At 37.8% G+C, this 530797-nt stretch overlaps 10 protein-coding genes, 1 non-coding gene and 3 pseudogenes across 14 annotated transcripts; 5 read left to right on the top strand and 9 right to left on the bottom strand.

Annotated features, from left to right (window-relative positions):
* Positions 1–52700: 52700 nt before the first annotated feature.
* GDPD1 (glycerophosphodiester phosphodiesterase domain containing 1) lies at positions 52701–92518 on the bottom strand. Its single transcript, XM_059907347.1, has 10 exons — positions 92274–92518; positions 79506–79548; positions 70607–70742; positions 68788–68833; positions 62300–62418; positions 61693–61782; positions 57998–58131; positions 55135–55194; positions 53370–53421; positions 52701–52963 (listed from the first exon to the last, which is right to left on the bottom strand). The coding sequence occupies exons 1-10, from the start codon at positions 92413–92415 to the stop codon at positions 52841–52843; spliced, it is 945 nt and encodes a 314-aa protein (XP_059763330.1). The 5' UTR covers positions 92416–92518; the 3' UTR covers positions 52701–52840.
* Positions 92519–101795: 9277 nt separating this feature from the next.
* Positions 101796–106297, bottom strand: SMG8 (SMG8 nonsense mediated mRNA decay factor). The gene is made up of 4 exons (XM_059906995.1): positions 104525–106297; positions 103823–103968; positions 102674–103546; positions 101796–102266 (listed from the first exon to the last, which is right to left on the bottom strand). Exons 1-4 carry the CDS (start codon positions 106281–106283, stop codon positions 102069–102071), a joined length of 2976 nt encoding a protein of 991 aa, XP_059762978.1. The 5' UTR covers positions 106284–106297; the 3' UTR covers positions 101796–102068.
* A 6090-nt stretch (positions 106298–112387) lies between these two features.
* On the bottom strand, positions 112388–138615 carry PRR11 (proline rich 11). Of its 3 annotated transcripts, none has more exons than XM_059907467.1 (10): positions 138417–138615; positions 124693–124825; positions 123114–123264; positions 122565–122687; positions 120037–120300; positions 118264–118362; positions 117790–117902; positions 116832–116891; positions 116646–116742; positions 112388–113318 (listed from the first exon to the last, which is right to left on the bottom strand). In XM_059907467.1, the coding sequence occupies exons 2-10, from the start codon at positions 124818–124820 to the stop codon at positions 113250–113252; spliced, it is 1104 nt and encodes a 367-aa protein (XP_059763450.1). In that variant the 5' UTR covers positions 124821–124825; positions 138417–138615; the 3' UTR covers positions 112388–113249. The 3 variants fall into 3 exon arrangements, with proteins under 3 accessions (XP_059763450.1, XP_059763451.1, XP_059763452.1); XM_059907468.1 differs by having other exon boundaries at positions 123156–123264; XM_059907469.1 differs by lacking the exons at positions 123114–123264; positions 138417–138615 and having other exon boundaries at positions 124693–124726.
* A 521-nt stretch (positions 138616–139136) lies between these two features.
* SKA2 (spindle and kinetochore associated complex subunit 2) lies at positions 139137–170825 on the top strand. Its single transcript, XM_059907110.1, is given in 4 exon segments — positions 139137–139206; positions 139209–139272; positions 153116–153193; positions 168415–170825. Coding segments are annotated over 4 exon segments (225 nt in total). The 3' UTR covers positions 168428–170825.
* Positions 170826–172844: 2019 nt separating this feature from the next.
* Positions 172845–298116, top strand: TRIM37 (tripartite motif containing 37). 2 transcript variants are annotated; one of them, XM_059906360.1, is made up of 24 exons: positions 172845–173317; positions 175070–175171; positions 184886–184926; positions 186507–186623; positions 188556–188643; positions 190053–190175; positions 191848–191971; positions 192838–192905; positions 203728–203852; positions 209484–209534; positions 210632–210713; positions 217230–217306; positions 234919–235098; positions 237744–237858; positions 238749–238967; positions 240343–240479; positions 252825–252910; positions 262244–262438; positions 269378–269686; positions 283357–283485; positions 283845–284034; positions 285889–286007; positions 295393–295503; positions 296838–298116. In XM_059906360.1, exons 1-24 carry the CDS (start codon positions 173297–173299, stop codon positions 296918–296920), a joined length of 2892 nt encoding a protein of 963 aa, XP_059762343.1. In that variant the 5' UTR covers positions 172845–173296; the 3' UTR covers positions 296921–298116. The 2 variants fall into 2 exon arrangements, with proteins under 2 accessions (XP_059762343.1, XP_059762342.1); XM_059906359.1 differs by having other exon boundaries at positions 234904–235098.
* LOC132354949 (dnaJ homolog subfamily A member 1-like) lies at positions 226640–227960 on the bottom strand. The gene is given in 1 exon segment (XM_059907099.1): positions 226640–227960. A coding segment is annotated over 1 exon segment (1191 nt). The 5' UTR covers positions 227927–227960; the 3' UTR covers positions 226640–226735.
* On the top strand, positions 276230–276927 carry LOC132355808 (actin-related protein 3-like; annotated as a pseudogene).
* Positions 281765–282997, bottom strand: LOC132355803 (palmitoyl-protein thioesterase 1-like). Its single transcript, XM_059908378.1, is given in 3 exon segments — positions 281765–282343; positions 282346–282893; positions 282936–282997. Coding segments are annotated over 3 exon segments (948 nt in total). The 3' UTR covers positions 281765–282005.
* A 14937-nt stretch (positions 298117–313053) lies between the features above and the next one.
* On the bottom strand, positions 313054–518233 carry PPM1E (protein phosphatase, Mg2+/Mn2+ dependent 1E). Its single transcript, XM_059906361.1, has 7 exons — positions 517790–518233; positions 336564–336682; positions 330506–330705; positions 324023–324211; positions 321483–321626; positions 321151–321244; positions 313054–316675 (listed from the first exon to the last, which is right to left on the bottom strand). The coding sequence occupies exons 1-7, from the start codon at positions 518221–518223 to the stop codon at positions 315615–315617; spliced, it is 2241 nt and encodes a 746-aa protein (XP_059762344.1). The 5' UTR covers positions 518224–518233; the 3' UTR covers positions 313054–315614.
* LOC132355926 (peroxynitrite isomerase THAP4-like) lies at positions 348919–350146 on the top strand (annotated as a pseudogene).
* LOC132355385 (deoxyuridine 5'-triphosphate nucleotidohydrolase, mitochondrial-like) lies at positions 459957–460512 on the top strand. Its single transcript, XM_059907697.1, is given in 1 exon segment — positions 459957–460512. A coding segment is annotated over 1 exon segment (495 nt). The 3' UTR covers positions 460452–460512.
* LOC132355475 (synaptosomal-associated protein 23-like) lies at positions 499626–500348 on the bottom strand (annotated as a pseudogene).
* Positions 509867–510132, bottom strand: LOC132355062 (small ubiquitin-related modifier 2-like). The gene has a single exon (XM_059907242.1). It carries the CDS (start codon positions 510130–510132, stop codon positions 509896–509898), a length of 237 nt encoding a protein of 78 aa, XP_059763225.1. The 3' UTR covers positions 509867–509895.
* Positions 510147–510252, bottom strand: LOC132356317 (U6 spliceosomal RNA). Its single transcript, XR_009499833.1, has one exon. It is a non-coding gene; the product is annotated as a U6 spliceosomal RNA (small nuclear RNA).
* Positions 518234–530797: the final 12564 nt, after the last annotated feature.

Here is a 530797-nt window from a genome sequence, read left to right as displayed (position 1 = left end):
CAGGGGGCATGGGTTTGATCCCTGGTCGGAGATAGATAGATAGATAGATATTTGATTCAGTTAATATATTTTGCATTCAAATTGTATTCAGTTAATATACCTTGCATGGTTGGATGCGAATCCAGTCCTAATGTTAATAAAATGTTAGTAAAAACCACAAAAAATACCTCAGTTGGTATCGTACACATGTATCAGTCTCAGTGTAAGCAGTTTCAGTGTAAGCAAGAACACCTTGTCACTGTTCACAGTTGACAAAGTTGGAAAGTTTAAAACAGATTTTTTAAAAATGCTTTTCAGGTAAGAAAGAATCATGAACAAGAAACGTTTAATACTTAATCTATGAAGAGGTGGTGGATTCTTTAGATTATCAAGAGTTTGATTTCTGCACTCATCTGCCTCTTGGGCAAATTTCTTTGTCTCTCTAGGCCTTGGTTTCCACAGTTTAAAACAAAGAAAATTGAAATAGGATGATCTCTAAAGGCCCTTACCAATCGAAAGTCTAATCAGGGCCAGAAAGTCAAACTCGTTACAATGTTTCAGCAATATCCTCCTAGTAAATATTCATGTTGCCAGATCACCATTCCCCAACAGTAGATGTTGCATTAGTTTAACACCCTAGGCTATTGGTATGTTATGTAACAAGATTGGTGGCTACTGTTTTCTGTTTAAATAAAAGATAATGTTAGCTAAGGAGGACAAGCCTGGTGGGGTGGTTCAAGAGGGAGATCTGAGGACCCCTGCAGGCCTGCCGTGTGTATGCAGGGAAGTGGAAGAGGCAACGGGACTTGCAAGACCTGGAGACAATAGAACCAGCCAGGCAACCAACCAAAAAAAGGATGTAATAAGGCTGATGGTGCCTCCTCCCAGTCAAAAGAGCCAAGCATTGTGAGTTGTTAGGCCAGAAGGTAGAAGTGAAACAAAGCAGTAGAAGCAACTTCTCTTCCTCTCTGAAAGCACCTCTAATGGCCCCTCAGTACACATTTACTCAGTGCCTATTCTGTGCAGAATTTCCTGCTTGGCTTGGATGGTAGTTTTCTGAAGAATCTACCGAGAGGAGAGACCCTGAGGCCTAGGGAGAGTGTGTGAGAACGGACAGATATTTATCCTGTAGGGCAAAAAAGAGGTGGAAAAATATAGGGAGAGAAGTAAGTAAATTTGTTCAGATTTAGCCAGAGGGCTTTTTTTTTTTTTTTTTTCCCCCTAGCAGTAAAAGTTTGAGAAGTTCCTAGCCTCACAGACAGGTTATCAGCTTGGCTTTGTCAGTGGCCCAGGACCCTCGTCTCCTCTGTGTGTGGCCAAATTCATTCATTCCCAAAGCCTTCACAGCAGTTCTTTTCCAGCATCCCCTTTCTCCAATCCCACATTCCTACTGTTGCCACATCGACATCACTACTACCGCGAAAAGGTCACTTTTATGTGCTCATCTTAACCTCTCATAGCGTTTGACATGATTACATCCTCCTTTCTCTCACCCCCACCACCAGTGCATCAGCAGGTCCTGTCAGCTCTACTTCAAAAATATATATTTGCTCTGAACACGTCTGTCTCTGCTGCTACCACCCTGGTCAGAGCCACCAACACCTCTTGCCTGGATGTCGCAACAGCCTGCCAACTGACCCCCCTGCTTCCAGTCTCTACACAGCAGCCAGGTGGTAGTTCCTCAAAACAAACTCCTTACGATGGCCACAAGGCCCTCCTAAGCCAGCCTCTCTGGTCTTTCCCTGTTGCTCCTTTGCTCGTGCCGCTGCAGTCAAGCTGGCCACCTTTCCGTTCCTCAAATACACTGGGCCTGGTCTTGTGTAGTGTTTGTATTTGCTGTTCCCTCCGCCTACAACATTGTCTCCAGAAGGCTGCCTCCTCACCACTTGGTTTTCAGGTCAAACATTTCCTCCACAGAGGCCTGCCTGATACTTACATGCTCCCCAGGGTACCCTCTATTCTACTTGCTCCCAACTTTTCTTGCTTTTTTCTTTTTAAATTTTATTTATTTATTTATTTATTTTTGGCTGTGTTGGGTCTTCGTTGCTGCATGAGGGCTTTCTCTAGTGGCGGTGCGCTGGCTTCTCACTGCCATGGCTTCTCTTGTTGCGGAGCACGGGCTCTAGGGGTGCCGGGTCCAGTAGTTGTGGCTTGCAGGCTCAGTAGTTGTGGCGCACAGGCTTAGTTGCTCCGCGGCGTGTGGGATCTTCCCGGACCAGGGCTCGAACCCGTGTCCCCTGAATTGGCAGGCGGATTCTTAACCACTGCGCTACCAGGGAAGTCCCCCAACTTTTCATAACACATATCTCTCCCTGAAATTACTTTCTTCGTGTTTTTAGTTGTTTTCTGTCTCACCCACCTCTGAAGTGTAAGCTCCATGAGAGCGTCCGGGACTTTGTCTGTCTTGCTTCCTGTTGTATCCCCAGTGCCAGCAACAGTGTCTGGCACTCGACCAATACTTGTTGAATAAATAACTGAACAAATGAATGAATATGCGCACCACCTCCTACACCATCTCCTGCAGTTTCTTTCACTTTCCTTTATCTCCTTTCCCTCTTTGCTCTTTCCTCATTCCATCTCAAAGCCTTTTGCTTGATGACTCAATCCAAAGATCAGATCAAATGTCACTTTTCTGGGAGAGTTTCCCCTAACCTCTCTAGCAAAACTAATCTTTCTCTTCTCAATACCTTCCATAGCACTGTATTCATAACTCTATTACATCACTCAACACTCTGCACTCCTTAGTAAGAGTTCTCAGTTATCCATTCTCTCTGCCAGTTCCTCCCAGGCTGGAACCTTATCATATCGTCTTTGTATTTTTAGCACCTGGCACATGGCAGGCCCTCCCTCCAGGTTTATATTTGAGTTGAATCCAGTAGGGATCCAAGCAGGAATGGATAGGTTCTGTCCTCAGAGTCCACTGATTAACAGATAACAGTCTTACTTCATAGTATGACAAGATCAACCTGAAACTTTAGGATATTCTATAATGAAAGGAGCTGCCTACGTTTTATTATCACAGCACAATGGAAACTTCCTGAACGCTAAAGGCTACAGCCTCTCACACTACCATACCACCTGGGAAAACATTCCCCTCTGCCTGTCTGGGGAGGGGGAGTTGCTCCTCCTCCCAGACTTCACTCCCATCTCCCCCCACAAGGAAAGTCCCATGACATTACATCACAGAGGAGGGGCTGGTGCCATTTTCCTGCAGACACATCATGGCAACAGTGCTGTGTTTCTTTATGTACAATAAATGCTTTCTCTGAATCTTGTCCAAGTCCCTCACTTTCAGTCATGAAAGTGGCTGATTATGTGCTTTTCAGACTGTAAGTGGGTAAGGGTTATACATCAGCCCTCCTGAACACACTCTGAACAAAACAGCTGCTCTAATTTATTGAGCACATGTTGTGGACAGAGCAGTTTCTATTCTATCATCTTGTTATATTTAATCCTCAAAGCAACCTGCAAGATAGGTATTTTCCCCCATTTTTTAAAGAAGCTGATCCTATGGAATTTGAATCCTGATCTATCTGGCTTCAAATCCCATTCATTCTCTTTCTTCTACACCATCAAAGAGGACAAATGCTTCTCTCCTCTTCTCTTCAAATATCCCAATCCCTTTTACAAGGAAACTCATCCAAACATCAGACTACCCAACAAAGCAAAATTCAGAGTGCCCAGAAACAAGAGGTGTAAGGGCTTAGCACTTCCGTCCTAAAAACAACAATAGAAACTCTAATATTTACGTGGTGTTTCCTATGTTCTAGGAGCTGGTACAGACACTTTACATGCATTGCTTAATTTAATCCAATCTTCACAACAACCTTATGAGGAAGATACCACTGGGTCTACATACCTTAACCACAGTTCCAAAATCCAAAAAGGTCTAAAAATTAAAAGTAAGTTTGACACAGCTCATATGGAACAATAACAAGTCAATAGTATTCAATGACTAAAATCTGGGGACTTTTCTGGTGGCGCAGTGGTTAAGAATCCACCTGCCAATGCAGGGGACACGGGTTGAGCCCTGGTCCGGGAAGATCCCACATGCCGCGGAACAACTAAGCCCGTGTGCCACAACTACTGAGCCTGCACTCTAGAGCCCGCGAGCCACAACTCCTGAGCCTGAGTGACACAAGTACTGAAGCTGGTGCGCCCATGCTCTGCAACAAGAGAAGCCACACAATGAGAAGCCCACGCACCGCAACGAAGACCCAAAAATAAATAATAAATAAATTTGTAAAAAATAAAATAACTAAAATCTGTAGGGTAAAAAATATTTGGGAGGATACAAGGAATTGTATTTTCCTTCTTTATTTTCACAAGCTACTAATAGTACTCTCATTGAGTATCTTTTAATTTCCAGTCCTTCCCATGTGGGCTAGTCTCAGTATTTGTCTAATCAATATGTTATACGTCATAATCAGTTACAGTACCATTGAGGATGTCTCTCTTCTGCACAATTTTTAAAAAAATTTTTTTATTTTTATTTTTGGCTGCATTGGGTCTTCGTTGCTGTGTGCGGGCTTTCTCTAGTTGTGACGAGCAGGAGCTACTCTTCGTTGCGCTGCGTGAGCTTCTCATTGTGATGGCTTCTCTTGTTGCGGAGCACAGGCTCTAGGTGCGCAGACTTCAGTAGTTGTGGCACTCAGGCTCAGTACTTGTGGCTCACGGGCTCTAGAGCGCAGGCTCAGTAGTTGTGGCACACGGGCTTAGTTGCTCCCTGGCATGTGGGATCTTCCCGGACCAGGGATCAAACCCATGTTCCCTGCATTGGCAGGTGGATTCTTAACCACTGTGCCACCGGGAAAGTTACCTGCACAATTTTTAAATTGATATAATAAACCATAGAAGATTTTCTTTATGCTCCACTTTCAAAAAACAAAAAATTTGACATAGCTCATTTGATGGCAAACTTCAGCTGACATGAGGTCATTCATAGGCTTTTTTTTTTTTTTTAATTTTTTATTTATTTATTTTATTTTATTTTTGTCTGTGTTGTGTCTTCGTTTCTGTGCGAGGGCTTTCTCTAGTTGTGGCGAGCGGGGGCCAGTCTTCATCGCAGTGCGCGGGCCTCTCACTGTCGCGGCCTCTCTTGTTGCGGAGCACAGGCTCCAGACGCGCAGGCTCAGTAGTTGTGGCTCACGGGCCTAGTTGCTCCACGGCATGTGGGATCCTCCCAGACCAGGGTTCGAACCCGCGTCCCCTGCATTGGCAGGCAGACTCTCAACCGCTGCGCCACCAGGGAAGCCCTCCTCATTCATAGGCTTTATTAATCTCATCTAGTATGTTCATATGTTTCTTAGAGGAATATTAATGTTCGGAAGAGCTCATACTCCCTAGTGTTTTATGTAATATACGGTATATGCACTGAAAGTTTCTAGAATCTAAAACACATCTATGTCAGGGTTTCAAATATGGGATTGAGGACTATATTATTATCCCTACTTTACAGATAAGTAACTTAGGTTCAGAGAGGTTAAGTAACTTGCCCAAAGTGACACAGCTAGTAAATAGTAGAACTACAATTAGAAATATGTCTGAATCTGTGAAAAAAAGTATTTGGAACACGTGTGACAGACTAAGGGCTAATTCTTCTGAAGGCAAAAATAGGAAGTGACAATTCACAGTAGAGGAAAAAGAAATAACTTGTAAAGATGTGAAAAAATATTCAGCTATAGTTATAACAAGAAAAAAAGTAAATTAAAATTACAATGAGGTACTATTTTTATCTTATCAGATTGGAAAGTAGTAAAAAGCTCAATAACACTGTGTTGGAGAAGATGTGACAAAACAGCCACTCATATGTTGTTTGCAGTAAGGTAATTTGGTACAATTTCTATGAAGGGCAAGTTGATAACCTCTCTCAAAATAAGAAATTAATATACTCAGAAATTTCACTTGTAGGAATTTATCTTTAAGATAGACTCACGCATGTGCACAAAGATGAATATTAAAGGATATCGTAACATTGTTAGTATTAGCAAAAACTCTGACTCTCTGGGAAATGTAACTTTGCAGTTGATTAAAGCCCAGAAATTTTACAATGCTCTAAAACTGATAATGGGGTATGATTATTTTTTCTGTTCAATAGAAGAGAACCTCAAATGTTATTATTTTCACCCTATAGGACATTAGCCAGTTATCTACCAAAATTAGCAAAGTTATTTCAGTATTTATTTTTATCCACTGACTTTACGATTTTCAACTTGCATATTGTGTTTTGAACTCACTTGTCATCCTGGTGGTTTCTTCATTAATGAGTCAAATAAAACTTTAATATATAGTTTCTATGCATTTATATTGGAAGTATGATTTTCATCTTTTAAAACTAATGCTTTGAAATAACCTAAATCCATCCATAAAGGACTGGTTGAATACATTACAATGCCTCTACATGAAGGAATACTATGCAGCCTTTAAAAAGAGGCAGATTTATACATAGCTACTCCGTGAGGGCAAGGATCTTTGTTTGGTTCCCCAATGAACCTAAGCACCTAGAATAGTGCCTGGGCACATAGTGTTCTTAGTTTGCTTCTGGCTGTGATAACAAGCAATTCCAAAATATCAGTGGCTAACCCACACATACACACAAAACACATTTATTTTTTTCTCATGGATATGTCAGGTAGCTACGGTGGCACTGCTCCAGGCTGAGGGTCACAGGCTGGGTTGAGGTTGTCTTCTAGTGCCTTCTTGTTTAGGGACCACTGATGTATAAGAAGTACATGGTAACATACAATGCCTCTTAAAGCCTCTACTTTGAGTGACACATTGTGTGTCACAGTGACCTGCAGTCCACTGGTCAAAGAAAATCATATGGCCAAGTCCAAAGTCAAGAGAGAAGAGAAGTATACTTCACCTTCTTTACAGAAAGAGCCTCAAAAGTCACATGGCAGAGAACAGGATGTATAACCCTCTTATGAGGAGTGGAGAACAATATTTCAATCTAGCATAATGCTCAATAAATATATGTTAAATGAATGAATTGAGAGAACAAACTCCAAGAATTCAGGGGGAGAAAAAGGCATGGGGCAGAACTATGGTACAAAGTATGCCACCATTTATTTTTTTAAATATAAATATATAGAGAATGTATAGAAGTATGCTTGAATATGCCTTTACTATCTCTAGGAGAAAGCTCAAGAAGCTGGTACCTGTGGTTGCTGCTGGGAGAAGAACTGGGAGCCTGGGGGTGAGGAATGGGAGGGAGGCTTACCATTTAGTATCATGTATATGTATTACCTATTAAAAAATAAAGTTAACTTCTCTACAGAGGAAATAAAAAGAACAATCCAATACAGTCTGACTGTAGAGTCCAAACACTAAAAACCCTACGCTATGATATCTTTGGGAGAAAGCCATGGATCAGAAGACTTCCTTTTGTTCTTAATTCATCGCAGATGAACCGTGCATGGCATCTCCTTTGTCTCAAGTTCCTGCAGACTCACCTATAGCACAACACCAATTACAACAAAATTCCATCTCAGCCAATTTTTAAATGTTCCAGAACCATAATTTTCAAACCCAGTGGAAAGCTTCAGGAATGGAAGTCTCTGAAGAGAGAGGGGTGAAGCTAGTTCATCCTGATCCTTTCAATCAAATTAGCTCTGCTTTTAGCTGTTTTGCTTCTGAGTTTAAATAAAACCCTTCTCCTAATAGTAAAATGAGATGATGACTCTAGCTCTCTCATACTCACTTTGTGGTGCTGTGTGGAGCAGTACAATCCTTAGGCACCCTCAGAACTTCAGGTAAAGTTAACAGCAGTAACAATAAGGAGAATCAAAATGTGATGGAAGAGATTGGACATCTACACAAAAGACTCCCTTCTTCAGCAAATGGGTAGATAGAGATTTAGGAGTGTCCATATCCAATTAGGGATTAGGGCATAATTTCTAAGTAAGAACGATTGTATACGTATTGCTATTGTATCCAAAGCTGTAAAATATTCTAGTCTCTGAGTGAATGCATTGTGTTATATATTGTCTGAAGAATAGCCTTCTTCATTACTGAGATATCCCAGCAAAGAATGGGAATTCCACGACTGGAGGGTTGACAGTGGCACCTCACTCAATAGTTTCCTCTCAGCAGAGCCTGGGAAAACTTGCAGTTAATGTGCCCTGTTTAATGGATTTACAGATTGTATTATACTACGGTGTTCAGTTTTCACTAAGTTAACCCCCATAAAATGGACAAGAGCGTCCCGAGTTTCCTGCAAAGAAACAGCAAATTAAAGATAATGCTAATAATTAAAGCCCAAGCCAGCAAGAAAGTGGTGGGGTTGACATTTCTCTTACCTTTCATATAAGCTGTCAGCCACATTACTCAGTAAAAAGCAATAACCTTCTTGTCGGATCTGACAAGAAGATGATACCAAAAATATTCAAAATTATCCACAGATGATTTGAAAAAATGGATTTACTTTTTTTGTTGTTGTTGCTGTTAGGAGCGTATAACCAGAAATGTTTGGAGACCCCTGGTTTGAATAAATGACCCCTGAAGAGCAAGAATTTGTCAGTGACTCTCCAATGTGGTTCAGACAGAAGGTGCCCAGCCAGAATCTGGGATATTTTATTTTGCTTAACGGGTCACCCCTACAGAGAGGCTGAATGAATCCAGCTACTGTAGCTTGATGATACCGTCTTGTAAGATCACCTAACTCATTTCTCAATTATATTCTTTTCATTTTTTTTATTTTTTGGCCACATCAAGCGTCATGTGGGATCTTAGTTCCCTGACCAGGGATCGAACCCACTCCCCCTGCATTGGAAGTGTGGAGTCTTAACCACTGAACCACCAGGGAAGTCCCCTTAATTATATTCTTGATTTTCAAGTATAATTTATGGTTCTGATGTGGCTCCCCATGTTGTCTTTCTTACAGATGTTTCAGAACGTACCATACAGTGTCAATGCCTGGTCATTACATTATTCCAATATTGGACTCTTGTGAGCTTGGTTAATGTGGGTCCATCCCCGAGAGACTGCTCACCTCTAAGTGTTATGACAAAATGAATTCCTGGATTTGTCAGAGTGATACCCAGACCCTAGAAGACAGGGACCCTCAGTTTCCCCAGATGACTTCATCTCGGTACTCTCTCCTGGCAGTGCTGTAACCTAAATTCTTTTACCGAAGACCCTGAAAAGTAATACATAGAGGAACCTGGGCCTTGTTTCTAAAAGAAGGGAGTGTCTAGCTCTGAATTGTATTCATTCTGTAGCACATCTAATGCTATTCTTGCTCAACAGCTTTTTCTTCTGTGCTCTCAGTTTTTGAACAGTGTTAATTCAGTACTTGAAAGCTGATTGTTGCTTTGGTCTGCCAGGCACCAAGGCCCAGGCTCCCAACAAAGGCTCTTCAGACAACACAATAGCCAAGATAAACGGACCCGCAGAGCTGAGTTTACATGGGATCCAAGCTGCCTCTCTGCTCTCCTGGCCTGCTGCTGCAGCAGACTGCTAGATGATTGCACAGCCAGCCTCTGAAGCATTCTCCCTCCTGGACTCTTCCTTCTTTGAATAAAACTGACATAGATCCATTTCCTTTAGTCAAATGACAATATCATCAGCTGTCTCAGCAGCTTGGCTGACCAGACTTTTATTTTTGCCTCACTGCCTGATGGCAATATTCCAACTCCAGCAATTTCTAGGAGTGAAGAGCAGCCTATGCAGGAAAGGTAGGGTGGGCCCTATGGAACTGGGCTGACTTTAGATCAATTAGGAGGGCCATTCTCAGCCTTGGTTGCATATTAGAGTCACCTGGAGAGCTTTTCCAACATAGCAATGCCTGTGCCGAACTCCTAGCAATTGTGATTTAATTAGTCTGGGGAGAAACCTGGGCATGGATGCCTTTAAAAGCTCCCCAGGTGATAAGTGCAGTCAGTGGTGAAGACCACATACTTGGGATCTTATCCTCCAAGGGAGGATTTGAGACTGATACAATTCTTTTCTAAGCCTTCTAGTCTAAAGCTCCCTCCATCATCTCCACAAATTCCATTTTGCAATTAGCTCACAGACATATTTGCAAAAAGCTGCACAAGTAAAAATGTGTTAATGATACAATGCCACACTTCACAGGTTCCAAGACATTTTCTCATATATTCTTTCCTTTGACTCAAAATAACCCAGTGAGGTAAACAGGACAGGTATTATTATCCACAATTTTCTGGTAAGGAAATTGGTATCCTGAGCCAGCTGAGGACACAGACTTCTGGTTTTTGTTCAGCACTTTTTTTTTTTTTTTTTGGCTGCATTGGGTCTTTGTTGCTGCACTCAGGCTTTCTCTAGTTGTGGCGAGCGGGGACTATTCGTCATTGCGATGCACAGGCTTCTCATTGTGGTGGCTTCTCTTGTTGCAGAGCACGGGCTCTAGGCACACAGGCCTCAGTAGTTGTGGCACGCAGCCTCAGTAGCTGTGGCGCACGGGCTTAGTTGCTCTGCAGCGTGTGGGATCTTTCCAGACCAGGGCTTGAACCCGTGTCCCCTGCATTGGCAGGCGGATTCTTAACCACTGAACCACCAGGGAAGCCCCTGTTTAGCACTTTTAAAATTATGTAATATATACTTTACAGTGACATGCATAACCTCGGCTGTCACATATAGGGAGGAAATATTGCACAGGAGTTAAAAACAAAGATTGTAAAATCAGATGTAAAAATTTGAGTTTTAGTTTTAGTTTGTCATATTAGTTTTATGATATTGGGCAGATATATAATCTCTCTGAGACTCAACTTTCCTCTACTGAATATAGTCCTGGAATATAGTACCATCTTCAAAGGGGTATCAGTGAGATATAATTGTTGATATTCTCATTATATGATCATGACACATTTACCTACTTGTGAGGATAGAAATAATTTCTAAGAATTATTTAAAGTAGTTGGGCTCCTTTATTCAAAGTTTTCTGCAGTATCAATCTTTGGCTTTCTTACCTGATACTCTGCAGAAAATGAGGGGCTTGGTTGGTACTTGAGAGTGGCATTTCTCACTACAGTCATCAAATGATTCCTTTTAAATCAGAAATCAGAATTCTAGCAAATCCACCATTTAAAATTTTTCTTCGTTTATTTTACCAAGGCAGGGCTTGATCAGATGCTTTTTTTTTTTTTTTTTGGCCATACCACATGGCATGTGGGATCTTAGTTCCCTGACCAGGAATCGAACCTGTGCCCCTACAGTGGACGCGCAGAGTCTTAACCGCTGGACCCACTGGATCGCCAGGGAAGTCCCCAGGTGCTTTTTAAAAAATTAATAGACCTAATTTTTAGAGCAGTTTTAGATTTACAGAAAAATTAAACAGAGGACAGAGTTCCCATATAATCCTTCCCCTGCACACAGTTTCCCCTATTATTAAAAATTTTTATTAGTATGGTACATTTGTTATAATTAATGAACCCATGTTGACCCTTTATTTTTAACTGAAGTTTATAGTTATTCAGGTTTCCTTAATTTTTACCTAGTGCCCTTTTTCTGTTCCAGAATCTCATTCAGGTACCACCTTATCTTTAGTTGTCATATCTCCGAGCTCCTCTTGGCTACGACAGTTTCTCAGACTTCCCTTATTTTTAATGATCTTGACAGTTTTGGGCAGTCCTGGTCAGGTATTTGTAGGATGCCCCTCTATTGGAATTTGTCTGATGTTTTTCTCATGATTAGACTGGGGTCATGAGGTTTGGGGAGGAGGATCACAGGGGTAAAGTGCCATTTTCATCACATATGTCAAAGGTACATACTATCGGGGCTTCCCTGGTGGCGCAGTGGTTAAGGATCCACCTGCCAATGCAGGGCACACAGGTTCGATCCCTGGTCCGGGAAGATCCCACATGCCGCAGAGCAACTAAGCCTGTGTGCCACAACTACTGAAGTCTGCGCACTGAGCCCATGCTCTGCAACAAGAGAAGCCACCCCAATGAGAAGCCCGCTCACTGCAACCAGAGAAAGCCCGCACACAGAAACAAAGACCCAATGCAGCCAAAAATAAAATAAATAAATTTATTTTTTAAAAAAAAGGGGCTTCCCTGGTGGCGCAGTGGTTGAGAATCTGCCTGCCAATGCAGGGGATATGGGTTCGAGCCCTGGTCTGGGAAGATCCCACATGCCACGGAGCAGCTGGGCCCGTGAGCCACAACTACTGAGCCTGCGCGTCTGGAGCCTGTGCTTCGCAGCAAGAGAGGCCGCGACAGTGAGAGGCCCGCGCACCGCGATGAAGAGAGGCCCCCGCTTGCCGCCAACTAGAGAAAGCCCTCGCACAGAAACTAAGACCCAACACAGCAAAAATAAATAAATTAATTAATTAATTTTAAAAAATTAAAAAAAAAAAAAGGTACATACTATCATTATGATTCAGTGTTGATGTTGACCTCCCTCACCTGGCTGAGGTCGTGTTTGTCAGGTTTCTCCACTGCAGTAACTCCACACTCCCCTTTCTTTGGCAGCAAATTAGTATGTACAACCTACACTATGGGAATTAAGCTCCCCTTTTGCTGTCGTCACCCACCAAGTCATGACAATTAACCTACTTGGTGGTGGCCATAGCCCTGTATGTTCCAGAATAGAACCATAATGGGGTCTAGGGAGACCTCTTGTGGCTAAATAAGGGCATAACCAGTCAGCTACAGGTTCTCACTATGCCACCAACATCCCTCCAGTTGTCCGGTGGTTCTCAATCAAGAGCGATTTTGCCCCCCAACCCCAGGGAACATTTGGCAATATCTGGAGATGTCTTTGGTTGTCACACTTTTGGGGGGTGACGCTACTGATATCTAGTATGAAGAGGCCAGGGACTCTGCTAAGCATCCTACAATGCACAGGACACATACAACGAAGAATTATCTGAGCTGACATATCAATAATGCTGAGGTTGAGAAGCCCTGTGGCCAACAGCTGTATACAGGTGTATAAAGGTGACAGCTATGCTCAAAGGAATATTGTTATAACAGGGACGGGGGGAAGACCCTGTTTTGTGGGAAAAGAAAAAGGACAAATTCTTCAATAAAATATGCAGCTCAACACTACTGATCACAACAGAGATAGAAGAAATGGTGAAGTGACTTCTGGACATGTGCAGTTTCTTTTTGGGCCAATCTTGTGCACATGGACCTGAGTGGCAAGAGCTCATGCTACGGAGCTCAACAAAAGCAAATGGAAACGGGGAGCTGCTCTGAGCAGAAGAGGTACAGGTAGGAAAGAAATTGGACCGGGGCCAGTGTTTTGAGAAGGGGATTATGTGATAAAATTGTTCATTTCAGATAATTGTTTTAAAACTAAGAACAGTCTTGAGGGAAAAACTTTTAGCCAGTCCAATTGAACAACCACAATCCACAAATACTTTCAACTGTATTTCCTATACATACATATCTTTATGCTGTGGCAATTGATGAATATGACCACCCATATTCTGCTTTTTTCACTGAATATTTTATCTGAAATATTTTTTCATATTCCTAGAGTCTCCATTATCTTTTTTTTTTTTTAATAAATTTATTTATTTTATTTATTTATTTTTGGTTGCGTTGGGTCTTCGCTGCTGCGCGCGGGCTTTCTCTAGTTGAGGCAAGCGGGGGCTACTCTTCGTTGCGGTGCACGGGCTTCTCATTGCAGTGGCCTCTCCTGTAGCGGAGCACGGGCTCTAGGTGCGCGGGCTTCAGTAGGTGTGGCTCGCGGGCTCTAGAGCGCAGACTCAGCAGCTGCAGCACACGGGCTTAGTCGCTCCGCGGCATGTGGGATCTTCCCGGACCAGGGCTCGAACCCGTGTCCCCTGCATTGGCAGGCGGACTCTTAACCACTGCGCCATCAGGGAAGTCCCTCCATTATCTTTTTTAATGTCTCTGTGATATTCCATAACATAGTTGCAACATACTACAGGTATTCTTCTATTGTTAGACAATAACATTGTGTCAGTTTTTCCGTTTTCTAACACTGCAACATAGCGTTTTTCTACAGTTAAAGTGTTTCCTTAGGTTTCCTTTCTAGGAGTCAGATTCTAGGGTCAAAAAGTATGAACAGTATGGCAACGTAGCAGAGTGGATAGGAACACAGAATTTGAAATTACACAACCTGGGTACAAAATTCACTCCTGCTCATTACCACCTACATGACTTGAATGATTTGCTTAAATCTCCCAGATCCTCTGGGGACTGAGGTTATGATCCTGTATGCCAAGTACCTGGCACAGATCCTGGCAAATAGACAAATTACTGTTGTTGTTAACAAATTACTGTTACTGTTGTTGTTGAGCCCACCCGCCGCAACTAAGATCCGGTGCAACCAAGTAAATAAATAAAAAAATTTTTTTTTGAAATTTCATGTAATGAATGAAACATTTATATTAACATATTTCCATACAAATAACCCAATGAAAGTTTAGTATTAGTTGTTTTGTTTGTTTGTTTTTTTATACTGCAGGTTCTTATTAGTCATCAATTTTATACACATCAGTGTATACATGTCAATCCCAATCGCCCAATTCAGCACACCACCATCCCCACCCCACCGCAGTTTTCCTCCCTTGGTGTCCATATGTCTGTTCTCTACATCTGTGTCTCACCTTCTGCCCTGCAAACCGGCTCATCTGTACCATTTTTCTAGGTTCCACATACATGCATTAATATACGATATTTGTTTTTCTCTTTCTGACTTACTTCACTCTGTATGACAGTCTCTAGATCCATCCACGTCTCAACAAATGACTCAGTTTCGTTCCTTTTTATGGCTGAGTAATATTCCATTTTATATATGTACCACATCTTCTTTATCCATTCATCTGTCGATGGGCATTTAGGTTGCTTCCATGACCTGGCTACTGTAAATAGTGTTGCAATGAACATTGGGGTGCATGTGTCTTTTTGAATTATGGTTTTCTCTGGGTATACGCCCAGTAGTGGGATTGCTGGATCATATGGTAAATCTATTTTTAGTTTTTTAAGGAACCTCCATACTGTTCTCCATAGTGGCTGTATCAATTTACATTCCCACCAACAGTGCAAGAGGGTTCCCTTTTCTCCACACCCTCTCCAGCATTTGTTGTTTGTCGATTTTCTGATGATGCCCATTCTAACTGGTGTGAGGTGATACCTCATTGTAGTTTTGATTTGCATTTCTCTAATAATTAGTGATGTTGAGCAGCTTTTCATGTGCTTCTTGGCCATCTGTATGTCTTCTTTGAAGAAATGTCTATTTAGGTCTTCTGCCCATTTTTGGATTGGGTTGTTTGTTTCTTTTTTTTTTTTAATTTTTTTTTAACTTTTTTTGGGTTTATTTAGTTATTTAGTTATTATTTATGGCTGTGTTGGGTCTTCATTTCTGTGCGAGGGCCTTCCCTAGCTGCGGCAAGTGGGGACCACTCTTCGTCGCGGTGCGTGGGCCTCTCATTATCGCGTCCTCTCTTGTTGCAGAGCACAGGCTCCAGATGCGCAGGCTCAGTAATTGCGGCTCACGAGCCTAGTCGCTCCATGGCATGTGGGATCTTCCCAGACCAGGGCTCGAACCCGTGTCCCCTGCATTGGCAGGCAGATTCTCAACCACTGCGCCACCAGGGAAGCCCCTGTTTCTTTAATATTGAGCTGAATGAGCTGTTTATATATTTTGGAGATTAATCCTTTGTCCGTTGATTCGTTTGCAAATATTTTCTCCCATTCTGATGGTTGTCTTTTCGTCTTGTTTATGGTTTCCTTTGCTGTGCAAAAGCTTTGAAGTTTCATTAGGTCCCATTTGTTTATTTTTGTTTTTATTTCCATTACTCTAGGCAGTGGATCAAAAAAGATCTTGCTGTGATTTATGTCAAAGAGTGTTCTTCCTATGTTTTCCTCTAAGAATTTTATAGTGTCCGGTCTTACATTTAGGTCTCTAATCCATTTTGAGTTTATTTTTGTGTATGGTGTTAGGGAGTGTTCTAATTTCATTCTTTTACATGTAGCTGTCCAGTTTTCCCAGCACCGCTTATTTAAGAGACTGTCTTTTCTGCACTGTATATCCTTGCCTCCTTTGTCATAGATTAGTTGACCATAGGTGCGTGGGTTTATCTCTGGGCTTTCTATCCTGTTCCATTGATCTATATTTCTGTTTTTGTGCCAGTACCATATTGTCTTGATTACTGTAGCTTTGTAGTATAGTCTGAAGTCAGAGAGTCTGATTCCTCCAGCTCTGTTCTTTTCCCTCAAGACTGCTTTGGCTATTTTGGGTCTTTTGTGTCTCCATACAAATTTTAAAATTTTTTGTTCTAGTTCTGTAAAAAATGCCATTGGTAAATTGATAGGGATTGCATTGAATCTGTAGATTGCTTTGGGTAGTATAGTCATTTTCACAATATTGATTCTTCCAATCCAAGAACATCGTATATCTCTCCATCTGTTGGTATCATCTTTAATTTCTTTCATCAGTGTCTTATAATTTTCTGCATACAGGTCTTTTGTCTCCCTAGGTAGGTTTATTCCTGGGTATTTTATTCTTTTTGTTGCACTGGTAAATGGGAGTGTTTCCTTAATTTTTCTTTCAGATTTTTCATCATTAGTGTATAGGAATGCAAGAGATTTCTGTGCATTAATTTTGTATCCTGCAACTTTACCAAATTCATTGATTAGCTCTAGTAGTTTTCTGGTGGCATCTTTAGGATTCTCTATGTATAGTATCATGTCATCTGCAAACAGTGACAGTTTTACTTCTTCTTTTCCAATTTGTATTCCTTTTATTTCTTTTTCTTCTCTGATTGCCATGGCTAGGACTTCCAAAACTATGTTCAATAATAGTGGCTAGAGTGGACATCCTTGTCTTGCTCCTGATCTTAGAGGAAATGCTTTCAGTTTTTCACCATTGAGAATGATGTTTGCTGTGGGTTTGTCGTATATGGCCTTTATTATGTTGAGGTAGGTTCCCTATATGCCCACTTTCTGGAGAGTTTTTATCATAAATGGGTGTTGAATTTTGTCAAAAGCTTTTTCTGCATCTATTGAGATGATCATATGGTTTTTATTCTTCGATTTGTTAATACGCTGTATCACATTGATTGATTTGTGTATATTGAAGAATCCTTGCATCCCTGAGATAAATCCCACTTGATCATGGTGTATGATCCTTTTAATGTGTTGTTGGATTCTGTTTGCTAGTATTTTGTTGAGGATTTTTGCATCTATATTCATCAGTGATATTGGTCTGTAATTTTCTTTTTTTGTAGTATCTTTGCTTTTGGTATCACGGTGATGGTGGCCTCATAGAAGGCGTTTGGGAGCGTTCCTTCCTCTGTAATTTTTTAGAAGAGTTTGAGAAGGATGGGTGTTAACTCTTCTCTAAATGTTTGATAGAATTCACCTGTGAAGCCATCTGGTCCTGGACTTTTGTTTGTTGGAAGATTTTTAATTATAGTTTCAATTTCATTACTTGTGATTGGTCTGTTCATATTTTCTATTTCTTCCTGGTTCAGTCTTGGAAGGTTATACCTTTCTAAGAATTTGTCCATTTCTTCCAGGTTGTCCATTTTATTGGCATAGAGTTGCTTGTAGTCGTCTCTTAGGATGCTTTGTATTTCTGTGGTGTCCGGGGTAACTTCTCCTTTTTCATTTCTTATTTTGTTGAGTGAGTCCTCTCCCTCTTTTTCTTGATGAGTCTGGCTAATGGTTTATCAATTTTGTTTATCTTCTCAAAGAGCCAGCTTTTAGTTTTATTGATCTTTGCTATTGTTTTCTTTGTTTCTATTTCATTTATTTTTGCTCTGATCTTTATGATTTCTTTCCTTCTACTAATTTTGGGTGTTGTTTGTTCTTCTTTCTCTAGTTCCTTTAGGTGTAATGTTAGATTGTTTATTTGAGATGTTTCTTGTTTCTTGAGGTAGGCTTGTATTGCTATAAACTTCCCTCTTAGAACTGCTTTTGCTGCATCCCATAGGTTTTGGACCATTGTGTTTTCATTGTCATTTGTCTCTAGGTATTTTTTTATTTCCTCTTTGATTTCTTCAGTGATCTCTTGGTTACTTAGTAAGTATTGTTTAGCCTCCATGTGTTTGTGTTTTTTACTTTTTTTTCCCTGTAACTGATTTCTAATCTCATAGCATTGTGGTTGGAAAAGATGCTTGATATGATTTCAATTTTCTTAAATTTACTGAGGCTTGATTTGTGACCCAGGATGTGATCTATCCTGGAGAATGTTCCATGTGCAATTGAGAAGAAAGTGTAATCTCCTGTTTTTAGATGGAATGTCCTATAAATATCAATTAAATCTATCTGGTCTACTTTGTCATTTAAAGCTTGTGTTTCCTTATAAATTTTCTGTCTGGATGATCATCCATTGGTGTAAGTGAGGTGTTAAAGTCCCCCACTATTCATGTGTTACTGTCGATTTCCTCTTTTATAGCTGTTAGCAGTTGCCTTATGTATTGAGGTGCTCTTATGTTGGGTGCATATATATTTATAATTGTTATATCTTCTTCTTGGATTGATCCCTTGATCATTATGTAGTGTCCTTCCTTGTCTCTTGTAACATTCTTTATTTTAGATTCTATTTTATCTGATAGGAGTATTGCTACTCCAGCTTTCTTTTGATTTCCATTTGCATGGAATATCTTTTTCCATCCCCTCACTTTCAGTCTGTATGTGTCCCTAGGTCTGAAGTGGGTCTCTTGTAGACAGCATATATATGGGTCTTGTTTTTGTATCTATTCAGCGAGCCTGTGTCTTTTGGTTGGAGTGTTTAATTCATTCACATTTAAGGTAATTATTGATATGTGTGTTCCTATTACCATTTTCTCTAATTGTTATGGGTTTGTTTTTGTAGATCCTTTTCTTCTCTTGTTTTTCTTCTTCTTGTGTTTCTCACTCAGAGAAGTTCCTTTAGCATTTGCTGTAGAGCTGGTTTGGTGGTGCTGAATTCTCTTAGCTTTTGCTTGTCTGTAAAGCTTTTGATTTCTGCATCGAATCTGAATTAGATCCTTGCCGGGTAGAATAATCTTGGTTGTAGGTTCTTCCCTTTCATCACTTTAAATATATCGTGCCACTCCCTTTTGGTTTATGGAGTTTCTACTGAGAAATCAGCTGTTAACCTTATGGGAGTTCCCTTGTATGTTATTTGTCACTTTTCCCCTGTTGCTTTCAACCATTTTTCTTTGTCTTTAATTTGTGTCAATTTGATTACTGTGTCTTGGCATGTTTCTCATTGGGTTTATCCTGCCTGGGACTCTCTGTGCTTCCTGGACTTGGGTGGCTATTTCCTCTCCCATGTTAGGGAAGTTTTCGACTATAATCTCTTCAAATATTTTCTCGGGTCCTTCCTCTCTCTCTTTTCCTTCTGGGACCCCTATTGCAAATGTTGGTGCATTTAATGTTGTCCCAGAGGTCTCTTAGGCTGTCTTCATTTCTTTTCATTCTTTTTTCTTTACTCTGTTCTGTGGCAGTGAATTCCACCATTCTGTCTTCCAGGTCACTTATCCGTTTTTCTGCCTCAGTTATTCTGCTATTGATTCCTTCTAGTGTATTTTTCGTTTCAGTTATTGTATTGTTCATCTCTGTTTGTTTGTTCTTTAATTCTTCTAGGTCTTTGTTCTTTAATTCTTCTAGGTCTTTGTTGAACATTTCTTGCATTTTTTTGATCTTTGCCTCCATTCTTTTTCCGAGGTCCTGTATCATCTTCACTATCATTATTCTGAATTCTTTTTCTGGAAGGTTGCCTATCTTCACTTCATTTAGTTGTTTTTCTGGGGGTTTATCTTGTTCCTTCATCTGGTACAAAGTCCTCTGCCTTTTCATTTTGTTTATCTGTCTGTGAATGTGGTTTTCCTTCCACATGCTGCAGAATTGGAGTTCTTCTTGCTTCTGCTGTCTGCCCTCTGATGGATGGGGCTATCTAAGAGGCTTGTGCAAGTTTCCTGATGGGAGGGACTGGTGGTGGGTAGAGCTGGCTGTTGCTCTGGCGGGCAGAGCTCAGTAAAACTTTAACTTGCTTGTCTGCTGATGGGTGGGGCTGGGTTCCCTCCCTGTTGGTTGTTTGGCCTGAGGTGACCCAGCACTGGAGCCTACCTGGCTCTTTGGTGGGGTTAATGGCAGACTCTGGGAGGGATCACATCAAGGAGTACTTCCCAGAACTTCTGCTGCCAGTGTCCTTGTCCCCATGGTGAGCCACAGCCACCCCCCACCTCTGCAGGAGACCCTCCAACACTAGTAGGTAGGTCTAGTACAGTCTCCTATGGGGTCACTGCTCCTTCCCCTGGTTCCTGATGCACACACTACTTTGTGTGTGCCCTCCAAGAATGGAGTCTCTGTTTCCCCCAGTTCTGTCAGAGTCCTGCAATCAAATCCTGCTAGCCTTCAAAGTCTGGTTCTCTAGGAATTCCTCCTCCCATTGCCAGACCCCCAGGTTGGGAAGCCTGACGTGGGGCTCAGAACCTTCACTTCAGTGGGTGGACTTCTTTGGTATACGTGTTCTCCAGTTTGTGAGTCACCCACCCAGCAGTTATGGGATTTGATTTTTAATGTGATTGTGCCCCTCCTACCATCTCACTGTGGCTTCTCCTTTGTCTTTGGAAGTGGAGTATCTTTTTTGGTGAGTTCCAGAGTCTTCCTGTCTATGATTGTTCAGCAGTTAGTTGTGATTCCGGTGCTCTCGTAAGAGGGAGTGATCACATCTTCTTCTACTCTGCCATCTTGAACCAATCTCCTCTTTGCTTGGTTGGTAGTTCTTTTTTTTTTTTTGGCCTCAATGCATGGCTTGCGGGATCTTAGTTCCCCTACCAGGGATTGAACCCAGGCCCCAGCAGTGAAAGCACCAAGCCCTAACCCCTGGACCACAAGGAAATTCCCATATTTTTAATTTTTTGAGGAATCTCCATACTGTTTTCCATAGTGGATGCACAAATTTTCATTCCCACCAACAGTGCATGAGGGTTGTCTTTTCTTCACATCTGTTGCCAACACTTATTATTTGTTGCCTTTCTGATAATAGCCATTCTGACAGGTATGAGGTCATGTCTCATTGTGGTTTTGATTTGCATTTCCCTGATGATTAGTGACGTTGAGCAAAGATGCTCATGCATCTGTTGGCCGTCTGTATGTCTTTTTGAGAAAAATAGCTCTTCAGATCCTCTGCCCATTTTTTAATCAGGTTGTTTATTTTTTTGATATTGAGTTGTGTGAGTTCTTTGTATATTTTGGATCTTAACCCCTTATATAATTTGTAAATATAGTCTCACATTCAGTAGGTAGCATTTTTGTTTTGTTGATAGTTTCCTTTGCTGTGCAAAAGCTTTTTAGTTTGATGTCATCCCATTTGATTATTGTTGCTTTTGTTTCCCTTGCTTAAGGAGGCATATCCAAAATTTTTTTCCTAAGACTGATGTCCAAGAGCATACTGCCTATGTTTTCTTCTAGAAGTATTATGGTTTGGGGTCTTACATTTAAGGATTTAATCCTTTTCAAATTTATTTTTATACATGATGTGAGAGAAAGTTCAGTTTGATTCTTTTGCAGGTAGCTGTCCCAGTTTCCCAACAACATTTATTGAAGAGGCTGTCTTTTCCCCATCTTTTCCCCATTCTTGCCTCCTTTGTCATATATTAATTGTCCGTTTAAGTGTGGGTTTATTTCTGAGCTCTCTATTCTGTTCCACTGATCTATGTGTCTGTTTTTGTGCCAATACCATACTGTTTTAATTACCGTAGCTTTGTAATATAGTTTGTAATCAGGGCGTGTGACACTCCAGCTTTGTTCTTTCTCAAGATTGTTTTGGCTATTTGGGATCTTTTGTGTTTCCATAAAAATATTAGAATTCTTTGTTCTGGTTCTGTGAAAATGTCATCGGTATTTTGATAGGAATTTCACTGAACCTGTAGATTGTCTTGGGTAGTATGGTCATTTTAACAATATTAATTCTTCCAATCCATGGTCAGGGTATAATTTTTCATTTTTGTTTGTGTATGTGTTTTCTTCAATTTCTTTCATCAGTGTCTTACAATTTTTTGAGTACCGGTCTTTTACCTCCTTAGTTAGATTTATTCCTAGGTATTTTATTCTTTTTGATGCAATTGTCAATGGGATTGTTTTCTTAATTTCTCTTTCTGATAGTTTGTTGTTAGTGTATAGGAACACAAAAGATTTGTCTATATTAATTTTGTATCCTGAGCTTTACCAATTGATGAGTTCTAGTAGTTGTTTGGTGACATCTTTAGGATTTTCTATGTATAGTATTACATCATCTGCAAACAGTGACAGTGTTACTTTGTCCTTTGAAATTTGGATTTCTTTTATTTCTTTTTCTTGTCTGATTGCTGTGGCTAGGACTGCCAATAACATGTTAAATAAAAGTAGTGAGAGTGGACATCCTTGTCTTAGTCCTGATCTTAGAGGGAATGTTTTTTCAGCTTTTCACCACTGAGTATGATATTAGCTGTGGGCTTGTCACATATGGCCTTTATAATGTTGATGTATGTTACCTCTATACCCACATTTGTGGAGAGTTTTTTTTTTTTTTTTTTTTTTGGCTGCGTTGGGTCTTCATGGCTGTGCGCGGGCTTTCTCTAGTTGCGGCGAGCAGGGGCTACTCTTCATTGCGCTGCACGGGCTTCTCATTGCAGTGACTTCTCTTGTTGTGGAGCACGGGCTCTAGGTGCATGGGCTTCAGTAGTTGTGGCACACGGGCTCAGTAGTTGTGGCTCACGGGCTCTAGAGCACAGGCTCAGTAGTTGTGGCACATGGGCTTAGTTGCTTCGCAGCATGTGGGATCTTCCCGGACCAGGGCTCAAACCCGTGTCCCCTGCATTGGCAGGCGGATTCTTAACCACTGCGCCACCAGGGAAGTCCTGTGGAGAGTTTTTAATCATAAATGGAAGTTGAACTTTGTCAAAAGCTTGTTTCTGCATCTATTGAGATGATCTTTTATTCTTCAGTTGTTAATGTTGCGTATTACATTGATTGATTTTCACATATTGAATCATCCTTGCCTCCCTGGAATAAATCTCATTTGATCATGGTGTGGGATCCTTTTAATGTACTGTTGAATTTGTCTTGCTAATATTTTGTTGAGGATTTTTGCATCTTTGTTCATCAGTGATACTGGCCTGTAATTTTTGTGTGTGTGTGATATCTTTGTCTAGTTTTGGTAACAGGGTGATGCCGGCCTCATAGAATGTGGCAGTCTGATAGGTGTGGCTGCCCCCGGTCCGGTTGCTTGCCAGGCTCTGCCTTGTGCCGAGGCTGCCAGCTGCTGGTGGGTGGGGCCAGATCCCAGGGTCTTTGGCTGCAGAGCCCTGGAGGCCCTGGAGCTAGTATTGGCCTGCTGGTAGGCAGGGTCAGTTCTTGACATGGCTGGATGTGGGGTCTGGGGTGTCCTGAAGCTGTATCTGCCTGCTGGTGGTTTGGGCTGGACTCCAGGGTCACTGGCTAAGGGGCCCAAAATGTCCCAGAGCTGGCATTGGCCAACTGGTAGGTGTGGTCAGGGCGCAGGGGGTCCTAGAGCTGATGCTGGCTTGCTGGTGAGTGGCCTGGGTTCTGACATGGCAGGCTGTGGGGCTGAGGTGGTCCTGGGGCTGTTGTCCATCTGCTGGTGGGCAGGGCTGGGGCCCAGGGGTTCTCAGAGCTATTGCTGGCTGCTGGTGGGCAAAGCCAGGTCCTGGAGTCTCTGGCTGCAGGGTCCTGAAGGCTCCAGGGGTAGTACCTGTGCACTGTTGGGCAGGGCCAGGTCCTGGGCCCTCTGGTGGATCAGGCTGGGTCCCGGGGCAGCAGGACACTCAAGGAGTCCTAAGGCAGTCGGCCTGCTGGTGGGTGTGGCTATGTCCCCACCTGGCTAGATGCTTGGCCTGAGGTGTCCCAGTTATGGTGCCAACAGGCTGGTGGGTGGGGCCAGGTCACAGCACTAATAAGCTAGAGGAAGACTCCAAAATGGGGCTTGTCAGCACCAGTGGTAGAATGAGCTCCCAAAATGGCTGCCACCAGCATCTATGTCCCCAGGGTGAGCTCCAGTTGCCTCCTGCCTCTATAGGAGGCTCCAAGATCAGCAGGTGGGTCTGACTTGGGCTTCTTTCAAGTTACTATTTCTGCCCTGGGTCTCAGAGCATGTGAGACTTTGTGAGTGAGTTTTTTTTGTTTTTGTTTTTGTTTTTATGGCCATGCCACACAGCCTGTGGGATTTCAGTTCCCCAACCAGGGATTGAACCCAGGCCATGGCAGTGAAAGGCCAGAATCATAACCACTAGGCCACCAGGGAACTCCCCATGAGTGAGTTTTTTAAGAGGGGAGTTTCTATTTCCTACAGCTCTCCAGCTCTCCCCAAAGTAAGCCCCACTGTCCTTCAAAGCCAAATGTTCTGGAGGCTCTGGGCTGGGGAGACTGATATGTGGCTCAGACCCCTTTCTCCTTATGGAGAACCTCTGCAATTGTAATTATCCTCCCGTTTGTGGGTCGTCCACCTGGGGGTATGGGTCTTGACTATACCACATCTCCGCCCCTCCTGCCATCTCATTGTGGTTCCTTCTTTATATCTTTAGTTGTAGAAGATGCTTTCTGCTAGTCTTCAGGTCTTTCTCACCAATAGTTGCTCTGTAAATAATTGTAATTTAGGTGTACCCATGGGAGGTGGTGAGCTCTGTGTCTTCCTACTCTGCCATCTTGCCACTCCTCTCATTAAGACCCTGACTTATGTTTTTAACTGGACCACTTTGGCTGCTCTGTTGAGAAAAGACTGAAGAAGAGCAATGGAAGAAGCAGAGCAGGGAAAAAGCAGGGAAAGCTTTTGCAGTAATCCAGAAGAGGGATGGTTTGGGCTTGGGTCAGGGCTGCAGCAATACAGGAAAAAGTCAGAAGGAATCTGATTTTGCATACATTTTGAAGGTAGATTTGACAGGGTTCTTTCATGGGATTGGGGTAGAAGAAAAAGAGAGTATCAAGCATGGTTCCAGATTTTTTGCACAAACTTTTTGGTATAATTGATCACACAGAGAACCCGGCAGGAGTCAATCCTTCAAACCTCAAAATAGTAACATAAAGTTTAGGAACTACTCCATGTGAATATTCCATGTGAAAACTTTTCTGTAATAGCCTTGAACCTACTTACACCTGTAATCAAAAAAATCATTTCTACTGGAGGAATTTAAGCCAGGTTACAATTATAACTGACAAAGAGTGGCTTTGTTTATGTCTCCTCCAAGGGCTCTAAATGCTTCACAAATCCCCCATGGCCAGTTGCTTCACCTCAACTACAAAGCCACTTCAAAAACAGAGAATTAAGAGGTGTGAAAGAGGCATGAGAATCTAGGTCAGGAAAGCTAACGCCGTCTCATAAGAAAATAGGGCAAAGCTATCTGCAATGCTTAGTTAAGGTAAATAGAACTCTGGGTCTTACAAAACTGTTAAAAAATGACCTAAACAAGAAACAGAAGTACCCCTCTTATTTCCTACTGCAAGAGCAAAATTAAGGGAATTGCTTAGGGCATTCACAGAATGAAATGATCCTGGTCAATAAAAAGTTCAAGATTAATATTAAATATGCACAACACAGCTGTTGGGCTTTCTCAGAAAATTATCCAAAATGCTTATGAGCCAGTTTTCCTACATGACAACAGCAAAACCCCAAGGATTTCTGTCTTTATTGCCTTAATAAGGGGGTAAGATAAGTGCACACTACAATTTGTGTCACCCTACTCTGAAAGAGTGGAATTCAAAAACTTTCAAGTGACAGGAAAAGTGTGAATAATCATCAGCAAGCTACACTAGAAATGAAAGCATGAGGAAATGGCATCTTTGCTGGCTTGTCCTGGTGCCCACATCTTCAAGTCAGCAGCCAGAACTGAGGGTGGAACTTGAGATTGCTACAGGTTCACCAGTGCAAAGCTGGTTTGATCATTCACATGAGGATTAAAGCCACAGACTTGGCCTCATCACCAGGTCCTAATTAACTGAACTAACTAGTCTTTATATCAGGGATTAGCAAACTATGACTCATGGGCTAAATATTGCTTGGGTTTTTTGGGGGTTTTTTTTTGGGTTTTTTTTTGGATAGCCCACAAGCTAAGAATGGTTTCTACATTTTTAGATGGTTGAAAAAATCAAAAGGAGAAGAATATTTTGTGAAATGGGAAAATTACATAAAATGCAAATTTCAGTGTTCATAAATAAATGTAAATTGGAACACAATCCTACTTATCCATCTAGGTAGGCTCTCTGGTTGCTTTTGCATTGTAACAGCAGAGTTGAGTAGTCATGACAGAGACCCTATAGCCTGCAAAGCCTAAAATATTTACTATCTAGTTCTTTACAGAAAGTTTGCCAACTACCTACTCGAGATCACACTGGTATATACAATGTAGAAATCACAGTTGAAGGAATTTATATTTCCAAAATGCAATTGAGGACACATCGTAGAAATGGAAAAGCACAGAAACAAAACTCTTTAATGTTGCATGTATATAACTTTTACTTGCAGCACTTGGTGTTCATTCTTTCCAGGCAGTAGAAAGGAGAGTGATCACTTTTCCAAGTAAGGAAAGGGACACTAATCCATTTAATCAGCTAGAATCAGATACTATTCATGTTTTCTGCTCTCAGATTGTTCTTTTCCATGGTGAGTTAGTAAAAGACAAAAGGGTGCTTAGAGACAGAAAATAGACAATGATGATTCAGTCAACATGCACACAGGTGGATTAAAATTTTAGAACGGATTTTCAGAACAGAGACCTTGCCTGTCTTTTTTCACTACGGTACACTAGAACCTTTACATGTGAGCACTCCAATATTTGTCAAATACTTGTGAGCACTCAAATATCTGCACATACTTATGAAGAAAGTTGGCTACTATATCTCATACTTTCTTCCAGCAACAAATGAGCCATTTGGTTCGTGGCTTCTGATTGTTTTGGGGAAACTGAACCAGGAACACTTGAGACCTCTGCTCAGTTTCAGGATTAGAGTCCTCAGGAACCTAGTGGCCCCTTGTCTCCCTCTCTGTGCTTATGTCAAAGGGCAAGTATAGTTATTATTGAGTGAAGTCTCCACAGGAAGATTTATTTCTGATTCCAACTTACTGGGTTGGCCAACATCAGACAAGCCTTGGGCCAGTATAAACAGAGTCATGTTGACGACACTTTTCAACCTCTATACCTCCTCTTCCTGCAGTCAAAGCTCTTTCCTTCTTGAAGAGTTTTTCAAAGACCAAAACAAAACAAAACCCAAACCAGAATGCTCTTATTAACACACAGGAAGCCATTTTATCTTCAATAAATACTGAAAGAAATTCATAGATCCCTTACCTAATTTTTTTAAATTGCAAATATGGGATTAACTAAATTATCTGAAATATTAACCCTGAAGAATGTTGTTGTTGTTGTTGTCTACTCAAAAAGAGAGTTTCCGTAATTCAGTTTCTCTTTCCTAACTCTTTTCAACTTGACGTTTTAACGAAGATCTATCATGTACCTCCTATGCGTTTTGCCAAGTTGGGAAAGAGGTAAATAGCAGAGGTGAATGAGATGAGTTTCCTGTACTCCAGAAGCTCAAGGCAATAAAAGCTGTTTTTTGTGTGTGGCTGTAACCCCAAGGGAAAGTGAAATATATGCCTTCGCTACACATTGCAGACAAAAAGAAAAATGTAAGAAATCTCTACTCCACTGGACAGAATTTACTTTAGTTTTATGACACCAACAAAAATTCCAACGAGAGCACTTTGGAGCGTTTATGCTATCATTGAAGACCTTTCAAAGATTGTTGTCTAAGTAGTCTCAAGAGATAAACAGCCAGAACACTGCTGGTTCTCCAAAATATTAAGTACAAATGCACTACCAGCTAAGAATAAAAATTTTCCTTTTGCCTACCATAACAAGACAGGAAATACAGAGAACTGTCAGATCTCCAGATTCTCTCCAAGTTCAGATACTAAATCCTTATTGTGTATATCATGAGCTTTGCCTTTGAAAACCTCGGTGTGAATACTCTGTGATTTATTTGATCATCGACCCTGGGCAATTCTTGGAACTCTCTGAGCCTCTGTCTCTTCATGATTACCTCACAGGACTTCTGTGAGAATCAAGGAAGACAACGTATATAAAAATGCCTTATAAATTATAATTCCTGGGGCTTCCCTGGTGGCGCAGTGGTTGAGAATCTGCCTGCCGATGCAGGGGACACGGGTTCGAGCCCTGATCTGGGAAGATCCCACATGCCGCGGAGCAACTAGGCCCGTGAGCCACAACTACTGAGCCTGCGCATCTGGAGCCTGTGCTCCGCAACAAGAGAGGCCGCGATAATGAGAGGCCCGTGCACCGCGATGAAGAGTGACCCCCACTTGCCGCAACTGGAGAAAGCCCTCGCACAGAAAAACGAAGACCCAACACAGCCAAAATTAAATAAATAATAATTAAAAAAATATATATATATCTTCTTAAAAAAAATTATAATTCCTCACCAATCCCTTGAGAGTAAGAACTGCATCTTATTCCTCATCAAATCCCCAATGTCTAGGACAATGCCTGGTATGTAGAAGACACTTAATTTTGACTGAAGGAATACTTTACTATATAAGTATCAGTTATTATGTAGCAAATTTTACTATAGTTTGTGGATTAATAACAGGGTAGTAGTGAAAAACTGAAACCATTTCCACTAAGATCAGGAACAAGACAAGGTTGCCCACTCTCACCACTATTATTCAACATAGTTTTGGAAGTGTTAGCCACAGCAATCAGAGAAGACAAAGAAATAAAAGGAATCCAAATCGGAAAAGAAGAAGTAAAGCTGTCACTATTTGCAGATGACATGATACTATACATAGAGAATCCTAAAGATGCTACCAGAAAACTCCTAGAGCTAATCAATGAATTTGGTAAAGTAGCAGGATACAAAATTAATGCACAGAAATCTCTTGCATTTCTATACACTAATGACGAAAAATCTGAAAGTGAAATTAAGAAAACACTCCCGTTTACCATTGCAACAAAAAGAATAAAATATCTAGGAATAAACCTACCTAAGGAGACAAAAGACCTGTATGCAGAAAATTATAAGACACTGATGAAAGAAATTAAAGATGATACAAATAGATGGAGAGATATACCATGTTCCTGGATTGGAAGAATCAACATTGTGAAAATGACTCTACTACCCAAAGCAATCTACAGATTCAATGCAATCCCTATCAAACTACCACTGGCATTTTTCACAGAACTAGAACAAAAAATTTCACAATTTGTATGGAAACACAAAAGACCCCGAATAGCCAAAGCAATCTTGAGAACGAAAAATGGAGCTGGGGGAATCAGGCTCCCTGACTTCAGACTATATTACAAAGCGTCAGTAATCAAGACAGTTTGGTACTGGCACAAAAACAGAAATATAGATCAATGGAACAGGATAGAAAGCCCAGAGATAAACCCACACACATATGGTCACCTTATCTTTGATAAAGGAGGCAAGCATATACAGTGAAGAAAAGACAGCCTCTTCAATAAGTGGTGCTGGGAAAATTGGACAGGTACATGTAAAAGTATGAAATTAGAACACTCCCTGACACCATGCACAAAAATAAACTCAAAATGGATTAAAGACCTAAGTGTAAGGGCAGACACTATCAAACTCTTAGAGGAAAACATAGGCAGAACACTCTATGACATACATCACAGCAAGATTCTTTTTGACCCAGCTCCCAGAGAAATGGAAATAAGAACACAAATAAACAAATGGGACCTAATGAAACTTAAAAGCTTTTGCACAGCAAAGGAAACCATAAACAAGACCAAAAGACAACCATCAGAATGGGAGAAAATATTTGCAAATGAAGCAACTGACAAAGGATTAATCTCCAAGATTTACAAGCAGCTCATGCAGCTCAATAACAAAAAAACGAACAACCCAATCCAAAAATGGGCAGAAGACCTAAATAGACATTTCTCCAAAGAAGATATACAGATGGCCAACAGACACATGAAAGCATGCTCAACATCATTAATCATTAGAGAAATGCAAATCAAAACTACAATGAGATATCATCTCACACCGGTCAGAATGGCCATCATCAAAAAATCTAGAAACAATAAATGCTGGAGAGGGTGTGGAGGAAAGGGAACACTCTTGCACTGTTGGTGGGAATGTAAATTGATACAACCACTATGGAGAACAGTATGGAGGTTCCTTAAAAAACTACAAATAGAACTACCATACGACCCAGCAATCCCACTACTGGGCATATACCCTGAGAAAACCATAGGTCAAAAAGAGTCATGTACCAAAATGTTCATTGCAGCTCTATTTACAATAGCCAGGACATGGAAGCAACCTAAATGTCCATCGACAGATGAATGGATAAAGAAGATGTGGCACATATATACAATGGAATATTACTCAGCCATAAAAAGAAATGAAATGGAGGTATTTGTAATGAGGTGGATGGAGTTAGAGTCTGTCATACAGAGTGAAGTAAGTCAGAAAGAGAAAAACAAATACAGTATGCTAACACATATATACGGAATCTAAGGGAAAAAAAAAAGGCCATGAAGAACCTAGTGGCAAGACGGGAATAAAGACACAGACCTACTAGAGAATGGAATTGAGGATATGGGGAGGGGGTGGGGTGAGATGTGACAGGGTAAGAGAGTGTCATAGACATATATACACTACCAAATGTAAAATAGATAGCTAGTGGGAAGCAGCCGCATAGCACAGGGAGATCAGCTCGGTGCTTTGTGACCACCTAGAGGGGTGGGATGGGGAGGGTGGGAGGGAGGGAGATGCAAGAGGGAAGAGAAATGGGAACATATTGTATATGTATAACTGATTCACTTTGTTATAAAGCAGAAGCTAACACACCATTGTAAGGCAATTATACTTCAATAAAGATGTTAAAAAAAAAAAAGAATCAAGTATATAATTAATGTTATGAGCTTACAAGTATTTTATGTAAATAAAATCTAAATCAGATAAAAAAAAAAAAAATAACAGGGTAGTAACCGAATATAAGATGCCAAGTTAGAAACTGTCCTTGGACCATTAAGCTCTTATTCTGAGTCTTTCTCTCTAAAAGATGATTTTCCTTAAACAACAAGGTCCTACTGTATAGCACAGAGAACTATATCCAATATCCTGGGATGAACCATAATGGACAAGAATATAAAAAAGAATGTATATATGTGTATAACTGAGTCACTTTGCTATACAGCAGAAATTAGCACAACTTTGTAAATCAACTACACTTCAATAAAAAAATAAATTAAAAATATATTAAAGATATAGAAACCTAAATAAATAAATAAATAAAATATGATTTTCCTGAGGGTAGGGTCCAACCACAGAGTTTTATACACATTAGACACTCCACATGTGTGTATTAAATTAAGGAAATTGAGGGAATTCCCCGGTGGTCCAGTGGTTAGGGCTCCGTGTTTTCACTGCCAAAGGCTGGGAACTAAGATCCTGCAAGCCGCGCGCAGCGGGCGGGGGAAAAATGCGCTTCTCAACTCCTCCGTGAAGCACTTTTTAAAAAGTTACTTCAGATTACAATGGTTCTTATTAGAGTCAAGAGTTAATGCAGGGGCTACGGGTTCAATCCCTGGCTGGGGAAATAAGATCCTGCAAGCTGCGTGGTGCAGCCAAAAAAAAATTAAAAAAATAAATAAAGGAAATTGAATGTGCACTTTTAAGGAAAAATGTCACTCCAAGGCTGGTAGTGCTGATGCCTATTATTTTGAAGATAATTTTATAACAATATCAGTTGGATATTGTGCTTAGAGCTTTCTCAGCAGTTTGCAACGACCCAGCCACATTTCTCTCAGATTTTCTGAGAATAATGGCATACACTTGTGAAGCAGCTTGCCAGAGTTCAGTGATATGAAACAGTTCTTCTCCTCAAGAAGTGGCAAATTCTGATGGGGCTCAAAGTCACACTGGCATCTCATTAACTCAGGTTCCAATTAATTAAACTAACCAGAGAGTAAAATGGCAAAGATATCAGGCAATTAAAAGATCAAGTAGGATTGGAGGCTCTGGGGATGAAAAGCAGCATGGATAAATTCTAAAGATCAAATACCTTTAAAACTTTTTGTTTAAAACAAAACATTTTCTTTCAAAGTTTTTTGATTTTCTCTATCTTGTCTATTTATATTATTTGCTGCTATTTCTTTTGGATTTTTTTTTTCACGATTTGTTTGAGCTCTGTGTACACTAAAGAACTTAATCCTTCAACTACCATATGTGCTGCAAATATTTTTCACAGTTTGACTTGAGGGTATTTTTGGACACATAGGAAATTTAAATTTTTAATACTTCATTGGGATATAACTCATGTATCATACAATTCCAGAAGATTTGATTTTTATATAGTCAAAAGTATCAATTTTCTTCTTTGCTTTTTAATTTTATTTTCTTCCAGTTTTATTGAGGTATAATTGACATACAGCACTGTGTATGTTTAAGGTGCACAGCAAAGATGTGACTTATATGCATCATGAAATGATTATCACAGTAAGTTTGGTGAACATCCACCATCTCATATAGATACAAATTTTTAAAAATAGAAAAAAAAATTTCCGTGTGATGAGAACTCTTAGGATTTACACTCTTAACAACTTTTATATGTAACATATAGCAGTGTTAGTTGTGTTTATCATGTGGTACATTACATCCCTAGTACTTATTTATCTTATAACTGGAAGTTTTTACCATTTGACCACCTTCATCCAATCCCCCCAACCCTCGCCACCTCAGGTAACCACAAATCTGATCTCCATTTTTTTTTAGTTTTTGGCTGCATTGGGTCTTTGTTGCTGCGCATGGGCTTTTCTCTAGTTGCGGCGAGCAGAAGCTACTCTTTGTTGCGGTGGCTTCTTTTGGTGCGGAGCATGGGCTCTGGGTGCACGGGCTTCAGTAGTTGTGGCTTGTGGGCTCTAGAGCCAGGCTCAGTAGTTGTGGCGCACAGGCTTAGTTGCTCCATGGCATGTGGGATCTTCCCGGACCAGGGCTTGAACCCGTGTCCCCTGCATTGGCAGGCGGATTGTTAACCACTGAGCCACCAGGGAAGCCCTGATCTCCTTTTATATGAGTTTGTTTTTGAAGTATAATTGACCTACAACACTATGTTAGTTCCTGTTACACATGGTGATTTCATGTTTCTATACATTTCAAAATGATTACCACAATAAGTCTAGTTACAATCTGTCACCATACAAAGATATTACATACTTATAAACTATATTCTCAACACTGTACATTTCATACCCATGACTCATTTATTTTGCAACTAGAAATTTGTACCTTTAATCTCCCTCACCTATTTCTTTCCTCCCCTCCCCTGCCACTGGCAACCACCTGTTTATTCTCTGTATCTATGACTCTATTTCTGTTTTGTTATGTTTGTTCATTTGTTTTACTTTTTAGATTTCACATATAAGTGAAATCATATAGTATTTGTCTGACTTATTTCTCTTAGCATAATACCATCTAGGTCCATTCATGTTGTCACAAATGGCAAGACTTCATTCCTTTTTCATGGCTGAATAATATTCCATTGTGTATATATGCTACACCTTTATCCATTCATCTATTGATGGGTACTTAGGTTGCTTCCACATCATGGCTATCGTAAATAATGCTGCAATGAACATAGGGGTGCATATATCTGTTTTAATTAGTGTTTTCATTTTCTTCACATAAATATCCAGGAGTGAAATTATTGGATTATATGGTAGTTCTATTTTTAATTTTTTGAGGAATCTCCATACTGTCTTCCATAGTGGATGCACTAATTTTCATTCCCACCCAACAGTGCATGAGTGTTCTCTTTTCTTCACATCTGTTGCCAACGGTTGTTATTTGTTGCCTTTTTGATAACAGCCTTCTGACAGTTATGAGGCGATATTTCATTGTGGTTTTGCATTTCCCTGATGATTAGTGATGTTGAGCAAGGATGCTCATGCATCTGTTGGCGATCTGTATGTCTTCTTTGGAAAAATATCTCTTCAGATCCTCTGCCCATTTTTTAATCAGGTTGTTTATTTTTTTGATATTGAGTTGTGTGAGTTCTTTGTATATTTTGGATATTAACCTCTTAGATATATTATCTGCAGATATCTTCTCCCATTAAAAAGTGGCCTTTTTGTTTTGTTGTAGTTTGCTGTGCAAAAGCTTTTTAGTTTGAGGTCATCCCATTTGATTATTTTTGCTTTTGTTTCCCTTGCTTGAGAAGACATATCCAAAAAAAAAAAAAAAAAAATCACTAAGACCAATGTCAAAGAGCCTACTGCCTATGTTTTCTTCTAGAACTTTCATTGTTTCACATCTTACATTTAAGTCTTCAATCCATTTAAAATCTATTTTTGTGTATGGTGTGAGAAAATAGTTTCGTTTTATTCTTTTGCGTGTAGCTGTCCAATTTTCCCAACACCATTCATTGAAGAGGTTTTCTTTTCCCCACTGTATATTCTTGCCTCCTTTGTCATAGATTAATTGCCCATTCAAGTGGGCTCTCTATTCTGTTCCGTTTACCTATGTGTCTGTTTTTGTGCCAATACCAAACTGTTTTAATTACTGTAGCTTTGTAGTATAGTTCATAATCAGGGAGTGTGATACCTCCAGCTTTGTTCTTTCTCAAGATTGTTTTGGCTATTTGGAACCTTTTGTGTTTCCATACAAATTTTAGAATTATTTATTCTGGTTTTGTGAGAAATGTCATTAGTATTTTGACAGGGATTGCATTGAATCTGTAGATTGCCTTGGGTAGTATGGTCATTTTAAAAATACTAATTCTTCCAATTCATAAGCAGGGTATATTTTTCCATTTTTTGGTGTCTTCTTCAATTTCTTTCATCATTGTCTTATAGTTCTTTGAGTACAGGTCTCTTACCTCCTTAGGTTTAGTCCTAGGAATTTTATTCTCTCTTTTTTTTTTTTTTTAGTTTATCTTTATTTTTGGCAGCATTGGGTCTTTGTTGCTGCATGCAGGCTTTCTCTAGTTGTGGTGAGCGGGGGCTACTATTTGTGGCGGTGTGCGGGCTTCTCATTGTGGTGGCTTCTCTTGTTGCAGAGCACAGGCTCTGCTATACAAAATCAGTTTATGAGCATTGTAGAAAATACAAAAACGTTATACTAACACAACCAAAGATTACCTTAGTGTATATTCTTTTTTTTTTAGCTGCACCATACAAGCATGCAGAACTTCCCTGACCAGGCATTGAACCCACGGCCCCTGCAGTGGAAGCACGGAGTCTTAACCACTGGACCACCAGGGAAGTCCTGTACATCCTTTTGAGATATTTTTCTATGGAAAGATATATAGATATATGCATTTTTACCAAATGGGATTATATACATGTTGCTTTATGACCATCAATTTATTAACCTCTACCTATTCATTTCAATAATTCTTCATCTCATTTAATACCCATATACAAATTTTACCAACCTCAAAATGGTCTTTACAGCTGGTTTATCAAAACCAGGATTTAGGGACTTCCCTGGTGGCACAGTGGTTGGGAATCCACCTGCTAATGCAGGGGACACGGGTTCAATCCCCGGTCTGGGAAGATCCCACATGCCGTGGAGCAACTAAGCCCATGAGCCACAACTATTAAGCCTGCAAGCCACAACTACTGAAGCCCACATGCCTAGAGCCCGTGCTCCACAACAAGAGAAGCCACCGCAATGAGAAGCCTGCATACTGCAACAAAGAGTAGCCCCCGCTCACCACAACTAGAGAAAGCCCTTCAGCAGCAACGAAGACCCAATACAGCCAATAAATAAATACATACATACATACATACATTTATGTAAAAACAAACAAACAAACAAACAACAGGATTTAATCCAGAGCCACACATCTGGGTGTTATATCCCATAAGTCTCTTAAACTTGATGAAGAGGAAGCACAGTGCAGATTTTTACTGGTAAGGTAAGGTCTCTGGGGATCCTCCCCCAGTCCTTGAGAGTTTGTTCCTGGAGTACATAATGATGTTTCCACCTACAATTTGAATCATTATATGTCAGGATTGTCATAGATGTTTCTACCAAGCCTGGCAGAATCTCTGACTTGACCCTGAAGTAAATACCAGTTGCATAGGAATGTAGACGTTAAGGAGCAAAATATGACCATTTCAAAGAGAATGTAGGGGAAGAACATGGAGCAAAGAAGTGACCTCTACCTGGTCCTGCAGGAAGAAGGAATTAATATCCTCAGAAGAAAATAGGGTACTAGTGAGGCTACAGGATTTCTCTGTTGGTCGGGGATTTTTCAAGAATTGGTGCTAATAGTTTCAAGAACTCAGAAGAGGAACTTCCCCAGTGGCCTGGTGGTTAAGAACTCACCTTCTAATGCAGGGGTCTTGGGTTCGATCCCTGGTGGGGGAACTAAGATCCCACGTGTCGCAGGGCAAATAAGCCCACGTACAGCAACTACTGAGCCTGTGTGCTCTAGAGCCCAAGTGCCACAGCTAGAGAGAAGCCATGCGCCAGAACGAAGATCCTGCATGCTGCAACTAAGACCCAAGGCAGCCAAATAAATAAATAAATATTTTTTAAAAAAACAACTCAAAAGAAAGACACCAGAAATTCAGAATACAGTAAAACTCATTAACTTTGATGGTTTCCTATAGGAGCTCTTCAAAAGCAATTTGCCAGATTTTAAATTTGTTTTACCAGAGCTCAGGTTTAGATATTATTCAAATCAATCTTGTTTTGTGAGAAAATTTTCACATTTGAATAAAGAAGAGGTAAGACAGAGCAGTATCATGAAAATCCTTCCCAATGCATTGTTGTAGCCTACAGTATGCTTTCACTAATGCCTCAAAATATCCCATTAATAGAATACGTTTGGATAATTAACGCAGACTAGATTGCAAAATGAGAAAAGTAAGCTATAGAATAATATGAATAGTGTGATATGTGTGATAAAAATGGAATGATTTGTTTATACTTGAAAATATTCCAAACACATGACAGACAATTGTCATCTTTGGGATGTGGAGCTAGATAAAGAATGAGAGATCCATTTTTTTTACTCTACGTGTGCCTGTAATTGTTGGATTTAAAAAACATAACATTTTTACCCTATTATGTTTCCTGAAGACCAAAAAACATATGCTAAAAAAGTTATGTAAGTTAGAACACAGACCCTGAAAGAACATTCATTAATAAAGTGTAGTCATTTAGCTTTGTGATCCTTCCAAAGATGAGGATGAGTGGCTTCTGAGGCCATCTCCCACTCACCTCCCCATCTCCCCTAGGAGACTGTCATGAGACAGTTTCTTTAAATAAATAAATAAATAAAAATAAAAAAATAAAGTGTAGTCATTTAAATGGTGGTATCAGGATAGAACAGACTCTAGTGCAACAAAATGATTTTCTTGTAGATTAGAGGTGGACAAAGCAGCAAAGCATAAGAAATTTGAGTTGCAAACCAAAGTGGACATCAAGGAGCTGAAATGGGTTGCTTCCCATAGTTATGAAAACTCTCAATCACTGGACGAACATGACTGGAGAGTAAATACTCTTCTATTGGGGATAGAAGTATTTCTGTTTGGGTAAGTTTAGAATAGATGATCAGTAAATGCTAATGTTCTAAAAGTATTAAAAATCTAAAATATTTCCTTTTATTCCAATTTTGTTTAAGGACAGATGCAGTGGGAATTCGCTGGTGGTCCAGTGGTTAGGACTTGGTGCTTTCACTGCTGAGGGCCTGGGTTCAATCCCTGGCTGGGGAACTAAGATCCCGCAAGACATGTCCCCCCACCCCACCAAAAAAAAGACAGATGAAATAAACATTTATCTTCCCAGTCAAGGTCTTATTAGGCCTACTAAATAACTTTAAAAATTATTTTTAATTTTTAATTGTGATGAAATACACATAACATAAAATATGCTATCTTAATTTTTGTTTGTTTTGGATGGAGTTTTAATAAAATGTCAGTTGGCCAGTTACACACACATAAACTTTCACAGTTTGTTTTCAAATGACTGAGGTAGTATACTTTAGCAGAAATTAGAGGCTCCTTTGTAACCTCTGGAGATAACTCTGCAGATGGAAAACCCTATTTATCCACCACCCAAAATTTATCAAATCTATTTTGAACTTATTTTCTAAAACCATGTTTTTATTTAATCCATCTTAACTATTTTTAAGTGTACAGTTCAGTGGCATTAAATCTATTCACATTGTTGTACATCCATCACTACCACCTATTTCCAGAACTTCTTTCATCTTACAAAACTGAAACTCTACCCATTAAACAAAAGCTCCTCATTCCTTTCTGCCCCAGTCCCTGGCAACCATCATTCTACTTTCTGTCTCCATGAATTTGATTATTCTAGGTACTTCATATTAAGTGGACTCATGCAGTATTTGTATTTTTGTGACTGGCTTATTTCACTTAACATAATGTCCTCAAGGTTCATCCATGTTGTAGCATATTGCAGAATTTCCTTCCTTTTCAAGGCTGAGTAATATTCCATTGTATGTATATATCACATTTTGTTTATCCATTCATCTCTTGATGGCCACTTGTGTTGCTTCCACCCCTTGACTAATGTGAATAATGCTCCTGTGAACATGGGTGTACAAATATCTTGACAAGTCCCTGCTTTCAATTCTTTTGTATATTTAGCCAGAAATGGAATTTTTTTTTTTTTTGAATTGTTAATCATAGGTAACACTGGTCTTAATTTTTTGAGGAATTGCCCTATTCTTTTTCTATAGCAGTCACACCATTTTGCATTCCCAACAGTGCACGAGGGTTCCAATTTCTCCACAACCTCTTCACTACTTGTTATTTTCTGGATTTTCTTAAATAGTAGTCATTCTAATGATTATGAGGTGGTTCTGATAACTTTTTTAAAAAATAAATTTATTTATTTGTTTATTTATTTATGGCTGTGTTAGGTCTTCATTGCTGCATGCAGTCTTTCTCTAGTTGCGGCGAGCGGGGGCTACTCTCCGTTGCGGTGTGTGGGCTTCTCATTGCAGTGGCTTCTCTTGTTGCAGAGCACGGGCTCTAGAGCACAGGCTCAGTAGTTGTGGTGCACAGGCTTAGTTGCTCCACGGCATGTGGGATCTTCCCAGACCAGGGCTCGAACCCGTGTCTCCTGCATTGGCAGGCGGATTCTTATGATAACTTTTTAAAACAAGTTGTTTGGGTGAAGTTATTTCAAAAACTGGTGAATTTGGAAAACGACAATTTTTTCTTGAGAAAAAAGTTGCCATAGTTCTTCTCAACATTTCCCAATTGAGCCAAGAGGTATTTTTCTTCCAAGATGATACCATTTATCTAAGTTTTTGATAGATCACATTTGGATCGCTGTTAGTGGTTAATCGGACCAAGTGTATCCTGTTACATTTTGCAAAACTGCCTATATGTTTCTTATTTCAGAATCACATGACCTAAAAATGATGACTGCAGGAATATAACCAAGAAAAGGGGAAATAAATCAGCTACAGAGAAGGCACTGGGCAAAACTTGTAAAGAGTTATACAGTTCATCTGAACTTTTACTTAAGTACACAGAACTGTAGTTTCTTCATTGGTAAGTTTTAATATTTGACCTCAAAGATCGCAGAAGAGAGAAATGGTGAAATTCCTGAATTTTTTAAAACTCAAATTTCTTTATTTCATAATATGGTGAAAATGGTTAGAATGAGGAAATGAAAAAAAATTTCCTGTGTAACACCACACAACAGTTGGAAGAGGACCAGCACTGATGTATATCAAACATGAATTTGTTTAACCAAAAGTCTTACTTGGGGCTTCCCTGGTGGCGCAGTGGTTGAGAGTCCACCTGCCAATGCAGGGGACACGGGTTCGAGCCCTGGTCTGGGAAGATCCCACATGCCGCGGAGCAGCTGGGCCCGTGAGCCACAGTTACTGAACCTGCGCGTCTGGAGCCTGTGCTCCGAAACAAGAGAGGCCGCAACAGTGAGAGGCCCGCGCACCGCGATGAAGAGTGGCGCCTGCTTGCCACAACTAGAGAAAGCCCTCGCACAGAAACGAAGACCCAACACAGCCATAAAAAGTAAATAAATAAATAAAAAATAAAAGTCTTACTTGGAAAAGAAAGGAAAACAATTACATAAGAGCTAATTTAATTCTTTTTACCACACTCTTTCCATGTTCATATTTAAGAAATTCAGTGACAAAAGTTATGAGGAAAGAACCCACCTGTTAACAGCAGTGTTCTGTGGTGAAACAGCTTTGGACTTGGTCTCTGAAGAAATAGGCTTGCATATCGAGTTTACCACCTCACTATCTGTGCAATCTTTTATGAGTCACTTAACCCATCTGAGCCTCTGTTTCCTCATCTGTAAACCAGAGATAACATCACAGGACTATGATAAAGATTAAATAAGATGATAGGTATGCTGGCACCTGGCATACAAAAAATATTGGATAAATGTTAACTTCATTCCTTTTTCCATAGTAGGGTCGGAGTTGTCTAGTTATTTTGTAGAGCTTTAATCATGCATACTCGGGCTCTGGATAGTGTTTCTCAAAGAATGACTTGAATCAGAATTTTTCATATTCCCTCCAGAAATATGTTTCTTTCCAATCTCAGTAAAGGGCTCCACCATTCAATGATCCAGTTGTAGAACTTAAATCTACCAATCAGCCTAGAGTTTTTCCCCTTTCTTGCTCCACCAAGTCCACTGGTTCTACCTCCAAAATACATCTCAAATCCAGCCAGTTCTCTCCATCTTCACTCTCACTGCCATATCTCTATTTCCATCTTTTTTTTCCTTTTTTGTTATATTCACTAGTTTAGTTTTTAGATCCCACATAAAAATGATAACATTCAGTATCTTTCTCTGACTTATTTCACTAAACATAATGCCCTCCAAGTCCATCCATGTTGTTGTAAATGGCAAAATTTCCTTCTTTTTTTATGGCTGAGAAGTATTCCATTATATATATATATATATATATATATATATATATATATATATACATATATATATATATATATACCACGTCTTCTTTACCCATTCATCTGTTGAGGGACACTTAGGTTGCTTCTATATCTTGGCTATTGTAAATAGTGCTGCTGTGAACATTGGGATGCATGTATCTTACCAAATTAGTGTTTTTGCTTGGATATATACCAAGGAGTGGAATTGCTGGATCATACTCTATTTTTATTTATTTATTTATTCAATATTTATTTATTTATTTATTTGGTTGCGCCGACATCTTAGTTGCGGCAGGCGGGCTCCTAAGTTGTGGCTCATGGGCTCCTTAGTTGTGGCATGTGAACTCTTAGTTGCGACATGCATGTGGGATCTAGTTCCCTGACCAGGGATTGAACCCAGGCCCCCTGCATTGGGAGCACAGAGTCTTATCCACTACACCCCCCAGGGAAGTCCCAATCAGACTCTATTTTTAGTTTTTTGAGGAACCTCCATACTAATTTCCACAGTGGCTGCACCAATTTACATTCCCACCAACCATGTAATACAAGGCTTCCCTTTTCTCCACAACCTCATCATCATTTGTTATTTGTGGTTCTACTTCCATCTTGTCCTTTTCCCATCTATTCCTACTCAGCAGCAAGAATAATCTTTAAACATATACATCCCTCCTCTGCTTAAAATACTTAATGGTTCCTCATTGCCCTTGGAACAAAATGCAAATTCTTTACCATGGCCTGCCCAGAAAGCCCTACACCATCTGATTCCTGCCTAGCTCTCCAGCCTTATGGTGCATCTCCAGTTTACTTTGCTCCAAGCACACTGGTTTCCTTTCTACTCTTTGAAAACACCAAGCACTCTCCCACCTTTTGCACTTGTGGTTTCTTCTGCCTCAAATGCCCTTCCCTCAGGTTTTATCTCATGTTTCAGGCTGAAATGCCACCTCCACAGAGAGGCCCTCCCTGGTCACTGAATCTAAAGTTACCACCTGCTCCCTTAATCCTCTATCACATCACTATTAGCCATGATTAAGTTGCTTCCTTGTGTGTCTTCTCTCAAAGGCAGGAACTGTGTCTTGTTACCTTTGTACCCATAATATCTTACCTGGTGCCAGACACATGGGGCACTTAAAGAGTTGTTGAATGAATGAATAACTAAGCGAATTAATGAAAAGAAAAGGGGCAAAGGCTTGAAAATCTGCATTTTGTCTAGCTTCCCCAGTGAATCTGTCACGGAATAAATAGGAAGCAGATGCATACTCAGATTAGACTAGTTTGAGTATTATTTAATAAGACATAATCTACAACGGTATGAGAAAATCGCAAGGATAATAAAATGTCCAAGGACTAGTAATAGTGCTCTTACCACCCATAGAATGGAGAAAGTTTGGGAGCTGTTACTGGAACCTGGAAGGAGAGCGTCCTGGAGACAGAGCCACCTTGAAATAAGCTTGCCCTTCAGTTAAAGGACTCAGTCAGCCCAAACTGAGTTTATAGAAAGGAACCTGAGAAAAGCAGTACCATTCTCTCTCTCTTCTCTCTGTCTCAACTCATACTAGGGCTCCCCACTGGCCAAACTGGAAGGAGATTCTGACTGGGGTTAAGGATCAGATAACATTTTACCTGTAAGGTTTTATTTCTTCTGTTAGAAAAAACTAAAGCATATAAAATAAAATATAATGTCAATTCTGGGTGTTAGATTCACAAATGTTTAATGTTAGTTTTTGTTTTTATCTGAGATTTCTGAACTTCTCAGAAAAGTGGTGGTAGTTTTCCATTTACTTCCATGTTTAACAGTTTCGGTCAGTGATGGAATATCAACCATTGATTCCCATCTCCACGGTGCTGTCAACATTGTTTAAGTAACACTACTATATATAAAACAGATAACTAATAAGGATCTACTGTATAGCACAGGGAACTCTTCTCAATAATCTGTAATGACCTATATGGGAAAAGGATCTAAAAAAGAGTGCATATATGTATATGTATAACTGATTCACTTTGTTGTACAGCAGAAACTAACACGACATTTTAAATCAACTATACTCCAATTAAAAAAAAATTGTCATGTCAGAGAACAGTACATACATTTGACATGTGGGAATTTTCTCTTCTGCAGCTTTTATTTGGAAATTTTACTTTTTATAGGATCACATTATGACGTCCCCTTCTACCTGGTTTTTGATATTTCTCTCAGCACTGAATAGTGAATTGAAGACAAGTTAGAAAAATCAGAGTGAGTGTAAAAGTTAAGAAGACCCAATCACACCAATTCTAGCTGGGTGACCTTATAAACTCCCCCAATTTTAGTTTCATCTAAAAAACGGGGATGTAATAATATCAACTACTCTACCAGGTTTTTGTGAGAAACACGTGAGAATGTATGTAAAAGTGAATAAAATCGAAATAGCTATATAAATGTAACATATTACCATTATTCAGCAATACCAAAACTTTTGAACCCACTGATACTTGAAGCTTAATTTGAATTTAAACGTTTGAAAAGGCGTTTGGGTTTTTTTTTTTTTTTTCTCCTTCTCTAACAACCTATGGGCTTGTTTGGTATCATCTGTCTATGTAAATCTCCAAGTAGGTATCCTAGGGAAACTAAGAAATACACAGCGGCTCCTCTCTGACAATTCCAGGCCACACTAGATTTCCTATTTTAGCCCCTCCATGGTCAGCTACAAGTGCTTCCTGCTCCAGCTGTCTCAGATTTCCTCAATTTACCCGTCCTATCTCCACCTCCTCCCACAGGTAACCAATCTCCAGCTCTTCCACTTTGACCCCCCCACCCCCCCCTGTTATGGACTGAATTGTGTCCCCCCTCCAAGTTCCTATGTTGAAACTCTAAACCTCAGTGTGGCTGCATTTGGAATTAGGACCTTTAAGGAAGTAATTAAGATTAAATGAGGTCATAAGACTAGGGCCCTAATCTGATAGGACTGATGCCTTATAGGAGAAAGAGACACCAGAGACCTCTCTGTGTGCATATAGAGAAAAGGCCATGTGGGGATATAGCAAGAAAGAGCCATCTGCAAGCCAGGAAGAAAGGTCTTACCAGACACCACCCCTCCTGGTACCTTGATCTTGGACTTCTGGCCTCCAGAACTGAGAAAATTAATTTCTGTCATTTAAGCCTCCCAATCTGTGGTATTTTGCTATGGCAGCCCAAGCAGACTAATACACTAACTTTAGTTCTTCTATTTTCTTTCAAGTGCAAAAACATGCCAGTGTTGTACACTCTCAGTCTACCCTGGAGTATAAGAAAGAAAGATACCTCTTCTTCCTCCTCTCTCAGCTCTCGATTACCTACTGACTAGGCCATACATACCAAGGAGGGCAAGAATTGTTCTGTATGGTTTACATACATCTGTAACCCAAGCACCTGGCTTGGCAGGCATTCATAAATATTTGTTGGATAAATTACAACCTATTCAGTCTTGAAAGGGATCTTTGCCCACATTCTTCTCTCTCCAATATTTCCAGTCTCTCTCCACTAGCTCCTTCACATTTTCACACATTTATAAGCCTCCCCATTTAGGACACAACTCACTTGATACTGCTGCCTTTTCAAATGTCTTGGTTCTCCAGTTTCTTTGAATAAGTGGCTGATTTTTACTAGCCTCATTTAGTACCATTCAGTCCTCTTCCCCCTCGCAGTCTGGTATCAATTCCATCAAATATAGGGGTAAATAAACCCCAGTTAAGGAGGCCTCCTTTTAAACCAGATGCAGTCATCCTTTCCAGCCCTTGCCTTCCTTGACCTCAATGTCCTATTAGGGACACTGCTGATAACAACTTTCTTAAACTCTCTTCTTTCATGCGGTTGAGGACACTCTACTTCCCTCCTTCTCAGGCCACACCTTCTCTGTTTCCTTTGAGCGTATTCTAAGGCTCAACTCTCTGCTCACTCTTTTCCCCCACTCACTTTTTTCAAGAGTTCTTTTACTCTCCTAATTCAAATTATCAACACGTTTGACTCTTGATAAATCACAGCTGAATTGATTTCATTTTAAATGCAGAATCTCAAGCCTCGAATTAGCACTCAGCACATCCCAAGAACCCCACTATGTTTCTCTAACAGGAACACATTCCCACTTCCCAAGGTGACTATGACAGAAAGGCTCCTGTTTCCTCAAAACTTTTGCACCCCTTTCTCCATTCCCAGTTTTAGCAAAGACCTTGTCTCACCTGTCATCGAGAAATTAGAAACCATTGGATGAAAACTCTAATCTTCCCACCAACAAAGAACAAAGCCCTGCTTTTATTTGTACCTTGATTTTTTTCATTTACAATGGAGGAAGTGTCCTTCCCATGAATAGCTAAGCTCTTCACTAGTCACATCCCGCTCCTCTTTTTTTTTAATTTTTATTTTTTGGCCACCCCTGGCAGCCTGTGGGATCCTAGTCCCCCAACCAGGGATCGAACCTGCGCCCCTTGTTTTGGAAGTGCCGAGTCTTAACCACTGGACCACCAGGAAAGTCCCGCCTCTTCTTTTTAATCTTAGTACCTACCAAGCTCTTTCCTGCCTCAGGGCCTTTGCATAAGCTCTTCCATCTGCTTAGAGCGCTCTTCCTCCTATTCTTTGATTGGTTCATTCCTCTTGCTTTAGATCTCAGTATAAATGCCACCTCCTCAAAGAGGCCTACCTTGACCATTTTACCTAGAATAAGCTTGACTTTGTTCTTCCTTATCTCAGTCCCTTGTTTATGTCCATAATATTTGCTTCAACTTGAAATGAACGTTTGTCCACTGTTTTTGTTTGTATTCTCAAAGTGAATGTAAGATCCATGAGTCTATATATGATGTCTATCTGGCTTACCATCATACCTCCAGCTCTAATAAGTGACTGACCTACAGGAGGTGCTCAATAAATACCCACTGCATAAATATGTGATCATATTGATTTCCTACTTCCTCCAGAGAGGGAATTCAGTGATTGGAGGATAGGAATGAGAAAGAGAAATTTCACCATATACCCTTTTGTACTCTATGTGAGTATATTACCTATTCAAAATAAATTACATTAAATTTAGAAAAAAGAAGGCAGTTGTATTGTTCCAGTCTACAGATGATGGTAGCTTGTACTAGGATGGTGGCAGTGGGGTTGAAAAGAAATATCAATAAATAGATTTGACATCTAGGATTTCATGACTGGGTATAAGGGGGTGAGGTATACATAAGAATGCCCATCACAGCATTATTTATAATAATGAATAATTGGAAACAAATTTCCAATGACAGGGAAATGGTTCAGTAAACCATGGCACATCTACTCGGTTAAATAGCATTCTACCTTTTTAAAAGAATTTATAACATGGGAAACTGTTCATGTAATATTAAGTGGAAAAAACCCCAAAATGTAAAAGTACATATAACAGTGTAATCATTACCATGTAGAAACCCCAAAAACTATGCACTGTAAAAAGATAGAAGAAAATAGAGCAAAAAATTAATAAAAAGTAAATGTCTTTGAGTTGTGGAGTTATGAATTTTTTAAAATAAATTTATTTATTTTATTTATTTATTTTTGGCTGCATTGGGTCTTTGTTGCTGCACACAGGCTTTCTCTAGTTGCGGCGAGCGGGAGCTACTCCAGTTGCGGTGTGCAGGCTTCTTGTTGCAGTGGCTTCTCTTGTTGCGGAGCACGGGCTCTAGGCGCACGGGCTTCAGTAGTTGTGTCATGCAAGCTCAGTAGTTGTGGCATGCAAGCTCGGTAGTTGTGGCTCGTGGGCTCTAGAGCGCAGGCTCAGTAGTTGTGGCACACGGGCTTAGTTGCTCTGTGGCAGGTGGGATCTTCCCAGACCAGGGCTCAAACCCGTGTCCCCTGCATTGGCAGGTGGATTCTTAACCACTGCACCACCAGGGAAGTGCCTGGAATTATGAACTTTTTAAAAAGGTCCAGATAATTTCTGAATCATATCCAAAGCAAAGCCATAATCCCTCTTTCCTGATTTGTTGGAAAGAAGTGGTTAAGCAGAAAAGCTGGATTCTTTGGTCAACTCCAAGTTGGCAGTTAAAGGTTTCTCTTCTCAAGAATTTGGAGAAAAGTCACCTGCTAAGGCCCTGGACATCTAACAAATCTGTGGTAGCTAGAAAGGCTTTTATTTTTAAATTCTTTTAAAAATAATTGATCTCGGGCTTCCCTGGTGGCGCAGTGGTTGAGAATCTGCCTGCCAATGCAGGGGACACGGGTTCGAGCCCTGGTCTGGGAAGATCCCACATGCCGCGGAGCAACTGCGCCCATGAGCCACAATTACTGAGCCTGCGCGTCTGGAGCCTGTGCTCCGCAAGAAGAGAGGCCGCGACAGTGAGAGGCCCGCGCACCGCGATGAAGAGTGGCCCCCGCTTGCCACAACTAGAGAAAGCCCTCGCACAGAAAACGAAGACCCAACACAGCCAAAAATAAATAAAATAAATTAAAAAAAAATAATAATTGATCTCTATTAATTGTAGAAAAATTAGAAAACATAGACAAGTAAAAATAAGTCACTCATAATTCCATCATCATAAAAACCACAACTAACACTTTGGTAGCTATCATTCACTTTTTTTTTTTTTAAAGTTTATGTTAGCTTTTATTGGGATTTCTGTTTACAAGGGTGGACAATCACTAAACCTCATTAGATTCAAAAATAGAACTTTTTTTTTTTAATTTTTAATTTTTTTTAAATTTTTATTTTATTTATTTTTATGGCTGTGTTGGGTCTTCGTTTTCTGTGCGAGGGCTTTCTCTAGTTGTGGCAAGCGGGGGCCACTCTTCATCGCGGTGCGCGGGCCTCTCACTATCGCGGCCTCTCTTGTTGCGGAGCACAGGCTCCAGACGCGCAGGCTCAGTAGTTGTGGCTCACGGGCCTAGTTGCTCCGCGGCATGTGGGATCTTCCCAGACCAGGGCACGAACCCATGTCCCCTGCATTGGCAGGCAGACTCTCAACCACTGCGCCACCAGGGAAGCCCTCATTCACTTTTTAAATGAATATATATAAATATTTTTTGATTATAGAGTATATGGTCTTATGGCTTAGTCTTTTTACTTAATAATATCTCACATCAGTACACACAGAACATTAATATTTTAATAATATCATTATTTGGATTTATCATAATTTATGTAACCAGTTCCTTCATGTTGCATACTTAGATTATTTCTAACTTTTCCCTATGCATATGTACCTTTGGGTACTTGTCCTGCTATTTTCTTAGGATATTATTCCTAGCACTGGAATTTTGGAGTGAAAGGATATATTTAAAGATACTGTCAAATTAATCCTCAAAGTGTTCTGCCCATTTATATTCCCACCAACAGTTCATGAGTGCCTGTTTCCCCATGCCTCTCACCAATGCTTTCACTCTTGCCCTTCTAAGAGTTAGAAATTGGTATCTCACTCAACGTTGTTTTCATTTATAGGTCTTTGATTACTAGCGAGGTGAAACATTTTTTGATTGTTGACTTTTTATATATGTGGATTACCTGTTCATATCCCCAACTCATTGTTCTTGAAAAGTTTTTGACCAGAAAGGACCATAAACCCTTGAGGAACTGACTGAATGAAAAAGGATTAGAGTGAGTTAGGAAGGAAGGAAGAAAGAGAGGTTCTACTCAAGGCTGAAGGGTGAAAAGATCTTAGATCAAAGATTACAGAAGCAAAGAAAAAATTTTTTTGCAGAAAACTCCTTTTTCAAGTCAAACTTTATGTGGAACTCACATATGAAACAGAAAAAAGTGAAGCAGCTCTTGTCAACTGGGAAGGGGTAACACCCAGCTATACCTGCTCAGCCCCCTCTTAGCATAACCATCCCAACTCACCCAGCAGAAGCTGCCTAGGCCCCGTCTTGGGGCTTCAAGGAACTAAAATTTAAAACTAGTGGGCAAACAAGACCAATGTATTTGTATTATTTTCATAAGCAATGAGTTAAAATTATGCCTTTTTTTAATAGACTTCTCTACTTTTGAAAGAAGAGGGCATAAATGATTGGGAAAAAATGTTATCATTCAGTCTCACTGTGGTATGAAGTGGTGGCATTTCTGGTGGCATAGCAACCTATTCAAATTGCAAGTAGAATACTGAGAAGGAACTAATATCACCTTTAAAGTCCTAGCTTCGGGACTTCCCTGGTGGCTCAGTGGTTAAGAATCCGCCTGCCAAGGCAGGGAACATGGGTTTGATCCCTGGTCCGGGAAGATCCCACATGCCACAGAGCAACTAAGCCCGTGTGCCACAACTACTGAGCCTGAGCTCTAGAGCCCGTGCTCCGCAACAGGAGAAGCCACCACAATGAAAAGCCCGCACACCACAACGAAGAGTAGCCCCTGCTCAACACAACTAGAGAAAGCCCACATGCAGCAAAGAAGACCCAATGCAACCAAAAATAAAATAAATAAATAAAAATAAAAAAATAAATTAAAAACATAAACATTAAAAAGTAAATAAAATAAAAATAAAAACAGCTGAAATTTACGCTAAAAAATAAAAAATAAAGTGCTAGCTTTGCAATACCTATAAAGTACACAAAACTCCTAAATCTATTCTTCCAGACCTATCCTTTCATCCTAGGGCTAATATACCTAAACTTGAACACCTTTCTGTCATTTCAAAGAGTACCCATATACATTATTTTTACCACCAAACCGGACACCTCTCCAAGTTCCCCATTTTCCTGCAGCTTTGGAGTTAGTAGTGAACTTTCTCTTCTCCTTTTAAGCTCATCTAGTCACCAACTCTTATTAATTCTTCCCTTACAGAGATGCTTAGATTCATTGTTTCCCTACTTACATTGCCACTGCTATCATCTGGACACTTATTACTTCATTCCTGGATTGCTGCAAGAGTTTCCATCTTGTAGACTATTGCCAAATTAAATTTTATGCAATCTAATGTTAATTGGACCTGTATAGCTTTCTGACCTGGTTTCTGGACTATTCTCTGGTCTAGGCTTATATCTTTATTTCAGCTTATAGGATGATCCAACTTTCCAAACAATAGTTTGTCAGTGTTATACAAAAAAGGCAGAAAAAGCTAAACATCACTAATGGCTTTATGAATTATTTTGGTATGCTCCAGCATTCTGATCTCTTTGACCTTTGATCTGACCACTTTGGTCCTGATCTTGTTTTGGTGCCTGGTCTCTGACTGCTATCTACATTTTCCCTTTGGTACTGAAATGATTATGTTATATTATTGCCTGGCAGTTTCAGTTCTTGTTTTTAACGTCTCAAGTTTAGCCACCTACTTGACACATGACTTTTGATTCAGAACAAACTCTTCAACCTGGCATTCATGGCTTTCCTTAATTGGAAAGGAAATTTTTTTTAATCTATGGCAGATTCTCTCTTGATATTTTTTTTTTTAACCTTTTCAGGCCCACCATGTTGCACAACTCTAAGCAGAGTCGTTCACATTGTATTTTGTGTCAGTGATTTCCCGTACTAGAACATACGATGATTGATGTTTTATGTTCTCTTTTCCTACCCCACTGCAGCCATTCTTTCACCACAGTTGCGCTACTAGATGCCCACCTGTAGCCAGGGCCACACCCCAATTTCTAGAACAAGTCCTGGCCAGAAATGAGAGGTTGAACAGCTCTGGGACTCAGTGTCAACTTACTACTCTAATTAGTCCAGCGTTATCACTCTGTTCTTCGGTTCTATTAAATGAGCTTCTTTCCAAGATCTGGGTCCTAGTTCTTGTAACTTGTGTCCTGTTTTGCCTTGGTAACATGCCTCGGACCCTAGTCCTACAGAGAAACTCTTACTACTTCAAGTTAAAATTCCCAAATTCCGGCAGGACTTCCCGGGTGGTCCAGTGGTTATGACTCCACGCTCCCAATTCAGGGGACACAGTTTCAATCCCTGGCTGGGGAAGATCCCACATGCCATGTGATGCGGCCAAAAAAAAAAAATGATAGTAAGAAAATAAAATTCCCTCATGCCAATTGCCTACTGAAATACCTACCTGTCAACTGCTGTCCACTGCCATGTATTTAGGATTCTACTGGCATGCTGGACTATAGGTCTATCAAATCTTTTTTTTTTTTTTTTTAGGCCATGCCTCATGGCTTGTGGGGATCATAGTTCCCCACCCAGGGACTGAACCCGTGCCCCCTGCATTTTAGGAGTGCAGAGTCTTAACAACTGGACCACCAGGGAAGTCCTTGGGTCTGTCAAATCTAGTGCTACTCTCATCCCAGGCAAAGGGTCTAATCCCATCTTTTGACCACTTCGCTAGCCTTCCCTACCACACAATGCCTAGCAATATCTCTCTCAAAATGAAAGGGTATCTAACCTCTTTTAAAATGTGATGCTCCAATCAGAAAAGCAATATTCAGATGTTATCTGATAACTCTTTTGTTATAGATACTATACTTCTATTAAATGAATTGAAGTCACCTTGACTATAAAATCATCAAACTTTTAAAACATGACTTTCTAAACATCTTTACCATGCTGGGTACTTTATCTTCTACTGATTGACACAAAATATATGCTGGCCCTATAATATGAACTGCATCATAACTGAATCATAACAAAGCAAAATTTGGAAAGGGGAAATTGCAAAAAGGATTATATCAAAGATGATCAAAAAGATCTCTGGCAACTATAATCATAAATTACTATAAGCGAAAGTGAAAATGATGGATTTAATGGATTACCTGCCCAAGTTATTTACTCAAATACCAAGAGGCAATTTCTTTACCATAGAAGTGTTTCTATGTTTTATTTTCCTTACACTAGAGAGAAGTCTCAGGTGTATTGAGTTACACTATCAATTTACCATCTCATTAAATTCTGAAAAAAAATTATAAAGCATATTTGGAATTAGGACTGCAAAACAAAATCACCACCAATGAAGAACCCTTATTTTGTTTTTGAAAATTTTATTTCAGTTTAAACAAAAAAAAAATGTCATTTATGTCATCCAGGGACAGGTGGGAGAGTATGATCATCCTTTGTAGCTGTTAGCTGGCAAACTTCAAATGTTCCAGATTATATTTACCTCCCAGAGAGGTAACGAAAATAAGTCAAAAAGATTAGAAACAAATTTACATGAAGTCACATCAGAAAATCTGAGAAAGTGATGCCTAATGCTTTGGGAAATTCTGTTTCCACTAATATTCAGAAGAATAAATTCTTAAAGATCAGGAGGAGGTGGTTTATACTATAAGTTTTAGACACAGTGATATGCACTTTCATCAGTTTCATATGATTATTAGGATTCAAGATGTTATTTAACATCTAGATGTAGGTCCAGACAGTTAGTCGTTGCCAACAATGGAAAATGTACATTTCTTTAGAGGAAACAAAAATGTGACTATTTGCATCTTGTCTTAATTTACAATTAAGTCCAATTTTAATGTTTACAAAAAAAAAAAAAGGACACAGTAGCATTGTTACATACCTGAAAAAGATTCCAAATAGAATGTCCCTATTGACAACAGCAACCAAAAAATTCGAATTTAGTCTACAGATTTTATTTCTGATCATGTAATAAACTTTCAGTTATTTCTTGGAGTCTGCTTTCTGCTAACAATGTTCAACTTGTCAGATAAGTACATCACTGATTTCCGAGCTCTCCTTTTACTGTATTTTTCCCCTTTAACTAAGATGTACCTAGAAATAAGAAGACAACTGGGATAGCTGTAATGGCCTTCAATAATTCTGTCTTACTAATTAGTTGATCTTATTCCAGTGAAGGCTAATGTCAAATTTATCCAATAGTCTTTGATTTCAGAATGACTTATAATAGTAGAATATTGCATCATATACAGAAATCTTGATCGATCATCTACTTACATCTCATAACCAGTTTTCTTTCTAAACAAACTATTTACAAATGTAAAATATGCAATATTGTTTAAAATAGATATACAATATATAGTTTCTACATTCTCAGACAGGCTTAAAAATGAGGTAATAAACACTTAACTGATTAAACCTTTTACCATTCCAGAAATGGCTTAGGGAAATAACAACAATTTTTTTTCTTAGGTCTTTTCATGTTTTCTTTGAATGCTTCTGAGTACCTCCTTTTCTATTCTGAAAAATTATGTAAAAAATCCTTAAGTTTTGTTGGATAGTCTGTCATCACCCCAGTTGCTCCCAAATCAAAAGCTCTTTTGTATTCCTGCTCTTCATTTAATACCCAAACATACACCTGAAAATTAGAAACATGAGAAATATGAGAAGAAATGTTAAAATAGAAAATTGTTTTCATGGTAGCATGTATCCACTACAATCTCAGCACACTTAAAAATAACCTTTTAATAACCTGCAATCTTAAGAAATCATTGAGCCCTTTAAACAAATTCCACTTTGCTCATTAAATATGACCGTCCCACCCCTCGGCTTCAGCTATTCTCACCAATACATAGGTGAACTCTGAAATGCCAATACTTTCTTGTTAACTGTAAGGCAGAGCTTAAGGTCTTCATGTGAGAACCATTAAAGCAGCAGAAGCAGAGTCAGGACCATATTAAGTCAGTTAAAAGTTCCTGCCCCTTAAACTTGTGTTAAACTGCTAAACTATGCTGTTTCTAAAATGCATCATTCCAAAAACTTACCTGAATGCCTCGGGCAGTGAGGTGGTCGAACAAAGCTTTTCTCATTAGTAGACTAGAAAAGAAAAGCACAACAGATTTAGGTACTCCTTAGCCCTAAAGAAGGACTAAAATTAGTCCTCAGTCCTAATTTAGTCAATCGAGAGTTTAAAATTCCTAGTTGAACTTAATCCCAATGTTTTGGCAATATAACCAACGGCCTCAAGCAATAATAGCTGCTGTGGATGCATTTGTATCTTAACTGCTGAATCTCCTTTCTACTCCTTGCTGCCATTAGATCCCCAGGAGACGTATTCTTATTGAAGCAGCTCAGTGCAGAAGGGGCTTCCTCACTTTCCCTGCTGGCACCATAATGAAAGCGGGAAATAACTGGGAAGTCGGTGTTCCTAACTTTCCAAGTTAAAATAAGGCAGTGAACCTGGGTCAAATTCTATAACATCACAGTCCATTTACAAAATGAATTAGTCTTTTGTGAACTATCTTAGAAACCTAATGTCCAGGACTTCCCTGGTGGCGCAGTGGTTAAGAATCCGCCTGCCAATGCAGGGGACACGGGTTCGAGCCCTGGTCTGGGAAGATCCCACATGCCGCGGAGCAACTAAGCCCGTGCGCCACAACTACTGAGCCTGCGTTCCACAACTACTGAAGCCCGCGTACCTAGAGCCCGTGCTCCGCAACAAGAGAAGCCACCACAATGAGAAGCCCACCCAAAGCAACTAAGAGTAGCCCCCGCTCACCACAACTAGAGAAAGCCCCCGTGCAGCAACAAAGACCCAACACAGCCAAAAATAAATAAATAAATAAATAAACTTATATATATAAAAAAAGAAACCTAATGTCCATTAATTACACTATCCTTTATATAGGAAAAAAAAAAGCATTTTTTTTTCAGTTCCAAATAACTAACTTAAAAGTGAACTTTTAGAATACAAATCACTTGAACAAGATGGGAACTTACTGTACTGAAAAGCTATACATATTATTTCTATTCTGTTTATGTCTATTAGAATGATTAAGTAACAGAAACTAAAAATCATATGCATTTAACACCAATTAAAAATGCATCCTTAAAAACTAGAAATTAATTCAGGAATACAGCAAAAAAGAAGAAACCCTGTGGCACAGAGAAAAGATACAACTAGTTTTCCAACTCTATGAAAGAGGAGCTAGTAATAAAAGGTTGTGATTTATGACTATTATTTAAGCATTCAAGGTTCCACTTTAAAGCAAAGTATAGCACAATAACTTTGTGGGTTTTACCTAACATTAAACTCAACATGTCTTAGAATTTAAGGCATTTTATCTAAAGTAGATGCCCCCCATATAGATGCCCACCATTTTCCTGAGAAATGTGCCATTAGTCAATATATACTCTTACATATATTGCATTGCTATACACACTTCTTTTCACTGTATTTTTGACTGCAGGCTCGTGGAAACAGTGACTAAGTAGAGGGGATGAGTATATATCCCGGCTCTGCTACTAACCAGCTACATAACGCCAAGTACTGTAAATCATCTAACTTCGGGTAGGTGGGTGCTCAGTTTTCTCCTGAGTTTGATGAGATTATCTCTCAATTCTTCTTAAGGTTTTGTGAATCTAGCAATTAAGCTAGTTCTAAATGATTCATACATCATCCATTTGTATAGTAGATGTTCAACACATCCCTGTTACAAATTACATGTAGAAAGCCTGCTCTAAATTATAAGCATCGTATTTAATAGAGTTAAAACAATAATTTGTATATCAAGAAACTAAAATTCTTACGTATCAGAAAGCCAGATGAGAAACTTTTGACTTCTGGACATGGTGTGTGGTTCTTTTAGCCTGAGACAAAATAAAATTTAAATCATAAATTAGAAACACAGGAATATATCAGTGTGATAAAATAAAACAAGTACAAAAACAAAAAGAGTGCCTTGTCTGCACTTAGTATATGTTTAAAAAATATTTGGAAAAGGACAAAAATAAATTCAAACAAAGCCCATTTGGGTTTTCTATTTTCATTGATTTCAAGCTAATTTTTTGCTACCACAATTCAAAGGTTAAAATTAATAAGTTATCTTTCCAGAGACCCTGGGTACCCAGATCTCATGTCTCTTCTCTTTTCTGGTGAAGCCTCTTTCTTTTGCTTTGTCTGCTGTAATTTTGTATGTAGTAGATTTAAACACACAACCAAACTTTACTATGGATTAAAAGATATTTGGGGTAAAAATGAGACTAAAAAAACCGTAAGGGCATTTTTTTTCTTTCACTTTCAATGTTTTAAGACCTAGGCCCTGTCCTTTTAAAATATCTTTCCTACTGAAAGAGCATACTTGACTTTTAGACCTAAGCTGAGCTCCTTCTTCAACCTCTTTGACGCCTAGAGCAGCACCTGTGTCATTAACTCTGGGTTGTGTCCAGAGACATCTCTGATTAGTCAGTCTCTCTACTATGAAGATTCCTCAGCTTCTTTCTAAGTTAAACAGCACACAGTGATTTTTATTCTCCCCAGATCTTCATTTCTTATTTCCTTTCTAACTCTTCCTATCTATACTAAATTCATTTTTTGTCTTTTTCTCTGAATTCAGTTTTTATTTGAAGCTCTCTAAATAAACTCCTTTTTTCCCACTAACTCTAGCCCAGGTAGAAAGTCCTGACTGCAATTTCAGGAATCCCAAGAATTTAATAACTCAAAATACTAGTTACCTTATTAAACACAAATGATTATGTTGTCTTAGGAAGTACCCACTGTCTTTCATTAAAAAAAATAATAGGGACTTCCCTGGTGGCGCAGTGGTTAAGAATCCGCCTGCCAATGCAGGGAACACGGGTTCTATCCCTGGTCCGGGAAGATCCCACATGCCGTGGAGCAACTAAGCCTGTGAGCCACAACTACTGCGCCTGTGCTCTAGAGCCACGAGCCACAACTACCGAGCCCGCGTGCCACAACTACTGAAGCCCACGCGCTCTAGGGCTTGTGCTCCGCAACAAGAGAAGCCACCGCAATGAGAAGGCCGCGCACCGCAACGAAGAGTAGCCCCCGCTTGCCGCAACTAGAGAAAGCCTGCGTGCAGCAACGAAGACCCAATGTAGCCAAAAATAAATTTTTTAAAACAATAATAATAAAACATACAAACACATAATATCCTACCAGTGTCTTAATCCATAATCATTTTTTAGAGAAAAAAATTAATTCTATGAAGTTTGTTCATATGTCTATTTTTTAATAGTATTTGCTTCTAAAAGGAACACATGGAGATGATCTAGAGAGCACAACAGTCCACTCTTGACCAGAGGAAAGCTAAGTGCTTTAGGAATAAATGGTTAGGAATTATTTTAATATAGCAAACAAAAATGGTTTGTTTGTAGACAAGAATGATTTCTGCTGTTTCCTTTCAGAAACAGCTACAAACACTGCTAGTAAATATAACTGGGAATAGACAAAATAAACATAGTCATCACGAACAAATTCAAACTGGAAGACAAGCATGAAACATAGATGCTGAGTACAGGGGTACTGATCAACTTGCTTCTCTTAATGATATTTCCTAATGACTGATGTACTAGTGTTCAGATTGATTTTTTTTGAAGTTCTGTGGGCATGAAAAGAATTTTCATGCAGGTGAAATCACATTTAAATGATCTCCTCAGAAGCTCTGAATTCCTTTGTCATGGCTCAGTTATTATTAGAAATGTATAGCTAGGAATGACATTATAAGGGTAGGAGTTTGTGAGATGAAGCTCTCTAATAATAATGAGAAAGATAATTGGGCTTCCCTGGTGGCGCAGTGGTTGAGAATCTGCCTGCCAATGCAGGGGACACGGGTTTGAGCCCTGGTCTGGGAAGATCCCACATGCCGCGGAGCAACTAGACCCGTGAGCCACAACTACTGAGCCTGTGCGTCTGGAGCCTGTGCTCCGCAACGAGAGAGGCCGCGATAGTGAGAGGCCCGCGCACCGCGATGAAGAAGGGCCCCCGCTTTCCGCAACTAGAGAAAGCCCTCGCACAGAAACGAAGACCCAACGCAGCCATAAATAAATAAACAAATACTTAAAAAAAAAAAAAAGATAATTTAACAATAAAAGTTATCATTTATTGACTGCTTATTATTTGCCAGGCAATGCTAAGTGTTTTATATATTTTTATCTTTGTAGTAAATTAGTGTGTGAAAAGCAAGGCTTTATACCCAGCAGAGAAATTACATAAATATGGAACTATCTTATAAAAACTAACTCTATCCTTTTTCTTCTCCCATCTCCAGAGGTTTTTTTGCATTGTTGTGGTGGTGGTGGTGATTTAATACTAGTGGTGAATTTGGAGCTTAATGGAATTTCAGCTGGGTATAGTTGTCAATCAAGCAGAAGGAAGTAAGGGAAGTTGGAGGGCAATTGCTACTAGATGTTTCAATGATTAAGCTCATTCTTTTTACCTGACTTCTGAGTACACAGGCACTGAAAGTCATTGTTACCTGAAATGGGTCAGGTAAATCCTTAAAAACCTTTATTATTCATTTTAGAGAATGCATCTTAATTATATCAAATATGGAAATAACTAGAGCAATCTATTCTTTATCATTGATATCAACAAGTCTTCGTCTTAGTTTTCCTGTAACTGAGAATTGATGAAGACAGGGTAACCACTTACTTCAGTATGATAGAAGGCATTGGGATTTCAAAAAACTGTTCTCGAATGGGCACAAAGGGCAAGAGGCCAGTGAAGAACAGGCCAAGAATGAGCAGAACACGTTGTAAACTGAAGAGTATAGGAATTTCTGAATTCTAAAAGACACAAACAATATTGTATGTTACTTTATAACTGTTCAAATAAAGAGGTTCATTTCACAACCTTCAAAATTTCCCAAGACTGTATCTTGACATCTGTTAAAAGTACTCCCTGAATTATCAATAGCCATTTCTAACACACCACACTTAGAAATGACTAGTCCTTGACAAATGGGTCAGGATCTATCTTGGAGGCCTATAGTATTGATACTCAAGTTTCTCTATTCCTTACTCTCTGCTTTTGCTATACCATTTCTGTCTGTTACTGCTAGTCCTTATCAGTAGAGATTAAGCATACCAAATTTAATGGAACAAGATAAAGAAATGAAATATTCAGTAACCTTCTATATATTCAATAATCATATATATAATAAAATTTTAAACAGTATATGATACAGATACAAATATAGATATATATTAATGGTGTTGCAAATATGTCACCTTTCAGCTACATATACATATTTTCAAATGTAAATAGGACTTTGTAAACTAGTCCAAGAATCTAACCACCCTTCTAAGTTTGTATTACAAAATGTGTTCATCAAGATCCCCAAACCCTTCAACTGCAAGCTTCATATATATGTGAACTCTTTTCATCTTGCACAACTGAAACTCTGTACCCAGTAAACAACTCCCCATACCTGCCTCCTCCAGCTCCTCCTATGTCTGTCTTTAAAACAAATAAACATTATAATAAATTTGAATATTTCTGTATAAAAGTAATATATTGAAAAAATCATGCAAAAACATAATTTATTTTAAATATTAGCTCTAAATTACCTACTTCTTTATTTTTTAAAAATGGAGTAAATAAGTTTGAGGACTTTTTTTGCTCCTAAGTTCACATGCTGCTTTGTAATGTTTTCAGTTTATTTATATACAGGTGTTCCAGCTGCAACACAGTATACAAGTCCCTGAAAAAACTTTGATTTCTGCAGATTCATACACTAAGAATAACAGAGCTCATAGGAGGAAATAGGGCTAGGGGCTGACCCTCAAAACTTATGCAACTTTGGAACCAGAGAACTAAAAACAGTAACTGGTACTTCTGGAGAGCCATGCAAGGCCACTGGTAGGAGAGGGCTAGGAGCGGTATGCTGGCATACCACTGGCATAATAACTGGTTGTCCCTGTATTAAATTAGAATATCTGGAATGGGACCCAGGCATTAGTATTTTTTGAAACAATTCCGGTAATTCCAATATACAGCCAAGGATAAAAACAACTGCATTAAGTATGAGTGAATAAAAAGTCATTAGATGAGAATAAGTGCCACATATTTTTCCCAGCACCACTGTCCCCCCCACTTTCTTTTATTTTTATATTTTTAGTTTCTAGCATCTGGGAATTAAAGAGCTAATATGAAATTCTCATAAATCATACTTTAAGAATTGTAAAAGATACATGACTTAATTATATAGCATGTTCATAATACAAATGACAATTATTGTTGAGACATTCTTACTGCGGTGTTTGAAAATTGCTGCTGAAAATTTTGGAGTTTTTAAATCCTAAAATGACAGAAAGCCAGAGGCTTCTAGAAAAATATGTGAATCAAGGGAAAAGTTCTGTGATTCTGGACCAAAAGTGAACTTGTTATTTTGAAATAATTATAGAGTCACAGGAAGTTATAAAAATACAGTAGAGTCTTGTATATCCTTAACCCAGCTGCCCCAAATGGTAAAATTTGATGTAGCCAGATGTATCAAAACCAGGAATTGACACTGATATATTACTGTTAATTAGACTGTAGACCTTATTCGGTTTTCACCATTTTTAAAACCTGTGTTCATTTGTGCATGTGTATAGTTCGATGCAATTTTAACCCATGTATAGATTTGTGTAACCTCCACCACAATCAAGATACAGAACTGTTCCATCACCACACAGAAACTCCCTCCTGCTACTTCTTTGTATTTGCACCCACACCAAGTCCCTGTCCTCTGGGAGCCACGAATCTGCTCTTCATGTCTGTAGTCTTGAGAATGTTATATAAATGTAATCATATAACCATTTGAGGTTAATTTTTTTCACTAAGCAAAATGCCTTCTAGGACCATCCAGGTTGTTGCATGTGCCAATAATTCATTCCCTGTTACTGCTGAATAGTATTACATTGTATGGATGTGTTAGTTTGTTCAGCCACGTACCCACTGAAGGGCATTTGGCTTGTTTCTAGTATTTTGGTATTGTGAATAAATCTGCTATAAATATTCATGTATAGGTTTTTGTGTGCATAGTTTTCATTTTTCTGAGATAAATGCCCAAGAGTAAGATTGCTGGTTAATATGATAAGTGTATGCTTAGTTTTGTAAGAAACTACCCAACTAATTAAGAGAGTGACTGTTCTATTTTACATTCCCACCAGCAACACAGGCGAGATCCAGTTTGTCCTCATCTTCTCTAGCATTTGCTATTATCACTATTTTTTAATTTGAAAAAAATTTTTGAATGATGTAAAAAGATCAGCAGGTCATGAAGCCTCCAGTATATTATCTCCCTTTTAATGACATGTGAAAATACTATCAGACAATGATTAGTTATGGAAGTCTTAGTCCTAAATTCTTGGAGATCTGAAGCCACTCAGCCCATTGATTATTCTGTTCTCTCCTTTTGTACACAGATACCTTGGGATCTCACAGAGCCTGCTGCACATAAATAAAACTTACTTGCCTTAATGAGAGCCTCATTACTTTTAATTGTACTTTTAATTGTAATGGTTCTTGGATCTATGCTTTTGCCTTCTTTGCTAGGAAGGAACGCCTTCTCAAAAGAATTCTTTGTATTTTAGAATTGCTACTTGTGTCATGATATTCCTTCTGCACTATCACTTGTATTCTGAAAGAGAATCTTCAGTGTTTAAGGTTTTTTAACACTTTGAATTTCAAATCCTCCTAGCTGATTATATAGCTAAATTTGCTTCTAGAGGCTTAGTGTACCATTTCAAAATATATCAACTTAATTTTTTATAGATATATTTTCTTCAAACAGAAAAATTTCAGTTGGTAGATGGCCCTACTTTTATATACTACCTGATAATCATGATCCTGGCTTAATTTGATTAATTCTATTTGGGAGGTAGGGTAAAGAAAAGCTTGAGCTACAGAGTTGAAGGACTAAATACTTCCCTTAATTCAAAATTACCCAAAAAATTTGATTACCTAACAAAAATGAGACACTAAAAACTAGAAATCATATTTTGTTTTATAATGTACATAATAAAATTAATAAAATGTTAATAATTTATAAAATATAAATTTTATAATAAATAATCATGGTAATAAAATATTACCATGTGAAAATAATAATTCCGTGAGCCAGTCCAATTACATTGAACTTAAATTGCAAGGTCCACTATCTCTACTAAATCCATTATCTATAAATTCATCATCTTTATTAGTAAATTTCTGGTTAGTTGCTTCCATCCAGTACTGTCTGCCTTTGCATCAAGGCTATGAAATAAGATATTAAAAAAATATATATTATTGTATTTACTTAACATTTAAAGATATACAACAACAACAAAAATAGATCATTCTGTATCATTTATGAAGCTTACCTCTTTGTAGCACTTTTCTACAATTTCATAACTGGCATTACCCCACACCGTGATGTGTTCTCGTCTGTACTGCTTCACCAACTCTGAAACCTACATGTGAAAATTCAAAATTTTATGCATGTGCCTATTTGTAAATCCACTTACATTATTTCACTTAAAAAATGGATTAAAACTGACTATCTGCCAGTGCATACTATAAAATTTTGGAAGAACTGATACATAAATTCAGATTATTTTATAAAGTACAAGAAATTACATTTTACCATTATATGATTTATTTAATAGAATACAACTGTTTAGTAATATGCTATAAACTAAGTACAAGTGAAACAAGTGAAACTAGAAGAAGTTAATTACGTAAATGCCAGGGCGATGGGTTCACAGAAGCTCACTTTTATCCATAACTGCGACATGACAAGTCACTCTGAAACAGGCTTTCCTACAGTACAGTGATGTCTTCTACCAGGGCAGTATTTGAAACAATACTGATCCCTAGAGTATCACATTTCCTTGAACATTATCAATCTATGCAGGCACCCACTCTAGCCTTATTTAGTTTGGATGAAATTGGATGCAACGCACTCAGAGGACACAATGCCTTAAGTACCTTCTTAATCAGCAAATTGTTGTTGACTTTGATATCGATGTTAATAGGAGTGTTAGGAAAGGCCTCAAAAACTTCCTTCAGTAATGGTATTCGGTTATCTTTTCCTTCACATTGGCATGCTGAGAAAGCAAGATTTTTAAATGTATTTTTAAAAGATAACTTACAGTTTTTTGATGATTAGAAAAGTTATAGTATGTAGTCATAGTAGGACACTTACAAAATGATGAAAAATATAAAGAAGAAAAGAAAAATCATCTAAAAATCCAACAACTTAGATAAAACCATTGTGATCATTTGGTGTATTTTCTCTCCTCTTTTCTTCCTATGCATAATCTAATAGAGTTATAATATAGGGTCCCTTCAGATTTTAAGCTGATTTTTTCACATAAGTAAAAATAAGTATTGCATGTTAATATGCTGTATTTATGATTATGATTAAAATTTTTTTCCATTAAATTTTTTGAGATAACTGTAGATTCACATGCAGTTGTAAGAAATAATACAGAGATCTGTGCAGGATTTACCCAGATTCCCCAATGGTAACCTCTTGCAAAACTACAGTACAATATCATAACCATGATATTGACATTGATATAATCCACTGATCCTATTCTGTAATTATTATTTTAAAAGGTTTTAAAATACTCCACTGAGCAGCTATAAAACAATTTAATTTTTAAAATTTGACCATTCCCCTTGAAGGGGAACATAGTTTGCCACTCCAAAATATGCCATTTTGGCATAAGGATTATTTTGAAGTGAAGGCAATTGAGAAGCAGCAGATACAAGAAAAGCTCTCTGCCCTTCCCCTATCTGCCAAAAAATAAGACTTAAATTATACAAAAATTAATCAACAGCAACCCTAGACCCTTGTCAGCACCCAAGGACTCTACATAACAAACTACTGACTAGCCTTTATCGTCCATTAATCCCCTATATATTTACCTTTCCACAATTTGCCACCCTGGACACTCAAAGTACTTTTCCTTTGTCTTGTTACTTCTCTGAAAATTTATTGGTTTTTTTTGTTTGTTTTGTTTTTTTGTTTAAGATGCTATATAAACTCAAGTTCTAGCCACGCCTTTGAATAATTTATCCCTGAGTTTCTCCTATGACACATACATATTAATAAACTTCTGTTTTTCTCTTGTTAATCTCTTTTTTTGTTACAGAGTCCAGCTAAGAACCTAAAAGGATAGAAGAAAAAAATTTTTTTTCATCCCCTTGACCCTACTAGTGGATACTGAGATTGTTTCTAAAGTTTTGCTATGACATCATCACTGAATTTTTCAGAGATTGAGAATATGTTTAGGCAAGGGAAATACATGCTAATCAGTAATGGGTTGAAGAATTATATCAATGCAGTTATTCAAAGAAAACTGAGTCACGAAAAAATCAGAAGAGGATTTTAATCATTCTTTTTATTTCCTGAGGGTCATTTTCTTTATTCTTTCCCTAGTTCCTTTTGCCTCTAATCACTTATATACTATACATACTATATAACGATTATAAAATTTCCCCTTCCACCTGAAATGTCAATTCCACTAATCTGTGAATAACAAAATGGTGAAAGACCCTTTATTTCATCCTCATTGTATGGCAAATCAAAACAAAGAAGCATATCAAAAAAAAGTAAATTAAATCCATTTCAGAAAACTTTTTTTTAATAAAGACTCATGTGAAAAGCAGGATGTGAATGGGGGAAAAAAAAAGAAAAAAATCTGTTACTGTTTTGTCTGTTCTGTATTCTATTCTTATTGCCTTTTTACTACCCCTTGTAATTCAGATAGGGCTCTGGGTCATTCTGATGGGACTGTCAATCATTTGGCTTTGCCTCCCTGGCCACAGAGAAAGCACATGACCTTTTAAGCATAACAATATGGACCACAGGTGATGTTGTCTGAAATCCTCAGCTGAATGGACCATGTACTTTTGATGTTATCAGAGGTCCATCTTTACGTGGAGAAGGTGTGCCTGAGAACAAAGCTAACATCGATGAAAGTGGACCCAAGAAATGGAGATAAGAGAGACAAATTATTGCTTGAGCAACTGGAATCAGTTATGTTTGAAGGCATGTAACCTCTACAGTTTTTAGTTATGAGAACCAATAAATTCTTTTTAATAAACTTTTCTTAAACTATCTTGAGGGCTTCCCTGGTGGAGCAGTGGTTAAGAATCCGGCTGCCAATGCAGGGGACACGGGTTCGAACCCTGGTCTGGGAAGATCTCACATGCAGCGGAGCAACTAAGCCCATGCGCCACAACTACTGAGCCTGCGCCCTAGAGCCCACAAGGCACAACTACTGAGACCACGTGCCACAATGACTGAAGCCCGCACACATAGAGCCCGTGCTCTGCAACAAGAGAAGCCACCGCAATAAGGAGCCCACGCACCGCAACTGGAGAAAGCCCACGTGCAACAACAAAGACCCAATGCAGCTAAAAATAAATAAATTAAAAAAAAAAACAGATTAAAAAAAACACAACAAACAATCTTGAGATGGATTTCAAGTACTTAAAACTCAAAGAGTTTGGACTTAAACTACAGAATTGAACTATAAAACTTAATTTAAAATTATTTATTTATCTATTTATTTATTTATTTATTTATTTATTTTTGTCTGCATTGGGTCTTCGTTGCTGCTTGCGGGGTTTCTCTAGTTGCTGTGAATGGGGCTACTCTTTGTTGCAGTGTGTGGGCTTCTCATTGTGGTGGCTTCTCTTGTTGTGAGGCACGGGTTCTAGGAGCGCGGGCTTCAGTAGTTGTGGCACACGGGCTCAGTAGTTGTGGCTTGTAGGCTCTAGAGCACAGGCTCAGTAGTTGCAGCACAGGTGCTTAACTGCTCCACGGCATATGGGATCCTTCCGGAGCAGGGATCGAAGCCTTGTCACCCTGCATTGGCAGGCGGATTCTTAACCACTGCGCCACCAGGGAAGTCCCTGAACTATAAAAGTTAATTATTGTTAATATATAAAAATTTAGCTATTGGGACTTCCCTGGTGGCACAGTGGTTAAGAATCCGCCTGCGATCAAGCGCTGGTCCGGGAAGATCCCACATGCCGTGGAGCAACTAAGCCGTTGTGCCACAACTACTGAGGCTGCACTCTAGATTCACGAGCCACAACTACTGACCCCGAGTGCCACAACTACTGAAGCCAGCGCACCTAGAGCCTGTGATCCACAACAAGAGAAGCCACCACAATGAGAAGCCTGCACACTGCAATGAAGAGTAGCCCCCGCTCACTGAAACTAGAGAAAGCCCATGCACAGCAACGAAGACCCATGCAGCCAAAAGTAAATAAATAAATAAATTTATATATATTAAAAAAATTTAGCTATCGTTTTTACCTACCTAGCATCCTTCCTTCCCTTGGAAAACTGCATCTCCTTCATTCCAAATTGTTCTGGTTGGGCTGTCAAAAACAGGACCCACTCCCCACTTACTCTCACAGTAGGCATATGACCTAGGTCTGGCCAATCATAATAGCCTATCTCTTTGTCCACAGTGAATAGTTCAAGATGGACAAATGATCCAAGTTGGGCCAATCAGTGTATTTCTCTAGAACTTTTCCTTTCCCTGGGGTCACAGTACAGGCAGGATGTGAATTTACAGTTATCAGTGATCATGTTCCTGCCACATGGCCAAAATCCATCTACAGTAAAAGACGATAAGACCCAAGAGAAGCAGAACAATGGAATAAAGCCAGAAGAGTCCTTTTTTGTACCCAAGGATCCAAAAATGTTTAATATCAGATCCACCACATCTTAGAGAGTTAATGATAAAATATATGTCTTTTTTCCCCTTAAGCTAGCATAAACTGGTTTCTGTTACTTATAACCTAAAAAGTCTGAACATGATGTTCTATCTGCACAGTCCAATAGGGTAGCCACTAGCCACACAGGGCTATTTAAATTAAAATGAAATAAAATTTAAAATTCAGTTACTCAGGTGCACTAGCCACATTTCAAGCGCTCAATAATCACATGTGGCTATTGACTCTTGTATCAGACAGTGCAAATGTAGAACATTTCTATCACTATAGAGAGCTCTATTTAGACGATGCTATTCTAGTTAAATAAAAATTTTGTTAGCTTATTAAGTGTGGAAAAATTAATTTTGCAGTCAAAAGAATTACCATGGGCAATAGCTATTCACACCCAAGTAAGATGTATGCAAGGATCAACTTAGAAAAAGGTCAAACAGACAAAACTAACTTTGGAACAGCAAAATGACACATTACACAATAAGAATAATATTGCATCAAACAGTGGGGGAAACAAGGAAATAAAAATGTGCTAAGAGAAAAATGTGTGCTAAAGTGATGTAAAGGTATTTAAATTAGATGACTCGGCCAGCAGAGAATATAGAAAAAGAGTTGGAGGAAGGAGTTGTCCCCAGTATTGTTTTGGGCAGAGAATAACCAGCTGGGAAATACTACCAAAAGGGAAAGAGGAAAATAACAGAAAAACAAGAACGCTAGACTAGGAGTATGCCATAGGATGTGTTGGGTGATGGAACAAGTGAAGTAGCTCTGGAGCATGCTAGAACTTTAAAACTTATCACCATAGTCAACTCTGATTACCCAAATTATGTATTTTCCATGAAAAAGAGGTTGCTTTCAAGTAAGCAGGATAGATAATAACAAACCCTTTGGTTAACACATTTTTATGTTCCTTCTTTAAGTTTACTTTTTAATGTAGCCTGTGGCACATCGAAGCATCTTTTAAAAGAAAACACTTAATTCTTCTCCAGTTAAGTTGTGAACCACAAAGAAAGCAAGAGGCCTGAAATTTGTATTCCTCTGAGAGTTGATTCTCTCTCTCTCTCTCTCTCCTCTTCCTCCTCCTCCCTCCAGTATTTAAAGAAAAGAAGAGTTCCGAGCAGGGGAATAGAAGAGAAAAAAAATGAACAACTTTCTGCCTAATCTGAGTCAAGTTTTTACAGTACTATATATTAGCCTGTTTCAGATGCAGTAAACTTCACATTGGAGGCATAGTCTTTAAGTTAATTATGATATGAGTTTAATACAATATGAACAAAAGGTAATTATTAAATATGAGCGTGTGTGGCATTGCCACTAATATGGGATTTGAAGAGATTCTGCAGATAGAGAGGCAGTATAGATAGCTGAACACTGGCCTGGTAAGGAGAAGACCTAGTTTCAAATCCCAGCTCTGTCATTTATTTGTTGTACAACCTTAATCAAGTTCATTTACATCTTTAGGACTCTGTTTCCTTTCTGTAACAGGAGGAGACAGGATTAGATGGTTTCAAAGGTCTCTTCAAGTTCAAAAGTTTTATGACTTTATGTGGTAGATATAAAACCAGGAAAGAAATTAAAAAATATTTTTTCTCAAAGCATCTTATAATCTGTGTGAGGCTTTGGCTTTGCTCTCTACAAAGGGAAAACTAGGAAAAACTTCACTTATGAAATTTTCTTAACCTTCCCAAGTCCACAACTGATACCAACATTGAATAGCTTTGCAAGTATAATCCTACTAATTATAAGAATGAAAGGTGTTTCCTCAAATCAATAAAAGCTTAATAATACTTATCTAGAAGGCAAAGTCAAACAAATATCAGATCGAAACGTCCTGTAGAGATAACTGATGCAAACGGTTTTCTGATTTTTATTTGGCTTTCTAAGGTTTCTCAATCAAGGAGAAATTATACCTGCCAATTTTAAATTAATATCAATATATCCTTGGCTTAACCAAGGTTTCAACTATATGCAAGCCATACCAAGAACCACAACATGAGCATTTTGCACTTTTCCTAAGTTACATGTAAATCATTCAAAACATGAGGCTGAATTGTGAAGGTGAGGTAGCTCAGCACCTGTATCTCGAGGTTGTGTATTTTCCATCCTAACATGTTCCATCCTAACATAACTAACACTTTGGGCCAAGGGACATATCTCTTTGTGGGAAATGGTCCCTCAAAAGAAAAAAAAAAACAAAACTGCTATGCTGGTGATTAAAAAGTGAAGATGACTAAGAAATGGATGGTTTATTTGAGTAATGGAATACTCCTAATAATTTAAAATATGGAGTAGCTAAATAACATAGAATGAAAAAATTATAGAATCAGTAAGGATCTGAAAGGGGTCGCTTCAATTTCTTTTCATTTATTCTTCTTATTTATGATGGATTATTTACTACAAGTTACAGTAATATTCTAGAATTTGAAGTTTTAGAAGTATACAGTACCCCTAATAATATCTGGGTTTCTCGTAATTAATATTCAGGCTTAAATGAACTGTATATAAATTTAGACAGAATGAGTCAGTTAAATCTTTGGGCATCATAATCTCAGGGTCAGATGACCATCAAGATTTCAGATTTGTAGGCCTGAGCAAACAAGCTCTGAGGGTAATACTTTTAGTTGGAACTTCTTATCATAAGATAATGCACATGTATTTCTAATTCTCAGCATAAATGAATACACTTTAGTGTAAATGTTTAATCTGCAAATGTAAATTATTACCTTTTTGAAATGAGACATCCAGTTTTCCAAGGTAAGGTGGGAGTTCCTTTAAAAGATATGACTGAAAAAAGTTAGCTCTCAAAAATAAAAGTATTTTAGTGTCTTACATTAAGACATAAAGATTTGCTTCTTGAAAAATACAAAAATGAAACACTACAAATGTTTATATAGAGAACTCATTAGTAGAACATCCCCAACAGCAAACTGATCATATAATTACTTACTTTCATGACCTACAAGAAATCTGTACTGTCTAATATGGACCATTTGTCAATAATAAATACACACAGATCTCAGTAGACAAATGTCAGGAATAGACAATTCAAAGGGGAAAAAAATCATAAAGAAGAATCTTTAAACTCACTAATAAGCAAATGCTAATTAAAATTTAATCTAGCAAATTAGGAAATTCTTGGTATAATTATAATGCCCCTAAATGGTAAGGGTGTGGCAAACTTGGAATTCTTTTAACATCAGATATAAAAAGTCTTTTAAACACTTTAAAAGAGCAAGGTGGCAATAGCAACTTTCAATATATATCAAGAAACTATAATGTTCCTAATCTTTTACCCAATAATTTCCCTGCTGAGAGTTAATATAGGGAAATAATTTTAAATACAGAGAAAACTTGATCTTTACACATATAGATGTTCAGTGCAGTGTTATTTATAATGGTGAAAACTGAGAACTAATTCAAATGCACAACAACAGAGGAATGGTTAAAGACAACTATACATCCACTCAATGGAATAACTTCAGTCATTTGAAATGTTTATAAAAAATAAGTATAGAATCTGAAAAGGCTAAATACTGTGTGATTCCAACTATATGACATTTTGGAAAAAGCAAAACTATGGAGACAGTAAAAAGATTAGTGATTGTCAGGGGGTTGGAGGCAGGAAGGATGAATAGGCAGAGCACAAAGGATTTTTAGGGCAGGGAAACTATGTTGTATGACATTATATTAGTGGATACATGTCATTTTCATGAATGTCATGTCAAAACCCATAGAATGTACAACACCTAGAATAAATCCTAATGTAAGCTATGAATTTTGGGTGATGATGATGTATCAGTGTACGCTCATCAACTGTAACAAATGTACCACTCTGGTGCAGGATGTTGATAGTGGGGGGAGGCTGTACCTATGTGAGGTCAGAAAGTATGTGGGAAATCGCTATATTTTCTGATCAATTTTGTTGTGAATCTATAACTGTTCTAAAAAATAAAAGTCTATTAAAAAAAAGAAAAAGAAAAAATGTATATCATGCCATAATGTTAGAGTGTTTAAAAATACAATATAAATAATATACAATGAGAACATAACTATGTAAAAAACTTTCAGGGTATACATACAGATAGTATCCTGTTAACATAAGTTTTTTTTAGGTGGTAGAATTAGGCATTATTTTTCTTCCATTTATCAGTATTTACTAGAATGAGCATGTAAACTACTAAAATCAGATTTTTAAAGGGTTCTTTCCTATACATGAAGACTAAAACTAATTCATATATTTAATCTGAATCAAATAAATTGTAGAATACGTCAAACAAGTTGAACTCCAGTAGTTTTACATTTGAGGACTTTGGTAATTTTGTTGAAATAGTTATCAAAATAAGTCTCCACAGATGTACGTAATGAATACAAATCCTCACTGTAAGTCAGAATAGTTTTTTAACTTTCCTTTGACATTCATTATTTAAACATTATCTTTTTTTACTATTATTTATTGACGTGCTATCTGGCACTCACTGTTTTTAAAAATCCTACAGGCCCTAATATTTATTAATTATTAGTTTATCATGCATTTTCACTTACACAGTACTTGAGATCAGAGATGTTTACATTGACTCCAGTTGATCTCTTTAGGTTCTCATCATGTGACACTACAACTTCTTCATCTTTTGTGATATGGCAGTCCAACTCCAACATATCAGTTCCAACTGTAACTGCACTGAAGAAATACAAAGAAGAATAATGACATTCTGAAACATAAGCAAACATTTAGGTTACATACATTAGATGAAAAAGTTCAGAGTTACAAATCAAAATAGAAAATCCCATAATACTAAAATTTCTCCTCAAGACTGTTATCTATTATGAATAATTGATATAAAAATATTCTAACTGAACTTAGAATAAGAGACTCATGTTGCCTGCTTTCCATAACTAGCAATCCTTAATTCTGGCAACCCAATATAAAGGAAAGAACACTGGACCAGAAGTTGAGATTTGGGCACCAGTTCCTGCTTTGCTATGAACTTGCTGGGTAACTTCGGGTGAGTAACTGCCCCTCTCTGGGCCCATGTTTCCACATCTATAAAATGAAAGCATAAAGAACAAGAAAAGGATGCCCACTTTTGCCACTTAAATTCTGCATAGGATTATAAGCTCTAGAAGGGCAAATGAGTATGAAAAAAAAAAAGCATCCAAATTGGAAAAGAAGAAGTAAAATTATCTCTATTTGCAGATGACATAATCTTATATGTAGAAATAAAGGTTCCATATACACCACTGTCAGAACTAATAAACAAACTCAGTAAAGTTCTGGAATACAAAACAAACATATAAAAATCAGTTTTATTTCTATACACTAATAATGAAAATCTGAAAAGGAAATCATGAAATAATTCCATTTACAGTTGGGCAAGTTCTTTATGCTTGTTTCCTTATTTGCAAAACAGTGATGATAATATTAGTTCTCTTCACCTCCTCCCCACCTTGCACCTACACTCCAAGCAGTCGCATGCTCTCTAAATACTTCCTCTGTCTGAAATGTCTTTCACAGAAAAACAATACAATTGTTTTCTCACTTCACAAATGAGAATTTCCAAGTGGCGAATAAACGTATGAACAGAAGTTCAACATCAAAATTCAACAGGGAGGACTTCGTTGGTGGTGCAGTGGTTAAGAATCCGCCTGCCAATGCAGTGGACATGGGTTCGAGCCCTGGTCCAGGAAGATCCCACATGCCTCAGAGCAACTAAGCCCGTGCACCACAACTACTGAGCCTGCGCTCTAGAGCCTGTGAGCCACAACTACTGAAGCCTGGACACCCTAGAGCCCGTGCTCCACAACAGGAGAAGCCACCGCAATGAGAAGCCCGCGCACTGCAACTAAGAGTAGCCCCCACTCATCCCAACTAGAGAAAGCCCGCGTGCAGCAACGAAGACACAACGCAGCCAAAAAAAAAAAAAAAAATTCAACAGGGAAATGGATATTAAAACTACAATGAGACAACACTATACACCATCAGAATGCCTAAAATTAAAAGGACTGACAGTAAGTTAGCAAGACAGTGGAGCAAATGGAACTCTCATACATTGCTGGTGAGAGTGTAAGTTGGTACAATCCTTTGAAAAGTATAAATATCCACCTACCCTATGACACAGCAATTCAACTTCTGCTAAGTATATACCTGAGAGAGATGAATGCATTTGACCATTAAAAACATGTACAAGATTATTTCACACATCATGATGAATCTTACAGATATAAACTGAAAGAAAGAAAAGCCAGAGACAAAAGTGTAAATATGGTATGATGATATTTATGTTATCAGGAACAGACAAAATCAATCTATTGTAATAGAAACTAAAATAATGGTTATCTAGGGGAAAGGAGTACAGGCTGGGAAAGGTCACAAGGGTGCCTTCAGGGGTGCTAGAGATGTTCTATATTTTTATCTGGGTGGTGGTCACAAAGGTGTATACATATATTAAAATTCTTTGGGCTGTGCACTTAAGATTTGTGCATATTACTGAATGTATATTATACATACTACAACAGCAGTTTTTTAAAAAGTCTTTCTTCTTCCCCTTATCTGCTAACTCTTATTCATCTTTCAGGTGTAAGCTTTAAAACTACCACTTCAGGATACCTTCCCTAATCCCCCGACCCCAGTCTGGATTTTGTAGCCTATCTACCAGTTATTTGCCAAATTGCCAGGACTTCCTGTAGCACCTGTGTTTACTGTGTCAGAGTACTTACCACACTGTTTTGAATACGTCTATTTATCTTCCCCTACTTGCCCAGTTAGACAGGTGCTCTTTGAAGAAAGGGTTTGTGGACTATGGCTTGTTTACTATTGTAAACAAGTGCCTATGCATGGGGCTGGGCAAAACAGGTACTCCATAAGTATTTTTTTTTTTTTTTTTACTTTTTAAAATATTTTTTTGAATTATTATTTTTGGCTGCATCAGGTCTTCGCTGAGGCATGTGGGATCTTTTTTTTTTTTGCAGCACGCGGGCTCTTCATTGCAGCACGTGGGCTTCTCTCTAGTTGTGGCATGCGGGTTTTCTCTCTCTGGTTGTCGTGCATGGGCTCCAGAGCACGTGGGCTCTGTAGTTTGTGGCATGTGGGCTCTCTAGTTGAGGCACGCAGGCTCAGTAGTTGTGGCGCGAGGGCTTACTTGCCCCGCGGCACGTGGGATCTTAGTTCCCTGACCAGGAATCAAACCTGCGTCCCCTGCATTGGAAGGCGGATTTCTTAACCACTGTTCCACCAGGGAAGTCCCATGTATTTGTTAAATATTGAATTAATGAATGAAAAGAGATAGCTCTCTGTATATGTAAAATGCCTACATAGCACTTTGTGTCTGTTTTGTTGTTGTTGTTGTTTTTGTTTTTTGGCTGCACCGCATGCAGGATCTTAGTTCCCTGACCAGGGATCAAACCCGTGCCCCCTGCAGTGGAAGAGCAGAGTCTTAACCACTGGACTGCCAAGGAAGTCCCTTGTTTGTTTGTTTGTTTTTGTAAGCACTTTATGTATCAATTACCACCAATGACATTTCAAGATGAAAAAAAAGTAAACATGGGTGTGGCAGGGAGAGAGTTTTAGAAAGAAACTTTTACTTTTTTAAAATTCAGGAATGGAAAGAATAAGAGCTGGGGTGAGCAGAGTGAGAAAGCAGGAATGAGAAAATGTAAAAGTAGATAAATTACAGTTTGTGTAATATATTCCTATACATTCAAATTGTTTCCTATAAGGTGGAAGCAATTTGAAATGGAAATGACTTCATATAAGGTCATGTCTCTACAACTAGATACTAAATTCCTAGTGAGGAAGGTATCTGTCTGTTCCATATTTTCCAACGTTCACGATGTTGGGCATATTGCAGGTATTCACACATTTCTAAATGAGCAGAGGGACCTCCCTAGTGGCGCAGTGGTTAAGAATCCATCTGCCAATGCAGGGCACACGGGTTCGAGCCCTGGTCCAGGAAGATCCCACATGCCGCGGAGCAACTAAGCCCGTGCGCCACAACTACTGAGCCTGTGCTCCAGAGCCCACGAGCCACGACTACTGAAGCCTGTGCACCTAGAGCCCGTGCTCTGCAACAAGAGAAGCCACTGCAATGAGAAGCCCGCACACCACAATGGAGAGTAGCCCCCACTTGCCGCAACTAGAGAAAGCCCGCATGCAGCAAAGAAGACCCAATGCAGCCAAAAATAAATAAATAAATAAAAAATAAATGAGCAGAATGAAGCCATATTTTGGTTATCAATGTCTATGAACATTTTAAATTTTAATTAATTATCATCCAGCTAGCACCTAAATGTTCATCAATGATAATCCATAGCCATAGTAAGTACCATACTTCAAAGAATCAAGTATTCACTTTATTCAATGAAGTTGTTATCCCAACAATGGAATGTCACTGTTGAATCTAAATGAAAAAAAAAGTAGGTATGGTATGATCCCATTGATAAAGTGTGTGTGTGTGTGTGTGTGTGTATATATATATATGGGCCTGACAAAATTTATCTTTGAAGCCAACCACTTCGGAATTTTCTCATACTTGGTCTCTTCTGATGATCCAAGACCATCAGAATCCCACTCCAAAAGACCCAATGGCCACTTGCTGCCTTGTACCAAAGTCTCATACTGCTCCCCTACTTCTCCTTAAATAATCTTCCCTTTCAGTGTTCTGATTATCACCAGTTGTTAGAGGAAAACAAACAAACTTGGCTCCTTAATGTAATTCTTACTAAGATGTAAATAATTGTTAACTGTACATGTCCTCTTCTAAAGGACATCCACCTTTAAAAGAGATTATTTGTTTGCCAATTGTGTGTTTGCTAGAACCACAAATGTGTAAAAATAAAATCCAAAAATAGGCAAATAAGGACTTCCCTGGTGGCCCAGTGGGTAAGACTCCATGCTCCCAGTGCAAGGGGCCTGGGTTCGATCCCTGGTCAGGGAACTAGATCCCACGTGCATGCCGCAACTAAGACCCAGCACAGCCAAAATAAATAATAAATAAATAAATATAAAATGTTTAAAAAAAACACAAATAGGCAAATAAAAACAGGTTTTAGGTTGATAGAATTATTTTTCTGTATTTTAAAATTTCCTTGTATATTGTTAAACTGTGTTTAGTTTTTTTAAAAAAAGAATAAAAAATGTAGACACTGTAAGCGACATATAGAGCCAGCAAACAGTTTTAAAATAAAATTCTAAGATTCTTTATATAGCTAAAAAAAAAAAAAAATTGGTACTGTTGGTACTGCTGATTTTTGGTCACATACATGTCTTTCTTTTATTTTTGTTTTGGTTTTGTATGAGTGTGTAAAGGAGGGTAAGAGCAGGGGTTATCTATATTTTCCTGTATTTAAAAAAAATTATACATATTACCTAAAATCTTTCTAAGTATGAAGTTTGCCTTTAGCTGAAATGTTGGATATTTTTAGAAATGTTTAGGAATTATAAAAAAAAATTTCTATTTATTGTATGTTTATCTCTTATTAACAAGCTAATAAGTAAAAATTTAGAACAATAGTAAGTGTATCTAGGACAATTTGTAAATTATTCTAATAAAATTATCTCAAATTTGATACACAAATAGCTAGAACAGAGCAAGAAAACTTTTTTTTTTATCACTTTGGCCTTCAAATTTTTCCATAAATAACAATATGCATCTACTTCAATTGAAACACCAAACATTGTATAGTTGCATTTCTGATAAGCTGATGATAAATACAGAAAAAAGCTAGGGAAGCCAAGGCTTCAACATTTCCGGAAAAAGAAATAAAAACTCTAGCTCTAAAAGAAGAAGTGAAATTACTTCAAACTTCACAAAAACAATGCATCATAACTTAAAACAGACTCTATGTTAAAGAATTTATTTGAATCTCATTTATTCCTCAAAACACTGAGGTTGTATTATTCCCATTTCAGAGATGAGATAATTAGTATTGTATTAATTAGACATTCTAAAGAATTTTATCATGAGAATCAGGCCACTGATTAATTACTCTGACTGTCTGCCAACTTATACTTGCAGCTATTGCTAATACAATTTGTTTCTTTCTCTAAGCATTCGTGGTAATACCACAGGGATCAAACTGTCCTATGGGTATTTACAAAGGCAGCCTGGTTTAATAACCTAGTTTTATTAGCTCTTAAGAACCAGATTTTACATACTCAGGGGCTTAGTGACTCTGTGTGTGTGTGTGTGTGTGTGTGTGTATCTTTGTAGTACAATTCCTTAGTCTTTGGTTCCATGTTCATTATGAAAGGGGTTCTGTCTCTGTCTTCTGTTAAAATTCTGCTTTTTTTTTTTTATTGGAGTTTAGTTTCTTCACAATATTGTGCTAGTTTATACTGTACAGCAAAGTGAATCAGCTATACGTATACATATGTCCCCTCTTTTTTGGATTTGCTTCTCATTTAGGTCACCACAGAGCATTGAGTAGAGTTCCCTGTGCTATAGAGTAGGTTCTCATTAGTTATCTATTTTATACATAGTATCAATAGTGTATATATGTCAACCCCAATCTTCCAATTTATCCTACCCCCCAATATTCTGCTTTGTTCTTGAGTGCCCCATTCCATATATCATTCAGTAAGCAACTAGTGAGAACTTATTAGCACCAGAGCTAAATGTTAGGGATTGAGAAATCAATAAGGAAAGATTCTGGCTCCCAAGGAATCCCAGAAAAGCCACATTCATAACTTAAGGTGTCTGTGAAATTATTTTATAAAGCATATTAAAGAACTTTTATAAATTGTGAGATGTAACTATTTCTCTGTGTCAGTACTAATTACTTCTTTAGCCCTACTATAATGTAATGAACATATAATGAATTAATTTTCCATGCAGTCTTAAGGTCCTTTCAGTTTTCTAGATGTATCTTGTCCACACACCATCACATCTTAACCTCAAACATTTCACATTTTTAAAATAGCTTCTTCCTCTCCACCAAATGATAGCTCTTCTAATCCTGGTATCTTTTCAATTATCTGGTTAATCTTAACTAGGCTTCCCACACCAACTATTTATACTTTCTCTGATATCATCTTCGCCTCCATGTCATAATATACATGCTTTGTGAAGTATATGTCTAACCGTATATATAAATAAGATCTAAGTTTTAGCTGCTCATTGTATTTTTTACTATCTCTCCTTCAACTATATATCCTTTCAAGCATATACCATACTTAAGCACAGTGTCTGTCTTTTGCCAATTATGTATTATAACTCTTTATCTTTTTAGTATACAGTACCTTAAAAATAGTATGCTTAAACAATTTTTTTCTTGTTTTTCATGAAGTAGGCATATTAAAAAAAAAAAAAACTTTCTAAGTGTCCTAGCAGTTAACTAGAATATTTATAAATGAAAACAAAGTACAATTTAAAAAACTACTTATTGAAAGTAAGAGCACTGAGGCATAAGACAAAACAAAACAAAAAACAAAATCATCACCACCACCAACAACAACAAAAAAATTTAAGTTTAAAATTAAAGCCTATTTGATTTAGGTTTTCTATAAATTTCAAAGTCAATTAGCAAACAGCCTTACAAAAAAATATATCTAATAAACACTAATAATAACATACGGAAGAGTTGCTTTCTTCTTTTAAAGTACCAGAAAAACCTCCAAAAAACTAAAGTTATAGAAAGCTACCACATGATAGAGAAGGCTGTGGTACTCTTCAATAGTTACTGCTTGAACAAAACAATATAAAAACAAACTGCTTGAAGACGGGAAATGAAATTTTATATCTAGCAAGTAAAAACCATCTAAATTATTCTTTGAATATCAAAAAATTTTTCAGAGGATCAAAGTCTTCAAAGATAAAAAACATTTAGGTTACCATCCTTAGAAATAACGTATTATACAAATGTACCATCCTTAGAAATAGTTTAATTTCATAAATAAGGGTGTTTGGTAAAGATTTAGCAAAAAAAAAAATATGGAGAAAAACTTACAAAATAATATACTTTTACATAAAGGAATGCTAAAAACCACTCAAAGTTATGAGCAGTTTTTCCCCAAGTAATATATATTACTACATCACAGGCAACAAATATTGGATAAATGATAGTGAATGAGGGTGTGCATGGGTATGCATATGTGTGTGTATATCACAGTGAAAATTGTTCACATAAAATTAAATATATTTTGCTATATATTTTATATATATATATATACAATATATTTATATTTGTATATATATACACACATATATATATGTTGTATATATATATACATACAATATATATATACACAATATATATATATAGTATATATATATAGTATGTATATATATATACAACATATATATATATGTGTATATATATACAAATATAAATATATTTGCTATATAATTTATAAAATTAAATATATATTTGCTATATTTTGCTACATAATCTCAGTAGAGACGATAACAAAGTAATTTAAATTAAATTATTCTGTTTCACAGTCAGTGACAGGAGGAAAGATTTTGCATTTTAGAGCTGTAAGAGACTTGAGATTACAGTCAAAAGGCATCATATTATAGAACAAAAAGAATAAGCAATGACAAATATAGGAGGATAGGATTTAGACGAAACTAGACTATGGAAAAGCAGTACCTTGGGACCTGATAACAGGAAAAATAATCTCTAAAGTGTCTTTGAATGATGAGAAGCAGAACAAAAACTTAAGCCAAATTATCCTGATTTATTGGCCCCAATTATATACATAAAAATGGCTCAAAAATTACATAAGAAAATATTTTTCTTACTAAATACGGATGGTAATGTTTTTCATGGGAGTTAACTTATCACATTCCCCGTCTTACTTTTCAGGGAACAGAAAACAGTGTTCGCACCATTACCACAGACTGATGATAATCATTCACTCTAAGACAAAGAACAAGGTATCAATCAGCTTTCATTCCTGTGTCTCCTGCTGCTTCTCTGTGAGGTGCTCTAAAAGACATCTATATGAAATATGAATGATTTAAAAATTGAAAAAAAAATTTACCTTATTTAAAAAAATAAGATCAACACTCATAAGGCTTCAAAGGAGAAAGACCAGATGACAGTTTGACCTGATCTGTGGAAGAATTACTGAGTAGACACATAATCCTACTCATAAATAACAGCCAATGTAACAGTGTTTTCATTTTCTCCTTTTCTCTTTCTCTCTGAGGCTAATTAGCATTACACACAGTATGTGCCTTGTTACAAATGTCTTCTTTCAGCTTTGGAACTATAGTATCTTTTGATTACCCAAAACTCTGATCTAGTTTTTCAGTTATGCAGAAGCCAAACACTGTTTGTAACACTTCAGACTAACTAAAAAAAAAAAAAAAAAAAAGCCATTTTAATAAAATAGAAACAACTATCACAAATGGATGCTACATGTGTACTATCCTCACTTGGTGAATCATCATCACTTTAAAGATAAACTATAAAAGAAAAGAATACCTTTTTATATACTTACTGCTGAAAGGCTGCCATTGTATTCTCCAAATTTTCTCCAGCACCTGTGAAAACATTAAATTGAAGCTAATTTGAACATTTTATTTTTCCAGAAATTCACCTAAATATGATACATCAAATGAATCATGATGTTTATATATTATGTAGACATTACAAGTGTTTTAAAGAATGTAGTGGTATTTTGAATTGTTTTTAGCTGCACCAAGAAGAATCAAAGATCAAAACACAGCCATAGAAACGCAGGAGGGTTACAAGAACCTAAACATGATTGTTAAGCTATAATAGAAAAGACAGAGGAGGACTTGCACATATACACCTCCTCAGAGTTAAAAAGTCTCTCCTCTGGATCCCCACAGTCTCTCATGCATCTTTCTACTAAGGCATTTATCATATTTATAGCATAAAGTGTTTACCCATCTCTTTCCTCCCTTTCCCATTAATTACTTAAAAGAAGTGACTGTTTTAATCATGTTGGATGAGGGTAGTATAGTGTAGTGGTTGAGGGTGGGGCTCTGGAGTTAGGATCTCTGCTCTCAAGTCTGTTTGATACTTGTGTGACCTTGGGAAAATTACCTCACCTTTCTTTTTTTTTTTTTAAAGGAATTCTTTTATTTTTATTTATTTATTTATTTATTTATTTATTTATTTTTAAATTTATTTTTGGCTGTGTTGGGTCTTCGTTTCTGTGCAAGGGCTTTCTCTAGTTGCGGCAAGCGGGGGTCACTCTTCATCGCGGTGCATGGGCCTCTCACTATCGCGGCCTCTCTTGTTGCGGAGCACAAGCTCCAGACGCGCAGGCTCAGTAGTTGTGGCTCACGGGCCTAGTTGCTCCGCAGCATGTGGGATCTTCCCAGACCAGGGCTCGAACCCGTGTCCCCTGCATTGGCAGGCAGATTCTCAACCACTGTGCCACCAGGGCAGCCCTACCTCACCTTTCTATGGCTGAGCTTCCCTATCTATAAGAATGAGGAGGGACTTTCCTGGTGGTCCAGTGGCTAAGACTCCATACTCCCAATGCAGGGGGCCTGGGTTCAATCCCTGGTTAGGGAACTAGATCCCACATGCATGCCACAACTAAGAGCTAACATGATGCAACTAAGACCTGGAGCAGCCTAAATAAATATTTTTTAAAAAAACAAAAGAGAAGAAAAACCCAAACGAACTTTTTAGCCAACCCAATAATTAATGGAATGCACAGGAAAAATATTTTGGAAATACTTTTCTAAATACTTGGAAAAACAGACAATTTCTTCTTAACAAAAGAGGCAATTCAAGTTTAAGGTACTGTTCAAATAGTAGAATTAAAATGTCCTACATACAATAACATCTGGACATATTTGCAAGAGTATTAAAGTTTTCTTCTTTTATATTGTTCGATTGTATTTTTATGGCAACCTAATTAATAATCAATAGAAACACAAGGTATGAAGAAATGAATATATTAACCTAATGTTCTAAAAGTTCCATCAGTTTAGCAGAGAGAAAGGGATACCTATGTGAAACAAGCTACTTTGGGGACTTCCCTGGTGGTCCAGTGGGTAAGACTCCGCGCTCCCAATGCAGGGGGCCCAGGTTTGATCCCTGGTCAGGGAACTAGATCCCGTATGCATGCTGCAACTAAGAGTCCGCATGCTGCAACTATGAAGTCCACATGCCACAACTAAGAAATTTGTATGCTGCAACTAAAGATCCCACGTGCCGCAACTAAGAGCCGGTGGAGCCAAAATAAATAAATATATATACTTTAAAAAGCTACTACTTTGACTTTAGGTTCACTTTAATTACTAGAGTTAATGCACAATAGAAAACAGATGAAGCAAATACGGAGATTAAAGTTTTTTCAAAAGTAAGTGCTCTTTTGACATTAAATGACTTTTAAAAGTCCAGTCAGTGCTTGTTTTAGTCAAAAACTAAGGAAATATGTTATAAACAGATCATCAATATTCAAGAACAAAGCACTCTAGAATACTACCAAAAAGAAAAGGGTGCTAAAATGGTTACTTGTAGATTAGGTTAAACTACTGACTGTTGTAACAAAAAGCAAGGAAGTTAACAGGACACAGAAGCCAGTTTGAAGGAGCTCTCGCTGGCCAAACCTGAGACAATGTTAGCATCAAAATAATGATAGCAACAAACTTTAAACCATTAAACAAAATAGGATATTCTGAATCCATTTTAATAAATGGACCAAAAGTTTGATAAGGAATGGAGTGTTTATGTGGTTTCAAAGTACTTTTACAAAAATACTAACTACAAAGAGAAAAAGAGTAACTTCACAACGGAAAAGTCTGGCAGACACCATTTTCACCAAGTAATCAAAGTCAACATCATTAGCTCCTTCAAGCTGACTTCTGTGTCCTTTTAATTTCCTTGCTTTTTGGTACAATAAACAATCCGTTTGGGAATTCCCTGGCAGTCCAGTGGTTAAGACTCCCTATTTTCACTGCTGAGGGCATGGAACTAAGATCTTGCAAGCCACGTGCAGTGGGGGGAAAAAATTCACTTCTCAACTCCTCTGTGAAGCACTTTTTTAAAAAATTACTTCAGATTACAATGATTCTTTTTTTTTTTTTTTAAATATTTATTTATTTATTTATTTATGGCTGTGTTGGGTCTTTGTTTCTGTGCGAGGGCTTTCTCTAGTTGCGGCAAGCGGGGGCCACTCCTCATCGCGGCGCGCGGGCTTCTGACTATCGCGGCCCCCCTTGTTGCAGAGCACAGGCCCCAGACGCGCAGGCTCGGCAGTTGTGGCCTACGGGCCCAGCCGCTCCGCGGCATGTGGGATCCTCCCAGGCCAGGGCCCGACCCCGTGTCCCCTGCATTGGCAGGCGGACTCTCAACCACTGCGCCACCAAGGAAGCCCAACAATGATTCTTATTAGAGTCAAGAGTTAAGGCCTTACACTAGCAGTTCCTAACCATTTTGGTCTCAGGAGTCTTACTGAGTACCTCAAAGAGCTTTTCTTTTTTTTAAGCAATATTTTTTAAATTAATTAACTAATTTATTTATTTTTGGCTGCGTTGGGTCTTCGTTGCTGCATGCGGGCTTTCTCTAGATGTGGCGAGCAGGGGCTACTCTTCGTTGCGATGTGCGGGCTTCTCATTGCGGTGGCTTCTCCTGTTGTGGAGCACGGGCTCTAGGCGCGTGGGCTTCGGTAGTTGTGGCATGCAGGCTCAGTAGTTGTGGCGCAGGGGCTTAGTTGCTCTGCGGCATGTGGGATCTTCCCAGACCAGGGCTCGAACCCGTGTCCCCAGCGTTGGCAGGAGGATTCTTAACCACTGCGCCACCAGGGAAGTCCCTCAAACAGCTTCTGATTATGTGGGTTATATCCATTAATAATTACATATTAGAAATTGACTTCTAAATTTTAAAACTTTGAAAATAACAATAATAAATCCATTACATGTTAACATAACATTTTATGAAAATAACGATCTGACAAAAATATTTAACGCTAAGAGTGGCATTGTTTTACACTTTTGCAAATCTCTTTAATGTCTGGCTTAATAGAAGGCAGCTAGATTCTTGTATCTGCTTCATACATACATATCAACCTTCACACAGATAGTTGGAAAAGAAAGATTCTTCTTTGATACTGCACCAAAATTCAACAAATGGCAGATTTTTAAAAGTTAGTTGTAACGTGGGATTTGAACTGTATTAATGACCTCTTCATACTCTATTACATGAAAATCGATTAGCCCATCTTGAACTTTGAATGGATCTTTCACCCATGCGTGGTTTTTGGGAAAATACTGATTTACTGAATTATGCTGATCTTCTAAATACTGACACATTTCATTAGACAATATTTTTTAAAAATCACATTTGTTAATACCTGATATCATCAGGAAAATCTTTAAAAATTGGAAAGCTACCAAGCACACAGTGGATGATACAAGTTTTTCAGAAGTCTAATTTTTGCTTGAAAGCTCAAATTTAATCATTGGCATTGCTTTAATAGAAGGCAGCTAGATTATTTTTCTTCTAATGACAGACTCACTTTATTAATTTTCAAGAACATATCTGCTGAATACTCAAGGCTGAATAACCAGTTCGTCAGTCAGTTTTTTAAGTAAAAATGGTGTTCTGTGGAAAACAATAAAGGCTAATTCAGCTCAGAATTCAAGCAATTGCACAAGTGCTTTTCCTCAAGACAATCATCTTCCTACGTTGGTATGCAGCAAAAGTGTTTTTTGTGTACTCCCAATTTTGTCACACAGAATATTAAAAGTTATGTGTACTCAAGGATTGAACTTTAATAAAATTAATAATTTTTCTAATACATCAAAGATATTCTTAAATGAAACTGCCTTTTTAAAAAAAAATGTGAGTGCAAGATGGTGAGGAATACAATGGCTACTAGTACATTTGGTACCAGTATTTTCATTTGTGCTAAAGCAACAGCAGTTTTACCGACTACTGCTTTTACACCATCAGTGCAGATGTCAACAAGGTGAAAAAGGTAAGTAATGTCTTATGAAAATAATTTTGACCTTGTAGACCCATGAGAGGTCTTGGGGACTCCCAGGAGTCCACAGACCACACTTTGAAAACCACTGTCTTAAATAATCAATGATCAGGGCTTCCCTGGTGGCACAGTGGTTAACAATCTGCCTGCCAATGCAGGGGACATGGGTTCGAGCCCTGATCCGGGAAGATCCCACATGCCGCGGAGCAACTAAGCCCGTGCACCACAACTACTGAGCCTGCACTCTAGAGCCCGCGTGCCGCAACTACTGAAGCCTGAGTGCCTAGAGCCCGTGCTCCGCAACAAGAGAAGCCACCACAATGAGAAGCCCGCGCACCACAAGGAAGAGTAGCCCCCACTCACCGCAACTAGAGAAAGCCCGCGTGCAGCAACGAAGACCCAACGCAGCCAAAAATAAAATAAATTAATTAAAAAAAAATCAATGATCAGAAAAGTCAGAGGAGTGGTCACCTCTGGGGATGGAGAAGGATAGACTGGGAAGGGAACCAAGGGAATCTTATGGGATTCTAGAAATGTTCTATATCTTGATCTGAGTAAATGGCTACCTGGATGTACACATATATTAAAAAATATATTAAGCTGTACACTTAAGGTTAGTGCTACCACATGTATGCTCTCCCTAAATGTTTGTTTAAAAAGCCTTTATTTCTAAGTCCTGTGTTTTTTATATTCTGGTACACCACCTAAACCCTGAGAAGGCTTTTTGAAAGCAAGTATTGAGAGGAACATCTATCCCCAGCTACCTGTTCCCACCTAGTGAAGGAAAATTCCACTCCAGTCCGCAAGGAATGAAAAGAATGGAAGGAACACTTTTAACCCTTCTTTATTCCCTCATACACTCCTCCCCATGGGAGCAGAAGCGACATAGGAGAAAGAGCTGTCCGTCCATCTGTGACTCAACCCTGCATAGTCCCCTTAATTTGGAGTGGCCCACCCTCAGAAGGAACAAAATTTCTTCTCAGCGCAGCATGCGGGATCTTAGTTCCCTGAGTCCCTTGCAGTGGAAGCACAGAGTCTTAACCACTGGACTGCCAGGGAAGTCCCATACCTCTATCTTTCTGATGCATGCATTTTATTTCTAAGTTGGTTCCAAAGTTGGGATGGGAAAGTAAGCCTTCTCAAATTTCAATAGCAAGGGCTTTGTAATATACAGGTGTTAGAATATTCCACAAAACAGTGTTCAACAAATATTTATTAAGTTTGAAACGATATGATATTTGTTTCAAAATAATACAGGTGAGAAGAATGGGCAGGGATACAGATGAAACAACATTGGGCATGAGTTGATAATTGTTTGTATCTGGGTGATAGAGTCTTACTACTTTTGTATATGATTAAAATGTGCCAAAATAAAAAGTTCAAAAGATACTTATAGTTTGCTCTTTTTGTTTTAAGGGAAAGGAGTTAGGAAAAATATAAAATAGAGATTCAGAAATCTGAAGTAAATTCCCCCACAGTTAATATAATTTTTACTACTAATATTTACATTCAAAGTCTACCTGTTTTTTTTTTCCTTTAATTAATTTATTTATTTTTAATTTTTGGCTGTGTTGGGTCTTCACTTCTGTGCGAGGGCTTTCTCCAGTTGGGGCAAGTGGGGGCCACTCTTCATCGCGGTGCGCGGGCCTCTCACTATCGCGGCCTCTGTTGTTGCAGAGCACAGGCTCCAGACACGCAGGCTCAGTAGTTGTGGCTCACGGGCCTAGTTGCTCCGCGGCATGTGGGATCTTCCCAGACCAGGGCTCGAACCCGTGTGCCCTGCATTGGCAGGCAGACTCCCAACCACTGCGCCACCAGGGAAGCCCTACCTGTTTGTCTTTTATGTCTCCTTTCCATGTTAATTTTATTTGTAATTCATTTAAACCTAAGAGCTTAAGCATGCAAACATTATTACTTAAGATCTTTGATCTACTTTATAAGGTTATGAAATTAATAGCCAGTACTAAATAAAATAAAATATTGAAAAGGTGGTCAAGATATTAATAATTAATAGAAGCTAGATACCGTGCTTATTAGCACTCTATATATTATTTCATTAAAATGCCCGCAACCATAGCAAGATTTCTGGCATCTCCAGAAATAAAATTGGGTAAGATCACATAGCCAACAAGGGGAACTGAATTTCGAGCAAAAGCAGTATGACTTCAGATCCCACCCTTTTTACCACTAACTATGCTGCAGTTTCTATGCTGCCATTCATATATCTCCTTATTTCAGTTTTACACATAAGTTACTCATATTGGTCCTTATTTCCATATTCTTATACTTGTTTGTAAAGCTTGAAGATAAATCCCACAATGATAATATCCACAAATTACTTGTTAAGATTCATATGGTGAAAGCCCGGAGAGTAACTAAGGGACTAATTTAAAAGTATGCCATTCCTCTCCAAGGAATTATTTGGTGATAGCTCTTCTCTCATGAAATGGTTTGAATTCCTTCTCTTTTCAATTATCATCATATCATTCATAGAGCACACCTGCCATTAATTTTTCTTTTTCCTCAATAAGCAGCTTAATGCCTGGCTTTGCAAATAACCATTCAACATGTAAACAAAAGTTTGTTAATTAGTCATGAAATTAATTATGAAATGTGGATGAGAATGAGTATCATAGATTTTACATGCTGTCCTACTATAATTTGTTCATAATTTCTCTGCTTATGTTCCCCTGCCTCCCTCTCCACCAGTTCTCATTTTTCACTTCTCTGAGAAAGCTTCACTTCCTAATACTATACAAAGCTATATTTCCCAATTTTTCATTCTATGTTAACTTTCCTCTCTTATATAGTGCCTCATAATTACCTTGTGATTGGTTAATTTCTGTTAGGATAGGAAAAGTAAACATTCTCTTTTGTATCTTTAGTTAGATTTAAATGCTGTAAAGGAAAGAAATGTCTGGTCAGTTTCCTTTTTATCTCCCAAATGTTTTATATACCAATAAACATTCAACAAACAGTGTAGACTTGTTTTACAGTTAACCTCCAACCACCACTATCATTAACATCTTTTGTATACATGCTATATGTGTGTGTGTGTGATGTTTATAAAACCAAAGACAAATATGACAATGTGCACCAGCCACAAAAGAACAACTTCCAAATTAAATATTTTCTGATATTGGGAAAGACAGCTTAGTGCAAATAAAACATATTTTAATGTTTGAAGACATAATCTTATATCAACTTAAAATGGAGTTATTCAGTAAATCAAGCAACAAAGTAAGTTCATTCTCCACTTCTAAATTCACTTGTTCATTCAACATTTATAGTGCACCTTGGAAACTATATATGATTTCTACAAGAGCATGAAGAGCTTTAAGGACTAGAGATGGTATATATAAAAGAGTATTTCTCAATATGGGATCCCTGGAACGCTGCGGAATTGTTTCTATATTTCAAGGGGAAAATATTAGTGAAATATATATTTGCAGATATAAGAAAAAAATTAAACACATCAATAGCATAGAAGGATGATATTCAAAGTGTATATTGATACAGCGGCAGCATTTCCCAACTAACCACCATATGTGTGCTCTTTTCAATAAGTGGTTTTTGCTATCTTGTCATACTTTCAAATTTTTCTGTAACGATATTTAATTTTTCTAAGTTCGTAATATGTATAATTTTTTTTAAATACAGGGAAATATAGATAACCCCTGCTTTTACCCTCCCTTTACACACTCATAAAAAACCAGAACAAAAATACTTCCAGTGACACTCTGAGACTCAAACTGATGCCTCAATTTCCTCCTTGAGCAAACAAAGTTTAGGACTCAGAAGCAGCCAGTGTCCATGAGCAATATTTACCCTCAAACTTATCACCTCCGAAATCAATCTGGCAAAATGCCCAGATTGTGCAATACTTTGCCTTGCAACCAAGGGTGAAAGATTAAAAGGTAAAGCGAGGATTTTATCAGTTGATGATTTTTTTTTTAATTCTTTGGCCACCAAACCCTAATAAATGAATCTCTTTTTTTAAAGCCTGTTGCTTAATTCAACTGGCCCATAGAGATAGTTTAGGGAGTATGAAAAAGTTATTTCCCTGCTATCCTAATTCTAGTTAACTCAGTGGGCATCTGAAATATGTGTATATACGGTATGATTCCAAATGTAGTAAAATACGTACTTAAAGGATACACTTCAGGGGACTTCCCTAGTGGTCCAGTAGCTAAGACTCCACGCTCCCAGTGCAGTGTGCCCAGGTTCAATCCCTGGTCAGGGAACTAGATCCCCCATGCCGCAACTAAGAGTTCGCATGCCACAACTAAAAGATCCCACACATGGCAACGAAGATCCCACGTGCGGCAGCTAAGACCTGACACAGCCAAATAAATAAATAAAAATAAATATTAAAACAAAAAAAAGACATACTTCAAAATGTTAACAGAGATTATGTCTGGATGGTGAGTTTTAGGAACTATTTTTCCTTTTTTCATTTCTATATTTCCCAAATTTTCTACAATGAATATGAGTTACTTATGCAATTGTAAAAATATTAATAAAATTCATAACTTCATAGAGAAATTATAAAAATAGCCTTTGAGAGTATGACTTGCTCTCGATTTAACCCAAAGGGTACATCTTTGGTCCTATTGGTATTTCATCAATACATTGTAGTTACAAAAAGTGTTCTTTGGTCAAACAGATAAGGAAAGACATGGAAAGTACCTAGCACACAATAGATAATTAGCAGACAATAAGCTATTATTTTAAGTGTATGTTAGGATCTGTACTAGAGGCTAGAGACCCAAGCATTAATAAAATCTAAAATCTGCCCTTGAGGAACTCATAGTCTAATAAGGGAAGCAGATATCCTATTACAATATAATGTAATACAATATACGCTTTAACGAGGTAAGAACAAAGCAGGCCTACACCACTTAATTTTTAAAACATTAGAGTATTTTCTACTTTCAAGGACAATCAATCAGTAAAAGGCAAAAGTGTTCATTACGGGCTTCCCTGGTGGCGCAGTGGTTCAGAGTCTGCCTGCCAATGCAGGGGACACGGGTTCGAGTCCTGGTCTGGGAAGATCCCGCATGCCGCGGAGCGACTAGGCCCGTGAGCCACAGCTACTGAGCCTGCGCGTCTGGAGCCTGTGCTCCGCAACGAGAGAGGCCGCGACAGTGAGAGGCCCGCGCACCGCGATGAAGAGTGGCCCCCGCTGGCCGCAACTAGAGAAAGCCCTCGCACAGAAACGAAGACCCAACATAGTAATCAATCAATAAATAAATCTTAAAAAAAAAAAAAAAGTGTTCATTAAAACTTTGAGGGGCTTCCCTGGTGGCGCAGTGGTTGAGAATCTGCCTGCCAATGCAGGGGACACGGGTTCGAGCCCTGGTCTGGGAAGATCCCACATGCCGCGGAGCAACTAGGCCCGTGAGCCACAACTACTGAGCCTGCGCGTCTGGAGCCTGTGCTCCGCAACAAGAGAGGCCACGATAGTGAGAGGCCCGCGCACCGCGATGAAGAGTGGCCCCCACTTGCCGCAACTAGAGAAAGCCCTCGCATAGAAACAAAGACCCAACACAGCCAAAAATAAATAAATAAATTAAAAGGAAAACAAACAAACAAAAAAAACTTTGAAAACATTAAGTATAGGGTGATCTCATTTTTTCTCACTCAACTCAAAGTCCTATTGCAAAATACAAATGTGACCCCCGTATCCATGCTTATATTTCTAAACAATTTTATGGTGTTCAAAGTGCTTTCTGTACACCTAATCTTCATAACAACCCAAAGAGAAGCAAGGTAAATGGTCTCCATTTATAGATAAGGAAACTAAAACCAAGGCTTATTCCCAAGGTTAACTAGTGATAGGTCCAGAATCTGACTCAGGTGGTAATGCTTTCCTAGCAGACATAATATAGTACACATTAAGAGTTTTAAGTTAAAGCAATTCAGATGTATATACTTTATACATATATAATGATCAATGTTTCAATCTTGGAATGATCATACATCTGGTTTTCATGAAATATCAGGTATTTGCAGTTAGGGCAATAGAGAATTAGCCCAAATGTTAGTGACATGCATGGAAAAGTATGCACAGATAACACTGATTGCTGTTATCAGTGTCCAAGACAAAAATAAAAAGCAAGCAGAAGCTGACTGCTTCCTAGTCTATTATTTTCCAGAAACTTAGTATCTTGAGTTACAAAGTGTTTTTTAGTAAATAGATCCTCTATCACCCTGGATTCAACTGTATTATTTGGCATACATACTCAACAAAAGCATATTAAGCACTAACACACAGGAATGTACTACAGTGATTTAGGACTGTAAACATATTTCAAGCCTACAGAGTTAAGATTATTTCTTCTAAAATAAAATCTAGATCACCCATAACGACCGTTTAGATAGCTTTTTAGAGGACATCGTTTTGGTTTGGGTTTTTAGTAAGCACACTTTTCTTTTTTTTAAATCAGTAAACACAACTGCAGAAGGTACTATCTCCAGAGTAGGACTACTACCATCGAAAATACTTCTATGGCAACAACTCAAACACTAAAAGTTGTTTTTTTGGCTGTAGTGGTTGAAGGCACATTAGTAGTCATATGTCATCCTACAATTTAACTTTGTATCTATTAAAATACAGGTAAACCAAATAAGAAATAACATGGTATTTAGCTGGTAATAGATCCCTTAAAACCTTTCACACTTTTCATGAGTAGTAGACTAGCGTAACAATTGAAGTCACTCTTTAGTACTATGTGTGACTGATAAAATTATACAGATTTTACAGAAGCATGCTAATGTACTTCTGTGATATTTAAAACCTTATTCCTAGGACTTCCCTGGTGGCGCAGTGGTTAAGAATCCGTCTGCCAATGAAGGGGACAAGGGTTCGAGCCCTGGTCCGGGAAGATCCCACATGCTGCGGAGCAACTAAGCCTGTGTGCCACAACTACTGAGCCTGTGCTCTAGAGCTCGTGTGCCACGACTACTGAGCCCACGTGCCACAACTACTGAAGCCCGCCTAGAGCCCGTGCTCTGCAACAAGAGAAGCCACCGCAATGAGAAGCCCGCGCACCGCGACGAAGCGTACCTCCCCACTTGCTGCAACTAGAGAAAGCCCGCAGGCAGCAACAAAGATTCAACGCAGCCAATAAATAAATTCATTAAATTTAAAAAAACCAAAAAAACCTTATTCCTGGCCAATTCTTGTTAGCAAAGGAGTCATGGTAGTAAATCAAATTTTAGACTGTAAACTCCTAGAATTTTACCATTTCTAGTATTAGACTGTAAATTCCAAGCAATTTTAACCTAGTTTAACATTCATCTCTAAAGAACAAGCTAAAATTGATTGAAATAATCCAATCTCACAACATTTTATACATCATGCTTGAAATGAAATAAAGACATTATTGCACAATAATGAAGAGGCAAAGATTTGGCCTGCTGTCTGGGAAATGAGAGGGTTCATCTAGGTTCCTTTTGGCAAGACACTGTTCCAAAAGAAACTTCTTTGTTTTCGTCAAACAATACACTCCTGTCATTAACTAAATCATCTTTTTGTCTTTGGAAATCCACCGGTCATTGCTGGGGTGCAAGGTGGGGCTGGAAAAAAAAACAGGTGCGAGGTTTGCAGCCTTGGGAACCAGGACGCTCCAGTTTCTGCCCCAGTCCAGCCCAAGCTATAACTGTGACCTTGGGACGTGTCCCCGGCTCAGGGACTCGGTTTCCCCCTCTTCTCAATTATCATGTTTAGAATGCGGGGATGGAGGGCGAATTGGGACCGGCCCCCAGGGACTGCAGATGCCCAGGCTGCACCACGCTCCAGGTTCACGCAGTTCCTCAGCCCTGGAAGCAGTTCACCCCATCTTCCCACAAGCTCAGCCACTGGCAGTCTCGGAACAAGTCTGTTCCCGGTTCCCCCCTGCGGGGTACCCCCGGCTCGGCCCGGTGCTCCCCACTTGTGCCTCGCTGCTAGGAAGGTACCTTGCGATCATCCTTCCCTCCTCCGAGAAACCTCCATCTACCCTTCATTCTCACCCTGGTCCTTCCTCCTTCTGAGAACCCCTGACATCGCTGCGCTCGAGAGGTCCCCACCTTGGCTCTGTCTCAAGACCCCTTTCCTTCCTTCAGGCGATCTCCCCTCCACACTGCCTTCACCTCCGGGGGAGCCCTTTATTCACACACGCCCATCCTTCCTCAAACTCTCACGTATTTCCACCCGCCTGCCTTTTGCGGAGGACCCTCAGCTCTAGTCGTGGTGGGGCAAGGGGGGGGGAGCCTCCCCCACCTCCGCCACCTGGTTCTGGGGACCCCTCTCACCTCCGCGGTGAGAGATGTGTTTACTGAGGAATCGTTGCTTCTTTCTCTGGTGCAGCAAGGTCGGGTATTTGAGCAACAAGAAGGAAGTCACCAAGTACCCTCCCAGGGTGGAGAGAAGGTAAAAAGCCGCGGTGGACGACATCTCAGCCGCCCTGTGGGAAGTCTCCCACCGCCTGGCCCTCTGAACTCCGCTGAGACGGTCGCAACGGCTGCAGCGGCGGCGCAGCTGCTGGGGATGTCTGCTCGCCCCCAGCCGGTGGCAGCGGTGCAGCGCACTTGCCGGCGCCGGCCCACCACGCAGGCGCAGCCGGACTCTGGCAGCCAAGCAACAAAGGGGCTCCGACACGCAGGCGCGCTCCGGCTGCAGGGTAGGAGCCGGCGGAGGTCCCGGGGCCGGCTTTTGTCACCTAGCTTTGTGGTCCCACTCGCAGCGCAAATTGAGGCGAATGCTTGGAAACCCGCCAGTGCCTTCGCCATCACTCGGACCGAAAAGGCCATTCAAGGATAGCCTTCAGGAAGGCCTGACATAATGAGAAAGTTCACATCAAAAAGGGATGATTCCTGGGCGCGTCTTTAGCCCTAGTCGAAGAAATGCAGAGAACTCTTAACGAGTTAAAGCTTACTGAAAACAAATAATAAACACATCCATTTGTCCAGCCAAGAGAGAATTTTCCCTTTTGTCACACATACCATAAAAGGTACTAGTTTATCAGTCAAGTATTTGAGGGATGGCTCCTCACCTCTCTCATTTTACTGTTAAAATGCAAACCCTCAAGCCTTGTACGCGATAGGCAGTCAAATGTTTGTTGACTTACAAGTCCGTTTCAAATAAGGAAACGTTGACAAGGTTATAGGTTATAACTTAAAAGTCTTGGGAAGACTGGAAACTAAATTTCCTTTCATCCCACACTAATTACTAATTCTAAGAGCCACATTTAAGTGCAAAAGAATTAACCCAGGGCTGAGGGAGAAATTTTGGCCAGAAGAACAGGTCTCCCACAGAAGTAGAATGCAGAGTGATTATTTAAAATCATGTGATTCTTGACTCCGGCCTTAAGCAAATTTCTTTCTTCTGTTTTCTTACCTGTAAAATGAGGAATTTTTTACTAAATGATAACTTCCAACTCACACATTCTGTTAATAATGACTTCCCAAAGATTCTAACTTCCTTTAAGAAGAGTAAATAAAATTTAGAGGATTCTTGAAAACAAGGGCCTTCATTAGATCTTAAAAAGTTGCAGAAAAAGACTTTTGCATCCGTTTACCATCACAGTAGTCTTATTTCTTGGTCTAACACCAATATACGCAAAGAAATGATAAAGCCTTTGTAGAAGAAAGAGAACTAAGCATAAAAATTTCCACATACAACCAAACTTAAAATTAAAAATATTTAAAGGGAACTCACAAGTTGAAAAATACTGACTTGTTAGGAATTAAGGAAAGTATCTGTTTAGGGCTGTCAAATTATATCCTATAGATTAGCTGTGCTCATGGTTCTGTTTCCCTTTTCCAAAATCTCTCTTGACAGCAACTTTAAATTTGATGACTACTTTATGATTAGTATAGACATATGTATATGATAAATATTACCAGGAAAAAAAATGTAACTAAGAATATTTAACCTTCAACTATAGAGGCACCAGTGGCATAGCAGACAGAGCTCTAAATGTAGAACCCATAGATTTATTTATTTATTTACTTTTTGGCCACACTGCGCAGCATGTGGGATCTTTGTTCCCCAAACAGGGATGGAACCCACACCTCCCGCACTGGAAGTACGGAGTCTTAACCACTGGACCACCAGGGGAGTCCCTAGAACCCATAGATATAGCTATGCCATTTACAAACTGAGTGACTCTGGGCATATCACTTAGTTTAAGCCTCAGTTTCACATCTGTAAAATGGGGGATAATAGTATCTAACCTCAGAGCAGTGTTTTGAGGATCTAAGTTAGTAAAATGAAAGCACTGGAAGTATCCTAGGGAATTCCCTGGTGGCCTAGTGGTTAGGATTCGGCAACAAAATTGGGGAAAGTATACAGAATTATTCAAAATAAGTAACCAAGCAGGAGCACACATGCCTTAGTGCAGGCCCAAGAAAATTAACACCAATGAAAGAACAGGTGAAGTATAATAGTAGAAAAGCATCTTTTAAAAAATTGCACTTATATGATGAGAGATATCTTCCAAGATGAAGGCCATATTTTGCGGGAAATTTATGAGGTTCCAAAGTTAATAAGACATTATTTAAGCCAAGAAAGGCAATTAGCATAGGCAATCAATTATCATAGGGGGAAAATGTTGAAAGAGTATCAGAAATCACTGGCCTGGGACTTCCCTGATAGTCCAGTGGTTAAGACTCTGGGCTGCCACTGCAGGGGGCATGGGTTCCATCCCTCGTCAGGAAACTAAGATCCTGCATGCTGTGCGGCATGGCCAAAAAAATGTTAAAAATAAGGAAAAATAAAAACTAAAAAAAAAAAAAAAAGAGAAATCACTGGCCTATTTCATTGAGAAGAGAAAACTGATATCTGGAGAAGTTAAGTAGTTTGCCCAAGACTATACAGCTAGTGGCTGATATAACAACAAGGTCATCAATCTTAACTCAGTTCAAGGGGTTGGAGAAGATAGTACTGATCTTATGAAAAAAAAAGATTTGAAAAATAGTCTTGCTCTTCATAGAAGATAGCATTAAGGACATTCCCACTTAAAAAGTGTCCTTGGAAGCATATCAGAGGTAGCAGATCCAGGATGCAGTATAGTGAAAAGAACATTCATGCTAGTCAAATGTTTCCTTAACCTGTCATTTCAACCCCACCTACAACTGTATTGCCCAAATTATTAGGGTTCTAGATAGCAGATGCAATTGACTAGGAACATAGATCACTGGGACCAGAAGGCATTTACCCAAGAGTTCTAAAGGAACCCATAAATTAAAGTGTGATACTATTCCAAATAAGAAAACTGCTGTAATAAACAGCTAGTGTGCAGACAGATTGGCAGACTGCCATTAGGATTCTCAACTTTAACAGTGGGAATCTGATACTAGGTTAGAGCATGGTTCAACTCTCTTCAGGGCAATTTAGCAAAATATATCAAAACGTAAAATGTGTATATCCCTTGACCCATCAATCCCAGGCCTAAGAGTTTATTCTGCAAAGAAAATTTCACAAGTATTAATAAATGATGTATGCACCCTGGTATTCCATCGTTCATAGAAGCCCTAAATTTAAAAGAACCTAAATATCAAACAATAAAGGACAGATTATATAAATCATGATAAGGGAAAACAATGCAGCTATTAATAATACATTCATTTATTGACAGGAAAAATGTCTACCATATACTGTAGAGTGAAAAAAAGTAGATTACAGAACAAGATGTATTCTATGATTGCAATATGTAAAATTGAATACATATCCACATATGCCTGTCTGCATGAGATGTTTAGAAGGGTATTCACTAAAATGTTGCCACTGGTTAGCAGAGCATTAGCAAAGCAGTAGAACTTCAGGTAACTTATTCTTATCTTTGTTTAAAAAAAAACTGTGAAACAATAACAGATACAATGACTACATACTCGTTTTACAAAAACAACAAAGGTATGCTCAAAAACAAAAATTGTTTTACATGGGATTGTAAACTAAGGAGTCTTGCTTTTATATTGAGAAAATAGCCACGATAATATAAAGGATAAAAGTCACTCAATACTCAAGACTTCCCTGGTGGTCAAGTGGCTAAGACTCCACGCTCCCAATGCAGGGGGCCCGGGTTTGATCCCTGGTCAGGGAACTAGATCCCACATGCAGCAACTAAGAGTTTGCATGCCTCAGCGGAGATCCCACATGCCGCAACTAAGACCCGGCAGCCAAATAAATAAATAAATAAGTCACTTGATCCTCAAGTACATGTAACTTTGTAGGAGAAAGGAAGTAATAAGCAACTGTGGTAATATAGTCCTCTAAGAGTGTCTGGAATAAAAAGGAACCACAAGATATAATTTACACTTTAGAAATTTTTCTTATACCTAATCAAACTGAAAATTATTACCATTGCTATACCTATGGGCAAGATTATTTTCAGTATGGAAAGGTCTTGGAAAAATACTTAAACTGTATTTAAAAGATGACTGGATCAAAGCTATCAGCTACAAACAAGGAATAATAACTCTCCCTTATATTTATAAAACAGTTTAGAGTTTGTAAAGGATTTCAATTAACGCATTCTTTAAGTGTTTGAACCACAGTTATCCTTTGAGGTAGATGAGGGAGTTAATACCTCCATTTTACAAATCAACACACTGAAGCTTTAGATGGGCTCCAATGTTAGGAGATGCAGTAAATTATCTCAAGACAACAACACAATGAGCTGCCGTGCCAACTTAGGCCAATAAACATTATTAAGAGTATTAAAGGGACTTCCCTGGTGGCGCAGTGGTTAAGAATCTGCCTGCCAGTGCGGGTGACACAGGTTCGAGCCCTGGTCCGGGAAGATCCCACATGCTGCGGAGCAACTAAGCCCGTGCACCACAACTACTGAGCCTGTGCTCTAGAGCCCGCGAGTCACAACTGCTGAGCCCGTGTGCCACAACTACTGAAGCCCGCATGCCTAGAGCCCGAGTTTCGCAACAAGAGAAGCCACCACAATGAAAAGCCCACGCACCGCAATGAAGAGTAACCCCCACTCGCCACAACTAGAGAAAGCTCGCGCACAGCAACAAAGATCCAAAGCAGCCAAAAATAAATTAATTAATTTTTAAAAAAAGAGTATTAAAAATTAAACAAACTATTAGCTGGCATTTGTGCAAAATTATGCAGTGTTCCAAAAACTGAGTGCAGTCCTATTTGCCACATCTTAGGACAGGAACAAAGTTGTGGGAGACAGAACAGAAAAGGGGCAATTAAATGGCCAAGAATTTGAGAGGCTGCTTTATATAAAGCATAAACAGACTAACTAACAAAAACTAAACCTAGTTTTAAAAAGACCACAGAAAGATACAAGAGGAAAGGTGCAAGCCAAGTCTACAAAACTGCTATATGTCATGGTGCTTACCACAGGTACATGTACTAGGCACTGTTTACCTGATTATAAAAGGTAGACCTAAAACTAACCAAGACTCCCAAACTATTAGAATTATGGGATACCTTTGAAAAGTAAATTTAAGATAAGTTATAATTATTGTCAAGAATTTATTAATTAGGTGCCTTATATATACTCCTTCAATCCTCATAACCACCCTTTGTAATAAATAACAATTACTACCATTCTAGAGAAAATAATACTCAAGGATTAAGTAAACTGTCACGTTTCTTAAGCGGTGGAGTTAATTCTTTTTGGCTTCAATCTACTATAGTACTATTTTATACAGAAGATAATATGGAACAAGAGAGGGTATAAGAACATAAGGTTCAACAGTTTTAGAGAGAATCAAGATTTACACTCTTAAAAGAAATTAAGATGTCTGAAGGGTACCATACCTCATTTTTCTGACATTAAAAACTCACCCAGGGGACTTCCCTGGTGGTCCAGTGGTAAAGAATCCACCTTACAATGCAGGGGACGTGGGTTTGATCCCTGGTCAGGGAACTAAGATCCCACGCGGGGCAACTAAGCCCGCATGCCACAACTACTGAGTTCATGCGCCTCAACTAGAGCCCACGTGCCGCAAACTACAGAGCCCACGGGCTCTGGAACGCACGCACCACAACTACAGAGAGAGAAAAAAACCGCACGCCACAACAAAAGATCCCACACGCCTCAACGAAGATCCCACACAGCCAAAAAAAATAAATTAAGTAAGTAAATAAATAAATAATAAATCTTAAAAAAAAAAACCCCAAAACTCACCCATTCACAAGTCTTAAGACCAGAATCAAAATATTCAGTTGGAGAAACTGACACGCAGTTTTTATTTTTATATTTTCTAAGAAGGCAGAACATAGGTAGAGCACAGCTTTGAAATCAGAGTCCTCAATTTAAATTCTGACTTTGCTACTTCCTAGCTATATGACCTGGGACAAATTATTTAATCACTTCAAGTTTTAATTTCCTGATAACATGGATGATATCTATCTTGCAGTGCTTTGAGGATTAGTGGCAATGTATGCAAAATGCTTACTAAATTACCTAACAAGAGGATATTCAAGAAATAGCTATTATTATTGTGTGCCATTCAGTACACAGTAGCTATTGTTATTTTTATGAATCAGGCTTCTCTAGTTCCATTTTTCTAATTTTTTTCCTGTTCCTTTAAAGTCTTTTTTAATTTTTAATTTAATTTTTTAAACTAAGAAACAAACTCACTGTTTAAGTAGTGCAGGGGAGCCTTAATTTTAAGTAAACCAACATATGAAACCATTTAAAAAATTAGATTAATGTAATTTACTTTATAAGGCTTATCATAGTAGTCCTTTAAATAGTAAGCACTCTTGAATAAAATATGATTTACTTCCTAAAAATTTTAGTTCTATACAACTCTTCAAGGACACATCAAAAGATTTACCAATAGGCCAAAGGATGCCCTTCTGTCCTAGTGATTCTTAAAAAGAATCAATTTGAAACATCTGCTTATATCTCAAAAAAAAAAAATCTACTAAGCAAAGGATAATGCAAATGCTGCTACAGAAGAAATATAATTTCTTTAAAAAAATCATCACTTTTGAAGTTTGCTGAAATAAGGTTTGTAGGACTAAAGAGAAAGGTAGTAAGCAATACAGACTGCATAGTCCACATTTCTCTAATGTGACACCCTGTAAACCTATTTATGGATAAAAACAAGCATGAAGAAGTGCTGCAATTGTGTCTTAAGCAAGTTGTAAGTACAAATAGCATACAAATTTTGTATTTACTAAGTGAAGTAAGTCAGAAAGAGAAAGACAAATACCATATGATATCTTCCATGTAAAATCCAACATATGACACAAATGAACTTATTTACAAAACAGCAACAGACTCACAGACATAGAAAACAAACTTATGGCTAACAATGGGGAAAGGGGGTGGGGGAGGAATAAATTAGGAATTTGGGATTAGCAGATACAAACTATTATATATAAAATGATAGGGACTTCCCTGGCAGTCCAGTAGTTAGGACTCTGCGCTTTCACTGCTGAGGGCCCGGGTTCCACCCCTAGTTGGGGAACTAAGTAAGATCCCACAAGCTGCACGGCGCGGCCAATAAAAAAAAGATAAACAAGGTCCTACTGTATAGCACCGGGAACTATATTCAATATCCTGTAATAAACCATAATGGAAAAGAATGTGAAAAAGAATATGTATATATAGGGACTTTCCTGGTGGTCAGTGGTTAAGAATCTGCCTTCCAATGCAGGGGATGCGGATTTGACCCTGGTCCGGGAACTAAGATCCTACATGTCGCTGGGCAACTAAGCCTGTGCACCGCAACTACTGAGCCCATGCACTCTGGAGCCCGCGCAACTCAACAGAGCCCAGCACACCCAAATAATAAATAAACAAACAAACAAACAAATAAATGGAACAAACTATTATGTACAAAATGAATAAGCTACAAGGGTATATTAAAATAAAAAGAATATGTATATATATACATATAACTGAATCACTTTGCTGTATGCCAGGAACTAACACAACACTGTAAATACTTAAAAAAAAAAGTTTTGTATTTAAAAATGCTATAGAAATTCAAATTAAGGTGGCTTCTGTAACCAAATATAATCAAGGAAAATCACTTACTAATTTAAGCAGTGATGTAAAGTTGTTCCATGTAGAATGATATCAAAAAGGAAATAAAGAAAAAAAGACACAGGTTTGCTCTTCTGAAATCTATTTGTTCTCATAAACTACTTTCTTACAGTTCCTTTGACCTACAAGTTTACACAACCTGTTAGTCAAGTCTTAGAGGCTATTAAAAAACAATACAACTATTAGTATATGTCCTACAGAACAATCTAGCTATATTTCCCAAATGCAACTACCAAAGACTATGCTTAATACAAAAGTAATTGTGATTTTTAAAACTGATATAAAAGGAATGAAAGATATAAAGGAAAAGGATGAAAAATAAGGCTGAGATGAAAGAAGAATATAGACTAATTTTCATATTGGCTCAGATTCTCTTCCTAATTAAGCTACAGTAAAATAGGCATAAAAATACACCTAATCAAATTACAGTTTTAAATTGGCTGCCAGTTATGTTTCTCTATATAGATTTAAAAATCAAAACCTAAGTAACTGTTTTAAGCTGGTAGCAAGATGTGTTAAACAAATACTACATTTCATGGGACTTCCCTGGTGGCGCAGTGGTTAAGAATCCGCCTGCCAATGCAGGGGACACAAGTTCGAGCCCTGGTCCAGGAAGATCCCACATGCCGTGGAGCAACTAAGCCCGTGTGCCACAACTACTGAGCCCACGTGCCTGGAGCTTGTGCTCCGCAACAAGAGAAGCCATCGCGATGAGAAGCCCGCGCACCGCAATGAGGAGCAGCCCCCGCTTGCCGCAACTAGAGAAAGCCTGCGTGCAGCAACGAAGACCCAACACAGCCATAAATAAATAAATAAATAAAACAAATACTACATTTCATGTATATTGCAACTAAAATCTCCAGTTCTATTTGCTCAGCATTTCAAAATCAATGTGTCCAGGAAAATATAATCACACTAGAATTCTAGCATATTAACTTATTTTGCACACTTAGCTAATTAGTGATATATCAGTGTCACAATGTTGATGCTGGTGAAAGTTAATATCAATATGAATTGATAAAATTTGTATCACTTAGCAAATTGTTTCATAGTATAGCAATTTTCAAAGAATAAAGTGTGTACTAATATCCTGGATAAGTAAGTTTTAGTTCAGAGAGCATTCATTTAAAATATGGTATCTCATCAGTCCAAGAATAAAATGGTGAGAACAAAACAATGTAACTCAGGTACCAGAACTGTGAGCCAAACAGTAGGACATTTTTTTGCAATTAAGTCCTCATACAATTACCAGATAACCTACTGGATCATCTTGTTTTTTTTTTTTTTTTAAAGATACTGTGGTTTCTGCCTCTCTCTCTCTCTCCCTTTTCTTTTTTTAAAATTTATTTATTTTTTGGCTGCGTTGGGTCTTCGTTGCTGTGCGCGGGCTTTCTCTAGTTGCGGTGAGCGGGGACTACTCTTCGTTGCGGTGCATGGGCTTCTCATTGCGGTGGCTTCTCTTGTTGCGGAGCACGGGCTCTAGGCGTGCGGGTTTCAGTAGTTGTGGCTTGCGAGCTCTAGAGCTCAGGCTCAGTAGTTGTGGTGCACGGGCTTAGTTGCTCTGCGGCATGTGGGGTCTTCCCGGACCAGGGCTCAAACCCATGTCCCCTGCATTGGCAGGCGGATTCTTAACCACTGTGCCACCAGGGAAGCCCTGGATCATCTTGTTTTGAAGATAATTTCAGGAGCAGCATTTCAAGGAAAATCCCAGCTAAAACATCATTTTAGCAATAACAAAGCTTTGGCTCAACATGATAATGCAACATTCGGTTATAATAGAAATATGTTTTATTATGGACAGTGAAACAAAAACAAAGAGAAAATAGAGGTATCAACCATATATTTCATGTCCTTTTCTAGAATAAACAATGTTTATTAGGAAGTTGTACCCCCATTTACAATAAGTATCAACAATATCATGAAATAGTGGAACAATTACTGTCCAAATACTGAACTCCTGTAACCAAAACACATTTTGGGTTCAAGAAAACATAGTTTACATACCAAAAAACACCCCATACACACCAAAACCAAAAATCAGCTCCAGTTTAGGACTGTACTGACTGGAAAACATTTATTGTGTTACTGCTTTAAGAACCCCACGGAGCACCTTGTAACTCATCAACTGCACATTTTCCTTCGTAGGGAAACAAGGTCCTCTCTCAGTCACGTAGGCATACGGAAATCTCAAAACCCAGAGGCCATCAGGTGGGAGAGTGATTTCTTGTTTTTCTGGGTAGAATACTGGACATGGTGGTGGGCCTGGCTGAACCTGAAAAACAAAGGTTATATGATTATTTTAATATATTTCAATAAGAAACACCTGAACGATAAGTGCCTAAACAAAGGATAAGTTCACAGAGCACATAATATTAAGCAGGTAATGTGTACATTCTTAACTCCAATCATATCTGATATTACATTAAATAATCTCAAATACTATCCTGCTTTTCTACAGATTTTTAACTTCTAGTTCTGCCTCTAACCAGATGACGTGAATTGATGGTGTGAACTGATTAACACATCTACAATCTATTTTTCAAGAAACAGAATATTAGGTATAAGAGGTATTTAAAATTAAGACCTGTTTAGTTTGATACCCTGTACTTTTTTCATACAATCAAAACAAGCATCGGCATTTTTTGTTTGTCTGAGGACAAAAAGGGTTATATTTCTTACCTGAGGCATTAGTATTATCTGCAAAGGAGCATCAGGAACCACAACAAAAAGCCTCATAAGTTGAGCATAATGTGGTTTTAGCCCTCTACCCTGAGATGATGACAGAATATATAAGGGCATATCACTATTCAGGGCTTTTAAAGCTGATTCCTTGGGCCCACTTCCCATTACTTTCATTACTTTGTCAGGTCCTGAGCACATAAATCTTCGTCCTCGAGAGTCTTCATATTCAAAGCCCACAAATGCTCGCGCTATGTCATCTCGCCGTCTTCCTCTTCCCATTACAACTGCACTTCTCTTTCCAGGAACAGCTTTATTTGGAGCAGGCCAAGAATTTGTGTCTAAGTCTCCTTCATCTTCAGCTCTAGTCCTGATGACAATGTCCCAAGGCATAAGATAGTTTGTTCCTGGAATGAAGCCCTGTTGGTCCAAACCAGTATGAAAGTTATAAGACTTAGCAGGGCCTAGTTTAACCAAAGACCAGCTGGAGAATTTGGGTAGGAGACCTTTGGGGCAATTTGAATGTAGCATGCCTGGGAGATATTCAACTGTGGATGCCTGCCGATCAACCAAGTTTGGTCTCTTCTCAGTTTTTACTTCTCCTTGACCATGAACTTCTGGATTATCTCCGCCTGCTTGTGGATCAGCTGGATAGGTACCTAAACTATCTGTGGATTGGCCTAAACTCAAAGCTAAACTCAGGCTTGTGCTCTCTCCTTGGGTTTGAGGTTCTTTTTCTTTAAGTTTATCAGCATCTGCATCTGGAGGGGCAGGAGATGATTCGTTTTTGGCAGGAGCAGGATCTGGAGTACTTGGTTCAAATACTGGGAAATTGATGTGATCCAATTTTCCACAACATTTTTCTTCCAGAAGCTATGGAGGAAGGAAAAAAACAAACAAACTGATCTTGTGAAACTTTCACTGAAAACAACACATGCTTCACATTAAAAAGCAAGATCAACAGTTAATGGGTAAGCAAATAAGTATATATAAAGAAAGTTCCCTTGTTACATATCACACTGCAAGCCACATTTACTTATCTAGATATTTTGCTTCTGAAAAAATATATTTTTACTCAGATGGTCGTTAGCAAAAAAAAAAAAAAAAAAAAAAGAAAGAGAGAAGAGGAAGAAAAAATGTAGAGTCTACCTGATAAAAGTCATAGTTAGCTGCCTTGATATCAAAGGGATCATCTCGAGGTGCCTGTTTCCTTCCACAGTTACAGGCACCAGTGGATCGAGCTCGGCTATTGTGATACAGCACAGGAGGATTTCTATCGGGCTCTGGTTTTTCTCCTGGAAAATATAAGCCACTATTAATTTTACACACAGTGCAGACCCAAATTTATTTTGCATTCAATTGCACCTTAACCCCAAAATTTCTCCAAACAGTTCTTTGGAAATGAGAAGGAAAAAAACACCCAAAACACAAAAACTTGACTAAACACACCTAACAGAAGAAGCAAGTGAAAATACATGACATAATACATATTTTTAATCTAAACTTTTAGGGTCTCTAAAGTAAATTTTATCATCATAGTGCCCATACATTTCATTATATTCATTTCAGTTAAAAAGGTAAAAATGTTAATATGAAATTCCTGAAACTTTGTATTGTTTAATAGTTCTCATTTACTAATCCCCTAGGGTTCATTCTTTACATACAAGAACATAATTAGTCATAGCTGATTTTTCTTTTTACAGCAGAAGAAAAAACTTAAATCGATGTACCTAAATTTCTGCAGGGCCCTCTTTTTAAAGTGTCAATACATAATGAACAAACTCTCTTAAAACAAGAATAAAAACACAGCTCAAAGTTTTGATTTCAAAATACTGAGAAAATTTTAGCCACCTGATTTAGGTAAGGAGTGAAATTTATGTACACAGTGTTGATCAGTTAAACTCCTCTCCTCACAGAGCTGATGGCCATTGCTCCAAAACTTGTAGCAGTCCTCGTGTAACTGCATGGCATATTTGTGAAAGGCTGGACCCCTAGCATGTTGACTGTACACTCGAAGAGCCTGGGCAAGCTGATTCTTGTGGACAGTCATTGTGTAATTATGAGGCAAATTTGACTGGTAGGCACTATGGGCCATGGGTAAAGCTTTTTGGCACCGGTTCTCCGAGAATTTTGTGTCAATATCCAAAAACCCTTCCAAGACTTTAATACTGCTTAAAATTTTAGACGTTAGCTCTCCAGTGGGAGAGCCCGGGTCCTCCTCTTTCCCATCGATAGCTACTTCATACAGTTTTGAAGCTGCTGAGATCCACTTCTGATAAGTAGGAAGTTCAAAATGGGAAGGCTGTGGGTTCCTGCCCACACTGTCATCAAAACCTTTCTTGCTTAGTACTAGCTCTACATGCTGCCATAGGAATTCCCGAAGAGTGAAATCCACTAGCTGCCCGGAAGAACTGGAACTGCTAGTGTCAGTGTGGAAAGAAAGTTGTTGTCGGCTGTGCTGCCTCATCACCTGGTATCGCCTGGACCCAGAAAGGGGTGCAGGGACCAGCAAAGATTCGGGGTCTTTCACAGTACAATGACTCCTAAGTTGGTCCAGCAACATGCCTACTGGGTCCTCCTCCTGGCTTCCAGGAACTATGTACACAAACGCCTGATTGGCAGGCACAGTAAAGAGGCAGTTGATACTCTGATTAGTCAAGACACGACTCTTCCGGAAGATTCTATAAATCTGGTCTTCCAGGGCATGCTGCAGTCTCCTTTTGGGAGAATGCTTCTTGGGCTTCTCTGGATGAGCTGGGTCTTGGTTCCGAGGGGGTTCCACCTTGAGTGTTCCATTGAGTTGAAAGAGGAAAAGGAGTCTAGGTGGGCAAGGTCTGCAGTTTAGCTTCCAGTCTTTGCCAACTGGACAATCCTTAATGGCTGTTTTGAGGAGGGGCAGTACTTTCTGTCTCAGTCCATCCAGGGCTCTGAATACTCGATCATAAGTGATGTCAAAGGAACAAGTGGGATGGACCAGAAGCAAGATGTGACAGACGGAGAAAAGGTAAAGGAGACTGAGGCACTGCAGTTTCTCTTGATGCTTCCAGAACTCGTGCGCTTCTGCATGAGGTAAAGGGAGGCCACCTCCAGCTTCCCCGCTCTGAAGGGCCCGACAAGCCCGGAGAAGTTGGGAATTGTCACAGATGGAAGTGAGAAGAAGATACAGAACTTTGTTTTCCTGGTTGTAATAGGCTTGCAGAAGGCTGTAGTCCTGGGAACCTGGCTCAGTTCGGTTCCCCTCCGCGACACCGACACCTCCCCGAACTGGATCCCCGGACCCGGCGCCAGGGTCCCCGGCTCCACCAGCCTCCCCGACGACCGCAGCCTCGGTCCTGATTCCAGGCCCCGAGTCTCCAGGATCTTGGTGGCGAAAGAGGGGAAAAACCTGTCGGTCGCACACCGTGTTTACAAGTGAAAACTTCTCGGAATTCAGGCGCAGAGCCGTCTTGCCGAAGATTCCCACCACGCAGATCTCATCCTCCCGCCAAGAAGGCTCCGGTCCGCCAGCCGCGCTCCCACCACCCTCTGTAGGGGACCCCTCGGGACTTTCAGAGCCTGTCCAGGCTGAAGCGCCCATTAGAAGCTCTCGCAAGCTGACAGGACCCGCCATGGTGCGGAGACTACTCTAGCGTTCTTCCGGTCCCTCCGGTAAACAGAACCGGCTCTCGTCCAAGTTTGAAATCCCTCCTCCGCTTCTTCAGTTCCTGCTTTCCTCTCACTTTAGGTTCCGCCTCTCGCTTCTCCCGTCCTAGTTTTTCACCAAGGTTTTACCTAGTCCTACAGCACAGCTGATTTAAGATTTTCCTTAACCGGAGACTGTAGGAATTGAAATATCAGAAAGACATTTAGAAGCAGTTAGGGTTTTTTGTTTATTTGTTCTTCTTGATAGACAAAACGTTTAATGAATGTTGAAAGTTACAAAATCATTTTAGTGAAAAGGAGAGCTGTGTTTGTGACAATTCTAAAATGACAATAATTACATGCAAGATAAAGGCAGAAGTAAGTGGTTTTGAAAAGGAATTATATTCACACTATGCTAGATTTAATTCTTGTCAAATATTTATAGAGCATCTACAACAGGTTTATTGTCCTCACATTTAACCTCTTAATCCTTTCTACATCGTATTTTCTTTGACATACAACTACTCACCCACCCACTCATCTCACTTCCAACTTTTTTTTCACTACCAGTAGTGATTTTATTTTATTTTTATTTAAGTATAGTTGATTTACAATGTTGTGTTAGTTTCAGGTGTACATCAAAGTGATTCAGTTATACATATTTTTTTCTGATGCTTTTCCATAATAGGTTATTACAAGATATTGAGTATAGTTTTCTGTGCTATACAGTAAATCCTTGTTATTTATCTATCTTATATATAGTGGTGTGTATCTGTTAATCCCATACTCCTAATTTATCCCCACCCCCTTTTTCCCCTTTGGTAACCATAAGTTTGTTTTCTATGTCTGTGAGTCTATTTCTGTTTTGTAAATAAGTTCATTTGTATTTTTTTTTTAGATTCCACATATAAGTGATATAATATTTTTCCTTCTCTGTCTGGCTTACTTCACTCAGTATGATAATCTCTAGGTCCATCCATGTTGCTGCAAATGGCAATATTTTATTCTTTTTTATAGCCAAGTAATATTCCATTATGTGTGTGTGTGTATGTCATATATATGTCACATATATATGATATATATATATGCCTCATCTTCTATATTCATTCATCTGTTGATGGACACTTAGGTTGCTTTCATGTCCTGGCTATTGTAAATAGTGCAATTGGGGTGCATGTATCTTTTCGAATTAGAGGTTTCATCTTTTCCAGGTATGTGCCCAGGAGTGGGATTGCTGGATCATATGGTAACTCTATTTTTAGTTTTTTTTAAGGAACCTCCATACTGTTTTCCATAATGGCTGCACCAATTTACATTTCCACCAACAGTGTAGGAGTGTTTCCTTTTCCCCACATCCGCTCTAGCATTTATTATTTGTAGACTTTTTGATGATGGCCATTCTGACCGGTGAGAGGTAATAACCTCATTGTAGTTTTGGTTTGCATTTCTCTAATAATTAGCAATGTCAAGCATCTTGGAAGCAGTTAGTTTGCAGTTCAAGGAATAAAAAAATTCCACAAAAAAGAGTGTCAAATGACTCTTCTAAAAGTAGGAAACTGTTTCACTTTAAGCTCCAGAACCTTGTTGTACAAGGTGTAGTCTGCAGCCCAAAGAAGGAGCTTGTTAGAAATGCAGAATCTTAGTCCCCACCCCAGACCTACTAATCAGAACATGAATAAATCCTAATGATTTGTACACACTTATAGTTTGAGAAGCACCACTTTAAAAACATCTTTCAAAGCAAGGTGAACAGATTTCTTTCTTGACTCGTATCAATGGAAAAAAAGGCAGGGATTTTGAAAGGTTTATGGAATACAACAACAATATAAAATTATCAAACTCAGAAGAATATATATCAAAATGTTTAAAACGTGTTAGGATTTGTTTAATTCTTTTTCTTTACTCCTTTTTTCCCTGCTTTTGTAAAAAATGGATTTTTTTTTAGAGCAGTTTTAGGGTCACAGCAAGACTGAGCACAAAGTACAGAGTTCCCATATACCCTTTGCCCCTACACAGTCATAGCTCCCTTTACTATCAACACTGGGCTCCAGAGTGGTACATTTGTTACAATCTCTGAACCTACTTTGACAAATCATTATCACTCCCAAATTCATAGTTTACATTAGGGTTTATTCTTGGTGTTGTGCATTCTGGGTTTGGATATGTATCCACCATTAACGTGTCACATAGAATAGTTTCACTGAGCTAAAAATCCTATGCGTTCTACTTATTCATTTCTCCCTTCCCCCAAACCCCTGGCTACCACTGATCTTTTTACTGTCTCCACAGTTTTGTCTTTACCAGAATGTCATATAGTTGGAATCATACATACAGTGCATAGCCTTTTCAGATTGGCTCCCTTCACTTAGTAATATGCATTTAAGTTTCTTCCGTTTATTTTATGATTTGCTAGCTCATTTCTTTTTTGTGCTGAATAATATTCCATTATCTGGATGTACCACAGTTTATTTACCCATTCACCTACTGAAAGACATCTTAATTGCTTCCAAGTTTTGGAAATTATGAATAAAGCTCCTATAAACGTCTGTAGGCAGGTTTTTGGGTGGACATACTCTTATTTTTATATCTCTATTTTCTAATTTTTCTACAATGAACACTTTCTTCAATTTGTAATATTAAAAAAATTCTTCCTTGAAGAAATGTGGAAAGCCTTAATTCAATGTTTGATTTAGCTGGCTGGAAGTTCAAATAGTTAGATTTATTACTTTTAAAAAAATACTCTGGGGCTTCCCTGGTGGCGCAGTGGTTGAGAATCTGCCTGCCAATGCAGGGGACACGGGTTCGAGCCCTGGTCTGGGAAGATCCCACATGCCGCGGAGCGACTAGACCCGTGAGCCACAACTACTGAGCCTGCGCGTCTGGAGCCTGTGCTCTGCAACAAGAGAGGCCGCGATAGTGAGAGGCCCGCGCACCGCGATGAAGAGTGGCCCCCGCTCGCCACAACTAGAGAAAGCCCTCGCACAGAAACGAAGACCCAACACAGCCCAAAATAAATAAATAAATAAAAATTAAAAAAAAAAAAAAAAAATACTCTGGCTTTAAAGTAGAGATGAGATTAATTTGTGTTTAATGAGCTCTTACTTGGATGTCAAAAAATGATCATAATAAAAATCAAACAGTGTAGTTACTCTGTGTATGGCTCTGTGCTAAGTCCTTACCAAGAATTATCACATTTATGCATGATCTCACTTATCTGTGGAATCTAAAAAAAAAAACAAAAATAACCTAACATAGAAACAGAAAACAAATTGGTGGTTGTCAGATGAGGAGGTGGGTGGGGTAGTGGGGTAGATGAATGATGGGTAGGAGGGGAATGGATGAAGGTGGTCAAAAAGTACATACTTCCAGTTATAAGGTAAATAAGTTCTGGGGATGTAATGTACTTCGTGGTGACTCTACACAGTTAACAATATTGTATATTTGAAAGTTGCTAAGAGATACATCTTAAAAGTTCTCACCACAGGAAAAAAAATTATAACTATATAAGGTGACCGATGTTAACTAAATTTATTGTGGAAATCAGTTTGCAATAGATACATATATCAAACCATTATGTTGTATACCTTAAACAAATACAATGTTATATGTCAATTATATTGCAAGAAAAGCGGTTAGGGGGAAGAATTATCATTTAATTCTCAAAGGAAGGGAGGGGCCCTAAGTCCTGGTGATGGTGTTTTTAATATATTAAGCTGTGTTGGGCTTCCATAAATTCTTCTTAATCAACACTTATTTACTAACAAGAATTTAGAAAGGAGTAGAGGTGGGCTTTCAAATGTATTTTTTAAAATTTTGTTTCTCTATTTGGTTTTTACTTGTTTGCTTCTCTACGTCTATATGTCCAGATTCTATCTCTTTTCTAAAAGCCAACTAAGATAAGAAATTGTACATGTTTATCCGCATAAATTATATTGTGATCCTCATCATGTAGATTATTTGCTATGTTTAGTATGTGACTTTGCTGCTATAATTTTAAAAATTGTTTGACTTACAAATCCAGGAAAAAGTGTATATTAACCACATCCATTTGTATAGATTTCCCAAGTAAACAAAATGTTGAAAAACCAAATTGAAAAGACTCTCTATGCAGCTGCTTCCCACTAGCTATCTATTTTACATTTGGTAGTGTATATATGTCAATGCTACTCTCTCACTTCGTCCCGGCTTACCCCTCCCTCCTCCCCATATCCTCAAGTCCATTCTCTAGTAGGTCTGTGTCTCCAATAGATGTTAAAAAAAAAAAAAAAAAAGACTCTCTAGAAGAAAACAAGAGTAACAACTCTCATACTTTGCTGAAGGGACCATAGATTGATTGGTACAACCACTTGGAAAACCAGTTTGACAGTATCTAGAAAATAGGCACGCTTTATAACCTAGCAGTTCCACTCCTAGATATACACACTAAAGTAACTCTTGCATAAATGTACATGTTCAAGAATGTTCAAAATGGTATGCATAGTTCATGATAGACAAAAACTAGAAACAGCCTTAATATCCATTGACAACAGAATCAATTAATAACTATATTCATACATCAAAAATAAATTATCTATAGCACTGCACAATAATATGGTTGAATCTTAAATGTAGATTGAAAGAAGCCAAAAACAAAAGAATATATAATGTATGATTCTATTTATACAGAGTTCAAAAGCGAGCAAAATAAACCATAGCATTTAGGGGTGCATATTTAGAGGACAAAGCAAAAAAAAAGCAAGCAGATTGGTAGTTACTGGTTGTTGTTTTTTTAAAAATTAATTAATTAATTTTTGGCTGCGTTGGGTCTTCATTGCTGCTTACGGGCTTTCTCTAGTTGCGGCGAGCGGGGGCTACTCTTCATTGCGCGGCGTGGCTTCTTGCTGCGGAGCGCGGGCTCTAGGCACGCGGGCTTCAGTAGTTGTGGCTCACGGGTTCTAGTGCGCAGGCTCAGTAGTTGTGGCACAAGGGCTTAGTTGCTCCGTGGCATGTGGGATCTTCCTGGACCAGGGCTCGAACCCGTGACCCCTGCATTGGCAGGCGGATTCTTAACCACTGCGCCACCAGGGAATCCCAAAAACAGATATATTTCTTAACTTCCATTATCTGTTTAATTTACATCCATAAATGTGGGTCTCATGAAAAAAAGAACACTGTCCCCACGTCTGCTTTCCAGTTTGGTGACTTTCCACAACACTGTATTTGGCATCTCAAAGCTATATTTATCTGAGGAAATATAGGCATTTTGGGGAAATCGCTAAAATATCTTTCTAGCCTGAGATAACCAGGGGATATTTCAGGGATATCATCTTATGTAGCTGTTTGCTGTCGGGCTAGAAAGTTCAGTGGAAAACTGCCACGCCTTGTTTCCCCTCCATGAGGAGCTGCAATCCTTATTCTTGGAACTGCAGCGGAAGTTATCAGCATCAAAGCTAATCCCGTGCCTTCAGAGTCACACTTACCCTAATGAGTTCCTCTTCCTCCATGATATTTATCGCATTAGTGATTAGGGGTCCCGGCTGAAGCTAGAGTAGTGTCTACTGCTAAGTAGCCATGTCTGACAAACTGGGGGCTCCCAGAAATTGGCAACTTTGTAGAAGACTGACTGATAGGGTTGCCAAATCATATATAGGCTGTTCAGTTAAATTTGAATTTCAGATAAACAACGAATAATTTTTTAGTATAAATATGTCCCATGCAATATTGGGGACATATTTAAACTTCAAAAAATTATTCATTGTTTAATGGGACATATTTATACTTAAAAGTTATTTATTGTTTATCTGAAATTAGACTTTGATGGGGTGTCATGTGTTTATATTTGCTAAACCTGTCAACCCTGTACTGTCAGGAAAAAGCAAAATCCAGTGAGGTGTGCATGATTACTGTTATTGAATCAACAGGTGGTTGAGGACAGGGAATCAGATCTCAGTGAACCTGCTATGGACTTCAGAGAATCCTTGGTGGCGCACTGTGGAAAACACAAGGTTCCTGTTGAGGTCTTCATGAAATTTATATTTAGCGTCATGAATGTGGATAGCAGATATCAAAGTGAGGAATATCTCAGACTTCAGTAAGCCAGATATAACTACCTACCTAAGATGCTAGAAATGATATTCTAATTTTTTAAAAAACCATTTATTTATTTATTGTTTTGGTTATGCCGGGTCTTAGTTGCAGCAGGCAGGCTCCTTAGCTGTGGCTCCAGGGCTCCTTAGTCGCAGCTCGCCAGCTCCTTAGTTACAGCATGTGGGCTCCTTAGTTGCGGTATGCGAACTCTTAGTTGCAGCATGTATGCAGGATCTAGTTCCCTGACCAGGGATCGAACCCGGGCCCCCTGCATTGGGAGAGCGGAGTCCCATCCACTGCACCACCAGGGAAGTCCCATGATATTCTAATTTTTAAGGTCACATTGGAGTTTTTGTTTCAAATTCTTTTGGAACAGTTAGGTTTGAATGGGGGATGGTTTTACTTCTTAATTGCTTATAGAGAACAGAAATAAAATCTAGAGGGTCTGTTTTTTATGGTTAAGTTTGTAGCACTTAATGAGTGCATGAGCTTTACAGGATGAAATACTTTGCTTTTCAATTACCTGAGACTACCCAAGATGAATGGGCACCAGGTTATTTTCTTAATGTCATAACTGCACCTCTAGAGCAAAAATTAGAGTTATCTAGTTAAACTTGAATAACCTCCCCAACCTAAATTCGGTAATTCCAGGATAAACATCACTTTGGGGATTGCATTTTCCCATCTGTTCTATTATTGATCATGTAAACTAGAAAATATCCTAATACTCGCTTTATGCTACAGTATGTGTGGGCTCCATACATATTTTAATTCTTCGAATGAATTATATATTAATATAATTATTTATACACACTACATTAAAAAAAGCATTGGGGTGATATTTTCTGTATATTTTATGGATCATCATTGGAGTCAGGCAGAGGTGGCATCAGTTTTGTTCATCAAAGCTGCTTGTAGAAAGTGGCAGAGTTTGAGTTGGGCTTCTAGGGTGAGCCAGCTATGAAAAAAAACAAAGGTCCCAAGTATAATATGAATTATGTTCTTGTGGCCAGCACAGCTCTTCTTCTTCCTCACTAACAAAACCCAGATTTTATGCAGGGCAGCAATGCATCCGGTTTCTAAAAACCACTTTTTCCCAGCTTCCCTGATATTATCAGAAGTTCCTGGATATCCCCTGTTTAAAGAGATGAAGGGCAGCTTAGCTAGCACACCCTTTTGCCCTTTGCCCTTCTTATCCTGCCTACAACGTGGACATGAGGCTTCAGGAAGTGTTGATATTCTGCACCATAAGGATAAAAGCCACATATTAAGGATGGAAGAGAGGTGATTACATGGTCAAGCTGCTATACCCGTTATGCACTGCCTATTTCCCAAGGCAATATGCAGAAAAGAAGAATAAGGCCTTATTTGGTTAAGTCACTATAGTCAGATTTCTGTTACCAGTAGCCAAATGCAAAGCCTAACTAATATAGTTGCTTCAGAATTAAACGAAAAAGGAAGTCTAAGGAGTGGGCAAAGTCATTCCATGTCTAACAACAGTTTTTACTAGATATCTCTCTAGTAAGTGGATTTTGAGGAGCACAACATATGGCATAGGTCTTATGTGTGATTTTTGATGTCATTGCTCAATATATGGGTTTATTGTTCATTATATTTTAAATTGTTTCCACATTACCCAACCCACTATAGTAGTTATGGGGTAGGGCAGGGACAAAAAGGATCCTAGAGCTAAACAAAGAAAGGAAGTGAGGGTTCTGCCCTCTGCCCATCACAATTTATGGTATTACCAAGGATCTGGGGGTGGACTCCTATTGGATGCTCCAAAAGGAGGAAAGAGGAATCCAGTCACACCTCCAAAGAAGGACATATAGTGCCCAGGAGGACCAAGTTGATCGGCAAGATGGAAACAAAGCTGTCCTGCAAAAGGCACTGATTCTCTCTTTTTTAAACGGTAGTTGATTTACAGTGTTGTGTTAGTTTCAGGTGTACAGCTTCAGATTCTTTTCCACTATAGGTTATTACAAGATAGTGAATATAGTTCCCTGCACTATACAGTAAATCCTTGTTGTTTATCTATTTTATATATAGTAGTGTGTATCTGTTAATCCCATGCTCCCAATTTATCCCTCCCCCCACCCCACCCCTTTGGTAACCGTAAGTTTATTTTCTATGTCTGTGAGTCTATTTCAGTTTTGTAAATAAGTTCATTTGTATTATTTTTTTTAGATTCCATATAAGTGATATATAATATTTGTCTTTCTCTGCCTAACTTCACTTAGTATGATAATCTCTAGGTCCATCTGTGTTGCTGCAAATGGCAGTATTTCATTCTTTCTTATGACTGAGTACTATTCCATTGTGTGTGTGTGTGTGTGTGTTTGTGTGTGTGTGTACCACATCTTCTTTATCCATTCATCTGTTGATGGACATTTAGGTTGCTTCCATGTCTTGGCTATTATAAATAGTCCTGCTATGAACATTGGTGTGCATGTATCTCTTCAAATTAGAGTTTTTGTCTTTTCTGGATATATGCCCAGTAGTGGGATTGCTGGATCATATGGTAACTCTATTTTTAGTTTTTTAAGTAATCTTCATCCTGTTTTCCATAGTGGCTACAGCAATTTACATTTCCACCAACAGTGTAGGAGTGTTCCCTTTTACCCACACCCTCTCTAGCATTTATTACTTGTAGACTTTTTGATGACGGCCATTCTGACCACTGCATTTCTCCAATAATTAGCAATGTGGAGCATCTTTTCATGTTCCTGTTGCCCATCTGTATGTCTTCTTTGGAGAAATGTCTATTTAGGTCTTCTGCCCATTTTTTTGGATTGGGTTGTTTGTTTTTCTTGTTATTGAGTTGCATGAGCTGTCTGTATATTTTGGAAATTAAGCCCTTGTCAGTCACATTGTTTGCAAATATTTTCTCCCAGTCTGTACGTTGCCTTTTTTTTTTTTTTTTTTTTTAAATTCAGGTTGTATTCTGCTGTCTTTTTTGTTTTTTTTAAGATTTTTTTGATGTGGACCATTTTTAAAGTCTTTATTGAATTTGTTACATTATTGCTTCTGTTTTATGTTTTGGTTTTTTGGCCTAAAGGCATGTGGGATCTTAGCTCCCCGACCAGGAATCGAACCCACACCCCCTGCATTGGTAGGTGAAGTATTAACCACTGTACTGCCAGGGAAGTCCCTGTAGGCTGTCTTTTCATTTTGTTTATGGTTTCCTTTGCTGTGTATAAGCTTATAAGTTTGATTAGTTATCATTTGTTTATTTTTGCTTTTATTTCTTTTGCAAAAGGCACTGATTCTTAACGAGGGAATGAAGGAAGGGAGGACAGTGCTGGGGTGGGAAGAGTGTCTGCAGTGGAGTTTGTGGTGTGTCTCTTGGCCCAGAAGGAGATGGAAATATAAGCTTCATAGCCAAAGAAGCCAGCAGCCCTGTGCCCCAGCACTCTAGCAGGGGTGGTGGAAGGATGGCTCCTTCTCACAGATCTGATGATAGAGGTGATCAGGGAGATGAGACAAATAGGGTTTGGAAGAAATCACACAAGGGCCAGCTGATGTACTGGATTTTGGTGTATGGGTCATACATGTAGGTGACAAAGAAGAAAGCTGCCAAGACCTTTTCTTATCAGCTCTGCATGATCTGACTCCTGTCCCCATCTCTATTCCTATCTTTCTGTTACAGCCACACCGGCCACTTTTCAATTCTTCAGACTGTGATCCCTCCCACCATGAGACCCTTGCACCTGCTGTTCTTTTTTCCTGGAGCTCTCCTCCCTGACATCCAAGGTGGGCTCACTCCACAGGTACCCTCTCCAGTTAATGCCTATTCATCTTTCAAGTCTTACCTCATCACTTCCTAAGGGAATCTTTCCTAGATCATACAGGCTAGATCAAGTTACCCCACAGAATCTTGTTCCTTTCCTTCACAGAAGTTACGTCAGTGCAAAATTATACAAATTGTGATTATATGATTAATATCTACTTTCCCCACTAGACCGAAAGATCCAAGACAGCAGATCTGTGTCTGTTTTTGCTTACCACTATACCCCTGGTACTCCAGCACAGTGCCTGGCATATAGGAAGTACTTAATAAATACTTATTAATGAAATTAATAAAACCAGACATTCATTGCTAAAGTGGAGATGATAATCCTAGCTATCTCATAGAATTTCTTGAAGTCTAAATATGAAAGTGCTTTATAAAGCATAAGGAACTGCTTTAAAATTATTATTATTAAGAAAGATGCTTTAGATTATGATTCTAAATAAATTCATTTGAAGAAAAGGATCCAAAGTCTTTTTTTTCCTAAAGGCTTACCTGAAACTTTCTCTTCAAGGCCTGGGTCATTACTGGGGTCAGCCCAGTTCCTGTTTCCATATTTTCTTTATTGGTAAGTGGGGTTCCACCTGGGCTCCTGCAAAGGTATTGAAAATATTAGGAGCTGTGTTTTATGCCAAATTTTCAAATGAATTTAGAAAGCATAAAGATAGGAGAGTGGATTACCTCTCTACATCGACTTTTCTGAGTAGTTTCCGCAGATCTAACTGGCTTTTACCAGGAGTACTGATAAAATAAAGATACAAAAGTTAGAGCTTGCCAGATTTTATAATTTTTCCAAAGCAAAGAAGTCATTTCTATAGGCAACATCCTAGAAAGTAGTTTGTTACATTTGTTACTATTTATTACATTTAAAATAGCAGTAGATGCTGATAGGAGCATAAAGTGATATAGTGATTCTAATAAGTAATAGTTTTTGACTCAGTAATTACACATGTAAGAATCCATCTTAGGGCAAAACTCAGCTATGCATACAGATGATGGACAAGGATGTTTATTGAAGAGTTATAGAAAAAAAAAATCACAAACAACCTAAATGTCTCAAAACAGGATTTTATCTATGAAATTCACATATTAAAAAACTGCATCTATTGAAGAAGTCAAAATGATGGTTTAAACTAATTTTTAATGAGATATGGGAAAGTTCATGACATATTAATGGGAAAATCCATATCTGTATGTATAATATGATTATACACAGGTACACACATAAACATATCATATTTCACTGATTCCAAAACATAAACATATCATATTTCATTAATTCCAAGAAAACTAGTTTTCTTATTTTATTATTTCTGAAATTGTGCTGCTTTGAAAATTCCTGATAATATTTCCCCCCAAATCTGTTATTAAATCAATGGTGTATTTTATAATAAACAGCATCATGAAATGGAAATAATAGAGTATATGTCCAGAGAAAGACTAGAATGATAAACAACAGTATGTTAACAGTATGTGGCTATCTCCAATGATAGGATTATTTGCATGATTTTTGTTTTCTTCTTGAAACGTTTCTGTAGATTTCAATTTTCAATGATCATATGTAACTTTTAAAGTTAGAAATAAGCAAGAAATCATTATTTTAAGTAGCAGTAGAGTGTAGTACTGTGTAGTTCCTTACATTAAGACATTTGTCACTCGAGTTGATAACACTTTGGACTTCGGTTTCAGGGAAACGCACTGCAGGTCAGAGACAGTAACTAGTGGATTCTGTGCCTTTGGTGATGGTACAAGCTTTAATCACAAAATGAGACACTATTAAAAACACATTTAAAAATAGCATTCAGAATGTAAACATACTAAAACAATAAATATTTGAGTGCTGAATATGTGTAAGATATATCTATTAAATTTTTACTCCAAATTTTCAAAGTATATCTCTACCTCTTCAAACTAATGGTTGGTAGATAAAACTGCCTAATTAAATAATTTGGGGATTTAAATATTTTGTTGAGGAGATCCAAAATTACTCAAAAAAAAAAATCAAATACTTACCTCAGAATGGTTTCTATATTTAAGACTTATGCTTATTTTCCATTAAGGGACAACCAGGTTAAAAGCCAAAAGACCACGTGTTTGGTCAATGACATCTTACCTTCCTCCTTTCATCAAAACTCTGTGTCTTCTTTAATTTCACAGTCAGGAGATCTTTAACTGTTATATGCATGGGTCCATTTTTTTTTAATGGTCCAGCCTTAAAATACATGGAGAGGTTAGAATTCAAATTGGAACCAGGACATCTAGTCAAATGCAAATCCAAATCTAGTTTTTAAAGACTCTTTAAAAATTAACTTAAAAATTAACTATTATTTCCCCTAGGAGCCTATCAAATTCTTTCCATTCAACCAAGAACAATTCTGTTTTCAGTATCCATGGATGCTAAGGCTATTGAAAAGTATTCACCAAAATGTAAGGCTTTGATAGTAAGAGATGGGCTAGTTCCTTGAAACTATGCATCTTCTTTAGGAGTCACTGTAATAGGACAGGAGATGAAGGAGTTCCTCAAATCAAAGTGAAGTTTTGGGGACTTCCCTGGTGGCTCAGTGGTTAAGAATCCACCTGCCAATGCAGGGGACACGGGTTCGAGCCCTGGTCCGGGAAGATCTCACATGCCATGGAGCAACGAAACCCGTGCGCCACAACTACTGAGCCTGCGCTCTAGAGCCCGCAAGCCACAACTACTGAAGCCCGCGTGCCTAGAGCCCGTGCTGCTCAACAAGAGAAGCCACTGCAATGAGAAGCCCGTGCACCGCCACGAAGAGTAGCCCCTGCTCGCCGCAACTAGAGAGAGCCTGCGCGCAGCAACAAAGACCCAACACAGCCAAAAATAAAAATAAATTAATTAATTTTAAAAAAATTTTTAAAGAGCAAGTTAAAAAAAAAAAAAAAAAAACAAAGTGAAGTTTTGCCTGAACTACCTAAAAAGATGACTCAGTTCCCATAGAGCAAGGACGTATACTCAAAGAGGTATATATTAGGGCAAATATAACAATAGGCTCTGCATTTAATTCAGACATTTTATTTTTTTTTTTTTTTTTTTTTTTTTTTTTTTTTTTTTTTTTTTAAAAAATATTTATTTATTTATTTATTTATGGCTGTGTTGGGTCTTCGTTTCTGTGCGAGGGCTTTCTCTAGTTGTGGCAAGCAGGGGCCACTCTTCATCGCGGTGCGCGGGCCTCTCACTATCGTGGCCTCTCCTGTTGCGGAGCACAGGCTCCAGAATGCGCAGGCTCAGTAATTGTGGCTCACGGGCCCAGTCGCTCCGTGGCATGTGGGATCTTCCCAGACCAGGGCTCGAACCCATGTCCCCCGCATTGGCAGGCGGACTCTCAACCACTGCGCCACCAGGGAAGCCCAAATTCAGACATTTTAAACCAAATATATCTGTAGTGAAAATTCAGCAGATTTTTAAATAGGGCCATGCCTATCTTAGTGATTCACAAATACTCTGGTCCCCTTGGAAGATAAGTAACTCTAATGGAGACTGGTTCTCCAGCCTAATGGCATTATACTTTAGGATCCACAAATTCTTTTTATTCTGACTTCACTCACTAAGCTATCTTTGTTTTTAATTTGGTTTCCCAGAGAGATTTCCCTTTTTGTAAAGAATCCAACAGGAATCCCCCACCTTGCTGGGTTTCATTCATTTATCCTTGAAAAAAAATCACTTTCATCTCTAAATCCCACTTTCGTGATCTCCCAGAGGACTGTGTCTTTAAAAACAATAATTGACATAATTAAGATATGGAAACAGAACAAAATGTAGCCCTTCCTGTCAAAGCCCTTAGACCAGCCTTAAAAGGACACCTGGCTGTACTCCTTCATTACACACTGACCAAAACACACCTTTACTAGATTGTTTTTTTACCTGATGTGCTTTAGTGAGATCAGATTTTCTGAGCAGCAAAGGTGCTGTCAGTGGTGGAGGCGGAGGGGGCGGGGGCGGAGGCGGAGGGGGCGGAGGCGGAGGCGGGGGCGGAGAAAGACGACTGGTTGGCTGTGGCAGTGAGGCGGGCAGAACAACCTCGGAGTCTCCAGGGGTGGTTAGAGCACATGCAGGCACATTTGTATGTTTACCACGCATGTGACACATCTGACCACAGCTTGGACAGGAAGAATTTTCTGAGACGGCCTGGAAGAAAACGTTACAGTTGGCAACTGAAGAACAGATTTATTTGGTTCTTATGGCTGAGAGTCATCAAAACCATACCTACCATGTATTGAATGCTTTCTCAGTATACCATATGCTCCGTAATATTTTCTCATTTATCACAAGCTCATTCATTCATTCATATATTTGTTTTGTGTGTGCTATATGCCAGGCACTGTGGGTACAATATGAGCCCTGTCTGTCACCTCATCGAGCTGACAGTCCGGTGAGGAAGACAAGACATTAAACATACAAAAAACACATTCAAAACAAACCAAAATAATACTTCAAGAAGAGCCATGAAGTGTGCTGTGAGCATGAATAGTCAGAGGTCTGGGGAGCGATATTTAGCCATGATCTCAAAGATGAATTTAGCCTTACCAGGTGAAGAAGGGAGATAAAAACTGGGGGAAGAGTTCCTGGCAGAGGGAAAAACACTTAATGCAACCAAGAATATAGTATATTCAAGGAACTGATAAAAAAGGTCAAGGGCCTGGAACATGACTGTTATGGGCTGAATTGTCCTCCCCCATTGCAACTCATATATTGAACTCTCAACGCCCAGTACCTCAGAATGTGATTGTATTTGGAGACATGGCCTTTAAAGAAGTGATTAAATTAAAAGGAGTCATTAGGGTGGGCTCTAATCCAATGTGACTGGTGTCCTTATATAAAGACGAAACTTGAACAAACAGGAGACACCAGGGATGCACGTGCACAGAGAAAAGACAATCTGAGGACATAGAAGGCAAGTCGAGGAGAGAGGCATTAGAAGCCAACCCTACCAACACCTTGAGCCTAGATTTCTGGCCTCCAAAATTGTGAGAAAATAATTTTTGTTGTATAAGTCACCCAGTCTATGCTACTTTGTCATGGCAGCCCTAGCAAATGAATACAACAACCCTATGAAGTAAGGGGGCATACTACAGGCTGCTGTAACAAAGTACCACAAACTTGGTGACTTAAAACAAAATTCATTCTCTCACAGTCCTGGAGGTTAGAAGACTGAAATCAAGGTGTCAGTAGGACTGCACTCCCTATCAAGGCTCCAGGGAAGAATCTGTTTCTTGTCTCTTCCAGCTTCTGGAATCTACTGGCATCCTTTGGTTTGAGGCCCCATGACTCCAGTCTCTGCCTCTGTGGTCCCATTGCTTCTCCTCTTCTCTGTATGTTCTACTCTGCGTGTCTTTTATAAGGACACTTGTCACTGGATTGAGGGTCCACCCAGATAATAAAGTATGATCTCCTCATCTCAAAATCCTTAACTCAATTATATATCTGTAAAGACCCTGTTCCCAAAAAAGGTAATATTTACCGGTTCCAGGGATTAGGACTTGGACATATCTTTTGGGGGGCCATCATTCAGCTCACTACAGATGGCATCTTCCCCACTTTATAGATGAAGAAACTGAGGTCCAGGTTGTGAAGTCAAGGTCATGAGGTGATTTGCCTTTCCTCCTCTGGTTAGCTCATCTTGAGGCACAAATTCTGGGAGTAGGGGTGTAATCCCAGAAGCGTCTCTCCAAACCAATGTGCACAATGTTTATTCTTTAGGTTTTAGACACTGAGAATAGGGGTCCTGCTTAGGGGAGTTTGGAGAGAGTGGATATTTATAGATTTTTTCCTGCCTATATCAGTCAAGAAAATAGAAACCACCCTCAGTATTTAGAAGAGGGGACATGTAATATAGTGAGTTGGTTATACTGCTGATGGAAGAGCTGAGAAACACGCAGGGGACAGTGAGGCATCCCAGAGATTAGCAACAGCATAAAGCCATGAACACCCTGACACTGCATGGCCAAAGAGAAGGACAGTGTAACCAGATCTCTGGAGCTGGGTTAACCCAGAGAATCTAGAAACATGGTTGACTTACCTAGTGGGAGCTGGAGTTAGGGAGGCAACAACAACCATTGCTGGAGAAATTGCCCAACACAGAGAACAAAGGGGAAAAATACCCCATCCTCTCCCTCCTTCTAATCTCTCATCAGTGTCTCCCATTAGTTCAGCACACCAGGAGCCAGATGACATGGAGCTTGGGAAATGTAGCCTGCAGGGGTCAGCCCCCCTCCAATACAGAGCAGAGCCTCTGAAGTTCAAGCACTAGACCTGAGAGCAGACATGCCCAGAACTAGCACTAGCCTGTAGCCACTCCTCCTTCTAGTAAAAGCACACTGGGGTTCCAATGGGGGACAACCCCTTCCCTCCTTACCTAATTCTGGATTTGTTTTTCATTTGATAATACTAACCTTCAATGCTTCCTGGAGCTTGCGTAATTCACTTTCCAAAATGTGAAACCGTTGTTTTAGACTATGAAGTTCTTGGTGGCAGAAACAGGATGGAAAGATGGTGTCTTTCAATACTTCCAAACTCTGAAATTAAAAAATAATCAAGCCTGAATCCAATGAGCTATATGATAAGGACAAGAAAGTGGTTTGATGTATGTTTTATAGAAGTGAAGGCAATATCAAGGACCTACTGTATAGCACAGGAAACTATATTCAATATCTTATAATAATCTATAATGGAAAATAATATGAAAAAGAATATGTGTGTATGTGTGTGTAACTGAATCACTTTGCAGTACACCTGAAACTAACACAGTGTAAATCAACTATATTTCAATTAAAAAAATTTTTTTTATTGAAAAAAAAATTGAGGGCAGACATGACCACACAATTTCATCTTATCTGAGTTTAGCTTGAGCGTCTGCTGACCTGAGCACACACACACATGAACACACACACCAAGTATGTAGAAAAACCATAATGCTGAAAACATGTATGTCAAACCCATACCCGGGCCATGCAGTTCTGAAACCAGTTGTATATAGACCATACTCTATTTGTCCAAAGCTTTACTGCATCTTTAAAATTGGGAAATTTGAAGTTCCAGGATGGTCTTAGCCAGCTTCTGCTAAGGGGTGTATCTGTTGAAGGAATAACCACTCTGTAGGAAAAACAAAACCAAACAAAGCAAAAACTCCTAAGTTGGAATTAACAGCCTCTAATTAAATAACAAGCTAGTTTTATAGTATGACTCAGGAGCAGAGACTATCTAAAGCCAAATTCTTCATTTACTTCTAGAATTCCCAGATTAACTTATGCAACAAATATTTATTGAGTAAATAAATAGTAATAAATAAAATAACATAGTAAACAAATAGGTATCAGAGATTTAGTAATGAACGAAATAGATAAAAATCCTGCCCTCATAGAATTTACAGTTTCATGGAAGAAAGGTAAAAATAACTAAATGAATAATATATGTGGGTTGTTAGGTAGTGAACAAATGCTAAGGAGAAAAAGATAAAGCAAGAGAGGGAATGTGAAACGTTGGGTGGAGGTGAAAATTTAGATAGGGTAGCCAGGGAATGTCTCACCGAGAAGGTGACTTTTGAGAACAAGCATCAAGGAAGTGAAGAAACTAGCAGAGCAAATATTTGGGAGAAGAGCATTCCTGGCAAGAGCAATAGTAAGTGCAAAGGCCCTGAGGTGGGAGTTTGTCTGAGGTGTCTGAGGAATAGCAAGGAGGCCAGACGACTAGGGTGGAAAGATTGAAGGAAGAGGATTAACAGATTATGTGAGTCAGACCATAAAGGTCTTGTTGGTCATACAAAGGATTTTCATTTTTACTCTGATAGAGGAAGACCTTGGAGAATTTAAGCAGAGAAGCAATATGAAATGATTTTAACAGGCTCACTCTGGCTGCTGTGTTGAAATACACTGCAGAGGCGGCAAGGGCAGAGCAGGAAGACCAGTTAGAAGGCTTTTGCAACATTCGGGAGAGAGAGGAGTCAAGGATGGTATCATGGTTACTGCTTTTTGAGGGTCTGTTTGTTTTAAAATTTTTTCTGTAAAGAGAGCTTTAACAAAAAATGTATAAATATGTTATTGTGAAACCTACTGCCTTAGAGTTCTTAGATTTTAGTTTCTTTTAATAACACATTTAAGCCCTGAGTCCCAGAGAATAAATGATCAAACTTTACCAAAATAAAGATTTAAGTTCTAGTCGTATACCCCTCTTTCATCACTTAGTTACCAGGTTTATACAATTAAATCGACTAGGAAAGTAGAAAATAGTTACTGTGCACCTCAAACACAATTCCTTGTGATTTTTACTTCGTTTGAACTCTTAAGCTATAGTTGCCACATGAAATCAAGATGCTCAGTTAAAATTTAATTTCAGATAAAGGGTGAATAATTTTTAGTATAAGTATATTAGAAATGTTGCATGGGACAATACAAAAAATCATTCATTGTTCATCTGAAATTCAAATTTAATTGGGTGTTCTGTATCTTTATTTGCTAAATCTGGTAACTTGTTCCTAAAATGATCAGATTTTTAATATTTTCTCTGTTCCATATTACGCCTTACCTTTCTGGTGAGGGTGGCGGAGGGGGAGGTGTAACTAGCTTAGGCTGAAAGTGAGAGGCTTCTTTTCTTTTGAAAAATCTTTTCGCTTTGGCTTTTAGCTTTCTTCTTCGTTGCTTGAACTTGGGCATGGTTTCTGAAGAGGAAATTTGTTTTTACATTTTTTATTGAGGAGTAATACATATACATAGAAAATACACAAATTTTAACTACAGTTCAATGAATTATCACAAAGTGAACACATCCTTGTAACTGCCACCTTGGTTAGGAAATGGGTCACCACCAGCAACCCAGAGTCCCCTTGAGGCAGGAGATAGATGGGCCCCAGGCTGAGCAGCTGGAATCTGTCCCCTGTAGACAGATATTTCAAGATGAAGATAGTGGCAGGAGCAAGAAGGAGCTGAGTCCTGTTTGGATAAAAAGCTAAAGAGACCACATATTTCTCATTCTTGAGGTCAAGGAGACCCCTAAGCAACACATGTGCAAAAAGGATCCTTGGGGAGGGGGACCAGACCATAATATGTTCTGCTAACTCCTCAGAGACCCTTGCGCTGGAATCCATCTTGGCTAAAAGATGTGCATGCACACAGGGGAGGGCCCTGTGCCAGACCAAATATGGACTCAAAGTCAGACAAAGCAAGATGATTGGCCAGAGGTAACCCAGAACTGCCCCCATATAAGTAACATAATCCACCCCAAAAGTGTGTGCTGCTCTCTCTCTCTTGCTGAGTCCACCCGTGCTTTCTCTGCACATATCTTCTCTCCTAATAAGCATGTTACTTGCCTCACTACTTTTTGTCTCTTTGCCGAATTCTCTCTTCAAAGCAGACAAGCACCAGGGCAGCGTTGTGGCCCGGGTTCAATCCCTGGTCAGGCAACTGAGGTCCCACTTCAAGCCACCGCAGGCTGCAGCCACCTCATAGCCACCCAAGATCACCCTGAACTGGAGGAAAGTTTAAACCCAGATTTAAACTATCTCTAGAGATACCTTAGCTTTGGCATTATATTACTCTCTAATTTTGTTTTTGTTTTGCTTGTTTTGCTTTTCTTCATTAAGTCAAGTGAATTTCCCTTTCTTTATAATGAAATCAAGCAGGACCTTTCAGGGCCTTCCCAGTACAAAAGCCCTTTTTGTTCCCTTTCTCTTGTTTGTAGAAAAAAGACTTCAGTCTCCTAAGCCTTCCTCAAGTTCCAAAGAGCAGACTCAAGCAGTTACTAATTAGAGAAGTGAGGGAATGCAGAAACAATGATAGGTTAAACAATAGTTCAGAGATAAAACAGAGTCACAGGACTCCTAGTTCCTCCTCAAGGGATATATATAATGATCTGATGCATATCTTTGTGCTGTCCTGCAGAATCTAAGACCTTACCCCCAAGGTGAAAGATGGTGACTACATGCTGACCACCAGCACTTAGACCCCAGACTGGTTAGAACCATAAATGTTGATGATTAAGATTCCCCAGACATCAGGCTTCCCTGGTGGCGCAGTGGTTGAGAATCTGCCTGCTAATGCAGGGGACACGGGTTCGAGCCCTGGTCTGGGAAGATCCCACATGCCGCGGAGCAACTAGGCCTGTGAGCCACAACTACTGAGCCTGAGCGTCTGGAGCCTGTGCTCCGCAACAAGAGAGGCCGCGATAGTGAGAGGCCCGCGCACCGCGATGAAGAGTGGCCCCCGCTTGCCGCAACTAGAGGAAGCCCTCACACAGAAACGAAGACCCAACATAGCCAAATAAATAAATAAATAAATAAATAAAAATTAAAGGTGCTAATAATTAAAAAAAAAAAAAGATTCCCCAGACATCACCCTGTTACCTTACCACCAACCAAAAAGTTGAAAGTCCACCAGCTGATCAGGCATCCTATTACCCTCACCCCTAATGCTGCCTTTAAAAATCCTTGCCTGGGCTTCCCTGGTGGCTCAGTGGTTAAGAGTCCACGCTTCCACTGCAGGGGGTGTGGGTTCGATCCCTGTTCTGGGAACTCCCGCATGCTGTGCAGTGCAGCCAAAAAAAAAAAAAAAAAAATCCTTGCCTGAAAGTCATCCAGGAGTTTGGCGCTTTTGAGCACTAGCTGCCCTTTCTCCTTGTTTTGTGCCCTGCAATAAACACTGTACTTTCCTTCACCACAACCTGGTGTCAGTTGATCAGCTTTGCTCTGAGTTGGGCAAGTGGACCTGAGTTTGGTTCAGTAACAATAACAGAGAAGATGGCTACAGTTGGGTTATGTCAGTTATTAAAAGGAAGTAAATTTCTTTGCTGGTAACATCTGCTGAGATTCCAATGTACAAGGTTGAGTTGGTAGTGAAAGAAAAACAAAACTAACCATTTATATAATGCCCATTTACTTTTAGACACCTTCACATACATTTTTTCAGTGAATCTTCATTACCGTGCAAGGTATTTTTCCTGAGGAAGAGGACTTCTATTCCCATTTTTACATAAGAATAAATTGAGGCTTAGAAAGATGAGATGATTTATCCCAAGTAATGCAATAAAGCATTAAGTCCAGATTCTTAAGTCTCCAAAGACCACGTTCTTCCTAATACACTGTGATGCAATAGTAGAATAGGTGATATACAACATAATAACAATTACCCCAAATCTAAGACATGGGTGTTTCAAAACATTTACTTTAAAGCACCTTTAAACACTAACTAGTATATTTAGATTTTAACCCAGATCCTTTTCTGAAGAAAATTAAGTCAGAGCTGGTTTGATGTGAAGAAGTGCTTTGCCGGTTTCAGTTTTTGCTACCTGAGGAACAAAGATGTCCTTATTCAAGTAGCAGAACTAAAAATGGTCTCAAGGGCTGGGCCTCCTTCTCTTCAAACTTACATTTCAATAGGAACAATTGGTCTTTAAAATACACATTCATTCCACTTTTGTTCACCCTGTAACCCTCCAGCACTTGGTATGCAGCTCTATGCTTGCTCAGCTCTCAGATTCCAAGGGCTGAAGAACCTCCCCCAGCTCCAATGTGGGTAGTAAAAACTAAGAAATGTTTTAGTTCCAATAGCATTGGACTCACAGAGGGCACCCTCCATGGCAATGGATGACAGAACTTATATCAACAACTGGTCTAGGAGTAAAGTTTCTTGATAGCATCTTATTTAACAAATTGCCAGACCTCAAATTAACAGCGTATTTCTTAACTGTTCTTACAGGCTTGGGAGACATACCCCAAGATACCTGATTTCACCTTTATTGTATCACTTTTCCTTTCTACTGAAATAATGAATAAAGGCTAAGTGGGGATTATTAAACACAAGGGATATCTATAGGATTACAAAAAAAAAAACCACAAAACAAAAATACACTGAATGAAGATATTTAGGAAAGCCTCAGGAAGCAACAAAAAACTTACGGTTGCCTGGAAAAGAAGTTAAACCTCATCAAATCCATGGCCAAGACTATCTGTGAAGAAATGTCACTGGAAACCTCTATCCAAGGCCCAGAGTTCACTGGTTGGGATCCCCAGAATCTGAGATTTCCCCAGTAACCTCCCCTTCCTGTCTTCCATCTGCCCCTTCACAGCCCTCCCCCATTCTGTTCCTGTTGCCTCTCTCACCTGCCTTGATGTCTTTTGTTAGAGAGCAAACTGACACAGAGAACTGGCCTCCTGCCTCCCTTTTTCCTATATTCACCAATTAATCCCTCAGTTATGAAAACAGACTTTAGAAAGGAGCTGGATGTTCTGGTTAAACTCAGTGGATTGACTCTATACCTTAACCTCCACTCCAATGGTGTGTTGGGAGTAGCCCTGACTTTTACATTTTTAGGAAGTCTGTGAGCCAGTTGTTAAACAAATCTACCATTTAAATTAAATTACATAAACTTACAATTAGGTAATTTATATTTTAAAAGATAATCAATACACAAAACTCACCACTCCCTAATGATTTTACTATTATGTATGCTCTTGAGGTTTTTTTTTTTTTTCTTTTTACCTGATTGTATCTATACGGTGAAAATGCTTTAGAATGGTGTATCATGCTCATTTTTTCCCAACTGCACATTCAGTGACTTCACATTGGAAACTTGAAATTGCCCATGATGGGAGAATTTACACCACGGCTATTATAAAACACTACAAATTAAGGCTTGGTTTATTATTTTGTTGATTGTTAAGAAAGTGATGAAAAGAATGTTAATAGTGCAGATTAAACTTAAAAGTGTATCTTGTCTGTAGTTACACTGTGAATAGCACAAAAAAATTGAGGAGTGTTATTCCAGTATTTGAAAATGATTATCTTATTCATCAGAGGTTGCTTACTGAAGTTCCAAAATAAATCTTTGTGTTTCGCTTTTGTCTTACTTCACAGAGTAAATAAAAATATCAACCAACATTCATATCAGGACTAAGCTTGTTCATAAATTGCAACCACATGTTGGTTACAAATAAAAGAAGTCTATAAAAATCAATAATAGTATTTTGTGAGAATCAATTGGCTATGAAATTTATAAGAAAGAGTATTATATATTTTATCATTGCTTATAAAAATTATGTTATATACCATAACAGTATATAATATCAGTAAATTTATAATAAAATTATGTATATATATTTATAAATATTTATTAGCACACTACTGGTGGAGCATCATGAAAACATCATGAAAAAGGCAGTAAAGGAATAAAAAATGCATAAACCCACAGGACGAAGAATGGGAGTAGACCCTATAATAGATGATAGATGTGAACTAAATCATCTAAAAGTAGTAGTAACTGACTTGGCAGAGCAGAGGAAAGCTAAGGCTTGCCTGCCTGGTAGGGAAGCCAACAGGAAGCAAGACCATTCCCAGAACTCTGAGAAGATTTGGGACTTGAAAGCACCTAGTTCCTTTGAAGGTTTGGAGTAGGGCTTAAATTGGATTGAGTAAAAGTCTTTATAAGAATTGGATAGGCCTTTGACTTCTGCCCTCCCATCCTTACAGCCTGGCAGTGTCCTGGCTTTCATTTTATGGACAGGTTTATTCTCTGGAGAAGTTGAACCTAGAGGTGATGAATTTGGGTCACCAAGCATAGCAGGGTCATGTCTCTGTCACTATACAGAAGATAGGGGATGATCCTAACTGAAAAGTGAGACTTTCAATCCCCTTCCTCAGCTCTGCTCCCAAAATACAGGCCACCAAGTTTTTTTGTTTGGTTTTTTGTTTTATTTGTTTATTTATTTGTTTTTGGCTGCATTGGGTCTTCGTTGCTGCGCACGGGCTTTCTCTAGTTGTGGTGAGCGGGGGCTACTCTTTGTTGTGGTGCGTGGATTTCTCATTACAGTGGCTTCTCTTTGTTGCGGAGCATGGGCTTTAGCCGTGCGGGCTTCAGTAGTTGTGGCTCACGGGCTCTAGGGCACAGGTTCAGTAGTTGTGGCGCAGGAGCTTAGTTGCTCCGTGGCATGTGGGATCCTACCAGACCAGGGTTTGAACCCGTGTCCCCTGCATTGGCAGGCGGATTCTTAACCACTGCGCCACCAGGGAAGTCTTACAGGCCACCAAATTTAATTCCCAGCCTCAAACCCCCACATCTCTCATTCCTCCTGGCGGAGACTAGATGATTCTTCTCCAGGGAAATTGACTGGCCCAAGATTCTACCCAAAATGGCCAAGTCCTTGATGATCAATTACCCACTGTGGTGCCCACAGGTTGACAATACCCACCTCCACTACTTTGAGCTGCCAATCAATTATCTTTTTTGTGTATTCCTTTGACAAATAACAGCCAAGGACCATCAATCATTTTTAGGAAAAGTCTACCATGAAGAGCAGAGACCAAAATAAACAGGGAGAAAAAAAAAAATCCAAATCAAAGGAAATGGAAAGAATGTAGGAAGCAGAAGAAAAATTAAAAAAAGAAAATATCTTCAGAAAATGAGATACTGCATTCATGAAATAAGGATAAGAAACAATTTTTAAAATTAAAATAGGAGAAATTTTTAAAATATAATAGAACAGTTGGAAGATTAAAGTTTTAGATGAGAACAGAGAAAATGGAGAGAATTTTATCAAATAAACAGTACAAAAATACTCCCCAGAACTGAAGGACTTGAATCTCCAGACTGAAATGGTCCATTTAATGTAATGAATAAAAGATTCACATTGAGGCATGCCATCATTTAGAACACCAAAAATAAACAGGAGATTCTAAAAGTTTCCAGAGAGAAAACACAGTCTAGATATAGAGGACTGAGAAGAGAATGACACCAGATTTCAACAGCTACTCTGCAGTTCTGAGGGGATTCCACAGTCCTATACCTGGCCAAAATTTCAGTCAAGTGTGAGAACAGAAGACAAACAATGGGAATTTCCAGGATAATGGTGATCACAACAGGTCCTCGGAAGACAACTTTGCAGCAGGCCTAGAGGAGGGGTCAGCAAACCTTTTTCTGTGAAGGACCAGATAATAAATATTTTAGGCTTTGCAAGCCATCTGGTCTCTGTTACAACCACTCAGCTCTACCACTATAGCACCAAAACAGCCACAGACAATACTTAAATGATTGTGGCTGTATTCCAATAAATTTTATTTATGGCCATGGAAATTTGAATTTCACAGAATTTTCATGTGTCACAAAATATTATTCTTTTGATTTTTTTCCAGCTATTACAAATTGTAAAAACCATTCTTAGCTCATGAGACCTATAAAAACAGTAATTTCTTGACCCCTCACTCAGTGCACAGCCAGCAAAGTGAGCAAGTGTAACAGAGGGCTTCAGTAGGGAAAAAAAAAGAAAAGAAATGGATAAATTACCTAGTGTGTTTGATCATTCTGAGCAGAATTTACTGTTTTTCTGTAAAGTTAGGGCCAAGTTACTGATAAGAGCTTGAAAAAATAAGTATATTAAAAATGTCTAGGAGGGGGTGGGATTTCCCTGGTGGTCCAGTGGTGAAGAATCTGCCTTCCAATGCAGGGGATGCAGGTTCGATCCCTTGTCAGGGAACTAAGGTCCACATGCCGCGGGGCAACTAAGCCCACGCACCACTAGAGAGCCTGCCTGTCGCAACTACTGAGCCCACGCCACAACTAGAGAAGCCTGTGTGCTGCAATGAAAGATCCTGAGTGCCGCAACTGAGACCCGATGCAGACAAATAAATATTTTTAAAAATTTGTGTTTAAAAATAAATAAATAAATAAATAAAATATTAAAAAAAAAAGTCTAGGAGGGGGAATTGCCTGGAGGTCCAGTGGTTAGGACCTGGTGCTTTCACTGCCATAGCCTGGGTTTGATCCCTGGCTGGGGAACTAAGAGCCCACAAGCTGCAGGGCGTGGCCAAAAAAAAAAAGTCTAGGAAAAAAGTTCTATGAGAAAAGAAGTGAAATCATAGTAACACTATATGTTCAGCTGTTACACAATATTTTATAGTATGAACACTGAATGTTTATTTAACTAAAAATTATGATATATTGGGAAGACAGAAGGAAAGAAAGTGGAAATCAGCAGTTGTCTAAATTTATATAATGCTTAACCCATTGGGGGGAAGAAAAAAGGAAGAGCATTATAAACACGTTACTTAGAAACATGGAGGTAAACACCAGAAAGAGTTACAAAAGTGGATAGGGTTGCGTTTGGCGAGTGGGAGTCAGGATTATAGAGAGAGGATTCAGAGGACTATTGTTTCTTGTTTGTTTCTTTCTCAGTATAATAAGCCTTCCGGTAGTATTGGACAGTTAACCTTTGGTATGTACTATTAGCTGGAAAAATAAGAGTACCACCATTCTGAAACTGGGTCATCTTTTCCTAGCCCTTTCCTGGTGGTTGTTCCAGCGCCCATGCCTTCAAATTTCTAAAGAGTTCTACATAAGCCAATGTATGTCATTCTGGAAATTATTATTATTATTATTATTATCATCATTATTTTTTTGGCTGCCCTGGGTCTTCGTTGCTCTGTGCAGGCTTTTTCTTTTCTTTTCTTTTTTTAATAAATTTATTTATAAATTTTTATTTTTTGGCTGTGTTGGGTCTTTGTTGCTGCATGCGGGCTTTCTCTAGTTGTGACGAGCGGGGCTACTCTTCATTGCAGTGTGTGGGCTTCTCATTGAGGTGGTTTTTCTCTTGTTTTGGAGCTTGGGCTCTAGGCACGTGGGCTTCAGTAGTTGTGGCGTGTGGGCTCAGTAGTTCCAGCTCGCGGGCTCTAGAGCACGGGCTCAGTAGTTGTGGCGCACAGGCTTAGATGCCCCGTGGCATGTGGGATCTTCCTGGACCAGGGATTGAACCCATGTCCCCTGCACTGGCAGGCGGATTCTTAACCATTGGACCACTAGGGAAGTCCAGAAATTATTTTTTAAATGAAAAAAAATCTAGGAACTAAATCATATTTTCTCCTCTCTCTTCTGTATGTGTGTGTGGGGGGGTGTCCTGGGCCCTGGGTCATTATTACTATTTAATAACCTTCTAATTAAATACAGTAATTGACACATGCAGAGAATTAAGAGAATACGTCAAATCTGTCAGGATAGAAAGACACAGTCTGAGATAATTCCTAGATTAACGTTATATTAAAAAATAATCATAGCTCTTCCAAAAGTGAAAGATAATGAATTCCTACCTCAAACAGGACAGAGGACACAGCAAGCTAAGGTTGGTTTTATTATCACTGCTTTACTAAAAGCTTTAGATACTCTGCAGAGGATAACTGTCCAATTAAAAAAAGAGTATATAGCAATCTTTATCTAGGTGAGACATGTAAAGTCCCCTTTCCAAAAGAGTAATGAGACATACAAATTCTTTTTGCTAGATTAGGTGGGATTCCAATTGCTAACACTAGATAGAAGCTCATTCTTTCATGATTACTCAAAGCATTTTTCCTATTTTTTAAATTGAAAAATATACTTCCTTTCTTTTTACTTGCCTTGTTTTTTTTTTTTTTTTTTAATTTATTTATTTATTTTTGGCTGTGTTGGGTCTTCATTTCTGTGCGAGGGCTTTCTCTACTTGTGGCAAGTGGGGGCCACTCTTCATCGCGGTGCGCGGGCCTCTCACTATTGCGGCCTCTCTTGTTGCGGAGCACAGGCTCCAGACGCGCAGGCTCAGTAGTTGTGGCTCACGGGCCTAGTTGCTCCGCGGCATGTGGGATCTTCCCAGACCAGGGCTCGAACCCGTGTCCCCTGCATTAGCAGGCAGATTCTCAACCACTGCGCCACCAGGGAAGCCACTTGCCTTGTTTTGAAAAGGATCTAAGGCCAATTAAAAAAACCCTGTACCACAACAATAAAAAAAAAAGAAAGAAAAAGGTAAGTGAGGAAATTAGAATACTCCATTATAGAATAGACTATATTAAAATTATATATTATTCATAAACATGAATCAGAAATATTTCTCTGATTAATTCATCCTGTCCCTTCTCCTTACCATCCCTCCCCTTTCTCTCTTATATCTTCAGTTGTCCTCATAATCTTTCCCTGGGCTCTCCCTTGTTTTCCATCTTTTTTAATTTTAATTTTTTAATTTTTTTAATTTTTGGCTGCGTTGGGTCTTCATTGCTGTGCGTGGGCTTTCTCTAGTTGCAGCGAGCGGGGGCTATTCTTCCTTGCGGTGCACGGGCTTCTCATTGCAGTGGCTTCTCTTGTTGCAGAGCACGGGCTCTAAGCACGCAGGCTTCAGTAGTTGTGGCATGTGGGCTCAGTAGTTGTGACTTGCGGGCTCTAGAGCGCAGGCTCAGTAGTTGTGGCACACAGGCTTAGTTGCTCCGCGGCATGTGGGATCTGGACCAGGGCTCGAACCTGTGTCCCCAGCATCAGCAGGTGGATTCTTAACCACTGAGCCACCAGGGAAGCCCTGTCTTTTGATATAGTCTATTTTCCCCTACTCTTTTAATTTTGAAAAATTTCAAACCTTGAGAAAATTTATAAGAATAGTATAATTAACACTCATATATCATTCACTTAGATTCACCAATTGTTATGATAATTATCTCTCTTCATAGGGGTATATATATATATATGTGTGTGTGCAATATATAATACATATTATACATGATAATGTATAAAATATATAACCATGTATTTATGTAATTTATATAATTTTTACATATCATATTACACAGACACACTCCTATACAGAAAGATAACAGTTGGTGAATCTAGGTGCATGATATATGACTATTTATTATACTATTCCTGTAAATTTTCTCAAGGTTTGAAACTTTTCAAAGTAAAAAATATAATATATAATAAATGTACATAAATATAAAAAATACTTACACATGCATAAAAGTTTTTAGTTTTTGACTGAGCAGAGTTAGTTGCAGACATCGTACTTCACTCCGAGATACTTTAGCTTCAGTTTCCTTACATGAACATGGACATTATTCTACAAAACCACAATCAGGAAATTTTACTTTTGAATATAGTCCATATTCAATTACTATTCAATAGTCTGAACAATATCCTTTAGAGCTGCTTCCTTTCCCTCTCCACATTACATTTATTTATTTATTTGTTTTTAAAGATTTAATTTTAGTTATTTTTGGCTGCATTGGGTCTTCGTTGCTGCACGCGGGCTTTCTCTAATTGTGGTGAGCGGGGGCTACTCTTTGTTGCAGTGTGCAGACTTCTTGCGGTGGTGTCTCTTGTTGTGGTGCACTGGCTCTAGGCATGCGGGCTTCAGTAGCTGTGGCTCACGTGCTCTAGAGCGCAGGCTCAGTAGTTGTGGCACAGGGGCTTAGTTGCTCTGCAGCATGTGGGATCTTCCTGGACCAGGAATCAAACCCATGTCCCCCACATTGGCAGGTGGATTCTTATCTACCGCTACACCAGGGAAGTCCCTCTCCACATTGCATTTAACTGTAGTATCTCTTCAGTCTCCTTTAATTTATAACAGTTCTTCCGCCTTTTTATATAAGTATTTGCCTTTCTTCATATTTATATTCTTGAAGAATTCCAGTAGTTGTTTTGGAAAATATTCCTCAGTTTGGGTTTGAGTGTTCCTCCAGTGATCTTCCTACCTTCAGTCCTTCTCCTTGCCAGTTTATTTTCTACACTGTTCTGGAGTTAGTCTTTTTTTTTTTCTTTAATTATTATTATTTTTTAAATTGATGTATAGTTGATTTACAATGTTGTGTCAATCTCTGCTGTACAGCACAGTGATTCAGTTATACACATATATACATTCTTTTCCTTTTTAATATTCTTTTTCATTATGGTTTAATCACAGGATATTGAATATAGTTCCCTGTGCTATACATTAGGATCTTGTTGTTTATCCATTCTAAATGTAATAGTTTGCATCTACCAACCCCAAACTCCCAGTCCATCACCAACCCCCCACCCCCACCCCACTCCGCCGCCCTTGGCAACCACAACTCTGTTCTCTATGTCTTTGAGTCTTGTTTCTGTTTTGTAGATAGGTTCATTTGTGCCATATTTTAGATTCCACATATAAGTGATATCATATGGTATTTGTCTTTCTCTTTCTGACTTACTTCACTTAGTATGATAATCTCTAGTTGCATCTGGAGTTAGTCTTTTAAAACAAAAATATGACCCTGATATTCCCCGTTTAAAAGCATTTGAAGGATCCTTATCACCCACTGGATAAACCAAATTCCTTAGCATACCTTTCAAAGCTTTCCACAATTTAGCTCTAACAGCCCTTTGCAGCCTCATCTCTTCTAATGATTAACAGTTTGTATTTCAGGCATACCAAACACCAGATACTTTCTATAGTGTTATCAGCCTTTCCCCCTGCTTGGGGTATCCTCCTCCAGGTCAATTTATGTAGCCTTCCAGATTCAGTTACTTTTTTATTTTTTGCCATGCTTTGCAACATGCAGGATCTTAGTTCCCCAGCCAGGGATTGAACCCGTGCCCCCGGCAAAGGAAGGGCAGAGTCTTAACCACTGGACCGCCAGGGAGGTCTCTCTTGGTCTTTTTGTTGAGTGCTTATAATCCTCCAGGTACTATGGTAGGTGCTAGGATACAACATAGTCTCTGTCCTTATGGAATGCTTACTGGCTGATAACGTCATCTCTTTTGTGCTTCTATAGCACTTTATACACACCCTTATTGTGACATTTATTATATTGTATTGTAATTTTTGTTTGCATGTTTGTCACCCCACTGGATTTGAGCTTTTCAAGGGTAGGATGAATTTTATTCATCTCTGTTTCCCCAGGACCTAGAGTATAGCAGGCATTAAATACCATTTCATTCAATAAATGAATGAAAGAATAGCAAGTGTTCTCTATTTTGATTAAGGAATACGCTTTAATACAATTCTGGAAAATCTCTTGGTGAGGGAGATTGTTAATTCTTCAAATCATACTGCACCTTCATATGGTTAAAGGATGGGTTCAAAACTATTTCCAGTAGGAAGATGCAATAAATAATAAGAGTAAGAATTACACTCCTCTGCATGAGTTGGCACTGCTGCTTCTATTAAAACTCCACCCTGTGATACAAAAAAATGCTTTTGGTCAGGGGGTACTTACAAAGCTGTGGCAGCAACAGAAATTGAAACCAAGTCCTATGTCTAATTTATAATGAAAACTAATGCCCGGGTTTTTGTTCTTTTTCTTCTTCCTCTTTTCTTCCCTTTATGGCCTAGCCCATACCTGTTGGATCACGTTTGCCTAATCAACAATAAGTAATGAAAGTCAGGTGCCTTAAGGCACAACTTTCAGATAAACATCACTGTTTATCTGCTGTTCTGAATTATCTTCCAGGGTAAGATGACCTTTATAGATTATGTTGACACAGATCCCGGGGGTCACAGACCACTGGACTAAAGACATGGTGGACCGCAATTGACTAAGATGATTAACCTCAGCTCCTTTGTTCTTCCCCTTTAAAAACCCCTAACTCAGAGACCAAGTTGGAGTGACTTGTCTCCCACTTCCTTGCCTGGCTCCTTGCAATAAAATCTTTGTTGCAAACTCCTGCTGTCAGAGTTTGGCTTTCTGCACTGCGGGCACACGAGCCCTTTGTTTGGTTTAAAAATGACAATTGCATTTCTTTAATATTGTCCTAAAACACATTTTTATGGAAAAAAAATGTGTTTACACTCCCACAAACAGCTTTCTGTCAATTAATCACTTTCGATTACCAGTTCAACTGATTCCTCTTGAACATCCATAGGGCTATTGCTGGTACTTGCTTATATCTAAATTACATTTTATGTTGTGCAGCATTGCTTTGTTAGCTCCTATCTTGTTTCTCTAGAGATTGCGGTTCCCTAAAGCTTAGTCTAGCACAGTACTAGGCACAGAAAACAGGACACACTTTTTAAACTGATACTCTCACAGAAAGTCGGACGATATTAAGACTATATTAAGGAACATAGTACTACTCCCTATCAAAAAATGTATGTTCTCAAACTTAAAGTGCATAAGAATCACGGGGGGGAGGGAGGTCTTGTTAAAATGCATATTCTGATTCAGTAGGTCTGGGTGGAGACAGATAATCTGCATTTTAAACAAGCAGCCAAGTGATGCAGATGCAGTTGGCCCGCGAACCACGTTTGGAGCAGCAAATACGTAAAGGACTGTGCAAAAGGAAGGCGACTTTGCTCCAAAACATATTTTTGCAGAGCGTTAATTAAATAGAAGTATGATTAGAGTGGAGCCAGGCGGAACACTTCTTACCCAGCCTTAAACCTCCTCTTTTCTGATCCATCTCCCCTCCGAGTCCAGCCAAACTTCCCACCTCTGTAAACCGTAAGAACACAAGCAGCAACAGGCCCAGCTACGGAAGATGCGAGCCCAGGTAACGTAGGAAGATACCCCTGCACTTACTAGGCTAAGAGTCCGGGGAAACGATGGAGTCCCGGCAGTGGCCTCTCCCTCGCCATAAAGAAAAATTCAAAATTAAAACCTTATCGTGGAGGGACCAATCGTAGCCTTGGTCTTTGCACAATTCGCTCTGCGTGTAGTGTAGGATCACAGCCTGGCTTGTGATTGGCTGAGGTAGAACCACACTCCGGCCAATCAGAGCTGAGGCGCTTCTTGTATGAATATGGGGGAAGGCGGGAGCGAAGTGGAGGGGAAGCTGGAGAGGAAAGGTGTGTCACGTCCCCTTTGCTGTTTCTGGAAGCTTTTGTGTAATTGGTTGGCTCTTCTTCCGATTGCACCAATCGCAAGCTCTTCTCTGCTGAACTCTAACTGTGAAATTGAAAGTAGAGATGAGGGTGCAGCCAATGGAAAAAAAAAAGGGTACAGGAGCCAATCCTCCTGCGGCGTTTTGTGTCCTTGCCCAACAGGAAAAGGTGTTTCATGCGGAGGGGCGTTTCCCAGTCGCCAATGGGCGGGCGCCGGTGAAGCGGAGGAACCAATGAGCGCGAGACGTTGAATGACAGCTGTCCAATAGGGACCCTCAGTGCTAGTACGGTTTGCGGCTTAAGCGCCGCCGCGGTCTGAGGAATGTCAACTATTCAACATGGAGGCGGAGGTCGATAAGCTGGAACTGATGGTGAGTGTAAAATGAAGGAGATCTACTGGGTAGTTTATTCTTCCCCGATGGCCTCCAAAGTGGAACGCAATTTGGAGTCGCCGGAAACCCTGGGCGGAGGAGGCTGGACTAGACTCGAGCTCCTCCTCCTGCACCAAAGGGAGTCGCCGCCGCCTGGTCTCTTAACCGCCGCGGGGGGAAGGGGTTACATCCGGGAAACTCGTGAGGGAAATGGCGGGAGATGCTGGGGGTCCAGGGCCTTTGGAATTCCTTGTTCCTTGCCCTCACCTTTCCGCCTCTCAAGGAACTGTGGCTGGTGCGAACAGCGTTCTGTGTATTTCCACCAAAAAGACCTGACTGTAATGGTCTCTAAACGCCCCAAGAAGGGGAGAGGTTGTTCACAGTCCGAGAAAGGGGAATGGAGGGTGGGGAATAAACAGAGAGGGGAGGAGAGAAATCCCTTTAGGGCTGAAGCGTTCATATTCAGCCCAGCGCAGGCTGAGAAGGGATGCGAGACTTGCGTGCACAACTTCCTAGCGGCCAAGGAAGCCCCTAGACCAGTTTGGCCCTTCGGTGGGAGAGAGGTGTGAGCCTTGGGAATCTCAACCACGAGCTTCTTTTCCTGGAGCGCGGGCGGGACCTGGGACGTGGGAGGCTCCACTGCTCTGGAGTTGCCTAGTTTCATTCATTGTGAAAGTAGGGGGCGGGGGCGAATAATTGGGAAGGACTCCCGCGGCTGCTTGGCCTGCTCGAGGGCGCCAAACTGGAGAGCCGCCCTAGTTTTTTCTTTGGATTCTACCCTCACTTGTCCTCTTTATTCTCTCCCTCCCATCCCTAGACTACCGGCTTGATCGCCCGCTCTTTTTTCTTAGTTCCGTTGTTCTATCTTCAGTCCCTTTACCCCCAGTGCATTACGAGTGTTTGGATTGGGCTGGCTTCCTTTAAAATGGGGAAGTTGGAGGACGCACCCATCACTGAACTCCTGTCCGTTTTTTTGTTGAAGAAAAATAACAAGATTAAGTAAAAAAGCCAAAATCTCCATCACAATCCCCTCCTCTTCTCCCTAACATTCCTTGGCGTTAGTCCTTAAGTATCATTTGTGCCTGCGCTACTCTTCTCCAAGCTGAACCTCGGGTCTCTTTAATATCTGCAATGTGTAGTGATCTTGGAAGATCCTCACCCCCAGAAAATGCGAGACCTTGATATATCTTATTACTGTTTTCTTCTGATGTGTTAATGAATTGTAGTGGCTCTCATATACAAAACTGACTTTCATTTGCTTCTAACGTTTTGAATTTTGATTTTCTTTGTGGGGGGTGTGTGTGGGAATTGGGAAGGTGAGAAATGGCAGCAAAGAAGGAAGAATTTTCTGCAGCTTTCCAAACCCTAAATAATGAACTTTTAGTTCAAAGTTTTGTTATTCTTATCATTAACTGTCTTTCAAAAAACAAAAGAAAAAAAGTGTTAAGTATTGTAATTTGATTCCACCAACAGGCACAGATATTAACATTGCCTTGCCCATCTCCTCCATTATGAACTCCTCCCTCCAGATGGATATTTCTGCCTAACTGTAAGATGCTAAATGATACTAATTCTGCTTTTAACAGTTTTTTTTTTCCCTCTCAAGTTGGCTTTTAATTTTGAGGTACCAATGAAGCCTTTTCTGGAGTTTGCATTAGAGTCAATAGTCTCACAGGACATGTTTAAGATTGAACACATTTTATTTTAAGGGGAAAGCAATTACGTGTACATCTTGAAAAAAAAATAGGTTTTAGAAAATTATGAGGTAGCCAGACTCGAACTTTTAGGTGTTTGAATGATGGGGTAGTTTTTAAAAATTCTTTTTATGAGAGGAAGAGAAGAAAACAGGTCTTTCTTCTTAAATTCCTTTTAACTAACTTAGTCATAACTTTTTTTTTCCTGTTCAAATTATTAGTTTGTTTCCATAATCATTAGGGTTTAAAAATTGTATTTGAACAATTACACTTTTATTATTACTGCTTTGTACTGATTGGGTAGTATAAGACCATACATCTCACCTTTAGATTTGCCATGTGCTTTTAGAAAAAAATGTTATATCTGTGAACTGGTTTATTTTCTGAGATTCCAAAGGTAAATGATTTCCTGTACAATACTCTGATTTTTGGTTTTATATTACTTGAATAAAGGATTTGTTGAGGAACCAATGTTGAATATTTAATAAGTGAAATAGAATACCTATTATCTAACTTTGAAAAGAAAGAACTTATCTTAATTTTTTAAGATATCAGACAAATATCCTGATCCTCTTAAGTTTAAAATTTTCATATTTTTTTCTAGTTTTAACCCCGATTCAGAAAATTAAACATTTGTTTTTTCAAATTTTATTTTTTTCTCATTACTTATCTGTTTTATACATATTAGTGTATATATGTCAATCCCAATCTGCCAATTCATCCTGTCCCCCATTTCCCCCCTTGGTGTCCATATGTTTGTTCTCTACATGTGTCTCTATTTCTGCCTTGCAAACAGGTTCATCTGTACCATTTTTCTCGATTCCACATATATGCATTAATGTACGATATTTTAAACATTTGTTTTTAAATACTTGTTTTTAAAACCTGATCCTTGGCTCTCAGAGTTGAAATATTCTAATATCTGAGTTATGTGGCCTAGGATTTGAGGTCAAGACACTCATGTTCCAGCTGTCCTGAATTTGAGTTCATTTCTTAGTAGGCTCAATCCAACCAAGTAGCTGAACTGGATCATTTAAAGGAAGGTTGGTGAAAATAATGGAAAGTGTTTTTGCATCAGTCAACATTATTAATGGAGGAATAAACTCATTGTAGGGTAATCTTTGTTCTATAACTTTTTTCCCTTCACTTATTGATTGAGTGGTATTTGTCTAGTGTCTTTCTTTTGTGATACAGCTAGAGATTGTACACAAAAGGTAGTGCAATGTGATACTATGATACTATTTCTATTTCTGTGTTGATATCTGACTTCACAATGGTTTCTTACCAGTTAAAAGGTTAGAATGTTAATTGGCTTGAATCCAAGGAAACCTCTTAAATCTCAGAGCCCTTTCCTCCTCCCATTATTATTTTCTCTTTGATTTTTCTGCACTTGAAGGAAATGGAGATGTTTCCTCTTATATTTAAGATGTTTTATGGGTTATCTGAAATTTTAAAATCCCCTTTCATAGCATTCAGTTAAGTAGGGCTCATGGTATCCTGTTTACGACACACTGATTCCCTGGAAGTCTGTGAACTCTTGAGATAAGATGGTAAGTGCTTTTTATATTGTAGTTTAGATTCGAGAGAGATAGATAGGGTTTACAGAAATTGGGAAATATTATTTCACTTTTCATTTATTTTCTTTGGTAATCTTACTCAAAAGGCTAATTTTATATGGCAGTTAATCAGTCAATTGCTATGGAGGAGCTAACCAACACATCTCAGCAGAACAGAAATATTTTTACAACTTTGCCTTAAGTAGTAATTGTAACCTGTTTTGTTAATACCAGTCCTGAGGTATTAACAATACCCATGTGAATAACTTATACAGCTTATAACATATTTACAAAATTCCTTTCTACATCTATGCATGTTTTCAGTTTGCATATTAATCATAGGTTAGTTGTCAAAAAACAATACCACTTTGATATTTAAATCCTAGTCTTCTTTTTTTTTTTTTTTAACATTGATATAAATGTTCTTAGGTTTTGGATGTCTTCTGTCCAAAGAGGCAACCCTTCTTTGTATTCTTTTCACACTGAAGCTTCAGCTGATACAAGATGCTCTTGTGTGTCTTTCCTACCTATTACTGCTAACGAATGCTCTGACTTTATTGCACTACTGTACTTTACAGCTAGCAGTGCAATAGTATTGTCAAAGCATCTGAAAGCAGAATGTACACCAGAATTTTGGTTCTTGCCTTACATCTTTCTTCAGTGTCTGTGAGTAATTTACCACAACCTTTGTTGCTGAAAACTATATAATTTTATTACAAAGTATATGTTTTAGAAAGTTATAATTTGAAAAAAAAAATGTTTTCAACTAATTAAAAATTCACCACTGTAATGCATTATGAAACATATTGAGAGGATACATTTTATAGCTAAAGTTGTTATGGCTTGTCTAAACAAGTAGTACTTTGTCGTTTGCTTCTTTCTGTTACAGATTTGGATAGGTTCTGACAAATCTCAGGTTTTCTTTAATTGAATTTGAAGATGAATTAGTATGTGATGAATACAATCTTTGCTGTATATTTCCTGTGGTAACCTGCCTCAAATCTTAATTGGTGTTAATTTTGTGTATTGTATAGTAAATGCTTGAGTTTAAAACTTTAGAATGCATGTTTTAATGTTCTTTTTGTAATTATGAGATATAATAAAATGTGACTCCATCACTTGTTTTTTCGTAATCAGTTTGAGATATAATTTGCATAGAGTAAAACTCAACAATTTTAGTTGTACAATTTCATGAGTTTTGATAAATGTGTACAGTCATGTAACCACCACCACCAGTCATGATACAGAACATTTCCCTCACCATAAAAAGTTCCCTTATGACCCTTTGCAGTAAACCTCCCAAACTCCCAGGCAACCACAGACCTCTAGTTTTGCCTTTCCTAGAAGTTCATAAAAATGAAATCATATACACAAACCTTCTAGTCTTTCGTGTCTGGCTTCTTGCACTTAGCATAATGCTTTTAGGATTCACCCATGTTGTTGCATGTATTAGGAGTTGGACCATTTTTATTGATGAGTAGTATTCCATTGTCTAGAATATCACAAATTGTTTATCTGTTCACCAGATTATGGACTTTGTTATTTCCAGATTTTGCCTATTATGAATAGTTGTTCTAAACATTATAATACAAGTCTTTATGTGGACATAATGTTTTCATTTCTCTTGGGTAGCATGATAAAAGTATGATTGATCTTAAAAGAAACTGCTAAAATCTTTTTCAAAGCTCTGTATTAGGGTTCCAGTTTCTCCAAGTCCTCACCAACACTTGGTACTATTGTCAGTCTTCTTCATCTTAGCCATTCTAGTAGGTGTGTAGTGGTATCTCATTATAGTTTCAATTTGCATTTCCTGAATGACTAATGGTATTGAACATCTTTTCATGTGCTTATTTGAAGTTGGTATATCTTCTTTAGTGAATATCTGTTAAAATCTTTTGCCTATTTTCAAATTGAGTTGTCTTTTTATTATTACAAGTGTCCTTTAATTTTATCTATTTGCCTTCTCCCTTAAAATTTTTTGATGGAGTCCAGTTTATACATTTTATTCTTCTATGGTTTATGCTTTCTGTGTTCTATCTAAGAATTCTTTGCTTAACTCGAGGTCACAAATGTTTTCTTCTAGAAGATTTATAGTTTTAGTTTTTACATTTAGATCTCAGTCCATTTTGAGTTAATTTTTGTTAGGAAGCCTTGAAATCATCTAGTATAAGGCGTCACCCATTGCTCTTGTTTTCTAAAACTTTTAAATTAATTTGCATTTCCAAATAATTTTTCTGTCAATTTCTATAAAAAAAGAAGCGTACTGGGATTTTGGTTGGGATTATGTTGAATCTAAAGAACAATTTGGGGAGAATCGCTATCTTAATATTGAGCCTTCTGATACATGAACATTATCTCTCCATTAATTAGGTCTTTTAAAATTTCTCTCAACGGTGTTTTGCAGTTTTCAGTTTATAGGTCTTACTTATTTTTTTTTTTATAACCTGCTTAGTGTGATTTTTTTTAAAAATTAATTAATTAATTTTTGGCTGTGTTGGGTCTTCGTTGCTGCATGCGGGCTTTCTCTAGTTGTGGCGAGCGGGGGCTACTCTTCGTTGTGGTGCACGGGCTTCTCATTGCAGTGGCTTCTCTTGTTTTGGAGCACGGGCTCTAGGGGCACAGGCTTCAGTAGTTGTGGCTCCCGGGCTCAGTAGTTGTGGCACACGGGCTTAGTTGCTCCGCGGCATGTGGGATCTTCCTGGACCAGGGCTTGAACCCGTGTCCCCTGCATTGGCAGGCAGATTCTTAACCACTGCACCACCAGGGAAGTCCTAAATAAGTCAATTGTTGATTCTTTAATTCATTGTTTTTGTTTTCATTTTATAAATGAGGAAATAATCTCAGTTTTCACTTAAGATTTTCATGTAGTGATTAGTGACTGTAAAATAAATTTAGCTTTTCAGAACAATTTATTTTTGTTAGGAGATGTGAGAGTTGTAGTAGTTCTTATTAATTCTTCCTCTCCTCTCTTTAATTTCTCCAATTTTAGATGATAGTACTTCATACTTTCTTTTGGTAAGTGTTACTAGGGCAGGCTGGTACCAGAGGCTAGAGATATTAAGGAACTTATCTGGGAGACATGGATAAATACATTGAGACAGATGCCATGATGGGATAAGTAAATATCAGTTGTTGTGGGGGGCACATTGGAAAGAGGCACCTAACCTGGGGAAGGTTTCTTGTTAGAGGTGAGATATAATCTGAGACTGGAAGGATGAGTAGGGATTAGCCAGTGAAGGAAACAGAAAATGTTCCAGGTAAAGGAAACAGTGTGTGTGAAAGTCCAAAGGTGTTGCACAAGTGGGGGAAACTGCAAATTGTTCAGTACGGTTTTGAGATGGGGGGCAGGGGGGTTGAGATGAAGAACCAGTAATATCAATTCTAGCTATTAAGTTGAAAACCTCCACCACACTTTTCCTTTATTACATTCTGAACATTTAAAATTATTGTAAATATTCATGTTCTTTAGTAATTATGAACCTATGTTCCTTAATTTAAAAAAAAAATCTTCCATATAAACACCCAGTTAAGGTTTTGGATAAAATATAGGGAGATTTAATGACTTCTGATCAAATTATATATTGATTTCTGTGTTCTACACTCTTTATTGCCCTATTTATTTATAAGGCATAGGATACCATAAATAACAGAGAAGTCTTTAAAAAAAAAAAAATGAAAAGGAGGACTTCCCTGGTGGCGCAGTGGTTAAGAATCCGCCTGTCAATGCAGGGGACACGGGTTCGATCCCTGGTCCGGGAAGATCCCACATGCCACGGAGCAACTAAGCCCATGCGCCACAACTACTGAGCCCGTGTGCCACAACTACTGAAGCCCGCATGCCTAGAGCCCGTGCTCCACAACAAGAGAAGCCACTGCAATGAGAAGCCTGTGCACTGCAACGAAGAGAAGCCCCCACTCAGCAACAAAGCCCCAACGATGAAGACCCAAAGCAGCCAAAAATAAATTAATTAATTAAAAAAAAGACTATGTTGTATATTCTAGATTCTTTTTTAAAAATTTTATTTATTTTTTATTTATTTATTTTTGGCTGCGTTGGGTCTTTGTTGCTGTGTGTGGGCTTTCTCTAGTTGCGGTGAGCGGGGACTACTCTTCGTTGCATTGCTTGGGCTTCTCGTGGCCGTGGCTTCTCTTGTTGTGGAGCACGGGCTCTAGGTGTGTGGGCTTCAGTAGTTGTGGCATGTGGGCTCAGTAGTTGTGGCTCGTGGGCTCTAGAGCGCAGGCTCAGTAGTTGTGGCACACGGGCTTAGTTGCTCTGCAGCATGTGGGATCTTCCCGGACCAGGGATCGAACTCTTTGTCCCCTGCGTTGGCAGGTGGATTCTTAACCACTGCGCCACCAGGGAAGTCCCTATTCTAGATTCTTTTGTAGGTATATTTTTATTTTTTCTAAACCAGGTTCATTCTATATATTATGAAAATCTAAATCTGTCCCTGTAGTCTATTATGTGTCCATAGCACAGTTAACATAAATAACCTAAGATCCTGAAAGCTTAAAAAAAAAAATAGACTACTTTAACTGATAAAGTCAGGCTCATGTGTACTACTCTCTTAATGTTACATAAAAGCCTGCAGATTAGGAACTGATGAACCTGAAACTTCACACTTTCTTCTGCTTTGATGTTGTTATTTGCCTGAAATAACATGTCTGTAACTGGGTGCTTGTGCATATTGCTGCTTATCTGTTTCAGACAAGCATAGACATGTGTTTGTTCTCTCTGGAAGAGAGTGGATAATAGTCAACTCTCTAGCAGAAATATACAAAAAACCAATTGTGATTGTGTAGACATTAGAGGTGGCGCTCAACTTGTTAAGAGCTTGAAATATTTATTAAAACAGGCTTTAGAATGTGGTTGGATTCCCAGGCTCTTCTTTCAAATGAATAAATGTTCTTTAATCTATTCCCTTTTTTCACTGCATATTAAAAACCAGGGATATACAAGTGAAAAGACAAGGCTCTTGCCAGCAAGAAACTTGAAATCAAATGGTGACACTACCATGCAAACAAATGATTGTAATATAAGACGTGACTTGGTAAACCTTAGCCATGAAAAAAATAAGATGAGATTAGATAAAGGTGTTTCTAAACCTGTATTGGAGAGATGGGAATGTAAGGGGTGCTTTAAGTAGATTCTTTGGTTGGTAATATGGCTAACCTAGATCTAGGAGTATTAAGATACCTAATTTGCCCTTAAAACAATGTTTCTATGGAAAATGTATTTCTAAGCCTAGCTACTGAGTCCAGAACATACCTCTACCAACTCCTCTCACCATAGGCAAGGCTGCCATATTTTCCCCCTTCATTTCCCTGTGTTTTGATGTTGTTGAGACAGGCTCTCTCAGAAGAGGATGTGTTTGGAGCTGGTCATTTTGAAAGGGAGCATTATTGTGGCAGTGGGAATCTATGGGTTTTTGTAAAGAGGAAATTTTTTTTAAACTGTACTGCAATTATGTTCTTTTCTCCTTGCTGCCAAATACTTGAGTGGTATGTCATACAGTGTGCCTTTTATCTAAAGCCTTAAGCTTATCATAATAAAAACTAGTATGACAGAATGTTGTGTTTGTGAAATATGTGGCATGCTCTCTAAAACTCTGAATTATTTCCTGAAGTATTTTTTTCCCATTTGTACAGTATCTTCCTTACAATCCCAGTCTTCTTCCGAGGATGTCCAATTGGCAGAATGTAATTTGGTGGTCTTGGGGCTTTAACATTGATTTCCATGGACTTTTCCCAGCTAAATTGCATATTTTATTTACCACTCTTAGGATTGATATAAAACTTTTCCCATTTATTTTTATTACTGATTTAGAGAAACACTGCGAATATGAAATATGAATGTCTTGGGCTTTAAAAAATTCACTACTTTTATTTTAAATATTCTAATATGCCTAAAAATAAGACAGGTAGCTAAAACTAATTAAAAAGCAACCTCATTGTTTACAAGGCTTCCAATGTGAATGAAGTTTAGCAATATCATTTTGTTCCATTAATCAGACACTAATGAGTTTTGGAGACTGTCATAATTGGTCAGTAAATTTCCTACCGTGTAACTAAAAATTTTCCTGTTTATCACCAGATCCTAGAACCCTATCGATATTGTCTCTGCTGTGTAAATAGTTCTGAGTAGTGCAATATTGCTTATAGGGTTTTGGTGTTTGGGAAGAACAATGGGCAGGTTGCAGAAATGATGCAGCTGAAACTGAAGCAACAGTCATCTTTGTTTAGGAAGAAAACAAATAGTAGAAGGTAGTTTTCAATACATACATTAAAATCTGAAACTCAAAGGTCAAATTTTTTTTTTTTAATTTATTTTTGGCTGCGTTGGGTCTTCGTTGCTGCGCACGGGCTTTCTCTAGCTGCGGCCAGCGGGGGCTACTCTTTGTTGCGGTGCACTGGCTTCTCATTGCGGTGGCTTCTCTTGTTGCAGAGCACAGGCTCTAGGCATGCGGGCTTCAGTAGTTGTGGCTCGCGGGCTCTAGAGCACAGGCTCAGTAGTTGTGGCGCACGGGCTTAGTTGCTCTGAGGCATGTCAGATCTTTCCAGACCAGGGCTCAAACCCGTCATTGGCAGGCGGATTCTTAACCACTGCACCACCAGGGAAGCCCCAAATTTTTATATATTAGAAAAAAGAAACACTTTCCTTAATTTTAACATTTTGACAAATTAAACTTTGGTTTATTTGTAGTATAATGAAATAATAGAAGTTTAGTGTTGAAAGGGACTAGATTTCCATCTCTCTCATTTAACAGGAGAGACTCAGAGAGAGGGAAGATACTGGAGGCCACATAGCTGGTTAGTGAGACCAGGACTAGAACTTCTGCCACATATCTCAATCCTCTTCTTTTCTTCTGTACCATACTACCAGGTTATATTCAGAGAGAATTTTTTAATGGACTAACTGCAGAGATACTAGATTTAAAACTTAAAAAAAACTGTTTAAATTTAATATTAGGTAAAGTCTTTACATTTTTCCCCCATCTGTGTGATTCTTATTGGATTTAATGTCACGTATAACTTTGTTCTACATAAAAACAGAGTAATGAAAATAGAACTAGAAGGAAGTCACTTAGACTATTTCTTCATTTATAAAATGAGGGGTTCAGATCAGAGAATCTTCATTGTTTTTCTGTTTCTCCACATTGCATTGGCACCCTTTTTCCTTTTTTGTCCCCTGCTTAATCCACAGCCCACTGACTTCGCTAATAAGTAAATACTTCCCCTAGGTTTCATCACAAAATGCTCTGTTCAATTCTTCAAGGAGGATAACATTCTACTCTCAAACTGTTTTTCTTCTTTTAAAAAGTTTTTAAATTGCGTTTAAATACACATAAAATTTACCATTTTAGCCATTTAAAATGTAAAGAACTCAGCAGTATTAAGTACATTCTCATCATTGTGCAACCATCACCGCCATCCATCTCCAGAACTTCATCTTTCCAAACTGAAACTCCGCATGTTAAACAATAACTCCCTATTCCCTGTACCCCCTGTCTTTTAAAATCTGTTTAAAATTCTATTTGTTCTCTGAAATATTTTCCAAATAGAAGTATGGGTATATTACTTAAAGGGAGGATGGAAATTTTTTTAAAAACCTTTTGAAAGCAGTGGTATACATATAAGTGCAGCTGTTGTGCGAAAGTGGGAAGTCCTGAATTTTAGCATTTGCCAATTTCCCTGGTGTATATATTTCCACCCTAGCTGAGTTTAAGCTATCAGCGTGATGTCACTGAAAATGGAGTTGGAAAGACATGCAATAGTAGCATGTGATATATTTCTACTGTATAGATATGATAGACCTCAAGAGCATAGATAAGAGTAAAATATAGTAAAATAACTAGGAAGTTATGGTTTTTGTGTATATGTTTTTAATAATTTATTTAGTTGTAAATTTAATAATTTAATTTTTAGTGATGCCTGTGTTTAACAATTGGCTTGCAAAAATTCCTAAAAATTTAGGGGCTTCCCTGGTGGCGCAGTGGTTGGGAGTCTGCCTGCTAATGCAGGGAGCGCGGGTTCGAGCCCTGGTCTGGGAGGATCCCGCATGCCGTGGAGCGGCTGGGCACGTGAGCCACGGCTGCTGAGCCTGCGCGTCTGGAGCCTGTGCTCCGCGGCGGGGGAGGCTGAGGTGGTGAGAGGCCCGCGCACCGCGATGGAGGGTGGTCCCCGCTTGCCGCGGCTGGAGGAAGCCCTCGCACAGAGGCGAAGACCCAACACAGCCAAATAAATAAATAATAATTTTAAAAAAAATTCCTAAAAATTTAGCCGGCTCCATGATGCCATTGATTGGAAGCACACTCTTTGGTATCTTTTTTTTTTTTTTTTTTTTTTTAATATTTATTTATTTGGCTATGCTGGGTCTTAGTTGCAGAACGCGGGATCTTAGTTGTGCAACGTGGGATCTAGTTCCCCGACCAGGGATTGAACATGGGCCCCCTGCATTGGGAGCGCAGAGTGTTAACCACTGGACCACAAGGGAAGCCCCTGGTATCTTACTAAAATATAAATTACTTAAGAGAAGGAACCACTTCTTTTTGGTACTATTTGGTGATTTTAGTACGTTGTGGACCCCCAGGTATTACATGAAGCCATAGCTGAAACCACTCTCTTGAAGAGAAGACATTGTTAAATGGACTATGGGATTATACTAGATAAATTTAAGCAGAACTAAAATATCAAGTTAAAAAACATATAGACTTAAGAATATCTGTTCCATAAACAAGGGCTCCTAGAATAGAGATTCTATTTTAAGGTAACCCTGGAGCAACAAATCCCATAATCCTAAGAATTTTGTGGTAACTTAATAAGTTTTAAAAACTTTTATTTAAAATTATGCTTTAGCATGTTATACAAGGCCTTGAATTATACATAAAGCTACAGAATTGTGGTCTACTTCAATAATTAAAACAAATCAGGTCTTCAATGTGTAGAGCCTTTGCTTAATTTGATTTATTCTACCCCATCCCCTCCCCCTACTTTCCATCCACATGTCATACAGGTTAGTGTACTTTTTTACATAAAGGAAAAGATAAATCTTGAGCATATTTTAATGTGGGAATTATGCCAACAGGAATTTCTTTATATATATAACCATACATATATAGTAATTACTAATATGCTTAAAGAAGTCTAATTATTGATTGATTTAATCATGGCAGCTAATAGAACAAGTATATATGACAAATGAAATGCCTCCATTTTTGGAAAACATTTTAAACACTTTTTAAATAGAGAACTTCTACATTTGTTTTTCTGGATCATAGCAACTTCTTGCTGTTAGAGATGCAAATCAGATACTGATTCTTGGAAAATTTTTAGAAACAAAGTCTGACTCTTTTCTTCAATTTCTACTCTAAAAGTTTTTGGTTATAAAGATAGAATTTTATTAATTGCAAAGTTTTCCAATCAAATTTAGGCCAATGATGAGAGAAATTATTAGTGATGGAAGCTTTAGTTTATCTCTTTCTGAAATTCTGTTCAATAGTGACAGCTTCTGACTTCAGAAGCATTTTAACTTCTGAGAACCATTTTTTTTTCCTCACTCTACCTTCCAAAGTAGAACCCTTGGTTTACTTTTTGTATAATAAAAATATCTGTATACTACTTCTCATTAGATCTGAGAACTACTTTTAACAGTTTTTGTTGGTTTATACTCTTTCCATTAAGGCTCCAAATTTTCAAGAAGCAATCTTCAGTCCAGAGCTTAAGTTGACAGAAAGGTCTGAAAGTCTCCTCAGCTGTGGGCTACGAACGGGAGACCTTCCTTAAGGAAATCATGTTTTGCCTTTCACAGTAAACTCAAAGGATGGTGGTTGTTTCCCTGACAAATTCAAGGCAGTACATGCTTTAAGATCTTGTAAAAGACCTTAAAAGATCTTAGAATTCCCCCAAATTAAGAATAATTTGTAGATTATATCACATTCAAAAATAAACCACTTTTAACACCCTGATATATATCCTTCCCAACTTTTCTCTATGTACGCACACGTATTTTACAGCCTATGGCAGTTTTCTGCTTTTTTCTCTCTTAGAAGTTTACTGCAGATCAAGGTCCCACGCTAGGACCCAGGTTAAATAAATTGGAGTTATTCAGATTGCTACTCCTGTATTAATGTAGCTTTTTTTGTGTAATTTATGACTCTTTAAGCCTTCCAATTTTGGTCTGTGTGGCACATATTTGTAGTTCTTTGGTTAATGGGGTTGCAAATTATGTTAACAGCCAGAGTATCCCTGAAAATAAGTTTGTTCAGTGTTTTAATTTGAAACTACATATCCTACCAGAGGTAGAAAAACTGCCTATTTGATGAGAGTGTTAGTAACCTTAGGGAATTCTTGAAGCCATTGCTAGTTCTTAATAGAGCATGGGTATTCTAGGTCAGGGGTCCCCAACCCCCTGTTAGGAGCCAGGCTGCACAGTAGGTGAGCACAGTAGGAGGTGAGCGGTGGGCGAGCAAAGCTTCATCTGCCGATCTCTCGCATTACAGCCTGAACCATCCCCTATCCCCACCCCTGCCCACCCCCCCATTCCATGGAAAAATCATCTTCCACAAAACCGGTCCCTGGTGTCAAAAAGGTTGGGGACCAATGTTCTAGATGATGGAGGTTTTATATACTTTTCTATTTCCATATTTTCAAAATCAGTGTATATCATATTAAAATATGTGAAAATATAAAGAAAAAAGAATAGTTACAGTATCATGTTTAGTAATACGTCTTTTGGTTCATGAAATAATTATTTGTGCTGATCTTTAGTTCCAGAAGGCTGACTCTGATCTGGATTACATTCAGTACAGGCTGGAATATGAAATCAAGACTAATTATCCTGATTCAGCAGGCAAGGTAATCTGAAAAAGAAATGTCTTTTTACCAGAATATTTTATTAAAAGATTTTCTGATAGTATTTCTAATAGTAGTAGATTATAGCAATTACATTATTAAGTATTAAATTTATAGAATCTTTTTTGTGTTGGAAACTTGGTCACAGAAATATTGGAGAGATTGTACCCATAGTCAAGGAAATTTGTGGCTCCTTTTTTTTTTTTTAACCCATAAATAAGAATTATTGAGTCCAGAGGTGTAAACCACTATGGAAGCCTCTGAAATTCTGAGAGAATATAGATACCTCTAGGGCAGCGGTTAAATAAGAGGGGAGAAATCCTAGCAGTCATGATATTCTCTGAGGAAGATGATGATATACTATTAAATTCGTTATATGAACTGTGATTTTTCCATAAAATTATGTACTTAGTTATTTCTAAGTTTAGGTTGATTAGAAATATTATCTGTTTATATGCCATAAATTATAACTACATGTACACACGCCTATCTCTATAGAGATAAAGCAGACAATTTTTAAGCATTGTGTGCTAACATTAATTTAGCACTTAAAACATTAATTTACCACTTAAATCATTAATGTTTATCTTTTATAGCATTTGCTAGCAGACAAGAAATACCATATTTTACTGTTTCTCAAAAAATTTATACAATTAAAATTTGGGGGGAATTGAGTGGAAGTGCAAATTAAAATAACATTTTATATAAAATTGGAAAGCATTGTGAATGTTCAGTTTTTACTGCTTTACATGAAATAATGGAATGCCAGGATTCTATGGGAGTACAGTTTTAACTGTTCTACCTCCTTAACTGACTTGACCTTTTCTTTGTCTTTCCCTGTTTTCTCTTTTACTGAAGAACAACCAACCAGTTCTGGTCCAGTGGTACCACCTAATTGGCCAAAGCACTCATCTGAGTCGGTATCTTTTGAGTACCATGTGGAAGACATTTCATGTGGGGCTTCCCCTTTTCTTCCACCTTCCATCTCTCATTTTAGTTACACTTCCAGTTGTTTTTCTTCTACAACTTTTTTTTTTAAAACAGCTTTATTGACCTATAATTCACATACCATGAAATTCACTCTTTTAAAGTATACAGTTCAGTGGTTTTTAGTATATTTAGTTCATTGGAATTTTTAGTAATTTCGTATATTGTACAGCCATCATCACAATAAATATTTGAATATTTTCATCACCTCAAAAAGAAACCCATACCCATTAGCTGTTTCTCCCCATTAACAACCACTTCTCCTGCCCCTGGCCAGCTCCCAACAACTACTAATCCACTTTCTGTCTCTGTAAACTCTACAGAATTGCTGTCTGAACATTTCATATAAATGGAATCATACAATATGTGGCCTTTTATGTCTGGTTTCTTTCACTTAGAATGTTTTTTTTTTTAATTGACATATAGTTAATTTACAATGTTTCAGGTGTATAGCAAAGTGATTCAGTTATACATACACACATATATATATTCTTTTTCAGATTCTTTTCCATTATAGGTTATTACAAGATATTGAGTATAGTTCCCTGTGCTATACAGTAGGTCCTTGTTGTTTATCTATTTTATATACAGTCGTGTATATCCGTTAATCCCAAATTTCCAATTTATCCCTCCCCCGCCTCTTCCCCTTTGGTAACCATAAGTTTGTTTTCCATGACTGTGAGTCTATTTCTGTTTTGTAAATAAGTTCATTTGTATCATTTTTTTTTAGATTCCACATATAACTGATATCATATGATATGTCTTTCTCTTTCTGACTTCACTTAGTATGATAATCTCTAGATCCATCCATGTTGCTGCAAATGGCATTATTTCATTCTATTTTATGGTTGAGTAGCATTCCATTGTATACATATACCACATCTTCTTTATCCATTCATCTGTCGATGGACATTTAGGTTGCTTTCATGTCGTGGCTATTGTAAATAGTCCTGCTATGAACATTGGGGTCCATGTATCTTTTTGAATTAGAGTTTTCTCCGGATATATGTCCAGGAATGGGATTGCTGGATCATATGGTAACTCTATTTTTAGTTTTTTGAGGAACTTCCATACTGTTCTCCATAGTGGCTGCACCAGTTTACATTCCCACCAACAGTGTATAGGAGGGTTCCCTTTTTCCCACACCCTCTCCAGCATTTATTATTTGTAGACTTTTTAATGATGACCATTCTGACCAGTGTGAGGTGATACCTCGTTGTAATTTTGATTTGCATTTCTCTAATAATTAGTGGTGTGGAGCATCCTTCCTGTGCCTGTTGGCCATCTGTATGTCTTCTTTGGAGAAATGTCTATTTAGGTCTTCTGCCCAGTTTTTGATTGGGTTGTTTGTTTGTTTGATATTGAGTTGTATGAGCTATTTGTACATTTTGGAAATTAAGCCCTCGTTGGTCCCATCATTTGTAAATATTTTCTGCCATTCCGTAGGTTGTCTTTTCGTTTTGTTTATGGTTTCTTTTGCTGAAAAAAGCTTATAAGTTTGATTAGGTACCATTTGTTTATTTTTGCTTCTATTTCTATTGTCTTGGGAGACTGACCTAAGAAAACATTGGTACAATTTATGTCAGAGAATGTTTTGCCTATGTTCTCTTCTAGGAGTTTTATGCTGTCATGTCTTATATTAAGTCTTTAAGCCATTTTGAGTTTATTTTTGTTGTATGGTATGAGGGTGTGTTCTAACTTCATTGATTTACATGCGGATGTCCAGCTTTCCCAACACCACTTGCTGAAGAGACTGTCTTTTCTCCATTATATACCACATCTTCTTTATCCATTCATCTGTCGATGGACATTTAGGTTGCTTCCATGTCTTGGCTATTGTAAATAGTGCTGCTATGAACATTGGGGTGCATGTATCTTTTCAAATTAGAGTTTTCATCTTTTCTGGATATCACTTAGCATGTTTTAAAGGTTCATCCAGGTTGTAACATGAATCAGTACTTCATTCCTTTTTACAGCTCAATAATATTTCATTGTATGGCTGCACCACATTTTCTTATTTATTCAATCAGTTAATAGAGAGTTTGGTTGTTTCCTCCTTTTGGCTATTATGATAATAGTACCATAAACATTCACACACAAGTTTTTGTGTAGACATTTGCTTTCATTTCTCTTGGGTATATACCTAAGAGTGGAATTCCTGGCCACATGGTAACCCTATGTTTAATATTTTGAAGAACTGCTAAATTGTTTTTCAAAACAGTTGTACCATTTTACATTATTAGTTTTTTGTTTTTTTTAAGTTGTGGTAAAATATACAGGATAAAATTCACCATTTGAACCATTTTTAAGTGTACAGTTCCATGGTATTAAGTACATTTACATCATTGTGCAGCTATCACCACCATCCATCTCCAGAACTTTTTCATCTTTCCAAATTGAAACTGCATCCATTAAACAATAACTCCCCATTTCTCTTTCTCCCCAACCCCTGGCAACCACCATTCTACCTTCTGTCTCTATGAACTTTACTACTCTAGGGACCTCATATAAGTGGACTCAGACAATATTTGTCCTTTTGTGACTGGGTTATTTCACACAGAATAATGTCCTCAGTGTTCGTCCATGGTGTAGCCTGTGTCAGAATTTCATTCCTTTTTAAGGCTGAATAATATTCCATTGTATGTAATATACCACATTTTGTTTATCCATTCATCTGTCAATGGACACTTGGATTGCTTCCATCTTTTGGATATTGTGAATAATGATGCTACATTGGTAATATATATATATCTGATGTATATCTGTTTGATTCCTTGCTTTCGATTCTTTTGTATAAATACCCAGAAATGGAATTGCTGGATCATACGATAATTCTATGTTAACTTTTGAGGAACTATAACTTTTTAAACACCTGTAATATTTATCCAATAATTCTCCTTTTTTGTGTGTTATATTTGGGAAGAAAACCATGAACTTAGTCTTTGTAGATTTCACTGGCATTAGTTCTAATGATTATATATGTATCAATGAACAAGAAAGTAAACATCCAGTAGCACTATCTTCTAATACTTCTACACAGTAAAATGGCAGTAAATATTCATTGAACATTACTATGTGCCAATGACTGTGATGTGTATTTGGAGACTGTCAGTAATTCTGTATAAAACTCAACATTTTAAAATAGATTTTTAAAATAGACGTAGGTAGATATAAAGATGCAGTAAACTACAAGCTTCTATTACCATGTTTTTCACCTGTATTTGTTGCAGAAAGCTAATTTTGTTTTATTTTACAAGAATTTTCTCTGTAGATTTTTTTTTAATAATTAATTTATTTATTTTTGGCTGCATTGGGTCTTCGTTGCTGCACGTGGGCTTTCTCTAGTTGCGGCGAGCAGAGGCTACTCTTTGTTGCAGTGCGCGGGCTTCTCGTTGCAGTGGCTTCTCTTGTTGCAGAGGGAGCGTGGGCTCTAGGTGCATAGGCTTCAGTAGTTGTGGCACATGGGCTTAGTAGTTGTGGCACACGGGCTTATTGGCTCTGCAGCATGTGGGATCTTCCTGGACCAGGGCTCGAACCCGTGTCCGTTGCATTGACAGGCGGATTCTTAACCACTCTGCCACCAGGGAAGTCCTGTAGGTTCTTTTAAATTTAGTAACACAATTAATGGCATGTTTCCTTTTGATTCTTTCAAAAGACTTAGTTGAGTTTTTTGCTCACATATTGGCTTTTCTTCTTCCTCATCACTAGCACTGTCATAACCAGAGCACTTCTTGTATATTTTTGTGAGCTACCAAAAGTGATCACCTACTTATAATAAATAAAACCCTAAAATGAATTGAAATGTTATAGGCACAAAATTAAATAAAGTGCAGAATAGTTTGCAAACACTAATAAAAGAACATGGTGGCTCCCAGGAAGCCAGTCACTCAAAATAGGCTGTGTGCACAATAATGTTTTCCTCTGTGGTGTGGTGCTAAGTCCTAAAATCACGTTTCCTGAATTAATCATTGCCATCTCAATTTTACTAGATACAGTTACTGTCACAAAACATGTAGTATGGGTAATTGACTAACTACCCTATGTTAACTCTTAGCTCTATGGCTGTTTATTCCTTACACCTTATTCACCAATTCCTTCTTTTTTCCTAGTTTGGGAGATCATCAGGATTTGTTCTTAACACATTTTTTCCCCTATAAATTTGTATCAATATTTGGAGAATTCGTTATTCTTATGGTTTATATGTACAGTTCTCTGGTCAATTCACTACTGAGCTCCATTCTAAAGACCATTTATACTTGCCTGATCCCCTGCCATCTCACAGTTGATGTCCTCTACCCTCAAATCAATTTTCCTCCCAACCTGAAACTTTTATTTTTGTCAAATTAATTTTTATAAATAATTAGAAAAGTCACAGAAGTACATAGTTACAAACAGTAATTCCTTGTTTCACACTTTTATTTCAGTATCTTCTTGTATTTACCTCTATATTTCTAAGTAGTATGCTTGTTTTGCTATTTTTCCTCTGATCTGAAATATCTACTGATTTCCTGGATACAGACTATTCTAGTTCAAATCCCAGCTCTGCATTGTGATCTTAGGCAAGTCACTTAACCTCTCTGTACTTAGTTTCCTCATCTATAAAATGGTTTATTACTGCCTACTTTGTAGGTTAATAGAGAATAAAATATATATATACATAATGTGTTTAGAACTGTTTGGTCCAGAATATGCGATATATTTTAGCTGTTATTACTAATAACTTCCTGTTATTGAAGATAAAGATTAAATACTTTACTATCCATAAGTATCCTCATCTTCACAATTTCTGGATATATCCATTCAGTATTTGTTTATATTATTATGTCTTAGTCTGTTTTTTGGGCTGCTATAACAAAATACTAGACTGGGTACTTTTTAAATAACAGAAAGTTATTTTCACAGTTCTGGAGGCTAGAAGTGCTAGATCTAGGTGCCAGCATGGTCAAGTTGGGGCCTTCTTTTGGGTTGCAGACTTTTGGTTGTATCCTTACATGGCAGAAGGGGAAGATCTCTCTAAGGCCTCTTCTATCAGAGCACTAATCCCATTCATGATGGCTGTACCCTCTTAACATAATCACCTCTCAAAAATCCCACCTCTTAATTCCATCACCTTGGGGGTTAGGTTTCAACAAATGAATTTTGCAGGGACACATTCAGACCACAGTAATTATGGCTCTGCAAATGTTGCTTTTATCCAAGTCACGCAATATACTATGTTTGCTTTTCCTTTCTTACACACCTTGTTTTTCTGGAGCTAATAATTGTTTTCTTTTTTTTCCCCCTTCAGTTTTCTTAGTTTTTCTATGCATTTATCATTAATTCAGCCTCAGACTTTTCTATCAGAACTGTTAAACTCCTGTCAACATTGTCAGACACATCACATCATCCCTAAGTTTCATTTTCTTCCACATCCCTTGTGTGCTGTCTGTCCTCCTGCTCCAATCGAACCTTCGGCTCTACAGTCTTCCTGCATGGCTGGGAATTTCTTTACCATAATTTTGGTAATTCCCTTTGTTTTACTCCCTTTAGTTTGGATCATATATTTCACTCTTTGAGATGTCAGATGTTTGAAAATGTATTTATTTAACCCTTATTTAATCCTTTAGTTGATGGATGGTTTGGTTGAGTATGGAATTCTAGAGATTATTTTCTCTTAATTTTAAAATCATTGTTTTGTGGTTTCCTAGCTTCCAGTGTTGTTGTTGAGAAATAGATGCCATTCTAATTCCTGATCCGTTGTATTTGTCTTCCTTCTTATTTTATACCTTCCGTCCCCGCCCCCCCCCCCCCCCAACTCCTGCATCACACCTATCTGTCTTGGAACTTTAAGAATATTTTATCTATGCTGTGAAATTTTATAATTATTTTATGATTATGATATAGGTCTTTTCATTAACTGTGCTGTCACTTGGTGGGGCTCTTTAAATATGAAACACGTGAATCTAAAGTCATATAACTTTTCTTACCTATATATTCATAGGAAAAGAAATCCTCTTTTGTGGCCTTTCCCATTACTGAAATATTGGACTTCCTGAATCTATCCTCTATTTTTCTTATCTTTTCTTTCAATTTTCATTTTTGTCTATTTCCCCCCTCCTTTTTAGGATATTTTTTTGACTGTATTTTCCAGTTTTTCTACTGGCAGTCTCTTAGAATATCTAGATACATTATGAGAAATGAAGGGTTAGGGTGCAGGTCTCAGTGTCATTGGGATGTTTACTGAGTAGATATCCCAAAAGACATCCTAATATATATTATTTGCCAGACTATACATTTGGTGTCATCTATCATTTCTTTGCCCATATCAAACATACTATAAGTTTTTTAAACTTTTTTATGGTGTCTCTCTTTTGTCGTTTTCCTGCTTCTACTCTTCATGCCATAGGTCTTGATCACTCTCTGCAGAGTTATTTTAACAGTCTTTAAGTTAGATTTTCTGTTCTTATTCATTCCTGTTAGAATCATCTTTATTTATCAGTCTCCAGAGAAGAGGGGAGTAGAGGGCCATGAACTGAGCCTCTGACTATAGCCATGAGGTAGGGTCCTCGAAGGAGATACTTGAAGAGTGGGAAGATAACCAAGATAGTATAGTTTTATGGAAATCAACAGTTCATTTTAAGAAGATTAGAATAGGAAAGAAATAAGGAGAGGCAAAAAGAGGGGTATCAAAATTATAGAGCAAGTCTGACTTTTTGATTGTTTAAAATAATTTGGCAAAGGACTCTAGTCTATGGGGTCTTCTATTATTATTTTTTTTTTTAATTGTATTTATTTATTTATTTATTTTTGGCTGCTTTGGGTTTTCGTTGCTGTGCGCAGAGCTTTCTCTAGTTGCGGTGAGCGGGGGCTACTCTTGGTTGCGGTGCACAGGCTTCTCATTGCTGTGGCTTCTCTTGTTGCGAGGCACGGGCTCTAGGGGCATGGGCTTCAGTAGTTGCAGCATGCAGGCTCAGTAGTTGTGGCTCGCAGGCTCTAGAGCGCAGGCTCAGTAGCTGTGGTGCACGGGCTTAGTTGCTCCGCGGCATGTGGGATCTTCCCGGACAAGGGCTTGAACCTGTGTCCCCTGCATTGGCAGGTGGATTCTTAACCACTGTGCCACCAAGGAAGTCCCAGGGCCCCTTATTATTAAAAGGCCTAGGAAGTGTATTATTATAGGACTTAGAAGGTTGGTGGCAAATGGAGTGAGAAAAATGAAACTGGTTTTGAATCGCAACAGTCAAGAGAAGAGTTAATTTTCCCCTCAGTATAGGGAAAAATCTATATATATTTGAGGTCTGTATAGAGGGAGATATGAAAAGGTTATTGAAATATAGGAAATTTAAGGTTCTGGAGGATATGGGTAGGACACAACAATAATAGTGGTAGTGGGACTTCCCTGGTGGCGCAGTGGTTGAGAATCTGCCTGCCAATGCAGGGGACACGGGTTCAAGCCCTTGTCCGGGAAGATCCCACATGCCGCGGAGCAACTAGGCGCATGCGCCACAATTACTGAGCCTGCGCTCTAGAGCCCGAGAGCCACAACTACTGAGCCCGCGTGCTGCAACTACTGAAGCCCGTGCCCCTACAGCCCATGCCTTGCAACAAGAGAAGCCACGGCAATGAGAAGACTGCGCACCGCAACCAAGAGTAGCCCCTGCTTGCTGCAACTAGAGAAAGCTCGCGCGCAGCAAAGAAGACCGTATGCAGCCAAAAATAAATAAATAAAATAAACAAATTTATTTTTTAAAAAAATAGTGGTAGTGTTAGGGGCTAAGTAAGGATCAGAATGTCCGTAGTGTTTTCATTTTCAGGTGAAAAGGCAGGAGTAGAAACTCCTAGATGGTTTCTGTCTTCTCAGTAAAGTAGTTGGGGTGAGGTCTTTTGCCAAGAAGGGGTGGATGGAAACTGGAGGGAGTGGAGAAAGTTTGGAATAGCTAGTATTGGAGGGTTTGCTAAGAAACCACCAGGGAATGAAAAGAATTACCAAGTGGCAGAAAGCACCCGGTTGAAATGTCTTTTATGGAGTAGTGGTTATTTATATTCCAAAATGAATTTGAAAAACTAATGTAATTTATAAATATAGTTGCTTGAGTTGGCATGCATTTTGTATAGTGAGGTCAGTGAATTGGTGCTCATACATACTTTAGCCCCATGTATATTTAAGAATTTCAGGACTTCCCTGGTGGCGCAGTAGTTAAGAATCTGCCTGCCAATGCAGGGGACACGGGTTCGAGCCCTGGTCCGGGAAGATCCCACATGCCACGGAGCAAATAAGCCCGTGCGCCACAACTACTGAGCCTGCACTCTAGAGACCGTGAGCCACAACTACTGAGCCAGCGCGCCTGGAGCCCGTGCTCTGCAACAAGAGAAGCCACCTCAATGAGAAACCCGCTCATGGCAACGAAGAGTAGCCCAGCTCTCCGCAACTAGAGAAAGCATGTGCGCAGCAACGAAGACCCAACGCAGCCAAAAATAAATAAATAAATTTTTAAAAAAAAGAATTTCATCATAAGTGGTTTCAAGTTGTCTTATTCAACAAATCAAAATAGTTCCTTAAACCACCTTCTGTAAAATAACATTTAGAATTGTATTTTAGAAGTATGGTGTAATTAATTATTGTGAGCAATACATCAAATATTACGTATCTAATGTGACCTTATTTGCTGTTTAATATTGCTGTTGTGTGTGTGTGTGTGTGTGAGTGCAGGGGAGGGGTTATTTCTGTGCCTAGGCTTTAAATTCCTTGAGAATAGGATGTAGGTCTTATACCTCTCTCTTTTTTCCTTCCTCCCATCCTCTGTCCCATAGTTGCATAATTAAATACAGTGTTCTATTAAATGGATGGTAGAATGTGCTGCATATATTTTAATTCTTAAAAGAAGCTTAATTTTTCCTTTCCAGGTTTAATATATATTAATTTTTTTCCTGATGTAGAAAAATCCTGTTACACTCTTAAAGGAATTGTCAGCAATAAAGTCTCGCTATCAAACTTTGCATGCACGCTTTAAACCAATTGCTGTCGAGCATAAAGAGACTAAGAGCCGCATTTGTGCTACTTTCAATAAGACTGTGACCTTGATACAAGAACTACAAAAGCAAACAGACCTGAAGGTAATGCTTTCAATTGACCAGTTGGATTTGTAGAATTTTAATTCTGAATTTCTCTTTGAAAGATAAATCCCCAGTAACTCTCATTTTGAAATTCAGCAGTTGGAACTGTTGATAGAAATGAGATTTTCCTGATTCCCTTAAGTATAATAGCTCTCATCTTCTTTATTTTATAAATTTAATTTATTTTTGGCTGTGTTGGGTCTTCTTTGCTGCGTGCGGGCTTTCTCTGGTTGCGGTGAGCGGGGCTACTCTTCGTTGCGGTGCACAGGCTTCTTATTGCAGTGGCTTCTCTTGTTGCGGAGCACGGGCTCTAGGCACCCGGGCTTCAGTAGTTATGGCACGTGGGCTTAGTTGCTCCACAGCATGTGGGATCTTCCCGGACCAGGGATTGAACCCGTGTCCCCTGCATTGGCAGCAGGGAAGTCTCCCTCCTTTTAGTTTAAAATGAGCAGGTGGACTTGACATGGTTAATGAAGAGGTATGCTGTCTTGGATTATGTAGCCATGGCAGAAGAGAAATCTTCCTAATACTTATTAAATCTACCAGTTCTGCTGGTTCCTGTAAGAACTAGTGAGACTGAGAAATCTAGAAAGCATCTATACCAGTGACTTTTTTTTTTTTTTTTAACTTTGGGTTTATTTATTTATTTATTTATGGCTGCGTTGGGTCTTCGTTTCTGTGCGAGGGCTTTCTCTAGTTGCGGCAAGTGGGGGCCACTCTTCATCGCTGTGCGCGGGCCTCTCATTATCGCGGCCTCTCTTGTTGCGGAGCACAGGCTCCAGACGCGCAGGCTCAGTAATTGTGGCTCACGGGCCTAGTTGCTCCGCGGCATGTGGGATCTTCCCAGACCAGGGCTCGAACCCGTGTCCCCTGCATTGGCAGGCAGATTCTCAACCACTGCGCCACCAGGGAAGCCCCCAGTGACTTTTTTTAGTTCTCCTTTTCTTCAGTTGGGTTGGTGGGCTTGGGTAAGCCTGACCTTCATCCTCTTCCTCCATTCTGTACCCGCTTCTCATTTACTCTAAGAATCTCATTTAGTGTAATCCTCTATCACTGATGTGTAAAACTCTTTAGATATGTCGGAGTAGGAAAAAGAATATGAACTGCTGACCTAGGCACTAACATCTTGAACAGCCAATTGAAGAGTTTGGTCGCATTTTCGTTTACAACGCAAAGGTGAGGGCTTTTGAAAGAAAAGATAGCCTAATGTAGATGGAATCATAGAGTTGAATTTAATTATCTGGACAAAAGATGTCCAATAGGTTTTAATTTCTGGTGCTAACTCCAATCGGTTAACTGGTAATACCTGCTTAGAATGCTGTATTAAGGAGCTGTGTCTGGGCATGGCAAAAAAGCTATCTGCTGTGGCATGCTGCTAGGGGCAGCATACATGGTATTTATTTGCCAAGTCCGAACTAAATTATGGCTTAAGCTACTTGAATTATAGGCTTGTAGCAAGAGTAGATCTCAAAGGTTGATTACCCAGGTTAATTTGATCAAGAATTCTTTATGTTACCAATGGAGGAAAAGAGAACAGTGCCTGGGTAAATATCGTAAAATGACACCTTAAATGTATGTGTTATGTCATGGAGAAATAAATTGTGGAAGAGGGGAGGGCAATTAAAAAGGGCACAGAGGGAACAGGGAGCAGGAATTTAAACAGTATGGGTGGCATCCCCTGCTAATAAATAAAATGCAAAAAAGATGTATGTAATAACCTTTATAAATAAAATCAAGTCACATATTCTTCATTGTACATGTGATCAGAGCCTGACAACAGAAGCACATAAACTTGTTCTAAGGAAACAAATCTTGAAGAGAGACTAAGAGTAGTTCTGGATGTATATATCAACATATATGTATAGAAATCCATGAATTTATTGAAGCACAATAAATTGGGGTGAGTAAAGAGAAAAATGAAAGAGAAAAATGATTTTTTGAGTATTTACTAAAAATTGTCTCCATTAGATACAATAAATAGATGGCATATTTCTGAGATTAAAAAAGTGGTACAGAAAAGTAGTTATGATAGTGATAGGGGATGCCAAATCATTTAAATATCTATAAAAGTCTTCATTTAGTTGAAGTATCTGAAATGAGGAATAATTATATCAAAGGTAGGAAACTAAGGGTTTTCACTTTGGATCAGATGATGACAAATAAGGAGAAATGACTGAAAGGCAGGTTATAAACCTTGAAAAAGGAGATCATATTTTAGAATCAGTGATAGCCAAGTTGGGAAATGTTGGGTATAGTGGGTCTTGTACCCACTAGTTTAGAAATGAGATAGTAGTAGAAAGTTAAGAGAAAATTTTTATGATCAAAATGTGGAAGAAAAGGGAATGGCATCTATAGAGAGTTATATAACCAAAAATAGTTCTATGAGCCCAGAGTGTAAAGGACGTGTAAAGGAATTTCAAGTACAAAAAGAGGCATATTAGACATACGGTCAGAACTGTGAGAATAGTTAAGAAAGCCAAAGGCTAGATTGAGCTGAGGATTCTGAAAACTTCTAAAATAACCAAAAGGGCTTTTAAAATTATTTTGGGAACATGAAGAACAAGAAAGGGATGTCTACTTAGGGCAAATGGTCCTTTGTTCATAAACAACAGAAAGCAAACAAAGTAAAACGGTTCAGTTATTATCTTGCTATGATTTTTATCAAGTTGAGTGGTTTTTCATTTGGAAGGATAGAAAATGTATATTTGAATTGATAATACTTAAAAAAAACTTGAATTGGTAATATTAAAAAATAAATAGGGAGATAAGAACAGAAAAGGAGGTGGAAGGAAGGGAATACATATTAATTTCCTGATCTTTTTAGTTGCTGTTAAGACACTGAGGTTTAAATATAGTTAATTGTAAAGGTGACCATCAGAAGAAAAAAAAAAGGACTAAACTTGTTCCAAATAGAAAATAGCAAAACAACCCCTCCCAAACAAAAGTATAGCAATAAATAGAAAATTTAAAAGGCATTAAAGACAGAATGAAAAAAAAAAAATGTATGGTATCCCATCGATGCTCTGAAACATTTGTATTAAAGAAGAAAAATTTCTACACATCTTAGACTAGTTAACTCGTGGAAAAACTCTTTGAAGTTTTATTTTATAAACAGATGGTCTGAAATCTCTTGAATTTCAGAGATAACAATGAGAAACATGGATTCATGCAGAACGAAGTCTTGCCAGAATAATACCATTTCCTGTTTTTGAGACAGAAGAGGGAAATTCTGTTACTATTTGGGCTGCGGTAAGGCCTATAATTGTTTTTCATTTATCCATGTGAACATTTTGGGCAAATGTTGGCTTGATAAATGAAACCAGGTGGGGTGTCCAATGGCCTCATGTGGCTATATAAATTAAAATTAAAAGTAATTAAATAAAATTAAAAATTCAGTCCTTCATCTACTGATTGGACAGTGCAGATACAGAATATTTCCAGCATCACAGAAAGTTCTATTGGACAGCGTTGCCCTAGAGATTCTGATTCTGTAGGTATGAGGTGTTCCAGATCTGGCAGTCTCTCTAGAGATGACCTATATAGTTAAGCAGATTTGTAACTATTTGAGTGATTCTTCAGGTCCTACCTCCTATTATTTCCTCATTAACCCTGTGTTTCAGCTAGCCTGTTTTTTGGTGCTCTGTGAAAGCCCCTTACAACTTGCCTTCGGCTTCTCTTGTTTTTTGTTTTTTAATATATAAATTTATTTACTTGTTTTTGGCTGCGTTGGGTCTTTGTTGCTGAGCGTGGGCTTTCTCTAGTTGCGGCGAGCAGGGGCTACTCTTCGTTGCGGTGCGCAGACTTCTCATTGCGGTGGCTTCTCTTGCTGCAGAGGGCGGGCTTCAGTAGTTGTGGCTCGCGGGCTTTAGGCGCAGGCTCAGTAGTTGTGGCGCATGGGCTTAGTTGCTCTGCGGCATGTGGAAATCTTCCCAGACCAGGGCTTGAACCCGTGTTCCCTGAATTGGCAGGCAGATTTTTAACCACTGCGCCACCAGGGAAGTCCCCTTCCCTTTGCTTTTGCTGCTCCTACCTGCTTTTGTGAATTCTGTTCACTGATTGTTTTCTCAGCATCTGTTCTCTCTTCCTGCCTAAAAGATTACTGACTCTCTTGAGATGTGTGCCATTCCTCAGACTCAGGCCTGAGGTAAAGTTGCTGCTATCCTCAGCTTCAGGGGTGTGCCTGATTTGCAAGGGGAATGGATTTTCCTTTAACTAACATTGGTTCAGAAATAGGTTTGTAACCCAAATGACATAGGAGGGAAAGTCTGAAAGTAGGAAATTAGGAAGAGTTTCCTCACTGCTGAGAGACCCCTGGGAAGAGAAAGCTTTACTTCTTCTAAACATTGTGCACAGATGTGATACCTAGCACTGCTAGAGCCACTTTCCTGTCAGCTTGAGGATAAAGCCACCATCAAGGATATCAGAGCTGTTAGATGGAAAAAACGGAGTCCTTACGTTGTTGAGCATAAACCAGCCCTGAAACCTGCCCTTCTTCTGTATTTATTGTGCAATGATAATACATTTTCTTATTTATCCATTTTGAAATGTCTCTCTATTACTTGCAGATAAAAGCATATTAATTATCCTTCAAAATTTAACCCAAATCTCTACTTCTGAAGAAACTTCCAGACTATTTTTGTTCCCACTTCTTTTTCAAAATACTTTTAGAATATGGTGTTCAAATGTGACTTCCTTGGTTCTGTTAAATTACTGTCCTTAAATTGTTTGATTTCTTGGTCTTGTTTCTTCAATTTAATTGCAAGTTCTTTGGAAACTCAAACATCAAAGTAGCTTGTATATAGATAGCCAATATGTATTTTTTCCTTGCCTTCCTAAATTTGTGATTACATACATAGTATGAACTTATGGAAACATTTATTGGTGTAACAAAGCAGAAGTTAATTTAGCAGTGTTTAAAGATGTTTTTAAGTTTTTTAAAAATTTATTTTATTGAAGTATAGTTAATTTACATGTTAATTTCTGCTATTCAGCATAGTGATTCAGTTATATACATATATACATTCTTTTTCATATTCTTTTCCATTATGATTTATCACAGGATATTGAATATAGTTCCCTGTGGTATACAGTAGGACCTTGTCGTTTTAAGGGTTTTTGAAATAAAGATTTTGTCATTTGTTTTGTAGCTCTTACCACTGACTGAAGAAGAGAAAACTGCCACAGAGCAATTAAGAGCTCACATGTCAGACTTATGATGAAGAAATGGACTTGCAAAAGGGAACTCTAATGGGGAAGAGATCAATTCCAGAGAGATTTAGGAAGCTGTCTTGTTAGCATTCGATGACTGTTGGTGGCGGGATGACAAAGGAGATTTGGCTTGGGTTACTGGATAGTGATGCCTTCCACAAGAGAGGGGAATACAAGAAGGGCAGATATTGTACTCATAATGTTCAGCCAAAGGGATGGAATGGAAATAAAGAGTTTTAAAAAAATATATGCAGGGGGCTTCCCTGGTGGCGCAGTGGTTGAGAATCTGCCTGCTAATGCAGGGGACACGGGTTCGAGCCCTGGTCTGGGAAGATCCCACATGCCGCGGAGCACCTAGGCCCGTGAGCCACAACTACTGAGCCTGCGTGTCTGGAGCCTGTGCTCTGCAACAAGAGAGGCCACGATAGTGAGAGGCCCGCGCACCGCGATGAAGAGTGGCCCCCACTTGCCGCAACTAGAGAAAGCCCTCGCACAGAAACAAAGACCCAACACAGCCAAAAATTTAAAAAAAAAAAAAAAAAGCATATACACTTAGTCTTGTAATTTCAGGCAAGTAAGTCTCAATACCATTTTGTATCTGTTTTTGTATAATCAGGATAACACAGATGTCCTGGCCTATTGTAAAAGAAAATTATGTACTATCAGTCAGTCAAATGTGAATGAACATGCTTTGGAAATTAAAGGATAGGAAAAAAATTTGTATTATTTTATACATATGTACATAATTTTATTATTGAAAATTCTGATTGCAGATGTGGTCACATTATTGGTGAGACTGTTAATGTGTGACTTAACAGTCTCCCATAAAACCTAACTTAGTAATAAGCTGGCTTTTCTGTGACAGCCTCACTTTTATTTTTGTCCTATTCCCTCTTCCTGCTAATGTTGAGCAGCCTGAGCTCTGCTTTCAAACGCTGTTTTAGATTGTCCCTGTTATACTTCAATACTACCTTTGTTCTCCTCTGGTCTATATTACTGTAGTTGTTCATTGTACTGTATATGAAAGCTAAGAAACTGAAATGAGAGGGTCACTGGCAACCGCTACTTGCCAGTTTGTTTTGTGTGTGTGTATGCGCACGCGTCAACTTCCCTATTTATTAAAAAAAAGAAAAAACTAATGGCAAGTAAATATGAAAGTAAATCATGGTATATCTATACAACAGAAGGTCAAGTTACCAGTAAATTATTACTGTTAATGTTCTGGGAAATGCTAAAGCTATGCTAAATAGGTAAGAGGAGAAGCAGATATTGTAGCTTTGTCGTCAAGATTGGGCTTTGGACTCATACCGGAGATGTAAACACAGGTTTTAAATTCTAGCTGTACGACCCTGAGCAAACCACTTGACTTGTGTGTGTCAGGATGGCTGGAAGCACAATAAGATGGTAAAGTATTAGGGTTTGATATTTAGTAATCCTTCAATAAATATTTCTATATATGTCATAAAAACAAGGCATTGAAAGATTAGGAAAAGTGTATCAAATGTTAGTTTTACAGGTTATACAATTATACTTTAATTTTAAAAGAATTTTTTCTGTTATGTTATTAACAAACTTATAATAGCTGACAGACAGGGTTGGAAGAGTAGCTTCAGTTAAAATTGTCTTGTCTCCAGGCTCACTGAATGGATACATAAACAAGACCCATATATATGCTGTCTACAAGAGACCCACTTCAGACCTAGGGACACGTACAGGCTGAAAGTGAGGGGATGGAAAAAGATATTCCATACAAATGAAAATCAAAAGAAAGCTGGAGTAGCAATACTTATATAAAAAAAAAAAAATCGTCTTGTCGCTTCTGAATATCTGGAGAACAGAAAGTAGCCCCCCCCCCTTTTAAATTACAGATAAATAAGTCACACCTTAGTAACATATTATTTTTCTTCAGTACTCAGGCAGTTAATATTGAGGAAGTTCCTGTCATGGTATGGCTCTGGGATGTGATGGTGATGGTGGGATTGAAAAATGGTGGTATCATGAAGAGGTCTTAACAAGTTACTGGTGTTAAAGGGTTTTGCTTTCAATCAGAAAAAAAACTAGATTGTACTGTTTTTCCTCTATGACTTCCTTCACAAGTTACCTTCTAAGTGTTGGTTCTTCCCCTCATCCCTCTTAAAATTGCTCTTGTTTATATATTCATTTATTTCCCAAGGTTCATTTATTGCCTTTTGGGGAATGATTCCCAAGTATAACTTATTTCACTAGACCTAGATCCAAATTTCCAATAAAAACCTCTACCTGAATATTCAAATTGAGCATGTCCAGAATATTTAACTGATTTTCTTATTTTGTTAACAGCAACTGTTCTGTTAGCTGGAATTAAAGTTTGCATCCCTTTATCTTCTTAGTTAATAAAATCTATAATTCTATAATCTATAATTCTTTGAAATGTTTGTTGTATCCAACCTTCACTTTACCTTCACTCTTACTACCTAATTTAGACCTTTTTTATTTCTCATCTGGATAATTGTTTTCTCCTATGTGACTACTAGTGTTTTTATGTCTTAAGTTGTGATACAAATTAATTTTAATTAGGTTGTATTTTAAATACAACTTTAATTTTGAGAAATTAAAATATAAGTATGCTTATTCTCCCAAATAACTGCAACTTTTTCAGATGTTTCTACATGTATACAAATTAAAAAACATTTTAAACAAAAATAGGCTGATACCATACACTGTAGTGCAGCTGCACCCTTTTTTTTTTTATCTTAAATATATTTTTGGTATCTTCGTGTCATTCTTTTGAACAGCTGTATATATGAATTTACCATAATTTTTACCAGTTCCTCTTTTATAGGCATTTAAGCTGTGTAATACACAAGTTAGGAGATTCGGAGGGTGGGTAAAGGAGGACGGCAAGGTCAGCCTTTCCTTAAGGAATTCTAATAGGGCACGACAGGTTTCTCAACGACACACAGCAGTTTAGCATCCTGCCAACTAAATTTTTTTTTGCTTATGTTAGCCAGAATCTGACTTAGTGCTTGCAAGCAATGACCCCTAATTTGTTGTACGGGTTTTCTAATTTTCCACTGTTATGAACTATTGCAATAAATCTTTAAACATTTTGGGGCTCTTGGGCAAATAGATCTATTAGTATAAGAACCTATTTTAATATTTATCATACATTGTAATTTTTCCTATTTGCTTTCTGCTATGCTGGGTTGCAAAGACCGCTTCTCATTACCCTTTGAATCCCAAGTAGTATAGTACCGTGTTTCACAAGTAACTTTTTAAATTGGGGTAAAATTCACATACCATAAAATTAACCATTTGCCGTTATTAAAATGTACAACTGAGGGCATTTTAGTATAAAAGACGTGCACTGTCACCTCTATGTAGTTCCAAGACCATAAATAATTTTTGCTGAAAGAATTTTTTCAGGCACAATTCTTCCGAAATGATATCTTTGTCCATGGCTCGTGTAGTTTAAAAAAATTGTTATGCCCACTACTTATAAGAAAGTCCAAATGCTTTGATATTTAATAAATTCTTCCTAGATAATTGTTGATTCTCTTCAGGTGCGTTCAATTTCGGTTAAGTGTAACAGTTGTTTGCAATAAACTGGAAAGGAAAAATTAAACTCAAATTAAGAATTTGATGTACGTCCTTTGCCTCACACCTTCAATTTCTGCAATCTTTAAACATTTCTTACACTAGAAAACTGTAGAAAGCAGACGCCAATATGGGAAAGCTGAATACAGCTGATACTCTTGCACTTTCCACAGTCTCACGGCGACAGCTCACCTCAAGCCCCAAGCAATGCAGGGCGAGTGTGGTTGGGTGTGGGTCTGACGTCTACACCGTCCGTGGTCCCGTCCTCCCACTCCCGACTCTGAAATTACCGCTCTAGGCTTCACAATCTGGAGCTTTGCTTCAGTACGTGGGGCGGAAGTCTTAAAAACCTGAGAATCTGGGCTTGCTCCCCGAGAAAGAAGCACTAGCCACGAACCCTCTGCACCACAGTTTCTCAAGGTGCGGGCCACAAGTCACCTGCAGCCAAATCACCGAGAGAATTTGTTGAAAACGATGATTTCGTGGAGCCCCACCCTAGAATCACGGAGTCCGAATACCTAGGGGTGTGGCTCCGGAGTCTGCATTTGCCACAAACCCTCCAGGTGGCTCCAGCCTTTGGCGCGCAAAAGTTTGAGACGGGTGGACCGCCGCCCCTCCCCTGAGGGGGACGGGGCGTGGTCAAGCGCCGCGCCCTCCTCCGCCTGCGCTAACACGGGCCGAAGGCACGCAACCCTGCAGCAGCCAGCGGCCAAATCTCGTGTGCTCCCCTGCACCGCGGGAACTAGGCGCCCGCCGCTGGTCTGCTCCCTTAGTGCTGCGGCCTGCGCGCATGCGTGCACGCGGGCCGCGCCTTTTCTCTCACCGCACCTTCCGCTACCCTGGTTACCGTTGGTGTTTGCGAATTCCCTGCGGCAACTTCGTCGCGGAAGACCAGCGCCGCCGGGCTCCAGCTGCGGTTTGATAGGCGCGCGCCTGCGTCACGTGGGCAAGGCTCCTACTCAGTCGCTGGCGGGCCGCTCAGTCGGGAGGAAAGAAGCTCGTGGCTACCGCTCACGCTCCCACTGCGCCCTAGGGCTGGCGCGCGGATAAAAATGGCGAAGTGGGGGTAGCTGGCGCCGAACCTGAAGCGATGGGGCGCGCAGGTGGGGCGGTGGTCGGAGACCCCTAATGTAGGCACCCGGCTGTTCTCCGCGGCGATTTGACTTGGTGACCTCAGGCCGGCGCCTAACAGGTCAGACCACGGACTCCGCGGGTCGCGGAGCGCCCCGCCGAGAGCCGGAGGCAATGGATGAACAGAGCGTGGAGGTGAGGGGGCTTGAGGAGGGTGGTGCTTAGTCTCCCTCGCCACCCGCTGAGCGTTCTTTATTCGAGGCGCTTTGCCCTAGTCCACCCTCTCGTAGGGCGCCTTGCCCTAGTCCCCCCACCCCGCCGCTGCCTTTGTGGAGGGGGCTGGCCCAGGGCGGAGGACGCCTTGCTCGTTCTGCAGCCCTCCGGCTACCCTGTGCTCTGACCGTTCCCGCAGTCAGGTGGTGCGTATTCTGGCGTTTTCAGGATGTCTTGGCACCGGTACTCATCCCCACAGGGTTTCTGCAAACTACAGCCTGTTCAGAGGAGAACTGCAGATTCTTTAGATGGACGTGCGCTGCGACTCGCCACCAGTTATTACGAGTTTTTGCGCGGATCCAAATCTCCCTCCGAATGGATAATCATTCCCTCCCAGCGGTACATTTTGTAGACATCTGCCCTTCCTAGATCGAATGAGGATATAATTTTACTATCCTGTTTGACTGTAGTTTTCCAGAGCAACTTATTCTTTTTATATATGACTCTTGTAAACGATGATTTCAAACGTTTGGGGTATTTACGTTAAGGCTAGGAACTTAAAAAAGATTGCTTATTGGACATAATTGTATAATAATTGTCAAGACTTGAACCTTGCAATTATTAAAATACTAAATCCTTGATAAGGAACAACTATATTACCTGGGCACTCCACTTGAAACTAGTTCATCCAATGGTCGTATTGTCCCCCGCCGTAGCCCCATCCCCCAGCATGTGCATCTCACAGATTCTTTCTGGTCCTGCAGAGTCATGGTTAGACTCATGAGTAATTTTCTCCCTAATTCCTCATGTAAAAGTATTATAAAAGTTTTGTAACCTTACCTTGGTTTTAGAAGAGTTTAATTCCTCCGGAATGGAGTAAAAATAAATGTGAGTACTGTAAAAATAAACTTAAAATATATAATAACCTACATTTAATTATATCTGTTTTCTTGTCAGATACTTCCTAAATGGATTCATCTGAGGCTGGCAAAGATAATACTGCTTCTTCTGTTTACGTTTTTTTTTTTTTCCCAAAGCCTTCATAGAGCTACCACCAAAATTCTCCATACGGACAGAATTTCAGGCTCAAATAAGTAGCTAGTTGGTTGCAGCAGCATGGCAGAAATTCAGAGCAGAAATTCAGATTTCTGGATTCTGAATTACATTGTTTCTTGATCAAAGTATGCTGCCATTAATGTATCTTTTTATACTTAAATTATAAAAGCAATACATCCCCCTTGGGGAAATTGCAGAAAAAGTCACAAGTTCATAGTGTTCATACAGTCATAGTTTGCCTTTTTTTTCCTTACTGTTATACATCATAAGGGGTTTTTTTGATCATTAAACAATTCAAAAATATTTCTATGACTATCATAGTCTATGTTAACTCCTGTAACTTAATATTTTGACATTTGGGCTATAGCCAGATTCTTGCCATTATAATTGATGTTTCTGTGAAAATATTTGTGCATGTCTATGTTTGCATTCCATATTCTTTTCTTAGACTAGAACCACTGTGAAGCTTAGAAAAAAGGAAGCATTTTTTCTCAGGAGATGTTCTGAGGGAGATGTTCTGGACCTTGACTAACCAAGTCCTGATATGGAATATAGTTAAAACTGGGATGTTATCAACCCAAAATAAATGTAATTGTCAGGTGAATTATTGCAAGCCTGCTTTTTACTCATGATTCAGTAGCGTAATCTGGTGAACCTTATATCTTTTATTATTTTCAGAGCATTGCTGAGGTTTTCCGATGTTTCATTTGTATGGAGAAATTGCGGGATGCACGCCTGTGTCCTCATTGCTCCAAGCTTTGTTGTTTCAGCTGTATCAGGGTAAGTTATATCTCTTTTTACATACATTTAGTATATATAGGGTGTATTGTAAAAACCATTTTCTTTATCTTGTTTTAATTTTACATTTTATGCCCTTTTAAAAATGTCTTAAATGATTGTTTCTTAATAGGGAGACCATCAATGTATATTGTTTAGTACTATGGAGATGAATAATCATCAAGTCATAATTGCCATGAAGTGTCTGGAAACCAAAGCCCAGTGTAATTTTAGTATATTTACATTATTAAATCACTGCACATTTAACAAGTACTTACGAAGTGCTTACCTGCGTTGTGTTTGGGGTTGAGGATACTAAGATAAGTGATGGAAGTGCCTGCCCTGCAGGAGCTTAAATCTAATTGAGAGAATGGACTCTGTGTTTATATTGAAGAATATGTAGTGTCATAAAGAGGCACTCACAAAGTGCTATGAGACTCAGGAGGGAGAGTTTATACTTGTTTGATGGGTAAGATAGAGAAAAAGCTAGTAATGGGTTAAAAGGCACATAATAAAATCATATAATCTTATAGTTAAAAGAGACCTTAAAGATGAATATAATCCAGTGGCTTTAAAAATTGAATGTAGGTGACCCTCAGAAACAAAATTATGAGGAAGCTTAAGATGTGAAGCAGAAGAGCTTATTTTGGTTGTGTGGGGGGATTCTGTCGCACATCTGCAGGCCATAGTTGAAAACTGCCTGGCCCACGTGACTCTTAGTCGATTATTTCCTTTATTGAGAAAGTCAAAGTCATCTAACATGCTCATCATCTCAAAATTTCTCTGTGGTTCCTTATTCCTGCCTGAGGAAGATAAATATCCCTCTGTCAAGAGTAATATCTGTAACACTTAAATCATTTGCTTCCAGTCACACATTTAGCAAATGATGGAGCTGGATTTGAACCCAGGAAGCCTGGGTCAAGAGTCTGTGTTCTTTGGCACTACATGTCTACAGAGGGCCTAAGTTACATACCATGCTGGTTCTCCCACTCATGAACTGAGAGACTTGATCTTCTTAGTGTTGTTTTCTCAAACAATAGAATGTGAATAACAAGATCTTTCTCACAGGATGGTTGTGGCGTTAAATGAGATAAGCTAAAAGGTAATTTAGAAACTGAAATGTAGTTAAGACTTCACCTTCCAATGCAGGGGGTGGGAGGTTCGATCCCCGGTTGGGGAGCTAAGATCCCACATGCCTCTCCACCAAAAAACCAAAACATAAAACAGAAGTAATATTGTTACAGATTCAATAAAGACTTTAAAAATGGCCCACATCGCGACTTCACTGGTGGCACAGTGGTTAGCAATCCGTATGCCAATTCAGGGGACACGGGTTCGAGCCCTGGTCCGGGATGATCCCACATGCCATGGAACAGTGAAGCCCTTGCGCCACAGATACTGAGCCTGTGCTCTAGAGCCCGTGAGCCACAACTACTGAAGCCTGCGCGCTTGGAGCCCATGCTCCGCAACAGGAGAGGCCACCTCAGTGAGAAGCCCACGCACCGTAGTGAAGAGTAGCCCCCACTCACCACAACTAGGGAGGGCCTGTGCGCAGCAATGAAGACCCAATGCAGCCAAAAATAAAAATTAAAAAAAAAAAAAAAAAAAAGGTCCACATCAAAAAAAAAAAAAAAAGGCTGATGGTGGACACTTGTTTAAAAAAAAAAACTAAAATGTACTCTTCATTTGTAAGGTGTTGTATTATTCTATTGTAAAAATAGCAACTCATACATATCATTATGCTTTATAAATGGTAAAGCTGAATGAAGCTAGAGAAATTAAGTAATTGGCCTCTATCACTGTAGTTAATTTATTGGTAGAGTAGATCTGGACTCAGCTCTTTTGATGAAGGTTCAGCATACATATGATCTCTGGTTATTACCTTATACCTCACTGATTCTTTTTTTTTTTTTTTTTTTTGACATGGACCATTTTTAAAGTCTTTTTTGAATTTGTTACAATATTGCTTCTGTTTTATATGTTTTGGTTTTTTGGCCCTGAGGCATGTGGGATCTTAACTTCTGGACCAGGGATCAAACCCACACCCCCTGCATTGGAAGGCGAAGTCTTAACCACTGGACTGCCAGGGAAGTCCACTCATTGATTCTTCATTTCTTCACTTTTCCTCTTCCTCCTCCTGTTCCTTACAAGTATTTATTTCTTAAATATTGTGCTGGCATTCTCTATTATGAAGTTTCTGGGAAATTTTTTTCTACTTTGAGAAATTTGATTTACTTTTGCAGGTTTAACTATCATCTGTGTGCATGGCTCCTAAATCTATTCCTTCAGCATTGACCTGTAAATGTCTTATCTGATTGTCCTTCCAGCATCTTGAACTTTGTTCTAGGTCAAATTCTTCCTATTATTTTCTCAAATTGACTCTTTTTGAATTCTTTTTTTTTGTTTGTTCTTTTCTACTAATCAAACTTGAAACCTCTGGTACCAATAATTTTTAAGTCTTGTCAGTTATCTCCTAGTGTCATTTATATCTGTCCTACCTTTCCGTTCTTATTATTACCATCCTAATAGAGAAATACAGACATCTATTACCTCATGCTTAGATAATTATAGTTACCATCTAACTGATCTCTCTGTCTTGAGTCTTTTTTTCTCTCGTCCATTTTGTATCCTGCTGCCGTATTGATATTTTCCAGTAATGTCATTCTTTTTTCCTCCCAGAAGCCTCAGAGGTTTATTGCCTGAAGGATAAAGTCCAAGAACATTAGCCTTATATTCAGACCATCTGAATAATCTGGTTCTAACCTTTCTTTTTCAGAGTTGTTTTGGTTCCTGAATTCACCATTCATTTGTTCGTTCATTGAACAAATATTAATTGTGGACTTGGAGTTAAGCACTGACTTCTTAAGGAATTGACTTGTTTTCTAGTTGGGATATAGGCAAAAAAGTAAATAGCTATATGTTAGATATTCTTCATAGCATAAAGAAAAATGAAACTGGTTGAGGTTATAGAGTAGGGACTTTGAGAGGTAACTGGCAGGTTGGTAGCTATTTTAGATAGAATAGTCTGGGAAGGTCTCTCTGAGTAGATGACATTTGAGCAGAGACCAGGATGAGAGTGATGGGAATATGTAGGGAAAGAAAGTCCCAGGCAGAGAAATCAGAAGGGCCAAACGCCCTGAGAAAGAAATATGTTTAGTGTGTTGAGAAGTACCAGTGAAGCAGTGTGGTTAGAGCAAAGTGGACAGAGGGAGAGAGGGAAAGGAAATGAGTTTGAAGATGTAGCTAGAGGCCTTGGTAAAGACCTTGGATTTTATGTTAAGTGTGCTGCTAGCCATTGAAAGCTTTTGAGTGATTTGAAGTAATTAATGTTTTGAAAGCTATCACTCTGGCTACTGTGTGGAAAGAGGACTGTAGGCAGATGGGGGGAGAGTGAGGAGAGCAGTTAGGATGTGCTTTATTAGTGAAAGATGGATGGTGGTTTAGACCAGAATGGTAACAGTGAAGGTGGTGAAAAATAGGGCAATTCTGGATATGTTTTGAAGGTAGAATCAATGGATTTTCATACAGATGGGATGTGAGGAAAGTTTTTTACAGCATCTGGGTGAATGAAAGGTTTCCCATTCTGAAATAGAAAAAACTGAGAGAAGAACAGATTTGGGTACGTTATAGATGTAAAAGTTTTGTTTTGTTTTGTTTTTTTACTTTTAAATTACGTTTTACTTAGTAACTACAGAAAACCATTGTTTTTGCTAGTGAGAGCAATATGATTTTTTATTATTAATTAATTTATTATTGGCTGCGTTGGGTCTTCGTTGCTGCACGTGGGCTTTCTTTAGTTGTGATCGGGGGCTACTCTTTGTTGCGGCGCGCTGGTTTCTCATTGCGGTGAGTTCTCTTGTTGCGGAGCACGGGCTCTAGGCACGATGGCTTCAGTAGTGGCTTGCGGGCTCAGTAGTTGTGGCACACGGGCTTAGTTGCTCTGCAGCATGTGGGATCTTTCTGGACCAGGGCTCAAACCCGTGTCCCCTGCATTGGCAGGCGGATTCTTAACCACTGCACCACCAGGGAAGCCCGTGGTATGATTAAATATAGTTCTTTCTTTTAAAAAAAAAAAAAAAAAATTTGTGACTCTGTGATACTCCAGTTCAAAATTTTGGACTAGTTCACTTTATTACAATACTTGTAATTTTTAAAATCTTAAAAAAATTTAGATATAATTCACATAACATAAAATTCACCCTTTTAATGTATAAAGTTTTCTTTTTTAATATGTAAAGTTTGAGATGTTTATTATACATCTAATTGGAGAGGTTGACAGTTGGAAATATGAACCTGGATTTGAGGAAGGGGAATGAACCTGGATTTGAGGAAGGGGACGTTAGAGAGATTGAATAATTAGCATATAGATAGTATTTAAACCCAGGGGACTAGCTGAGACCATCAGATTACCTCCTGTGGGAAGAGATTTTTAGGTCTGAACTCTGGGTCACTCAATGTTTAGATGTTAGGAGAAGGATTCAGCAGAGGATAATAAGAAGGAGCCAGGAGTGAGGCATCACAGAATTCAACTGAAAAACATGTTTCAAAAAGGAGTAGTTTAGGGCTTCCCTGGTGGCGCAGTGGTTAAGAATCTGCCTACCTATGAAAGGGACACGGGTTCGATCCCTGGCCCGGGAAGATCCCACATGCCGCGGAGCAACTAAGCCTGTGTGCCACAACTACTGAGCCTGCGCTCTAGAGCCCGCGAGCCACAACTACTGAAGCCCGCGTGCCTAGAGTCCTCAACAAGAGAAGCCACCGCAATGAGAAGCTCGTGTACCACAACGAAGAGTAGTCCCCGCTCGCTGCAGCTAGAGAAAGCCCGCACACAGCAACGAAGACCCAACACAGCCATAAATAAATAAATAAATAAAATAAAAAACTAAAAAAAAGAAAGGAGTCGTTCAGCTGTGTCATATGGTTCTAGCCTGGGAATTGACCATTGGATCTGATTTTTTTTTTTCCTTTTTTTTTTTTTTTTTTTGGCTGTGCTGCGCAGCATGCGGGATCTTAGTTCCCCGGTCAGGAAGTGCGGTGTCTCAACTACTGCACCACCAGGGAAATCCCTTGGATTTGAGAATATGTAGGTTCTTGGTGACCCTGATAAGTAGTTTCAGTGGAACAGTGGGGGCAAAAACTTGATGTCAGAAAGTGGGAGGAGAATGAGACAGCAAGGATAAAAACTGTCACAGAATCTTGTTGTAAAGGGGAGAAACAAGGTAGTGGGTTGAAGGGGGATGTTGAGAGTCATCTTTTAGGAGAAGGTTTATATCTTCCTGGGACTGAACCAATAGAGAATAATTGATGCTAGAGAGACGAGGGGTAATTACAGGAGCAAAGTCCTTGAGACGCTGAACACTCCACACAACCACATTGTAATATTGTTTATTTGAATGCTTTCCCTTCTCTTCCATCTCATCTCTGTTCATTTGTCCACAGAAATTGAACTATCTTTGACAGTCCAGATACTTGTGTCATTTTAACAAACTAAGGCCCAGACTCATGAATAGACTTGTCCAAAGTCACCTAGTAGTTGGTGACAGACCAAGACTAAACTTATCCCCAGGCCAGCACTCTACCCGCGACTCCCTGATGCCTCCACAGGCGTACCCAAAAGCAGGAACATTGGCTGTGTTTTCAGGCCAGGTCTTCATTTATCTAGCTACACTCAGCTGATTTTCTCTCAGTATCTGTTCCTGTTTTGTATTTTTTCCCGTTATTTTGCCCACATCTTTCTCATCCAGTTTTTTCTTACCCCCTGTCGATTTTTAGTATTGGTAGCAATTTGCCAATAATTATTGACTTTGTTTTTAATTTTTCAGCCTTTTAAAATTAGGTATATTTGACATACAATAAACTGCACATATTTAAAGTACACAATTTGATAAGTTTTGACAAATGTATACACTTGAAAAACCATCCCTACAGTCAAGATAATGAACATATCTCCAATCCCCAAAAGTTTCTTTGTGCCTCTTGATAGTCCCTACCTCCTCTTGTCTTGTTCTCAAGCAACCAGTGATCTGCTTTCTATTACTATAGATAAGTTTGCATTTTCTAGAATTTTATACAAATGGAATCTTACAATATGTACTCTTAACGGTCTGGCTTTTTTCACTCAGCAAAATTATTTTGAGATTCATCTATGTTGTTGTATCAATAGTATTCCCTTTTAAAATAGTACAGATGAACCGGTTTACAGGGCAGAAATAGAGACACAGACGTAGAGAACAAACGTATGGACGCTAAGGGGGGAAAGTGGCGGGGGGAGGTGGTGGTGATGGGATGAATTGGGAGATTGGGATTGACATATATATACCAATATGTATAAAATAGATAGCTAATAAGAACCTGCTGTATAAAAAAATAAATAAAATTTTTTTAAAAAGTATTTCTTTTTATTGCTGCATAGTAGCATTCCGTTGTATGCATATGCTGTAATTTGTTCATCCATTCACCTGCTGATGGACATACAGGTTGCTTCTAGTTTTGGGCATTTACAAAGAAAACTGCTATGAATGTTTGTATACAAGTCTTTCAGTGGACTTAAGCTTTCATTTCTCTTGGGTAAATAGGAGTGGAATGGCTATATCATATTGTAGGTGTATGTTTAACTGCTTAACAAATTGTCAAACTGTTTTCTAAAATAATTGTATCATTTTACATTCTCAACAGCAGTGTATGAGAGTTCCGATTCTTCCATGTTAATGCCAACACTTGGTATTGGTATGTTCAGTCTTGAATTTTAGCCATTCTCATAGGTATGTAGTAGTACATACTTCTCCCTTAAGATCAGGAAAAAGACAAGGATGTGTACTTTTATTACTTTGGTCCATTACCCTCCCCCAACCCCTGGCAACCACTATTCCTTCTTCTCTATGAATTTGACTACCTTGTATAAATGGAATCATAGAATATTTGTCCCTTTCTGTTTATTTCTGGGCTCTCTATTCTATTTCATTGTCCTTATGCCAGTACCAAACTGTTTTAATTTACTGTAACTTTGTAGTAAACTTTGAAATCAGGAAATATGAGTCCTTTAACTTTGTGACAAGTTTTCAGTCTTTCATCATTGAGTATAATGTTTGCTGTGGGTTTTTTATGTATGGACTTTTATCAAGTTGAGGAAGTTCCCTTCTTTTCCTGTTTCTTGAGTGCTTTTATCATGAAAGGATATTAGATTTTGTCAGATGCCTTTTCTTTATCCATTGAGATGATCATGTGGGTTTTTCCTTCATTTTCTTAATGTGATTGATGTATTATATTGAATGATTTTTGTAGGTTGAACTATCCTTGTATCCCAGGAACAAATCCCACTTGGTCAAGGTGTATACTCTTTTTGAATTTGGTTTGCTAGGTTTTTGTTGAGGATTTCCCTTGAACAACTTTGCAGAGTAGGAATGCTGATTCTCTTGTTGCATATGAGGAAACTTGAGATCAGTCACGTGTCTGGTGTCGCATAGTAAGTGCCAGAGCTAGGAATAAGACTCAGGTTTGAATAAGTCTCAAGCTTGTGATTCTTCCATTTAATGAAGGAGAGAAATTAATTCTTGTTTTTTAAAATTTATTTATTTAATTTATTTATCTTTGGCTGTGTTGGGTCTTCTTTGCTGCGCGCGGGCTTTCTCTAGTTGCAGCGAGCGGGGGCTACTCTTTGTTGCCGTGCGCGGGCTTCTCATTGCAGTGGCTTCTCTTGTTGCAAAGCACGGGCTCTAGGCACGCGGGCTCAGTAGTTGTGGCTCGTGGGCTCTAGAGCACAGGCTCAGTAGTTGTGGTGCATGGGCTTAGTTGCCCCGCGGCCTGTGGGATCTTCCCAGACCAGGGCTAGAACCTGTGTCCCCTGCACTGGCAGGCGGATTCTTAACCACTACGCCACCGGGGAAGCCCGAGAAGTTAATTCTTAAATTGAATGTGGGGGAATTGCTACAAAGGTGTTTCTTTAATATTACTTGAGTACAAATATTGTATCACTGGTTCTTACCTTTGGTTTTGGTTTGGTAGAAACATTGTTTTTCCTCAAAGTATTAAAATTGCCATATTTGTTTTGTGATTAAATGAGATTATAGAATACAAGGTAAAAATGCCACAAATAATAAGAGAAGGGAAAGATCACTAGCCTAGGATAGGCAGGAAAGTATTATGGACATAATCAATGGACTTTCCCATGGGACAGCACGTGGATAGAGGGACAGTATAAGCAAATACACAAATAGGATGCCAAGAGTGGTATATATATTATAGCAATAAGCCTGTTTTGACTGGAAGGGAGGGGCGCAATAAAAAATACAGACTGGGTTATTCTTTACCATGGTCCCAACCTTTATAGAGCTTTTAGTTTAGTAGGGCAGGGGAGACAAACAAATAAGTCAGTATACCAAGTGTTATAGGTACAATGAAAGGGGAAGTATAGGTTACTGTGGTAAAGCATGACAATGGTATTTAAATAGTCTATAGACAGGGAGCTTTCTGGAGGAAGTGACATATAATCTGAAATCTAAAGGGTGAGCCAGAATAACCTAGTTAAAGAGAGGTGTTGAATATCCTGGGCAGAGAGGGGAAACATATTTAAAGACTTAATCTTGCTGGATCCCCTAGGGTGAGGTAGAAGATGAGGCTAGAGAGGTGTAGGCTGAGACCAGTCCTGGAGGAGTGCTATGACTTTAGCAGAGCATTGTTTGAGGGAAAGAAACCTGACCTAAATCTTGCTTTGCTCAGGGACCAAAGAAATGATGTTCAAGGTTGTTAAGAATGGAATCCTTTTACATCTATTTTTTTTCTTGCAGCTTTATTTTCTGTGCTATGAAGTACACTTCCCCCTATTTAATCTTCTATTGTTCTTTAAGGATTCCTTGGGAATTTTATTTCTGAGTTAATTATTTGACTTTAGGTAAAAGCTTAGGTTCTTTCATAGAAATAGGAAGGGATAAACAGAAATAACAGATACGGAGAGTACATAGCTATTGGATTATATATTTATTTACCTCAAAACCTGTTTACCAGACAATTAAAATATTTAACCATGGAGCTATTGTTTTTGGAAAGGTATTAGCATCTCCTTTGTATATGGTGTAAAACTGCTCCCTATCCAATAATAACGAAAATGGTTAAATTAATAGAATTTGAGGTTTAGTAGAGATATTATTCTCTTGTAAAACTTTTTATAATTATGAGGAAACCAGGTTATGTAGATGTTTAAATGACTGAACTGTAGAACTCATTTAAGACAAAGTTTTGCTGTATTGCTTATTTATGTTTTTCTGTCTAATTTGTATAGCCATAATGTATATACCTTACAATTAGATTGCTTTTCAAAAAGGAATTTAGTAGTACCTTAAAATTCCTCAGAGATTTTATGGTGGGTTGGTTAGAAGTAAATCATCATAGTGGCTTATTTTGGGGGGGTGGTAGTAACAATATCATTATTATTTTTGTGCAGATTATTCACACCTTCCCTGTGAGATCCAGAGTCCTAGGATCACTTTCTTACCTGTGAGAGAATAGCTTCTTAATAATTATTTTGGAATGAGTTCTGTGCCTTTGAAAATTTATTCCTGTCACGATGATAATGAGACAGATTGCCTGCTATTCTATAAGTATCTCTATAATTAATGCAGGCACTAGAGAGTTAAACTCATTAAATTTGGTATGTAAGGTTTCAGTATGTACAAATTAGTGGTGTTATCTGCAATCAAAATCTAATTTTTTTTGCCTCCTTAGCGCTGGCTGACAGAGCAGAGAGCTCAATGTCCTCATTGCCGGTAAGTGTTTTACTGTGATTATTTGTGAATTTGGAAAGTAGTAAGGTGATGGGGTCAGCGTGTGTCCTAATACTCATAACATTCTTTCTGCAACCTGCCACATTTCTACTCTTTGCAAATACAGTTGAAAAGAAAATAAGCAATCTATCTAGATAAAGAAATGCAGACTAATTTACCTGACTTAGAATTATGTAGAATACATTACATTGTTTACCTTCTTTTGGAAAATCATTGTGTAACTTCTTAACTTACCTTTTATAACTAAAAAAAAAATAAAGTTTCTGTTAAAAAAAAAATCCAGATAGTAATAAAAAGGCTTCTGATTCTGATACCCGACTTGATTTTTTCATGCTTTAACACTTTCAGAAGAAATTGTTAGTGTTAGGTTTGGGTACCTGTTCTTCTAGACATTTTTCTATATATGTACTGATGTATACATATAAATGTTTTCTTAAAAAGCACAAATGATGTAATATTATTTTGCTTTTTTTTTTTTCCATGTAAAATATGGTGGTGCCTTTATTGATCATATGTACATATATGTCATTTAAAATCAGTGTTTGAATAATAATCCCCTGTAAGATTATACATTGATTTTTTTTTTTTTTTTAAGCTTATATTGAGAGACATTTAGGTTGTTTCCATTTTCGGTTATTTCAAATGATGCCAGATTGCATTGAAGGGAACGGTTTTTTACCATTTTATGTTCCTAATAATAGATATTGAAAATGCTTCTTCCTCACATTCTTGCCAACACTGGGTATTACCAATCATTTTATTTTTTTGTCATTCTGCTAAGTGAAAAATGGTATCTCGTTTTTAATCTACTTTTTTAAAAAATGATTGAAACTGAACATCTATTAAAACATTTTTAGCCATTTATAATTTCTTTTTTTCTTAAACTACTTCATATCTTTTGCCCATTTTTCTTCATGTACTGTTCACATTTTTCATACTGACTTTTAAGAAGATCAGCAGTATCAAATAGAACTTTCTGTGTGATGGAAATGTTCTATAGCCTTGCTGTCAACTGTGGCAGTAGAGCACTTGAAGTAAGCCTAGTGTAACTATAATGAAATTTTCTTTTTTTTAACTAATTTGAATTTTTAATTTAAATAGTCACATATGAGTAGTGGCTGTCATTTTGGAGAGTATAGCTTTAGACCAAGGAATTAAGAATTCAGTCTGTAATCTGAATTGCTAATTTTTTTATTCAGTTTTTTTGTAAATGATACATTATTGTAAAAATAAGTTACAAACCATACTTTTCATTGTGTCTTTGTTACTATTTTGATAGTAATATGGTATGAATATGATTGTGAGCCCTATTTTGAGGAGTGTTTATTTTTTCTTGATTTATAATTTCCTTTTTTTTTTCCAGCTTTGTTGAGGTATAATTGACAGAATTGTAAGGTATTTAAAGTATAAAATGTGATAGTTTGATACACATATACATTGTGAAAGGATTCCCCCCATTGAGTTAACACATTTGTCACCTCAGTATTTACCTTTGAAATGTGTTTTAGAAAATGATCTCAAATTCCTGACTGAGAGTATATGTATGTATATTTTCTCTCCAGTGCTCCACTCCAGCTACGAGAACTAGTAAACTGTCGTTGGGCAGAAGAAGTAACACAGCAGCTTGATACTCTTCAACTCTGCAGTCTCACCAAACATGAAGAAAATGAAAAGGACAAGTATGTCCTTAGTTTCTTTGTTCAGGTGTTTCATAGATTGTGCCACATAGTATTTTAATGACATTATTGAAAGTTTAAGCTTCGTAGGTGAACACTAAGACAATTTTCTTCTGGCATGGCGTGGGTGTCTCTATTTGGAAAAACCCTTCTAACTCTCACTTCTTTTATTAAAGCCTCTCATAAAAGATTAGAACTGCCACAATTTGCTAATTACTAATCTCTCTTCTTTGCTTCTTGATGCCTACTGGCCCCCCCTTGGGTTTGCTAAAGGTGCCTATATATAAGCCATTGAGTAATAATGGTTCTGATAAATTTCCTATTTGTAAAAGCTATATTCTATATTCGGTAGTGTGGAAATCATGCTAAATGAGACAGTATCTAATATGCTGTTTCTTCATGCTTTATTAATTTCCTATTGGATATTCAGATTACTTATAAATGAGAAATATAAAATGTCGACCTATTTAGGTATTTTCTGTAAGCTCAGTGTGATTTATCAGTGAAAAGCTTTTTAAAATTGCAACAGTGTGTCCCCTTTATAGGCAAGAGAAACAATTTTTTAAATTGTGGCAAAAGAAACATAATATTTACTATCGTAACCATTTTTAAGTATACAGTTCAGTAGTGTTAAGTGTATGCATGTTGTTGTACAGCAAATCTCCAGAATTTTTTCATTTTGCAAATCTGAAGCTCTCAATTCATTAAACAATAATTTCCTATTTCCCACCATTTTACTTTCTGTTCCTATTTTCTCCCATTCCATAGATTGCCCTTTTTCTCTGTTTATTGTGTCCTTTAATGTACAGAAGTTGTTAATTTTGATATAGTCCAGTTTATCTATTTTTACTTTTGTTGTGTGTGCTTTTGGTGTCATATCCAAGAAATCATTGCCAAATCCAGTATCATGAAGCTTTTCCCCTGTGTTTTCTTTTAAGAGTTTTATCATTTTAGGTCTTATGTTTAGGTCTTTGATCTATTTTAAGTTACTTTTTTAATATGGTATAAGTTAAAGGTATTTAACTTAAAGGTATTTAACTACTAGGGCTGCCATAACAGAATACCACAGGCTGGGTGGCTTAAACAACAAAATTTATTTTCTTATGGTTTCAGAGGCTGGTAGTCCAAGGTCAAGGTATTGTCAGGGTTGGTTTCTGGTGAGGCCTCTGTCCTTGACAAGGATATAGCTACTTCTCACTCCATCCTCACGTGGCCTTTTCTTTGTGAGTGCACACTCCTGCTGTCTCTTTCTCTTCTTGTAAGGACACCAGTCCTATTGGGTAGGCCTCCACCCCTGTGATTTCATTTAACCTTCATTACCTCCTTAAAGGCCCTAACTCCAAATACAATTACATTAGGGCTTCAACGTAGGAATTTGGGGGCACACAATTCAATTAATAACCATGTCCAACTTTATTCTTTTGCTTGTGGTTATTCAGTTTAAGGGAAAACTTTTTAAAATTGAATTGTTCATTTCTAATGAGGATCTGGTATTGTGCAATTAATCACCTGTGTCTTGGTTATTGTTGACTTTGGTCACATGTAGAAAAAGTGTGCACGCATACATGCTCATGTAGGCATGGACACATAATCTGATTTGCCCAAAATGTAGTAATAGGATAGAATTTATCGTCTATACAGTTTCTCAGAAATGATGTTATCTTTGTACTTTAAATAGAAACTAGTCTGCATTTTTCATGTGATTTTAAAGTCCTTATAGATGGATGAAAACAATACTTAAAAAAAAATTGTCTCTACATGTAATTGTTCAGCTTAATTCACAGAAGCCATGGAGTACATTTTATATTTCCTGAGATATAGTCATTTAAAATTGACTGACCTGTTTGCCCAAACTTAGGAATTTGTTGCGGTAACTGTGTTCCAGTTTTTAAATTTATTTAATTTATAACTGTACTTTTTTTTCATAATGTATAGATGTGAAAATCACCATGAAAAACTTAGTGTATTTTGCTGGACTTGTAAGAAGTGTATCTGCCATCAGTGTGCACTTTGGGGAGGAATGGTAAGCGGAACAAATTCAGCATATTATTTTTAATTAGAATGTAGAAAACACTGAAATATTTGTTTGATTTAGATAGAAAGTAATATCATTTTACTCTGTTTATAGAATGAAAATTAAATGTATCTGCTTTATAGCAGAAGGTATTGTACCTTCTCTTATTCCAGAGAAACTTCTTTTTTTTTTTCCATCTTTATTGGAGTATAATTGCTTTACAATGGTGTGTTAGTTTCTGCTTTATAACAAAGTGAATCAGTTATACATATACATATGTTCCCATATCTTTTCCCTCTTGCGTCTCCCTCCCTCCCACCCTCCCTATCCCACCCCTCTAGGTGGTCGCAAAGCACCGAGCTGATCTCCCTGTGCTATGCGGCTGCTTCCCACTAGCTATCTATTTTACGTTTGATAGTGTACATATGTCCATGCCACTCTCACTTTGTCACAGCTTACCCTTCCCCCTCCCCATATCCTCAAGTCCATTCTCTAGTAGGTCTGTGTCTTTATTCCCGTCTTACCCCTACGTTCTTCATGACCTTTTTTTTTTTTTTCTTTTGTTGGGGATTTTGATGTATGATGTGCATCCCTTACATAAATATTTTATTTTAATTGAAAACCTGTAAAATGTCTACTCATATCAGTTGATCTGATATCCTGGCTGTGATTTCCAATTTTAGTTTCTTTAAAATGGAACAAAAACTTTATAGACATTTGTGAAACAATATGAATGCAGACATCTAGTTCTTAGGATTTTTTTTTTTTTTTAATCTTTCTTCCTCAAGTACCTTTCTAATTTATTCATTTGTGCTAGAGACTGGGGGTTCAGAGATGAACATGGCAGATATCAAACAACTAGATCTGTACTTAATTACTGTTGTGATAAATATTAGGAATAATTATACAGTGCTGATGAGAGTGAATAACCACGGGACCCGACCCTGAGTTAAGCTCCAAAGGATTGAGTAGGAGTTAAGTGGGTGGAGAATTTGGACAGGGTGGATGAAAGAGAATTATTTTTGAATAAGGCGTTTCTTTTGCAAAGGGCTGTGGGAAGAGGTTTGAGGTCATGGAAGAAGGCTAGTACTGACCAAAAGAAGAGTGACAAATTAGGTTGTCAGGTGGTTTGGGCCATTATTAAGGATTTTGCTTCTTTCTAATGAGTGAAGACGTCTAGATAAGTAAACATTTTGCTTAAGTCCGTTATCTAAAATCTTGAAGGATTTCCTATATGGGTGAAGCGATTTTAAGCAAACTCTGGGCTGTTTTAACAAAATAAAGGCAGCCAAAAGATAAAATTCATTTGAAATTATTTACCAGTTTATTAGTATCCATTAGTATCCATGTTAAGGAAGGAATGTAAATGCAGATGAGATATATGAAAATGTTCAAAAACTACTCATTACTTTAAATAGCATGGTGGACATACCTTTAAACCTTTGGCGGAAATTTATGAGCAGCATGTTACTAAAGTGAATGAAGAGGTAGCCAAACTTCGTCGGCGTCTCATGGAACTGATCAGCTTAGTTCAAGAAGTGGTAAGACTACTACTGAAAGATCATTATCCCTTTTATAGTCTATAATATATATTTTTTATAATATAAATCAATCAGATGTTGAACTCAAGATTTGAAATTTTGATAAGATATATTTATAATTGTTCTCACCAACTTCAAACTAGCTGAGGAATTTGCATCCAAACCCCTTGTCTGTTCTGAAGTTGGAGCCAGAGAATTGCCTCCTCTTATGCAGAAATAGAGAATCAGTGAATGAGTTAAATAAGCCTGTTTGTTACATAGTCAGTAATTGACTCCTAAACAGAATCAGTATTGACTTTTACAGTCATTAAGTCATTCATTCTTTGGGAGAGTTTCTGCTACCAGGGAATGAACTATTTCTGATGTCCTGAATTAAAACTGAAGAATTCAGAGTAATATTTAACACTACTCTTTAGATACTGTATGGGTCAAAGAGCTCTGGTGAGCTATTTACCATTTGTAATATTATTTCTATGGGAAAATGTAATAAGCATCAAACATTTAAGTACTTAATATACTTTTGGAATATATTTTGTTTAAAGTTACCAGAATGACAGTTATTCCTGAGGTTTGCAGACCATTCCTAACTCAAGATGTTGTCTTTATTTTACTCATGTAGGAATCAAGATCGAGATCATCATTTATAACATTCTTTATACAGAAAATAATGTTTTTGAGTTACATGTATGCTACACAAACTCATTTTGGAATATAAACAAGTTGAATGGCTTCTATTTGGCCTTCGTTTAGTTACCTTTTTTTTCTATTATTTTCTCTTGACAGCCTTTTAATTTGGGCATTAGGGAGGTTGTTCTAGTTTGAGATTTTCACTGCTTGTGCTTATAATAATAGTAAGTATAGGAAAGATTGCTTTTTATTTTTGGTAGTATGCTATTAAAAAAACTATGTACTCTGCAATCTTTAAAAACCCTATTTTTTTCTTTCTTTGGTTCTGAAAAATATTTAAAACTTTGTAAATTGGAGTAGATGTGGTTTTTCAAATTTTTCATTTGTTTTAGAGTTTTGTGTGATGTGAACTGGCTTTAGTATAATTTTTTGGGTTTGAACAGTGGTTTCCTATATGATTGGGGCTTTGAGTATGTGTTTTGTATGTGTTACCTAGAACAGTTTTTTTTGTAATTACATATCTTTCTGTTTAACTGTTAAAATATTGTGTACTTTATTATGCTTTAATTGTTTAAGAATTTTTTTCTGAGTTTCAGGAATTCAACTGACTTTAAGAATAATTGCAGTGATTGCATTAGTGTCTATTTACTTCCATTTAAAAAATTCTTCAATTAAAATTTTTTTTTATATAAATTTATTTTTGGCTGGGTCTTTGTTGCTGTGCATGGGCCGTCTCGAGTTGCGGCGAGCGGCTACTCTTCATTACAGTGTGCGGGCTTCTCATTGCAATGGCTTCTCTTGTTGCGGAGCACGAGCTCTAGGCGCGCGGGCTTCACTAGTTGTGGCACGCAGGCTCAGTAGTTGTGGCTCGCGGGCTCTAGAACACAGGTTCAGTAGTTGTGGCACACGGGCTTAGTTGCTCTGTGGCATGTGGGATCTTCCCAGACTAGGGATCAAACCCGTGTCCCCTGCATTGGCAGGCGGTTTCATAATCACTGCACCACCAGAGGAGTCCTAAAATTTTTTTTACCTGTTTATCTTCTAGGAAAGAAATGTCGAAGCTGTAAGAAATGCAAAAGATGAGCGTGTTCGGGAAATTAGAAATGCAGTGGAGATGATGATTGCACGGTTAGACACACAGCTGAAGAATAAGCTTATAACACTGATGGGTGAGTTTTTCTATGCTGCTTGTGTACATGGTGCTTTGAACCTCCTTGAAGTTCAGTGGTTGGTGAGTTATTATAGGCTAGGAAAAGATTGCTTTAAAAAATAGAAGTTCTACCTGTTAATTGTTCCTCTGTATCAATTAACATTACATCAAATTGATATAACTTCTGCTAACTTCATGGGATATGCTTCCAGCTCTTCAGACTTTGTGATTTGCAAAGTAGGTGGTCTGATTTGGCAAGCGTGCCTATCTTTTTTTTGTTTTGTTTTGTTTTTTTGTCATGTAAAACAGTTTCTTTCTTCCTTCTCTATAATAATAATTTCTGTAACAATAATTCCTTTATCCCTCTGTGTTTCCAACTTCTTTGAGACTGTTTTCCTCTCTGGACATTCTTTTTTACAGGTTCCTATTATGTTCAAAGCACATACCTCTTGCTGACATTTAATATAAACAAATGGCCCACTTACTACATTCTTCTTTTTAGGCTGCATTTAAATTTGGGGGGAAGAATTATTTTAGAATAGTTGATTGATTAAAAATGTTAGTTTTCTATAGCTTTATATTCCTTTAGAAGAAGCAATAATGTTAATTTCATTACAAAGTATACTGTCACTGTATATTTCTTAGAAGTATTTAATAGACCTGCATTGTCCTTTGTCTGTAACTGTAGTTAGGGTTGGTTCTGAAATCCTCTTGTCAAAGCTACTATAATTAAAACTCTGGAAAAATTTTTTAGGGTAGCTGTAATGAAGAAGTTTTGTTTACTTGAGATTGATTCCTTGTTATTGAATATGTTCAATGAAATTTAATTTCATTCTTGAACCAGTAAGAAGCCTGAGTGTTGGTCTTCTGCTATTTTTTAAATAGGTCAGAAGACATCTCTGACACAAGAAACAGAACTGTTGGAATCCTTACTTCAGGAAGTAGAGCACCAGGTGATGAAATATTAAATGAAATGAGATAAAGTCTTTATCCTTTTTCTGTTCATGTACTTTAAAAGTTTTTTTGTTTTTTGACATTATATAAGATCAAAAGATCTGGGGATCTGTGTGCTATACTAGGGATTTTTATGAAATAGGAATCAGCTGATTCAAGGTTTCTCCATCATGTATGGGAACTAGATAAAATAATACTAATTTTGTTTTTGCAAAAAACAATTATTTTTACTGGGAATAATAGCCAATAGGAATCTGTAAATCTTTAAAAGATTAAAATCTTCTGACATTGTGACTTAAGTGGTGACTTCGAGATAGAATATTATTGCCAATTACTTACACATAATGATTCTTAGGGTAAAATTAGCATTTTTATTTATTAAGGAAATTTTTATTACATACCAAATAGATAGCAGGCATTGCTTTAGGTGCTTTGGAACACAACAGTGGACACAATGGCAAAAAAATCCTCAAAGAGTTTATAATTTAGATTCAGGGTAGGTGGGAATAAAGTACATAGTGAATGAATAAATAAAATGTATAGTGTCACATAAATATTTGATAATTTTTTCTATCTTGAATTTGGTTTTTGGAATTCTCGAATTCCTCTCTATGCCTGATACACAGCTCTCTCATGCAGTTGTTCTCTTAATTATCATCCTGGGGATCCCCTTCATTTCTTTCTTGGGTTGAATCCCACGTTTCCTGATTTCCATGGCTTCCATGCTCTTGATTTACACGTTTGTTTTGGTATCACACTTACTCTGTGGCTTTCATGAAAGGGTAATCAGAATAAATTTTTCGAGACTGCATGTCTGAAAATATTTTTATTCAGTCTTTACATTTGGTTGATAGTTTGGCTGTTAGAGTTCAGTACATAAGTATTTATATATTGTTGTTTTTCTCTTCAGTATTTTTTTTGACCGTGCTGCATGGCTTGCGGGATCTCAGTTCCCCAACCAGAGCCCTCGGTGGTGAAAGCTCGGAGTCCTAACCACTGGACTGCCAGGGAATTCCCCAGTATTCCCATTCTTAATTGTGCATGTTGTTCTCCTAGTCCAGAGATTTTATTTTATCCCTTCCAGAGAATAAACTAGCAGCCTTCTGCTGGAGTGATAGGACAAATTTAAACCAGCTATAAGTGGAGTAGGGGTGGGATCTGGGGATCTGTGCACTTTTTTTTTCTTTTAACAGCTTTATTGAAGGATAACTGACAAAAAATAAGCTGCATGTATTTAAAGTGTGTAATTTGATAAGGTTTGACAAATGTATACACCTGTGAAACCATCACCATAGTCAAAGTAGTGACTTTTTTCCTCCAGAATTTTTTGTGCCTCTTTATAAATTCTCCTTCTGCTTCTCCCAACACTTCCCTCTCTAGGCAACCCCCTATCTCCTTTCTGTCATTATAGATAATTTTGCCTTTTCTAGCATTTTATGTAATTGGAATCATACACATTATATACTTGTTTTATGTCTGACTTCTTTTACTTAGCAGAATTATTTTGCAGTTCATTCATATATCAATAGTTGTTTCCTTTTTAATTGCTGAGTAGTATTCCATTGTATGTATACACCACAATTTGTTTTTCCATTCAACTGTTTATGGTCATTTGGTTTGCTTTCTGGTTTTGGGTTTTACAAATAAAGTGGCAGTGAGCATTCATTTACAAATCTATACATGGACATATATTTCCTTTTCTCTTGGGTCCTCCTAAGATAGAGTGGTAGATACATGATAAGGTTTTCAATAAATGCTGTCTGTTTTCCCAAAGATATTGTACCATTTATATTTCCATCAGTAGTCTTTGAGGGTGCCAGTTCCTCCACATCCTTGCTAACACATGATATAGTCAATCTTTAATTTTAGCTGTTCTCATAAGAGTGTAATAATATTTCATTATGATTTTAATTTGCATTTGCCTTACACCTAATGATGCTAAGCATCCTTTCTTGAACTTATTTGCCATCCATATATCTTCTTTGTTGAGGTGTCTGTTCAGATCTTTTTCTTTGTTGTTGTTCAGATCTTTTGCCCATCATTTTATTGACTTGTTTGTTTTCTTACTGAGTTTTGAGAGTTCTTTATAAAAAAACTGGATAGAAGTCCTTTATTAGATAGGTACTTTGCAAAGATTTTCTTCAAGTCTATGGCTTGTCTTTTCATTCTCTTGAAAGTGTCTTTTAAAAGGAAGTTTTTAAATTTTGATGAAGTGTAAGTTATCAATTTGTTCTTTTGCTGTCATAGCTAAGAAATCTTTACCTAACCCAAGGTGACAAAGATTTTCTCCTGTGTTTTCTTCTAGAAACTTTGTAGTGTTAGGTTTTATATTTAGGCATATGATCCATTTTGATCCTTTTTTAAAAAAATTTATTTATTTAGCTGCACCAAGTCTTAGTTGTGGTATTCAGGATCTTTTAGTTGTGGCATGAAGGATATAGTTCCCTGACCAGGGATCAAACCCAGGCTCCCTGCATTGGGAGTGCGGAGTCTTAACCACTGGACCACCAGGGAAGTCCCTGGTGCATTTTTGTATGTGAGGTATGGATCCAAGGTAGTCTTTTTGTTTTTGTTTTTTATATATGGCTATCTAGTTGTTCCAGCACCATTTGTTGAAGACTAGCCTTTCTTCACTGAATTGCCTTTGCATCTTTTTCAAAACTTAGTCCATAAACACATTGTCTATTGATTTATTTTATGTCACTACTGCACTGTTTTGATCATTGTTGCTTTATAATAAAAGGCAGTGTTAGCTCTCCAACTTTGCTCTTCCTTTTTATAGAGTTGTTTTTTGTTATTCCAGATCCTTTGCATCTTCATATGAACTTTAGAATCAGCTTATTAATTTCTGCCAAAAAAAGTTTTGGGGTTTTGATTAGAATTACATGGTATCTATAGATAATTTAGGGAGATGTGACATTTTAGCAATACTGAGTCTTCATTTCATGAAGAAGACTATTTCAGCAGTATTTTGTAGCTTTCAAGGTACAAGTTTTTCACATCTTTTGTCAGATTTATTCAGTATTTCAGAATTTTTGATATTATAATAAAGGATGTTTTTTAAAAATTCCAATTTCTGACTTGTATCTATACAATTGATTTTTGTATATTGATCTTGTATCCTGCAATTTTGCTAAATTCATTTATTAGTTCTAGTGGCTATCTTGTAGATTCATTGGATTGCCTGCAGATAGTCATGTCATCTCTGAATAAAGACAGATTTCCTTCCTCCCTCCCTCCCTTCCTCCCTCCCTCCCTCCCTCCCTTCCTTCCTCCTTCCCTACCTCCCCCTTCCCCTCTTCCTCCCTTCCTTCCTCCTTTCCTTCCTTTCTTGTCTTTCTGTTTCTATTTATTTATTTATTTGGCTGCCGGGTCTTAGTTGCGGCACACGGGATCTTCAGTTGTGGCATGTGAACTCTTAGTTGCGGCATGTGGGATTTAGTTCCCTGACCAGGGATTGAACCCGGGCCGCCTGCATTTGGAGCGCGGAGTCTTAGCCGGTGGACTACCATGGAAGTCCAAGACAGATTTTTTTCTCATCTGTCTGCCGTTTATTTCTTTTTTTTTTTTAATATAAATTTATTTATTTATTTATATTTTATTTTTGGCTGTGTTGGGTCTTCGTTTCTGTGCGAGGGCTTTCTCCAGTTGCGGCGAGCGGGGGCCACTCTTCATCGCGGTGCGCGGGCCTCTCACCGTCGCGACCTCTCCCGTTGCGGAGCACAGGCTCCAGACGCGCAGGCTCTGTAGTTGTGGCTCACGGGCTTAGTCGCTCCGCAGCATGTGGGATCTTCCCAGACCAGGGCTCGAACCCGTGTCCCCTGCATTGGCAGGCAGATTCTTAACCACTGCGCCACCAGGGAAGCCCTGCCTTTTATTTCTTGTTAGGTGTTACTGCCCAGAACTTCTCGTATAATGTTGATTTAAGTATGATGTTAGCTGTGGGTTTATTGTGGATGTCCTTCATCAGGTTTAGGAATTCGTTTCTATTCCGTTTGATGAGAGTTTTCATGAGGATTGAATGTTGGATTTTGTCAAATTGTTTTTCTGCATGTATTGAGATGATCATATGGTTTTTCTTTTTAGTTCTTAAAGTAGATGAACATTTAAGAAAAATATTAAAGCAACTTTTATCCTGGGATAAAAACCCTAAGTTGATTGATGTATTGTCCTTTTAATATATTACTGGATTTGATTAACTAAAATTTTGTTTAAGATTTTTGCACTTCTGTGCATGAGGGATATTAGACTATAGTTTTCTTTTCTCAAAGAATTGTTGTCTGGCTTTGTTATCAGAGTAATGCTGGCCTTAAAGAATGAGCTTTAAATTATGCCCTCTTCAGTATTTTGGAAGAAGTTGTGTAGAACTGATAATGTTTCTTCCTTAGATGTTTGATAGAATACACCAATGAAGCCATTAGGGCCTTGTTTTCTTTGTGGAAAGAAAGAAGGAAAACAAAAAGTTTTCAGTTTCTTTAATAGATACAGGGCAGTTCTTGGGACTTCCCTGGCAGTCCAGTTGTTAAGACTCTGTGCTTCTTCTGCAGGGGGCACAGGTTCATTCCCTGATCAGGGAACTAAGATCTTACATGCTGTGCAGTGCAACCAAAAAAAAAAAAAAAATTAGATACAGGGCAGTTCATATTGCCTACTACTTCTTCTTCTTTTTTTAATTCATTCATTTATTTTTGGCTGCATTGGGTCTTCGTTGCTGCATGCGGGCTTTCTCTAGTTGTGGCGAGCGGGGGCTACTCTTTGTTGTGGTGTGAGGGCTTCTCATTGTGGTGGCTTCTCTTGTTGCGGAGCACGGGCTTTAGGCATACGGGCTTCAGTAGTTGTGGCTCTCGGGCTCTAGAGTCCAGGCTCAGTAGTTGTGGCACAGGGGCTTAGTTGCTCCGCGGCACGTGGGATCTTCCCAGACCAGGGCTCGAACCTGTGTCCCCTGCATTGGCAGGCGGATTCTTAACCACTGTGCCACCAGGGAAGTCCCTGCCTACTTCTTCTTGAGTGAGCTTTGGTAGTTTGTGTCTTTCAAGTAATTATTCCATTTTATTTGAATCTGCTAAATTTATTGGCATAAAATTAATAAAATTCCCTTATTATCCTTTTAACATTTGTAGAATGCAATGATGTCACTTCTCTCTTGACATTGGTAATTTGTGTCTTCTTTTTCCCTGATCAGTCTGGTTAGAGGATATTGATTTTTGTTGATCTTCTCAACTAGGTTTTGGTTTTGGTTTTGGTTTTGGTTTTTTCTGTTGTTTTTCTTTCTTTTTTATTGAGTTTTATTTTGATTTAATTATTTTCTTTCTTTTGCTTAGTTTGAGTTTCATTTGCTCTTTTTTTTCTAAAATCTTAGGATGGAAGCTGGGGTTATTGATTTGAGACCTTTCTGTTTGAAATACATTCTTATATCCCTTGTGACTTCTTTGACTCAAGTAGTTTCCAAATATTTGGGGATTTTTCTGATAGTCTATAATGTCAGGTCAAGTTGGTTGATGATGATGTCAAGTCTACTATATGCTTGTGAATCTTCTGTCTCCTTGTTTTATCAATTATTGAGAGAGGGGTATTGAAATTTTCAGCAATAATTATGGATTTGTCTCTTTCTTGCAGTTCTATTGGGTTTTGCTTAATATATTTTGGGTTTTGTTTGTTTGTTTTTTAAAAATATTTATTTATTTATTTGGCTGCGCCAGGTCTTAGTTGTGGCACATGGGATCTTTTAGTTGCAGCATGCAGGATCTAGTTCCCTGACCAGGCATCAAATCCAAGCCCCCTGCATTGGGAGTGTGGAGTCTTAACCACTGAACCACCAGGGAATTCCCCAACTTCATAAATTTTGAAGCCATACTAGTAGGGGCATAAACATCTAGGACTGTTACATTCTCTCTCTTTTTTTTTTTTAATTTATTTATTTTACTTATTTATTTTTGGCTGCATTGGGTCTTTGTTGTTGTGTGTGGGCTTTCTCTTGTTGTGGCAAGTGGGGGCTACTCTTCCTTGCGGTGGGCGTGCTTCTCATTGCAGTGACTTCTCTTGTTGTGGAGCATGGGCTCTAGGCATGCGGGCTTCAGTAGTTGTGGCACGAGGGTTCAGCAGTTGTGGCTCGCAGGCTCTAGAGCGCAGGCTCAGTAGTTGTGGCACACGGGCTTAGTTGCTCCACGGTATGTGGGATCTTCCCGGACCAGGGCTCAAACCCATGTCCCCTGCATTGGCAAGTGGATTCTTAACCACTGTGCCACCAGGGAAGTCCAAGGACTGTTATATTCTCTTGATGAATTGTTTCCATTATCAGTGTGAAAGACCTTCTGTTTGCTTTGAAATCTAGTTTATTTGATGTCAAAAAGCCATTTTAGCTTTCTTTTAACTAGTATTACTATGTCATATCTTATTTTGTCATTTTATTTTTAATAAATTTTTTCCTAAATATTTAAAGTGTGTGTGTTTTGTAGGCAGCATACAATTGGCTCTAGTTTTTTTAATTCAGTCTGACAATCTTTGACTTTTAACTGGGATGTTTAGTGTGTTCACTTATAAGGTGAAGTTTGAGTCTAATATCTTGCTGTTTGTTCCACCTGCTCTTTGTTCCTTTTTTTTTTTTTTTTTGGTTGTTTTTGGGTTGAGTATTTTTTTGGATTTTGTGTATTGTCATTAGTGGATGACACTGACATCAGTAATAAAAATAAATGTAAATGGATTAAGTCGAAGTTTTAAAAATCCCATGATGAACTTCTTAAGACAGATCTAGAGAATGATGAGAAATTTAAAGTGAAAATATTACTAGTGATAAAAAGGGAACAGTCTACCTTAGGAAGATAGGACAGTTATGATTTTGTGTTCCAAAAACATAAATTCATTATATATAATGCAGATGCTGACAGAATTATAAGATTTTCATAAAATTACTATCTTTAGTGAGTGATTAAAAATAAATTATTTTATTTAAATCTGATAAACTAATAGTTCCAACTAACAGAAGATTGTAAGAATAGAAGATCTTTGAAAAAGAAAATTGAGAGCTTTATTTAAAAGGTATATGTGGAATTCTGAATCCCAAGCTGAAGAATATATATTCTTTTTAAGTCCACATGGAACAGTTTCAACATTTTGTCACATACTAAGGTATATAGAATTCTGGAGAAATTTAAGAAGCTTATATAAACAACATGTTCTGTGACCACAGTATAATTAAGATAGACATCAAAAGCAAAAACACAGTTTAAAAATTTACATATATGTATATAAGTATGCATTTAAATATATGTTAAATATCTACATAGTTCTTGAGTGAAGGAGGACATTGCCATTGAAATGATAAATTATTAAAATAGTCAGATGTAGCTAAAGGATATTTAGAAGGAAACTTTTAGTCTAAAATGCAGTTTAAGAAATTATGAATAAGTGAAAAAAGACAGAAAAAGAACAATGGTATAGAAGCATAAAATGGAAGGAAATCACAGAGGTAGTGATGAAATAACAAAAGAGAGTGCCATGAAATAGTTGAGAGGATCAACATACCCAGTATTGGATCTTTGAAGAAATTAATTTAATAGAAGATACTCTAACAAGGTTGATTAAGAAAAATGAAGAAAATGTCCGACAGTATATTGGGAAAAAAAATGGGACATTACTACAAATATAGTAGAAATTTAAATAAGAAAAATATTTTAAAAAGTAAGTATGGATATAGCATTTACTATATACCAGGCACTATTCTATGTGCTTTACAAAAATGAGCAACTTTATTCAGGTAGAATCTACATGAAGAAGATACTTTTCCAGGAAATTGTAATTACCGAAAATGACTTAAGAAAGAATATAATTTAAACTAAGAAACATTACGTAAATTATATTGGAAGTATATTGTCAAAAGACATCAAAAAACATCAGATCCAGACTAATGGAAAATTTTTACCAGATCTTTAAATATCTGTTATCTATCATAAGCACTTTTTTTTCCTTAAAGAATACAAAATGTACCAAAGCTAACATCTCAGTCTTTGATGTAATGTTAATAACCAGTCAGAATAAGAACACTATAAGAAAACGAAATTAAAGCCCAACTCTATTACAAACATAAATACCATAATCTTAAAATACTGACAAATCAAAATTAGTAGGATACTTACTAAAACAAAATAAGAAAGCAAGACTTGGTAGGGTTAATCAAAGGAATGAAAGGAATGTTTCATTATCCGAAAAATCTCTTGATTGTAACTCAAGAGATTAAAGGGCAAAACCACATGAACATATAAGTAGAAATGAATAGAATAATATTAATTTTTAAAATAACATTCAGTTATATTTGATCCTCATTCATGGCCAAATTATTCAGCAAACTAAGAGTAAAAGGAACTACCTTAACTTTATTAAAGGTATCTATTTAAAAGTCTACCTTTGGAGGAAATAAGGTCAAGGAGGGATACACATAGTATGCATTCAATAAATATTTGAATGAAAGTATAAATTTTGGTATTTATCATATGATACCAGTTATGTTATATTGTTATTCTTGGTGAGCTATAAGCAACTATCTTTTAAAAGACATAAACCCTGTTGTAGTGGGTTTTATGAATATCATTTGTATGGCACTTGATAGTGTATTAATTTGCTAGGGCTTCCGTAACAAAACACCACAGACTGAGAGGCTTAAACAACAGAAATTTATTTTCTCAGTGTTCTGGAGGCTGGTAGTCCAAGATCAAAGTATTGGCAGTTTGGTTTTCCCTGAGACCTCTCTCTCCGGCTTGCAGATGGCTGCCTTATCGTTTTGTCCTCTGAAGGGCTTATCTCCAAATATAGTTACACTATGAGGTACTGGTGGTTGGGACTGGGACAAATGAGTTTGGGGTGGGGACACGATTCAGCCCATAGCAGTTTACAAAGCAGTCTCACGTACAGCTTCATGCTTGATCTAACAAACCAGCAGAGCAAGCAGCGGTAGATATTATTCCAGTTTTACACGTTAACAGACTCTGAGCCACATAATTGGTGTGTGGCAGGACTAGGACTTCAAACTGGTTGTCTTGAGTACAAAATCAGTAGTCTTTTAACTACCATGCTTATTTTGCTAAAGTTGGATTTCTCACTTTTTACCTTTGGTATAACTTAATGTTTCCTAGATTGATAGAGGTTAAGGCTTTTTTCTGTGTGTTAGGTCGTTACATTTCTCTGTTCCCTGGAGTGCAATTTGAGAAATCCTTGTTTGAAGGTCGTTGACTTTTAGGTGTTTGTTCATTTATATACATAATGGCTTCACTGTACCAGTCTAAAATACATTTGTAGTTGCTTAGAATTGGATTTATGCTAATATACAAGGAGAGAAAAATACATTAAAATCAAATACATTTACTCAATAACTTTACTGTTATAATGGAAATTAATAAACCTAGATTCTTAACTTTCAAACCCACTTTGAAAGAAGCTGTTGTGTTGGCCAAAAAGTGCCTTCGGTTTTTAAGTAAAAATAAAAGACACATTTTTCATTTTCACCTAGAACTTTATTGAACAACGTATTCACCCTTTTGTTCCACTACCTTCTGCCATATTTCAGACAACTTCATAATTCCGTCTTCTGAAAACTTTTTATCTTTTTGAGCAAAGAACTGTTCCAGGTACCTTTTACAGTTTTCCAGGGAGTTGAAATTTTTTCCATTAAAAGAATTTTGTAAAGACCTAAATACATGGAAATCTGAAGGTGCAGTGTCTGTTGAATACAGCAGATGAATCAGAAATTCCCAGCCAAGCTGTAACAGTTTTTGTCTGGTCATCAAAGAAACACGTGGACTTGCGTTATCCTGATGGAAGATTATGCGTTTTCTGTTGACGCTTTTTGTCGAGTGCTGCTTTCAGTTGGTCTAATTGGGAGCAGTACTTGTTGGAATTAATTATTTGGTTTTCCAGAAGGAGCTCATAATAGAGGACTCCCTGCCAGTCCCACCATATACACATCACCTTCTTTGGATGAAGACCGGTCTTTGGTGTGGTTGGTGGTGGTTCATTTTGCTTGCCCCATGATCTGTTCTGTTCCACATTATTGTGCAGTATCCACTTTTCGTTGCCTGTCATAATTTGTTTTAAAAACGGAATGTTTTCATTACGTTTAAGTAGAGAATCGCATGTGGAAATACGGTCAAGAAGGCTTTTTTCACTTATGTGGAACCCAAACATCAAAGCAATGAACATAACCAAGCTGGTGCATAGGATTTTCAACACTTGATTTGGATATTTTGAGTGTGTTGGCTATCTCCTGCATGGTATAACGTCGATTGTTCTCAATTAATGTCTCGATTTGACCGCTATCAACTTCAACTCACCTACCCGACCGTGGAGCATTGTCCAGCGAGAAATCTCTAGCACGAAACTTTGCAAACCACTTTTGACACATTCAATCAGTCACAGCACCTTCTCCATATGCTGCACAAATCTTTTTTTTCATTTTGGTTGCGTTTTTACCTTTCTTGAAATAATAAAGCATAATATGCCGAAAATGTTGCTTTTCTTCTTCCATCTTCAGTATTAAAATGGCTACACAAAAATTCACCAATTTTGAGAAATCTTTCTTTAAATGCACCCTGATATGACAGCTGTCGCATACAATCTAACAAAACTGTTTTGAATGAGGTTAAAGACAAGTGCTACTACAGCCATCTTACAGAAAAAACTGAACGAAACTTTTAGCCAACCCAATATTTTTCTTTATCTCAGTTTTTTCAGTATATAACCAGAATAATTTCCATTTTCCTTCTTTATTAAGGATTTTGGGGGTGCCAATGCATAGTAATTTTTTTTATTCAGACAGTTCTTTTCCTCAAACAGTTGCGATCTTGTAGTAAGAGTGAGTTGATATCTAAGAGCTCAGAGATCCTCATGATGTTTCAGCAAGTTCATCGAAAGCCCATGGCGTCCTTTGTTACCACTCCTGTTCCACCAGACTTTACCAGGTACGACACATTTTTTTTTACTTCATTTTCTTTTGAAGTTTATGTGCAAATGCGTATACTTGTTTCAAAAGAAAGCTATTGCTGACAACTAGAACTCAGGTAGTTCTCTCTGACCAATAAGGTAAGTCTTCATTTGTGAATTAACAAACCAGATACAATATCTATATTTTATTCAAGCACTGAATATTAATAAAAGGGCTGGGTATTTGCTCTTGTTAAATAGATTTGAGTCAACTAAGGATATTCATTAATACTCCAAGGCTGCCTCTTTAATAGTGTGGTCAGCCATTTCAGTTTTGAAGATACGTTTTCTGAATTACTCTATCCATCACCAGTGGAATGAAATGAGTTTTGATATAAATACCATATATGAAGATAAGGGTTTTACAGTTCAGAATAGGGTACATGGATCTCCTGTATCAGAGCCAGCAGGAGTGTTGTTCCAAAATGAAGATTCTCAGGTCTGTTCCCTGACAGTCTTTGGAGATGGTATCTAGAAAATGAATCTTGAGCACCTCAAGTAACTCTGCAGTAAAGTTTGGGTACCATTGATAGAGGTAAACTCCTATACTGATACTGCTTGCAACAGGTTATCAGGCAGGCAACTCTGCTTGACTTCTTTTTTTTTAAAAAAAAATTTATTTATTTATTTGACTGCGCCAGGTCTTAGTTGCCGCACGTGGGATCTTCATTGTGGCATGTGGGATCTTCTGTTGCGGCATGTGGGGGTCTAGTGGCCTGACCAGGGATCAAACCCGGACACCCTGCATTGGGAGCGAGGAGTCTTAGCCACCAGACCACCAGGGAAGTCCCTCTGCTTGACTTCTTGAGTGTCAGTCTCTGTCACATCCAGTGATTATTTTGATTTCTTTTTTTTTTAAATTTATTTATTTGCTTATCTTATTATTTTTTTTTTTTTTGGCTGTGTTGGGTCTTCGTTGCTGCGTGCGGGCTTTCTCTAATTGCGGCGAGCGGGGACTACTCTTCGTTGCAGTGTGTGGGCTTCTCATTGTGGTAGCTTCTCTTGTGGAGCTCGAGCTCTAGGTGTGCGGGCTTCAGTCGTCATGGCACGCGGGCTCAGTAGTTGTGGCTCATGGGCTCTAGAACACAGGCTCAGTAGTTGTGGTGCACAGGGTTAGTTGCTCCGCAGCACGTGGGATCTTCCCGGACCAGGGCTTGAACCCGTGTCCCCTGCACTGGCCGGCAGATTCTTAACCACTGTGCCACCAGGGAAGTCCCTATTTTGATTTCTTTTTTCTTTCTAATTGCCCAAGGGACTCAGAACCCCAATTATACCTTCCTTTCACTACCTGCTTTTTTGGGTATAGATGGAAGGGACTGAAACTGGGGTTGGGATGGGGGAGGTAGGAGGCACGTCAATAAAGAAAAAACCACCAAAAATAAATAAATAAAAGTCTGATAATTAAGGAGATATCCCTGGGAAAAGGTCACCTTAGGGCCCTCTCCCTCTCTAGTAAACCTTACTGTCTTACTGGAAAACTTGCCTTATAACTTAACTGTAATTTTTATTAGAAACTTAGCTTATGATTTGCAGCATAGAGGAAGCAGGTGTTCCATCTGTTGATTCATTGATCAGCAAAGAAAAGAGGGCCAAATAAGAAAGGCTAGGGGCTTCCCTGGTGGCGCAGTGGTTAAGAATCCTCCTGCCAGTGCAGGGGACACGGGTTCGAGCCCTGGTCCGGGAAGATCCCACGTGCTGCGGAGCAACTAAGCCTGTGCGCCACAACTACTGAGCCTGGGAGCCACAACTACTGAAGCCCGTGCACCTAGAGCCCATGCTCCACAACAAGAGAAGCCACTGCAATGAGAAGCCTGTGCACCACAACGAAGAGTAGCCCCCGCTTGCGGCAACTAGAGAAAGCCCGCGTGAAGTAACGAAGACCCAGCGCAGCCATAAATAAATAAATACATACATACATACATACATACATAAAAAAAAGAAGAAAGAAAGGCTAGCATTTATGGACATTAAATTACAGACCAAAGTTTAGATGTGCAAAGCAGTGGTGATTGTTTCTAAGCTTTGAGATCATGGAACTGATTACCTTATATCCCATCAGTTGATGATTTGTGATAGAGCCACAATGGCGAATAAAAGGTCATTTAACAAAGTAATGTTATTTATTAAAGGTCATCTATATGCTCAGCACTGTTGTAAGTGCTGCATAGGAGACATGGAAGAGGAAGTAATCTTACTGGATATATATTCCACATGAAATGGTAGAGAATTGTATATTAAAATTGAATATTTGTTACTTAGTTACATCAGAAATTCTGAGAAGTCAGGGTAGACTGCTGTGGTCAAGATGACTTCATAGCCTAGAAAGGAACTGTGGAAGACCTTGAAAGATACTTAGAATTTCATTAGGCAGATGAGAGTAGGATATGTATACATGAACAGAAATATGGGGATGTGATAAGAGATGCTATATTTGGAAGTCAGCAGAGAAATCATTTCAACCAGAATTTGAAGGGCTGTATTTTTGGGGCATTTAAATCTCTCAGGGAGGACTCAAATAGCAGAAAAGTACAGTTCTCAGTCCATAAAGAGTTCAAGTTTCTGGGAGAAAGGTCAAGTTGGGATGGAAAACCAGTTTTTATGTAGCTGACCAGTCTGTTTTCTCAAGGGAACAATGGATACTTATCCTATTTTTCTTCTGTTCATTCATTAAGTCATGATGAAGTCTTTGGTGTAAAGATTTGCAAATCAGTATTTTTCAGAATACTGGGCTAGAGATGTTTTGAGGCTAGCCTCTCCATATTCCATGAAGCTTCACTGACACCATCGTGAGATGAATCCAGTCATCATAAAGACCAGAGTAGAAGAGGTATAGAAATAAAGAAAAGTTTGAGAACATAAAGCTGTGCCTTATTTGCAGGCACAGAGTGGTAACACCAGTCTGATTATAGATAACTTCTGAACAAGTGAGCATAATGTAGAGATGTTAATAAATACTTAAGGATGGTAGAATTGATAGATGGCTTAGCGGTCGTTGTGGCTTTGTGTATATATGTAAAGAATGCAAAAGAAATTTTGAGTAAATACTTCTACCAAATTACAAGAAATTTCCAGCAAATATTTGTAAATATCCATTCATTCAGTCAATATTTGAATGCCAGCTATGTTACAGGCATGTGCCAGGTACAAGTAGAGAGCACAATAGAGAGTTCTTGTTTCCTCATATTATGATTTAGTGAAAAAGATAGGTGATTGAAGCAGTAATAAAATAAAATGTGATGACTGGTGATAGGGGAAGTATATGTATCCTGTTTTAATGCTTCCCCATAGCACTAATTTATTATAATGTTATTTGTGTCTCAAAAGTTTTGGCTAAAAAATTATACATATGTAGGAGTATGTCATAGTAGGATTGATAATTGTTTTCTGTGCTCTGAATGTTAACATTTATTCTCAGCAAGTGAGAGCCATACTGTACCCTCTTGGTTAGTAAGCTTTAGCGACCTGTATGCTTTAACTTGTAAGCTTTCTATCTCACTGTTCTAAGTTAAACATGTCCTCTTCATCTTCTGTTTATTTTGTGTCTTGGCGAGCTCTTTGGCCCTCAAGAGCTGATTAAAAATATGACAATGATAGTCTGGTCTTAGAACAAAAATAACTATAACAACAAAGGAAATATATCACACTGGATATTAAGGACATGGTGGAAGAAACAGTATGAAGATCAGCAGGCAACTGAGGATTGCCTGCATAATGTCTGTAGACATTTTGAAAGATGTTTAGTGGGAGAACTGAACAACGTTTGTGCAATTGGAAGTTGCACAAAATTATAGCCAAAAGCATATTATAACTTGACCAAATTTGAAGACTATCCTGGAGAGATTCCTTGGAGCTCTGATTAGGTTTTTGGTTCCAGGAAGGCTTCCCAGGCATTAATTGCATTGGTCTTGATAATTGGAGTTTTGTGTATATTGAGTGCTAAGAGAGCATATCATGGGGAGAAGTTAGAGCAGACCTCCAAAGCTATGTGACTTCTAATTTGTTATCTGAAGGAATAGTAAGGATTAACCAGACAGAAGGATCTAGGAATGAGGAATGTGAGAAAAGGTAACTACTGCCTAAGGCTATATGGTTAGGGGTGCTTGACAGTTGGATAATAGCTATACAGTTAATAGTTGCAAGGCAAACCACATCTACTTGTGAAAAAGATGTGAGCTGTTTAGCTACATATACTTAACCATAAAATAAGACTGATGTATTTTTAATAACGTATACTATATTTTCACTGGCAAACCACTAATTTCTTCAGGTACTATCACAGTGTGAAAATGCTTTAGATGCATTTTATATCTTAGTTTGGTAATAACACATTTTCATGAAATGAACTTTAGAAAATATATCTGAATATGTGGTGAAATGGCTTGCAGTTTATCTTTTTGGTAAATTTATAATTTTATATATTAAATATATTACACTGTATTACAACACTATGTGTGATAGTGTCTTTATCATAAATGTTTTACTATCTCTGACTTTTGAGGTGTTCTAATGACAGTGCTAGAGACTATTAGCGTGCTGTGGGTGTAGTTTAGTTCTCTTTGAAGATGTAGTTTAGTTCTGTGGATGTAGTTTAGTTCTCTTTGGAGAAGACTGTATGGAACTAAAGTTCCCTAGGTAATCTTGCCTTGCCATGAAACTGTTAATGTGCTTATCCTGCTTGACCCCTATGTGATTATGTATTCTTATCCTATAAAATTGTATAGATTTATTTGCTAGTAAATAGTCTCAAAGTATTTAGGGTCTGTCAACATTCCTCATAATTTGTTCTGAAGAAGGAAGTTTGGGGATTTATTGTAATATTTTATCCTTTTGTTGTTTCTTTTGATTTTTTAAAACAGTTTATATGTTTTCTATTTCAGGTGTCCAGCCTAAGCACCTAATTTCTTTCTTTTCCTATTTCCATATTACTTTTTAAATATCTCTTATAGTTATTTTAATACTTAATCATATATTGCCTTTTTTTTAAAAAGCTATTTTATAAAGTATTTGTTGAGTCTCCAATTTAATTGCAAACCTTTGATGTCAGCTTTTGATGGTTTTATAAATTCATTTGATTTAATGTTGTTTAATAAAGTTTTAAAAATATTTCTTAAGGCCTTATTTTAGTTTAATAAAATTTTCAAGATGTTACTGAGAGATTTGACTTTGTTTCTTTTTTTCTTTTATTAAGATTTATTTATTTTGGGGGGCTGCCTTGGGTCTTCATTGCTGAGTGCAGGCTTTCTCTAGTTGCGGCGAGCGGGGGCTACTCTTCGTTGCGGTACGCGGGCTTCTCGTTGCGGAGCATGGGCTCTAGGAGCGCGGGCTTCAGTAGGTGCAGTGCGTGGGCTTCAGTAGTTGCGGCACGTGGGCTCAGTAGTTGCTGCGCAGGCTCTAGGGCACACGGGCTTCAGTAGTTGTGTTGCATGGGCTTAGTTGCTCCCTGGCATGTGGGATCTTGCCCGACCAGGGATCGAACCCATGTCTCCTGCATTGGGAGGCAGATTCTTAACCGCTGCACCACCAGGGAAGTCTGACTTTGTTTCTTAATTAAATGAAATGTTAAACTTGTATAAGCCAAATAATTTTTTTTCTCTTTTGTTTCTTTTTAGTGAATTGGTACCATCTTATGATTCAGCTACTTTTGTTTTAGAGAATTTCAGGTAAGAGTTTTTGACAACTTTAGTGTTTTTTTGTATGTGTATGTAAGTAAGAGCCAGGTAGGTGTCGTTCCTGGGTAGCATACAGACCTAATGAACTTTGTCACTCAGTGTGTAGTCTTAGAAGAAACAAGTTTTGTATTAGAAACATAGAGGTCATTTGTCTGGATTGTTTTATATCTTCTAGATGGATTGCTTCTCTAGGGTGGGGAATGGAACTTTTTTTTTTTTTTTTTTAAAGAAGAGGGTCTACTTAGCCTTTGCTAATAAGGTAAGGTGAATGGGATGATAGAGATCAATGAGCCCTCCTACCCATCCTCAGAAGTCCATTTGGGTCCATTTATCTCAGTGCAAAGTAAGAAATTGTGGATGAGAGGGTATTATTGTAAGAAATTTGTAAGCTTTGTAACTTGCATGCTAAGTTTGTTAGCTTTTACTGCTTTTTCTCTAAGATTAGAAGCCAAGATATTAAAACACAAAGGTCCTAAGGGACTTGTCTTAAAGGGCAGCAAGGAAGTGGGGAATGAAGAATATAAAAGGTCTTGCCTTGGGAAGAGAAAATCCCAAGAGGTGATAACCATCAAACTAAGGCCAAACTGAGAATTTATACCACTCCCCATTTAATTTGTTTTTTCTTATGGGATAATTTTGTGGCTAAAATATAAACCGAGGATTACCCCACATTTTTTTTCCATATTAAAAAAGGATAATTATACTGCGGGGATGTGAGGAAGAAACTTTTTTTTTTTTTTTTTCCTTTAACGGTGGAAGACTGCTTGTTGAAGTGGTAATTAGATTCAAGCCACTTAGTTATATTTTTCTTTTCCCTTAAATGATGAAATTTTGAGGGTTTTTTTTTTTTAACCTGAAACTTAAAAGATACTGCTGAATATTTCTGTATCATTAAAGTTTCTTTTATTTCAGAATGTTAGTATATATAAATTTATACGGTGGAATCTTGACTTCTTCAGTCACCTTCATTTACTGGTCCAGGACTTCAAATAAGTAACATAAATAAAGTGGTTGGGTTTTGGTTTTGCCTGTTTGCTATTTCACAGCAGTTTTGATCTTGGGATTCAGTTGGTTTTCTTTTACTTTAGTACTTTGCGCCAGAGAGCAGATCCTGTCTACAGTCCACCTCTTCAAGTTTCAGGACTTTGTTGGAGGTTAAAAGTTTACCCAGTAAGTTTTTCATTATTTCTATAAATTTTGAAACCAAGATCTTTCTTTCAGGGTTTTATAGTACACTGGTTCACTTTTTTAGTGGAGAAAGGAATTAATGACAATTTTATGTTTCTTTATAGGGTATGTTGCTAAATCTGTGTAAAAAATGAGTTAAATATAAACAGTGTAAACACTGACATATTACTGAATCTTATTTCACTAACAACATTTAGAAGAAATGTTTAAAATTCTTATTTTAAAAATCATTAAAAAAAATACATTCACAGATGGTCATCAAAAACACATGTGTGCTGACTGCATACTCATGGTGCATTCCAGTATGTTTCTTTGACCTGTAGATTTGCTGCATATTGGCATCTGGACCCAGTGGTATGATGAGATGCATAGTCAATTCCTATGACAAGAATATAAGCAGTAGTGTGTGCTTTTATCACATCATATCTAGTTGCATATCTTTTTGTCATATTGATGTGCATTGCCTACATCTGTTAATTCACTGGAAGTTGCAGAATAGTGATTCTCATTTTGTTTCTTTTTTGCTTATTAGGTGTAATGCTTTTATAAAGAGATGCTTACCTTTACCTATTGTTTGGTTATCCAGTATTACAGTTCATATAGAATAGGCAAGATTCTTTCCTGTTATTTAGTGATTTTCCTTATTCTCTGAAAGTAATTAACTAGGTTTTTTAAAAAATATCATTATGAACTCATGAATTTATACATATTTAGTCTCCTTAAGTTGGCTTCTGTGTCACTTTGCTCTGACCCTAATAGTCTAGTAGTGACTTTAGTAGTTAGCTTTCTTGTCCTCTTCCGTGGCAAGATGTTCTAGTCTCATCTTGTACATTTCCTACTCTGTACCTGAAATTGGTCATTTTATCCAAAAAGCCCTGATTTCTTTTAGTGGGAGAATTGTATTTCAAGACCAAACTGGGCGTTAAGGGTGCTCATTTCTACCAGGTTAGTCGCTGTTTCTAGGCTTTTTTCATGAACAGAACTAAGGAATTACATAGGCAAATGTATGTGGGGGTTTGGAAAGGAGGGGTTAATATGTATGTATGTATGTATTTAAAGATTTATCTAATGGACTGTATTTTTTAGGGCAGTTTTAGGTTAACAGCAAAATTGAGTGGAAGGTACAGAGAGCTGTATTCGCACCCTCTGCCCCCGCACATGCACAGCCTCCGCCACTATCAACATGCCCTGTGCCAGAGTGGTACATTTTTTGCACTTGATGAATTGACACATTATCACCCAAAGTCCTAGTTCATTCTTGGTGTTATACATTTTATAAGTTGTATTTGTTTGTTTTTAGCCCAAAGACCATACTTTGAGAAAAACTGGGTAGGAGTGTGCTTAAAATTGAAGTGGAAAAACTCCAGCGATCTTAATAGAGAAAAAATATTTATGAACACTTTAAAATTGCTATATAATTGTAGAATATCGGGGTGTCACATGTATGTATGTATTTTTTAGAGATGAAATAACTCCTGAGTTAATGTTCATGTTTACAATTCAAATTAAGGATTATAGAGTTTTTTAAACATAATCTCTTTACATTACACCTGTATCTCCTTTCTTCTATTCTAGGAATCCTACTTTTTGAAGCCATAGGAAATGATAGAATTATAATCTCATAATCAATCACTTATTTGCCTTATTTCACCTTACAAACACAAAAATCTCAGAAGGGGAACTCTAATTCTATCATTGATTTGATTACTGAGAAATGTTTAAAATTTTATTTGGAAATATACTCTCCACATTTCACTATGCCATGTCTGGACAACAGTTAGGGTGTTCAAAGCTTGTTCTCTAGTAAATTCTACTGGAAGGGCTAATGGAAGCAATATTTCCTGACTTTTTGTGTGTTGAAAATAGTTTGTATCCTTTATAAGTTAAAGCCAGTATTGCTGGATGCAAAATCCTTGGCTCATGTTTTCTTTCACTGGGTATCTTAAATATTCAATTCCATTTTCTTTTGGTAAAGTCTGATGATAAACTGATCCTTAAAAGGCATTTGCTAATATTGTCTAGATGCCCAAATAATCTTAAATTCTTTTTAAGTCCAATAACTTACTACTATATGTTTTGGTTGTTCTCAGTCAGTATTCTCAGTTACATGCTGGGCTCTTTCAATATGTAGTTTTAGACTTTTTAAAGAAAACGTTTCCTGAATTATAGTTTTAAATATTTACTTTGTTTCTATCTTTGGTTTTCTCTCTTGGGACTTGTATTATCTTCATTTTGCATCTTCCTTGCCTGTCTTCAATATTTACCACTTTCTCTCTGATCTTTTCAGCTTTTTCTTCATTTCTTTTTAATTTTTACAATTTTTTTTGTTCACCTATTTTTTGAAAGATATAAACTGTTGTGCTTATTTGCTCTTGTGTTCCTTTTAGTTCAGTCTTTATTTCTTAAATAACTTTTCCTTTTATTTCTCTTTCCTTAGTCCTATTACCTGATTTCTGAGTTTTTCTAATACTGATTTGTGTTATTCTTTCATATCATATTATTTTCTTTTCTTCCTGTGGGCCATCATATTATTTTCTTAGTGTCTGTTAGGTTGTTTTGAAATAGGTTACAATTTTGATCTTTGAGGATGTTTTTCTAGGGTACTTTCATTGTCTGTAGGGATGTTATTCTGCTCTTTATTTTCTCTTTTTTTAATTTTGGTAAGTGATGCATAACATAAAATTTACCATTTTAATCATTTCTAAGTGTACATTTAGTAGTGTTAAGTATATTTACATTGTTTTGTAACCAACTTCCAGAACTCTTTCAACTTGCAAACACTGAAGCTCTCTGCCCGTTAAACAGTAATTCCCCATTTCCCCCTCTCCTCAGCCCCTGGCAACCACCATTCTACTTTCTCTATGAATTTGACTACTCTAGATACTTCGTATATGTGGAATTGTAACACAATAACATCTTCTTGTTACTGGCTTCTTTTACTTAGCATAATGTTTTTAAGGTTCCTCCACTTTGTAGCATGTGTCAGAATTTCCTTCCTTTTTAAGGCTGAATAATATTCCATTGTATGTATATACCACATTTTGTTTATTCATTCATCTGTCACTGGACACTTGGGTTGTTTCTACCTGTTGGCTATAGTGACTAATGCTGCTGTGAACATGGGTGTGCAAATATCTCTTCAATATCCTGCTTTTGATTCTTTCAGATATATGCCCAGAAATACTATTGCTGGATCATACGGTAATTCTGTTTTTAGTTTTTTGAGGAACCATATTGTTATCTACAATGGTTGCACCATTTTACATTCCCACCAACGATGCACAAGGGTTCCAGTTTTTCCATATCTTTGTCAGTAGTTTTTGTTTTCTGTTTCTTTGATAGTAGCCATCCTGATGGGTGTGAGGTAATTCATTGTGGTTTTGATTTGCACTTCCCTAATGATTAATGTTGTTGAGCATCTTTTCATGTGCTTATTCATGGCCATTTGTATATCCTGTTTAGAGAAATGTGTATTCAAGTCCTTTGCCCATTTTTTAATCAAGTTTTTTGTTGAGTTGTAGGAGTTTATATATTCTGGATATTGACCCCCTTATTAGATACCTGATTTACATGTATTTTCTCCTATTCTGTAAGGTTTCTTTTTACTCTGTTGATTGTGTCCTTTGATGCACAGAAGTTCTTAATTTTGTTGTTGTCCAGTTTGTCTATTTTTGTTTTTGGTTTCATATCCAGGAAATCTTTACCTACTCCAATGTCATGGAGCTTTTCCCCTATGTTTTCTTCTAAGGTTTTATAGTTTTAGGACTTATATTTAGATCTTTGATCTATTTTGAGTTAATTTTTTTATGATGTGTAGGGGTCCAACTTCATTCTTTTGCATGTGGATAGCCAGCCAGTGTGATAACAATCAGAAATCTGGTGCCTTGCTTTCTGAGAGATTTCCTGGTTCTTCTCCCCTTCTCATCTGGACCTTTTCCTTCCTTTGTTTGTATTATTTCTATGCTGTTTACCTTTTATTTTCCTCCTAGCATTTCCTTTGCAGTCTTTTGACCTGTCCTAAAAGGCCTACATATTCGTTTTTAAGAGTTTAGAGTGACTAGACTGCATTTAGTTTTCAGACTTTTTTATATTAGGCCCCCTTATACTCCGTTATATATTATATTGAGCAACTCTTCAGTTTCAGCTGTCATATGTGGCTTGTGATGCTTTTCAGTGACTAACTTTTGGCCATTTTGTGGTTTTCCTTCTTTCTGGTCCATTAGCTGTCCCATTGCTTCTCTCTCCTTTCTCCCACACTGTTGATATCATGCAGGTCTTTGTGATTATAATTGGTATGTCTTTACCTGCTTGTGTTTTGGGGGCTGTGGAGATAACCTGTCATTTAATTTTGTTGTAAATGTTGTTTGTGAGCTTTTGGTTTTGTTGTTCAGTTGTTTTGTTTTGTTTTATGTTTGGATTTAGAGAGTTGTAAAAACTATGCTGGCATTGTGGCAGTCTTTCCAGAATCCTCTGCCTATTGAAAATTCTTAAGCTAGGGACTTCCCTGGTGGTGCAGTGGTTAAGAATCCACCTGCCAATGCAGGGGACATGGGTTCAAGCCCTTGTCTGGGAAGATCCCACATGCCGCGGAGCAACTAAGCCCGTGCGCCGCAACTACTGAGCCTGTGCTCTAGAGCCCATGCACAACAACTACTGAGCCCGCGTGCCACAGCTACTGAAGCCCATGCATCTAGAGCCCGTGCTCCACAGCAAGAGAAGCCACCACAATGAGAAGCCTGCACACTGCAACAAAGAGTAGCCCCCGCTCGCCACAACTAGAGAAAGCCCACATGCAGCAACGAAGACCCAACGCAGCCAAAAATAAAGAAAGAAAAGAAAAGAAAAGAAAATTCTTAAAGCTAGTATTTTGTTAGAGGTACAGATGGCATGTCAATAAAAGTAGTAAAAATTTTGTTCCTTAAGATTATGATAGGGCTTCCCTGATGGCACAGTGGTTAAGAATCCGCTTGCCAATGCATGGGACACGGGTTCGAGCCCTGGTCTGGGAAGATCCCACATGCCACGGAGCAACTAAGCCCGTGCGCCACAACTACTGAGACCCTCGTGCCACAGGTACTAGCCTGTGCACCTAGAGCCTGTGCTCCGCAACGAGAAGCCACTGCAATGAGAAGCCTGCGCACCGCAATGAAGAGTAGCCCCCGCTCGCTGCAACTAGAGAAAGCCTGTGCGCAGCAACGCAGACCCAATGTAGCTGAAAATAAATAAATAAATTTATTTTTTAAAAAATTATGATAAAAATTAAGTCAAAGAAATTTCTAATCTTATTATCTGTTAAAATTAGGAGTGAAAAATGTTCATTATCTTTTATTAATGGATTTCATTCCAGGGAAATTGTTTTAGGAACATAATTTAAAAGAAGAAAAAACCCCCAGCTATTTGAACAAGGATATTGGTTGATTTTTAAAAATCAGTGTAATTTGCTATATAATTTATGTTCAGTAATATTCACTAATTTTAGCAAGTTTTCACAAATATATATAGTTGTATAATCATTGTCACAATCATGACTTTTATCACCCTCAGAAGTTACGTAATTTATCCTTTTCAGCTAATCCTTTTTTCTCCTTTCCTGGCCCCTCTGCAACCACTGATCTGTTTTTGTTACTATAGTTTTGCTTTTCCAGAATTTCTTATAGTAGGATTATACAACATATAATCTTTTGTGTCCAGCTTTTTTCACTTAAGTGATGATTCATTTATTCGTAGTATTTATTGAGTGATTACCATGTCAAACCCTGAAAGCTGCCTCAGGACATTTTGGAGCAAAGTAGCCTAGAAATGAAGGGGTTAAGAAGTACATGTACCCCTCTATAGACATATTCCTGCCCTCAGCCCTCACAGTCTAGTTGGGGAAACAGATCTTTATACACATAGTTATAACAAATGTAATCTTCTCACACAGTACTGGAGAAATACAGAGGGGAATAATTGTACTCATAAAAATCTCTGTAACAGAAATTTAAACAGCTTTTCAATCTCCAGACAGAATCTTATGTGGAATCCTAACATATAAAACATAGAAATTATATTTAATTACTTTCAACATCAATCAAGTGTTACCTTTTTCTATTTTACTCTCTTTTGATCTCATATATCTTTTTTTTTTTTTTTTTTTGTCTCATTCCTAGTGAAATTGAGGCTTTTCTTTTTTTGGCGTTTTTCTTCGGGGTTTTGATTTTTCTTGGAGGCTCATTTTTAAGAGTTCTGCATGTGTTAAAACTCTTAACTCTTTTCATAGTAGTTGATATTTTATAGTTTGTATGCTTTAATATTTTTTTTTTTTAATTGCAAAAGTTTTAAATTGTTATAGATTCAGACCTCTTGGTCTTTTTATTATCTCTTATTGCTTTTAAGCTTAAAACTACTTTGCCATCCAGATATCAGGTACTAATCTGTATTTTGTTTCATTGTGGCTTGAATTTTTACATTTAAATTGATCTGGAGTTTGTATAACATCTTTTTCTTTTTTTTTTTAAGGATGGAAATGGAGTTGTTCGTGGTTACTACTTATCTGTGTTTCTGGAACTCTCAGCTGGCTTGCCAGAAACTTCCAAGTAAGACATGCAATTAAGTAACAAACTTTAGTGTGTGTTTACATACCTTCTTAGCATTTTTTATTAACTACTTTTGTTAATTACTACATTATGCCTGTTAAGATGTATACTAGTATGGAATCCCTGGCATAGTATGATGGCATAGACTGACAGTTCTCAAATTATATGGCCTCAGGACTCTTTATACTCTTAAATTTTATTGGGAATCCCAAAGAGTGTTTCTTTATGTGGGTTTTATCTATTGATATTTTCTGAATTAGAAACTGAGAAAAATTTTTAAATTTTTATTAATTCAGTTTAAAGTAATAAACCTATTACATATTAACATAAATAACATTTTCTTGAAGAATAACTGTTTTTCTAAAGCAAAATAATACTTGGTGAGAAAACTTATTGATGTTTTTTAAAAAATCTCTTAATGTATGGCTTTTCAATTTACTGTAATAAGTTGTTTTGGTTGAAGTATATGTATAAAATCTGGCCTCAGGGATTTTGGATTTCATATGTAGTCGGGAAAAGTTTTTTTTAAATGAGATACAATTCACATACCATAAAATTCACCTTATAAATAAGTGTACAATTCAGTAGATTTTAGTATATTCACTGAGTTCTACAGCTGTCACCAATATCTAATTTCAGAACATTTCATCACCCCACAAAGCAACCCTGTACTCATTAGCAGTCACTTCCCTTTCCCCTCCCCACCCAGTCCCTGACAACCATTAATCTTTTTGTTAGGGAGGAACACTTTAAAAAGCAGTTTTAGATAATTATGAATTATCTTTGATTTTACCCCAAAATTGAACAAGTGGTTGTTTCTTAAATGTAATATGCAATATGAAATCTGGAACCATATCAGTGAATTTATTTCACTCTGTTACACTAAAATCTGTTGGTTTGGTATGAGATGTCTGCTTCCAGTTATGATGGAGTAATGGAAGTAACCGTTTCTTCTGCAACAACTGAAAAGAAAAACAACATTTCCTAGACACTGGACATGAGACAACAAATGAAAGCAATCCCTAGAGACAAGAAATAAATAAATCAGATCTATGATTGCCTCGCTTAACCTTGAGAAAGTTTTCAGGCTGTAACACGTGGAGGCAGACTGCAAGAGTTTGGCTGACTCCTTGAGTTGAGGAGACAGTGCTGAGTGTCTAGGAAGACCAGCACACCGAGAGTGCAGTGGACAGAACACCAGAGGAGAGAGCTGCACAAAGAACTCCAGAGATTTGTAGAGAGTTCTCTTCAAATATCAGCGGAGTACTGAGTAGGGCATGCACGTGAAGGAACCTACCTGAGGTTGGGAGAATAACCATCTGAAAGGATTAGAGGGAGTGGTGCCTGGTGCCAGTAACTGTGTCTGTTCCTACCACTATAGTGGAGAAACTTGTAATCCATGGGACACTGGGTGAAGTACTCAGGAAATTTTTGCCTCACTAGTGGGGAACAGTTAGTCCTAGACTGGACACTGCTCCAGACCCATCTAACAAATAAAGGCAAGACCTGAAAGGATCAAATTGTTTCCAAGTAACCTAACTGCATCCCAGAGCAGAGCTCAAGAAAATTTATAAGATTACAAAAATATCCAGCACCCAACAAAGTTAAGTTTACAATGTCTGTTGTTCAGTCAAAGATTAATTGGCATTCAAAGGGGCAGGAAGACAACCAATACTGAGGAGAGTAATCAGTCAATTTAAACGGAGCAAGAACTGTTTTTTTGCTTGTTTTTTTAATGTGGGTTATATCTATTGGTATTTTCTGAATTAGAAATTGAAACAAATTTTAAAAATTAATTCACTTATAATAATAAACCTGTTGCATATTAACATAAATAACATTTCAATGAATAGTAACTTTCTCTAAAGCAAAATAATATTTGATGAGAAAACTTGTACTGTTTTGCGTTTTTGGAAATCTTTGTATGGCTTAAAAAAAGACAACTGGATTCTCATGTGAGAATTACGAGAGAATATTTAAGACAGTTTTTATAACCACTCCATTTGTTCAGAAGTTAAATAGAGATATGGAAGATATAAAAGACCCAAATTGAACTTCTTGAGAATGAACTATATTTGAAATGAAAAATACACTGGATGGCATGAACGACAGATTAGACATTGCAGAAGAAAAGATTAATGAACTTGAAGGCGTTAGCAGTAGAAACTATTCAAAATGTGAACATAGAAAAATGAATTCCAAAACTGAAAAACAGCTTGAAGTAGCTTAATGTACAGATATCTGGAGTCCTCAAAGGAGGGGATGGGAAGAAAAAAGTAAATACTTTCCAAACTTGATGAAAGCTTTAAATCCACAGATCGAGGAAGTTCAGTGAACTACAAGCACATGATGCATGAAGAAAACACCAAAGCACATGATAATCAAATTGCTCAAAGCCAGTGATAAAAAATCTTAAACTGGCAGTGAAAAAAAAGATGTTATATTTAGAGGCACAAAGATAAGGGTGAAATCAGGTTTCTCACTGGAAACAATACAAGTGAAATGATAATACAGCAACATTTTTTAAAGGATTGAAAGAAAGAAATATTACCCTAGAATTCTATAATCAGCAAAAATATATTTTAAAAAATATAGTGAAACTAAGACATTTTCAGACCTGGACTATAAGAAATGTTAAAGTGCATGCTACAGATAGAAGGAAAATAATACCAGTTGGACCTCTGAATCTAAACAAAAATGAAGAGCATCAGAAATGGAAATTACCTGGATAAATAAAATTTTTTTTTCTGTTACCAAAGTAATTTTAAATGATAATTGACTGTTTAATCAAAAATTGTAACATTGTATTTTGGGATTTTTAACGTATGTAGAAGCAAAATACATGATAACAACAGCTGTATAAAGGCCAAAAGAGTAGAGCATGGAAGTATAATGTAAGATTCTGACAGTATATGTGAAGTGTTATAATAACAATTAAAGCTAGACTGTGATAAGTTAAAGATATGTACTATCCTATTACTTTCTGTTGCCTGCTGTAACAAATTACCACAAATTTGGCAGCTTAAAACAATAGAAAAAATTTCCCTCACAGTTTTGGAGGCCAGAAATCCAAAAACTATTGCTAGGCCAAAATCGAGGTTTCAGCAGGGCTGTACTAGCTCCAGAGACACTAAGGGAGGTCCATTTCTTGCCTCCTTCAGCTTCTGCTCGCTGCCAGCATTTCTGGGCTTGTGACCATGTCACTCCTGTCTCTGCCTTTGGTCACATGGCCTTATCTTTTTTTGTCTCTGTTGAATCTTCCTCTTCTTTTCTCTTACAGTGACACTCATGGTTACATTCTGGGTCCACATGGATGTTCCAGGATAGTCCCCTCATCTCAGGATCCTTGGCTTAATCACAACTGTATATTCCCATTCACACGTTCCAGGGATTAGGATATTGATATCTTGGGGACACTGTTCAGCCTCCCACAACTATAAACTATAAAGCCACTGCTAAAATGACAAAGACATTTAGTTTATAAAGCAACAAAGGGGATAAAATTGAAACAAATCCTAATCTTAAGGAAGGCAGGAAAAGATAACAGGTAACAAAAAACAGATGGGACAGATACCAAGACGTGGTACTATAAATGGTCTAAACAACCCCAATTAAAAGGCAGAGATTGTCAGATTGCCTAAAAAAGCAAAACTCAAGTGTATGCTAACCCCAAGAAGCATACTTTAAATGTAAAGGTATACCATACTAGTACTAATCAAAACCAAGTTGGAAATGTTGTTTTAATATCAAAGTAGATTTCAAAGGAAAGCATATTACCAGAGATAAAGAAGTTTATTTCATAGTGATAAAAGGATCAGTTAATGAAGAGGACATAATAACGACTATAAACATTTCTGTTTATACCCTGATAACAGATCTTCAAAATACATGAAACAAAAACTGATAGAAGTATAAGGAGAAATAGACAAAAACTATTCTCTCAATTGATATAACAGGTAGGCAGAAATCATCAAGGATATAGTGCATTTGAACAGCACTATCAACCAACCTGACCTGATTGACATTTATAGACCATGTGATCCAACAGTAGCAGAATACAAATTATTCTTATGTGTGCACAGAATATTTACCAAGAAAGACCATATTCTGGAACATAGAACATGTCTCAGTAAATTCATAAGTATTCAAATCATTCGGATTTTTTTTTACCATAATGGAATTAATTTAGATGTTAGTAACAGATATTTTGAAAATCTGACGTATTTTAAAGTTAAATAACACGCTTCTAAATAACCCCTGGATCAAAGAGGAGATTATAAGAGTTTTTTTTTAAGTGTTTTAAACTGAATTAAAATGAAAACACAACATACCAGAATTTGTAGAATGCTTCTAAAGCAGTAGGTAGGGGGAAATTTATAGCACTAAATGCCTACATAAGTGAAAAGCAGAAAGGCCTTAAATCAGTGATGTCAATGTCTACTTTAATAAACTAGAAAGAAGAAGAAGTTAAATGGAAAGTAAACAGAAGAAAGGAAATAAAGATCAGAGTGCAATGAAATAAACAAATGCTGTAGAGAAAATCATTGAAATCAAAAGGACAACAGAATTTGAGGGCTAATACTATATGACTAAGATTTATAATAAGGCCACAGTATCAGCATAATACAACATAGTATTAGCATAAGAATAGACAGATGAAGAATGGAATATACAGATTTCTTCCACTATCCAAAAGTAGAGTGGTCCTTTGAAACCTTTTGTAGGCTGAAATGGCATAAAGTGAAGGAACAATTACCTTTGGACACATCTTGCTAATGGATGCACAAAATATATCAGGACAAAGCATAGATACTCACAGACACAGTTCAAAGCTATGGTGGCTTGATACTGAGATGCTGGGTGTGATTCCCAGGGAAGGAGCTTGGCAGTGCCACTCTTGCTGCTTGGAGCATGCCTCTATAATGGGTTTCTACAAAATAAGCACTGAATGCTGTTTTCACTTTTCAGCTTTTTTTGTAGAAACAAAATTTCTCTTCAGATTTCTTTTGGTTAGCAAAAACAAGTACTAGTATAGGTCCTTCTGTAAAAGTTAAGTGGCATAAAGAGAATGTTCGAAAATGGGGAATACCTGTACTACGATTCTAGAAATAAACACACATTCATTAGGAAACTATTTTTTGACAAAGGTGCAAAGACAGTGCTATGGGGAAAGTGTAGTCTTTTCAACAGATTGTGCTTGAACATTTGGCTATACACATGCAAAAAAATTGAACTTGGATCCATACCTCACACTATATACTTAAACTTACTGAAAATTGATCATAGACCTAGATTTAAATCCTAAAACAATAAAACTTACTGGAGACAACATAGGAGAAAATTTTCCTTTGGGTTGGGCAATGATAGTTTAGTTACAATGCAAAAACACAATCCATAAAGAAACACATTTGTAAATTAGACATCATGAGAATTGTAAAGTTCTCTTCTTCAAATTATGTGGATTTGTTTCAAGAATATATAAGGAATTTGAAATTCAACAATAAAAAAAAAAACAGGGTCTCTTTTCCGTAAGGGCAAATAGTTTGTCAGACACCCCACTAAAGAAGATTTATGGATGGCAAAATAATCCTGTGTAAGATGTTTAATAGTATAAGTCATTAGGGAAACAGAAATTTATCTACAGGACTTCCCTGGTGGCACAGTGGTTAAGAATCCCTGCCAATGCACGGGTCACGGGTTTGATCCCTGGTCCAGGAGGATCCCACATGCCACGGAGCAACTAAGCCCGTGCGCCATAACTACTGAGCCTGCACTCTAGAGCCCGCGAGCCACAGCTACTGAAGCCCGCGCTCCTAGAGCCCATGCTCTGCAACAAAGAGAAACCACTGCGATGAGAAGCCTGTGCACCACAGCGAAGAATAGCCCCTGCTCTCCACGACTAGAGGAGGCCTGCACGCAGCAATGAAGACCCAACGCAGCCAAAAATAAATAAATAAAATAAAGAAATAAAAAAAAATAGTAAATTTAAAAAAAAAGAAATTTATCTACAATACCACTGTTTCCTATTAGAGTGGCTATAATTACAATGTTTCTGGTGAGAATGTAAAGTGATACAACCGCTTTTGTAAACCATTTGGTGATTTGTTAAAAAGTTAAACATACACTTACTGTGTGACTCAGCTAAACCACTCCTAGATATTCACCCCAGAGAAAAGGAACTAGATGTCCATTCAGAGACTTCCAGAAATGTTCATGGTAACTTTATTTGGAATAGCCAAATAAAATCAACCCTAATTGCCACCAACAGATGACTGGATAAGCAAATTTTGGTATGTCTATACAGTGGAATAACACTCAGCAATAAAAAGTAATGAACTGTTGATACGTGCAACAATAAGAATGACTTATTTTTTTATTTCTTATTTTTTTAATATTTACTTATTTATTTTGGCTGTGCCAGGTCTTAGTTACAGGATCTTTTAGTTGTAGCATGTGGACTCTTAGTTGCGGCATGCCTGTGGGATCTAGTTCCCCTACCAGGGATCGAACCCAAGCCCCCTGCGTTGGAAGCACGCAGTCTTATATCCACCACCAGGGAAGTCCCTAGGAATGACTTTTAAATTAATTATTCTTAGTGAAAGCAGCCAGATAAAAAAGAGCACATATATATGATTCCACTTATATAAACCTCTAGAAAAATGCAAACTAATCTATAGTGATAGAATGCAGGTGTGCGGTTGCTTAGAGACGGGACAGGCTGGGCTCAGGTTGGGTGGAGGGTGGAGGGAGAAGGTAAGAGGGAAGAATTACAAAAGGCAGAGGAAACTTTGGGGATGATGGATATATTTAGTATCTTGATTGTCATAATGGTGATGGTTTTATGGGTATATATAAATATGTGTGAAACTTACCAAATTATACATTTCAGCTACACTTCGTTAAAGCTGTTTTACTCAAAAAAACAACTAAAATGTCATTGGTCTGTCTTATACTTTGCATGGATCTTTTACTCATGCGTGATTTAGTAACAACATGGATTAATCATTTGGAAAATAACGACTTACTAAGTAGTGTTGACACATTTCATTATGCAGTATCAGTCACATTCATTGATATCACCGTTTTCTCAACGAAAGTCTTGAAGTATTGGAAAGCTTTTAAGCTCATGTGGTACATACAAATTTTCCAGGATTATGTTTTTTCACTTGAAAGTGTGTTTTATCATTGGCAACAAACACTGACAGTTCTTTTCTGCAGTTGTTTTGGTACAGAAAATGTCTGCTGGGTATCCACAACCAAATAACCATTGTTTGTCAGTTCTCTGAATTTGAGGTTTCACAAAAAAAGTGACTGATGATCTTGGAACTCAGCTGAACAAACTGATTTTTCCAAGGCAACCATTGCATATCACAATGCAGCATAAGTACTTTATGTATATTTCCCATTTGTGACACCAAGCATTGAGGTTTAATAACATTTATCATTTTTACTACTTCTTCAAAGACATTCTTTTTTTTTTTAATTTATTTATTTTATTTATTTATTTTTGGCTATGTTGGGTCTTCATTGCCGCACATGGGCTTTCTCTAGTTGCGGCGAGCAGGGCTACTTTTCGTTGCGGTGCACGGGCTTCTCATTGTGGTGGTTTCTCTTGTTGCAGAGCACGGGCTCTAGGCATGCAAGCTTCAGTAGTTGTGGCACGCGGGCTCAGTAGTTGTGGCTCACGGGCTCTAGAGCGCAGGCTCAGTAGTTGTGGTGCATGGGCTTAGTTGCTCCGCGGCATGTGGGATCTTCCCGGACCAGGGCTCGAACCCATGTCCCCTGCATTGGCAGGCGGATTCTTAACCATGTGCCACCAGGGAAGCCCAAAGACATTCTTGAGAGACATTGAAAAAATTTTTTCCCCATCTGAAAGTGTGTAGCAGTGAATAATATAATGATTACTGGTACATTTTAACTACCTTTGCTTTTGCACCGTTAGTGCAAATGTCAAACACTGTGAAAAAGGCAAATAACATCTTAACGTTATCATGAAGATAGTTTTGACTTTTTGGATCACTGAAAGGATCATGGGAACTGACCCCCAGTGACACAACTTCTGACATAGACTAACCTTAGTGCAGAATATTCTTGCTATGACTGGTGAGTCAAACTATGAATAATGCTAGTAATATGGAAAGAATTCTGGCCTCTGAGTTGTAAGTATGTTTTAGTCATAGCTCTGTTCCAGATCTCCTGTGTGATCTGAAACAGTGGACTTACCTGTATTGTTATTATAACAGCTAACATCTGCTGAATATATACTTTGTGCTATGTACTGTGCCTTGTATAACTCATTTTGCTTTACTACCACCTCATGAGCTGTTAAATGCTATTTATCACTCCCATTTCACAGATGGAAATATCATAGCTAAGTTATTCACTCAAGTTCAGCATTGTTAAGGTGCAGTCTTTTTTTTTTTTTTATGCTTTGAATCAGTATATTGAGACATTGATACATTTCAAGAATTGCTTAAATTCTGATATCCAGATTTAAGCTTGTGAACATATGACTTTAAACATACAATTAAAGCTATTCATAATTTGCTATTCTACCAACATTAAATTACAGTTACTTTGGAGCATAAGTTAAATGGTTTAAAGTAAGCCTGTAACATACCTGCAAAACACCTTCCTAACTCATACATGCAAATTACTTCTCCATGTAAAGGTCTCATCACTCTAACCTCTAAGTTACCCTGCTCCAGAAGTGACTACTCTAAGGCTCACTGTGGTCCAAAGAGAAGGAAGAAAAAAAAAAGTAACCAGGACCAATAGCTAGATATATTAAAAAAAGATGGCACAGCAGAAGGGAATGCAATTCTACAAGTGCAAGCCCTCAAGAAGCAGCATGTTATATGATAAACCCCTTCTTTAGAAAGTTATCATTTCTATCACTGATACCACAGGCTAAATTAAATTATATAGCATGCCATCTTCAAGTAACAGTTGAGGCAATAGAATAAATGCAGAGGCATCACAATGAATCCCACTTAATACCACTATACAGACCAACACTTCTCTACAAATTCTTTGTCTGACTGCCAGTTAAATACAGTTTTAACTCATAGCTTAACAATTAAGGGTCATACACTGAAGCCAATACATATACCTGGCATTTCAGTCTAAGCTATTCCATGTACATAGCTGAAATCAAATACAAAGTATGGCCTAACAAATGCTAGGGGAAATTTTTTAAAGTAGTTTTTACAAGTATTAAACTTATCTTACACACTGAAGTCATCATACATACAGGGCAAAGTCAGAGCTTTTATATTCGAGTTCATTCTTCATTTAACTTTTAAAACACTACTATAGTTGAATATTAAAACAAACAATAGCAAGTAGTGAGCATATTATGATTATAGTCCTTCACTCAATCACTACTGCAAATAAAATGCCGGCAGTGAGTGTTATTCACTGGCCCCATTAGGAGGTCTGACACTGAACACCACCCCGAGGATGATGTTCATCATGCTCGTATGCTTCTCCATTGTAATGGCGCCGTCTTTCCTGATTCGGATCAAAGTCCACTAGTTCTCCCTGGTCCATTACATCAGTCTCTTCCACTTCCTTCCTCTCAGGTAGGAGTGTTTCCGGCAAAGAGAGTTTATCCAGGGAGAGAAAGCCATTCTCAGGAAAGTTTACCTTAAATTCAATGATTAGGCGACCCTTTTCATATGGTCTACGATAAATTGGCATGCCTTCATTTAGCACACACTTGATATCTCCATGCTTGACAATCTGACCTGGATGAGAAGTGATGACTGTGGTTCGGTGGTCAAGAGTAGATATTGGCTTTTGGAAGCCACACAATGCCTCAACCAGCTGTATGTCCATACATATGAAAAGGTCTTCTCCTCGTTGAGTAAAAACAGCATGGTCCTTCTGATCTAAAACGATGATAATATCTCCTGGCTCCAGTCCTGGTTCTTGGTCTCCTTCACCATGGAGTGTTATCTTCTGGCCATCTTTCATGCCTTTGTCAATAGGAACTTCTAGAATTTTCTTCTCTCAAACTGTCTTCCTTCCATTGCAGCTTTTACATCTCTCTTTAGGACTGATCCGCTCCCCATGGCCCTGGCACTCCATGCAGACAGACTGAATTTGCTGAACCATTCCAGGTCCTATCTGATGAATTCTCATTTGCATGCCAGTACCTCGGCAATTGGGACAGCACTCTACTGCTCCTTTCTTACCACCTCGGCCTTCACATTTGTCACAAATCACATTCTTTTGCAGAGCTAGTTTTCTTGTTGCACCATTATATAAATCTTCTAAGGTTACTGTGAGTTGATGCACAACATTTTTACCTCTCTTTTCTCTCTGCATCCTGCCTCCTCCTCCAAAAAACATATCGAAGATGTCCATGGGGGAGCCAAAACCGCCACCTGCTCCACCTTCTTTAATTGCCTGCTCTCCTCCTTTGTCATATAATTCCCTTTTCTTTGCATCAGAGAGCACTTCGTAAGCTTGAGAAATCTGTTTAAACTTCTCTCCTTCATTTGGATTCTTATCAGGGTGGTACTTCAAGGCCAGTTTCCTGTAAGCCTTTTTCAATTCTTGGGTGGCATTGGGTTTGACCCCCAAAACATCATAATAAGTGGTTTCTTTCACCATTTCCTACAGCCGGTGAGGTGAGGGGGCTGATGCCGGTGTGGGGGAGCGGGAAGGAGCGCGTTGCCGTGCGCAGCTCGGGCAGCCGCCGCTCCTCAGCCTTTTCACCAAGCGTTCTGGAAAGTTCCCAAGGTGCAGTCTTTTTAACATAGATTTTTCTTTCTCTGTATTCTTTGTTCTTAACCACCAAGCTCTGTTTTATTCCCTGAAATCAGCCCTTGTGATTGGGAAGGTGGTTGATCTTGGGCAGAATTATAAAAAGTTTAGTGATTATAGGATTTTGTTTGTAACCCCGTTGCTACCATTAATCTTGGTTCTCTTCTTGTCTCTTGATTAATTTATTTCCTATATATAGGCATACTTCAAGATATTGCAGGTTTGGTTCTAGACCACCACAGTAAAGCAAGTTACATGAATTTTTTGCTTTTTTGGTGCATATAAAAGTTATGTTTAAACGATACTACAGTCTATTAAGTGTGCACTAGCTGTATGTCTGAAAAAAAGACAATGTACGTACCTTAATTTAAAAATACTTCATTGCTCTAAAATGCTAACCACCACTGAGTCGTAATCTTTTTGCTGGTGGAGGGTCTTGCCTCAATGTTTGATGGCTGCTGACTGATCAGGTTGGTGGTTGCTGAAGTCTGGGGTGGGTGTAGCAATTTCTTTAAACAAGACAGCAGTAAAGTTTGCTGCATTGATTGACTCGTCCTTTCACAGATGATTTCTCTGTAGCATGCAATGCTGTTTGATAGTATTTTACCCACAGTAGAACTTCTTTCAGATTTGGATTCAATCCTCTCAAACCCTGACTCTGCTTTATCAACTAAGTTGATGTAATATTCTAAATCCTTTGTTGTCATTTCAACAATCTTCACAGCATCTTCACCTGGAAGTAGATTCCATTTCAAGAAACCCTGTTTTGTTTTTGTTTTTTTTTTGCTTATCCATAAAAAGCAACTCCTCATCTGTTAAAGTTTTATCATGAGATTGTAGCAATTCAGTCACATCTTCAGGCTCTACTTCTGATTCTCATTCTCTTGCTATTTTTACAATATCTGCAGTTACTTCCTCCACTGAGTTCTTGAACTGCTCAAAGTCATCTGTGAGGTTTGGAATCAAGTTCTTCCAAAGTCTTCTTAATGTTGATATTTTGACCTCTTCCCACAAATCATGAATGATCTTAATGGCATCTAGAATGGTGAATCCTTTCCAGAAGGTTTTCAATTTACTTTGCCCAGATCCATCAGAGCAATCACTATCTACGGCAGCTATTGCCTTACGAAATATATTTCTTAAATACTAAGACTTGAAAGTCAGAATTACTCCTTGATCTGTGGGCTGCAGAATGGATGTGTGTTAGCAGGCATGAAAACAACATTAACCTTGTACATCTCCATCAGAGCGCTTGGGTGACCAGGTAGGTGCATTGTCAATGAGCAGTAATATTTTGCAAAAAATCTTTCTTTGCAGAGCAGTAAATCTCAAGTGGGTTTAAAATATTCATTTAACCATACGTAAAGAGATGGGCTGTCATCAGGCTTTGTTGTTCTCTTTATAGAGCACAGGCAGAGTAAATTTAACATAATTCTTAAGGGCTCTAGGATTTTCAGAATGGTAAATGAGCATTAGCTTCAACTTTTAAGTCACCAGCTTACATTAGCTCCTGACAAGAGAGTCAGCATGTCCTTGGACGCTTCGGATCCAGGCATTTACTTCTCCTGGATAACTTGTTGCAGCTTCTATATCAGCTTGCACTTTTATGTTATGGAGGCAGCTTCTTTCCTTCAACCTTATGAATCACCTCTGCTAGCTTCAGACGTTTCTTCTACTGCTTCCTTGCCTCTCTCAGCCTTCGTAGAATTGAGAGTTAGGGCCTTACTGTGGACTAAGCTTTTGGCTTAAGGGAGTGTTGTAGCTGGTTTGGTCTTCTATCTAGACCACTAAAACTTTCTTCATGTCAGCAATAACACTGTTTAGCTTTCTTAATCATGTTTTCACTGGAGTAGCGCTTTTTAATTTCCTGTAAGAATTTTTCCTTTTCATTCACAACTTGGCTAACTGTTTGGCACAAGAGGCCTAGCTTTCAGCCTATCTTGGCTTTCAACATGTCTTCCTCACTAACCTTAATCATTTCTAGCTTTTAATTTAAAGTAAGACATGTGACTTTTTCTTTCACTTGAACACTTAGAGGCCATTGTAGGGTTATTAATTGGCCTAATTTCAATATTGTTGTGTCTCAGGGAATAGGAAGGCCCAAGAAGAGAGAAAGAGATGGGCGGGGAGGCAGGACAGATGGCTGATAGGTGAAGCAATCAGAACACACGTAACATAGATCAGTTAAGTTTGTCATCTTATATGGGTGTGGTTTGTGGCGCTCCAAAACAATTCGATCAAAGGTCACTGGTCACAGATCATGACAACAAATGTAACAATAATAATGTAAAAGTTTGAAATATTGTGAGAATTACCAAAATGACACAGACATGAAGTGACCAAATGCTGTTGGAAAAGTGGAGCCAATAGACTTGTTTGATGTAAGGTTGCCACAAACCTTCAATGTGTAAAAATGTAATATCTGTGAAGTACAATAAAGCAAAAACACAATAAAACAAGATGTGTCTGTACCTCTGTTTCTTGCCTTGGGAAGATTCTCCTTCTCTTACTGATATGTAGGTTTTGTGACATTTCTATTGATTTTGGTACAGGTTTCATCTTGGGTGCTTTTATTGTTGACATATACACTTCGGGAACTTAAAGTTTGCATTGTCGTATAAGCAGTAATAACATTATCAGTGGTAATGAAATATTATCATTCAGGATACTAAGGTTGAAAGAGATTAGAATTTGTGTATTTGTTAGATATTCTCTGAATACCTTAATAAGAATGTTCTATTTGGATAAAAACAGACATCTTATCATCTTTTTTTTTTTTTTTTCCTGGCCACGCCATGCAGCTTGTGGGATATTAGTTCCCTGACCAGGGATTGAGCCCGTGCCCTCGGCAGTGAAAGCGCAGAGTCCTAACCACTGGACCGCCAGGGAATTCCCTTATTACCTGTTAATTCTCTTAACACTTGGGCAAGACTAGAGAAGAGTCTTGAATACTTTCTTATTAATTATTGAAACGTCATTCAATTACAGAATTGAGAGTTTAACAGTGAGGTAGTTTTACTGTCAAAATATGAAATAAAAAAGTAAATCATTGTATTATCTAGTAGATTTTAATAACACTTGGGACCCTGCAGAAGTACTTTCATAATTTCATTATACTTAAATATCTTTCTCACTGTGTGTGTTATAATACACCTGTGTAGGCTTTCTGAGGAAATTTTTTTTTTAATTAATTAATTTATTTATTTATTTTTGGCTGTGTTGGGTCTTCGTTTCTGTGCGAGGGCTTTCTCTAGTTGTGGCAAGTGGGGTCAGGGTCACTCTTCATCGCGGTGCACGGGCCTCTCACTGTCACGACCTCTCTTTTTGCGGAGCACAGGCTCCAGACACGCAGGCTCAGTAGTTGTGGCTCACGGGCCTAGATGCTTTGCGGCATGTGGGATCTTCCCAGACCAGGGCTCGAACCCATGTCCCCTGCATTGGCAGGCAGATTCTCAACCACTGCGCCACCAGGGAAGCCCTCTGAGGAAATTTGTGCATGAGTGACATCCTTGAATTGACTCTTAACAGTATTTACTGATCTGACTTCTATTTTAGAGAAGGAAATTTCTTTGAGTTGCTTAAGCAAAGAGTAGAACTTTCCCTTGGGGAGTAATATTAATGAGACTAAAATTTTAAGTTAATAATTGTTAAATTCATTCAGACTTTCAGTGTGATAAAAGAAGGGAATTTAAGTTGGAATATTCAAATTTGAGGTTTTAGTTTTATCTAAGATTAGGATTGAGATGCTGTATAAATAATTTAACTTGGATTAATTGCTGTATTTAATAGAAACATAGGTATATCTCTGTCATGATTTTAAAGAACTAATGCAGATGAAACAATGATCTTTTTTCAAACATTATATGCTTTTTCATATAAAAAACTGATTTTTCACAAAATGTTCTATATTGATTTTAAACTTTTACCTGTCTTGATCCTGGATGTATTTAACCATCTGCATTAATGTCTTTCTCCTTAGATTTTCAATACTCTTGGTTGTTTCTCTGAATTTTGAATTTTTTTACTACTCATTTTTAAAATAAAAGTATTTTTTGAGGTGAGATTCATATAATATGTAATTAACCATTTAAAAATACACAATTTAAGGACTTCCTGGTGGCGCAGTGGTTAAGAATCCGCCTGCCAACGCAGGGGACACGGGTTCGAGCCCTGGTCCGGGAAGATCCCACGTGCCACGGAGCAACTAAGCTCGTGCGCCACAACTACTGAAGCCCGTGCGCCTGGAGCCCTTGCTCTGCAACAAGAGAAGCCACCACAATGAGAAGCCCGCGCACCGCAACGAAGAGTAGCCCCCACTCGCCTCAACTAGAGAAAAGCCCTCGCACAGAAACGAAGACCCAACACAGCCAAAAATAAATAAATAAAAAATACACAATTCAGTGGAACTTAGTGCATTTCCAGTGTTGTACAGTCACCACCTCTCTCTAGTTTCAGAATGTTTTCATCATCCTAGCACACCTCGTACCCATCCCTTCCTTCCCCCAATCCTAGACAACTACTACTCTGCTTTCTCTGTGTATTTGCCTATTCTGGATATTTCATATAAAAGTTCATACAGTTGGGATCGTTTATATTTGGCTTCTGTTTACTTAGCATAGTGTTTTCAGGGTTCACCGAATGTTGAAGCACATATCAAAACTTCATTCCTTTATATGGCTGAACAATATTCCATTGTATGTATAGACCTCCATTTGTTTATCAACTCATCTGTTGATTGACATATGGGTTGCTTCCATCTTTTGGCTATTACGAATAATCCTGCTATAAATATTCATGTATGAGTTTCTATATGGGCATATGTTAATTCTGTGTTTTTAACATTTTGAGAAATTACCAAACTGTTCTCCACAGTGGCTGCACCATTCTCTGTTCCTACCATTTTCAGATTACATTTTATAGCCATCCTAGTGAATATGAAGTGGTATCTCATTGTGGTTTTGACTTGCATTTCCTTAATGACCAGTGAAATTGAACATCTTTTCATTTGTTTTTTTGGCCATTTGTATATCTTCTTTGGAGAAATGTCTGAAATTCAAGTCTATTTTCCATTTTTAAATTAGGTTGCTTGTCTTTTAATTGTTGAGTTCTGAGAATTCTCTCTACATTTTGTATACTAAACCCTTATCAGACATATGATTTGAAAACTTTCTCCCATTCTGTGGGCTGTATTTTTGCTTTCTTGATAGTGTCCTCTGATACACAAAAATTTTAAATTTTTGTGAAGTCCAAATTACCTATTTTTTCTTTACTTGTTCATACTTTTGGAGTCAAATCTACGAATCCATTGCCAAATTCGAATTCATGAATATTTACCCCTGTGTTTTCTTCTAAGAGTTTTATAGTTTTAGCCCTTACATTTAGGTCATTGATCCATTTTGAGTTAATTTTTTTATATGAAATTAGAAAGTTGTATATGAAATATACATGTGAAATTTGCACGTAGCAATCAGATTTTCTCAGCACCATTTGGGTTTTTTGTTGTTGTTTTGATTTGTTTTGTTTTGGTGGGATCCCAGTTGCTTGACCAGGGATTGAACCTTGGGCCCACAGCAGTGAAAGCAGAGAGTCCCAGCCACTGGACCACCAGGGAATTCCCTCAGCACTGTTTGTTGAAGAAACTTTTTTTTCCCTGTTGAATCAGAACGCTTGTCAAAAATCAATTGCACACTGATATTGGGGTTTATTTCTGGGCATTTAATGGCACCCTTTGCCTTATAACTACCATAATAATTAGGCAGACAAAATATCACAGCTTTTGTATTAGTTTGTGCCATCAATCTGTATAATGCACTGTGAGAGATACTAATATAAAAATCATTTGACAGTACTTAAATACGGTTGACCCTTGAACAATGCAGGGCTTAGGGGCGCCAACCCTCCACACAGTCAAAAATGTGCATGTAACTTATAATTGGCCCTCCCTATCCTGGGTTCCTCTGTATCCATGGTTCTACATTCTTGGATTCAAACAACTGCAGATTGTGTAGTACTGTAGTATTTACTATTTTAAAAAAAATTCACATTTAAGTGGACCATTGCAATTTGAACTTAGGTTGTTCAAGGGTCGCCTGTACTTACGTTTATTTGTAGATAAAGAGCTGTAATTTTTTCTTTTGCCTTTGCAAGCAGAAATAGCAGACTGAGGTATTGGGTTTTTCTTTTAAAAGTTTATCTCCACTAAAAAAGAAACTTTATGGCTACTGTTGGATGTTCCTTCTGATGATCTTTATTTTTTCACTTCTCTTTCTTGCAATAGCAGTACTTTCTTAGTAAAAATGACTTTGAAGACTTGAGAGTTTTATACTATATAGGATACGGAAATCTAAATGTACTGGCTTTCCCATTGTAGACTTATTTTCTATTAGAAAATTTTATAGGCTTGAATTGCTGAATACACAGTTGATTTGTGATAACTTGAATTGGAAAAAAAAAAGCAGAGTATTCAAATTTTATTATTTATTTACCTCAAAGAAAATGGCAGAACATTGTGAGGAAACATAGGTAATGAATATATGGAAAAATACATAGTGTTGCTAAAATGTGTAACTTTGAAAGTACTATTTTATACAAAATTTATTCATTATTTGAGGTGGTATTTTATACCTGCTATATTGGTAAACATTTTTAAAGGGGAAGAAGGACCTAGTGCCAATCATATTGTGGTAGCCCATTTATAATACTGTTGTGACAGTCCTTTCTGAAAGACATGTAGCTGTGTATAGCAATAAGTTTCTTCTTAGGTACTTAATTACCTTAATGTTTTGATGTCATTTATTCTTGCTTTACTAACTCTATATTAATAGTCTTTTCAATTTTAGATACGAATACCGTGTAGAGATGGTTCATCAGTCCTGCAATGATCCTACCAAAAATATCATTCGAGAATTTGCATCTGACTTTGAAGTTGGAGAATGTTGGGGTTATAATCGATTTTTCCGTTTGGACTTACTTGCAAATGAAGGATACTTGAATCGACAAAATGATACAGTGATTTTAAGGTAATAGGAAACATTTATATCATGGCTTTTATCACAGGGAATAATGTCATCAGAATTTTAAAGTCTTTTCACTTAACAAAGATGAATATCGAAATTCATACTAACTCTAATCTTACCATGTTCTTAACCATTTAATTTCAGAAGTCCTGTGTGGTCAGTGAATAAGTTAGTCAGAAATGTGTTTGACATCTAGTTAGTAGTTCCATAAAAAGTAAACTGCTGGGGCTTCCCTGATGGCGCAGTGGTTAAGAATCCGCCTGCCAATGCAGGGGACTCGGGATCGAGCCCTGGTCTGGGAAGATCCCACATGCCACGGAGCAACTAAGCCCGTGCGCCACAACTACTGAGCCTGTGCTCTAGAGCCCGCAAGCCACAACTACTGAGCCCATGGCCACAACTACTGAAGCCCAAGTGCCTACAGCCCATACTCCGCAACAAGCCACCACAATGAGAAGCCCACGCACCACAACCAAGAGTAGCCGCCACTCACCGCAACTAGAGAAAGCCCGTGTGCAGCAACGAAGACACAACGCGGCCAAAAATAAATTAAAAAAAAAAAGTAAACTCCTACTTCCAGTAAATGTGGTAATGTCCCATTTATCTATTGAACTTCTAGCAACCTCACCATTTGGAAATCCAAGAATAGTGTGGGATCAAGTGATTATTTTTTTCCACTTGACATTGTGTATTATATTTGGATGACTGGTTTTGAAAGCTTAATTTAACAAAAAGATTTTCAGTTTCTTCTAGATAACAGCAAATTAAAAGTAAGGGAATAGAGATGAAAACTGATGAAAATAAACTAAGTGATGGTAGTTGGTGTGTTATTTGCAAGAAAGGACAGAACATAAACAGTGACTATAAAGCTACAGCCCTATTTAATATTGGGGTAACCCTTATAATTCAGTTTTGGGGCATCGTTGCACCATGGTTTAATTTGATGATCAAAATGCGAGCTTGAGTATTAAAAAATAAATAAATTCAGGGGCTTCCCTGGTGACACAGTGGTTAAGAATCTGCCTGCTAATGCAGGAAACACAGGTTTGATCCCTGGTCTGGGAAGATCCCATATGCCGTGGAGCAACTAAGCCCATGCACCACAACTACTGAGCCTGCGCTCTAGAGCCTGCGAGCCACGACTACTGAAGCCCATGCATGCCTAGAGCCCGTGCTCTGTAACAAGAGAAGCCACCACAATGAGAAACCCACGCATCACAATGAAGAGTAGCCCCCGCTCGCTGCAACTAGAGAAAGCCTGCACGCAGCAACAAAGACCCAATGCAGATGGAGCCAAAAATAAAATAAATTTATTTTAAAAATTTAAAAATTAAAAAAAAAAAATTCAAATGTGTTTTGAACTGAGTGGTTTCAGAATGTTTAACAGTTTAGTAAGTTTCCATCAAATAATTTTAAAAGCTTTTTTCCTTAAAAGAGATTTGAATATACTCTTAAATTTCACTTATTCTGATTTCTTTGTCCTTGAGCATACTGGATGAGTTGCTGTTATATCACCCTTTACTATTATGTGTTCTTCATAACTTTTCTGGGAGAATAAGGAAGTATAAAAAGAGATTATTGCATTTTGAGTGTAGAGAAAAATTCATGTTTTTGTCATCTCTTCTTTTGGGGGATTATTTTAGTATCATTTTATAATCTTTTAGGTTTTCTTAAATTATTCACTAAAAGAAATATCAATAATTTGTTCCTGTTTCACACTTTAACCAGAGAGGATTGTAAAATTATTCAAATACCAATTTTACCAGCCTGCAAAAGAGCCATTTTTTATGACCTTAGTCATCTCTTTATTGGAGTCATAGTAATGTAAATGGAGTCATGTTCAGCTATCTAACAAAGGTAGGGACGGGTTTTTTTTGCTTTAATAAGTATTAGTTTTTTTAAAGTACAGATAACTCTGAAGAGATCAAGATTCTATCATGTATCCATTTATATGCTTTAATATATAGAGATACTTGTTTTTTTCCTAACCGTAGCTGAAATATGCCATATTGTGATATATGGAGAGTTTTGATTTTAAACTGCTATCTGGATGGGGTTGGGAATGTAGGTTATTCAGAGCATGTAACTCTTTGAGGGACAGTAAAGCAGTCCTGGGTAGTTGACCCTTTACGTGATTTTTTTTTTTTTTTTTTTTTTTTTGCTGTGGAGTAGGAAATACGGGAACGGGAGATAGAAAAGGAATGAAAAAGAGCAGTGCCTAAAACAAACTTCGCCTATTTTACTAGGGTCTGACCTAGGCAAGAAAGGAGAAGGAAGGCATTAGCTGTCTCCTTCCTGCATAGTATGGTCTTCTTCCCAGCTTATGATCAACACTGTATTTGAGCTAGATTATTATAGTAAATATGTTTTAGTAGATTAGCTTGGAAGTTTAACTGTGATGTGTAATGTTATTTCTTTAGAAAAATATAGTTTGAATTTAGACAACTGACTTTTCAGAACCATATGTCATTATAATTTGTGGACTACATATATAAATGGCAAATACCAGGAGCCCTGAGTTCTGAATTTTGGCCTTATAATGTAATCAAGTAAACTTAAAATTCTAGAATTTATAGTTATAGATTTAAGGCTTGGTTCATAATATTTTACTGTTTGGATTATTTTTCATGTGCAGTTATTCTTTTAAGGTTTCAGGTTCGTTCACCAACTTTCTTTCAAAAATGCCGGGACCAGCATTGGTATATTACTCAATTGGAAGCTGCACAGACTAGCTATATCCAACAAATAAATAACCTTAAAGAGGTAAGCAAAAAAACATATATTTTGGTTTTAGTGTTTCATATTGTCTTACCGGCGTATTACATTTGTAATTAGATTTTGGATATTATTGCTGTTTGTAAGTTTGTAGAAAAATCCGCTTGTTCTTTATTCTCACTACCTTTGAACCTCTAATTCTGGACTGTCCAATTCAGTAGCCACTAGCCACATGTGGCTGTGTAGACATAATTAAAATTAAAAATTCAGTTCCTTAGTTACAGTAGCTAGCTTGTATTGGGAATTGCAGATGTAGAACATTTCCATCATTGCATAAAATTGTATTGGGCGGTCTTCTCTAGTTGAGGCAAACTCTGTGTTTCTCTCAGTGACTTGGGTATTTCTCTTCCCCATGCTGTTTTGAATTTAGAGGATTATAAGCTATGGAACAATTGAATGTTGCCCTATCTTGAAGTCTCACTATTGTTTAACTGAGTGCTGGGTAGGATCAGATTAATGAATTTTTATTTTACAATGGTAAAATAAATTATGTAAGGAATGTTTCTTTCTACAAGTGGATATGGGGATGCGATGAGAAGTTTGAAGTGCTGAGAGTGGTTAATATATGAGAGAGGAAAAGATGAATATTTTCAAAAATTTTCACGTTAAGTTAAACTGCCTGTATTTACTACGCAGTTTGCTAATTATGTAGCTTGGGCTAGAAATGAGAAGAAAGATGAAAATAAATTGGGCAGTTTTTCTTTGTCATAGATTTTTCCATAAGCAAAAGTCAGGAAGGTATGAGATAGATGATTCAGGAAATGGTTTTATGAACATCTGGATATATGGTTTGTTTTTTTTTTTTTTTGCTTGAAATAATTTTACTGTACAAGTGCAGGACTGCTTATGACTCTGTTTGTGTTGTTTTGTTTTAAAAGAGACTTACTATTGAGTTGTCTCGAACTCAGAAATCAAGAGATTTGTCACCACCAGATAATCATCTTAGCCCCCAAAATGATGACACTCCTGAGACACGAGCTAAGAAGTCTGGATCATGTGCTGACATGCTTCTCCAAGGTGGTCCTACTACACCTTCTGTAAGAGAGGCCAAGGAGGATGAAGAAGATGAGGAGAAGATTCAGAATGAAGATTATCATGTAATAATTAGACCTATTTTAGATTCATTTTGTGTTTGAAAAGAGAAATGATATCATGGTTTCCAACATATGAGAGGGGGAATCAATGTGCAGAAAATCTTGTCCACTTATATTTTCATTATTAGTGTATGCCCTTTTGTAACTGTTAATAAGTCAGAAGTTGTTGCATCAAAATTATTTCAGGGTTCTAAAAATTAATTTATTATAGAAAACTGTACATTCTACAGAACAAACTGTGATGTACACTCTAGAAGCTATGTAAGTTGTGGATTTTTAAAATGTGTCCTGGGGCTTCCCTGGTGGCGGCAGTGGTTGAGAATCCACCTGCCGATGCAGGGGACATGGGTTCGAGCCGTGGTCCGGGAAGATCCCACATGCCGCGGAGCAACTAAGCCCGTGCGCTGCAAGTACTGAGCCTGTGCTCTAGAGCCCGCGAGCCACAACTACTGAGCCCACGTGCCTAGAGTCCATGCTCCGCAACAGGAGGAGCCATTGCAATGAGAAGCCCGCATGCCGCAACGAAGAGTAGACCCCACTCACCGCAACTAGGGAAAGCCTGTGCCCAGCAGCGAAGACCCAATGCAGCCAAAAATAAATACATTTTTTAAAAAAATCTTAAAAAAAAAAAGGTGTCCGCTTTCCGTTCACTGAATCTAGTTAAAGTACCTTATCATTGCCTATGTAGGTAGGATGATTTAGGTTTTGGGAGATAGCCAGGTTTTGTCCCAGCTAAACTACAACTAGAATGAGATTTCAAGAAGTGGTTGTTATTGTTTAAGGTGAGAGAGAGATGGAGAGATAAGCTTTTTTTGAGGCTTCAGGTATATATTATAATGAAGGAGCCAGTGGGGAGAAAGATTGAAAATAAGGTCCAAGTATTAACAAAACCATTTATTTAAGGAGATAATAGAGGTTGGAATGGAGCACTCAGGTGAAGCAGTTAACCTTTGATAGAATGAGTTAAAGGTAGGGTGGAGTTTGCAGGTAGGGCAGCTGAAAGTTGTGGGCATTTATGCTTAATAGCCAATATGTTTTTCTGTGTAGATGGGTGACAGGGTTTTATAATCACGTTGAGGATGATAGAGGTTAGATAGGTCTCGAGGAGTGATGGTTTGAAATGTTACTTTGTGAGGAAGCTGATGTGGACTTTATGAAGCATTTCCAGTCATATCGAAGGCCCAGCTGACACTGGCAGAAATAACTTATTAGTGGTACCAGGTAGTGTGGTTATGTGAGTTATCTCTACAGGGTGCAGCAGTCTAGGCACGGGAGCGGAGAATTCTGATGATTACCTTATTCTTTGGTGCTGGTGCTTGGGCCATGGGCTGAGTGAAAACATTTGAGATGGAAGTCTTCTTTCTTTGCCTTAATCTAGCATGAGCTTTCAGATGGAGATCTGGATCTGGATCTTGTTGGTGAAGATGAAGTAAATCATCTCGATGGCAGCAGTTCTTCTGCCAGTTCCACAGCAACAAGTAACACAGAAGAAAATGACATTGATGAAGAAACCATGTGAGTGTTTCACATTAACTACCACTATAAATCATCTAAGTGGTAATTACTAGAAGCATATTAAGTTAGGCCTAAAAGTGTGGATATTAAGGATTTTTTTTTTTTTCTTGATCTACAGTATCTTATATAAATAAATAAAGGAACTTGAAGGGAAGAGTGAACTAATTTCCTCCCTCTCATCTCTGGGTTCCAAACTGAGTTTTAGTTTTTGCTTTAGCTTTTAATTTTGCAATTATTTCATATTTAAGAAAAGTTGCAAAAAAATTAACAGAATTCCTGTATTTCCTTTGCCCAGATTAATTCCCCAAATTTAATATTTTGCTCTGTTATGTTTCTTTTCTCTCTCTCACTCTATATAATTTTTTTGTGAGACATTTGAGATTAAGTGAATATACTTCTCATGTGTACTTCTAAAAACAAGTATGTTTCTTATGTAATTTCAGTACCATTATCAAAATCAGGAAGTTAACATTGATGTAATACTATAATCTATGACCTTATAGAAATTTTGACAGTGATGTCCTTTGTCTGGTTTAGGATCCAGTTCAGGATCACATGTTGCTTTTTGTTAAGACTCTTTAATCTGCTTCAGTCTGGTTCGTGTAGTCTTTTTTTTTTTTAATTTGTTTTTCATGACTTTGACACTTCAGAGAAATACAGAGAGGTTATTTTGTAGGAAGTCCCTCAATTTGGAGTAGTCTGATATTTCCTCATATGCACTTTTGATAGGAATAAGACAGAAGTGATGATGTAGCTTTTTCAGTGCATCAATATGAGGGGACAGTGGAGGGTGCATGTCTTCAATCTGTCCCATTATGGCTGATTGATTTAGAATACTTGGTTAAGGTGATGTCTGCCAGATCTCTCTACTTTTCCCCTTTGTAATTAATAAGTATCATGTGGGGACATATTTGGAGACTGTAAATATCTTATTTCTTGTACTTTAGTCCACTAATTTTATCATTCATTGGTGATTCTTGCTTGAACAAGATTACTGTGTTGATTGCTGAATGATGATTTTCTAATGCCATTATTCCTTCTACGTTTATTAATTGGAATTCTAAGGAAGAACTTTCCCCTCTGCCCCATTCATTAATTAACTAATTAATTTCATTAGTATAGACTCATGGAGTTTCGTATTTTTAAATCATTTAATCCACTTACTATCATAATTTATTGCTCAGATTGTCCCAGATTTGGCCAGTGGCAGCCTTTTAAAAACTCCTGTGTCCTTTCTAGGTGTCCTCATTATTTTATAAGCACTTTCTTATTTTCTGGCACTACAAGACATTCCAGGTTCATCTTGTACTTTCTCTGTCCCAGCCCTGGCACCCGCCATTTCACAAGAGTAAGGTGAGAGTTTTAAACCCCCTATTTGACCTCACCCCCATTTCCACAAATTAGCTCCTCAAAAATAGACCTTTTTCACTTAATGTTCCCTCTTTAGCATACGTGGCAAATTGCCTAAAAAGGTTAGTTAAAATGTGAAGCCTTTAAGTCACCAAATCAGAAATCATTATTAGTGATATTTTTAAATATACAGAACTGATTAATTTGAATTGACATGGAAAATTCTTTTAGATGGTGATTCTATAAAGTGGAATCCACCTTGATAATAGCTTCAATATATGGTTCTATCTGAATTAATTCCTTTGACTGTTAGGTCTCTTGACTCTTTTCAAGGTAGTTTTGAGGGCAATTGGATTTTAAGTAAAATTGGATTCACAGCATCTCATTAGATTGACTTTTTAATGCTTTTTCTACTAGAAGGTGTTTGATTATGTTCCCTTTATATACATACATCTACAATAATATCTTGATCCAAACTTTTATATAATTCATAGAAACAGCACAGTTAATCTTGAGCTAATTTGAGCATCTAGGGAATCATAAATTGTTAGCTCTTACAAATTAAGGTCAGTTCCTTGTATAGGTGGGGAAATAGATACACAGTTGATTTGGATAATGGTTATTATAAACAGCTTTTAGTTAACTAGAACACATTTATCAAGTAGGCCTTTCTTCTCTTCCTCCACCTCAGTCTTCTATGATAGTATTTTATATTTTCTTCCTGCTGTTTTTTTCTTTTTATTTTGAGGTAATTGTAAATTCACTTGCAGTTGGAGGAAATAATACAAGATCCCATATACCCTTTGCCCAGTTTTCCCCAGTAGTAAGTAACATCTTGTAAAACTATAGTACAACATCACAACCAGGATATTGATGTGACATAAGCAACATATAGAACATTTCAGTCACCACAAGGATCTCTTATGTTGCTGTTTTATACCACACCCACTTCCCCCTACCTAACTACCTCCCCTGCAACTACCCATGTTTTCCCCATTTCTATAATTTTGTCATTTAAAGAATGTTATGTAAATGGAATCATACAGTATGCAACCCTTAGGGACTGGCTTTTTTTCACTCTGCATAGTTCTCTGGGGATTCATCCAGGTTATCGTGTGTATAGGTAGTTCGCTCGCTTTAATGTTGAGTAGTGGCCTGTGTTGTGGATGTACTACAATTTGTTCAACCATTTGCTTGTTGAAGGATATCTGGATTGTTTTCAGTTTGGGGCTATTATGAATAAAGCTACTGTAAACATTCATGTACAGATTTTCATGTGAACATTAAAGTCTCCATTTCTCTTGGGTAAATGCAACTGATGGATTGTATGGTAATTGAAAGTTTAGTTTTTGAGAAAACTGCCAAATAGTTTTCTAGTTTTTGCATTCCAATGAGCAATATATGCGTGATCCAGTTTCTCTAAATCCTTAGCAGCATTTAGTGTTGCCAGTAGTTTTTATTTTAGTCGTTTTTTTTTTTGCTGCACGTGGGCTTTCTCCAGTTGCAGTGAGCGGGGGCTACTCTTTGTTGTGATGCGCGGGCTTCTTATTGCGGTTGCTTCTCTTGTGGAGCACGGGTTCTAGGCGCGGGCTTCAGTAGTTGCAGTATGTGGGCTCAGTAGTTGTGGCCCACGGGCTCTGGGGCGTGTGGGCTTCAGTAGTTGTGATGCGTGAGCTTAGTTGCTCTGTGGCACGTGGGATCTTCCCGGAGCAGGGATCGAACCCATGTCCCCAGCATTGGCAGGCGGATTCTTAACCACTGCACCACCAGAGAAGTCCTAATTTTAGTCATTTTTGATAGGTGTGTAGTGATATCTCATTGTGGTTTTAATTTACAGTCCCCTATTGGCTAATGATGTTGAACATCTTTTCATTTGCTTAATTTGCCATAGGCATATCCTCATTGGTGAAATTTCTCTTCATGTTTTTTGCCTATTTTCTAATTGGAATTTTTTTGATGGTAAAATATACATAACCATTTCTCAGGGCAGTTCAGTGGCATTAAATATTCTTTTTTTTTTTGTCTGCGTTGGGTCTTGCTGCCTGTGGGCTTTCTCTAGTTACAGCAAGCGGGGGCTACTCTTCGTTGCGGTTCGCGGGCTTCTCACTGCGGTGGCTTCTCTTGTTGAGGAGCACGAGCTCTAGGCTCATGGGCTTCAGTAGTTGTGGTGCACGGGCTTAGCTGCTCCGTAGCATGTGGGATCTTCCTGGATCAGGGCTCAAAGCTGTGTCGCCTGCATTGGCAGGCGGATTCTTAACCACTGTGCCACCAGGGAAGTCCCAAGTATTCATACTGTTGTGCAGCCATCACCACCATCTATCTTCAGTGCTTTTTTTCATCTTCCCAAACTAAACTCTATACCCATTAAACAATAACGTTCACTTTCCCCCTAGCAACTACTGTTGAGTTTTGAGAGTTCTTTACATATTAGATACCAGTCCTTTGTTGGATTTGGATACATGCTTTGCAAATACTTTCTCCCACTCTGTAGCTTGTCTTCTCCCACTCTGTAGCTTGTCTTTTCATATTCTTAACAGGGTCTTTTGCCAATCAGAAGTTTTTAATCTTTCAACAGTGTTTTGTAATTTTCAGAGTATATGTTTTACACATCTTTTGTTTAATTCATTCCTAAGTATCTTATTATTTTTTATGCTATTGTAAATGCAATTGACTTTTCTTTTTAAATTTCCTTTGTGGATTGTTCTTTTGCAACTACATGAAAATCCAGTTGATTTTTGTATCCTGCAACATTGCTAACTCGTTTATTAGTTCAAATAGATTTTTAATGGATTCTTTAGGTTTTTCTATATACAGTATTACATCTGTAAATAGATTTAGTTTTACTTCTTTTTTTCCAATTTGGGTGCCTTTTATCTCTTTTTGTTGCATAAGTTCACTGCACAGAATGTTGAATAGAATTGGTGGTAGTGGACATTCTTCTTTTTTTAAAAAATAGATTTATTTATTTATTGATTTATTGATTTATTGATTTATTTATTTTGGCCACATCAGGTCTTTGTTGCTGCACGTGGGCTTTCTCTAGTTGCGGCGAGTGGGGCTCTTCGTTGCGGTGCATGGGCTTCTCATTGCAGTGGCTTCTCTTGTTGCGAAGCACGGGCTTTATGCGCGTGGGCTTCAGTAGTTGTGGTACGCAGGCTCAGTAGTTGTGGTTGTGGCTCGTGGGTTCTAGAGCGCAGGCTCAGGAGTTGTGGCACGGGGGCTTAGTTGCTCCATGGCATGTGGGATCTTCCCAGACCAGGGATCGAACCCGTGTCCCCTCCATTGGCAGGCGGCTTCTTAACCACTGCGGGGAGTGGACATTCTTTCTTGTCTTGTTCCTGATATTAGAGGGAAAGCATTCAGTCTTTCACCATTAAGTGTGATGTTAGCTGTGGGTTTTCCATAGATGCCCTTCTAGTCCTGGTTTATTGAGTGTTTTTATTATGAAAGGGTATTGGATTTTGTCATATTCTCCTTCTGCATCTATTCAGATGATCATGTAGTTTTTTTTTTTATTCTGTTGGTATGGTGTTTTACATTAGTTGATTTTCAGATTCTAAACCAACTTTGTATTCCTTGGTTAAATTCTACTCTGCCATGGTGTGTAATTCTTTTTATGTTTTGCTGGATTCCATTTGAGAGTATTTTTTTATGTTCTTAATAGTGTTACACCTTTCTCTGTGGCTCTGTTTTTAGAGCCTGCTTCCTCCTGCAGGCAAAATCTCTGAGCCAGAGCTCTGAAGCTGGAGTGAGCACAAAGGTGTGCTTATTTCTCCCACTTTATTTTTTTATTTATTTATTTTTTTTAATGTCTGAAACATTTATATCAACATATTTCCATACATATTTCCATACAAATACAAATATAAGATTTTTAGAAATTTCATGTAATGTCTGAAACATTTATATTAACATGTTTCCATACAAATAACCCAATGAAAGTTTAGTATTAGTTGTTTTGTTTGTTTTTTTATACTGCAGGTTCTTATTAGGCATCAGTTTTATACACATCAGTGTATACATGTCAATCCCAATCGCCCAATTCAGCACACCACCATCCCCACCCCACCGCAGTTTTCCCCCCTTGGTGTCCATATGTCCATTCTCTACATCTGTGTCTCAACTTCTGCCCTGCAAACTGGCTCATCTGTACCATTTTTCTAGGTTCCGCATACATGCATTAATATACGATATTTGTTTTTCTCTTTCTGACTTACTTCACTCTGTATGACAGTCTCTAGATCCATCCACGTCTCAACAAATGACTCAATTTCGTTCCTTTTTATGGCTGAGTAATATTCCATTGTATATATGTACCACATCTTCTTTATCCATTCGTCTGTTGATGGGCATTTAGGTTGCTTCCATGACCTGGCTATTGTAAATAGTGCTGCAATGAACATTCGGGTGCATGTGTCTTTTTGAATTACGGTTTTCTCTGGGTATATGCCCAGTAGTGGGATTGCTGGGTCATATGGTAATTCTATTTTTAGTTTTTTAAGGAACCTCCATATTGTTCTCCATAGTGGCTGTATCAATTTACATTCCCACCAACAGTGCAAGAGGGTTCCCTTTTCACCACACCCTCTCCAGCATTTGTTGTTTGTAGATTTTCTGATGATGCCCATTCTAACAGGAGTGAGGTGATACCGCATTGCAGTTTTGATTTGCATTTCTCTAATAATTAGTGATGTTGAGCATCTTTTCATGTGCTTCGTGGCCATCTGTATGTCTTCTTTGGAGAAATGTCTATTTAGGTCTTCTGCCCATTTTTGGATTGGGGTGTTTGTTTCTTTGATATTGAGCTGAATGAGCTGTTTATATATTTTGGAGATTAATCCTTTGTCCGTTGATTCATTTGCAAATATTTTCTCCCATTCTGAGGGTTGTCTTTTCGTCTTGTTTATGGTTTCCTTTGCTGTGCAAAAGCTTTGAAGTTTCATTAGGTCCCATTTGTTTATTTTTGTTTTTATTTCCATTACTCTAGGAGGTGGATCAAAAAAGATCTTGCTGTGATTTATGTCAAAGAGTGTTCTTCCTATGTTTTCCTCTAAGAGTTTTATAGTGTCCAGTCTTATATTTAGGTCTCTAATCCATTTTGAGTTTATTTTTGTGTATGGTGTTAGGGAGTATTCTAATTTCATTCTTTTACATGTAGCTGTCCAGTTTTCCCAGCACCACTTATTGAAGAGACTGTCTTTTCTCCATTGTATATCTTTGCCTCCTTTGTCATAGATTAGTTGACCATAGGTGCGTGGGTTAATCTCTGGGCTTTCTATCTTGTTCCATTGATCTATGTTTCTGTTTTTGTGCCAGTACCATATTGTCTTGATTACTGTAGCTTTGTAGTATAGTCTGAAGTCAGGGAGTCTGATTCCTCCAGCTCCATTTTTTTGCCTCAAGACTGCTTTGCCTATTCGGGGTCTTTTGTGTCTCCATACAAATTTTAAGATGATTTGTTCTAGCTCCGTAAAAAATGCCATTGGTAATTTGATAGGGATTGCATTGAATCTGTAGATTGCTTTGGGTAGTATACTCATTTTCACAATGTTGATTCTTCCAATCCAAGAACATGGTATATCTCTCCATCTGTTGGTATCATCTTTAATTTCTTTCATCAGTGTCTTATAGTTTTCTGCATACAGGTCTTTTGTCTCCCTAGGTAGGTTTATTCCTAGGTATTTTATTCTTTTTGTTGCAATGGTAAATGGGAGTGTTTCCATAATTTCTCTTTCAGATTTTTCATCATTAGTGTATAAGAATGCAAGAGATTTCTGTGCATTAATTTTGTATCCTACAACTTTACCATATTCATTAATTAGCTCTAGCAGTTTTCTGGTGGCAGTTTTAGGATTCTCTATGTATAGTATCATGTCATCCGCAAACAGTGACAGTTTTACTTCTTCTTTTCCAATTTGTATTCCTTTTATTTCTTTTTCTTCTCTGATTGCCGTGGCTAGGACTTCCAAAACTATGTTGAATAATAGTGGTGAGAGTGGACATCCTTGTCTCGTTCCTGATCTTAGAGGAAATGCTTTCAGTTTTTCACCATTGAGAATGATGTTTGCTGTGGGTTTGTCATATATGGCCTTTATTATGTTGAGGTAGGTTCCCTCTATGCCCACTTTCTGGAGAGTTTTTATCAGAAATGGGTGTTGAATTTTGTCAAAAGCTTTTTCTGCATCTATTGAGATGATCATATGGTTTTTATTCTTCAATTTGTTAATATGGTGTATCACATTGATTGATTTGCGTATATTGAAGAATCCTTGCATCCCTGGGATAAATCCCACTTGATCGTGGTGTATGATCCTTTTAATGTGTTGTTGGATTCTGTTTGCTAGTATTTTGTTGAGGATTTTTGCATCTATATTCATCAGTGATATTGGTCTGTAATTTTCTTTTTTTGTAGTGTCTTTGTCTGGTTTTGGTATCAGGGTGATGGTGGCCTCATAGAATGAGTTTGGGAGTGTTCCTTCCTCTGCAATTTTTTGGAAGAGTTTGAGAAGGATGGGTGTTAGCTCTTCTCTAAATGTTTGATAGAATTCACCTGTGAAGCCATCTGGTCCTGGACTTTTGTTTGTTGGAAGATTTTTAATCACAGTTTCAATTTCATTACTTGTGATTGGTCTGTTCATATTTTCTATTTCTTCCTGGTTCAGTCTTGGAAGGTTATACCTTTCTAAGAATTTGTCCATTTCTTCCAGGTTGTCCATTTTATTGGCATAAAGTTGCTTGTAGTAGTCTCTTAGGATGCTTTGTATTTCTGCAGTGTCTGTTGTAACTTCTCCTTTTTCATTTCTGATTTTATTGATTTGAGTCCTCTCCCTCTTTTTCTTGATGAGTCTGGCTAATGGTTTATCAATTTTGTTTATCTTCTCAAAGAACCAACTTTTAGTTTTATTGATCTTTGCTATTGTTTTCTTTGTTTCTATTTCATTTATTTCTGCTCTGATCTTTATGATTTCTTTCCTTCTGCTAACTTTGGGTTTTGTTTGTTCTTCTTTCTCTAGTTTCTTTAAGTGTAAGGTTAGATTGTTTACTTGAGCTTTTTCTTGTTTCTTTAGGTAGGCTTGTATAGCTATAAACTTCCCTCTTAGAACTGCTTTTGCTGCATCCCATAGGTTTTGGGTCGTCGTGTTTTCATTGTCATTTGTCTCTAGGTATTTTTTGATTTCCTCTTTGATTTCTTCAGTGATCTCTTGGTTATTTAGTAACGTATTGTTTAGCCTCCATGTGTTTGTCCTTTTTACGTTTTTTTCCCTGTAATTCATTTCTAATCTCATAGCGTTGTGGTCAGAAAAGATGCTTGATATGATTTCAATTTTCTTAAATTTACTGAGGCTTGATTTGTGACCCAAGATGTGATCTATCTTGGAGAATGTTCCGTGCGCACTTGAGAAGAACGTGTAATCTGCTGTTTTTGGATGGAATGTCCGATATATATCAATTAAATCTATCTGGTCTATTGTGTCATTTAAAGCTTCTGTTTCCTTATTTATTTTCATTTTGGATGATCTGTCCATTGGTGTAAGTGAGGTGTTAAAGTCCCCCACTATTATTGTGTTACTGTCGATTTCCTCTTTTATAGCTGTTAGCAGTTGCCTTATGTATTGAGGTGCTCCTATGTTGGGTGCATATATATTTATAATTGTTATATCTTCTTCTTGGATTGATCCCTGGATCATTATGTAGTGTCCTTCCTTGTCTCTTGTAACATTCTTTAATTTAAAGTCTATTTTATCTGATATGAGTATAGCTACTCCAGCTTTCTTTTGATTTCCATTTGCATGGAATATCTTTTTCCATCCCATCACTTTCAGTCTGTATGTGTCCCTAGGTCTAAAGTGGGTCTCTTGTAGACAGCATATATATGGGTCTTGTTTTTGTATCCATTCAGCCAGTCTATGTCTTTTGGTTGGGGCATTTAATCCATTCACGTTTAAGGTAATTATCGATATGTATGTTCCTATGACCATTTTCTTAATTGTTTTGTGTTTGTTTTTGTAGGTCCTTTTCTTCTCTTGTGTTTCCCACTTAGAGAAGTTCCTTTAGCATTTGTTGTAGAGCTGGTTTGGTGGTGCTGAATTCTCTTAGCTTTTGCTTGTCTGTAAAGCTTTTGATTTCTCCATCAAATCTAAATGAGATCCTTGCCGGGTAGAGTAATCTTGGTTGTAGGTTCTTCCCTTTCATCACTTTAAGTATATCATGCCACTCCCTTCTGGCTTGCAGAGTTTCTGCTGAGAAATCAGCTGTTAACCTTATGGGAGTTCCCTTGTATGTTATTTGTCGTTTTTCCCTTGCTGCTTTCAATAATTTTTCTTTGTCTTTAATTTTTGCCACTTTGATTACTATGTGTCTCGGCGTGTTTCTCCTTGGGTTTATCCTGTATGGGACTCTCTGCGCTTCCTGGACTTGGGTGGCTATTTCCTTTCCCATGTTAGGGAAGTTTTCGACTATAATCTCTTCAAATATTTTCTCTGGTCCTTTCTCTCTCTCTTCTCCTTCTGGGACCCCTATAATGCGAATGTTGTTGCGTTTAATGTTATCCCAGAGGTCTCTTAGGCTGTCTTCATTTCTTTTCATTCTTTTTTCTTTAGTCTGTTCCGCAGCAGTGAATTCCATCATTCTGTCTTCCAGGTCACTTATCCCTTCTTCTGCCTCAGTTATTCTGCTATTGATTCCTTCTAGTGTAGTTTTCATTTCAGTTATTGTATTGGTCATCTCTGTTTGTTTGTTCTTTAATTCTTCTAGGTCTTTGTTAATCATTTCTTGCATCTTCTCAATCTTTGCCTCCATTCTTATTCCAAGGTCCTGGATCATCTTCACTATCATTATTCTGAATTCTTTTTCTGGAAGGTTGCCTATCTCCACTTCATTTAGTTGTTTTTCTGGGGATTTTTCTTGTTCCTTCATCTGGTACATAGCCCTCTGCCTTTTCATCTTCTCTATCTTTCTGTAACTGTGGTTTTTGGTCCACAGGCTGCAGGATTATAGTTTTTCTTGCTTCTGTTGTCTGCCCTCTGGTGGTTGAGGCTATCTAAGAGGCTTGATGGGAGGCTCTGGTGGTGGGTAGAGCTGACTGTTGCTGTGGCGGTCAGAGCTCAGTAAAACCTTAATCCACTTGACTGTTGATGGGTGGGGCTGGGTTCCCTCCCTGTTGGCTGTTTTGCCTGAGGCAACCCAACACTGGAGCCTACCCGTGCTCTTTGGTGGGGTTAATGGCAGACTCTGGGAGGGCTCACGCCAAGGAGAACTTCCCAGAACCTCTGCTGCCAGTGTCCTTATCCCCACGGTGAAACAGAGCCACCACTCGCCTCTGCAGGAGACCCCCCAACACCAGCAGGTAGGTCTGGTTCAGTCTCCCCCAGGCTCACTGCTCCTTCCCCTGGGTCCTGATGCACACATTACTTTGTGTGTGCCCTCCAAGAGTGGGGTCTCTGTTTCCCCCAGTCCCGTCAAAGTCCTGCAATCCAATTCCCACTAGGCTTCAAAGTCTGATTCTCTAGGAATTCCTCCTCCCGTTGCCTGACCCCCAGGTTGGGAAGCCTGACGTGGGGCTCAGAACCTTTACTCCAGTGGGTGGACTTCTGTGGTATAAGTGTTCGCCAGTCTGTGAGTCACCCACCCAGCAGTTACGGGGTTTGATTTTACTCTGCTTGCGCCCCTCCTACCGTCTCACTGTGGCTTCTCCTCTGTCCTTGGACGTGGGGTATCCTCCTTGGTGAAGTCCAGGGTCTTCCTGTCAATGATGGTCCAGCAGTCAGTTGTGATTCTGGTGCTCTCGCAAGAGGGAGTGACAGCACGTCCTTCTACTCCGCCATCTTGGTTAATCTCCCCTGGCTCACACTCTTAAAACCCTTGGAATTTCCTAAGTGTGTTGAGAGTGATAAAGGTCTATTTCTCCCACTTTAGATGCTGACCCATTGTGGATGGGCGAGTTGGGGGCTATAGCCTCAGATCTTTTCAGTTTGTCTTCTCAGGCCTGGGACTTCTGCTTTATGAGTGAATTGGGGCAATGGGGATCTGGGCCCCAGTTACCTCAGCATGCTGCGTCCAAGGTAGAGCCTTGGGTCTGGGTAGAAGAAGGGAATCCCTACCTCTTGGCCACATACACCTGACTTTAGCCTCAGCCACAGGTAGCTGGGAACAGGATGAGAAATGTTGATGTCTTGCTCCTCCTGGGAATATAGCCCTTCTATTGGGGAGCTGTGGGAAGTGGGAGCCCTATGTTCTTGGCTGCACCAGTCTGAAGTGGAATTTATGTATCACTGAATGGGGTGGGGAGTGGTCTTGGTTCAAGTACCACAGACTCACTGTTGTTACCAAATTTTAGTACATTTTCTTGAGGAAATGTTTTCATTTGCTATATGCTCTTAGAACCATTTCCAGAGTCTCTAAATGGTTCTTTTAAAAAATAATTTTCACCAATGTCACTGGAAAGCAGATCAGTAGAGCTCCTCGTGCTGTCAGTCCGGGAACTGATTTTAAGACTTCTTTAAATACTCAAAACTAGCACTGATTAGTGCTATTCCATGTAGTACTTTGTCATTTAAAATAAGGTGATTGTGTTTTGATAGACAACACCCTCTCTTCTGAAATAGTATTTTAAGAAAATAGTGTTTAGTCACATACAGTAATTTAAACATCTTTCTTAACCTTAAAGTGTACTTTGTTAAGCCTAATTTACTACCATTAAGTTACGAATTCTTTGAAGCTATAATCTCTTCTGCTTACAATGGTTCTCAGATTTTCTAGTTTAAAAATTAAATGTTGCCAACCTATCTTGGTATTTTAAAAAGGTAGATTGAACATTAATAATACTGCCCATACATGTGATAATGACAAAAGTCTTTTCCCTCAATTTTGTATTTAGAAATATTCTATTACTTCACAGGAGAAAGCTATACACAATTGTTACGAAGTTCACTGAGGTGTGACAAGTAATGTTAATTGTACTTACTATGTGGAATGATGAATTTTGTATATTCTTAGGTCTGGAGAAAATGATGTGGAATACAACAACATGGAATTGGAAGAGGGAGAACTCATGGAAGATGCAGCTGCAGCAGGACCTCCAGGTACTGAGGCCAGGCTCCACAAGCTGTTCTGCCTTCTCTTTGCTCTTCTCTGAATGTATCATATTTTGATATGTGGCAGCCATTGCTCTACATGGTTCATGGTGTTAGAAGGACTATATTTTATGTATGGATTTTAGAGTGAATTACTAATAGTATTTAAAACAGTAATAATAGCTAAAATTTGATGTGTTCTTATGTACCAGGCACTGTGCAGAAGCACTTTATGTGTACCTTATCTCATTTGCCTATAAAATTCTTGGAGATAGGTTTTAATATTATCTTCTTTTTATAGCTGTAGAAACTGACGTGTAAAGGAATTAAGCAACTTGCTGTCTTTTCACAATTAAGTAAATGGAAGAGAGGAATTAGAGTTTTCAGTTTATTTGAATCCAAAGCTCATCATCTTATCTACTTTTATATACTTAACTGTCTTTTTACAATACGTAAGTCTTGTATATCTATCTCAATTATAAGAATAATCTGAATAGAATTGTTGAATCTTTGACTTACAAAGGACCTTTTGAGAACTCATTTTATATGTGGAAAGAACTCAGAGATTTAGTTGCTTAGATCACATAGGTAGTTGTTGGTATAGCCAGACTAGAACCTCACATCGTCTTCATGGACCCAGTTTTTGCCAAAGTACACTGCTCCTCCTAGGATAACCTTACTTAAATAGTAGGTGTTTCTTTTGTGTTCTTGGACCTATTTAACTAAGCATGGGAATCTTGGCTAGAACAATTATCAGCTAGTTTGTACTGCTTCTACTTTACCGGTGCTGCGTCGTGTCTTAGTTGCGGCATGCCAGATCTTTTGTTGTGGCGTGTGGGTTTCTCTCTAGTTGTGCCACGCAGGCTCCAGAGCACGTGGGTTTTGTTGCCCCGCGACATGTGGGATCTTAGTTCCCCAACCAGGGATCGAACCCGTGTCCCCTGCATTGGAAGGTGGATTCTTAACCACTGGACCACCAGGGAAGTCCCCCATACTGTTTGGATGACTGTAGCTTTGTCGTGTAGTTTGAAATCAGGAAGTATGATACCTCCAGCTAAGTTCTTTCTCAAGATTGCTTTGGCGCTTCAGGGTCTTTTGTGTTTCCATACAAATATTAAGATTGCCTTGGGTAGTATGGTCATTTTAACAATATTAATTTTTCCTATCTATGAGCACAGTGTAGCTTTCCATTTGTGTTGTCTTCAGTTTCTTTCATCAATGTCTTAACAGTTTTCAGAGTGCAACTCTTTTATCTCCTTGGTTAGATTTATTCCTGGGTATTTTTTTCTTTTTAATGAAATTGTAAATGAGATTATTTTCTAATTTCTCCTTCTGATAGTTTGTTACTAGAGTATAGATATGCAACAGATTTTTGTTTTGTATTAATTTTGTATCCTGAAACTTTACTGAATTTGTTGAAGAGTTCTAGTAGTTTTTTGGTGGCATCTTTAGGGTTTTCTATGTATAGTATCATGTCATCTGCAAACAGTGACAGTTTTACTTCTTCCTGTCCAATTTGGATTTTTAAAAAATTTTTCTTCTTGTCTAATTGCTGTGGCTAGGACTTCCAGTATTATGTTGAATAAAAGTGGTGAGAGTGGACATCCTTGTCTTGTTCCTGATCACAGAGGAAATGCTTTCATCTTTTCACTGTTGAGTATGATGTGAGCTGTGAGCTTGTTATATATGGCCTTTATTATGTTGGGATATGTTCCCTTTATACCCACTTTGTTTATAGTTTTTAATCATAAATGGATGTTGAATTTTGTCAGAAGCTTTTCTTGCATTTCTTCATATGAGCAATTTTTTATTCTGTAGTTTGTTAATGTGGTGTATCACATTGATTGAGCCATCCTTGCATCCCTGGGATAAATCCCACTTGATCACAGTGTCTGATCTTTTTAATGTTTTGTTGAATTTTGTTTGCTAAAGTTTTGTTGAGCGTTTTTGTTACTACGTTCATCATTGATATTGGTCTGTAATTTTCTTTTCTGGTGGTGTCTTTGGTTTTGGTATCAGAGTGGTGCTGGCCTCATATAATGAGTTTGGAAGCATTACTTCCTTTTCAATTTTTTGGAATAGTTTGAAAAGAATAGGTGTTAACTCTTCTTTAAATGTTTGGTAGAATTCACCTGTGAAGCCATATGGTGTTGGACTTCTGTTTGTTGGGAGTTAAGTTTTTTTATTACTGATTCAGTTGAAATTTTATTACTGGTAATCGGTCTGTTCCTAATTTTCTATTTCTTCCTGATTCAGTCTTGGGAGACTGTACATTTCTAGTAATAATCCATTTCTTCTAGGTTGTCCATTTTATTGGCATATAATTGTCTCTAGTAATCTCTTATGATCTGATGTGTCTCTTTGTATTTCTGTTGTGTCACTTGGAACTATTTCTTTCCTTCTACTAACTTTGGGTTTTGTTTTTTCGTTTTCTTTTTTTTTCTAGTTCCTTTAGGTGTAAGGTTATGTTGTTTATTTGAGACTTTTCTTACTTCCCGAGGTAGGCTTGTATTGCTGTAAACTTTTCCCTTAGTATTGCTTTTGCTGTGTTCCGTAGATTTTTGGATCATTGTGTTTCTGTTTTCATTTGTCTCCAGGTATTTTTTTATTTCCTCTTAGATTTCTTCAGTTGTTCAGTAGCATATTGTTTAGCGTCCACGTGTTTGTGTTGTTTGCAGGTTTTTTCTTGTAGTTGATTTCTAGTCTCTTAGTGTTGTGGTCGGAAAAGATGCTTGTTATGATTTCATTCTTAAATTTCCTGAGACTTGTTTTGTGGCCTAGCATGTGATCTGTCCTGGAGAATAATGTTCCCTGTGCACTTGAAAAGAATGTGAACTCTGCTGCTTTTGGGTAGGATGTTCTGTATATAGAGATCTATATCTATATATCTCTATTAAGTCCATCTAATAGATGGACTAATGTGTCATTTAATGCCAGTGTTTCCTTATTGATTTTCTGTCTGGATGATCTATCCATTGATGTAAATGGGGTGTTAAAGTCTCCTACTATTATTGTGTTACTGTCAATTTCTCCCTTTATGCCTATTAACATTTGCTTTATGTATTTAGGTGCTCCTACGTTGGGTACATATTTATTTACAATTGTTATATCTTCTTGCTGGATTGATCCCCTTATCATTACATATTGACCTTCTTTGTCTTTGTTATGGACTTTGTTTTAAGTCTGTTTTGTCTGATGTAGATATTGCTACCCCAGGTTTCTTTTCATTTCCGTTTCCATGGAATACCTTTTTTTATCCTGTCACTTTCAGTCTGTGGGTGTTTTTAGATCTGAAGTGAGTCTTGTAGGCACATATATATGGGTCTTGTTTTTGTATCCCCTGGGCCACTCTGTGTCTTTTGATTGGTGGGTTTAGTCCATTTACGTTTAAAGTAACTACTGATAGATATGTACTTATTGCCTTTTTGTTAATAGTTTTCTGTTTCTGTATTTCTTTTTTGTTCCATTCTTCTTTTGCTCTCTTCCCTTATGATTTGATGACTATCTTTAGTGTTAGTTTGGATTTCTTTCTCTTTTTTGTGTGTGTAGCTATGGCTTTTTAGTTTGTGGTTACCATGAGGTAACACACACACACATACAGACAGACACATGATTATTTTAAATTGCTTATTTCTTAAGTTTGAACACATTCTAACAACCCTGAATTTTTATTCCCCTCCCTACCCCCACTCCATGTTTAATGTTTTTATGTTATATTTTACCTCTTTTGTGTACCTCTTAACTGCTTATTGTGGACCTAATAAGCTTTTATCCTTCGTACTTGCCTTATAAGTGTTTGATCTACTACAATTAAGATGTTAAGATGTCCGTTAAACAGGAGATCTTTCTTATACAGAAGCCTAGGTATATAGTAAAATAGTATTTACTAAATTTAATTTTTTAGATAGTATTAAATAATGATATAGCTTAAAACAAATATTTAGTGACTCAGGTGGCCTCATTCCCATAAGAATTGCTTTTAGTTTATTCAGTTATTTTCTTTTAGTTGCAAGAGAATTTAGGCTTAATAATATGTGCTGAAAAGGGTTTTAAATATTTTTCTAATGTAGAACATTAGCTAGTTGAATCAGCTGAGTATGAAAAATCTATTCTGTCGATATAATTGCCTGCCATGTGTAACTTATGAAACACTGCAATAATACTTCTAATTTGAGAACTAAAAAGTTTTCCAGTATAATACATTTGTAAAACAAATTGACATTGTATAAAGTTATTACTCAAAACATCTGTTATATATTTCAGGTTAAAGATTTTTAAGGTTACTTGTTCCACAAATGTTTAATGAATACCCACTAGGTATCAGCCATTGTGTTGTTCATTGGGTTTATAAAATGAATGAGCATCACTTTTGCAGCACTAGTCATTGTAAAACTTTGTGGTTATAAATATAGATACAGGGTGACACCAAAAATGGAAAGAACAGCTAATTGGAAATGGGTGAAAAAAGGTTTCAAAGAGAGAGAGTGATGCTTGATCTTTCTCTTTAAAGATGAGCTAAGAGTTCATTAGGCGAACAGGGAAATAATGAGATTAAAGAGCAAAGGCATTCTAGGCAGAAGTCGCAGCATTGTCCTTTTTGGGAACTTCAGATATTTGAGAGTTTAGTTTATATGGGGGCATGCCAGTGTGAGATTGGTAAGCAGGAACAAGATTAGGTAATGGAAAGTCTTATTTGCCAGACTAAGGAGTTTGGGCTTTAAAGTTCTTTTCTTTCTTTTTTTTTTAAATAAATAAATGTGCATTGGGTCTTCGTTGCTGCGCGTGGGCTTTTCTCTAGTTGCAAAGAGCAGGGGCTACTCTTTGTTGTGATGTGCAGGTTTCTCATTGCGGTGGCTTCTCTTGTTGTGGAGCATGGACTCTAGGTGCACGGGCTTCAGTAGTTGTGGCACGCAGGCTCAGTAGTTGTGGCGCACGGGCTTAGTTGCTCCGCGGCACATGGGATCTTCCCAGACCAGGGCTCGAACCTGTGTCCTGCATTGGCGGGTGGATTCTAACCACTGCGCCACCAGGGAAGTCCCCACTAAAGGTCTTTAAAAGCGAATGTGATCAGATTTGTCTTTATAGTGGAAAATGGATGAGATAAGATTAGTTAGAAAACTACCGTGGTGGGCTTCCCTGGTGGTGCAGTGGTTGAGAATCTGCCTGCCAATGCAGGGGACACGGGTTCGAGCCCTGGTCTGGGAAGATCCCACATGCCGCGGAGCAACTAAGCCCGTGAGCCACAGCTGCTGAGCCTGCGCACCTGGAGCCTGTGCTCCGCCACAAGAGAGGCCGCGATAGTGAGAGGCCCGTGCACCGTGATGAAGAGTGGCCCCCACTTGCTGCAACTAGAGAAAGCCCTCGCACAGAAACGAAGACCCAACACAGCCATAAATAAATAAATAAAATTTAAAAAGAAAAAAGAAAACTGCCACGGGAATTCCCTGAGAGTCCAGTGGTTAGGACTCCGTGCTTTCACTGCTGAGGGCACGGGTTCAGTCCCTGGTTGGGGAATTAAGATCCTATAAGCTGTGTGGCAGAAAGAGAGAAAGAAAGAGAGAAAGAGAGAGAGAGAAGGAAGGAAGGCAAGAAGGAAAGGAGGAAAGAAAGAAAAAGAAAAAAAGAAAATAACTATCTCAATATTCCAGGAGAGAAATTTTCAGGGCCTAAAATAAGGTAATAGCAGACAAGGTAAAGAAGAAGAAACCTTTTGAGAGATGTTAAATAGTATCTGCACAACTTAGGAGTGTCTTACTGGGTTGGTTGGAGTTGGTGGAGATGTGGGGATGATACTTAACGTTTCTAGGTTAGCCCGTGCTGTTACATAAGTGAATGAGTCAAGGAGCAGAAGATAGTATATTCCGTTTGATCCATGTTGATCTTGAGAGGCCTATGGGACCCCCATGTATTGATCTCCAGACCCGTATAACTGGCTGCTTAGAAGACCACAGGTGTGCAGTCTGGTCTATTAATGTATATTGCTTTTTTAAAATAAGTATCAATGTTTATTCATTAGAATAAGTGAATTAATTAAAAATATTATTCAAAAGATTTATCCATAATATATAAAGAACTTTTACAAATCAATAAGAAAAAGATAAGACAACCTCTTAGTAAAAAAGACAAAAGACAAGAATAGACACTTCACAAAGGAGGCTGTCTAGATGACCAGTACACATTTTTAAAGGTGCTCAGCCTCTTTTGTCAGAGAAACGCAAATTGTGATGTGTCCCAGTGTGGATCTCTTGAGTTTGTTTATCCTACATGAAGTTTGTTGAGTTGAGTTTTTTGGATGTTTAGATTAATAGATTTCATTATATGTGGGAAATTTTTATCCATTTTTCTTCAAATAATATTCTTTCTTCTCCTCTCTAACTCCCATTATGTGTATGTTGGTACACTTGGTGGGGTTCCACAGGTCTCTGAGATTCTGTTCATTCTCTTTTTCATGAAATGCCAGATAAAAACCACATTATGATACCATTGCATACCCACTGTAATGGCTAATACATTTTAAACTGGCAATATTAAATATTGAAAGCATTTGGAGAGATGGAAACTCTCATAGCCTGCTGGTAGGAATGAAAATTGATACCACTCCTTTGGAAAACTGTTGGGCAATATGGGCTGAAGCTGAACAAACACATCCTATGGCTTTCCCAGTTCCAACAGAGTGGGAGGTGGTGTTTGCCAGTCGAATTTTACAAGATAATTCAGAGCAGCATTGTTCTTTTTCAGGTGGTTTTGTTTTCTTGTGTTTTTAATTAAAAAAATATAAATGTAATTTATAACAAAGTAAAGGATGTGAAAAACTAGAGAAGACTAGAAAGGTAGTTTGGGTCTAGACTGTGTAGAACCTTGAATGTCATGCTAATGCATACAGGCACAGAGCTTAGATAGATCAATGTAATATTTTAGCAGGATTAATCTGGCTTGGCTTAGGAGGAGAGGATCCATTTTCTTTTTTATGAGGTGGTGTTTTTTTTTTTCCGAGTGAAGTTCAAGAGCAGATATCTGCTTATAAGTTCAGTAGCTTTATTCCTAGTAGCCAAAAGCTAAAAGCCACCCAAATTCTTTCCTAATAGTAATAAGGAAAGAAACTGGATATATTCACATTTTGGAGCCCTGCACAGAAATAATGAAAATGAATAAACTGCTATATAGAGCAATATAGATGAATCTTATGAATATCATGTTGAGCAAAGAAGCAGGATATGAGTACAGCTCTATCATTACATTTATGTGAAGTTCTAAAACAGGCAAAACTAATCTATGGTGTTTAACTCTGGATGGAAGTTACCTTTGAGGAGGAAGGTTAGTGAGCAATTTTAGGAGGCATGGAGGAATTTTGGGGTGCCATTAATTTGTGACCATACACTAGGCTGTATACTTATGTATGAGACAGACATACACACAAACACACACACCCAGAATGATGGCAGTGTTAGCTCTGAGAGAGAGAAACTGAAATAGATGCTAAAGTCTTTGATGCCCGTGGATGAATGTGATAGTGAGTAGAAAGGATGGGAACATGGGAGGAGGGAGTAGCTGAAGGGCATGAACCACAAAGGAAGGGAGTTTTTGTTCATTGGCGAGAGTAGTGACCTCGATGAATGGTTAGAAACAGAAGACTGTTAATGCTCCTTTCTGTACTGGGGGTCCATTTAACACAGGAGAATGAGCAGCTTTTGTTTTTAAAGAAGAACTAGATATCCGGGCGGTAGATACCATACTCTGGGCTACTGAGTTTATTTACTAAACAATCAGAACCACCTGAGTAGCTTTTTGGAAAAAGGTCCTGGATCCCACTCTAATATTCTCGTTCAGTACATCTGGAGTAGGGCCAAGAATTTTAAAAATTCCTCCAACTGACTGATATGCAGCCTGATTCGGGAACTCCCTAGTAAAGGAAAAGGGCTAAGAAACAGTTTCGAGGTGGAGGGGGGATAGTTTTCTGCCTTTTAAAATAGGAGTTGCAGTGGGTACAGGGGCTAAAAGAAAAATTGGCAATGGGATAATCCTTAGAAGAGGAAGAGGATGGGGACTTCCCTGGTGGCGCAGTGGTTAAGAATCCGCCTGCCAGTGCAGGGGACACGGGTTTGAGCCCTGGTCCAGGAAGATCCCACATGCCGCGGAGCAACTAAGCCCGTGTGCCACAACTACTGAGCCTGCGCTCTAGAGCCCACGAGCCACAACTACTGAAGCCCGTGTGCCCAGAGCCCGTGCTCCGCCACAGGAGAAGGCACTGCAATGAGAAGTCCGCGCACTGCCACGAAGAGAAGCCCCCGCTCGCCACAAGTAGAGAAAGCCCACACGCGGCAACGAGGACCCAATGCAGCCAAAAATAAATAAATAAAATAAATAAATTTTAAAAAAAGGAAGAGGATGAAGAAGTAGGAGAAGGTAAGGCCATAAGAATGTGAACATAGATGAAAAACATATAAGTAAATAACTGGCCTGAAGCTTCTGAATAACTAAACTTCTCTCCTAAGTTTTTCTTTTTTTTTCCCCCCCAGAGCTCTTTGGAAACACTCATGAATAGTCAGAACCTGATTATTTCATGCTATTTTTATATTATCTACTTTAAGACTTTGCTGCATGTAACATTATTTAATGTTGTGTTTCTTTAAAATATATTTAAATAGCTTTATTTAAGGAGGTCAGTTTTAACCAACATTTCCATACCTAATACTTGTTAGGCGTTGTACTAGGCGCTGGAGAGAAGTCAGATGGTTTCCTTGGCTTAAGGAGCTTATTAGTTCAATACAGGTAATACAGAGATGACATTATTTTCAGATGTCTATATTATGCATCAGTCATTAACAAGGTAAGTCTGAAATGTTCCAATTGTACTTCAGTATTTAATCAAACTAGAAAAAATGTCTGCCAAACCGTCATGACCTGAGCATTTTGCTGTCCAGAGACCGGAGAAGGCTTCTGCTATTTTGGTGTCTAGTTCCTTGGGATCTGTTATACCAGGGAGCTTGACTTTTATCCAAGACCGCTGGGCTATGCGATATATTCTCCTTTTCCTTACGCTCATACCCCTAACCATATATACTGTACACATTATCACCTTTTTATTTCTAGGGTTCAGGATGGGGTTGAGGATTACACCTGAATTTTGAGTAGTAATGAGGCCAGTAGTCAGTCACTGTTCTTTGTACACCTCTCTGGGCAATACGGTTTCTCCTCTGTGCTTCTTACCATGAACACCAACTCCTAAGAGGTCCATAGACAAGTATTCAAACAACATCAGCCAGTTTACTTTTTCTTTCTTTCTTTCTTATTAAATTTGTCCAATTATATAGCTTTCATTTTCTACATCTCCTTCTTTTGCAGGTAGTAACCATGGCTATATGGGTGCCAGTAGCAGAATGTCAAGAAGAGCACATTTATGCTCTGCTGCTACCAGTAGTTTATTAGACATTGATCCTTTAATATTAATACATTTGTTGGACCTTAAGGACCGGAGCAGTATGGAAAATTTGTGGGGCTTACAGCCTCGCCCACCTGCTTCACTTTTGCAGCCCACAGGTAAAATATTAACAATAATTTCCCATTTTTCTGTGCTTCTCCAAAAGAACTCTTAAATTTGAACCCAAGTATCTTAAGTGTTGGAACATGATATGTTTCTGTAGCAAATTGATTTTTCATTGCATGTTATAAAAATATGTCAATCAAATCAATTTTTTGTTGTTATTGTTCAAAGGTGTTTTGTGCAAAAATAATGTCAAAATGCCTGTAAGAAGGTTTTTATATGATTTGCCTTTTAGATTGTGACTGATTGACAGTTTGATCCATATGAAGTACAGTTGTCCTCTTTCTGAATGGACTTCAAGTTTTGCAGGCTTCATGAATACGCTAACTTCTTATTGGAACTGTGTCTAAGTTAAAAATAGAAAAAGAAGGTTTACTCATGTTTTGATGTTTAATAGCCTAAAAATGTATACCAATTAGCAGTATTTTTTTTTGAAAAATTATTTGTTAAAGAAGAGTTACATTTGTGTTACTGTAATACAATGTATACACATACACAATTTAGATGTATAGTCAACCCTGGACTTTCTGAAACTTTTAGACATAGGCATTTACTTTAAAATGACACATTTTAAAAACCGTTTTTGTTGGAAAGCTTCCTAAAATATACTGAACATTTTTCTTTCTTTTTTTTTTTTAAAGGAATATTTATATTTTGGCTGTGTTGAGTCTTTGTTGCTGTGTGCGGGCTTTCTCTAGTTGCAGCAAGCAGGGCCTATTCTTCGTTGCAGTGCACGGGCTTCTCATTGCAGTGGCTTCGCTTTGTTGTGGAGCACGGGCTCTAGGAGCACAGACTTCAGTAGTTGTGGCACGTGGGCTCAGTAGCTAGGTCTCGCGGGCTCTAGAGCGCAGGCTCAGTAGTTGTGGTGCACGGGCTTATTTGCTCCGCAGAATGTGGATGCTTCCCGGACCAGGGATCGAACCCATGTCCCCTGCATTGGCAGGCGGATTCTTAACCACTGTGCCACCAGGGAAGTCCCTACTGAACATTTTCTACTTTCCTAAACAACAGTTACTATACAGATTAAATCAGTGATTTACAACAGTGATTTTGATGCTTCTTTAAAGCAGCAGAACTCATTTTTCAAGTAGAGTTTAAGGCAGTGTAGAAAACAGAGAAATAGAGCTGCTCTAGTGGGGGATAGATCAGAGCTTGGATTATTTAGGCCTCTTTTTTCCTAAGGTATACTTCCTGGAAGCCTGGGTCCTCAATCTGACTGTCTCCAATCAGGTTATGAAACAGTTGCGTTTTATCTATGGTCCGAGTACATTTTGTATTATGCCTGTACTCTTGTAGTACTTACCACATTGTATATAATTTTACATTTTTTTTCTGAGGCATTTTTGTTTTAGAAAACTTTTAAAATATAGAAAACTATAAAGAAGAAAATAAAAATTACGCATAGTTCTTGTGATCAACAAAGAAATACCCTTAAAAAAAAAAATCACATTGGCAGAGGTTTTGCTTAAATTATAACCAGTGTTGTTTGCAAAGACCTAGTGAAACAGACAAGTTCTGTTTCTGTAGGTAGATGTATACATTGGTTTAACCATTTTGAAGGAAAATTTTTTAGTAGGTGTAAAATACCTCTATCCTTTAATCCTGTAACTTCACTTCTAGGAATATATTCCAAAGAGAAAATAATCAGAGTTGTTGAAAATATCCAACAATACAGTTATGGTTGAAAAATTACAGTTTTGCCATGGAATAGCATATTTTATAGGCAGGTAAAATCATGTTTTTGAAAAATATTCAATGTCGTCGGAAAAAAAAGAATGCAGACTCCATAAACAGAGTAAGACCTTGGTTCTCTGAAAGTTTAGCTTTCTGTTAAAATTAATAATATAAATGACATGACTTGAGTTTCACATCCAGGTGATTAAAATGCTGATGACAAGGAATATGGGGGAAATAGTAGAAAGAGCAAGGCTTGGATTTAAACATCTTGAGTTTGACATCCCAGTGGGATATCACAGTAGAGATGCCCCGTAGACAGCTAAAAATTAAGAACTGGAATACAGGCAGTTATTTGCCTAGAAGTGATACTGACTAATTAAAACTAAGGGAGTAAAATTGCAAAGGGGTGAGTTTCAAGAAAGTTTTTCAAAGAAAAGGGCTAGGAACATAATCATGGTGAACGTCTATTTTTATTGAGTGTGTGGAAGGTGAGTCAGATGAAGAGGCTTTGGAAAGGAGAGAGAACAGAGTCATGGAAGCCAAATGAAAATAACCTTTCTGTGAGAGGATATTTAAAGGCTAATGTTAGAAAAAGGTCCAGCTTTCTTTTTATTAAAAAGATTGCTTGGATTTCGATGTTCATTTTTGATTCTTTGCGTATTCTTTCCTTCTCAATCTGTATACTTTCATTTCCTATTTTTGTCATACTGTATTAGCTAGAACTTCCGGTAGAGATTAAAAAGGAGTGGTGAAAAGGTGTTCCTGATCTTGATGGGAAAGCTTCAAGTTTCTCACCGTAAAGTATGATACTAGCTATAGGTTTTCTTTTTTTTAATAAATTTATTTTATTTTATTTTATTTTATTTTTAATTTTTGGCTGCGTTGGGTCTTCATTGCTGCACGCAGGCTTTCTGTAATTATGATGAGCAGGCGCTACTCTTCATTGCAGTGCGGTGGCTTCTCTTGTGGCGGAGCACGGCCTCTAAGCACGCAGACTTCAGTAGTTGTGGCACAAGGGCTCGGTAGTTGTGGCTCGTGGGCTCTAGAGTGCAGGCTCAGCAGTTGTGGCACACGGGCTTTGTTGCTCCGCAGCATGTGGGATCTTCCCAGACCAGAGAGCGAACCCGTGTCCTCTGCATTGGCAGGCGGATTCTTAACCACTGCGCCACCAGGGAAGCCCTGTAGGTTTTCCATAGATATTCTTTATCAAGTTAAGGAAGTTCCCCTTTATTCTGAGGTTTTATCGTGAATGGTTGTTGGATTTTGTCAAATGCTTTTTTTTGCATCTGTTGATATGATGTGATGGATTACATTAATTGATTTTCAAATGTTGAACCAGCCTTGCATACCTGGGATAAATCCCACTTGGTTGTGGTGTATGATTTTTTAAATATGTTGTTGAATTCAGTTTGCTAATATTTTGATGAGGGTTTTTGGCATCTGTGTTCATCAGAGATACTGGTCTGTAGTTTTCTTGTAATGTCTTTGTCTGGTTTTGGTATTAGAGTAATGCTGACCTCATAGATTGAGTAAGGAAGTGTTCCCTGTGCTTCTTGCAGAGATTGTAGAGAATTTATATAATTTCTTCTTTAAATGTTTGGTAGAATTCACCAGTGGACCAATCTGGGGCCAGATGCTTTCTGTTTTGGAAAGGTATCAGTTACTGATTAAATTTCTTTTATAGATGCAGGCCTATTCATATTGTCTGTTTCTTCTTGTGTGAGTTTTGGCAGATTGTCTTTCAAGGAATTGGTCCATTACATCTAAATTATCAAATTTGTTGGCATAGAGTTGTTCATAGTTTTCCTTTATTATCCTTTTGTTTCTTTGAACACATATTGAGTGAACACCTATCACGTATCAGACTCACTGCAGGTTTTTGTTCTTAACCACTGTGCCATAAAAAGAACATCATAAGGGGCATCAGGGTTTGAACAACAGATAATGTAGCCGAACTAGATTTTAAGGTACATGTAGTGGTAAATAGAAGTGGAAAGTCAAGTTGGATCTATTCTGTGGAAGGCCTTTCATGCTTGCCTGAGGAATGTATTCATAGTGGACAGTGGGGAGCCATTGTTTCAGTTTAGGAATAGTTTGATTCAAACTGTATTTTAGAAAGCTTGCAGGGCTGAGAAAGCTATCAGACATGAAAATCTAATCAGGGTACAGTTGTAGAAGTTTATTTGTGGTTCCTAGTATGAGAGGACAAATTCCTACATTTCTGTGTATTTTCTCAATCATTATATGCTTAAAAATATGTGGAGCTGGGATAAGGTCTTCAGAATCTTTTGACATTATAAAAGTCCTACTTAACCTCTAGGGAACAGATTAACCTAGGCAATGTATAATTAAGATTTTACTTATAGCAAACAGTTATGCTTGTAAAGGTAGAGTTTATGGGACTTGGCAACTAATTGTAACGTGGTAAAGAGGACTCTGAAGTGGCTTAGGTGACCAGGAGAAGGATGACAGCATTGACAGATACTGAAGTCTGGAGGAGAAGCTGTGGAGAATTGTCTTTCTTGAAAGGTACAACTGAATGATATGAAAGAAGTGTTATAGATGAGACTCTCAGTTCTATTAACCTTATAACTTGGCAAATTCAGGAAGGCTTCTCATCATCAGTGCAGTAAGTATCCTTAAGTTGTCAGGTTCCTTTGGTGAAGTTCCACAGCACCTTACACTCTCCTGTCTTAGCACTTAACCACACAGTACTGAAGTGGATTGAGAGCTTTGTGAGGGCAAAGACTGGGTGTTCGTCTTGTACACTGTTATATCCCCTGCCTAGCACAGTACTTAGCATTTGAAACAAACTCAGTAATTGTTTATTAACTGATTTTTCAGATGATGGAGGTTTGTTTAAGTCTGGTTTGTATTTTCCCATTTGGGCTTCCTACTTTTAAAAATTCTTGTCAGTTTCTAGTAATAATAAACTGAACCATGTGGTTCAATACAGGTTTTCATATTTAAGTCCAGGTAGATGTGGGGTGGGAGATGGGAGCCACAAAGATTTTATTTAGCAAAACGTTTTGAGTATTTTGTGCCATAGGCTGCTCGGCCTGGAATATAAAGATCACTAAGATGTAATCTCAGCCCTTAAGTTGTTCACATTCTACATGTTTGTCTTCCTTACTGTAATGTGTAAGTGCTGCAGTAGAAGTGGACTCCCTGTGCTCTACAAAATTAGGTGAGAATTGATTTGAAAGAAGGGGAGCAGTTGGTGGTTTAGGTGCCTGAAGAAGGAGACATTTCAGATTATACCTGATGAGTTTGGGTTAGCAGAGCAAAGGAGAGAGGACATGTGAAAAGGATGAAAGCGAGATAGAACATGGCTGATATGTTAGAGATGCAAACAGTTCCAAAAGATTGGATATGTTTGGGATAGAGGCAGAAGATAAAGCCACTGAGAGTGAAGGTGGAATCAGATAATGTAGGGCCTTGTGTGCCATGCTGGTGCTTTCCTCAGTGAATCTAAGCGGGAAAGTAATACCTGATTTGGGTTTTAGAAAACTGCCCTGACATCTTGGTGGACAATGGGTTGAATGGGAATGTGCTACGGAGTGTTTTCACAGACATTGAATCTTCTGAGCTTCACAACAGTCCTGTTACATGTATATTATTGTCTTCATTTTACAAATAAATAAGTGGACTCAGAAGTTGGAGGACTTAAAGAAAGTTACAGCAACTAAATGGTAGATCTGCGACCAAATCCTGGATTTCTAAAACCTCTCTCTTATTCTTGCTTTCAACTGCAAGTAACAAAATGCTGCTAATCGTGGCTTAACTAATAAATAATAAAGGCACTTTATTATGCATATTAAGTCTGGAGGTAAGTGATTCCAGGTTCATCAGGTATTTAAAGGCAGGGCAAGGGATGGTCTTCCTGCAGTTCTCTTGCCTCTTCTGTCATGGCAATAAGATGACTGCCACAACTTCATACATCATTTATTCACAAGAATGTGTCACTAGCAGGAAAGAAAAGACTGGATGGAAAAGAGACTTATTCCGTGATGCTGGAGAGCGAAGTTATTAATATTAAGATCACTGACTTTGGAGGTAGACTCCTTCGTTTGAATTCAAGCTCCTCTACTTATTATCTGTATCACCCAACATAATAAAATCTCCCTATCAGGATAGAAAATCTCTGCCTCCCCTCCCCCCAGCTTTTGGCTGAAACTCTGAGTCATGTGCCCACCCTAAATGCTCAAAGAGGAATGAGCTTAGACCAGTCCTAGACTCATATCCTCTGGGGCTGAACAAAGGATGGACCTAACTGTCCAGAGCACACTGCTGCCCACCTAATACCTGAACACAATCTGGGTTCTTTTCGCATGGTAGAAGTGGGGGGATAGCTGTTGGACACACTACGATGCTACCTTTGCCCTGTTATGTGGCAGTAGATTGTTACAGTGTGTAAGCACGTTCAGCTCTCATTCCGAATTGTTCTTTTGTCTACTTAGGGTACCTGTTGGTCCCCTGTTTGTTGCGGGGGGGTGTTATTTTTTTGGGTAGGGAACTTGGTTTCTTTTTGCTTTGAGTCAGTGATAATGTTCTTTTATTTCCAAAACATCTACCTCATTTGCTCTTCCTGCATAGAAAGTGTGTGTTTTCCTTGCTCATTCCTCTCCTTAATATTTGGGTGGGCGAAAAGAAATTAAAAACAACTTTAACTACTTTCTCTTGGAAGAGAGAAAGCATTGTTAGTTTAGTGGCCGCAAAGACTCAGTGACAAGGAACTAGTTTTTTATGATATTCCATGGCACTTAATAGCTTTATCTACATTGGATGATAGTTCAGTAAATCAATTTTTTAAATTCAGGTAGAATATTTTTTTTTATATACTATGTATAGCATATTAGACTAAGTGGCTTCTAGGTTTATGTTTTTTCTGTTTTGTTTGTTTTTTTTATTGTGAACATAATAAAAGCTCAGTATAGAAAATTTGAGAAAAGTGGAAAAGTATAAAGGAGAAAGCCCAGGCAGTAGGGCAGCTTTTAAAACTTTTAAAAGTAAATACATAATTCAGATTTGAGTGATTATAATGTGACCCAGATTTTAACTTTGTAGGTGTGAATAGAGTTAGGATACTTGTGTCTATCTTTATTTTCATTAATGGAATTTAATGCATGCTTTTATGTTGATACCACCTAAAGCACCTTAAGTTATTTACACCTCAAATTTGCTTATAGTCACAGTATAGAATGGTTTCATGAATGTTAAAGTCTGTATTAACATGACTTGTCACTTTCTCTCTGAAGCATCATATTCTCGAAAAGATAAAGACCAAAGAAAGCAGCAGGCAATGTGGCGAGTTCCCTCTGATTTAAAGATGCTAAAAAGACTCAAAACTCAAATAGCTGAAGTTCGATGTATGAAAACTGATGTAAAGAATACACTTCCAGAAATAAAAAGCAGCAATGCTGCTTCTGGAGACATGCCAGCAAGCCTTCTTTCTGCTGACCAGGCAGCTCTGGCTGCATGTGGAACCGAAAACTCTAGCAGATTACAGGATTTGGGAATGGAGCTCTTGGCAAAGTCATCAGTTGCCAGTTGTTACATACGAAACTGTAAGTGAAAAAGATCCTATTAGTTTTATTTCTCCATGTGTCATTTGGGAAGCTAGAGGACAGGTTATTTTCAGAATAATAATATTCAAACATCTCCCTCACAATGAATTAAGACTACAAATGCAAACAGCCTTTTCTCCCATCCATAACTGACTCTGTATATTTTCTACTGTGTAATAGAGCTAACATTTCTTGGTTGCTTATTCTATATGGGTCAACAAACAAGAGAAAATCCTTAACCTCGTGGATCTTGCATTCATGTATTCATGTGATAGGAATTGGACATTAAAATGTGTAGACAAGTAAAGATAATTTCAGTTGGTAAAAAGTACGTGAAGGAAACAACAGAGGAGTGAGATGGGCAGAGCAAGTGAGGTGTGTGCTATTTTCGTTAGGGTAGTCAGAAAGTCTCTCAGGAGGCAACAGTTGAACTGATATCTGAAGGTTGAGAAGGTGGCAGCCATGCAGAGATCTGGGGGAAGCATTCTTCATGGTAAACAGAATGGAAAATGCAAAGTCCCATATAAGGGGTTTGCTCTGCATGTTTGAAGGCTCGAAGGAAGACCATTTTGGCTGAACATGGTGAACTAAGCAGAGGTGAGAGTGACAGGAAATAAGTCAGAGAGGTAGGCAGGATCTAGATCAGGTAGGGTCTTATAAGACCTCAATAAGGAGTTTGAGTTTTATTCTGATTTTAGGAGAAAGTCTCTAGAGAATAAAAATCAGGGGGGTGTTTATGATCTGATACACCTTTTTACAGAGATTACTTTCTTTGTTGTGTGGAGAAGGGTCTGAAAAGGGTTGAGAGTGGGAGTTGTGAGACCAGTAAACAGCCTGTAACAATAGCTTGTGTGAAATACGGTGACTTATTCTGGAGTTACTACACTGGGTAGTAACCTACACTGGGTAGGTGGACTTGCTCATAGTCTTCCAGCCTTTCTTAATTCTCCCAAGGATGGTATATAACTAGTACTACTCTAGATACATAGGACAGAAGTTAATCTGTTACATACAATAGATATTTTAGACCGGGAGGGCTCAGTTCTTTCCCACAAACCTGGGAAGAAAGGTTTTAGGGAAAGAAAAAAACTAAGAATGATGTTTCAGTGTTTGGTCTGAGCAACGTAGTGACGGGTGGTGTCATTAATTGAGACACAAATCAAATAAGGAAGAAGCAGGTGTGGGGATTGTTGTGCCATAGGGGCAGGAAGTCGGGAATTCTTTTTTAAACATATTAGGTTTGAGATGTCTGCTAGATACTCTAGTAAATATCTCATAGGCAGTTGAGTGCTACATAAGTCTGAAGGATGTGGGGTTAAAGCTGGATATAAACAGTTGGAAGTCAACAGTATCAGATGTTGTTTAAAGCCAGGGATCAAGTATGAAGGGAATTTAAATGGAGAAATTTTGGTTCTGGGCACTTAAATATTTAAAGGCCTGGTAATGAAGGGGAAGCCAGCAAAGGAAATTGAAAAGAGCAATCATTAAGGGCAGAGAAAAACTAGAAGAAATGAAATCTCAAAAAAAATTTTAAATGCATTCCAAAACAGTGGAGTGGTTGTATCATTGAGAGGTGTCAAAATGAAGGGCGGGTGACCCTTTTAAGAACCATTTCCATGGAGGGGTATAGCAGAAGTGAATGAGGTGAGAAAGCAGAGCATGTCTGCGCAGCTCCTTCAAGAACTGTCACAATAAATTGGGTGGTCCCTGGAGGGGTTGTGGAGTCAGGAAAGAGTTTGTTATCTGTGTGTTGTTTTCTTTCATTTTCTTAAACATATATGCTTTTCTTACCTGGGTTTTTTTGGTGGTAAATATACATAACATAAAATTTACCATTTTAACTATTTTTAACTGTACAATTCAGTGGCATTAAGTACATTCACACTGTTGTGCAACCATCATCACTATTCACCTCCAGAACTTTTTCATCATCCCAAACTGAAATTCTATATCCTTCGAACAGTAACTGGCCATTCCCCCTTTCCCCTACCCTCTGGTAACTACTATTATACTTTCTGTTTCTATAAACTTGACTATTCTAGATATCTCATATAAGTGGAATCATACAATATTTGTCTTTTTGTGTCTGACTTATTTCACTTTAGCATAATTTCTTCAGGGTTCATCCATATTGTATCAAATGTCAGAAATTCATTTCTTTTTCAGGCCAAGTAATATTCCCTTGTATGTATGTATATACTACATTATGTTTATCCATTCATCTGTTGATGGACGTTTGGGTTGTTTCCACTTTTTGGCTGTCATGAATAATGCAGCTATGAACACGTGTGTGCAAATATCTGTTCAAGTCTCTGCTTTCAATTTTTTTGGGTATATACCTAGAGTGGGATTGCTGGTTCATATGCTAATTGTGTTTAATTAAAAAAAATTTTTTTTTAAATCATGGTAAATTTTACCACATTTTGTTAAACAAAATTTACCATCTTCACCTTTTTAAGTGTACCTATCAATGGCATTAAGTACATGCACATTGTTGTGCCAGCAACACCACCATCCACCCACAGAACTTTTTTTTATCTTGCAAAACTGAATCTCTATACCTATTAAATGGTAGCTCTCCCTTCTTCCTCCCCCCATCTCCTGGCAGCAACCATTTGGCTTTCTGTCTGTATGAATTTGATTACTCTGGGTACCTCATATAAGTGAAAACATAGAGTATTTGCCCTTTTGTGGTTGGCTTATTTCACTTAGCATAAGCTTCTCAGGGTTCATCCATGTCGTACCATTCAGTGCAAATATCTGTTCAAGAATAGATATTTCTTGAACAGACACAAGGAATATCTTGTGGAATGCTGATATTCTTTTCCTTTTTATGGCTGCATAATATTCCACTGTGTGTGTATATACTCATTTGTTTACCCATTCATCTTTTGATGGATACTTGGGTTGACCATGTATATGAGGATTTATTTCTGGGCTCTCCATATGTGTGTTTATTAAAATGGGATATATTAATGCTTGGTACTGATGGCAATAATACAGTAGAGATGAATAGGAAAGGGGATAATTGCCAGATACATAGGACTCTCTTAAATAAAGATGACAATATAATAGAAAAATGAGTAAAGGTTATGATTAGGTTGTTAACATAAGTAGAACTACAAAAAGGCAGTAAATGTATGAAAAGATACTCAACCATATCTAGTTGTCAAGGAAATGAAAATTTAAAACCAAAAGAAATAATGCTTTTTGGATGGACTTTTGCAAAAAGTTTTTGTTACATATTTCTGCAGATACTTCCCCTGTTGTCACTTGTTTTTGTTTTCTGCTAAATGTGAAGTTTTAAATTTTTAAATTTCAAGATCTATTAGTAGTATTCATGGTTTGGGGATTTAATGTTTTTATTTGGAAGGCCTTTTCAACTCCAAGTTTATAAAAACAACACTTATTTTCTTGGTTCTATTTTTGTTTTTTAACTTTTTTACATTTAGGTCATTATTCCATATATAATTTGTTTTTTCCATGATGGTGTGTGAGGTAAGTTCAGTGATCCAACCCCCTGCCCAACCCACCCACCCAAACGAAACGTTTTTTGAAGAATCTACTGTGTTCAACAATATGGAACTCATCCTTTATATTATAGACCAAATTGCCGTATTTACATAGTTCTGTTTTTAAATTCATTCATAGAGGTTGAACCAGGTGAAATTGCCAATATGAGACTTTTTGTTTGTTTGTTTCTGGCCACACCACTCGGCTTGCAGGATTTTAGTTCCCCGACCAGGGATCGAACCTGTGCCCCCTGCAATGGAAGCACAGAGTCCTAACCACTGGACTGCCAGGGAATTCCCAAGAAGCCATTTTCTTTCTTTCTTTCTTTCTTTCTTTTTAATATTTATTTATTTATTTTTGGCTGTGTCGGGTCTTAGTTGCGGCGTGCGGGATCTTTCGTTGCAGCACACAGGCTCTTGGTTGCGGGCTTCTCTATAGTTGTGGCACGCGGGCTCCAGAGTGCGTGGGCTCTGTAGTTGTGCACGCGGGCTTAGTTGCCCCTCAGCATGTGGGATCCTAGTTCCCCAACCAGGTATCGAACCCGCGTCCCCTGCATTGGAAGGCGGATTCTTAACCACTGGACCACCAGGGAAGTCCCATGAGACTTTTTTTTAACATATAAAAACAGCAATTTGATATTGTTCAACCAGATATTTGTTGTGTTGTCTACCAGACCCACACTCTTTTTTAACCATTGTAGTTTTATAGTTGTAATACTGTGATATGTTTGCCTTCTTTTTTAAAAAATTTTATTGGGGTAATTTACAATATTGTGTTTCTGCTGTACAGCAAAGTGAACCTGTTATACAAATACATATAATCCACTCTTTTTTAGATTCTTTTCCCATATAGGCCATTACAGAGTATTGAGTAGAGTTCCCTGTACTATACAGTAGGTACTTGTTAGTTATTTATTTTATATGTAATAGTGTGTATGTCTCAATCCCAGTCTTCCAATTTATCCAGCCCCACTAGCCAGTAACCATAAGTTTATTTTCTGCATCTGTAACTCTATTTCGGTTTTGTAGATAAGTTCATTTGTAGCCTATTTTTTAGATTCCACATATGAGCGACATCATACGATATTTGTCTTTCTCTGTCTGACTTACTTCATTCAGCATGAGAATCTCTAGGTCCATCCATGTTGCTGCAAATGACATTATTTTGTTCTTTTTTATGGCTGAGTAATATTTGACTGTATATATGTACCACATCTTCTTTATCCATTCCTCTGTTGATGGACATTTAGGTAGCTTCCATGTCGTGGCTATTGTAGGCTTCATTTTATTTTTGTTTTCAAAACGTCTTTCATGGCTCTTACGTGTTTACTCTTCCAGAAATTAATTTTGACTGGAATTGTGTTACATTTAATGCATTAATTAACATTTAATTTGAGGAATTGACATCTTTTCAGTACTAAAACTTTCAAATTTAGGAATGTGGTGTTTCCATTTATTCAAGTCGTCTGTTATGGACATATACTTCTTCAGAGTTTTAGTTTTCTTCATATAAGTTCTGCATGTGTCTTGTTATTAATTTCTAGGTATATTATAATTTAGGTTGCTGTTGTGATGGGATCTCTTTTTCCCCCCATAATATTTTCTAATTATTAGTTACTGACATATAGGAAGACTATTGGTTTTAATATGTATTCAACCCACTTAGTGAACTTTTTAAATTGTTAAGTTTTTTAGTCAATTATATTGAATTTTCTATGTAGACAGTCATATCATCAGGAAATAGTCATAGTTTATCCACTCCTTTCTTGCTTATTTACTTTTCATACTGCATTGTCTGGGCTGGGACCTCAGAACAATGTTAACTAATAGCAATAATAGAATTTTTGTAATGTTTTCAACTCTATTTGGGAATTCCTTTAGTTTTTAATCTCATTAAGTTCAAATTTTGCTATATGTTTCAAAAGGTAGTTTTTGTCAAGTGGAAAAATATATCCTTCTATTCCTAACAACAATAATGGTTAACATTTACTATAATGGTTAACATTTACTAAGTGTTTATTATGTACCAGGTATCATTCTAACTATTCTGAGTCACATGTATTAACTCACTTAATCCCAACAACAATTCAAAGAGGCAAGTTATTTTTTTTATTTTTATTTTTTTAGCATTCATAAATATATGTGCATTTAATATAGGAGCAACTAAATATATAAAGCAAATATTAACAGACATAAAGGGAGAAATTGACAGTAATACAATAATAGTAGGATACTTGAATATACCACTTACATCAGTAGACAGATCAACCAAACAGAATATTAATAAGGAAACAGTGGCCTTAAATGACACATTACACCAGATGGTCTTAATAGATATCTGTAGAACATTCTATCGAATAAACAAACAAAAAACCCCAGCAGAATACACATTCTTTTCAAGTGCACATGGAATTTTCCAGGATAAATAACATGTTGGGCCACAAAACAAGTCTCAATAAATTTAGAAAATTGAAATTATTTATATTAAACAACTTTTCCAACCACAACAGTATGAAACTAGAAATCAATTACAGGAAGAAAAATGGAAAAAACACAGACATGTAGAGACTAACAACATCTTACTAAGAAGAGTGAATCGACAAAGAAATGAAAGACGAAATCAAAAAATACCTTGAGATGAATGAAAATAGAAATGCAACGTTCTAAAATCTATAGGACACAAGCAAAAGCACTTCTAAGAGGAAAGTTTATAGTGATACAGGCCTACCACAAGAAACAAGATAAATCTCAAATAAACAACCTAACTTTCCATCTGATAGACTTAGAAAAAGCCCAAAGTTTACAGAAGGAAGGAAATAATAAAGATCAGAGCAGAAATAAATAGAGACCAAAAAAAAAAAAACCACTATAGAAAAGATCAATGAACCTAAGAGCTGGTTTTTTTGAAAATATAAACAAAATTGATAAACCTTCAGCCAGACTCACTAAGAAAAAAAGAGAGGCCAAATAAACAAAATTAGAGGTGAAAAAGAATGAAGTAATAGAAAAAGCCACAGGTACCGTGAAGTGGCCAGTCCATCATGGTATAGTTTAAGGCTGTCACCTAATGGAAAGATTTATAGAGCAAATGTTCTCTCAATACTTAAAGCACAACCTGAATGTCATTACTTTCTTTTGATTAAATCTCCACTAAATGCTCCTGAAAATAGAATATACTACTGAAATATGGTTTGAGTACTTCAATATTCCAGGCTTGTACATAGCCATGCAGGCTGTGCTTGCATTAACAGCATCCTGAGCAACAAAACATGTAGGAAAACTGATAGTGACTGGTATTAAGATGCTGTCACTCCTGTCCTTTCTGTGGTTACAGGACATGTGATTGGCAGCTGAGGTAAGCACATTCCAGTCACAAGGTGAGCTGTACTGTATTTCATTCAGCAACTGCTGAGAGACCAAGAAGTAGGAATTCCTCTAGGGCAACAATCCCTGGAAACAGCTATGGAAGTAAAGGAGTGCTACAGTTATGTCTGCCCAGATTTAGTAAAAGAATTTAACAAGTGTGACACAGAGGGGCCAAGTAGATTAAACAGTATACTAGAATCAAGGCAATCTCAAAGAAAGAATTTTCCATTGACGTTGGTTACAACAGATCCTTGGAACCTGAAATCTTTTTTGATCCAGAATTTGCTAATTTAGAATTTACCTACCTAACAAGTAGTAAATGAAGTAATTCAGCATTATCTTATTGGTGTCAGAGTTCTCTGAGGCAAGTTATTTTTATCCCCAATTTACAGATAATGAAACTGAGGCACAGGGCATTAAAGGGTCCTAGAGTTTCACAGTGGTAATTGCAGAGCTAAGAACTTGAACCTTAAAGCCTGTGGCTTTCACCATTACACCAAACTACCTCTTTTCCTACTGTGAATGAAAAAATGTTGCGTGCCATATCAGTAAACAAAGGATGTTGCAGCTGCCTGAGGAAATTCAGAACGGGAAAGAGTCCTGAGGGAATTCAGGATGAGAAAGAAAGGAATGATTTCAATGAGCCCAGACTCTTGCATCTTCCCATATGTAGAAAAGTGCTAATTCATTAACTTGAGATATCTGTGGGATTTTTTGTTTTTTTGATATTTTGTAACTAACTGTAATCTTTTGATGTGCCAACTACCTGGTCTTTGTTGAAAAAACCCATATATATCCTGGCTCCTCCGTTGCCTCTTTGGAACAGTCTCTCAGAACTATTCTGAGAGGCTGCCTCCCGGGCTTGAAGTCCTCAGAAACTCCGCCAAGTAAAACATAATTCGCAACTTTTAGGGTGTGCATTTTTTTCAGTCAACACTACTTACTAAGAGTTTTTTTAAGTCAAGAAGTTGTGTAGAATTATATCAACTGCTTTTTTATTGTCAGTCAAAATAATCATTATTTTGCCCTGTTACTTTGTGAACACAGAGAATTATATTATTTATCTAATACTGACCATTCTTGAAATTCTAGAATGAGTCTTTCTACTTGGTTTTGGTTTGTAGTTTTTTAATATACCATTGACCCTTGAACGACATGGGTTTGAACTGTGTGGGTCCTCCTATCCACACATTTTTTTCAATAAATCTGCAGTTGGCTGAGTCTTTGGATGCTGAACCACTGATAAGGAGGGCCGACTCTAAAAGTTATACCTGGATTTTTGACTGCGTGGGGGGTTGGCGCCTCTAATCCCCTATTTTTCAAGGGTTAACTGTACTGGCTGTTTTTAGTTTGCTAATACTTAGGATTTTTTTTTTTTTTTTTTTTTTTTGGCTGCACGGCATACGGGATCTTAGTTCCGCCTACCAGGGATCGAACCTGCACCCCCTGCAGTGGAAGTGTGGAGTCTTAACCACTGGACTGCCAGGGAAGTCCCAGCTAATACTTAGGATTCTTGACTATGTAGTCAATAAGTAAAATTGAGCTATAGTTTCATTATACTATCCTTAACACATCTGAGTTCCAAATTTATACCAATCTCATAGAATAAATTCAGAAGCTTTTGTCCTTTTCTATGCTGTAAAATTATTTTAACATGTTATCTGCTCGTTAAAAGTGTAATGAAACTCATCCATAAAACTATCTAGCGGTTCTTTCAGGGATAAAACTTTAACAGCCTTTTTCATTTCTGTGTGTTTATTGGTCTCATATTTCTGCTGCTTCTTAAATCAGTTTTCATAATTAATTTAACTAGAAAATTAATTTTATTAGATAAATGTATTGGTATAAAGTCATTTATTCTGTTCCCTTAAATTTTAGAAACTTCCTCTGCATATGGGATATTAACTTTTTCAGTTATATCATTGCTTATTTGTGTTTTATTTTTTCCCTTGATTTGACTTGCTAGAGGCTTGTCCATTTTATTCATGTCTTCAAAGACCTAGTTCTTAGATTTATTTCATCTACTGTCTTCTTTTTATTATGTTAATTTCTGCCTTTGTTTCTGTTAATGCATCTCTTCTTCATTTTTTTCCCTTAACCAATAGTTTATGTATACTTTGCAGTGGAGAAATTGGTCATAATTTTTTCTCACAGCACCTTTTTTCCCCAGATGTACAATTAAGCAGTTTTTAGTATATTTACAAAATTGTGTGACAGTCACCATTATCTAAGTCTAGGACATTTTCATCCCTCCTCTTGTTACTGAACTTAGGTTCGGCTGCTTGCTGCTGCAAAGCCAATAATTTGAGAGGCAAGTGTCAGTAGAAGGGAAAGGTGCTTTAGTCAGAAAAGCCGACAGTCTGGGGGGACAGTAGACTTGTGTCCAGAGGCCAACTGCGAAGATCGTGCTTAGCCATGACAATTTTTAAGGGGAAAAATGGGGTGTGGGGTTGGGGGGGAACCTCAGTGAATCATCGAGGCAGGAGGTTGGGTTCTGCATCATTCTCCAGTCTGTGTGCACATTGGCTGACTCTCCCTTCAGATGTTATCTTGCCCAAGTGATCCCAAGCAGGATTGCTTAGGGGGGCTGTTGGGAGTAGAAAGCTAGTCATTTTTTTAAACTGCTAAATTCTTCGTTCTTCTTTTTTTCTAGGAAAAGAATCAACAAGGCATGGTGTGCGTTCAGGAGAGCAAAAGTCAAGAGTTGGGTTAAATTGCCTAGTGATCTCATTCCTATAATTAGGTTCTTTTAAGGTTAGAGGGGAACAGAAACGGGCAAACAGGAAAGGGGCAAAAGAGCTGCTTTCACTCTTCCTGTAAACTCCATACCCATGAGCTGTTATTCCCCATCTTCCCCTTCCCCCTATCCCCCTGGTAACTGCTAATCTATTTTGTCTATATGGATTTGCTTCTGGACTTTTCATATAAATGGAATCACACAATACGAAGCCTTTTGTATCTGGCTTCTCTGGCTTAGCATAATGTGTTCAAGGGCCATCTGTAATGTAGCATGTATTATTTCATTCCTTTTTATGGCTGAATGATACTTCATTGTATGTGGGTACCACTTTTTGTTTGATCTACTCATCAGTTGATGAAGACTTGGATTTTTTTCCCCACTTTTTGGCTATTATGAATAATGATGCTATGAACATTCATATACAGTTTTTTGTGGGGACATATGTTTTTATTTAAGTATATGCTTAGGAGTGGAATTGGTGGATTATATGAGAACTGTTTAACTTTTTGAGGCACAGCCATACTGTTTCCAAAGCAGCTGCACCATTTCACATTCTTCAACAGTATATAGGGTTCCAGTTCCTCCATATCCTTGTCAACACTTGTTATTGTTCATCTTTTCTTTTTCTTTGCCCATTGAATTATCTTGGCCTCCTTGTCAAAAATTAATTGACCATAAATGTAAGAGTTTATTTCTGGACTCTCAGTTCTCTTCCATTGGTCTATACTTCTGTCTTTCCACCAGTACCACAATCTTGAATACTATAGTTTTATGGCAAGTTGTGAAATCATAAGTGTGAGTCCTCCATACAAGAGTGTTTTGGGGTATTCTGGATCTTTTGCATTTTTCTGTGAATTTTAGGATCAGCTTGTCAATTTCTGCAAAAAAAAAAAAAAAAAACAGTTGGAATTTTTATAGGGATTGTGTTGAATCTGTATTGTAGATCAAGTTTGGGAGTATTGCCATGTTAACGATATTAAGTCTTCCAGTTAATGACCACAGAATATTTTTCCTTTTTTCTTTATTTTCTTTCAAAAATATACAGGTCTTAACATTTCTTTGTTAAATTTTTCCCTAAGTATTTTATTCTATTTGATGCTATTGTAAATGGAATTGTTTTCTTAATTTCATTCTCGGATTGTTCTTTGCTGGTGTATAAAAAGTCAGTTGATTGTTGATCTTATATCCTACTACCTTGTTGAACCTGTTTATTACCTTTTAATGCATTGCTTCTGCTTTCTTTTTATTTCTTTTTATCATTTTTCCATCTCCTTGAGTTTATGCATGTTAGGCCATTTAGTTTCAGTTTTTTCTAATTCTTTTTTTTTTAAGAAACTACTCTTTATTTTAGACAACTTCATAAAATTATTTTCACACGTCCCCACTTCTTAACCTTTCATCCTCTTAGTTGAAAAGTCTTGAGAGAGGTGAAAGAAAAATCACAGAGGGTAAACTTTGCAGCAGTAACAAAGTGCTTCCCCCAAGTATAGCTAACCGTTTCCACAAACTGGCATTCTGCAGAACAGTCTTCCAAAAAGTGTTGCTAGGTTTTCATGGGATAAGGGAGTGGGGGCTAAGACGTCCATGCTCAGATAGTGTGGGAAACCATAGATTAAGATTAGTGTTCTGTACTGTAACAGGAATTCTCAGAGTCCTTAATATTCTAAGGTGGGTTGATCTTCAAGAGGAGAAAAGGGATATGGAATACTCCCTAAGCTTTTTGAGCAAACAATCTTTTTTTTTCACAGAACACAGCAGAAGCAGTTTGAAGTGCGCAGTAATCTCAAATTTTTGAGACGGAAGTTAGAAAGCCTGATCTCTTTACATTTTTCCTCCCATTCTTTGCTAATGCCAGCAATAGAGTGACTCTAGAATCCAGACCACTAGTCATATTTAGAAAGGACAGGTTCATCAAGGATGGAATGGAAAGAACCAACTACCTTCTCCTTTTTCATTTTACATTTTTCTTTAAACCTCCCCCTCCCCGTCTAAGTTAAGCAATACGTACACTTCCTCCCTTAAGCAATTGTTGGGTGCTATTTCCCTCCTTTTGTGACAGAGCAACTAATTCATCACTACCTGAGGAGACAAAAAAAAGTGCTACCAAGGCAAGATGGTGGGCTGCCGGAATTTGTCTAATAATAGCTAAGACACCACAGAAAGCAGCACACTCAAAGAGAGGAGGACAGCCTCAAGAAATAATGTGGACATATCATCCAAGCAATACTTTTCCAAGCACTGGTCAAATCTCCACCAGCACAACTGAGAAAGCATTTACGTGAATACCTCAGGCCTGGGTACTGGCCTCTTGGTTTGAGATGTGGCTAGATTTTCCTGAGAAAGGCATCTGCCTTAGACTCTATCTCATTGGTTTAGTTTGTTCAGTCTCTTCTGGACCTGGGTACAGTTCTGCCACTGACCTGCAGCAAACTCCTAATTCCTAAAACAGTCTGACCACATCAAAGGGTTGTAAAACAATCTCCATGGTTATTAGCTAATTAAACTTGCATTCAACACCATATGCTGATAGGATGAGGCAAAGTATAAGATTCCAATCTTGGATCTTTCCAAGCAGGGCATGTTAGATGGTGACGAGAGAAGGATTAGTTGCTAGCTGGATCTGAGCTCAGGCTTGGGCATGGAGGGAACTGGTTTGGAAGTGTGAGGGGTTCCCTGAGCTCTGGTGCAAACTACAAGGGTTTCACTCAAGGAAGGGTATGATGTGGGCATAAAACCATGCTTCAGACAGTTGAAGATGGTCTCCTTCGAGAGTCAGGAACACCAGCTGTCCTGCGTTGTCCATTGCCTTTAGCCCCAGGCAGTCCTGTGTGTACAGGGTGCTCTCCTGTAAGGGAATGGTTTCCTTGGCTTGGCCACTTCTGTAAAATCCAAACCACTCAGAATCCACGGGGTCCACAATGGAATCATTGAGGAATTTCACCACCACAAACTTCTTCAGGGCCATCAGGTTTTTCTTGTAGGACTCATTGACACCTCTCTCCTGATTAATATCTGCCAAGAAGATGCTGTGGTTGCTATGTCCTCCTTTATGGGGTCGTGCCAATATTCTGCTTGCACCAGGCATTCTTGTAAAGCTTTATTGTAAGCTCCAGCATTCAGTGTTTTTCTGATCAAGTCACAGATGTGAGAGCTCTCTCCTGGGCACTGAGAGAGTTCAAAAACACCTTGACGTTGTCCCCCAACTGAGATGGGATTGATCATAGGAGGTGATGAGCATCTCTGAGCCACTGCCCTCAGAAATTGGCCTCCCTGGGAGAATCCCATAGCATTGTAGCCTTGCTGCAATTTAGGATCCTTAGCAAGAATCTGACACACCATTTTTACTTGGGAGTTAACATTCAAAAAAAAGCTGTTCTCCACATCCTGTACCAGGATCTTCCCAATCTGTAAAGATAAGACGTAAATTCCAGGTATTTTCTTCTCGACCATTTGTTTAATAGCGCCCGTGCTTAAGGGATTACAACAGCTGTCTCCCATCCCATGCCAGATCACCAGGGGCAGCGGAGCCGGCAGGTCGAGATGCCCCAGCGCCAGGGAAGCGCAGGACCCCGGCAGGAAAGCGAGAGCCCTAATTAATTCATTTTAAGGCTATACATTTTCCTCTAATTACTGTTTTAGCCACAAACATCTTGAAGTATTATAATTGTGGCTTGTTTCTAATTCAGCGTTCATTTCTTTTTAATCCAATAATGTTCTACAGTTTCCAGGTGTTTTGGTGGTTATTGTTCTGTTGTTAATACTTAGTTTAAACTGAGACTAGAGTTCATGTCTGGTATGATTCTTCTTTTGGAGTTCACTGATAATTTTCTACTTTTGTAAGTTGAGGCTGTTCCACAAGCAGCAAAATAGGAATACCTTTGGCATAAAACCCCAAATAAACCAGTTGGGACCAGAGTGTTCTGTTTATTTTTGGACACAGTAGATGGGAATACCTCTCATGGATGATAAGATTAAATCTTTCTCTGACTGCCTAGGTAATAAGTTTTGTGCTATTTTATCATAATCAGAAATGTTTTAAAATGTCTTTACAGCCACAAATAAGAAGAGTAATTCACCCAAACCAGCTCGGTCCAGTATAGCAGGTAGTCTGTCACTTCGAAGAGCAGTAGACTCTGGGGAAAATAGCCGTTCAAAGGGAGACTGTCAAACTCTGTCTGAAGGTAAGTTTGGAGAGTTCAGAATGTGATTTTGGTGGGTAGATGTCTGTTACTCGAAATTGATCTTATGGTACAGCTTTAGACCTCTAAAGGCACCAAAAATGCTGAAACTCAGTTTGAAAGTTCCTTGATCACGCAGAACAGACCCGTCAGTAAGGAAGTGCAGCCATTAGACTCCATATTCTGGAGCCCTGAATTTTAAATAGCTGGCATCAAAAAGACTAGGATATATTTTTAAATTGTTTTTGAGTTTTCCTGCAATTTAAAAATATCTGTATAGTGAGATCTCCTAATGTGGAAACTAGAGAGAGAACTTTTTGTTTGTTTGCCTTCTTTCTGAATATCCCCTTCGTTTTTTGTAGGCTCCCCAGGAAGCTCTCAGTCTGGGAGCAGGCACAGTTCTCCCCGAGCCTTGACACATGGCAGTATCGGTGACATTCTGCCAAAATCTGAAGACCGGCAGTGTCAAGCTTTGGATTCAGATGCTGTTGTGGTTGCAGTTTTCAGTGGCTTACCTACTATTGAAAAAAGGAGAAAAATGGTCACCTTGGGGTAAGTTAAGTTCTTTTGTTTATGTAATGGAATAATAGCTAATAGTTTTGTTTGGCACTCTAAGTCTACAACATAATGAACATAATAAATTTCTAGTTTGTTAATTTTTTAGCAGACAGTTTATTTGTTATATTAAAATGTAACTTTTAAAGCATCAGAGACCTTACTTTTTTCTTTCTTAACACAATGAGATAGTACCAGAAGTTCAGTTTAAATACATTAGAGCTCATTTTCAGTGAAGTTGGGATAATAATGTTATATAACCTTGCGTGACCTCTGCCTTGTGAGATATTTGGGTCAACTTTTTTTTCCATCTGTCCCATATTTTTCAAAGACATTTGTGCTATGCTATATTATGTCCCATAGGTCTTTTACATGAATTTTGTATAGAACAAAGCACTTCTGGCGATTTTATTTTAAAACTGCTTTTCTGCTTTCATCTCACCTTTTTTTTCCCTTTTATGAAAGTGTCCTCAAAACACATAGTTGGAGTTTCCCAAAAGGATATATATATATATGGTCATCGGTACCTTTATCTCTCTCCCGGGAAACATAAACTCAAATCCCAGTCATGTCACCCAGTCGACATTGTCACTTCCATCCATTTAAAAGAGAGTGATTATGGAATGTATTGTCTGTGAATGTGCTAGGTGAGCCATTAATATCCATCTGCTGATCTATTATATGGATATTAAATACATTTCTAATTTTAAACAATGGAATAATTCTGCCTTGGAGGCTTTGAAAAGAACTTTGAATTAAATTTAGAGAAAGATTAATATCCCTTAAGTTTACTTAATTGTATAGAGTTTTAAGATCTGGATAATTACCAAATCTAATAGGACAGCTGGTGGCTTTGTTTTCTGTTTTAGCTCAAGTTTAAGCAGTGGAAGGGCGTTATAATCATTGGAGATTGTCTTGTCTTCCCCATCTCCTAGCCTGGTTTTATACATGTTCCTTTCAAGATGAAGCTGCAACTAGTTTTTATATTTTTTTAAGGAGATTTATGTCTGCCTTTAGTCATAAAGATTAAATATGTACGAATGTGCACTTTTTTCTAGATTGTAAAATCCTGTATAAATGTGTAAAGCTCATAGCTATAACCCTCATTTTACAGTTAATTATACTGCCAACCTGGGTCATGTGGTGTTTTCCAGCTTGTGTTTTTTTTCCTTGCCTGATTTAAGGTAGTGTAAGCAAAAATTTTAAATGCTAGTAATAAATGGTTCAAAAATGGTAGTTAAAAAAAAGAATATTAAGTTAAAATTTCCCCATCTTTGTCTCCCATCTGCTTTGTTTTCCAGCCTTCTGCCCACACACATTCCTGCTGTTTTAAATTTTTTGTATATGCTGTCTTCTCAGCTTTCTTGCATATTTAAGCAATATTTAAGTGACCATATAGCTTTTTTAATACAAAAGGTGCACCTTGTTTTCTCACTCAGTATACCTCAAAAGTCTTTCCATATTGGTGAGAACATGTTATTAAGGACTTCTATTTATATTTATTTTTAAATTGGAATTCTTATTGAGATAATTGTAGATTCACATGCAATTATAAGAAAGAATAGAGAGAGCCTGTGTACCTTATCCAGTTTCCCCTAATTATAACATTTTGCAAAACGCTGATATATTATCACAACCAGGATATTGACATTGATGCAATCTCTCACTTTATAACCTTTCATTGTGAGTCTTCTAGTGAGTCTTTTAAAAGTAAAACTTGAAATTTAGTATTAAACACCAGTGCCCTATACCCTACTTAGTTTGCTCAGTTTCTGGACAGGAAAAAAATCTAGATTATTGTATCAGTGACTAGTTATACAAAAATATCAGGTTATTTTCTCCCTCTTTGAGGACTAGTGTTAAAGGAGGTCGTCTGGAAGGAATGCAAATGACTGATTTGGAAAATAATTCCGAAACTGGGGAATTACAACCTATACTACCTGAAGGAGCTTCAGTTGCCCCAGAGGAAGGTAAGGAATGATAAAGTCATAGTTGGCGGGAGACGGAATAATAATCTTTTTTTGGTGGTGGTCAGGAGTGGTTGGTTTAATAAAACAGTTACTGAGATGTTATCTACTATCTGAGATGCTTGATCTGAAAACAGCATTCGTTGTGCCACTGAGTTTGATTTACTAGGACATTAAGCACAACGGAAGGCAAAATGGATAATTGACTACATAAAAGGTCATCTTACTAGAACAGGCATTTACAGGGGGAAAGTCTGCAGATACTTCATTTGCTCATTCCTTAAATGCGTTATGCTACCTACATGATAGGCATTGAAGTTTTGCTAGATATGAAAAGATTAAATTGGATACGTTCAGTGTCTTACGGGAAAAACATGCCCCAAAACAACTAATTAGAATATTAAATGTTAAGTACCTCGTCTTTTAAAGTCAGTCTTGATTAATGTTTGTAGATTACTTTGCTCTTTTAGAAGGATTCCAAACTTTAACCATTTAAAAAATCCTTTATGGTAACTGACTTCTACTCTGCCAGTTCATTCTCAGTTACATTTCTAGCATTTGTCTACATGTTCTTCCAGGTCCATTACTCTTTATCTGAAAGCGTAGAAGACTTTTTTGTAATTTTGAGTTAACAGAAGGTGCTTGAAACAAGGCTATGTGTGTTGCCCTTGCTTGTCCTTTATATGTTAGCAGAAAAGCGTGTCAACTTTATTAATGATATTTGACACTGAGATTTTTCATTTCTTAATGAAACTCTGCCACCTACCACCTCTGCACTTATTTGAATTTCAACGATTGATGAATTGTAGCTCAAAGCATATATAAAAGGTGCCAGCATCTACCTCTGGCTGCTCTGTGAGTGTGTGTGGGTGGTGGCATTTTCAGTTAAAGAACACTAAACATTTTGGTCTTCCATCTTAGTTGGTGCTCCTCTGGTGGGCAGCATTATTTCAGTAGAAATTAAATGGAAAGGATTTTTAAAGTGAAGTGTTGTTAAAACAACAGGAAAAATATATTATGATTGATCTCTGTAGAAAGGACCTATAGGGATTAGCTAGTAGGGATTAGCTAGTTTCCATGTATTTATACATACTGATTATAGATTGTAGTGGCTTAAATTGTTATAGCATGTGCTGGAATTATAGTCTCCTTCTATTTATGCACCATTTGTGAAATGCTTCTAATTTGCCTGGCATTGTTTTGATGCTGGTGATAAAGTAATTCCTGAACCTACTGTTTAGTTCAGGGTTTCTCTACCTTGGTGCCATTGACATTTTGGGCCAGGTGATTCTTTGTATTAGGGGCCTGCCCTGTGCATTGTAGAATGTTTAGCAGCATTCTTGGCTTTTAACCACTAGGTGCCAGTAGTACCTCCTCTGAATTACAGTAACCAAAAATGTCTCAAGACATTGCCAAATGTCCCCTGGGAGGCAAAATCATCCCCAGTTGAGAACCACTGGTTGAGTTGAAAACTCAAACCAGGGGTGACAACTCCTTAAGAATCACTTGCCAGAGTGGGTCATAGTTACATGTGGGAGCAAGTTGTTCTCAAGTATGCTGGGTATGTGTTGGTTGTGGTGGGAATGGAGGAGGGAGAGCAAATGAAAACCAAAAAACAGGTGTTAGAGACCAGTTAATAGCCAGTTATAATATGGAATGATGAGTGCTGTGATGGGGTATATAGGGAGCTCAACTAACAGGTATGTAATAATAAAAATAATAGATAATATTTGCAAGCCCTCATTAGGTATTAAGACTGCTAAAGACTTTACCAGTATTCCGTTTTCTCAGTACAGACCTACATGGTTACTTTATTATCTTGATTTTACAGGTGAGTAGGCTGAGGCCTAGAGATGTAACTTACCTTACTCAAAGTCGCAGAGCCAGTGCCCTTAACTGTCACCTCTCTACTAACCTAGTCCACACTTGGAAAGATCATCCTAAGGGATGAGTATGAGTTAGTATGAGTTGTGAAGACTGGTGAAAGATGACGCCAGAGTGGAGGCAGAGGTCAGATCATGAGGAATTATACTGTATGTCTAGCTAGAATTTGGACTTTGTCCTTTGAATGGAATATAAGCAAGGAGTGAAATGATAAAATTATGTTTTAAAATTCCTACTCTAGCTGAGTTGGGGACTGGGAATGGGGTGTGGAACTCTGGGGACAGGAAGACTGGTAAAAGAAGCATGTTAAATTCAACTTAGACTTTTAAATTTCAGCCTTCATCTCATAAATTCACATTTTCTCCTCAGTTTTTCTATGTAAATAGCTAGTTAGCACCAAAAAACCCCATACGTTTTGACATTAGTTCCATTTCTTTTTTTAAAGCTAATCATTAACAGCTTATCCTAAACTGGAGAAAGGCATTTGCTTGGCCACATTTAGGATCTGCTCTGCACTTTCAAGTCTTTGAATCTGAGATTTAGTGCTGTCAGTGTTACTCAGTAACACATTTTTTCTTATGTAAGGAGCGTTGTAGTGATGCAAAGCACCTAGAACTCAATAAGAAAAGTTACTGTAAACATGCAAATCAGTAGTGCCAGGAAAGTCCACTATTGCAATTTGTTGGTATCTAAACAGCTTATTTACCACTAGAGTCCCAGGATAGGCAGTGAGGAGACTAACTGATAAGGCTGGAAGAGGGGAATAGGTAAACTAAAGGAGCTCTGTGCCTTTTGAAATTTGCTTTGTGAGAGGAGAATGGGGCCTTACTTACTGCTGTGGGTATATTCTGTCATCAGCAGGAGCCAGTTCTCAAGAAAACCTTTATTTTTCGCACCGGTAAGCCTTGGTGAAAAGTTGAGTTGGGTTGTCTTACATCTGTGCTTAGGAATAACGAGCCTCTTTATTCTTAAGCAGAATTCCTAAAAGAAAATTTTCTGTGGTAGGTCACTGTAAATTGGTCTCTCTCTCCTCTTCTCCTCCTCCCTCCCTACTGCCAGGCTGTTTGAAGAAACTTTAAAATTTTTTTTAAAGTTTCCAGTTTTAAAGTTTAAAGTTTTTAAAACTTTAAAATTCTTTGTGTTACTAGTTGGGAATTTGGGACAACTAAAGTGGTCTCTTAAATGTTCCTGAGAGTCAATAAAAAGTGACTTTTCTTAGACTTGACAGTCATCAGCAGGCCTTTTCCTTTCTAACTGGGATCATATGGGACAACCTTGTGTTAATCTCCTAGTTAATGGCTGGATTGCAAAAATCTTGATTTCCTCCTCACAACCCCCCTCCCCCAATACAGAATTCCTTAGGTAGACTGGTCTCTTCCTTGTTCTATCTAAAACTGGAGACTATGCGATTGAGTTCTGCTGAATTAGCACAGTCCTTTTCAAATAAGTCAGGGGTGTCACCCATCCCAGGGAAAGCCATGGCATGCCTACTGCAAACCTTACTGGCACCCTATCTAAGAGTAATACACAAGTCCGATGCTCCAGCATTGCTGATCCCTTTTGGTATATCAATGAAGACATTAAGTTACAAAAACCCAATCAGCTGGTTTAAGCAATAGGAAGATTTACTGTCTTGTATTAACAAGAAGTCTCACCTAACTCTGGTAGGGCAGTTTCAAGGTTGGAAAATTTAGGTGCTTAATGTCATCAAGAACTCATTTCCTCCCACCAACCCCATCCCCCCATCTTTTGCGCTGCCATTCTAAGTGAGTTGGCTTAGCTCCCCTCAGGATGGCAAGGTGGTTGCTGCAGCTCCAAACTTTATATGTAGTCAGAAGAACATTCTGGGAGTAGGGGAGGGTTATTTCACTTTATATGTCTCTGTTTATCAATGTTTATCAATGAGAGCACATCTCATTAATCAGTAGTGGAAAAAAAAGGAAACTTGGCAAAGTCTAACATTTGGTTCCCCTCCCTCATCCATTCCACATGGCTACTTGGAGAAGGGAAGACAGCTGAACAATATTGAGGTTCTGCTGGAAAGGAGGAAGGCAAGTGAAGCATTAGTGTTTGGTCTACCAGGTGGTTAATGTATTTTCCAAGCAGCTGAAGTTTGAGCACCCCTGAATAAAGGCATTATTAACTCAAAAGTTAGCTTTGGACTACTGAGCATATAGTGGATACTCACAAAATATGGTAGGTGATTGATATATAAATACCCTATTTCACATTTTACTTTAAGATGCAGGGTTGATTTGGGGGTTTTTTCCCCCACATGAACATCTCTGAAGCATCTGCCATTTAATGGTATCTTACAATAATTATCATTGACAGCCAGTTTTGTGAAAACTTGTTGACACCTTCTGGTGAGATTAAGAAAGGTCCTGTATTCAGATTTCTTATAGTTGGTGAAATATCACTAGTTTGCCTTTAACCTTTACTTAAGGCAGTGGGTGGACATTGCAATGTATGGGGCAAGGCACATAGCAAATAGCTTGTGACCTGTTGCTTGACAGTAGCTACTTTCATTTCCAAAAAATGAAAGTATTTGACCTTATGTTGTGTTTACTTGCTCTCACTGATGTCAATGGGTTGTACAGGACCTGGTGACCCCATAGGTCAACTATTAAGCTAGAGGTCAAGAGACCAATTTGTTTTTCTCATTACATTCACAGAGCTAGGGAACTTCAGATCTTAGGACTTGATAAAAAACCAAGTAGTGTTTTCATGCAGGAATTTGTTTCCAACACTTCTTGGGAAATGCATGTTTTTCTGAATCCTAAGAAAAGTAAGTCAAGAAATCAAAAAACTGGAAAAAATTATTCTAGTTCTCCCGTTAGAGTTAATCTTAACAGTCAACACAGAAACATGGGGACTTCCTGGTGGTCCAGTGGTTAAGACTCCACACTTCCACTGCATGGGGCACAGGTTCAGTCCCTGGTCGGGGAACTAAGATCCCACATACTGCATGACGTGGCCAAAAAATGAATTAAAAAAAAACAAAACAGAAAAAACACAGAAACATGACTGCTTTGGAAGAATCCACTAATGGCAAGTTGAAAGTATAAACTGGAAATGCTGGTACCTAGAATCAAAGGTTAAGATCAATGGGAGCACCTTGAAAAGAAGCAATTGCAGTCAAATCAGTCCTGGCTATAGCTGTTGCCGTTTTATAAGTACGTGTTCATGGCCCTGTCTGCTGCTGTGTAAATATTCATGAGTCTATACTATACAGGAATCCTGTGAGTGGTGCTCCAAGAAACAGGAAGTTTCAAAAGCAAAAGAATTCCTCATATTGGCATTTTTTAAAATAGATTTATTTATTTTTGGCTACGTTGGGTCTTCATTGCAGCGCACGGGCTTTCTCTAGTTGTGGCGAGCGGGGACTACTCTTCGTGCACGTGCTTCTCATTGCGGTGGCTTCTCTTGTTGCGGAGCATGGACTCTAGGCGCACAGGCTTCAGTAGTTGCGGCTCGCGGGCTCTAGAGCGCAGGCTCAGTAGTTGTGGCGCACGGGCTTAGTTGCTCCGCGGCATGTGGGATCTTCCCGGACCAGGGCTCGAACCCGTGTCCCCTACATTGGCAGGCGGATTCTTAACCACTGCGCCACCAGGGAAGTCCCCATATTGGCATTTTTGATGTGATTCCATGTAGTGCTATAAACCTTACTAAGAGTTCTAAGTGTACATTATTCAACTATTACCCAGTAATGTTCACAGCATTTTCCATTATTTGAATATTCACTGTAGGCTACAGTTCTTGTAAATACTACAAACCAAAAATTTTTAAAGATATATAAATTTATTAGAGTTTAAAAAATATTGTAAGTGTTTAAAGAATAACTTGAGATTTGGGGAATTCCTGAGAATTCCAATTCCTCGTTTGTGAATCCTGGAGGTTAATATATGTCAGGAGTTCAGAAACACTAGTACCAAGAGGTCAAATTTGTGCCTAGAATTTCAGTAACTCGTGGGTTTTAGGGTTTTCAGCAGCAGTTCCATGAAGGGCCAGAAGGTGGAGGTGGTGCTTCATGCAAGTAGCTTGATTATTCTCTAAACAGTAAGTACCGCTCTTGACTCTTGAGAGCAGGAAAGCTTTTTCCTTTGCTTAGGAAGGAAATTTCAGAAACGTCCACACGTCCAGCCTATCTTCAAAATATTTCAGGGAGAAATAGTACTACACAAACTCTTATTGAAAACAGAAGAGGAGGAATTCACCAGTAAAGCCATCTGGGGCTACAGTTTTCTTTGTTGATCTTTTTTTTTTCCCCCCTTAAAATTTATTTATTTATTTATTTATTTATTTTTGGCTGCGTTGGGTCTTCGTTGCTGCGAGCGGGCTTTCTCTCTAGTTGTGGCCAGCGGAGGCTACTCTTCGTTGCGGTGCACAGGCTTCTCATTGCAGTGGCTTCTTTTGTTGCAGAGCACGGGCTCTAGGCGCGTGGGCTTCAGTAGTTGTGGCTCGCGGGCTCTAGAGCGCAGGCTCAGTAGTTGTGGCGCACGGGCTTAGTTGCTCCGCGGCATGTGGGATGTTCCCAGACCAGGGCACGAACCTGTCCCCTGCGTTGGCAGGCCGATTCTTTTTTTTTTTTTTAAAGAAATTCACGTTCTTTTATTTATTTATTTATGACTGTGTCGAGTCTTCGTTTCTGTGTGAGGGCTTTCTCTAGTTGCGGCAAGTGGGGACCACTCTTCATCGCGGTGTGCGGGCCTCTCACCATCGCGGCCTCTCTTGTTGCGAAGCACAGGCTCCAGACGCGCAGGCTCAGTAATTGTGGCTCACGGGCTCAGTTGCTCCGTGGCATGTGGGATCTTCCCAGACCAGGGCTCGAACCCGTGTCCCCTGCATTGGCAGGCAGATTCTCAACCACTGCGCCACCAGGGAAGCCCGGCAGGCCGATTCTTAACCACTGCGCCACCTGGGAAGTCCCAGGGAAGTCCCTGTTGATAGTTTTTTAAGCTACAAATTCTGTTTCTTTAATACTTAAAATACCTATTCAGGTTATCTATTTTTACCTGAATGAATTTTGGTAGTTTGTGTCTATCAAAGAATTTGTCCATTTCATCAGTGTTCTTGATTTCAAAAGCATAAAGTTTTTTATACTGTTCCCTTATTACCCTTTTAATGTCTGTATAATCTCTAGTGATGTCCCCTCTTTTATTCCTTTTTTTTGCTCTTTTGTCTTGGTCTGCCTAGAAGCTTTTCAGTTTTATTGACCTTTTCAAGCAACTATCTTGTTTCAATGATTTCTTTTTCTTTTGTTTTCCTGCTAATTTAATTTCTGTTCTTTATTTCCTTTTACCCAAGTTTATTTACTCTTTTTTTTTCTAGTTTCTTAAAGTAAATGCTTAGACCATTACTTTGAGGCCTTTTTCTCTTCTATAATATAAGCATTTGATGCTGTAACTTTATCTTTTAAGCATTGCTATAGCCACATCCCCAAACTTTTGATATGTTGTACTTTTATTTCCATTCAATTCAGAATGTTTTTCATTAATTATGGAAAATTCTTGGCCATTTTCTCTTAATATATTGTCTCTCCTTTGCTGTCTTTATGGCTGTCTAGTTGACACAGTTTGAACCATTCCTTTTTTATCCCTGTGTTTCTTAACCTCTTTTTTATAATGGCAATCTCATTGTTCTTTAAAACTCTGGTTAATTTTCTCAGTTCTGTCTTTAAGTTTTTCAACCTTGCCTAAATTCATCTATTAATAGTTTAATTTTAATGACTATATCTGAAAAGTCTAGTAATTTAAAAAAAATCTATTCTTTTCTTTTCCACATTAAACAGAATTTTGTACTCTCAGTTTATTTTATTTTGTGAAAAAATTTGTGGTATTGTCCTATGTTGTATATCTGCTGACTCTTACTTCAAGTAGATTGTCTTGTTTGTAAATTTTGATTGGAACATAACTTTTTGAGACTTTTTCTACCCTGTGTGAGAATCATCCCTCCCCCCCCCCCCCCCCCCCCGCCCCGCCACTATAATTGTGACCTGGATTGTGGAAGCTTCCCACCAGAGAGGTCTTTTAAATATGTTTCAAGACTATTCATGAGCATTTGTATATCTGCTTTAGTCTGTGTTAGATAATTTCAGCATTATCTCTGTCATCTCAGCACTGATGTTTGTTCTTGTCTTTACCTGGTTTTTCATACGGTGAAGCTGTTTTGGATTGTATCCTGGACATTTTTAATATGATTTTATGAGACTCTGGGTCTTGTTTAAATCTGCCAATCTGTTGGTACTTCTAATTCTTGTCTACACCAATATGCCTGTCCCTATTTGCTTTTCAGAATCCTCAAATAGCCACTTCATGCATTCTGTCCAGGTTTTATAGCTGCATCCAGTGGGAAAGATGGGGTGGAATGTGCTTGCTTCATCTTACCTAGAACCTTCCCTTTAGAGGAATAAATTGCTTTATTCGGATCACACTAGCTCCTGACCAGTTTTTATGTTACTTTCCTAAGATTTGAACCTCAACCTTAATCCCAAACTTAAATTATGCACACAGGCCTTAGTTTGAATTCTGAGGTGAGCTGAGTCCAGAAACAAGACAAAATTCCCTGCTGTCTTCCTGTGACAGTAGACAGAATTATTTAGTTTATTCTTTCAGTAAAAGTTTTAGCTTTTGGCAGGGAGTGCAGTTTTAGTCTCACTTTCGACTCCCTTTCTATGGTGGATCCAAAGTTTTTTTTTTCCTATCCCCAACAGAGTATTAAAGACTTTCGCATCAAGCTCTCTGGGGCAACTGCATCTACCCCACTAGTTTTCCTTATCCTTTTTGTCTCTATACCTATGGATTTCTGTTCTTTCTTTTAAATATAGCTGTTCATTAAAATTTTTAAGTTTATATTTTATCTAGCATTTATAAGGGTTTGTAGCAGAAAGATTTTCAGATTTTCTTGATCACTGTCTTGTTGAAACAGAAGTACTTTCTGTACTATAAAAATTCTATAGAACTTTACTTTTAAAAACCTACTCATATGCAAAAAAACAAAATTGGAGGCCCAAATGGGATAGTAACTCATTTATTGCTAAAATTACTGGAATTTTTAAATACACACAGCTAGATATAAGTGTAAATGTGTATTTGTATTTATGAGTGTTTATATTTATATATGTTTTAGGCTAGAAACTGTCGAATCAGGATTAAAAGAGCTGTTATCTCTTATGACTCTTTAGGGGGAAAAAAAACCTATGTTTGCCTTGGAAAAAGTGTTCTCAGTATAATGAAATTAATACTGGCTTCAAATTACAACTTTTCAGGTACTGTGGAAAGGGCAGTTTTAATTTTTGAGAACAAAAATAAATACTGCTCTAAATAACTAAAGAGAACTTAGGTTTGTGTGGTTACTTTTTTCTTTGTTTTGTTTGCTTGGTATCTTCTGTTTTCTTGGCATTCAGTGTAAAATTCACTAGGAATCTCAATTTAGGATAGGGAGATTGCCTTTTTCTTGCAGTGGTTTCTTGTCAGAAACACGTTCTCCCCTTCTCTCCCGCCAGGAATGAGTAGCGACAGTGATATTGAATGTGACACTGAGAACGAGGAGCAGGAAGAGCACACCAGCCTGGGCAGATTTAGCGACGCTTTCATGGCACAGCCCCCACATGAAGGTGCAACACGTGATATCATTTCACGGGGATTAATAAAACCATCTCTTCTGCTGCTGCTGCTGCTTCCTTTGCTTCTCTTTCTGCTTCTGCTTCTTCTGCTTTGCTGCTTCTGCTTCTTTTTCTTTCTTAAATTATTGTCATTTGTGAGACGACATTCTGTGGGGTAAACTAAATGGTGAGTACTGAAAACATTTGGTAGGTAGTATTTGCCTGGTCACACACCACCTGATGCGTGCTGCTTACGGGGTGGAGCAAGTGTTGGCAACCTGCTTTGGTACAGCCTATGACCTGAGAATGGAAAAAGAAAACAAGCCAAACAAAAAACAATTTTCAACGGAGACCATTTGTGGCCTGCAGTGCCTAAATATTTACTGTCTGCTCCTTTATAGAAAATGTTGCCAGTCCCTGGGGAGGTTTCAGATTTTTTTTTTTTTTTTCTTTTCAGAGATATTTGTAGCCTAGCTAATAAGGTAGCTTTTTTAAAGATAACTCTTTCTGACTTCTTAGAAATGCATGCTGATTATGGAATCATTGATTTTATTACCACTTTCTCCTAAAAAAGTCTTAGGAAAAAACTCACTGAGAGAAACCCATTGTTAGTAGTTTTGTTTTATTTTAGGTGTACAGCATAATGATTTGATATATGTATACATTGCAAAATGATCACCACAATAAGTTTAACATCCATCACCCATTGTTAATATTTTATCCAGAGACCTTAATGGTCAATCTGAGCATTCCTCTATAAGAGTTCCTGGAATAACAACATTGTCAGGCTTATGTTAATTGTCAGCTTTATATTTTACATATTTCCCTGATATTCTCGTGTCTTTTGTAGTACAGATTCAGTCATTTGATGATTTTTTAAGTATTAAGGTACTCTTAGCAATATTCTCTGTTTATAAAAGAAGCAGCCAAATTTCAGGCAAGTTATTTTGAGTGCTGATGAGTTTTTGTAGTGATACTTGCATGTGCAGTTTAATTGGCTTTGAAACACATTTTATATTTACGAAATGAGTCTTCAGAGTATACATCGTCATCATTTCCTATTCCCTTCTTTAACTGCTCCCAGTGTCCCAAGGACGACAAAGTCAGGCAGTGCCTTTCATCTTCTAATTGTGGGCGTCTATTACACATTTTGTTTTTTTCTCCTTTATTTTCCCTTTGAGTTTGCTTACACTTGACTCAGATCAAAAATTCTCTAAAAATAGAGATTTGTTCACAACCCAGCACATCTTTATCACTTAAATAACACACTTGGTAAGATCGTTTAGAGATAAGGAAAAGAAAATACTGGTCTTTTAAAAATGTTAACTCTTTTTTTTTTCTCCTAGATACACATTCCAGTTTTCCTGATGGTGAACAAATAGGCCCTGAAGATCTCAGCTTCAATACTGATGAAAACAGTGGAAGGTAATTTTCAAATCAAGAAAACTGACTTGCAAGCTACCTTGACCCTGAATTTTGCTGTAGTTGGTGCTCAAATTTATCAACAGTCAGATAATCAGATTTGGTCTTCTTTTTTTCATCATCTCTACTTGAAATAGTAATTCTGAAACTTTAGAAAGTAGCACAATTCTAGTGTAAGACATTAGTACACGTTGGAAAAAGTTGTGTGGGAAGAACTCTGTGTAATGTAATGAAATAACAGTGTAGCCTCAATTAATTTAGTAAACAGTATATTCATAAAAGGCAGTTTGTCTGCTATAACAGAAGGGCAATTAACTGCCAGGAAACGTACCTGGAGACAGTGCACGCCCTCAGTAACCTGCTCAGCGTCGGTGCTCTTCTGTCTTGGCTAGACACTCAGTTGCGTTTAAATGACCACCTTTATATTTTGGGTTTTAATTATAGTTTATAGTTTCACTAGTGCCTGTAGATTAGTGAGCAGAAATATTGCTAATGTGTAGATTCTTCCCTGTAGACACTTTATGTGAATAACTGAAGTAACACTAGACTGAATCTCCTCTTTGGAATACGTTGACTGACTGAGGTTAATTTATTTATCTTTTCTTGTTTGTTCAAGTGCAGGCACACTGATTAATGACACCTAAGCTTTCTTTTGTGTGACTTTTACAAATGTAATTTTAAATGAATTAAGTTAATATGGATTGGTTATGTTCCTGGTCATATGAACACATGTAAGAACATTTAAAATTATTTCGTTTTTTCTGCTTCTTACTAAACAATTATAATGTAACGAGTATTTTAAAACCCTGTTTTCTCCTTTATTTTCATTAGTTGGACATTGATTTCAGTGTCAGTACATTTAAAGATTCCTACATATTGTACTGTGGCTTACATGAAACTGTGGTATAAAGTTTACTTTCATACTCAGAATTAGTCCAAAATAATTGCCAAACTTTATCATTGTGCTCTTGCATTTGTTTTTGAGCTGCTATACTATTTGTGAAAATTACACTGAAAGTTGACTAAGAGACTATTGAAAAAGCATGAATATATACACATGAGAGGCATCTCATCTGCTTATTTTTTACTTAATGAATATTGTTCCCTTTTCCATGTCTAGCGTCTTGCCGAATGCTGTGATTCATGGTTTGCTTTTGTTCAAAACAGTTTGCACTTTTTGTTAATAAAATGATGCTGAGAAAATGTTATGCCTCTGCAATTTATTAAAAGTGGAGCAGGAAGCCCCCCTTTTTCCTATTCCTGTTGCCTGTGTATAATAGAGGCTGTTGAGCTGTAAGTAGATGCATGAGGAAGTTAGAAGACTTATTTATAATCTCCATAATGTGTATGCTTACTTTTTCTCCTTAAATTAGTTGGAAATATTTAAGTAGTATAATCATATGAGAAGTTAAAATTTAGCATTTGCTTACTACCATGATAGCATTGGCGTGCCGTCGTATAGTTATTAGGTAGCTTATTGTGCAGTGCTCTGAAACATTACTAATAAGTTCTTCACATTTCATTTTCTATTAGCTGGAAATGTATTTATGTTCATTACATTTTGATGAGATCATATTCTAAATCAAACTTATTTCTGTGCTACATTGTAATGGGTAAAACTATAATGTAAGAATTTTGCACCTTTAGTGTTGAGAACAAATCATTGTAAGAATTGATTTTGTAGAGGTTTTTTTTTTAAATTGAGGCTTACAGAATTCATAAAGACAAGTGTGATTGACTCTGCTTTGGAACTCTCACTATTGCGTAGCTGTTTCTTGACCTGTATATGATATACAACTGAGTGCTTTCCAGTGTACCTTTATAACTTATTTTCAAAATATGGAAAACCACTTGTGGTTAAGAACTAAGAGAAGCCGGAGAATAGACTGTTCATTTGGGGAAATTTACTTGTAAGAGCTTTTAGCACAAGTGATTTAATCATGAGATTCTCTTGGGTCATTAATCTATACAATAACTTTTTTTTTTTGAATTTTTGAATTTTATTTTATTTGTTTTTTTATACAGCAGGTTATTAGTCATCCATTTCATACACATCAGTATATACATGTCAATCCCAATCTCCCAATTCATCACACCACCACCACCACCAGCCCTGCTGCTTTCCCCCCCTTGGTGTCTGTACGTTTGTTCTCTACATCTGTGTCTCAATTTCTGCCCTGCAAACCGGTTCATCTGTACCATTTTTCTAGGTTCCACATATACGCGTTAATATATGATATTTGTTTTTCTCTTTCTAACTGACTTCACTCTGCATGACAGTCTCTAGATCCATCCATGTCTCTACAAATGACCCAATTTCGTTCCTTTTTGTGGCTGAGTAATATTCCATTGTGTATATGAACCACATCTCCTTTATCCATTCGTCTGTCGATGGGCATTTAGGTTGCTTCCATGACCTAGCTATTGTAAATAGTGCTGCAGTGAACATTGGGGTGCATGTGTCTTTCTGAATTATGGTTTTCTCTGGGTATATGCCCAGTAGTGGGATTGCTGCGTCATACAGTAATTCTATTTTTAGTTTTTTAAGGAACCTCCATACTGTTCTCCATAGTGGCTGTATCAATTTATATTCCCACCAACAGTGCAAGAGGGTTCCCTTTTCTCCACACCCTCTCCAGCATTTGTTGTTTGTAGATTTTCTGATGATGCCCATTCTAACTGGTGTGAGGTGATACCTCATTGTAGGTTTGATTTGCATTTCTCTAATAATTAGTGATGTTGAGCAGCTTTTCATGTGTTTCGTGGCCATCTGTATGTCTTCTTTGGAGAAATGTCTATTTAGGTCTTCTGCCCATTTTTGGATTGGGTTGTTTGTTTTTTTAATATTGAGCTGCATGAGCTGTTTATATATTTTGGAGATTAATCCTTTGTTGACTCGTTTGCAAATATTTTCTCCCATTCTGAGGGTTGTCTTTTCGTCTTATTTATGATTTCTTTTGCTGTGCAAAAGCTTTGAAGTTTCATTAGGTCCCATTTGTTTATTTTTGTTTTTATTTCCATTACTCTAGGCAGTGGATCAAAAAAGATCTTGCTGTGATTTATATGAAAGAGTGTTCTTCCTATGTTTTCCTCTAAGAGTTTTATAGTGTCTGGTCTTACATTTAGGTCTCTAATCCATTTTGAGTTTATTTTTGTATATGGTGTTAGGGAGTGTTCCAGTACATGTAGCTGTCCAGTTTTCCCAGCACCACTTATTGAAGAGACTGTCTTTTCTCCATTGTATATCCTTGCCTCCTTTGTCATAGATTAGTTGACCATAGGTGCGTGGGTTTATCTCTGGGCTTTCTATCCTGTTCCATTGATCTATGTTTCTGTTTTTGTGCCAGTACCATATTGTCTTGATTACTGTAGCTTGGTAGTATAGTCTGAAGTCAGGGAGCCTGATTCCTCCAGCTCCATTTTTTTCCCTCAAGACTGCTTTGGCTATTCGGGGTCTTTTGTGTCTCCATACAAATTTTAAGATTTTTTGTTCTAGCTCTGTAAAAGATGCCATTGGTAATTTGATAGGGATTGCATTGAATCTGTAGATTGCTTTGGGTAGTATAGTCATTTTCACAATATTGATTCTTCCAATCCAAGAACATGGTATATCTCTCCATCTGTTGGTATCATCTTTAATTTCTTTCTTCAGTGTCTTATAGTTTCCTACATACAGGTCTTTTGTCTCCCTAGGTAGGTTTATTCCTAGGTATTTTATTCTTTTTGTTGCAGTGGTAAATGGGAGTGTCTCCTTAATTTTTCTTTCAGATTTTTCATCATTAGTGTATAGGAATGCAAGAGATTTCTGTGCATTAATTTTGTATCCTACAACTTTGCCAAATTCATTGATTAGTTCTAGTAGTTTTCTGGTGGCATCTTTAGGATTCTCTCTATATAGTATCATGTCATCTGCAAACAGTGACAATTTTACTTCTTCTTTTCCAATTTGTATTCCTTTTATTTCTTTTTCTTCTCTGATTGCCATGCCTAGGACTTCCAAAACTATGTTGAATAATTGTGGTGAGAGTGGACCTCCTTGTCTCGTTCCTGATCTTAGAGGAAATGCTTTCAGTTTTTCACCATTGAGAATGATGCTTGCTGTGGGTTTGTCGTATATGGCCTTTATTATGTTGAGGTAGGTTCCCTCTATGCCCACTTTCTGGAGTTTTTAATCATAAATGGGTGTTGAATTTTGTCAAAAGCTTTTTCTGCATCTGTTGAGATGATCATATGGTTTTTCTTCAATTTGTTAATATGGTGCATCACATTGATTGATTTACATATATTGAAGAATCCTTGCATCCCTGGGATAAATCCCACTTGATCATGGTGTATGATCCTTTTAATGTGTTGTTGGATTCTGCTTGCTAGTGTTTTGTTGAGGATTTTTGCATCTATATTCGTCAGTGATATTGGTCTGTAATTTTCTTTTTTTGTAGTATCTTTGCCTGGTTTTGGTATCAAGGTGATGGTGGCCTCATAGAATGAGTTTGAGAGTGTTCCTTCCTCTGCAATTTTTTGGAAGAGTTTGAGAAGGATGGGTGTTAGCTCTTCTCTAAATGTTTGATAGAATTCACCAGTGAAGCCATCTGGTCCTGGACTTCTGTTTGTTGGAAGATTTTTAATCACAGTTTCAGTTTCATTACTTGTGATTGGTCTGTTCATATTTTCTATTTCTTCCTGGTTCAGTCTTGGAAGGTTATAGCTTTCTAAGAATTTGTTCATTTCTTCCAGGTTGTCCATTTTATTGGCATAGAGTTGCTTGTAGTTGTCTCTTAGGATGCTTTGTATTTCTGCGGTGTCTGTTGTGACTTCTCCTTTTTCAGTTCTAACTTTATTGATTTGAGTCCTCTCCCTCTTTTTCTTGATGAGTCTGGCTAATGGTTTATCAATTTTGTTTATCTTCTCAAAGAACCAGCTTTTAGTTTTATTGATCTTTGCTATTGTTTTCTTTGTTTGTATTTCATTTATTTCTGCTCTGATCTTTAAGATTTCTTTCTTTCTGCTAACTTTGGGTTTTGTTTGTTCTTCTTTCTCTAGTTCCTTTAGGTGTAAGGTTAGATTGTTTATTTGAGATTTTTCTTGTTTCTTGAGGTAGGCTTGTATAGTTATAAACTTCCCTCTTAGAACTCCTTTTGCCACATCCCATAGGTTTTGGATCGTTGTGTTTTCATTGTCATTTGTCTCTGGGTATTTTTTTATTTCTTCAGTGATCTCTTGGTTGCTTAGTAACGTATTGTTTAGCCTCCATGTGTTTGTGTTTTTTACGTTTTTTTTCCCTGTAATTGATTTCTAATCTCATAGCGTTGTGATCAGAAAAGATGCTTGATATGATTTCAGTTTTCTTAAATTTACTGAGGCTTGATTTGTGACCCAAGATGTGATCTATCCTGGAGAATGTTCTGTGCGTACTGGAGAAGAAAGTGTAATCTGCTGTTTTTGGATGGAATGTGCTATAAATATCAATTAACTCTATCTGGTCTATTGTGTCATTTAACGCATGTCTTTCCTTATTAATTTTCTGCTTGGATGATCTGTCCATTGGTGTAAGTGAGGTGTTAAAGTCCCCCACTATTCTTGTGTTACTGTCGATTTCCTCTTTTATAGCTGTAGCAGTTGCTTTATGTATTGAGGTGCTCCTATGTTGGGTGCATATATATTTATAATTGTTATATAATCTTCTTGGATTGATCCCTTGATCATTATGTGGTGTCCTTCCTTGTCTCTTGTAGCATTCTTTGTTTTAAAGTCTATTTTATCTGATATGAGTATTGCTACTCCAGCTTTCTTTTGATTTCCATTTGCATGGAATATCTTTTTCCATCCCCTCACTTTCAGTCTGTATGTGTCCCTAGGTCTGAAGTGGGTCTCTTGTAGACAGCACATATATAGGTCTTGTTTTTGTATCCATTTAGCAAGCCTGTGTCTTTTGGTTGGAGCATTTAATCCATTCACGTTTAAGGTAATAATCGATATGTATGTTCTTATTACCATTTTCTTAATTGTTTTGGGTTTGTTTTTGTAGGTCCTTTTCTTCTCTTGTGTTTCCCACTTAGAGAAGTTCCTTTAGCATTTGTTGCAGAGCTGGTTTGGTGGTGCTGAATTCTCTTAGCTCTTGCTTGTCTGTAAAGCTTTTGATTTCTCCATCGAATCTGAATTAGATCCTTGCTGGGTAGAGTAATCTTGGTTGTGGGTTCTTCCCTTTCATCACTTTAAGTATATCATGCCACTCCTTTCTGGCTTGTAGAGTTTCTGCTGAGAAATAAGCTATTAACCTTATGGTAGTTCCCTTGTATGTTATTTGTCGTTTATCCCTTGCTGCTTTCATTAATTTTTCTTTGTCTTTAATTTTTGCCAATTTGATTACTGTGTGTCTTGGTGTGTTTCTCCTTGGGTTTGTCCTGTATGTGACTCTCTGCGCATCCTGGACTTGGGTGGCTGTTTCCTTTCCCATGTTAGGGAAGTTTTCGACTATTATCTCTTCAAATATTTTCTCGGTTCCTTTCTCTCTCTCTCTCCTTCTGGGGCCCCTATAATGCGAATGTTTTTGCATTTAATGTTGTCCCAGAGGTCTCTTAGGCTGTCTTCATTTCTTTTCATTCTTGTTTCTTTATTCTGTTCCGTGGCAGTGAATTCCACCATTCTGTCTTCCAGGTCACTTAATCCGTTCTTCTGCCTCAGTTATTCTGCTATTGATTCCTTCTAGTGTGTTTTTCATTTCAGTTATTGTATTGTTCATCTCTGTTTGTTTGTTCTTTAATTCTTCTAGGTCTTTGTTAAACATTTCTTGCATCTTCTCAATCTTTGCCTCCATTCTTTTTCCGAGGTCCTGGATCATCTTCACTATCATTATTCTGAATTCTTTTTCTGGAAGGTTGCCTATCTCCACTTCATTTAGTTGTTTTTCTGGGGGTTTATCTTGTTCCTTCATCTGGTACCTCGCCCTCTGCCTTTTCATTTTGTCTATCTGTCTGTGAATGTGGTTTTCCTTCCACAGGCTGCAGGATTGTAGTTCTTCTTGTTTCTGCTGTCTGCCCTGTGGTGGATGAGGCTATCTAGGAGGTTTGTGCAAGTTTCCTGATGGGAGGGACTGGTGGTGGGTAGAGCTGGCTGTTGCTCTGGTGGACTCAGTAAAACTTTAATCCGCTTGTCTGCTGATGGGTGGGGCTGGGTCCCCTCCCTGTTGGTTGTTTGACCTGAGGCGACCCAACACTGTAGCCTACCTGGGCTCTTTGGTGGGGCTAATGGCGGACTCTGGGAGGGCTCACGCCAAGGAGTACTTCCCAGAACATCTGCTGCCAGTGTCCTTGTCCTCACGGTGAGACAGAGCCACCCCCCGCCTCTGCAGGAGACCCTCCAACACTAGCAGGTATGTCTGGTTCAGTCTCCCCTGGGGTCACTGCTCCTTCCCCTGGGTCCCGATGCGCACACTACTTTGTGTGTGCCCTCCAAGAATGGAGTCTCTGTTTCCCCCAGTCCTGTCAAAGTCCTGCAATCAAATCCCTCTAACCTTCAAAGTCTGATTCTCTAGGAATTCCTCCTCCCATCGCCGGACCCCCAGGTTCGGAAGCCTGACGTGGGGCTCAGAACTTTCACTCCAGTGGGTGGACTTCTGTGGTATAAGTGTTCTCCAGTTTGTGAGTCACCCACCCAGCAGTTATGGGATTTGATTTTATTGTGATTGCACCCCTCCTACCATCTCACTGTGGCTTCTCCTTTGTCTTTGGATATGGGGTATCTTTTTTGGTGAGTTCCAGTGTCTTCCTGTCGATGATTGTTCAGCAGTTAGTTGTGATTCTGGTGTTCTCGCAAGAGGGAGTGAGAGCACATCCTTCTACTCCGCCATCTTGAACCATCTCCTACAGTAGCATTTTGAGGTGTCCCTCTGTCCTTTATTTGGGGGGAAGTACCCGTTTTGGTTTTTGTTTTTAAATTGTAAATGTTCTTAACCTTTACTCTTATTTTTAATGACCTTGAGGTCTTTTTAGTCAGTGGATTCCCCATAATGGCATAGGGATATTTGAATCATAGTACATTTTGGATCTTGAGTATTTTTTTGGCTTTTCTTATGCTGTCAGGTTATGTATAAAAGCAATTAGGAGTGCTGCCCTTGTTTTAGATGAATTGAGAATTGGTTGAGACCCTTTTACATTGGTGGAATTGGAGTTCACTGTGTCAGCAAGACTATTTTTGGTTGTTATAGCTATAGGAAATTTTGAAGGTATTTCTTTATGCTTGCACAAAAATTTTGTAGGGAAAATTATTTGAACTTAATTGGTATATTATCTTCTCATATATTTTAGAAACCCAAGCCATTTGTACCATATTCTGATTTCTGATTCCATATTAAGAATAAAGTCTATCTATCTCTTGAAAAGCAAAAAAAGTAAGCTTCTAAAGAAATGATTTGTAACTGCCCTCCTGGCATAAAATTCTCTATTTTTATAATTAAAGTTGATAACAGGTTTCATGAAAAAAACAAACTTGTAGGTAGCTAAAGGATGTACTCAAAAGCAGTTCTCCTATGATGAAGAAAATCATGTCCTGTCTGTTTTGTTGGGCTCCAGCTCACCTCAAGTATTGTTGTTTGTGAATTTAAAAATAGTAAGAAATATGCAGCATATACAAATTCACACAGTCCATTGAGGAAAACCTCTGGGGTTCAATTAACAAGTATCTGCCTGGCATTCCCTCTAGGGGTAGACATCCACCTTGTTGTGTGAATCAGAACTTTATTCCTTTTTACTGCTGAATAGTATTTCACTGTATGGATGTATACAATTTATTCATTTACCATTGAAGGACATTTGGGTTATTTCTAGTTTAGGGTGATTATGAACCTTATAAACATTTGTGTGTAGATTTTTGTGTGAACATAAGTTGTCATTCTCTAGGGTAATGTTTGCCTTGGAGTGGGATTGCTGGGTATGTAATAAAGAATTTGGCCTTTGTCCCTGGTTCCTGGGACATAGCCTCTTAAGTCCTTGGAATTTCCTGAGCGATAGGAGTGTCTTTGTTACTTATGGTGGATCCTGATAGCTTAGTTAATGAGATGACTCAGGATAAGGACTGGCTGTGCCAGAAAGACTAACCATGTGATTAGAGGATTGGGCCACTGAGTCACATGTTATCAGCCTGAATAGTTTAGACTCATTGCCAGTGAGTCAGTCATGCTTATGTAAGGAAACCCCAGTAGAAACTCTGGACATTGAAGCTCAGCTGAGCTTCCCTGGTTGGCTGTACTCTGTCATAAATTGATGTTTTGGGAGGGTAACATGCTCTGATCACAAGGAAGCTTCACACTGGGACCCTCCTCTACCTCACCCTATGTGTCTCTCCTTTTGCCAGGTTCTGATTGGTATCCTTTTGCTATAATAAAACTGGAATTGTAAGTATTTTCCTGAGTTTTGTGAGTTGTTCTAGTGAGTAATCACACCTAGGGGAGGGTTGGTGGGGGAACCCCAAACTTGCAGCTGGTATCTGAAGTGAGAGCAGTCTTGTGGAGGACTTTGCCTTTAACCTATGAAGTTTAGCCTAACTCCGGGTACTTGGTGTCAGAACTCATTGCACTGAGTCATGCGGTAGGTATATGCTTAACTTTATAAGAAACTGCCAAACTTCCAGAAGGCACTGCCATTGCATTCCCACCAGCAACATATGAGGGTTTCCAATTATGCATATGTTAGACTGATATTGTTCCATAGCTCTTATATGTTCTGTTCTGGATTCATTTTGCTTTTGTTTTTCATTCATTCTTTTTCTTGTGTTTCAGTTAAGGTAATTTTTATCGACTTATCTTTAAATTTACTGATTCTCTTCTCAGCAATGATAGATCAACTGATCAGCCCATCAAAGGCATTCATCATCTTTGTTACAGTATTTTTCATTTCTGGTATTTCTATTTATTATAGTTTCTGTTTCTTTGCTGAAATCACCCACATGATCTTGCATGTTGCCCACCATTTCCACAACATATTAACCATAGTTATTTTAAATTCTGTAAGCTCCAAAATCCTTGTCATATCAGATTCTGGTTCTGATGGTTACTTCACTCTGTGTTTGGCTTTTTTGTTTTTGTTTGTTTATTTTTTTGGAGTTCAGGTTGTTTTGTTTTTTTTTTTTAATTTTTATTAGAGTATAGTTGATTTACAATGTTATGTTAGTTTCAGGTGTACAGCAAAGTGAATCAGTTATACATATACATATATTAACTCTTTTTAAGATTCTTTTCCTATATAGGTCATTACAGAGTATTGAGTAGAGTTCCCTGTGCTATACAGTAGGTCCTTAATTAGTTATCTATTTTATATATTGTAGTGTGTATATATCAATCCCAATCTCCCAATTTATCCCTCCCTGCCCCCTTCCCCACTGGTAACTAATTAAGGACCTACTGTATAGGTATTTACAAACATAAATTTGTTTCTTTATTTACAAACATAAATTTGTTTTTTACATCTGCAACTCTATTTCTGTTTTGTAAGTAAGTTCATTTGTACCATTTTTTTAGATTCCACATATAAGTGATATCATATGATATTTGTCTTTCTCTGACTTACTTCACTCAGTATGACAATCTCTAGGTCCATTCATGTTGCTACAAATGGCATTATTTTGTTCTTTTTTATGGCTAAATAATATTCCATTGTATATATGTACCACATCTTCTTTATCCACTCCTCTGTTGATGGACATTTAGATGGCTCCCATGTCTTGGCTATTGTAAATCGTGCTGCCGTGAACATTGGGGTGCATGTATCTTTTCGAATTATGGTTTTCTCCAGATATATGCCCAGGAATGGGATTGCTGGATCATATGGTAGCTCTATTTTTAGGTTTTTAAGAAACCTCCATACTGTTCTCCATAGTGGTTGTACCAGTTTACATTCCCACCAAGCTCAAATTTAATTGGCTCAAGTTACAAAGGTCCCCAAGGAGGGCCTGGGAGGGGAGGCCACCTGGAGAGAACCTGGGAGAGGCGGGTTCCCTGCCAGTACCCACAACCCCGGTTACTTCACTCTTTTTTTTTTTTTTTAAATAGTTTTTTTAATTAATTTATTTATTTTTGGTTGCGTTGTGTCTTCGTTTCTGTGTGAGGGCTTTCTCTAGTTGCGGCGAGCGGGGGCCACTCTTCATCGCGGTGCGCGGGCCTCTCACTGTCGCAGCCTCTCTTGTTGCGGAGCACAGGCTCCAGATGCGCAGGCTCAGTAGTTGTGGCTCACGGGCCTAGCTGCTCCGCGGCATGTGGGATCTTCCCAAACCAGGGCTTGAACCCGTGTCCCCTGCATTGGCAGGCAGATTCTCAACCACTGTGCCACCAGGGAAGCCCTACTTCACTCTTACGAATATATTTTTTCTTGTTTTCAGATGCATCTGTGTATTTTGTTGAAAACACATTTTGTGTAGGACAGTAGATTGATGAATGGGTTTTCTGCCTAAAAATGGGCAGGCCTTTCCTGCTGCTTAGACCTTTACTGCAGAATTTGAATTAATCTAGTTAGGAGTTGTGTTTGGTTTGAGGTTCATGGTTGCTGTGATTAACCTTAGTGGCTTCGAGTTCCTATAGCAATACCTTGCATTCCTGATTGGGGATGGATTACCAGAGCAGTGTCTCTTCTGACCTTGAGTTTAGGGCTTCCCTTTGTACTGTGCCTCAGAAAGTTGTTAAGTCTCTGCATGCTGTTGTTGCTTTCCTGTCCTTCTCCCAGAAGTGTTCTGTTATTTGAAGCGTGACTGGAGGCAGGGGAGGGACTGACATTCTCGGATTAAGGGGAAGCTTTAGGCACTGTGTGTTTCAGTTTACTGTGTCTTGATTCACTTGCCCCTCCACAGCTAGTTGTAGGCCCGGTGATATTCCTGCCTCCCCCAGAGTAGGGTTTTTCTTCCCTGTTCCCTTTCATCAGCTGCAGTGACTTTTCACAGGTACCCTAAGGGTGGCAGCATTTGTGGCCCTTTTCCCCCATAGAATAACATTTATGTAGGAGAGATGGGAGAAAGGGTCTGATAGTTTCTTGACTCTCCCACATCCCACTGCTGGGTCTGCACCACAGTTGACCCTTAGGGCTGTTTCTAATCTTTTCTTTGAGCACCTGGTAGAGTTTGCAAGAGAGCGCAGACTCCACTAATTTCTGCAGCTGCCAGGACTTCCCACTGTCCTGCCAGCACCAGTTCATCACTAACTCATGCTAAACAGTTTTTTCCAGTGTCTGCTTATAGCTGCCCTATGTAAACTAGTGCTGATGGCTCGTCTTTCCCGGCAGGTGCCTGCCCCTCTTTAGATTTGGGCCAGTTGCAACCTCAGCTCCCTGATGGGTTTGAAAAAAGTCATAATTTGAAGTTAATCTGGACTTTTTTTTTTTTTTTTTTTTCTTTTGTAAGGGTGGAAGCAATATTCCCTTTAGCTCTACATTTCAGAATTGGAAGCTGGAAGTACTGTGGTTTTCAAAATATATATAATTATATTTTTTGAATTAAAAAGTAAGTGTAATTAATTTCACATTCACAATTCAGAAAGTAATGAGCCATTCTTAGTTTTCTATCCAAAAGAATTTTTTATTTTTCTTTTAATTATAAAGGTGATAAGATTATAGAAAATTTGGGAAGTACAAAACTGAAAGAGCCATGTGTGTGTGTTCCTTTTAGTCTTTTCATAGTGATATTTTTAGATTTCCCCTCATTTATCGCTAGTTCCCACATTAACCCATACATGGCTTCATAGTCTTACGGGAAGTTTCATAGAAGTTTTAAAATTCTGTCTAGGGAGGGTTAAGAGCAAATGGTGACATCCGTCATTGTATAGTTTGGGACATAAATTATATGGTCTGCTCTGTTTCTAAAAACCTTTTTCTCCACTTGGCACATTTATGTGTTTTTTCCTATTAGAGAGTCTTCTCTTCCATTCCTGCAGAGCCTCTGCCCAGCCAGAGCCCTTGTCTGAGTCCTGCAGGGCAGCTAAGTCTGTCTCCTTATGTGCATTTAGGAAAGCCTACTCCATAGGCCTCCCTGCTATTCAGTTTCATTTGATCCCATAGCAACTCTTATTTGGCTTAATTGCCCACCCTGAATGCCCTAGCTCCAGGATCTCCCAGTGTAACAACTGGCAGGGACAACTTTTTCATCTTTGGTTAAATTCCAGTTACTCATTTGAAAGATGGTTTCTCCAAATACATATAATTCCTGACATATTTCACATTTATTTTTTCCCTAGTCCTAAAGCAGGATAAGAAAAATCAGAACCTGTGTGTGAGGGCCCCTGCTTGCACCATGAAGCAGGGCACATCTCATCTGGAGGTTTCATGACTGGGGGTTGGGGGTCTTAGACTCAGCATAAGAGGGATGCTAAACTCAGCTGCTCAGGACGAGAGCACTTTTCTCCTGATCACCACTTAACAGTTTTGAGTCTGAGAGGAATTAGATTTGTTTGAAACATAAATTAAAAAGGCTCTTCTATGAGATTATTCCTTGGCCAAGCAGAAGTAGGTTTTCCTAAAGTGCAATAGAAGAGTGTTCTTTACTAATTGCTGTTAAAATGACAGAGGACAAACTTGTAATGGAAAAAGGAAATGAACAATTAAACACCTTATTTCAGGCAATCATACTGGATAATTTGGTAATTTAGATAAATTTCTATTAAATTCAAATGAGTTCAGTATACTTAGTGGTTTGCTTAATATCTTGCTGTGTGCTGCTTCAGAAAGAGATGTTCCTTTTGAACTAAGAATACTAATAGGGGATTTTTTTCAAGTATAAATAATACTTATCAAAATATTGCTTTTCTTTCATTCCCTGCTTTAGCAAACTCTTGCAAATACATGATTCTTGAAGACCTTCACTTTGTTTTCTCAATTATTCTTTCTTTGGGTTCTATATAAAGTCATACTAAGTACTTGAATGAATTTAATGTAATTAGGAGTTTAAGGTTGTTATAACTATGGTGGGGAGAGGAGTGTAAGAATGCAGTGTATTGATTAGGTTTACTTATTTTTCAGGTTTAATGCCATTCCCTTAGATGGAGATGTCTTGTTTTATCAGCTTTATTTGTCCCCCACATTGTCCTTTCTTTCTCTTTTTATCTCCTGTTACTCTTCCTAACAGACTTTCAGCCACAATTCACCTGATTATTTCCTTTCTTCCAGTTTGAAACGAAAAGGGGAAAGACTTAAGGGAGAGGGAAGAACTTGGGCTGGACGCAGAGTTTGAAGAATAAAGTAGTTGGGAGATTGGAGGAGTCAGCACTTAGCCATTGGCAGGTCCTGTTCCTCATTCATCATCTATTTTAGGATAACCCCCTGCCCCCAACATTAAACTGATGGGGGCAATGTGTAAGATGAGATATATCTCTTCTGGTTTTTCTGGGGAGGGAATAACAGTTGTAGCAGCACTTAGCAAACTTTCTTTTTAAAATGTTCCCACTTTAAAGTTTAGAAAACTGCCACCTCAGGATTTTAATTTCAGTTCTGAGGGAATCAACCTAAATCCCAGCACTAAATAACCTTCCTTTGAATAAAAAGACAATTGCCTAGTGGTTTTAAGTTGCTGGGTTTTATTAAGATATTGGCAAAATGTGAACATACTTCTTACCTGAATGAACAGTTTTAATAAAATATGAAGGATCACTCATGATTACAACTGAACTCAAAAGTGAGCTGTAGAGAAGATTTATAAATTGATAAATTTGCTTGGTAAGAAATGATTCACTTCATTTGCTCCACTCCATAGAGAATTCTTTGCAGAGAAATGTCATGAACAAGAGAACAAAGCCTGTCTCTCACCAAAGAGCACCTAGAGTAAGAGGTAACACTGACGTGTCTGTACATTATCTCATGCATCAAAGTTTATCAGAGTATTTTCCTTTTCCAGAACAACTGCTGTGTCAGTCTGGAGCTCCCTATCTTATTTCATATTTTCTAATTAGTATAATATAAAGTCTTTAAAACAGAAGATAAAATGCTGCTAGAGGAAGTAACAATAATTATTTTTCAACACAGTACCATTTCTGGGAAATAGTCGTAACACTGGCAGTATCTTGTTTTGGAAAAAAAGCATTTAAGCTATTCACGGGTCAGAACAGAAGAGTGGGTATTTGTCCTTTAACGTCATGTGATTTTAAAAGGTGAAAAGAAGCATGTTCTTTCTTTTTCTAATTTATGATCCAAAGAATAATTCTCCTAAATTATGGTATGACCAAAACTTTTATGGCATTGCTTCGGTGTGAATGATCACTGAGTGAACGAATTATGTTTAAACAAACATTAAAATAATAATTTAGATCACTTTCTTACAAAGCCTCAGCAAGCCTTTGATGGGGAAGGAAGTACTTGAACCACAGCAGTTTTATCTGTAAACACTTAACTTCTTTATGCATCATTTCATCTGCCCGTTGGATGTTGCGCTTCTTACTGGCACAGTGTTCCAACAAAGGAGTATGGTTGTCATGAAGATGCAGTGTGACACTATACCACCATGTTGACATTGTAGTACCACTATAAATGTGGTCAGAATCAGACTCAGTGTTGACATTGACATTGTTGACATTGTCCTTGGAAAAGGTGTTAACTTTCGAGGATCCTCCTAGTTAAATTAAATGCAACGGTAACTTTATATTAATTCAAGGACAATGGATGGCACTTTTAGGTAAAGAAAAGATATATACATGTATTTCCACCATCCTTTTCAGTACAGACCTAAATGGGATTAATAGCCCCGGTGTTTGGTGCTGTAATGTTGCTTAACCTCAGATATCCCTCAAAAGCACACATCCAGAAAGTGAACAAAGGAAACCTTTAAATTAGGGACTGATTCCCTTTGAAACTCACAGTGAATGTACAAGGAGTTTGTATTGACTTCAGTTAGTGACTTGAAGTCTGTTTCCCTAACCAGTACTGCACTTTCTTTTTTATATTTATTATTTCCTATTCTAACAAACAAAACCTTAGCAAGCAAACAAGTTGATGCAGATCATGTTAAACTGTAAAAGGGATACTGCCATCTTAAGGATTGAATGTAGAACTTCCACCATCACTAAATCACACAATGAATAAAAGTACAAAACACATAATTCACAGACTGTACCTCAGCATTAACGGTTAATATATATTATATATACTTTTATATCTGTCTAATATTTTTACAATCACCAGATACACCATCATTAAATACAAGTTACAGAAATGTGTAGATACCATTAGTAAGAGGGGGGACTTATTGCTTACGTCAGCAAGCAGCAGATGAGGGCACAGGATTTGAACTGAAGGGAACTACTTCCTATCACCAGTGGCATTAAGATATAATACTGCATTTCACAAAGCACTGCTTTTTATCTAGTTTATAGAACCAAGAGCAGTACATATCAGACCAATAACCACTACTTTAATATGTATTATAGAATTTTAAAGGACTTACCTTACAAGTGGTACCTAACTATTCTATAAATATGCATGTCGTGAACAAATGAATAGTAGTTGCTATTTTTTACAATATTGGCTTATAACGTGACCACACTAGAACTACTTTGCTTTATTTTCTAGAGGGCTACTGGTATCAGAAATGGAGTTAACACTGCTTATGTAGTTACACCTACAAAATTCAGACCCTTAAAGATGTGGTCTCTTAGTCCCAATTTCATCCAACCATTTTTCCCCACTGAAAAAACCTGTCACTTGTACCTTATTTCCTTTCACCTTCTTTATTCTGATCAAAATCATTAGCAATAGACAACTATAGAAAAATCTTAAAAAATTTTTTAACTTAGTGCTTTGGGCTATAATATATACCAGTGTTCTGCTGCCTGTTTTCTTGTTTCCTTAGATGATAATTTGATTTGAAACTGACACTGCACCTGATGGATTGTTAACAAGATCTAGGCTTCCAAAAATGACAGATATGAGTGAGGTCCATGTATGGGGGTAAAGCATCAGGATGGTGAAAAGATTCTGGTACTACGGTTGGAGCCATGGGTGCTCCCTCCTTTTCAGCCATGTGTCACAAGACTTGAAAAGAAATGACTTCAAAATAAGGCAAAGCAAATACTGAAAATCTCTACTTACATCCAAATTTTAAAAAGTAAAATCTGTAGATTATCAGTCTGTTGCTAAAGTGAATCTGTTTTTATTTGTTTGATATAGCTACACTGGCACCCCAAAATATGCTACAGTCCTCTATGTTTTTAAGATCCAGGAATCTTTTAGTCCTCCATTTTGAGTCTGGGGAACATAAAGTAATTAGTATTAGTGTGTTAGTATTATGTTAAAACAGGATTGCTCAGTGCACGTTTCTCAGCAAGAGCATTTAGCACCTCCCAACAGGATGAGGGAGTGAGCCCTGCAGCAGGCAGCTCCTGCGCATTGGCGAGGCTGCTCCGTGCTCGACTGGGGGAGGGTAAAATGTCATGTGGAGACACTCACGATTCTCAAAGAATCAGGCTGCTTCACTGAATGAATCTGATTATTAGTTTATCTGCCGCCTCTAGTTGCAGATATGGTTCTGACCTGAAACTGTAGAAATGACAAAAAGCAGACAATTTCAGAATATCAAATGTAAATAAATATTGAAAAGAGAAACATGTACTATTTGGTCTGAAGCTGCCGGACTCAAATTTACAACTAAGCAGACCTTAGCTGCAGTAATCTGCAGTCTCCTTTGCACTTGGCCTCTGGGCTCACTTTAGGCAGTACTTTCAGCCTCTTCCACACCAATTATTTCATTCCCTTGGGGGAAACAATTTTAGAGAAGTTAAAACTAATATTTTTCATTCTCCAACACCACTTTTTATTTGATCGTAGTACATGCCTTTGCTGTCTGAACTTTTTTTTTTAAAAAAGCAGAAAAAAATAGAAATACTATTTGATTTTCTTTTAAAATGGCAACTTGATTCTAGTATATTTGTACCTGAAATCATCTCCATTAAAGAAGTTTTACTCCTGAGATGAAGGTACGGTGAAAAACACATTAGCGTCCTAGGTTAAAACCAATTGACAGCAGTCTTCTAAAAAATAATAATAATTCCGTCAAAAGCACCATAACAGGTTATGAAACTCCCAAATAGCTACAGCCCTAGGAAATACTTTTTAATTCAAACAATTTTCATTGTTGGTCTTCTATGTTACAGGAAAAAATTAGTGAATCTGTTTGACTATATACCACCTCACAAGTCTGAGAATATGACATTTTTACACTAGTTTTCTACTTTCATTGTTACCAGTTAAAACCCATGTGGCTTTTAGCCTTTTACCTACCAAAAAAAGGGGAGGGGCTTTCCCTCATAGTCCCCAGTCTTTTGAGGAACATTCCCCAACTAGATCTTATTCTGCATTAAGTTTTCCAGAGATATATTAGGCACATCAGAACAGATTTCACCTGCCGTGAGATTTCAACACTGTATCTCCTGACTGAAATAACCAACTCGCAAGCTTCCACTAGTGACGTGAACGGGTCATGGGGTGGGGGTGGTACGTAGGTACAGAGACACGTCACTGGGACCAGGTGTATAAATTTGCTAGTGAAACCGCCAGTACTTTTTTATTAGATTGAAAACACTGTAGTGAGTTTCCTAGAGATCTATTTACATTTAAGAGTTGAGCCATCCATGGCTCATCATAATGAAGCACACAATATTTCAGAAATGTCTACCTTGTTTCTACTCTGATAGTGATGCTTTTATTGGGGGAGAGCTAGCTAGCCTACTTTAAAGAGAAAGTTATTTATTATATTTTAAAGCTCCAGGGAAGAGCTGGGTATGGAATAGCATTACTCTTTTTAAGCTTCCCCATCATGTTTTCACTGTACCCTTTCCAACTATTTTGTCTCCATGGCAGAGAACTTCTTAACATCCTATTTCTCTTCCCACTTCGAATAAGTGAGGACAGGCTAGTGCCTGTTTTGTGGGAAGGCTCTCGAGCAGAGAGAAAAGAATAAAACTTTGGATTAAACCTGAATCCGTGCCGCCTCTTTGAGTAGTGGTAGTGTAAACGAGACAATCTAGAAACTCTCTTTCCCAGGAATTTGAACTGTTCATTTTCCAACCTAGAACAAACAGGAGACAAGCTCTCCATTCTGCATATCTGCTGCCCTGCTGAACCCAAATTAAAAGAAGAGGGAAACTCTCCAGCACCACTCTGTTCAGGCAATGATGATTGAACTGATTTTTTCTCCATTATTAGCTCATTAATAAGATTTGCTTTCTTTGGTGCACCAGGACCAAACATCTCAACTGGTGGCAAAAACTGGGCACTGTGAGGTTTGCTTGCTTCTATTTGTGTGAGATCTAGGTAGCCTGGGTCTTCCAGCACGTTGATTTGGGACCCTGGGCTCAGGCTAGTTCTATCAGTGAATGAATCCACACGCCCATCATAGCCTAGATCGGCTGGTGCTGAGCACTGGTGCTGAGGCCAAGGGCGTTTGCACTCTCCATGATTCTCCTTATCATCCCCACCATCTTCTTGCCCTCCTTGAAAAGAGTTCTCTGTCCAATCTGATTCCTCACTAACATTTACAGCTTTGTTCATGTCCCTCAGGAACACCACAATGACAGTGATGTTATCACTTGACCCAGCATCACGAGCTGATGCCACTAATTTGTGGGCAACCATGCTGCTGTCTCCATTATTCTCCTTCAAGTGGTCAGAAACAACTTTCACTGCCTCATCAGGGTTCACGGTGTCATAGAAGCCATCACAGGCCAGAATGAGGTAGTCTTCAGTTCCGTCCAAAACAGTAGAGGCAGAATCTGCATCCCCACAGATATATGGCTTATGTTCAGCATCTCCTGTGGGAATCAGAAAATAGGTCAGATTTTGGTTTATCTTGCATGTAAAAATGTTTACGGCCAGCTCAAATGTCCTAAGCAGAGAAGGGTCCTCTGTTGAGGGAACAGTATCAGCAAAGATACAGAGGTAACTGTTAGGGAGTAATTTGTAGTTGAATATTGGGTGCTTGGAGGGGCAACAGACTGGAGACCTGGGGCCCAACTAAGCTAGGTTTCTGTCACCAGATTACGGAGATAATTGATCATCTACAGTGCATTTTGGAACTTTCAGATCTAGAGCACTTCCAGATCCCTTGCTTGTTTATATTCGTTGTTTTCCTTTAGTACTATCTGACTAGGGAAAGATAAAATGAAGTTACGTATACTTACTTAAACGATGTGGCCATATTGTCACTGTTTCTGATATCTGTTATAGGTTCTCTCCTACCCAAGTAAAGTTCTCTCCAATATTTCACATCCCTGTTTAATCCTCAAATAGGCCCAAAAAGCTCAATGGGAACCCTATGGATAACTCTGCTAGAACCACTGTGGGCCACATACCCTATCCAGCAGGCTGCGTGACGGGATACCCTGAACAACAGATACTTACTTAATATTTAACTACCTGGGTTAGTTTATCTACAAGGTAAGAAACTAGTCTTTTTCACAGACTAAGGTAGCCAGAACCATCTTCCTCAAGTATGGTTTTGATTTTGTCAACTTCACTGCTATACTGTGGCACCTCCCAATAGCCTGTTACAGCTAATTAACACTTCCAGTCACTGGGGAGTCAGTGTCCTCCACCAATCCACTTCACTAAATTTCGCCATTCCCTGCTCCACCTGACTGTATTATTACCATCATTATTTTCTGAATTCCAACTCTAAAAATAAATGTGATCTGAGTCATACTGTTCCCAAAAATCTTGTTTTAGTGCTTCAATTAAAAGGCTACTGCAACTGTTAGTTTGGAACAGAACATACAAAGATCTGCACAGAGAAAATGCTGCCAAAATTCTGGCTTTTCACCTGATCTACTGTTGGATGTCAAATTAATGACATTTCGCCCCCAAATTTGGTGGGAGGGCATGATTATCCATTTCATTGTAGAAATGGCAACATCCTTTTGTCTTAAACCTCCTCTCTCCATATGCTAGAAAACATATCATGCCTCTTGTCAACTTTGGATCATAAATCTGAAGGGCTCATGGGGAGAAACAGTTGAAAAGTGTTTTATTTTTAAAGTGTTAAGTGTTATTTACTTTCTAAGTAGAGTTGAACTCTGCTCAGGAGTCCTTTTTCTTTTTTTAAAATTTATTTATTTATTTATTTTTGGCTGTGTTGGGTCTTCATTGCTGTGCCCTGGCTTCCTCTAGTTGCGGCGAGCGGGGGCTACTCTTTGTTGCGGCACGCGGGCTTCTCATTGCGGTGGCTTCTCTTGTTGCGGAGCACGGGCTCTAGGCATGTGGGCTTCAGTAGTTGTGGAGTGTGGGCTCAGTAGTTGTGGCTCGCGGGCCCTAGAGCGCAGGCTTAGTAGTTGTGGCGCACGGGCTTAGTTGCTCCACGGCATGTGGGATCTTCCTGGACCAGGGCTCGAACCCGTGTCCCCTGCATTGGCAGGCAGATTCTTAACCACTGTGCCACCAGGGAAGTCCCAGGAGTCCTTTTTCGTGTCCTTATTTAGCCCCTATTTTATTCCACGAGCTTTCCAAATCTTTCTCACATTCTTCAGCTCTTTCCAGTTAAGTTAACTGGATTTTGGTAGATGGCCTAATTTCCTACTTCAAAGAAAATTCAGTTTATCAGGCCCGAATTCCCTCAATTCCTCCTCCCGACTTAAAAAAAAAAAAAAATCTTTAGTGATTCACCTATATCCACAACCATTTTCTATTTTCAAAATTCTATGACTTGACCTCTGCAGCATTTGACCCTGTTGACTACATACTCCTAGAAACCCCCTTCCCCAGCATCTGTGATACCCCATTTCTATGTCTCTGATCCCTTCCTGATTTTCTTCACTGGCTCCTTCACTTAAAATCACCAAAAATCATTGTGTGCTAAGACTGTGCCAGGCAGGGTTCTAAGTGTGGTGTGTGTATTATGCCATTTAATACAGAAACCCTATGAGTTAGGTACTGTTACTATTCCTGCTTTACAAAGGGACAAATAGATACAGAGAAGTGCAATAAATTTCTCAAGACCCACAGCTGGTAAAGTGGCAGAGCCAAGATACAAACCCAGAGAGCATGACTTCATGTTATTCTACAACAAGTAATGAGTCTCATCCTTGGTCTCTCTTCACACTAAATATTCCTGGGCAATGTCATCCATTCCTGTAGTTTCAACTAATACACACACACACACACACACACACATATATATCACTTCACAGGTTGCTAATATTATTGTCAAAATAGGATGAATTCCCATATCTCTGTCTCTAACTCAGAACTCTGCTAAGCTCCAGATCTGTATTTCCAATTTCATATAAATTATCTCTTCCAAGATATCCCACAGGCACCTAGAATATAAAATATGTCCAAAATGAACTCATTATCTGCCCTCCTCCCCACTCCCAAACTGCTGCTGCTGCTTTATTACAAATGTTTTATCATCTTCTCAGTCACACAAGTCCGAAACCTGGAAGTTAACTTTCCTCTTCCCCCACAAACTGTCGTTTCTGTCTCATCAATTTATACCCTCCTCTGTATCCCTTTTTTAGCTGTCCTTATCTCTGAAACAAATTGTATCAACAGCCTCCTGAATGACCTCTCATCTAGGCTTTCTACTCTAGTTCGTCTTCCATGATTATTACAAATATTTATAAATACAAACCTGACCACATGGGCCCTCGTCTTATTCACCTGGCAAAGTCCAGACACTTAGCCTGGCATTTAAGCCCCTTTGCACTCTGGTGCCAACACTTACCTCTTCCCACTCCCACCCTCTGCCCCAGCCTCCTGCACTTGTCACTGTTCCTAAAACAAGACATGCCCTTTGAGATGCCCCTGTGTTTGTATTCGCCATACCTGGCATGTCCTTCTCTGCATACTATCCTCCATGTCCACTTCAGAAGTCACTTCCTCTCTGAAGTCAGCCTGGTTTTCTCTTAGATTGTCACTTATTCAAGGACATTCTTTCCCTGCTTTTCCCCCTTGTGTCATATTTTTAGAAGCAAGAAATGACAAGTATCCTCTAGGATAAAGTTGGTTCTATAACAAGCATTAAAGTTACCTCTCAATACTCGGACAAAGACAGATCAAGAGAAGAGGTCTTTGGTTGGAGTTGTCAAAAATAATTCTATTTGAGGGTGTGTTTTAGAAATCAGAAATTTCTCCCCTTTGGCCTTATTCCGGAGTTCCTAATAACTCCCTCAGTCTAAGGTAAGGCCAGCTCTCAGTTTTTCAAGAGGTACTGCAGAACCTTTGAGCTTCCTCCTTCTCTCTCAGCCTCTGCTGCTCCCATTTGGGCCACTTCACAGCTTGCCAGCACCTTCCCAAAGAGTAGGAGGGAAATCACATCAGTGGTGAAACTGAAATCAGTCCTTTGAGATTTTGTTAATGTTCCTGGACTATTCTGGTAATGATAAGCAAAATTTGGGGATTAGACCTCAATTCCATTTATCCATGTTATCCCTATGTCAAACTACTTCATTTATTTAGGAGGCAGTGACTGAGAACTGCAGTATATATGCATATATGCATACCACCCATATAGACACACGCACGTTGATTTGTTCTTTTTAAAAAAACAGAAAGTGAAGCTGAGCCATGAAGCCTAAAGCAATAGACCCAGGTGCAAAAGTGAAACAGACAGAAACAGTACTATAGCCCAATTCTTTGAACTACACCTTTGCATTTTGTCCAAACAGCTTAGCTGTTTACTCACTCAATTTTAGACAGAGAGTTTTATCGACTTCCCCTTCTTTTAAAGAATTTAGGTCCAGGGAAGCAGATTCGCTGAAACCCCAGGGTTATCTGACAAATTACTACATTCCACATATAGTAAAATTAGTTTTCTAATTTTAATATAGTAAAAATTGTTTTCATCTAAAAAGCACATTATTTGTGTTATTTTAGAATTCACTGAAAAAAATTAAAGATATAAGCAAGGTAAAATATGGGGGGGAAGCTTCTATTTTATGGAAAGTACTGATTTAAGCTAAGTATGACCCAAAATGGAATGAAAAATGAGGATCACTGTGGTTTTAAGCAGATTTGTATGCCAAAGATTAAAGGTTTCCTTTAAAAAAAAAAAAAAAAAGAAACTAGTAAGAGAACATTTCTTAATATAGTTCTCTTTTAAGAATGGAATTTATATAAATGAGTAGGTTAAATAATTAATTAAAAGAAGCATTATCCAAATGTTATTTTAAACAGTAATAAGCATTCTGAAAATCTGTTATTATCTCAGGTTCCCCTGTTGTATCAGATTAATATAAGACAGTGTTCTGGAAAAGGAAGTTTGGAGAAACAAAAATTAATCGGTTTTTCCTACCAATAGCTCTGGAGACCGACAGACTTCCATTCACCCTCCAGGCACCAAACCAGACTACACAACCTCCAAGGGCCTCAATTCGCTGCTTTTCATCCTGCACAGTAATGTAACAGAAAGAAGCAAATAATTGGATTCAGGATTTATTCATCTACCTTAACAGTAAACAACAGATATAATACTCATCAGCTTCCTGGAAAGGGTTCTCTTTATTTTTCCTTTGGAAGGTGGGCATGGTTACTGAGATAATGGTGATAATTATAATAATAAGTGAAAATCAGTGACTAGAAAACTGCCTTTGTGGCATGTGCCCTAACAGAACAGACCATACTTACCTCTCTGTCCGGTTTGTGTGGCTTCATTAGTTCAACAGCTTGGCCCTTTCTCACAAGCATAACCTGCGAATCACCTACCCAGGCCACATGTAGCATGTTGCCTCTGATAAAAGTCACCACTCCTGTGGTCCCGCATCTTAAGCTCTGAAAGTAATTTAAATAAGAGTCAGTAAAAATAAGTAGACATCAAATTCTCACTGAGAAGCAATTTATAGGTAATACAAACTTTTCAGTTGGAAGCTAGACTACTAATAACTCGATTTCATAAATAGCAATTCCCATTTCTCAATGCATTCTTATGTGCTTGTATGTATTTATATGTGCACACACACATACAGATCCATTTTATCTGTGATATGCAAGGCAGAGACAATTATCAATTCCATTTTATACACAGGTACTATGGCAGGTTATGTGACTTGCCCAAGATCAGGTAACTGATTAGAACAGAACTGAAATTTTTTCCTCCTAGTCCAGTGCTAAGCCGCTATATCAATCCTTAAGAGTAAAGATTTCCATACTCTGGTCTCTGTTTTGTTACTGACCTACTGTATGTTCAGGGGGAGAGTCCTGGCTTTACCAAATAACATACAAAGCATCTGGTGTGTACACAACAAATGCTTGCATACTCTGGATATTAAAACAGGAGCCAAGAGATTACATACATTCCCTGGAGTGCTAAGTTGCTTGTACCTTTAAAAAACAAAAATAAAATCTCCTACAATAATTTTAGGGGCCTTTGCTTTTGGAACATTGCATAAAAAAAACAAACAGCCTGGAATTTCATCACAATAGCTCAGTACCACTGTACTTAATGTCTTGATACTACTATCCTAAAATGACATCTCCATTTGACATGAGTCACTACCAAACGAGCATGACCTTCTGTTACTAAGGACTTGGCCTAAATTAGAACCAATGCGTCAAGATGGTAGAAGGCCCCTTGTATCCAATGAGAAAACAACTTCTCATTTTCCCTATATAGGGAAAGTTTGTTAAAAATCCTCACCCACCAATAAAATGTCTTCCCACACAGAATGTTCAAAACCTCAGCCCCCTGGAACACACGATAAAGACACTTCAGTACATATGCCCCAGAGAGAACAGGAGGCAGGGCTGCTGCACAACAGGAATAGCTCCTTTCTTCCCAGCAGTTAGCAGCACATGGAAGCACAAGAAGGAGAAAAGTAACTGCTGAGACAAACCTAAATTATTCACGAGAACTGTTGGCAAGACTAAGAGACACTAGCATCATTGGCAAAGCAAATGAGGTGAACACAGTCAGAAAAAAAGCCGTGATTTTGAGGACACAGAGGAAAAGGGATAGGACGGAGGATGAAGAAGACAAGGTGATTCTCTTAGTTTCACGTTGATGATCTACAGATCACCTCTCAGGGGCCAGGTCTTGTCCTCGGTCAGAATGATGACAGCCGGCAGCTCCAAGGCAGGCAGAGCCAAGCAGTGCCGGCCCGCCACAGACTGGCAAAGTCTGAGGTCAACAACTGTATTTTGTTTTCTAGCCCCACCTCTATTTGCAGACCATAGTGGTTACTACTGTTGGATTTGCATATTAATCTAAACCTGGGGTGCAGGTGGGGAGATAGAGAATATTGCCCTTCCTTAACACCAAGTAGTTCTGAATTATTGCTTCATTAATTCCAAACCCCACTGTTGCTGTGTAGCGTTAAGTATGAGACCAAAGAAAAGGATTCAATGATTACCCTGTTCTCTCCAAGTCCATTTCAAAAAGAGTTAATGTTTAAGTCATAGGGCAGGAGTCGTATTTTCTGTGTATATATAATTCTGCAATTACTTTTTAAAATTAAAAGTTATTCTCTTTCTGTTAGTCCCTAGTTGGAAATGAATATAAAGTCCTGTAGTTAATTGTGTACCAATGCCCAGAATGATAATAGATTAAAATTTTTACTTTTAGATCTTAATTTAGAGCCCCTGTCATTCGTTCATAGTAAAACCTTAGGTCTGATTAACCTTAAGAAATCAGGACATGAGCTCTGACCTTTCTTCCTGTTAAGAGAAAATCAGTTCAAGGATCATCTAAGGATTCACTCTCTCCAAGCAAAACTTTCTTCAAGAGATACACAGCAAAACACTGCCAACCCATTTAGAACCAACTGTATGGAGAAATCCCAGCTTCTGTTTCTCTTTTATAGACCACTGTTTTAACCACCATAGCCAGATTTTGTCAGCAAAAGTCTGCTTAGAGAGATGGTCCTGGTGTGACCCTGACAGGCAATGGTGAATAAGATAAAAGTCACCTGCCAAATCCAGCAATGGACTGGCTTTCTAGAAAATTATAGCTTGGGAGTTTCTATACAGTACATCATAGCACCCCACTAAATCTATTCCTAAAGAGGGAGTTAGAACTACAACAATCCAATACTGTGTGTCAAGAATATAGTTTGGAAGAGAGCTTTAAACAATGTCTACCACAAGAGAAAATCCAAAATAGCCTTTTAACCACAGAACAAGTAGATCTCAGCTAATGCATCATGGCTGGAATTTATGTGGAAACAGCATACCTCCCTGGCTGCCTTCTGTACAAACCGCTCGTCAGTGAGCCGGAAGGCCCGGCACAGGGCCTCAGCAGGATCATGGGGGAACATTTCCTGGCGTACTAAGTTAACATGCAGGTGAATGGAGGCATAAGTGGCAGCGTCCACTCCCCCATGGCCATCAAACACTGCAAAGTAAGCTTGTTCTTCCTGGTCCTGTCAATAGGAACACAGAAACAGTTAAGGGAGTTAGGTGTAGCATGACTCAAAATGAGCCAATCCCCCGCACTGCTGCCCATCTTCCTCCACTGCTTTGTCACCCAGATAATGAGACTAAATGTTTCCCTTTTCTGACGTGCCTGATCAAATGCTAAAATACCTGCAACATTAGGGCATCTGTGTTTACACACCAGAACACTGGAACACATCATGCCCAATTAGCTCAGGCTGAAGTGCCCTCTCTCACTGTGAAAGCTGTTGTCTTGTACCATGGAAACCACCTACATACATTGGCTTCAAAGTTGCTGTTATAAGTTGTGGGGAGGGGGAGAAAGAGAAGATAGGAGGAGGAATTAAGCAAAGGCTGTTCTGGATTGAGGACTTTTGTCAAAATGAAAGTACTTTAATAATAAAATTAGAAACTGAGAACAATAGGAAATAACTGGCCTTCCAAGCACGAGGCCAATTATGTTAGACTGTTTAAAATACACAGAGAAAATGAAAGCATACACATACTTCTAAACTATAATATCGCCTTCATAAGTCATTCATGGTCACATTGTATTCTCACCATAAATAACACAGTCTCTAAATTGGTTACCCAAACTTGAACCACATCAGATGTCTATATTTCTTTACCTAATCCCCTAATTCAAGATGTAGCTTCACATTTCCTAGCTCACCCTCTGCTCGAAGCCCTATGGCAACTGCCAGAAGAGAGTCTTCCAAACCTGTGACTTGTCTTGACAATGGAAGCCTAATCACAAGAGTACATTTAACTCATTAAATACTTAGTTTTTTCTTTCTCTTCAACTCAAGTGTTTAAATCTCAGCTCTAGCTCACTTAGGAGATCTGTAACTCACTGAACTCTCACTGAGTTCTGGGCTCCTTTTAGGCAACACTAATGATTTTCATTTGGAAGCTGTAACTTCTTCCTTGGGCTCTTGGAGAGTTCAGTTGAGTCCAGGCCCTGTCATTCAAAGTGAATAAAATATACAGAGTAAAGCATATAATCTTCTTGTGCTTGTTTTTTCATCTGTTAGGTAGGGATGAGTTGGTATCTCATGGGGATTTGGAAGGACTACTAAAATATACTAAAACAACAGGTGTATTTGTGCTTTGAAAAAGTTCTTTTTAAACGAACTACTACATTTACAAAAGTACCAAATATAAATGTCCATAGAGTAATGATACAAACTAATATTATGAAATCTATATCTAATACAGATTATTACAACTAGTTAATTTAGCAATATAATCAAACCACCTATAATGCCATTGAAGATGACATTGATAAACAGAACTCTTTAGAAAAAAAGTCTTGACATGTAGAATTTCTACCTTGTACTAAAGAAATACTCATTTTTCGACAAGGGGGTAATATCCAAACTATATTAAAATATATATAATATGTTAAAACAAATTAAATATATATATATAATATATTAAATATATAAAATATAAATATATTTATATATATATAAATAGTTATACAAGTCAATCAAAAAAACCCAAATAACCCAATCAAAAAAAATGGGCAGAAGACCTGAATAGACATTTTTCCAAAGAAGATACACAGATAACTAACAGGCATATGAAAAGACGCTCAACATCGCTAATTATCAGAGAAATGCAAATCAAAAGAACAGTGAGATATCACCTCACACCTATCTGAATGGCCGTCATCAGGAAGAACACAACAAATGTTGGAGAGAATGTAGAGAAAAGGGAACCTCCTACACTGTTGATGGCAATGTAAATTGATGCAGCCACTGTGGAGAACAATATGGATGTTCCTCAAAAAACTAAAAATAGAATTACCATATGATCCAGCAATTCCATTCCTGGGTATATATCCAGAAAAAACAAAAACACTAACTCAAAAAGATACATGCACCTCAATGTTCATAGCAGCACTGTTTACAATTGCCAAGATAAGGAAACAACCCAAGTGTCCATCAATAGATGAGCGGATAAAGAAGATGTGAAATATATATATATATTATTCAGCCATAAAAAAGAAATTCTGCCATTTGCAGCAACACAGATAGACCTAGAGAATATTATGCTCAGTGAAATAAGTCAAACAGGGAAAGACAAATACTATATGATATCACTTATATGTAGAATCTAAAAAATAAACCAAACAAATGTATATAATAAAACAGAAACAGACTCACAGATATAGAAAACTAGTGGTTACCAGTGGGGAATGGGAAGAGGGGAGGGGTGAGATAGGGATATAGGATTAAGAGATATAAACTACTATGTATAAAATAAATAAGCAACAAGGAAATATTACATAGTACAGGGAATTATAGCCATTATTCTTCTAATAACTTTTAATGGAATATAATCTATAAAAATACTGAATCACTATGCTGTACACTTGAAACTAATATTATAATGTAAATCAACTATACTTCAATTTTTTAAAAAGGGATAAAGAGATGTGGTGTGTATGCATACACATACACACACACACACACACACACACACAAAATTGAATAGTACTCAGCCATAAAAAAGAAGGTAATTTTGCTATTTGCAACAACATGGATAGACTTGGAGGGCATTAGGTTTAGTGAAACAAGTCAGACACAGAAAGACAAATACTGTATGTTATCACTTGTATGTGCAATTTAAAAAATAAAAGAAATGAATATAACAAAATGGAAATAGGCTCACAGATACAGTGAACAAACCTAGTGGTTACCAACGGGGAGAGGAAAGGGGGGGCAATGTAAGGGTAGGGGATTAAGAGACACAAATGACTATATATAAAATAAATAAGCTACAAGGATATAATGTATAGCACAGGGAATATAGCCAATATTTTATAATAACTTTAAATGGACTATAATCTATAAAAATTTTGAATCACTATATTGCACACCTGAAACTAATTGTAAATCAAAATACCTCGATAAAAAATTCTTATTTAAAATAAATAGTGGTAAATTATTTTAATGTACTCATTTTTAAACAGCTCAATTGGCAGGATAAGGGTAAAATTGAAAAACTGCATGCCCAAGCAGTTTTTTTTGGTTTTTGGGGGTTTTTTGAATTTTTGAATTTTATTTATTTTTTTATACAGCAGGTTCTTATTAGTTATCCATTTTATACAGATTAGTGTATATATGTCAATCCCAATCTCCCAATTCATCCAAGCAGTTTTTAAATGATGAGTGGACTGATATGGGATCATCACAAAGAGGAATGGGGGAAATAATAGCTTTATGTGGGCATGAGAATATAACTTTAAACAGTGTGAGATTGGTGAGGACATTCTTAAACAATATAACATAAGAAGAAACAAAGGAGCCAAGTGGATCTCTTTAAAAAAAAATACTGATGTCTTCCCTGTTATAAAGATAATGTATGTCTATGGAAGCAACTTAAATGTCCATCGACAGATGAATGAATAAAGATGTGGTATGTGTGTGAGTGTGTCTGTGTGTTGGGGTGTGTGTGTATAATGGAATATTACTCAGCCATAAAAAAAGAATGAAATAATGCCATTTGCAGCAACATAGATGGACCTAGAGATTATCATACTAAGTGAAGTAAGTCAGACAGAGAAAGACAAATACCATACATCACTTATATGTAGAATCTAAAATATGACACAAATGAACTTATTTATGAAACAGAAACAGACTCACAGACATAGAAAACAAACTTATGGTTACCAAAGGGGAAAGTGGGTGGGGAGAACTAAACTAGGAGCTTGGGACTAGCAGATACAAACTATAACATATAAAACTGATAAACAACAAGGTCCTGCTGTGTAGCACAGGGAACTATATTCAATACCCTGTAATAAGGCATAATGGAAAAGAATCTGGAAAAGAATATATATACGTATTCTTCAGGATATATATATATATATAAAATAACTGAATCACCTTGCTGTACACCAGAAACTAACACAACATGGTAAATCAACTATACTTCAGTTTTTAAAAAAAGATAATGTATGTTTATTTGGACTAATAAAGAAGTGTACAGAAGGAAATAAATATCTCTAATCCCACCATCCACAGATAACCAGTCTTTTTTCTATAAATATAAATTTTTAATAAAATAAAATTAGAATCATAATGTACACAAAATTTTATATCCTGCTTTTTGTTATTTGCCATATCATTAGCATTTCCCCCAAGTCATTATTTAAATGGATAAGTACTATACATCTTATGAGCATATCATAGTAATCATTTCCTATATATGACTCAGATCATTTCCAAATTTTTATTATTGACTATGTCGTGTAAAACATTTATGTCAACCAAAACATATGTAAGAATTTTCTGCATTTCTTTTACCTTATAAAAGTAAAAGTGAAATTATCGGGTTTCCCTGGTGGCGCAGTGGTTAAGAATCCGCCTGCCAATGCAGGGGACACGGGTTCGAGCCCTGGTCCGGGAAGATCCCACATGCCGCGGAGCAACTAAGCCCGTGCGCCACAACTACTGAGCCTGCGCTCTAGAGCCCGCGAGCCACAATTACTGAAGCCTGTGAGCCTAGAGCCCGTGCTCCACAACAAGAGAAGCCACCGCAATGAGAAGCCTGCACACCACAACAAAGAGTAGCCCACGCTCGCCGCAACTAGAGAAAGCCCGCGCGCAGCAATGAAGACCCAATGCAGCCAAAATTAAATACATAAAATAATTTTTTTTAAAAAGTGAAATTATCAAATCAAAGGGTGTGAGGGGCTTCCCTGGTGGCGCAGTGGTTAAGAATCCACCTGCCAATGCAGGGGACACGGGTTCGAGCCCTGGTCCAGGAAGATCCCACATGCCGTGGAGCAGCTAAGCCTGTGCGCCACAGCTACTGAAGCCCGTGCGTCTAGAGCCTGTGAGCCACACAACTACTGAAGCCCGTGCGCCTAGAGCCCACGAGCCACAACTACTGAAGCCCGTGCGCCTAGAGCCTGTCAGCCACAACTACTGAAGCCCGTGCGCCTAGAGCACGCGAGCCACAACTACTGAAGCCCGTGCGCCTAGAGCCTGTGCTCCACAACAAGAGAAGCCACTGCAATAAGCCTGCGAAGCCAGCAAACCAAAACGAAGAGTAGCCCCGGCTCGCCGCAACTAGAGAAAGCACATGCTCAGCAACGAAGACCCAATGCAGCCAAAAATAAATAAATAAAAAATTTTTAAAAGGGTGTGAAAATTTATAAGGTTCTAAATATGTGTTCCCAAATTGCCCTCAAGGTCTGTTTCACTACAGCAAAGTGCTCCTTTCTGAGTTAGGCCTTTGGGTTGATTTTTGAGGCAAAATGAAAACCAACCAGGTCAACAAACAGCCATGATGCCCTCAAACCTGAGTACAGTCTTCAAGCGGGTGCAGTGATGTGAGGCTGTTTATCACACCACAGCCTTTAGGGGTTACATTTGCACGGGCGTGGTATCAGCTGATCTTTCTTGTAACGTAAGCACCAATTACCAGCCCACTATCACTGCTTGTCAGACCTTGACAGTCAGCTAAAATTTAAATTTAGCTGCTAAATGAAGGAAACAGTGTGCTTTGTATAAATCACTACATTGTAATTTTTAAGTTATGGACTTCAGTGAGGAAAAGCAGCAAGTGACAGGCATAGGAAACAAACCTACCTCTGTTTGCATTAACATAATAGAAAAAGAAGAGGAAGATAACAAGAAAATGGTTATTAAGTTGACAAGGCTCATATGATCCAATTTGTCAGTCACAGAGATTCATGAAATGTAATTCCAGCTACTTTCCTATCTCAGAAACCAAGATTTAAAAAGTAAAATCACATGAAATCAGAAAACTGTCTTAGTCTTAAATTTATTCTTTTATGTTTGTGTTTTGTGTTGCTTCAGAAACATAGTAATGTGAGAACTTAATAGACAACGTTTGATTATACTATAGAAATAGGTTCCTTTTAAAAACAGCTTTATTGAGATATAACAGCTTTCTTTTTTGTTTATATGTTTATAGAATGTCTCTGGAAGGTTACACAAGGTCTGGTAAGTTTGCTTGCCTCCGTGGAGGGGATATGAAGTGTCTGAGAGACAAGGATAAGAGAGGGATTTTTATTTTCCAATTCTAAACCATGTGAATGCATTACCTATTCAAAATAACGTAAAATAGTTCCTTTCCTTTCATCTAATGGAAGCAAATTTGTGCCACTTTGCCCTTAGTCCTATTCGAACCTATCAGAGATACTATTACAATATATTAGAAGTTCTCTTGGTAGAAAACAGGCCCGTGATGGTGTTTTGCTTTCCACATCTCACTGACACTTCAGAAGTATCCTTTACCTCTAGGTTGAAGAGCATATTAAAGTCAGGAATGCAGACATGTTTGTCCTCCATTTTCCTGCGCATGTTTTTGATGGCATGGATTGATGTCTCATAATAAAGCTGGGGTCTCCTGCGGAGAGGGAAGTCTTTCACCCAGCTGCAGCAAATCTCGTGTAGTTTACTGAAGACAGAACGGGCCAATTTCACTGTCTCAATCTCTGTGAAAGAAACAGAAACCCCCAGTGAACAGCCTTGTAAAACTGCTTTTCACTTGCCTGCTTGGTAAAGACAGAAGTAGGTCACCTTAGTCAAGCTCCTCCTTAATAGAAGAAATTCCTCCTTCTCAAGACAAGTGAAATGTTGCTTCTGAAGAGAGAAAATGAAAACCTATCTAGTAGAAAATCATCAGCCAGCAGCTGCCACTAAGATATCCTTATGTCATGAGGAGAAAACCTCTGAGCAGGGCTGGATCTATTCCTAGGCTGGAGTTCTTCCAGCCGGTGAAGTGCTCTGGCAACACCATCTAGTTCAGAGCACTTTTGTTTGGCTGCCAAGGTTATCATCTGGAAACCCAAGCCCCCTGTGCTTAGAAGAATGACTGAAATATGAACAGTGGTCATCCAACTAATTGGAATATGAAAGCCTTATGAAAATAGATCATTTATTTATAAACAACAGGAATAAGAAGAGTTTACTTTGATTACCATTTGTCTTAGTCTCTCTCTTTCTTCCTGACCTTTTCCTTTACCTCACTCCAGTTCCCTTACTTTTCTTTCCTGTAACTGATTATAATTCAAAGCTAAATTATATATTTTTGTTATTTGATGTATTTTAAAATTAAAGTGGTAGGCAATAGCTTAAATAGTTTAACCAAGAGGTTAACAAATGAGTTTAAAAGTTTGATATTTCTCTAAGGAAAACATGCTTGCATTCTGTCTATGTGTATAGCCCTAGATAGAAGAAAGGAGATAGCGATCAGAGGACTCTTCGCCCTAGACTAGTAAGTCTACTACTTGACCCATTAAGTGGCGCAGACTAGCCCACTCCTGAGGCTCCCTTGCATCCCTCAGTGGATGGACAGATGTGGACGCCTTTCAAGCAACACCGAATAGCACTGAAGAGACTGCATCTCACATCATCTCCACTCAAGCTGTCCTCTACTCAAATTGCAGCTGTTGAAGTAACCAAGGGAAGATTAGGTTATCTCAGGCCAGTATTTTAGAGGGTCCCCCTACATCCCAAGTAAAAAAATTTAGAATTCTCCAAAAAAAAATTTTTTTTTTTTTACTTTACTAAATCAGATATAGCTTGACAGCCTGAGAAAACGTGTGCCAGATGGGCACACATGTAATGCACATACCTCTTCTGATCTAGAGCACAAATCTCAAAGATGAGAGACTATGTGTTCTAGAATGGCCTGGGAACTTAGATTCCCATTTTTTTATTCTTTACCCTGCTGTTGCCTTAATCTGTAACTTTACCTGTTTTCTTATTCAAAATTCTTCTTTCAGTGACTATAGTCAGAAATCTGGTCTCAAGGTTTTTGTTGCTTTTCTTTTTCTCATTAACATAGTACAGGGTGGCAAACCATGTTTCTGACTTTGTCCCCTTTGACATTTTTATATAACTGAAAGTCAAGGGTACATTTGAAAGAGAAAAGAAGTTCAAAGAGCAAGTACAACCTGAGGAGGTGTATATAAGAGGGAAAAACTGAGGCCAGTAGACAACCCAACATTTTGATTGTTTTTAGCAACTCCAATCTTTTTGTTTGTTTGTTTAAAGCACCAGTTACCAGAGACTGTCTCTTTCAGCCAGCAATTACCTATTTGTATCTCTCCAACCCATCTGGTCTCTGCAACAGCATATCCCCCCAAATCCAGACCCTACATTTGGGTGTGCATTTGACTCAATCACAACAGAAGATTGCAAAACAATAAGTGAATTAAGAAACTTTGAGGGAGCATGGGGTGGGGTGAAACAAATAACTGACACTAACTATCAGGATAGTTCCCAGATTCCCAGATAATAATATAAAACATTATATCATACTTTGGTTTAATTATTACTTTTTATATTACTCTTAGTATATATACCTCTACTGTCCAATTGGGTAGCTTACTAGCTACATGTGGCTATTTAACTTTAAATTAACTAAAATTACATAAAATTTAAAATTCAGTTTTTTTGTCACATTAGCTATATTTCAAGTACTCAGTAACTATATATGGCCACTGGCTACCACAATGGACAACGCAGGTAGAGAACATTTCCATCATTGTGCTGTCTACTGGACAGCCCTGGTGTAGACAGATTAAATTGGTCAAGTGAAGCAATACCAGCTTTCTCTAATATTTAGTAAACCACTAGATCTGTCTTTGTTCACACCATCTATTATAGCTCTTACCACATTTTTAAACAATGGGTAACATTTATTGACTATTTGCTACATTCTATGTCTCTGGAACATTTCACAAACAGGCAATACCATTCTCAATCCCAGGTCTATCTGACTCACACCCATACTCTACTTTTCCCAAATTAGATTGCAGATAGAGACTGTGTCTTAATTGTCCTGGATTAGTCATAGTACAGTACCTAGCAGATAGCAGGAGCTCATAAGATGTTGACTAAATAAATGAATAAGCAAACTTATATAAATAACCACTAAAATATTAAAATATTTGTATGCTTCTTGGTTGTTAATTCTTCACTGATCTCTCCAACTGTTTCTACAATGATGTCATTCTTTAAAAATTACTATAACTTTATAACGTGCTTTAATATAAGAAGGACTAATTTTCCTATTATTCTTAATTTTAAAAGATGTCACTTGTGTAGTTTGACATGTTTATTCTTCCAAATGAACTAATTATTTTGTCAAAGTATGAGGGGGAACTATGTTGCCATTGTGTTTGGGATCATATTGAATTTACAGAGTTATGTGGGAAAAAATTGACTTCTTTTTCATATTAAGTCTTATTCAGGAACAAGTTATATTGTTTCATAAATTTAAATCCTTTTTATGTTGCTCCATAGAGTTTTAACGTAGGTCCTTCTTATTTCTTACTGAATTTATTCCTAGTTATTTTATTTATTTGCTACTCTGAGTCAGAACTTTGTTTTAATGTGTTATTTGCCACCTAGCAAACATTCCTCTTTCTACCAGGAACATTTCCTTCTCTACCCTCAGTCCATGTGCATCTAGGGGTAAAACGTTATTCAGGTCTAGCCAATTAGGAACCACATTCCTCTGGCCACAGTTATTCGTTCAGGAAAGGGAAATAACCCAAGCTGGGCTGATTACAATGAATCCTGTGATTTATGTAAGAGCAACTGAGTAAAGTTACTCTTATTTTCCTGCTTGTTTTGAACCTGGGCAGATGAAGATCTGGTGCTCCTAGCGGTCATTTTGCCATCCCACAGAGCCTGAAAATAAAATCAAAATGGAAAAGAGTACAGCTGAGAGTTGGAGAAATGCCAGGTCTTTATGACATCTTGTGAAGCCTTGAATCTAGCTGTGTAGCCCTTACCTGAAGGGTAGCCAATAAATTCTGTTTTGCTGAAGCCAGCGGTCACTTGCAACTAAAAAATTCTTTAGTATATACTTTAAGCATACCTGCTAGATTTTTGGTTTGAGCCAAATTTGGTCCTACAATGTCCAAGATGTATCCATCTAGTTCTACTCTATTAAGTGTACTTTAAAAATTAGGAATGAATATTGAAGTTTATCAAATGCTTCTTTGGGCATCCTTAGAGATTATTCTGTTTTTTTCTTTTGACCTATTAGTATACAAATTATGTAATAAATGTCCCAATATTTTTGCTTTTTTCACTGCTGTTTCCCCAGGACAGTGCTAAGCTATAGTAAGCCCTCAATAAAATACTCATTAAATGAATTAATTGTTGTACTCAGTATACAAATATTTCACTTAAGATTTTTTACATTGATTACTAAGACTTATCTCTCATTCCTTATTTTAGTTTTGTCTTAGGCAAGTTTTGGTATCAGTGTTATGCTGTGCAAATTTTCCTTCTTTCCCTATGCAATTGGATAATTCATTTTAAAAAGCAATGGAATTATCTGTCTTTGTTTGAAAATGTTCACCTGTAGAATCACCTACTCCTTTCGTCCTTTTTGACAATCTTCTCAATTTCTTTCTTCTTAGGTAAAGTTTTGTTAACTTGTATATTTCTAGAAAATACCCAGGTTTTCAAATTTATTTACACAAAGTTTTCATAATTTCTTTTAATATCCTCTGTATTAGTGATCATTTTCACCTTCTTGTTTTTAATTTTTACACTGGGATATTTTAAATTGATTTTAGGTTTTCTGGACAGGAGTTATGTCTGCCAACAGAAATGCAAGGTTGTTTAACAAACATTCTGTTAGGGATGACATAAACATAAAAAGAACTTTAAGGTAAGGATTTTTCTTCTTTAAGGCTGTTTTTGGAAACACCTAAGAGAAGAGTCAAAGGGCATTTCAGTGGGGACTTCAGTGCCTTTAAGACAATGACAGCAGGCCTTATTCAGTATGCTCATTTCCCACTCTGATGTATGGCTAAACACAATATGCCCTGTAGAGATTCTCCTCAGTGCAGTTCACACTGAGTGATTTGGGTTAAATAGATTAAGGACGTGCAAATAGTTTGGAACTATAATAGATCATTCTGAATCACAGCAGTGGCATGGAGACATTACTGGGTAATCTCTTGGAAAAATATGAAATCTGAATGACCAATGATATCCACCAAAAGAAAAATCCTTAATTTCACTTTTGCTATCTTATGGGGGTTCAGAAAATTCTTCCAAAGTAGGCACGTAGGGCAACACTTCCATCTTGCTACGTTAAGTATTCTCCTGCAGGAAGTGGTGTGAGAACCTCAGTATATAAATTATTGCTGCTTGAAATGGAAAAATAAAATAAAAGTAAAAAGGGTGCGAAAAAGAGAAAACTGTCCAAAGTAGCAGTCCACCCCCTCACAGCTGTAAATGACTCATCGGTCGTTAACGTCACTGTAGTGAGCTGGAGCTGAGCCAGCCATCACCCTGGCTGCAGTGAGGCAGAGTTTAATCTCCCTCATCTTCTCATTATAGGGCTTTTACTTCACGCATCAGTCCAAGAGGGACGACCAATGCTTTGTAGCAGGAATTCCATCCAACCTGACTCTGGAACAATTTGGTTCCAAGTAAATCAATTACTCTCAGTAAAAACAAGCAGAGGAATTCCTTCTTTGCCAATTTTCTATCAAAAATTATCTAGGGAGATAAAGGAAGAATAGGAATGTTTATTTTTATATCTGCCTCACATTCTCTGGAATCTAGCTGTCCTGATTCATTAATATATGCTTTGTTCCTTCTGCACCATGTTTAAAGGCAAATGCTTAAAATAGAACAAATAGAGTGAAATATTAAACTTCCCAACAATTTTGAGTAGCCATTCCCTAATTTTTATAAAAATTGGTATGTTTTTAGTCTGTCAAATATGTATAAGCCTAATACATTAATAAACATGCCTTCGTTAATAAATAAAGCCTCAAAATTTACCTGGAAAAAAGATGTACAATGATCCAGGCAATTAAATCACATTACAAAATTGTCATAAAGAGCTCTATTTACTTATTGGTAGATATAAAATTTAATATAATTAATAAGAAGTTCTGTTACAACTGATTTCTTGAATTTGTATATATGATTTTTTTACTTGACTTCTTAAAGACAAGCTGAAATTTGAAAATAGGTTTTGCTCAAACTCTCCTTGCCCTCACTTACTCATCTTTTCTGCTGTGGCTTCACATTTCTCATTTACTCTCTCCATTTATCTAGATATTATTTATGATAACATACGGTTATGATAATCTCTCACTCCAGTTACCTTCATATGGTTTCAAAATATGCCTGTATTTTTCCCTCTTTTCCCTACTTTTATTGATTAGTTTGAAAAAAATTTTTTTGCTTTTTTTTCAACCAGTGGGTAAACATAATTAGATATAGTATTTTGTAGACATTTTCTGTGAATCACTACACAGGAGAAGATTTTAATATTTTAAAATAAATAATGCAGAAAAGTACTTACCCACAGTCCCTTCTGTGCCATCGGTTTCCTTTGGAATATAATGTGCAGAAAGATCACTCTGAAGGACTTCATCTGATGTGGCTCTGGCTAAAGCAGCAGCCAAAAAGGAAGGGCAGTTACTAAAAGAGAAAAATAAAAGGCTATTTCAGTAAGAATTAGGAACCATCACATTTTAAATTATTACTAATTACTTATTAACATATTGTCTCAAAACAAAATCATACCTTTAAACAATATTCACTGCATATTTGTTGAGAGCATATTATATGGTAGGCAGTCTGCCTAGGCACTGGGTATACACTGGTGAATAACACAGATATGGCCCCTGACCTGGTGGGGCTTACAATCTGGTTAGGGAGACAGATGATGAATAAGTAAACAGATAGGATATAACCTAAAATTGCAATACGTTTTACAAAGGAAACAAATAGGATAGAAAGTATTAAAGGGAAGTACCTACTTAGAATAGTCAGGAATGCCATACCTCGAAGGATGAGAAAGATGCAGTTATGTGGGAGTGGGAAGCTGGGGGAGAATATTCCAGACAGAGAAAACAGCATGTGTACAGGCCCTTTCGGAAAGCTTAGTATGTTTGAGGAACCGGAAGAAGCCCAAAGAAGATAAAGTATAGTGGGTAAGGGGGAAAGTGGTGAGGAATAAGGTCAGAGGAACAGGAACAGGCCAGTTATATGGATCTTTTACTCAAAATGCAGGGGGAAGTAACTGAAGATTGTGAGCTAGACAGTGTCATAACCAGACATATTAATTAAAATATTACTTTGACTGCTGTGTCAAAGAAAATTGGATGGGAACAAGAATGAAGGAGGGTGACCAATAAGGAGACTGTTGTAATCCAGGTGAGATTAAAAAAAAAAGTGATTTTGGAGAAAGAAAATATAGAACTTGCTGATTACTGTATGTAGAGGTGAGAGACAGAAAAGAATGAGCCTGAGTCCTAGGTTTTGGTCTGAGCAACTCGGTGAATGGTGGCATCATTCACCTAGACGGAGAAACCAGGAAAAGACAGATTTGTGGAGGAAAAGGGTAAAGTAGAAAATAAGAATTCATTTTAGCCATGTTAAGTTGGAAAAATCTGTGAGATATCCTTGTGAAGGTGTCAGATGGCTAATTATATATTTTAGTGTGGAGCTCAGAGATGTTAGGAAATTTGGAAGTCATGAACATATGGATGGTATTTAAAACTATGGAAATAGAGGGGAATTCCCTGGCGGTCCAGTGGTTAGGACTCCGCACTTCCACTGCAGGGGACACGGGTTCCATCCCTGGGTGGGGGGAACTAAGATCCCACAAGCCGCGAACCATGGCCAAAAAAAAAAAAAAATTTTTTTTAAACTATGGAAATAGAATAGATCACATAGAGAAAACATAAAAAGAGAACTACTATGGACCAGTGACTTCTATGTGCCTCCTGTTTTCCCCCTTTTGGAATATTAAGTACCTTCCCAACATACGCATTGTATGTTGGGTAGTAGTGGGGAAGGGGGTAGATAATATGCCTCTTTAGTCCCCAAGTTTTCAAATCAAATGGAAGTATATTCAAGGAGCTGTCATCAAGAAATTATACCCAAGGAATATCACCTGGACCTGACCTCACTGAGATCCTGAACCTCAAGCCTGAGCCTGATGCCATTAAGGGATGAAACTTTGGGAGACTTTGTGGGCAGGGTGAGTGATTTTTTTGCATGCGGGAAGGATGTGAGTTGTGCGGCCAGAACAGACGGTGGCAGATTGTTTTTCTAAAAAAGGTCACAGCAATATTTCTGGTCCTACATGCTCTTTAAGAACTGTACCGTTCCAAATGAAGAGGCAGAATCTGTTTTCCCTTCTTTGAATGTGAATGAGACTTTGATGGAAAAAAAAAAGTGGCAAGAGTGATGCTGTGTGACTTCTGGGATTTGGTCATAAAAGACTACATGACTTCCCCTTGGCTTTCTCTTCTCTCTTCCTCTCTCTTCCTCCCTTTTCTCCTTTTCCTCCCCTTCCTCTGCCATTCCCCTCCCCCTGGGACACAGACAGGTTCCTGTGGGTGTCAGCTGAGGCTCCCAGTCAATGGCTATTATCAACTGCTCGACATGTAATGGCAAAGGCCTTCAGGTGATACCAGTCCCAGCCTGAGTCTTCCAGCTGAGGCCCCAGACATCCTGGAACAGAGATAAGCTGACCCTGCATTGCCCAGTCTTAATTCCTGGCCCAAAGAAACTATGAGCATAATAAATGATTGTTTTATGCCACTAAGTTCTGTGCTAATTTGTTACACAGCCATAATAACTGAAAACCCAACACTGAGAAGCTTGGTGGAAGATAAGGAACCTATAAATACTGAAAAGACATAGCAAGATAAGTAAAAGGTGAACCAAGAGAGTAGAATATTTGAAGAACAGAATGGTCAACTGTGTCAACACTACTGAGAAGTCAAACAAGATAAGGGAAAAATTAGATATTGAATTTAATAACATGTAAATAAATCATCACTGACTGGGTGCCAAGACAATTCAATGGGGAAAAAAATAGTACTTTCTACAAATGGTGCTGGGACAACTGGATATCCACAAAATAATCAAGTTAGTGTCTTTCCTTACACCATATACAAAAATTTACTCAAAATGGATCATAGACCTAATTATAAGAGCTAAAACTATAAAAATCTTAAAAGAAAACATAGCAGTAAAACCTAATGACCTTGGTTGGATTATGCAATGGCTTTCCTAAATATGACACCAAAAATACAAGCAGCAAAAGTAAAAAAGAGTTAAACTGAACTACATCAAAATTAAAAACTTTTATGCCAGACTTCCTTGGTGGTGCAGTGGTTGGGAATCCGCCTGCCAATGCTGGGGACAACATGTTCAAGCCCTGGTCGGGGAAGATCCCACATGCCGTGGAGCAGCTAAGCCCATGCGCCACAACTACTGAGCCTGCGCTCTAGAGACCACGAGCCACAACTACTGAAGCCCGCGCGCTCTAGGGCCCGTGCTCCACAACAAGAGAAGCCACCGCAATGAGAAGCCCGCGCACAGCAACGAAGACCCAATGCACCCAAAAAAAAATAAAATAAAATAACACTATAGAAATATTAAAAAAAAAAAAGAATTGTAGTGGTAGTGGTAGTACTTGGGCATATAACCTAAAAGGATGGAGTGTTGTAGTCTGAGAACAGGATACTTGTGTGTATGATTTTGGAGCTGGTGCAATTTTTGTGATAACAAGGTTTAGGTGGGACCAAGAAAGTGAGTGGTTTAGAAAGAGATAAAATTAAAATGTTTACGTTCTAAGTCCCCAAGGGGGAAAAAAAAACTTAGAAAATTCTGTTTATCATTCATCAGTATTTTTCAAATTGTAGATTATGATCCATTAGTGGGTAAATCAATTTATGAATTGTGAGCAGCATTTTTTTTAAAAAAAGGAAATAGAATAAGGTGCATGAGGTAAAGCTAAGTATTCCAGATATATATTAAGTATATACTGAATCCTGATTATGATGAAAAAAAATTTTGAAAGTTACTGCCCTTTAACAATTATGAAATAAATTGATGGCATCCCTTGAAATCCAAATGCTCTATAAACAATATTACCGGGCTTCCCTGGTGGCGCAGTGGTTGAGAGTCTGCCTGCCAATGCAGGGGACACGGGTTCGAGCCCTGGTCTGGGAGGATCCCACATGCCGCGGAGCAACTGGGCCCGTGAGCCACAGCTACTGAGCCTGAGCATCTGGAGCCTGTGCTCCGCAACAAGAGAGGCCGCGATAGTAAGAGGCCCGCGCACCGCGATGAAGAGTGGCCCCCACTCGCCGCAACTGGAGAAAGACCTCACACAGAAACGAAGACCCAGCACAGCCAAAAATAAACATAATAAATAAATAATAAATAAAAAATTAAAAAAAAAACAATATTACCATTTCTCCTTTCATGCTAAGTTAACTGAATTTTTCTTGATGAGTCAAAATCTTCCCTCATAGACCTAAACTCTTTGTCAGCATTGCTTGTCTTTACCTTTCATCACGCTTTATTTTGATTAACTGGACACATCCAGATATTTTGCCCAAGTGGACTTCTAGTATATAGTTATAACATTTACTTGGTCCCTTTGCTGTTTTAAAATTTGTTTAAAAAAATCTGAAAATCTTTATTGCAACCTTGTTCCCAAGAGTTCCCCCCAAAAAGGATATCTTCTGTATAATTATTAAACTATCTGGATCTCGGTTCACCAAAGGTAAGAACGTGAAAACTTTAGAGAATGAGGCAAGAACCATTAGTCTCATTAATGTGTCATCTGCAGTACATTTTTAGTCACAGTTAATGTAATTTTTTACTTTTTGTCAGACAGAATGAAAATATTTTCGGTGAAGTAGGGAGGAGGATTAGCTGACTAATAGCTAGATATAAAACATCAAGCTAGACACCTCACCCACATCAGCTATTCCTACATGTCAGAAAGCTACAACACTTAGCATGAATAAGTTCTTATGGTTTTGACTCTGATTGAAAGTGATTATTTCTGAAAAATCAGAATTGCAAATATATTTTAAAACATAGTCACATCAGAAAATATTTGATCAACTCAAATAAGAGCTTATCATTAAAGCTTGTCATTTCTAAGAGAACTACCGAGAGAAACTAACATGATAATAACATAGCAAACTGCTTTCTTTCATCATTTCTCATACAATACTTGAAAGATCCCTATACAGCAGGTTTTCGAGTTTTAAAGTTTGGCAAATGTATTACATAGCAAATATCAGAGGAGGGCCAGTAATCAAGGCAATCTGGGGAACTGGGATTACAAATGTTACTATGTTGAGAACATTGCTGAAGAAGAGTATGATTAGAAAATTTTTAACTTTTGCAGTATGTGTCATTTTGGGGGACTGGCTCTTTTAAAATCAAATTAATCTTGTTAAGGCCCTTCAAATATAGTCCAAGAACACTCTTTTGCTATTTACTTGTATTAACAGATATTTCTAAGTGGTTATTACCATTCCTATCTTCAAGCAATTCACATCCTGTGAACAAGAGGAAATATGTTTTCATACATATCAATTTGTTACTTTCTTGTTTGTTTTGAGAATACAAGTACAGACTTTATATAGTCATAGATAAAATCTTTAGTTTATGTCTAAGTCATATACAAACTCTATGCATAAACACCTTTTGAACAATGTTGCGATATCATTAGGGATCTGGTTAGTTTTAATTTTATTTATTTATTTTTAATTAATTAATTAATTAATTAATTAATTTTTGGCTGTGTTGGGTCTTCATTCCTGCACACAGGCTTTCTCTAGTTGCAGTGAGCGGGGGCTACTCTTCATTGAAGTGCGCGGGCTTCTCATTGCAGTGGCTTCTCTTGTTGTGGAGCACGGGCTCTAGGCGCGCAGGCTTCAGTAGTTGTGGCTTGCAGGCTTTACAGCGCAGGCTCAGTAGTTGTGGCGCACGGGCTTAGTTGCTCCGCGACATGTGGGATCTTCCTGGACCAGGGATCGAACCCGTGTCCTCTGCATTGGCAGGCGGTTCTTAACTACTGTGCCACCAGGGAATTCCCTGGTTAGTTTTATTTTTTAAGTTTAGTCACATACATAAAAAAATTCCACTTCACGGGAATTCCCTGGCAGTCCAGTGGTTGGGACTCCTTGCTCTCATTTCCGAGGGCCCAGGTGAGGGCCTGGGTTCAATCCCTGGTTGGGGAATTAGGATCCCGCAGGCGCAAAAAAAAAAAGAAAAAAAATTCCACCTCATTAAAGCTATTTGTCAATGAATACATGAATGCATATTTGGATTTCTGTGTATACTGACTTTCTCAATGTTATGTATTGTGAAACAGAAATCCAGCTCTATTAAACTTCATACACTGAACTCTATAAACAAAGCACAGGGTCTTGCTTTAAGCTAACAATAGTTCTTCAGACACACAAAATAAAACTCAGATTCATAAATGTTCTGACTCTTCTTCCCTGCTGCTCATATTGGCTAGTGTCATCTTTATCCTCAGACTATTTATCTGAGTAGGTCAGTCTCGACTCCTCAATTCTATTTCAGAAATAACCACAGCCCAAAACATGCTTGGTGGAAGATTTTGAATTATAAAAATACAGTTGTATCCTAGTGACCTTGAACAGTTCAGTACTTATCAATGTTTATACTAGTTTATTTTAATCAGTATTTTCCCAAATTAGTCCTTTAAAAAGCCATACAGTATATCTGGGAGCAGTATTTAAGGGTGAGGTGGATGTTAAGTCATTGTTACAGACTGAAAGTTTGTCCCCCCCAACCCAGATTCATATGTTGAAATTCTAATCCCCAATGTAATGGTATTTGGAGGCGGAACCTTCGGGAGGTAATTAGGTGATGAGGGTGGAGCCCTCATGAATGAGATTAGTGCCCTTATGAAAAAGAGACCCATGAGAGCTCCCTTGCCCCTTCCACCAGGTGAGGACACAAGGATAAGACAATTATCTATAAGCCAGAAAGCATGCCCTCACTAGATACCAAATCTGCCCGGGCTTTGATCTTGGACTTCCCAGCCACCAGATATGTAAGAAATAAATTTCTGTTGTTTATAAGGCTTCCAGTCTATGGTAATTTGTTAAAGCATCCCAAATAGACTAAGACAATCATTATGGAACTACTCAAATCATTATCATAATTAGTGGAGCATAGCGAAGGAAAACTACAGTACTGAGTATGTTCATGTCTTGTGCTCTAGATGAGCATTGATTTCTTTAGATTTCATAACAGGACCAAGTCATAGGAGAATCCCTAGCATTACTTTCACCTAATGTGCTTGCAAAAAATTTTTTAAGTGATGAAGAATAATTAGGGATCACTGTTGACTCTGAAGCCTGGACATAAACACAAGTGAGACCTAAAGTTTCTGCCAGCTTACTTAATTGCTATTCAACTAACTTGTTGGAGACAGGTTATAGCATAAATATAAGGAGTTAGAAAGCTGGGTTCTAATTCTAGCTGGATAACCTGAAAAAAGACTCTTAAATTCTCTGGATTTTAGTTCCTCAATAGAAAAATTAAGAAATTGAAATAAAATAACTCTAAAGTCTCTTCCAGGTTTAAAATTCTAAATCTATGATTCTATTCCAATAAGGTTTTGAATTTGTAAGATGGGACAAAGACAGTGTAAAGGTATAAATTAACACACTTCAGATCCAAACAAATGTTTTTATATACACCAGCAGAATGGAAATAAATTCTATATATTCCTTTTGTAAGCAATATGGGGATATTCTGCTTTATGTACTAGTGTCTACTTAAAAGCTGAATGTATATTTATTTTGATAAATATAATCAATCCTTGCAGTGAATCTACCAGTTAGGAAAGAATCCCTCAGATTTTATATATTAAAAGAAACAGGCCATAAGCATCATATAAAATAATATTGTTACCAACTGGTTATGAAGCTCTATATTTCAAACAAAAGAGTACAATTTCTTACCTCTTTAAAAATATTTATTTACAAAAGCTTATTATTCTTTCTCCACTCTATAGGTTGACATGAGTCCAATCCAATTTTTCCATTAGAGAAAAGGAAAGGAATCAGACTGGAATTGAATATAAAAGCTGGCTCTCTTTCAGCACTGTATATTGCCATCTTGGTATAAAACAGGAACCAATAGATAAATATATTATTCTAGCATAAAACATTTAATTTTCATTTATTTTCAAATATCATGGGTGGGTAAGTTTTGTTAGATGGACAGGATAGTATTTTAGTCAGATCTTTTTTCTAACTTGACTTGTTAGTATCTTCCACATGCATATTAAGACAATACACATTTTAAGACTGCCAACTGAATTCTTGTTATAAACCAAGCCAGGAAGCATTTTCCTCACAATGCCAAACCTACACAAATCACTAAAGACATTATTAGAGAAATTAGAGGTTTAAAAGTACATCCTTCCTGACACTGACAATGTGGGCGTAAGCACAGCACCCACAGCCGTGTTTCAGCAGTCTTGGCATAGCATTCCTAAGGTAACAAAAATTCTTGAAGGTGGGCAGTTTCCGTCAATTAACTCTGAGAGAAACTCATCTGGAGCAGCCTCACCTCAGCCCACATATCACGATGATGCTGTCTACTCAATATGCCCTTGCTAGGGTGACAACATGTAAATGTTAAATTTCTGATCACTCCCCTCCCCCAAGTTAATCATATGTATTCTAAATCTAGAATACACATTAAATTAAAATAAAGAAGGCAAATTCTCCACCAGACTTGGTATTCTTTTTCTTAGTGGACCAAAGGGAGTTAAACTCAGTGTTGAAATTTTTCCTCTTTAAGTTATTTTCTTTCTTTCTATAGCAGCCTCCAGGAACGCCACCTGGAGTCAGCTGATTATAATGCACACACATCACAGAGTCTCTTAGTTAGCCTTGTTGAATATAAATAATGCCAACTACCAAACAACTGGCTCCTGAAGTGCTGGGTTTGGGGTTCTTACAACAGAAATTTCATTCCCTACTGTTGCTATCAGTGTAATCTTAACAATCATTTGTTCACTCTGACCAGGTTGATATTCAAGCATAGCCAACAGGATCTTAAGTTTTCTGTGAATGGCAACCTAGATGTTACACATTTACCAAAGATCAAACTACCACTAGTGTCATAAGACCACAAAAAGAAGAGAGCTTAGCAGTAGCTCTTTTTTGTCATTATTCTTCCATGACCAAAAGGAATTAAACTGCACAAGTTAACTGAAACTTGTCAACATCACCAATGTACCTTCCTGTTGCTAACTCCTACAGTCTGTTCTCAGATCTGACTCACTTAGAAGCATCTGACTGCTGATTATTCCCTCTACTATGATACACTCCCTTCTCTAGGTTTCCAGAACATCACATTCTCCTATGTCACTCACAGGATTCTGTCTTCTCAATCTCATTTGATGGTTCTTTCTCTTCTTCCTGCCCTTGGAATTCCTTTTACCATGCTGTAAGTCTTTTCTTTTTCTTTTTGCATAGCCTTCATCAATTTCTTGTATACAATATGCATTTCTTATTTATTATGTTTATCATTTATTTTATGACTGCATTCTTTCTCCCACTAGACTGCAGATGTTTTTGTCTACTTTTGGTCATTGATGTCTGATGCCCGGATCAGTGCCTGGCACACAGTGATCAATAAGTATTTGCTGAATAAATAAACTTCTGTCTTTCTGATTTATATCAATATATATTTAAGCCATTCCCTAACTTCTTAGACTGAATGTTGCTTGAGAGGAGAAAATCAATACATTTACATAAGAGTATGTCACATAACATGATGTTGAGTTCTTACATGTAGGCTATGAAACTTGGGCTAGTATTAGTAAACAGGTGATAACCATTGGCAAACAGGAACTATGGTCATATTTACACTTTTGTTTCCAACTCAAGTAACTGGTTTATGCTATCTCTAGTCCCTTTCACTAAGAGATAATGTATTCAAAAATTTAAAACATGTACGGCTTTTTAGTAGGAACTTTAATTCAACCAATATTTTTAAACCATTGACTAGTTTTAAGAAAGCAGGGGTTGGGGCTTCCCTGGTGGCGCAGTGGTTGAGAATCTGCCTGCCAATGCAGGGGACACGGGTTCGAGCCCTGGTCTGGGAAGATCCCACATGCCGCGGAGCGACTAAGCCCGTGAGCCACAACCACTGAGCCTGCGCGTCTGGAGCCGGTGCTCCGCAACAAGAGAGGCCGCGACGGTGAGAGGCCCACGCACCGCGATGAAGAGTGGCCCCCACTTGCCGCAACTGGAGAAAGCCCTGGCACAGAAACGAAGACCCAACACAGCCAAAAATAAATAATAAATAAATAATAAATAAATTAAAAAAAAAAAAAAACTGATGAAAATTAAAAAAAAAAAAAAAAAAAAAAAAAGAAAGCAGGGGCTTCCAAAACCCCTAGGCTGTGCAGACAGCCATGCGGGGCCCCAGCCCAACAACCAGGAGGCCAGCAGCAGCCCCATGTACCTCCTGGGTTGCACAGTCAACCTGCCCTCCAGTGGGCGCACAGCCACTGCACAAGACACAGCCTCATGGCCAAACAGGCTAGGGGCCAGCCCTGCCTCCCAGTGCACCTACAGCAGTCAGCTCATCACAACATAAGGGACCATGCAGCCCACATAGGGAGCACACCTAGAGCATATAACTCTGGTGACCAGAGGGGAGTGTGCTGTGGGGCCCCACAGGATGTCTCCTAAAAAACGTCACTTCTCCAAGATCAGGAAACGTAATCAACTGACCTAACACATAGAAATAAACAGATAATTGGGCAAAATGAGGAGACAGAGGAATATGTTCCAAACAATGGAACAAGACAACTTCAGAAAAAGAACTAAATGTGGAGATAAGCAATCTGCCCAATAAAGAGTGCAAGGTAATGATCATAAGGATGCTCACCAAATGTGGAAGAAGAATGAACACAGTGAGAATTTCAACACAGAGAAAATATAAAGAAGAACCAAACAGAGCTAAAGAATACAATAACTGAAATTTTTAAATACACTAGAAGTAATCAATGGTAGATTAGATTATACAGAGGAATGGATGAGCAATCTGGAAAACAGAGTAGTAGAAATCACCCAAACTCAATAGAAAAAAGAATTTTAAAGAAAGCAGGATAGTTTAAGAGACCTCTGAGACAACATCAAGCATAATAACATTCACATTATAGAGGTCCCAGAAGGAGAGGAGAGAGGGAAAGGGGCAGAGAAATTATTTGAAGAAATAATAGCTGAAAACTTCCCTAACCTGGGAAAGGAAACAGACATCCAGGTCCAGGAAGCACAGAGAAGCCCAAACAAGATGAACCCAGAGAGACTTATACCAAGACACATTATAATGAAAATGGCATAAATTAAAGAGAAAGAGAAAATCTTAAAAACAGCAAGAGAAAAGCAACTAGTGAGGAATTAGGGAACTCCCATAAGACTATCAGCTGACTTTTTAGCAGACACTTTGCAGGCCAGAAGGGAGTGCATGATATATTCAAAGTGATAAGAGGAAGAAAACTTACCAAGAATACTCTACCCGACAAGGTTATCATTCAGATTTGAAGCAGAGACAAAAAGTTTTACAAACAAAAGCTAAAAAAGTTTAGCATCATTAAACCAGCTTTAAGAGAAATGTTCAAGCGACTTCTCTAAGCAAGAAAGAAAAGGCCACAACTAGAAATATCAAAATTATGAAAAGAAAAATCTCACTAGTAAAGGCAAACATACAGTAAAGGTAATAGATCAACCACTTATGTAGCTCGTAGGAAGGTTAAAGGACAAAAGTAGTAAAACCATCTATATCTACAAGTAGTTAAGGGATATACAAAACAACAAGATGTGAAATTTAACATCAAAAACATCAAACGTGGGGACTTCCCTGGTGGCACAGTGGTTAAGAATCCACCTGCCAATGCAGGGGACATGGGTTCGTGCCCTGGTCTGGGAAGATCCCACATGCCGTGGAGCAACCAAACCCATGTGCCACAATTACTGAGCCTGCGCTCTAGAGCCCGCGAGCCGCAACTACTGAACTTGCATGCCACAACTACTGAAGCCCACGTGCCTACAGCCCGTGCTCCACAACAAGAGAAGCCACCACAGTGAGTAGCCCCCACTTGCCGCAACTACAGAAAGCCCACGCGCAGCAACGAGGACCCAACACAGCCAAAAACAAATAATAATTAATCAATTAATTAAAACAAAACAAAAAAACATTAAATGTGGTGAAGGGAGTAAAAATGTAGGGTGATTAGAATGCCTTTGAACTTAAGAGATAATCAACTTAAAATAATCATTCATATATATATATATATATATATACTGTTATATATGAACCTCATGGTAACCACAAACCAAAAACCTACAATAGATACATATAGAAAAACTAGAAAGGAATCCAAACAAATCACTAAAGATAGTCATCAAATCACAGGGGAATAGAGCAAAAGAAGAAGAAAGGAACAGACAAGAACTACAAAAACAAACAGGAAACAACTAAAATGGCAATAAGTACATACCTATCAATAATTATTTTAAGTGTAAATAGACTAAACGTGCCAATCAAAAGACATAGAGTGGCTGAATGGATAACAAGACCCATATATACACTGCCTACAAGGACTCGTTTCTGGTCTAAAGACACACGAAGACAGGCCTAGGGCTGGTTGCCAGGTGGCAGGCAGCTGGGCGCCGCCATCGTGCCACACGGGGGGAGCCGTGTGCCTGGCTCCCATGTCCTGCAGCCATGTTGCCTTGCACCTTCCCCTCAGGGCGGTCCTGCCCTGGTCTGGGCTCAACGAGGCAAGGGCTGGAGCCTGGCAGTGGCAGGGCAGCCCAAGGCCCGAGATGGTGATCTTTTGTGCAGCTGTAAATTACTCCAACTGGCAGGGCAAGGGGGAGAAGCACGCTGTCTCCTGCCACAGGTTTCCCCCTAAAGGACTCAAAATGTCTGATCCAGTTATTAAAGGCTGTTCAGAAGGATAACTGGACCCCCACTAAGTAGTCTTTCCACAGTAGTGAACATTTCACCAAAGAAAGCTTCTCCACGAGGCTGGAGGATCAGCACTGACTGCTCAAGATCATGGCCGTGGCTTCCATCTTCCACCGGACTGAGAAGAAGCGAGCTGGAGGCCATGGATGCCCCAGGAGAAAGGGTATCAGAAAGGCCTCAGGGGGCTCCAGGGGACATGTGAGTGAAGCAGACAGGAAAGGAGCTGCAGGGTCATCAACATCCTCAAGTGAAAACCCAGGGATCAAGCTGGAGCCCTGCAAGTTGAAGTGAGCTGCACTGTAGGGTAAAACTGCACCCAGGGCCACCCCAGAAGCCACCGGTCAGAAACTGGTGCAGCAGCCTCTGGAAGTACTCCAGAAGCCAATCTGGCTAGCGCAGCATTAGACGGCCAGGGAGAAGCAAACATGTCTGCTGCAGGTGCTGGCAATCAGAACACCGCCTCCCCCGATAGGGGCCTGGTAGATAAGAGTGGCATTTCCATGGATGACTTTATCCCCCGCAGTATCTGGGGCTTGCAAATTTACTGGCTCACTTCATTCTTACAGTTTCTCCTCCAAGCACGCTGGAAAGAGGCTGTCTGTCCCCTGAGAGCCTGCTGACCGAAAGAGGCTGAAGAGAGACATGGAGCCTGACTGCAGCAAAACCAGCCTGGGGCCCAACAAGGGCTTGGCACAGAGCCCCACAAGTTTGTCCCTCACAGCAACGCCTCAGAAGCCCTCCCAGAGCCCCTCCACCCCTCCAACAGATGTTACCCTGAAGCCAGGCACAGAAGCTGTGCTAAGTGAGCACAGGGACACCAGCCCCATGTTCATCAAGGAGATCCTCCTGTCAGCATTGGGGGCCTACAAATTCGTCAGTTTGTTGCAGTCCTGCTGCTTCTCATCCTGGCAGAACAAGAACAAAGTGTGCTTCCTATGGGAGCAGGCGGAGAAGGACAGCAAGCTAAAGACCCTGCGACACAGGGTCAGCTGCTTGGACAGCCAGGCGTGCAAGCTGCAGGAGAAGCGGGACCAGCTGAAGAGAGTGAGCTTCCCCTACCTGAGCAGGCGGCTGTCCCCTTAACCCCCACCCTGCGGTCAGTACCAGAGCCTTGAGGCTCCCACACTGCCTGGTTATCATGGGGCGGGGTTCTGGCTGATGGCCTCTGAGCACTTCTATGTGTTGCATGCTCCCTGCTGTCTCTGCAGAGGCTATGATAGTAGCTGTACCTTGTAGAAGAGGAGCCCAGGTTGGTGAGCTTACCTCACTCACTCCAGGGCACACTCAAGAGGCATCTTAGGAATGGGGGTTTAGCTAGTGAGAAAGAAGGCATTTCATGTCAGCTGGGAAAGCCAGAACCACTCAATGAATGGTTGACAATTGGTTTTCCACTTGAACAGGGGAAATCCCTTTGTATTGCCTATCTCACACAAACATAAAATCCTAATGAATTAGGATCTAAATGTAAAATAAAATAGACATAGTAAACTATTAGAAAAATTATAGGAGACTCTTAAAATCATGTGGAGGTTTTTTCATTCATGTTCTAATTAATATCCTTGAAGTTAAAGAATTTTGAACATTAATATAATTTCTTTAAAAAAAAAAACATACACACAGAGTGAAAGTGAGGGGATGGAAAAAGTTAATCTATGCAAATGGAAACAAAAACAAAGCTGGAGTAGCAATACTTATATTAAAAAAGTAGCCTTTAAAACAAAGCTATAACAAAGACAAAGAATGACATTACATAATGATAAAGTGATCAATCCAACAAGAAGATATAGCAATTGTAAATATATATACACCCAATATAGAAGCATCTAAATACATAAAGCAAATATTAACAAACATATAGGGAGAAAGTGACAGTAATACATTGGATACACAGTGATCCAAAATCTATGGGATGCAGCAAAAGCAGTTCTAAAAGGGAAGTCTAGTGATACAAGCCTACCTCAGGAAACAGGAAAAATCTCAAAAAAGCAACCTAAACTTACATCTAAAGAAACGACAAGAAGAACAAAGAAAACTCAAAGTTAGTAGAAGGAAAGAAATAATAAAGATAAGAGCAGAAGTAAATGAAATAGAGACTAAGAAATAGAAAAGATTGATGAAACTAAGAGCTGGTTCTTTAAAAATATAAACAAAATTGATAAACCTTAAGCCAGACTCATCAAGAAAAAAAAAGAGGCTCAAATAAAAAAAATCAGAAATTAAAAAGGAGAAGTTACAGCTGACACCAGAGAAATACAGAGGATCATAAGAGATTACTATGAACAATGACATGCCAATAAATTTGTCATCCTAGAAGAAATGGGTGAATTCCTAGAAACATACAATCTTGAAGACTGAATCAGAAAGAAATAAAAAATATGGACAGACCAATTACTAGTAACAAAACTAAATCAGTTTAAAAAAAAAAAAAAAACTCCTGACAAATAAATGTCCAGGACCAGATAGCTTCACAGGTAAATTCTACCAAACAGTTAGAGAAGAGTTAACACCTATCTTTCTCAAACTATTCCAAAAATTTAAAGAGGAAGGAATGCTTCCAAACTCATTCTATAAGGTTAGCATTACCTTGACACTAAAACCAGACACCACAAAAAATGAAAATTAGAGGCCAATATCACTGATAAACATAGAAGCAAAAATCCTCAACAAAATATTAGCAAACTGAATTCAACAACACATTAAAAGGATCATACACCGTGATCGAGTAGGATTTATCCCAGGGATGCAAGGATGGTTCAATATACACAAATCAATGTGATACGCCACATTAAAAAACTGAAGAATAAAAATCATATGATCATCTCAACAGATCCAGAAAAGCTTCTGACAAAATTCATCATCCATTTGTGATAAAAAAAAAAACCTCATCAAAGTAGGTATAGAGAAAATATAACTCAACATAATAGAGGCCAACAGTTACAAACCCACAGCCAACATCACAGTCAACAATGAAAACCTGAAAGCATTTCCTCTAAGATCAGGAACAAGACAAGAATGCCCATTGTCCCCACTTTTATTCAACATAGTATTGGAAGTCCTAGCCACAGAAGTCAGACAAGCAAAAGAAATAAAATAAATCCAAATTGGAAAGGAAGAAGTAATACTGTCACTATTTGCAGATGGTTTGATACTACATATAGAAAATCGTAAAGCCACCACTAAAATACAGTAAGTCCCCTACATACACATGAGTTCTGTTCCAAGAGCACAGTCGTAAGTCCAATTTGTTCATAAGTCCAACAAAGTTAGCCTAGGTACCCAACTAACACAATCGGCTATATAGTACCGTACTGTAATAGGTTTATAATACTTTTCACACAAATAATACATAAAAAATAAACACAAAAAATAAAGAAAACACTTTTAATCTTACAGTACAGTACCTTGAAAAGTACAGTAGTACAGTACAACAGCTGGCATACAGGGGATGGCATCAAGTGAAGAGGCAAGAAGACTTAATGGAGGAGGGAGAGGAGGTGGGAGATCGTAGAGCTGAAGGATCATCAGCAATAGGGAATGGAGGGTAAGCTGCAGTTTCACTCACACCTGACGTTAATGCAGGTTCTGGTTCCTTGCTGGATTCAATTCTATCTACCCTCCTGAAAAAATGACCCAGTGATGTCTGGGTAGTAGCTCTTTTTTTCTCATCATAGATGACACAGTAGCACTGGACTGCATTCTGAACGGCGGCTGCAACCCTCATGTACCGTTCTACGTTCGGGTCCTGTGCCTCTAAAACTAACAGTGCCTGGTCAAATAAAGAAAATCCCCTTGTCATTTCCTGCATCGTGAATCTCTTCGGTTCTTCAGTTACTACTTCTTCCTCTTGTCTCTCTTAGTCCTTTCTCTGGGCCTCCAGTTCCATCAGGTCTTCATCAGTAAGCTCCTCGTGTTGCACAGCAAGGAGTTCGATGAAGTCATCCTCTTGCAGATCTAGCTCCAGCTTCTCACTGAGGGTCACTAAGTTGCTGAAGACCACGTTCACATCTTTGAAAGTTTGCAACTTGAAGGTTCATATGTAGGGGACTTACTGTATACAAAGCACTCTACAACTCAACACCAACAAAAACAAACGATCTGACTAGACAATGGGCAGAGGGCCTGAATAGACATTTTTCCAAATAAGACATACTGATAGCCAACAGACACGTGGAAAGATGCTCAACATCACTAATCATCAAGGAAATAAAAATCAAAACCACAAAGGGATACCATTTCACACCTGTCAGAATGGCTATCATCAAAAAGACCACAAATAACAAGTGTTGGTGAGGATGTGGAGAAAAGGGAATCTTCGTGTACTGTTGGTGGGATTGTAAAATGGTACAACCACTATAGAAAACAGTATGATGGTTCCTCAAAAAATTAAATATAGAACTGCCATATGATCCAGCAATTTCACTTCTGGGTATATACCTTTAAAAAGTATGAATTTGAAAACATATATATACCCCGAAATTCACTGCAGCACTTTTTACAATAGCCAAGATATGGAAGCAACCTAAGTGTCTGTCAATAGACGAATGGATAAAGAAGATGTGGTGTATATATACAATGGAATATTATTACTCAGCCATAAAAAAATGAAATTTTGCCATTGCAACAACATGAATGGATGTAGAGGGTATTATGCTCAGGAAATAAGTCAAACAGAGAAAGACAAATACTGTATGATCTCAATTATATGTGGAATCTAAAAAACAAAAAACAAATAAATGAAAACAGACTCATAGATACAGAGAACAAACAGGTGGTTGCCGGAGGGGTGGGGGTGGGGAACAAAATAGGTGGAGGAGATAAAGAGGTAAAAACCTTCAGTTATAAAATAAATAAGCTGTGGAGATGTAATACACAGCATAAGGAATACTCTTCAATAGTATTGTAATAACGTTGTATGGGGACAGATGGGTGCTAGACTTACTGTGGTGATCATTTCATAATGTATGCGAATGTCAAATCTCTGTAGTACACCTGAAACTACATAATATTATATATCCAACTATATATATATTTTTTAAAAATACAGGGGCTTTACTAAGATGAAACACAATTATTCTTTGAAACACAACCAGAAATAGAACCCTGTTTAATGATTCTACTAATCCACATCACTATTTCTAGATATTACTTTAGGTCATAAGCTGTTACATATACATTCTGAATACAATATTGATATAACAAAATATCTTATTTTCATGAAAAATGATAAAAGTAGCTACAATTTTTTGAGTTCTTATTACCTGCCAGCTAATGTACTAAATTCTTTACATCTTTTATCTCTTTTAATTCTCACAGTAACACTGTGAACTAGGGCGTTTCTGAAATTCTTAACTGAAGAAATTGATGATTAGAGAGGTTAAAGTGGAGCCACATTTTAAATCCAGGTGTAAGTCTTGAAAGTTATACTGTAAACCCCTAATGGTGTAATTGTTTACCCCAGGAACACATGTGATAATAATCAGATTCTACCGATTAAGAAAAGAGAGACACAAGATAATATGCTAAAAGTTGTATAGCTGATCAACAACATGGTGGCTACAAGAAACATATTTCGTGAATTCCAGTCACTTAACCTAGTTTTCCCATGAACATAGCTTATGTATTTATTCATTTATTTCATTAATTTTAATTAAAGAGTAATACATACCACACTGTTTTTGAAAAAAATCAAAGAATACAGAAATACTTAAAGTAAAAAGTAAAGGTAAAAATGATCAGTTTGCTAAATCCTTCTAGAATTTTTTTCTAAGTGTTTACAGACAAACAGAAAAATATAGCTTTGTTTTGGATTTATTGCAGTATAAATGAAATGATATATGTACTATTACAAAATGTACTTTTCCCTTAGCAATGTGTTTTACGGAACTTTCCATGCCAATGAACGCACACACACACAAACACAAAACTTATATTAAGTTGCTACAGTTTCTCTATCAATGACAGATTATTTATAATTTTCAATACTATAGACAATCCTTCAGTGAACATCATTACATCCCGTTTTGTGCACACTGCACAGATATATAATCCATTATTTGTTAAATTACTGTAATTTTTATCAAAATACTGCAATCATATATACACTTATTAAACTAAAGTTGAACTAAAAGACTCATGATGAAAGACAGAAAACCCTTACCCACTGTTCTCTATGCTGCAGAGGATACCAGCGTCAACTTTTCTAGTCATTCTCCTGTTTCCATATTTCTAAGTAAAATCTTTATACTGATATTTCTTTTTTTTTTTTATAACATGGGCATACATTTCTTTAAAATTTTAAAAATTTATTTATTTTATTTATTTTTGGCTGCGTTGGGTCTTCATTGCTGTGCGCACGTTTTCTCTAGTTGTGGCAAGCGGGGCCTACTCTTCATTGCGGTGCACAGGCTTCTCACTGCAGTGGCTTCTCTTGTTGCGGAGCACGGGCTCTAGGCGCGTGGGCTTCAGTAGTTGTGGCACGTGGGCTCAGTAGTTGTGGCTCGCGGGATCTAGAGTGCCGGCTCAGTAGTTGTGGTGCATGGGCATTGTTGCTCCATGGCATGTGGAATCTTCCCAGACCAGGGCTTGAACCCATGTCCCCTGCATTGGCAGGCAGATTCTTAACCACTGCGCCACCAGGGAAGCCCTATATTGATATTTCTTAATTTATCAATATTAGATATCAGATATATTATCTTCTTCCCATGGTAGAGGAGGTGTTAGTTCTTCCTGATTTATCAATATTAGCCATATCTTTTCTCCATAGTGAAGATTTACTGATTCTTCTCACTAACCCAACTCCCCTCCCCCCCAATTTTTGGTTAAATCAGTAAGTTTTAAAAAATTCCAGGGACTTCCCTGGTGGCGCAGTGGATAAGAATCCACCTGCAAATGCAAGGGACATGGGTTCAATCCCTGGTCCAGGAAGATCCCACATGCCTCAGAGCAACTAAGCCCATGCACCACAACTACTGAGTCTGTGCTCTAGAGCCCACGTGCCACAACTACTGAAGCCCCTGTGCCTAGAGCCTGTACTCCGCAACAAGAGAAGCCACCGCAATGAGAAGCCCACGCACCGCAATGAAGAGTAGACCCTGCTCGCCGCAACTAGAGAAAGCCCACGCGCAGCAACGAAGACCCAACACAGCCATAAATAAATAAATAAATAAATTTATATATTAAAAAAAACTCTTTAAAATATTCCAGGTATACAAAGAGTGTGAATTTCTGAAGCGTATACTAAGATCACAACTCCTTTCTTGTACAACCTTTTTTCCTAGAGTTGATGACTGCCTCACTTTTTCCCATTTGCTTTGTTTTCAACATACCTATCAGTAATTTTTTCCAAATGCTCCAACACCATTGTGGCACACGATTCAATGATATTTTCCATATGTTCAAGCAAATCAGTTTCTATTTTTTCTCCTGGAAAACACCCTGGACTCTACAGTCTTGCTGTACAAATGACACCCTGGGACTTTCTTATGGAGCTCTTCTGTGTTTGGTTTCCCATTTCCTAGATCCCTCATCTTCTTTTCTTATCAACTAGCTTTTTAGATTTTGCTAGGGTACATCCTCTGTAGTTTTACAGCTTTCTACTATCTCCCCCCCTTATCCTCCCAATGCTTTTGAGTCATATAATATCTACATATCAGAGTTTATAATATATAAATTCTGTCCTAGAATAGTAAGCCCCCCATTAATCCTATGGATTCAATGCTCATATCAAGTCTTTTGCTATATTTTCATCACTTGGTTACCTAAAGTGTGTCCTCTAGTAGTTTCTCAAGAAGGCATTAGGGAAATTATATTTTCTGAGTTTTTGCATGTTTAAAAACGTTGCCTTTTCACCTGAACAACAGTTTGAGTAGATATAAAATTCTTAGGTCACACTTTCCGTCCTTGAGGACTTTACAGATCTTGCTCTACTGTCTTCTGACACTGAACTTTTCTGAGAATTCTGAAGCCAATTTGAATCATTCTCCCCGTCATGTTTATTCTTCTACTCTGGAGTCATTAAAAAAAATTTTTTTTGTAGTCCAATAACATTACTAGATTATGCCTTAACGTTAATTGTTCTATGTAAATTCTTCCTGGCTCATGATGTGCCCTGTCAATCTATAGATTCAAATCTGCATTTGTTTTGAGCAGTTTCTTTGAAAAATACCTGTAAATATTATATTGTATTACTTGAGTTTTATTCTTCAAGGACAACAGTTATTCTCCTTTATCCATGTGCCACATCTAACACTGGTTCTTTATTCCTTTTAGACATGTGGTTAAGTTCCATTTCATTTTGTTCATTTTTTCTCAATTTTACCCTCCATGTACCTTACTGTGTTTTCCAGAAGTGTCTATTCTTTTTCCTGCTTCCAATACGCCCCTCATTTCATTGACATTTAATTTTTCTCTTCCACTTATTTTTCGAGCTCTGTTAGCTAAACTTCACCTTTTGCACTAACCCTTCCTTGACCTACCTCTGCTTTGAGTTCTAGTTTTATCAAAGAACTTGCAAGATTAATTTTTAAAAATTATCATTCAAGACAATATATCTTATTGCAACTTTCATCAGGAATATTTTTCAATTGTCATTTATTTTTATTTTTGTTTACATCAACTTTTTATTTATTTATTTATTTATTTTGCCATGCTGCACGGCATGTGCAATCTTAGTTCCCTGAGCAGGGATCGAACTTATGCCCCCTGCAGTGGAAGCGCAGGGTCTCAACCACTGGACTACCAAGGAAGTCCCTACTTAAACTTTCTAAAATTGTATCTCTTTATATAAAATCCCTGCTGGTTCCTTTATGATAATAATCTATAAATGAAGTACGTTTTTCCTGGACCAGCTCTTCATAAGAGATTCATGTAGCTCACAATGAAGTTCCTGAGGACCCAAGGTTGTGTGAGGGAGTTATTTTATTCTTGACTTCTCCCTAGCCAACAAAGCTGCTAATAATACAGAGTCTCTTGATACTTCCCTGGTTGCGCAGAGGTTAAGAATCTGCCTGCCAATGCAGGGGACATGGGTTTGAGCCCTGGTCCGGGAAGATTCCACATTCTGTGGAGCAACTAAGACAGTGAGCCACAACTACTGAAGCCTGTGCGCCTAGAGCCCGTGCTCTAGAACAAGAAGCCACGACGATGAGAAGCCCGTGCACCGCAACGAAGAGTAGCCCCCGCTCGCCGCAACTAGAGGAAGCCCGCACACAGCAACAAAGACCCACACAGCCAAAAATAAAACCAAATAAATGAATTTTTAAAAAATATGGTGTATTTCCAATTCCTCATTCAGCTTATCTTCTTTTCTTTCTTGGTGCCAAACTAGGTATTGAGAAGTCCCTGCTAGTAGCCTGTGAAAGGTTCCAAAATTATTTTTGCCCCCCCCAAAGAATACCACCTTTTGTGGAGCATACACCTTACTGGCTTTCACTGAGATCTTCAGCTGAAAGCATTCTATCTCATCATTTTATGAAACCCATTTGGCCTTTGTTGCATTTGGTAGCCCTTAATTTTCTGATTTGGTGTTAACAGATATATCCTACTCTTACTGAAGACGGAGTTTGCATTTTTCTTTCTTGTTCATCCTCCTTCTTTTTTTTCCTGGCGATTTCTAAGAGAAGCAGACAATGTCATTGTTATTCTACTATTTTAAAGTCTGTAATGAGCCCTTTTTTTTTTTTTATCACTCTCTGAACTGCTTTTCAGACAGAGAGTGATAATTACTCTCATAATACTGAGGCACATGCGTTAAGTCTATCTTGATTCTTGAGTATGGCAAACAAGACAAAATAATACTTTCTTGAAGGAGTGCATATTCAATGAGTTGAATCAAATACATTCAACTATGAAGCATAATAAATTAGGGAAAGAAATGATTCCAGAAGGAAAATTGATGTGTGAGAAAAATCTGTAATTCTAAACTCTGATTCTATGCTACTTAATTTATGCTATGACCCTGTATTAGGCATTTTGCCCTCAGATTCTTCTCTGTAAACTTAAAATCTTTAGTTATTTGTTGCATGTATTTTGGATGGAATGTAGAGATCCTGTTTAAATATAAATTTGTAGCAACTGAGTAATATTGAGAGTAAATATCAAATCAACCAAAATTTATGAAGTGTTTATAATTACCTTTTATTCTCCTTTCTGCCCTCTAAATTATTCCAATAAGCCCAAGGAAAACTGAAGCCAGGCAAAATCTGTAGCAGGTTGTAGATTCCTTCTTTCTAGTCTGTATAGCTAACATATGTGCAAAACCAACTGCATTCACCAGAATTTAAATAAATCACCAAGGAGAAAAAGCTGTAATTTACTTTCCTACTTTATTTTAATCCACATGATTATATAGAAATTCCAACAAGTAGTCTTGCAAATACTTGCTTCTTTATTTTTTTTTAATATTTATTTATTTATTTATATGGTTGCCCCAGGTCTTAGTTGCAGCAGGCGGGCTCCTTGGTTGTGGCTCACAGGCTCATTAGTTTCAGCTTGCAGGCTCCTTAGTTGCAGCACATGGGTTCCCTAGTTGTGGCATGCAAACTCTTAGTTGCAGCATGCATGTGGGATCTAGTTCCCTGACCAGGGATTGAATCCAGGCCCCCTGCACTGGGAGCGTGGAGTCTTAATCACTGCCCCACCAGGGAAGTCCTGTACTTGGTTCTTATAAATTGTGATCGAACCTCAAATAAATTCTTAGGACAGAGGTAGGAAGAAATTTTCCTGATACTGAAAATAATGACAACTTATTCCATTAAGACCTTCCAAACTTACCAGAATTTGAAATGATGAGTTGAGATTAGATAAGTTAATTTCTCAATGACATATATAAACAAAATAACATGGTAACATAAATAAATCCAGCAGTGTTTCATATTAGTTTTGTGAAAACTTACACCCAGCCAGAAACATAAGTAACTTAACTTTCAAAGGTAATTGCTTATATTGCTTCACTCTGTGAAGTAAATAAGGAAGCAATTGCTTTTGAGGGTATTAAATGCTTTTTGCTTTCTCAGTATTCTATGACGAAAATTTTCAAATGTACAGAAAAGTTGAAAGAATTTTACAGTAATTATTCAGAATCTCATCACTTAGATTCTTCCATTAATATTTTGCTACCCATCTATTTACTGATTAATCCATCAATCCATCTTATTTTTTATGTGTTTTAAAGCAACATGTTGATATCAGTATACTTCCCCTTAAATATTTTAATATGCATATTCCTAACTAGAATTCAATATTTGTTCTAGCAAAATTTACATACAATAAAATACACAAATCTTATATTTATTTTCACTGAATTTCAACAAGTGCATGTACCTATGTAACTCTTCTACAAAGCTACAGGACATCATCAATACTCAAGAAAGTTCCTTCATGCTCCTTTCCAGTTATTCTCCACCTCCAGCCTCCCACTGTTCTCACTTTTCACACCACAGATTAGTTGCATCTCTTCTTGAACTTAATATAAACAGACTCATAAAACCATGCACTCTTTTATGTAAGTCTTCTTTCACTCAGCAAAGTGTTTTTGAGATTCATCCATATTATTGTATATTGATAGTCCATTCCTTTTTATTGCTGAGAAGTTTTCTATTGTGTTAATATACTGCAGTTTACGAAAGAAATTGAAGATGACACAAACAGATGGAAAGATATACTGTGTTGATGGATTAGAAGAATTAATACTACTAAAATGACCATACTACTCATGGCAATCTACAGATTCAATGCAATCCCTATCGAAAATACCAAGGGCATTTTTCACAGAATTAGAATAAGTAATTTTAAAATTTGTATGGAAACACAAAAGACCCTGAAGAGTCAAAACAATCTTGAGAAAGAAGAACAGAGCTGGAAGAATCATGCTGTCTGACTTCAAACTATACTACAAAGCTACAATCATCAAAACAGTATGGTACTGGCACAAAAACAGAGACATAGATCAATGGAATAGAATAGAGAGACCAGAAATAAGTCCAGATACTAATGGTCAATTAACCTATGACAAAGGAGGCAAGACTATACAATGGAGAAAAGACAGTCTCCAATAAGTGGTGCTGGGAAAACTGGACAACTACAGGTAAAAGAATGAAATTAGAACATTCTCTAACACCATATGCAAAATTAAACTCAAAATAGATTAAAGACCTAAACGTAATACTGGAAACCATAAAACTCCTAGAAGAAAACACAGGCAGAACACTCTTTGACATAAATCATAGCAATATTTTTTTGAATCTGCACCCTAAAGCAAAGAAATAAAAGCAATAATAAACAAATGGTACCTAATTAAACTTAAAAGCTTCTGCACAGCAAAGGAAGCCACTGACAAAATGAAAAGACAACCTACTGAAAGGGAGAAAATACTTTCAAATGATGTGGCTGATAAGGGATTAATATCCAAAATATATAAACAGCTCATGTAATTCAACATCAAAAGAACAAACAACCCAATAAAAAAATGGGCAGAAAACCTGAATAGAATTTTTCCAAAGAAAACATACAGATGGCCAACAAGTTCATGAAAAGATGCTCAACATTGTTAATAAGCAGACAAATGCAAATTAAAAGCACAATGAGATATCACCTCACACCTATGAGAATGACTATCATCAGAAAGAACACAAATAACAAATGTTGGTGAGGACGTGGAGAAAAGGGAACCCTCGTACACTTTTGGTGGGGATGTAAATTGGTGCAACCACTGTGAAAAACAATATGGAGGTTTCTCAAAAAACTAAAAATAGAACTACCATATGATCCAGCAATTCCACTCCTGGATATATATCAAAAAAAAACCCAAAAACACTAATTAAAAAGGCTATATGCACTCCAATGTTCATAGCTGCATTATTTACAATACCAAAGATATGGATGCAACCTAAGTGTCCATCGATAGATGAATGGATAAAGAAGATATTGTCTATATATACAATATTATTACTCAGCCATAAAAAATGAAATTTTGCCATTTGCAACAACACGGATGGACTTGGAGGGTGTTATGCTAGGCGAAGTAAGTCAGAGAAAGACAGATACTGTATGTTATCACTTATACGTGGAATCTAAAAAATAAAACAAAAGAATGAATATAAGGAAATGGAAACAGGCTCACAGATATAGAGAACAAAACTAGTGGTTACCAATGGGGAGAAGGAAGTAGGGAGGGGCAAGTTAGGGGTAGGGGATTAAAAAGTACAAACTACTATGTATAAAATAAATAGGCTACAAGGATATAGTGTACAACATGGGGAATCTAGATAATATTTTATAAAAACTATAAATGGAGTATATAACCTTTAAAAATTGTGAATCACCATGTTGTACACCTGTAACTAAAATATTGTACATCAACTATACCTCAATAAAAAAAGGGAAAAATGTACAATAAACAAATAAACAACTAACAATATATACTAGAGTTTATTTATTCTACTGTTTGTGGACATGTGGGCTGTATCCAGTTTTTGGATGTGATAAATAAAGTTGCTATAAATATTCTTGTGTGAGCAATTTTGTAGACAAATGTTATCATTTCTCTTGAAGTAGAATTGCTGGGTCATAGGGCAGGTATATGTTTAGTTTTTTTTAAGAAACTGTACACCTTCTCTCAAAGTGATTGTACCATTTTTATATGACCACACTGACAATGTATGGGGTTCCAGTTGTTCCATACCTTCATCAGCATTTGGTATTGTCAGTCTTCTTATTTTAGCAATTGTGGTGGGTGTGTAGTGGTATCTTGCTGTGATTTTAATTTGCAATCAAATCTTTTTAAAGTTGAGATAATATAATAAATAACAGTAATATAATAAATAATAATAAATATAATTTCTTTCAAATGCAAATAATCCTAATAACAGTATCAGAATGCTTCTAATCTGAATAGTAAATTTTTCCATAGTAAGAAGCTTTTTTGTTTCTGGTTACATTTGCCAGACAAAGCAATTCCACTTTAAAAAGCAAACACATTAAGTGACAATCTTTTACTACACCTGCATTAATGAACAAGAGCATGTAAATTTTATATTTTCAAGTAGTCAGAAAAACAAATGTCACATATTAACTAATTAATATCTGAAAACCCTGATAGTACGTTTATAGTCAATACCCTAATAATCTTTGGTTTAAAGCAGAAATAGCTTTATGCCATGAATGAATTCTAAGGTGACAGAAAACAGAAGAGAGGATACCAATTCATGGAAACAAATTGCTTCAGGTGGTCATATTATGGGGGAATATGACCCAAAGAAGGAAAATATTTGCTCATGGACCTTAGCAACAGCAATATGTGTCAAAAAATGTTATAGAATTGCAAATTTATATAAAACTATTAAACTAATAAGGTTCATTATCAGAGAACTATGGATGCAGTAAAGGAAAAGTTACTCAGGGTAGGTGAAATCTAAAAGTATGGAGACCTAAAACTGGTTCCAGCAAAAAGATGTACTATTTTCATCATTAGCCTTATAAAGATAATATATTTTATAAGACCTTCCAGTAAAAGGCGGCCCTTTTTTCTTTTTTTAAACAAACATAGACTATTCCTAAAAATGCTTTTTACAAAGTTATTTTTCATGGGAAGGCAATGGAAAACGTCCCAATACACCTTTACGAATTTTCACTTTTAGTTCTCTTAGCACAGCAAGCACAACATAATAGCTTAAAAATAAAACAAAGAAAAACTTGGGCCGCCATATTTTACCTACCTGAAGAATTAGTATCAGTATTAGCAAATTTTATGGGCTAAATTGTGTCACCCCAAAATTCATATGTTGAAGGCCTAACCTCCAGTACCTTATATTGTGACTGTCTTTGGAAACAGTGTTTTTAAAGAGGTAATTAAGTGAAAGTGACGTTGGGACTTCCCTGACGGTGCAGTGGTTAAGACTCCGTGCTCCCAACGCAGGGGGCCTGGGTTTGATCCCTGGTTAGGGAACTAGATCCCACACGCATGCTGCAACTAAGAGTTCGCATGCCAGAACTAAGGAGCCCACCTGCCGCAACTAAGACCCAGCGCAACCAAATAAATAAATAAATATTTTAAAAAAGGTTAAAGTGAGGTCATTAAAGGTAGGCCTAACCCAGTATGACTTATATCCCTATATGAAGAGGAAATATGGATACATATAGGTACAGAGGAAACACCGCATGAAGACACAGGGAGAAGATGGCCATCTATAAGCCAAGAAGAAAGGTCTCAATAGAAACCAATCCTGCTGATGCCTTGATCTTGGACTTTTAACCTGCAGAACTGCGAGAAAATCGATTTCTGTTAAGTCACCAAGTCTGTGATACTTCGTTACAGTAGCCCCAGAAAACTAACACAATATAATACTAATGGTGTAAGATACTTTCATATTAAAACCTGGTATTCATCAAACTTTTTTTTTTTTAGTTCCAAACTAATTTCTTTAAGACCCTGGCCTTTGCTAACTCTAATGGCAGTTCTAGCAGGAAAGCAATATGAAAGTAGGAACTATTCAGATTAGAAAGAGTACTGACATAGGACTCAAGAGAATAAATCTTAATCATACTGTATTTCAGTTCATACATCCATGAAGTGTGGAATTATGGTACCCTCACCATTCCTGTCTAGTGTCTACATATCTGTGTTTCACACTTTTAACCTTAGCTATTTACCATCAAACTATAAAATAATCCCTCAAAGCATAACCCTGATAAATGAGATATGTGAGAGACTTCTAAAGATAGAGAAAAAAGTATTACTCCATGTTAAACAAAGAATTAAATGAATTTATTTGAGGTCCCACTGTTATGGTAACAAAGGCACCTGATGTATCTATTTTGGGAAACTTAGAACAGTGAAGAAACTGTGATTCAAAGACTCCATTATTTAACTATTTTTGCAAAGGTAGCTACAGGAGGCCAAAAGACTAAAAGTATGTATGTGTGTGTGTATACACACACACACACACACACACACACACTATATAGCCAGTTTAAAAGTCAGTAATATTCATATATCTTTATAGTATACAAATGAATATATTTGAAAGCAAATCTATTTATTACAAGCCCATATATTCTGACAAATCTAGATCAGGTTTAAAAAACTAAATTGTGATTTAAGATATTAAAAAGAAAGCACAAAGCCTCTGATTCAGTGTTAGTCAACATTTAAAAAATCAACTGTTTATTTTTCATGTTATAATTTGAATAACTTGGTTTTTAAAAAATATTTATTTAGGGCTTCCCTGGTGGCGCAGTGGTTAAGAGTCCACCTGCCAATGCAGGAGACACGGGTTCGATCCCTGGTCCGGGAAGATCCCACATGCCGCGGAGCAACTAAGCCCGTGCGCCACAACTACGGAGCCTGCGCTCTAGAGCCCACGAGCCACAACTACTGAGCCTGCATGCCACAACTACTGAAGCCCATGTGCCTAGAGCCTGTGCTCCGCAACAAGAGAAGCCACCACAATGAGATGCCCACGCACTGCAACGAAGAGTAGCCCCCACTCGCCACAACTAGAGAAAGCCCGCGAAGAGCAATGAAGACCCAACACAGCCATAAATAAATAAATTTATTTTTAAAATATTTCTTTATTTACTTATTTATTTGGCTGTGTCAGGTCTTAGTTGCGGCATGCGGGATCTTTAGTTGCAGCATGCGAAGTCTTAGTTGCAGTATGTGGGATCTAGTTCCCTGACCAGGAATCGAACCCAGGCCCCCTGCACTGGGAGTGCAGAGTCTTAGCCACTGGACCACCAGGGAAGTCCCTGAATAACTTGTTTTAAGTACACATTTATTTTATACATTTGAACTTATAACATTTACATATTATAAAGTCAATTCCAGGGACTTCTCTAGTGGCCCAGTAGTCATGAATCCGCCTGCCAATGCAGGGGACACGGGTTCGATCGCTGGTCCGGGAAGATCCCACATGCTGTAGAGCAACTAGGCCTGCAAGCCACAACTACTGAAGCCCACCTGCCTAGAGCCCATGTTCTGCAACAAGAGAAGCCACCGCAACAAGAGAAGCCACTGCAATGAGAAGCCCGCGCACCACAATGAGGAGTAGCCCCTGCTCACTGCAACTAAGACCCAAAGCAGCCAAAAATTTAAAAATAAATAAATAAATAAATAATATGTCAATTCCATTAGAAAATGAGGTTGGTTTAATTAATGTAAACACTTTAAACCTGAAGTTGTAGATATTGTTGCAAAGTTCTATCAGCCTTGATATCTAGCTTTCTTTTTCTATTTTGTTTTTGTTATGTTGTACTGAAGACAATCCAATTTTGACAAATGCCATGTAAATAGTAACAGTTTTTTTTTTTAAATGGGCTTCTAAAATCTCAAGCTACTCTTCAATTAAATACAAGTGGCAAAGTTTATTAGGAGATGAACACAAACACAAAATAATCTGGCAGCACAATTAATTGGTTGTGGTCTCTAAGGGTATTAATATTTGTGTTTCTTTATTATAACTTTTAGATAGCATATATAAAAACCAAGAATATATGTACAAACATATATATATTTTTAACTATATAAAAAATCAAAAATACAAAAGGACTTATAATAAAAAGCAGCAGTCCTTTTCCCTCCTCCTTTAGTTCTAGTCAATCAGAGATAACCTAGAAGTAATCCAACTGTCCCATCTATAGGGCACTGGTTAAATACAATGGAACACAATGCATTAAAAAGCCAGGGAGGGCTTCCCTGGTGGCGCAGTGGTTGAGAATCTGCCTGTCAATGCAGGGGACACGGGTTTGAGCCTGGTCTGGGAAGATCCCACATGCGCAGAGCAACTAGGCCCGTGAGCCACAACTACTGAGCCTGCGCGTCTGGAGTCTGTGTTCCGCAACAAGAGACGCCGCGATAATGAGACGCCTGCGCACCGTGATGAAGAGTGGCCCCCACTTGCCGCAACTGGAGAAAGCCCTCGCACAGAAACGAAGACCCAACACAGCAATCAATCAATCAATCAATCAATAAGTAAATAAATAAGTAAATAAATAAATAAATAAAATTAAAAAAAAAAAAAAAGCCAGGGAATTCCCAGGCATTCCAGTGGTTAGCACTCTGTGCTTCCACTGCAGGGGGCACAGGTTCGATCCCTGGTTGGGGAAGTAAGATCCCACAAGCTGCGTGGCACAGCAAAAAAAAAAAAAAAAAGCCAGTAAAAAGAATAAGGTAAACCTATATCTTCTGCTGCTGCACACAGATGTCCAAGATATATTGTTAAGAGAAAGAAGCAAGTAAGAGAATAGTATCAGTATTTTAAAAAGGGATTTAGGTGTTGACATGTACACACACTTCTAAATAACTGGACAGCAGTAGTAGGAAATGAAGTTTCATTTTTCTGTATTATTTGAATTTGTAATCGTAACATAATATTACTTTTAGAAATAAAATAAATAAATCAGTGGCATAACCAGGAAGCCTGACAGTTTTTACTATATGAGCTATCTAGAAGTCCTAGGTGACACAGTGGCTAGGGTTTGAGAATCATCTCCTCCAAGAATCAATCCAATTATGCCCTATATCTCAGTCACCTCAAAAAGCCAACATCTCCCAGGTAATCCCTTATATCACAGTCTCTCATCTCCATTAAGCTCTGTATGTCCCTTAAAATAATCTGGACTCATATCCTTCCTCTTCAACCTCCCCAACTCTTCCACTGTGCTCTCTGGAACTAAAGGTCTATCGTTAACAAAACTCATATCTTCAGCCTCTTCTCTGAGTATTCCATTCCTTTCACCTTCTTACATTACCGATACTTGACTCCCTTGAAGATACTGTTTTCCTTGAGCCCTCTCAGTTTTTTCTTTCATCCCTTGTATCACCTGGCCTTGAGATAGGTTAGATGTGTTTCTTGCTTGTCATTGCCACCTACCTTCTCCCTAAAACCCTTTAAAACTACACTATTGGACTATTTCATTCACTACCTACTACCATTAGAGTCTTCAGCAGACCTCCACATCATATGGTCTCATTATTCAAATATTTAGCACCTACATTACTGTCCTTCCACAACTCTTATAAATTTTTAGTGATTTCAGTGTCTACACAGATGATCCTTCCAACATTCAGAGGAGATGGGCCTCCTCACCTCCAATGATCCTGTCCTCCACTTCAAGTCAGTTCCATGATCATCCCCTAGGCCATGTCATTACTAAGAACCTTCATAATACCCATTTCAAGCATCTCACTCTCCACCTACCAGCTCCTACCTTTCCAAGTCACTCCCTACAGAATATGGACGTCAACAATTTAACTCCACCAGGACCTTTAATCCATGTTCCCTACAGTCTTCACTACTCTCCTTTCTTGGTCCATCATTATAATAACCCCTTTGCATAAATTCTCAAGTCACTTATCCTGCCAAACTCACTTTGTAAAATCCTGGTTAACTCCAACTCTCTCCTTACTCCAGCCATCACACAAACAGCCGAATGTGACAAAAGTAAAATTCAAACATACAGACTTGTCTTCCTTTAATTCATGACCACTAACTTTAAGAGGGCCCTTAATGTTGCTTAACGACTTACTATATATTTTCTAAATCAGCTTACTCTCTCTTCCTTCCCTCTCCTCATTCTCATTGAGAAAACAGAAATGATTAGAACTCACATAAGCTCCCATCACATAAGCTATGTACACCTGTAACTGTAAGCTCTTTCTCCCTATTACAATGATAAAACTGTCCGTGCTCCTACATAAGGCCATTTCTTCCACTTATCTACCAGATTCCATCCCCTCTAAAACCACCAAGGATATTACTCCTGCAATTTTCTTCTCATATTATCAATTTTTCTCTCTGTAAATCAGCCCCAACAGTATAAAGTATCTCCAATGTTAAAATACAAGTTTCTTGACCAACATCTCACCTTCCCAGCCAATGTTCCATTTCTCTGCTGCCTGCTACAACCAAATTTGAAAGAGCAATTTGTATTTGCTGTCTCTACTTTCTCTATTCCATTGTCTCTTTTTAAAAAATTTTTATTGTGTTAAAATACACATAACATTAAAATTTACCATTTTAACCATTTTAAGTGTGCAGTTCAGTGGTATTAAATACATTCACAATGTCGTGCAATCATCACCACCATCAATCTCCAGAACTCTTCTCACCTTGTAAAACTGAAACTCTATACTCATAAAACTCCCCACAACAAATCTCCTATCTCCCCATTCCCTCCTCCCCCAGCCTTTGGCAACCACCATTCTACTTTCTGTCTCCATGATTTTGACTACACTAAGTACCTCATATAAGGGAAATCATACAGATTTCTGTTTTTGTGACTGACTTTTCGCTTACCATAATGTCCTCAAGGTTCATCCATGTTGTAGCATGTCAGAATTTCATTGCTTTTTAAGGCTGAACAATATGCTATTGTTTACCACATTTTGCTTATCCATTCATCTGTTGATGGACACTTGGGTTACTTCCATATTTTAATTACTGTGAAAAATACTGCTATGAACATAGGTGCACAAATATCTCTTTGAGACCTTGCTTTCAATTCTTTTAGGTAATTCTAATATGGTAATTCTACTTTTAATTTTTTGAGGAACTATCATACGGTTTTCAACAGCAGCTGTACAATTTTACATTCCTATGAACAGTGCACAAGGGTCCCAATTTCTCCATATCCTCACCAATACCTGTTATTTTTTGTTTTCTTTTCGATAGCAGCCATCCTAATGGATGTGAGGTTGTATCTCATTATAGTTTTGATTTGCATTTCCCTAATAATTAGTGATGTTGAGCATATTTTCATGTGCTTATTGGCCATTTGCTTATCTTCTTTGAAGAAATGTCTATTCAAGTCCTTTGCTCATTTTTGAATTGGGTTTGTTTTTTTTGTTGTTGAGTTTTTGGAGTTCTCTATGTACTCTGGATATTAATCCCTTATCAGACATGATTTACAAATATTTTCTTCCACTCTGTCGGTTGCTTTTTTACTCTGTTGATAGTATATTTTGATGCACAAAATTTTAAATTTTTATGAAGTCCTATTTGTCGATTTTTTCTTTTGTTGCCTATGCTGTTGGTGTCATATCCAACATATCATTGTAAAATACCGTGTTGTAAAGCTTTTGCTCTAGATTTTCTCCTAGGAGTTTTACTGTTTTAGGTCTCACATTTTAGTCTTTGATCCATTTTTAAAAATTAATTTTATTTTTGGCTGCGTTGGGTCTTCATTGCTGCACTCAGGCTTTCTCTAGTTGCGGCGAGCAGGGGCTACTCTTCATTGCGGTGCGTGGGCTTCTCATTGCGGTGGCTTCTCTTGTTGCGGAGCACGGGCTCTATGTGTGCGGGCTTCAGTAGTTGTGGCTCGTGGGCTCTAGAGCACAGGCTCAGTAGTTGTGGCACATGAGCTTACTGGCTCTGCGGCATGTGGGATCTTCCCAGACCAGGGCTGGAACCCGTGTCCCCTGCATTGGCAGGCAGATTCTTAACCACTGCGCCACCCAGGAAGTCCCCTTTGATCCATTTTGAGTAAACTTTTTTATATGGTGTTAGGTAAGGGTCCAAGTTCATTCTTTTGCATGTGGATATCCAGTTTTCCCAGCACCATTGTTGTAAAGACTTTCCTTTGCCTTTTGAATGATCTTGACACCCTTTCCAAAATAATTTCACCATATATGTGAGGGTTTTTTTTTCGGCTCTCTATATTATTCCATTGGTCTTTATATCTGTCTTTATGCAGTACCACACCATTTTGATTATTGAAGCATTAGAGTAAGTTTTAAAATTACAAAATATGAGTCCTTTGATTTTGTTCTATTTTTCCCCCAAGTTTGTTTTAGCTATTTGGGATGCCTTGAGATTCACATGAATTCTAGCATAGGTTTTTCTATTTCTGCAACAAACATAATTGGGATTTTGATAGGGATTGCATTGAATCTGTATTTCACTTTGGGTAGATATCTTAATAATATTACATATTCCAACCCACAAGCATGGGATTTCTTCCCATTTATATGTCTTCTTTAATTTCTTTCAGCAATGTTTTGTAGTTCATTATAAAAGTCTTTCACCTCCTTGGTTAAATTAATTCCTAGGTATTTTATTATTTTTGATGCTATGGTGAATGAAAATGTTTTTGTAATTTCCTCTTCATATTGTTCACATATAGAAATGCAACTGATTTGTGTGTGTTGACTTTATATCCTGCTACTTTGCAGAATTCATTTCTTAATTCTAACAGGTTGTTTTTTTTTTTTTTTGGTGGAACCTTTTGGGTTTTCTACATATAAGCTCATATGATCTGTAACATATCATTTTACTTCTACATTTCCAATATGAATGCCTTTTATTTCTTTTTCTTGTCTAATTGCTCTGACTAGAACATTCAGTACTATGTTGAATAGAAGTGGTGAAAGTGGGCAGTGCTATGTTGACTAGAAATAATGATAGCTCTGCTCTTATTTATGGCTCTGTTAGAATGCCTGGAGTCTTAAAGATACCAACATCCCAGTTTACTTAGAATAAAATTTAGATCTCATGACTATAGCTTATAAAAACATGTCTTTTTTTTTTTTTGCTGCGTTGGGTCTACGTTACTGTGAGTAGGCTACTCTTCGATGCGGTGCATGGGCTTCTCATCGCGGTGGCTTCTCTTGCTGCAGAGCACAGGCTCTAGGGTGCGCAGGCTTCAGTAGCTGTGGTTTGCGGGCCCTAGAGCGCAGGCTCAGTAGCTGTGGCGCACGGGCTTATTAATTACTCTGTGTCGTGTGGGATCTTCCTGGACCAGGGCTTGAACCCGTGTCCCCTGCACTGGCAGGCAGATTCTTAACCACTGTGCCGCCAGGGAAGTCCCAAAACAATGTCTTTTCTATATTTTACCTAGATTTAGATTTTGAATTCAAGAAGCAAAGATCCCCCTGAATCCGAATCTTTGAAAGTATCTAAATAAATGTTTCTTATTCAGTTTGTAAAAAGCTATTTTAGGAAATTTATGGTAGGTAAAAAACACCAAACTAAAATTATAAATTAAACATGATAAGTCATAATGAGATAATACAGCATTAAATCTAGCCTTACGTGAAAGAGGATTTTCTTTTACTTGACACAAATTCCAGTCATCTAAGTAATCTCTACCTGATAAAGGAATATGCCCTTAGGAATTCTACCAGTTAAATAGTTCAATTTCTGAAGGACCTATTTTTAAATAAGCCTTAAATATGCACCAAACCCCCAATACAGTTGGCAGCTTCAGAAAAGCTTAATTACCCTTATTCTTTTAACCATCCAAAGAAACCAATCCAGTGACTATAGTACTTATTACCTGCTGTGAGCACAGTCAAATGGATTCCCCACTGTTAAATTCAGAAAATAAACTAGGGAAGAAGGAGAAAAAAAAAAAAACAGAAAAGAAAAGAAATAGCAATGCTGATGGGGGAAGTAGCAAAATATAGCAACCAGTGACAAAATGTCAGTCTCACACTGGCTTTTGATACTGAGAAAGATCTGAGAAATTATTTTCAGGAATTACATGAAAAACATCTAGGAAAAGACCTTTGTTCATAGTGGTATGTATAATTTGAATTTGAAATGATCTGGTAAGGTCAATAAATGAAAACTGAACAAAACTTAAAAAAAAAAAACATGGTCGTAAATTTTTTTTTTTTTTTGCAGAAGAACCATAACAGTACAAAGCATGTGTTATTCTCATAATGAGAAGAAGAAATAATTGGCACTAGACACTGGAGCAGGGCTCAAAATCATTCTGCTTTCCATCTATAGCTTCCCTTCTGAAGTCACCATAAAATCGGTCTGTGCTGTTTAAGTTAAAACCAAGAGTAGTGGCATCAAGCTGAACGAATCTGATTGCAGAGAGCTACTGCCTATTTTAAAATGGTTTTTGGAAAGACGTCTCCTTAATGGAAATGCTGAATTATAACCTTAACCATAGCAACACCTCTTGGCATCGCCTCAGGAAAAACTATCGTAGAAGTAAATGGACTGAATGGATGCTATATTTAAAAAGTGCTATAATTCTCTAGCTAGGGAAACAAATATAAACAAAGACAATAACAACAGCAACAGTTACAATAGTAATAATAAACTCCAGGTCTCACCAGAAAAAAAAAATCTTAACACATCAGGTATACCCTTTAATTTCCAGTGAATATAGATAGTTCTTATAGTTACTGAAGGAATCTCTGTCAACTAGCTAATTAGTGGTATATCATATATTTGTATCCTACTTTACGTTTACAAATGGTTTTCACATATATTATCTTGGTTATCCCTTATCAAACCCTGTGGGGTAGGTATAATAGGTATTAAAACATAAAACAGAAGGAAGCATAGAAGTTATGTAGTCAACCTTCAATTTTTAGGTAGGAATTCTTTCTATAGTATCCATAATATCTGATTAGCTAGCTTCTGTTATAAAATTTATTTAGCAACAGGGAATTATCAAAGGCTTATGAAGAATGAACAAGGCTTAACTGAATATTTACTTAAATAGGATCAGGAAAACAGGGCAATAGAAAATTCTACCTCTATCAGCTATTTTCTGTTTATTGAGAATTTATTATGTGCCAGGCATTGTCTTTATGTATATGATCTCATTTAATCCTTACAACAACCTGTAAGGAGCAGCTATTAACAGCTTAATTGAAATATTTTGCTAGAAACTATTTTTTCCCAAACTATTTAATGGCCTTTAAAATCTATTTAAATGGAGCACCTCTGAGAATGCATGTTGAATAGTAGGCATAGCTGGAGATAAGATATGATTATTCCCATTTTATAGATATGAAAAATGAGTTAAGTAAATTAGTCACACTTACAAAGTAATGGGACAGAACCTAGAACACAGATCTTCAATCCACTAGTCCAATACTATTCCATTCCATATTGCAAAGTAAATAAACTACAATGCATTTTAATAGAGATAAACATTTTAAAGTCCCTTGAATTTACAACAAAAATAAAACTATTTGGGATATAATAATAGTGTTTAACACAGCCAACTCTGAGTTGAGTGAGAGTTATAAAGATGTGAAACTCATGACTTTTCAAATTAACTAACTAGTGACCATACGTGATTAAATACAGTCTTTGGTCATTGCAACTACTGATACGATATACTTGTGGACTACTACAAACTCAGGCATAAACAGACAAAGCCTGTCTCCCTGTCCCTTCTCTCTCTTTTCCTCCCTCCTCCCCACTCTCTCTCATATACACACACCACAAAATGACAACAACCTTTGATGCTGAACAGTGAATAATCATGGAAGATAAGGAGAAATGTCAAAAATCTAGATGTAAATTACCTTTGCCACAGATTATGTGTACTTTTAGTGAGTAGTCTATAGAAAATCATAAAGTGGACAAAGCTTTCTCAAAGATCAGGTTTTGTTCACATGTTATCTCTATATCAAAATCTGTTCAACATGACTTGAACAGATTACATCCTATCAACATGACTTATCACCGGTAATATTAACCTTGACCACTTGGTTAAGACAGTGTTTGCCAGGTTTCCCCATACATTTTCATTTGGAAGTGAGCCAGCCCTCAAGGCAGGGACAGGGTTAACTCACCTCCTGGAAAAGGGCACTTCACTTCTGTGTATTCTTCTAAAAAACTGTAACACCAGTCTAGTCATTTAGAAAACATTATCAGATAAATCCAGTTGAAGAACATGCTATAAAACACCTGGCCAGAGTTCCTTAAGACTGTCAAGGTCATAGGAAACAAGGAAAGACTGAGCAACTGTCATAGACCAGAAGAGACTAAGGAGACATGATGATTAAATGTAATATGGTAGCCTGGATTGGGTCCTGGAACAGAAAAGGGACATTAGCAGAAAAACTATGACGTCCAAATTAAATCTGGATTTTATTTAACAGCAATGTACCAACGCTGGTTTCTTAGTTTTGTCAAAGGTATAATGGTTATGTAAGATGTAAACATTAGGGGAAACTGAGTAAGAGGTAGATGGTTATATTATCTTAACAGCTTCTTATAAAATCTAAAATTATTCAAAACAAAAAAGTTTATTTAAAAAAAAATCTGCTCAAGGTTACATACTTATAAACTCACTCATTACCTTGCTGACCATGTCCTACAATTCTACTCTTTCTTCAGTCCACTCTAGTCATACTGGCCTCCTTGTTATTTCTCAAACATACCCATCATGCAGTCACTTCAGGCCCTTTGTTCCTTGCATCATTTCCTCTGCTTGGAATGATCTTTCAGATATTCAAATGGCTCATACCCTGACTTCCTTCAAGTCACCATCAAATGTAACATTATTATTATTTTTTTTTTAAAGACTCATGGATGTTTCCTTTTTTTAATTAATTTATTTATTTTTGGCTGTGTTGGGTCTTCGTTTCTGTGCGAGGGCTTTCTCTAGTTGCGGCAAGCGGGGGCCACTCTTCATCGCGGTGCGTGGGCCTCTCACTATCGCGGCCTCTTTTGTTGCGGAGCACAGGCTCCAGACACGCAGGCTCAGTAGTTGTGGTGCACGGGCTTAGTTGCTCCGCGGCATGTGGGATCTTCCCAGACCAGGGCTCGAACCCGTGTGCCCTGCATTGGCAGGCAGATTCCCAACCACTGTGCCACCAGGGAAGCCCAAATGTAACATTATTAAAGGGGATTTTTCTTACCCACTTTGTAAGAAAAAAAACAGCTCCTTACCATTCTTCTTATTACTTATTTGTGAATATATTGTCTGTCCACAGGGGCACAGTCAGTTTTGTTCACTGCTTTTGTTTCCATTACCTAGAACAGTACCTAAAAACAGGTTTTAAAAATCCTTCATGGGTATCTGCATCTTAACAAGAACAAAACCTTAAATCAAAGGAACAAACCTCTTGTGCTGTAATTTTAGATATCATTATTAACCAGTAGAAGTATTTAAAAATAGAACAGCCTTCAAACCACCCCTTGAAAGCATGCATAGATTGTTGCTTACTTCATCTGGTCCTAAGGCCCACACTATTCTTTAGTACACAGGAAGTGGTTAAAGGTTATCCACTATTCTTGTGTTACAATGAAAATTGAGGGAAGAAATGTAGAGAGACATTTAAATTAATATGATCAGAGTCAAAGCAGGAAATTAAAGCTGTTTTTCTGAATATGTACATTATGCAGAGGATACCCTGAAATAAATAACTTTGGAACAGTGATATTTTAAAATATGAAGGGCTCATATCTAAAACTAATTTCTCAGATTTGATAGGAGTATGTTATTCAGACAATAATGGTGCCAAATTATATTATATTCTTAAATTTCTTTAATTTATTAAAATTAAATCTTTAATGTCAGATTTTAACTTGGATGACAAAAGCCTAAAAGCTAGTTTTAGTTCAGACGGTCATATTAAAATCTACCTGTTTCTAACGCATATTGTACAGCATGTGGCATGGTATCTCATCTGCACCTACAGCTAAGCATCACAAACTCAAAGTGTTCTTGCGTCAGCAAGCCAACTGCTTCCACTATATCACATTCCCACTCTCTGCCAAACTGTTTACGCATCAGGCAAAATGCTAAAAATGAACTAAAATGGGTTCTCAGAAACAATTAAGGTTTACAGTTAAGGTCCAATTACAATTGTCTTTATTACAATTAAGGTCCAAGATACAGTACAGCTCAGGTGAACTCAAAGGTATCAAGATAACTGGAATTACTAACAAATCTGTGCCAGCCCACATATTCCAAGTTATTAAAATGAGTGAAAAGCTTGATTAACCATTTATTCAACTAATATTTACTAAGCGCCTGCAAAACATCATAGAATGATCCCTTTTTGTGCTGTGGAGCATAGAAAAATATATAACCCAGTGGTTAAGAATCCACCTGCCAATGCAGGCAACACGGGTTCGATCCCTGGTCCGGGAAGATCCCACATGCCATGGAGCAACTAAGCCCGTGCGCCACAACTACTGAGCCCATGAGCCACAATTACTGAAGCCCGCGCGCCTAGAGCCCGCACTCGGCAACAAGAGAAGCCACTGCAATGAGAAGCCCATGCACCACAACGAAGGGTAGCCCCCACTCGCCACAACTAGAGTAAGCCCGACCGCAGCAAGGAAGACCCAACGCAGCCAAAAATAAAGAAAATAAATTTTTTTAAAAAAGTAGATTACAGTCCATTAAAATAATTAAAACTTCATTCCATTTTACAAGTCTTTCTTATACAGTACTTCACTTGTAGAGGCTTGGCAGGTATTATCATCTCTACTTGCCAAATGAAGAAATTTGAGTTGAAAGAGGTTAAGTTCTTACAAGGAGCAAGTGGTAGGATGGTGTAGTCATAATCTATAGGAGATCAGAGGAAGTAGAAATTATTTCTAGCAAGGGTAGTAATTTTTTTCCTACTGGCTCGTATTTTTACATTTTGAACCTGATTTATAGGATTAACCTTCAACAGACTTAACTGTGCCCCAAACCCAAAAGCACAAGCATACCACTACCCTTCTCCCAAATTAGCTGCTTATTTAGAAGAATTTACCAGCTCGTACATCTTGACTAAAAGCACTGGCTTTGAATCAGGATTAAAATCTGTGTTCTGATACTTACTACCTATGTGACCTTGAACAAGTCACTTAAACTCCTGAGCTTTTTATTCTTCTGTAAAATGGTCCCACTACTTACTTTTCAGGGCAGTTGTGAGACTTAAACGGCATAATTAACATATAGTACTTATTATTATAGAGCTACAGCACTTAGTACTGTATGCCTGGCTTATAGTAAACGCCTAATGATAACATTATTTCATTTAGAGGGTTTCTATGGTGGTAATTGTGTGAGATTTTACTCGCTATCAACTATTAACTCATCCTTTCTCATCCACTACACTTAGTTTATTACTAGTTCAAGAAATGTTACTGAAGATCTGTTTTGTGCTCTGCCACTCCATCAACCTAACCTCTACTTCTGGACACTCCATCATAGCTTTCAGCAAAAGATGTAATCATATTGTTTTGGTTTACTGTCTGGCTTCCTACTTTATTTTTTTTTTCCACTTTTCAAATGTTTATTTCATTAAAAAAAATTTTTTTAACTTTTTATTTTATATTGGAGTATAGCCAATTAACAATGTTGTGATAGTTTCAGGTGCACAGCAAAATGACTCAGTGATACATACACATGTATCCATTCTCCCCCAGACTCCCCTCCCATCCAGGCTCCCACATAACATTGTGCTACACAGTAGGTCCTTGTTGGTTATCCACTTAAAATATAGCAGTGTGTACATGTTGATTCCATACTCCCTAACTACCCCTTCTCCCCTTCCTTCCCCACTGGTAACCATAAGTTCCTTCTCTAAGTCTGTGAGTCTGTTTCTGTTTTGTAAATAAGTTCATTTGTATCATTTCTTTTTAGATTCTGCATAAAAGGGATATCATACAATATTTCTCTTTGTCTGACTTACTTCACTCAGTATGACAATCTCTAGGTCCATCCATGTTGCTGCAAATAGCATTATGTCATTCTTTTTAATGGCTGAGTAATATTCCCTTGTATATATGTACCACATCTTTATCCAACAGCTCAGGAGGCTTAATATCATCAAAACAAATAACCCAATCAAAAAATGGGCAGAAGAGCTAGACAGACATTTCTCCAAAGAAGACATACAGATAGCCAAGAGGCACATGAAAAGATGTTCAACATCGCTAATTATTAGAGAAATGCAAATCAAAACTACAAGGAGATATCACCTCATACCAGTCAGAATGGCTATCAGCAAAAAATCCACAAACAGTAAATGCTGGAGAGGGTATGGAAAAAAGGGAACCCTTTTGCACTGTTGGTGGGAATGTAAATTGGTACAGCCACTGTGGAGAACAGTATGGAGGTTCCTTAAAAAACTGAAAATAGAGGTACCATATGACACTGCAATCCCACTCCTGGGCATATATCTGGAGAAAAACGTGGTCCAAAAGGATACATGCACCCCAATGTTCATTGCAGCACTGTTTACAATAGCCAAGATATGGTGGCTTCCTGCTTTAGAATGCAAACTCAGTGAAAACATTATCTTTTTTATTCACTGCTTATCCATAGTGCCTGGTAAATAGAACTGAAATATTTGTTGACTGGCTGAATGAATGAATAGCACATGGTCTCTTCTCTTGAGAATATTAGAGACTTCTGGGGAGGATACCTTAGTTATATAATCTTTATACAAAATTAAGACAGACTTACATGTTAGATGCAATAGAAATCCAAAAGATGGCTAGGACAGTTTCCTGTAACAGGTGGGTAACAAAACATTAAAGTATGTTTTGCTTTGTTTCTTAAGTTCAGCTTGTTCTTTTCCTCAAGGTAAAAAAAAAAAAAAAAATTGCCAACTAATATTTATTCAGCATTTACAATGTTCTAGGCACTATTTTTAGTGCTTCCCATTTAATAACTCATTTAATCTTCAAAACAATTCTATGAGATAGATACTATGATAGCTGAAGAAACTGAAGCACAGAAAATATAAGTAACTTGCCAAGAGTCAGATGATTCAAAATAAGGCATTTTGCTCTTAGTCACTTCAATAAGTTGTCTCTCAAAATCAATCAAAATAGTTTTTTTAATGGAAGAACACAAAAGTAGCTTTATAAGGAGATTTTTCTTCTAGAAGAAAGGAATTTATACTATAGATTAAGAACTTAGCTCCTCAGTAAAATATTAACAAGTCAAATTTTTTAAAGTATAAAAAAAATTACACACAAAGACCAACTGGGATTTATCTCAGGTGTGTAAGGCTCATTCAACATTTGAAAATCAATTAATGTAATCTATCACATCTACAAACTAAAAAAGAAAAATCACATGATCATATCAAGAGATGCAGAAAAAGCATTTAACAAAATCCAACACCCATTCATGATAAAAACTCTTGTAAACCAGGAATATAGGGGAACTTCCTTCAACTTGATAAAGAATATCTAGGAAAAACCTACACCTCTAACATCATACTTAATGGTGAGATACTCGAAGCTTTCTCATTTAGATCATGTACAAGCAAGGATGTCCCTCCCCCCACCATTTCTTTTCAACATCTTATTGGAAGTCTTTGTTAATGCAACAAGGCAAGAAAAGGAAATAAAAGGTCTACAGAATGTGAAGATATAAAAGTACCTAGCTATATAGGCCTCTCACTTTCTGAAGAATGGTAAGTTCTTACCCAATGCTATTTTCACACTATAATAATTCTGCAATTCACAATTTCCATATTATTCTTTTATCTCAATATAGTCTCTAAAGAGGAATGCCTGATTTAAAATATTATGCCAATGGAATTTTTAGTACATACTCACAGTACTCAATGAGAGAATAAAGAATTTTAAATGTCATTTACCTTGCTTTTTAAAATTCTACTATCATTGAACTCACAAGGGAGTTTATCTTGGCTATATATATAACACAACTCCCACAGTAAAGGGGATTTCTGGCTCTACCAGTAAGTCTTTTGTCTTATGGAGAATTTCCACATGCTTATTGCCAACCATAATTTGTCCTATTTTATATTTCCTTCACTCTTGGTAAGAGAGACAGCACTCCAGGAACTGCCCCTACTCTATCATAATTTTTCCCTCTCTCAATAGGTTATCCTATCAGCATATAAACATGTTATGATAGCTCCAATATATTTTTTTAAAGGCTGTTATTCCCTCACTTAACTGTTCTCCTACACAACTAAATTCCATGAAAGAACTGTCTCTACTTACTGTCTTTAATTCCTTTCTTCCCATTTTCTCTTGAACCAACTGTTCACTAAAATTGTTTTTGACAAGGTCACCAATGACCAATCCAGTGATAATTTCTCAAATCTTATTTTATTTGACCCATTGGTAGCATTTGACATAATCTCTCCCCTCCTTCTTGATATAATTTCTAGGCCACCTCTCTCTCTCTTGGTTTCTCTAAATAAATAGTGATGTCCTCCTCAGTCTTGTTTTCTGGTTCATCCTCTGTTTCTGACTTCTAAACTTTGAGGTACCCCAGGGGTCAGTCCTTGAACCTCTACTATTGTCTATATTTATTCCCTAGATGATCTTACGTCATCTCGTGGCTTTCAATACCACTATTTCCTTATGATCCCCTAATATTTATTTCTAGCCCAAACTTCTCATCTGAACCCCAGGCCTCCATTTCCTCTTGCTTACTCAATAACTCAACTTGGAAGTCTGATAGATGTTCTGAACTTAATATGACTAAAGCCAGATTCCTGACTCCCAGTTCCCAAACCCGATCCTCCCACCATCTTCCCAATTCCAGCAAATGGCAATTCCATTTATTGATAAAAGCCTTCAAGTCACCTTTGACTCCTCTTTCTCAGTCCTACATCAGCAGATCCAGGTGACTTTTTCTTCAAAATATATCCAGATTGTGACCACTTCTCACCATCACCACAGCTACCACCCTAGTCCATCTTCTGTGATAGCTGAATAGCTGGAATCTGCCTCCACACAAACTTACAGTCTATTTCCCACACTGTAACCAAATAGATCAAACTCCAAACCAAAGTCAAACTCCAGTGAAATGATGAATTCAGGCAAGAATGATTAATGGATATCTGAGTCAATAGATGAAATGGTGGCACTGTGGTTATATAAGTGAATATGCTTATTTTTTAAGTATGAAGTACTGTAATTTTCAAATGGCTCAGCAAAAATAGATAGATAGCTAGACAGACAGACAGACAGACAAAACAATTAAGACAAAAGGTTAAGAGCTGCTGAAACCAGAGGGTGGGCAAATGGATACTCATTTTACTATTCTTTCAACTGTTTTGAATGTTTGGAAAATTTCATAATAAAAAGTTGGGAAGAAAAATGTTTTACGTCAAATTATGTCTCACTCAAAACCCAATGGCTTCCCATTACATTCAAAGTAAAGCCAAAGTTCTCACAATGGTCTACAATGCCCTGAATAATCTGTGTCTGTTCCTCACTACCAACTCTTAGCCCTAACTCTCCCCACTACTCACTCCTTTACAACACACTGGCACCTGTTTCTCAAATATACCAGGCACTTCTCCTCTATCTGAAAGAAGTATAACCTTACTCCATGAGACACAAATCTACCTTAACCCTATATTACGCCGTAGTCTCTTTCCCAATCCTTCGTGCTTTCTAGGACCCTTACTTTCCTTTATTTTTCTCCATAAACTCATCCTACCTTATATATTATATATGTTTGTTTTTGTTCACTGTCTGTTCCCCCAAAGTAGTGCTCTTCATGAAGGCCAGGACTTAATCTGTTCACTGCTATATTCCTAGTACAAAGGACAATATCTGGCACAGAGTAGTAAAATAACTAATATTTGTTACCTGAAGGAAGAAAGGAATAACAAAAAAGTTTTGGGGCAGCATAAATTGTTTTTTGATTATTAATTTAAATGAATATCCATGAAGAGAACTCTATTACAAAATTTAAAATGAAAAACTGGAGATAGAGGAACCCACATATTTTTCCTGAGAAATAAATCTATTATCTTCATCCTTATGCTTTTCATGCATTAGCAGTTCTCATGATGAAAAATAAAAATTCTCAGAGTTAGGTTCACAAATTGAAATTCATTCCGAAACATTCTTGGTCATTTCATGTATAAAAGATCACTTTTATACAAAAAAAGCTACAGCTTAGAAAACTAGAGGAAACATTGATGATCCGGAAAAAGGAAATTTGAAAATAACAAACTAATTTGGATTATTTTAGTGTAAAATAACCAACTGACACTGAATTATAGAGTAAGTATATTTAATTCAGTTATAGAAAACTATAACAATGGCTTCCTATGGGAACTGAATTAGAGGCTGAATGACAGAGGTGAGAGAAAGACATACTTTATACTGTATACCCACTTGTATCTTTTTGTTTGTTTGTTTTTTAAGTTTTTTTTTTAATTGAATTTGTTACAGTATTGCTTCCGTTTTATGTTTTGGTTTTTTGGCCACAAGGCATGTGGGATCTTAGTTCCCTGACCAGGGATTGAACCTGTGCTCCCTGCATTGGAAGGCGAAGTCTTAACCAATGAACTGCCAGGGAAGTCCCCCCACTTGTATCTTTTGAATTTGTATCATGTGCAATATTAAAAATAATTTTTAAAAATAGTTTATGTAAACTTCAACTTCTGGCATGAGACTACGTATTTAGACTAACTCTTTCACTGAAAATAATTTAAAATGCTATTTAAAAATCTTCTTTAACATATCCATGAGTTAGCAAAAATCATGCAATACTCACCAAAAAACCAAGTGAAGGCAGGGACCCCCCAGAGACGTAAGATGAACACTGAAGCTAGCTTTTGTCTTGAGGACATTTGCTAACTGGTGACCTAAGCTTTGATTTTCAGAGCTTAGATTGATTTGGAGGTCAAGAGACAAAGCCCAGAGTATTCCCAAACAGGGAATCTAATAAATGATACCCTCATAAAGCAGGGACTTCCCAAACCACCCATCTCAGAGTAAAGGTAAACTGGAAATGCCACCCTCCCAACTTCAAATGCTAGAAGAAAACCTGTTTTAAATCACAGCATTGAGTGGAGATGGAAAAAAAAATCGTGTGAATTCAAAACCTCAATGTGGCTCACACAAAGGATTGCAACCCATATCATACTATCTGTAAAGTCCAAGAAAATTTATGTTAATAATTTACTTGAAAGTTATCTGGTAATACCCTTAGGGCACCCAACAGAAGCAAACTCAAAATCCTGTCTGAATGAATCCAAGCCTCATTCTAGGCCTCAAATCATTTTCCACATAAAGTTTCAAGGAAAATTATAGCTCATAGTCAAAAGTACAAAGCACACAAGGAAAGAAGTCACCATGAGCAACAGTCAGTAGAAACAAAAGATAACAGAACTTCAAAATCAGATATGTGAACTACCGTGTCAGGCTAAAAAATCGTTCTGTTTAGTATGTTTTTAAAAATAAAAGACCTGAAAAATCTAAGTAAAAAAAGAATATACAAATCAATTTTCACTGCAAAGTAAAGGAGCTGTTACAGTGGAGGATTACTGGACTGAATGTCAATATTATGACATAGCATGAGTTTGTTTCATGTTTGGTAATTGCAATCATTGTTGCTTTTGTTGTGGTCATCCATTTACAATGCTTGGTGTCAGTCTATTGATCTCTTGTAAAAATAAAATACAGTGTGTGTGTGTGGAAAAAAAAAAAAAAGAAAGGGAGTAAACCTTGATTTCAATACTGACCACATCACAGTCAATGTGCTAAGTGATGATGATGACTTAAGTATAGAAAAATAATTTAGAAAATGTAGTGATAAATGTATGTACCAGGTGTGCACTAAGAAAGGACTCTGATGGGTGTGGTCATACCTTACCAGGGGAGAGGGAAGCACTTGGCCTGTTTGATTTTTTTTTTCCAATTTTATTGACAAATAATTAAGATATAACATTGTATTAGTTTAAGGTGTACAACTTAATGATTTAATAAATGTATATGTTGTGAAATGATTACCACAGTAAATTTAATTAACATCCATCAAAAAAAAAATTAAAAAAAAAAAGACCTGAAAAATCTAAGTAAAAAAACCAAGCAGATCCAAAAGAAATCAAACCAAACATCTAGAAATTAAGAATATAAACTCAGGGCTTCCCTGGTGGTGCAGTGGTTAAGAATCCGCCTGCCAATGCAGGGGACACGGGTTCAAACCCTGGTCCGGGAAGATCCCACATGCCACGGAGCAACCAAGCCCGTGTGCCACAACTACCGAGCCTGTGCTCTAGAGCCCGCGAGCCACAACTACTGAGCCTGTGCGCCTAGAGCCCGTGCTGCACAACAAGAGAAGCCACCGCAGTGAGAAGCCCGCGCACCACAACAAAGAGTAGCCCCTGCTCGCCGCAACTGGAGAAAAGACCGCATACAGCAACAAAGAACCAATGCAGCCAAAAATAAATAAATAAAATAAATTTAAAATATATATATATATATATATATATATATATATATATATATATATATAAACTCAATGGCTCAGACTAAGAGGGGAATAAATCCAATTAAAATGAATACTAGTAAATTGGAATATAAATATGAAAAAAAATTCTCCATAATGCAACACAGAGAAGCAAGAGATGAAAAATGTAAGAGAGCTCCTAGCCACAGCAATCAGACAAGAAATAAAAGGAATCCAAATTGGAACAAAAGAAGTAAAACTGTCACTGTTTGCAGACAGCTTGATACTATATATAGAAAATCCTAAAGCCACCACCAAAATACTATTAAAATAAATGAATTCAGTAAAGTTGCAGGATATAATATTAATATACAGAAATCTGTTGCATTTCTATACACTAATAACAAAGTATCAGAAAGAGAAATTAAGAAAACAGTCCCATTTACAATTGCATCAAAAAGAATAAAATACCTAAGAATAAATCTGACCAAGGAGGTAAAAGACCTGTAGTCTGAAAACTAATAAGACATTGATGAAAGAAACTGAAGACAACACTAACAAATGGAAAGACACGCTGTGCTCATGGACTGGAAGAATTAATATTGTTAAAATCACCATACTACCCAAGGTAATCTACAGAGTCAATGCAATCCCTGCCAAATACCAAGGGCATTTTTCACAGAGTTAGAACAAAGAATCCTAATATTTGTATGGAAACGCAAAAGACCCTGAATAGCCAAAGCAGTCTTGAGAAAGCAGGAAAAACTGGAGGCATCATGCTTCTTGATTTCAAACTATACTACAAAACAGTATGGTACTGGCATAAAAACAGACACATAGATCAATGGGACAGAACAGAGAGCCCAGAAATAAACCCACACTTACATGGTTAGTTAATGTATTACAGAAAAGGTAAGAATATACAATGGGGAAAACACAGCCTCTTCAATAAATGGTGTTGGGAAAACTGGACAGCTAAATGCAAAAGAATCAAAGCAGACAACTTTCTCATATCATATACAAAAACAAACTCAAATATGGATTAAAGATATAAATGTAAGACCTGAAACCAAAAAACTCCCAGAAGAAAACATAGGCAGTACACTCTTTGACATTGGTCTCAACAATATTTTTTTTGAATCTGTCTCATCAGGCAAGGGAAGCAAAAGCAAAAATAAATAAATGAGATGACATCAAACTAAAAAGTTTTTGCACAGTGAAGGACACTATCAACAAAATGAAAAGGCAGCCTACTGAATGAGGGAAGATATTTGCAAATGATATATTCAATAAGGGGTTAATATCCAAAATACAAAGAACTCATACAACTCAACATCAAAAAAGCAAACAACCTGATTAGACAAGGGGCAGAAGACCTGTTTCCAAAGATGACATACTGTTGGCCAAAAGGCACATGGAGAGATGCTCAACATCACTAATCATCAAGGAAATGCAAATCAAAACCACAAAGAGATACCACCTCACATCAGTCAGAATAGCTATCATCAGAAAGCCCACAAATAACAAGGGTTAGTGAGGATGTGGAGAAAAGGGAATCTTCTTGCACTGTTTGAAGTTGTAAAATGGTTACAGCCACTATGGAAAACAGTATGGTGGTTCCTCAAAAAATTAAAAATAGAACTACCACAAGATCCAGCAATTTCACTTCTGAGTATTTACCTAAAGAAAACAAAAACTAATTCAAAAATATATATATGCACATCAGTGTTCACTGCAGCATTATTTACAATAACCAAGACATGGAAGCAACCTAAGTGTCCACTGATGATAGATGAAGGCATAAAGAAGATGGAATATTACTCAGCCATAAAAAATGAAATCTTGCCATTTGTGACAACATGGATGGATCTAGAGGGTATTATGCTAGGTGAAGTAAGTTAGACACAGAAAGACAAATACCATATGATCTCACTTATATGTGGAATCTAAAAAACAAAATAAACAAAGCAAAATGAAAACAGACTCGTAGATACAGAGAAGAAATGGGTAGTTGCCAGAGGGGTGGCAGGTTGGCGGGGGGGAATTAGATGAATGGGGTTAAGAAGTACAAACCTGGGGACTTCCCTGGTGGTCCAGCAGTTAAGAATCTGCCTTCCAATGCAGGGGATGCAGGTTTGGTCAGGGAACTAAGATCCCACATGCCGTGGGGCAACTAAGCCTGCGTGCTCTAGGGCCCGGGCACCACAACTACTGAGCCTGTGCGCTCTGCAGCCCATGCGCCACAACTAGAGAGAATCCCGCATGATGCAATGAAAAGCCCGCATGCCTCAACGAAAGATCCTGCATGCCGCAATGAAGATTCCACATGCCGCAACTAAGACCTGACGCAGCCAAATAAATAAATAAGTAAAAATCAAAAAAAAAAAAAAAAAAAGGACACACCCGTAGTTATAAAATAAATAAGCCATGGGGATGTAATATGCAGTATAAGGAATATGGTCAATAATATTGTGATAACTTTGTATGGGGACAGATGGGTACTAGATTTATTGTTGTGATCCTTTCAAAATGCATGCAAACGTCAAATCACTATGTGGTAGGCCTGAAAGTAACATAATATTGTACATCAACTATATTTCAATTTAAAAAAAGTAAGAGAGTTAAGAGACATGGAAGATAGAAAGAGCAGGTCTAACATTTAATCACACTTCCAAAGGGAGAGAGGAAACAATGAGGAAGAGGCAATATTTGAAGATATAAAGACGGAGTATTGGTTAGGTATATATATGATTACTTTCATAAGAAACTGCTTCATCTTTTTTTTCAAAATGGTTATTTCTGTCTTTTTGACATCTTTCCATCATTCTTTGAGCATCTTCTTATTTTCAGGCACAACATATTCTAGGATCGACTTTTATATCCTTTCCCCAGCTTGGAATCAGCAACTCTTACAGATAACTCTGGTTCCTTTTAGTGGGTAATAGTATTCAGAAACTCATATTTGGGCACTAGTTGTGCTCACTGATATTGGATATAATTACCTCCAGGCCTTCTCAGTAGACAGAGCTAGAGAATATATGTATGAAAAAATATATATGTGTATGTATATCTGTGTGCACACGAACACACACATATACACATTTCATCTCTATTTCTATATATATGTCCACAGATACAGAAAACCATGTGCTCACACTGATAATCTCTAATTCCAACTTAACACTACAAAGCCCATTCTAGGTTTCTTCCTTTCCATATGTCTAACTCTCTATTCCGACAGTAAGAAACTTGGTTCCTATTATCCTTAATATATTTACCTCCTATTATCTTTTTTTTTTAAAGATTTCTTTTAATAAATTTATTTATTTATTTATTTTTGGCTGTGTTGGGTCTTCGTTTCTGTGCGAGGGCTTTCTCCAGCTGTGGTGAGCGGGGGCCACTCTTCATCGCGGTGCGCGGGCCTCTCACTGTCGCGGCCTCTCCCGTTGCGGAGCACAGGCTCCAGACGCGCAGGCTCAGTAGTTGTGGCTCATGGGCTTAGTTGCTCCGCGGCATGTGGGATCTTCCCAGACCAGGGATCGAACCCGTGTCCCCTTCATTGGCAGGCAGATTCTTAACCACTGCGCCACCAGGGAAGCTCTACCTCCTATTATCTTTAATATATCCTTGATATGAACAATCCTCTTATACGTAGTCAATTCTCCATTACCGTTATCCCACCCCCACCTTGCTCCAGTGCTTGCTCTCCTCATCCTGCTTGGACACCAATGCCCCTCACTGGTCAAAGGTGCCTCCACTCTCTGCAAATACTCTCCTAACCCTAGGTTAGTCTCTAACACTCATAGTGTGATGACACTATTACCTTCCTGCATGGAATCCCTCTTCACTCTTTTTAGGCTCTTATATCCCCCACCATACCATCCACCAACGGCCCTCTCCCCTGCTTATGGACACCCTCCTTACCTCACTTGGGCTCCAACAATCAATGCCAGGATGCCCTTTTATGTGGATACCCACTTCACCTGATTCAAGTTCTGACAACCTGTGCCAAGAGGCCTCTGACGTGGACACCTTCCTCATGCTGTTTGGGCTTTGACATTCCACAATGGGACAGAGCTACTGCTTCCATGACCTCACGCAAACATGTTTCTCCCTATTCTAGGCCACCCTCCCACATAGATGCTCTCCTTACTCCACTTGGATCACCTCTCTACATAGATTTCCCCCCACCAATGCAGATACCCTCAAAACCTGACATCACATTGCTCCTCTACATGGATACTCTCCTCACCTCACTTAGGCTCCAACAACCTGTGTTAGAAATCACACAGAATATGTTCTCAGACCACGGTGAACTTAAGCTAAAAATCAGTATTTAAGAGATAACTAGAAAGTCAGCATTTGTTTGAAAATTATATAATTTGCTTCCATATGATCCATGGGTCAAAATGTAACCACAGTGGAAAATAGAGAATATTTTGAACTAATGATAATGAAAACACCATATGTCAAAATTTGTGGGACACAGTTAAAGCCACACTTAGAAGAAATTTATAAAATGGATATATTAGAAAGAAAAAAAAGCATAAAAAATCAATGTTCTAAGCATTTATCTCAGGAAATAAGATAAAGAACAGAATATTGAACAAAAAAGGAAGAAGGAAGAAAATAATGAGAAGAAATTAATGAATGAAAAAAATAAACATACAACAACAAAGATCAACTAAGCTAATGAAAAGTCTAGTTTAAAAAAAGACTAATAAAATTTATCAACCCTGGTGTGGCAAAAAGAAAGAAAGCATAAAATACTGATAACAGGAATGAAAAATGGTATAGAGTTATAAATCATACAGGTTAACAAATAACCAAAAGGATTTTAAGAAAAACCAGTGCTAATAAGTTTCAAAATTTAGATAAAGTAAATAAACTCTTAGAAAAATACAACCTATCAAAACTCTGTAAGAAGAAATAGAACAGAAATTCTGAATAGACCTTCATCTATTAAAGAATTTGAATTCATAATTTAAAACTTTCCCATGAAAAATTCCAGTCCAGGTGGCTTCAACAATTAAATCTAACATTTAGGAAAAAAATAACACCAATCTTACACAAACTATTCTAGAGAATAAAAAAAGAGGAAATAAATCCCAATTCTCTTTATAAAGGGACAACTTAGATACCAAAAATCTAACAAAATTAGAAGACAGTAAAAGAAAAGGAAATAGTCTATTTTTGTAAAAGTACAAAAGAAAATATTAGCAAATTAAATAATATACCATAACTAAGTTAAAATTATTCCAGAAAACAATAGTAGTTTAAAATTAGAAAATCAATCTTCAGGACCTTGGTGTAGACAAAGTTTTCTTAAAAAGGACACACAAAACTCTAACCTTAAAGGTTTGACACATTTGATTATATTAAAGTTAAAAACTCTGTTAGTCAAAATAAAGGATTTTTTCCCAAAGGAATTCCTTTCTTTTTATTATTTATTTATTTATTTATTTATTTTTGGCTGTGTTGGGTCTTCGTTTCTGTGCAAGGGCTTTCTTTAGTTGCGGCAAGCGGGGGCCACTCTTCATCGCCGTGCGCAGGCCTCTCACTATCGCGGCCTCTCTTGTGGAGCACAAGCTCCAGACGCGCAGGCTCAGTAGTTGTGGCTCACGGGTCTAGTTGCTCCGCAGCATGTGGGATCTTCCCAGACCAGGGCTCGAACCCGTGTCCCCTGCATTGGCAGGCAGATTCTCAACCACTGCGCCACCAGGGAAGCCCTGTTAGTCAAAATAAAACTTTAAAAATTGTTTTCAAAAAATTTAAAACAGTGAGAAGTGAGGATATGGAGACGAATCTTTTGAGAAGTTTGGCTATAAAGGAGGAAAAAAATGTGATAATAGTAATTAGAAGAGGGCTTTTTTTTTTAAGATGGGAGAGACTAAAGTGATATCTTTGAATAATGATAATAAAGATCCAGTAAAAAAAAAAAACAAAAAAAAACAAGAAGCTAAAGATGCAGAAGAGACAATAGCATATGGAATTAGACCTCTCTCTAAGCAAGCAGAAAAAGATGTAACTTAGTTCACATGTGGAGAGGTCAGTCTTTAACAGGACAGGAGAAGATAGATGCAGATGAGCCTGGAGAACTCCTGTCTGTGAGGAGAGGAAATTTTCATTCAATTGTTCCTATTTTCTCTATGAATTATGAGACAAGCTGCGGTAAGGAGGGAGAGGGCATCGGGAAGTCTAAGCAGACAAAAAAGTATGAAATAGAAAATATGCAGTGCGGAAGAGTGAACTTACTAGAGAAAATGAGTTAATAATTACTCAGCTGAGGTTGTTTATCATGATTTTACAGTGAGCTCACAAGCCTGGTTATGGATTTTTGTTGAGCACTGCTCAGTTGTTTGCAAGTAGTCACAGAGAAAGTGGGGGTAGGGTTTTGCTAGGCAGATGGTATACAAAGAGAGAAGGGCAAAGGACCTGATCGTATATACAAGAGCATGATTATAATGAAGAACGGTAAAATCTAGGTTGAATAAATTTGAGAGTAAAAATAAAAGGGAGGGCTTCCCTGGTGGCGCAGTGGTTGAGAATCTGCCTGCCAATGCAGGGGACACGGGTTCGAGCCCTGGTCTGGGAAGATCCCACATGCCGCGGAGCAACTGGGCCCGTAAGCCACGATTACTGAGCCTGCAACGTCTGGAGCTTGTGCTCCGCAACGAGAGGCCGCGATAGTGAGAGGCCCGCGCACCACGATGAAGAGTAGCCCCCGCTTGCCACAACTAGAGAAAGCCCTCGCACAGAAACGAAGACCCAACACAGCCATAAATAAATAAATAAATAAATTTTAAATAAATAAATAAAAGGGAACCAATGGAATGAAGGTGTTAATGAAATCAACGAACTGTTGCAGTAGGGTGCTTGAACAAATGAATTTGGGGAATAGGAGGATGTGGCTGATGAATGGAATGTCTGAATTAACAATTTTGGAAGCGGGGCAATTTCGGGTAATTACAAGATCTTTGGACACAGGTAACACTTTGGCAGCTGAGAGACAGAAAATGGTAAGAATTGGGGCTAAGACGATCTTTGCTCATTAGCAGTTCCTTAAACTGCTGTTTCTTATGAGAGTGCCTAGAGGAAGGTAAATCCATATGTTAAGCATAGTTAAGCAACTATATTCCTACAGAAGCAAATTCAAGGTAGATCTGTAAATATATACTAGACTAGTTAATGACATGCAACGTATAATAGTAGGCTGATACAAAAAGGGGAAATAAAGTCATCCAATTATATCTGAATTCAACTCACCTGTATGACATCTCTTTCTCATATTATAATGATTGAAAGTTGATAGTCACCCTCTCCCAGTTTGGATATATAATAATAAAAACAAACTAAGTTAGGGACTTCCCTGGAGGTCCAGTGGTTAAGAGTCTGCACTTCCACTGCAGGGGGTGCAGGTTCGGTCCCTGGTCAGCAGACTAAGATCCCAGATGCCACGTGGTGTGGCCAAACAAAAAACAACTAAGTTATATTTGATGTATCTCAAGCACTATAAGTTTAAGTGATCATTACTATTTGTTCCTCACTATGTGGCAAAGGGTGTTTGCTGGCTAACAAGTCACTGCAAACAATGCCATTTTTTAAAAAGGGATTAATTTCCAAAATATACAAACAGCTCATACAGCTCAATATCAAAAAAACAAACAATCCAATCAAAAAATGGGCAGAAGACCTAAATAGACTTTTCTCCAAAGAAGACATACAGATGGCCAACAGGCACATGAAAAGATGTTCAACATCACTAATTATTAGAGAAAAGCAAATCAAAGCTACAATGAGGTACCACCTCACATCTGTCAAAATGGCCATCATTAAAAAGTCCACAAATAAATGCTGGAGAGGGTGTGGAGAAAAGGAACCCTCCTACACTGTTGGTGGGAAAATAAATTGGTGCACCCACTATGGAAAACAGTATGGAGGTTCCTCAAAAAATTAAAAATAAAGTTGCCATATGATCCAGCAATCCCACTCCTGGGCATATATCTGGAGAACACCATAATTCGAAAAGATACATGCACCCTAATGTTCATTACAGCACTATTTACAACAGCCAAGACAATGCGAGCAACCTAAATGTCCATGGACAGATGAATCGATAAAGATGATGTGGTATACATATGCAATGGAATATTACTCAACCATAAAAAAGAATGAAATAATGCCATTTGCAGAAACATGGATGGAGATTATCATACTAAGTGAAGTAAATCAGATAGAGAAAAACAAATATATCATATGATATCACTTATATGTAGAATCTTAAAAAATGATACAAATGAACTTATTTACAAAACAGAAACAGACTCACAGACATAGAAAACAAACTTATGATTACCAAAGGGGAAGGTGGGGTTGGGGGAGGGATAAATTAGGAGTTTGGGATTAACAGATACACACTACTATATATAAAATAGATAAACAACAAGGACCTACTGTATAGCACAGGGAACTATATTCAATATTTTATAATAACCTATAGTGGAAAAAATCTGAAAAACATATATATATATATGAATCACTTTGCTATGCACCTGAGACTAACACAACATTGTAAATCAACTATACTTCAATTAAAAAATAATAATAATAAAAATTAAAACAGAGGCACTAGGATTTTTGGCAATGCAAATTTTATATTTACTTGCTGAACAAGTGAGAAATGTCTCAACCCGAAATTATCTTATTGTATTTCAACAATATAATTTTAATTAAAGTTTTGATTTATATAGCAAATTGAAAAGTTTCACCTCAGTTTAAACTGTCATCTTTTTTTCAAAATGGAAATATCTTGGTTTTTTATTATAAAAGTATTAATATGCTCATTTTAAAAAATCATAGTAAAGGGAATTCCCTGGTGGTCCAGTGGTTAGGACTCTGCGCTTTCACTGCCTAGGGTGTGGGTTCAATCCCTGGTTGGGGAACTAAGATCCCGCAAGCCAGGAGGCTTGGCCAAAAAAAAAAAAAAAAAAAAAAAGAGTTAAAAAAAATCATAGTAAAAATGAGAATTAAAACTCTAGCTGTTGGTGTTTTATATAAAATAATAAAATACACATGGATAAGACATACATAATGTAAAATGAAGGACATTTCTTAAAAATTTAGATGAGTATCAAAATTTATTCAGTTCTCTAAGAATTTTAATAGTTTCTCACCCTATGTCAATTGTTAACCACTTTATCTAGTTAAAGCAACATCATAGCTATGGTCTCCCTTACCTTCCCTCTAGCTATAATCAGAAAAGTAGGCATACCATTTATAAACATTAATTAATGAAGCCAAAAACATTAACCCTGCTTGCTTTCAATGAGGGCACAGGCTAATTAGTACACTTCTTGGCAGACTAACAGTTACAATTATACCAGCTTTTCCAATGGCTGAAGTTTTTTAAATACTTCCTAGTTGTAATTGATTTTTAACGTATGACATTTGGCTGTATCTGGTTACTAGCGCTACCTTTAGAATAAACTGCAAAGAAACTGTACTTCATTGTTAACTAGAGAAAACAAATCATTAGTGTAGAATGACGGATTATTCAAAATTATCCTCAAGTATTCACATAAATGTTGTCACTTTCATAGTGTAGGTTTATAACTGATCTTGCTGTTTAATAAAAGCCATTCTTTTAACTGCTTTTCTTCACTTTTTTCTTCTCCTTTATTCCATTCTACTGAGTAACAACACCATTACTTCAAATACTTAATAACACAGTTGCCAGTAGTGGTTTGATAGAATTAAATTATGTATAGTGAAAAGTAATAGATAATTAGCAACAAGATAATAAAATATCAAGGTAGCTCTTACTTGTATGTCATTATGGTGCTAAGAGATAGCTCCTCCATGGGATAGCACTGTATTAGGAACTTACAGGTAGCTACATAAGAGTTAAGGTAAACTTAACAAAATAGTAAAGGAAGGCAGTTTAATAAAATTCTTCCAGCTTTATTTCTCTAAGGAGGTCTTCAGTGGGAAGATTACTGGAGAAGTAGGCAAAAGGCCCCCAGACACCTGAACATATCATATCTGGTCCATGCTCTCTGCCTTCAACCTATCCCTCTCATGCAGCCTTTGCTCCAGTCACATGGAACTACTTACACAGTAGAGGCAGCCATAACTATGTGTTGTTGTTTTTTTTATGTTAACACACACTCATAGATGTCATTTCCTCAGCTTGAACCACCTTTCTTTTCTTCTTCACTTAGTCAACAACCCTTATTGGGCTTTAAAAAACTCATTTAAAGCATTACCTGCTTCAGGAAACTTCTTTGACTCCTTTCTTTCTACTTGTATACCTTCATAGCATCTTTTCCATTTATTACACTAGAATTATTTATTTGCTCGTATAGTTTTCACTAGTCTGTAAGATTCTTAAGGGTAAAGACATATTGTACTCAAATTTATTCTCTATCTCAGCTCTCAGAATTGTATAGGCCTCAATAATGATTGTTGAGTGTTCTTAAATTCTCCAGTCTTTTTTTTTTTTGGCCACACCGCGAGGCATGCTGGATCTTAGTTCCCCAGTTCCCCAACCAGGGATTGAACCTATGCCCCCTGCAGTGGAAGCGCAAAGTCTTAACCACTGGACTGCCAGGGAAGTCCCTTTTGAGTGTTCTTGAAATTATTTCAAACTCAAGTAAAAGTCATAATGATACGTAACAGATCTGGGTTTTATGGACTCATTATAGATCTGTGGTACTTTATCATTCCTTAATGTATATTAAAATATACAATAATGATATATTTTATTTGGGAGATATTATTTGCCATCTAAATAACTGAGGAACAAAGGCCTATGTAATAGGATGCTTTACTCTGATTTTTACAGCAAGAGAAATATAATATACAGCTTACTCATTTTATTACTCATGTTTCCATTATTCATAAGTGCTCAATAAAAACTGAACAACTAATAATTAACCCTAGGCAGAAAGATGGGGTGGCAACTGTACATCTATGGATGACCATGTAAGAGTTTCAGGGTAACTTATTAAGATTTTAATTTGCATTTTGTTCTCCATTTATTTCTCCCTTCCCCATTCTAAATAGGTAACCAGGTCTTTGGGCTCCGTATTTCATGGAAGATCTTTACTGAATGGAAAATAGAAGTTACTCATGGATAATCTGCCTTCTAACTTTTATTTTTGGGAGTTTGATTTAAAGGCAAAGCTTCTGAGGGCTGTCAGGGAGACTGGGAAAGGGCCTCCCAAAGGCAATTTCCCCAGAATGGAAAAGGTTCAGCAATATCAGGCACAGCAGATACCTGAATCCTACTGCATAGCAGTGCTTCGAGGAAACAGCAAGACCACCAAGAAGAATGGCTACATGGAGCACCTTGGGAGGCTATACTCTAGGTCCTGGGGGAGCTCAAAATCAGCAGAGACTCTCATGCACAAACTTCGCCGAAAAGCAGTAATGTTGTCTTACTTTAAGGAACATATGGGCTTTTTAAACAAGAACAGCAGTTAGGATCATGATAAACTGCAGACAAGTGAGCCCATCCCACTTTGTTTTCTTTTAAAAGCCTCTTAAATTCTTGGGTGGGGAGGAGAAAGGAAGGAAAGAAAGGGAGCTTCATTCTTCTCCATGGGCTCCCATAATGACTAATATGAATCACCATCTTACCAGGTTGGGCAATTCAAAGTCAGATTTAATTTATCAGAAATAAAATAATATTACATTTTAAAAAATATGAATTTTTGGTATAAATTATCTAACTAAACATGGCAATATGAATCTGTATGTTTCTAATATACTTTAGTATACATTTTTCAATGTTCATTTTTATATTATTTGTGCCTCACAGCCCCTATAGCAGAATGATTGAAATTGTTGCATTTTGAAAGTCTAAAAAGATTTTTTTTTTGGAAGCAAAACAATGATGGCTTTATGGGCAGAACTGATTATGGCTGTTAATAAAAAGTTCATCATCATAAGAAGTATAATACTGCAAGATAAATTGATAATTTAGATTAAGGGATTACAAACAAAACATCTGAAGGCGCGGGAGAAAAAAGCAATCTCATTAAGTGTTCCCTAGAAAGGCGTATACATAGAAACTGACGACATGACTACTTTCATCCCACGTGCTAGACTAAATGAATGATATTTTGTTAAAAATCAAACAAACAAAAAACCGCTGAAGGAGTCCTAGCATCCTAAAATCTACCCATATATAAGGCTTAGCTGGAAAAGATAAATACAAAATTCAGGGAAGTGCTTCAGTGGGAAGGAAGGGGCAGGCACAGGATTAAGGAAGGGTATGTAGAGGACCTTCAACTTAGATTTGTAAGGCTTAGTTTTAAAAAAATCTTTAAATATAGCAAAACATTAAATATGGGTCATGGGTTTAGTGGTGTTTGCTTTGTTAGTTTTTCAATACTAGTCTGTATTTTTGGAAATTTCAAAATCAAAATCTAGCATAAGCATGTATCCTAATTTTTTCCTGAGTATAAACTTTCTCCTCTGCAGTTTAGAATCAGGATAGTTTGATACAGAGCCTAGTGCATTACTGTGCTCAGTAAGTCCATGTTTGCACAGAAGAACTTTAAAAGGTAATTTTAAAAAAAACCTGATTGGGCTTCCCTGGTGGCGCAGTGGTTGAGAATCTGCCTGCCAATGCAGGGAACACGGGTTCCAGCCCTGGTCTGGGAAGTTCCCACATGCCACGGAGCAACTGGGCCCGTGAGCCACAATTACTGAGCCTGCGCATCTGGAGCCTGTGCTCCGCAACAAGAGAGGCCGCGATGGTGAGAGGCCCGCGCACCGCGATGAAGAGTGGTCCCCACTTGCCGCAACTAGAGAAAGCCCTCGCACAGAAACGAAGACTCAACACAGTCATAAATAAATAAATAAATAAAAGAATGTGAATTTCAAAAAAAAAAAAAAAAAACCTGATTGGTTCATTATTCATGCCTTTCCAAATAAAGCAGCTTCATCCAAATGAAAAAAGAACCAATAAAAACAGAGATAACAAGAGATATTCACTAGTATAAAATGTGTAACGATTTCCACTTCAATATAGTCTGCAATTTTGAATTAAGACAGACCCATTTGCAGAGAGATTTAATTGAGTTATTCAATTACAATTTATTTAATTTTAACTATGTGAAAGACCCTGTGTTAAGTACTAAGGATACAGAAATGAATGAGAAAGGATCCCTGTGCTTCAGGAGCTCATAGCCTAAAGAATCCTGAAAAATATTAACATAAAATGTAATAGATGTTATAAAAATGTACAAGGCGATATGAGATCACTCAATGAGTACTGGAGGGAAGGCTAAATCTGTCTGAGAGAGCTGGGAAAGGTTTCAGAGATAGGATAATCTTTAAGATGGGACTTGAATAATGAGTAGAAGGTCAAGAGATAGAAAAGAAAGGAAAATGTGCTTCAGGCAGGAATGAAAAAAAATATATATATATTAGGTCCATATTATTCAGAGTCTCTATTTGCAAATCCACCTGTGTACTCACTAAAATTTACTTGTAACCCTGAAGTTACTATTTTCTCAGTCATTTATGTACATACACAGAGCGACAAAAAATTTGAGTTGCCTCAAGCACACATTCCAAGATGAGGTCAAACAAGGCAATACTCACCACTCTGCCTTCTTGTTTCAGCTTTCATACTGTAAATAAAGTGTTCTTTTCACAGTCTATTTACTGCCACATCTGTCTCATTTTTTTGCTTTGTGTTGGTGATTTTGCTGTTTAAAATGGTCCTCAAGCATAATGCTGAAGTGCTAACTAGTGTTCCTAAGCACAGGAAGGTTGTGTTGTGCCTTACGGAGAAAATACGTGTATTCGATAACCTTCATTCAGGCATGAGTTATAGTGCTGTTGGCTGTAAGTTCAATGTTAATGAATCAACAGAAACACACATAAAACGAGGTGTATCGATTGGTTGATGAAAACGTTGTGAGAGGCTCACAGGAACCTAACTCTATATTTCCCCTAGGAAATATGGCTCATTATTCACTAATTCAGTGTTTGTGGTGACTTTATAGAACATAACTACTGTGAATAATGAGAAGCAACAGTGTGTGTGTGCATTTGTGTGTATTCATTAGTTAACAAAATATTTCTTTGAATAAAATTTATTTATAGGAACCACTGACTACTCTGATTAGATACACATAGCATAGTACCTTGTCTTGAATAAGTAATGAATAATTAACTATAATAAAGATAACTGACAGCTTATTATGCATACTTACAGTCTTTAAAGACTTTAAATAGCATAGATATTATGAGGCATTTTGAAGTTTCTAGTAGGGGGCAAAAAGACCTTGCTTTGAAGATAGCTAAAATATTTGCAACCACTTAAGAGATGGAGTAGAAATTTACAGAAGCAGATGTGGCACAATTTTACTGATTTAGTTATTTCTACAAGGTATTATTGTGGATAATGGCAAAAGCAGTATCGTAAAAACTATGCATTAGAAAAATCCCAAGATTATTTTTAACAGTTTCCTCAATCAGTTAACAGAACTGAACTATTACTTTCCCAAAGTGATTCCAATGAGCAAAAAACAAAGAAGATCCCACACACAAAGTAGCTCATTATAATAAAAAGCAGGTAATATCCTTTAACAGTCATGTTGCTATAAGGTTAATCTTTACAGAAAGGTAGAACAAGTGAGTTGTACTGTTTAATACTTTATGAAGACTTTTTTTAACATTTACATTTCATGTAATTAATTATACCAATAGCTTTGAAGCACATACTTTAAAAATTCACATTTTCTTTCATTAGAATAAAGAAAACGAAAAACTAAAATGAACCTAAAAGAACTTGGGTCATGATGTCATAAATCCTTATCTGATTGAAATGTTATATTTTAAGTTTATAATGCCACGTTTTCCACCTTTGGTAAATGGCCTGCATCTTTTAAATTATATTCAACAGTTCTACAATTAAGAGCTATATCTTACACATTTTAAATATTCATTTATAGTTTGGGAAGATAGTTTTCAGAAGCTAATGAGACTGACAATGCTAACAGATAAAAGTCTTCTGATAATTTCAAATTCTATTTAAAAATACAGAAAAGAAGGATGAAAATCACTGTTTAAAGAGAAGAGGTCAGAAGAGAACAAGAGATCAACATCCCATAATGCAAGAAAAAACAGTACAAGTTTTCATTTTTGTATAGATAGTAACTGTAAAGCCAGTTCCATGGATATCACTCACTTATAGATAATGCTTAAATTTGTATCTCCAGTCATACCTCTCTTCTGAACTTCAGGTTCTTATATCCAACCACACACTCAGTATTTCTACTCAGATAGGTGCCACATCTGAATGTGTCCAAAACCAACCTCTTGATTTTCCCTTAAATTTAAGCCTGCTTTTCTCCAACCCTTCTCCATCTTAGTAAATGGCAATTTCATTCTTCACATTGCTAAAACCAAACTCCTTGGATTTATCCTTGACTCTTTTCCTTTCTCATATACCACATAAACAAATCCTATTGTTTCTTCCTTCAAAATATATGCAGAACTTGACCTCTTCTTACTGCATCCAAGATTACCTCCTTGGTCTAAGCCACCATCATTTCTCACTCGGGCAACTGTGTTAGCCTATAAACTGCTCTCACTTTTTCTACCTTTTTTTCTTCATACTCTAGTTTCCACACAGCATCCAAAGTGATTCGCTAAAAAATAAATCAGATCATGTCCTTCCTCTGCTCAAAACCCTCTATTGCCTTCCCATCTCATTCAGGGAAAAATTCAAAATTCTGATGGTGGTTTATAAGACCCTATTTGATTTAATTCCCTGCCACCTCTCTAACCTTGTCTTCTTATACTTTCTTTCTTTCACTTCACTCTAAGTCACACAAATCTCTCTGCTGTTCCTCAAACCTGCTAATAAGCATTCTCTCACCTCACTGTCCCTGAACTTTTTGATTCCTCTGCCTAGAAAGCTTTTCACCCAGATATCTACATCACTCACTCCTTCACTTATTTCAGATATCTACTTAATCTTATCAGAGAGGGTTTCCTTGATTAACTTATAAAACAATAATCAAACTCCCTATGCACCCCTACCTCATCATTCTCTAGTCCCTTATCTTGCCTTTATTTTTTTCTTCATAGCACTTATGAAAACCACCTGACTGAAATATTTAGTGTTTATTTTCTGTCTTTTGCCCATTAGAATGAATATTTTCTGTCTTTTGCCCATTAGAATGAACTTAAGTTCCTGGGAAGAAGAGGCGTTGTTTTTGTTCAGGGCTATATCCTTAGGATCTAGACTAGTACTTGGCACATAAAAGATACTCAATAAACATTTGGTAAATTATGAATGAAATGAATCCAAATAATATTTTTTGACCGTGGCAGTGTGGCATATGGGATCTTAGTTCCCCAAACAGGGATCGAACCTGTGCCCATTGCATTGGAGTCTTAACCACTGGACTGCCAGGGAAGTCCCCAAATAATTATATTAAAAGAAGTTCTCATTTATGAGATCAATAAACCTAAACCTCTACAAGTTAATCTAAAAATTAATAATTATATGCTATAATAATTTTAAATTTGCTAGCCAGGATACAAAGAGCTTTATATATGCAATGGTTACATTCCTATAATTTAAAGTGTAAATCCCATTTTAAGACCTTTTGAATTTACATTTTAACGGACTATTTTTTAGAGCAATTTAGGCTCATAGCACAAGAGCTCCCTCACACCCTTTGCCTTTCTACATGCACAGCCTCCCCCACCAACAGTCATTCTATTCTCTCTAGATTTGTCTCTTCTGGACATTTAATATAAACATAATCACAATTATTTAGCCTTTGCATCTGGATTCTTTCACCTAGTGAAAGAATAGCTTTTAAAAATTAAAAGCTTTTTTAATTTTTAAAAATAGCTCATTGGTCACCTTGGAGAACAACTCTTTTATTTTTTTGGCTGCGCTGCACTGCACGCGGGATCTTAGTTCCCTGACCCCCAGGGATCGAACCTGTGCACCCTGAAGTGGAAGCGCAGAGTCTTAACCACTGAACTGGCAGGGAAGTCCCTAGTATAATATTTTTGAAGTTCCTTCATGTTGAAGCATGTATCAATAGTTTGTTCCTTTTTATTGATAAATGGTATTACATTACATGGACATACCACTTTCCTTTTAATTGCTAAATAGTATTCTATTATATGGATACACCACATGTTGTTTAGAGTTGCCAAGGTGGGACCTTATCTTTCTTATGTGTCAGAAAAGAGAAGCCCTCAATGAATGCCAAGAATTAGAATTGGTAAGAGGAAGGGGGGAAGAAAAGGAAATAGAACTGTGGTTGAGTAAAACCTGTTCCTAGCAGAGATGGAGAAGTCAAGCTCCAGTGAATTATCTGTAGGTAGAGGAACCTGCCCTGGCTGTAAGAACTCAAACTCTTTCCACTGGCTCCTATGACCTGAGTTTGCTCACTACTACTTGCTTGCTATAAGGAGGAAGGTGAGGTCATGGCAGCCACCCTCTACATCTGTAGGAAGAAAATCGGTCTTTTCTTTCCCGGTGTGTTAGAGATTGCCAATCCCTTATATAATTAAGCAGTATAACTAAAAGCATGTATAAAATATTTTTAAAATAACATTCATCTCATGACTTCTGGTTAAAAAATGGCAGATTAGGTATATGCATTTATCCCTTCTCCTTATAAAATGACAGCAAATTAAAAGATTTAAATCCACAAGGAAAAAGCAACCAAAGAGAAGGCAACAGTAGATAAAATATTTCAATACACTTTTGGAAAAGGGAGAACAAATGGAGGAGTGGTATCTGATTTATCAAGTGGAAGAAACTATAACCTCAGAGGGACACTGGTGAGAAGAGAGCCAATTCACCCCCAAAGAACCTGGGAAAGACTCAGACTTTGAAGTACCAAGTGGGTGGAGGGGGAAGGACAAAATGAAAAAACAGGATGAAAGTGTATGTATGTGCCTGAAATTAATACAACACTGTAAATCAAGTATACTCCAATAAAAATTTTTTTTTAAAAAGTGTATGTATGTGAATTGTTGATTCCCCTCCCCACTCCCACATATAGAATGCCAGCAGCTAAGTGCACATACTCCAGCCCTGATAAGAGAATGAAAGTTTACCTCTAGAGAAATTGAAAAGGAGTGTTCTAGATTAGGAGACACTGGGCAAGGTAGAGACTAGAAGTGAGACAGAATAAAAAGAAAGGGATTTATCGAAATATCAAATGGCAGGACTTTAATTCCTCTAACCATTCCTCTACCCACCCCCCACCCCACCCTTAAACACTTGCATTTTATTGCCCTGGCAAGAAATCTGTAAGGTCTTTTTCTGGAGGCATCTGGAGGAACGGAGCAATCCTAGAGAAAAGTCTTCCTCAGAGTGATGTATGGCCATGTCTCCATCCCAAAATGAGGCTACTCACAATAAATCTTCTTACTCCTAAAAAGCTGTTAATCAGTTTAAAACAAATATATACAGACCATCAACAGTCATCAGAAATGTAAGGAAATCATGAAAGATTAAAATCAGATATCAAAAGAGATATTTGATACTTAAAACATAATTGCTGAAATAAGGCATAAAATAGAGGTTATGAAAATCCTCAGGAAAGTAGAACTAAATATGAAATGGATAAGTGAAAGAAAAGATAGTTAAAGAACCAATCTAGGGAGATTAACTTTTGACTAACAGGAGTTCCAGGAAAAGAGGACAAAGAAAAGAGATGGAAGAAAATAATAACCAATACTTATCAAAGGCATACTATATGTGCTAGGCATTGCTCTAAGTGCTTTAAGTAAATTAATTTAAATTAATTAACTAATTAATTCTCCGGTCAGCCTATGAAGTAGGTATTATTATTACCCCCATTTTATAGATGAGGAAAATTAGGAATGTAGAAGTTAATCGAATAGCTAGTAAGTATCAGAGCCAGAGTTCAAACCCAAGCAGTCTGGTGCCATAACTCACACTCTCAGCAACTATGTACTGCTGCCTCTCTACCAAAGAAATCATATTAAGAGGGCAGGCTAAGACAGCAGATTGAACGTGAACATTCAATTTACTCCCTCCAGAAACTCCGCTAAAACAACAGTACAGGGAATTTTTTAAAATACATAATCCCAAAGAGTGAGGAGGCAAAGAGAAAAAGAAAACAACAACAACAGATTTTTGGATACCAGAAAGTAGATGATAGAGTGGTAACTGATTTAGCAGATGAGAGAAAGCCAAGTCTAAAACCAACAGTGAGGAAAGCTGAGAACAAACTCAATATATACCACAGAATCCTCTAAACAAACAAGAACTGGCAACACTTAGGTACCTGTAGAACTGCAGGTAAGTGGGGAGTGAGATGGATAAAATACGAACTGGGTGAAAACTGTTTAAGAAGCTGTTAGATCCCTAGGTCCCCTCTCTCCGTTCTATGTGCCTAGGTGACTGCCTCTCCCTAGTTCCCTACCTGGCCGAAGTCTGCCACTTATCCCCTGGAGAGGGTAAAACAGGGATTCTCGATTAGGGGACACCAGGCAGTTAAGGGCATAAGTACCATAGTGAAAAACAAAGGGATTGAATGACTTCATGCATAAGTAAATGCTGAATTCTAAGATTAGTGGTCCTCTTCCCCCATTCTATTGAGCCAGACAGATTAGAAAACTTTTTTGTCATGAATCTGGGTTAGGGTCAGAAGATTCCCTAATAAATGACCCAACCAGGTTATACTAGAATGAAACTCAAAACTCCTATTCTTGTGCTTAGGCCTCCCAATCTTAAGAACAGCCAGCTGAGGGACGTCCCTGGTGGTCCAGTGGTTAAGACTCCGCACTCCCAACACATGGGGCCCAGGTTCGATCCCTGGTCAGGGAACTAGGTCCCACATGCATGCTGCAACTAAGAGTTCACATGCCGCAACTAAGGAGCCCGCCTGTCGCAACCAAGACCCGGCACAACCAAATAAATAAATAAATATTAAAAAAAAAAAAGAACAGCCAGCTGAGATGACAAGATAACCTAAAGGAAGTCTATATATGGAAGATAGAGACCAAAATCAATAAGAGAATACAAAGCAATTAGCTAGAAAGAAATCATGCAAAGAAAATTTTAAGAAAAAAAATATTTCCAAGAGATACTTAAAACAAATTAAACTTTAAAAGAAATATAAAAAGAGGAAGGAACACTTCTAAACTAATTTTATGAGGCCAGCATTACCCTGATACCAAAGCCAGACAAGGACACCAGAAGAAAAGAAAATTACAGGCCAGTATCCCTGATGCACATGGATGTAAAAATCCTCAACAAAATATTAGCAAACCAAATTCAACAATACATTAAAAGGATTATACATAATAATCAAGCGGGATTTAATCCAGGGATTTAAGGATGGCTCAACATCTACAAATCAATCAATATGATACACCACATTAACATAATGAAGGATAAAAATATGATCATCTTAATAGACGCAGAAAAAGCATTTGACAAAATTCAACATCCATTTGCGATTAAAAAAAAAAAAAACTCTCAACAAAGTAGGTATAGAGGGGATATACTCAACATAATAAAGGCCATATATGACAAGCCCACAGCTAACATCATCCAGATTAGAAAAGAATAAGTGAAATTATTTGTTTGCATATGACATCCTCTTATATGTAGAAAACCCTAAAGACTTATTTAAAAACTGTTAGAATAAACAAATTCAGTAAAGTTGCAGGATACAAAATCAATATGCAAAAAATCGGTTGCATTTCTATACCCTAACAGCAAACTATCAGAAAGAGAAACTAAGAAAGCACGCTACAAACGACAAATACCCCTACTACTGTATGAATAGCATTCTGAGTGCTTCTTAAGGGCAAAAACGAAACTTGAAGCAAAATAAAATCTCGTGTTCATAATACATTTAAACCACAAACCACAGTGTTCATCATGCAGTCAGTTTAAAAAAATGTAACATCCCAACAACAGAAAAACATAAACTCTTTATCCACTGAAGAGATGTATACTCGTATGTACTCCAGGGAGTAATTCTCTTCAGATGAGGTATTTGAAAAATCTCTCTCATTAATGACAGTGCAGATGTGCTGACATCCTCGGGATGTTTCACTGAGATTCAAACTCACTGTATCCCATCTCCGGGGTCTCTTCTTTGATGAGCTGCATTTCCCCCCTTTTGTATTACCCATGATGTTAGTAAGGTTAGAACTAAAACAGACTTAATTACAGTACCTTTCAAATAAGTTACTAAATATAGTTCTTCGTTCGGTCAACTGTGATTGCCCATGAAAATTACAGGAGTGTTTAAAAACAAGGTGAATAGGAGTCTATTAAATTATGTCTGGGAACAAAGCTTTTTTTATATGGGACTTTATGAGATAACTTATATTTGGAGAATTGATTACAATTTTAGGAAAGTGAACTTTGTTCTGCCATATGGGTCTAAAAACGGCAATACCTGAAACACTGGGATTTACAAGTACAGTACGGAGTCCCCTCTTATCTATGTGGGATGTGTTCCAAGACCCCCCAGTGGATGCCTAAAACCATGAATAGTAGTGAACTCTAGATATACTATGCTTTTTCCTATACATACATACCTAGGATAAAGTTTAATTTATAAATTAGGCACAGTAAGAGATTAACAACAACTAATAATAAAATAGAGCAATAATAACAATATACTGTAATAAAAGTTATGTGAATGGGGTCTCTCTCAAAATATTGTACAAATTTAATGCCTCTTCCATCTTAACTAAGCATTGTATCAAGCACTGTGGCCGTAAAACTAGCATGAATTTGTTTATCTCGCAAAGTAAAACTGAGGATAAGGGGGACCACTGTGTATATTGTGCCTGTTCATTTTGAAACAAAGAATTGCTTCTATAAGAGCCAAGCAAAGAAAGATCAAAGTAAATTTATGAGACCTAACTACAGGTTCAGCCAAGATCAAGAGAGGATATCCTTTGACTCACTTTTGTCCACATTCCTCAAGCCATTAATTTAAACCTTACTTTCTTTCATAAGGTTCTTTTCCCCAAACCTTTTCTTTCCTAGTTGCCTGCTGCTAATTAGACAAATTGATATTGATACAAAGAGCATATATTATGTAACATATAATACAGAGCTACTTGGTTATAGAGCTACTTGGTAGAAAATGTTCTGTTTCTCAAGTTCATTATGCTGTATTAATTTACTAATCTAAAAGAAATCTGTAGAGCAGTCTTTCAGACCTTCTGTTTTTACATTTATAATTAGCTAAGTAGAGAGAAGTTCTATTGTTTTTAGAAGTAATCATTTTATGAGTTAGGCACACCAAATTCATGACAGGTTGCCTCTCATGGAAAGAGACAAATGAGACAAAGATGGGGTGGGGAGAGGAAAAAGGGTAATTTAGCTTTATACATTCACGTTTTATTACTTTTATTTAAAATATTTAAATATTGGAATTTCTCAAAATAAAAATTTTTAAAAACTGTGTAGGAACTCATATATACTCCTTATCACAGCCAACCAATCTCCTTTCTATAGGCTGTATAGGAAATCACAATGTGCAGAGTTTCCAATGGGGAAAGGCCAGTTACTTTCTCCCACACATCTTTAAAGTCCCAATTATCCAGTAAGTCACTGAGAAAATACCCAAAGGCTCTCTGATGTAGTCCAAACCAGGTTCTCACTAACTTCTCCAAAGACCCACATAGGTACATATTATTATTGTTAACTGGTATCTCTGAGGTCCAGAATCCACTTCTACCTGAGTAATGACATCTTCATATAGACATCTTACAGCATGAACACTCTGGCATAATTCATCTTATATTCTCAGACATGAAATACTATTTTCATCTGGGGAGATTTCTATAACTATTAGAATCTTGATAGAACTCTCAGAGCTACATGAATATAATCAGTGATAAAATCATAAAACATTAAGTCTATTTGTTCTTCAGTAGTGAGAGACTGATTATACAAATAGACAATGACCAGATCATATACAACTCTGACACACAGTCTCTCTGGAGGGCAAACAACCTGGGAAGTCAAATCACCATTTCTGCAGCAATCAGTTCAGAAGGTAGGATTTGGTCAATGACTGCCAGCTTCCTTTTTTTTTTTTTTTTTTTTTTCTCCACAGCCCACCACACGCTTTCAACTCAGCACCAACCAGAGAAAGACAAATATGCTTCCCAAACCAATTACCTAAGATGACTGGCTTCTAGTTAGCATTTCAGCTTCCCCATGCCAAACAGTCTCCAATCAGCGTATCTTTTCTTTTTCACCATAAAACTTGCCCACTCCCATGTGAATCTGCCAAATGCAAGTGATGGTGGTAATTTTCTTGTTACCGCCAAGCTTTGAATTTATAGCCTGTTTGTTCTCATCTTGGGTGGTCTTTATTTCCACAGTAGTGCAAAAATCATGCAAAAAGAAAACTAACATTATGAGCATTTTATTCTAATCCAATTAAGATCACACTTCAATCTGGCTGTTAGCTATTGTTCTGTTTGCCAATCAGCTCACCAGAAACACTTTCTTTTGATAAACGGTTTTTCATCACTTGAAAGACAAATCTGATATTCTACTTCAATATTTGATGTTTCAGACTCACATTGGTATAGTTTCTTTCTTGAGAACTGTGATCACTTGAAAATAATAACCTAAGAAAAGATTGTGCTATATTTTAGAAAAACAATAATGCTGACGGTATAACTTAGAACTAAATAGTGCAGTAAAATATCTGCTGTCAATCTGTGAATATATCTGCAGAAAATATCAGAGGGTGATTCCTAAATTTTGTTGATATTGAAATGATAAACCAGAGCAACCTACAGAGAGTTATGAAAATTTATCTGCAGTAAATTGAAGTTGTTTTGGGTAAATTGTGAGTTTAGACCTACAATGGCATAAGTAATGTGAGTAGAAATTTTAATGACTTTATAAAAAAAGGTTAAGAATGAAAAATCAAGAGCATTATATTTTCAATCACATCTTTTAGATTTGGTAATAATGGAATTTCTTAAGGAAGTAAAACAAAACTCCAAAATGTTCTCAGTTCTTTGTGTGATATTACATACCTGAAAAAAAAATTTCAAAATATTTATTAGAGGAATGAAGTATAATATATAGGAAGTAGTGTTTATAGTAAACATATTGCAGTTTTACCGTAAATTATTTGCTATGATAGAGGAGCTTCCACAAGTTATTAGAACAACAGAAGTTTTATCAAATGTTTTTTTAAACCACAAGTGGCCAGAGAATTGAATAATTTACTGACTTAAATTTTTATTTATCTTTTTTTAAACTTCTATTAAGTGCTATTCCAGGAAGTTGTACTAAAGAGCTTCGGAGTAGAACTCTAGAATTCTAGGCTTTCTCCTATATAGTTTACAATTTGAATTTTAAGGTCATTATTTCGAGAAAATATTCCTATATTATTAAAAAAATAAGTAGCCCCTTTAGAAATAAGTTCATCTGAAATTCCATTACTAACTCTTAAGAGCAGAGTAATCTGAATAAGCATTTCTACTAAATATTTTTACTAAGATTCACTGCCCTATCTGACAAACCCATTTCTTTCAGTTGCATTCATTATCTTGATAGCTTCGTCTAAGTGTTGAATATTGCTGAACAAAAGACCACAGCCTCAATTGTAGGATAGTAGTAGCTCCAATTAGGAGACAAAAGATTGATTTATGGTTCACATTTGAAAGGAGTGTTGTTATTCCAGAAGATGATCTCTGTATTATATGCAGTGATATACCATTTTAAAGAACTAATCCCATTTGGTTGAAAATCGTGAACCATGACCTGAATTATAGAGGAAGAAATCTGTAAAGTAAATCTAGTTGCTAGGTTGCTATATGCTACCATTGGGTCCTTCCTGAAAATGCTAATTAATGATGACTACCAGAATATACCCAGATATGTACTATGTCAGTAAATTCATATTTCGTCACACAATTCTCCTATACGATTGGCTACACTAAGACTGGGCATTCATACATAAACAAAGCCTATTATAATGGGCAAAGTGACCACGTCATTCCTTGAACACATAACTAACTTATAGTCTACCTCCGTATCCACAGTTCTTCCATATCTGAGGTTCCACATCCAAGGATTCAACCAACCCACGGATCGTGTAGTACTGTACTATTTACTATTGAAAAAAAACTGTGTATAAGTGGACCCATGCAGTCCAAACAGGTTTTGTTCAAGGGTCAACTGTACAGGCATACCTTGGAGATACTGCAGCTTCGGTTTCAGACCACTATAATAAAATGAATATCACAATAAAGTGAGTCACACAAATTTTTTGGTTTCTAAGTGCATATGAAAGTTGTTTACACTATACCGTACAGTCTATTAAGTATGCAATAGCATTATATCTAAAAAATCCATGTACATACCTAAATTAAACAACACTTTTTTGCTAAATAATGCTAACCATCATCTGAGCCTTCAACAAGTCATAATTTTTGCGGGCGGAGGGTCCTGCCTCGACGTTAGTGGCTGCTGACTGATCCGGGCGGTGGTTGCTGAAGGTTGGGGGGACCGTGGCAATTTCTTAAAATAAGACAACAATGAAGTTTGCTGCATTGATTGACTTGTCCTTTCGTGAATGATTTCTCTGTAGCATGCAGTGCTGCTTGACAGCATTTTACCCACAGGAGAACTTCTTTCAAATGTGAAGTCGATCCTCTCAAACCCTGACACCGCTTTATCAACTAAGTTTATGTAATATTCTAAATCCTTTGTTGTCATTTCAACAGTCTTCACAACATCTTCACCAGGAGTAGATTCCATCTCAAGAAATCACTTTCATTGCTCATCCATAAGAAGCAGCTCCTCATCTGTTAAAGTTTTATCATGATAGCAGCAATTCAGTCACATCTTCAGGATCCACTTCTAATTCTGGTTCTCTTGCTATTTCCACCACATCTGCAGTTGTTACTTCCTCGACTGAAGTCTTGAACCTCTCAAGTCATCCACAAGGGTTGGAATCAAGTTCTTCCAAAATCCTGTTAATGCTGATATTTTGACCTCTTCCCACGAATCAGGAATGTTCTTAATGGTGTAACAGAGGAGAACAAACCTGACTCCATGTTGGTTCTATTCCTTTAGCTCTAACCTTTGTGTTCCGTTGCCTGCGTTTAGTCATGCTGGTTCTGCACCTTTGTAAAAGAATGTTGCCTAGGGGCTTCCCTGGTGGCGCAGTGGTTGAGAATCTGCCTGCCAATGTAGGGGACACGGGTTCGAGCCCTGGTCTGGGAAGATCCCACATGCAGCGGAGCAAGTAGGCCCGTGAGCCACAACTACTGAGCGTGCGCATCTGGAGCCTGTGCTCCGCAACAAGAGAGGCCACGATGATGAGAGGCCCGTGCACCGCGATGAAGAGTGGCCCCCGCTCGCCGCGACTAGAGAAAGCCCTTGCACAGAAACGAAGACCCAACACAGCCATGAATAGATAAATAAAAATAAATAAAAATTAAAAAAAAAAAAGAATGTTGCCTATAGTCTGACATATACATAATAGCCCTTCCTCAAGGTTCTGCCTCCCAGACTTGACTTTTAAAGGTATAGCACTTTTCATATAGAGATAAAAAGTTGTAGAACAGAGAACATTTGTCTTGTTGGAGGTCTACAGGAATGTCGTGACCAGACCTACATGGACAGCCGCAGGAACAAACGATTATCACATCCCCTCTGGGGTCTAGCAGGCCCCAAGAAGTCTGCAACAACCAGCCACACCCTCTCCCCTTTTATTATAAAAGAAGCCTGAATTCTAACTCGTGTAAGATGACTCTTTGGAACACTAGTCCACCATCTTCTCAGTCTGCTGGATTTCCGAATAAAATTGCTATTCCTTGCCCCACTACCTTGTTTCTCAATTTATTGGCCTGTCATGCAGAAAGCAGTACAAGCTTGGACTCTGTAACAATGGCATCTAGAGTGGTGAATCCTTTCCAGAAGGTTTTCAATTTACTTGCCCAGATCTATCAGAGGAATCACTATCTACAGCAGTTAATAGCCTTATAAAATGTATTTCTTAAATAGTAGGACTTGAAAGTCAAAATTACTCTTTGATCCATGGGTTGCAGAATGGATTTGGGTTAGCAGGCATGAAAATATTAATCCTGTACATCTCCATTTCAGCTCTTGGGTGACCAGGTGCATTGTCATTGAGCAGCAATATTTTGAAAGATACCTTTTTTTCTGAGCAGTAGGTCCCAACAGTGGACTTAAAATATTCAGTAACCCATGTTGTAAACAGATGTGCTGTCGTCCAGGCTTTACTGTTCCGTTTATAGAGCACAGGCAGGATAGATTTAGCATAAGTCTTAAGGGCTCTAGGACTGGGTGGGATGGGAGGGAGGTCCATGAGGGAGGGGATATAGGTATACATATAGCTGATTCACTTCATTGTACAGCAGAAGCTAACACAACGTTGTAAAGCAATTTTACTCCAAGTAAATAAATAAATAAATAAAGTGGGGGAGAGGTTCCCCCCTCCAAAAATTAAATAAACATTAGGTTGTTTTGAAAAAAAAGGGGGGGGCTCTGGGATTTTCAGAATGGTAAATGAGTACTGGCTTCAACTTCAAGGTACCAGCTGCACTAGCCCCTAACTAGAGATGACTCTGTTGTTTGAAGCTTTGAAGCCAGGCATTAGATTCTCATCTCTAGTATGAAAGTCCTAGATGGCATTTTTTTCCAATAGAAGGCTGTTTCATGAATATTGAAAATCTGTTATTTAGTGTAGCCACCTTCATTAATTACCTTAGCTTAGACCTTCTGGATAACTTGCAGCTTCTACTGATACATCTGCACTTGCTATTTCACTTTGCATTTTACGTTATGGAGATGGCTTCTTTCCTTAAAGCTTATGAACCAACCTCTGTTAGCTTCAAACTTTTCTTCTGCAGCTTCCTCATCTCTCTTAGCCTTCAAAGAATTGAAGAGAGTTAGGATGTTGCTCTGGATCCGGCTTTGGCCTGAGGGAATGTTGTGGCTGGTTTCATCTTCTATACAAACCACTAAAATTTTCTCCATATCAGCAATAAGGCTGTTTTGCTTTCTTATCATTCATGCGTTCATTGAAGTAGCACTTGTAATTTCCTTCAAGAACTTTTCCTATGTATTCACAACCTAGCTAACCAGCGCAAGAGGCCTAGCTTTTGGCCTACATCAGCTTTTTTTTTTTATAAATTTATTTATTTATTATTTTTTTGGCTGTGCTGGGTCTTCGTTGCTGCGCGCAGGCTTTTCTCTAGTTGCAGCGAGCGGGGGCTACTCTTTGTTGCGGTGCCCGGGCTTCTCATTGCAGTGGATTCTCTTGTTGCAGAGCATGGGCTCTAGGTGCGTGGGCTCCAGTAGTTGTGGCACACGGGCTCAGTAGTTGTGGCTAGCAGGCTGTAGAGCTCAGGCTCAGTAGTTGTGGTGCACGGGCTTAGTTGCTCTGCGGCATGTGGGATCTTCCTGGACCAGGGCTTAAACCCGTGTCCCCTGCATTAGCAGGCAGATTCTCAACCACTGCGCCACCATGGAAGTCCCTACATCAGCTTTTGACGTCCCTTCCTCGCTAAGCTTAATCATTTCTAGCTTTTGATTTAAAGTGGGAGTCATGTAACTCTTCCTTTCACTTGAACACTTAGAGGCCACTGTAGGGTTAATAACTGGCTGAACTTCAATATTGTCTCAGGGAATAGGGAGGACTGAGGAGAGGGAAAGAGGTGGGGGAATGGCCTGTTGGTGAAGCAATCAGAACACACACATTTATCGATTAAGTTTGCCATCTTATATGAGCACAGTTCATGGCACCCCCAAACTATTACAACAGTAACGTCAAAGATTTATTGAACACAGATCACCACAAAAAATACAACAAAGAAAAAGTTTGAAATATTCTAAGAATTACCAAAATGTGCCACAGAGACATGAAGTGAGCATATGCTGTTGGAAAAATGGCGCTGATGGACTTGCTCAATGTGCAGTTGCCACGAACCTTCAGTTTGTAAAAAATGCAGCATCTGCAAAGTACAACAAAGCTAAGGACAATAAAATGAGCTATGCATGTATGAGAAGCCAGTCTAATAATCTAATGAAAAATGATAACATCCAATAATACTTGAATAAAAGATTATCAGCAGAAATATTTAACTTAAAAAATTTAACCTTTAAATACCACTGGTCTGTCTTAGTTCAAATCAAATTGTCTGTAGGATCATGATATGCCAGTTAGTGTATGTTTTTCTTATTCAGGTGCAAATATCACAAAAATCACATTTTTGAAAATGTCCAATATTCCAAAGATTGATTGCTGATGTCTTTTTTTCATTGAATCCTTATAAAATATACTGTCTCTATAAAAGACTCTAGGTAGAAATAAGACTCAACAGTGAAATCAATTCCATTAACAGATTTTTATGGAAATAAGTTTAGTGACAGCCTTCCAAAGCCCCATGTGGAGAGGTGGTAAACTATCTTTTAAAGCCCACACTGGGGGGCTTCCCTAGTGATGCAGTGGTTAAGAATCCAATGCAGGGGACACTGGTTTGAGCAGGATCCCACATGCCGCGGAGCAACTAAACCCGTGCACCACAACTACTGAGCCTGAGCTCTAGAGCCCATGAGCCACAACTACTGAGGCCACGTGCCACAACTACTGAAGCCCGCGTGCCTAGAGCCTGTGTTCCACAACAAGAGAAGCCACTGCAATGAGAAGCCCGCGCACCGCAACGAAGAGTAGCCCCCACGCGCTGCAACTAGAGAAAGCCCGGGCGCAGCAACGAAGACCCAACACAGCCAAAAATAAATAAATAAATAAATAAATAAATAAATAAATAAAATATGTATTTCTTTTCAAACTAAATAAGACACTGAAGGATATATTATACGGGCCAGCACTCATACAATGTTTATTTACATTTTTCTTCACAGTTTTTAATCTCAACTGAAAAATTATACCTGACACCACTGTTTTAATCTATAAACATTATACTCTCATCTTTATTAAAACACTTTACTTTCTTCCTTTTAACATTATCCTTATCATTCATGTCCATATACCCATTTGTAATATAAATTACAATTACCTGTAATTCATTTTATACCAGAAATCTTGGTAACTTATTTTTTGTGACCACGTCACACATCTTGTGGGATCTTAGTTCCCTGACCATCGACCATCGTTCGTACCTGGGCCCCCTGCAGTGGAAGTGTGGAATCCAAACCACTGGACAGCCAGGGAATTCCCGGTAGCTTTTTAAATCAACTCATTATATTAGAAAATCTTCACAATAAATTCAGATAATAATTCAATACATTTGCAAATATGGATGCTTGTTTTTAATCTCTAAAATGAGTAAAATTCTCTTATATCTCAGGACGTATATAAGGTAAAATAATATTGGAACACACTTTTCAAAAAACAGTATTAAATTCTTATGGACTGAATCCCCTCAAATAATGCATCTCCATATTCAACTGTAATATGGTATACAGAAATGCATGAAAGTGTTGTGACAGAAACTATAATGATTTGCCTAAAACAAATACTTGCAAAACAAACCCTGCCCCTTCCTTTGAAGGTCTAACATTTGTTTAAATTGTATGCTTGGGGCTCTTAGTTATGACTAATCACTTCATACATACCATTTTCCCTATGATCTTCTTTGTTCCACAGGACTATCTTTTTGTTAATCAAAAAATATTTTTACAGTTAATAGATTTAAAGACAAACTGGGCATATAGCAGAGTTTATTACCACCCCCCCACACACACACATACACAGTTTCCCCTATTATTACATTAGTATGGTACATTTCTTACAATTTATGAACTAATATTGAAACGTTATTAAGCAGTCCATGGCTTATTTGGATTTCCTTAGTTTTCACATAATGGCCTCTTTCTGTTCCAGTATCCCATTTAGGATACCACTTACATTTAGTCACCATATCTGTTTAGACTCCTCTTAGCTCCTTCGTTTCTTTTTAGGATCTTGACAGTTTTGAGTAGTTCTGGTCAGGTAAATTGTAGGTTGCTTCTCTATTAGAATTTTTGTGATGCTTTTCTCATGGTTAGACTGGGATTAAGGACTTTTGCGAAGAAGATCATAGAGGTTAAGTACCATTTTCATCACAGCATATCAAAGGTACATACTATTTATAATGATTTATGACTACTGATGTTGACCTTGATCATCTGGCTGAAGTAGTGTTCATCAGATTTCTCCCATAAAGTTACTCTCTGTGTCTCCTTGTTCCTACTTTCCACACTGTATTCTTTGGAATGAAGTCACTGTACACAGCCCATACTTAAGGAGTGGGGAGTTATGCCCCCCTGCATAATTTGGTTTTATTCTGTATGAAGAGATTTGTCTCTTCATCTCCATTTATTAATTTACCCAATTATTCATTTGTATCAGTATAGACTCACAGATATTTATTTTATACAGTACTATATTATTTATTATTTTTTGTCGTTCAAATGTTTCCAGGCTTGCCCATCAAGAACTCTTTCAGTTTGTTCCTCTGCCCCTTTGACATACCCCCAACTAATGCTTTTTTTTTTTTAAAGCCCTTCCTTACTTTCTGCCACTACAAGATGATCCAGGCTGATACTGTATATTTTTTGCTCCAATCCTTGAAACACAGACACACAACATACACAGACATATACACACATGGGGAGAATGACATGTAACGATGGAAGAAGACTGAAGTGCTGCAGCTGCAAGCCAAGGAACTCCAAGGATTGCTGGCACAGCACCAGAAGCTAGGCATAGGCAAGAAAGGATTCTCCTCTACAGGTCTAGAGCGGCCCTTTAATTTTGAAGTCTACTCTCCAGAACTGTGGAAGAATAAATTTCTGTTGTTTTGAGCCAAACAGTTCATGGTACTTTGTCATGGAAGCCCTAGGAAACTAATATATTCACCTGAACTCTTCCCCTGCCCTATATGATTTTCCCCAAACAGTAAATGGCACCACCATTCACCCAGTTGCTCAAGTTGCTCCCACAAACCTGGGAGTTCTTGATTCTGCTCTTTCTCTCATCCCCACATCTAATTTATGAGGAACTTTTGTTGATTCTATCCCCCAAATATACCCTGAATCCATCCACTTCCATCTCCTCGGCTACCACCATAGTCCAATGACTATTATTCCTAGCCTACACAGATTACTGCAACAGCCTCTCAATTGGTCTCCCTACTTCAATTCTTACCCTTTTCCAGTCCTTTCTCCACATAGCAGCCAGAGTTATCTTCTTAAAATGTAAATATGATCATGTTACCTCTTTGCTTAAGAAAAAAATTCAAACTCCCTATAGGAGTCACAAAGGCCCTATGAGGGTCTGACTTGACTCCCGCCTAACTTTTCCAACTTTATATCTGGTTACCCTCTTCCTCATCCACAAAGCTTCAGCCATGATGGTGGCTCTCAACTGCCTCATGGCTTCTACCCTTCTCTCTGGACCCCTGTCCCCAGCACTCTTCATGTGGTTAGATCTTTCTCAACTCCTTCAAGTCTAATCTTCAATATTTAATACATATATATTTGTGAGATGAATATAAGATGAGAATGAGTTCCTTGGTAAATGCAGTTATAGAAAGTGTCACTCAGGAAAGAAAAAGTATTATTTCCTACCAGTATTCAAATTAAGTGTTAAATAAAATCACTAATATAATGCAGGTAATTTATTGGTGTTTATATTATATACAAGATCTCTATTAGGTCAGGAGGGAAGGATACTAACATAGAATCTAAATAAATATTGTACCCTTATAGACTTGGAAAATAGTGGGTCAACTCCTGTTTTCAGAGACAATTCCCTTATTTGGGCAGAATTAAAGATATCTGGCCAAGAAAATTTTTCCTACTGACAAGAAAAACATTCTCACCTCATTCCTCTTTAGAATTTACTCAATGCCTATAGCATTTGCTCTAGAATAGAACAAAATATCAATGTATCAGGTATTAACACCATACAGACACAAACTCAATTTTATATTTGAATTGTCTTATTTATCTTCAAAATCCCCTCACTCATAACTTTTCATAGCTGTCTTCCTTAAAACTAAAAAAATGTATATTCTTCATGTATGCCATATTAATCATGTCTTTCAAACAGAGGGTCTGTTTTATGGGTTGTAAAATCAATCTATGAGTGAACAATGTTTTTTAAAACTGAATAGAAATATCAGAGTTCATCACTGTATTAAGTTTCATAAAACTGATTTCAGGTTGTATTTGTGTGTGTGTGAGTGCATGTGTGTAGTAAGTCACAATACACCTCTTACTGTGGATTGAAGTTAAAAAAAGATTAAAAGCATTGCTATATATGTCTACCTAAGCAATAATCAGATCATGTCACTCACATGCCTAAAATTCTTCAGTGCCTTCCTAATTCACTTAAAATAAAATCTAACCTTACCATGATCTATAAAGGCCCTATACAGTCTGAACTCTGCCTCTCTTTTCAGTGTTATCATATGCCACCTTCCTCTTTACTCACTAATTCCCCAGTAATATCAGTGTCCTTTCAGGTCCTCAAACATGACAAGCTATTTTGTCCTCAGGATCTTTGCATATGTTCTTTTCTCCTTTGTTATATTATCCGTAAAAAATACTTTAAAATACTTTAGTATACAGTGAGATGGTTTGTTTAAATCTCTTCTACTGTTTCTCAATAAGGTTAGGGGTGAGATGGGATGGTAACAGGTGAAGTGGCATGCTCCCGCAAGGAATATTAGAAAGGTCTGTGTGGAGGGGTAGCTTTTGTTACTACAACATAACCTGGGGGTGAGGGTGGGGCTGTCACTGGCATTTGTGGGCAGGATTCAGGGATGCTAAATATCCTGTAACACATAAGACAGCCTGCCTAATGAAAAACTGTCCTGCTCAAAATACCAAAAGAACATTCTCCTCACCACCCGTCCCCATTATGACAAATCGCATCCTTAATCTAAGGGCAGTTAGTTAATATGTGAATCACCATAATTCAGATATCCATTCCAAGGTATTTGAATTACATACATACATACATGCACACACACATAAATAACAAAAGCAAAAAATCCTACCCTCTAAATTTTGGAGTTTGGTCTACTCACATTTAATGCAATTACCAATATGGTTGGATTTACGTTTATTATTTTGCTATCTGTTTTCTGTATGTCTTACAGCTTTTTAGGTTCTCTATTCTTATTTTACTGCCTTCTTTTATGTTAGACAATTTTTTGGGATACCATTTTAATTTCTCTTATTTTTAAACTATAATTTTGGATTATCTTCTAGTATATTTCTCTTAATTGGTTGCTCTAGAGATTAAACTACATATCTTATCACAATCTACTTAATGCTAATACTAATTTAATTCTGGTAAAATATAGGAACTTGGCTATAATATAGCTCCATTTTCTTCTCCTTCTTTTGTCTTAGTATTGTTATATATACAATATTTCTATACATTATAAGCCCAACAAACAGTATTATATTTACTGCTTTATATAATCTTTTTTAAAAAAATATTTATTTATTTATTTATTTATTGGCTGTATTGGGTCTTAGTTGCGGCACACAGGATCTTTCATTGTGGCGCTCAGGCTTCTCTCTAGTTGTGGCATGTGGGCTCCAGAGCTCATGGGTTCTGTAGTTGTGGCACACAGGCTCTCTAGTTGTGGCGTGAGGGCTTAGTTGCCCCGCAGCATGTGGGATCTTAGTTCTCCAATCAGAGATTGAACCAACGTCCCCTGCATTGCAAGACAGATTCTGAACCACTGGACTACCAGGGAAGGCCCAACAATCTTATATTTTGAAAAGCTACTACGAAAATTAAAGAAAAAAAAATGTTTAGACTATCTTTTACATTTACCCAAATAGTTACCATTTCTGGTGTTCTTATTCCTGTGTATTTGAGTTATTGTCTGGTGCCATTTCCCTTTAGCCTGAAGTACTTCTTTTGGTATATCTTGTAATTTTCTCAGTATTTATCTGGGAGTGTCTTTATTTCACCCTCATAGTATTGCTGGATATGGAAATCTTGACTGACAATGTTTTTTTCCCCCCAGCATTCCACTGCCTTCTGGCCTCCACTGAAACAGTTATACATTTTGTTCCCTTTTACACGATGAGTCATTTTTCTCTTGCTGCTTTCAAGATTTTCTCTTTGCCTTTGGTTCTCTCAGTAGTTTGATTATGACTATAATGTATCTAGGCATGGATCTCTTTGTGTTTATCTTTTTGGGTCTTGGGTGTTTACTGACCTCCTTAGATCTGCAGATTAATGTTTTTCCATCAAATTTAGAAAGTTTTCAGCCATTATAAGTTCAAATACTTCTTTTGCCTCTTTCTCTTCTCTCCTTCTGAAACTCCTATTGCACTTACAGGGGTACACATTTGATGTCTCACAAGTCTCTAAGGTTCTATTCATTTTCCTTCAGTCTCTTGTTCTCTGTCCTACAGATTGGATACTTTCTCTTAATCTATATTTCAATTCACCAACTCATTCTTCTGCCATCTCAAACCTTCTGTTTCCCATCTACTGAATTTTTATTTCAGTTATTGTACTTTTCAAATCTAGAATTTCCATTTAGTTCTTTTAGTTTCTATTTGTTTACTGATTTAATTACTTGAACATATTTATAATACCTGTTTTAAAATCTTATATCTGCTAAATCCAACATCCAGGCATACTCAGAGTTAATTTCTAATGGCTGCTTTTTCTCCTGAGTAGGGCTCATAATTTCTTGTTGAAAATTGGAAATTTTATTTATGTATTTATTTTTTTTAACATCTTTATTGGAGTATAACTGCTTTACAATGGTGTGTTAGTTTCTGCTTTATAACAAAGTGAATCAGCTATACATATACCTATATCCCCGTATCTCCTCCTCCTTGCGTCTCCCTCCCATCCTCCCTATCCCACCCGTCTAGATGGTCACAAAGCACTGAGCTGATCTCCCTGTGCTATGTGGCTGCTTCCCACTAGCTATCTATTTTACATTTGGCAGTGTATATATGCCATGCCACTCTCTCACTTCGTCCCAGCTTACCCTTCCCCCTTCCCGTGTCCTCAAGTCCATTCTCTACATCTATGTCTTTATTCCTGTCCTGCCCCTAGGTTCTTCAGAACCACTTTTTTTTTTTTTTTTTTTACATTCCATATATATGTGTTAGCATATGGTATTTCTTTTTCTCTTTCTGACTTACTTCACTCTGTATGACAGACTCTAGGTCCATCCACCTCACTACACATAACTCAATTTCATTTCTTTTTATGGCTGAGTAACATTCCATTGTATATATGTGTCACATCTTCTTTATCCATTCATCTGTTGATGGACACTTAGGTTGCTTCCATGTCCTGGCTATTGTAAACAGAGTTGCAATGAACATTGTGGTACATGACTTTTTGAATTATGGTTTTCTCAGGGTATATGCCCAGTACTGGGATTACTGGGTCGTATGGTAGTTCTATTTTTAGTTTTTTAAGGAACCTCCATACTGTTCTCCATAGTGGCTGCATCAATTTACATTCCCACCAACAGTGTAAGAGGGTTCCCTTTTCTCCACACCCTCTCCAGCATTTACTGTTTGTAGATTTTTTGATGATGGCCATTCTGACCGATGTGAGGTGATATCTCATTGTAGTTTTGATTTGCATTTCTCTAATGATTAGTGATGTTGAACATCCTTTCATGTGTTTGTTGGCAATCTGTATATCTTCTTTGGAGAAATGTCTATTTAGGTCTTCTACACATTTTTGGATTGGGTAGTTGTTATTTTTTTGATATTGAGTTGCATGAGCTGCTTATAAATTTTGGAGATTAATCCTTAGTCAGTTGCTTCATTTGCAAATATTTTCTCCCATTCTGAGGGTTGTCTTTTCATCTTGTTTATGTTTTCCTTTGCTGTGCAAAAGCTTTTAAGTTTCATTAGGTCCCATTTGTTTATTTTCTTTCTATTTCCATTTCTCTAGGAGGTGGGTCAAAAAGGATCTTTGCTGTGATTTATGTCACAGAGTGTTCTGCCTATGTTTCGCTCTAAGAGTTTGATAGTGTCTGGCCTTACTTTTAGGTCTTAATCCATTGTGAGTTTATTTTTGTGTATGGTATTAGGAAGTGTTCTAATTTCATTCTTTTACATGGAGCTGTCCAGTTTTCCCAGCACCACTTACTGAAGAGGCTGTCTTTTCTCCACAATATATTCTTGCCTCCTTTATCAAAAATAAGGTGACCATATGTGCGTGGGTTTATCTCTGGGCTTTCTATCCTGTTCCATTGATCTATATTTCTGTTTCTGTGCCAGTACCATACTGTCTTGATTACTGTGGCTTTGTAATATACTCTGAAGTCTGGGAGCCTGATTCCTCCAGCTCTGTTTTTCTATCTCAAGATTGCTTTGACTCTTTGGCATCTTTTGTGTTTCCATACAAATTGTGAAACTTTTTTGTTCTAGTTCTCTGAAAAATGCCATTGGTAGTTTGATAGGGATTGCATTGAATCTGTAGATTGCTTTGGGTGGTATAGTCATTTTCACAGTGTTGCTTCTTCCAATCCAAGAACATGGTATACCTCTCCATCTGTTTGCATCATCTTTAATTTCTTTCATCAGTGTCTTATAGTTTTCTGCATACAGGTCTTTTGTCTCCTTAGGTAGGTTTATTCCTAGGTATTTTATTCTTTTTGTTGCAGTGGTAAATGGGAGTGTCTCCTTACTTTCTCTTTCAGATTTTTCATCATTAGTGTATAGGAATGCAAGAGATTTCTGTGAATTTTGTATCCTGCTACTTTACCAAATTCACTGATTAGCTCTAATAGTTTTCTGGTAGCATTTTCAGGATTCTCTATGTATAGTATCATTTCATCTGCAAACAGTGACAGTTTTACTTCTTCTTTTCTGATTTGGATTCCTTTTATTTCTTCTTCTTCTCTGATTGCTGTGGCCAAAACTTTCAAAACTATGTTGAATAATAGTGGTGAGAGTGGACAACCTTGCCTTTTTCCAGATCTTAGAGGAAATGGTTTCAGTTTTTCACCGTTGAGAATGACGTTGGCTGTGGGCTTGTCATTATATGGCCTTTATTATGTTGAGGTAAGTTCCCTCTATGCCTACTTTCTGGAGGGTTTTTATCATAAACAGGTGTTGAATTTTGTCAAAAGCTTTTTCTGCATCTATTGAGATGATCATATGGTTTTTCTCCTTCAATTTGTTAATATGGTGTATCACATTGATTGATTTGTGTATTTTGTAGAATCCTTGCATTCCTGGGATAAACCCCACTTGATCATAGTCTATGATCCTTTTACTGTGCTGTTGGATTCTGTTTGCTAGTATTTTGTTGAGGACTTTTGCATCTATGTTCATCAGTGATATTGGCCTGTAGTTTTCTTTCCTTGTGACATCCTTGTCTGGTTTTGGTATCAGGGTGATGGTGGCCTTGTAGAATGAGTTTGGGAGTGTTCCTCCCTCTGATATATTTTGGAAGAGTTTGAGAAGGACAGGTGTTAGCTCTTCTCTACATGTTTGAGAGAATTCGCCTGTGAAGCCATCTGGTCCTGGGTTTTTGTTTCTTGGAAGATTTTTAATCAGTCTCAATTTCAGTGCTTGTGACTGGTCTGTTTACATTTTCTATTTCTTCCTGGTTCAGTCTCAGAAGGTTGTGCTTTTCTACAAATTTGTCCATTTCTTCCAGGTTGTCCATTTTATTGGCATATAGTTGCTTGAAGCAATCTCTCATGATCCTTTGTATTTCTGCAGTGTTAGTTGTTACTTCTCCTTTTTCATTTCTAATTCTATTGATTTGAGTCTTCTCCCTTTTTTTCTTGATGAGTCTGGATAATGGTTTATCAATTTTGTTTACCTTCTCAAAGAACCAGCTTTTAGTTTTATTGATCTTTGCTATCGTTTCCTTCATTTCTTTTTCATTTATTTCTGATCTGATCTTTATGACTTCTTTCTTTCTGCTAACTTTGGAGTTTTTTTGTTCTTCTTTCCCTAATTGCTTTAGGTGTAACGTTAGGTTATTTATTTGAGATGTTTCTTGTTTCTTGAGGTAGGACTGTATTGCTATAAACTTCCCTCTTAGAACTGCTTTTGCTGCATCCCATAGGTTTTGGGTTGTTGTGTTTTCATTGTCATTTGTTTCTAGGTATTTTTTGATTTCCTCTTTGATTTCTTCAGTGATCTCTTGGTTATTAAGTAGTATATTGTTTAGTCTCCATGTGTTTGTATTTTTTACAGAGTTTTTCCTGTAATTGATGTCCAGTCTCACAGCATTGTGGTCAGAAAAGATACTTGATAATGATTTCAATTTTCTTAAATTTACCAAGGCTTGACTTGTGACCCAAGATATGATCTATCCTGGAGAATGTTCCATGAGCACTAGAGAAGAAAGTGTATTCTGTTGTTTTAGGATGGAATGTCCTATAAATATCAATTAAGTCCATCTTATTTAATGTATCATTTAAAGCTTGTGTTTCCTTATTTATTTTCATTTTGGATGATCTGTCCAATGGTGAAAATGGGGTGTTAAAGTCCGCTATTACGATTGTGTTACTGTCGATTTCCCCTTTTATGGCTGTTAGCATTTGCCTTATGTATTGAGGTGCTCCTATGGTGGGTGCATAAATATTTACAATTGCTATATCTTCTTCTTGGATTGATCCCTTGATCATTATGTAGTGTCCTTCTTTGTCTCTTGTAATACTCTTTACTTTAAAGTGTATCTTGTCTGATAATGAAAATTGCTACTCCACCCTTCTTTTGATTTCCATTTGCATGGAATATCTTTTTCTATCCACTCACATTCAGTCTGTATGAGTCCCTAGGTCTGAAGTGGGTCTCTTGTAGACAGCATATATACGGGTCTTGTTTTTGTATCCATTCAGCCAGTCTGTCTTTTGGTTGGAGCATTTAATCCATTTACATTTAAGGTAGTTATCAGTATGTATGTTCCTATTCCCATTTTCTTAAATGTTTTGGGTTTGTTATTGTAGGTCTTTTCCTTCTCTTGTGTTTCCTGCCTAGATAAGTTCCTTTAGCATTTGTTGTAAAGCTGGTTTGGTGGTGGTGAATTCTCTTAGCTTTTGCTTTTAATTTCTCTGTCGAATCTGAATGAGATCCTTGCTGGGTCGAGTCATCTTGGTTGTAGGTTTTTCCCTTTCATCACTTTGAATATGTCCTGCCACTCCCTTCTGGCTTGCAGAGCTTCTGCTGAAAGATCAGCTATTAACCTTATGGCGATTCCCTTGTATGTTATTTGTCGTTTTTCCCTTGCTGCTTTTAATATTTTTTCCTTGTATTTAATTTTTGAAAGTTTTGAGTAATATGTGTCTTCACGTGTTTCTCCTTGGATTTATCCTGTATGGGACTCTCTGCGCTTCCTGGACTTGATTATTTCCTTTCCCATATTAGGGAAGTTTTCAACTATTATCTCTTCAAATATTTTCTCAGTCCCTTTCTTTTTCTCGTCTTCTGGGACCCCTATAATTCGCATGTTGGAGCTTTTAATGTTGTCCCAGAGGTCTCTGAGATGGTCCTCAATTCTTTTCATCTTTTTTCTTTATTCTGCTCTGTAGTAGTTATTTCCACTATTTTACCTTCCAGGTCACTTATCCGTTCTTCTGCCTCAGTTATTCTGCTATTGATTCCTTCTAGAGAATTTTTAATTTCATTTATTGTGTTGTTCATCATTTGTTTGCTCTTTAGTTCTTCTAGGTCCTTGTTAAACATTTCTTGTATTTTCTCCATTCTATTTCCAAGATATTGAATCATCTTAACTATCATTACTCTCAATTCATTTTCAAGTAGACTGCCTACTTCTTTTTCATTTGTTTGGTCTGGTGGGTTTTTACCTTGCTCCTTCATCTGCTGTGTGTTTCTCTGTCTTCTCATTTTGCTTAACTTACTGTGTTTGGGGTCTCCTTTCACAGGCTGCAGGTTCGTAGTTCCTGCTGTTTTCGGTGTCTGCCCCCAGTGGGTGAGGTTGGTGCAGTGGGTTGTGTAGGCTTCCTGGTGGAGGGGACTGGTGCCTGTGTTCTGGTGGGTGAGGCTGAGGCTGGATCTTGTCTTTCTGGTGGGCAGGACCGCGTTTGGTGGTGTGTTTTGAGGTGTCTGTGAATTTATTATGATTTTAGGCAGCCTCTCTGCTAATGGGTGGCCTTGTGTTCCTGTCTTGCTAGTTGTTTGGCATAGGGTGTCCAGCACTGGAGCTTGCTGGTCGTTGAGTGGAGCTGGGTCTTAGCGTTGAGATGGAGATCTCTGGAAAGCTTTCGCCATTTGATATTATGTGGAACTGGCAGGTCTCTGGTGGGCCAGTGTCCTGAACTTGGCTCTCCCACCTCAGAGGCACAGGCCTGACACCCGGCCAGAGCACCAAGACCCTGTCAGCCACATGGCTCAGAAGAAAAGGGAGAAAAATAGAAAGAAAGAAAGAAAAACTAATAAAATAAAGTTATTAAAATAAAAAATTTTAAAAATTATTAAAAGTATAAGAAAAAATTGAAAAGTAATTTAAAAAAAAGAAAGAAAGAAGAGAGCAACCAAACCAAAAAACAAATCCACCAATGAAAACAAGTGATAAAAACTATACAAAAAAAAAAAGACAGACAGAACCCTAGGACAAATAGTAAAAACAAAGCTATACCAACAAAATCACACAAAGAAGCACACACATACACACTCACAAGAAGAGAAAAAGGCAAAAAGGAAGAGAGCAACCAAATCAATAAATAAACCTACCAACAATAAACTCTAAATGCTAAACTAAGATAAACATAAAACCAGAAACAAATGAGATGCAGAAAGCAAACCCCAAGTCTACAGTTGCCCCCAAAGTCCACCGCCTCAATTTTGGGATGATTCATTGTCTATTCAGGTATTCCAGAGATGCAGGGTACATCAAGTTGATTGTGGAGATTTAATCCACTGCTCCTGAGGCTGCTGGGAGAAATTTCCCTTTCTCTTCTTTGCTCGCACAGCTCCTGGGGTTCAGCTTTGGATTTGGCCCCGCCTCTGTGTGTAGGTCGCCTGAGGGCGTCTGTTCTTCACTCAGACAGGACGGGGTTAAAGGAGCAGCTGAGTAGGGCTCACTCAGGCCGGGGTGGGGGAGGGAGGGGTACGGAATGTGGAGCGAGCCTGCAGGCAGCAGAGGCCGGCGTGACGTTGCAACAGCCTGAGGCGTGCCATATGTTCTCCCATGCAAGTTGTCACTGGATCACGGGACCCTGGCAGCGGCGGGCTGCACAGGCTCCCAGGAGGGGAGGTGTGGATGGTGACCTGTGCTTGCACACAGGCTTCTTGGTGGTTGCAGCAGCAGCCTTAGCAATTCATGCCCCTCTCTGGTGTCCATGCTGATAGCCACAGCTCGCGCCTGTGTCTGGAGCTCGTTTAGGCAGTGTTCTGAATCCCCTCTCCTTCCACACCCCGAAACAATGGTCTCCTGCCTCTTAGGCAGTTCCAGACTTTTTCCCGGACTCCCTCCCGGCTAGCTGTGGGGCACTAGCTCCCTTCAGGCTGTGTTCATGCAGCCAACCCCAGTCCTCTCCCTGGGATCTGACCTCCGAAGCCGGAGCCTCAGCTCCCAGCCCCCACCCGCCCCAGAGGGTGAGCAGACAAGCCTCTCAGGCTGGTGAGTGCTGGTCGGCACTGATCCTCTGTGCGGGAATCTCTCCGCTTTGCCCTCTGCACCCCTATTGCTGCGCTCTCCTCCGTGACTCCAAAGCTTCCCCCCCGCCACCTCCCCCCGTCTCTGCCAGTGATGGGGCTTCCTAGTGTGTGGAAACCTTTCCTCCTTCACAGCTCCCTCCCACTGGTGCAGGTCCCGTCCCTATTCTTTTGTCTGTTTTTTCTTTCTTCTTTTGCCCTACCCAGGCACATGGGGAGTTTCTTGCCTTTTGGGAAGTCTGAGGTCTTCTGCCAGCGCTCAGTAGGTGTTCGCTAGGGGTTATTCCACATGTAGATGTATTTCTGATGTATTTGTGGGGAGGAAGGTGATCTCCACGTCTTACTCCTCCACCATCTTGAAGGTCTCGAAAACTGGAAATTTTAAATAATATACTGTAGCAACTCCGAATTCCCATTTTTTTCCAGAAGGTTGTTGTGGTTACCTGGACTTAATCTGTAGAAACTGTCTTCCCCATGATGTGCAGCTGTTACTTTATCTACTCAGTTTGTTTGCTTTTCATTCTTGTATTATTTTTCTTTTTTAGCCTGCTTCCCAGGAATCACCCCATTGACTGCATAGCTTAGTGATCAGCCAATGATTGAACAGAGATTGTGCTCAAACATATCAAGCCCATTAGGTTTCCACCTTCTTCTGATGTTTCTGTGATAGGTTGAGGGGTGTGCATCCAGAGTTTCTGTTGGGCTCTTTCAATTCTCTCCTCTGCTTTCTTTCAGCCTTCCAGAGACTGGGTGGAAAACTTATCTAGCCCTTTTATGGCTTTCTCATTTCCAGAGTCTCCCCATCAGATTTATGGCTAGTCTTCCATTCACCCTAATTGGGACTGCAACTTCAGGCTAGCACAGTTTCAGATTTTCATTTCCTATCAAATTTGCTACTTTTACCAATAATGTTGTCAGGGTTTTCATCTTCAGCTCAAAATCATATCTGCCCCCTCTAGTAATAAAGCTTCTGGTTTTCAAGGCCAATTGCATCTTGCTAAAACTACCATGCTGACAAAGCTGGTAAAGGAATGGGAACAGCCCCAGAAAAGGTCACAGGCTCCCACTGTTTTCTTACCTGAAATTACAGCAGCTTTTCATGAATAAATACTTCTCAATTTTTTGCCTTTTCCAGAGCACTGAAATAGTTGTTTTTGAAAATTTTGTCCAGTTTATAATTGCTTTTGGAGAGAATATTTGCTGACCTCTTCACTCTCCCATACCCAGAAGCCCCCTGCACCTTAAAGTTTAGAGCTGTACTGTCTAATACAGTAGCCACTAGCCACTTGTGACTACTAAGCACTTGAAATGTGGGTAGTACAAATTGAGATGTATTATAAGTATAAAATATACTGCAAATTTCAAAGTCTTAGTACAAATATATATAAAATATCTCGAAACTTTTTATACTGATTACACATTGAAACCACAATATTTTGCAATATACTAGCTTAAATAAACATATTATTAAAGTTAACTTCACCAATTTCTTTTTACCTTTCTAAGTGTAACTACTAGAAGATGTTAAATTACCTGTGTGGCTCACATTATATTTCTAATTGACAGCACTGGTTTGGAAGGTAGAGATTTAGAGTTTAGAATTAAAGAAAGTCTATAGTCTAAATGGGAGTTATAAGTTCTTCAGCCATCTTTATCTAAATTAATGCCATAGGTTTTGTTCATTGGCATGATAGATGTTACCAATAACTTTTCACTTGTGAAAAACATAGTGTTCATGATTTGTAGATTGGGTGTTGTATTAGTTATCTATTGCTACATAGCAAATTACCCTAAAATTTGGTGGCTTAAAAAAAAACAAATATTTATTATCTAACAGTTTCTGTGTATCAGGAATTTGGGAGTGGGTTAGCTGGATGGTTCTGACTTGGGTCTCTCATGAAATTGCTGTCAAAATGTTGACCAGGGGTTGCAGCCATCAAAAGGCTTTGCTGGGACTGGATGATCTGCCTCCAAGAAGGTTCACTCACACAGCTGTTAGCAAGAAGCCTCTGTTGACAGAAGGACTCAGCTCCTCACCATGCCAGCCACTACATAGGGCTGCTTGAGTGTTATCATGACATGGCAGCTGGCAGAACAAGTGATCTAAGACAGAAAGCAAGGAGAAGCCACATGTCCTTTATGAGGTAGCCTCAGAAGTCATATGCTTCTATCATATTCTATTGGTTATATAGGCCCACCACAATAAAATGTGAAAGATGACTAGACAAAGGCATAAACATCGGAGGTGGGGTCACTGTAGAGGTTGGCTCTCCCATAAAAATACTTACATATAAATCTAACAACATACATATAGGATATGTGTATTGAAAACTACAAAATGCTGATGAAAGAAATAAAAGATGGCCTAAGTAACTGGAGAGACATAACATGTTCATGAATTGGAAGACTTAACATAGTAAATTTCTCTCAAAGTTTATCTGAAATTGGTTTAATGCAATTCTTATAAAAATCTTAACAGGATATTTTTGTAGATATAGACGAGCTGTTTCTAAAATTAATATGAAAAGGCAAAGAAGGTAGACTAGCTAGGATGATTTTGGAAAAAAAGAGAAGAAAATGGGAGGTATCACACTATCCTTTTTAAGACTTACTATGTATGGGGGGACGGAGTCAAGATGGCAGTGTGGGAGGATGCAGAGTTCACGTCTCCCCACAACTAGGGCACCTGCCTAACGCTGGTGGGGGACCTCGATGCCCAAGGAGATGGGAGGAACCCCCGAGCAACTGGGTAGGACACGGGGGGAAGTAAGTGGGGGAGGAGGAGTGGAGGCCGGACAGGACCAGTGCCCCTGAAGGATGGCTGGGAGAAAGGAGGGGTACCCATGCCTGGACAGACCCCTGGGGACTTGGAGGATCAGGGGAGAGCGTGCCTAGCATTCCCCCTGGCCAGTCAGGCCCTGGGAAGCCTGCTGGGCTCCCGAGCCAGGTCCTCTGCCCTCTGACGCCTCCTCTGGGCCGTGTGGGTACTAGGGGCATGGGAAGGAGGAGGGGGGAAGAGGAGGAGAAGCAGATGGTGGGAGGGACCCTGCAGGACTGGAGGATCAGGGGAGGTGCGGAGGGTGTTTCCCCTGCCCACTTGGGCCCAGGGAGCCTGTTGGGGTCCCGGACCTGGTCCTCCACCCTCCTAAGCCAGAGGCACTCCTGGGCCCCTCCTGGCCCAGGAGCCTAAGCCCCCCATCCCACCCCAGGGCCTTTTCCTGCCCTGTGGGTCCCAAGCAGAGACTCCGCCCACCACCTAAACCCCGCCCCTGCATAAGCCCTGCCCCCCACAGGCAAGGCCTTTTCCGGGTTTTTTTTTTCTCCTCTTTTTTGCTACTGTGGTTCTGTTTTACCTTCCAGTTGTTGTTTCATCAATATTTTTATTATTTTAAATTTTTTCTAACATATCTGTTAGTTTTCTAAACTTATTTTATTTTTTACTCTTTGTTATTGTTCAGCTTTTTTTTTTTTTTTTTGGCCACCCTGCACAGCTTGCGGGATCTTGGTCCACAAGCCAGGGGTCAGGCCAGAGCTCCTGTGGTGGGAGCTCCAAGTCCGAACCACTGGACTAACAGAGAACCTCAGACCCCAGGGAATATTCATCAGAGTGAGGTCTCCTGGAGGTCCTCATCTCAGCACCAAGACCCAGCTCTACCCAACAGCCTACAAACTCCAGTGCTGGAAGCCTCAGGCCAAACAACCAGTAAGAAAGTAACACAATCTCACCCATCAAAAAAATAAATCAGATGACAAAAAAAATATGTCACTGATGAAGGAGCAAGGTAAAAACCTACAAGACCAAATAAATGAAGCAGAAATAGGCAACCTACCTGAAAAAGAATTCAGAGTAATGATAGTAAAGATGATCCAGAATCTCGGAAATAGAATGGAGGCACGGATTGAGAAAATACAAAAAATGTTTAACAAAGATCTTGAAGAACTAAAGAACGAACAGAGATGAGCAACACAAAATGAAATGAAAAATACACTAGAAGGAAACAATAACAGAATAACTGAGGCAGAAGAACAAATAAGTGAGCTGGAAGACAGAATGGTGGAAATAACTACTGAGGAGCAGAATAAAGAAAAAAGAATTGAAGACAATCTCAGAGACCTCTGAGACAACACTAAACGCAACAACATTCAAATTACAAGGGCCGCAGAAGAAGAAGAGAAAAAGAAAGAGTCTGAGAAAATAGTCGAAGAGATTATAGAGGAAAACTTCCCTAACATGGGAAAGGAAATAGTCACCTAAGTCCAGGAAGTGCAGAGAGCCCCATACAGGATAAATCCTAGAAGAAACACACCAAGACACATATTAATCAAACTAACAAAAATTAAATTCAAAGAAAAAACATTAAAAGCAGCAAGGTAAAAGCAAAAAATAACATACAAAGGAATCCCTATAAGGTTATCAGCTGATTTTTCAGCAGAAACTCTGCAGGCCAGAAGAAATCACAACTGACACCGCAGAAATACAAAGGATTATAAGAGCCTACTACAAACAATTATATGCCAGTAAAATGGACAACCACGAAGAAATGGACAAATTCTTGGAAAGGTACAATTTTCCAAGACTGAACCAGGAAGAATTAGAAAGTATAAACAGACCTATCACAAGTAATGAAATTGAAACTATAATTAAAAATCTTCCAACAAACAAAAGTCCAGGACCAGATGGCTTCACAGGAGAATTCCATCAAATATTTAGAGAAGAGCTATTCCTATCCTTCTGAAGATCTTCCAAAAAACTGCAGTGGGAGAAACACTCCCAAATTCGTTCTACGAGGCCACCATCACCCTGATACCAAAACCAGACAAAGATATCACAAAAAAAGAAAATTACAGACCAATATCACTGATGAACATAGATGCAAAAATCCTGAACAACATACCAGTAAACAGAATCCAACAACACATTAAAAGGATCATACACCATGATCAAGTGGGATTTATCCCAGGAATGCAAGGATTCTTCAATATACGCAAGTCAATCAATGTGATACACCATATTAACAAACTGAAGGATAAAAACCATACGATCATCTCAATAGATGCAGAAAAAGCTTTTGACAAAATTCAACACCCATTTATGATAAAAACTCTCCAGAAAGTGGGCACAGAGGGAACCTACCTCAACATAGTAAAGGCCATATATGACAAACCCACAGCAAACATCATTCTCAATGGTGAAAAACTGAAAGCATTTCCTCTAAGATAAGGAGCAAGACAAGGACGTCCACTCTTGCCACTCTTATTCAACACAGTTTTGGAAGTCCTAGCCATGGCAATCAGAGAAGAAAAAGAAATAAAAGGAATACAAATTGGAAAAGAAGAAGTAAAACTGTCACTGTTTGCAGATGACATGATACTATACATAGAAAATCCTAAAGATGCTACCAGAAAACTACTAGAGCTAATCAATGAATTTGGTAAAGTTGCAGGATACAAAATTAATGCACAGAAATCTCTTGCATTCCTATACACTAACAATGAAAAATCTGAAAGAGAAATTAAGGAGACACTCCCATTTACCATTGCAACAAAAAGAATAAAATACCTAGGAATAAACCTACCTAAGGAGACAAAAGACCTGTATGCAGAAAACTATAAGACACTGATGAAAGAAATTAAAGATGATGCAAACAGATGCAGAGATATACCATGTTCTTGGATTGGAAGAAGCAACATTGTGAAAATGACTATACTACCCAAAGCAATCTACAGATTCAATGCAATGCCTATCAAACTACCAATGGCATTTTTCACAGAACTAGAACAAAAAAGTTTCACAATTTGTATGGAAACACAAAAGACGCCAAATAGTCAAAGCAATCTTGAGAAAGGAAAACAGAGCTGGAGGAATCAGGCTCCCAGACTTCAGAGTATACTACAAAGCCACAGTAATCAAGACAGTATGGTACTGGCACAGAAACAGAAATATAGATCAATGGTACAGGATAGAAAGCCCAGAGATAAACCCACACACATATGGTCACCTAATTTATGACAAAGGAGGCAAGAACATACAATGGAGAAAAGACAGCCTCTTCAGTAAGTGGTGCTGGGAAAACTGGACAGCTTCATGTGAAAGAATTAAATTAGAACACTACCTAACACCATACACAAAAATAAACTGAAAATGGATTAAAGACCTAAATGTAAGGTTGGACACTATAAAACTCTTAGAGGGAAACAGAGGAAGAACACCCTATGACATAAATCACAGCAAGATCTTTTTTGACCCACTTCTTAGAGTAATGAAAATAAGAACAAAAATAAGCAAATGAAACCGAATGAAACTTAAAAGCTTTTGCACAGCAAAGGAAACCATAAACAAGACGAAAAGACAACCCTCGGAATGGGAGAAAATATTTGCAAATGAAGGAATGGACAAAGGATTAATCTCCAAAATATACAAACAGCTCATGCAGCTCAATATCAAGAAAACAAACAACCCAATCAAAAAAATGGGCAGAAGAGCTAAATAGACATTTCACCAAAGAAGACATACAGGGCTTTCCTGGTGGCACAGTGGTTGAGAATCTGCCTGCCAATGCAGGGGACACGGGTTCGAGCCCTGGTCTAGCAAGATCCCACATGCCGCGGAGAAACTAAGCCCGTGTGCCACAACTACTGAGCCTGCGTGCCTGGAGCCTGTGCTCCGCAACGAGATGCCGCGATAATGAGAGGCCCGCGCACTGCGATGAAGAGTGGCCCCCACTTGCCGCAACTAGAGAAAGCCCTCACACAGAAACGAAGACCCAACACAGCCATAAATAAATAAATAAATAAAAGTCAATAAATAACAACAACAACAACAAAAAAAAAAAGTCTAGGCCTAGTGCTTTTAAAAAAAAAAGAAGACATACAGATGGCCAAGAGGCACATGAAAAGATGTTCAACATCATTAATTATTAGAGAAATGCAAATCAGAACTACAATGAGGTATCACCTCACACCAGTCAGAATGGGCATCATCAAAAAATCTACAAACAATAAATGCTGGAGAGGGTGTGGAGAAAAGGGAACCCTTTTGCACTGTTGGTGGGAATGTAAACTGATACAGCCACTATGGAGAACAGTATGGAGGTTTCTTAAAAAACTAAAAATAGAACTACCATATGACCCAGCAATCCCACTACTGGGCATATACCCTGAGAAAACCATAATTCAAAAGGACACATGTACCCCAAGGTTCATTGCAGCACTATTTACAATAGCCAGGACATGGAAACAACCTAAATGTCCAATGACAGATGAATGGATAAAGCAGATGTGGTACATATATACAATGGTATATTACTCATATATACTCATACCATAAAAAGGAACGAAATTAGGTCATTTGCAGAGATGTGGATGGACCTAGAGTCTGTCATACAGAGTGAAGTAAGCCAGAAAGAGAAAAACAAACATATTAATGCATATATATGTGCAATCTAGAAAAATGGTACAGATGAACCTATTTGCAGGGCAGGAATAGAGACACAGACATAGAGAACGGACATGTGGACACAGTGGGAGAAGAGGAGGCTGGGACGAATTGGGAGATGAGGTTTGACATAAATACACTACCATGTGTAAAATAGATAGCTAGTGGGAACCTGTTATGCAGCACAGGGAGCTCAGCTCGGTGCTCTGTGGTGACCTAGAAGGGTGGGATGGGGGGCAGGGGTGGGAGGGAGGTCCAAGAGGGAGGGGATATAGGTATACATATAGCTGATTCACCTCATTGTACAGAAGAAGCTAACGCAACATTGTAAAGCAATTATACTCCAATTAAAAAAAAAAAGACTATGTAGATAAAAGTAATGAAGATAGTGGTATTGGTAGAGAGATAGACACAGAGATCAATAAAACAGAATAAAGACGCTAGAAATAGACGCACACATATAGACACAACTAATTTTTGGCAAGGCATAAAGGCAATTCAATCAAGAAAGGACAGTCTTTTTAACAAATAGGCATCTATATCCAAAAAGATGAACCTTGACCAAAACCTCACAATTTATACAAAAATTAACTCCAAAGGGATTATAGATCTAAAGGTAACACTATAAAATTTTTAGGAGAAAATATAGGAGAAACTCTTTGTGACCTAAATTTAGGCCAAAAGTTCACAGATATGACACCAAAAGTACAATTCATAAAATAAAAAAGTTGGACTTTATCAAAATTAAGAACTTTTGCTCTGTGAAAGATACTGTTGAAAGAATAAAAAGACCAGTCACAAACTGGAAGAAAATAGTATTAGCAAATCACATGTTTGACATAGTAATTATATCCAGAATATACGAAGGACTCTCTAAACTCAACAGTAAATAAACAATCTAATTAGAAAATAGGCAAAAATGTAACCAAAGAAGATAAATGCATGGCAAATAGGCACATGAAAAGATGTTCAACATCATTAGCCATCATAGAATGCAAATTAAAGCCACCATGAGACAACACTACTCATGTATTAGAAAGGCTAAAATTAAAAATACTGACAATACTGTACTGGGATTAATAGTGCCCCCTGAAAATTCATATCTACCTGGAATGCAGAATGTCATCTTATTTAGAAAGAGGGTCTTTGCAGATGTAATTAATTAAGATGAGGTTACACTGGAGCAGGATAGGCCCTCAATTCAATGACTGATGTCCTTATAAGAAGACCACGTGAACATACAGAAATAGAGCAGATACATACACAGAGGAAGACAGCCATATGAAGACAGAGGCAGAGACTGGAGTTACGCTGCCACAACACAAGGAACACCAAGGATTACTGGCAACCACCAGAAGATAGGGCAAACACATGGGATGGTTTTTTTCCTCAAAGCGTGGCCCTGCCAACACCTGATTTCTGACTTCTAGCCTACATAACTATGGGAGAATAAATTACCACCCCGTTTATATAATTTGTTACGGCAGCCCTAGGAAACGAATACAAATACCAAGTGCTAGTAAGGACATGGAGCAACAGGATCTCTCATACACTGCTGGTGGGAATGTAAAATGGTACTGTCACCTGGAAAACTGTTTGGCAGTTTCTCATACAGTTAAACAAATACCACACAACTCAACAATCATACTCCTGGGTATTACCCAAGAGAATTAAAACATGTTCACACAAAAACCTCCACATGAATGTTCATAATAAGCTTTATTTGTAATAGTCAAAAGCTAGAAACAACACAAATATCCTTCAATGGATAAATGGAAAAATAAGCTGTGGAATATACCTACAGTGGACTACCATTCAGTAACAAAAAGGAATGAACTACTGATATATGTAATGGTGTAGATGGATCTCAAGGGCATACTGCTGAGTGAAAAAAAAATCTCAAAAGGTCACATATTACATGATTTATATAACATTCTCAAAATGACAAAATTACAGTGATACAGAACAGATCAGTGGCTGCTAGAGGTTAGGGTTGGGAGAGCATGTGGGAGTTTCTCTGGGAGTTCTATATCCCAATTGTGGTGATGGTTATATGAATTTATACATGTAATAAAATTTCACAGACCTATACAGCAGAAAAAAAGTTTTTAAGAGTTAATGTAAAATTTGGTGAAATCCAAATAAGGTCTGTAGTTTAGTTAATAAATAGTATTGTACTAATGTTAGTTTTCTGGTTGTGATAATTATACTATGGTTATATAGTTTAGCCTATAGTTCTCTCTTTCAGTATCTTAACAAAATATATACACACAGATACAGGTAGTAATAAATTTTCATCCATTTATACTCATATATGAATTTGGTTTTGGGCTTTTTATGCCTGCTATTTGCATTTATTTGTTGGTAGAAATGTATGCTTCAGAGGCTTGGCAAAGAAAGCAGATTTGCCTCACCTTTCTTCCACACTTTTCTGATGACATCCAATCTGTGTATCAGTCCTATAGAGATAGTTGTTTCTACTGGGTGAAGAATACATGTGAACTCTCTACTATTTCTGCAACTTCTATGTGAGTTTAAAATTATTTCAAAATAAAAGTTTTAAATTATTTTTACTTTATTATAACTCTCAACCTACAACCCAAAGTTGTAGTATAATTATACTGGGGGATGGGGGTAAGTGGTAGCAGGAGTTGTGTAAGATTGTTAAATCTTTACCTTCTAGAATAAGAAACAAAGATTATAAAATTGAAAAAGCATGAAACAGCAATAGAAACATTCTTTAGAGACATAGAGGTATACCCCAGAAAGAACTTAAAGAATTAAAAATAGTTGCCTCAGGGAATTCCCGGGTGGTCCAGTGGTTGAGACTCAGCACTTCCACTGCAGGGGGCGCGGGGTTTGATCCCGGGTCAGGGAACTAGGATCCCGCATGTGCAACCAAAAAAAAAAAAGTTGCCTCTGAGGAGGAATTGTGGGTAGAGAAGAAAAGGGTAAGAGATTGCTCTTTTTTATTATAAGCTTTACAGTATACTATTTCACTTTACCCTAAAAAACTGCAGGTGTTACATCAAATAAAAATGAAATTATTTTTAAAATCTACAGTTTCCAATGTTCTACTTCCAGGCCTACTGTGTAACAATAAACGAATAGATCTACATATTTCAATGGCCTTAAAAAATTTTAACTGGTTAGTTCAGTTGGATAAACCATTAGTGTAAGATCATGGACTTAAAGCCCAGTGCAGGCTTTGCCATATGCCATGGACTCAAAAACACACCCTCAATCCTAGACAGTAGATTTAAATAAGCATTCAACTCATTACAAAGAGAACTGAGAAAAAGAGTTTAAATGGGTCAGTACAATCCATCACCACTACATCACCACAATCCAAAGCCTCCTTAAAAAAGTCAGACAGTAAGTTAGAATCTTTGTACATTAAGGAAAATAATTTACATTGACAAGTTAAAACTAATTTCTCTCTTGCAATCTAAAATGACAGATAGTAAGCAATAATTTTATCATATAACTGGATTAAATGTACCTTTAAAGTACTCTCCTCCTTCAATACAGCTTATCTTTGAGGTTCTGCGGAATTTTAGTTGCCATAACAACCTGAGTAAACCCTTTATTGCTGTAGATATCTGTAGCTATTTATAAATGCAACAGCTGGATCTGTTCATCAATTCCCAAATATTAAGCAGTTACAAACAAACAAACAAAAGATAAAAGAATAGCATTCCTTCATCTCCAAATACTCCTGACCATGACTAAAAACCCCAGAAAAGGGATCAACGGTTAATATTCGTAAAACAAAAACCCACCCTATATTCCTTCATTCTCAAGAAAATTTTACTTTTCAAACTATGCTCACAGGTATTTCCAGAGCCCTTCCAACTTCCAATAAACCAAGACTGCCAGAGGAGGAGCATGACGCTGGTCTCTATGGTGGTAACTCATCAGCCTACCGATGTCTTCAAGGTTTCACAATGCTCACTCCATGCCCCCACCACAGCCCTCTCCTCTACTAGTAAAGCAAATGAGACTACTGGGGGAGCAAGCCAGGGGCTGGGAGCAGCCAAGTAAATCAGCTGCCAGGCTGGGAACAGAATCCAGAATATGATCCCATTACTAAGAGTTATCCATTTAGCTTTTGTCTGTTTTTAGTTTCTCCCTGTATTTTTTTTTTTTTTCCTTCTGAATAAACAAGCTTGCTCTAAGACAGCAAGACTCTCAAGATGTGAAGGCTCCTTCTTCACATGTAAGCTGTAACTCCTCAAGATCTCTATTTTCTGCATGTGAATATTTTATTACATTAGATTCACAGATTCTCTGTAGTCTCTGGGGTGACTGCAAACACAGATCCAGAAACAACCACTGGAAGAACAACTACCCTCAAGGTATGTAATTAAAGACCTTTGTTTTCAATTTTGATGGATTCGAGACCACTAAATTGATTCGAGACCACTAAAACCTAACTCATTCATTATTCTTTCAACAAATATTTATTGAGCACCTACTATGTGCCAGGCCTGTGCTTGGCACAGGGTATATAGAGATTTTAAAAAACACCACCACACACTCAAGGGCAGAGATACCAGGGACAGAGGTCTACTCTAAGATGAAGTGTGGAGTGAGTCCTTAGGCATCATTATTTTATAGTAAGAGGATCATTAGTCCTTCTCTGGCTTTTAAATGCTGTAAGGATGTGTTAAAACAGGAATTCAATACAAGTAAGCAAGCATTTTTGACCACCCACTATGTACTCATCACTGAACTAGATATGATAAAATTCTAAAATGTACTGGAAGCAACCACGTATTGTTGAAAAAACATAGATTTTAGAATCATAAACTCTAACTCTGGCAAGTCCTAGTTGTAAAGCTGGGACAAGTTACTTAACCTCCCTGAACTTCAGCTTCCTCAACTTGAAGTGATAAGAAAACCTGTCTGGTAAGGATTAAATGAGATATAATATAAAGTGCCTTGCAGAGGGTAGGTGCTCAATAACTGTTTATTGTCTTTCCTTCAAAGAAATTAGGGCCACTGACACCAATTAAGAGATTGCCAATGGGAGGGAAGTCCAAAAGGGAGGGGATATCTGTATGTGTATGGCTGATTCATTTTGTTGTGCAGTGGAGGCTAACACAACATTGTAAAGCAACCATACTCCAGTAAAATTTAATAATAAAAAAAAAGGGATTGCCATTTTAGTAGATGGTCTAGACTAGGACAGCAACAGTAAGACCAAAGGAAAAGTAAGAAATACCAAAGGCAGTCAAACAGGCAGGAAGGACATTTAGCATTGCAACAAAAAGGTTTCATTATACTCACGAACTAAAAGAAACATTCTTTTAGGCATAACCAAAATATGGTATACCCATACAGTGTAATATTGCTCAGAAATAAAAAGAAATGAAGTACTGATATATGTACAACAAGGATGAACCTTTAAAACATTATGCTAAATTAAAGAAATTATTCCCAAAGAACCACCTATTGTGTAATTTCATTTATATGAAATACCCAGAATAGGCAAACCCACAGGGACAGAGGTATATTAGTGGTTGCCTCCATCTGGGGGGTGGGGGAGATTGGGGGAGATAACTAAAGGATGTAAGGTTTCCTTTTGCAGTGATGAAAATGTGATTGTGATGGTTGCACAACTCTGTGAATATACTAAAAGCCATTGAAGTGTATACTTTAAGTGGTATGTGAATTGTACTGAATGTGAATTATATAACAATAAAGCTATTTTTAAAAGATTAAATAAGACAATGCTTATAGCACCTTGGAAGTGCTCAATAAATGTAGGCTGATGATGTTACTAATATTGTTGTTTCCAGAAGAAAATACATTTAATGTCATTTTTTTTTTTTTTTAAAGCACTTTTCTTTTTTTTTTTTATAGCTACTTTATTTATTTCTTTTATTTTATTTTTGGCTGTGTTGGGTCTTCGGTTCATGCGAGGGCTTTCTCTAGTTGAGGCAAGTGGGGGCCACTCTTCATCGCGGTGCAGGGACCGCTCTTCATCGCGGTGCGCGGGCCTTTCACTATCGCGGCCCCTCCCGTCGCGGGGCACAGGCTCCAGACGCGCAGGCTCAGTAGTTGTGGCTCACGGGCCCAGCTGCTCCGTGGCATGTGGGATCTTCCCAGACCAGGGCTCGAACCCGTGTCCCCTGCATTAGCAGGCAGATTCTCAACCACTGCGCCACCAGGGAAGCCCCATTTAATGTCATTTTTTTCTTGCATGTAATTGATGAGAATCATCTACACCCTTAATCTCAAAATTATAAAACTATTATGTAATACAGAGGAAACGTTAAGAAATCTCAGCAATGGTCTAATAACCTAAACTCCTATAAATATTTAAAACAATCAGAAATAATAACAACATTTATAACAATCAGAAATAATAACAGTGATACCAATGAAGTCTTCCTCAACTACTTCAGGTGCAGTTTACTGTTTCTTCCTCTGTAATTTATCATTTGTATTTCCATCACATCATTATCTATTGTATATGACATTTTTCCCACTAAAGTGTGAGTTCTATCAGAGCAAGGACTATGTCCATTCGTTTCTGTATCCTTTGGGAGAGCATATTGCAATGCTGGTACACAGTAAGTGCTTAATAAATGTTTATTGAATGAGCATTTAACTAAAAAAAAAAAAAACTAATTTCTCTCTTGCAATCTAAAATGATAGATAGTAAGCAATAATTTTATCATATAATTGGATTAAATGTACCTTTAAAGTACTCTCCTCCTTCAATACAGCTTATCTTTGAGGTTCTGCGGAATTTTAGTTGCCATAACAACCTGAGTAAACCCTTTATTGCTGTAGATATCTGTAGCTATTTATAAATGCAACAGCTGGAGCTGTCCAGCTAAATTCTTTTATAAGACACAAAAGGAGTTTTCATTTGTTCTGAATAAACTTGAGAAAAATGTCAGGGACCATTAAAAGTAAAACATTTTTATATTTTTAAATATACTATAAACTATATAGAATGTCAGAAAATGCCTGCCAGTATTGTTTACTGAAGAAATATCAATATAAACACAAAGCTTTTAAACTGTCAACCTTTTTCTGAATTGAAATATGCTTAGATATTTTAAATGAATTTCTTCTCTCCATAGTTAAAAAAAAAAAGTGAGACAGTCCACAAAGAAGTAAACATTAGCATTTACATAAAACAACATTTATCAGCAGCTAAGGCAAATTAAATTCATTCAGAAAAATAGAATAAATATTTTATAGCTGAATCCTTTCTCTTTTCAAAATGATTATATTGGTTTAATTAAAATGACTAATAATATTTAGACTGGAGAAATGTCTATCTTCTCTGACATGAGTTTTTGCGTACACAACGATTTAAAAATAAAAGGTTTATTCTTCAGCATGCAGCAGTTGATTAGCAGTTCTTACATAGAGTGCCCATGCTACACAGTCTCACAAAGTGTTGGCTCAACAGATCACTCAGATTAAGACCTCTATATTTAGGTCAACCTACAGTTTTTAATCACAGGAAAAAATAAGTTTTAAATTACGTATAAATAAAATTTTTGACTGATATTGTTACATACATTTTTCTACCTTGGATTGTGATTTTCATCTATGTGCTCATCTCCTTTCAAACCCCTTTCTCCAATTATAATTCATATGTTTTAAAAGCAAATATAGTATCTTAAACATCAGTATATTTGGGGATAGTCTATTAATTTGTATGAAAATTAAGTTTCCACCTTGTCTATATTTAACATAATCTATGCTTAATTTTACAAAATTAAAGAATGTACAAAAGACAATTTCCTAAGGAAATAAAATTAAGAACCAAACAACGGGCAATCCAAACAGCAGCAGCAATGTTATTTCCAAATTTCACAGGTTAACAATAGATGCATAAGAACTATTCTCCTATATTCATTTCTGTTGTATTTTGATATAAAACATATCCAATTATTAAATGAGGCCTTTTCCCTTTCACCTAAATCTTTTGGAGAACAGCATAATTACAATTCTAAGAAACTATTGCTGTGCCTGGAATTTCAAGTAAGTCTGCCTTTCATGCAAGTACCCACATGATTATTTTCCTGTTACTTTTATAGTTCCTTTCCTGCCCATTCCTTGAACAATTTATCAGAAGTGCTTATATGGCAGAAATATGTCCATTTAAGCTTCTCTTCAACTAGATACAATTTTCCTTGGGTGACAAAAATGAAATTAAGACTTTATTCTTATACTTTGCCTTTATAGTTTAAAAAGTGCTCACATACACTATATTATCTGGTGTACAAATAATGTGCTGACATAGGTAAGAGAGATATTATTCTCATTTTGAAAATCAGAAAAAAATAGGCTAGAAGGGTTTGCCCTAGGTCAAACCAGAAGAGCAAGAATAATCAGAACTCAGCTCTCCTGACATACCTTTTTCACAACACTTTGCTGCCTTCCTATTTTAAGTGACAAGGAGGAAAGAGTGGTGCAACTGACTTTGGCAGCCTGCAGTTGTTACAGACCCTGAACAACAAAATCAACTACAATCTATATTCTTCAGCAGCAAGCCCTGGCAGTATGGCAGACCTGTCTGATATCATAGGTTTATCAACCAGAGGCTTAAACTTATGCTTGTTATAATCAGAATTTCCCTACAGGGAAAAAAGAAAAAGCACATTGTATTCCAGAAAAGAACCACCTATTAGACCCAAACTTTCACATTTTCTATTCATGGCCAGTCAGTATTTAAAATAGGAATTATCTTAATCAAAGAGCAAGTTTATAAATGCCTATCGGCTATACCTTTAGGAATGTGAATACACTCTATTTTTAGGAAACACTTAAATACTAGTATGAGGCCAGAACAAAATGGAAATAGAAAATGGAAACAGAAGAACGTCCAACTTTGACATTCTTCCTACCAGCTAACAATATGGCAAATGCTTTTGTTTTAATATATTTTCTTTTTTTACTTATTTTTTATTTATTTATTTTTTGCCCGTGCCATGCAGCTTTTGGGGTCTTAATTCCCTGACCAGGGATCCAACCTGGGCCATGGCAGCGAAAGCACCGAGAGTCCTAACCACTGGACAGCCAGGGAATTCCCACAAATATTTTTGATTTGTTCTAACCTTAAATATTAGCTAAACCCATAACAAAATCAGAGGCAGGCTCATACTCTCTCCTGCTTTGGGGGAGGAGGGGGACTGGGGTGAGAGGGTGAGAGAGAGAGAGAGAGTGTGTTAGCACCTATCCTTCTAAGTAAACAACCCACCACTGCTCACATTTTATAACGCCTGTTCCTATTCACATACTTGTTTATCTCATTCAGTGCCTTGTTTCAGTGCCTCCTTTCTTTGATCTATTTTCCACATTATTTTTGTTTTGTTTTTGTTTTTGCTGTTGTTACTTGCCCACCTCCATTATTATATCTTTCTTTCCACCTCTCTTTTTAGTAATCCTCATCTCTATCTGGGCAGTCTTTATCTTCTGCCTGCCAGATTCCTCCCTGATGCTGCCATCTCAACTCCCACTTAAAGCTTTGCCTTCACCAACTCATGCCTTAAAATGCTTTAAAATTATCTTACTTTTTCCTTGATCACCTTTCAAAATCTTTACCTTGATGCATCTCACATAGTTATTAGAAAAGCTAATTGATTAAAGTAGTTTGTACTAAAAGGTGCATAACTCTTGAATAACTGGTGTCATTACAGACGGAATGAGGGGAGAAACTTAGGAAAGGACAGTTTTCACACAATTCAGCTCAATCCCATCCCTGCCTCTAGCAAAGAATAATGGAGTTAGTAAGCCTAAGAAAACCCTTTCACCAATCCCATCAGTTCTTAAAATAAGTTCCCTTCACTGTTGAAGAGGACTTCAGTTATTATTCTATTTCCATCTCTTCTTCTAGTTTCCTGAGGCCCTAATATTTGCTCTACAATGAAGAGTCCATTTCTATTATATTGGGAAAGTACCCACTTGCTCTAAGCTAAGTTAAATCAAACACCTAAAGTGTTTATACAAAGATATATGATTATTCTGGCCCCTGAGTGGCACCCACTGGAAAAGAGGCTTGAATGTAGGAATCTTCATATTAAAATGAAATTGCTTCTTCTTTTTCTAGTGAACTCCTTCCTCCTAATCAGGTGACTATAAAAACACAAAGTTTAGCTGAAGGACATTAATATTAATTTTTTATATATATACCTATATATAGAGAGAGATAGAGTATAATCACTTATAGGGATTGCTTACCAGTTACACTTGAAACATCATACCTTACAGTTAGAATTAAGTACACCATTAAGTGTTTCAGACTAAGTCATGTTTTGTTTTATTATAACACAAAATTTAGTATCATAGTTTGTTATTCATACAGCACAGTAATCAGTAGGACTATTGCTACTAACTCCTAATTATGACTTATCCCTGCAAGTAATTTCATTTATTCATGATATACTTTAAATGTATTTATTTTTAAATACTTATTTGTATACCTAAATGAAATAACTTAGCACATAGACAATAATTCTGTTGAGCTTTTAGCACAATTTGGACACTATGATGAAATAATTGATGGGAACTCAAAATGGATTAAAGACTTAAATGTAAGATCTGAAACCATAAAACTCATAAAAGAAAATATGGAGAAAAAAGGATATTAGTCTTGGCAATGATCATTTTGGACTTGACACCAAAAGCACAGGCAACAAAAGTAAAAATAGACAAGTGGCACTACATCAAACTAAAAAGTTCCTTCACAGTAAAGGAAATAATCAACAAAATGAAAAGGCAACCAACAGAATGGGGGAAAATATTTGCAAGTCATACTTTGATATCTAAAATAAATAGCAAAAAAAAAAAAGCCAACAAAACAAAACAAACAAAAAAAAGCAACCTGATTAAAAATGGACAAAAGACCTGAAGAGACATTTTTCCAAAGAATACAAAGAGATGGGCAACAGGTACATGAAAAGATGTTCAACATCACTAATCATCAGGGAAATGCAAATCAAAACCACAATGAGCTATCACCTCATACCTGTTAGAATGACTATTATCAAAAAGTCAAAAGATAACAAGTGCTCAGATGTAGAGAAAAGGAAACCCTTGTGCACTGTTGGTGGGAATGTAAACTGCTACAGCTGTTATGGAAAACAATATGGCAGTTCCTCAAAAATTTAAAAATAGAACTACCATATGATACAGCAATCCCACTTCTGGGTGTATATCCAAAGGAAATAAAATCACTATCTTGAAGAGACATATTCACTCCCATGTTCACTGCATTACTCATAGTAGCCAAGATATGGAAACAACCTAAGTGTTAATGGACTGATCAATGGATAATGAAAATAGATATATATATATAATTATTATTTAGCCTTAAAAAAGAAGTAAATCCTACTATGTGTGACAACATGGATGAATCTGGAGGATGTTATGCTAAGTGAAATAAGCCAGATGCAGAGAGATATATATCATATTAACTCACTTATATGTGGAGTCTTTTAAAAAACAAAAAAAAAAAAGGTCAATCTCACAGTGAGAGAGAGTAGAATGGTAATTACCAGAGACCAGGGGGTAGGGGAAAACAGGAAATATTGATCAAAGGGTACAAGTACAAGTTACAAAATGAATAAATTCACAGCATGGTGACTATAGTTAATGATAATGTATTGTACTTGAAATTTGTTAAGAGAGTAAATCTCAAGTGTTCTTACCACAGAAGAGTAAGTATGGGAGGTGATGGATATGTTAATTAGTTTGATTGTGGTAATTATTTTATAATGTATACATATATCAAAACATCAGATGTATACCTTAAATACATATTTTTGTCAAAAATACACAAAAATTTTTTTAATTTTAAAAATAGTAATGTGTATTCAGTCTCCATTTTATTCATTCTAACTTATTCAAATATTTTGTTAGAGTTTTAAAGTTATGTATATATGTGTTTTCTATTTACAGCATAATAGGTACATTCCTTTAAGACATTGATCATGTCTTATATAGTTGATTCCCAAGTAATAAGTAATCTGAAACAGAAAAATAACACTTATTGCACATTCAAATGGGTCCTGGATTTAGTTTAGCACATCACACATATTCTATTATTTAATCCTCCTAGCAATCCTGTTAGGATTTCTGTTTTCCTGATAAGAAACTTGAGGTTTGAGAGGTTAAGTGCCTTGCTCAAGGTTACATAATTAGTAATTGGAGCCAAAATTAATTCCAAGTCCTTCTGATACTGAAATCCATGCCCTTTATCACTGTTTTATTGTTTCTCATCTATTCAAGAAAAAACATGTAATTAGAAGTATGGCTATGGAGAGTCAACAACCATAACAACATTTATAGTACAAGATTTCATCATCTTATTTGATAAGGATTTATAAAGAGAAAAGAGAGCTTTACAAATTTATTCACCAAGGACTTACTGAGCACTTAGTATGTACTAGGCATTGTTCAAAGATTCCTGTCATTATGGAGCTTACATAAAGAGGTATTTCCAGGAAGCAAGAAAGTTTCAAGAAAGTGAGAGAGGCACTACAAAATGACAAAGTACAAAATGGAGACAGTAACCATCAATAGTAAATTTTACCCAGGATCTATGTAATCTAATATCACTGGCTTATATATGGATTGCTAATGCATGAGATACCAAGAAGATACTGAACTTGGGGACTATATTAAATAAAAGCTTATACTAATTAAAGTCTGTATATGGAAATAAGTAGCCCGCAAATATCTATAATTAAAATCAATTATCTTTTTCCCTGTATCCTTACAATAGTAATCTGAAGTGGTTTGGGCTCACCTTTACTGTAAATTCATTAAGATAGGAATAAAGATACATTTATTATCTTTGTTAGTGCCAACAAGTAGTCACTAAAATATGTTTTTGGGTAAAGATGTTCTGAATTAAATATGAATCTACTACTTGTTAGCTTGAGTGGCCTTAGGTAACTTATTTAACCTCTCTGTATGCCTCATGTTCCTCATCTGTAAAATAAAGATAATGAAGAGCTCCTACTTGGTGGTTGCTATGAGGGTTGAATTAGATAATGTGTTTAAAGTACTTAGCGCACAGAGTCTGGACACAGTAAGTATTGAATAAAATTTATCTGTTATTAAATACTATCTCTTTTTCACCCTGTTTAATATTATTTACTTTTTAAATAAGGTGCTCATAATGGACTAGATCCAGTACAAATTTAACTTTAAGAAAAAAAAGGGTTTATTCCTCTTGGGAAACTCAAGTACTTTCTAGGAGACAAGCAAAATTTAGTGTTTTATTACCATACAAGTTTCAGAATGCTTGGAAACCCTGAGTGTTAACTAGTTTGAGAAGTGGCATAATTTATTTATAGCATGTTTCACTTGCTGGAATGTAAGAATTTTTCTAGCTTCTCAGTGGATGTATATCAAAGAAATGGCTACTTAACACTTCCTTCAGAAATCAAGGATTCTTCAATATACGCAAATCAATCAATGTGATACACCATATTAACAAACTGAAGGATAAAAACCACATGATCATCTCAACAGATGCAGGAAAACCTTTTGACAAAATTCAACACCCATTTATGATAAAAACTCCCCAGAAAGTGGGCACAGAGGGAACCTACCTCAACATAATAAAGGCCATATATGACAAACCCACAGCCAACATCATTCTCAATGGTGAAAAACTGAAAGCATTTCCTTTAAGATAAGGAACAAGACAAGGTTGCCCACTCTCACCACTATTATTCAACATAGTTTTGCAAGTTTTAGCCACGGCAATCAGAGAAGAATAAGAAATAAAAGGAATCCAAATCAGAAAAGAAGAAGTAAAACTGTCACTGTTTGCAGACGACATGATACTATACATAGAGAATCCTAAAGGTGCTACCAGAAAACTACTAGAGCTAATCAGTGAATGTGGTAAAGTAGCAGGATACAAAATTAATGCACAGAAATCTCTTGCATTCCTATACACTAATGATGAAAAATCCAAAAGAGAAATTAAGGAAACAATCTCATTTGCCACTGCAACAAAAAGAATAAAATACCTAGGAATAAACCTACCTAAGGAGACAAAAGACCTGTGGGCAGAAAAATATAAGACTGATGAAAGAAATTAAAGATGATACAAACAGTTGGAGAGATTATACCATGTTCTTGGACTGGAAGAATCAACATTGTGAAAATGACTATACTACCCAAAGCAATCTACAGATTCAATGCAATCCCTATCAAACTACCAATGGCACTTTTCACAGAACTAGAACAAAAAAGTTTCACAATTTGTATGGAGACACAAAAGACCCCGAATAGCCAAAGCAATCTTCAGAAAGAAAAATGGAGCTGGAGGAATCAGGCTCCCTGACTTCAGACTATACTACAAAGCTACAGTAATCAAGACAGTATGGCACTGGCACAAAAACAGAAATATAGATCAATGGAACAGGATAGAAAGCCCAAAGATAAACCCATGCACATATGGTTACCTTATCTTTGATAAAGGAGGCAAGAATATACAATGGAGAAAAGATAGCTTCTTCAATAAGTGGTGCTGGGAACACTGGACAGCTTCATGTGAAAGAATTAAATTAGAACACTTCCTAACACCACACACAAAAATAAAGTCAAAATGGATTAAAGACCTAAATGTAAGGCCAGACACTATCAAACTCTTAGAGGAAAACATAGGAAGAACACTCTTTGACATAAATCACAGCAAGATCCTTTTTGACCCACCTCCTAGAGAAAGGGAAATAAAAACAAAAACAAATGGGACCTAATGAAACTTCAAAGCTTTTGCACAGCAAAGGAAACCATAAACAAGACGAAAAGACAACCCTCAGAATGGGAGAAAATATTTGCAAACGAAGCAACTGACAAAAGGATTAATCTCCAAAATATACAAGCAGCTCATGCAGCTCAATATCAAAAAAACAAACAACCCAATCCAAAAATGGGCAGAAGACCTAAACAGACATTTCTCCAAAGAAGACATACAGATTGCCAACAAACACATGAAAAGATGCTCATCATCACTAATCATTAGAGAAATGCAAATCAAAACTACAATGAGGTATCACCTCACGCCAGTCAGAAAGGCCATCATCAAAAAATCTACAAATAATGCTGGACAGGGTGTGGAGAAAGGGAACCCAACTGCACTGTTGGTGGGAATGTAAATTGATACAGCCACTATGGAGAACAGTATGGAGGTTCCTTAAAAAACTAAAAATAGACTACCATATGACCCAGAAATCCCACTCCTGGGCATACACCCTGAGAAAACCATAATTCAAAAAGAGACATGTACCACAATGTTCATGAAGCACTATTTACAATAGCCAGGACATGGAAGCAACCTAAGTGTCCATCAACAGATGAATGGATAAAGAAGATGTGGCATGTATATACAATGGAATATTATTCAGCCATATAAAGAAATGAAATTGCATTATTTGTAGTGAGGTGGATGGACCTTAGAGTCTGTCATACTGAGTGAAATAAGTCAGAAAGAGAAAAATAAATACCGTATGCTAACACATATACACGGAATCTAAAAAAAAAAAAAAATGGTTCTAACAAACCTAGGGGCAGGACAAAAATAAAGACGCAGACATAGAAAGTGGACTTGAGGACACAGGGCGGCGGAAAGGGTAAGCTGGGACGAAGTGAGAGAGTAGCACTGACATATATACACTGTCAAATGTAAAATAGATAGCTAGTGGGAAGCAGCTGCATCGCACAGGGAGATCAGCTCGGTGCTTTGTGACCACCTAGAGGGGTGGGAGGGAGGTGCAAGAGGGAGGGGATATGGGGATATATGTATACATATAGCTGATTCACTTTGTTATACAGCAGAAACTAACAGAACATTGTAAGGCAATTATACTCCAATAAAGATGTTAAAAAAACAAAACAAAACAACAACAAATAAACACTTCCTTCAAATTTACAGAAATGAAAAACCACAAAGTACTAAAAAGGCAAATCTAGAAATGTTACTGCTCCTAAATAACACATTTATAAATTCTAAGCCATCTTCATATGTTAAAATGAAAATAGTATATTTTCAAAAACAGGTAACAAAAAGCCTTCCAAAACTATCTTTTAAAACATAACACCTGGTGCCGTCACTGTGAAAAAGTTTGGCAATTCCTCAAAATTAAACACAGAATTATCATATGATCCAATAATTCCACTCCTAGGTATACACCAAAAAGAGTTGAAAGCAGGGACTCAGATAATTTGTACACCAAAGTTCACAGAAGCATTATTCACAATAGTCAAAAAGTGGAAATAGCACAAGTGTCCATTAACAGATAATGGATAGAGAATTCCCTGGCGGTCCAGTGGTTAGGACAGCACACTTTCACCGTTGAGGGCCCAGGTTTGATCCCTAGTGGGGGAACTAAGATCCCACAAGCCATGCAGCATGGCCAGGAAAAAAAACAAAAAAACGATAATGGATAAACAAAACGCGGTACATACATAAACAGAGTATTATTTAGCCATTAAAAGATGAGAGTCTGGGCTTCCCTGGTGGCGCAGTGGTTGAGAATCTGCCTGCCAATGCAGGGGACACGGGTTCGAGCCCTGGTCTGGGAGGATCCCACATGCCGCGGAGCAACTAGGCCCGTGAGCCACAACTGCTGAGCCTGCGCGTCTGGAGCCTGTGCTCCGCAACAAGAGAGGCCACGATAGTGAAAGGCCCGCGCACTGCGATGAAGAGTGGCCCCCGCTCGTCGCAACTAGAGAAAGCCCTCGCACAGAAACGAAGACCCAACACAGCCAAAACTAAATAAATAAATAAATAAATAAATAAAATAAATAAAAATAAAAGGAATTCCTTTAAAAAAAAAAAAAAAAAAAGATGAGAGTCTGATACATGCTAGAACATGAATAACCTTGAAAACATTATGCTAAGTGAAATAAAACTGACACAAAAGGACATATATTGCATGACTCCACTTACATGAATGAGGTACAGAACTGGCAAATTCATAGAGATGGAAAGTAGATTTGAGATTACCAGGGGCAGAGGGAAAGGCAGGGAATGGACAGTTACTATTTAATGGGTACAGAGTTTCTGTTTGAGATGATGAAAAAGTTCTGGAGATAGCGGTGACAGTAACACAACACTATGATTATATTTAATGCCTCTGAACTCTGAATTGTACACTTAAAAATAATTAAAATTAATTTTATGTTATATATATCTTACCACAATAAAAAATTTTTTGAAAAACAAAATGCAAGTCGAATGTATACATTATATAGAATAAAGAGAAATATTTTCAAATGTAGAAATTAGAGGACATCATTTATTCCAAATGACAACTATAAAAACTTTATTTTAACATTGAGAGTGGGAGAACAGAATTATGTATGGCAGTTCAACATCAAAATATTCTCACAACAATGATTAGCAAATAATATCCTAAAAACAGCAATTAATTTATTATTCCTAAACCAAGACTCAAAAGGAATGTCAAAAATCAGCCCTAGTAGATAATCAAAATTTGATTTACATAATCTGATATGAAAACTCTTCAAAGCACTGAGAAAGAAACAAAAAAATAAAAAATATGCCTTGAGATGCTTCCCTGATAGTGCAGTGGTTAAGAATCCGTCTGTCGATGCAGGGGACATGGGCTCGAGCCCTGGTCCAGGAAGATCTCCCATGCCGTGGAGTAACTAAGCCCGTGTGCCACAACTACTGAGCCCGCACTCTAGAGACCGCGAGTCACAACTACTGAGCCCGCATGCCACAACTACTGAAGCCCACACGCCTAGAGCCCGTGTTCCGCAACAAGAGAGGCCACCGCAACGAGAAGCCTGTGCACCACAAGAAGAGTAGCCCCTGCTCACCGCAACTAGAGAAAGCCCGCCCAGCAACGAAGACCCAATGCAGCCAAAAATAAATACATAAAATAAAATAAACCATGAAAACTGCAGAAAAACGACTGATAAAAATCTCCAAATATTAAAAAAAAAAAAAAAAAGCCTTGAAAGGAACAGCATTAACAAAGCTATAACTAAGTAAAGTCAAGAGAAAGCCCATATTCACTTCACCCCTTCTGGGTATCTCTAGTAGAACATATGCTTTTTCCCAATTATTAACTGCATTCAAGAACGATACAGTGGTGGTCTGATGTGGCAGGGATCAAAATCAGGACAGCACTACTTCCATATGCTAATTCTGAAGAGAGCCAAAGCAGTATACACTCTCCAGGTTAAAATCCTAGCTTACACAAACACAAATCACATGAGACACTGAATAACAGTACCATCAATTTAAACTTCAAGCTTTCTATCATGTTGTGTTTAAGACTGCTGGATAGAGTGGCACTCAGTTATAACCATGTCTCAGCCATAATTTCCAGTTAACACCGATTTTAAGGAGTTCAAAACATCATCAAGATTTCACTCTGACTTACACAACTAACTGAGAATTCTGAAGTTAAGGGCAAAGGTTTACGTGGTTTACCCAAGAATTCAATGGCAATAACTTTAAAAGGGAATGAGAGGAAAGTGGATGGACTTTTACCATTGAACATCCACATGCACTAAGTTAGAACTATTACCATGCTGTGAATAAATATTTCCTATAACTCATGTATTATTCCTTAAAACAACCTATACCACGTAAGTGCAGAGCTCAAGGGCGCACCATTCATATCCCAGTCTATGTCAGGAGTAAGCAAACTCTGGGCTGTGGGCCAAATCTGGCTCAACACCAGTTTTTGTAAGTGAAATGTTATTAGAATACAGCCACACCCATGTCTTTACATACTGCCTATGGCTGATTTTGTGCTACAACAGCAGGGCTGAGCAGTTGAGGCAGATACCTTGTTGCTTGGAAAGCCTAAAATACTTACTATCCGGCCCTTTATAGAAAAAAACTGCCAATCCCTAGTCTGCGCGAATGCTGCCCCTATAATAATGCAGTGCACGGCTTATGTAGCATCCCTGGAAACAAACTACTGAAGAAGGTACCATCCATATTTGACAGACGAGAAAATTAATACTCAGTAATATCAAGCAAGGTCACGAAACTTAAGTGACAAAGTCAACTTTCAAATCCAGTTGACTTTGTCACTTAAAAGCTAATATTAGAGAAATGGGTATGAAAACTACAATGAGGTACCGCCTCACACCAGTCGAACGGCCATCATCAAAAAATCCACAAACAATAAATGCTGGAGAGGGTGTGGAGAAAAGGGAACCCTCCTACACTGTTGGTGGTAACGTAAACTGGTGCAGCCACTATGGAAAACTGTATGGAGGTTCCTTAAAAAGACTAAAAGTAGAGTTACCATATGATCCAGCAATCCCATTCCTGGGCATATATCCGGAGAAAACTCTAATTTGAAAAGTTACATGCACCCCAATGTTCATAGCAGCACTGTTTACAATAGCCAAGACATGGAAGCAACCTAAACGTCCATATATATATAGAATATTACTCAGCCACAAAAAGAACAAAATAATGCCATTCACAGAAACATGGATGGACCTAGAGATTATCATACTAACTGAAGTAAGTCAGACAGAGAAGAACAAGTATCATATCACTTATATGTGGAATCTTAAAAAATTATACAAATGAACTTTTCAAAACAGAAAGACTCACAGACGTAGAAAACAAACTTGGGACTTCCCTGGTGGTCCAGTGGTTAAGACTCCACGCTCCCAATGCAGGGGACCCAGGTCTGATCCCTGGTCAGGGAACTAGATCCCACATGCTGCAACGAAAGAGCCCACATGCCACAACTAAAAGATCCCAAATGCTGCAACTAAAAAAGATCCCACATGCTGCAACGAAGATCCTGTGTGCCGCAACTAAGACCTGGCGCAGCCAAATAAATTTAAAAAATAAAAATAAAAAATAAAGAAAAAAAGAAAACAAACTTATGGTCACCAAAGGGGAAGGGGGAGGGATGAATTAGGAGTTTGGGATTAACAGATACAAACTACTATATATAAAACAGATAGATAGGACTTCCCTGGTGGTCCAATGGTTAAGAATCCACCTTCCAATGCAGGGGACACAGGTTCAATCCCTGGTCAGGGAACTAAGATCCCACGTGTCACGGGGCAACTAATAAGCCTGTGCACTCTAGAGCCTGTGTGCCACAACTAGAGAGCCTGCCTGCCGCAACTACTGAGCTCGCGAGCCCTGGAGCCCACGCGCCACAGCTGGAGAGAAGCCCATGCACCACAACTAGAGAGAAGCCCACGCAACAAAAGATCTCACATACTGCAACGAAGATCCTGCAACTAAGACCTGATGCACCCAAAAACAAAAAAATAGATAGGGACTTCCCTGGTGGTCCAGTGGCTAAGACTCTGCGCTCCCAATGCAGGGGGCCCAGGTCCAATCCCTGGTCAGGGAACTAGATCCCACATGCCGCAACTAAGAGTTCGCATGCCGCAACTAAATATCCCATATGCCGCAACTACAAATCCTGCATGCTGCAACAAAGGTCCCGCACATGGCAACGAAGATCCCGTGTGCTGCAGTTAAGACCCAGCACAGCCAAATAAATAAATATTTTTTAAAAAATAATAAAATAAAATAGATACACAACAAGGACCTACTGTATAGCACAAGGAGTATATTCAATATCTTCTAATAGCCTATAATGGAAAAGAATCTGAAAAAGAATACATATTCATATACATATGTATATCTGAATCACTTTGCTGTACACTTGAAACTAACACAACATTGTAAACTAACTATACTTCAATTTAAAAAGTAAATAAAAAATCCAGATATTTCCACTAAATCACACAAGACCATGTATAAATTGGGGATAGAAATAATACCTCCCATAGCTGTTCTTATAAGTCTCAAACAAGTACACGAAAATATTCGAGAAATGTTAGTTGTTACTAACATTACAGAGTAAAAATTAAATACTCATATATTCTCTAAGAATACTTACATTCTCCTTTATCCTTCCATAAAATCAGGGCTTTAACCATGCATGCCTTCACATTTACCAATCCCCCAAAATGAGATCCTCACACTCCTATTCTCAACACCTGCCATCTATCCGAATACTACTCCTTTTCCAGAATCAACTTAAATGCCACATTCTTGCTGACACCTTCTCTGATTCTCTGATCAATCTTCATTGCTCTTTCCTATGTTCCCCTATGGCACAATACTGCAAATTCTGTTTAACATTCGTTTAATTCTATTTTCTATTATTTACTGATCCTATTTCTCCCACTGGATTTTACATTACTTAAAAGACTATTTCTTATTCATCCTTATATCCACCTCCACCTCCCTCCCTGCCTAGAGTGTCTGTCAAAGTTTCTTGTACAGGGACTTCTCTGGTGGCGCAGTGGTTAAGAATCCGCCTGCCAGCTCCCTGACTTCAGACTATACTACAAAGCTACAGTAATCAAGACAGTATGGTACTGCCACAAAAACAGAAACATAGAGCAATGGAACAGGAGAGAAAGCCCAGAGATAAACCCATGCACATATGGTCACCTTATCTTTGATAAAGGAGGCAAGAATACACAATGGAGAAAAGACAGCCTCTTCAATAAGTGGTGCCGGGAAAACTAGACAGCTACATGTAAAAGAATGAATTAGAACACTCCCTAACACCATACACAAAAATAAACTCAAAATGGATTAAAGACCTAAATGTAAGGCCAGATACTATCAAACTCTTAGAGGATAACATAGGCAGAACACTCTATGACATAAATCACAGCAAGATCCTTTTTGACCCACCTCCTAGAGAAATGGAAATAAAAACAAAAATAAAAAAATGGGACCTAATGAAACTTAAAAGCTTTTGCATAGCAAAGGAAACCATAAACAAGACAAAAAGACAACGCTCCGAATGGGAGAAAATATTTGCAAATGAAGCAACTGACTAAGGATTAATCTCCAAAATATACAAGCAGCTCATGCAGCTCAATATCAAAAAAACAAACAACCCAATCCAAAAATGGGCAGAAGACCTAAATTGACATTTCTCCAAAGAAGATATACAGATTGCCAACAAACACATGAAAGAATGCTCAACATCATTAATAATTAGAGAAACACAAATCAAAACTACAATGAGATATCACCTCACATCGGTCAGAATGGCCATCATCAAAAAATCTACAAACAATAAATGCTGGAGAGAGTGTGGAGAAAAGGGAACCCTCTTGCACTGTTGGTGGGAATGTAAATTGATACAGCCACTATGGAGAACAGTATGGAGGTTCCTTAAAAAACTAAAAATACAACTACCATACGACCCAGCAATCCCACTACTGGGCATATACCCTGAGAAAACCATAATTCAAAAAGAGTCATGTACCACAATGTTCACTGAAGCTCTATTTACAATAGCCAGGACATGGAAGCAACCTAAGTGTCCATCAACAGATGAATGGATAAAGAAGATGTGGCACATATATACAATGGAATATTACTCAGCCATAAAAAGAAATGAAATTGAGTCATTTGTAGTGAGGTGGATGGACCTAGAGTCTGTCATACAGAGTGAAGTAAGAAAGAGAAAAACAAATACCATATGCTAACACATATATATGGAATCTAAAAAACAAACAAACAAAAATGGTCAAGAAGAACCTAGGGGCAAGATGGGAATAAAGACGCAGACCTACTAGAGAATGGACTTGAGGACACGGGGAGGGGGAAGGGTAAGCTGGGACAAAGTGAGAGAGTGGCACTGACATATATACACTACCAAATGTAAAACAGATAGCTAGTGGGAAGCAGCCGCAGAGCACAGGGAGATCAGCTCGGTGCTTTGTGACCACCTAGAGGGGTGGGATAGGGAGGGTGGGAGGGAGGGAGATGCAAGAGGGAAGAGATATGGGGATATATGTATATGTATAACTGATTCACTTTGTTATAAAGCAGAAACTAACACACCATTGTAAAGCAATTATACTTCAATAAAGATGTTTAAAAAAAAGTATATTTTTGAAATATATGTTCAAAATATAATGAAATATAATTTGAGGTAAGAAAAAAAAAAAAAAAAGAATCCGCCTGTCAATGCAGGGGACATGGGTTCGAGCCCTGGTCCAGGAAGATCCCATATGCCACAGAGCAACTAAGCCTGTGTTCCACAGCTACTAAGCCTGCACTCTAGAGCCCGCAAGCCACAACTACTGAGCCTGAGTGCCACAACTACTGAGCCCACGTGCCACAACTACTGAAGCCCGAGCGCCTAGAGCCCATGCTCCGCAACAAGAGAAGCCACCGCAGTGAGAAGCCCGCACACCGCAACGAAGAGCAGCCCTCACTTGCCACAACTAGAGAAAGCCCGCGTGCAGCAACGAAGACCCAACACAGCCAAAAATAAATTAAAAAGAAAAAAAAGTTTCTTGTACATAGTAAATATACACTGAATTGGACTCCTGACATTATATACCTACTTCTGCTCTATATTCCAATCTGTTGCTTATTACACCAAGCTAGGTTGCCTCCAGTACATCTGTCCACTGCTCAAAAAAGGCAACAAGAAAGCCAGAAAACTCTTCTAAATGAAATATACAAAGATTTTTCAATTTCTACAATGTTCAGTGTGATATTCAATATGAACTCCTCTCTCTAATTTAGTAATATTTCTTTAAAAGACTAATGATTTCATCAGGTTTATCAGTAGAATTTATTCCCTCATTTAATCTTTATACCAAATTGTTCATATTTAAATCCTCTCACAAATAAACACAATGTTCCAACTCAGCTGTTGGCGGCAGAATGTGTTCACAATGAGCAACCCCTACTATCCTGGCAAGAATTACAGGACTAGCTAATTACAGGACTAGTACAGTCTCTCATATCTGTTTTCACTGGGATAAGGAACAATATGGATATATCAAAAAGCAAATGGCCCAGAAAGACATCTTAGGATTTTTCCATAGATATGGAAGTCCCACTAAGTTGACTTAAATTGGGCTTTTCTCCACTATGTGCACAGTTTTTCTATGATAGTAAGAAAAATGCCAGAATATGAGGTTTTCATGAGAAATACGATAAAAAGGTCCCATTGTACAAGCTAGTCAAGACAAAAGTATTTTAAATAAGCTGGAGATTTATATGGGCCTGAAGTTTGACATAAAGAAGATAGAGATACACAAAATAGAAGACAGTCTCTCCCATAAAAGAGCCTGGGTTTTCTTTGGGGGAGAAAACATATGAAACATATGAAATAACTTCAGAATAATAATGAATATCATATCTTAATGCTGGTGATTCAAAATATTTCTCTCATCTCACTGCTACATCACAGATTAGAACCACTGCCCTAAATAACCCATACATTATTTGGTCCTTAAGACTGAGCCACAGAAACTGAAGGAAAGGAGGAGATTATTTTCATTTTTCATGAATTGTATTCCACTTCATGAATTGTATTCTCTTCTCCAGCTAATGATATGAACTTTAAAAAGAAAATGTACATTAGAGGAACAGCACAAATGCATTCACTTTATGCCTGCTAATCAATAATTAGTAATATCTTACAGAGACAGGTAAAACAGGACACTTCACACTTAGATGCCTACAGTTTAAGACAACAGTTAACCATACAAAAGATGTGACAATGCAAAGAATGAATTCTAAAATTTCTATTTTAAAAGGCAGAGTCTCATTTTATATTGCTGTAGATAACATTATTTCTCCTATTTTTTCCTAATTAATTAACTAAAAATATCTTATATCTTCCATTTCAGGCAAATAGAACACTAACGTACCCTGAAAAAAAACCTTATAAGTCACCTAAAAATGCTGGCTAAACTATGAAAACTATCTTGAGATAAATGAACATAAACTCACAATCAAAATCACAAAACAGGGGCGGGGAGTTGTTGGCGGGAAGTTTAGAACCGGTGCGCTGCGCTCATCCTGCTCTCTCCTGTTCCGCCTGCTTCCTCTTGTGCTCACATTCTGCCCTGCCATGCCCTGCTCTCAAGAGGCACAAGTCATCTCCCCCAGCAAACGGGCCCGGCCTGCGGAGGAGGGCGGCATGTGGCTCCGCTTTGTCCAGCTTCTGGAGCACGCCACCGCTCCGACCAGGGGGTCCGAGCATGCTGCGGGCTATGACCTATACGGTGCCTATGATTACACAGTACCACCTATGGAGAAAGCCCTTGTGAAAACAGACATTCAGATAGCTCTTCCTTCTGGGTGCTATGGGAGAGTAGCTCTACGTTCTGGCTTGGCTGCAAAACACTTCATAGATGTAGGAGCTGGTGTCATAGATGAAGATTATAGAGGAAATGTTGGTGTTGTACTGTTTAATTTTGGCAAAGAAAAGTTTGAAGTCAAAAAGGGTGATCGAATTGCATAGCTCATTTGTGAACGGATATTTCACTCAGAAATAGAGGAAGTTCAAGTTTTAGATGACACTGAAAGGGGTTCAGGAGGTTTTGGTTCCACTGGAAATAATTAAAATTTATGCCAAGAACAGAAAATGACAAAATATACTTTTTCCTTGAAAATAAAGACTTTGCTTAAAGTGAAAAAAAAAAAATCACAAAACATAGGAAACAAGCCACTGTGATTAGGGTCAGCAAAAATAATAAACATGAAACTCATGCCCACAAAGACAGTGAAAATTAATAGCTGCAGAATAACATTTCAAGAAACAAGAAAGGATATAAAAATATGAATAAGGAACAAACTCCGTTCAATAAGCAGGCAGATTTGAAAAGGAACGTGATAGAATTTCTAGAAACTGGATATATAATTAAAATTAGAAACTTGGTAGACAGGTTACACAGCAGGATAGATGAACCTAAAGTGAAAATTCACAGTTTAAACTAGAAGAGAGATCTAAAGAATTACTCAGATACAAAATGGAGACATAAAAGAGATGAAGTTAAAAGACAAAGAGGAGGGGCTTCCCTAGTGGCGCAGTGGTTGAGAATCTGCCTGCTAATGCAGGGGACATGGGTTCGAGCCCTGGTCTGGGAAGATCCCACATGCCGCGGAGCAACTAGGCCCGTGAGCCACAACTACTGAGCTTGCGCGTCTGGAGCCTGTGCTCCGCAAGAAAAGAGCCCAGAATAGTGAGAGGCCCGCGCACCGCGATGAAGAGTGGCCCCCACTTGCCACAACTAGAGAAAGCCCTCGCACAGAAACAAAGACCCAACACAGTCAAAAATAAATTAATTAATTAATTAATTAAAAAAAAAAAAGACAGAGGAAAAAGTAAGAATGTTTAATAATCTAATTAGTGTTTAATCCAATTAGAGTTACAGAAGAAGAAAACAGAGACTCTAGACAAGAGGCGATATTTGAAGAAATAATGGCTAAGTTTTCAAGCTTGATGAAAACCAGATTCTCACATTCAGGGAGCCCAACAAATCACAAACAAGATAATAAAAAAAGAAAACCACCCTATATACAGTGTGGGGGAAACTGGAAAAACCAAAGGCAAAGAAAATATTTTAGAGGCCACAAGAGAGAAAAAACAGATACCTGATAAACAGACCGACAGCTGATTTCTCAACAGCAACAATAAAACTCAGAAGACAGAGGAATAATAACTATAAAAGAGCTAAAAGAATAACCACCAACCTGGAGTTGAAATACATAAAACAATCTTTAAAGTGTGAGAGCAAATAATGACATGATCAAACAAAAACTGATAGCATTAAGTACTGAGACCTTTTTTAAAAATATATATATACATTTATTTACTTAATTTATTTATGTATTTGGCTGCACCGTGTTTTAGTTGCAGATCTTCGTTGGGGCATGGGATTTTGTTAGCTGCAGCATGCGGGAAACTTTTAGTTGCGGCATGCAGGATCTTCAGTTGCGGCATGGAACTCTTAGCTGTGGCATGCAGGTGGGATCTAGTTCCCTGACCAGGGATCGAACTCGGGCCCCCTACGTTGGGAGCATGGAGCCTTAACCACTGGACCACTAGGGAAGTCCCCTAAGAAATCTTTAAGCGCACTTCTAAATTATGTACTTTAGTAAGAAGGGAATTTGGAAGAAAGGTCTATCTTGAGATGCAGGAATTCTAACAACAACAAAAAGATAAACATGAATAAATCTAAACAAACATCTATTTATAAAATGATAACAATGATGTCTACTTTGTAGAATTAAATTTTTTAAAAATAGAACTAAAATATCAGACAACAAACAATCACCCTTAAGGAAAATTTATCAGCATTTAAACATTCAGAAGTCCTTGTCATATAAGGAAACTGGGTAAATATATTGATTAACTTTGGGTTTTAGGTTAAATATGCATGTTAACATTTTTAGAATAACCAGTAAAAGAAATATATTGTGTATATATTCCAAAGAAGGACAAGAAAAAGAAAACAAGGAGGAGGAAGGGAGGAGGAAGGGAGGAGGAAGAGAGGAGAAGAACCATAAGAACAACAACAACAAGCAGAGAAAGTGTGACAATAAAAAACATAAAAGATGGTAGAAATAAACCTGCTATATCAGTAATAAAAGAAACTATAAATGGACTAACATCTATAATTAAAAAGACTGTCAATCTAGATTTTTTAATATTAAAATCCAACTATAGGGACTTCCCTGGTAGCCCAATGGTGGCTAAGACTCCACGCTCCCAATGCAGGGAGCCTGGGTTCGATCCCTGGTCAGGGAACTAGATCCCACATGCCGCAACTAAGAGTTCACATGCAGCAACTGAAGATCCCACATGCCGCAACTAAAGATCCCGCGTGCTTCAACTAACACCCAGTATAGCCAAATAAATAAATATTTTTAAAAAATCCAACTATATATGTTCTCAAAAGACATCTAAAATATAAGAAAAGAGATTGACAGTAAACGGATGAGTAAAGTTGTACCAGACAACACTAACCAATATTAATATCAAACAAGATAAACTTTTGCGCAAAAAGTATTACTAAAGTAAAGAGGGTCACTACATGATGAAAGGTTCAATTCACCAGGAAGACATAACAGTTCTAAACTTGTGTGTAACTAATAGCCAAATGCCAGAATATATAAAGCAAATACCAATAGAATTACATGAATAAATCAATAAATTCACTATCATAATAGAAGAAATTATAACTCATCTCTCAGTAATTGATAGATCAGACAAAAAAATCAGTACAGATACTAAAAATGTGAATGATATAATTAACAAGTTTTATTTTATAATCATATTTAGCAATGTACCCAACAACTAGGGCATACACATTCTGTTCAAGCACACATGAAATATTTTTGAGAACTGACTATACAATAGGCCATAAAGCAAGATTCAATAGATTTCAAAAACTGCATCATATACAGACCATATTTTCTGACCACTATTCAATTAAGTTAAAAACGAATAACAAAAAGTATAACTATGATAGAGAATAGTTTAATAGAGAAGCAAACAACTGATTAGGGAAAATTCTTCTTCACAGAAAAATTCAGCTATTAGATGCAGAAGTAATGACAGAATTAGACAGTCACCATTTTCAACAATTAATGAGATATGAATGTAGGCAATTATCATCAATGGCAGCTAAAACCATTAGGTGAAAGTCTAAATGATCAGGTTGACAATAACTGAAACTTTGGACCAAGCTTAACATTAAAAAAAAAAAAAAGACATTATTTGCCTCCTGCTGGAATGCAATATAAAATACAAAGCACCACCTATGAACTGTTCTTGACAAAGACTCAAACCTAAGTCAGATCAAGCCTCTAGATCTGCACTGCCCAATCACGTAGTCACTAACTAGTCACCTGTGGCTACCGAGCACCTGAAATACACCCACTCTGAATTGAGATATGCTGTAAGTGTAAATTACACAACAGATTTCAAAAAATAAGAAAGAATGTAAAATATAATTATTTATATTGAGTACATAAATGATAATATTTTTGATATCTTGGGTTGACTAAAATGTGTCAAAACTAATTTCACCTTTTTCTTTTTTAATGCAGGTATTAGAAAATTTTAAATTAATTATGTGGCTTGCATTTGTGTTTCATGTTATATTTCTACTGGACAGCATGTGCTGCTCCAGAACTACCTACCATTTTACAAAAAACATTTTACAGATTACTAACAAATGATCTGGTTTCTTCAACAAATAGGTGGCAAGAAAAAAATGGAGGGTCAGGAAATTGTTACAGATTATAAGAGATTTAAGAGACATATCAAAATAATGCAAAGTATAGATTGCTTTGAATAGTGCTTTGAAAACTGACTGAATGTTAGATGACACTAAAGAATTATTGTTAATCTCTCTAGGTGTGAAAATGGTATCGTAGTTAAGCTTTTTGAAAAGAGACCTTTGGGACTTCCCTGTTGGCACAGTGGTTAAGAATCCGCCTGCCAATGCAGGGGACACGGGTTCGATCCCTGCTCCAGGAAGATCCCACATGCCGCGGAGCAACTAAGCCCACATGCCACAACTACTGAGTCTGTGCTCTAGAGTCCGCGAGCCACAATTACTGAGCCCACGTGCCACAGTTGCTGAAGCCCGCGCACCTAAAGCCTGTGCTCTGCAACAAGAGAAGCCACCGCAATGAGAAGTCCACGCACCACAACGAAGAGTAGCCCCCGCTCGCCGCAACTAGAGAAAGCCCACGCGCAGAAACGAAGACCCAATGCAGCCATAAATAAATAAATTAAAAAGAGACCTTAGACCTTGGAGACACATACATACTTACAAACTTATGAAAGAAATGAAATTATGTCTGAGATAGGTTTTAAAATAATCCAGGGGAGAGGTTAGACAGAATTTGGAGGAAATGGAAAATAAGATTGACCAAATTGGCTGTTTTGGAGTTATTGTTCTATTTTCTTGACTTTGTGTATTTATTTTTAAATGTCCATAATAAAAAGATTTTTTGGTGTGTCTACCAGATTAGTAGTTGCCTGGGGCCAGGGGTGGGTACAGAGTGCCAGTGGGTACAAGGTTTCTTTTTGAGGTGATGAAAATGTTCTAAAATTAGATTGCGATGATGGCTGCACAACTGAAAATTTCCTTAAAAGCACTGAACTGTACTGTACTCTTAAAATGGGTGAATTTTATGGAATGTAAATTATACCTCAATAAAGCTGCTTTTTAAATTGACAGTATTCTCTCTCTCTCCAACACACACACCCCTAAAAATAAATCTAACAAAAGAGTATGAGATCTTTATAAAGAAAATTATAAAATTTGATTGAAAGACACTAAAGCCCTAAATAAATGGAGAAATATATTATCTTCATGAAAATTCTTTTCAAAATGACCCATAAATTCAAAGTAATTAAATATAAGTTCAATAACAATCCAGCAGGACTTCTCATAAGACTTGCAAGCTGATCCTAAGGTTTATATGGAAGAGCAAAGAACCATGAATAGCCAAAACATTCCTGAAGAACACTTCTGAAGCAGGTGACCCTACTAGATGTTAAGGCTTATTTTAAAACTACAGTAATTAAGCCAGAACAAAATTGGTGCATAGATAAACAAACACATTTAAAATAATAGAAAGCTCAGAAATAGGCCCATGAAAATGTGAAGACTTGATAAAGGTGGCATTACAGATCAGTGGGGACAGGACAGAATACACATACATAGGTGTATATACAAACACACACATACACATACCCCTAGGAGTAGAACTGCTGGATCAAAGGACATGTGCATCTTCAATTTTACCAGATAATACCAAAATATTTTCAAAAGTGACTGTATCGGGCTTCCCTGGTGGCACAGTGGTTGAGAATCTGCCTGCCAAGGCAGGGGACACGGGTTCGAGCCCTGGTCTGGGAAGATCCCACATGCCACGGAGCAACTGGGCCCGTGAGCCACAACTACTGAGCCTGCGCGTCTGGAGCCTGTGCTCCGCAACAAGAGAGGCCGTGATAGTGAGAGGCCCGCGCACCGCGATGAAGAGTGGCCCCTGCTCGCCACAACTAGAGAAAGCCCTCACACAGAAACGAAGACCCAACACAGCCAAAAATAAATAAATAAATAAATAAATAAAAACAAGAAATCTCTTTATTAAAAAAAAAAAAAAAAAAAGTGACTGTACCAGTTAACATTCCCACCAGCAACATATAAGCCTTCTTGCTCCTCTACATCTTTGTCAATACTTGGGATGATCCAACTCTAATTTCTACAAATCTGGTAAGGGTAAAAATTCTGTTTCACTGAATTTACCACTTGCATTTCTCTGATCTCTAATGAGGGTGAGCATCTTTTTAGTATTTCTTGGCTACTCTTGTTTCCTCTTTGTGATGTGCCTGTTCCTGTAATTTGTCTATTTATCTACAGAGTTGTCTTTCCTTATTGATTTGTGGGAGTTCTTTCCTTTATCAGTTATATGTGTTACAACTATCTTCTCCGAGTTTACATCTTGTCTCTGCATATTTTTATATTCTTTTTTAAAACTGGGATATAATTCACATATTATAAAACGTACTCATTTAAAGTATTCAAAATTCAATGTTTTAGTATATTCACAGAGTTCTGCAAACATCACCAATATCTAATTTCAGAACATTTTCTCACCTTAACAGCATTAACCAAAAAGCCCATTTTTACTTTATATATCAACCACTACTTAAATATTCCTTACATTTAAAATTGAGCAACAGGACTTCCCTGGTGGCGCAGTGGTTAAGAATCCTCCTGCCAATGCAGGGGACATGGGTTCGATCCCTGGTCCGGGAAGATCCCATATGCCACGGAGCAACTAAGCCCGTGTGCCACAACTACTGAGCCTGCACTCTAGAGCCCGCAAGCCACAACTACTGAGCCCGTGTGCCACAACTACTGAAGCCCATGCGCCTAGAGCCCACGCTCCACAACAAGAGAAGCCACCACAATACGAAGTCCGTGCACTGCAACGAAGAGTAGCCCGCGCTCGCCGCAACTAGAGAAAGCCCACGCACAGCAACAAAGACCCAACGCAGCCAAGAATAAATAAATAAATAAATTTTTAAAAAACTGAGCAACAAAATATTATATTTGGTTCAACTCAAGATGTTTATTTATTGAGTGACTACTACATGTAAGGCACTCAAAAATATATAACAATATACAAGATATAGTTCTGACATTCCAGGATTACAGAAGGATCCTAACAATCAAGTATGATCACTAAGACATTTTCTTTATTATAGAAAACATCAAACATATACAAAAGTAGAGAGAATAACATAGTAAACTCAAATATCTAAGTTCGAGTATTATCAACATAAAACATTTTCTAACACTGCATTAGGAGCTACTAGCATTCACTGTGAGATTTGAAGAACTCCACTGAAAACTTTTTTTTTATGTATTAATTAACTTATTTATTTTTAATTTTTAATTTTTTGGCCATGTGGCACGTGGGATCTTAGTTCCCAGACCAGGGCTTGAACCTGCAACCCCTGCAGTAGAAGCATGGGGTCTCAACCACTGGACCACCAGGGAAGTCCCAAAAAGTTTTTTTTTTTTTTTTAATGCAACCATGACAAGGTACAAAGCAGAAAACATGGAATAATATGATTAGACTATCCTGCAGTGGCTACTTTCATATTCCTTCTACCTCATCCCTGTCTCTCAATTCTACATTACAAATCACCAAAGACCTAGTCTGACAAATGCTAAGCCCTCCTTGGAGGGAGGGGAAAATGGAGGAAATTGAATTAGCAAAGGCAGAACTGTCATTAACACACAGAGGAAGAGCAGAAGCTAAAAACTCTCACACACCGACTTTTCTCCCATCATATTTTTTTACCATTTATTAGTTAGAAAAGGGATCTAATTACTCTTTCAACTAAATCCCTATACTGTCAACTAACTGTTCCCATCTTAGCCTCTTTTCTACATAGTTTACATTTCTGATCCTATTAATTTTCTCAGCAAAATGATAGTAATAAAGAACATGGATTTTGGAGTCGATTGGTATGAATCCCAATTCTGACGCTACAAGCTGCATGACCTTAGCAAGTTATTTTAATTCCTGAAGCCTGTTTGCTGCAAAACTGAAATACTTCCTAGTTTCAGAAGGCTGTTAAAGAAGTTAAACGAGACAGAGTATATATAGCACTTGATATATAGTAAGTCTTACCAATTTATTTTTCCTCTAATGTCCTATCAGGTGGCACGTTCCTTGACCAATTTATATAAAAATTCCCCCTGCTTGGTATGAACAATTCATCTTGCTCTAACCATGCATACATATACAAATGACAAAAGCATCATCTTTGAATCATTAAGATCATCACTAGAATTATCTTTACATTTTTTACATTTTCTATGTTTTATTAACATGAAGCACATAAACAAAACTGAAAACCATTAATTGAGCTAATTTAAAAAATTAACACAGCAACTCTCTTATGTTTAGTTTATTACTAATAAAGTATGGTATATTTTAAATCTTTAATAATAAGAAGAACTTGCCATATGCCAGGCATTGTGCTAGGTGCTTTGCATATAATTTGATCACTTGATGCTCACAATAATCCTATCACTATTTCATAGATGAAGAAACTGAGGCTTAAAGAAGTTAGCTAACTGGTCCAATGCTAACTTGGCAGAGCTGGCCTAGGTCTGACATTAGGCTCTTGTTCATGATTATTCATGATTATTCCATTAAAATGGCTCATCACTATCTAATATTTCCTCCTGGTGGCTATGGAAACACAAGGGAAACTCTGAACAGACTAAAAGCTTTAAAACTAGACACACACAACGTCTTAAACAAACAAACAAAAAAGACAAACCAAAGCAAAAGAATTTCTCTAGTGCTATGGAACTAGTACCTGAGATCCCCTAGACATACCAGAATCTGACTTAACATTATAATGTAAGATTTGAAAAGTTAGCCCATATTTTTCTGGCTTTCTCAAAGATAGAAAAATGCCTTGGGCACTGTAGAAGGGAAGACACCCCTGGTTTTCCTATTTTCCTTGTTAAAAATTTATTAGAGCTCCAGGGATAGAGTAGAACTGAGTCCTATCTATTACACAGCTTAATAAATGTTTTATACCATTTGACATCATAGAGTATCACTAGATTAAATGCATCTTTCTTACAGAAATGGCATTCTTCTTACCTAGATGACTCCTTGCTGAGATTTACTCATGGTTAGTGAATAATATTTCTAAACTCCAAAACTTAACACATGAACTGCTGCTGTCAAAAATTATTACATTTAGTACTTAGGGGTTTGAAACAAAAAACCATATGAAAAAATGGTCTTGATTTAAATAGTTTTTTTTTTTTTACTGAAAACGTGTCCTATGTGTTTTAAATTCTACCTTTTTCTTATGTAAATAATAATTAGTGAGGACTAACTTTCCAAAGGGGAGAATAATTTTACATTTTTGTATAGCATTTTCTTTACATACGTGCTAGAAAAGAGGACTTAGCACTAATACTGGTAAATATTTTGTTCATATTACACATAATTATTATTTCCCTTCATGAAACCACAATTTTGGATCCTGTTGACTCTTCCATAGATGGGAGGACAAGCCAGTATGAAATAAGATAATGAATACGGAAGAAAATGTAATAGTATAAGTACTGAGTATCTGAACTCAACTCATTCATTGAAAATCAAAATCAATACATTAAAAATTAATTATCAATTCTCATCCTAAGCTATAAAACGACTCTTCCTTCATACCTATGCTGTTGCCTTTGCAGAGTCCAAAACATACACATTACACAGAAAGTCAGGTACTTTCTGTGTACCTGACAGAATATAGAAGAGAATATAATGTTGAAAAAAAAATGAATCCTTGGGACTTCCCTGGTGGTGCAGTGGTTAAGAATCCGCCTGCCAATGCAGGGAACATGGGTTCGATCCCTGGTCTGGGAAGATCCCACATGTTGCGGAGCAACTAAGTCCGTGCACCACAACTACTGAGCCTGCGCTCTAGAGCCTGTGAGCCACAACTACTGAGCCCGAGTGCCACAACTACTGAAGCCTGCATGCCTAGAGCCCATCTGCAACAAGAGAAGCCACCACAATGAGAAGCCCGCGCACCGCAACGAAGAGTAGTCCCCACTAGCCTCAAGTAGAGAAAAGCCCACACACAGCAACAAAGACCCAACACAGCCAAAAATAAATTAATTATTTTTTTTAAAAAAAGAATCCTTTTCTAACGCTTATTTAGTTTCATAAGTCTAAAACACCATAATCTGTGTCATACTTCTTTAGTGAATGGGATCATATGAGCCATACCTCTTGTTTAACAAGTTGAACTTGTTTTTATAAAAAGACTACATCAAAATCAATATATTAATATGTATGAGAACAGTCTGAGCCTCACCCTAAAAAGTTACTAGAACTTCTCTGGATCCATATTTTAATAAATCATATACCTTTAGGTTACCTGTTCTTACAGGTGCAATGATTTTACATAGACGCAAGGATAGCCTATTTGCTTTCTTTATATTAAAAGAAAAAAATATTTCCAGATCCTTAACGATCAGAAAATGAGAGTAGTTTGTTTTCTGATACCTATAACACTACTAGTATGTTAATTTTCCTCCCACTCAGGGCTATTTTGGTGAAGTCACATATTACCACAGAATATCTGGAATAAAATTATATCAGTACATACAAGTGGATCTATGTATTTATATGAGGATAATGGCACCATTTGAGAGCAACAGCAAAAAGATTCTGTAACAGGGTACATTTTAAATAATATTTTCTCAAACAATTTGAGTATCAAAGAACTATTATACCTGATCATAATATTTAGAAACTGTAAAAAGTAGATGGCCTATCTTTAAAAGTTCAATCAAATTTATTATAATAATGAAACAGGTGGATCACAACATGTGAAGTCAAAACTATTTTTATGCACTTGAAATGCCATCTTCCTTCTCTTACTACTTCCATGTCTTCCAAAGATATATAAAATATTGATAAACTATATGGATAATTCACTAAAATCTGGCTAACTGAGAATTAAACCTAGTCTGAGAGGTGCTTCCCTGGTGGCGCAGTGGTTAAGAATCTGCCTGCCAATGCAGGGGACACGGGTTCGAGCTCTGGTCCCGGGAAGATCCCACATGCTGCAGAGCAACTAAGCCCGTGTGCCACAACTACTGAGCCTGCGCTTTAGAGCCCACAAGCCAAAACTACTGAAGCCCACGCACCTAGAACCTGTGCTCTGAAGCAAGAGAAGCCACCGCAATGAGAAGCCCGCACACCACAACAAAGAGTAGCCCCTGCTCGCTGCAACTAGAGAAAGCCCACGTGCAGCAACAAAGACCCAACACAGCCAAAAATAAATAAATTAATTAATTAAAAAAAAAATCTAGTCTGAGAGAAATGTTTTCGTAGGAATAAGAAAATAAAACAGGAAGTCATAGGGCATATCCTCAGTCACTGGTGGGCTAATAGCAAAAGGTATAAAACCTAATTAGTATCTCAAAAAGAGAAAACAGGGATGAGGCAGAAATACATTTGAAGAAATAATGACCAAAAATTTCCTAAATTTTGGAAAGACATAAATTTTCAAATTCAAAAGCTTAGTGAACCCCAAATAGGAGAAATACATATATAACCATATCAAGGCACATCACAGTCAACCTGAAGAAAATCAAATATGATGAGAAACTCTTAAAACCTGCCAGAAAAAAATCACACAATTTAGCTGACTGAGAAGACAATGAAATGCCATCCTTAAAGTAATATAAGAAAAAAAACAAAAACCCTGCTAACCCATAATTAATCTCCAGTGACAATATCTTTCAATAATGACAAAAGAACTAGAAAATGATTAGATAAATGAAAACTGAGAGAATTTGTTTCTGCAGCACTATAAGAAATGCTAGGGCTTCCGTGGTGGCGCAGTGGTTAAGAATCCACCTGCCAAAGTAGGGGACACGGGTTCAAGCCCTGGTCTGGGAAGATCCCACATGCCACGGAGCAACTAAGCCCATGCGCCACAACTACTGAGCCTGCGCTCTAGAGCCCGCAAGCCACAACTACTGAGCCCACGTGTCACAACTACTGAAGCCCATGCGCCTAGAGCCCACACTCCACAACAAGACAAGCCACTGCAATGAGAAGCCCGTGCACTGCAAAGAGGAATAGCCCCTGCTCGCCACAACTAGAGAAAGCCTGCGTGCAGCAATGAAGACCCAATGCAGCCAAAAGTAAATAAATTAAATTAAATTAATTTAAAAAAACATAAAAGAAATGCTAAAGGCAGTTCTTTGGACTAAAGGAAGAAGAAAATTTGGAACTTCAGGACTGAAAATGGTAACTATCTTTGTAAAGAAGAGACAGATTTCTCTTGGTTTCTTTAATTACAGATGACTGATGAAACCATATTTTAACAATTATTATGGAGTTCATACTATATGTGTATAATACATAGAACAACTATCATAAAGGATGATGAGTAGGGGTAAATGGACCTATACAATTGCTATGTTTTTGTATTTAACACAGAGTGATACAATATTAGCCTTAAATAAATTATAAAGAGTTAAAGATACACTTTGTAATCCATGGATCAAATACTAAGTAAGTAATGCAAAGAGATACAGATTTAAAAGCCAAAAGATAAATTAAAATGGAATGCTAAAAATAAATATTCAGTTAATGCAAATGAAGGCAGAAAAGAAGGAACAGAGGAACAATAGCAGAGGAAACACAAAGAAAAAAAAATGTAAAATAGAAGACCTAGGGAATTCCCTGGTGGTACAGTGGTTAGGACTCTGCACTTTCACTGCCGAGGGCCCAGGTTCAATCCCTGGTCGGGGAACTAAGATCCTGCAAGACATGCGGCGCGGCCAAAAAAATAAAATAAAATAAAATAAAAGTTTTAAAACAAAGAAGACAATGACCTAAACCCAGACATGTAAATAATTAAAGTATACGTAAATTGACTAAATACTTCAAATAAAAAGGCAAACAATACCAGAATAGATGTTTAAAAAGCAGGAGATAACTATATGCTGTCTGTAGGAGATGCAGATAGATACAGATAAATGGATGGAAAAAAATATGATGCATAAAAAGACTACAGTGACTATATTAACATCAGATAAAATAGTCTTCAAGAGAGAATATTACCAGAGACAAAAAGGGAAGGATATCTCATAAAGATAAATCCATCAATTCATAAGAAGCAAACAAAAATCATAAATGCATATGTATCTAATAACAGAGCTTCAAAATACATGAAGCAAATTGACAGACTTAAAAGGAGAAATGGAAAAAATCACAATCACAGTTGGAGATTTTAACACCCTTTTCTCACTTAACAACTAGATCAAAAATACTAATAAAAACATATAAGATCTGAAAAACACTATCAACCACCTTGACCTGACATTTATAGAACATTACCTCCAACAATATGTACAAAATACATATTCTTTTCAAGTGTACGTAGCATGTTCCCCAAGATATACCATATACTATGACATAAAATAAGTTTTAATAAAAATACAGTTGAGGGACTTCCCTGGTGGTGCAGTAGTTAAGAGTCCGCCTTCCAATGCAGGGGATGTGGGTTTGATCCCTGGTTGGGGAACTAAAATCCCACATGCCACGGGGCAACTAAGCCCACGTGCTCTAGAGCCCATGCGCCACAACTACTGAGCCCATGTACCACAACTAGAGAGCCCACACGCCACAACAAAAGATCCCATGTGCTGCAGCTAAGACCCGATGCAGCCAAATAAATAAAGAAATATTTTTTAAAAAATACAGTTGACCCTTGAACAACACAGGTTTGAACTGTGCAGGTCCACTTATACGCAGATTTTTTTCAATAAACACATACTACCATAATACACAATCCATAGCTGCTTGAATCCACAAATGCGGAACTACAGATACAGAAGGCCAACTGTAAGTTATACGCAGATTTTCAACTGGGCGGAGGAAGTGGGGGGGTTAGGAGGGGTGGTCAGCGCACTTACCCTCCCTATGGTTCAAGTGTCAACTGTAAAAGAACTGAAATCATACAGAGTACGTTCTTTGACCATAATGCAATTAAATTAGAAATTAAGGGACTTCCCTGGTGGTGCAGTGGTTAAGAATCTGCCTGCCAACGCAGGGGACACAAGTTCGATCCTTGGTCCGGGAGGATCCCACATGCTGCAGAGCAACTAAGCCTGTGCGCCACAGCTACTGAGCCTGCGCTCTAGAGCCCGTGAGCCACAACTACTGAGCCCACGTGCCATAACTACTGAAGCCTGCACACAGCAACAAAGACCCAAAGACCCAAAAATAAAATAAATAAAATAAATAAATTTATTTTAAAAAAAAGAAATCAAAAAGATAGCTAAGAAAAACTTGTTAACTATTTGGAAACTAAACAACATGCTTCTAAATAACCCACAGGTCATCAAAAATTATAAACTGAACTGTAATGAAAATAAAACATATCAAAATTTGTGGGATGCAGCTAAAGCAGTATTTAGAAGGCAATTTATAGCTTTAAATGCCTACAATAGAAAACAAGAAAATAAATGACTGAAAGGTTCAACTTTTAAAATCTAGAAAAAGAAAGCAGAGTAAACCCAGAATAAATCAAAGGAAATAATACAGACCTGCAATCAATGAAGTAGAAATCAGACAAATAATAGAGAAAATAATAAAGCCAAAAGTTGGTTCTTTGAAAAGATCAATAAAATGGATAACAATCAACAAAATTCATAACATCCTAGCTAGACTAGTGAAAAAAATAAATAGAACACCAGCTTGAGAAATGAAAGAGAATATCACCCTATATCCTACAGACATTAAAAGGATAATAAAGGAACATTATAAACAATTTTATGCCAATAAATTTGACAACTTAGGTGAAATAAATTCCTTGAAAAACACCACTTATCAAAACTTACATAAGATGACACAGAAAATCTGAAAACACCTATATCTATTAAAGAAACAGAATTTATCAAAAACCTGTCCAAAAAGGAAACTCCAAGCCAAGATGGTTTTACTGGTGAATTCTATCAAACACTTAAAAAAAGAACATCAATGTTATAAAACTCCTTCAGAAAACTGGAAGAGAATATTTTTCAACATTTCATGAGGTCAACAAAACCCACTAATAAACCCAGAGAAATTACAAAAAGAAAAAGGAAGAGGGCTTCCCTGGTGGCGCAGTGGTTAAGAATCCACCCGCCAACGCAGGGGACATGTGTCCAGGCCCTGGTCCGGGAAGATCCCACATGCCACAGAGAAACTAAGCCCGTGCGCCACAACTACTGAGCCTGTGCTCTAGAGCCCGCGTGCCACAACTACTGAAGTCCGCGCGCCCAGAGCCCGTGCTCCGCAATAAGAGAAGCCACTGCAATGAGAAGCCCGCGCACCACAACAAAGAGTAGCTCCCGCTAGCCGCAACCAGAGAAAGCCCATGCGCAGCAACGAAGACGCAACGCGGCCAAAAATAAAAATAAATAAAATAAATAAATTTCTAAAAAGCAAAAAAGAAAAAGGAGGAGAAGGAGGAGGTAGGGTGCGGGGAGAGAGGGAGATTAAGACTGAGATAGGGAGGGAGCGGAAAAGAAGGGAAAAATAAAAAATTACAGGCTGAGGTCCTTAATGAAGATGTAAATATCTAAAGCAAAATATTAGTAAGTTGATTCTAGCAATACATAAAAAGGACAATATATCATGACTAAGGGAGGTTTATCCCCAGAATGCAAGATTGGTTTAACATTTTTAAAAAAGAAGGTAATTCACTGTATTAACAGAATAAAGGACAAAAAACATACAATCATTTAAATAGGTGCAGAAAAAACATTTGACAAAATTTGATATCCATCCATGAAAAAAACTTTCAGAAAATCAGAAACAGAATGGAACTTTTCCAATCTCACAAAGGACAAGTAAAATATCTACAGCTAACATCACACTTAATGGTGACAGATTTACAGTTTCCCCCTAAGATCAAGGACAAAGCAAGTATGTTCACTCTTACCACTTTTATTCAATGTTGTACTGGTGGTTTTAGACAGTGTAATAAGACAAGGGGGAAAAAAAGCACAAGGATTGGAATGGAAGAAGTAAAACTGTACCTGCTCACAAATGACATAATTCGGGTACATAGAAAATCCTAAAGAATATATAAAACAATTACTAAACCTAATAGTTGTATGTTACAGGATACAAGGTCAACATGCAAAAATCAGTTGTAAGATACATATTTTAAAAAATCAGTTGTATTTTTAGATACTAGTAGTACATAATTGGGAAAATAGTATTTTTTTAATTGTATTTACAATCATTTCAAAAAACAAATCAGTTAAGAATAAATTAACAGAAGTCATGCAAGACCTCTACACTGAAAACTAAATATATAGATATATATATAATGTTCATGGGTTGGAAGACTCACCATTAGTAAGATTTCTATTCTTCCTAAATTGATCTGTGTATATTAAATGCAATCCCATGCATATCCCTACCAGGAATACTGCAGAAATAGACAGCTTGATTCTAAAATTCATATGGAAATGCAAAAGACCTAAAAAATCCAAAGCAATCTTGAGAAAGAAAAACAAAGTTGGAAGACTTACATTACCTGATTTCAAGACTTAGTATGAAATTACAGTAATCAAGTCAGCATGATCCTGGCATATAAAAAGACAAACAGATCACAAAACAGAGAAAAATGAAAAAAAAAACCTTATTTGTCTAATCAACTGATTTTCAAGCAACAAAGCAATCCGATGGGAAATGGAAAATCTTTTCAACAATCATGTCAGAACAACTGAATATCCATATGAAAAAAAGTGAACCTCAATCTCTACCTCACACTGAACACAATAATTAACCTGTAATGGATCAGAGACCTAAACATAAGGCTAAAAGCGGTATCTTTGCAACTTTGGGATAGGCAAAGATTTCTTAGAGCAAGAAAGCAGTAACAATAAAAGAAAAAACTGATATCAAATTTTAAAAATTCTGCTCTCTCAAGACACCATTTTAAAAAAAGGATAGATAGGGAATTCCCTGGCGGTCCAGTGGTTAGGACTCTGTGCTTTCACTCCCAAGGGCCCACGTTCAATCCCTGGTTGGGGAACTAAGATCCCACAAGCCGCATGGCGCAGCTAATAAAAAAAGAAGGAAAAAAAAAAAAAGGATAGACAATTCACCCAACAGAAGAAAATATTCGCAAACGACGACTGTTATCCACGGGCTTCCCTGGTGGTGCAGTGGTTACAAATCTGCCTGCCGGTGCGGGGGACACGGGTTTGAGCCCTGGTTCAGGAAGGGGACACGGGTTCAAGCCCTGGTCCAGGAAGATCCCACATGCCGCACAGCAACTGGGTCCGTGTGCCACAACTGCTGAGCCTGCACTCTGGAGCCCGTAAGCCACAACTATTGAAGCCCACAAGCCTAGAGCCCGTGTTCTGCAATGGGAGAGGCCACCGCAATGAGAAGCCCGTGCACTGCAATGAAGAGTAGCCCCCACTCGCTGCAACTAGGGAAGCCCCGCACTCAGCAACGAAGACCCAATGCAGCCAAAAATAAATCAATCAATCAATTAATTAATTAAATTAAAAAAGACTGTTATCCAACTCAGTAACAAGAAAGACAAACAACTCAACTTAAAAATAGGCAAAATTGGGACTTCCCTGGTGGCGCAGTGGTTAAGAATCCGCCTACCAATGCAGGGGACACGGGTTCGATTCCTGGTCCGGGAAGATCCCACATGCCGCAGAGCAACTAAGCCCATGCGCCACAACTCCTGAGCCTGCGCTCTACAGCCCGTGAGCCACAACTACTGAGCCTGCACACCACAACTACTGAAGCCTGTGCACCTAGAGCCCGTGCTCCGCAACAAGAGAAGCCACCGCAATGAGAAGCCCGCGCACCGCAAGGAAGAGTAGCCCCCGCTCACCTCAACTAAAGAAAGCCCATGCGCAGCAACGAAGACCCAACGCAGCCAAAGATAAATAAACAAATTAATTTTTTTAAAAAGGTAGTAAACTTCATGTAAAGTAAAAAAAAAAATCTCAGGGAAGAGAGATATACTTAAATTGGAATCTTCCAGGAACTTTTCAGAGAGGAAGTAGACTTAAAATAGCTCCCAAAAGATATATATAAGCAGAAAGGAGAGGAAAGGCTAATCAAGGGAAGGGGAAAGACACATGCAAAGAAAGACACAAAGGTGGGAATAAGAATGGTGTGTGAGGAAGAAGCAATGTTAAGTAAAACCTGAGTAAAGAATTACTTCCTGGACCATACTAAAATGAAATTAGGCAGACAGTTCATGTGGGGAATAATAGAAAATAAAATAGGTAAGGGTTATAGAGGATATGATAGAATAACAGACTTCATCTGAGCCTTAGTTTTCTTCCAGTAAGTAGGCCCACTTCTGTGCTCTTTGGCATCAGTCCCTCTCATCATCTGCCTAACCTCATCTATGTATGTGATGTGCCCCATCATGATTAAGTTCCCAAAGTTGTTCAAAGGCCTAGTGCTCAGCCATAATCTTTGGAAGGAAAATAATGCCCCAATCACCTGAGTCCTGGGTGTAGGGTATTTAGTCAGTCCAGAAAACCTGGAATTTTGTGCTTGAATAGAATGAAGCATTGCTATACAAGATGGACAAGGAGGAATGTTTTTCTGCTAATGAAGTAAATTTAACCTTTTTGTAGTTATAGACTTCTTTGAGAATCTAGTAAAAGTTCTTCACCGTTACTTCAGCAGGTATTAAGCATATATGCCATGTACTGGGGATACAGTTAAGAACAGGACAGATATAGTCTCTGCCTTCATGAAATGTATAGTTGAGCAGGAAAGACAAAACATTATTAAACAATTATAGGTTGGCTTCTCTGATCATCTAAATTAGGTTTTCCCTTTATTCCTGTTCATGTCCACCCCTAAATTTAGCTGCTTTAAACAATTCATTCTCTCTCAAGAGTGTGTGGGTGGACAAGGCTTAGCTGTGTAGTTCTCACCTGATCTTCTCACAAGTGGTTGTAGTCAGATGGTCCTGGAGAATGAAGTCATCTAAAGGCTCAACTGGACTAGCTGTCCAAGAGGGCTCTCTCACATGGCAAGTTGATGTTATCAAAGCTCAGCTAGGACTGAGTGCCTACACAAACCCTCTCCATGTGGCTTCAGTTTCTCACAATATAGTGGCTGGGTTTTGAGAGGGATCATTCCAAGAGAAAACATTCTAAGAGACCCAAGTAGAAACTGCAAGGCTTCTTAAGACTTGGTCTCAAAAGTTCCAAAACATCACTTCTGCCACATTGTTTTGGTCAAGGAACTGAGGCCAGTTCAGACTCAAGGTGGGGAGAACTAGACTCTACTTCTTGACATGAAAAATAGTATGCATGGATATAAAGGGAAGGAATTGATGGTGTCTACCAGACTACCCTAATTGGCCATTTGTTTAGCATTTGCCTTTCCCACCAGATCATAAAGGCAGAAACCATATCTGCCTTTTTCAATGACATGTACATCACCGTGTCTGTCACATAGTTGAGTCCTCAATAAATGTTTGCTGAATTAATTCATTTATTCAATAACAATTTCACAAGTACACAAGAACTGCCACACATTGTGCTAGAGTGAAAATTCCGTAGTGCCTGCCCTCAAGAACTTTACTTTCTGGTGGCGAAGATAAAAACAAACAAAACTCTGAAACTGGGACTTCCCTGGCGGTCCAGTGGTTAAAGACTCCATGCTTCCAATGCAGGCGGTGTGGGTTTGATCCCTGGTCGGGGAACTAAGATCCCACATGTTGCATGGTGCAGCCAAAAAATAAAAAATTTTTTTTAAAAAAGGGAAAAACTTAAAAAAAACAAAACAAAACTGTGAAGCTGGATCATTATCTTATACCATACATAGAAATTAACTCAAAATGGATTAAGACTTGAACATAAGACCTGAAACCATAAAACTCCTAGAAGAAAACATAGGCAGTAAGTTCCTTGGCATTGGTCGTGGCAATGATTTTTTGGATTTGATACCAAAAGCAAAGGCAACAAAAGCAAAAATAAACAAGTGGCACTACATCAAACTAAAAATCTTCTGCACAGCAACAAAATGAAAAGGCAAACTACTGAATGGGAGAAAATATTTTCAAATCACATATCTGACAAGGTGTTCATATTCCAAAACATACAACTCAATAGCAAAAAAACCAATGTGATTTTTAAAATGGGTAGAGAATCTTAACATACATCTTTCCAAAGAAGACATACAGATGGTCAACAGGTACGTGAAAAAATGCTCAACATCACTAATCATCAGGGAAATGCAAATCAAAACCACAATGAGATATCATACTTGTTAGAATGGCTATTATCTAAAAGACAATAAATAACAAGTGTTGGCAAGGATGTGAAGAAAAAGGAACTCTTGTGCACTGTTGGTGGGAGTGTAAATTGGTATAGCCACTATGGAAAACAGCATGGAGATTCCTCAAAAAAATAAAAATGGAACTTCCATAAATGAAAACACTAACTCAAAAAGATATCTGCACCCTCATGTTCACTGCAGCATGATTTACAATAGCCAAGACATGATAGTAACCTAAGTGTTCATCAATGGATGAATGGATAAAGAAAATGTAGTGTGTGTATATATATATATATATATATATATATATATATATATATATATATATAAATAATGGAGTGCTATTCAGCCATAAAAAAGAAGGAATATTGCCATTTGCAACAATACTAATGGACCTTGAGGGCATTATGTTACGTGAAATAAGTCAGACAAAGACAAATATCATATGATCTCACTTTTATGTGGAATCTAAAAAAAAATTAAAAACCGAACTCTCATAAAAGATTTGGTGGGGGCTTCCCTGGTGGCGCAGTGGTTGAGAATCTGCCTGCCAATGCAGGGGAAATGGGTTCGAGCCCTGGTCTAGCACGATCCCACATGCCGCGGAGCAACTAGGCCCGTGAGCCACAACTACTGAGCCTGCGCGTCTGGAGCCTGTGCTCCGCAACAAGAGAGGCCGCGATAGTGAGAGGCCCGCGCACCGCAATGAAGAGTGGCCCCCGCTTGCCGCAACTGGAGAAAGCCCTCACACAGAAACGAAGACCCAACACAGCCAAAAATAAATAAATACATAAAAATTAAAAAATAAAAAAAAAAAGATTTGGTGGTTGCCAGAGGCTGGGGCTGAGGGTGGAAGAAGTGGGTGAAAGGAGTCAAAGGTACAAACTTCCAGTGATAAAATAAAGTCGGGGGGATGTAATGTACAGCATGGTGACTGTACTAGTACCATACTGTATATTTCAAAGTTGTTAAGAGAATAGATCTTAAAAGTTCTCATTGCAAGAAAAAAAACAATTGTAATTATGTATGGTGATGAATGTTAACCAGACTTACTGTCATCATTTTTCAATATATACAAACATTGAATTACACTGTCCATCTGAAACTGTTATATGTCAATTATATCTGGAAAAAAAAAACTAGCTATTTCAAAATAGTGAGATATATACTGTACTGAACATGGGTGAGATGTCTAACCCAATCTTGAGGGGGCGGGGGTGATGGTGCCAGTGGTAAGGGAAGAGATCTTAATGATATCTAACTGAAGCCTGAGAAATTAGATTACTTGATAAATTGAGAGCATGGAGTTAGATAAAAATCAAATGCTTGGTGAATGTCTGAAATAGGCAACAGGGTTCTTGTGTATCACATCAGGAGAAGGCAATAGGCTAGGATCACAAGTACCATGCAAAAGATCACATCTAGAAGTTATCTACGTAGAAAAAATGAGAATAAGATGCCTTTTGTTCAGACAGCAGGTAGATGTCAAGTTAACAAGAAAAGCACTACTGGATCATCGCTCTTCTGATAAAACATCCTACACATTGAGACAGAGAGGTTAGCTAGTGAATTTTGCAGAGTTCCTGGGATTACCTCAGAGAGAGACATGATGAAAGCAGTGTAAATTTAACCTACTACCAGAGAGAAGGATGTAAGCAGGAAAACAACTAAAAGGCATAAAAATGAAGACCTGAACTAAGGTGGTTGCAATAAGAATAGAGACTCTGAGACATTTCCAAAAAATGACAGAATGAAAGTGGGGAATAACTTAATAGAAGTGGGGATGGAAAAGAATGAGATGACTGAGTCTTTAGAAATTCTAAAGAGGTGCTATTTGGTGAGGAAAGAGGCAGAATCTTGATTTGGATGTACTAAAAAGAAAAGTGACTATGCTTCCTATGTTCTCTTAGAAATATGGGCTTGAGCTCCAGTGAGAGTGAAAGGCTCAAGGTGTAGAAGTCTATCATCATAGAAGATAGAAAAGGTCATCTAATTGTTTTTACTAGGCCATCGTTCATGTTAAGTTTGATAGCCTGTTTTGTGATCTGTCATCATGAAAATTCTCAATCTTGAGGATATGAAAATAATACACCTGAAGCATCTGCCACGTCATTATTAGGATTAATTCATTTGATCTGGCTGGTTAGGTGAGCTCTGAGTCATTGGCCAAAAGTAAATTTACCAAAAATCATTTTATCTAAAGGCCAATTCACTGAATTCACCTTAAGTCTTGAGTTGATAGGATTTGTCTTCATAATAGCATTTAAAGGAACATTCAATTTGTTTGCCCTAAATCCCCGCTAATGTCACCAGAGACTGAGAGGCAGAGAAAGGAAGAGGACTAGGCCTAAAGTCTCCAAATTCTCCACTGATAAAGAATATATTCATTGCAATTATATTCCTGAATATGAAAAGTTTTTCTCTGTCCACCTCCTTAACAGCAGCAAGGAATTAGAGGAGAAACAAATTGAATATTCTTTGAAATGTTACTTAAAAATATGAAAACCGATCAACTAACTCTAGTTAAAAAGAAGCAAATTCAGGGAATTGGCATTTGGTGAAATGGACTTCTTCAGCAAAATAAATGTACGCTTCTTCCCTCACAGTTATATGTGATCCCTCTTGAAGCTACACCTTGATGAAAATATCATTCCACCAGACTGAAGAGGCTTATTCTTCTGTCTAGGGCATACAAATTGCTCCAGTCGCCATCTTAAGAAAAGAGCCTCTTTGGATGAAAATCAAGGAGAGACTTTACGTAGTTTGATGTACTGAAAGACTGTGAAAACAGAAACCTGCAACAAGAATTTCTATAAAGAAGTGGCACTCTCATGCTTTAAAGAAAACTTATCTCTGAACGTGGCAGAGCCATTTTTTTCAGACTATTAGCATTTGAAAATTAATGTTTCTTTTCAAGCATCATTTTATTCTTATAATTCTGATTTTCCTCTTTATATTTCAGGCTAGAGCAATAATTATGACTTGTAGGCAATTATTTCAAATACTAAACACATTTAATAATTCTACAATTGAAATAGCTACTAACAGCTGAACACTATTAATTAAATATACATTATATAGGACTTAGATGCCTTGATCAGAAGTGCTATTGTGTATATTCTCCCCCAAATACTAAAATTTATATATTTAAGATATCACGAAATTTTGATTTACATTTAAGTATCAAAGATTTCTAATTCCTTTTCCATTTTCTTTTTTATTGCATTGAGTCAAGAAACAATTTCTATATTGGTTATGCATGCTCTCTAGACCATTTGGAATGGCAACACTACACAAATGGAAATAATACAAAATGATTAGTTCATGGGGTCCAAGAATAATGAATCATTAAATCTACACAGAAAAATCAGTCTTAATTCCTATTTTTTAAAAACAACCTTTGGGCCAATAATGCATTCGTACTTAACAAGTCATGTGTATTCAGAGAACTTCTGCACAAAATACCTAACCTAATAGAGCCTACTCTGTAAGAATCTTGCCATTATAATTGTGTATGTCCGGTCTGGGAGCCAGTGGAGTTTTGCAGCCACACAGTCCTGTATGCCATTTTTGCCTTTTATTAGTTATACAATTTTGGACAAGTTATCAAACTTTGGCCTTGAATACCTTATCTAATAGAATTTGTAGGATAATTAAATATAACTACACACACAAACTATTTGGCACATTGCCTGAACCACAGTCAGAGGTATCAGCTGCTACTGTTATCTTAAATGAGCCAACAACTACAACACATGCAACCCAGGATTCCCCAAATCAAAGTTATATAGCTAGTCTCTAGTTGGTTTTCAATATTTGTTGGAAGAAATCCTTCCAGAAAATTATCTAAGGAAATTATCCAACAGTAGCCTAATAGGTTATGCACAAAGATTATCATTACAATGTTATTTAAGTAATAAAAAATTAGAGTAAACCCTAATATCTAAAATAAGGGACTGATTTATTAAATTATGTAAGAGCCTGCAGACGGAACATTTAGGCAACAACAAAAAATAATTTGGAAATCTATATAGTAATATGGAAAGTGTGTATCATATTCATATACTAAGTGAAAAAGGCAATATATATAATTAACACATTATGATTGCAACTGTATAAAATGTGTATGTTTATGGGATGGGGACTAGAAGGGAATACACAAAATAGTGAAGTTGTGAAAGGGTGGTAGAATTATGCATTAGTTTCTCATCTTCCATAGTTATTATATTGATATTTCTTATTAAAAATAAAAGTTATACTATTTAAAAATTCGAGTGTTAAGACAATTCAGTGGGGAAGAGAATAGTCTTTTCAACAAATGGTGCTAGGACAACTGGATATCCACATGCAAAAGAATGAAGTTGGACCCTTACCCCTACCATACACAAAAATTAACTCAAAATGGATCACAGAACTAAATGTAAGAGCTAAAACTATAAAACCCTTAGGAGAAAACATAGGAGTAAATCCTTGTGAACTTAACTTAGGCAACACCAAAAGCACAAGTAAAAGAAAAAATACAGGCATACCTCACTTTATTGGGCTTTGCTTCACTGCACTTCCCAGATACTGCTTATTTTTACAAATTGAAAGTTTGTGGCAACCTTGTTTGAGTCAAGAAAGTCTATCAGTGTCATTTTTTCCAACAGCATATGCTCACTTCCTGTCACTGTCACATTTTGGTAATTCTTGCAATATTTCATTAATATTGTGTTATGATGGTCTGTGATCAGTGATTTTTGATGTTACTGTTGTAATTATTTTGGAGTGCCATGAACCAAATAAGACAGCAAACTTACTAATGTTGTGTGTGTCCTGATTGCTCCACCAATTGGCCGGTCACCTCTCTCCCCCACTCTCCTTGGGCCTCCTAATTCCCTGAGACATGAGAATACTGAAATTAGGCCAATTAATAACCTTGCAGTAGCCTTTAAAATCCTAGGGCCCTTAAGACTTATGCTAAATCTATCCTGCCTGTGCTCTATAAACGGAACAACAAAGCCTGGATGACAGCACTTCTGTTTACAACATGGGTTACTGAATATTTTAAGCACACTGTTGGGACCTACTGCTCAGAAAAAAGATTCCTTTCAAAATATTACTGCTCTTTGACAATGTACCTGGTCACCCAAGAGCTCTGATGGAGATATACAAGATTAATGTTATTTTCATGCTTGCTAACACACATCTGTTCTACAGCCCACGAATCAAGGAGTAATATTGACTTTCAAGTCTTACTATTTAAGAAATACATTTCTTAAGTCTATAGCTGCTATAGATAGCAATACCTCTGAAGGATCTGAGCAAAGTAAATTGAAAACCTTCTGGAAAGGATTCACCATTCTATGCCATTAAGAACATGTGTGATTCATGGAAAGACGTCAAAATATCAACATTAACAGAACTTTGGAAGAACTTGATTCCAACCCTCAGGGATGACTTTGACAGGTTCAAGACTTTAGTGGAGGAAATAATTGCAGATGTGGTAGAAGGAGCAAGAGAACTAGATTAGAAGTAGAGGGCTTCCCTGGTGGCGCAGTGGTTGAGAATCTGCCTGCCAATGCAGGGGACACGGGTTCGAGCCCTGGTCTGGGAAGATCCCACATGCCGCGGAGCAACTGGGCCCGTGAGCCACAACTACTGAGCCTGAGCATCTGGAGCCTCTGCTCCGCAACAAGAGAGGCCGCGATAGTGAGAGGCCCGCGCGCCGCGATGAAGAGTGGCCCCCACTCGCCGCAACTGGAGAAAGCCCTCGCACAGAAACGAAGACCCAACACAGCCAAAAATAAAAATAATAAATAAATAATAAATTTAAAAATTTAAAAAAAACAAAACCAAAAAAAAAAAAAAAAAAAGAAGTAGAGCCTGAAGATGTGACTGAATTACTGTAATCTCATGATAAAACTTTGATGAGGAGTTCTTCTTATGAATGCATAAAGAAAGTGGAACCTACTCTTGAGATGGAAACTACTCCTGGTGAAGATGTTGTGAAGACGGTTGAAATGACAACACAGGATTTAGAATGTTATGTAAACTTAGTTGATAAAGCAGTGTCAGGGTTTGAGAGTATTGACTCCAAATTTGAAAAAGTTCCACCATAGATAAAATGCTATCAAATAGCACTGCATGCTACAGAGAAATTGTTTGTAAAAGGAAGAGTCAATTGATGTGGCAAACTTCATGGCTGTCTTATTTTAAAAAATTGCCACGGCCACCCCAACCTTCAGCAGCCACCAGCTGATCAGTCAGGAGCCATCAACAACAAGGCAAGACCTTCCACCAGCAAAAAGATTAAAAATCGCTGAAGGCTCAGGTGATGGTTAGCATTTTTTAGCAATACAGTATTTTTTAATTAAGGTATGTACATTGTTTTTTAGATATAATGCTATTGCATACTTAATAGAGTACAGTGTAGTATAAACGTTAACTTTTATATGCACTTGGAAACCAAAAAATTTATGTGACTTGCTTTACTGAAATATTTGCTTTATTGCAGTGGTCTGGAACCAAATCTGCAATATCTCCAAGGTATGCCTGAACATATGTAAATTGGACTATATAAAACATTTTAAACTTTTGTGCTGCAAATGATACTATCAAGAAAGTGAAACACCCACAGGATGGGAGAAAATATTTACAAATCATATATCTGATAAGGGACTTGTATCCAGAATATATAAAAAACTTTTATAACCCAATAATAAATGACAAATAACCCAAGTAAAAAATAGTGAAGGGTTTGAGTGGATATTCTCCAAGGAAGATATACAAATGATGAATAGCATATGAAAAAATGCAAAACCAATACATTCAAAAGTCATTTAAGGACTTCCCTGGTGGCGCAGTGGTTAAGAATCCGCCTGCCAATGCAGGGGACACGGGTTCAATCCCTGGTCCGGGAAGATCCCACTTGCCACAGAGCAACTAAGCCCATGCGCCATGACTACTGAGCCTGTGCTCTAGAGCCTGCAAGCCACAACTACTGAAGCCCACCCTCTACAACAAAAGAAGCCACCGCTATGAGAAGCCCGCACACCACAACAAAGAGTAGTCCCCCCTCGCCGCAACTAGAGAAAGCCCCATGCAGCAACTAAAGACCCAACACAGCCAAAAAAAAAAAAAAGTCGTTTAAATTTTAACACCCTCTGTATCACCTTTACCTGGCTAGTAAACTAGCCTTGCTCAAACTCTACACACACAAACCAATGCCTCTCAAGGCAGCCTGTTATTTTCTAAGCACTAGAAAATTCTTCCTTCTGTTGGTTTGAAAGTTGTTTTTCTATAATCTTTGGTACCAGAGCTACTTTATGGTTCACATTAAGTCTACTTCTTTTTCTACACCACAAATGCCTGATACTGCTGTCATTGGGACTTATGCCAATTTCCTCAAATGTGGTACCTAAATCTGGATACAGGCTAGGTGTGGCCTAACTAACTTCCCTTGTTCAGAAAACCGTAATAATCAAATTTTGGCAGGCAAATCATGCTGCTGATTCGTATTAAGTTTACCAACAGGGAAATTTCCTTTGTCATAAATACTACCACAAGGCTATTTATCCTTTTTCATCAATTCTTCAACTCATTTTTTTTTAACCCAAATGCAGGATTACATATTTAGTTATACTAAATTTCTTATTTAAACCAATCTGTTAAATGCTTGTTGCTATGGACTTACAAATTGTTTTCATTTCTTGCATAAAAGTCCAACAAGCTTTGTGTCATTTCTGAATTTGATCAACATGCTGTCAATGTCCTTACCTGTTGCTCACTTCCATTCTTCTTATTCCCAATAATTCCTCAAAGTTTAGCTTTCTCACCTACAAGTATGCACAGCATCCTCAGATATAACTAGTTCAGGTTATGAAAAAAAGTCCTATTGAGCAGTTAGATGCCTCCTTAATTAATTTCACCTATACTGGACTTTAATTATTCTTTACTAGGTAATTTTTTGTTGTTGTTACAGCATAAAGATTGTTCTCCTTGATAGAAAATATGGAAACCAATAAGAGCTGTTAATATTAAGTAAGCATGTATCTTCCTTATTATTGTTTCTGAATATAACTGTAAGATTTTATAATTATCTTTAGCATATTCCTCACATCTGTGATTTCCAGATTTTAGCTTTTCTGACACACTTAAATGTTTGTGTCACTTTTATATATTCATCTTCTATAAACGTCCTTTTAAAACCTGAGCTAAGATTGCTCCAAGTGGAGTCAAAGTAGTTTTATTTGCTTTTGCCTTTTAAAAAACTCGTTATAATCTGTAATTGTATAATTGTACAATTATTTTTGTGTTCTTCCCACCTTTCCTAGTCTCAGGTCATAAGGTCATGACAATATATATTTTTGTTTACTTTTTATAAGTTTTATTCCTACAATGTAGAGTATGTATATATGTGACCACTTCTAGAATTCTCTACCCCAGCTATAACAAACTATATAATGATATGGTCATGTTGTCTCCAAAGGTTTCTTTCATTTCTATCCACCAAGCAATTCTTCCTTATTGGCTATAAATAGATCCAGAGTAGCAGTGTCCTTCATTGCATTCTTTACCTCCCCGCTATATTATTTTTACTAAACAAATAACATTTTTTTTTTTTTTTATTGCATTGGGTCTTCGTTGCTGTGCGCGGGCTTTCTCTAGCTGCAGTGATCGGGGGCTACTCTTCAATGCGGTGCACGGGCTTCTCATTGTGGTGGCTTCTCTTGTTGCGGAGCACGGGCTCTAGGCACGTGGGCTTCAGCAGTTGTGGCATGCGGCCTCAGTAGTTGTGGCTCATGGGCTCTAGAGCGCAGGCTCAGTAGTTGTGGTGCACGGGCTTAGGTGCTCCGCAGCATGCGGGATCTTGCCGGACCAGGGATCGAACCCGTGTCCCCTGCATTGGCAGGAGGATTCTTAACCACTGTGACACCAGGGACGTCCCTAAACAAATATCATTTTTAGTGATAAAAATGTAAAACACAGTAAGTAGAAAAAAAAATTAAATATATCTGAAATCTCTCCATCCAGAGAAAATCATTGCTAATAATTTGGTGTATACCCTTCAAGATTTTTTCTCATACATATATATAAATATTTTCCCCTTATAGTCTAAGAGAGAAAATGTCAGCAAGGCAACAATTTGTCAAATAACCTACTGTTATGTTTCAAATGAACTTGATTGGCCGTGAAGCCTGCTGAGAAATCTGCACTTTTGTTTAAACGTTTTCCTATCCAAAAAATATCTACCCTTACTCCAACTCCTTAGAAAGCTTAGATTCATGCTCAAACCAACTATATTTACCATCAAGTCAAGCATTTTAACAAAATTAGAACTCCCTTCAGAAACTCACTGATTGGGACTTCCCTGGTGGTCCAGGGGTTAACACTCGGCGCTTCCAAAGCAGGGGGCATGGGTTCGATCCCTAGTCAGGGAACTAAGATGCCACATATCACACAGTGCAGCCAAAAAAATAAAAATAAACGTGTAAAAATTTTTTTAAAAAGTCACAAAAAAGAAACTCACTAATCTTCCTTATTATGAGTTGTTTAGTTATCAGAAGTAATAATTATATCAACTTTAAGTAGCCAAATGTAATACAAAAAATACAAAAATTAATTCTCAATGAATAAACAAGAAAAGCTGCATACATAGAGGAAAATATAAGAAAGTAAGCGGAGAAGGTCAGTTATACCCTTTAAAACATGATACAAATCCCAGAATCCATAAAGAAAACAAAAAGCTGATTTGATCAAGTACAAAAAGTTAAACTTCTATATAGAAAAAGATTCCATAATAAGGTTTCAAAGATGATTTATAGACTGGGAGAAGCCATTTGCAACATATAATACTCAAGAGGCTAATAAACATAATACATAAAGATTTCCTACAAATCAATAATAAATAGAAAAATCCACAAAGGATATAAGCAAGCATTAGTAGAAGACACATAAATCGCCAATAAGCATATGAAAAGATGCTAATCCAATACATTCAAATTATAAAAGAGATTTTTTTGCTCATCAGACTGGCAAAAATCGAGGTTGAAAATATCCAATGTTAACACTATGGGGAAATTTTTTCCCTCATATACTATTAAAGGTAGTACAAACTGGGAATTTCCTGGCAGTCCAGTGGTTAGGACTCTGCACTTTCACTGCTGGGGGCCCTGGGTTCAATCCCTGGTTGGGGAACTACCATTCCACAAGCCGCGTGGTGCGGCCAAAAAAAAAAAAGCAACACAAATCTTCATTAACAATGGAAAGGTTAGAATATGATCCACCTATAACGGAGTACTAGGCAGAAGACAAAAGAATGGTGTAACTTTTTACATGTTGATATGAAAAGATATCCATGATACATTAACTAAAAAACTTAAAAGGTGTTAGAATAACAGCATTTTTGTTTAGGGGAAAAAATGTGTGTATAGAGATTGATATAGAGAGTGAATGACTGCATAGAAAAATCTGAAAGTCACTTTACACTTTGCACACTTTGCATAACACAATATCATGTGTTAATTGTATCCTAGTAAAACTGGAGGAAAAAATTAACAAAAATTACAAAACGCCCATGCCCAGGACCAATGTAAGCCAAGTTATTAAACTCTATTGAGGGCCATAAAAATAATTTTAAAAATTTGACAGTGTATCTCACCTTTGCATGAAAAAAAGAAAATCTGAAAGGATATACATCAAACTGATAAAGAAGACTTTTACATTTTAACACTTTAGCAACACTTTATTATAACCAGCATAAATTACTTTGGTAAATATGCTCAAACACACTTTTAAGAACTTATACCTACCGGCAAAAAAATGGAAAGAACCGAATTTGTCCAATAAAAGGGGCATAACTGAATTACAGAATACTCATACAAGAGAACTGTACTTTTCCAATTGTAGGCTGCAACCCATTACTGAGATGCAAAATCAGTTTGGAGGGATGTGACAAGCATATTTCAAAAAACAACATATGAAAAAATCAGAATCATCACACTTCATAACTACTGCTTTACAATTTTTAATACAATTAAATGTTTATGTATAGTCTTAATCACAAAGTAAAATGTATTTATTACTGTGAATTTTGAGCAAAACTGCACTTAGACCCTTAACAACCTTTTAACATGTTTTCAAGTAATAGTTAATGATTTAGAAAAATGCTCACTTGAAAGTATTAAATTAAAAAAGCAGGGCACAAAACTATATGTATTATGTGTATGTGTGATCTCAATTTAGTTATAAATATATCTGCATAAAAAAGAATTAGAAGAAAATATTCCTAAAGAACAGCTATTTGAAGTTGCAAACTACAAGTAACTTTTCTGTTCCATAATAGTTTCAAATATTTCTACAGTGAACATGTGTCTTTTCTCTAACCAGATATAAAACTGCCATTTAAAACATGTTAATTATTATGTATATGTCACCACGATAAAAAAACATGTATAAACATCTATTCATTTACTAATCAAGTACTTACTGAAAACCTACTATGTACTAAGCATTCAGTATTCTAGGTATTGAGGCTAGGATGGTGAGTAAAACATAGTCCCTGCCTTCAGGGAGCTTATATTCTAGTAGGAAACTCTACATAAAATAAGTAAATACAGAATAACTTCCTTGTATAAGTAAATTAAAATTCTATTTATTTGAGAAATAAGACACGATCATTCTTCCTACAGTTATTAAATGCTTTATGTACTCTCTAAAGGTACTCATTAGGTACCCCTCTTGACTATGTTTGACTCCTCCTAGCCACCAGGTAAAATGATATGTTTAGTAGCACAATCAAATATTTAATTTATATTTTTAAAAACTTAAATATTTACAGCAAGGTTCATACTGGTTTCAAACTTAGAAAAAAATATTTTGTTCATAAAAAATGATGTTTATTCTCTTTCCACCATTAACAAAATGACAAAATATAGATCAAAAGATAAAAGTACAAGAAATATCTTTTCCCATATAAAAGTGACCCTTCCTTAAGAATTCCACAGATAATTCAATGTTCATCTGCTTTTCAGTTTACTAGATTATAAATTTGCATTGAAAAAATAAAAATAATGCTATTAAGAGCCACTTAATTGGGCATACCTATGATCTTCTTATTCAAGATTCTTAGAGCCCACCTCCTCATTGTGGAACCCTTTATTCTAAGGGTAAAAAAATCTCTTCTTTATTTTCCATTCTGGGTTTCTCTAATTTACATCTCCTCTTCTTCTGAGCTGTCCTGATTATAACAGAGGTTGGTGATATTTTAAAACTGAACTTTTTAAACAAGTTAGTGTTTTGATGGGATAGATTTTTAAAAACAATTAACATATTAAAACACAGCCTAATATATAGCATTCATAAGTTAGCTATTTTTACAAGGTACTTAAATCACCTTCAGTATTTATTTATTGAAACAAAACAATTAATGACACCTAAAATGACCAATTTATAGAATTAAAAATGAGGAAATGACACAGACCAAGGACAAATATTTTATTCATGTGTACCACAGAAACACCAATTAAAAAAATGTACTTTTTGGGAATTCCCTGGCAGTCCACTGGTCAAGACTCCACGCTTCCAATGCAGGGGGCGCGGTTTCGATCTCTGATTGGGGAACTATTGATAAGATCCCACATGCCTTGCGGCAGGATGGCCAAAAAAATAAATTAAAAAAAAATGTACTTTTTGTAGAGAAAAACTTCAGTGCTTTATCAAAAAGAATATATATTACTAAACATCTTTTATATATAATTTTTAAAAATAATCAGTGTGAAAATTTATCTAGCTTTTTTATTTTCTAAAAATCTGTTAAGTGGAGCTTCCCTGGTGGCGCAGTGGCTTTTAAGAATCCACCTGCCAATGCAGGGGTCACAGGTTTGAGCCCTGGTCCAGGAAGATCCCACATGCCGTGGAGCAACTAAGCCCATGCGCCACAACTACTGAGCCTGCGCTCTACAGCCCGCAAGCCACAACTACTGAGCCTGCATGCCACAACTGCTGAAGCCCACATGCCTAGAGCCCATGCTCCACATCAAGAGAAGCCACCATGATGAGAAGCCCGCACACCACAACGAAGAGTAGCCCCCACTCGCCGCAACTAAAGAAAGCCAGCGCGCAGCAACAAAGACCCAACGCAGCCAAAAATAAATAAATAAATATAGTTTTTTAAAAATCTGATAAGTGTTCCAATAGCTTCTGAAAATTAAAATTACTGGACCTGGGACTTCCCTGGTGGCACAGTGGTTAAGAATCCACCTGCCACTGCAGGGGACACGGGTTCAACCCCTGGTCCGGGAAGATCCCACATGCCGCGGAGCAACTAAGCCCGTGTGCCACAACTACTGAGCCTGCACTCTAGAGCCCATGAGCCACAACTACTGAGCCCACATGCCACAACTACTGAAGCCCACACACTCTAGGGCCTGCGTGCTGCAACTACTGAGCCCACATGCTGCAACCACTGAAGCCCGCGCACCTAGAGCCCATGCTCTGCAACAAGAGAAGCCACCTCAATGAGAAGCCTGCGCACCGCAACAAAGAGTAGCCCCTGCTCGCCACAAATAGAGAAAGCCCGTGCACAGCAATGAAGACCCAACGTAGCCAAAAAATAAAACAAATAAAATTTTAAAAATAAATTACATTAAAAAAATAAAATAAACTTACTGGACTTTCACTCGTGTCAATCAGATTGCCAAAACAATCTTTTGACAGCCAACTAATTTTAAGTAAGAAATCTTGATATTACTACGTAAAATCAGTAAAAGTAGGAATAGTATTAAGACCATTCAAAAAAGATGATGTTTAGATATACGCTGAATTTGCTTAAAATTTTTACTTGGAAACATTTGCCAATTATTATTATTATTGCTGGAAAATGCTCCTGATAGTGACTAAGACAAAGTCAAGTTATGTGCTAGTTAAAAAAAAAATAATAACGTTATTGCAGAGTGGTTAAGAGTGCTGACTCTGAAGCTACTCTGTAGGGGTTCATATCCTAGCCACTTACCAGCTATGTGAACTTGGACAAATTTCTTTCTCAATACCTTAGCTTCCTTACCTGCAAAGTGTGGTTGATAACACTGCCTACTTCATTTGGTTGTTGTGAGAATTAAATGAATTAATATATACATAGTACCTGGACCAGTTCTCTCCATTATAAGCGCTTCTTATTTTTATTACTATTATAAGAACAGCTTAAGTTTATAAAACAATTTATATTTTAATTTTTTTTTTAATTTATTTTTGGCTGTGTTGGGGCTTCGTTGCTGCACATGGGCTTTCTCTAGTTGTGACGAGCGGGAGCTACTCTTTGTTGAGGTGCTCAGGCTTCTCATTGTGGTGGCTTCCCTTGTTGCAAAGCACGGTCTCTAGGCGCACGGGCTTCAGTAGTTGTGGCTTGCAGGCTCTAGAGTGCAGGCTCAGTAGTTGTGGCACGTGGGCTTAGCTGCTCCACGGCACGTGGGATCTTCCCAGACTAGGGATTGAACCCGTGTCCCCTGCACTGGCAGGCGGATTGGATTCTTAACCACTACGCCACCAGGGAAGCCCAACAATTTATATTTCAGAAATAAAAGAACTACCTGGATGATGAAGATCTATATTGGACTTGCTTGCTGCAGCTTATCCTAGCCCTTATCAATTTAAACAATACATAAGTCAAGATAGTTGACATTCTACCAACAATTTCATATTTTTAAAAATCACAGATAAGTAAATCTAAAATACAGTGTGTTGTTAAAGATAAGGAGAAGCATATATTGTTAAATGGTATCTAAACCACACTATTTCTTACAATAAAACTATGAGTCACAAACTATATTATAGGAAATCATGCCTTAAAAGATATCTATGCATACAGCAATACAAGAATGTGCCAATAAGAATGTTCAAAGCATCTTTTCTTAGTCTTTAGTTATAAAACCATGGTGTTTTACTTCAAATGCATTCAAAGAAAATGGTCATCAATATTCTAAATTATTTACATCTAAATATGCTTTTTAAGACTAAAGTTCCAGAATATTGAACATTGATCTTTCCTGACATACAGATAAACTTCACTGAAAATATCTTCCTGTTCATTTCTTTCTTCTTATATTTTCATCTTATATGCTATGTACAAAATACCGTTTTTTAATATTTATTTATTTATTTATTTATTTATTGGCTGCGTTGGGTCTTCTTTGCTGCATGCGGGCTTTCTCTAGTTGCAGCGAACGGGGCTACTCTTCGTTGTGGTGCGCGGGCTTCTCATTGCGGTGGCTTCTCTTGTTGCGGAGCACGGGCTCTAGGCATGCGGGCTTCAGTAGTTGTGGTTCGCGGGCTCTAGAGCACAGGCTCAGTAGTTGTGGTGCACAGCCTTAGTTCCTCTGCAACATGTGGGATCTTCCTGGACCAGGGATCGAACCCGTGTCTCCTGCATTGACAGGCGGATTCTTAACCACTGCACCACCAGGGAAGTCTCACTACTTTATTTATTTATTTATTTTTTTAATTGAAGTATAGTTGGTTTACAATGTTGGGCCAATCTCTGCTGTATAGCAAGGTGACTCAGTTATACACATACATACATTCTTTTTTAATATTCTTTTCCATTATGGTTTATACTTTATTATTTTTAGCATTAAGCACATCTGCAATTCAATGTAAATTTAATTTGGATTCTTGCATTCTCCCTAAGGCAGTGGGTTCTCAAACTTTAGTGTACATCATAATTATCTAGTATTTTTACTCAAAACAAGATTACTGGAAACCACAGAAATTCTCATTCAGTAGGTGTGGGCAGAAGCACAGGAACTTGCATTTTGAACAACACATTCCAGGTGATCCTGAAGTAAGTAATTCATGTCCAGCACTTTAAGAAACACTGCCCTAATGATTTAGTTTATGATAGGGATGCTATGCTTTAATTCATTAAATATTAGCTCAATGCCTTATATGTACAAAGCTTAGTGCTGGGGATCAAACATGAAGGTACGTACAGTTTAAAAGAGGAGATGAGACATGCATATAAATGACATTATAAAAAGGAATTATTGGATGTATTTTAAAAAGATACAGATAAAATGCTGGGAAGTTCAGGAGAGGGAATAATTACTTCCAGCTGACCTCAGGGAAATTCTTCTACTAGAAGACAGCATTTGAAATGAATGTTGAAGACTGTCTCTTTAGATTGTAAAGATGGAGAAAACAAACTAATAATCATATCACTGAATGATAAATGTGTCTAATGATAAACATCACTCCTTCAAACTCAGAAAAACCATTGCCTACCTCCTAGATTTTATATGTTGATTTATATCTGGGTCATGGTCTTGCGTTGTCCTGTATATCCATCTAGCAGCTTGATGTGCGTCTATCTCTCCAAACATGTCCTTGAAAGGATCTATTTTAGTACTTTTAGTACATTTATCCTCTGAAAGATAAGGTCATACAGGGGATACTGATACAGAGAAACATACTTAGCCTTTCTTAAATCTTTAGGAAGTAAACAGAATTTAGCATAGTTGAATTGAGAACACTTTAGGCAGTCTTCAGTTCTAAAATCTCCACACAGTTTGGCATCAGGTAGTATGATGAGAGAAATGATCAGAAAAAAGAGAGAAAGAGAGAGAGAGAGATTTTACAATTTAGAAGCCATTGTTCTAAAAGCCAAATAAAACAAATTAGAGGACAAAAGAGCATAGAGTTCTTCTCTTTCCTGATTATGTGGCATTTTGTTAACATTAGTGGCATTTCTATGACTTGTAGTTTTAAAAATTCCAGTATCATCCCAGAGATGCAGTGAATACAGTCTACAGTGCCCAATGTTGACTGAATAAATGAATTAATGAATGATTTGAGGGTTATTTCTCCAGTTTTTCTTGCAGGTTTACTCTCCTTTATTCAGAGAAATAAGGGCTTACAAGCCCCAAATGGGCTACGCTTTCTCATCTCTATGCCTTTGCACAAGTTAGTCTCTCTGTTGGAATGCTTTTCAGCTCCCTCTTCCTCTTGGCTAATTCTTATTTAGTCTTCTAAACTCAATTTAAGCATCCTCTTCCAGAACCTAATAGCCTACATTGGCACACCCACCTTATGGTCCCCATAAATCCTCTGCATCACTCTGTCTTAACTCCTACCAGTATAGAGAGGCAGCAAGATAAAAAGCTTTGGAGTCAGAAACATCTGAGTTCAAATTCTGATTCTGCCACTTACTGTGTGACCTTAGATGAGTTAACTAATGTTGCTAAATATTAATTTCCTGATTTAAAAATAGAAAATAACAATGTAATGCGCTTAGTATATCACCTCCTACATAACAGAGTTAATAATAATTTTTATTGTACTCACATTGTACTGTACTTGCTGGTTAACTTGTCTGACTTTTCCTCTAAACCGCACACTTCTTGAGGAAAGGAACATGTATTTTATTTCTGTATAAGCAGCATTTAGCACAATGCTTAGCATATGGTAGATACTTAACTTTTTTTGATGACTAAATAAATATTACTCCCATTATAGTAAAATTAATTTGCCACTTGAAATCCTTTCTATAATGAGGTGAAAAACAAGTGAATAAGTAAAGAAAACAAACGCCATTAACATTAGTTTCAAGAAAGGACACTGTCTTTAACTCTAATCATATTAGGATTTACTACTAATTATACATATTACAAAATACCAAATGATTCAATATCTTGCTTGAACATAGCTGATCATATATGCTTCATGAATTGAATTCCTATAATAACTTTTCCATGGTATACATTAACCACAAAATTACCAAGCCACACATAAGGTTATCTTTATGTAGACAGTCACTTAGAAAAGCTGTAGTAACATACAAACAGCTTTCTAAAATCAAGGAAATTCTTAACATAGCAAAGCTTAATTAAAATCTCTTTCATAGTCCTTGGGGAAATGAGAAGAAATTCAGTTTCATGGTTTGGTAATTTTGACCTATGTAGGAATATAAAAATTACTAATTACTTAATGTAATATTTAATGAACTTTTCCACTGTAATGTTTAATTGGTTTGAGTATTTATAAGGCCTCATTCTGAGAGAATGCTTTTATTTTACACTTGATTTTCAATGTATTTTGATCTTATATATATATATATATATATATATATATATATATATTTTTTTTTTAGTTACAAAATTTAATTGTAAGGATCAAACAGTGGTTATTGGTCAAACCAATCAACATTAATAGCTTTGAAGTGTGCAGAAGCTAGTTTTTAAATAAAGGTGACAAATACCAATCAGATTCTTATAACACTGTTCAGGATCTAAACAAATGTGATTCTGGAAGTTGAATACAAAAGGCTAAGAGAATCACAGTGCAATCATCAATAAGTAAACCAAAGACATAATTTTCTGAATCATTTTTAGTGAAACAGAATAAATTCTAGTTTTAAAAATAGTTTAAAGCTACATAAAACTCAAAGCAATCTAACTATTTTCTACCTGAGATCAAAACAAGTTTCTTTTTTCCTATCTAAACATAATTCTTGGCATTGAGGTAAATCTGAATTCACGTGATGTACTTTGTCAAACTTTTCCAAAAAATTTTAAGCCCTGCTGTAGAGAGAAATTCTCATATTATATATACATATTTACATATTTTTTCTTCAAAGACTAATGACAAATTTATGAGGTTAATCGGCCTGTAATGGGACCATGATACTATTAATAATATGAAAATAAAAAGCCATTCATTTATACCATGTATTCCTATATGGTGCAATATGAAATGGGATCATAGAATCTATGTACATAGATGAATCACCAGGAGTTCAGAAATTAAGCTCACTTTAAGAAAACTCATTCTATTCTTTTTTGAAGCAGAGGTTGCAGAGTTGTGATGTATAACAAAAATATTGTGTATACAGGCTCCAAAACCAAGCATTGGCCTAAATTGGCAATAACTGCAACTTAAATAGAAATTAAACCCAACTAGATCTTCACTGTGGTTATGCAACTTTTGGCTTTAGGGTCTGCAGGTTTTACTGAGGTAACAACTTCTTATCTCTTGCCTCTCCTCCTTGTGCCTGCCCCCACTGCCTTTTACATGGCTGCCTTTGGCAATGCTTCCAAATTTTGAAAGCAGGAGAACCTGCTAAGTAAATGGAGAGAATGAAAAATAACACTATATATGATGTATGAAAACCAACCTAAGAGTATGGACCAAGAAAGAAAATACTAGAAGGAAAACTAAGCAGCAGTCTACCCTCAAGGGAAAAAGAGAAAATAAAAGAATAGGGGGGCTGTTACTCCTAGATCTTCTTCCACATCATCTCCCGATTAGAAGAGTGTGGAACCAAAATTTCAAACTCTGGAAAGGTAATGGCTTTGAAGGAGGTGCTAGGGAGGTGAATAAATGATAAAGAAGTACAACAGTAGCTTTAGGTGTCAATGAGTTTCTTTGCTCTGGCATGGCATTGTCAATACGATCTTTGTTGGTGTCAGCCTTTTCTGTGATCCGTTCTATTTGTCAATTTTGAGCCTCAATCTCATTGCCTATGTCCAGGGCCACGTTTTTTAGATTTCCTAAGATACTGCCCACTTGAGTCAGGTTCTCTTGTATTTCGTCTCCCCTGGCATCATTTGTTATACATTTAATGTATCAGCCGCTGGTTGCTGCTGTCATTGCTTGCTGAGCCTGACCATTTGTCACTCAGCCTGGCTTCTTAGATACTATATTGCTAGTAGAGTTGTCTCCAACATCTCCCCATGTTGCCTTACAGGCTTCACTAGACTCAAAGTTCTTTGTCCTATTACATGGGCATACACAAAAGCCACAGCACTTGTTTAGTTCTGTTAAAGTCTTCTCTGCTTCTCTCATGTCTTTGTTTATTTGGTCCATGCCTTCTTCTATGCGTTTTAGTTGTTCCCCTTGTTCATCCAGCATAGTGATAGTCTTCATTCCTGCATCCTGAGACTCAGTGGCTAAACCCAGGATTCTCCTTGTACTTTCCAGAGACTCATCAGTAACCTGGTTAGCCCTCAGCTGAATTTCTTCTGCTAACAGATTATCCATGATGAATTAAAACTCTTGATAGGTGCAGAAACTGAAATGTGGATATTCAAGCAGTTCCCGCCACTCCTCTCCGGCCGCGGCAGCTCGGACACCCGCAAGCTGGACACCCAGCTGCGCTCCAGCTGCGCCCTTTTTGCGCCTGCGCTCGCCGGACCTGTGCGCCTGTGCACTTCTTCAATATATTTTTACAGACCTACATTAGAAGGTGATATCACTTGTCCTATTTCCTCCTCCCTCTCCTTGATAGTCAAGGATAGTTTTACTTTAACATCATGTATATGTTGAACATAAACTGGATATTTTAATATATAAAATGGAATTCTGACTAAAGGACAGGCTTTATTTTGAGCCATTCTTGAGTGCATTATGCAAAGAAATAATGATTTTACAATGATAATGATTCCAAAACCATGTTACAGCATAAGGACCCAATGATGGGAATACACTTCTAGAAAACAAGTGATCACTGCTTTATATTAATCTATAATCCACTGCTTATTAATGACCAATATGTATTTTACTGGCTTTTAAAAGATAACATACTGAATATATGACATTAGTATAGATTGCAAACTAACTGAACAAAAGAATACTTCTCTTTATACTTAATTTAAAAAAATTTTAAAGGATTTCTTTCCAAGAAACACTGTGTTGGGTAGATGGCTATTATATTAGGCATTAAAACTCTATAGAAAATAGGTGCCTTTGGCTACTTCAACAATTAATACTGAAGTTAAAAAATCGAAATAGATTGCAGGATTAGTCAAGTACAAAATGGAAAAAAATAATCTCCAGGCACCTTATGAGCTATATACCAAGTTGTGAACTTTCTGTCAGTCTATTGTTTAAAGAATTTCTGGATTTCAATTGTGTTTTTAATAAGCAGCATAAATTTTTAGTTTTTTCTTGTCTTTCATTAGAGGCCAGAGTTTAGAAAAATATTTGGTGCAAAAACCTTAGCATGTTCTTTATTTATAGTTAATAATATAGCACTTTATGGTTGAAGATAGTAAAAATCCAACCACCCTCTCTCCCTCAAAAGGTAGGTTAGTTATAGTTAGCCAAGAAAGTGATGTTCCATGAGGAAGAAACAGCATCTACAAAGGCAGAGAGGCAAGAAATAATTTGATATCTTTAGAGAACTGCAGTGAATTCAATTATGTCAGAAAACCCAGGGAGCCTAGATTAGAGGGAAAAGAGACTAACGGCAGGCACATTAGTTAGGAGGCTACCAAAGTAATCAAAGCAAGAAATAAGAGCCTAAACTCAGAAATGGCAGTGCTCAAAATTCAAACAATTGAATTGCATCTTCACTGTGATTTTTCCCTATAGAAACATGTTTGTAACATAGCATGAAAATCATAAAATGAACTTTATAGCTATAACCCCTGGAATCAGTCTGCCTGGGTTCATGTCCTAGTGACACCACTGATGGTGGAAACTTGAGTTCTTTAAACTTTCTGTGCCTTGGCCTTCGCATCTGCAAATTGGGCTAATAATAGAACCTAACATCAAATAGTTTTTGCAAGGATTAACTGAGGTATTAAATATAAAACAGTGCCTGAGCAAGCTCTCAATAAATGTAGTAGCAACAACAGAAACAGGAGCAGCTTACTACTACTAGTTCTACAATTATTATTTCAGATGCAGAGGTGTAAACCTCTGGTTTACACTTCTAACTAAGTCTTATAGAAAGATATTTATGATTAGAGACTACCCTGGTAAAGGGCATTTAAATGCAAAGTTGTATTTATCTGTCTTAAAAGACTGAAAATTATATTTAGATGCACAGCTAACTTTCCATATGACCTTGAAAAACAAAATATTTATGTTCCTCTGATTGTATAAGTAGACTGTGAATAATACAAGTCTCCTTCTAAGTAGTATATGAGATTATTTATAAGCTACCTGAACCAAGACTATATGAACTAATAAATATTCAGTGTTGCCAGAAATCAAATTCCAAAACTTGAGGTCATTCCTATTGCAAAATCAGTGATAGCCTGATTTAATGACTATCACCTCTCATATTTATGTGATAACTTGCTAGGTTCAATGAAGAACACGTTTACAGCATGATTCTTGCCCTCTAGAGTTTTAGCCTAAGAAAGAATTTTATATACCACACACCTCAAAGACAATTTTATAAATAATATATATATCAACTTAAAAGCATTACATTTTTGTTGCTTATTTTTATATGCAAATGTGAAAACTGGCTGTAGCACAATATACTTCTCAAGAAACAAGCTTATTAAAAACCGGTTTTTATTTTAGTTTTTGTTTTTAGATTCACAAAGTAGAAAAATGTGAATAAATATCAAAGATCAGAGGCTGTGCCTTGTGGTAGAAGTAGGTCAAATGCTTCAAATCTATAAAAGACAAAAACTGTAATGTTTCTGTAGGAATCTTATAATTCATTATGAAATCAAGTCACCAGGAAAAGCTCTTCTTTGCTATTTCTAACCCAGCAGATAAGTCTTTTGGTTCTTTTTATTTTTAATTTATTTTTTTTATTGAAGTATAGTTGATTTATAGTGTTGTGTTAAAGTCTTTCGGTTCTTTTTCTTTGATGACTTAAACTAAGATAGGAAGTAATGGACTGGTTTTCCTCAGAGCTATACACCAGAAGGTAAAATCTTAAGTGAAAATACACACAAGGAATTAAGAATACTCTCAACCGGGTTTCCCTGGTGGCACAGTGGTTAAGAATACGCCTGCCAATGCAGGGGACACAGGTTCAAGCCCTGGTCTGGGAAGATCCCACATCCCACATGCCGCGGAGCAACTGGGCCCGTGAGCCACAACTACTGAGCCTGCGCGTCTGGAGCTTGTGCTCCACAACAAGAGAGGCCGCGATAGTGAGAGGCCTGCGCACCGCGATGAAGAGTGGCTCCCGCTTGCCACGACTAGAGAAAGCCCTTGCACAGAAATGAAGACCCAACACAGCCAAAAATAAATATAAATAAATAAATAAAAATTTTTTTTAAAAAAAGAATACTCTGAACCTTTTAACTAGCTCATTACTCTCTACAAAGTATTATTATCCTTCAAAATTGTCATTGTTGACAATATTCTCAAAGAATTTACATAAGACTACTCTTCTAAGTCCACAAAAATTTTCATTTACAAAATTGTGGAGTATTAATCAGTAATAAAAACTGCAAACATATTTCTGCTGCTAGTTGAAAATGTTAACACATACCAACAATAACATAAAACAGGAAGCCACGTTCCTCCACCACTCAGAGTAGAGCAAAGGAAGAAAATAATAACAAAGAGAAAGAAGGTAATGAGAATAGGCCTATAAAAATCTAGAAAGGAAACAACCTGGACCGAGCAGAGAAAAAGTTGAAGATTCATTCATTTATTATAAATATTTAATGAGTGCCTACTATGTGCCAGGACCTGTACTAGGTGCTGGATACACAAAGGTAAACAAAACATTCTTTATCTGTTGCCCTCAGTGTGGGACAGAGACATCAAATAACTAACACATGAATACATATATGTATAAATTATGATAAGTGGATATAGAGAAAAAGTAAAGGATACCATGGAAACCAAAAACCAAGACTTAATTTAGACCATAGGTAAAGAAACACCTCTATGAGGAAGAGATATTTAAGATAAGACCTAATGGTTGAGTTGGACAGTTGTAGAGAAGGGGGCAAGTTGCTGGGGCAAAGAAAACAAAAATACAGAGTCCCTGAGGCAGGACAGAGCATGGCAGTTTCTGGGAACTAAATCAAGACCACTGTGACTAAAGCATAGTGGCTGAGCAAGGTGAGACCCAGATGACTGTTATATGGAAAACTGACTGAAGGGAGGGAAACGTGGAACAAGAAATAGCAGTTAGGAGTACTTCTACAGCCAGCCAAGAGGTGATGGAAGCTTGGACCACACTGGTGGGAGTAGAGACAAAAAGAAATGGGCAAAGTATTTTTCTTTCATTTAGAAGTGAAATTAAAAGACCTCTAAACAAAATAATTAAAATGTTCTTCCATCTTCCTTCTCTACTATAGCACAAAGAATTACCAAAATGGTCCCCCAAAGATGCTCACTAAAATCTGTGAATACTAATTTGATATCACTCCTGTGATTGTGTTATACTATATGGCAAGTTGATCTTAAGACAGGGAGATTATCTTGGTGAACCTGATCTAATCACATGAGCCCTTACAAGCATAGAGCTTTCTCTGACTGATAGCAGGGGAAGCGAGAGAGACTGAAGCATAAGGAAGACTTGATGTGCCACTGCTGGTATGAAGATAGAGAGGGCCATATGAAAAGGAAAGTGGGTGGGTTCTATCAATAGATAATCAGCCCACCTCATCACCACCCCACAGCCAGCAAGGAAATGGGAACCTCAGATCTATAACAAAGATCTAGACTGTTAACAACCTGAATGGGCTGGGAAGTGGAGCCTTCCCCTGAGCCTCCAGATAAGAGTCCAGCCTGGCCAACACTTTGACTTCAGCCTTGACTCGAGACCTTAAGCAGAGAACCCAGCTGAACATTACCAGACTTCTGACCTACAAAACTGTAAGATAATAAATGGATGTTGTTTTAAGCCACTAAGTTTCAGTAGCATGTTACACAGCAACAGAAAACTACCACACTATAAACTATGTGAGGAGAAATTAACAATTCGATAATCTAAATCTAAATCATATTATTCTCCGGACTTCCCTGGCAGTCCAGTGGTTATTAGGACTCTGCATTTCCACTGCAGGAGGCATGGGTTCGATCCCTGGTCACAGAACTAAGATTCTGCATGCTGCACAGCATGGCCAAAATAAATAAATAAAAGCTCTTACATATATATGTGTATATATATGTGTGTGTATATATATATATATAGTTCTCTAGTCAAAGAAAGAAATCTAGGAAAAACAAATTCAGCTTGCTGTTTCTCCAAAGGCTAGATAAATATGAATTTGGTAATTAGAGTGAGCATCCATTTAAATATGACTTTGAGGGACTTCCCTGGTGACACAGTGAATAAGACTCCGCGCCCCCAATGCAGGGGGCCTGGGTTCAATCCTTGGTCAGGGAACTAGATCTCACATGCATGCCCCAACTAAGAGTTGCATGCCCCAACTAAGAGTTGCATGCCTCAACTAAGTAGCCAGTGAGCTGCAACTAAGGAGCCCTAGAGCTGCAACTAAGGAGGCTGCCTGCCGCAACTAAGACCCGGGGCAACCAAATAAATAAATAAATATTAAATAAATAAATGAATATGACTTTGAAATTAAATGTCAGATATGTGTTATAGAATTAAAGTTTTTGTTATTAAATCTAAACCTGTGCCATTCAATACAGTAGCCACTAGCCCCAAGTGGCTACTAAATATTTTAAATGGGATATTCCAATTGAGATGTGCTTTAAGTGTAAGATACAAACAGGATTTTGAAAACTTGCTATAAAAAATGAAAAATATCTCAATAATATTTTAATACTGATCACATGTTTAAATGATAACATATTTAGATACATTGGGTTAAATGAAATAAATTATTAAACTAAATTCACTGTCTTTCCATTTTTAAAATGTGGTTAATAGAAAACTTTAAATTATATATGTGGCTCAATTATGTTTCTATTGGACAGCACTGGTCTAGACTTTTAGGCAAGTGTCCTCCTCCAAAATGCCCTAAACCAAGACCACAGTCACCTATAACTATTCTCCTCTTTCCAACAGAGTTCAGTGGCACTAACGGCACACAGCTGTGTAGAAATACAAGACAAGCAGTACTGCAATTCAAATATTAGTGAGAACATGGAGAAACCAGACCTCTCATACAGTGCTGTTGGACAAAGTAATCTGTCAATATCTAACAAAGTAAAAGTGTATGTAACTTAAATCTGACAATTCCATTTCTAGGTATATACTCAAGAAATCTATGAACACATACACAAGGAGACATGTCCAAACTGTAGAATTATTTGTAAAGCAGAGAATACCAGCTATCCACCAAAGTTATGTGGTTTTTTCTACATAGTATAAAGTTGTTTCTTAACTGCCAAGCCAGTGGCTACATTTCCCAGTCCTGTTTGCTGGGAAATGTGGGCCCTAGGTGGTGTCACGTGACTGGAATTCTAGTCAATGGAAAGTGAACAAAATTATATATGCCACTTCTAAGGACTGGCCCCTAAAAACCTCCAATACTATTCTCCACTCTTATGTTTGCTGGATGTATTTTGATGCCTAGAGCAACCTTGGAAACCAGAAATTTAAGATGACAGACTCTCTATTAGCCTGAGTCCCTTAATCACTCCATAGAACACAGTGCCTTCTCCATTGAAGGTACTCTATGAGCAAGAAATAAACTAACATTATGTTAAGCTTTTGAGATTTCAGGATTTACCCACTAGAGCAGCTATTTTTAACCATTATAGTGCATAACATGCAAAAATTAGAAACTCAACTGTCCATCAATAGGAAATTAGATAAACAAAACAAATACACTCATATAGAATGCTATATAGTACCTAAAATGAAAAAACTATATCTATGTGTATCAATATGAATAAATCTTTTTTAAAAGGTTAGTCTCAAGATAGCTACTTATGAAAACAAAAACAAAAAAAGCCCACCATATACTGACCATACAAATATGTGTGTAGTAAAAATATAAAAATATAGAGCAGGATACATTCCCCAAACTCACAGATTACCTCTGGAAAGAAAGAAAAGGGAATGGGTTCATAGAAGACAGTGAAAACAAAGTCTTCAATTCCATATGAAATGTTTTATTTCCTTAAAATAATCTTAAACAATTATGATAATTTGTTGAAACTGAATGGTGGGTATATGGATATTTTTATTATTCTCTGTTATTTTCTAAGTGTTTAAATCATTTCATAACACCAGTAATCTTTTTCTTATATATAGCTGCTTAGAGAGTAAACTAGTAAAACCTTGTTAGAAGACATTTAAAAACTATGTACCAAAAGCCTTAAATATGTGAATATACTAAATGTAATCCCAACACTGTATACTATATATAAATACACTCTAAGAAAACCAAAGGTGTGCTCAAAGGATGACCGTCAAAATATTCTTAGAGCAACCAAAAATTGGTAACACCTAAAATGTTTAATAGAACTGTGATCAAATTATTGTGTATTCATTTAAAAATTACACAGAATATAAATAATGGGAGGTGGGGTGAGACGTGTGAAGATATAGATGAAAAAAGATTGGCCACAAATTGATCATTGCTGAGGTTGGGTGGTAAGGACACTATTTTTTATATACTTTAAATTTTCTATAATAAAAAGTTTTAAAAATATGAGAATAGCAAAATTTACTAAGTTTTTTAAAAAGCAGTTTAAAGTAGTAAGAATAATACCTTATTTTTAATCTCTTGGCTCATTCACTGGATCAGCAAATATTTACCGTGTGTTGTATATGTCCCTGTCATTACTGACCTAGGGATGTGATGGCAAACATGTAGCTAATAATCTAATGCAACTGCCTCCAAACACTTGCTCAAGCACTCTATCAAAAAAATTTGGAGGAACCATAAACAAGATGAAAAGACAACCCTCAGAATGAGAGAAAATATTTGCAAATGAAGCAACTGACAAAGGATTAATCTCCACAATTTACAAGCAGCTCATGCAGCTCAATATCAAAAAAACAAACAACCCAATCCAAAAATGGGCAGAAGACCTAAATTGACACTTCTCCAAAGAAGACATACAGATTGCTAACAAACACATGAAAGGATGCTCAACATCACTAATCATTAGAGAAATGCAAATCAAAACTACAATGATGCATCACCTCACGCCGGTCAGAATGGCCATCATCAAAAAATCTACAAACAATAAATGCTGGAGAGGGTGTGGAGAAAAGGGAACCCTCCTGCACTGTTGGTGGGAATGTAAATTGATACAGCCACTATGGAGAACAGTATGGAGGTTCCTTAAAAGACTAAAAATAGAACTACCATACGACCCAGCAATCCCACTACTGGGCATATACCCTGAGAAAACCATAATTCAAAAAGAGTCGTGTACCACAATGTTCATTGCAGCTCTGTTTACAATAGCCAGGACATGGAAACAACCTAAGTGTCATCGACAGATGAATGGATAAAGAAGATGTGGCACATATATACAATTGAATATTACCCAGCCATGAAAAGAAACAAAATTGAGTTATCTGTAGTGAGGTGGATGGACCCAGAGTCTGTCATACAAAGTAAAGTAAGTCAGAAAGAGAAAACAAATACCGTACGCTAACACATATATATGGACTCTAAAAAAAATTTTTTTAAATGGTTCTAAAGAACCTAGGGGCAGGACAGGAATAAAGAGGCAGACGTAGAGAATGGACTTGAGGACATGGGGAGGGGGAAGAGTAAGCTGGGACAAAGTGAGAGAGTAGCATTGACATATATACACTACCAAACACAAAATAGATAGTTAGTGGGAAGCAGCCGCATAGCACAGGGACATCAGCTTGGAGCTTTGTGACCAGCTAGAGGGGTGGGATAGGAAGGGTGGGAGGGAGACGCAAGAGGGAGGAGATATGGGGATATATGTATATGTATAGCTGATTCATTTTGTTATACAGCAGAAACTAGTACAACAATGTAAAGCAATTAGACTCCAATAAAGATGTTTAAAAAAAAAAGAATAAAAAAAAAAATTTGGAGCATCATGAATACCCCCACCCCAAATGTAGATACACATTTCTCATGTGTGTATATATACAAATATAAATTCCATACATACACATCCATGCATACACACCACTCTCACCAGCAATATATTAGTATTTCTTTGAGTAAGCTGTATTCCACATAATCTACTTAATAGTTCCATTTTTGTGGATTTCTCATCAAATATAATCACCTTTAAAACAATCTAATATAAGTAAGGATGGGAGAAATATAGGCTCTTAAGTTTTGTTCCTTTTTACATGTGCATTACAAATATTATGTTCAACCCATGATTTCTTTTCAGGAATCTTTTTTTTTTTTTTCATTTTAAACAAGAAGTTTATTTAAACTTGACTTGAAGGGAAAACTATCTAGGATTCATTTCTTTTAGAGTAATTTATCCCTACTTAAAGACAGATTGTAACATGAACATGTAACAGCTACATACAAAAAAGTTGTAAAATTGTCCTTGGTTTTACAATGATAAATGAAAAACATTAAAATTCTCCAATCGAACAAGGTATGCAAGAATTTTTATGTTGTTCTTTTTTTGTTAAACAGTGAGAGCAAAATAACTTACTGGAATATAAAGATAAGAGCTGACGAGCATGCCACTCGTGGACAAAAGCGGGTATTTTCACAGAACCAGTATTTTTCCCCATTCCATCTCCATTTGATGTCAATCGAAACGTACCATTGGCCATTTACTTTAAAAAAACATGCAATATGCTTGTGCATATACACCATTTACTTTATGTACAATAAAGGAATGGGGAAGAGGAAAATGAAAGAATAGAGAAGCTACACAGCAGGAGTCAGGATGTGGTGGAAGGAACCAAATTGCAGTTTTCTAATTGAGAATGTCTCCTTGGTCTGCAGGAACAGAATTCTGGAGTAAAGTAGCAGGTTCCCTTTTTAGTAGACACCTGTCTGCTGCTGGAACACATCTATTGTATCTTAATCCTCCATTTTCAACTGTGCAGGTGTGTCTGTTTCATTGATTGGCTGCCCATCAAATCGGAATCTGATCTGCCTCATTGACAAACCCTGTTGTTCACAATAGGCTTTCATTAGTTTACTAAGTGGTGTATGCCTCTTAATCTTAAACTGCACCACAGAACCATCCTGCCCCATCAAATTATTATGACCGTTGTTGTCAGTCTTGACTCCTTCCTTGGGCTTTTCGTCAGCCATGGCGAGCACCAGAGTCTCCTCAGGAACGCTTCACGAATTTCGTGTCATCTTTGTGCAGGGGCCATGCTAATCTTCTCTGTATCCTTCCAATTTTAGTATATGTGCTGTCAAAGCGAGCACTTTGCAGGAATCTTTAAAGTCAATTGTCTATTTTGTAAGGGCTAATTTTGTTAAAACCAGTAAATATAATCAATGAATCGATTTAATCAGAGCAGGTAAACTGCAATAATTCATAATGTTCTGAAAACTGGAGTAACGGTGCCACTGTCAACTCTTCTAAGCTAAGAAACTTGGACTTCATCAGGATACCTCATTTACCATGTCTGACATGAAGTCAACTGTCATACAGAACAAGCTGCCAACCTCAATCAATATATCAAGTTGCGATGGTCCAGCCACCGCAGGGGGTCTTCCAGGTCCCGACGGAGAGGGGTAAGGGACTGAATAGCACCGCGAGTATGGGGTCAGAAGGACCAAGACAACTGATGGTTGCTAGGCACTTTATTTAGAATTTACTGAATCTTATATAGACAGAAAAGGAACTTATTATTAGACAATAATCCCATGGAATTGCTTATCGTCTCAGTTCAGTCACTACCATGGACGTCAACAAGTTTACAACAACTAACCTTGAACATTATCTTCCCTTAACCAGGCTCACACACAGCCCCCAGCCATAGGGAACAACCAGGACTCTCAGTTCCCTGAGGTCTCCTGGCTTGAGATAGCTTAGCTAATCTCTTTTACATTCCTCAGGCCTGGGAAAAAGAGTGTATTCCAAGGTAAGGGCTTTGCTTTTTGTGAGAGACATACTGTCTCCTCCAGGAGTTACCTCCGGCTAAGACTGCATGCTTCCCACATCAAGTATTACTAGCACCCAAGTTCATTTTTTTTTTTGGTCACACCATATGTCTTGCAGGATATCTTAGTTCCCTCACCAGGGACTCAACCCAGGCCACGGCAGTGAAAGTACTGAGTCCAAACCACTGGTCAGCCAGGGAATTCCCTTAAGTTCATATTTTGTATACAAGGAAAAAGATTTTAATATTTTATTCCTTCACTGAAATGGATCATTTTGGGTACACCTTATTTTGAAGACCACTAGTCAAGTAAAAGATATATAAATATTTGTGGACAAAAAAATAATAAATTAAACAAGTGCTACAAAAGGAATAAGCACTGAGTATTCTGTAAGAGGACGTGGAAGAGACACCTAACTCATTATGAGTGTGAGGTTGGTGAACAAAGGAAGTGATGTTAAATGGAGACCTAAAGAATGGGTAAGAGATTGGACTGGGTGAGGTGAGGGTGGGATAGCATGGTAGATCAAGAAGAAGGAATAGTATGTTATATCCAAAGGTGCAGAAGTAAGAGCAAACACAGTACATTCAAACTAATATATTAATAGTCTAAAACAGCTGAAGCGTAGCTTCTAGAGGTGGGATTGAGTGGGTGGATAGTGATTCAGGGATGAGGCTGATAAGATTATAAAGCTTTGTTTGGATTTTATCTGGAGGGCAATGGAGAAATAGGTGATGAAGGTGTACAGTAAATAATTGGCTTTGCCCAAAGAGAGGTCTGGCCTTTGTCCTCAGTTCCTGGGAGTAACCTCTAAATCCCTATTTCTAAAGTAATAGGATTGTCTTCGTTATTCAGGTGGGCCCCTTGGATCACATGGTATCAGCCTGAGGGGAGACTGGAAACTAAGTTCAACCATGTGAGCAATCAATCAGTAAGTCCCAATAAAAACTCTGGACACTGCAGCTCAGGTGAGCTTCTTGGGTTGGCAATACCCCATGAGAGAGAAACACATTCCTGAGGACAATGGAAGCTTCACATCTGAAACCCTTCTAGATAGCATCTCATGCATCCCTTCCTTTGGCTGGTTCTAATTTGTATCTTTTCCTTATAATGAACCATAATCCATTAATATAATAGCTTTCAGCGAGTTCTTTCTAGTGAATTATCAAATCTGGAGGTGTTTTTGAGAAACCCCAAATTTATAGTCAGTGTCAGAAGTGAGGGTGGTCTTCTGTGAACTCTTCCCTCTAACTTTGTATTTGGACCCTAACTCCCTGCAAACTTCTGCCTCAGGCAGACCTGGCTTTCTGGAGGACTGTGCCTTTGACCTCACAGTTTGGCTAACTCCAGGGAAAGAGTAAAAATGTTTAAGCAGTGGGTGACAATTAGTCAATCTACATAATCTAGACTCTAGAGGAATCACTGGCTACACTGGGGAGAATATATTGAAGAGTAAGACTGGGAAGAGATGACAATAACAGTGGGGATGGTGAAGGACATACTTATGAGATATTTATAAGGCAAAATTTGACTGAATGTGAGGGTGAGAGAAGGAGAAATCAGGGATGAACCCACCAAAAAGAGAATTAGGTTTTAGTTTTGTCTTCTGCAGGGGAGAGAGAGGGAGGTGGAGGATTAAATTCAGTTTTGGACAGTTTAATTTGAGAAGATATTTAGCCATCTAGATAGAGCCATTCAATTAGCAGTCAAAGCAGGGACGGAGACAGAGTCAGGAGCCATTAGAATAACTACAATAACCACAATCATGGGAGAGACTGATGTTGACTACAGACAAATAAGTCAACCAGACTTGAAAAGGCCAAGGACCAGGACTTCCCTGGTGGCACAGTAGATAAGACTCCACACTCCCAATGCAGGGGGCCCGGGTTCCATCCTTGGTCAGGGAACTAGACCCCACATGCATGCCGCAAGCAAGAGTTCACATGCCACAACTAAGGCGTCTACCTGCCACAACTAAGGAGCCCACTTGCCACAAGTAAGGAGCTGGCAAGCCGCAACTAAGGAGCCCAAGTGCCACAACTAAGGAGCTCATGTGCTGCAACTAAGGAGCCAGTGAGCCACAACTAAGAAGCCTGTGAGCCACAATAAGGAGACCACCTGCTGCAACTAAGAGCCAGTACAACCAAATAAATAAATAAATATTTTTTTTAAAAAAAGAAAGAAAGAAAAGGCCAAGGACCAAACACCAATATAAAAGGGTTAGGCAGAGTATTAAAAGCTCACAGAGAAGTGGCAGCCTGAGAGGTAGAAGAAAAACCTGAAAAGTATGGCTTACACTGAATGGTTGGTATTTATTGTCTTCTTTTTGCTACTTCTTACTACTTTTTAATAAGAAAAAAAGGTATTCTAAATGAATAGTATAACTTGCATCCATGTATTTTTCCATATATATACATAGACAAAGTTTAATGGTTTTCTAACCTATCTCAAAGTCATTAATGAGGCACATAACTCAATATAACTGAATTATTAGTAACTATAAACAATGATTTTCTTTTCCAAGCCATTTTTAAAGTGCCCACCCTCATTACTACTGTAAACCATGTGTAAGTACTTAACTTCGTCAGGCTGCTGGGATATCTGTCTCCCCCTTGAGAAGTCCAACCCAGACTAAATGAACAACTAAGGAAAAAACTGCTCGAAAAACGTAATGACATACAGTTCTAATAAAGACTTCAGAGTATTTGTTTCTGCTGGGTTAAAACAAATAGATTTATCCCCAGTAAAATATAGAGAAATAGAATACAGTATTGACCCATGTAGCCTATCCAAGGTTATTCATATCTGCTACAAGATCAGCTGTAAATTTTATTTGCAAATTATTTCAAAGCTATAAAATATCTCACCTCCACCTTTTCAAAGAGATTCATTAACCTCAGAAATCCTAATATTATGTCATTAGAAAGTATTTATTTTAATCTCTTGGGGGGCATTTTAGTTTAAAGGAGTAAAGGAGATAATTTTTATACTAACAGCTAAAGGTTCCAAATCATTGGAATATTTTATTGACAAGTAATAGACAAATTCAGTGATATAGTTCTAAAGTATTGCATGAATTTATTATTGATTCTTAAGGTTTAATTAGTTGAAACAAAATTGTTTAAATGGTCCTTTAAAAAAAGTATTTAGGGGGGCTCCCTGGTGGGGTTAAGAATCCGCATGCCAATGCAGGGGACACAGGTTCGAACCCTGGTCTGGGAAGATCCCATATGCCACGGAGCAACGAAGCCCGTGTGCCACAATTACTGAGCCTGCGCTCTAGAGCCCGCGGGCCACAACTACTGAAGCCTGCGCCTAGAGCCCATGCTCTACAACAAGAGAAGCCACCACATGAGAAGCCGGCGCATCACAACGAAGAGTAGCCCCCGCTCACAGCAACTAGAGAAAGCCCAGGCACAGCAAGGAAGACCCAACATAGCCAAAAATAAATGAATGAATTAAAAAAAAAAAAAAAAAAAGGGATTCCCTGGTGGCGCAGTGGTTGAGAATCTGCCTGCCAATGCAGGGAACACGGGTTCGAGCCCTGGTCTGGGAGGATCCCACATGCCGCGGAGCTACTAGGCCCGTGAGCCACAACTACTGAGCCTGCGCATCTGGAGCCTGTGCTCCGCAACAAGAGAGGCCGCGATAATGAGAGGCCGGCGCGCCGCGATGAAGAGTGGCCCCCACTTGCCGCAACTAGAGAAAGCCGTCGCACAGAAACGAAGACCCAACACAGCCATAAATAAAAATAAATAAATAAAAATTAAAAAAAAAAATTACTGTAAGAATCATGAAAAAAAAAAAAAAAAGTATTTATAGCCCACAACAGACATCTTTCTCATCCAAGGGGAGTTTTACCATTTTGAATTATTTTTCTTTCAAAATGTTACATGTTTATATCTAGCAGAGAAATATCTAAGTACATATTTCCTATTTTGAAGCCTAATGGCAAAAATTCTGTCCCGAACACTGAAAAACTTTTAAGTTGCTAATTATAACCATATTTTGTCCATTTAAACCTTGATCCTTTACTTATCTAAGCAACTGCTTATCTCAAGCTAATCCTAAGCTTTGTGTTTACCAAAATGAAGAATGATAAATATATCTGCTGTTCTTATTCTAAAAACTCTGAGAGAAGCAAAATAGTGACAAAGACATTCACTACATTTTTAAAAGTAAAATTTCAGCCAGTGTATACATAAACAGTATTGAGAAGGTAAGCACCCTTTTCTTCCTCAGCGAACCTGTCTGTTTAGCAGTTTCATACTGTATATTTCTAAAATACTAACAGAAAAAAACACGCTAGAGATTTATGAAACTGTTATTATACGCAGTGTTATTCTCTTCTTACATTAGTCCCAACTGTGAAATTGGTGAATATATATTTCAAGTAACTTCATTTAAGAATTTTAGCACTATTTGACAAGCATGACAGAGGTTTTAAAGAATATTAAGAATTCCCAAAATAAACAGAGTGGGTATTTGAGAAAATATTTTGGGAAAAAAAAATCTTCACCTTCTCCAAATTAGCAATTCCAACATATCCCTAATCAGAATTATTTCAAAGTATTTCCTAGGAAATTTGACAACCCAACATTTCAATATGTCGGAGAGTTCTGAGGTTCAGAGATTATGGAAATGTTGGAATCATTTGTACATAATTTGTCATTTCTGAATCTGGATCTTCAGTTCTCTCATCTGTAAAATAAAGCGAACAGGAAAATGATCTATCCCTCCAATGTCTTCCAGTCTCGATTCTTGTGGCTAAGTGATATGATTTTCCTTTATAAATAACAAAATAAAAAATAAAAGCATTAAAAGTATGTGTTTTTAAACTGTGAGACTTGGGGTTTTTTTTTTTTTTTTTAAATCTGTTAAGGACCTTGAAGATACTTTACATAAACAAGCCAGCCATTTTATATCTGAATAAAAATAGGTTAATAGCTTCTGCACAAAACAGTATATATGATGAAATCTCTAAGGTGAAATAATGTTTTCCAACTTTAATTTTGCTAGTTTTACTTCAAATCTAAACTTCTGTTCTCAATTAGATGGCCATTTTATAATTTGAATACTTTTCTAGTCTATACATGTATTGAAAATCTTGCTTCCTTTCCATGTGGAAAAACACACATCTACTTACCATCATCTTTACATAGATTTCATTTTTTAAAAAACTTTCAATGGCACATGTTCAAAGTTGTTCTAAAGTAATGACTCTTTTTTTTAAAATGGACCTTCTCTAATATTTAAATGTGTGTTTCTTTAATTCTGCAACTGCATTTGTAAAGGTAAGAATTGTCAAAATAGAATTAGTCTGATGCTGAGATAAATCCTTCCACTTTGGTAAACATTTCCATTTTATTTTAAGCAGGAAGTCTTAAGTGTCTTTATATAGTATTAAAAATGACATTTCATAAGCCCTTTTCTATGATACTTTACAAACACTAGGAAGAAATACTCTAAGATGGTAATACTGTTTATATCTGGGTAGTGGTATTACATGCCATTTTATCTTTTGCATTTCCCAAAAAGCATTATTACTTTGGTAACCAGATAGTATTTCAAAATTAAATTTTAAATAGCATATAAAGTGTGGGACATCAACACAGTCCACTTCTACAGCAGACATGTTAAATACTTTTTCCCTATTGACAAGCCTCTGTTTTAACAGGAAGAGTGATTTGATCAGGTGTCTGTTAGGCTGGATAAAGACAAAACATTTACTTTCCAGGTCCTTCTCTTAATCTAGGTTTTTGAGAAGATCCAAGAAGTGAATTTAACTGCAGTGAATCTTGCAGTAGTAAACTTTCTGAGGGGTACAGAGTAACACCTTTCATTACAACTATCAGCAGAATGGGGAAAGACTCCCCAGGTTTACCAGTGTTCTCGGAAACTTGTTCGTATTCTCCTTTGTCATTATTTCAGAACAATTCCATTTAGAAAGAAAAGCAATTGTAAACTTTCTATTTCAAGTCCATAAAAACTGGGAGGAAAGGAAAAGCCTTGACCTTTCTATTTTAGACTTTCATCTGTGTAGCTAAGCCATCTGCTTTCTCTCCCCTACCCCATCTACTTAATGGACTGAAAATACTGCACCTAATTGCAATTTAATCAAACCAGCCAGAGTTTTCCACTTTAACGAATTACAACTGTCTTTCACCTGAAGGCTCGCATGTAAAATTTTGCTTACCCGTCCCTCCCGATTCCTTCCCACCTCCCTCAATTGTGAGTTAGACGAAGATACTAGGCTTCCGTGTATTAAGCCATCTACACTTTCAACACCGAGTGCCCGACAGAAAATCTACTCCAGTCTCTCCTCCTGTGCATCTGGGGCTGGGATTATCATCTTTGTTGCGGTTACGCAGGAGGCACCTAGCAGCTCTGCCCAGAAAGGAGTCGCGTCTCTCCGCCGCCAAACAACAAGGGACTCAGGCTGGGAAAAGACAGACCCGGGTGGGAAGAAACCTCCAGGAGGAAGAAGAGAGCTGGGAAGAGGGAGCTCTCAAGACTGGAAGGAAGGACCTTCCAAGGCACGAAGGGGAAAGGGTGTGTGAAGTGGAGCAAGAAGTGGGCGGCCGGGGAGAAGCGGGAAGCAGGGGACGGGGCCCGGCGGGAGGGCGCGGGGGGCGGCTCCCGGGCCGGGCAGGAGGCGCGGGGGCCGCGGCGGGCGTGGGCAGCTCGCAGACAACAGCCCAAGTCCGAGCAGCGGGGGCGCTTTTAACCGCGCCAGGCGCCGGCGTGGGGGGGCATGAAGAGCGGAAAAGAGCAGTTTGAGGGGCCGAGGGAGCCGCGTCGAGGCCGGTGCGGCGCGGACAGCGGGCCCACCCCCAACTGAGCCCCGCTACTTAACTATTTGTAGAGCTGCTGCAGGCACAGGTCCAGGCTCTCGCCCTCCACCTCCTCGCGGGTGATGCGCTCCGACAGCGGCCGCGGGAGCGGGGGCAGCGGCGGCAGCTGGGGCTGCGGCGGTGGCACGGCCGACTGCCCCCGGGCTGCCGCTGCCTCTTCCTCCTCGCCCTCCGCCGCCACCACCTCCTCCTCGGGCTCGGGGTCTTGCTCCTGCTCTTGCTCCCCCTCCTCCGTCGCGGCTACAGTGGCCGCCTCCTCCCCGGGTTCCTCGACCGAAGCCTCGGGCGCCTCAGCCGCTACCAGTTCGGGCTCGGGCTCCGACTCGGGTTCGGGTTCCGGCTCGGGCTCGCCGCCGCCGCACGGTCCGCGAAACTCGCCCAAGAATAGCTCCAGGAAGCGCCGGTAAGTTTTCTCCTCGGGGCTGCAGCCGGCCATCGCTGCTCATGCCCCGGAGCCGACCGGGAAGTGGGTGGGGGAAGCCCAGGAAGGGGAGGGGGCTGCTCGCGAGCCACGGGCTCCTGCAAGGGCGGTTAACTGCCGCACCGGCACGAGCGATCAGCACTAGGTTGCTTGGAGAGGGCTCCCGCAGGCGTGCGCGCCGCCGAGCCCGGACGTGCGCGGCCCGGGGGCGGAGGCGGAGCGCGCTGCCCCTCTCTGGTCTGGAGGGAAAGTTGGTCGCGGGCGCGCGCGCGGGGTCCAGCGACGGCCCACCCTCTAGCCCTACGAAGAGCTCAGCCCACGCTGCCTAGAGACTGTCGCCATGGCAACCGGCTCTAATTAAGAATTTCAGGGTCCCTCCCGTCGAGTCCGCGGAGTCGAAAGGGCACTCGACTTGTCCCCTCTCCAACTCTGAATGTCTTCATTGTATGGATATCCTAACCCCCAGTGTATAAGACAGAACTAAGACATCTCCAGGTCTAGCTGTTGGTTCCCACTTGGATTGGATTTACCTCAGTTTTCCTTATCTGTCCTGCCTTGCCTTAGGGTGCTTATCTGTTGAAAGATACCACAGTGTGAACACCTTTTGTTGTTGATGACACTAATTTAATAGTTTGAAGGGGAAGGCATCCAACACCTACCAAGTGGTAGTTTCCTTTGCCTACATTCTCTCATTTGATTCTGTGAAGATAGTGGTGCTATCCTCATTTCTCAAAAAGAGGAAACAGGATTAAGTACACTCCTTTTTTTTTTTTTAATATTTATTTATTTATTTGGCTGCTCGGTCCGCGTGCAGGATCTTTTAGTTGCGGCAGGTGGGATGGAACCCGGGTCCCCTGCATTGGGAGCACGAAGTCTTAGCCACTGGACCACCAGGGAAGTCCTTAAGTACATTTCCTTTTTTCAAGGTGTCAAAGCTACTAGCCATGGCATTGGAATTAGAACCCAGGTTGTAAGCTTCCAAAGCCTGTCTAGACCCTTTTTCCTGTACTCTTCTCTGCCTCTGAAGATTCAACAGTGTAATAATACGTCTATAAAGCCTTATTTTTAAAGGGTATAGTTTACGAGTCATTTTCATCCCTTTAATCCTTACAATAGCGCCTCAAGTTAGAAGATATTACCATGATTCCATTTTATAGATGAGAAAACAGAGACTTAAATACATTGCGACTTTGCTCAAGGTCACACGCAAATGATGTAACACGGACTAAATCCAGGTCTTTTCACTGCAAAGCCATCAGTTTTCCAGCACACCAAGACACCCTTCTTTAGTGTCTGCGTAATATATATTAGACTTTATTGCATAATATGTATTTTTTGGTACATTTTGTTTGCTCTTCTTCCCCATCCCCCTGAGCCTCTTTCCTTTGTAGATTGAAACTGAAACAACTTTAAATTATTCTAATTTTCTTACCAAACTACACACAAACCTACTATTTTCAAGCCTTACTGAGGGGGGTGGGAGAGGGAGAAGCTGTGTTGTTATACAGCTGTATAGATGACAGCATCATTACTGCATACTGCCATGTCCATGGCAACATATAATTCAGCAAAAATATAGTGATTCTTTCTCTACTTTGAAAAACATGTTCACAAAATATCCACCCCATCCTCTCCATTTATTGTTTCTGGGTTTCAGTTGGATTTAGGGTCTGAAATACCATTTCTAGTCAGTTATTAATGGCAGAAGGAGTCTCCCTGCCAACTGTTTTCATATAATACTGTATTCTAAATCCCTGACGTGATACTGTTATTTTAAGAGTAAATGGCTTGAGCTCACTAATGTACATTATGGCATCATGTAAAACAGACATCCATTCTCTCCTAGCTTGAGATTAATTAATACACGATAGAAAGCGTATAGTGAGTAATGCACATGAGTCCTCTGTAACTACTTATTTTTGTCTCAAAAGTAAATGGAAAGACCTAATAAATAAGTCTGTTTCCAGACAAGCTAAATGTATTTATACGTGTTTTGTTTAAAACATCACCAGTGTAGAGCAACTTCTTTATGAGATGCCAAGAAAGTCTTTAAATTCCTCATTTGTCTTTGTTTTCAATCCACTTGTTCATTTCCGTTTCAGAATGTCTAGGAAAGATTGACAAAATTTATAAGGCTGCAAAACATCAAAATGTCCACAATTTTACATTCCAACAACTATTTAATATCTCAGAATTTGACATGATGACATTTAGTTCAAGAGTACATAGCTGTCAACTGTAACAATTCACATCCAGCTACACCTTCCTATTTTGTAATGTAGTTGCCCCCTTCACCTAGATGACATTCATTTGTGACATTAATTTATGACTCAACCCACATATCAAAGGGAAGTGTTATATGTTGGGGAAACATTACTACTAAAAGAAAAAGGCTACACCTCCACATTACTATAAATGAGAGGTGTGTTTGCTTAGTTTAATAAAGATATTTCTTTACAAAAGATCAGTATGGATCCTATTGCATCCATTTGACAGAGTAGCTTTGCCAGAAGGTTGCTGACAGCAGTGCTGGGATCTCAGAGCAGCTGTGTAGGATGATTTTGCCATCGTCAAGAAGTCTTTTTAGTCACTATTTTGCATTGCTTTACTTTCCTCTTCAGTTCCTCTCCTCTTATACTTCCCTAATCCCCTTTCTTGCTGTCTATTTTAAAATATTGAGCTATAAAAAGCATATGTATTAAGTGTTTTTAATTTTTTTAAGGTTTTTTTTTTTTTTGAGATTTGTCGTAAGAATTGTTCTCCCTCTAACCCTTAGCTCTTTGGAGGAAATGCACGTGTTCTTTCATAGACATTCATTGTAATCATGATATTTATAAGATTAAAGAGGGGAATTCCCTGGTGGTCCAGTGACTGGGACTCAGTGCTTTCACTGCCGAAGGCCCAGGCTCAATCCCTGGTCGGGGAACTAAGATCCCACAAGCCGCACAGTGCAGCCAAAAGAATAAAAATCTAAAAAATAAAAAGATTAAAGAGAATTGTTGAGTTGGGCAGTTTCTTATATGACCCAGTAATCCCTCTCCCAAATATTTACCCACAAGAAATGAAAACATATCCACCAAACACATACACAGATAACACATCACCAAAAAAACCTTGTATATAAATTTTTTCAATAGTTTTATTTTATTCATAACAGCTCAAACTTGGAAATAACCCAGATGTCCATCAGTAGATGAATGGATAAACAAATTGTGGTATATTCCTACAATGGAATACAACTCAGCAAAAAAAAAAAAAAAAATCAACTACTGATAAACACAACAACAGGGGTGAATCTCAAAAAGATGCTGAGTGGGGACTTCCCTGGTGGCGCAGTGGTTAAGAATCCGCCTGCCAACGCAGGGGACACGGGTGCGAGCCCTGGTCCGGGAAGATCCCACATGCTGTGGAGCAACTAAGCCCGTGCGCCACAACTACTGAATCCTGTGCACCTACAGCCCGCGCTCCGCAGCAAGAGAAGCCACCACAATGAGAAGGCCGCGCACCGCAACCAAGAGTAGTCCCTGCTCGCCACAACTAGAGAAAGCCTGCGCGCAGCAACGAAGACCCACCGCAGCCAAAAATAAAAAATAAATAAATAAATTTATAAAAAAAAAACAAAACATGCTGAGTAAAACAAAATCCAGGCGCAAAAGAGTACATACTCCATGATTCCATTCATATGAAATTCTAGAATAGGCAAAACTAATCTATAGTAACAGAAAGCAGATTAGTGATTGCCTAGGACTGATGTGGGGTGGATGATTCATGGCAAAGGATTAAGACAGAATTTTGTGGGGGTGATTAGAATGTTTGATATCTTGACTGGGTGGTTATATAGGTGTACTTGTCAAAAATAATCAAAGTGTACATTTTAAATAAGTGTATTGTATGTAAATTATACCTCAATAAAGTTGATTTTTAAAGTTAAAAAGAATTGATTACTGTTTAGTCCTTTTTTTGTTCTCATATCCATTCCTTCTCCTACCTTGCTCTCCTCTGTATTGTAGGGGTACTGACTCTTTCAAGCTGCATTCACCAGCTTCCTTGACAGCTGACTTCCAGCTGAGATTTGCCCAGTGGGCGACATCAGCAGGAAATTGGAAGGTGGAAGGAAAGGAAAAAAGCCAAGATATTTCTTCCCTGTCCCCTACCTCAGTCCTAATGCTTGCTGCATCTCCTTTATAGCTTTGCTTCCTCTGAACCTGTCCATTGCAATTCCAGCTTTTGTCTGTGACACCAGTCCCTGAGCTCCAGAAACATCATCTTCTTCCATTTGTCCATCAGCCTAGAAATGGTAGCTGGTTTTAGCTTCCTAATCTTGCCTGCTATGGACTGAATATTTGTGTTCTCCAAAAATTCATGTGTTTAAATCCGAACCCCCAAGGTGAAGGTATTAGGAGGTGGGGCCTTTGGGAAGTGATTAGGTTATGAGGGCACAGCCCTCATGAATGGGATTAGTGCCATTAAAGATGAGGTCCAACCACCTAGAGGGGTGGGATAGGGAGGGTGGGAGGCAGGGAGACACAGAGGGAAGAGATATGGGGATATATGTGTATGTATAGCTGATTCACTCTGTTGTAAAGCAGAAACTAACACACCATTGTAAAGCAATTATACTCCAATAAAGACGTTAAAAAAAAAAAAAAAAAAGATGAGGTCCAAGAGAGACCCCTCTCCTTTCTAAATGTGAGAACACAGTAAAAAGACTGCTGTCTGTGCCAGACACTGAATCTGCCAGAACACTGTTCATGGAACTCCTATCCTCCAGAACTGTGAGAAATAAATTTCTGTTGTTTATAAGCCACCATATTTATGGGGTTTTTTTGTTTTAGCAGCCCAACCAGACTAAGACACTGCCTCACCTTCCCTTTTGGCTTTTTAGCTCTTCTATCACTTGTGTAACCAATTGCCTGATTCTATTCCCTCTGTTTTCTTAACTGGATCTCAGTTGATACAATAACAAATAATACTTTAAAGAACGATAAAATATATATATAAAAGAACTATAGGGGCTTCCCTGGTGGCGCAGCGGTTGAGAGTCTGCCTGCCAATGCAGGGGACACGGGTTCGAGCCCTGGTCTGGGAAGATCCCACATGCCACGGAGCAACTGGGCCCGTGAGCCACAATTACTGAGCCTGCGCGTCTGGAGCGTGTGCTCCACAGCAAGAGAGGCCGCGATAGTGAGAGGCCCGCGCACCGCGATGAAGAGAGGCCCCTGCTTGCCACAACTAGAGAAAGCCCTCGCACAGAAACGAAGACCCAACACAGAAAAAATAAATAAATAAATAAAATTAAGAAGTGTTGTAAGAAAGGTTAAAAAAAAAAAAAAAAAAAGAACTATAAATGGATCAAGCTGACATTAAAGCAAGTTTAGGTCTTCAAAGGTACTACTCAAACACTGAGTTTACTTGAAGTCAGCAGTAAATGATTTCCTGGAATTAAAAATTATGAATAGGCTGCCAGTGGTTCAAGGGTAAGGAGGAAAGGATGAATAGGTAGAACATGGGATTTTTAGGGAAGCAAAGACTATTCTGTATGATACTACAATAGTGGATACAAATCATTAGACATTTGTCAAAAGCCGTAGAACATACAACACAGAGTGAATCCTAGTGTAAACTATGTACTTTGGTTAATAATAATGTATCAATATTGGCTCATCAGTTGTAACAAATGTACCTCACTAATGTAAGATGTTAATAATAATTGGGGAAACTGTGAGAGGGACTTACATATATCTCTGATCTAGTGCCTAGGCAAATGTTTAAGGCTAGGCCTAATGACAAATGTTATATTGCAAATATAAAAATGTGTCATTTTTCATTCATATTTTTTCAATTGATGGAAGGATAACTAATATATAAGTACTTTTTAAGATATATATTTTTAAATTTATTTATTTATTTATTTATTTATTTATTTATTTATTTATTTATTTATTTATTTTTAGCTGTGTTGGGTCTTCGTTGCTGCGCGGGCTTTCTCTAGTTGCAGTGAGCGGGGGCTACCCTTCGTTGCGGTCCGCGGGCTTCTTATTGTCGTGGCTTCTCTTGTTGCGGAGCACAGGCTCTAGGCACACAGGCTTCAGTAGCTGTGGCACGTGGGCTCTAGAGCTCAGGCTCAGTAATTATGGCGCACGAGATTAGTTGCTCCACGGCATGTGGGATCTTCCCGGACTAGAGCTCGAACCCGTGTCCCTTGCATCGGCAGGCAGATTCTTAACCACTGCACCACCAGGGAAGCCACTTTTTAAGATATTAATTCGATTGTGTTGTCAAACTGACTAGTAGGGAGCAAGAGAATACCTGTCAACTGAAAAAACTGAGCACATAAATGTTTTCAAATAAGAACATCTTCCTCCTTTCTTCTCAGTATACCCTACCTACATCCTCTACATCCTAGATTAATAATATAACTTTTAAATCATATCCATTTGCTGCCAAAAATATTACTGCTATATTAATTTTTATTCCTCTTCTCTTGATGGCTAATATGTTCATACTGCAGCAAGAGTCCACAGCTGTCAAAATTAAAATTCACATCAGGTAATAACAGGTCCACATGCACTATTTTCATCAGTCCTAAAAAGCAAAGAAGTCCCCAAAACAGGTTCTAACTTTTTTTCTTAATGTTTTAACCATTAATGATAACAGTCTTTTTTTTTTACCTTGCTTAGTTCTTTGAGGAATCAAAAAAATTTTTTAACTTATTATGACATGCTTATGAAATAGGAAGAGGGCAGGGGTTGATGGTACTTTCTGATGAGGATACTATAAATGGCAAAGATGTAATATATTCCTTCTATAATAAATGGTTCTTCTAAAATGAATTGACTCCAGGGACTTCCCTGGTAGTCCAGTGGCTAAGACTCCATGCTCCCAATGCAGGTGGCCTGGGTTTGATCCCTGGTCAGGGAACTAGATCCAACATGTCGCAACTAAGAGATTGCATGCCAGAACTAAAGATCCTGCATGCCGCAACTAAAAGATCCCACATGCCACAACTAAAGATCCCACATGCTGCAACGAAGATCCCACATGCCGCAACGAAGATCCCACACGCCGCAACGAAGATCCCGCATGCCACAACTAAGACCCGGCACAGACAAATAAATAAATTAACTTTAAAAGGATTAAAAAATAAAACGAACTGACTCAAAAAAAAAAATCCACTTCAACATTTTGCTACTAGTTTTCACTTTACAAAAACCAAAAGCACTATATGGTGGTTAAAAAAACCTATGTTATCTAATTTTTCAAAAATTTATTTATTTTATTTATTTATTTTTGTCTGCATTGGGTCTTCGTTGCTGTGTGTGGGCTTTCTCTAGTTGCAGCGAGTGGGGGCTACTCTTCATTGCGGTGCGCGGCCTTCTCATTGCAGTGGCTTCTCTTGTTGTGGAGCACAGGCTCTAGGTGCGTGGGCTTCAGTAGTTATAGCACACGGGCTCAGTAGTTGTGCCTCACGGGCTCTAGAGTGCAGGCTCAGTAGTTGTGGCGCACAGGCTTAGTTGCTCCACGGCATGTGGGATCTTCCCAGACCAGGGCTCGAACCCGTGTCCGCTGCATTGGCAGGCGGATTCTTAACCACTGCGCCACAAGGGAAGCCCTAATTCCCTTTATATATTTACTTAGAATAAATACATGCAAGAATCGAGTGATATTGATCATGTTCTCTTTTAGTCAGCAGATGCCCATTACCCACTCTGGAGCATTCATCAAAAAATCCAACTGCTTTTTTAAATGAAAAAGAAGCAGACAACTAAATATGAAAACTCCACACAAAGTTGTCTCCTATGCTCAGATAATACCAAACACTTTATTCTTCACTGAGTGTGGAGCTGATGGAATTGAGCCACAATGACATTTGTGACTAGAGGGGAAGATGGAAACGATTCCATTAACCTAGAGTGCTGTAACATATGGTAATCATAAGTGGTAGAATAGCTGGGTTGGACAAGGGTAAAGTAAGCCATGTGGCACAGACATTATCAATTACCACACATGGTAACCATGCTGATATAATGTACCTTCTCCAGAAAGGAAATGATTTGGGCATATGAATTGGTTTGCTGGCTTATGAAAGAGTGATCTATAAATGACATATCTGGCACCAATATAGCACATGTGGTTTCCAGTAATTTTGCAAGTTGGGGGCTATTAAGATTTGAAGAACCTCCATATACCTAAATATCAGTACAATGCATTGCAGTTACTTGCACAAAGGCAGCAAATCAATATCTATGCAAAATAAACTTGGGTCATTCATATATAAAATTATTTTTCAAATATCTTTTATAAGTGTCACATAAAATCCTGGAGTTTTGTATCTGAAAAAATAATTTCATGACTGTTTAAGGTATAAAGCTTATGGTCATGGCAAAAGTTCAAGATTAGATCTAAACTGTACTGGGAGATGGAATTACATTTGTTCCAAATATTGGCAAAAATATTGATTTTGAAAGAAACATGATGAAAACTGTGTTTTAAGAAAATTAATATACGAATATTCTTCCAGAAGAAACACTGAAGGCTGAAAGATCAGTTGGGCAATGGGAGATAATAAGAGTACAGAAGAGAATGGTGTCAGTGGGAATGAAGATGAACACAAGAAACTAAAAGACACTCTACAGGAAGATCTGAAATTCTAAGAAGACACCTGAAGATGCAGCTTAGGAAGAGCCAGTAACCCACCCAGAGAGGCTCTCAAGTGGCTATTCTGGCTATCTATTGCTGCAAAACAAACTACTGCAAAACTTAGTGGCTAAAACAAAAACGACCTAATAAGGACCTACTGTCTAGCACAGGGAACTCTACTCAATACTCTATAATGGTGTGTATGGGAAAACAATCTAAAAAAGAGTGGATATATGTATATGTATAACTGATTCACTTTGCTGTACACCTGAAACTAACACAACATTGTAAATCAACTATACTCCAATAAAAATTAAAAAAAAAAAAGAACAACACTACCTGTAACTGGGAGACAAATTTGAAAACAATTAGGACAATTAAAATAGAACATTATAGGTTGAGTGTACAGCACAATAAATAAATAAGTAAATAAAACAAAAAGCACTTTACTGTATTTCACAGCTCTGTAGGTTGACTGGGCTCAGCTAGGTGGTTCTCACTTGTAGGTCTCGTGAGGTTGCAGTCTGATAGCAGTTGGTTAGGGATAAAATCATGGCTAGATGTCCAAGAGACTCACTCACATTCTACTTTTTTCCATTTATATTGAAAAAAAATTGAGCGGAAAAATGACTAATATGTAAATTATTTTCAAGATATTAATTTGATTGTGTTGCCAAACTGGCAGTTGAGGCTGGCTGTTAACTGGGAGCTCAGCTGGGACCATCAACTGTAATGCCCACACATAACGTCTCCAGTGGCCTTAGGGTAATCAAATGTCTTACATGGTAGCTTAGAGTTCCAAGATTGAGTGTTTCAGTGAATAAGACAGAAGGTGTGACCTGGTGTCATAAATCAATAGCATTACTTCCGTGGTACTCTATTGGTGAAAGCAGTAATAGGCACATGTGGATACAAGAGAAGGGGACATAATACACCCCAACCTCCTGATGGGAGGAGTGTCAAAGAATTCATCTTGAAACTACCATAGTGACATTTACCTGCATGAACTTATGACAAAGTTTAGCAACTTAAACTTCGAAGCTCAGAAATTTGAGTGTTCCACAACCTAAGTGTCCATCAATGGATTAATGGATAAAGAAATTGTGGTATACATATATATATATGCATATATACATATACATACATACATACATACATACATATAATGGAATATTATTCAGCCACAAAAAAAATGAGGAAATCCTGGGAACTTCCCAGGAGGTCCAGTGGTTAGGACTCCACACTTCCACTGCAGGGGGCACAGGTTCGATCCCTGGTCAGGGAACTAAGATCCCACATGCTGCGTGGTGTGGCCAAAAAAAATAAAATGAGGAAATCCTGCCATTTGCAACAGCATGGATGGGCATTGAGGGCATTATGCTAAGTGAAATGAGTCACACAGAGAAAGACAAACACTGTATGAGCTCACGAATTTATAGAATCGAAAACAAACAAACTCATAGAAAATGAGATCAGATCTGTGGTTACCCAGAGGCAGAGTGTTGGGGGAGGGGGAATTGGAGAAAGGTGGTCAAAAAGTACAAACTTCCAGTTACAAGATGAATAAGTATCAGGGATACATGCATGATGATTATAGTTAACACTGATATATGATACACATGAAAGTCAAGAGAGTAAATCCTAACAGCTCTCATCCCAAGGAAAAAAATTTTTTTCTTTTTGCTTTCTGTTTTAATTGTATCTATATGAGATGATGGATGCTAACCAAACTTATTGCAGTAATCATTTTACAATGTATGTAAGTCAAACCATTATGTACACCTTGAATTATATCTCAATAAAACTGGGGGGAAAAAAGAAATTTGAATTTTCCAAACTTAATTACACAGAAGTATCTTAACTGACACTAACAAATCTCATAAGAAACTGATGTATAAAAATCACAATGACAACATATGAATTTACAATGAGAACTACTAATTCCATTGAGACCAGACAATTGTATCGATCTGGCTATAACCAAAGTACCTGGGAAATCAAACTATCAACAAATTGATAACTGATGTGCATGGGATCAGACAAGAGTTCATTTTGTATTTAAAGCATCAAACCGAGATAGCCTCGTGCAACCATTTCCACAATTAGGATCAGCTATCAGGACCGATCTAAGAAGGACCCTCATTCCCTTGAGCAGGGCTTGAGTGGTTAAACCAAAGTTAGCTCCATTTTGATCCTTTTCCTACCATACTCTATTGCTTGCCAACACTTCTGATTGACACATTTAAAGAATATGGCCCTATGCCATATTTTCCCAGGTTAGAGTTTCTAACCTAAACATTATTGATATTTTGGGCCCAGTAATTCTTTGTTATGGGGGGCTGTAACGTACATTTTAGGATGTTTAGCAGCATACCTGATCTTTATCCACTAGATGCCAGTGGCACCTGTCCCTAGCCATTGTGATGAGCAAAATATCTCCACAATGCTAAATGTCCCCTGGGAGGCAAAATCACCCCAAGCTGAGAACCACTTCATTAATATAAGAGCATGGACTCTGGAGTTAGACTTATTTTGACTTTCGGATAGGCTGTTTCCTAGTAGTATGACTTTGAACAAGTCATAAATTACAATGTACATTCCTTGTTTTTGGTTGCCCAGCAGCTATACCCCTTTCTTAGCAGCGTCTCAATCTCTTTGAGGGAATTACCTCTCCTACACTGTATGCAGTTTTGGTAGGCCTCCTGGCCTCCTCTTGCAGAAGCCAAAGATAACTGTACTGACATTCTCCCCCGGATGCTACCACATCCCGGGGTCAGACACTGACCTAAGTTAGGTCAGTAGAATACTCTCTCCCCTGACTTTGAATCCTGACCAAGTAATAAGGATAGAGAAGGGTGATAGTTCATTCATCTCAGTGGGCTCCTACCATGAGACCATTCCTATGGTCCCTGCTGTCTGGGGCTGTGGAACTAATTAACTAGGTTATGCATTTCCAAGCTGCCTTCTTCTGCCTTCCTATTGTTTCTGTAACATACAGTAAATGTTAGCTACTATTAGTAAGGGGTCTTGAAGATTCCATAGTTTAATTCTGAGAGCAAACTTATTTCTCTAGGGTCTTCCCTGGCGGCACAGTTGTTAAGAATCCGCCTGCCAATGCAGGGGACACGGGTTCGATCTCTGCTCCGGGAAGAGCCCACATGCCACAGAGCAACTAAACCCGTATGCCACAACTACTGAGCCTGTGCTCTAGAGCCCGCAAGCCACAACTACTGAAGCCCATGTGCCTAGAGCCCACGCTCCGCAACAAGACAAGCCACTGCAATGAGAAGTCCGTGCACTGCAAAGAGGAATAGCCCCTGCTCGCCACAACTAGAGAAAGCCTGTGCACAGCAATGAAGACCCAATGCAGCCAAAAGTAAATAAATTAAATTAAATTAATTAAAAAAAAAAAAAGGAATGCTAAAGGCAGTTCTTTGGACTAAAGGAAGAAGAAAATTTGGAACTTCAGGACTGAAAATGGTAACTATGTTTGTAAAGAAGAGACAGATTTCTCTTGGTTTCTTTAATTACAGATGACTGATGAAACCATATTTTAACAGTTATTATGGAGTTCATAGTATATGTGTATAATACATAGAACAACTGTATCATAAAGAATGATGAGTAGGGGTAAATGGACCTATACAATTGCTATGTTTTTGTATTTAACACAGAGTGATACAGTATTAGCCTTAAATAAACTATAAAGAGTTAAAGATACACATTGTAATCCATGGATCAAATACTAAGTAAGTAATGCAAAGAGATACAGATTTAAAAGCCAATAGATAAATTAAAATGGAATGCTAAAAATAAATATTCAGTTAATGCAAATGAAGGCAGAAAAGAAGGACCACACCACAATGAACAGTAGCCCCCACTCGCTGCAACTAGAGAAAGCCCACGTGCAGCAATGAAGACCCAACACAGCCAAAAAAAAAAAAACTTA

Source organism: Balaenoptera ricei, chromosome 20 (genome assembly GCF_028023285.1).
Source record: "Balaenoptera ricei isolate mBalRic1 chromosome 20, mBalRic1.hap2, whole genome shotgun sequence".
NCBI classification, from domain to species: Eukaryota; Metazoa; Chordata; class Mammalia; order Artiodactyla; family Balaenopteridae; genus Balaenoptera; species Balaenoptera ricei.
The sequence above is the reverse complement of the archived record's forward strand: the minus strand, read 5'-3'. Positions and strand labels throughout refer to the sequence as shown.

Excerpts from the sequence above, each read along its gene's own strand:
- GDPD1 (XM_059907347.1), bottom strand. The coding sequence starts at position 92,415 with ATGTCGTCCACCGCGGCTTTTTACCTTCTCTCCACCCTGGGAGGGTAC. Across the intron at positions 61,783-62,299 it reads ACAATTTGCTGATTAAGAAG|GTTTCAGAGTTGGTGAAGCA; the intron begins GTACTTAAGGCA and ends TTTCACATGTAG. Across the intron at positions 53,422-55,134 it reads CTCATCTGGCTTTCTGATAC|TCTACTAATGAGAAAAGCTT; the intron begins GTAAGAATTTTA and ends TTTCTTTTCTAG.
- SMG8 (XM_059906995.1), bottom strand. The coding sequence starts at position 106,283 with ATGGCGGGTCCTGTCAGCTTGCGAGAGCTTCTAATGGGCGCTTCAGCC. Across the intron at positions 103,969-104,524 it reads TCACTCCTTACCTAAATCAG|GAGAAAAACCAGAGCCCGAT; the intron begins GTGGCTAAAATT and ends TATATTTTCCAG. Across the intron at positions 102,267-102,673 it reads AGATAATACTAATGCCTCAG|GTTCAGCCAGGCCCACCACC; the intron begins GTAAGAAATATA and ends TTTGTTTTTCAG.
- PRR11 (XM_059907467.1), bottom strand. The coding sequence starts at position 124,820 with ATGCCCAAGTTCAAGCAACGAAGAAGAAAGCTAAAAGCCAAAGCGAAA. Across the intron at positions 116,892-117,789 it reads CGAGTGACAAATGTCTTAAT|TACTCCTGGTAAAAGCCAGT; the intron begins GTAAGGAACTAC and ends TTATTTTATCAG. Across the intron at positions 116,743-116,831 it reads AGAAAAGTCGATGTAGAGAG|GAGCCCAGGTGGAACCCCAC; the intron begins GTAATCCACTCT and ends ATACCTTTGCAG.
- TRIM37 (XM_059906359.1), top strand. The coding sequence starts at position 173,297 with ATGGATGAACAGAGCGTGGAG. Across the intron at positions 186,624-188,555 it reads GAAGAAAATGAAAAGGACAA|ATGTGAAAATCACCATGAAA; the intron begins GTATGTCCTTAG and ends CATAATGTATAG. Across the intron at positions 190,176-191,847 it reads TCAGCTTAGTTCAAGAAGTG|GAAAGAAATGTCGAAGCTGT; the intron begins GTAAGACTACTA and ends TTTATCTTCTAG.
- LOC132355062 (XM_059907242.1), bottom strand. The coding sequence starts at position 510,132 with ATGGCTGACGAAAAGCCCAAGGAAGGAGTCAAGACTGACAACAACGGT.
- PPM1E (XM_059906361.1), bottom strand. The coding sequence starts at position 518,223 with ATGGCCGGCTGCAGCCCCGAGGAGAAAACTTACCGGCGCTTCCTGGAG. Across the intron at positions 324,212-330,505 it reads ATATGCTCTTCAACCTAGAG|GACCAGGAAGAACAAGCTTA; the intron begins GTAAAGGATACT and ends TCCTATTGACAG. Across the intron at positions 316,676-321,150 it reads GTCGGTCTCCAGAGCTATTG|GAGATGCTGAACATAAGCCA; the intron begins GTAGGAAAAACC and ends TGATTCCCACAG.